Source organism: Mastigoproctus giganteus, chromosome 8 (assembly GCF_048544385.1).
Source record: "Mastigoproctus giganteus isolate SK-2022 chromosome 8, ASM4854438v1, whole genome shotgun sequence".
NCBI classification, from domain to species: domain Eukaryota; kingdom Metazoa; phylum Arthropoda; class Arachnida; order Uropygi; family Thelyphonidae; genus Mastigoproctus; species Mastigoproctus giganteus.
In genome coordinates this window covers 70,072,971-70,574,151 of record NC_143582.1, presented here as the reverse complement: position 1 = coordinate 70,574,151, position 501,181 = coordinate 70,072,971, and the positions used below count along the sequence as shown (strand labels likewise).

The following is a 501,181-nucleotide window of genomic DNA, read 5'->3' as shown; positions in this document are numbered from 1 at the left end:
TGGGATCAATCGGTGGCTAGTTCTTATTGATAGGGTCAATTGCGTTCCAATAAATCTCCCTCCCTTTGGTCCTGGGATGGGATCAAGGCTTACTGGAAACATGGGTATGGTGCTCCTAAGCGACCTTGGTGTCCCATTCGTGTATGCAGTACCTGCTAGTTCATGAGTGGGTTTCCCCTTGTAGGGCTGTGGTGGGTGAGGTTACTTAGGGCATCAGAAATTTTTATCTTACTCGTGAGTAATTTAAATCCAATTTCTTCAGGGGGGGGTGCAACAAGGCCCCTACCTAATTGAGATGATAACACAGAAAATACCTGTAAAAAGCCAGAACTGAGACACTGCTCTTCCTCATTCTCCATTCCACGGAGAGCAGTCAATTGGGAAGATGTCAATGGAATCTGGCATGTGCAGCCATGCACCATGACCTGTGGAAACTCGGAAAGGGAGATCCCGGTGGTTGAGGGGACCAGCCTTCTTTATCCAGAAAAGATTAGAAGGGTTGGCAGGATCACCTAAATCTGTAAAATGACTGTTCTGGCGATCTTTTGGTCGAAGCTTCAAACATGAAACGGTCAGAAAAAATCCCAAAAGCCACATCAATGGGGGGAATACCTATCACTGAAAGCCCCACAAAACTGAATCACGTAGTGTCATATCCAGGGACCTTCATATTGCTGAAGAGATCTCTGAATTGAAAGAACACAGAGTGACAGCTTTCAAGAGAATATCAATACGGAAGGATGGGAATCTCGTCCCAACCTAAGTTCTCATCCTAACATTTAACACCCCGCGGTCTCCAAGTTCCATCAAGGCAGGGTACTTAAACTGCCCAGTGAGGACTTACATTCCAAACCCACTGAGGTGTTTTAAATGTCAAAAAATGGCCACTCACAAACAGCTTGTGGTAACCCTGCCTGTGTGAAAGACCACGAGAGCAAGCAATGTGCAGCTTTCAAACCGATCGTGTAAATTGCCAAGGAGAGCGCCCTGCCTACTCCAGAACATTCCAGAAGTGGAAGGACGAAAAAGAAATCCAAGAACTAAAAACAGCTGAATATCTCCTACCCAGAAGCTAGAAAATGCATCCAACCAATAAAGGGAAGCCTTCATATGCTCAGAAGGTTTCTGCGAAGTGAACTATCGGTACACAAACTGAGGTGACTATACCACCAAGAGAGTCATTCATTCCGATTGCACACTATTAAGTTCACAAAAGCTTACCCAAAAAACACAGTCAGCTACCACTCCTATATCCATACTTCCCAGTGCTCCATCACTACCAAAACTAAGGTAAAGAAAAGCCAAAATGATCGAAAGAGCCACCCATAATACTAGAAACAATGGATGTATAGGATAAGGAAGTACCGGACGAATCAGTCTTGGAACTCTTTTCAGAAGAAGAAATAGACACGGGACAGCATCCATACTTCCCCCAAAAAAAGATGAATCCAAGACTGACAAAAGTAAGCCCTTAGCACCTTGGAAGCCACCTTATACCCTCCAAGCTAAATTCCTATAATGGAATTGTGGATTCCATTGATGAGTGACTTGATGACATCAAGGCCCTCCTCCTGCAAAAGCATGAGCCGGTTTGCTTTTGTTTACAGGAGACACCTAGAGGCAAATGATGACCCCACCATGCATAACATCACAATTTTTCGTAAGGATAGAATTGCAGATGGTCCTGCTCGTGGAGGAGTGGTTATCTTTGTGGGCAACCAGACACCAGTTCAGCCCTTGCTACTTACAACCAGCTTAGAGGCTGTTGCAATTCGCCTTACAGTGTGATTTTTATTTACTGTCTATTCTATTTAATTTCCACCTGGGACTGACATCTCCCAGAAAGACCTTGATGGTCTTGTAATGCAGTTGCTTTCCCCTTTTTACTTCTTGGGGGTTTTAATGGACATAACATCCTGTGGGGTAGCATCAACCGAAGGGGGACAAGTCAGAGAGCATATGCTAAATGACAATGACCTCTCCCTTCTAAACGTTGGAACAAACACCTTCCACATGCCTACCCGTATGTTTTCTGCCATTGATCTATCTATCTGCTCCCCTTCTCTTTCTTCTTTCTCTCACTTGGGAAGTGGAGGAGCCCATATGGAAGTGATCACTTCCCTGTGATAACCTGCTTACACAGTGGGAGACCATGTCTGCCATTTAAGTTACCACGGTGGAAAAACTGGAATGCTTTTCAACATTGGGCAAATTTTGAAATCACTGCAGTCAGTCAGGAGCCTACAACGATGCAGTCACGTACACTGCAGAAAATATCGTCCATGCAGCTGCAATTGCAATCCCAAAAAACATCTGCCCGGTTTCCTATTCCCAAACCATGGTGGTATTCACAATGCACAGCAGCTAAAAAATGCAAAACAAAGCTTGGGGGATATTCCACTGATATATCCCACCACAGCCAACCTTATAGCATTTAAACGCGCACGAGCCAAAGAACGCTGCACTCGCCGTCATTGTCAGAAGGAATCATGGATCCGTTTTACGTCATCTATTATCCAATACAATAGCACTAAGGTGGTCTGGGATAAAATCCGGAAAATGAAGGGAAAATATACATCTCATCCCTCATCGATCCTAGACTGTAATGGATGCACTATTGCAGAGACAACTGCAATAGCCAGTGCTCTTGGGGAAACATTTTCAGAATCTCTGAGATATCTTCCTATTCCCCAGAGTTTCTGGTCCTGAAATATAAAAGAAAACAGGCACTCAATTTTACACTAAAGAGCTTTTGTTTCTACAACGAACCATTCACTATGCAGGAATTAAAAAGAGCTCTCCCTTTCTAAAGAAAGTCCAGACGGCATCCATTATGAAATGATTAAGCACCTTTCATCAACATCTATGGATCACCTGCTCCTTATACATATAACAAAATCTATACAGCTTCTGGATGCCTGGTGCATGGCAATTGTTCTTGCCTTTGCGATGCCAGGAAAGAATCCTAAAATCCCTATTAATCATCGTCCTATCGCCCTGACCAGCTGGCTGTGCAAAATCCTTGAGAGAATAATTAATTTTTCTTTAATGTTGTATTTAGAATCAAACCACCTTCTCACTAACATTCAGTGCGGGTTCCGCAGAAACAGGTCCACTCTGGACCATATTATTAGACTGGAAACATCCATCTGGGTTGCTTTCCTAAAACTCGAACTTTTGGTGTCAATATTCTTTGACATGGAGAAAGGGTATGGACACAACTTGGAGATTTGCCATCTTAAAAGATTTGCTTGACCCCGGTCTTAGAGGTATCTCCCTATTTTTATTGAAAACTATCTAGCCAAGCAATCCTTTCAAGTTCGTGTAGGATCCTCACTCTCTCGTCTATTTTGCCAAGAAGAGGGAATACTGTAGCGATCAGTATTAAGTGTCACGCTTTTCGCCATCAAAGTAAACTCCTTCACAGAACGACTTCCTCCAACTAAACAGCGCCTTCCGTGTTGATGAATTTAGCATATTTTGTCAGTCATGCAAAATGAGGGTTATTGAAAGACAACTCCAACAAGTCGTTAATCGCCTTAATTCCTGGGCACTTACTAATGGTTTCAGGTTCTCGCCGCAGAAGACCGTTTGCGTACACTTTTGTCTAAACGTAATCTTCATCCTGAACATGAATTAAAGCTGGGACAAAATGCTATTCCAGTATGTCAGAAACAAAATTCTTGGGACTCGTATTTGATGAAAAGCTGATCTTTCAAGATCACATCCGTCAACTTCGTACACCAAATTATGATGTTAGGGTCACCCGTAAATGATTACATCTACCAATATTTTTTTTGTCTCTAAATTGCATGTGTTCTCTGGTCGATTTGCCTGTTTGCTGGCCGAAAAAACCCCAGTTCCTGGGGGGAAAACCTTGTTATCTACGCCTGAGACTGACTAACTCAAGCCACAGATTGAAAAAAAAAGCCCACTAAAGTTCCTCATGTGTTCGACCTAGACCTTTTCCACCCGGTGTAAAAACTATTATATTTAGGCCACCTGAATAATTAAATTCATCTGCCGTGATGTGTCTTATGTCTGTTAATTGCGTGTGTTATATGGTTGATTTGTCTGTTTGCTGGCCGAAAAACTTCAGTTTCTGGGGAAAAAATCTTGCTATTTACGCCTGAGACCCACTAGCTCAGCCACAGAGTGAAAAGTCCATTAAAGTTCCTCGCGTCATCGACGAGATTCGAATCCGGGCCTTTTCCACCCGGACTGGGGAGGACGGTGACGATACCACTGTGCTACCGCAGACTGTGAACTTCGTGCAAAGTGAAGGAGTGGCCTTAATATTCTTCGCTCTCTGTCCTCTACATCTTTGGGTGCGGACCGATGCACTATACTACGTATTTATCGCGCACTTGTACAATCCAGACTAGATTATAGTTGCCAGGTATACAATTCAGCCAGGGACAGTGTACTTCGTTGGCTGGACCCTATACATCATCAGGCTATCTGCATCGCTACGAGAGCATATCAAACATCTCCTGTCCAGAAACTATAAGTTGAAGCAAATGAACCACCGTTATCGCTTCGACGTAAGCAGTTGTCTCTTCAATACGCTTTAAAACTGAAATCCCTGCCAGACCGTTCTATATGGCCAACCGTTTTTGAGCCACGACGAGAAAGTTTGTACAACGCCCATCAGACTGCCAATCGTCTTTTTGGTATTTGTTTCTAAAAGCTACTCAAAAACTTAAAATGAAGGAATACAAGGTTGCCCAAACACCAAAGCAGCCCCTTCCACCCTGGCATGCTGTCGTTCCCTCATGCGACTTTTCCCTTAAAAACTGGGGAAAGTCGGACACTCCATCATCTGTCTACCTGCAGCTTTATTCAGCTCACAGAGCTGAACAATCTGACTTCGCGCCAGTTTACAGACGGCATCCATTATGAAATGATTAAGCACATTTCAAAGGCGGAATTATATGTAGGATCTGCTGCTGTCTTTACAGACACCACTATATCAGAGCAGATTCTCCCTAAATGCAGCATATTCACAGCTTCACGCTATATAGTTAGCCTTGGATCATGTTAGATTACACTCAAGAGAATAAAAATTTCAAGAAAAAGAAGGAAATTGAATTTAAATGTACTGAAGACTGGCTGGAGATTTGGGAGATAGCGGAGGGGGAGGAATTAAGAAGTGAAGAAGAGATGGGAAAGGTTTAAAAAGATTTTAGTAGGAGTAGCAAAAAGAAAATTAGGTACAGTAAATCAGTAAAGGATAAGGAAACCATGGAATACAGAAGAAATTTTAGATAAAATGAAGAATAGAAGAAAATGGAAGCACCAAAGTTCAGAAGAGGCAAGAATTAAATATAGGAGTTTAAATAATAAATTTAGAAGGGAACAGTTGAAGCAAGAGAAAAATGGTGGGACGGACAGTGCAGAGAACAATAGGGAATGGCAAGAAGAGGAAGAAGTGATCTAATGTATAAAAGAGTCAAGGGCTTAAGTGGAAAGAAAAAAAAAAAAGAATGAAAAAATTCTTTATTGACAAAGAACACGTAAGGACCAGATGGAAAGAATATATAGAAGAGCTACGAGAAACAAACCGAAAGCTGTGAGAGCAGAAGATGAAAATGAAAAAGGTACCTTAGGAACGGCATAATAAGAAGAATTTGAAAAGGAAGTGGCCTCATTAAAAAGAGCGAAGGCAGTTGGACTGGAAGACATACCAGTAGAAATTATAAAAGGACTTGGAGAGGAGGCAAAGAAAGAATTGTTCAGGATTTGCGGGAAAATCTTTTAGAAAAGATTTTCTAAAATCCATTTCCTAAACATGCAAACTTTTCTTTGCATTCTTAGCTGGAGGCTTCTCATAATCTATTTTAGCTTGCTTTAACCACCTCGGCTATAATAATAATAAAAAAAAAACCTATTATTTTTAGGCTACCCGAATAATTAAATTCATCTGCGGTGCTGTGTGTCTTATGTCTGTTAATCGCGTGTGTTCTATGGTCGATTTGTCTGAACGAAAACCCCCAGTTCTTGGGGGGGGGGGGAACCTTGCTATCTACGCCTGAGATCGATTAACTCAGCCACGGAGTGAAAAAAGCCCATTAAAGTTCCTCGCGTCATTGACAGAATTCGAACCCGGGCCTTTTCCAACCAGTATGCGGAGGACGCTGACGATACCACTGTGCTAAGCGCACAGACTAACCACCTTGGCTATTTGATTTCAGCGTAGTTTATGCTATCATGCATTTTCTGATAATGTATAATCGTCTCATGCATTTTTCTTTTCTGCCACTAGTACAATCAGTTCATCCATTTGGGTCCAAACGTTGAACAATATCTTTTACTTGGTATAAAAGCCTATAATAACATCTTACGATTCTTTCTCCAAACACTTCCCATTTAGAATTTTCAGTGGGTAGATTATCAGTCATCACTTAAAAGAATTTAAAAAGAGAGTCTAGGACCATTGTGTTTACCTTTGTGAAATGAAATAAACCCTTCCCTTTACAGTGGATGTATCTTTAAGCAAATGCCATGCCGCATTACACTCACTGTTCCCTAGTTGTTCTTTTGTATGGAGATTTTTAATGAATGAAAGTCACTGCCAATAACACTGGTCCCACGTAAAATGTTATGAAAATACCAACCTTGACTAATTTTCTACTCTGAACACGAATATCGCATTAAAATTTGTCGATTGGCTCTTGTGTTCTGGTTGTTCTTTTGTTTGGAGATTTTTAATGAATGAAAGTCACTGCTGATAACACTTGTCAGCACGTAAAATGTTATGAAAATAACCAATCTTGAATAATTTTGTGCTGTGAATGCGAAAATCGCATTAAAATTTGTCGATTAGCTCTTATTTTCGAATTACAGTTGGGGTGTCATATTAGCGAGTTACTCTACATTATCAACTACGGCTCTTGGCAAAACTGCAGTTTCAGTAACACTGCACTCATCCCGTGATCAGCTGTAGCCTCACTCTGCATCACGTGATAAGTTGTCGCCTGAAATGCGTTTTCAACCCCGTTGCAGTAATCCTCGAATACGTCTAGGTACTGGGTGATTTGTTCTCGTTTAATGGTTGTTCTATGTAAGATTCCTACTTTCTGCATATAAGATTGATACGGTGCAATCTGGATAACGTCCGTTACGTATGTTGAGAAGTCACGTTGGCTTTAAGAAAGCGTCAAACCCTAAAAAAGGCCTACTTCTTGTACCTCCTTCTTGATTGCAGTGATTCTTCATGGATTAAGAATCTGAAGATAAAGGAACCACTGGGAAAATTTTTTAAAAAAGATTTTCTAAATTCCATAATTATCCATTTCCTAAGCTTGCAAACTTTTCTTTGCATTCTTAGCTGGAGACTTCTCATAATCTATCTTAGCTTGCCTTAACCACCGCGGGTATAAAAAAAAATAAAATAAAAATAATAACTATTATTTTTAGGCCACCCGAATAATTAAATTCATCTCCGATGCTGCGTGTCTTATGTCTGTTAATTGCATGATCACAGTGTACTAATGGGGGATTGACTCAAAGATGCAATTACCATCAGGAATAAAGGGAAGGGTTTTTGCTTTCGTAAAGGTGACTACAGTGGTCTTAGACAGTTTTTAAATTCTATACAGTATGACCGACTGATGATGATGTTACCACCAGCAAATTCAAGATGGGAAGCATTCAAGGAATTTATCTTGGAAGCTACTAGGCTTAGAAATGGATGTAAATGACATAAACGCCGAGTTGGGGGGAACCCGTGACGTCACTAGATCTTCAACACTTTACTTTACTGCCCGCGATTGAAACCGATTAGCTTAGTCACGCTGTGAAAAAGATCCAACAAAGTTCTTCGCATTATTGACGGGTTCGAACATATATTTTTTCCAACCGGTGTGAGAAGGGCGGTGATTATACCAAGTTGGCAGAACTGAAGCTTTTCCTGGTAAGAGTACTCATTGTTCTCCCCCGCACCCGTTCCAACAGACCCAATTCCTTCCTAACACGAGGTTTTCAAACACAGTACACAGTATTCAAGATGTGGCCTCACTATTACCTTATACATTAGGGCATTCACCTCCTTATTCCTGCTGGAAAAATTCCTATATATCATTGATATAACTTCATGGGCTGCCCTGGTAGGTTGTCTGACTTGATCAGAGACTGGTGCACTATAGCATTAGTTACTAATGCCTCAATAAAATCTAAATCCAATCTCAAAATACTTCAGTCTATTCAGTCAGGTAGTCTCAGTCTAATCAGTCAGGTAGTCTGTTTCAGTCAATTTAGTCATTTAGTCTGTTTCAGTCTTTAGTCTCGCAGTCTGTTAGTTAAGAAACATAAAATCTAAGGAAGTGCATCCAGTTGACAGACACGGGTGGACAGTGCAGTGTTGAATCTGTTTGGTGTGACATACGCACTGGGAAAGAAAAATTGAGAGTAGGAGTGTACTATGGGCCTAATGGCTCTGATGAGAACAACTAACAGCTGTAAAGAGAAAGAGAGCGGTTCCAGTAAATAAGATTATCTTATAATGGGGTATTTTAACTTCCCAGATATTAACGGAAACTTTTGGGCTGATCAATCGCACACTAAAAAGGCTTATGTGGATTTATTGAATGAATGTTTTCTACAGCAGCATGTTCAAGAGGCAACTAGAGTGTTACACTTAGTCTGATTATCAGCAGTGATTCTTCATTCTTTAACAATCTGCATATAAAGGAACCACTGGGTTGCAGTGATCACAGTGTACTAATGGGGGATTGACTCAAAGATGCAATTACCATCAGGGGTAAAGGGAAAGGTTTTTGCTTCGTAAAGGTGACTACAGTGGTCTCAGACAGTTTTTAAAGTCTATACAATGGGACCAACTGATGATGTTACCACCAGAAAATTCAAAATGGGAAGCATTCAAGGAATTAATCTTGGACGCTACTAGGCTTTTCTTATCTACTAAGAAATACTGTTCAGGGTTTAGGCCTAAATGGATGTCAGATGATCTATGAGACTTGCAGAGAAGAAAAATGCATGGGACGCATATAAATTATCAGAAAACACAGATGCCTATGGTATATACAAGGTGTCTCAAAATATTGGTACAAACGTTTAGGGGAGGTAGGTAACATCTAAAGGAATGTGAATCGCATAGGCAACCATAACCGGAAACGTCATGGGAAAGTAGTAGCAGAGGCACAAGAAGCAGAAATGACACAAGATAGTAATTAGTGGCAAACATTTATTTGACATAATATTAACAATGGAGTACGAGATGGATGCATTTCATGATGTTACAACAGATGCTCGAAGGTTCCACCATGAGACGCGATGCATGCGTGACACCGACGCATCATGGATTGGCAGACACGGTCGAACACACCTGGAATTTCTTTGACAGTAGTAGTCTCGCCACGAGATCCATTTCCATCTCCACAGGCGATTCATACACGATAGATGAGGGCGCTCACAGAAAGAAATCAAGGCTCGATAAATCAGGCGAGCGTGGGGGCCAGGCAACGGGTCCACCACGGCCAATCCATCGATGCCCAAAACACCTGTTCAAGTGGTCATGAACACACCTTCCATAATGGGCAGGCGCCCCGTCATGTTGAAACCAAATGTTGCGTCTCAGATTTGCTGGAACATCGTCAAGTAACCCTGGTAGAATTTGTTCAAGAAAGATCCGATATGTAGCGGAGTTCATGCAGGATGGTAACAGGTATGGGCCGACTAAGCAGTCACCGACCATACTTGCCCACACATTTATTGCGAAGTGATGTTGTGCCGCATGGGGGCGCACACCGTGTGGGTTGTCGTGGCCCACACGTGAGTATTGTGCTGATTGAATAAGCCTTCCCGAGTAGAATAAGCCTCATCCGTGACCAAAACATAGACCGGAAAATTCAAGTCATGAACACTTTCTTGGAGAAACCACTGCGCAAAACCCACATATGCAGAATGATCTTGGGGGAGCAGTAACTGAACCCTTTGGAGATGAAAGGGGTGTAAGGAATCGTCGTGCCAGGCACCCTGTATACTGTGACGAGACACTCCTAAGGCAGAGGCAACGGCACGTGTGCTGGTAGTAGGATTATTCTGGACGGCATTCAACACACTTTCTTCCATGGCGGAAGTTCGCGTCGAACGTGGTCTGCCCGCACTACTCCTTTACCTCTAAATGACCCATAATTGCACAAATTTTAATGCACACGCGCAAACAAACAGTGGTCCGGTACATGTCTGTCTGGTAAGCGTTTTCCATAAATTCGTTGAGCGGCTCGTCCATTGCCCTCTGCTAATCGATACACTAGGTGCATATCTGCCAGCTCACAGTTCGTATAACGATGCATGCTCTTCGTGCGGCGACTACTGCTTGAATGAGTAAACCAGAAATTTTCCCTCTCGCGAACTGATGAACAGTGCCGTCTACCGACTTACGATGACGTTTCCGGTTATAGGTTCCTATGCAATTCACATTCCTTTAGATGTTACCTACCTCCCCTAACGTCTGTACCAATATTTTTGAGACACCCTGTATAAATTAGTCTATAATTAAGTCATAAAAGAGGTTAGACAAGCAAAGGCAGATTACGAGAAGTCTTTGGGAAAGGATGCAAAGAAAAACACTAAAGACTTTTTTACTTGTTTAAACTCTAAACGAAAGGAGATGAGTCAGATTGGCGCACTTGATATTGATGTTTCGATTGTTAATGATTCTGCTCAGGTAGCTGACACACTGATTGAGTATTTTGGGTCTACATTCACACATGAGGAATTCATTAGGGAAGTGGAGACCAGAAGCTTATCAAACTCTAACAGGTTGCTCAATGTATTTGTAATAACTGAGAGCAAAGTGGAGGTGAAATTGCTCAAGTTGTATATAAGGAAAGCACCTGGGGTGGATGGGATCTATTCAGTTATATTAAAGGAGGCAGCAAAGGAAATCAGCAGACCCTTAGCTATGATTATGAGGGCATCCTTGGTCTGAAGGGAGGTCCCCACGGACTAGAGTTATGCAAATGTATCACATTTAATCAAGGGGGATCGATAGGTGACAGGAGTAATTACAAACTTGTTAGTTTAACTTCTGTTGTGGGAAAATAATGGAGTCACTGATTAAAGAAGCACTGACTGCACGATCATCTAGATAAGACTGCTTGGGTTTGTTAAGGGGAAGTCTTGTCTGACCAATTTGATTGAATACTATGATGTCACAAAGGAACTGGATGCAAAAAATAGTTTTGATATCATACAGTAGACTTGGATTTTAGGAAAGATAGTGTTGCAGATGGAAGACTACTACAATTTGGAGTAGTATGCCATTAAGGTCAAGTTGCTACAATGGATAAAATGATGCTTGAGTGGGAGAAGACAGGTAGTGGTAATCAATGGACACTGTTCTTCTTGGACTAATGTTTTTACTGGAGGTCCCCCAAGATCACTGTCGGGCCCTTTATTATTTTCTGTGGGATCCAGTTATATTAAAGGAGGTATCAGTTATATTAATTTAGTATATCAGGCTTAATATCCAAGTTTGCAGACGATACGAAGTTTGGTAGGGTAGCTAATGACAGCAAGGACGGTACGCTACTGCAACAGGATCTAGAAAAGTCGAGTAGATGGGCTCAGAGGTGGCAACTGAAGTTTTACATTGACAAATGCAAAGTCCTGCACATGGGTAGCAGTAACCCAGAGTAACGTACCAACTCTGCAAACTCTAATGTACTACACACCCAGCGTAGTGAAAAATGAAAAGACCTTGGAGTAATTGTGCAGTCAGATATCAAGTTTTCTGAGCAGTGCAGACAGGCAGCAAGAGTCGCTCATGGGGTCTTGTCAAAGATATATAGGAATTTTGCTAGCAGGGTAAGGAGGTGATTGTCCCCTTGTTTAAGGCAATTCTCTGGCCACACCTTGAGTACTGCATGCAGTATATCTTCAAACAGACCCTGGGGGCTGGGAAATTCCATACTGCAATAATTACACTCAAACACCAACCAAGCGATTAAAATTTTACTATAAAATAAAATAAAATATAATAAAATCCTATGATACAATATCGGTAGACTAAACTATTACAATAAAATAAAATAAATTACGATAAAACCATACTAAAATCCTTAAAATTTGCTAAAATACGGAAGCTTTCGGAGACTGCTGTCTCCTTCTTCAACAGTGTACTATTACTGCAGTGACACATCCTCAAGTAGCAGGTCCATGGCACTCAAACACGTGATTCACCAGGTACAAAAACGTGGTACAACGCGTTCTGAAAGGCCCGGATAGTAAGGACCTAAAATGAGGTCTGGAGGCCTCATTTTAGGAAAGATGTTGAGCTACTAAAACGAATACAGAGAACGGCAACGAGATTAATGAGTGGAACAAAGGGTTGTTGTAACCAAGATAGGCTTAAGTTCCGCAAATAGCAGTGTCTGGAGACGCCACCTGCGAGGTGATGTGATCGATTTGTATAAGGCCTTGAATGGTTTGAGCAAGCTCAATGCTAATGGTATTCTTCCTGTTGTTCAGAATCCGCACCTGAGGGGGATAAATTCAAATTAAAAAAGAAAAAAAGAAAAAGAAATTGTAGAACAAAAGTGCGGAAATTTGCCTTTATCCAGCGTTTCTGTGATTGCTGGAACAAATTTCCATCTCGTTGTGGAATTTGACAGCTTAAATAAATTGAAGGCTGAACTAGACAAACGTTTGGAGCCAATGGATGGGTGAGACAGGTAGGTTTTTTTTTTTTTTTTTTTTTTTGATTGATGCTATATAAGCTTTTTTCTTGCATCATATGCCTTTACTAATGGAAATGTTAAAAACTTCATATCTGACTGCACAATTACACCCAATCCCTTCTTCATTTTCCACTACATGAGTTGTTCCACATAGTTGGCACGTTAATCTGGAATTACTTTGCATTTGTCAATGTGAAACTTTACAACTTCACCTGTTATTTCTCAGCCAATCTGCTTACTTTTTTTTAGATCTCGTTGCAGTAGATTAATCTGATTGCTGCTTCTAACACCCTGCCTATCTTCTTATCAACTGAAGACTTACGCCTAATATGCTTTAAATCAATATCGTTAATAAATAAAGAAAACAACAATAGGCCTACTCCTGATTCCACTAACAACATTAATCTAGAAGAGCAGTGCCTATTGATAACCACTCTTTCTTCCCCCACTAGACCACCCCTTTATTCAGAGCAGTAACTCGCATTTAATCCGAGTTCAGAGCAGTAACTCGCATTCAGAGCAGTAACTCGCATTCCATCTCGTTGTGGAATTTGGCAGCTTAAATAAATTTAAGGCTGAACTAGACAAATGTTTGGAGCCAATAGTAACTCGCATTTAATCCGAGTTCAGAGCAGTAACTCGCATTCCATCTCGTTGTGGAATTTGGCAGCTTATAAATAAATAAAGAAAACAACAATAGGCCTACTCCTGATTCCACTAACAACATTAATCTAGAAGAGCAGTGCCTATTGATAACCACTCTTTCTTCCCCCACTAGACTACCCCTTTATTCAGAGCAGTAACTCGCATTTAATGCCACATGGATGCAATTTATATGGTAATCTTTTATGTGCAACAGAATTAAATGTTTTTCTGAAATAAAGTATAAACATACTGAACTTAATAAAATTAAATAAATATCACACTATGGTTCCCGGAATATTAATTCACTACGCAAGTCTTTATTCGTGAATTGCACGAGTTCTCTGGTCAATTTACTTGTTTTGCTAGAAGAAAAACAGGAGTTTTCTTGCTATCTGCGGCAGAGAACCCAAAAAAGTTCCCCGAGTCATGGATGCGATTCGAATCCGGACATTTTCCACCCTGTGGGGGGGGGGGGGGGAAGACGGTGACGATACTACTGTGCTGCTCGTGCAGACGTAGCGAATAAAGTAGTGAAAATAGTGTGTTTGTTAGGCAGAACCAATGTTTCCCATTAGACTGCACTTAATGGCACTGTGAAGATGCAAGACTCGGCTTTGCCGAGTCTTTACATGGCGAGTTATGTTGCACACCATAAATTATGTGTTGGTGTATAACGTTTTTTTGTTCATCTGGCCATTTAGTTACTGGGAAGTGCGATTAACAAGAAAAGTGCTTCTTTGCATCTGTCCATGGCAGGAGGAGCCGGGCCAGGAGCAGATAGGGATGTCTGATGGGGCTGGCTCTTGGCAGAGCCAGGGAAGCCCCAAATTACAGAAAAATGGTGACAATGAAAGAAGGAGAAATCAAAGTTGAAGGCAAAATGGGGACACAAGGAAAGCTGTCCCGAGACGAGCAAGAGCTAGGAAAGCCTATATTAGGTGGGATGCCCTATTGAAAGATGAGGAGTTGTTATACAAAGTAAAATTGGCTAAGCTTGAATAGATAGAACTGACCTACAAGGAGTTCTTTTGAGGCATCCACATGCTCTAGAGCATGAGCTGTCACTCACTGATAAGTTTTCTCCTCCACCCAAAGAAGAAGGTTGGTGGTGTTTCTTAAAAGCGGATGTCTAAGAACCTATCTGTAGAAGGTGGTCGTGAGTAGTCGGTTGGGGGGAAGTAGACCAAAAAAAAAAATAAAAACTATTTATGAGGGTCACCCGGAAAGTTATTTCATTTACCTATGCTTATTATGTCTGTAAATTGCGCTTGTTTTCTTGTCGATTTGCCTGCTTTGCTGGACGAAAAACTGGGTTCCAGAGGAAAAAACCTTGCTATCTACGCCTGAGTCCAACTAACTCAGCCACGGAGTGAAAAGAGCAGATAAAAGTTCCTCGCGTCATCGATGGTATTCGAACGCCGGCCATTTTCACCCATTGTAGGGAAGACGGTGGCGATATCACTGTTCTATTTGCACAGACTTTGGGGGCAGTATGCCAAAACTATTATTATATTTTATTTACCTGGAAATTTCCTTTCAACTATTCATGTATAATGTGTCTGTACATTGCATGTGTTCTCTGGTCGATTTTCCTGCTTTTCTGGACGAAAAACCCCATTTTTTCTTGGGGGGGGATTTGCTATCTACGCTTGAGACCGACTAACTCAGCTACGGAGTGAAGCCCATAAAACACATCGATCAAATCACCTCGCAGGTGCTATTTTATAATATTAGGGTCATCCGTAATTCATTATTTGCGTATATTCTGTGGTCGATTTGCCTGTTTTGCTGGACGAAAAAAAAAACCCAGTTTCTGGAGAAAATCACCTTGCTATCTACACCTGAGACCGACTAACTCAATGAAAAAAGCCCATTAAAATTCCTCTCGTCATCGACCGGATTCGAACCCGGGCTTTTTCCACCCAGTGTGGGGGAGGACGGTGACGATACCACTATGCTACCAGCGCAGACTCTCGCAGGTGTCTAGTCTTTAAACGCTGTAATTTGCAGAACTGAAGCCTTTCTTGGGCCGCTGTATCCCTGCTTTGCCCTTTGCTTACTCCCTCCAGCAGCTCGACATCCTTCCTAAAATGATGTCCCCAGACCTGTATGAGTACTCAAGATGTGGCCCTGACCACATAAATAATGGTTATTATAATAATACATTTTAAAATGCGCTTTATTTTTGCAGATCATTATCGCGAAAATAAATTTTTCTACCCTTGCAGCTCCTGTGTGTGGGGGGGGGGGAGGTACCAATGCAAATAAGGCAATGAAGCTTAAGTATATTGTATCTTTAAATTGCAGCAACAGCAGCTTGTTGTCTGTACGTTGATCACTCTTTACCGCTTATTTGAACTGCCTTTCCACAGTTGGTCCTTAGTTGTAAAATGGGTTCTCCACCCCCCTTAATCTAGTCAAGGAGAAGTTTTGCTTGTCGGCCATTTCTCCAACACGAATTTTATTATTCGGTTCCTCCCTTTTCCAAAACTGCATAAACACAGTACTTCGCCTGTTTTAATGTAATTAAAATTACTGCAGAAGAAAATAATCATTAAATACAGTTTTATCCAATGCAATTAATGTAAGATATAAAGATCAGGACAGGTTACTCTGGTGTTAAGCTCAAATTCAACTAAGGTTTGAGGCGTTAGTATTTTGTTCTTGCTTGGTTTTTTCGGTCCGTTTTCTGTTTTTTGGATGAAAAACGCCGTTCCGTAAGAAAGGTTTGAAGTGCATTAGAAACAAATTTTTAAATTTGTCTTATTTTAAACTATAAATTTAATGCAATTCAACATGCAGCATTTTTATTAAAATCAATAATAAGATTAATTTAATTAGTGGCGGTCTAGGATTTTCTAAAGGTCGGGTCAAAGCAGTTACAGGATGGAGGCAGTTGCAGGAGGGAACTAAAGCTTGTTCCTTTAATCATCAGATAGCAGTAAAATATATGCATAATTTTTCGGTCATAATGGGGAGATATTTTCCCTTTAACCTCGGATCACTCTTGAATTCAGTTACTTTATTCCTGGTAAATGGGCAATAAATGAGAGACCATCCCTAGTGGTTCTTACGATGCTAGAGTCATAGGGAGACAGGAAACGGAAATCGCTAAAAATGGGGAGTTACTACACTACATATGTTCGCCTTCTAATGTGGATATGTCTGTGATAATTGCAAAAATTGATACTGACTCTGCACATTGTTCTAGTTTCTTATTTATTTTATTATTATTATTTTTTTTTAAATTATACAGCTACATGTAAACAATTTTGATATTTAACAGATGATCCAAATGTTGGCTCTAGATTTAATTTACGCATGCGCAAATGGTTAGCCTTACGTGGCATGACACTATCGTTAAATGGTATGGCTAAAGAATTAAGTTCAGTGATGGTGTATTATGACATTTATGTGTTTTGTATTTTGCGGTGTTTGTAGAAAATCTCGAAAAGTGGAAAGCTATTCGTTGGGGGGTATCGTCATTTTGAGTATTAGTTTCATCCGAACTTGTGTAGTTTTAGGTAAGGATGCAGGCACATTACTGAACTTTAAAGGTTTGATGTTCTGGTTATTCGGATCAGCTTGTTAACACAGTAGTAAAAAAATATTAATCTACCTAGTTCCCATATGTCAATTACGTACTTCAAATTAGAGGTTTAAAATTTTGTTTAATTTGGCATTACTCTTGATAGTTATAAGTGAGGAACGCACGATTTCAAATTGTGGTTTGTAATATATATTGTTTTCTTTCCTCTCTGGGCCAGAGTGTGTGTGTGTGTGTGTGTTTTAGTACTGTTATATTTAGTTAAATTCAAATACTTTATAAAATTGGTTACTTACGTATGGTTGTTACTGAGTTCACTCTTCACAACGAAATTCTTCAAAGTAACAATGTCATATAACTAATCACACTAATAAGAGTTTTTTAATTTGAGAATGTGTATGTGTGTGCAGCCTTAATTATGTTTGAAGGAATTTTAAAGAGTAACAGTTTATAACGATTCTATACGGCTAAATAAATTCGGGTATGGGCGTCTACAGAAATTCTAAAAGAGTGAATAAACAATCGTACCCTACCGTATTGAGAGTCAGGTGTACGTTCTCTGCCTAATAAAAATTAATTGTAATACACTTGAATATGTCCTTTGGTGAGTAAGGAATACAGGATGCTTTTCGTTGACTCTTTGTGGCCATATGGTACTATATGGATATCCTTCACTTTTGTCGTTAATGGACTACAATAAATATGGCTGTGAAGATCGTACATATTGTCTAGCTTTAGAACTTCTTTTAAAAGATGTATTGAAAGAAGTAGATATGTATTAATAGAATGAAAAGCGCATTGTAGCACACATCTTAACCAAACTGTCAATCACATTTTGTAGGTATGGATTTGACTACCTCACTTTTCTCCCTCCCACAGCCTATTTATTAAAATTAAACTTGAGACATGAAAAAGAACACATTGGACTCCATTGTTATTTATTAAATTTAGACTAGTTTAACATAGATAAGTTGCACATAATCGAAATTTTTAAAAGAACTGTAATTTCCTCATAGTGAGAAAACATTGATGAAAAGTTAAACAGTAACTTAATACCAGTAACACAAACAGTTTGTAAATGAATGAGTCCTCAACACAAAGGAAAGGAACTTGTGTAGGTTCTCTTAATAGAGTGCACATTGCCTATTGAGTTAAAGGTTTTCTTATTGGTTTGGACATCCTGGGGACAGTTCTGGATGCTTTTAAAAGGCAAATCTAATAGACTAATTCTAGTACAAGTTATTTTTCCAGTTAGCCAGAATAAGTAATGTCTTGGAAAAGGTAAGAACATGGTTGTGTTGTCTAAGGTTTTAAGTACCTATATGTAAAAATGAAAATGTCAATTCTCCACCTGAAAAGCTTCCGGTAATTCTCCGTTTTTTTTTTTTTTTTTTTTTGCTGCCCAACTAGATGAAACATCCTATTGATACTATTCATTTTGCTGTTTCAGAGGAAGAGAATGAATTCGTTTCATTAGAAATTTGATATGACAGTAGTCAAAAACCTCATTCTGTAAGTCCTGTGGGTCTTCAGAATAGGGTTAAAAATTTAGAATGAGTGGGCTGTCAGATTGAAGATCAAAATTTAGAATGAGAGGGCCTTCAGAACGAATTGAGTTGAGCACGCTGAATTCTAATGGGATCCTTCCACACGTTCAGATTATGAACCCAAGGAGGCATAAATTGACAATGCGAAGTTTTAGAGATCTTCAAGTACCGTGTTAGTAGACTAGTAAAAAGATAGCAAATGCTATCTTTTTACTAGTCTACTAATCCTAGTCCTTAGCTTTTTAGCGGAGACATAAATTCAAATTAAGAAAAGACAGATGTAGAATAGATGTGTGGAAATTTGCTTTTAGCGAGCAGGTGGTTAATTGCTGGAACAAATTTCCATCTGTCGTTGTGGAAGTTGATAGGTTAAATAAATTTAAGGAGGAACTAGACAGGCATTTGGAGGGAATGGTGTGTTTTTTTTGGCTGATGCTGCATAAGCTTGCTTTGCTTTCTTGTATCACATGCCACTACTACTACGAAGATCAACATTTATAATGAGAGGGCCTTCAGAATGAAGATCTAAATTTAGAATGAGATGGCCTTCAGAACGAAGATCAGAATGTAGAATGAGAGTACCCCTTTGTAATGGGGATCAAAATTTAGAATGTGGTCCTTCAGAATGAAGTTCATAATTTACTCTTGATCATTCCTGTGGGATGCCCAAGAGCTAAATCTCTGAACTAGATAACATATGTAATATTTAACTGCATGGCAGTGAAATGTTGCTTATCTTGTCTAGTTCAAGAAACCAGTGCAAAAAAAAATCATTTTTAGCCTCACCGAATGTCATTTTGTTTTATTATTCTGCATTAATCTGGCAGTCATTACACTTCAGTGCATTGTAACCACTGCCAGAAAATAATCTTTGAGCAAAAATGTTTTTGGATCAGGTTTAATGACAGAAACATTCTCTGATTTCCTAAATATAGACATTATTTTACCATACCAATTTTTGAAGTGAAATTTTACAGCTTTTTGTAGCTTAATTGCTTTAGAAAACTTGTCTAAAGGCAAGTAAGATTTCTGGAATTGATGGCATATACCCAATAATTTTGAGGGAGGCAGTTAGCATTAGTAGAGGCACATGATGCAAGAAAGCAAACTTAGACAGCATCAGCCAAAAAAAAAAAAAAAAAACCCTTCCCATTTCACTGATCCATTCATTCCAGAGGTTTGTCTAGTTCTGCCTTGAATTTATTTAAACTGTCAACTTCCACAACAACAACAGATGGAAGTTTGTTCCAGCAATCAACTACCTGCTAGCTAAAGCAAACTTCCACACATCTATTCTGCAACTAACCTAATACAAGGGCACAATCACCTCCTTATCCCTGCTAGCAAAAATTACCGTATATCATTGACAAGACACCATGAGCTACTCTTGCAGCCTGTCTGCACTGTTCAGAAAACTTCATATTTGACTGCACGATTACCTCCAGGTCCTTTTCATACTCCACTACCTTAGTGTAGTACCATCCAATTGATACGTTATTCTGGGGTTACTTCTACCCATATGCAGTACTTTACATTTGTCAGTTTTAAACTTCAGTTGCCACCTCTCAGCCCATTTGCTCAACTTTTCGAGATCCTGTTACAATAGCATACTATCATTACTGTTATTGACAACCCTGCCAACCTTCATATCGTCTGCAAACTTAGACATTAACCCTGTTATACCTTCATCAGTATCATTGATAAATACCGAAAACAACAGTGGGCCCAACGACGAACCCTGGGGAACTCCACTAATAACATTAGTATACAAAGAGCAGTATCCATTGATAACCACTGTCTTCTTCCACTCAACCATCCTTTTATCCATTGTAACAACTTGCCCTTAATGCCATACTGCTCCAGTTTGTACAGTAGTCCTCCACGTGCCACAGTATCAATAGCTTTCCTAAAATCCAAGTATATGATTTCAAAATTATTTCTTGCATCCAAGTCCTTTGTGACCACATCATAGTATCCAATCAAATTTTTCAGACAAGACTTCCCTTTAACAAACCCATGCTGTATCTGAACTATAACTGCAGGCTTGTCCAGATAATCCTGAATCACTTCCTTAACCAGTGATTCCATTATCTTTCCTGGAATAGAAGTTACACTAACAGGTCTGTAATTATCTGTGTCACCCTTTGATCCCCCTTTGTGAATTTGGGACACATTTGCACATCTCCAGTCCATGAAGACCTCCCCTGAGTCCAAGGAACCTTTCATAATTATGGCTAAGGGTTTGCTTGCTTCCTTTGCTGCTTCCTTTAAGATAACTGGATAGATTCCATCCACAATTTCTCCTCCACTTTCCTCTCAGTTATTACAAAATCATTTAGCTCCTTGCCAGAGTTTGATAAGCTTCTGGCCTTCACTTCCCTACAGACCTCATGCGTAAATGTAGATGCAAAATACTCATTCAGTTTGTCAGCTAACTCAGCAGGTTCATCAACAGTCGAACTGTCAATGGTCCACTTGACAATCTGATTCATTCCCTTCCTCCTAGAGTTTACATAAGTAAAGAAGGCTTTACTGTTTTTCTTTGCATCCTTTGCCAAAGATTTCTCGTAATCTGGCTTAGTTTGTATAAACACCCTTTGTGACTTGATTACAGACCATCTTATATCTACCATAGGCATTTGTGTCCCATGCATTTTGCTTCTCTGCCCAGTGGTGGATTATCACACAGGCATATAAGACATATGCTTTGGGGCCCCACATGCCCAGTGGCCCCTAAAATAACAAAAATTGTTATTATTTCATTTTTAGCTTTAGCTCACACGAAGGTTTTATTTATACAAAAATCAAAAATGACATGGTGATCATACCGTATATCGCTCACCGCTGAGTGGCGAATTGCATGCAGCATTTGTGTACAGGCAGTAACACGTACAGGTCCCAGAGATACAGATTAGGAACTTATGTTTATTTATAATTTTTGTTATATTTTTCTTATTATAGAAGTAAAAAGTTTAAATTAAAATTTATGGCTTGTATTTATTCATTTAAATTTCAATATTTTAAGATTTTAGGTGGGCTCACAAACTTTGTTTGTGCCTTGGACCCCTCAAATGTATAATCATCCACTGTCTCTGCCACGAGTCTCATTAGGTCATTTGGCATCCACTTAGGCCTAAACTTTGAACAGTATTTCTTAGTTGGTATAAAAAGCCCTAGTAGCTTCCAAGATTAATTTCTTGAATGCTTTCCATTTAGGATTTGCTGTTGTTAACATCAGTTGGTCCCACTGTATAGAATTTAAAACTTGTCTCAGACCTTTACGAAAGCAAAAACCCTTCTCTTTATCTCTGAAGGTAGTTACATCTTTGAGAAAAATCCTGCATCAGCACAATCTGATCATTGCCACCTTGTGGTTCCTTTATTTGCTGATTCTTAATGTATGAAAAATCACTACTGATAATCAGATCGAGTATTACTCCCTCTGTTTGCCTCTCAAACAGACTGCTGTAGAAAACAATCATCAAATACATCCACAAAAGGCTTGCCAGTGTGTGTGTGTGTGTGTGTGTGTGACCAATCAAGTTCCAGTCAGTATCTGGGAAAACAAACTGATTTACTGGCCCACTCTCTCTGTACAGCTGTTCATTATACACATCAGTCACTAGGCCTATAACACACTCTTACTTTCAACTTTGCTTTCCCATTGCTTATTTCACACCAAACTGACTAAACACTGTGCTGTCCACCCATGTCAACTGGATGCACTTCCTTAGATTTTGTGTTCTTAACTAACAGCATGACCCCTCCTCCCTTTTTTTTTTCTTTCTGTATACATTGTCCCTGTCCTTTCTGTATACATTGTGCTCCCCAAATTCCAATTCTGCATTCTTTATCTGTGTGTGACATGTCTCTGATATCCCAAAATATCTGCCTTTGATGTCTTCACCAGCACCTCAAATTCGTCAAATTTATTTACTATACTCCTAGCATTGGTGTAAGTATACATGCACCTATTTTCGCTCTTAGTTACCCCAACACAACCCATGATTTACTTGTTCCGTGATGACTCCCAGCAGTCCTTGAAATCTCCTGCACCTTGCTTTCCAGGCTGCTGCTCATTCCGATAGAAGCAGTGCAAGAATCACTTTCACCTTTGCCTGTGGCTACTGTTAATCTATTAGTCTGTGAATCCTCCCAGGCTAGCAGTTTTTCAGCCCACCTAACGCTGCCTTGATAGCATCAGCAAATATTCTTGTACCTTTTCTATTTAAGTATATCCCGTCCCTGTAGAAACAATCTCTTCTGTTAACAAGCAAAGACCATGCTGTGAAAAATTCTACCCCATGAGCCTTGCACAATCTCTCCATGGCCGAATTGATTGACAAGGCACTCATCACATAGTCCCTCATATTGTGTCTGAGCAGAATTTCAGATACTTTCAAATTTAACCCTAACTCGCGACTTTTCTCAACACTGACCTGTACTTAAGTAAGTCTGCAGATCTCCTGCTCTTAATATTATTAGTGTTAATGTGTACAACAATATCACCCTTTGAGCCCATAAAAGTTGCCACTGTGTTGCCTGATGATCAAGAGGCATTGATGTGAGCAGCTGAAAGCTTGATGGGTCCCCCAATTTAAGTCCTTTGAGAGCATCTACCATGTTCTTCAAGCTCTCATAATGGCCCATAACGCTGAATTGGCACCTAATTTCTTCACACTGCTTTTATTTATTTATTTTTTTAAGAAAACCCCAAACACGAGAGGTATTAGAACCTTTAGTACTATGCTTGGGTTGGAGGTTGAGAAGACGAAAGAAGATATTTGTTGACATTAGACATGAACTTCTGTAGATTGTAATTTTCAGGAAATACGTATGAAGGAAGATTGTTCCAGAAAATGGCAGTGGAATGAATAAACGTGGAAGATGAAAAGTTGGTTCTGTGCGTTTAAAGTTGGACAGTAAATGGATAATTGGCTAGTGGCGGCACGAGTTCGGACTGTTTTGAAAGAGAGCAGGAATTATAGAAGCCAATTCAGAAGAACAGTGCCCATGGAACTATCTGTAGAAAAGGCATGCAGCAGAAACAGAATGTCTGAGACGGAGTGGAGAGACATCTGTTAGAGATGTGTCATTAATTAACCTAACTGCCCTCATCTGAATGGAATCCAGAAGCCTGAGAGGGGTTAGTTTTGGGGGCACTGCCCCAGATGTGGGAACAATATTCCATGGTATGGCAGATTTGCTGTTTGTACAGAGTGAACAGCTGTTTTGAAGAAAAGTAACACCAAGAGAAAAAGAGAAAACCAAGTTATTTAGATGCAGAGGAAGCAATATTTGTAATGAGTTTGTGCCAAGGGTGATTAGAAGTCAGGGTAATCTCAAAAGAGATATCTTGAGTAAGATATAATACAGAACTGAGTTTTAGAAGGATTGAAATCAACTAAGTTGTCTTTGCCCCACTGGAGATTGGCATTTAAGGAATTGGTAGTGAATATTTGAGAAGTTGTAGCTGATTGAGCAGGGCCAGGATTTCTTAACCTGGAAAGTAGAATGCAATGTGTTATCATCAGGAAAACTATGAATAGGATTTCCAGTCAATAGAAGGTCATTAATATACAAGAGGAAAAGAGTGGGGGAAAGAACTGAATATTGAGGGAAACCAGCTTTGGTGAAGAAGTTAGAAGGCAGAGAGCCATCTACCATCACCCTCAGTGAAAGGTTAGAGGGAAAACTGGATAACCAATCATAAAAAACAGTTGGCAAACCATAAGATTGAGGTTTATTTAGAAGACCCTTTTATACCAAACACAATCAAAAGCCTTTGAGATGTCAAGAGCATGCTGCTGTGTTTCATCAAACTTTTCCATTGAATTTGTCCATAAATGGGTAACATGAGCCAGAATATCACCAGTGGATCAACACTGATGGAACCCATACTGGCAACAATTGATCAGACGGAAGGTTTCTAGGTAGTTTAAGAGTTGGCAGTTGATTGATTTCTCTGTTACTTTAGAAAGAGTAGAACTAATTGGATGGGAGGGATTTTTCACCCTTTTCAGGAACTGTCTGGATATGAGCAAATTTCCAAGCAGAAGGAAAAACACCTTTGGAATAAGAAGGTGAAAAAAGGGGGTAAAGAATAGTAGTAAGTTCCAGAGCATAGGTTTTGAGAAAAAGTGAAGAAATACCATCAGGACCTGAAACTTTCTTAGGATCGAGATTCGTCAGAATCCTTCTGACATCCTTTTGATGGAAGACCACAGTAGGCATTGAATGAACGTTTTGGGAATGATGGGAGGTGTTTTCTCCCAAGATCATTAATACACGAGTTGGAAGAAAAATGGGATGCTAGCAGGTCAGCTTTATCCTTGGCTGAAGTGACTTTTTTCTGACGGAATCTCAGTTATCAGTTGATTCAACTACTGCTCATTATCAGTTGCCCAAATTATTCGCTGTATGATTCCTTTCGCCTCAAAGGTGGTACCTGTGCATATGTCCGTTACAATATTCCCTGTCAGAGACTTGGTAATTTGGAATCTTCGCTTTTTCGATCATCTCTGGCTTAAAATCTCTTTAACTCATTATGTCAAATTCATCTGTTGTCTTTACCATTCTCTGCACGTCCAGTAATCACTTGGAGCTCTTTGACTTCCTCTCTTTGCAACTTGACTTTCTCCAGTCCAACATTCCTAACAGTAAGGTAATTTTCCTTGGTGATTTTTAATATTCACAACTCCAGCTGGCTTCTATTTTCTAGTCACACTGACCCAGCTGGTTGAGAGCTGAGGCTTTTGCAATCACTAATGTCCTCGCACTGGTTGTTCATTTACCTACCAGAATACTTTACAATCCTAACTGTACAGCCAACACGCTTGATCTTTTTCTCACAAGTAACCCTTTCTAAGTACACAGTGGAAGTGAGTGGTCCTTTAGTCACCTCAGATACAACTTGGTGATTGTCCTCTTCTGTCAACATTTCGTGTCACTGAAAATTTTCTTGTAGGAATGGAATCCACACTCCACTTTAAAAGTTAGTCCTTTATATAAAAACCTTGGTTTTCAAATAAATGACTTAAGGCTGTTCGAGAGAAGAATGTTACATATTGTAATTGGCTTCTTTCCAATTCTTCAGTTTCATTTTCTGCCTACACCAAAGTTCGCAACAATTGTAAAGCAGTTATTAATCAGTCCAAACTAAATTTTGAATAGGCTAAGAATAGAAACTTCTTGCCCTAATGGTAGCCGAGCATTCTGGTCTCTTGCCAAAGCTACTGGCCGCAACTTTTGGCCATCTCTGCTTCCACCTCTGTCAAAACCAGATGGTTCTATTGTCACTTCAGTCAAGGATAAAGCTTGACCTGTTGGCATCCCATTTTTCTTCCTACTCATGTATTAATGATCTTAGTAAAACTCCTCCCACCATTCCTAACACGCTCCATTCAATGCCTGCTGTGGTCTTCTGTCAAAAGGATGTTAGCAGAATTTTGATGCTAAGAAAGCTCCTGGTCCTGATGGTAGCTCTGCACTTGTTCTCAAAACCTGTGCTCCTGAACTTACTCCTCTTCTTTGCCACCTTTTTTGACTTTATTCCAAAGGTGTTTTTCATTCTGCTTGGAAATTTGCTCATATCCAGCCAGTTCCTAAAAAGGGTGACAAATCACTCCCATCCAATTATCATCCCATTGCAATTACTTCTACTCTTTCTAAAGTAATGGAGATATCAATTAACCACCAACTCTTAAACTATCTAGAAACTAGTGAATTACTGGTCAGGGTGTCAGCTTGCCTGATGGCAAGTGGGCCCCCTTGCAATAAAATTAGACTATGTTAAAAATGTTAATGACCTTTTAGTAGCTTGAAAATATAATAGTTGCGGGTGGGTCCCCTTTGTCTCCTGGCAACCAATATTTTTAGACCCAGTCCACCACTGCTAGAAATCGTCTGTCTGATCAACGATCGCCAGTATGGATTCCGTCAGTGTCGATCCACTGGTGATATTCTGGCTTATGTTACCCATTTATGGACAAATTCAATGGAAAAGTTCGGTGAATAACAAGCAGTTGCTCTTGATATCTCAAAGGCTTTTGATCATGTTTGGCATAAAGGTCTTCTGAACAAGCTTCCATCTTATGGTTTTCCAACTATTTTTTTGTAATTGGTTATCCAGTAGTCTCTCTGACTGCTCACTGAGGGTGATGGTAGATGGCTCTCTCTCTTCTAACTTCTCCTAATGCTGGTGTCCCCCAAGGTTCAGTTCTTTCCCCCACTCTTTTCCTCTTGTATATTAATGACCTTCTTCCATTGACTGGAAATCCTATCCATAGTTTTGTCGATGATAGCACATTTCATTCCACTTTTCATTTTGAGAAACCTTGCCCTGCTCAATCAGCTTCAACTTCTCAATTATCCACTCCCAATTCCTAAAATTCCGATCTCCAGGTAATTCTCCAGTTGGGCAAAGACAACTTAGTTAATTTCAATCCTTCTAAAACTCAGTCCTGTCTTATATCTTGCAAAAAGGATTCTTCAGCTCCTGTGCTTATCTTTGGTGACACCGATTTATAGGCAAGATGATATCTCTTTTGGGGATTACCCTGACTTCTAATCTCTCTTGGCACAATCACATTACAAATATTGCTTCCTCTGCATCTAAAAAACTTGGTTTTCTCTTTCGCTCTTGGTGTTACTTTTCTTCCAAACAGCTGTTCATTCTGCAAAAATCTCAAATTCACCCTACCATGGAATATTGTTCCCACATCTTGGGCAGTGCCCCCAAAAGCTCTCTCAGGCGTCTAGATTCCATTTAGAAGAGCGCAGTTAGGTTAATTAATGACTCCTCCCTAACAGTCTCTCCACTCTGTCTCATAGACATTGTTTCTGCTGCATGCCTTTTCTATAGATATTTCCATGAGCACTGTTCTTCTGAATTGGCTTCTATAGTTCCTGCTCTCTCTCTTTAAAAAAGTCTGAACACTTGCCACCACCAGCCAACATCCATTTACTGTACAACTTCAAACTCACAGAACCAACTTTTCATCTTCCTCATTTATACATTCAACTGCCATTTTCTGGAACAACCTTCCTTCATAACATAAAAAAGTTAGCAAAAGTTTAAGATGCCGAAGTTCATGACAAGAAATATGCATTTAGTCAAAGTTTAATAAAGAGACAGCATTCACCTCAATAATCCTTTGTGGTTATATGGATCATAAAACAGTAGTGTGAGAAAACATTGGTTAAACTAAAAACGGTGTTTAAAATCGTGGTAAGGAAAGCGTGGTTTAAAAACAGTAATTGAAAAACTTAGCCTAGAGGAGGAAGGATGCACCATATCATCCTCTAGTTGTCTGAAATTAAAATTAAAAAAAGGAATAAGGCCAATAGTCAAGAGCAATGGACTTTCGATAGATTCGTCTTCGGTTGGCGATAAAAAGAAGAGCGGAAGGGTTGCTGCAGACCTTAAGTACCCGAAATGTTATGCTGGACACGTAATTTAATTTGCGCGAGATTTCAAATGGTATACAGGGTAACCGGAAGTTTTTTGTTTAAAACGTCAAGATCGGTGTTGAGACAATACCATTCTATTAAGAGGGTTTCATATAGGAGTTTTTAATTTGAATTTAATTGGATGATGGTTGTTGTTATGAGTGTCTACATGTTGAGACAGTTCAATATTTCATTGCTGTGTCCGAAAACTATGGACGTGGTAGTAGGTGCATGTGTTTGCAATGGTGGATGATCCAAATTTATTAGTAGTGCTCCCAATGTAGCATGCATTACAGTCGGGTTGACATTTGATTAAATAAATTGTTGTTGATGTCTTTAGTGTCGTAAATGCGGGTTTCTTTATTTATTAAAAGGGGCTCCTAACTTATTATAGATAGAAAAAAATTATAGAGATATCAGTGTTAGTGAAGATAAGACGTAATCGTCTAGTGATTTGGCAGTGGTAAGGGAGAACAATGCGAATGTTAGACAGGTTGGATTTTTTATAACTGGGTTTAGAAACACTTAAACTACTAATCTTACTTTTAACAGTTGAAATATGTTGGATTAGTTTGAGATATTTCCTGGCTGTAAATTTTTCAGCGAGATTTTTTAGTTCGAAAGATAGATCATCCTGTGATTGGCAGTACTCGAAGGCATTAAAAACTTGGTTATAAAGAACTGATTTCTTTACATTAAGGGGGTGATGTGAGAAAAAATGTAGATATTGGCCTGTGTTGTTTTTTCCCTATAGATTTTCATTTTAAACCTGTTATTTTGTTTATATTTGGTTAAATTAAGAAAATTGATTGCGTTATTAGTTTCTGGTACTAAGGTGTATTTTAATCTTGGGTGTACTGAATTAAAACTGGTAAAAAGATCGTTAATGGTGTTTTGGTCTCTGATTATTAGAATGTCATCTGCATACAGGATGTAAAGTTTAATATTTACCGGAAAAGGTTGAGGGTCTGATGTTTGACTGTGGCAAGGTATATTTCAGATAAGGGCACTGAGATACCTAGGTCCATAGGAAGTCCGAAAATCTGTTCATATACTTGATCTTGAAAATAGAAGTGTCTAGCTTTAATGTTGAGAGGAGTCCGATTTGCTAAGGTATTGTCCAAAGTGAAAAAGCCTATGTGTAGGGCCTTATGTGTTCAAATGCTTGGCATGTGTTGTAGATCTGGAATTTCGGAAACTTCATGAGGGGGGAAATGATCTTGACCAGAAAGGAGGATAAATTTGCGAAGGTGGATTTGCTATAGGAGACAATTGGGCGTAAAGGGTGGTCAGGTTTATGGAGCTTAATAATGCCAAACATATGGGGTAAGAGGTTGTTACGGATACCTATTTGTTATAAGGTGTGTAAGTTTATTTCATGATTTGATTGTAGCCTTCTAAGCAGGGTATCTGACTTGTTTTTCGGCTTTGAACTGGTGTAATTATTGTCAATTTTATAAAAGTTTGGGAGTCGGAAAGAACTTGTATTTTATTAACATAGTCCTATTTATCCAGAATAACGATGGTGTCACCTTTGTCTGCTTTTTGGATAATGACATTGGGATTATTTCTTGACTTACGTATATTAATTTGTTGCTATTTAGACATTAGATCGGAATGTAAGACGAATGTTTACGACAGCGTTTGTTTCATGGAAAATGCGGTTTTTATCTGGGTGATTCCCGAGTTTAGTTTGTAGTTCTATTATTATACAATTTTCTGTAGGGTAGTGTTTTTTTTTTTTTTTTTTTATGAAAACCCCAAACACGAAAGGCGTCAAAACCTATAGTACTTAGTACCGTGCATGGGTTGAAGGAGAAGTATGGGGGGGGGATGCCGGAAACTTTGCTCTAGAGACTAAACATGGGTTTCACTGAAATTGAAACCATACTCGAGGCCGGAGAGTTCAGAGGGAGAGAACGTTTGGGATGTGAAATGTTAACAACGGAAGGTGTGCAAGGTTTGTGGTGTATTTGAGTAAGCTTATTCCATTTCTTCAAATGCTTTTGGCTGACTTGATAGGTTGCTGCGTTGATACATATGTTGTTTAAATCAACAAACTCAGTCCACTCTATTGGGGTCATGCTCCTTTTTAAATTATATTTCAGGTAATGTATGTGTTGTAACAGTTTGTTTGTTGTGAAACCTGTTCATTAATTCTTCTTTAATGATAGCTAAAATTGCAGTCTACAGAAGTTTATCTAATGTCAACAAATATTTTCTTTCATCTTTCGAACCTCCAACCCATGCACGGTACTAAGTACTATAGGTTCTAATACTTGTGTTTGGGGTTTTCATAAAAAAAAAAAAGAAAAGACACTAATCAAAAATATGATAATTTCAAGGAAAACTTATCTGTTTGCAGCAGCTACAGAAGGCTAGATTATAGGAAGTTTTCTTTTAGCCAGCAAGTTGTTGATTACTGGAACAAGTTGCCTTCACAGTTAATCGAGGGCAACGGTTTGAAGAAATTTAGAGGTCAACTTAACAGTTACCCACTTGAGGTCTATTACTAAAACACCTATCAGAAGCAGCATGACTATTTCTGTAACTTTTTTTAAGGTCAAATGCTGCCTCCCACTGCTGTTTCACTCCTTCCTCCCCCAAATATATATATATTTAATCTGCTGTGTATATTTACACTGATGAGCCACAATGCTATGCCCACCTACTTGATAGCATGTTGGCTGACTTTCACTGTGATAACTTCTTGCACCCAGTGTAACATCAACACTGCATGACAGTGGAAGGTGTCTTCACATATCCTTATTGATGGCATATACCCAGTAATTATTAGGGAGATGGACAGAGAGTATATTGAACCTGTGAGGTTAATTATGAGGGTATCACTGGATTTGGGGGAGAGATTCGTTTGGATTGGAGAAGTGCCAATGTATCACTGATACATACAGTTGGTTCTAAAAGTGAAGTCAGTAACTACGGACTGTTAGTATAATGTCAGTGGTAGGGCAAGTCATAGAAGCTATGATTAAGTGTGCAATGCAATTCAGGGACATTTAGAAAGCAATGGCATTCAGAAGCATGCACAACATGATTTTGTGAAGGGAAAATAATGTTCAACTTTTCAGAAATAAAAGAAAATTGTACACCTATCAAATGTAGTGTGACCACTTCTGTTACAATAGGGGCATGACTTCTGCTGGGTTAAGACATTTTTTACTGTTAACCTAACAAGTAAAGTTTTAGCTGCTAAATTGGAGGTGTTGGGAGAGCTTGGGCTATTATTATTAATATAATACTAGAAATGTCATTTTGAGTTGTCATCGTAATAAAGAAAACTTGTACATGTTGTTATTTGGTTTTTAGGAGCATTAGCAACTAAGGCCATATTGCCACTTGTACATGTGTGAGAGAACATAATATTCATAATGAATGAAATGTAAATAATGCTAATTTAAGCCAAATGCTTTAAGTGAATTTTATTGTGTAAATACACAAAGAAACTCCCAAAAGAGTAATAACTGGCACCATTTCTAGATTTCTTATTGAATCCTGTCATCAGTTATCATTTAAGATTTGGCCAAATCTATCCTTTTTTGCTAGTTTGATCTATTTCTGTTTTATATCGCCAGTTTGATCTATTTCTGTTTTATATCACCAGTATATCTATTACTCGTTTCTAATATTCTACATTTTTATTTTATTGTTTTGTTTTTTCCTTTTTTTCATTAGTTCATAGTTCAGTACTAGTTTTGCAATAAAATATAAAGAACTGTATATCTTAATTAACTACACACACTGGCCCAAAAAATGAATCTTTCTTCAGTATCGAATTGGGCCACCTTGTTTTGAATAACAGCAAGTGTGCAACATAGCATAGATTCTAAGATATTTTAATGAATTTTGGTCTAATTGTAACCATTCTTCCAGCAGAATATCACCTAACTGCAACAAAGTTGAAGAAAGAGGACTTTGTTGCTGAAAATTCTCTCCAGCATATCCCACACATTCTCAATAGGATTGAGATCAGATGACTGTGAGTGCCTCCGTGGGCAGGAGCGGCAGTGCGTAGCACACGCTTCTTGATTAGACCGGGGTTCAAGCCAGTGACCACCAAATATGGAGGATGCGGAAAAGTCAGGGAATGATCACTGCATATCCTCGGAGCAATGTGGCCTTAGTTGCTAATGCTCCTAAAAAGAAAAAAAAAATGAATAACAGATGACTGTGAGGACCAGGGAAGATGGTGGAAATCTGTCACGTTCTCCGAACCATTCTGGCATGATGCCACTGTTGTATTGTCATCCATAGTGGCCATCATCTCTTGGATAAAAGTGTAACATTGCAGGGTGTAATAGATCTGATACAAAATTCAGGTACTCCTTAGATGACATTTGACCTTCCATCAATATCAGTGGACCTAGGCTACACCAAAAACCAATCCCCACTCTCTGCCTTTTGTCAATGCAAAACAAAACAAACCATATGAATTTCTTCCATTGTTCCACTGTCCAATCACTATGTCTCAGCACCACTGCAAGTGGATTTTTCTGTTTTTCTCTGAAACACATGGCTTCCAAATAGGCAGGCAACGGCCAATACCAAATTTTTTTCAATTCTTTGTGCATGGTATATGTGATGAAATAGGGCAGTTCTAGGCTTGGTTAAATTCAGATATTATTTTCTGCACACTGGATGTCCAATTTTTCTGTATAGTCCTCCTTAGAGTACATCAATTTTGCTCTTGAAGTATTGTTTTCTGCCACATTTATGCATTTGAGATGTGGAAGAACTGCTTGGTTTCCAGTCATTAAAACCTTTTGAGAAACCAATTTCCTTTCTTGAATTGTGACTCCTGCTAAACGTGCACCCACGATAAGACCTTTTTCATAGTCTGATAGACATGTTTTCTCCATTCTGGCTTCAGATTACAGCAGTCGAACAGCCTTTGCAGTTTTTGTACTCAACGAGGCAAAATGCCATAGCCATGTCAGTTTTTTTTTTTTTTTTTTTTTTGTCCCTATTTGCATTTCTTCTGTCTGTGACTATCTTAATATGAAGGTTTGTTTTTTTTTTTAGCTAATGTGTGCATAATTCTTAAATGCCCTCCCCAAAGAGAAAACAAATAGAAGAAATTGAAAATAAAACAAAATCTAAAAAATTAAAGAAAAACAGATAAATTGAAAAATACCACATCAAAGATGAGCACCAAACCTTTGGATTAGTAGGCTTTCAGTTTATGGATTAAGCCATAGGGGAGAACAACATGTATAATGTCTCTTATTGTGATCATAGATAATGTTATCATTTATGTAATGCCATCACTTATGAGTCCCTATCAGATGTATACTAATACATAGAAAAATTATTTATTGTAATTAGTACTTTGGTTTTCATTATCACTTTTTTGTCTTATGGTTTATGCATGTGTAGTGGAAGTCATTACATGTTATTCCTCTGTGGGCACACGTATGTGGGGAGGGGACCTCCTAGTGACACTGCTGGTCTTTCAGATTAGCATCACTGTGTTCCAATGCCCACAGCCTACATTCCAAGCTAACAACATAGGAATCTGGTGTGTTTGCTGTGTATTTCAACCCTTGGAAACTCAGAGGGGGGGGGACTATTGGATGAGGGGCCCAGCTTTAGCACACCACTTTGTCCTTGCTTTGACAAGATGGTTGGTCCTGGAAGGCTCAGCCAGGATCAGACAGCTAGTGAGTTCTGCAAGGGTCACCTGTGCCAATGCTATGCCCCTACTCTCATGGTCTGAGGGACAAGATTCAGTCTGGAAGCGGTGAGGGTATGGTGCCTGGGTAGCCTGTCATCCCATTCCTGAGCACATTTATTGCTTGCTGAGTAGTGGGCATCCCATTTGTGCTCCATGGTGGGTGGGGAGCCTGGGCTCTGAACAAAATAAAAAACACTATGAATCCTGAATGTTATTTCTTCAGGGGTCCTTATCGGGGAAAAAAAAAACACGAAACAGAAATTGCCAATGCAGCAAAAAGACCCCAAACGGAAGTACTAACTGGTCCCATCCCAAGATTGCTAATAATGCATTAAAAATCTGAGAAACCTATTGGGAAAATGTCACTGTTTTTTATACAGAAGGTTTAGGAGTTAGCAGGTTCTCTGAAATTAGTTGAGGTTTTGTTCTGGGGACCTCTTAATTGAAACAAAAAGTGGCAGGCACTCTGAGCAGCTTTTACAAGCAACATCAACTGGTGGAATACCAATTACTCTGACACCACACAACACTGATTTCATACAGAGGTGTCATTTCAGAGTATGACTTCCTTGAGGTTCCAGAGGAGGAAATGTGCTCTGAACTGAACTGAAGCCACAGGGAGCGATAGCTATTAAAAGAATTTCCGTACATAGGGATGGGAAGTTAGTATCAAAGAGAAACTTCCTTACTTTTAATGCTACAACATAATTTTCCATCATTTCCAGTACAGTTCCATTCAATGCCTCTTGTGGTTTTCTGTTAAAAGGATGTCGGAAGGGTTTTGACAAATCTAAATGCTAAGAAAGCTCCAGGTCTTGATAGTATTTCTCCACTTGTTCTCAAAACCTGTTTCTGAACCTACTTCTGTTCTGTATTGCCTTTTTTTACTTTCTTATTCTAAAGGTGTTTTCCCTTCTGCTTGAAAATTTGCTCATATCCAGCCAATTCCAAAAAAGGGTGACAAATCTCTCCCATCCAATTTTTAAATTTCTTTTTCTAAAGTAATTGACTGCCAACTCTTAAACTATCTAGAAACCTATCTGATCAACGATTACCAGTTTGGATTCCGTCAGTGTCGATCCACTGGTGATATTCTAGTTTGTTACCCATCTATGGAAAAGTTTGGTGAAACTCAAGCAGTTGCTCTTGACATTTCAATGGCTTTTGATCATGTTTAGCATAAAGGTCTTCTAAATAAGCTTCAATCTTATGGTTTGCAAATTTTTTTTTTTTTTTTTTAATTGGGTATCCAGTTTTCTCTCTGCAGGTGATGGTAGATGGCTCTCTGTCTTCTGACTTCTCCACTAATGCTGGTGTTCCCAAGGTTCAGTTCTTTCTCCCACTCTTTTCCTGTTGTATATTAATGACTTTCTTCCATCGACTGGAAATCCTATCCATAGTTTTGCTGATGGTAGTACATTGCATTCCAGCTTCAAGTTTGAGAAACCTTGTCCTGCACAAACAGCTTCAACTTTTAGAATATCCACTACCAATTCCTTAAATGCTGATTTCTAGGTAATTCTCCAGTGGGGCAAAAATAATTTGGTTGATTTCAATCTATTAATGATAAGATTAGGCATTATCATACTTTACTGAATGAGCATGTGGTGATTTTGAAAAAAAGCTGAGTTAAGGCTGAATTTGAAATTGTGTGGAAATTTTTGTCATGATACGATAGGAGGGAATTTATGATGAGAACCTTGTCACTCAGTTAGTCCTTGGACATATTGTGCAAGGTTCATGGGGTAAAATTTTCTTCAGCTTGGTCAGTGCGTGTTAACAGATGTGACTATTTATCAATCCACTGCAGGATGGAAGCCTCCTCAACAATTCATGTTGAGGGAAATTAACCATAATCTGTCACGCTGGTCCAGTGTGGGTTGGCAGATTGACTGTATTTAGCAGTCAGGAGGCTTGAACCCCAGTCTACTCAAAGAGCGTGTGCTACCGCACTCATGCTCCTGATATGATACAATTAAAATAAACGGGGTGCAAGAATATTTGCAGATGCTATTGAGACAGTGTAAGTGAATTGGAAAACTTACTTTGGGATGGTGGATATACCATCTAATACTTTAACAATAGCTGCAAGCAGAGGTGAAATTGATCCTTACATTCCTTCTATTTTGACTTGCAGGAAGTAGGGGAGGAGGGAGTATTAAAAGGCTTGCATTGTACACATTCACTTGCATTGTACACTAATGATAGGAGTGTAGTAAATAAATTTTGAGCTTGAAGTATTCATTAAGTCATCAAATTCTGATATAATAAAAGAGGTGCAAGAATATTTGCTGATGCTATTGAGGCAGTGGAAGCTTTTTATACTAAGATTGGTATAACAGAAACATGTTGTCATCTGATATTGGGAATATGGTATTTGAATGTAGTGATTGTAATGTGTATAAAAAGGACAGGTATATATGTCTGGGGTAGGGAGGCTATTGTACTTTAGTTTGACTCTGCCATGGTATACTCTGCTGTTACAGAACACTGTAAAAAAGCCAGATGTAATGTTAGAGCACATGTGTGTATGTAAGGTTATGTTGTGTCTGGCCACTTTCTGGTATCCACCTTTGCCAAAAGGAAGCAGGCCTCTGTATAGTCGTGTATTGCCTTTGTAAGAACAAAATCCTACACCCACCAAAGGTAGTTCAATATCACTGGGTGACAACAAATCCCATACAATTGGTGGCCCAATCAATTGGCATGAGAGAGAGAGAGGAAAGAAAAGGACAAAGAAAAAAGAGACTAAAGTCTCTTCAGTGATAACAACAAAAGCATAAAGACAAATATTATATATAAATACATATCTTACAAGTCAAACCAGTCCAGTGTTATCACATAATAGTAGCCTGGAGTCAAGAATCTATATTAGGATCAGAAGTGTTGTTCAGGTGCATTGAGTCAAACCCTTGATTGGAAGTCTTTATTGTATGGAAAAGATAGACATAATGGGAGAGTAATAGTGATGCTTTTGGTTAAGAAGCACATAAACTCTAAAACATTAGTCAGTGAGCAAAGCTGCCCACTGTAATATTGAGTCAGTGACATAAATACTGGGAAAACAAGAATTGGAATCTGTTATATGCCAAGTGTTGGCGATGAGTACAGTGAACAGTTGTACACACAAGTGGAGTGGGCTAACAAATTAGAATGTCTTATCATGGGCCATTGTAACTTCCCAGATGTCAGTTGGAACTTGTGTATTGGCAGTTCATTCAGTATCAAAACATTTTTTTTGTTTTGCTGGACCAATGTGTTAGAGAGGCAACAAGAGAAAGCAATATTTGTGATCTAGTTATTGGCAGTGATTCATCATGTGTTAAGAATCTTCAGGTAAAAGAACCTTTAGGTGGTAGTGATCGTAGCTTATTGATGTGAATTTTAGTCAAAGAAATAATTACTGTCAAGGGTAAAGGGAATGGATTTTGTTTTTGCTAAGGCAACTATAATGGGCTCAGACATTTTTAGACTTTTCAGTGGGCTACCCGATGATGAAAAATGTAATTGGCAAATGGGAAGTTTTCAGAGAAGTAATTATAGAGGCCACTAAGCTTTTTATACTAAGAGATATTGTTTAAGATTTAGACCTAAATGGATGTCAAATAAATTGATAGGTTTAGTAGAAGAGAAGAAAAATGTAGGGAATGATTATAAATTGTCAGGAGATAAAGAACCTTAGAATAACTACCAACTAGTTTATAACTCGTTGGTAGTTATTCCTCGTTGGACGTTGCTCCTTAAAGCTCTTCAGACAGAGAAGTTTTTCCTGATTTATTTTCTGCTTTATTAGTTTAAATTGTCATATTAACTTGTTTTCTAGAGTAGCTTTATATTCCTAGTTACGATACTTAGTTTAAAGTTTAACTTAGCCAGAGATTTTGTAGATATTACTTAGTATCGGTAACGGTATTAAATCCACGTGTCACAAATTGAACGAGAAGTCTTTTTTTTTTAACCAAATTTAGTCGATTTATTAACCAATTGTTATATCAAATTATCTTCTATAAGTAGATTATAGACCTAGTCAGGATCCTTAGTTTATTCTAAATTGAGATAGCGAGATTTGGAAGCTAATCAATACTTACGAGTCCGTAGAAATACCGTTCGTGAATTCCCGCCATTTTTACACGATAGCATAAGCTTAGTGTAGTATAGTGCATAATATAATATTGTCAATTAATCAGTAAATCTATTAATCTTGATAAACTTTATTGTCAGTTAAATTGTATTTTTAACTCTATAAATATATATAACGACTTAATCGTAACAAATAATTAATACATATCTATAGTGGTACACGTGATACGGAAGTTGTATAAAGGGAACTCGTAGAAAACACTAGATACCGAAAAAAATATATATACAAAGGGTACTAGGAAAGTTTTGCAATACAGCTTTGTTTATTTAATTTTTTCAAAGTAATTTCCTCTACATTCAATACACCTCTCCATCCTCCGAAACCAATCTTTAAACCAGTTCTGCCAAGTTTCACTAGGGAGTAAAGCACACTCGTTGTCCCAAGCCCGTAGAAGGTCCTCATCACTGGAAAACCGCCTCCCTTTTAGCTTCATTTTCACATGCGGGAACAGTGCAAAGTCGCAGGGAGCAAGGTCTGAACTGTAGGGAGGGTGCTCGAGAAGTTTCAGTCCTGTCGTGGTCAAATATTCGGTGCAGGCTTTGGCGCGGTGAGCTGGAGCATTATCGTGATGGAGGTACCAGGTGTCCATTCTTGACTTTGGCCGCAGGTTCTTCATAGATCCAATGACTTTAGGCAGGCATTGTTCAGTATACCACTTAGCTGTGACTGTCTTCTGCGTGTCCAAAACGACACGTTCCACAATTCCACTCGATTTGAAAAATACAGCTATCATTTTCTTCTTTACAGATCGGGATTTTCTGACAATTACGGGTGTGTCGTCATCATCAAAGACCCAAACTTTGTTTTGAGCCTTGGTCGGCAGATCGTAATAGTACAGCCAAGTCTCGTCACCTGTCACGATGTTGTTCACATACCGAGATTGTCCCTTATCAAACTTTTTTAACATCTCCCGGCACCAAGTCACACGTCGTGTCATCTGCTCTTCAGTCAGTTGATGCGGCACCCAGAGAGAACAAAGTTTCTTCACGTGCAAATGATCTTGCAGAATCGAACGAATTGCTGGTGCATTCAGGCCCGAAGTATCCTCTATCTGTTGGTAGGTCACTCGCCTGTTTTCGTCAAGTATTTTCCTCACAGCAGTAATGTTTTCCTCCGTAACTGACGTTCGTGGCCTTCCCGGCCTCTCAGAATCCTCCAGAGTGAAATTTCCCCTTTGGAATTCTCTATACCACCTGAATATCGTTGTACGATGTGGACAATCATCATCTAGTGCAAGAGTCATTTCTTCTAAGCACTGGTCTATGGTTAAACCACGCACGAAATTATACCGCAAAACTGTCCTTATCTCATTTCGTGACCACGATGCCATCGCAAGCACTTTACACTCTCACTACTAATGAATAACTGAGCCCATCGACTTGGCGCGGCGGCTACTATGCACGTATGAACATGTCTCAACATGCAGCAACAAGCAGCTTCCTGTGATTCATTGTTGCGTCATATTGCAAAACTTTCCTAGTACCCTTTGTATAACATAACTGTTTTGGGATATAACTTAAGGATTTAATTTTGTTTTGAATTTTATTAAATTAAATCGGAATCATGACTCTGACCAGAGCAGCAAAGCAAAAGGCTCAAGCTAATGGGAGTGCTGTGGTTCAGGGGAGAACTGAGGGGGCAGTTGCCCTCTGAATCACAGTCTATTAAAATGCACTGTTTGCTTGATGTTTGCGGAGCAGTCGGGTACGGGACATGATACTGCCAAGGGGGGATGTCTTTGTGTGTGCACGATGTAAGGAGTGCAAGGAAATCAGGCGACAACTCAGCGTTGTTATGGGCCTTTATGAGAGCTTGAAGGACAGGGTGGATGCCCTCGAAGGAAATAAATTGAGGGGCCCATCAAGCTCTCAGCTGCCCACATCAACGCCAGAGCTTGCACTTGGTCATCAGGCAACACAGAAGCAGCCCCCTAGGCAGAATGCGCTGGTCCCACAGGAACTAGTAGTTGTTGGTGACTCTATTGTCAGGGAAACGGGGAACATGCTTTGTAAAAAGGATAGGTGGAATAGGACCAGGGTATGTCTGCCAGGGGCAAAGGTTGATGACGTTGTAGAGCGGATATCATCTTTTAAGGGCACAAAAGGTGATATAGTTGTACACGTTGGCACCAATGATATTAAGAGTAGGAGACCGGCGGAATTACTTAGCAAGTACAGATCACTGTTGAAAAAAAGCCGTGAATTAGGGTTGAACTTGAAAGTGTCTGCAATTCTGCCCAGACATGATAGGAGGGAGTATATGATGAGAGCCTTGTCGATCAATTTGGCCCTGGAGGGATTGTGCAAGGCTCAAGGGGCTGAATTTTTTTCAGCCTGGACTGTACTTGTTAACAGGAGAGATTGCTTCTACAGGGATGGGATACACTTAAATAGAAAGGGTGCAAGAATTTTTGCTGATGCTGTCGAGGCAGTGTTAGGTGGGTCGGAAAACTTGCTAGTTGGGAGGGATACAAGGACTAATAGATTAACAGTAGCCACTGGCAGAGGTGGAAGTGATTCTTGCACTGCTTCTATTGAAATGAGCAGAAGTCTGAAAAACAAGATGCAGGATATTTCAGAGACTGCTGGTAGTCATTGCGGTACAAGTAAACACATGGGTTGTGTTAGGGTAGCTAAGAATAGAAACAGGTGCATGTATACCTGCGTGTACACCAATGCTAGGAGTTTGGTAAATAAATTTGATGAATTTGAGGTATTGCTCAAAACATCAAAGGCAGATATTGTTGGGATATCAGAGACGTGGTGTCACACAGATATAAGTAATGCGGAACTGGAATTTGGGGAATACAATGTGTATAGAAAGGATAGACAGGACAGGAGGGGAGGAGGGGTTATGCTATTAATTAAGAAACACATAAAGTCCAAGGAAGTGAAGCCAGTCGACATCGATGGACAGGGCAGTGTCGAGTCAGTTTGGTGTGACATAAGCATAGGGAAATCGAAATTGAGAGTAGGCGTGTGTTATAGGCCTAATGACTCTGATGAGTATAATAAGATATTGTACAGGGAAATAGAGTGGGCCAGTAAATCAGAGAGTCTTATAATGGGGGATTTTAATTTCCCAGATATTGACTGGAATTTGTGGGTTGGTCACTCGCACACTAGCAAGGCTTTTGTGGATTTATTGGATGATTGTTTTCTACATCAGCATGTTCGTGAGGCAACAAGAGGGAGCAATACTCTTGATCTGATTATCAGTAGTGATTCTTCATGCATTAAGAACCTGCAGATAAATGAACCACTAGGTGGCAGTGATCACAGTGTGTTGAAGTAGGATTTACTCAAGGAGGTAACTACCATCAGAGGTAAAGGGAAGGGTTTTTGTTTTCGTAAAGGAGACTATGATGGTCTGAGACAGTATTTAAATTCTGTGCAGTGGGACCAACTGATGATGTTACCAACAGCAAACTCAAAATGGGAATCATTCAAGGAACTAATCTTGGAGGCTACCAGGCTTTACATACCAACTAAGAAATATTGTTCAAGGTTTAGGCCTAAATGGTTGTCAGATGAACTAATGAGACATGTGGCAGAGAAGAAAAATGCATGGGATACATACAAATTAATGGGTGACATGGAAGCCTATGATAGATATAAGTTGGTCTGTAACCAAGTCACAAAGGAGATTAGGCAGGCAAAGGCAGACTACGAAAAATCATTGGCAAAGGATGCAAAGAAAAACAGAAAAGAGTTCTTTACATACTTGAACTTGAAGGAAAGGGATGAATCAGATTGGTCCACTGGATATTGATGGTTCAACAGTTGAGGATCCTGCTCAGGTGGCTAACAATCTAAACGAGTATTTTGCATCTACATTCACGCATGAGGAGTTATTCAGGAAGGAGAATGATGTAGGTAAAGTAAACATTGGCAGTGAGCTGGATGATTTTGTAATAACTGAGAGGAAAGTGGAGGAGAGATTGTTGAAGATAAACATAAAAAAGGCACCTGGGGTGGATGGGATCTATCCAGTTATATTAAAGGTGGCAGCAAAGGAAGTATGCAAACCCCTAGCCATAATTATGAGAGCTTCTTTGGACTCAGGGGAGGTACCCATAGACTGGAGATGTGCAAATGTAACCCCAATTCACAAAGGAGGATCAAAGGCTGACACAACTAATTATAGACCTGTTAGTTTAACTTCTGTTCCAGGTAAATTAATGGAGGCACTGGTTAAAGAAGCACTGCAGGATCATCTAGACAAGAATTCCGTTATAGCTCAGACGCAGCATGGTTTTGTTAAGGGCAGGTCTTGCCTGACCAATTTGATTGGATACTATGATGTAGTCACAAAAGAACTGGATGCAGGGAATAACTTTGATATTATATATTTGGATCTTAGAAAGGCTTTCGATACTGTTGCATGGAAGACTGCTGCACAAATTGGAGCAGTGTGGCATTGGAGGCAAATTGCTGCTATGGATAAGGGGATGGTTGAGTGGCAGAAGACAGAGAGTGGTAATCAATGGACACTGCTCAACGTGGACTAATGTTATTAGTGGAGTTCCTCAAGGTTCAGTGTTGGGTCCGTTGTTGTTTTCGGTGTTTATGAATGATATTGATGATGGGATATCAAGTTTAATGTCCAAGTTTGCAGATGATACAAAGGTTGGCAGGGTCGTTAAGGACACTACTGACGCTATGCTGCTGCAACAGGATCTGGAAAGGTTGAACAGATGGGCTGAGAGGTGGCAAATGAAGTTTAACATTGACAAATGTAAAGTACTACATATGGGATACAGTAACCCCAGAGCAACGTATCAACTCTGCGGTACTACACTGACAGTGGTGGAGAATGAAAAGGACCTGGGGGTAATTGTGCAGGCAGATATGAAGTTGTCTGAGCAGTGCAGACGAGCTGCAAGAGTAGCTCATGGTGTCTTGTCAATGATATACAGGAATTTTTCTAGCAGGGATAAGGAGGTGATTATTCCCTTGTATAAGGCAATGGTTAGGCCACATCTTGAGTACTGTATACAGGTCTGGAGGCCTCATTTCAAGAAGGATGTAGAGCTGCTGGAACGGGTACAGAGAAGGGCAACAAGATTAGTAAATGGAACAAAGGGTTGCTCTTACGAAGAAAGGCTTAAGTTTTGCAAATTACAGAGTCTGGAGACTAGGCACCGGCGAGGTGATCTGATAGAGGTGTATAAGGCTTTGAATGGTTTGAGCATGCTCAATGCCAATGGGATTCTTCATCTTGCTCAGAATAATCACCTCAGAGGGCATAAATTCAAATTGAGGAAGGACGGATGTCGGATAGATGTGCGGAAATTTGCCTTTGGCCAGCGGGTGGTTGGTTGGTGTAACCGACTTCCATCACTTGTTGTTGAAGTTAATAGCCTAAACAAATTTAAAGCTCAACTGGACAGGAATTTCGAACGAACGGAGGGGTGAAATGGGAGTGGGTTTTTTTTTTTTTTTTTTGGCTGATGCTGAATAAGCTTGCTTTCTTGCATCATATGCCTCTACTAATGCTAATGCTAATAATCAAGTTAAGTTATTCAGGAATTTAGACAGGCCAAGCTAGGTTATGAAAAGTCTTTGGCTAAGAATACAAAGAAAAGTAGCAAGGAATTTTGTTTATTAACAGTAAAAGTAAAGACAATGTTAATAGCATGAGAGAGAATGAATGAATATAAAATGTAATTAAATTGAAAGAAACTGAGTTCTATACTTTGTTTGTTTGTTACTCTATTTGTTTTCTCTGTTTTAAGAAAGTTTCCCTCATCTTTGACTTGCATTCTGGCTTTCTCAACTGCATGCTCATAGGTGGCAGCATCCCTTGTGGGTGTGGCTGTCCATCTTTGTTGGGTCTTCTGTTGATATTCCTTCCTAGATAGTGTTATCTTACGTACTATTTTATTTTGTATTAAAATGCCTGTACTCAATTTTGTATTCCATAATTGTAAACTTAAATTTTCATTTGGTTTTATAATTTACAATAATTATAATTTCAATGTTGTTACCCCCTTTGGGCCTGTGATGGTGTTTATCAGTTAGCATTAGTAGAAAAATACGACACAAGAAAGCAAGGTTATGCAGCATCAGCCAAAAAAAAAAAAAAAAAAGCTCCCATTTCACCCCTCCATTCATTCCAAATGCCTGTCCAGCTCAGCCTTAAATTTATTTAGGCTATTAGCTTCCACAACAAAAGATGGAAGTCTGTTCCACCAATCAACTATCTGCTGGCTAAAGGCAAATTTCCACACATCTGTTCTATAACTATCTTTCCTCAATTTGAAACTGTGCCCCCTCAGGTTCTTAGTCTGAGCAAGAGGAAGAATCCCATTAGCATTCAGCTTGCTCAACCCATTCAAGGTCTTATACACCTCAATCAGATCACCTCGCAGGTGCCTACTCTCCAGGTGCTGCAATTTGCAGAACTTAAGCCTTTCTTGGTAAGAGCAGTTGAATTATAAAATGTTGCCTTGTTATTAAGTATATAGTATATTGGTTATCTTGATCTCTCGTAACTGTTCTGTCCCAATAAACATTCTTAACATTTGCACTTGGTTTAATATAGTCTCTTTTATATTTTATATTATCATAGTATTTCAAGCCCAGTACACAATTTTTCTGTTTTGATTCCTTAACCATTCCTTTGTGCTTGATAACTTATATGTTAGGGATTGCCATGAAAAATGTTACTTGGTTGACTTTATTGGCACCAGAATGGGTTTCATTTTTGAATGTAGATATGCTTTGCAGGATATTACATATGAACATTGTCCAATGAAAAATGAAATTTGTGAGTTATGTCTATGTGGTTATACACTGCCCTGATGGAGAAGCATCCAGAGCAGTGGTTATACACTGCTCTGGATTCTTCTCCATCAATAGTTAGCCACATCCTACCCAAGCAGCACATGTTAGACACAAGCATAAATATGCTTGTGGGCCTTTAAGGAGACAGTAGTATGATTGTGAATGCAAGATACTGTGATTGATGGAGTTAACAGACTTCCAGAGTGGGATAATAATTGGGTGCTACATAAGCAATCAGTCTGTACTTGTCATTGAAGAACCCTAGATTAATGGTTGGTGATGTGATCTTCAAATGGATTGGCACTGAAACCATCATGAAATGATGCAAAAAAACCCTCTGAATCTAGCAGAATGTGATAGGAAAGATCCATAAAGAATTGTCTGCTCAAAATGCAGGTTGATGTTGTCGTAGCATGAACAGACCCTCAGCGAGACAATTGGAATATATGTTGGCACCAGTACAATGTGCAGGATGTTGTGTGATATGGGCTACTAGAGTAGTGTAGCCATCTATAAGCCTCTCACCCTGACTAATGCCAGACACCGTCTGGATTGGTATAAGGCCCACCGTTTTGGACCATAGCCTAATGGAAAGCTCTACTTTGGAGTGATGAATCATGATATATGGTTTACCAGTTTGACAGACGAGCCTGGGTGTGGTTGATGTCTGGAAAAAGTCTGCCTGACAGACTCATGCTGCTGCTGCCAAACCCATGTAGATGCCAGGTAGCGTTCTCCTGGCATCTGCCACACAATGAAAAGCCATATAACATCATGGTTTGACCTAGGACATTGGTTGTTTTGGAGAAAACAATGAGTGCTAGGGTCTATTTAGACATCCTGGAAAATAATGTATTATTTACATCAGCATTTCTCAAACTGTGTTCTGCAAAAAATCATAATTAATAATTAAATAAATAAAATAAATTTTGCTTATTTGTAGCATATACCACTTTTGTGTCGTTATAATATTTAACATAAATATATATATATTTTTGGTTATTAATATATTGGCATAGACTAATAATCAAATAGACAGCGGAACACTATTTTGGCGGGCTTTGCCTCAGCTGCCCCTGTGCCCTTAAACACCAATACTAGTGGCAGTTATAAAGGCTAAAGGTTTCAGCACATGTTATTAGTCTCCCTATAAATAGAGGTTTGATTATAGATATGCGTAGAGGTAATGACATCTACGAAAAAGTAGCAATGTGGTGATCTAGTATGCCATTCGCATGCCTGGAGTACACAGGTTGAAGGAGGAGGAAGTGAACTGATAAAACTAAACTCACTTCCTTATAATTTTTTTTTTTGATAATTATTTGTATTTTGAAATATTATTATTAAAATGTGACTGTAGCTTTGTGGTTGAAAAACGGAACTTTAAAACGAGAAGCAAAGTACTTCTAGTAGTGCAACTGCGGTTGATGAAAACGAACACAATATTGTCACACTTCAAAGCGAGGATGAATAATTGCAGCCCTTTTTTCCCCCAAAAATCCAAAGTGAAAAAACAGGAACCAACAAATAAAAGACCAAAACAAAAGTATAATGACAGTTATTTGAATTTCGGCTTTACATGTGTTGGAAATAAAGATGTTCAGTGCATCATATGTAATAAAATATTAGCAACAGTTCTTTGGCTCCCGCTAAACTTGTGTTTCGTAAGTGTTCTGTGAATATGTTGTGAGATAAAGTGTTTCGTGAAAAAAAGTTTGAGAAACGCTGATCTACATTGTGGCAGCACTTTGGCAAAGGCCCATACCTGTACCAGAATGATGACACTGTTATATTGCTTGCATTGTGATGGACTGGTATAAGGACAAAAATGTTGTTGAAAAGTTTCAACAACTAGCTAGTGGTTGTTGAAACTCGGACTGGCTAGTTCAGAGCCCTGACCTAGCTATAGAGAACTTCTGGATGAAATTGGTTGTCAGGTTAATATAAGGAGAGACTGCCCAAAAAAACAGAACTGGTTGCTGCTTTGTAGGATGAATGGCAGAAAATATTGTAAGATACATACACACACACACAGGGTGTCTCAAAAATATTGGTACAAACGTTTAGGGGAGGTAGGTAACATCTAAAGGAATGTGAATCGCATAGGAACCCATAACCGGAAACATCACGGGAAAGTAGTAGCAGAGGCACAAGAAGCAGAAATGACACAAGACAGTAATTAGTGGGAAACATTTATTTGACATAATATTAACAATGGAGTAAGAGATGGATGCATTTCATGACATTACAACAAATGCTCAAAGGTTCCACCATGAGATGCGATGCATGCGTGACACCGACGCAGCATGGATTGGCAGACACGGTTGAACACACCTAGAGTTTCTTTGACAGTAGCAGCAGCAGTGCAGACGAGTCTCGCCACGAGATCCATTTCCATCTCCACAGGCGATTCATACACGATAGATTTGAGGGTCCCCACAGAAAGAAATCAAGGCTCAATAAATCAGGTGGGCGTGGGGGCCAGGCAACAGGTCCACCACGGCCAATCCATCGATGCCCAAAACGCCTGTTCAAATGGTCACGAACACACCTTCCATAATGGCCAGGTGCCCCGTCATGTTGAAACGAAATGTTGCATCTCATATTTGCTGGAACATCGTCAAGTAACCCTGGTAGAGCTTGTTCAAGAAAGATCCGATATTTAGCGGAGTTCATGCGGGATAGTAACAGGTATGGGCAGACTAAGAAGTCACCGACCATACCTGCTCTCACATTTATTGCAAAGCGATGTTGTGCTGCATGGGGGACACACCGTGTAGGCACTCTGCTAATCCATACACTAGGTGCATGTCTGTCAGCTCACAGTTCGTATATCGATGCATGCTCTTCGTGCGGCGACTACTGCTTGAATGAGTAAACCATAAATTTTCCCTCTTGCGAACTGATGAACAGCGCCGTGTACCGACTTATGGTGACGTTTCCAATTATGGGTTCCTATGCGATTCTCATTCTTTTAGATGTTACCTATCTCCCCTAAATGTTTGCAATATTTTTGAGACACTCTGTATATAAAAAATTGGTGGAGAGTGTTCCATGGAGACTAGAGGCAGTTATTTTCACATTTTTGCCTTAGCTGCCCTTGTGTCCTTAAACACCAATACTAGAGGCAGTTATAAAGGCTAAAGGTTTCAGCACATGTTATTAGTCTCTAAATAGAGGTTTGATTATGGATATGTAAGTGTCCAGTCATTAACGGTAGAACAGTTTCGGCTTTACATGTGTTGGAAATAAAGTTGGAAATAAAGATGTTCAGTGCATCATATGTAATAAAATATTAGCAACAGTTCTTTGGCTCCCGCTAAACTTGTGTTTCGTAAGTGTTCTGTGAATATGTTGTGAGATAAAGTGTTTCGTGAAAAAAAGTTTGAGAAACGCTGATCTACATTGTGGCAGCACTTTGGCAAAGGCCCATACCTGTACCAGAATGATGACACTGTTATATTGCTTGCATTGTGATGGACTGGTATAAGGACAAAAATGTTGTTGAAAAGTTTCAACAACTAGCTAGTGGTTGTTGAAACTCGGACTGGCTAGTTCAGAGCCCTGACCTAGCTATAGAGAACTTCTGGATGAAATTGGTTGTCAGGTTAATATAAGGAGAGACTGCCCAAAAAAACAGAACTGGTTGCTGCTTTGTAGGATGAATGGCAGAAAATATTGTAAGATACATACACACACACACAGGGTGTCTCAAAAATATTGGTACAAACGTTTAGGGGAGGTAGGTAACATCTAAAGGAATGTGAATCGCATAGGAACCCATAACCGGAAACATCACGGGAAAGTAGTAGCAGAGGCACAAGAAGCAGAAATGACACAAGACAGTAATTAGTGGGAAACATTTATTTGACATAATATTAACAATGGAGTAAGAGATGGATGCATTTCATGACATTACAACAAATGCTCAAAGGTTCCACCATGAGATGCGATGCATGCGTGACACCGACGCAGCATGGATTGGCAGACACGGTTGAACACACCTAGAGTTTCTTTGACAGTAGCAGCAGCAGTGCAGACGAGTCTCGCCACGAGATCCATTTCCATCTCCACAGGCGATTCATACACGATAGATTTGAGGGTCCCCACAGAAAGAAATCAAGGCTCAATAAATCAGGTGGGCGTGGGGGCCAGGCAACAGGTCCACCACAGCCAATCCATCGATGCCCAAAACGCCTGTTCAAATGGTCACGAACACACTTCCATAATGGCCAGGTGCCCCGTCATGTTGAAACGAAATGTTGCATCTCATATTTGCTGGAACATCATCAAGTAACCCTGGTAGAGCTTGTTCAAGAAAGATCCGATATTTAGCGGAGTTCATGCGGGATAGTAACAGGTATGGGCAGACTAAGAAGTCACCGACCATACCTGCTCTCACATTTATTGCAAAGCGATGTTGTGCTGCATGGGGACACACCGTGTAGGCACTCTGCTAATCCATACACTAGGTGCATGTCTGTCAGCTCACAGTTCGTATATCGATGCATGCTCTTCGTGCGGCGACTACTGCTTGAATGAGTAAACCATAAATTTTCCCTCTTGCGAACTGATGAACAGCGCCGTGTACCGACTTATGGTGACGTTTCCAATTATGGGTTCCTATGCGATTCTCATTCTTTTAGATGTTACCTATCTCCCCTAAATGTTTGTACCAATATTTTTGAGACACTCTGTATATAAAAAATTGGTGGAGAGTGTTCTATGGAGACTAGAGGCAGTTATTTTCACATTTTTGCCTTAGCTGCCCTTGTGTCCTTAAACACCAATACTAGAGGCAGTTATAAAGGCTAAAGGTTTCAGCACATGTTATTAGTCTCTAAATAGAGGTTTGATTATGGATATGTAAGTGTCCAGTCATTAACGGTAGAACAGTTTCGGCTTTACATGTGTTGGAAATAAAGTTGGAAATAAAGATGTTCAGTGCATCATATGTAATAAAATATTAGCAACAGTTCTTTGGCTCCCGCTAAACTTGTGTTTCGTAAGTGTTCTGTGAATATGTTGTGAGATAAAGTGTTTCGTGAAAAAAAGTTTGAGAAACGCTGATCTACATTGTGGCAGCACTTTGGCAAAGGCCCATACCTGTACCAGAATGATGACACTGTTATATTGCTTGCATTGTGATGGACTGGTATAAGGACAAAAATGTTGTTGAAAAGTTTCAACAACTAGCTAGTGGTTGTTGAAACTCGGACTGGCTAGTTCAGAGCCCTGACCTAGCTATAGAGAACTTCTGGATGAAATTGGTTGTCAGGTTAATATAAGGAGAGACTGCCCAAAAAAACAGAACTGGTTGCTGCTTTGTAGGATGAATGGCAGAAAATATTGTAAGATACATACACACACACACAGGGTGTCTCAAAAATATTGGTACAAACGTTTAGGGGAGGTAGGTAACATCTAAAGGAATGTGAATCGCATAGGAACCCATAACCGGAAACATCACGGGAAAGTAGTAGCAGAGGCACAAGAAGCAGAAATGACACAAGACAGTAATTAGTGGGAAACATTTATTTGACATAATATTAACAATGGAGTAAGAGATGGATGCATTTCATGACATTACAACAAATGCTCAAAGGTTCCACCATGAGATGCGATGCATGCGTGACACCGACGCAGCATGGATTGGCAGACACGGTCGAACACACCTAGAGTTTCTTTGACAGTAGCAGCAGCAGTGCAGACGAGTCTCGCCACGAGATCCATTTCCATCTCCACAGGCGATTCATACACGATAGATTTGAGGGTCCCCACAGAAAGAAATCAAGGCTCAATAAATCAGGTGGGCGTGGGGGCCAGGCAACAGGTCCACCACGGCCAATCCATCGATGCCCAAAACGCCTGTTCAAATGGTCACGAACACACCTTCCATAATGGCCAGGTGCCCCGTCATGTTGAAACGAAATGTTGCATCTCATATTTGCTGGAACATCGTCAAGTAACCCTGGTAGAGCTTGTTCAAGAAAGATCCGATATTTAGCGGAGTTCATGCGGGATAGTAACAGGTATGGGCAGACTAAGAAGTCACCGACCATACCTGCTCTCACATTTATTGCAAAGCGATGTTGTGCTGCATGGGGGACACACCGTGTAGGCACTCTGCTAATCCATACACTAGGTGCATGTCTGTCAGCTCACAGTTCGTATATCGATGCATGCTCTTCGTGCGGCGACTACTGCTTGAATGAGTAAACCATAAATTTTCCCTCTTGCGAACTGATGAACAGCGCCGTGTACCGACTTATGGTGACGTTTCCAATTATGGGTTCCTATGCGATTCTCATTCTTTTAGATGTTACCTATCTCCCCTAAATGTTTGTACCAATATTTTTGAGACACTCTGTATATAAAAAATTGGTGGAGAGTGTTCCATGGAGACTAGAGGCAGTTATTTTCACATTTTTGCCTTAGCTGCCCTTGTGTCCTTAAACACCAATACTAGAGGCAGTTATAAAGGCTAAAGGTTTCAGCACATGTTATTAGTCTCTAAATAGAGGTTTGATTATGGATATGTAAGTGTCCAGTCATTAACGGTAGAACAGTGTATTTATAATTTTCTGGCTTATCTCTTTTTGCTGTGAATGCAGATTTTTTTTTTTTTTTAACCATTTTACACTTTTGCAAATATAGCATTAAGAGAATGGATAAATAATTCTAATGTAATTTGCTATAATATATATAGCAGCTGTGTTCCAATGAAACAGAGGCAGCATCATTGATCTCAGGAAAAGTATATTTCGAATGAACCTTGGAAAGAAAGACAGGCTGTGGTCTCCTCGCTGAGCTTGTCATTTTTATGTTGAATTTTTGTGACAGTGCGGTTGAGAAATGTTATGCATTTTGGGATTCCTGTGGTCTGTCATGAACCTAAGAACCATGAAGATGATTAGGAATGGCTGGGCATTGGGGGCAGGTGCCTAGGGTACTACTGACAGACCACATCAGTTCTGTGTCACGCTATTTTGACACCCGAGGCTAGCTGACAAAATAGTGCCCCTAGGTGATGTCGCATCAGGATGAGAGCATAGGGCAGAGTGAAAATTAATTTTCATCCATATTTTCAGATGACAATTCAAGCTTGCATGCATCCTTAAATCTGAATGCATAGCAGCATAGACCTATTTGCTGTCCAGAACATAACTTTGAAGGGACCAATTAGGCGACCACTTCATCAGTGCACTCAAATGCTTAGCAATTCACAATTCACACATCGTGTATAGTTCTACTATCCTGAATAAGTTAGACATTATAAATAGTGTGTTTAGTATTTTTGTGCTTGCTATACAAACAAGTAATCATTAATATTGTGATTTATAATTTAAATAAAACAACCAAAGCCCAATTCATTTTAGACATGCCACCAAAGGGAAAAAGGGAACATTAGTATCGCATAGAAAGAATGCATAAAGAGGAAATAAAAAAAATAAAAAAAATTTTTGCTAGTTTACAAAACTGGCTTACAATAAGCCACTCCAAACCCGAAAGTGAAAATGAACATAATTTGAGTGAGGATGAAACAAATGATGATGCCACTGAAATGGAAGTCCAAGAAAAAGCCCAAAAATTTGAAATTATTTTAAAAGAATTAGAAAGTATGAAGGTTAACAAACAACAGTTGGCAGAAGAAAAGGATGGCAGCAATAATATTAATACAGAACATGTAAATCTGAATATTAATGATCCAACCACATGGAATTTTAATATCCACATAAACAGATCTCTTATAGTCCTGAACATAGTGTTAAGTACGTATCCTGTCACTAATAGTCGATGTTTGTGGAATTACAAAAATGAAAGTATTGGAAGAAAAAAAAGAGACAAAATGGTTTTTATTGCAAAAACAAAGATGTAATATATTGTTTTCTGTGCCTCTTATTTGTATCTGGCTCAAATAATGTTCCATTTTGTAGCTCAGATGGATTTAAGGACTGAAAACGCCTAAATCCAAATGTTCTATTTCATGAGAATTGTTACAACACACAAACAATTTCACAAAGTGGAAATTATTAGAAAAGGGTCTTCAAAAAGGTGGACTAATTGATGATGTTGCACAAGCAGAACTAAGAAGTTAAATTTCGAAATGGTGCCATATATTGAAAATAGTATTAAAATGTATATTGTTCTGTGCTGAAAATATTTGGCATTTCATGGGCTTGCTAGTAATATCAATATCGAAGAAAGAAAATTGTGGTATATTTTTATACTCTATCAAATTCATCAGCCAATTTGATGTTGGTATGAAAATGCTCTGGAATCTCATATTAAACACCACACTAATTATTTATTGCCAGAAATTCAGAATGAATTTATTAATTTGTTAGTATCAAAAGTACTAAGTGAAATAATAAAAGAAATCCAAATAGCTAAATATTATAGCATAATATTTGATAGCACTCCAGATGTATCATGTATAGACCAATTAACAGAAATTATTCAGTATGTAAAATTTTCAGATGATAAATATACAATTGAAGAAAGGTTCATCAATTTTATAAATACAACAGAAAAAACAGGAGAGAAAAAACACCAGCATTAATTGCAGATGTTGTGACATTTTTCAGAACTATACAGTCATTTTACAATTTCTTCTCTTCTCTTCGTCCACTAGCAGATGGAAAAACTATCATCAGTCATAAAAATCAGCCTGAAGAGATATAATGATACAAGATGGTGTTCAAAAGTAAATACCATAAGTGCCGTATATGGGCAACTTGAATAAATAATTTTAAATTAGACAAAATGAAAGATTATTATTTACTTGTTGATGCATTTTCTCGTGCAAAATCATTACACTGTCAAATGAGTAGTTTCAAGTTTATTCTGTTTTTAAGCCTGTGGAATTTGATACTGGAAAGGATAAATAGTCAACATATAACTGCAAAAAAAAAAAAAAAAAAAGTCTGGATATTTATCGATCTTCCATATCAATTAAAGGACTTGTAGATTATTTTAAAGATAACAAAAATAATAATGTAGAAAAATAACAAAATTCATAATGTTTTTACTGAAATTGAGGAAACTTGCAAAAAAAAAAAAAATGAAAATAGTACCAGTTGAAAAGAGGAAGGCGAAACGAAAAAAAAAAAAAAAAAAAATGCCAGCTGTGCATGCTGGAGATGAATTGATGAAATTCGATGGAATAAAATATCTTATTTTTCAATAATTGATTCTATTATAATGCAGTTAATTGAAAGATTTGAATCTCTAAAAAAGGTAGACTAATTTTTTGACTGGCAAAACATTCCATTCAATGAGAAGTGAGGATTTAGAAACTAAAGCTATTTTATTGTCAGAAAAATACCCTGAAATTACTTAAAACCAATTTAAAATTAAATCAAATGCTTAAAACACCAAATAATTGAAATATTAGAAAACAAAAATCCCCATGCAAGCTTTTCACTTAGATATTTTAAATGTATTGCCTAAATGGGAGTCACTAGAAACCTATCCAATATTGAAAAAGCTCTTAAAATATTCCTTACAATGCCAACAACAGTAGCCACTGCCGAAAGGAGTTTTATAAATTTAAAACTTGTTAAGAATTATTTCAGATCAACGTTACGACAAGAATGCACATCATAGCTGTCGCCTTTCAGTTGAACATGAACTTGCTAGCAAAATAGATTTCAATGAAATTATCACAAATTTTGCTAACACTAAAGCAAGAAAAATTAAGCTTTGATGTAATTTAATAATTTTATGTTCCTATATAATAATTTTATGTACCCATCCATATAAATCTGATTTTATATACAGGTAACCCTCGTATAACCCGGTGGTTAGGTTCCTATAAAATCATGTGTTATACGTGACTATGAACCAATACAAAAACGGGGGTTACGTTCCAAAAGCTAACAGAAATACATTTTTTTATAACTATTGTAAACTTAATTTTTATTTAAAATTGTAATAACTGAACAAATGTCGAACAAACTGTGATACATAATATGTCAGTTAATGTATGTTCATTTAATTTTCTTCCTCTTCATTGCTGCTAAGCACAATCAAACAAGAATGTTTCTTCTGTTGCAGAATATCTTCAACTTCTGAACTTTCTTCTGCAGCATCTAGATTTTGTGTATCTTCTGCTTTCTTTAAAATATGAGTATTCTGGGATCTTTTGCTTGAAAGATCTTTGTAAATTGCATGGTATGGAGCAAAGCATTTTTGAAGCTCCCTTTTGAACTTTGTGTTCCTTCCAGTCAAAGGATCTGCATTTAAAAAAAAAAAAATTCTAATTGCTCAGTTAAAATTATGCATTGCCGTATGCTTTTTAGTGTAAAATTCGGAACTTCAGAATTTATCTGTGCTATCATCATCTGAATTTATTTGGTTTACCTCTGATGCTATTTCCACCAAATCTGGTTTGCTGACCATTTTTGAGGGTCAAACGATCTCTTGCCCTGATTTCTCATTTTTCTGACTGTTCTCATTTTGAGAGGTTGACCGATGTTCACTTCTTGGGTCATTGCAGACATTCTCACATCTGTCTTTGAACTGCTTATACCATTCAAACACACTGATGCGACTTAATGTTTTATTGCCATAAACAGTTTTTAACATTTCATACATTTCTGTTGCAGATTTTCCAAGATTAAAAAAAAAAAAATTGATATTCGTTTGTTACTCCATTGCAAAATCGTGACACTGAACATTAACACAACTAATGAAACTGGTTGTTACTTGCAATCTGTCAGTGTACTGGATAATCTCTGTACCACCATCTCTTGGAGGAAGTTTGAACTACAACACCACTTCCATTTATTTTCAAATCCATTGAACATGACTGTAACAACATGACTGGAACAGACTGGGAATTTTATTTCCACATCATATAATACAATAAATGTAACAAAGTATAGGAAATGCAGCTTTTGTTTATAAATAACCTTGATATGAGAGAACAACAGGTCTTATTTTGGAAATCAACATTGATTAAATTTATTTATAATCAGTCATTACTAATGTTATCCTTGTGTGCAGTGATAACATTTTGCTTAAAATTTTAAATTATAGTATGATTACTAACTTATAACCCACTGCATTTTATCCTTTTTTCTGTTCCTGTACATTTTTACTTTTGTTTTGTTTTACTAATATATACACACATGTATTTTAAAGTGTGAATCATGAATCCTCCTCAACCCTATGGAGCTCCACATCCATATAATATGAGGGGTCCTATTCCTGTAAGTGTTCCTGGTGGTCTTCCTCCTCACAGTACTGTTAATGGATACAGTACTCCTACTACAACAGGTAAAATTCTTAACATTTTTTTTTTTTTTAATCTTCAGCACAATTATTTATCTTTACCTTTTAAGTTTCACAGATATGAAATTATTTACAATAGATTTCTCCACTATTATTATGATTCTAAGAGAACTATCAATTCAAAACAAAAGAATTTAAGCAAATGATTATGACCAGCAGTTATGCAGCTCAGTTTGTTGACATTACCAAGTTTCTTCACAGTACACTAAGAATGGTTAAATTTTATTCCTTGTTATACAGGGTAATTACAAAGTAGCATTGCTGCTTCAAACGATTGACTTTATTTTTTGCATTTTGTTTTCACTGATTTGCAGTTAATATTAGTAGGGAAAAATGATGCAAGAAAGCAAATTTATACAGCATCAGCAAAGGGAAAAACCCTGTTGCATTTCATCTTTCCATTCTATCTACTACTTTGTCTATTTTTTTCTTAAATTTATTTAAAGTACCCAAAATACTAGATGGAAGTTTGTTCCAACAGTTATATGTTACTTATAGAAGTACTGTTGTGGGCACACTATAAGTGGTAAAACAGAGGAAAAACAGGTAGTGTTTTGTTTTGAGGAAATTGCTGAAAAGGTTGTGTGTATACTACAACAACAACAGTAATTCTCCTATCAGGCCCTCTGCCTGTGAAAGGCAGAGAAATTTTGTGCAAATTGGGCATTGCATGAAACATACTAAGAAAATTAGTAGACCTGCTATGAACAACAAAGCAGTAGAATAAATGAGGTAGGCCAACCATCAAGTTACAGAAGATAATCCATATGCTGTCTTAGCTATGAACGTTGTTTTCCACAACCGTTAGCCCTGAGTGCCAAGTGATAGTGATAAGTGATTTTTCTCCCAGCAAATATAGTGCTATCCCAAAGTGATATAGTTTTATTTCTTTTCTAGTGAGATCTTTTCTTTTGTTTACGTCAAGTGGTTCTGTGCTTTCAAACTCTATTGACGCCAGGAACCACTTGATCACTGGTGGCATTGTTCCTGCCTCCACGTGGCAGGGCCTCTAACCTTTGGAAAAAACCAACCCTCAGGGCTAAAAGAAGCAGAAATGGAAATCAATGAATTTACATGTTTAGAGCACAAAAGCTCTCAACAAAGTGACCACCATGAAACTAACCATGACTTCTCTCTCTCTCTCTTGAACATAATGAAAAAGGATACTGGAAGACAGGAATCGCCAGCATTCCTAATAATACATTCTCTGTCAACACAACTTGTGGGCAAGCTCTTCCCCTTCATCATGCAGAGATGGCTTGAAAATGCTGCAGGTTCGCTGAAAATGGTGAAACTTTTCCAACCAGGAGATTTACTAATAGAGACCACTCATTCACGAGACTCTGAACTATTATTACGGCTCACATCCTTGATTGGGATCACAGTCACACCACATACCACACTCATTTCTTCCAAGGGTGTGAACACTGAATGGGATTTATTAAACTTTTGCAAAGATGAAATAGTTCAGGAACTTAAAGGTCAAAGAGTCACTCAGGTATAAAGAATCATGATTCAAAAAGATGGCAATTTAGTCCCTACCTAGTTATAATCTTAACTTTCAGTTCTCCAAACCTACCAGCTTCAGTCAGGTTATTTAAACTGTCACATTCAGCTATATATTCTGAACTCCCTAAGATGTTTTAAATGCCAGAAATTTGGCCATTCCCAGACAGCATGCCATGGAGATGCAACATGTCCAAACTGTGGGAATAAAACTTATAAACAAACAGAATGCAAGGCACCAACTCTAGTGTCTTAATTGTGAGGGCAACAATCTATCATACTCCAAAGATAGTTGGGAAAAAAAATTCAAAAATATAAAATTTGAAAATAGTTTCTTACCAAGAAGCAAGAAAATAGGTAAAATTAAGAATGCCAAAATTCACTTACGTTTCTACTACTTATAGTCACCAATCAGTAGCATGTCAGACAGAAGTCCTTCCAGACACATTGACCTCAGACTGAGCTCGATCAATCCTCTTGGTCCAGCATCCATCTCATTTAATTATTGCTTTTATTATTGCTTTGGCAGTAGGCCAAAGCAGTAATACCCCACTGACATTTCCATCCCACAGACTTCCCCATTGTCAGGTAGTGGAGAATTTGCAAAAATCAGATCCTGTTGAGGTGAAGCAATCACACCTATCAAGCATGGATACAGATGATACAACCAACCTAGAAGATCTGCTTGAAATATGTGCTGCTGCTGATGATGATATGGAAAAAAAAGCAATGACTCAGGGTCCCCCTACTTTTCCCAGAAAAGAAAAGTAAAACTCAACTAATATAAACAACCCACTCACAAAAAGCAGACCAACTCATTTGCCACTTCCAAAATAAAATAATGGAACATATCGTACAATGGAATTGTAGAGGTTTTTGCAGCAATATTCATGAATTAATTCACCATTACAATCCTGCTTCCATGTGCCTACGAGATTTATAATTCACTCAAGAATTATATTATCTTCAGACAAGATTGACCTGACACTAACAGCCCCCATGGAGGAGTAGCTCTACTTGTGGACTCACAAATCCCTCCAGGCACATTCCATTGCAAACACCATTGGAAGCTGTGGCCACGTGTATAGTAATTGGTATAACTCTGACAGTAGTCTCAATATATCATCTACCGAACCATCCATTTACATTCAGGAACTCGAAAATCTTATTTTTCAGTTATCGTTTCCTATCTGTCTTAATAGATTTTAATGGACATCATCCATTATGTGGTTCTCTAGTCTCAGACAAATGTGGTGAGCTTATTGAAATGCTACTTGACAGAGAATGTGACACTATTGAATACTAGATTACTCACTTACATTGTTTTCCTACTGGGTCAACCACTGCAGTAGATCTCTCAATCTGCTCTCCAATTCTCCTCCCAACTATACATTGGGCAGTGCATGACAATCTGCCAAACAACGATCATTATCTGCTGATATGTAGAATTCAAATCACCCATTCCAAACAAACAAAAGCAAAATGGAAATTTTCCAAAGCAGACTGGACAAAACTTCTCAATCATGTATCTTTTGATGATAACATCATTGAGTCTTCTGCTATTGACACATCACTGATCATGTCACAGTGCAGATACCAACAACTGCAACAGCTGCCATCCCACAGTCTCAAATAAGAAACCATCAGCATACCAGTCACTGGTGGAATGATGATTGTTACAAAGTGAAAAGAGAAAAAAAAATTCATATCTCTATGCAGATGAACTTACCATATCTTGCCATTCCCAGAATATGAACTATATTGAGAAGCATATACAAATATCCGTAAATAACATTGAATTATGGGTGGCACAAAATGGTTACAAACTGTCAAGCCACAAATCTACAGTCGTACATCTCTGCATCAAGCACAAAATGCATCCAGAACCAGAGTTATGTTTGGCCAATCATATTCTTCCAATCAGGAACAGTATTTGTCTCGTAGAGCTAATTTTTGATAAGAAGTTAAACTTACAGGAGCACATCAAAAATCTACGAATCACTTGCACAAAGAAAATGAATATACTCTGAGTCATCACCAGTACATCTTGGGGTGCTGATCATTATACCCTGCTGCATTTATGTAGGTCCCTAATTAGATATTGGCTAGATCAGAGTGCCTGTTTATGACTCAGCCAGGGAGAGCACCTTAGCCCATTTTGTGCCCATCCAATACTTCTCGTAGAATAGCCCATCCTCAGTTTATGTTGAGGCTCACGAACCTCCACTCAGCATCAGAAGAAAGATGTTGATGATGACATCATTGAGTCTTCTGCTATTGACACATCATTGATCATGTCACAATGCAGATACCAACAGCTGCCATCCCAGTCTCAAATAAGAAACCATCGGCATACCAATCACTGGTGGAATGATGATTGTTACAGCTAAAATTAAAAGCCTCTCCATTCATCCTATTTGCCCACTACTGCATGATCCTAAGTAGACAACCCACTATGAAAACAAACCCAGAACAATTTGGCCTACTGGTATCAGACTGCAAATCTAACAGAATGCTGGAACATTCAGCTTGATAATATAGTAATAGAGGCATGTGATGCAAGAAAGTGAGCTTATGTAGAATCAGCCAAAAAAAAAAAAAAAAAAAAAATTCACACAACCATTTCTTCTAAAAGTTTGTCCAGTTCTTCCTTGAATTTATTTAAGTTATCAACTTCCACAATGACAGATGGAAGTTTGTTCCAGCAATTAACCACCTGCTGGCCAAAGGCAAATTTCCGCACATCCATTCTACAACTGTCTTTTCTCTATTTGAATTTATGCCCCCTTGGGTTTGAAATCTGAGCAAGTGGAAGCATCCCATCAAAATTCAGCATGCTCAACCTGTTCAAGGCCTATACACCTCAATCAGATCACTTCACAGGTGCCTAGTCTCCAGTCGCTGCAATTTACATATCCTCAGAGAAGCAAAAGATCTGGATCCCCCGTGGACTACCTTCACAATTTTTTTTTTTTTTTTTTTTTTTTTTTTTGTGGTAGGAAAAAAATCTATAAAAAAAAAAATAAGAGAAAAATTGAAGTGATGCTCAGTGCACTTCATATTTAATATTGGCATTCGTAGTGAGTGAATGTATTTCGCATTGGGTCTAAAGTGAAGGGAGAGCATAGGTTAGAGAGGTTAGATTATTGCTTTTAATTAAGTTCTTTAATAAAATTTATTTTGATGTTTTTTTTTTTCTCCCCGTAATGGTTTGTAAATTTACTTTTTTATAATACAGTAAACCCCCGCTATTCGCGGTTTCACGGTCGCTGATTTAATATAAAATTAAAAAAATGTGAATTTTAAAGCGCCGTGAACATTTTCTGCCATAAAAAAACATGGGCGTGGCTAAAATTATCTTTACCGGTCAAAACAGCGCTCAGTGGGTGGGGGGGGGAGAGGGGTAACAAAATCGCGAACTTGGATGTTTCTCGCTAATCCTTATTCAGTATGTGTTATGCGCTTGTCATGGAAGGTTTCTTCATTTGCTTTTAATTTATATGCTTATAAATTTATAAATTGATATGCTTACAAAAGTGATAAATCTACTGTTTTTCGAGTATATTAACGGAAGAAAGTGATTTTTATTGTGGACAAGTTCTTTCTAACCCGTACAAAAATATGGCTACGAATAAGAAGGGAAATGTGACAATATCAAAGAAGGTGATGACATTAGCGAATAAAATTGAGTTAGACAAAATTTCTAATGGTGAAAGTGTCTCTTCAGTGGCAAAACATTATAAAATCAATGAGTCAACGGTACGATCAATCAAGAAATCGGAAGAAAAAATCCACCGTAGTGTCCGTAAAAACGCGCTAATTGCTTCAAAAATTTGCTCTAACTCGTGATGTTAAATTAGAAAAAATGGAAAAGGCTTTAAATCTGTGGATAGAAGACCGAATTCAAAATAAAATTCCGTTAAGTTCACTCATCATTCGTGAAAAGGCAAAACTCCTTTATCAACACTTTAGCAAAACTGGTGATAGCACAGGCAGGATAAGTTTTTTTGCTAGCAAAGGGGCTAGTTTGAAAAATTTGTTTGAAATTTCTAATAAATATTACATTTAATATTAAATTGTTTCTTATTTTCATTTTGATGCCATATGCTTGCATTTAACAATGTACTGTCTATGTACGTAGTCATATTATGAAGGTACATATAATACATACATAGACAAAATTTTAGACTAGTTTTTCTTATATATTTCGTACTTTGAAACGGAACCCCTTTATTACTATGGGAGCCATAACTCAGTATTCACGTTTTCGGTATTCGCGGCATTTCTCAGGAACGTAACCCCCGCGAATAGCGGGGGTTTACTGTATTACAAATATAATTTTTTATATTAGATAATATGAACCAGAACTGTAATGCTCAATATGTTCTACATTGCTATCAATATTTGTAAAATAATAAGAGAAGTTTATCTCAATATAGTACATAGAACACTTCCTATGATACTCTCCAGAAATTAAAATGAAAAAATCAAAAATCTTACATTAGAGTAACAAATAATTTAAAAATCAATTTAACACAATTAAAAATAAGAAAATTAATTTAAATTGATTTTTAATTGTGTTAAATTGATTTTTAATTATTTGTTACTCTAATGTAAGATTTTTGATGTTTTCGTTTTAATTTCTGGAGAGTATCATATGGAAGTGTTCTACGTACTATATTGAGGTAAACTTCTGTTATTATTTTACGAATATAATTTGTAGAGTGTCATGACTCGCAGATATAGCCAATAGCAATTTCTGGGTGAGTCATGGTTTCACCTTTTGCAGAACCTGTGGCATGCATTCCAAGGCAACCTAGTGGACAATCATAGCTCACCTGGTGATCCTTTCACTATTGTATGGAGTGTACCAATGTAAAGTTAAAGTTTGGTGCATTTCTAGAAGAATTTGAGTCACTGAAAAAACATATTTGCCCTTGAGAAAAATGCAACTGGGAGCTCGTCAGGAACCTAAGACTCTAGTAGCCTACCAAGTGATGCACTCGCGATCCAATTCCCAGAACAGAATAGCCAAGTGCAAACTGCTCTAGTCCAAAAGGACTTAATTCTATTAGGAGACTCCATTGTCAGGGAAACGTGAAATGTTTTTTGTAATAAGGATAGGTGGACTAGAACCAGGATATGTGCTGGGAGCAGCAATTAATGATGTCACCAACAGACTGTCAGATTTTAAGGGGGTAAAGAGAATATTATTATTCATGTGGGGTCTAATGATATTGAGCACACACAATCTGATGATTTGTTAGACAAATATAGGACCATGTTGAAGAAATGCCACAAGTTAGGTCACAATGTTTGTGTTTGCAATTCTGCCCAGGTGCAATAGGAGGGATTATATGCTGAAAGCCTTGTAGATTAACTCGAGACTTGAAGGACTCTGCAAGGCTCCCATCTCTTGTAGAGATGGTATACATTTAAACAAAGGTGGAGCAAGAGTTTTTATCAGTATTATTGAGGATGCCTTAAAGGCTCAGGGAAACTGCTAATTTGGAGGAGGACAAAGGTAATATAGATATGCATTTATCTGATAATACTGGTCAAAGTAACACTTGCACATACCTCAAGAGTTCTTGTTTGTTACCACAACAGAACGTATTAGCGAGATGTTCTGAGGGCAGAAACATTTCAAATGAGTGGGCTCGCTAATGCCAATGAAGTGAGCTCAAATAACTTTAAGGGGTGTGTCAGGGTAGTTAACTATATGAGAACATTGTCTTAATTGTTTATACAGTAATGTCAGAAGTGTCGTCACTAAAATTCGTGAATTTGAACTGCTGGTTAGGACAAGTAACGCTGACATAATAGGGCTTACGGAAACTTGGTGACACCCGGAGACAGGGGATGATGAGTTTCAGTATGGTATGTACAATGTATTTAGGGAGAATAAGCAGATAGAAGGGGTGGTGGAGTCATGCTTCTTATCAAAAGCAGCCTGAGTGCGACGAAAGCTTTCCCAGATTCAAATGTTTCGGGGTAGGACAAGGGTGTAGAATCTGTATGGTGTGAGATAGTTGGAAGCAAAAGTATAATGAGAGTAGGAGTCATCTACAGGCCAGGTGATTGTGAAGATTATGAGAGCCTCTACATGTAAATAAAATGGGCAAGTGAGTGTGAATGTCTTATTATGGGTGATTTTAATTTGCCTCTAATTGATTGGATCAAATGGGAAGGAAACTCCACATGGGGGACAATTTTTAAATCAACTAGATGATTGTTATTTGTATCAACAAGTAAGGGAAAAGAATATTCTATACCTGATCGTCACCCATGCTCCAGATGACATAATAGTGCTGACAGTACAGGAACCATTAGCAGGAAGTGATTGCGGAGTACTACGGTGGACGATGAAAAGAGAGGGGGGGGAGGTAGCAGTAGTTAAAGGCAAAGGAATGGGTTATAATTTCAGGAAAGGAAATTACGAAAGCTTAAGGTGTTACACGGCCTCCATTAATTGGATGGATATCTCTCAGAGCGAACACAATTAAATTGCAGCATACCTTTAAAACATTAATCACAGCAGCCTTGAATGTGTATATACCATTTAAAAAAATAGTCCATGAGGAGGATTCCAAGTTGGGTGAATAATGAAGTTGCCAGATTACTTGAACAGAAATAGACATGGAAAAGTTACAGAGAAATAAAAAGTACTAAAGCCTATAACCGATACAAATTGATTGGTAATAGTGCCACAGAAAAGGTTAGGCTGGCAAATTATGAGAAATCACTAGGAAAGAGAGCAGAGTGGGGATAAGGAATTCTTCACATTTATAAATGCAAAGAGAAGGAGAAATCAGGTAGGACCCTTATGTAATGGATGTGGGATAGTATTAGATACTCCAGTTGATGTTGCAGATGAATTCAACAGTTACTTTGCATTGATATTTATAGAAAAAAATTCTTTATGTGAATGAGAAATTATTGGAGTGAAGTTGAAAAATATGTAATTAATGATATTGAAATTTTACGTGATTATTTAATGAAAAACCTTTCGAGCCAACAAGTGAGTAAGGCTCCTGGGGTTGATGGCATATACTCTATAATTCTAAGGGAGGCAGCAAGTGAGTGCATTGAACCATTAGGACTAATTATGAGAGCATCACTGGACTCAGGAGAGATTCCATTGGATTGAAAAAGTGCCAATGTATCACTAGTACATAAAAGGTGGTTCTAAGAGGTAGTGGGAAATTACCAACCATTTAATCTAACTTCAGCAGTAGGGAAAATCATGGAGACAATGATTAAGGATGGAATTCAGGATCATTTAGATAGAAATGGAATTCTGAAGGATATGCAGCATGGTTTTGAAAAGGGAAAATCATGTTTAACAAATCTGGTTAGCCATTTTGATAGGGTTGCTCCTGAGCTGGATTTAGTGAATAATTTTGACATTGTTTATTTAGATTTCAGCAAAGTATTTGACTCGGTCCCACATGAGTGGTTACTTTATAAGCTAGTACAGGTTTGAATTGTGGAAAATCTTTAGATGGATAGCAGGAAGGCTTCAGGGCAGGAGGCAAAGGGCTGTGATAAATGATTATTCCTCAGATTGGGTTAATGTAAAGTGGGGGGTTCCCTAAGGATCAGTATTGGGACCACTGTTGTTTTTGACTTCCTTAAATGTCATTTGATGAAGGAATAGAAGGCATGAATTCGAAATTTGCAGGTGATATAAAGATTGAAGTAGTTAATGATCACTGCCAAGCAGAGCTGCTTCGGAGTTACTGTTCCTCAGGTGGATTACCTGGGGAACAGTAACCCAAAAATAACTTGTACACTTGGCAGAGTTGAACTTAAGCTGGTAGTGGAGGAAAGGGACGTGGGTGTTATGATATCGTCAGACATGAAGTTCTCTGAGCATTGTAAACAGGTTGCAAGGAAGGCCCATGGTCTCCTATCGATGATTTATGGAACAATTGCTATTAGAGATAAGGACCTCATAATGCCATTATATAAGGCTATTGTTAGGCCACACTTGGAATGCTGTGTTAAAGTGTGAAGACTGCACTTAAAAAAAAGACATCAAGCTTCTTGAAAGGGTGCAAAGATGGGTAACTCCCCTGGCAAGATCAGCAAAAGGGCATCCATATGGGGAAAGGCTTGGAATATGTGGATTGCGTAGCTTGGTAACTAGGCACCATATAGGAAACTTGATTGGGGTGTTTAAGGCTCTGAGAGGCAAAAGTAAAATGAATGAGGATGAAATTTTCACTGTTATAAATGATTCTAGAAATAGGGGCCATAAATTGAAGTTACGGAGAAGTTTAGACTGAATTGCAGGAAGTTTTATTTTAACCAGTGGATTATAAATTGCTGGAATAAGTTAGCTATATGGGTGGTCGAGGCAGACAATTTGGGGAAATTCAAACATTAGCTCGATAGTTACCTATAGGAGAAGGGAAATGCATAGGTTGTGTATTTACTTTTCTTTTATTAATTATTTATTCTGTTTAATTTTATTATTGTTATTATTTTACTTTTTTCTTTTTTTTTTGTTGATGCAGCGTAAGCCTTAGGCTTCCTTGCACCATACTAATACACTTCAGTTTCCTTTCAGATCTGCAAGAACCTTTGTCTCTCAACTGTATCATAGGTAAAGAAGCAAATCTCTCTGCATTTTTTTTGTTTAAAACAAATTCAAATGTATGCCTGTTTCTAACTGCTCCCTGGGCAATTCTCATACGTAAACTCAATTGATTTGGGATGTGCAATATGCCCTAAGTATCCATTGCACCAGAAAGTACTACAACAGACCACAACTGTCTGTTTTATAAAAATGCTATAGTGGCATCTGCCGCTAATACCCTGCAAATTACGTGTATTAGAAGCAATAAGAACTGGCTGTGGTCCTGGGGTAATTTGTATGGATGCAGATTTGCATATTGTGAGATTAAACCTGTACACTACCACAAACAGTGTACAGTCTGTTGTCAGCTGTTATGCTATTATATTAGCTGCAATAAAACAGTTAAAATGAAATTGTAAACTCTTCTAGTCTCAGTTGTCCAGAGTTTAAACAGACTGTTACTTATTTTATTCTATTTATTTAATCACAAGTAAGTGACAAATTAAAATGAAAAGCATTCTGTAGTGACATGTTTTAAATCCTTGAAAATGATAAACACCCTCAAATGTTGTTGGGAAGATCAACATCTACAATATTAGAATGTAGTACAGTGTGAGGCTCCAGAACCTGAAAAGTGACAACTTTCTTTTTAATTTCTTGAAAGTTTTGGGCTTTTTTAAATTCTCTTGGAATATACCAACATTTTATCTTTTCTTATTGGATTACAATACTTGTATAATTTTTTAGTTTTTAATAAAAAAATTAAATATTAAAAAAAAATGCTGTTTTCAAAAACAGCAAAAAAAATTGATTTTTCAGAAAATTAATACATTTCATTACTTTTAAAAATGTTACAAGTACAAAAAATAAAGATTAAACTGTCAGTCTCTTCCATTTTCCAGTTAAAAACTCTATTCTTGAGTAGTATTAGTATTAGCCATATGGTGCAAGGAAGTCCTAGGCTTTAGTTGCACTGGCCAAACAAAAAAAAAAAAGATAAAATGAACAGTAAGTAAATAATAAAATAAACAACATATTTGGCTCCTTTCTCATAAGGTGTCTCTCCAGTTGACCTTTGAATTTCCTTAAGCTGTCAGCCTTAACCATCCATTACTGATTTCCAGCAAGTTCAAGATGCACAAATGTATTTCCAATTTACAAAGGTGGTTCAAGAATGAAATTAATAATTATGGAATCAATAATTAAGGAAGCACTGCATGCTTAGCTGGACAGAATAGAATTATATAAGAAATACAGCAAGAGTTTTTATTCAAGTGAAATCATGCCTAATTCATCCAGTAAACTAATAAGTTTGTCACAGGAAAATTTCCTGCAAAGAATAATTTTGGCATAGTATATGTAGAGTTCAGTGATGCATTTGATACCATCTCACATGAATGCTTTTCCATAAATTGGAACAATGTGTCACTGGTGGAAAGGTACTATATTGAACAAAAAAGTTGGTTAACATTGGAACCGCTGCCTAGCAAAAATACCTGATACTGCTATTGCTAGTAATTTTGACTGCTGTACATAGAATACACTCAAGTTGTTTTCAACATTTAATAATTGATATAAAGTAAGTGGCAACAGTACATACTGTTGTGTGTATGGTAATACATATAAAAGTAATATTTCTGATAGCAGAAATTTGACCACAGCTTTTTTTTGTCTAGGAAATAAATTGAAGTTTAAAAATTAATTTGCACAATTTAAACAAATGACTTTTTTTTAACAGTTCCTCTACTCTTTCCACATATTTTTTCACCCAGTGCACATTTTTGTAGTTTTGTTTGCCTTGCATCACTTAATTTGACATTTGATGCCTTTTGAGAGGTTTGAGCTGTTGCTTTCTGTGAATCTATTTATTCTTTTCTGAGTCCTTCAGCTATTTAATATAAAATCTTTTCTCTTCATAACTTTCCCTGTCACTTTGTAAATAATCCAAGGATTGATTATTGCAAGATCCAATATATTATAAAAGATGTGAACTGGCCATCTACATGAACCTACTTTTGCTGAATATTTTTTAGCCATTTGGTGTAAAACATCAATCCCATAGTTTGTTTTGTTGTAATATAATACTGTGTCAGGCTTCTTTCTTTGTACCATTTACTTATTGCTACTCTTGTATGAAGTGTACTGAAGGTTATGATATTTTTATTTTGATGTGATAATTTGTCAGAGTGCAGTCATCAAGTTTGAAAACTGAAGTGTTATATAATTCTGCCTTTCTTTTACGGTTATTGGAACTTCTTTATGAGCACGATTCACAGTTCCCACTATACTAGTATTGTTATTTATTTATTATTATTATTATTTTTTTTTTTTTTGGAGTAATCAGTGGTTACATTTCTACCTTGATTCAAAAAAGGTTTTGTTAGTTTCAGTATAATATATTCGGAAAGTGGTTGATTAGTTGGGTGCATATAGTGTTTCCCCAAATAAGGAAAACATTCAGTATATATTTTGAAATTGTGTCAACTGCTACTCAAAACTTTATACCAAGTTTGTCTGGTTTTTTGGCCATATACTGAGTGAATCAACATCTAGCTTTATTTAGAAATAACTGCCCATCTGTAATGTTTGCTCCTGGTATATAGCCAGCTTTATAGTTAGAAGTAAATTTGTGCTATATCTCTGAAGCTAAAGAAAATTTATCATTTCCTAGACTCTCCTTCTTTGAAGAACATATGTCAAATCTTATTAACTGCTTAATTTGATGAAAGTTATTGCATGACATTATCATGAAAAACTTGAAAAACATTATCATGAAAAGCTAAAAGTACAGTGGTAAAAGCATTTCTTCAATGGATATAGACCAATTATTATCTTTCATTTGTCTTCACACTTTGATTTCAGTATGCAGTTTTATGATTGAAGTGCCTGCAAATAAATGAAATACACTTATCACACACACACACACACACACACACACACACACACACACACACACACCATTTTGCATAAGGAGTTGGTCCAGGGTTATCTTGAATTATGTTCCTTTGTTAGTGCATGTCCAATTGAAAGATCACAACTTCTCATCTTTTGTAACATGCTCAGATTTTGATGTGTTTGCTGCCCACCAAGAGAGACAGTTTTTACAATTATGTTGCTGTATATTATCATCTACAGTATCATTTGATGTATAAGAATCAGAAGTATTATTTTCACTATTACTAGATTCCTCGCATCTTTCATTAAGAATTCATTCTTCACTTTTTTTCTGTAAATTTATCTTCACTCTCCTATCCAGACTCATTTTCAGATATCTTTTCTAATTCCTCTAGACATTTTTGAATTTGCTCTTGGGTAAGACCACTAGATCACCACATTTTAGTAATGCAGTCGAACTAGCACTGTAAAAATTGTTGAAATATCTTTCAACATATAAAGTTTCACCCTGACTAAACTAAAATGGCACAGTGCAACAATATATAGTAGTGACTCCTGCACATGCTCAGACCTGAAGTGGCATGCTCAGACGTATGGACATATGCATCTGAGCATGTACTTGCACAAATCATAGGATGATTCAAATCATAAATGTTTTGTCGCAAGGTAAATAAATGCAAAAACTTGATTAACTTATAAAAATTAGCTAAGTTTATCAGATTTTACAAACAGTCATTGACTGCTTTGGCAGTTTTAGGTGTAGAGCTAAAAGAAAAATGTGCAAAATTATTTGCAATTGTGCATGCTGTTAGTTAATGGAAAGTTAGGAAATGTCATGGACTCAAACTTCTGTAGTTAAAAAGCTTGCAAAACTGCAACAGTTTAAAGTAGGCAAACAGTCAAATTGACTGTTGTGGCAGTTCTAGTATTAAGTGACAGAGGCGCCTCCGTAGCCAGGTGGGAAGGAGCAGCGGTGCGTAGCACACGCTTCTTGATTAGACCGGGGTTCGAGCCCGTCACCACCAAATACGGAGGATGCGAAAAGGTCAGGGAATGACCACCGCATATCATGGAGCAATATGGCCTTAGTTGCTAATGCTCTTAAAAACCAAATAACAACAACAACAACAACATTAAGTGACAGGAGACAAACCCCAGGGGCTCATATCTGGTGAGTATGGGCTTGGCACACCTGGGGTCCTGAGCTGGCTATCATCATTTTTCTCTTTCTTGGTGATTCCCTTCTCTCTTTCTTGCTTGGGGTAATTCAGAAATTTTTTTTTTTTCTGGCTGGTGTAGCATAAACCACAGACTTCCTTGCACCATACAGCTAATAATAATAATAATGGCTGGTTATAAATGGCAATTGGACCAGGGTTTAAAAGGAGTTCTACAGGATTCACTACTAGGTTCTTTGTTATGTTTAATGAGGACCCGTCTTGTTATGTCAGTATTGCTCTCTCCAGAGCAATATTGACATAACTGTGACTGTATATCCCAACGCTACCACTGTTTCTGACTGGTCTGTTTACTGCGCCATTTGCTCTAATGATCACAGAGCTATTACCTTTGTGATTAAGTCTTCCTTTCCAGACACGTCTTTTCCTTTGCAGGACCTTCGCCTCTTCTCCCTTAAACGTATATTATGGCCTCGTTTTGATGATGCTCTTCAGTTCTCATTCACGGACTCTGTGATGAATCCTATTGCTAATTACTCTGCATCCGACTATGCAAAGTATGTCCAGGATGCTTTGTTTAAGGCTTGCTCTCATGCTGCTAAGAGGGAAAGTGCTGCCTAAAGAAACCGTAAACATCCAACGCCGTGGTGGAGTCATGACTTGTCCACCTTATGCCGTCGTGTGATTCATGCTTGCTGGTCCTTCCAACGACACTGTACGAGCTGGCCAACTGCAGACGTTGAGCAGCTAAAAAATGAATATCGCAACCTCAAAAAGCAATATGCCAAGGCCATAAAGGACTGTAAAAGATCCACTTGGAGAACATTTGTTTTAACCTCAGGTAACTCTGACCCTTGGGGTCTGGTTCATCGTCTCTCTAGAAACAAGGTTCACCCTCCAGAAATTTACCAGTCTGTTGATTATCATATCAGCTGACCGGGCTAGCCAGGTGGGTAAAGTGCCTACCTGGCAACCCATAGGTTGTGGGTTCGAATCCTGCCTCGGGCTTGAATCAGAGTAGAAAATGCAAAAATCTTGGGAGGTGCAATATGGCCACAGAAGCCGATGCAGCAACAACTAACAAAAAAAAAAAAAAAAACTGTTGATTATCACAATGCTGAAACTCTGACTTTGATTAGCACTGTCAATGCCATACTTGATGCACTTCTTCCCTCATATGACCCCTGCTGTGATCTTCCTATTCACCAACAAATTAGATCTCTCAATAGTGCCTATCTTACTTCTGAATCCACTCCCTGCTTCAGCCAGGCAGACGTTAATTTGGCAATCTCCAAAATCAATAATAATAGCTGTCCTGGAATTGATAACCTCAAGGGCATTTTTATTAAGCGACTACACAAACTATCCATCTGTCTTTGTCATAATGTATAATAAATGCTTGAACAAGGCAACTTTTCCTGTCCTTTGGAAGACGGCATTGTTAAAATTAATTCCCAAATGTGGTACTCCTATTTCTGCTAAGGCCTGTCCTATTGCATTATTGTCCAACTTGGGTAAAACTCTTGAGTGACTTATTGCTGCCCATCTAGATTGTCTATTTACTGAACGTTCGTTAAAGTCCTCTGACCAGTTTGGCTTTTGTACAGGCTGTGGAACTGAGGCCTTGGTTGAACTTCTTTCCACAGTAACAACTGCACTTTTAAATATGCTATGGCTATTTTCGTAGATTTCTCTGGAGCCTTTGACTCCCTTTGGTGGGACAGCTTCTTTGCTCGCCTCAGGGCTGCTCGACGCTCCTCACAACTCTACAACTTAACCTGCAACTACTTTCTCCACCGTTCTGTACAAGTCATTTCTGGAACTCAGCGACTTAATCGTTCTGTCTCTCGAGGATGCCCACAAGGTTCAGTGCTTGGTCCACTCATCTGGGATTTAGTTCTAGATGAGTGGCTTCTCTGTTCAACATGCAATGCTTCTAAAATAGCATATGCTGATGATCTAACCCTTCTTGTCCTTGGTAATTCTTGTGCTGCTTTGGAAAGTACTGCCAGTAGCATTATGAATGATCTGTGCTCTTGGTCCGTTATTAATAAACTTACCATTTCTCCTAACAAGACTAAGCTTCTTTATCTTAAGGGCAACCTTAACATTTTCAGACCTCTGACTGTTAAACTTTTTGGTTGTTCTTTCTCCATGGTTGACTCACATAAATTTTTGGGTATTATTCTAGATCGTAAGTTAAACTTCCAGAAACATATCTTGCACCTTCATGATAAAATAGCCACGTATACATCTATGCTTGTCCATCTTTCGCATCAATCCTGGGGTATTAACCATCATACCCTTCGTCTTTTGTACAAAGTGGTGTTTGTTCCGATTTGTACCCATGGCACTGGTGCCTGGTTTTGGTATACTAAGAACGTTGCCATCCAAGAGAAACTCTCCTCTATCCAAAGATGTATGCTCTTAATGATGAGTCATACCTGTCGCACTGCGCCGACAGCTGCACTCCAGGTTTTAAATAGTTGCTTACCTCTGGATCTCCAAATGGCTTATTGAGGTTTTTGCTATTACCTTAGACATGCCATTCGAGTTGACATTTTAGACTTCACTGTTAATATCCACTGCGATCCTAAAACCGAAAAAACTCGTTGCTGGAACCACCTGGTTCAACTCTGGCAAGATCAGTGGTCTTCTTCTTCAAAAGGTATGGTCACAAGAAAGTTTATTCCATCTGTGTCCTTTGCCTTACAAAAGTCTATTCTAAAATGGTTCAGTCAGAGTCTCCACACTCTTTTTCTTTTAACTGGTCATGGTTCGCTTCATGCTAAACTTGCTAAGTTTATCCTGTCTGATTCTCCCCTCTGTAACTGTGGCAGCCCAGAAGACTGACAGCTTGTTCTTTTCACCTGTCCATATTACTTGGATCTTTGTCAGCCTCTGTCTGCTGTGTGTCAACCATTCTCCCCAGGCAATGAGTCTTCTCTCTTGGACTCCAAAGAAAAATTTCATCTTTTGCAAGATTTTGCACATAAAGCCTTTGCAAGATGTGGGCAAATCATCAGTAGTGCCCCAATTTCAGAAACTACTCCTATTCCAGCTCTACCTCCAGTCCAGACCAGCATTTCTATTATCACCATCTCGTGATACCACCACTGTCGCTACCACCATTATTTTTAGCTCAAGTACCATCTTCACCACCATCTTCGACTTGGACAGTTGGTTAACAAACTTGCATGATGCCTGAGTGACATCACTGTGTCTTCTTGACTTCTATTTCCTGTTACCTCAGGCTGGTCCTGAGGCAGGGTCATCTGCTGGCACCACCTTACACTGGTGCGGGATGTTTTTTTAAATTTTTTAAAAATTTTATTATTATTATGTTTTTTATTCTTTTTTTCCATTTTATTAACTTATTTTTATCTTTATTTTTACCGAATTTTATTTTTATTTTATTTACTGATTTTTATCTTTAATTTTTCTGATTTTTATTTTTTTACTGTTAAATTTTATTTTATTTGCTCATATTTTGAATGATTTCGACATTCAGTACATGACACTCAAGGTTTGCTGCGGTTCGCGCTCAGTTGTTGCTCGCCTCCTTGCAGTGTAGACAGGTATCAGGACGCACCACTCTGGTGCTTGTTGCTTCCTGATAGCAAAATGGCCAGAAACAAATAAACATAACAAACACATACATGGCACAAACATAGCATTACACACATTTCTGGCCTTTCTGCAGAGTTTTTGTAACATCATAGTGTAACACGGCAGAGTTGAACTGGCGTTTGGGAGCTGCCTTACATAAGATGCTATAAATAAAAAGAAATAAAAATAAAATGTCTGTTTGATGATAGTAAGAAAATAATTTACTGATGACAAAAAGGAGGTGAGGGTTGTAACTAAGGCTTACTGCTTCAACAAGATCTAGGTGAATTATTTGGTTCTGAAATTATCTGAAAGGCATTTAAAGGTGTATGGTTTTACATTTGGGTAATAATAATTATTCTAATTACCCTTATTAATTGGGAGACAACAAACGAGGCAGATGACAATGCAAAAGACAATTGTGCAATCTGCCATTCAGTTATGCTTTTATAATAATGAAAATAAATTTGAACAGATATCTGTTTATTCCAAAATTATTTTCAAAACATAGCTTTGAAAGAGTTGTGTGTTTCATATCATATTATGAAGCTTTTCTAGGTTTATCCAAGATAAAATCCAATTAATACCTTTAAATCATAAAAATATTTAATATATGAACTTATATATAAATTACACTGAACAACAAATTTTGAGTCATATCTTGTTACGGGCATGAAAGTAAGTTTACTTTATAGATTTTGGGGTGCTAAACACGGAAATAGTGCTTAAACTGGCATATTGGCTCTTGTCTTCGAAAAAAGTAGCTTTTTTTATATTTATACAAGTAAGATGTAGCTACAAACCTACCTGTATCAAACAAGACTTTTTCTCTTTTCACTTGTATTCAGCTTCAGGAGCATCCCTTTTTGCCATCTAACAATAATCGGCTAACATAGCGGCACTCCATTTGCTTTTGTATATTTGTATCATCGTTGCAATGTCTTGATGGAAGCGCTCACCATGTTTGTCGCTGATGGCACCACAGTTTGGCAGGAAGAAATCCAGGTGTGAGTGCAAGAAATGCATCTTCAGTGACATATTGCACCCCAGTTTTTTGTAATGAGATCTTCCACGGGCTGCCTGTAGTTGCCAGCTTTGACATTTCCTAGAAAACCAGTCAACATTTCAAAAGCCTTTCCATGCTGATTTCATTTGAACTGTTTGTATTTGAGAAGTTGTCTTATTTGTGAACAAATGAAAATACCTGCTTAATCCTCTCTGTATTAAGTCTTGGGAACTTTTCTTGTATGTGAATGCAGGTCTGTTCACATCCAAAGCCTTCACAAATTTTTTTATGCACTCCAATTTGATGTGGAGTGGTGGAAACAAAAGTTTAATTGGATCTACCAGAGGTTCAATGCTAATACATTTTTCATTCCAGGTGTTAATGATTTTTATTGAGGCCAACTCCTCTTCTCATAGTGCATATCCTTGGCATGACTATCCCACTTGCAGAGAAAACAACAATATTTAGTGTAACACTTTTGTAATCCTAATAAAATGGCGATTACCTCTAAATCACCACATATCTGCCACTCATATTTCTGATAGTGTATGCCTAAGATGTTCTCCATGTTCACATATATTTCTTTTTTGTGGATGGCATATGCAAGAGGTATTGAAGGCAGCATATTTCCATTGTGTAATAATACAGCCTTAAGGCTAACCTTAGAGGAATCTATAAATAGTTGCCATTCTTCAGAAATGTGCCTTGTGTTCATTCAACATCCTTACAAACAGCGAGTTCACCTTGTTTGATAGAATATATCATGGTCTTTATTTTGAGTATGAAATGTCACTTTCACAGAATGAACTAAAAGAATCCACTGTTTTGTGTAGCCTCTAGTCCAAAAGCTCTACCTTATTCTTCAGCAGTTCAAGATCCCTGATGAGGTCATTAACTCACTTTCTGTGATCTTATGTGGTTCACAAGAATAAAGGTTTGGAAAAAATGGTGGATCCCTTGAAAATGGTTGGATAGTTCAGGAATAGGTAGTACTTCACTGTGGGGCACTGGGCGAATTGCAGATGGTATATTTGGATACATCACTGTCCACTTTTTCTTCATTGTCATCCCTTTACTAATAGGAGGCACCATTCAGAAGTAACAGTCTCTGACGTGATTTCTTGGCTCCCTCCATATTATGGGCACTGCGAAAGGCATAAAATGTCCCTTTCGATTCACCCTGCTTTGAGTTTTGATGATCAGGTAGTGCAGCATATGCATGGAACCCAGTTCTACTCCTGTTCACCTACTTTACACCCAAAGTACAAGTAGGCCTTTTTTATGAATCTAGTTAAGGGATGCTTTCTTGGAGCTAATGTGACTTCTCCACATACATAGCAGGCCATCCGGACTATTCAATTGATTATGGGGCCTATTAACTGAGAACAAATTACCCAGTACCTAGCCATATTCGAGGATTACTGCAACAGAGTTGAAGATGCATTTGAGGTGACAACAACTTTTCATGTGATGAAGAGCGAGGCAACGGTTGCCGATCATGTGATAATAGCTTGGTGGTACTGAAACTGGTGTTGCCATGTGTTTTGCCGAGAGCCATAGTTGATAATGTAGAGTAACTCACTAATATGAGACTCCAACTGATTTGAAAACAAGAGCCAATCGACAAATTTTAATCAAGTTTGAGTATTTCTTTATCATGATGTTTTACGTGTTGACCAGTGTTATTTATAATGACAACATATTATTGAGATTTTTTTTTTTTTTTTTTCTAGTGGTTTAACTGTAATTCCATTGATGGCTTGCTATCACCAATTGTGAGAAAAATTCTGGCTGGCACTCGCCAATTGTGCGGGGGGGGGGGGTTAAATGATTATAATTACTTTTCTCTCATCTGTGTATATATATATATTTCTATGGCTATAATGGCTATTTCTTTCCCCCGTTACCTTGGGATCACAAATCTGTTGTTTTTATTTTTTTTCCCCTTTAAACAGGGGTCCCTCACTTCCCTTCCAAGGCCCACATGCTACCTGCTGCATAATATATTAATTCCATTAATTTTATCTTGTTTGTTAGTCAGAAGATCCAAATACTGAGAACTTTATTTTTAATCTTTTTCCTTTTATACTAGCTTCCCTAGTTTAAATGATTATAATTACTTTTCTCTCTTCTGTGTATATATATATATTTCTATGGCTATAATGGCTATTTCTTTCCCCCGTTACCTTGGAATCACAAATCTGTTGTTTTTATTTTTTTCCCCTTTAAACAGGGGGTCCCTCACTTCCCTTCCAAGGCCCACATGCTACCTGCTGCATAATATATTAATTCCATTAATTTTATCTTGTTTGTTAGTCAGAAGATCCAAATACTGAACTTTATTTTTAATCTTTTTCCTTTTATACTAGCTTCCCTAGTTTAAATGATTATAATTACTTTTCTCTCATCTGTGTATATATATATATTTCTATGGCTATAATGGCTATTTCTTTCCCCCGTTACCTTGGAATCACAAATCTGTTGTTTTTATTTTTTTTCCCCTTTAAACAGGGGGTCCCTCACTTCCCTTTCAAGGCCCACATGCTACCTGCTGCATAATATATTAATTCCATTAATTTTATCTTGTTTGTTAGTCAGAAGATCCAAATACTGAGAACTTTATTTTTAATCTTTTTCCTTTTATACTAGCTTCCCTAGTTTAAATGATTATAATTACTTTTCTCTCATCTGTGTATATATATATATATATTTCTATGGCTATAATGGCTATTTCTTTCCCCCGTTACCTTGGAATCACAAATTGTTTTTATTTTTTTTCCCCTTTAAACAGGGGGTCCCTCATTTCCCTTCCAAGGCCCACATGCTACCTGCTGCATAATATATTAATTCCATTAATTTTATCTTGTTTGTTAGTCAGAAGATCCAAATACTGAGAACTTTATTTTTAATCTTATTCCTTTTATACTAGCTTCCCTAGTTTAGATAGTTCTTATTACTAAGTATGGGGGTTAAATGATTATAATTACTTTTCTCTCATCTGTATATATATATATATATATATATATATATATATATATATATATATATTTCTATGGCTATAATGGCTATTTCTTTCCCCCGTTACCTTGGAATCACAAATCTGTTGTTTTTATTTTTTTTCCCCTTTAAACAGGGGGTCCCTCACTTCCCTTCCAAGGCCCACATGCTACCTGCTGCATAATATATTAATTCCATTAATTTTATCTTGTTTGTTAGTCAGAAGATCCAAATACTGAGAACTTGATTTTTAATCTTTTTCCTTTTATACTAGCTTCCCTAGTTTAGATAGTTCTTATTACTAAGTATGGCCCTGAGGTGTCAGTCTATTAAGAGGAAACATGGCATATTAACATAAGGATTTATTTACCATTTGTACAACACTTATTTACACATTCTAAATTATTCATGGTATCAAAATTCCTTACAACTCTATTATTATTATACATGAAATGGAGTCCTCCCTTAATTACTCTACTTAAGCAATTCATAAACTTCCACTATGTTTTCAATACAAAATATTAAATATTCTACCCTATACACTTTTATATGGTCATATGCAGGGTGATTCACTACCAGTGGGGGGGGGAAAGAGGTACCCATGGACTGGAGATATACAAATGTGACCCCAAGTCACAAAGGAGGATCAAACGGCAACACAAGTAATTATAGCCCTGTTAGTTTAACTTTTCAAGAGACATTAATGGAGGCACTGGTTAAAGAAGCACTGCAGGATCATCTAGACAAGACTTCAGTTATAGCTCGGACACAGCATGGTTTTGTTAAGGGGAAGTCTTGTCTGACCAGTTTGATTGGATACTACAATGTGGTCACAAAGCAACTGAATGCAGAGAATAACTTTGATATCATATATTTGGATCTTAGAAATGCTTTTGGTGCTGTTGCACATGGAACACTAATGTTATTAGTGGAGTCCCTCAGGGTTCAGTGTTAGGTCCATTGTTGTTTTCTGTATTTATAAATGATATTGATGATGGTATATCAAGCAATTTGGTCCTTGAGGTTGTCACAGACATTCTCTCAGATATGCCAGACAAGCTGTACTTGCTACCTGGGAGTCTAAAACGCCAATGGAACTGATATTCGGGTGACACTCAAGTCAAGTGGACCCAATTTAGGCGTAGTCCGGACGGTCTGTGACAGCCAAATCCTCTGCTTGCACCTTCATGATGGTGGGACTGTTAGTACTCCTGGGTATAACATCCATGCACAAGTACATGGCGGGTGACCACCCAGGTGTGAACCAACATAAGCAGGGGTCGAGGTGTGGCGCCCACACCACATGGAGGAACGCCGCCCCTCTGTTACCAGGCAGTACTAGGTGGTAGATGACTCATCAACTGGTAAAATGCCACCACTTTGCTTATTGGAGGCTAGAAGTGGTGGAACCCATGTTTAGTCTCTAGAGCTAAGTTCCGGCCAACCCTTTCCCATCTCTTCCATCATGCAGTATGATTGATGACTTTTGAGGTTATGATGAACGTTGTGGCAAGATCCAATATTCCTTACATTTCAAGGGTACAGCTCTAAAACGTTGTTTGCATGCCGGCCGCTAGTTAGTACACCGGACCGAACCTATTGGTAACTCTCTAGGAGGCTTCCGGATCAGCTAGTGTATAATCTTGCTACCTCTACTCTGCCAGATAGTGATTGGAGGGAGTCAGAGTAGTGTGTATGCGGGGAGCATTGTCGAGTCCACGTTATGTCAAGGATCTGGGTATATTCTTACCACATGTATACCATATCCAAAAATTTCATTACTTCATACAACATGTCCCACCCACTTTTTCTTACTATTGAAATGTCAAACTAATAGAGCAAGCTTATCTGTGAAAAGATCTAAACCTTCCAAGCACTTCCTAATTCATTTCACAAATATACTTGGTCTCAATTCTAATCTCAACGATGTCCATTTCCACTTGCAGTCTGCCAAACCCCATGTACTTTTTCTGACAGAATCTCAGTTATCGGTTGATTCAACTACTGCTCATCTCAGATGCCCAAATTATTCGCTGTATGATTCCTTCTGCCTCAAAGGTGGTACTTGTGCATATGTCTGTTCTGATATTCCGTGTCAGAGACTTGGCAATTTGGAATCTCTTCTCTTTGATCTTCTCTGGCTTAAAATCTCTCTACCTCATTGTGTCAAATTCGTCTGTTGTCTCTACCGTTCTCTCAACTCCACTAATCACTTGGAGCTCTTTGACTTCCTCTCTTTGCAACTTGACTTTCTCCAGTCCAACTTTCCTAACAGTGAGGTAATTTTCCTTGGTGATTTTAATGTTCACAACTCCAGCTGGCTTCGGTTTTCTAGTCACACCGACCCAGCAGGTTTTGCAATTACTAATGACCTAGCACAGATTGTTCATTTACCTACAAGAATACCAGACAATCCTAATCATACAACCAATACGCTTGATCTTTTTCTCACAAACAACCCTTCTAAGTACACGGTTGAAGTGAGAGGTCCTTTAGGCACTTCAGATCACAACTTGGTGATTGTCTCTTCTCCAATGGAACCTCTATCTCGTCGCTATTCCCAACCTCATGTTGTTTGGCATTACAAGAATGCAAAATGAGATGACCTGCGAGACTTCTTTTCTTCCTTTCCTTGGTCGGATTACTGTTTCAAAACTTCTGATGTCAACATTTGCTCAGATCGTGTCAGTGAAATTATTCTTGCAGGAATGGAATCCTTTATCCCACACTCCACTTTAAAATCTTGTTCTTTATCTAAACCTTGGTTTTCCAATAAATGTGCTAAGGCTGTCCAAGAGAAGAATGTTGCATATCGTAATTGGCTTGTTTCTAATTCTTCAGTTTCATTTTCTGCCTACACCAAAGCTCACAACAATTGTAAAGCAGTTATTAATTAGTCCAAACTAAAGTTTGAACAGGCTAAGAGTAGAAAACTTGCTTCTTGCCCTAATGGTAGCCGAGCATTCTGGTCTCTTGCCAAAGCTATTGGCCGCAACTTTTGCCCATCTCTGCTCCCACCTCTGTCCAAACCAGATGGTTCTGTTGTCACTTCAGCCAAGGATAAAGCTGATCTGCTAGCATCCTATTTTTCTTCCAGCTCATGTATTCCAGATTGGTAAAACACCTCCAACCATTCCCAACACGCTCCATTCAATGCCTCCTGTGGTCTTCCGTCAAAAGGATATCAGAAGGATTTTGATGAATCTTGATGCTAAGAAAGCTCCAGGTCCTGATGGTATTTCTCCACTTGTTCTCAAAACCTGTGCTCCTGAACTTACTCCTATTCTTTGCTGCCTTTTTTCACTTTCTTATTCCAAAGGTGTTTTTCCTTCTGCTTGGAAATTTGCTCATATCCAGCCAGTTCCTAAAAAGGGTGACAAATCCCTCCCATCCAATTATCGTCCTATTGCAATTACTTCTACTCTTTCTAAAGTAATGGAGAAATCAATTAACCACCAACTCTTAAACTACCTAGAAACCTTCCGTCTGATCAACGATCGCCAGTATGGATTCTGTCAGTGTCGATCCACTGGTGATATTCTGGCTTATGTTACCCATTTATGGACTAATTCAGTGGAAAGGTTCTGTGAAACACAAGTAGTTGCTCTTGACATCTCAAAAGCTTTTGATCGTGTTTGGCATAAAGGTCTTCTAAACAAGCTTCCATCTTATGGTTTGCCAACTGTTTTTAGTAATTGGTTATCCAGTTTTCTCTCTGATCGCTAACTGAGGGTGATGGTAGATGGCTCTCTGTCTTCTAACTTCTCCACTAATGCCGGTGTCTGCCAGGGTTCATTTCTTTCCCACACTTTTCCTCTTGTATATAAATGACCTTCTTCCACTGACTGGAAATCCTATCCATAGTTTTGCCGATGATAGCACATTGCATTGAACTTTCCATTTTGAGAAACCTTGTCCTGCTCAATCAGCTTCAACTTCTCAAAAATCTGCTACCAATTCCTTAAATGCCGATCTTCAGGTAATTCTCCAGTGGGGCAAAGACAACTTAGTTGATTTCAACCATTCTAAAACTCAGTCTTGTCTTATATCTTGCAAAAAGGATTCTTCTGCTCCTATGCTTATGTTTAGTGACACTCCGATTTCTAGGCAAAATGATATCTCTTTTGGGGATTACCCTGACTTCTAATCTCTCTTGGCACAAGCACATTACAAATATTGCTTCCTCTGCATCTAAAAAACTTGGTTTTCTCTTTTGCTCTCGGCGTTACTTTTCTTCCAAACATCTGCTCAGTCTGTTTAAATCGCAAATCCGCCCTGCAATGGAATATTGTTCCCACATCTGGGGTGGTGCCCCCAAAACCTCTCTCAGGCTTCTTGATTCCATTCAGAAGAGGGCAGTTAGGTTAATTAATGATTCATCTCTAACAGTCTCTCCACTCGCTTTCTCATAGACGCAGTGTTTCTGCTGCATGCCTCTTCTACAGATACTTCCATGGGCACTGTTCTTCTGAATTGGCTTCTATAATTCCCGCTCTCTCTTTCAAAACAGTCCGAACACGTGCCACCACCAGCCAACATCCATTTACTGTCCAACTTCAAACCCACAGAACCAACTTTTCATCTTCCTCATTTATTCATTCAACTGCCGTTTTCTGAAACAAACTTCCTTCATACGTATTTCCTGAAAATTACAATCTACAGAAGTTCAAGTCCAATATCAACAAATATCTTCTTTCATCTTCTCAACCTCCACCCGAGGCACGGTACTAAGTACTATAGGTTCTAATACCTCTCGTGTTTGGGGTTCTCATAAAAAAAAAAAAAAAAAACACTACTGATAACCAGAATTCTGCTGGTCTCCTACTCTTAATATCATTAGTGCCAACATGTACAACTATATCACCTTTTGCGCCCTTAAAAGATGATATCCGCTCCACAACATCATCCACCTATTACTCCCTCTGGTTGCCTCCCGAACATGCTGATGTAGAAAACAATCGTCCAATAAATCCACGAAACCCTTGCTAGTGTGTGAGTGACCAACCCACAAATTCCAGTCAATATCTGGGAAATTGAAATCCCCCATTATATAAGACTCTCTGATTTACTGGCCCACTCTATTTCCCTGTACACTTTCTTATTATACTCATCAGAGTCAATCGGCCTATAGAACACTCCTACTCTCAATTTTGATCTCCCAATGCTTATGTCACACCAAACTGACTCGACACTGCACTGTCCAGCAATATCAACTGGCTTCACTTCCTTGGATTTTGTGTTTCTTAACTAATAGCATAACCCCTCCTCCCTTCCTATCCTGTCTATCCTTTCTGCACACATTGTACTCCCCAAATTCCAGTTCTGCATTCCTTATATCTGTGTGACACCACGTCTCTGATATCCCAACAATATCTGCCTTTGATGTTTTGAGCAATACCTCAAATTCATCAAATTTATTTACCATACTCCTAGCATTGGTGTACACGCAAGTGTACATGCACCTGTTCCTATTCTTAGCTACTCTAACACAACCCATGTGTTTACTTGTACCGCAATGACTCCCAGGAGTCTCTGAAATATCCTGAATCTTGTTTTCCAGGCTGCTGCTCATTCCAATAGAAGCAGTGCAAGAATCACTTTCACCTCTTCCAATGGCTACTGTTAATCTATTAGTCCTTTTATCCCCCCCCAAGCTAGCAGTTTTCCGACCCACCTAACACTGCCTCGATAGCATCAGCAAATATTCTTGCACCCTTTCTATTTAAGTGTATCCCATCCCTGTAGGAGCAATCTCTCCTGTTAACAAGTACAGACCAAGGCTGAAAAAAATTCTACCCCTTGAACCTTGCACAGTCTTTCGAGGGCCAAATTGATTGACAAGGCTCTCATCATATACTCCCTCCTATCATGTCTGGGCAGAATTGCAGACACTTTCAAATTCCTAATTCCCGGCTTTTTGTCAACAGTGACCTGTACTTGTTAAGTAATTCTGCCGGTCTCCTACTCTTAATATCATCAGTGCCAACATGTACAACTATATCACCTTTTGTGCCCTTAAAAGATGATATCTGCTCCACAACATCATCCACCTTTGCTCCCGGCAGACATAACCTGGTCCTGTTCCACCTATCCTTTTTACAAACATATTTCCCTGAAATAGAATCACCGACAACTACTAGTTCCTGTGGGACCAGTGCATTCTGCCTTGGGGGATGCTGCTGTGTTGCGTGATGACCAAGTGCAAGTTCTGGCGTTGATGTGGGCAGCTGAGAGTTTGATGGGTCCTCAATTTAGATCCTACGAGGGCATCCACGAATTGATATCCTTCAAACTCTCATATAGGCCCATAACAACGCTGAGTTGTCGCCTGATTTTCCTTACACTCCTTACATTGCGCGTGCACACACACAGACATCCCCCATGGCAATATCATCTCCAGTACCAAATTGTTCCACAAAAATCAAGCAAGCAGTGCATTTTAAAAGGCTGTGGTTCAGAGGGCAACTGCCCCCCCTCAGTTTTCCCCTGAGCCACAGCACTCCCATTAGCTTGAGCCATTTGCTTTGCTGCTCTGGTCTGAGTCATGATTTCGATTTAATTTCAATAAAATTTCAATTTCAGTATAAAATTATAACCCTAAACTTGTATCCCAACACAGTTATAACGCTATATATATTTTTCAGTATCCAGTATTATCTACAAGTTAAGTTTATATAACTTCTGTATCAAGTTATGTATTAATTAATTATGTTACATTTGTAATCTAAGTCATATGTATTTAGTTAAAAAGAACAATTTAATTGACAATGAAGTTTAACAAGATTAATAGATTTTACTGATTGACTGACAATATTATATTATATACTATACTATACTAAGCTTATGCTATCTATTTCTGGATATAACATATCGTATAACAATGGCAGGAAGTTACGAACGGTACATCTACGGACACTTAAGTATTAATTAACTTCCAAATCTCGCTGTCTCAATTCAGAATAAACTAAGGATCCTGACTAGGTCTATAAGCTACTTATAGAAAATAATTTGATATAACAATTGGTCAATAAAGTGGCTAAATATGGCTAAAAAACTTCTCATTCAGCGGATCTGCAACTTGTAACATGTGGATTTCATACCCTTACCGATACTAAGTAATACAAAATCTCTATCAAAGTTAAACTTTAAACTAAGTATCGTAACTAGGAATATAAAGTTACTCTAGAAAATAATTTAATATGCCAATTTAAGCTAATAAAACAGAAAAAAAATTCTCTATTCCAGGAGCAGTAAAAAACTTCGCCTACAAAAGGTTACTCTCATTCTCAAGATTTTGATACTGTTGCACATGGAAGACTGCTGCACAAATTGGAGCAGTGTGGCATTGGAGGCAAATTGCTGCTATGGATAAAGGGATGGTTGAGGGGGAGAAGACAGAGTGGTAATCAATGGACACTGCTCATCATGGACTAATGTTATTAGTGGAGTCCCTCAGGGTTCAGTGTTGGGTCCATTATTATTTTCTGTATTTATAAATGATATTGATGGTATATCAAGCTTAATATCCAAGTTTTCAGATGATACAAAGGTTGGCAGGGTTGTTAAGGACACTACTGATGCTATGCTACTGCAACAGGATCTGGAAAGGTTGAGCAGATGGGCTGAGAGTTGGCAAATGAAGTTTAACATTGACAAATATAAAGTACTACATATGGAAAAGAGCAACGTATCAACTCTGTGGTACTACATGGACAGTGGTAGAGAATGAAAAGGACCTCGGGGTAATTGTTTACTTGTACCGCAAAAAGGGCAAGAAGATTAGTGAATGGAACAAAGGGTTGTGCTTACGAAGAAAGGCTTAAGCTTTTCAGATTACAGTGTTTGGTGACTAGGCACCTGCGAGGTGATTTGATTGAGGTGTATAAAGCCTTGAATGGTTTGAGCATGCTCAAGTCTGATGGGATTCTTCATCTTGCTCAGAATAATCACTAGAGGGCATATTTTCAAATTGAGGAAAGACAGTTGTAGGATAGATGTGTGGAAGTTTGCATTTAGCCAGCAGGTAGTTCATTGGTGGAATAGACTTCTAGATTTTGTTGTGGAAGTTGATAGCCTAAATAAATTTAAAGCTGAGCTGGACAGGTATTTAGAACGAATGGAGGATTGAAATTGGAGCATATATATATATATATATATTTTTTTTTTTTTTGGCTGATGCTGCATAAGCTTGCTTTCTTGCATTGTTATGCCTCTGCTAATGCTAACCTCTGAAAGGCTAACTAAAGTTGTGCAGTCTTTGAGATTCTTTTGGAACAGTCTTAATTTAGATGAATAATTTTAAAATTATTCATCTAAATTAATCATCAAATATAGCATAGAGAATGTAGAGGACTTCCTAATTCATTTCACAAATATACGTGGTCTCAATTCCAATCTCAACGATGTCCATTTCCACTTGCAGTCTTCCAAACCCCATGTACTTTTTCTGACTGAATCTCAGTTATCAGTTGATTCAACTACTGCTCATCTCAGATGTCCAAATTATTTGCTGTATGATTCCTTTCGCCTCAAAGGTGGTACTTGTGCATATGTTCGTTCTGATATTCCCTGTCAGAGACTTGGCAATTTGGAATCTCCTCTCTTTGATCTTCTCTGCCTTAAAATCTCTCTACCTCATTGTGTCAAATTCATCTGTTTCTACCGTTCCCCCAACTCCACTAATCACTTGGAGCTCTTTGACTTCCTCTCTTTGCAACTTGACTTTCTTCAGTCCAACTTTCCTAACAGTGAGGTAATTTTTCTTGGTGATTTTAACGTTCACAACTCCAGCTGGCTTCAGTTTTCTAGTCACACTGACCCAGCAGGTCGAGATGCTGAGGCTTTTGCAATTACTAATGACCTAGCACAGATTGTTCATTTACCTACAAGAATACCGGACAATCCTAATCATACAGCCAATACGCTTGATCTTTTTGTCACAAACAACCCTTTTAAGTACAAGGTCGAAGTGAGAGGTCCTTTAGGCACTTCAGTCACAACTTGGTGATTGTCTCTTCTCCAATGGAACCTTTATCTCATGGCTATTCCCAACCTCGAATTGTATGGCATTACAAGAATGCAAAATGGGATGACCTTCGAGACTACTTTACTTCTTTTCCTTGGTCTGATTACTGTTTCAAAACTTCTGATGTCAACGTTTGCTCAGATCGTGTCAGTGAAATTATTCTTGCAGGAATGGAATCCTTTATCCCACACTCCACTTTAAAATCTCGTCCTTTATCTAAACCTTGGTTTTCCAATAAATGTTCTAAGGCTGTCCAAGAGAAGAATGTTGCATATCGTAATTGGCTTGTTTCTAATTCTTCAGTTTCATTATCTGCCTACACCAAAGCTCGCAACAATTGTAAAGCATTTATTAATCAGTCCAAACTAGAGTTTGAACAGGCTAAGAGTAGAAAACTTGCTTCTTGCCCTAATGGTAGCCGAGCATTCTGGTCTCTTGCCAAAGCTATTGGCCGCAACTTTTGCCCATCTCTGCTCCCACCTCTGTCCAAACCAGATGGTTCTGTTGTCACTTCAGCCAAGGATAAAGCTGACCTGCTAGCATCTCATTTTTCTTCCAGCTCATGTATTAATGATCTTGGTAAAACACCTCCCACCATTCCTAACACGCTCCATTAAATGCCTCCTGTGGTCTTCCGTCAAAAGGATATCAGAAGGATTTTGAAGAATCTTGATGCTAAGAAAGCTCCAGGTCCTGATGGTATTTCTCCACTTGTTCTCAAAACCTGTGCTCCTGAACTTACTCCTATTCTTTGCCGCCTTTTTACACTTTCTTATTCCAAAGGTGTTTTTCCTTCTGCTTGGAAATTTGCTCATATCCAGCCAGTTCCTAAAAAGGGTGACAAATCCCTCCCATCCAATTATCGTCCCATTGCAGTTACTTCTAATCTTTCTAAAGTAATGGAGAAATCAATTAACTGCCAACTCTTAAACTACCTAGAAACCTTCCATCTGATCAACGATCGCCAGTATGGATTCCGTCAGTGTTGATCCACTGGTGATATTCTGGCTTATGTTACCCATTTATGGACTAATTCTATGGAAAGGTTCGGTGAAACACAAGTAGTTGCTCTTGACATCTCAAAGGCTTTTGATCATGTTTGGCATAAAGGTCTTCTAAACAAGCTTCCATCTTATGGTTTGCCAACTGTTTTTAGTAATTGGTTATCCAGTTTTTCTCTCTGATCGCTCACTGAGGGTGATGGTAGATGGCTCTCTGTCTTCTAACTTCTCCACTAATGCCGTTGTCCCCCAAGGTTCAGTTCTTTCCCCCACTCTTTTTTCTTGTATATCAATGACCTTCTTCCATTGACTGGAAATCCTATCCATAGTTTGCCGATGATAGCACATTGCATTCAACTTTCCATTTTGAGAAACCTTGTCCTGCTCAATCAGCTTCAAGTTCTCGAAAATCTGCTGCCAATTCCTTAAATGCCGATCTTCAGGTAATTCTCCAGTGGGGCAAAGACAACTTAGTTGATTTCAACCCTTCTAAAACTCAGTCTTGTCTTATATCTCGCAAAAAGGATTCTTCTGCTCCTATGCTTATCTTTAGTGACACTCCGATTTCTAGGCAAAATGATATCTCTTTTGGGGATTACCCTGACTTCTAATCTCTCTTGGCACAAGCACATTACAAATATTGCTTCCTCTGCATCTAAAAAACTTGGTTTTCTCTTTTGCTCTCGGCGTTACTTTTCTTCCATACAGTTGCTCACTCTTTATAAATCGCAAATCCGCCCTGCCATGGAATATTATTCCCACATCTGGGGTGGTGCCCCCAAAACCTCTCAGGCTTCTTAATTCCATTCAGAAGAGGGCAGTTAGGTTAATTAATGATTCATTAATTCATCTGTAACGGAGTCTCTCCACTCGCTTTCTCATAGACGCACTGTTTCTGCTGCATGCCTCTTCTACAGATACTTCCATGGGCACTGTTCTTCTGAATTGGCTTCTATAATTCCCGCTCTCTCTTTCAAAACAGTCCGAACACGTGCTGCCACCAGCCAACATCCATTTACTGTCCAACTTCAAACCCACAGAACCTACTTTTCATCTTCCTCATTTATTCATTCAACTGCCGTTTTCTGGAACAACCTTCCTTCGTTTGTATTTCCTGAAAATTACAATCTACAGAAGTTCAAATCCAATATCAACAAATATCTTCTTTCGTCTTCTCAACCTCCAACCCAAGCACGGTACTAATTACTATAGGTTCTAATACCTCTCGTGTTTGGGGTTCACATTTAAAAAAAAAAAAAAGAAATATACTCACATAAAAGTTATCACACACAAGATCATATAGTATACACTGATTATCCAAAACATTGACCCAGAAGTTGTTATGCAAATCGACGCAACTGCAGGTGAACTACTGCTGGTACGTGGGTCAGGAAACTGTATAAAAAACACCTGATATTGAACTCCGTTAATCAGTGTTACTCTTTTTCTTCAGATAAAGGCAGCAGACTTAATCGAGTTTGACAAAGACCAAATTGTAATGGCCAGACGACTGGGTCAGAGTATATCTGAAATGGCACAGCTGGTGGGGTGCTCATGGTTAGCCGTGGTTAGTACCTACTGAAAGTGGTCAGAGGAGGGGGAACCCACGAACCGCTGACGAGGTGTTGGATAACCATGGTTCATTGATGCTCGAGGTGAGTGAAGGCTCTCCCAGATGGTACTTGGCAACAGAAGGACCACTGTGGCGTAACTTGCCGGTAATTGGAATGCTGGTGACAGGAGTAATGTGTCACAACACACAGTACATTAAACCCCTGCTGAAAATGGGGCTGCGTAACCACAGGCTGCTTAGAGTGCCCATGCTAACCATGGTTCACTGGTGACAGTGCCTACAATGGGCACGTGAGCATCAAAACTGGACAATGAATGATTGAATGAAGGTCATCTGGTCCGATTAATCACATTTCCTGTTGCACTATGTGTGTCGTTTACCTGGGGAAGTGATGGCACCTGGATTCACTGTGGGACAAAAACAAGCCAGTGGTGGCAGTGTCATGCTGTAGGTAGTGTTCTGCTGGGATATCCTGGGTCCAGTCGTCCATGTGCCAGGCACTCTGACATCTACGACCTACCTAAACATCATTGCTGACCAGGTACACCCTTTCGTGGCAACGGTCTTCTCCTCTGGTCATGCAGTCTTTCAGCAGGATAATGCGCCATGCCACACTGCCCAGATTGTTCGAGTCGGGTTCGCGGAACATGAAGACTTCCAGGTATTTCCCCGGCTTCCAAATTCTCCAGACATCAATCTCATTGTACATCTGTGGTTTGTGTTGGAACAGCAACTGCAATCTGCAGTGTCTCAACCACAGATGTTACAGTAGTTAAAGGATCTGCTGATACCACAAGACACATTTAGAAATCTTGTAGCATCTGTGCCTTGCGGGTACAAGCTGTTTTGGCTGCACATGGAGGACCAACATCATATTAGGTAGGTGGTCATGTTTTGGCTCATTAGTGTAGTATGGGGGAGAGAGAGAGAGAGAGAGAGAGAGAGAGAACGCACGCACGCACACACACAAGACTTCTGTTTGATAGGTCTTAAGATTTTTATTTGTAATCAATAAAATAACTTTTAGTGTAAATAACATTCAATGTGTATAAACTTCAAAAGTCATGGTATACACTGTTATTATTTAATTAGACACTTTTATTATTTAATTGTTATTTAATTTCAGTTGTTTACTATGTAGTCTTATGTATACTTATTTAATTTAAGGTTTTATACCTCCAAATAAAGCAGTGCACATTCCATATGGACCTTTTCCGCTCCCCAGTAATCAAAATGGTCCAGTAACCAGACCACCTGTCCAATTTTCTTCAGCAGCAATTCCTTCTTTACAGTATCAACAAAAAGTATCCACTGGTGCGATGCAGGAAGCAGCAGCGCCTACACCACCACCCCCAGAACAAGTGAGATTTTAATAAAGTCTGAATTTTAGCTTTAATTTTTCAATGTAATGGTCTGAGTTTATTCTTCTTTATTATTTCAGAAATTGATATTATGTAAGAAAACAAAATTTTCTCTACATTTTTTAATTTATTGCCGTTGCATTAGTATTTCTCAATAATGCAACTCTGGAAGTATAGCACTGGGCCAGATGGTAAGCTTTCTGTTATGCATAAGAAGTGACTACTTTCAAGTTCCTCCATGCTAGTTTGGTACGTTAACTTCCCTCAACCAATTTGTTAAAAGATTTAAGATATTTAGACCTAGAAAGAAAAATTACAAATAACATAAAAACTCTGCTTGATAATGGATTTATAAATAGTCATAATTTCATAATGGCCACAAGTAGCAAAGCTCTAATTTTTGTTGACATAATCTCCAAGGGTAATCTGATATACCAATCATCAGTCTTAAACACAACCCGTCTCAAAATTAATTCGGGGGATTCATTACTGAAAAATTTTAACTGGATGTTCTTAGAAAGCTACTACACTTCTTTTTTGTTGCCACTCAGTAGTCATTGCCTTCCCTAAATCTGGAAATGATCATTCCATTTTTACAATGAACCAGTCGCCCAACATCTCTTAGCAGTTGCCTTTGTAAGGGACATTAGAAAAAATGATTCAGAATTGATTAGCATGGTATCTGGAACCTCGGTTGGTTAAAAAAAAAAAAAATATTCACAATCAATTACTATGGTATACAAAATCTCAATTGGTGATGAATACAAGAATACAAGGTGTATCAAAGTTTAAAGACTGATTTGATTTTTTTTTTTTTTTTTTAACTATTCCACTTGCACCATACATTAGCCACTGTTGAAACTATTCACTAACAAGTCTGAACTGGCCCTGTGCCAAGTTTCATCACTGGGATTCAAGGACCAAGCCAAGAGTGGCAATAAAATTTTGTTTTAAAGCTGGAAACAGTGCAACTGAAACAGTAGCTTGTGGACGTGAAACACTATTACAATCCAACATTTTTTGCTGGTATAGGTGGTTCCGTGAAGGGCAGGAATATGTTAAGGACAATGTGTGGAGTGGTTGCCCACCCCAGTCTCGTATGTAATCCACGATTGAAAAGTTTGGCAACTGTTAATGGAAGATCATCCGCTGTACCTCTGAATGATAGCAGATCAACTTCATATCAGCAAGGATACTGTGTATTTGGTTTTTTTCAGAGATTTGAAAAAAAAGGAAAGTACAAATCTTCTTTGAAGATTTGTACTTTGTACCACATGCATTGACAGCGGAAAAGGAGGAGGAATGAGTCACTTCATGTTTAGATTTGATTGAGATGGCAGAACGTGATGCAACTTGGTTTAAAAAAAATCATAACTGGTGATGAATCCTGGTGATTTGTGTATAAATAAAACAAATAGACAATCAGCTGCATGGGCTGATGCTATCATTAGGTAAACTAGGCAGTCGCCAAGGACACAGACCTCAGAGGGGCACAGTTTTTTTTAACTCTTGTAAAAAATGCAACTGACAATTTATATTTTTATTTTCAGATAAATACCACAACAGTGCTATGAATTGTAATTAATTATAGTCTTATAAAAATTTCTACACAGTACTGTTTTTTATTTATCCTTTTTATATGTTCTGTTTTTCTTTTTGAAATTTATGGATATTTTTGGCTAAGAAAAAATCTCTTATTCTTAGTTGGCAATATGTTGTTTACAGCTGGATATGTTATGTCATGTTGTCATCGAGTGAGTAACAGTGTTTGTGCAATTTTCGCGTAACTTTTACGCACCTAAAATTGAAACTTTTAACAGACTTAAATTTTAATATTACAATTCACAAGATTATTCAAAATGATTTGTGTGCTAAAGATTATTCACAAGATTATTCAAAATGATTTGTGTGCTAAAACATTTTCTTTTGTATTTTAGAAAGATTATCAAAGATTGTTGTTATTACTTGCAATTTAAAATAAATTAAGCAGTTTCAAGTTTTGTTCTTTCCAATTTTCTGCAGAACATCTGTTTTTGAAAATTGAAGTTGGCAATTTTTTTTGGGAGGGTGTCAGTAGGTAACCTTGCCTAGGGTGCTGCTGGATGCAAAATAGCCTGGCACCGGCACTGTGCATGGGTTAGATAAAATTTGTTTAGGCTGCTGAAACTCCAGTTCCAAAAGTCTCAAGCCAAAATGATGTTGGTAAATTTTTTTTTTTTTTTTTTTTTTATGCTTTTTAAGGAGTTGTGCACAAAGAGTTCATACCAGATGGACAGACAGTCAACTCTGAATTTTACATCGGATTGATGGAAAGATTGCTGAAAAGAATTTGGAGTGTTAGGCCAGATGTGGCAGAGTCAGGTGAGTGGTTCATGCTTCACGACAGTGCAACTTTGCACAACGTGCCATCATCGAGCAGTTTCTCACATGGAAGGATGTTACAGTGCTTCCCCACCCCTGTAATCATCCATTTTGCACCTGCTGATTATTTTCTGTTCCCCAAAGGGAATTCTCACCTGAAAGGGCACCATTTTGACAGAATTTCAGAGATACAAACCATTGTGACAAGGAAGTTAAGGTTCCACAAGATCAGTTCCACAGAGCTATCCAGAAGCTGTACGACTGTCAAAGAGGTGTATTGAATTATGAGGATATACTTTGAAGATTAAATGGTGATAAATTTTTTTTCTTGATTTCAATTTTTTTATGAAAGTAGTTGTAAAATTTTTCAGACAGTCTGTCGTTTCCAAAAAAATTGGTCAACGTTAGCTCTTACGAACAACCCAGAATCCAATATATGGAATGCTTTTATCTGAAATAAACATCTTTTTGTGGTCTACCTGGATTTGAAAAAGTCTTTAGTATTACATGGTGCTATGGTTTTCTTCAAAATCTATATGCCACAGCACTTTGGGGTCAGCTACCACTAATCATACAGAGCTTTCTTCAAAACATAACTTTGAGTGTTCAATGCTCATTCATAAACTGTTATAAGGGATCCCAATAATCCCATAAGGATCAGTTCTTAGTATAGTGCTCTGTTATTAAGGTAAACAGTCTAACAGGAATATCCCAGCTAATATCATCACCTATTTATATGCAGATGATCCTACAATAACCAGCTGTTCACAAAATATGCACTATGTTGAATGACACTACCTCTCAATAAACAAAATAGAATCTTGGGCATCCCACAATGGCTGCCAACTCTGTATCAAAAAAACACTGCTATTTACTTTTGCAAAAAGAATCAACCACATCCAGTTCCTGAGCTAATGCTGGGAACCCAACTGATAGCACTTAAACAATAATTTTCAATTTATAGTCCTAGTATTAAACTCCTCTGGTTCAAGGTGAACAATTTTTAATCAGGAAACTATTGTCAGGAAAATTGATGACCCATTTTTTTAAAAAAAAAGATAGGTGGAACAGAACTAGGGTGTGTTTGCTGGGAGCAACAATTAATGATGTTACCAACAGATTGTCAGAGTTTAGGGGGGATAAAGAGAGCATTTTTATTCATGTGAGGACTAATAATATTAAACAAACGCAACCTGACCATTTCTTGGATAAATATAGGACTGTGCTGAAAAAATTCTGAGTTAGGTCAGTTCTGCCCAGACTCAATAGGAGGGCTTGATTAGACAGGGGTTCGAGCCCGTGACCAAATATGGAGGATGCGGAAAGGTCAGGAAATAACCACCGCATATCCCCGGAGCAATATGGTCTTAGTTGCTGATGCTCCTAAAAACCAAATAACAATCAATAGGAGGGATTATGTGCTGAAAGCATTGTGGATTAACTCAAGACTTGAGGGAATCTGCAAGGCTATGGTGGGGAGGATTTTTATCATCGTGGCCTGCACTTATAGGTAGGAGGAATTTTTTTTTGTAGAGATGGTATTCATTTGAACAAAGGTGGTGCAAGGATTTTTTCCAGCATTATTGAGGGTCCAGGGAAATTGCTAGTAGGGGAGGAAGAAGGGTAATATAGATCTGATTTAACTGATGATATCGGTCAAAGTAATGCTTGCATTCATCTTGTTTGTTGCCACAACAGCCGACATTAACAATATATTCTGAGGGTAACAATGTTTCAAATGAATGGGAAGATAAAGCTGAGGAAACAAGCCTAAATAACTGCAAGGGGTGTGTCGGGGTAGTAAACTTTAAAAGAATACTCAGCCTTAATGTGTTTACAGTAATGTCAGGAGAATTGCCAATAAAATGTCTGAATTTGAATTCCTGGTTAGGACAACTAACCAGGAATTCAAATAATAGGGCCTAACAGAAATATGGTCCCCCCCCAGAAATTCGGGATGATGGGTTCCACTATGGTATGTATAATGTATTTAGGAAAGATAGGGTTTCTTATGAAAGGCAGCCTGAGCATAAAAGGAGTGTTTGCCAGGTAAACTGATGACAGGTTCTATGCCAGCATAGAACCTGTGTGCTGTGAGTTACTTGGGAGCAAAGGTATAATGAGAGTGTGATATATATATATATATATATATATATATTTTTTTTTTTTTTAACTGCCTCAATTTCTCGAGATTGCATTTGATTATAAATAACTTCCACGTGAGGCATTATCTGATGGAAAAGTTCTAACCAGAACTCCAATTTTTCATTACTGAAGATGTGCAAAATTCCAGTTGCTTCTGAAATCATCTTATCTGTGTTTGCTGTCACTTGTAGTTCCTCCATGCACTTTTTTAAGGATTCAGAATTTTCATAAATGCTGTTCACGGTGCATATATCGAAGTTCCATCTTGTAGGGGAAGATGGGGCAATATGGCTGTCTGTATGCTTTCTGAGAACAGAGACACTGTGGTGATCACGAGAGAAATGTTAGTATCGACATGAGGTTCGAAAAGAATATTCTTGAATCTAGGGTACTACTTGCTGCATTTCTCATTATCAGATTCATTTGGTGTACATAGCAGTGAATAAAATGTGCATTTTTTTTTTTTACACTTTTATTTTATCCTGAACCCTCCCCCCTTACTTGCCTTTCATCACACTTGCACCATCAAATGTCTGAGCAACCAGTTTTTGAGTGTTTCCTTCGAGGATTGTCTAATTGATCTAGAATGCACTTCAATATTCCAGCTGCCATTTGGTTTTTTTGGAGTGAAAAAATGCTCAAATGTCTCCATTCAGTTCATATCTCAGAACAATTACCATTTGTATAGGCGCCTCCGTAGCCAGGTGGGAAGGAGCAGCAGTGCATAGCACACGCTTCTTGATTAGACCGGGGTTCGAGCCCGTCACCACCAAATACGGAGAATGCGGAAAGGTCAGAGAATGACCACCGCATATCCCGGAGCAATATGGCCTTAGTTGCTAATGCTCCTAAAAACCAAATAACAAACAATAACATAACAAACCATTTGTATATGTTCTGAAACATCTGTTGTGTCATCAGCCATGACAACTATGAATGAAGCTTCTTTAATTTCTCTTTTTATTTCATCCCGGCATATTTGCAGCAAACAGTCAAGAATATCATTCTGAATAGTTTTTGAAATGTGTTTAAATGCTGCATTACTTTCTAAGTGGTTCTTTAAATTGGAATCTAATGTACAGGCGAAATTTATTAATCCTCTGAATACTCCTGGATTTTTAGAATCTTCTTTTTCGTCATGTCCATCTAAAGGAATTTTAAACTATCCACAAAATTTAATGTAGTCTATTATTTTAGATAATACCTCACGATTCTTGGTAACTTTTCTGTTGTGTGCAGATTGAAAGTCTGTAGGCCTCACTGTTCTTTAATATTTACGCTTCCTAAAAACGATAGTGAAATCACATTATCAATATGTTTCTTCGAACTCAGGTTTTAGTTTTTTATTTTATTCTGTTGGTTTGTAAAGCCACTTTTTTTGTCCACGTTAAGTCACCTCTGAACAGTAAACATGGAAAACAAAACAACGCATTTTTGACTTCACAACCACAAAGCCATCTTTTCCTTTGGTACCATTCAGGAAGGAAATGGTACCATTTCCTTCTTGAAGCGTTGTCAGCTTCAGGAAGGAAAATCATTTTGAATATTTTTGTTAGATTCTTTTAATTGTGTTAATTTGATTTTAATTGTTTTAAATTGATTTGAATTGTGTTAAATTGATTATTTAATTATTTATATTTTACTCTAATGTACTGGTAAGTTGTCAATTTTTTTCGGTTTTTCCGTTTTAATTTCTGGAGGGTATCATACGGAAGTGTTCTACGTACTATGTTGAGGTAAACTCCTCATATTTTACTAATACGTGCAGTTATTGTACTTTTTAATGATTGTGCAATCTGTTTTTTTGCTAGCTTCCTCAGTTTGCAAGAAGCACCTCCGTAGCCAGGTGGGAAGGAGCAGCAGTGCATAGCACACGCTTCTTGATTAGACTGGGGTTCGAGCCCATCACCACCAAATACGGAGGATGCGGAAAGGTCAGGAAATGACCACTGCATATCCCGGAGCAATATGGCCTTAGTTGCTAATGCTCCTAAAAACCAAATAGCAAACAACAACAAACAAACAACAGTTTGCAAGAAATTTTATATTTTAGTTTTTATGTACTTATATTTTAGTATATTTGTTCATTTTAGTTGGATTACTGATTGAGAAGTTCTAGAGTGAGATGTTTTTATTGGATCTTGTAGCATTGGTCAGTTTCCAACAGTTCATAAGCTATTCCATTCTGACATGCAGGGAGCACATGCTCCCTGCATGTCAGACAGATATATTAAGCAAACTTCCCTAGATCAATCTGTCAGAGACGAAAATGGAAGGAACTCCTTCCATTTTGATTGAATAATGATGTTGATTTGTCAATCATCATCATTCAGTCAAAATGGAAGAAATCATAAACTAGAAGACTGTTGGGGTTTTCTTCAAAACTGATTATAAAAGTCATGCTTTCCCACAATGGAAATATACATCTGTACCAATCACTCATGTGTTCTACCTGAAGAAATCCTCTGAGAACATGTAACTTCTCTTAAAAGTACAATATGATAAATAAAAGGTGTACATAATATCCTTGTGCCCTTTGAAACTGCAATAACTCAGGTTCTATACAAGATAATAACAATTTGTAAAATGCATTAGAAAGATAATTTATTCTAGTTTAGGATATGCAATCATAAGATTGTTAAGATTCAACATAAGCTCCATCATTAGTGATACAAAGTGTAGTAGGTTAAGTTTTATATTATGTTATGTTTCAGTTACAGCATTAATTGCATTTTGATCCTGGTATAAAGATAGTTTAAAGAGTGAGGTTTGAGGAGTAAACCACAATTTTTAACATGCCCCTCATGGAAAACAGTCCAGTGGGGACAAATGAGATGAGCTAGCTGGCCAAGAAATTAGCCCACCTCTGCTGACCCTCTGCTGGCATATTCTGAGTGAAGTGGCAAGGTGCTCCATCTTGCTGAAAAACTGTATTTGCTTTATTTCTTCTAATTGTTCAGGAATAAGAAAGTCCTGTAGTATAACTATAAGAACCAGCTAAGAGCATTTTTCCCAGAGCACACCAGATTGAGTTTAGGGGAGAATTCCTTTCATATTCCCAGACTTGTGGTTTCTCTGTTCCCCAAATACATCAGTTATGTCAATTAACATTGCCACTAATGTGAAATATTGCCTCATCACTAAACATTAGTTTTTCAAGAGATAACATGGCATTATCCACATCATGACAAAAATAATTTTTCTTGGTAGTCCTCTTCCAGAAACATTGGATGTACTTGAATTTTGTAAGGTTTCTTTTGCAGTTTCACTTTTCGTGCACTCTTCTTTAGAAACAATGAGTTCCAAAGATGCCCGTCTTAGTGATTTTCGTTGGATCTGCTGAAAAGCTTCCTCAGCAGATGCCACATCTGGACCTTCCAGTTTGCAGCTTATCATTAATGGAACCAGTCTCTTGAAATTGAATCTCTGTGTGGAATTTCTTTGCATAATGTGTCAAATTTTCTTTTAACCTCTGATACGGATTTAAACTCCATTAGCCAGAGGATACCATTCACTTTCTGTTCTATTGAAGGAATCTCTTGTAGGCTAGATTATCTGAAAAAATTAAAAAAACAAATTACCTTTCATTTTATAGACTGAGACTGTTTTTATATTGTATAGAAACTAAGTTTTAAAGTGCAAAAAGGACTTAATGGGCACATTGTACAAATGATATTTCTTTGATTTCAAAGTTAGCAGGATTCTTTTAGATCTACAATCTGGCTATACAAAATATTGTTGCTTTTTTTGTGCAAGTAGAATGATCAAGCCAAAATCATTCATTACAAAACAGATTTGCCCCCCCACACACACACTTGTGGGGGGGCCAAATCTGGAAAGAAAAATCTCACCTATAAGCCACTAGTTAATTAACCAAACTTTTATACAGTCACTTCACATAAAGGTAGGTTTCAAAAATTGTATAAAAGCTATGAACAGGAATGGAGGTGGTTTCAATAATTAAAACTTAAGTTTCCATGATTTAGTGATAACAAATTCAAAGAAGTGTATCTGTTGGTCTACAGAACATTGAGTTACTGAAAGATGAACATTTTGAAAGTGCCAATCCTTTGGAACTGGTAGGTTGAAAATCATTTAAGAAAGTTTTTGAACGTTTTATATGCAACAACTGAGCAGCCAACTAAAATTTTGATCGAGAATTTATTGCAAGTCTGATAAAATCTTGGTTACAATAGAGTCAAGATAATCTTGGACTTGCATCAGTTGATGAACACAGTGAATGTTTTCATCAAGGTATTGTTACTATGGAGAAATCTTACCAAGGAAGAGAATGTCCAGTATGCTGGCAGACTATTGCTAGATGTCGATCAGAGATGTTCCTGATCATTACAGAAGAAAAAACAAACAAGAAATAAAAAACTATATTTTTTATATAGTTTATTATAATACTTGTTAAAATTTCATTTAAAATTCTAATCCAGTAAGTATAAGCAGCATTTCCTTTTGAAATCTGTGGGTGCTGGATAGTATCTGATTTCAGATTTGGATTCAGCTCATCAAAACTTTTGAGATGTAACATATTTTGTGAATAAAATAAAAAGGAAAAGCTTAACACTTGTCTGGGGTAATCATTTGATCACAGTTTGAATATATTTTTCTATAGCAAAAATCTGAAAAGTATTGGGTGCTCAGCTTTTTCCACACTACTGTATATATGCCATACATATTTTCTTTGTTTTTCTTTATTTGTAAGTCATCTGTTCAACAATCATTAATTTATTTTTGTTTTCTACATGCAAGATGTATTCCTGTTTCCTAATGGGCATAATGCCCTTTCGTAGTTTTACAATAAATTACCAAAAGTTGTTAAAAAAAATAAATAAATATATAGTTTTGTAAAAACAGGTCTCTACAACTCAATATTTAAAATCTTGTGTAAATAATAACAAAATAGTAAATTCACAAAACACCTAAACTCATAATTAAATAGTTAGGTTACTTAATTTGAAAAGTGTATTTCTTTATTAATTTTTCAAAGAATGTGTAAAAGGATTATAGTTTGACATTCCATTATACAACTTATGTAGGAACTTTCTACATGTACTTGTCAGATATTTCATTGTTTACTTTTTTTGATTTGGTAACATTAAATATTCAATGAATAAAATTAGCCTTCAAAGGGTTAGCAGTGAAAACTGGTCACTTAGCTAATCACATCTTTACATTTTCCAGAAATATCCTGATGAGTAAGTACTTTTACCACTAATTTTTATGGATGTTAGATTCTACCTGTAAAAGAAAGATTAATCGCTTTAGTGAATATTTTTATTAGAGATATATTCTGTTACACGAAGAACTAATATTGTGTAAATTAATACATACTTTTTTCTTTTAGCTGGCCCAACAAGTTAGAACTATGAATATCTCCCAACCTGAAATAGTAGGCAGCTCAGTTGTTCCTCCTCTCCCTTTGAATCCATCAGGACCTTCTGCAGTTTCACCTAGTGGAAAAGCATATGAACATTATGTGTCGTCATCTCAAACTCTTGGACAATTTGGACCCCCTTTGCAATCTGTTTCTGGGACAACTGGCCAATCCGGTTATGTTCCATCAACAAATAGTGGACTTTATGGTCCTCAGGCTGTAGCGACATCACTTCCTGGAAATTTTTCTGCAAATGCTACTCGTTATTCTTCTCCAAATGTGCCTCCCAGTTCTATAGTCCCACCTAGTAGTTCGTATTCACCTCAGGGACAATATGTATCAGCCCAAGGATTGTCTCAACCATTGAATACAAATATGTATGGTTCACAGGTTCCGGCAACTCAGAATTTATATACTGGCTCCCCTGTACTAGGCCAAGGTGGTCCCACTTTAGCTCAGCCAGTTGCTGCTGGAATGCCTGTTTCTCAAGCAAATGGTCCAGCTTCTGGTCTTGGAGGGCCATTTCAGCCACCAACATCAATGCATGCTCGTTACCCAGGGGTTCTTCCTCCACAATCAGGTCCTCCACAACAGCACCCTGCTTATCAAAGTCAGTATTCACCTACAGCACTTCCTCCACAAAACAGAATGGGAGCACCATTAGGTCCAGTACCACCTCAACAAAGAAGACTAGATCCAGACCAGATGCCTAGCCCTGTGAGTTAATTTTTTCCTTTTATCTTGTAAAATGTAATTTGTTGTGCAAAATGTTAATTTGACTATTTAAAAAATACTCTCCATTTTACTCATCTTTGTGAAAATGTTACTCTAGTCAAATTATAATATTATGTATAGGTTATGCTGAAGCCTGAGTTGAATGTAAAATATGCAGAACACCACATAGAAAAGATGTATCATAATTTTACTTTTCGAATTTTGTACACACAACTTATACTGCAAATTCAGAATTATTTATAATTCTGGCTAGTTTGACTATCCATAATCAGACTATCTTAATTAGACCATAATTAGACAGTTTGCACAGGCCGGAAAAAACTTGCATAAAGTTGAATTTCCGTAAGTCGAGTATTTTGTAAGCCGGGGAGTGGCTGTATAGTTTCGACATTTGGGAAAACTGACTGTATTTTGTCTTGAATTATTATATTGTATAAATTTTGATAATTAAACTCATTTGTTTGAGAATTATTTTTCTTTATATATAGATGAAAATGTTTTATATATTCGTATAAGTTATCTGTATCTTTCGTAGCCAGGTGGGAAGGAGCAGCAGTGCGTAACACACGCTTCTTGATTAGACCGGGGTTCGAACCCGTCACCACCAAATACGGAAGATGTGGAAAGGTCAAGGAATGACCACCACATATCCCGGAGCAATATGGCCTTAGTTGCTAATGCTCCTAAAAACCAAACAATAACAGCTAATCTATATCTTCGGAGTAATTATTTACTAAAATTTTTACATTTTTCTCTGCGCTCTTTGTCTGTCTGGTCAAAATTTTTGAGAAATATTCTTATATACTTCAGCTCTTCTTTATAAATTACTTTCTAAAGAATCCATGACAGGAATGAAAGATTTTATCCTAAATTTATTTCTTGCAGAAAGATCTTTAATATCAGATGCATTTCCATTGTTAATCTGTACATTTGTAGATCTTTTTCTTTTCTTTTCTTTGCACTCTTATAATGTATGTTATCTGGTAATTTTTCTTTTGCATTTTGTTCAAATTCAACAAAACTATTTCTGGTTTCTTTTATGAAATCTGATAAATATGCATACAGTTTTGAACATGTACTTAATGATGTTTGAGGGTCTTGTAATATTTTGCTGGTTTTGTGAAACTGTTCTAGTATCTATATCCAATAAAAATATCTATTATTCATTTTTTCATGGATAATAAAGGCTTTTCTTTTGGTTTTGCCATTTTCATATTCATCATCCTCAAATTTAATTAAAGCATTGATAATTGAATCATAATTATTTATAATTGCGCTTGTAGCTTTCATATGTGCTTCCCATCTATGTGTCAGAAAGATGTTTTGTAACTTCAGATTTGGATCCCAAATCTGATTTTAAAATAGACCATTGTTTTGTCGAAGCAGAGAAAAATTTATAGGTTTGTTTCAAATTACAAAGAAATTTACTGCATCTATACAACTATCAACTGCAGCTCAGCTGACCAAATTTAACGACTATTAAATTTGGGGATATATATAGCATATTTATTTATTTTTTCTAAAATTTATTATTATTATTAATAGCTATATGGTGCAAGGAAGCCTGAGGCTTATGCTGCACCAGCCAAAAAAATTCCTTAATTACCCAGAGAGAGAGAGAGAGAGAGAGAGAGAGAGAGAGAGAGAGAGAGAGAATGAATGTGTGTGTCAAAAGTAGAAGGGAATCACCAAGAAAGAGAGAGAAGAATGATGATATCCAGCTCAGGACCCTGGGTGTGCCAAGCCCATACTTTCCAGATGTGAGCCCCTGGGATTATATATATATATATATATATATATATATATATGAAATCAATGTTACATTCATTTATAATATAATCAAGTATCAAATTGGCTAAATTTTCTCCAGAATGGTTTTCTGTTGTAATGGATGTTAAAAATCAGTCAATGGCCATCATGGACACACACTTATCATACAATAACAGTTAATTGATCAATATGTGACAGATTGGGCATAGAATCAACAGACAAACTAAAATAACCAGTTTATTTTGAATCTTCAAAAATAATTTTCTTGCTTTTTTTTAGCCATTACAACAATTTTGTCACGTGTTTTGTGTTAGATAAATATGATGGCTTTCCAGACCCAGAATTCTTATAACGACCATATTGGTCGTTATAAGAATTCTGGGTGAGAAAAGGTTATAAGAATTCTGGGATCAGTGAGAAAAGAATCAAATTGAGCCATTAGTTTTAATAATCTGAAAAAAATTTCCATTTCCAGGTGAATTAAATTTCTTGTCCATCACTCCAAAATGGCAATCCTCGTTCAGCCAAAGTAGATACAACTGCAACAGGTGCCTCTGTGGGCAGGAGCAGCAGTGCATAGTACACGCTCCTTGATTAGACTGGGGTTCAAGCCCATGACTACCAAATACGGAGGATGCGGAAAGGTCAGGGAATGACCACCGCATATCCTGGAGCAATATGGCCTTCGTTGCTAATGCTCCTAAAAACCAAATAACATAACAAATCTCCTACACTCCTTTCCAACAAAAACTGGACTTTTTTTTTTTTTTTTTGTTTGTTTTTAGGTCCTCCCTAGCAAGCTCAGGCGATGCCAGTGTTCACCCAGCCAGAGAACTTGATACTGTTACCTAGCCTGGCTCTCCATGTCTCGTACGGAAATGAGGGGTCAGTGGTGTTCCTTCGGCCCCTAGGCTAAGAGGCCAGATGAACAACATTACACTACACTACATAAACTGCATGTCCCTCACACTATCTGGCATCAACAGGGTACTGTATTCAACACAAGAGAACTGATCAGAGTTGTGAGAAACCACCAGTGCCACTTGACCATAAAGACTGTGTACATGAACAGAGATAGATTTTTTTTTTTTTTATGTAAACCCCAAACACATAGGTATTAGAACCTATAGTACTTACTACTGTGCTTGGGTTGGAGGTTTTTGTTGACATTGGACTTGAATTTCTGTAGACTGTAATTTTCAGGAAATACATATGAAGGAAGGTTGTTCCAGAAAACAGCAGTTGAATGAATAAACGAGGAAGATAAAAAGTCGGCTCCCTGAGTTTGGAGTTGGACAGTAAATGGATGTTGGCTGGTGGCGGCACGTGTTCGGACTGTTTTGAAAGAGAGAGAGAGCGGGAATTATAGAAGCCAATTCAGAATAACAGTGCCCATGGCAGTATCTGTAGAAGAGGCATGCAGCAGAAACAGTACTGTCTATGAGACAGTGAGTGGAGAGACTTTGTTAAAGATGAATCATTAATTAACCTAACTGCCCTCTTCTGAATGGAATCAAGAAGCCGGAGAGAGGTTTTGGGGTCGCCACCCCAGATGTGGGAACAATATTCCATGACAGGGTGGATTTGCGATTTATACAGAGTGAGCAGCTGTTTGGAAGAAAAGTAACGCCGAGAGTGAAAGAGAAAACCAAGTTTTTTAGATGCAGAGGAAGCAATATTTGTAATGTGCTTGTGCCAAGAGAGATTAGAAGTCAGGGTAATCCCCAAAAGAGATATATCATTTTGCATAGAAATCGGAGTGTCACTAAAGCATAGGAGCAGAAGAATCCTTTTTGCGAGATATAAGACAACAAGATTGAGTTTTAGAAGGATTGAAATCGGCATTTAAGGAATTTGTAGCAGATTTTCGAGAAGTTGAAGCTGATTGTTCAGGACAAAGTTTCTCAAAATGGAAAGTGGAATACAATGTGCTATCATCAGCAAAACTATGGATAGGATTTCCAGTCAATGGAAGAAGGTCATTAATATACAAGAGGAAAAGAGTGGGGAAAGAACTGAACCTTGGGACACTGGCATTAGTGGAGAAGTTAGAAGACAGAGAGCCATCTACCATCACCTTCAGTGAACGATCAGAGAGAAAACTGCATAACCAATTACTAAAAACCGTTGGCAAACCATAAGATGGAAGCTTGTTTAGAAGACCTTTATGCCAAACACGATCGAAAGCCTTTGAGATGTCAAGAGCAACTACTTGTGTTTCGCCGAACCTTTCCATTGAATTAGTCCATAAATGGGTAACATAAGTCAGAATATCACCAGTGGATCGACACTGACGGAATCCATACTGGCGATCTTTGATCAGACTGAAGGTTTCTAGGTAGGTTAAGAGTTGGCGGTTAATTGATTTCTCCATTACTTTAGAAAGAGTAGAAGTAATTGCAATGGGACAATAATTGGATGGGAGGGATTTGTCACCCTTTTTAGGAACTGGCTGGATATGAGCAAATCTCCAAGCAGAAGGAAAAACACCTTTGGAATAAGAAAGTGAAAAAAGGCGGCAAAGAATAGGAGTAAGTTCAGGAGCACAGGTTTTGAGAACAAGTGGAGAAATACCATTGGGACCTGGAGCTTTCTTAGCATCAAGATTCGTCAAAATCCTTTTGACAGAAGACCAAAAGGGCCATTGAATGGAGCGTGTTGGGAATGGTGGGAGTTGTTTTACCAAGATCATTAATACATGAGTTGGAAGAAAAATGGGATGCTAGCAGGTCAGTTTTATCCTTGGCTGAAGTGACAACAGAACCATCTGGTTTGGACTGAGGTGGGAGCAGAGATGAGCAAAAGTTGCGGCCAATAGCATTTGGCAAGAGACCAGACTGCTCGGGTTACCATCAGGGCCAGAAGCAAGTTTTCTACTCTTAGCCTGTTCAAACTCTAGTTTTGATTGATTAATAACTGCTTTACAATTGTTGCGAGCTTTGGTGTACGCAGAAAATGAAACTGGAGAATTAGAAACATGCCAATTACGATATGCAACATTCTTCTCTTGTGAACAGCCTTAGCACATTTATTGGAAAACCAAGGTTTAGATAAAGGACGAGATTTTAAAGTGGACTGTGGGATAAAGGATTCCATTCCTGCAAGAATAATTTCACTGACACAATCTGAGCAAACGTTGACATCAGAAGTTTTGAAACAGTAATCTGACCAAGGAAAAGAAGAAAAGAAGATAGATATTGAATGTCTTTCACAAATGTAGTAACAGTCATGACCAGCAGCAAGTAGTGTTGAATTCAGCTACATATATGAATGGAAGTGACTAAAGTGTTTTTTTTTTTTTTTTTTTTTTATCATGGAATTGTATTGTTCAACCAATCCTTTTGCTTACAAAGCATTCATTGGGGTAATTGTGCATTACTATGTTGACAGTGCTCTGTCCTTTTAGTATGATCTGATTAAAACTTACACTGCACCACATTGTGATAAGGCACCTCCATAGCCAGGTGGGCAGGAGCAGCAGTGCGCAGCATATACTTCTTGATTAGACCGGGGTTCAAGCCCATGAGCCACCAAATATGGGGGATGCGGAAAGGTCAGGGAATGACCACCACATATCCCCAGAGCAATATGGCCTTAGTTGCTAATGCTCCTAAATAATAACAACAATAGCATTGTGATAATATCATTTAGAAATTTAATTAACTGAACGTTACAAGAAACCCAAAAGTTTCAGAACACTATGGTTCCTTCATATGTCAAAATTGGAATAGACATTCAAATATGCAGTTACGTCTTAAGATGCCTACATATTACATGCAGTTCTCCATCATGATAAACTAACGTAACAAAGCCGAGAAAAGTGTTAGGTATCATGTTGGGAGGACTGTATGTAATATATATTCTGGCTGAAGACATCGTAAGATAATTTTAATTAGTATTTGTATTCCAGTTCCCAAAGATGAAATGTTTTGAAATGTTTGGGTTTCTTGTAATGATCAGTTATTAATTTAAATTCTAAATTATGTTATTGCACTGCAGTTGAGTGTGTATTTTAGTCATATTAGTCATTCTTTCTGGGGATTAATTTTTTTCAGAGCTCTGTATCTGATTTGTCTCAAGAAACTAGGCAAGTACTTTTTCTTGTATGTGGTTATTTTCATTAAATGTGATGTTACACTATGGCGGATTCGTTCTTTTCTTTTATTATTATTTGAATTTTTAAAAATAATTTTCTTTTAAAGGTAATTTCCGAGCTGTCTGTAGTCCAGGAGTAACGTATAACCCATTGATACACTCATTCAGATCCATATGCTCTCAAAAAAAAAAAAAAAAAAAAAACTTTATCCAGTTGTAGCTATACAGAGTATCAATTTGATAATAGAGACCTATTAAGTGCTCGATAATTCCTATATTCTATTATATTATGAAACAACAGGGATTATGTTTATTTTAGATATAGGAAGCTTCTTTTCAACCAACTCTCCTAGTCCAACGTGCTAATAATTCTTTGGGAAGGCGATATCAATTTTACAAAACATGTGGGACATCACGGTTCTGACAGTGGGGAAGATGCCCCACATGTTTTGTAAAATTGATATCGCCTTCCCAAAGAATTATTAGAGCGTTGGACTAGGAGAGTTGGTTGGAAAAGAAGCTTCCTATATCTAAAATAAAGGTAATTCCTGTTGTTTCATAACAGAGTATAAATGAAAATCTATGGGTAAATTTCAGTACTTGATTAAATGTAATTGAACCTTTGCAAGTTGTTGAACGGTTGGACACATTAAGAAATTGGATGATGATCTAATATATTACAGATGCATGTTTTTTTTTTTTTTTTTTTTTTTTTGCACATTAGTGCAAAAAAAAAATTTGATGAAAAAATTTATAAACATGTAAATACCTAATACAAATGATCAGTTAATATCACTGGTATACTTATCAATCTAAATTTCCTATTCTGTTAGATTCAAGTGATAGAGGATGATAAAAAACTTCGTACTGGTGAGTTCCATACCAACACAAGAGGTCAAGTACCACCACTGGTGACTACAAAGTTTATTGTTCAAGATAAAGGTGCATTTTTCTTTTTTAATTATTATTGTAAGCATACACATAATTGGTATACAAGTATAGTGTCACCCGAGATCTTTTCATTAAGAAATCGAAATCACAGCAACAAAAAATCAGTTTTCTGTTGCTGTGATTTCACATAAGAAAAACAATTTCTTATGTTTATGCTACTAAAGAGAAAAAAATTAGGAAGATTATAAATTATTTTTAAATAAAAAAATCAAGGATATGGTTGTCATACTAATATATCTGCATACCAGGCACTTTGCAGTTTATATAAAGAATAATGTTACTTAAAATACCTAATATAAATGATCAGTTATCTATTAAATGTAAATTTTGCATGAGAGGTTACTGTATAAGTTGGAACATCTTTGGATCAAGGATAAGATTCTTAGATGGATAGCAGAGTGGCTGCAGGGTAGGAGTCAGAGGGCTCTCCCAGGGATTAATAATGGGATCCCTATTGTTTTAGATTTTCTTAAATGACATCAGTGAGAAGAGTGTGTGATGTCAAGATAAAAAAAATGGCTAATGATCAGTGCTAGACAACACTTTCAGAACTACTTTCATAGGTTTTAAGCATGATTAAGAAAAGCAGCATCTGTTTTAATGCAGCCTCAAGTACAAAATTTACACTTGGGTCGAATTAAAAAAAAAAAAAAAAAACAGTAGAGGAAGAAAGCAATTTGTGGGGTTTGAAATTCTCCATGCAGTGTAGATAGGCTGCAAGGAGTAGAGTCCAGTGTGTGTGTGTGTGAGGAAGTTTTCTTTTAGCCAGTAAACTGTTAATTACTGGAATAAGTTACCTCTGAGTACTTGTAAAACTGCACCTGAAAAAAGATGGTTTCTTGAAGCGGTCAAAAGATGGGCAACCCATTTTGAGATCTGCAGAAAGGCTGCCCAAATGAAGAAAGAATACGTCAGCTACAGAGCTTAATAACTAGACATGATAACATCTTAGAGGGTATCTGATTTGAGGTGCCCTCTGTACGCTCTGAGTTGAAAGTAAAATGAATGAAAGTGAAATTTTTACTATCATGATTCTAGAAATAGGGGATATAAATTCCAGTTATGAAGGAAAAGATTTAGACTGGATTGACTGGAATTGTATTTGCTGGGAAAAATTGTAGAAATCTCTTAGCCACTGAATTGTTAAATAGTAGAATAAGTTACACCTGTGGATAGTTATAGTTGAGGCTGATAGACTAGGAGAAATTCAGAGGTCATCTGCATAGATATCTGTGAGGATGGAAGTGCATGGCAGTTTTTATTTATTTTTATCCTGGTTATATTGGTTTTTGGGACCCACCCTTCGAGTGAATTTTAAATAATAAAGTGAAATTAATTTAATTTAGTTCATAAAAAGAAAACTATATTTTTTATAAGTAGAGCTGAATAATTTGAATCTAAATGTGCATCAGCATTATATTGAATTCACCATGGAACCTTTTGATATAATTTTTCAAATATTATCTCTAATAAAAATATTGTATTAGGCAAAAAAAAAAAACTTAATTTTGTTGTTGTTTCTTGGTTTTTAGGAGCATTAGCAACTAAGGCCATATTGCTCCGAGATATGCGGTGGTCATTCCCTGACCTTTCCACATCCTCCGTATTTGGTGGTGACGGGCTCGAACCCCGGTCTAATCAAGAAGCGTGTGCTACGCACTGCTGCTCCTTCCCACCTGGCTACGGAGGCGCCTTAATTTTGTTGTATTCTGTTGCATGTTTTAAGTTATTTTTTTTGTGCGCAGCATTTATAAACTGTTAGAGTAGACCTTAATACACAAGTAAGATAACATGTCATGTGCGTGCGTGCGCGCACACACACACACACCCCTACCTCTCTTCTCTACAAGAGTATAGTCTCATCACTGATAATTAATCTTAAAATAATTGTTTATATTAACTACTGTAAAGTTTCCACTATCAGTGATAGTGCTGATTAGTGATCAATAGCTGGTTGTTAATGAGTTTAACAGGAGGGGCATGAGTATTGAATATAATAGAATGGATAAACAAGCTTTAGAAGCTTGTTTCACATTATGAAAAGGTAAATAAGTTTGATTATGAGTGGCTAATGTTTTAGCTATTGATTTTAGTGGAAATTTAAGAATTGCACAAATTCTTTTGTGTTGTGTGACATTCCTAAAGTGAATAACTACCTGACTGACTTCAAATTATCCAGTATTCAAGCACTAAATTTTGAAGAAAATTTTTTTTTCCCCCCCTATATAGAATAGGAGGGCTCGGGGACAAAATTGAATAATTCAAAATAACCAGCTTTTGCATTAAATAGTTTTGAATTATTGAAGCTCTGCTGTATTTGTTGTTTCATTTAGGAGTTTAGCAAAGCATTAATAAATTAGTCACTATTTTTGCTGAAATGTTTTTAAAGGAGACAAAATTCAACATAAATTCTTTTTATTTTAAGAAATACAAAAAATGCTTACCAAATAAAATTCTTTTACATTCTATAATAAAGACACATAATCTGAACAGAAATTTATTTATTGTAATTAATTTAATGAAACTACATTTACAAAGTGTCAAAAATATATACATATGCTTTACACTTTAAAACCATTTAAATAAATTCAAGTACCACTGGTAATTCTTCAGAAAATCATTGAGATTCTGATAAATGAAAAAAATTCCTACATCTCTAATTAACAAATTGTATAACTAAGCGTATGCTAACTGTGATTGTAATATCATTAGAAATACAGCAGAGCCTCATAAATCCAGTAATATTGAGACCAAATCCTGCTGGATTTTTCTTCAATATTTCATTGAAGAAAATTGTTTTCTTCAATGTGCTTCCTCCACCAGTAGTGAAATTCATAGCTCATCAGCTATACTGTGGAAAGATTATACAGTATTCTTCTAGTCTTCTTTAGCAACATACCTCTGGCAATTATAGCATTTCACACACATTTTGGGAAACTGTTATAGTAGTACTTGTATTGATACAATTCATTTTATTAATAATAATAAAAATGGGTAAATATGACTTCTGAGAATCTCTGAAATAGCAGGTTTCTCTGTCACTCAGCCCCAATCTGTGATGTGTTTGGAGAGTTTGCTGATTATCAGATCCATTCATGCTGGACAGACAACTTGTGTAGTCGAGACCCACTAATTTTAATAAAATCAATCAAATGCTAACTTATTGTGATTTTCTCTTGTGGAGGATCTGTGTTCTCATTTTGAATTCACAGGATTGATTTTAAATTCAAAATGAGAACACAGATCCTCCACAAGAGAAAATCACAATAAGTTAGCATTTGTCCGATTTTATGAAAATTAGTGGGTCTCAATGACACAAGTTGTCAGTCCAACATAACTACAGACTGTGAAATTGAACCCAGCAAAACCATTATGCTGTCTTGGGGGACATGTCTCTCATTACCTGCTTATTGTTACTGATAGCTATTTTATTTAAACTATGTACATCATATAAACTTAAAGTGAACAGATTTTCTTATTATTTTAAGAGAGAGACATGGAAACACTTCATTGAGTGGCAAAGTTTCCTTTCATCACCATCCATTTTCAATCCACTGCATGATGAAGGCCTCTCCAGCAACTTTCCAGTTCCTTCTGTTTTGAGCACTGGCCATCCATTTACTACCCAAAACCTCATGAATTTCATCTATCCATCTCCGCCTTTGTCTTCCAGGTTTCCTTCTAGCTCCTCTTGGGTACCATTCTGTTATTTTCTTAGTCCATCTGTCATCATGTCTTCGAGCTATGTGTCCTGCCCAAGACCATTTTAGTTCTTTAGTTTTGATAAGAATGTCCTTTACTTGAGTTTTCTGCCTAATCCATGTGTTTCTCTTCTTATCTAACAGTTTGATGCCCAATATAATTCGTTCCATTCTTCACTGAGTAGTTCTCAGCTTCTCTTCCATTCTTTTGGCGAGTGCCCAAGTTTCACTTCCATAAGTCATGGTGGGGAGTATACATTGGTTCATTATTTTACGTTTCAGACAAACTGGGATATTGCTCTTCAGTATGTGACTATATTTCCTGAATGCTATCCATCCAAAATTTATTCTTCTCTTGATTTCCAGCCATTTATCATTATTACAGCTAATAACTTGTCCCAGATAAGTATATGACTCCAGCTTTTCAATTACTGCTCCTTCAATCATTATTTCCCTTTCCGTGGCATACTTGTTCATCATACTATTGTTTTAGCCATATTCATCTTTAGTCCAAAATCCTTACTAACTGTGCATAACTGATTAAGATTTTCCTCTGATTCTTTGGGATCGTGGCCTATGACCATAATGTCATCTGCAAATCGTAAATGGTTTAGGTACTCTCCGTTCACATTGACTCCTTTCTGTGACCAGTCTAATCTTCTGAAAGCTTCCTCAAGGGCAGCAGTAAACAGCTTCGGAGATATTGTGTCTCCTTGTCGAACTCCTTTCTCGATTTTAAATTTCCTACTGGCTTTGTCTAGTCTAATAAAGGAGGTAGCACTCTCATATATTTTCTTCAAAATCATAATATATGGGGTATCTATGCCTTGTCTTTCCAGTGCCTGAAACATTGCCTTATGCTGTATGGAGTCAAATGCCTTTTCATAATCCACAAATGCCCGGCATAATGGTGTTTTATATTCATTTGCTTTCTCCATTAGCTGTGATATTACGTGAAGGTGATCCATAGTTGAGAATCCTGTCCTAAAGCCAGCTTGCTCTTTCAGTTGATTCTCATCAAGTATTCTTTCTAATCTGTTAGTAATGACCTTTGTGAACAACTTGTAGATGTGGGATAACAAGCTAATTGGTCTATAATTTCCAATTTCTGATTTATCTCCTTTCTTATGCAGCAAAACTATGATTTGCATTATTCCACTGCTTAGGCGTCACACCTTTTCTAATGCACTTTGTGAAGAGCCTTGCCAGTTTTTGTGTTATGTCTCTTTCTCCAAATTTTAACAACTCTACAGTAACTTCATCTTCCCCCGGGGCTTTCCGATTCTTCATTTTCTTCAATGCATGTTCTATCTCATCAGGAAGAATATCGGGTATGTCGTATGTGTTGCTACTTTGCAATCCATCTTCTCCACTGCTGGTATCATTCCCTCGCTCCTTGTATAATTCTCTATAGTAGTCTTCTGCTATTTGAATTATGCTTTCTCTGCTGTTTATAAGTACACCATCGCTATTCTTCAGTTTCAGTATCATTTGTCTTTCTGTATTACTGCTAATGGCTGCTGATTTAAATCCTTTGTTTTCCCTTAATGCTTGTTCTACTTTTCTTGTGTTAAATCTTATGTCCTCTCTGAGTCTCTTTCTAATGTCTTTGCATAACTCAGTATACTCAATTTTCTCCCTGTCAGTGTTTTTCTTGCTCTTCATTTGTTGTCTTCGGTTCATCACGACAAGTGTTTCTTGACTAATTTTTTTTTCCTATAGGTTTCTTGGGCTTTATCACTTTCAGAAAGTTGTAATATTCCTCGTCGATATCTTGGTCCTGAGCAGTCTGCAGAAGCTCAAACTTGTTCTTAAGTTCCAGTATATACTGCTTTTTCTCCTCCTCTGTTATCTCAAAGACCTTTGTATTATTTACTCGAGTCAGTTTTTTCCTTTCCTTTCCTACATCTATATCAAGTGTACATCTTACCATTCTGTGATCACTTCCAACATTTACCTTATTCAGGACAGTAACATCATTCACAATATATCTTCTGTTAGTGAGAATGAAGTCGATTTCATTAGTTGTTAATCCATTTGGACTCTTCCATGTCCACTTTCTGTTCACCCTTTTCTTGAAAAAAGTGTTCATTACTGACAGTCCTTGAGATTCTGCAAATTCCACAAGTCTTTCACCTCTTATTTCTTTCACCAATTCCAAAATTTCCTATAGTTCCTGTTTCTGCACTGTTTTGCCTTTTTCCAACCTTAGCATTGAAGTCCCCCATAATAATAGTGTAGTGGGTTTTCTGCTCATCTAGAAGACTCAATTTCGGTGTACATTTCTTCAACCTCTTCATCATCATGGCTCAATGTTGGTGCATAAATCATTATAATCTTTAGCTTGTACCTCTTAGAAATCCTGAGTATTAGTCTTGACACCCTTGGTGATGTACTTTTGAATTCCAAAATGTTGTTTTTAAAATCTTTATGGACTGGAAACCCAACTCCACCTTCACTCCTTTCACTGTTTCCGTTGGTGTACAGCAGATTTCCACTTGATAAACTTATAAGTGATTCATTTCTTCTTGTTTCAGCCAAACCGATTATATTCCAATTCACATTTTCTAATTCCTTTTCCAGCTCTAATATCCTGTTTCCTTTTACAACCAAAGTTTCCTTTGGTTGTATTATTTACAAAGCTGAAGCAATAGTACTCAAAGTACAGGACTGCGGAGAAATATTATTATTTTATTCAATTTTGCTTTTTAAATAAATTTCAGAGGTACCATATGTATACTGTATACTCAAATCCATAATAAATATAACATTCTCATATGGATGTATATTCACTGAAGCATATAAATACAGCAGGCCCTTGTTATAACGCAGTTTGCTTTACGCTGATTTGCTATAATGCTTATTATAGCGAATGAGATTTCCATTTGAGAAATTTTCCTGTGCCCAGTGAAATTTTCTCACACGCTAATTTAATTGCAGTATGGTGATTTGTTACGTAGTTCAGAAATCAACATTTTAAAAAATGATCAAGTATATTGCTTGTAATATTTGCGTTATATGCATTTATCCAAAGTCTAGTCATCACTCAGTACAATATTAGACGTGTGTAACGGACCGTTTACTCGAACATTTTTGAAGAGTTAACAATGGTGGATAAGAATGAAAAAGCAATGTCTGATGCAGTATGAAGACTAAAAATGTAAGAAAAAGACTGAATTTGAAAATTAAATTAGACGTTGTGATGTGAATTGATTCCAGTCAACGACAAGCGGATGTGTGCCATAATTTAGGACTGGCAAGTTTAACTGTAAGAACAATTATAAAAAATAAAGAATTAATTTTAGCAGCAGGAAAGACAGCTGTTCCACTGCAAGCAACTAGGGGTAGGCTGGCTATTAGGATTGAAATGGAGAGACTAACGAATTTTATTGAAGATAATATCCAATGCAGAATTCAGTTGTTAAATATTATATTAGAGAGAGAGAGAGAGAGAGAGAGAGAGAGATTAACCTACATGATGATCTGAAGAAAACTCGCCTAAAAAAAATGTGGAACCATTTAAAACTAGTAAGGGTTGGTTGAAAGATTTAAAATCCAGGGAGAAGCCACAAGTGCAGATCAAGGAGCTGAAACTTTCAAAAAAGAACTTGTTAAAATTATTGAAGAGGGGTATTATGTGTTATACTTAAGTTTTTAACATAGATGAAGCAGGAGAAACACTGTTTCTCCTGTTTAAGCCTTTCTTTGTAAGACCAACCCTTTGTTTCATTCACTAATCTTGTTGCTGTTCTCTGTACTCAATCCAACAGCTCTACATCCTTCTTAAAATGAGGCCTCCAGACCTGTATACAGTACTCAAGGTGTGGCCTGACCACTGCCTTATACAAGGGGATAATCACCTCCTTATCCCTGCTAGAAAAATTCCTGTATATCATTGACAAGACACCATGAGCTACCCTTGCAGGCCATCTGCACTGCTCAGAAAAATTCGTCTCCTGCACAATTACCCTCAGGTCCTTTTCACTCTCTACCACTGTCAGTGTAGTACCACAGAGTTGATATATTACTCTGGGGTTACTGCTTCCCATATGTAGTACTTTACATTTGTCAATGTTAAACTTCATTTGCCACCTCTCAGCTCATCTGCTCAACTTTTCTAGATCCTGTTGCAGCAGCGTACCATCATTAGTGTCCTTAACAACCCTTCCAACCTTCCTATCATCTGAAAATTTGGACATTAAGCTTGATATACCATCGTTGATATCATTTATACATACAAAAAACAACAATGGACTTAACACTCAACCCGGAGGGACTCTCCACTAATATTAGTCAACGAAGAGCAGTGTCCATTGATTACCACTCTGTCTTCTCCCACTCAACCATCCCTTTATCCATAACAGAATTATGCCTCCAATGCCACACTGCTCCAATTTGTGCAGCAGTCTTCCATGTGCAACAGCACGAAAAGCCTATCTAAGATCTAAATATGTGATATCAAAGTTATTCCCTGCATCCAGTTCCTTTGTGACCATATCATAGTATCCAGTCAAATTGATCGGGCAAGTCTTTCCCTTAACAAAACCATGCTGTGTCCAAGCTATAACTGAAGTCTTGTCTAGATGATCCTGCAGTGCTTTTTTAACCAGTGTCTCCGTTAATGGAGACACTGGTTAAATGTGTTTTCCCGGAACAAAAATTAAACTAACAGGTCTGTGATTACTTGTCGACCTTTGATCCTCCTTTGTGAATTGGGGTCATATTTGCACATCTCCAGTCCAAAGAAGCTCTCATAATTATGGCTAAGGGTTTGCTTACTTCCTTTGCTGCCTCTTTTAATATAACTGGATAGATCCCATCCACCCCGGGTGCCTTTTTTATGTTTATCTTCAGCAATTTCTCCTCCACTTTCCTCTCAGTTATTACAAAATCATCTAGATCACTGCCAAAGTTTAACTTGCCTCTGGCAATCCCCTCCCTGAATAACTCCTCATGTGTGAATCTAGATGCAAAATACTCATTTAGTTTGTTAGCCACCTGAGCAGGATCATCAACAGTTAGCATTAGCATTAGCAGAGGCATATGATGCAAGAAAGCAAGCTTATTCAGCATCAGCCAAAAAAAAAAAAAAAAAAAACACACCACTCCCATTTCACCCCTCCGTTCGTTCGAAATACCTGTCCAGTTGAGCTTTAAATTTGTTTAGGCTATCAACTTCAACAACAAGTGATGGAAGTCGGTTCCACCAACCAACCACCCGCTGGCCAAAGGCAAATTTCCGCACACCTATCCGACATCCGTCCTTCCTCAATTTGAATTTATGCCCTCTGAGGTGATTATTCTGAGAAAGATGAAGAATCCCATTGGCATTGAGCATGCTCAAACCATTCAAAGCCTTATACACCTCTATCAGATCACCTCGCCGGTGCCTAGTCTCCAGACTCTGTAATTTGCAAAACTTAAGCCTTTCTTCGTAAGAGCAACCCTTTGTTCCATTTACTAATCTTGTTGCCCTTCTCTGTACCCGTTCCAGCAGCTCTACATCCTTCTTGAAATGAGGCCTCCAGACCTGTATACAGTACTCAAGATGTGGCCTTACCATTGCCTTATACAAGGGAATAATCACCTCCTTATCCCTGCTAGAAAAATTCCTGTATATCATTGACAAGACACCATGCGCTACTCTTGCAGCTCGTCTGCACTGCTCAGAGAACTTCATATCTGCCTGCACAATTACCCCCAGGTCCTTTTCATTCTCCACCACTGTCAGTGTAGTACCGCAGAGTTGATACGTTGCTCTGGGGTTACTGTTTCCCATATGCAGCACTTTACATTTGTCGATGTTAAACCTCATTTGCCACCTCTCAGCCCATCTGTTCAACCTTTCCAGATCCTGTTGCAGCAGCATAGCGTCAGTATTGTCCTTAACGACCCTGCCAACCTTTGTATCATCTGCAAACTTGGACATTAAACTTGATATCCCATCATCAATATCATTCATAAACACCGAAAACAACAGCGGACCCAACACTGAACCTTGAGGAACTCCACTAATAACATTAGTCCACGTTGAGCAGTGTCCATTGATTACCACTCTCTGTCTTCTGCCACTCAACCATCCCCTTATCCATAGCAGCAATTTGCCTCCAATGCCACACTGCTCCAATTTGTGCAGCAGTCTTCCATGTGCAACAGTATCAAAAGCCTTTCTAAGATCCAAATATATAATATCAAAGTTATTCCCTGCATCCAGTTCTTTTGTGACTACATCATAGTATCCAATCAAATTGGTCAGGCAAGACCTGCCCTTAACAAAACCATGCTGCGTCTGAGCTATAACTGAATTCTTGTCTAGATGATCCTGCAGTGCTTCTTTAACCAGTGCCTCCATTAATTTACCTGGAACAGAAGTTAAACTAACAGGTCTATAATTACTTGTGTCAGCCTTTGATCCTCCTTTGTGAATTGGGGTTACATTTGCACATCTCCAGTCTATGGGCACCTCCCCTGAGTCCAAAGAAGCTCTCATAATTATGGCTAGGGGTTTGCATACTTCCTTTGCTGCCTCCTTTAATATAACTGGATAGATCCCATCCACCCCAGGTGCCTTTTTTATGTTTATCCTCAACAATCTCTCCTCCACTTTCCTCTCAGTTATTACAAAATCATCCAGCTCACTGCCAATGTTTACTTTACCTACATCATTCTCCTTCCTGAATAACTCCTCATGCGTGAATGTAGATGCAAAATACTCGTTTAGATTGTTAGCCACCTGAGCAGGATCCTCAATTGTTGAACCATCAATATCCAGTGGACCAATCTGATTCATCCCTTTCCTTTTCGAGTTCAAGTATGTAAAAAACTCTTTTCTGTTTTTCTTTGCATCCTTTGCCAAGGATTTTTCATAGTCTGCCTTTGCCTGCCTAATCTCCTTTGTGACTTGGTTACAGACCAACTTATATCTATCATAGGCTTCCATGTCACCCATTAATTTGTAAGTATCCCATGCATTTTTCTTCTCTGCCACATGTCTCATTAGTTCATCTGACAACCATTTAGGCCTAAACCTCGAACAATATTTCTTAGTTGGTATGTAAAGCCTGGTAGCCTCCAAGATTAGTTCCTTGAATGCTTCCCATTTTGAGTTTGCTGTTGGTAACATCATCAGTTGGTCCCACTGTATAGAATTTAAATACTGTCTCAGACCATCGTAGTCGCCTTTACGAAAACAAAAACCCTTCCCTTTACCTCTGATGGTAGTTACCTCCTTGAGTAAATCCCACTTCAACACACTGTGATCACTGCCACCTAGTGGTTCATTTATCTGCAGGTTCTTAATGCATGAAGAATCACTACTGATAATCAGATCAAGAGTATTGCTCCCTCTTGTTGCCTCACGAACATGCTGATGTAGAAAACAATCATCCAATAAATCCACAAAAGCCTTGCTAGTGTGCGAGTGACCAACCCACAAATTCCAGTCAATATCTGGGAAATTAAAGTCCCCCATTATAAGACTCTCAGATTTACTGGCCCACTCTATTTCCCTGTACAATATCTTATTATACTCATCAGAGTCATTAGGCCTATAGCACACTCCTACTCTCAATTTTGATTTCCCTATGCTTATGTCGCACCAAACTGACTCGACACTGCCCTGTCCATCGATGTCGACTGGCTTCACTTCCTTGGACTTTATGTGTTTCTTAATTAATAGCATAACTCCTCCTCCCCTCCTGTCCTGTCTATCCTTTCTATACACATTGTATTCCCCAAATTCCAGTTCCGCATTACTTATATCTGTGTGACACCACGTCTCTGATATCCCAACAATATGAACAACAGTTGAACCATCAATATCCAGTGGACCAATCTGATTCATCCATTTCCTTGTAGAGTTTACATAGATAAAGATTGTTGTTTTTGTTGTTTTTGTTTGCATCCTTTGCCAAAGATTTCTTATAATCTGCCTTTGCCTGTCTAATCTCCTTTGTGACTTGGTTACAGACCAGCTTATATCTATCATAGGCTTCCATGTCACCCATTAATTTATATGTATCCCATTCATTTTCTTCTCTGCCATATGTCTCATTAGTTCATCTGACATCCATTTAGGCCTAAACCTTGAACAATATTTCTTAGTTGGTATGTAAACCTAGTAGCTTACAAGATAAATATCTTGTAAGCTACTACCAGAAGCCTGAAAAACAAGATGCAGGATATTTCAGAGACTGCTGGAAGTCATTGCGGTACAAGTAAACACATGGGTTGTGTTAGGGTAGCTAAGAATAGAAACAGGTGCATGTATACTTGCGTGTACACTAATGCTAGGAGTTTAGTAAATAAATTTGATGAATTTGAGGTATTACTCAAAACATCAAAGGCAGATATTGTTGGGATATCAGAGACGTGGTGTCACACAGATATAAGGAATGCAGAACTGGAATTTGGGGAGTACAACGTCTACAGAAAGGATAGACAGGATAGGAAGGGAGGAGGGGTTATGCTATTAGTTAAAAAACACATAAAATCCAAGGAAGTGAAGCCAGTTGACATCGCTGGACAGTACAGTGTTGAGTCAGTTTGGTGTGACATAAGCATAGGTAAATCAAAATTGAGAGTAGGAGTGTGCTATAGGCCTAATGACTCTGATGAGTATAATAAGACACTGTACAGGGAAATAGAATGGGCCAGTAAATCAGAGAGTCTTATAATGGGGGATTTTAATTTCCCAGATATTGACTGGAATTTGTGGGTTGGTCACTCACACACTAGCAAGGCTTTTGTGGATTTATTGGATGATTGTTTTCTACACCAGCATGTTCGTGAGGCAACAAGAGGGAGCAATACTCTTGATCTGATTATCAGTAGTGATTCTTCATGCATTAGGAATCTGCAGATAAATGAACCACTGGGTGGCAGTGATCACAGTGTGCTGAAGTGGGATTTACTCAAGGAGGTAACTACCATCAGAGGTAAAGGGAAGGGTTTTTGCTTTCGTAAAGGCGACTATGATGGTCTGAGACAGTATTTAAATTCTATACAGTGGGACCAACTGATGATGTTACCAACAGCAAATTCAAAATGGGAAGCATTCAAGGAACTAATCTTGGAAGCTACCAGGCTTTACATACCAACCAAGAAATATTGTTCAAGGTTCAGGCCTAAATGGTTGTCAGATGAACTAATGAGACATATGGCAGAGAAGAAAAATGCATGGGATACATACAAATTAATGGGTGAAGTGGAAGCCTATGATAGATATAAGTTGGTCTGTAACCAAGTCACAAAGGAGATTAGGCAGGCAAAGGCAGATTATGAGAAATCCTTGGCAAAGGATGCAAAGAAAAACAGAAAAGAGTTCTTTACCTATTTAAACTCAAGAAGGAAAGGGATGAATCAGATTGGTCCACTGGATGTTGATGGTTCAACAGTTGAGGATCCAGCTCAGGTGGCTAACAATCTAAACGAGTATTTTGCATCTACATTCACACATGAGGAGTTATTCACGAAGGGGAATGTCGTAGGTGAAGTAAACATTGGCAGTGAGCTAGATGATTTTCTAATAACTGAGAGGAAAGTGGAGGAGAAATTGTTGAGGATAAACATAAAAAAGGCACCCGGGGTGGATGGGATCTATCCAGTTATATTAAAGGAGGCAGCAAAGGAAGTAAGCAAACCCCTAGCCATAATTATGAGAGCTTCTTTGGACTCAGGGGAGGTACCCATGGACTGGAGATGTGCAAATGTAACCCCAATTCACAAAGGAGGATCAAAGGCTGACACAAGTAATTATAGACCTGTTAGTTTAACTTCGGTTCCAGGAAAATTAATGGAGGCACTGGTTAAAGAAGCACTGCAGGATCATCTGGACAAGAATTCAGTTATAGCTCAGACACAGCATGGGTTTGTTAAGGGCAGGTCTTGTCTGACCAATTTGATTGGATACTATGATGTAGTCACAAAAGAACTGGATGCAGGGAATAACTTTGATATTATATATTTGGATCTTAGAAAGGCTTTTGATACTGTTGCGCATGGAAGACTGCTGCACAAATTGGAGAAGTGTGGCATTCGAGGCAAATTGCTGCTATGGATAAAGGGATGGTTGAGTGGCAGAAGACAGAGTGGTAATCAATGGACACTGCTCAACGTGGACTAATGTTATTAGTGGAGTTCCTCAGGGTTCAGTGTTGGGTCCATTGTTGTTTTCTGTATTTATAAATGATATTGATGATGGTGTATCAGGCTTAATGTCCAAGTTTGCAGACGATACAAAGGTTGGCAGGGTTGTTAAGGACACTACTGATACTATGCTGCTGCAACAGGATCTGGAAAGGTTGAGCAGATGGGCTGAGAGGTGGCAAATGAAGTTTAACATTGACAAATGTAAAGTACTACATATGGGAAACAGTAACCCCAGATCAACGTATCAACTCTGTGGTACTACGCTGACAGTGGTAGAGAATGAAAAGGACCTGGGGGTAATTGTGCAGGCAGATATGAAGTTTTCTGAGCAGTGCAGACGAGCTGCAAGGGTAGCTCATGGTGTCTTGTCAATGATATACAGGAATTTTTCTAGCATGGACAGGGATGTGATTATTCCCTTGTATAAGGCATTGGTCAGGCCACACCTTGAGTACTGTATACAGGTCTGGAGGCCTCATTTCAAGAAGGATGTAGAGCTGATGGAACGGGTACAGAGAAGGGCAACAAGATTAGTGAATGGAACAAAGGGTTGCTCTTACGAAGAAAGGCTTAAGTTTTGCAAATTACAGAGCCTGGAGACTAGGCATCGCCGAGGTGATCTGATAGAGGTGTACAAGGCTTTGAATGGCTTGAGCATGCTCAGTGCCGATGGGATTCTTCCTCTTGCTCAGAATAATCACCTGAGAGGGCATAAATTCAAATTGAGGAAGGACGGATGTCGGATAGATGTGCGGAAATTTGCCTTTAGCCAGCGGGCAGTTGGTTTGTGGAATAGACTTCCATCGCTTGTTGTTGAAGTTGATAGCCTAAACAAATTTAAGGCTCAGCTGGACAGGTATTTCGAACGAATTGAGGGGTGAAATGGGAGTAGTGGTTGTTTTTTTTTTTTTTTTGGCTGATGCTGAATAAGCTTGCTTTCTTGCATCATATGCCTCTACTAATGCTAATACTAATTTAAATACTATCTCAGACCACTGTAGTTGCCTTTACAAAAGCAAAATCTCTTCCCTTTATCCCTGATGGTAGTTACCTCTTTGAGTAAATCCCACTTTAGCACACTGTGGTCACTGCCACCTACTGGTTCCTTTATCTGCAGATTCTTAATGCATGAAGAATCACTACTGATAATCAGATCAAGAGTATTATTCCCTCTAGTTGCCTTCTGAACATGCTGATGTAGAAAACAATCATACAATAAATCCACAAAAGCTTTGCTAGTGTGAGTGACCAACCCACAAATTCCAGTCAATATCTGGGAAATTAAAATCCCCCAATTTAAGACTGATTTACTGGCCCACTCTCTTTCCCTGTACAGTTTCTTATTATGCTCATCAGTCATTAGATCTATAACATACTCCTACTCTCAATTTTGATCTCCCAGTGCTTATGTCACACCAAACTGACTCGACACTGCACTGTCCAGCGATGTCAACTGGCTTCACTTCCTTGGATTTTGTGTTTCTTAACTGATAGCATAACCCCTCCTCCCTTCCTATCCTGTCTATCCTTTTTGTAGACGTACTCCCCAAATTCCAGTTCTGCATTCCTTATATCTGGGTGACACCACATCTCTGATATCCCAACAATATCTGCCTTTGATGTTTTGAGCAATACTTAAAATTCATCAAATGTATTTACCAAACTCCTAGCATTGGTGTATACACAAGTATACATGCACCTGTTCCTATTCTTAGCTACCATAACACAACCCATGTGTTTACTTGTACTGCAATGACTCCCAGCAGTCTCTGAAATACCATGCATCTTTTTTTCCAGGCTGCTGCTCATTCCAATAGAAGTGCAAGAATCACTTTCACCTACTGATGTATGTTCTTGATGTTGATCGTACTGATGTATGTAGGAAAAGCTTCAGCTGCTCATTTATCTATATGTCTGGCTCTATGAAGGGAAGGCCACAACAGTTCAGTCAGATTGGGATTAAATATTTACAGTGAGTTGTGAATGGGGAAATGTGTTATGGACTTTGTTTTGCAGTACTAATTTGGCACATTCTTAACCAGAGGACCACTAATCGCAAATATTAGAAACTTAAAATCACATTCCATACTTTTTGCTACTACATTGGTCAGGAATGTAAAGGCTAGTAATGATGTTTTATATATATATTAAAAAATATGACAAATAAAGATGATAGTAGTGCGAAACGTCTGGAAAGCCACAGACCAAAAAGGAAGATAGCCGAAAGAGTGGTAACTTTTAAAAATAACAGCAGCCTACATCAGATAAAGGCAGGAATAAATTTTGCAAAAACACCTCGAAACAGGGAAGAGAGGCAAATATGCCATTAATAAAAAAATGAGAAAGAAAAATCCGATGACAGCAAAGTAAATATTGATACATGATTAGGTATTTCATCGGGGGGCTACACCTAACCATGCATCAAAGGACTGCGTTTCCATGCTTGCCAATAGCTATGTAAGGGAAAATTTAAAAATATAAACGAAACGGAAAGATATCTCTTACGTAGTATGGACGAGGTAGTCCCTACGCAGTTTTTAAAAAATAAGATACAAATAAAAATTAGTAAAACGAAAATGAAAAGCTGGAGGATTAAACAATTATACCTGAAAATGGTGACGAGAAAATACATGAGGTTAGACCAATAGCTGCAAACCAAACAGTAACAAGTAGGGACAAATCTGTTAAATAAAACAGCAACTAACGTGAAAAAGAGCTATAAAAAATGGAGGACTTGTGACCTCGATAGTTCTTTATAGCTCTCTTTCACATTAGTTGCTGTATTATTTAACAGATTTTTCCCTACTTGTTACTGTTTGGTTTGCAGCTATTTGTCTAACCTCGTGTATTTTCTCGTCGCGACTTCAGGTATAATTAATTAATCCTCCAGCTTTTCATTTTACTAATTTTTACTTGTATCTTTTTTTAAAAACTGCGTAGGAACTACCTTGTCCATACCATGTAAGAGATATCTTTCTGTTTCGTTTATATTTTTAAATTTTCCCTTACATAGCTATTGGCAAGCATGGAAACGCAGTCCTTTGATGCATGGTTAGGTGTAGTCCCCCTATGGAAATACCTAATCATGTATCAATATTTACTTTGCCGTCGTCAGTTTTTTCTTTTTCATTTTTTTATTAATGGCATATTTGCCTCTCTTCCCTGTTTCGAGGTGTTTTTGCAAAATTTATTCCTACCTTTATCTGATGTAGGCTGCTGTTATTTTTAAAAGTTACCACTCTTTCGGCTATCTTCCTTTTTGACCTGTGGCTTTCTGGACATTTCGCACTACCGTCATATTTTTTAATATACTTACATTTGCATCCATTGCTTCTGCTTTGCGCACTTTGGTGCATTTGCCGTATCCTATCCGGTTTATATCTTCAATCCTATCTCTTGAAAGTTTTATCAATTTAAGAATTAGTTATCTGCTACTTTGCACAATACTATTCTTAATAATACTCCCATTTTTGTTTTTCTGTCTTTCTATGGTCTCGTTTGTAACTCCGTTTGGCCTTTGCTGGCTTTATCTTTAATCTATAGCTTATCTACTCTTTTCCTTGTGGCTTTTAGTGTTACTAACTTTGGCATTTATTATTTTTTATATATATATATATATATATATAAATAAATAACATCATTACTACAAACTTATATATATGTTTGTATTAATATATTGAATAAAGTATGCATAAATGGATGTGAAAGTTACACAAAGTGCCAATAACTAGAAGGGTGTGGAAAGTAGAAAAAGAAGTGTAGTAGATTTGTGAAAGGTGAAAGAATATTAATATCCTAAAGGTTATGATGAATTAAGAGAATTATAGGTTGAATTATCAAGCTAATAGAAAGTGGGAGAACTGTAAAGTAAAATCAGTACATCAAAATACTAATAAAATGAAAATAAAATGATATTGTTATAGCTGTGATCAGATATGGGGGGGAAACATATTTAGAAAATGATCGAATATAGGTAAGGCAAATATGCTTGATCTGATGTCAGCTAAAATAAATATTGATACATGATCAGGTATTTCATCAGGGGACAACACCTGACCATGTATCAGGAACTGCATTTCTGTACTTGTCCATATTAGTAGAAGAAAACATTTGCCTTTAAGAGGTTACATTTAATATTTATTTTTATATATATATATATATATATATATATATATATATATCTCCTGAGATTATGAATTATTCTGTCTTATAATGGTTACTGAATTTGTTATGATCTGAACACTATAAAGCATTAAAATATTTTTTTTTTTTTTTTTTTTTTAGGCATTTGCAGCCCACGCTTCATTAGATCAACTATCTATAATGTTCCTTGTACTTCAGATATGCTGAAGCAAACATCTGTACCTTTTGCTATAACTATTAGCCCTTTTGCTTGTGTACAGACAGAAGAAGTAAGTTGAAATTGTATAATAGTACTTTCAGTGCTTATAGCAGTTTGGTTTTACTTGCTACCATTCTTTGATATATACTTTGATGTGTGATCAAAACGTTTTGGGATTGAAACGAATATTTGGAAGCTAATGGAGCTTACTGGCTATTTGAATTGATCTCCTTGTCTCGTTAACGCTGTATACACAGATTTCAGCACTTCTGTAACTTCTAGAAGCATACCAGATTAGCTTCTTTTTGAATTGCTAAAAATTTCTCATGTTCAGCTTTAAGCTAAACAACAACAAAAAAAAAAAAAAAAAAAAAGAAAATAAATTTAGTGAGTACGATGAATGAGGGACCACAGTGTTATACGCAGGTGGAGTTCTTTCAAAGGAATGCAGCTGTTAATTATATATAATCTTCACATTTAGTCGAGATTGTCTTCTGCCATGGTTCAAAAAAAGCAAGGCAATCTTCTGTTTAGTGGACAGAGCCTTTGTTTCTGGGTCATAGCCATACATCCATGATTCATTACTAGTAATGATGTAAGAAATAAAGTGTAGGTCAGCAGCAGCACATTGATAAAGATCCTGCCACACAAGAACTCGCCACTCTGTGCAAGATGCTATATTGGTTTAAATATGTTGCATTTCCAAATCTTGTGTTAAAATTGATTGGCATGTCCTATAACAAATACCACTAACCGACTTCACTAGAAACTTCATGGATATTTAAATGTTGGTCACTCCTGATTAGATCAAGTATGTGAACAATCCTGATTAGATGTGAACAATGTGAACAATCGTGAATAAATGTGAACAATCCTGATTAGATCACGAATGTGAACTGAATCATTGAATTTTGAAGGGAAGCCAGAGCAAAGATCACCTTTGATGGAAAAGTGGCTCTTTTTGAACTTTGCAAACCACTGAGAAGTCTTGAAACAGCACATAGCGTCTTCTCTGATAATCATCTGTATTTAAGATTTTGTAGGTTTCTGTTGCACTTTTCCTAATTTGAAACAAAATTTGTTGCAAATTCACTGCTTAGTAAAATGACTAATTTTATGAGGCAGTGAAATGCAAAACACCTATTTAATTTGTGGTAATTCAGACTGACTGCAGGTAAATAGGTGATTGATGTGTTACTATGTCTAGATTAGGGATTCTCAAAAGTTGCAATATTGTCCCCAAGAGGCAAATTGTTTTCTGGGGGGCAAAAAAATCATGGGTATTACAATGGTTTGCTGCCCTCCAAAGTTCATCCCTACCTGACGAAATCTCATTCCTTAATATTTAATTTCTCTCATTGAATTTTCTTTTCTCCTGGGACAACTGATTTTTAACATATAGGTATATTATTTTAGGAGTGAGTTAGAATTTTGATAAAAGGAAGATATGGGCATAATTTAATTCAACCACCTTTGCTTTTCATAGGCTTTAAATGCTTAAGTGCTTTCAGAGGTAATGTCTCCGCAATCCTTGGCATTTGCACCTTTCCGACAGCTGCAAACTTAGCGGCCGCGTCGTTGGTGTAGTTTATTTACTCTTTTGTTTCATTGGTCAATAAATGAGACATGGATGGGATGAAGAAATGCTTATCTATTCTTTATACTTTATAAGCGACAGTTAGTATTTATTAGTATTATCGATTCAATTAGTATTATTGTTTCCTTGTGGAAGTTGTATATTTTTGATCCACAGTACTTTTGTGAGTGACCTGGACTATGAGAGTTGAATAAAATTAGTTTATATTTTATTATTTATTTCTTTGTAGTTATTCAACCCATCATCAATCATATCAAGTGCTGAAAAGAAAGTGTCAACAGTATCTGCATGAATATCTAGCTTGTGATTTTATTGAAAGCCCATTCTACTCGAGACAGCCTATGTGTCTTATGTGTAATAGTTTTATAAATGAGGCTATATAAATCGAGACTTTTAGAACATTTAGAAAGGTGATAAAGTTGGATGGAATGGTCGAGAGATCGAATGATTGCCTCTTATAAAATTATAGAAATCATTGCAAAATCTGGTAGTGCTCATATAGTTGCCGAGACTGTTATACGACATGCATTAGACACTGTAATTTCAACAGTGGTGCATCCTTCCAGTATTTTAAAAGCATTGTCATTGAGCAACGATTCAATTCGAAGATGAATTGATGAGATGTCAGTTAACATTGAAAAGCAGCTAACTGACAAACTAAAAATGAGAATTTTCTATTCAGATTGATGAATCCACAGTTACTGACAATAAGGCCCTTCTAATGGCATATTTTCGTTATTTCTATGATGATTGTAAATTGCAACAAGTGATGTTGGTTGTAAAATCTATAGAAACTGACTGTACTGGATCATCCATTTTTGCTGCTGTAAAAACATGGTTTGATGAAAAACAACTACCATTGGAAAATTTGGTATCCTGTGCCACTGATGGTGCTACCTCCATAGTTGGAAGACATAAAGGTTTTATAGCCCACTTAAAGGAAGTATGTTGGTGGACTATGCAATACATTGCATTGTGCACGGACATCATCTGGTTCCAAAAAATATTAGTCCAGTTCTTTATCAATCTCTCGGTATAGTTATTAAAACCATCAATAAAATAAAGTTACATAGCAAATATGAGTGCCTTTTCAGAAAATTGTGTTGATAATGAAGAACAGTATGCAAGGCTTCTTTTACATACAAAAGTCAGATGGCTCTCTAAAGGAAACAGTTGAATAAGATTTGTAAACCTTTTTGATGTGATAATTCACTTTTTAGAAAACGAGGGAGACACAGATTTAGCAAAGGAGATCAGCAAACACAAAAACAACTTATACAATATGGTTTGAATTTTTCAAAAACTTAATGAAGTATCACTTCCACTTCAAGGGAAATTAATCATGTTGATAGACTGCAAACATGCGTTAAAAGCCTTCAGTGAAAAACTGGAAATGAAACTGCTTCACTGGAAAAACTGGAAATGAAACAAAATGAAAAGGTACAAAATTCAGTAGGTGAAAGCAATTTAATGAGAAAACAATTTCATGGCATGCAAGAGTTAGCCGAAATCAATGAACTTCTCACTGAGAATGATCTTAAGAATTATTCAGATCATTTGTGTTCTTTAAAAGGTGAAATGAAAAATAGACTTTCAGATTTATTTTCTTTTGAAGTGAAGCTATGGATGTTAGGAAATGGATGCGATGCCAGGTCTGCTAGTGAAGAAATTCAAGAATTCATTGAATTAAAATGTAACAAAGAATGCAAATATAAATTCGAAAAAGATGGAATGGCTGAGTTGTGGGGATCAAAAACAACTAAACTTCTTTATCCAACAGTGTGGTCTGAAATGGCCAAAGTATTTCTTTGTTTTGCAATGTCTTATATGGTTGGGCGCCTCCGTAGCCAGGTGGGAAGGAGCAGCAGTGCGTAGCACACGCTTCTTGATTAGACCGGGGTTCGAGCCCGTCACCACCAAATACGAAGGACGCGGAAAGGTCAGGGAATGACCACCGCATATCCCGGAGCAATATGGCCTTAGTTGCTAATGCTCCTAAAAACCAAATAACAACAACTTATATGGTTGAAAGTGGTGTTAGTTCAGTAAATAAAATATTAACAAAGGAAAGGAACAGAATTCATATATGTTCAAGAGGAAACACTAGAATTAAACTTACTAATATGATACCAAACATTGAACTTTTAGCTAAGAAGCATCAGGCTCAGGGATCCCATTGAATAAAAAGAATAAGTATAAAGTATTTTCTTGTTTAAAATTTCATGGGGGGCAATTAGGAAAAAAAAAATGTCTAAAAAAGGAGCAATAATTAAAAAAAAGGTTGAGAAACACTGGTCTAGATGAATTACCAAACATGTTTGACAAGTTGAAACTCGCTGCAAATTTCAAAATACATTGTCAATCCCTGAGCTTTTTGATCACACATTGTATATCTGTTTGCTCAAGTTTGTAGTATTACCCAGACTTAAATAAACTAAATTTAATTATGAAATTACACAGTTCAATGGGGCATATGAATGCTATTGACCATTTCATGAATATTTCATAAGTTAGCTGCTTGAGTAATGCAGTGTAGCAATTGTAATGAGTATTTTTAACCAGCTTAGTAAAATTTTCATAAGATGTACTGTATGGTTCAGTATGGGTTCTTATTAAATTGATGGAATTAAATCTTACCAACTTTTTTTTTTAATACTTAAGCGACGATATCAGTGAGAACTTATCACCAGGACTAAATTTCATTAAAAAAATTAATGAATGACCATTGAAATGCAATTTTTTTTGAACAAATAAATTATGCAAAAATATTAGACTGAGTTTATCTGAAATCTTTCTTGCAGTATTATAACCAACCTTCCTGGAAGAATTCTGGATCTACTTGTATTAGCCAAAATGTTTACAATTTCGAAATAGTGCTTGCTTCAAATAGTTAATGGGTAGATTTACATGTAGAAGGGATGTTAATTCTCATACTTTGAATTGTTTTTGTTTTGTTCACCTCATTTGATTGTTAATAGGGACATTACTATCCCTGTTAAGAGGGCATGTGAGATAGCCTTCATCAGTTTAAGATTAAAGTCTTAAATACTTCAAGACTTTAATCTTAAAAATGTTAATCTGTTTGGTGTGACATAAGCACTGGGAAAGGAAAAACGAGAGTAAGTGTGTGTTATAGGCCTGATAAATCTGATAAGTATAATGAGCAATTGTGCAGAAAAATAGTGGGCCAGTAAATCAGTGTCTTATAATGGGGGATTTTAAATTCCTAGAGATTGACTGGAATTTGTGGGTTGGTCACTCGCACACTAACAAGGCTTTTGTGGATTTATTGGATGATTGTTTTTTCAGCAGCATGTTTGAGAGGCAACTAGAGGGAGTAATTCTCTTGATCTCATTATCAGTAGTGATTCTTCGTGCATTAAGAATTTGCAGATAAAGGAACCACTAGGTGGCAGTGATCACTGTGCTGAAGTGGGATTTACTCAAAGAGGTAACTACCATCAGGGGTAAAGGGAAGGGTTTTTGTTTTCGCAAAGGTGACTACGGTGGTCTGAGACCGTATTTAAATTCTATACGGTGGGACCAACTGATGATGTTACCAACAGCAAATTCAAAATGTGAAGCATTTAACGACATAATCTTGGAAGCTACTAGGCTTTTCATATCAACTAAGAAATATTGTTCAAGATTTAGGCCTAAATGGATGTTAGATTAAACTAATTAAACATGTGGCAGAGAATAAAAATGCATGGGATACATATAAATGAACAGGTGACACAGAAGCCTATGATAGATATAAGCTGGTTTGTAACCAAGTCACAAAGAAGGTTAGTTAGGCAAAGGCAGATTATGAGAAATCTTTGGCAAAGGATGCAAAAAAAAAAACAGCAAATAGTTCTTTACTTATGTAAACTCTAGGAGGAAGGAGATTAATCAGATTGGTCCACTTGATATCCTGCTCAGGTAGTTAACAAACTAAATGAGTGTTTTGCATCTACATTCACACATGAGGAGTTATTCATGGAGGGGAATGCCAGAGGTGAATTAAACTCTAGCAGTGAGCTAGATGATTTTGTAATAACTGAGAGCAAAATGGAGCAGAAATTGTTGAAGACAAACAAAAGAAAGACACCTGGTGTGGATGGGATCTACCCAGTTATATTAAACGAGGCAGCAAAGGAAGTAAGCAGACCCTTAGCCATAACTATCAGAGCTTCCTTGGACTCGGGGGAGGTACCCATGGACTGGAAATGTGCAAATGACCCCAATCCACAAAGGAGGATCAAAGGTTGACAGGTAATTACAGACCTGTTAGTTTAACTTCTGTTCCAGGGAAATTAATGGAGGCACTGGTTAAAGAAGCATTACAGGATCATCTAGACAAGACTTCAGTTATAGCTTGCACATAGCATGGGTTTGTTGGGGGGGGAAGTCTCGTCTGACCAGTTTGATTGGATACTATGATGTAGTCACAAAGGAACTGGATGCAAAGAGTAATTTTGATAACATATATATTTGGATTTTAGAAACGCTATTGATACTGTTGTACATGGAAGACTGCTGTACAAATTGAAGCATTGTGGCATTGGTGGCAAATTGCTTGCTATGGATAAAGGGATGGATGAGTGGGAGAACTGCCTCCATAGCCAGGTGCGAAGGAGCAGTGTTGCATAGCACACGCTTCTTGATAGACCGGGGTTCGAGCCCGTCACCACCAAATACGGAATATGTGGAAAGGTCAGGGAATGACCACCGCATGTTCCCGAAGCAATATGCCTTAGTTGCTGATGCTCCTAAGAACCAACCAACAACAACGAGTGGGAGAAGACAGAGTGGTAATCAATGGACACTGCTCCTCATGGACTAATATTATTAATGGAGTCCCCCAGGATTCAGTGTTGGTCCATTGTTATTTTCTGTATTCATTAATGATGGTATATCAGGCTTAATGTCCAAGTTTGCAGACGATACGAAGGTTGGCAGGGTTGTTAATGACACTAATGACGGTACGCTGCTGCAACAGGATCTAGAAAAGTTGAGCAGATGGCAACTGAAGTTTAACATTGACAAATGTAAAGTATTGCACATGGGAAGCAGTAACCCCAGAGTAAAGTATCAACTGTGTGGTACTACACTGACAGTGGTAGAGAGTGAAAAGGACCTTGAGGTAATTGTGCAAGCAGACAGTTTTCTTAGCAGTGCAGACGGTCTGCAAGAGTAGCTCATGGTGTCTTGTCAATGATATACAGGAATTTTTCTAGCAGGGATAAAGAGGTGATTATCCTCTTGTATAAGGCAACGGTCAGGCCACACCTTGAGTATATATACAGGTCTGGAGGCCTCATTTTAAGAAGGATGTAGAGCTGTTGGAACGAGTACAGAGAAGGGCAACTAGATTAATGAATGGACCAAAGGGTTTCTCTTATGAAGAAAGGCTTAAGTTTTGTAAATTACAGTGTCTGGAGATTAGGTACCTGCGAGGTGATCTGATTAAGGTGTATAAATCCTTGACTGGTTTGGGCATGCTCAATGCTGATGGGATTCTTCCTCTTGTTCAGAATAATTGCCTGAGAGTGCATAAATTCAAATTGAGGAAAGACAGTTGTAGGATAGATATGCGGAAGTTTGCCTTTAGCCAGCAGGTGGTTGATTGCTGGAACAAACTTCGATCTACTGTAGAAGTTGATAGCTTAAACGGATTCAAGAAAAAATTAGATAAACATTTGGAGCAAGTGGATGGGTGAAATGAGAAGCGGGTATTTTTTATTTTTTTTTTTGATGATACTATTTAAGCTTGCTTTCTTGCATCATGTGCCCTTGCTAATACTTGTTAGCACTCAGATGCTATGACCTTGTTACTAGACATAACTTGTAGAACTTAATTTTTGTTTTTAAGAATATTCCTCTGTTACTATGACTAATCTTGCTATTTTAACACTGTTAACATGTCCATATCCTTTCTAAAAGAGATTTTAAAAACTATATATCATTCAAGGTGTGGTCTAGCCACTGCTTTATATAATGGGATAATCACCTGTTTGCATCTGTTTAGTTTCTGTATTCTTTTTCTGGATTCCATGAAATATATACACATAAAACTGCATATCTTGTGCCTCTGAGAACCTCATCTCAGAATGCATAATTACTCTTAAATATCTTTCATTGTCAACTACTTTGAGTTTGTTGTCACCTAAATGGTACGTTAGCTACTTTCACTAAGATTACTGCTACTTTCATTTACCAGTGTTTTATCTCAACTGCTATTTTTCTAAAGGATCTGAAGCTAATTGGGGTGGATCCCCTTCCCATTTCTTTTAAGCTTTGCTTGTGAGGAGCACTGGCCAAGGTCCAGTGTCTGCTCCTCACCTTCTCGTGGTGCAACCTGTTAGTAAGGAATCGGCTCTGTGGTTGTTAACATAGATACTAAGCCAACCAAATTGAATTAAATATAGGCTAATGGTAGAACAGCACATTCAAGATTTGTACTGTCTGAGACATCACCCATGTCAACAAAGAACCTCTCTGCACTGCCATGTTTATAGATGAACCAGAGTGCAGTAGTTAAATATGCTACTGGAGCAACCATCAAAATAGGTACATCAGTGTTGTAAACTTAAACAGCAAAGAATTGGAATTAGCAGAACTTGATCAATGTGATAACAGGGTAGTGCTACCACGAAAACCAACAGGATGGATAGTGGTGAACTGCAGCTAAACAATAATTATAAATTTATTTATTCTAGAAATAAGATATGGTGGAAGATGTAGGAATAGCTTGAGAACTAGTTTATAAAAAAAAGTTTAATTGTCAGGAAGCATTATCTGATAGAGTTATGTGGAAAAATTTAATGCAGAGAGTTAAGTGATGAAACTTGTGTATATATGGTCCATTTGAAGGCTTAAAGATGGAGTTCTTTAATATCTTAGAAAAAGCATTAGGAACTAATGACAAAGAAAGTGATTTAAATAGCAAGGATAGACAATGACAGCTACACTTACAGATATTTCAGAAAAATTTGGAGAGAAAAGAAAACATAACCAATAATAGTAATTGGCTGCTAGAATTTTGTGCAAGCCATGCAACTTTAGATATATTACTTTATCATAAAGATAGCTAAAAGTTTAATTGGAGGGAGCATAATAGAAACAAGGAAAGTATAATTGACTACATCATTATAGAAAATTATCTAATACAGCTTGTTGAAGTTACAAGGGTATATAGAGGATTTGAAATGGAAGTGACTTGAATTGAGTAAATTTAAAAATGATAATTAGTGCAAAAAATAACTATAAAAATAGTGAAAAAAAAAATCCAAACTTCCAGATTTTCCAACAGCTATTAAATTTTAAAAATCTTTCTCACTCAAACATAAAATGAATTTCTGATTCTAATATAACCCTAGGCGAAAATTTAAGAGAATTTTAGTATAAGCTGCAAAAGAGGTATGGGGGAAGGAAATAATAAACAGAATTAAAAAAATAAATAAATAAAAAAACACAACAAAATTCAAATTGAGAACACCCAAAAATTTGTCTGTTCATTGAGTGAGTTACCTGAATACATTTGAGCTCATGCCAGTTCTCGGAATGTGTGAGAGCTCATATCTGTGACTTCCCTGCATGGGCTATGGGAAAATTGGAAACCTACTACAGGTTAGTGAGTTTCTAATTGATGCAGGCTCTGGTGGGTGGGTTTTGTAGAATTTTAAGTTTTTTTAAAAATGAGCACTTTGTACATTACTTTTTAAATATTAATTTGTTCTGATTTTGACTTCCTTATTAACAATTATTTTTGACAATTTCAATTACTTGAAATTGTCAATCAAATTGCACTTAAAAAAAACATTCATGTCAAGAAATTGTGAAAAAATCAATCTATTTTTATATATCAAGTAATTCTCTAAATGCTTGTATCAAATGATTTAATCAACTTACAGATAAGGATTTCAGAGAATTTATTCAATTCTTTGTTTTGTATGGACAAATTAGACAATTTATGCCAGCCTGCTAAGAGTTTTTTTTTCTTCAAGTTTTTGAAGCTGTAATTTCTTACTTTAATTTTTTATGAAGTATGTCCATGTTTGAAGATTTCCAGACAGTTTGTAAGTACAGGCGGACCTCGATTAATGCGATTAATTCGTCCCGCGAGCGCATCGTGCAAAACAGAAACGCGTTAATCGAATATCATAACCAATAGGAAAAATTATAATTGGTCCTTGACCTTCTGGAATGTCCATAAAGAATTTTAAAAATACCTTTTAAATAACTTTTTAACTGTATATAATGTAAAAGATAATGAAAATAATTATGGAATTAAATGTTTATTGCATAAAACAGGAGTTCTTAAACTGTGTGCCGCAGAATATTTTAAATTTTCGAGGGAAACACAGCGATACTCGACATCTGTCGGACACCACGCGAACTACTAGCTCGAGGTAGTTCACAGTTTCAGCATTTCTTATTAAGTTTTGGACCTAACTACTAAACGAGACTGTTAGGTCTGGGTGCGCCTTGAAAAAATTACTGAGACATTAAAGGCACCGTGAACTGAGAAACTTTGGGAACCTCTGACATAAAATACACAATGAAGAAATTACTGTTTCGGAAATTGAACAGTGTTGACTTTCTCTTTTCAGCAATCAGTTTCCGATGGCCGACAACAATCTTCTCTGGGCCCTGGCAAAATAAATATCACATAGAACATTAAACCTTTTATTTGAGATTCTATGCGATACAAAAGATTTCATCTAATTCTTTTACCGTTATCTCCTTCGCGGTAACATTTTCATCTGGCTCATTTGAATTTTTAAATGCAAGTCTGCATTGACTTTATTAGCAGGAGACAAACACGTCTTCTTCCGATGGTTGATGGAACACACCGAGGCAGGCAGCAGGCAGTGTTTATTTATTGACCGTACGACTCGCGGTAAGCTTAACGCGCGATTCAAATCTTTTTCAACTATCGCATAAAAAAAAAAAAGATCGCGTTAACTGGAAATTTGCATCGTGTAAAGTGAAAAGTGGTATCATTTTTCAAATAGCGTTAACTGAATATCGCGTTAATCGAATTCGCGTTATGCGAGGCCTAGCTGTAAATGGATACATCATATGAAATGACTCTGAATTGCACACGCACAGAGGGAGCCTATGTGTGAAAATTATTTTTCATGTGTAGGCCCAGGAGAGAGAGAGCGAGCATGCATGCTTGTGAAAAGATTGGCAGTAGATAACAAGATCATAGCAGCATAACAACGAGATCAAGAAATACCCTCAAAAGTATAAGAAATTTTTGTTAAATCTAATAAATTTTTACTGCTAAACTCCCTTTATACAACTTTTAGCATTACTGATAAACTTACATTATAGCACTTTAAGCAGATCCCTTTTTGTGAACCACTTTTCATATTTCATCAATATTTTTGATAACATTGATTTTTTTTATTTTTCATTTTTTGTAGTGTTTATGAAACAGTGGTTTTTAAATAAGTTGAAAATCTGCATACTTAATGTGCTGTTCTTCTTTTTTAACACTGTCAACCTTTTTTTTTTTTTTGCTTGCTGTTGAAAAGAATTGAAAATTAAGATTTTATTAAACTAAAGCATATCTTAACTATTTGACTGTTATAAATATATGTAATAGTAACGTAATAATGCTCTCTATTAATGAAATTTATTGAAGCAATATTGAAAACACACACACACACACACACACAATTTATACTGATTTTAACCAATATGTACCATAAAGTAATGGATTTATTTATTTGCTACATCATAAAGTAAAGGACATCATTTAAATTCCAGTTGTGTCAGCATTGTCTTAAATTGAATAAAAATAGAGGTTTGCGTAGGTGACTCAACCTGTATTTAGTTAAAGAGGAGACTCTAGAGCATAGGTTCCCAAACTTATTTGTCCTACCGCCCCCTTTTCAGAAAAAAAATTACTCACCGCCCCCACTGGAAATCTACCTTCTTTAAGCGTACAAACAGAAAGATATAGTAAAAATTTGCGTTTTTTTATGTATCTATATATCTACCTAAGTCTTAAAACATAGTAAATAAAGATGTTGTAAATAAGACACTTTGAAGCTTGAAATTATAAAATGATTTATTAAAATCAACCATAGTAACATTCGCATTAACGAAAGATAATATGAAAATAAAAATTACGAATAACATTAAAAATGATCCTAATGAGAAGGATGAACCTGGTGCACTGCTATCAATGTATTAATCCTCGGCTCTATTTTTGTCAGCAGTATTCTTAAATCACCGTGATTCGCTATTTGCAGTCGGTTTCTTTCTTTTTTTTTTTTTTTTTGTTAACAAATTTGTGACCGCACTAAACCCACGTTCCACTAAATATGATGAAGGAAATGCAATTAAAAACTTTTGTATTATAGCCCATAATCCAGGATAAACTGTAGGTATCTGCTTTTGCAGCCAGAATTGTTGGTAGCTGTCTTTGAATTTAAATTTCAATTCTTCATTTGTTGTTACATCTATCAGTTCTTGTAATTTTGGAGATTCTTCTGTGTTTGTACTTGAAAAAGGATTCAGAACCCAATCGGGTATGTTCATTCTTAAAATATCTTCAAATCATTGATTGAAGTCAGAATGGAGAGAATCCAAGTGCTAACAATAGGTAAGTAAGTCTTCTTCATATTTTTCTACTGTTGATAAATTTGAAAACTGGCTGAATTCCCCTCGTCCTAAATTTTGTTTGTACAGAAGAAGTTTTGCCAGAAATGCAGAAATAACAGCTTTTATTTTTATTAAATTCAGCTCATCGCCTTGAAGTTGTAAATTTGTTTCATTAAATTTGTTAAACAAGTCTGTCAAATAAGCTATGTCATTTTTGGAATCAATCAAGTTGGCTCGTAAAGCATAATCTTTGTTTTCTAGAAACTAGCATGGAGTTAAAGAGATTATAAAACCGATTCAAACAGGTACCTTTTGATAGCCAACGAACATCTGTATGAAGCAGCAAGCGATTGAATTCTTCATCGTTTTCAATACAAAGTTGTCTAAACAATCTGTCATTCAATGAATTGATTCTGATTTTGTTGATTGCTTTAATGACATAATCTAATGACCCGTGTAGGCGTTCACTCAGATTTTTGGCAAATAAATGTTGACGATGGATGACAGTGTACAGCGAATGCATTCGGCACCGCCTTTTTTAAATATGCAAAAAAACCCCTATAGTGCCCTATCATCGCTGCAGCACCATCAGTAGCAACTGGCAAGATATTACTCAGGGGTATTTCTTTTTCTTTAAAGAACTCTTCCAATGCATGAGATATCGATTCTCCTTTAGTATCAGAAAAAAATTATATAATTAATATTTCTCTAGTCGGAACCAAAATTCTTTGCAATAGTTGTGTTATACTTATTAGAATAGTGTCCACGACATCAGTGGTTTTTGCGTAAGACAGCAAAAGACAAACAAACTAAAATACTAATGAAACTAATAAACCAGGTTTTGTTCTTTGCTCAGCATTAGATATATTTATTTGATATTAAATTGTCAAATATCAAACTAAATTTATCAAGAAATAATTAATTTAAAAAATACATTAATATTCGATTAAGAATTGGTTAACAGTTTTTATTCAGTTTTCCATTATTTATATAATTGTTCCTTATTAACACACCTTATTTACCAATTAACATGGATGATTCAATAGATAGAAATAAATATTAATGGTTAACAGTTTTTTTTATGATTTCACTCCTCTGATTTCATTAATAATGCAATAAAAATATTTTATTATTAGTAAACACTAGAAGCCATAGAAACGTACAGTAGATATGTAAGAATATGTATAAAAATACTCACATGTAAATTGCTGTTTTATTGAAACAACAATAATTCAATTTGCTTTGTATGTGATCCGTAATCCGTAAATATCTAAGTTATCGAATATGAATTAAAATTTTTGAATTGAATACTATTACACTTGCGCTATTGTTAACTGCTTGTCACACAATTCAAAAACAATCTAAACTAGATTTCATACATGACACCTATTTATAGTGTAGTATTCTCAACAAGCCATTACACACACACATATTCTTGCTGATGTAAGCTGGACTCACCGATAATGCCCTACACGCTCGCCTACCCGTACTTGCTTGTTAAGACCTGTCGGCGGACTTGACCGCCGATCGGTTATAACTTGCATTTTATGTGTACGAATAGTTTTCTAAATTTTCTTATCTTCTCTTCCTTCTTTATGCTTTCACCGCCCCCTTATTTTTATTGAACACCCCAATGCACCCGAGGCTACTATCATCCCCCTTGATTGTTCCACTGCCCCCTAGGAGCAGTATTGCCCAACTTTGGGAACCAGCGCTCTAGAGCATTTAAGTTAAAAGGGACAATATATGAAGTTTTTATGACTACAAATGCTGTTGAACTTTGAGAAAGTTTTAGTACAGATTTAAATTATACACAAGGAGTGCTGTTCCAGGGCATTCTGACAAAAGCCAGATCTCTTATGATCTTTGATTTATAAGAGTTGGCAGGTATATGTACAAGTGCTTGAATAAGAAAAGTTTTTAAATATGGTTTCAACCTGTGTTTATCTTAATTTGTATTGTTATTGTTCATTAATGATGTCAATATTAAAGCATAGTATAATCTTTCAGTTGGAACCTCCGATTTCTAATCTTGCTGATTCTGGTCCTGTTAGATGTAACAGGTGTAAAGCCTACATGTGCCCATTTATGCAGTTTATTGACGGTGGGCGGAGATTCCAGTGTGTTTTCTGCAAAGGAATGACTGAAGGTAAGTGAAATTACTAATAAGATATATAATATTTCATCACTTGTATGATTCATATGAAGGCAGCTTTTATTGAAAATAAGTTCTCTAAAGTAATATTCCTGAAAGAGTTGTTCTGCTGATCACTAATTTCCAGTATAGAAAACCCGTTTGATTTAAGCTCTAAGTTTATGACTAGGGCTGGGGCTGACTGGTGAGGCATAGAGGCAATTGCCAACTGTTTAGGATACTGTATATTTAATGCTGAATTGTATATAACAATGCTTTTCAAACTTTTTTTCTTTGTCTTGGAACCTTTCACAAATCAGCAGAACATAATTTAATAAAAAACTTAATGGAATATTTGCAGAATCTCTGAGGATGTCTTTGCAGAACCCTAGGGTTTTGTGGAACATGCTTTGTAGAATACAGACAGTTCTTAAACTTCAGTATTTCTTAAGGTTTTTTTAATACTTAAGGTTAATAGTAAGGAACACAAATTGTACTGTTGTTAAAAAAGCAGTAATTTAATTATCACTAATAGTTTCAAAAACAGTTGTAGGTTTCTAACCAAAGATTGGTTGGAGGATATCAAAGTTGCAACCTGCCTTTATATTATTAACCCAATCTAAGTGAAATCACAACTGAAAACCATGGCACAGAACACCAAGAATTCAATATAAACAAAGTATGTTTTTAGGCATGTATGAAAATTATTCTGTTAGAAGGAGGGAAGAAACGTAGGAGCTGTTTAACGTAAGATTTCGGTGGACCGGTGAAACAGAACTCAGTAAACAATATTGCTGGGATATAACATTATTTTTGTGGAATGAATTACTATAATGACTCATAACTGACTAGTTAAGAAAAAGACATGAAATTAGACAAACTGTACAAATCTTCAAATTATTATTATTAGTGGTAGTAGTAGTAGCAGCAGCATATAATACAAGAAAGCAAGCTTATAAACCATCAGCCAAAAAAGAATTTCCACATTACCAGTCCGTCTCCTCCAGTAATTACTATTCACTTTCACAACAATTATTATTTATCTATATGTTAAAGTTTTCCTCCTAGTGATATTTATTCGAGCCAATGGGAGAAGAGGACAGGGCAATTACATCACTACAAATGTGCAGGTAAATAATTACGTAGGTCATTTCCTGATTAGATTTCGATCAGTGCGTTATACATAATATTATAATGTTGTTATTATACAAATAATAACAAAACTATTCAAATATTTACAAAAAAAATCTAAAATTTTTACAAAATACCAAACTATTTACAATCATACCCCTACTATATCGGGATGATGGGTCCCTTCATTAGCCAACATTAATATACAAAAAACATTACAATGGAACGTCGAATGATGCTTGACGTGGTTATGTATTAGACAGTGAAGCATGTTCACGAGGTTTGTGAATGTTAAATGGAATGAACAGAAATGGGTTATTGGGCAGAATCAGATACTTGCTGTTGACAATGTTGAGTGCATATGTGGGATGCATTACAAGACAATTGCCTCCATAATGTTCACCATCCTCGTACATGTGCTTCACTGACTAATACATGACCATGCTCGGCATCATTTGATGTTCCATTGTAATGTTTTTGTATATTAATGTCAGCTGATGAAGGGACCCACATCCCGATACAGTTTGTATATTTTTAAATAGTTTAGTATTTTGTAAATATTTTAGTCTTGCTCTTTCGGATGCAACAGTATTCCTAATGAATTATGGAACCTGAAGCGATAGGCCTTTTCCTAAGTGGCCTATGTAATAATTACATAGTGATATTTATTTGACCTTGAGGATGGTGGGGGGGGGTGGAGTAGCCAATGGGAGAAGAGGGTTGTGGGTCACGTGTGGGAGGGGCAATATGTCACTACAAATGCACAGGTAAATAATTCTTCTTCTTTATCTTCACCTTCTTCCCACGTTTATATGGGGTCAGCAGCACAGGTAAATAATTATATAGGTCGATTTCCTGATTAGATATCGATCAATGTGTTTCGACAGGTGTCTTTTATGTAGAAAAGATTTTGACTTACTCCGTCATACCTCTACATTTTACTTAGAAAAGTGTGCGTGTGGGTTGGAGAGCAAAGCAAGCAGGGGCGGAGTCCCCTAGTTATTATTAGTAGTAGTAGTGGCATATGATGCAAGAAAGCAAGCTTATAAAGCATCAGCCATCTGTGTCATGGAGAGACTGAGCCTTCGTAAAAGGTACTACCCCATATTTCTTTGCCTTTTTTTTTTTGTCTGTTTGTTCACTAATTCCTGGTAAGGGATGCAGATTTTTGACCTTTCAGTTGATTTAGGTTGTTTGGTTGGTTGCTTCATTGTGCTGATGACTTGGTTTGTGGTCTTCCTAATGACATGGAGAGGGAATCCTTTGCCTGAGACCAGTTTTTTGATGGAATCTAGCTTCTGTTGGAGAATTACATCTTTACATATCTGGATAGCTCTTAGATTGTGGGACTTAAGCAGAGCCAGACCAAGGTATTTCTGCACACTGGGCAGAAAGGTTTTTCTGCACCCTCTTGCTAAGGATATATATTTCTTGTCTCATTGTTCTTCTGTTTTTGGAGCCCCTTAAAGAATGTTTCCCCGGTCAAGAGCCCTACTAGCCTGTGCCTTAATCTGCCACTGGACTTAAGGACTCCAATTTTTGTAGAATATGGATGACAAGAATTGTTGCTTAGTATAAGATCTGCATATGATGGTTTATTATATACCACATCTGTATTTCCTTTTGAGTTTCTGTTTCATGTCCAGGAACAGGAGGGTGCCATTGTTCTCTACTTCCATTTCAAGTTTTATTGCTGGGTGAAAGGAATTGAGGGCATTGAAGAAATGGCATAATTATTCACTGCCATGGCTTTAGATTGGTATGTCTCTAAATCTTTTTATGAATTTATAAAAACTTTTTATTTGGGACTTATTTTCTGACTAAAATTACAATATTATAAAAATGGTTAAGAATGTAAATTTAAATTTACACTATATTCACCTTCTTTTAATCCTGTATAGTCTGATGGTGGGATCTGTCAAGGATCCTGAAATGTCATCCTTGTAAAAAGTTTAGGAATTAGGTCAAAGCACCTTAATAAACTAATTTTGCATTATCCACATGGTAAAAGAGTTTCATTTCAAAAATTAATCTGTGGATAATCACTCCATATATAGTCATTTCCAATTAAATTAAAATAACTTTCATGTGTGATTAATAATAATACAATAAACTATTAGTTACTGACAATTTCAGCATTTTATTATATTAAATTCAATAATAATACACAAAAACCATTTTAATATACTAATTCAAACATAAAACTGAAATATATAAACTTCATTATGATGAAAAGTGTTCCATTACACAATGAACTGGGTGCAACCAGCCAAAATGAGTAACCAAACAATACTGTGAAGTTTGGTTTTTTTTTTTTTAGTAGCATTAGCAGCTAAGGCCATATTGCTCAGGAGATATGTGGTGGTCATTCCCTGACCTTTCCGCATCCTCCGTATTTGGTGGTCACGGGCTCGAACCCCGGTCTAATCAAGAAGCATGTGCTACGCACTGCTGCTCCTGCCCACCTGGCTACGGAGGCGCCTCTGTGAAGTTGTCTGACTTTCACAATGTATACATTTCTTCGATTCTAAGACGCTATCAGTTATAAGACGCACCATAATATCAGTACCTTAATTTCAGAAAAAAAGCTTTGATTCTAAGAAAAAAATAATAAAATAAAACACTAAATCTAACAAATATTTTTATTATAATAGAATTCAATTTACTAACAACAATAGTACCGGTATTTATCAGTAGGTATGTTATTCATCAAGAATTCATCAAAAATTCATCAGGTTTTTTCAAAAATCACAAAAGAACATTTGATTTTTCACAATTTTTTATTAATTTTGGCAGAATTTGTGCACTGAAATTATAACAAAATGCTACTTTTATCAGACTTTTATATTTAAATACATGTTGAAAACACTATTAAAATAAAAACAGCATGGTAAAAAGTCCACTACACACTCGCTCTCATTTTAAAAACTGATCCATGATGTGTCAATTTCTTTTCTTTGATTTTCTTGCAGATCCTTCTGCTTTACAATCTCTCATCATCCAGCATTAGTCAGCCATCATGTTGATATTTCACCTAGCCTGGTACCTTATCTCCATGTTTTTAATGTTCTGGTGAAACCTCTTACCCTGTTTGTCACTAACACTTCCTAGATTTTCTGGGAAGTAGTTGATGTGGGAGTGTAAAAAATTAACTTGATGATCATGTTGCAGCACAGCTTCTTTCCAATATATTTTCAATTTTTGTAGTCTGGTTCCTAAAAAGGATTCTGATTCCCTAAGAAGTCAACTACAGACCCGAACCTAATCCATGCCTGTTTTTCTCTTTTATTCAAACTTCCCTCAATTGCAGTCCCTCGTCAGTGTGCAAATTTGAGGTCCAACAAAAATACCTTATTTTAGCTTCTCATGGGTGATCAATAGGAATTTAGTACAAAGGTAGTTGAAGAAGGGACCTTCCTGAGCTAAAGCTTTAACAAACTGTTTCATCAAACCCAGTTTGATCCGCAAGGAGGACAGTTTTGAAGACTACCAGTGGTTTATGAACTATGTTCTTTGATCCTGGCAACAGACTGCTCTTCTTCCAGACTTTGATATCCCAGGGCTTACTCCTTGTCTGACTGACCCACTTACACAAAAAAAAAGACATTTTTATGTAAAAAGATTATGTAAAAAGACCAGCCAACCATGCTCTTAGCACTTAATATTTTTCAGCTACTTCAATTTCTCATAAGTTTCTTTCAAATACACAGAGAACTACTGGAATTTACTCACATTTATTTTCATTGCAGGGCAACACACCTTTGAGATTCCTCTTTCACGAGTTGATAAAAATTCTCCCCTGTGTAGGATTGTAACTAATTCCTAATAGTTCATTAAGTCATTTATATTATTGCAAAAAACTATAGATCTGTAATCAGAAAAGTAGGGAACTCGTTCTCGTTCTGCTAGAAGATTTTCTGACTTGAAGTCTAGAACCAACTAGTTCTGTGGATTCCTTTGGTAAATTTAAATCTCATACCAGATCGAGTTTGTGCTGTGAAAACAGCTGTGTACTGGACTCTGTGTCTCCAGGCATGTAGACTTCAGTTTCATCTTCAGAAGCTTTCAGCACTCTCTGCTGCTGCATTTTACGATATAAGTTGAGGGGAATGGAATTGGCAGGATATCTCCATGTGGATCTGGTCTAATGGCAGATGGAATATTAGGAGTACACAATGCCCTTTTCACTCTTTGAATTGTATCCCTCTACATTAACTCAGCAAAAGTAACAGTCATCACAGTGATTTGTAGGCTCCCACCAAATCATGGGAATTGCAAATGGCATAGCCTTCTTTTTTACCATTTTTCTACAATCTCAATGCTTCAACACAGGTTTGGCAAACTTTATGTGGAGCCCATTGTTTACTTTGATCACAGAGGTCCACTCTAAAATGAGCATAATACAAAATTTTTACAAATTCTGTAATATCTTGAATTTGCTTGAGGACTACAACTTCCACAAATATAACAAAATAAGTTTTTGGATTGTTCAAACACATGTATGAAGACATTTTACTCACTTTTCAGCACAAGTCTGACACAACCTCAAAAATAAACTGGGCTCACACTAACACTGCTGCTGCATGGAGCTCTGAAGGTCAAGAAACAAATGACTGAAGGAAGTGTTGCCAACATATGAAGATTTAGTTCTTAAATTCCTGGCATTTACTCCTAACTTAATACATTCAATAATACAAGTCATACCATCAACTTAAGTGATTTGTGAAAAAATGGTATGTGATAGAAAAAAAACCTAATAAAATTTCTAAAATCAATGTAAAAAACTTATTTGTTGTAATAACCACTCTTCTACCACATGAAATTAATAATAGTTTATTAAACTTATAGCCGAAATGACTATACATTTAAGGATGACATTTCATGCATCTTAACACTGCCTATCATCAGACCATACATTGACTGTTAGGGGGAGAAAATATAGTTACAATTTGGAAACATTTGTAATTAATTATTAATTATGAATTTTAGCGATTTAGGGAATCCAAGCTAAGGATTTGTATAGTTAAAATTACATTAGGGTTATACAGGGTTGTACTGTAGATTAAGGTAAGTACATATGGAAACACATACATAAAAATTAAATTCTCACCTACTGTCAGACTCCTGCTTGCTGATGCTACTAAAACCGGTTGTGCATACCAGCAAGAGGTGCTGCCAATAGTTACGTTATAGGATTAAATCTATTAACCAATTGTAGGGTCTGAAGTTTTACTACCCTGGATCCAGTGGTTCTTGTTTGTGGTGCGCTACCTTTATGTTCAGATCATCTGCAGACTGGTATTAGGAATCTGTAGGGGGTTGTGTGTGTGTGTGTGTGTGTGTGTGTGTGTGTGTGTGTGTGTGTGCGTGCGCGCACACGCACGCACGCGCTGCTCTTCAGGATGTTTGGGGTATTTTCTTTTTTGTTTTACATGTTTTTCCATATCTTCGTCTATATTCTTGTTGAATAGGTGGAAATACTGAGGGTTGAATTAGATTCCTTGTTTCCTGTTAATTGATGAGGCTCCAAACATTTTTTTTCTTTTTCTTCCTTTAAATTTTCTTTTATTTCCTTTAAATTTTCTTCTGTGGTACTGGTCGTCTGTAGAGAGGATTCTGGTATTGCTGAAGTCCCACGTGTCACCACATTGGAATACACATAGGGCTGTGTCAGATTTTAGGATTCTTCCATATTGTAAATTTTTTTTTATTTATTTATTTTTTATGTTCTTTTATTCTGCAGTTGAGTCTTGTATATGATTCTCCTATGCATGTACCCCCACAACTACAGTTCTATTTTATAAATAGGACCTCTAGGGTTGTTGAGGTTATTGGGCTGAAGTTTTAGGATACACCTCAGCGAAGCAGAACTCTTGAAGTAAGTGGCGATTCCATATTTTCTTGCTGCTTTTGCTATTTTTGTACTGATTGTTGTATGTAAGGTATGCATATGTTTGGTTCTTCTGTCTCTGCTGGGTTGGAGTTCTGTGAAGGTCTTGAAGATGTCTTCTGTTGCTCTGTTAATAACATGTACAGGAATTCCATTCTTGAAAGCAATCTTGGTTATTGTTTGGAGTTTTTATTGGAGAGTTTTTTCTTCTTTACAAATCCTGTGTGCTCTGAGGTTTGAAGGATGTGAGAATTCCAATTTTTGTTGAGAATGGATGACAGAAGAACTAACATTTACATACCAACAATCAGTACAAAAATAGCAAAAGCAAGAAAATATGGAATCTCCACTTTCTTCAAGAGCTCTACCACACTGAGGCATTTCCTAAAACTTCAGCCCAATAACCCCAACAACCTTACAGGTGCTATTCATAAAATAGGCTGTAGGGTGTGCAGGTACATATGAGGGGGTATCAAAAAGTTCATACCGTGACCTAGATAAAACATCAGTAGGGAGATGCAGATTTTAATATGTTGTCTACATATTCAATAACTAACATGTGAAATTTATTTCCCGTAGGTGATTGTTCACCAGAGGTGGAGCCCGGAATCTGAGGAAGGTCTGTGTGGTTGACAAAGTGGAGTATCGAGCAGTGATCAAGTTCCTGTATTTGCAGGGCAAGAAAGCTCAGGAAATTGATGAAGAAATGAAAGCTGTGTGTGGACAGAATTGTCCATCCTATGACACTGTAAAAAAGTGGAAATGGGAGATCCAGTGCAGTTGTACAAGTGTCTCTGACGAGCCAAGAGAAGGAATGCCATCAACATCCACAGTGAGATGGGTGCAAAGGTTGAGCAACTGGTGCTGAGTGACAGATGTGTGACAATTCATTTAATCGCAAATGCAGTGGGAATTAGTTATTGGTTTGCCCACAGCATTTTACATAACCATCTGCACATGTCTAAGGTCTCGGCACGATGGGTTCCAAGATTGCTGACGCCTTTGAAGAAGCAGTGTCGAATGCAATGTTTTTTCCAACTGTTGGATTTGTGTAATGCGGATGTTGAGAACTTTTTTCATCAGTTTGTGACAAATGAAGAATGCTGGGTGTACCAGTATGATACGTAGAGTCAAAGCAGTGGAAGCACACCACCTCCCAAAAAGGCAAAGACCACTCCATCTGTGAAGAAGGTGATGTTCATGTTTTGGGACAGAAAAGGAGTTATCCTGACAGATTACCTACCTCATGGTTCCACGCATTACTGGAGAATGCTACAGAAATATTCTGAAGTTACACGATGCTTTGAAGGTGAAAAGGCTTGGAATGTTAACCAAAGGTGTCTATCTTCTGTAAGACAATGTATCGGCTCACACAGCTGTTGCCACCACCAACTTTGTCCAGTGTGACTTCCAACTACTGCAGTACCCACCCTATTCTCCTGACCTAGCACAATCAGACTTTTTGTTTTGAGAAATAAAGAAACCATTGCACGGACGCAAAAAATCAGACTTCTATTATCAAGGCATAAACAACTGATCCATAGATGGGAGAAATGTGTTACTATACATGGAGTACATAGAAATGGATTAAAGTTCCTGTGAAGTTTTACCTTTCTAGGGCTATTATTTCTAGGTAAGGGTACGAACTTTTTGATACCCTGTCGTACATATGAGAATCATGTATACAAGACTCAACTGCAGAATAAAATAACATAAAAAAAGATGTGCAATATGGAAGAATCCTAAAATCGAACACAGCCCTACATGTATTCCAATGTGGTGACATGACTTCAGCAATACCAGAATCCTCTCTACAGATAACTGGTAAAACAGAAGAAGAAAATTTAAAGAAGCATTCTTCATAAAAATGTTTCGAGCCTCATCAGTTAACAGGAAACAAGGAACCGTATTTAGCCCTCAATATTTCCACCTATTCAACAAGGAAATAGACAAAGATATGGAAAAATGAAAAAAAACAAAAAAGAAAATACCCTGAACAACCTGATGAGCAGCCCACACACACAATCCCTTCCAGATTCCTAATACCAGCCTGCAGATAATCTGAACATAAAGGTAGCACACTACAAACAAGAACCATTGGATCCAGGATAGTAAAACTTGGCACCCTACAATTGGTTAATAGATTTAATCCTATAATGTAAGTGTTGGTAGCATTGGCAAGCAGGAGTCTGGCAGCAAGTAAGAATTTAATTTTTGTGTGTTTCCATATGTATTTGCTTTTATCTGCAGTACTACCTTGTATAACCCTAATTTAATTTGAACTATAAAAATCCTTAGCTTGGATTCCCTAAAATTCATAATTAATTACAAATGTTTCCAAATCGTAACTCTATATTTTCTCCCCGTAACAGTCTATCTATTGTCTGATGATAGACAGTGGTAAGTTGCCTGAAATGTCACCATTAAATGTATAGTGATTTGAGCTTATAAGCTTAATAAAATATATTATTAATATCATGTGGTAGAAGAATGGTTATTACAACAATTAATTTTCATAGAAAGCAATCATGTAACATCCTTCTCTAACTATATGAAACTGAATTAAAAACAGCTATTAGTTTACAAACGTCGAAAAGCATGCAGAGTGGTGTTATCTGCTTTAAGGTGCAAAGAAAAGGAACAAGATTGAGGAGAGCAACGGGTGCCCTCACCAGGAAAAGCTTCAGTTTTGGAAATTGCAGCATCTCTGGCTGGGCACCTGCAAGGAGACCTGATTGAAGTATTTAAGGCTTTGATTGGATTGTGCAAGCTTGGTGCTGATGGAATCCTTCCTCTTGCTCAGACTACACACACGCGCATGAGGGGGGCATAAATTCAAATTGAGCAAGGATGGTCAAGTTGGATACACTGAAATTTGCCTTCAGGCAGAGGGTGGTTGATTGTCGGGGAAAAAACTCCCGTCTGGTGTTGTAGAGGTGGGTAGGTTGAATAAATTTAAGGAATATCTAGATAAACTGCTAGAGGGGGGATGGACAGGTAAAATGGGAAGTGTTGGCTTTGCGTTTTTTTTTTTTTTTGGATAATGCTGTATTAGCCTTCTTCCTTGCATCATTTGCCTCTTTACTACTACTACTAATAATAATAATAATAATCACCTTTACGAAAACAAAATCCCTTCCCTTTACCCAAAATAACTATTAGTTAGTTAGTTTATTTATTTTTTTGAATTTTTTATATAATATCGGTGTTTAGATACACCATAGACGACTCTTAAAAAACTACAAAGTAGTTGTTGTGGGCATCATTTGCTCTTTCTCATATTGTGCTCTGCCTTCACGACGAGTTGCCATGATAATGCACTACCTCGAATAAGTAACGCTTCACTAATAGAGAAGACTATTGTTACTTATTCTCGGTGAGTACCACCACCCAGACATGTTTCAAGGCTATTGGCCTATCATCAGTGGGTGGGCAGGTACCCTAGTATTGCAGACATGACGACCCAGTTGTGAAGTTAATCACACAATATGAGAGATGCCAAAAGGTGTATAAGTTAATATTTAAAATAATTAAATGCACAAGGCATAATACATTAAGAGTTTAATATCTATATAATATCGGTGTTTAGATACACCATAGACAACTCTTAAAAAACTACAAAGTAGTTGTTGTAGGTGTTATTTTTTTGAATAAGTCTCAGATCAATACACTGCCATCTAAAGATTCTTAATATATGATGAATTACTGCCAATAATCAGATCAAGAATATTGCTTTCTCTTGTTGCCTCTCTAACATGTTGATGTAAAAAACAGTTAGCAAATTAAAATCTTCTGCTACTGTGGGTGAGCTGCCAATTCACAAGTTTCAATCACTATCTGGGAAATTTAAAATTCTCTTTGATGACATTTCGATTTGCTGGCGTATAACAGATTCCTACTCATCTTTATTTTTCCAGTGTTTGTCACATTAGACTGCCTCACTAGTGCTCTTGCAACTTGTGTCTTCTGGTTGTAATGATTAAGAATTTGTGCTTCGTAACTTAAAGCATACCCCCCCTCCACCACCACCACCATCTAGGAAAATTTATACTACCCCTAATAATCATGATTATTCTGTGTGGTGTGGAGGGCTATGGAATTTAAAAGCTTCCTGGAAACCAGTGAAACATATGTTAAAAATTTAGCATTGATAGACTTTTTTCTTTACTCAATTATTTCCTGAACATACAAAAGCTATTCAGATTTCTTTTGGGGGAAATGGAGAACTGATGGTATGAAATCTGAATCTACCCTGAAATGTTCTCAGTGACTAACAGAACAGAACGTAAATTGAAAATTTGACTGTTGGCCCTACTTTTCCGTATCACTTAATGCAGAAAAATCCAAAATATATTTTCATTCATATACTGAAAACTGAATTTTATAATTTTAAAAAGTGGAAAGGAAAGCTGAATTTCTGTTGGCTGATTTTAAGAAAATTTTGGGTAATCGAGAAATCTTTCCTTAAGACTCTAATATTAAATTTCATGAGAATTTGTGCTTTGGGAGTTATTGCATTAGCATTAGTTGAGGCATATGATGCAAGAAAGCAAGCTTATACAGCATCAGCCAAAAAAAAAAAAAAAAAAAAAACACCCTTCCTGTTTCATCCATTCTGTCACTCCAAATGTTTGTTTACTTCAGCCTTAAATTTATTTAAGTTATCAACTTCCACAGCAACAGATAGAAGTCTGTTCCAGCAATCAACTGCCTGATGGCTAAAGGCAAACTTCTGCACATCTATTCTACAACTGTCTTTCCTCAATTTGAATGCCCCTTCGGGTACTTAATCTCAGCAAGTGGAAGTATCTGATCAGCATTGAGCCTGCTCAAACCATTCAAGACCTTATACACCTCAATCAGATCACCTTTGCAGTTGCCTAGTCTCCAGATGCTGCAGCTTGCAGAACTTAACCTCTCTTGGTAAGAGCACCCCTTTGTTCCTCTCACCAATCTTGTTGCACTTGTCTGTACTCTTTCTAGCAACTCTACATCCTTCCTAAAATGACTCCAGACCTGTATGCTGCAATCAAGGTGTAGACTGACCACTGCCTTATACAAAGGGATAATCACCTTGTCTCTACTGGCAAAATTCCTATATGTCATTGAAAAAACTCCGACCTGCTCTGGCAGCCCTTCTGCTCTGCTCAGAGAATTTCATATCTGACTGCACAATTACCCCTAGATCTTTTTCATTCTCCACCTTCCTGTGTGTTCCACACAGTTGATACGTATCTCTTGGGTAACTGCTACCCATATGCAGTACTTTGACAAATGCAATGTTAAACTTCAGTTGCCACTTCTCAACAATCTACTTAACTTTTCTACATCCTGTTGCAGTAGCATACTGTCTTTACTGTCATTAACAACTCAGCCAACCTTTGTATCATCTGCAGACTTGGACATTAAGCCCGATATACCTTCACCAATATCATTGATAAATACACAAAACAACAATGGGCCAAGCACCAAACACTGGGGGACTCCAATAATAACATTAGCCCACATAGAGCATTGTCCGTTTATTACCACTCTCTGTCATCTCCCACTCAACCATCCCTTTATCCATTACAGCAACTTGCCCTTAATGCCATACTGCTCCAATTTGTACTGCAGTCTTCCATGTGCAACAGTATCAAAAGCTTTCTGAAATCCAAGTACAGTCAGTCCTCGTATAGCACGATAGTTGTGTTCCAAGAAACCCTCGTGCAATGCAAAATCGTGCAATATGAACAACAGGCCCTATGGGAAAAATAGGGTTAGGTACTGACCACCCAAGATTGAACACACATTGGTAACCAAAACATTACCAAACACAATAAATAATCGTAATAAAATACTTACGTATTTTATTACGTAAGTATTAGTCGTAATAGAATACTTACGTATTTTATTATGACTAATACTTACATAATAAAATACTTGCGTAATAAAATACTTACGTATTTTATTATGACTATTACGTAATAAAATATTGCTAATGCTTTTGCTTCTATCGTAAGCAAACTTGTTTTTTGTTTGATTTTCTACCCAAACAGATGACAGCCATTCCATCTCTTCCAATTCTTGTGTCTTAATCTAATGGATTTTAATTACATTTTGAGTTGTTCCTGCTATGAAAGTTGTTTTTATTTTCTCTGCATTCTTTGTAATTCTCGTCGTTGCCTCATTTAGGTCTGTAGCACGTGCAATATCACATGGTCTTTCATTTCGCTCAAAGCGTTTCAGAATTTCATATTTTTTCTCTTTCGACAGGCGGACTGGTCATAAGCCTTACTGGGAAACCCTGGTGGGCTGGAGTGATTTTGGCCATAAACGCTAGTATGAGGCCACTACAAATTTTCCTGGGTAAGAAATTTTGACCCAGTCGGCCTCTGTTTATCGATATCGCTTTTCTTTTTCTCTCTGAATCTGCAGTGTCTTCACCAGGACACTTCCTTTTCATACCTTTTAAGTATTTTCCTCATTTTTAGGGAATAAAGCACAATTACAAAACGAGGAGGCATGCTTGATACACATAAACAAAGCTGCGCGCATGTAGCAACTGAATAAACAACACCGTAAAGGCAGAGATACACTATTAACACCTCACATTTTATTAAAGCACATTTCCAGGGGTTACTATCATAAAACAAAAACAATTTCCAGTTGCGTTTCTGCTAGTGGAATCTGTTATAAACTGGTAGTAAACTCGATCTAATTGCATTTGCGATAATACCGATAGCTAGAATTGTGTAGGTTTTTACATTATTATGGTGAAATGTGTTTCCCCTTCACTGATATAAGAAACATAAATACATTTTCAGAATCTTCTCTTAATTCCTATCGTGTTGCGTTCGGTTGGGGTGATTCTGCGTTCGACTGCCATTTCTTGTAAACACAAAGGCGAATCGTGCATAAGCGAATTCGGTTCGTGTTATATAAGATATTGTTCCCCTATTTATAAATCGTGTATGATCGAATTTGTGTAATGTAAACACGTGTTATACGAGGACTGACTGTATATGATATCAGAATTATTTTTTGCATCCAGTTCCTTTGTGACCACATATCGTAGTATCCAATCAAATTGGTCAGACAAGATGTTTCCTTAACAAACCCATGCTGTGTCCAAACTATTACTGCAGTCTTGTACTGCTTCACTTCTTTAACCAGTGACTCCATTATTTTCCCCAGAACCGAAGTTAAACTAACAGGTCAATAATTATTTGTCACCCTTTGAACCCCTTTTGTGAATTGGGGATACATTTGCTCATCTCCAGTCCATGGGGACCTCCCCTGAATCTAAGGATGCTCTCATAACTATGCTTAAGGGTTTGCTTACTTCCCTCGCTGCCTCCTTCAGTATAACTGGATAGATTTCATCCACCCCAGGTGCCTTTTTTATGTTCAACTTCAACAATTTCTCCTACACTTTACTGACCATTATTACAAAATTGTTCAGCTCCCTGTTAGTTTAGTTTAGACCTGGGACTGATGTCTCCCAGGAAGACCTTGATGATCTTGTAACGCAGTTGCCTCCACCTTTCTTACTTCTCGGGGGATTTTAATGGACATACTACCCTGTGGGGTAGTGCTAACATCAATGGAAGGGGATGAGTCATAGAGCATATGCTAAATGACAATGACCTCTCCCTTCTAAATACTGGAACAAACACCTTTAACATGTCTACCTGTACTTTTTCTGCCATTGATCTCTCTATCTGCTCCCCTTCTCTACTCCCTTCACTCACTTGGGAAGTGGAGGAGAACCCATGCGGAAGTGATTACTTCCCTGTGATAACCTCGTTACACAGTGGGAGACAGTGTCTTCCTTTCGGGTTACCATGGTGGAAGATTGATCAGGCTGACTGGACTGCCTTCCAATATCAGGCAAATTTTTACCTCAGTACCGTCAGTCAGTCAGGAGCCTATCAATGATGCAGTAACGTACATCACAGAAATTGTCCCAGCAGCTGTGAATGCTGTTCCAAAAACATTTGTCCGGTTTCCACCATTTCTCAAACCTTGGTGGAATTCACAATGCACAGCAGCAAAAAAGGCTCAAAACAAAGCGTGGGGGGTATTCCGCCGATATCCGACCACGGCCAACTTTATAGCCTTTAAACGCGTACGAGCCAAAGCACGCTACATCCACCGTCACAGTCAAAAGGAATCATGGATCTGTTTTACTTCATCAATTACCCAGTCCACTAGTACTAAGTTGGTCTGGGATAAAATCCGTAAAAATGAAGGGAAAATATACATCCCACCCTTCTTCAATTCTAGATTATAATGGATGCACTATTGCAGATCCAACTGTAATAGCCAATTGGGGAAACATTTTCTAACATCTTTGCAACTCGTATTCCCCAGAGTTCTGGTCCTGAAACATAAAATCGAAAAACAGGCACTTAATTTTAAGATTAAGAGCGTCTATCCCTACAATGGGTCATTCACTATACAGAAACTGAAAAGAGCTCTTATTCTTTCCAAAGCAGGTGCTGTTGGACCAGATGGCATCCATTATGAAATGATTAAGCATCTTTCACCAAAATCTATGGATTATATGCTCCTTCTATATAAAGAATCTTTATTGAAGGGCAGTTTCCGGATTCCTGGCACAAGGCAATCGTTCTTGCCTTTGCTAAGCCAGGAAAGGATCCAAAAGTCACTACTAATTATCATCCTGTTGCTCTGACTAGCTGTCTGTGCAAAATCCTGGAGGAATGGTTAATTTTCATTTAATATGGTATTTAGAATCAAATGACCTCTCCAACATCCAGTGCAGCTTCCAAAGGAACCGGTCCACTCTGGACCATCTCATTAGACTGGAAACATCCATCCGATTTGGTATCTTAAAAGATTTGCATATTCTTGGTCTTAGAGGGCATCTCCCCATTTTTATTAAAAACTTTTTAGCCATTCGATCTTTCCAAGTTCGTGTGGGATCCTCTCTCTTGTTCCTTCAGCCAAGAGGAGGGAGTACCACAAGGATCAGTATTAAGTGTCACGCTTTTCGCGATCAAAGTAAATTCCATCACAGAACAACTTCCTCCAACTGTAAACAGTGCCCTCTCTGTTGATGACTTTAGCATATTTTGTCAGTCATGCAACATGAGGGCTATTGAAAGACAACTGCTAAAAGCCATTGATCGCCTTAATTCCTGGGCACTTGCTAATGGCTTCAGGTTCTTGCCGGAGAAGACAGTTTGCGTGCACTTTTGTTGTAAACATAATCTTCATCCTGAACCTGAATTAAGGCTCGGACCAAATGCTATTCCAGTCGCAGCAGACAAAATTCTTGGGACTCGTATTTGATAAAAAGCTGACCTTTCTGGATCACATCCATCAACTCCGCACAAAGTGCACAAGAGGTCTGAATATTCTGCGCTCTCTCTCTCTCTCTCTCTCTCCTCTACATCTTGGGGTGCGGATCAATGCACCCTACTATGCATTTGCCGTCTGCTTGTACGATCCAGACTAGCTTACGGATCCCTGGTATACAATTCGGCCAGAGATAGAGTACTTCGTTGGCTGGATCCTGTCCATCATCAGGCTCTTCGTATCACTATTGGAGCATATCGAACATCTCCTGTCCAGAGCTTATACGTCAAAGCAAACGAACCACCGTTATCACTTCAACGTAAGCAGTTGTCTCTAATTTACACTTTAAAACTGAAATCCCTGCCAGACCATCCTACGTGGCTATTTGTTTTTGAGCCACGATGGGAAAATTTGTACAACACCTGTAAGACTGCCAATCGTCCTTTTGGTATTCGTCTCCAAGAGCTACTCAAAGAACTTAATATCAAGGTAGACAACGTTGCCCAACCCCTTCCACCCTGGCATGCTAATGTTCCAGCATGTGACTTGTCCCTTAGAAATTGGGGAAAGTCGGACACTATCTGTCTACCTGCAGCTTTATTCAGCACACCGAGCTGAACATTCTGACTTCACACTAGTTTACACAGACGGTTCAAAGTCGGAATCATATGTGAGATCAGCTGCTGTCTTTCCGGACACCACTATATCACAGCAGATTCTCCCCGAATGCAGCATATTTACTGCATTTGGGGAGAATAAATGCCAATACCAACGGTTCATTTTATATTCGGACTCTCTCAGCCTGTTACAGGCTTTAATAACTGTGAGATATAATTTTCATCCAGATCTGTCTTGCATTCTGCAGAAGATTCACTTTCTCCATGAACATGAATATGATATCTGCTTCTGCTGGATTCCCAGCCACATTGGAATTAGGGGAAATTATTTGGCTGACACTGCAGCCAAATCAGCAATTCCCAATAATAATCGCTGTCTAAAAAATGAATAGCAAATGCTTAGAAAACGGTACTCACCTTGTATAAATCTGCAATAAAATTTTTGGTAGATGGTGGTTAAATTTAGGTTGAAAGAGGCATTAAATAGAACTAAGGCAGGGAATGGGGTGAAAATATTTTAAACAGATTTTAAAATGAGCGCAAGGAAGTAGAAATGCAGATCTCCAATCCTTGGTTGTCATAAAGAGGTTAAAAGACGTAAAAAAAAAAAAAAAAAGAGAGAGAAGACCTGTGGTGCCATTAGTCGTTACGATGGACTTTCGTGAGTAAACCGTCATCAGTTGGCAAATGGAAGAGAAGTGAGCACATGTTGTATTTAAAGTTAATCTAAACTCCCATGATGCTCTTTTTGACACGTGGGAACTTTAGCCGCGAGAGGTTCCAAGCCAGTGAAAGGTTTAAGGGAAGTTTAGCATTAATAATGTTGAGATCAGAATGGTGTCGGTACCATTTGATGGTGAGGGCTTCATATTGAAGAATTCTGTAGCTCGATCTACATTTAAGAATAGTGATGGCAGAGTCAGCAAGGGGGGTGTGGTTGTGGGTTTGAGCATGGGTTGTTAACTCAGTGCAGGATTGACTTGTCTTGAAACTGTTGAAGTGGTAGTATGCGCGGGTATTGGAAGTTGCGGAGGAACCGAATTTGGTGGTTGTGCTGCCGATGTAACAGACGCAGTTCGGTTGGCATTTTGAGATATATTAAGTTATTGAGATCATTGATGGGATATTTGTGTGTATCTTTGTAAGAATTAAATAGGGAACCTAGTTTATTGTAAGTGGAGAAGGTGAGGGAAATGTCGGTATCTTTGAATGCACGTCGGAATTGTGCTGCGAGTTCACTATGGTAAGGGAGAACTATGCGAGTATTTGTTTTGTGACTCTGTCTGGTGGGGTTATTAATACTGTTTTTTACGGTGGATATTGTGTGTTGGATGAGTTAAGGGGGATAGCTCCTGGCTATGAATTTATCAGTAAGGTATTGAAGTTCATTGTGTAGATCGTTTTGTGAAGAGGTGAATTTGATAGCGTTGTCAATTTGGTTGTGTAGGATGGCTTTTTTGGTACTAAGGGGATGATGTGAAGTGAAATGTAGATATTTACCGGTGTGCATATTTTTTCTGAAAATCTTGGTATTTAAATTTGTGTCTGTTGTATAAAATAGTGAGGTTAAGAAAATTAATCAATCTGGTTGTCCGTTGCGATTTCGAGGGTAAGGTTTAGCCTGTCATGTATTGTATTGAATTTTAAAAAAAGATTGTCTATGGTTGTTCTGTTGCCTATTATTAGGATATCATCGGCATAAAGGATGTATAATTTAATTTCAGAGGGGAAAGGTTGTAAAATTTGGTTTTCAATAGTGGCGAGATAAATTTCAGAAAGGGGGGCAGAAATGCCTAAACTCATTGGTAAACAAAATGTTTGTTGATAAATTTTATTGTTACTGCACCGGTTAATATCTTTTATATATTTCTAATCTCATCCCTGATGCCCTTAGACATGCCTGATAGGAAAATACAACTCTCCAAAGTGCTTATCAAATATTTCTCCAACAAATTACACATAGCATTTCCTACAAAAATGCTTATATCACAACGTCATCCCCAAATTCGCCCGCATTTTTCCCAAAAATAACTGTAAAAAATACCCACATATCATACACCACATGTCTAGCGCGATCATACGTGAAGAACTTAAGAAAAGATTTAACAAAAAACACCAACTTTTAAATTGTATACACCAATTACGATTCTTTCTGAAAAGAAACATGCCACCGGACGCCTGGATTGAATATATTAACCACAACAATATACATATCAATGCCACCATCCAACACACAGCACAAAAACACACCAAAAAATGGAACACACTCACATCTAACCCCCCCCCCCCAAATATCTCCACCGTTAACCTCTCCTCAAAATCCTTCACCCCTTCCGAACTCTCCGGCCTAGAATTTGGCTTCAATTTTGCCATTAAAGAACAACACTATCCAATAAAAGATTGTATAATCGAACTCCAGTCTAAACTCTATCAACATCCCGATAAGTGGCGACTTATACACCAATCTAATAGGATAATTAATTCTAAACTCACATCTCTCCCTAACATAAAAAAACAACAACTCTCGGATTTACAAAGACTAAGCAAAACCCCAAATATCATCATCCAAAAAGCTGACAAAGGAGACACAATCGTTATCCTGGACAAGAACACCTACACAGAAAAAATGGAGTTAATTTTAGCCGACCAAGATACATATACAAATGACAGCAACCACAACATTACAAAACTTAAAAATAAGCTTGATACAATTCTCAGAAAACTCAGACAGAACAAAGAAATCGACCTCTTTACATTACAACAGATAGGTATTCGCAACAACATTCTGCCCCACATGTTTGGAATAACCAAGTTACACAAACCTGGCCATCCACTAAGACCTATCGTTTCTTTTAGTAAATCAGCTTTTGCTAATTTATCCACCTTCTTGTCAAAATTATATCCCCGCTCACTCGATTCTCTACATTCAAAATTAATAATACCAACCAAGCATTCCAAAAAATCAGCAACACCACCATATCTGACGGAGACGTATTAGCTTCTTTTGACGTCATATCCCCATACACTAATGTGCATATTCCTTTCACCCTGCAAGCATTACGTGTACTTCTAACAGCTGATGACACTTTAATGAAACGTACCTCTCTTTCAGTTGACCACATCCTTGAACTTACCACTCTTTTACTAGACACTAAATATTTTAGATTCAACAATAAAATTTATCGACAAACATTTGGTTTACCAATGGGTTTAGGCATTTCTGCCCCCCTTTCTGAAATTTATCTCGCCACTATTGAAAACCAAATTTTACAACCTTTCCCCTCTGAAATTAAATTATACATCTGCTACGCCGATGATATCCTAATAATAGGCAACAGAACAACCATAGACAATCTGTTTTTTTAAAATTCAATACAATACATGACAGGCTAAACCTTACCCTCGAAATCGCAACGGACAACCAGATTAATTTTCTTAACCTCACTATTTATACAACAGACACAAATTTAAATACCAAGATTTTCAGAAAAAATACGCACACCGGTAAATATCTACATTTCACTTCACATCATCCTCTTAGTACCAAAAAAGCCATCCTACACAACCAAATCGACAACGCTATCAAATTCACCTCTTCACAAAACGATCTACACAATGAACTTCAATACCTTACTGATAAATTCATAGCCTGGAGCTATTCCCCTCAACTCATCCAACACACAATATCCACCGTAAAAAAAACAGTATTAATAACCCCACCAGACACAGTCACAAGACAAATACTCGCAGCACAATTCCGACGTGCATTCAAAGATACCGACATCTCCCTCACCTTCTCCACTTACAATAAACTAGGTTCCCTATTTAATTCTTACAAAGATACACACAAATATCCCATCAATGATCTCAATAACTTAATATATCTCATAAAATGCCAACCGAACTGCGTCTGTTACATCGGCAGCACAACCACCAAATTCGGTTCCTCCGCAACTTCTAATACCTGCGCATACTACCACTTCAACAGTTTCAAGACAAGTCAATCCTGCACTGAGTTAACAACCCATGCTCAAACCCACAACCACACCCCCCTTGTTGACTCTGCCATCACTATTATTAAACTTAGATCGAGCTACAGAATTCTTCAATATGAAGCCCTCACCATCGAATGGTACCGACACCATTCTGATCTTAACATTATTAATGCTAAACTTCCCTTCAACCTTTCACTGGCTTGGAACCTCTTGCGGCTAAAGTTCCCACGTGTCAAAAAGAGCATCATGGGAGTTTAGATTAGATCGAGCTACAGAATTCTTCAATATGAAGCCCTCACCATCGAATATTACCGACACCATTCTGATCTCAACATTATTAATGCTAAACTTCCCTTCAACCTTTCACTGGCTTGGAACCTCTCGCGGCTAAAGTTCCCACGTGTCAAAAAGAGCATCATGGGAGTTTAGATTAACTTTAAATACAACATGCGCTCACTTCTCTTCCATTTGCCAACTGATGACGGTTTACTCACGAAAGTCCATCGTAACGACTATTGGCACCACCGGTCTTCTCTCTCTCTTTTTTTTTTTACGTCTTTTAACCTCTTTATGACAACCAAGGATTGGAGATCTGCATTTCTACTTCCTTGCGCTCATTTTAAAATCTGTTTAAAATATTTTAACCCCATTCCCTGCCTTAGTTCTGTTTAATGCCTCTTTCAACCTAAATTTAACCACCATCTACCAAAAATTTTATTGCAGATTTATACAAGGTGAGTACCGTTTTCTAAGCATTTGCTATTCATATTTTTAGTCAGATTTATCACGGTATTATAAGGATACTATAATTTCACTAATCGCTGTCTGTCAGTCCCCTATACAGACTACAGGCAAATAATACACCAAAAGATACACTCCCAATGGCAGGATTCGTGGAATAGACAGACTACAAATAAATTATATCGTATAAAGCCTGTAATTGAACCATGGCAGTCTAGGCTGCGCAGGAATCGTAAGGAGGAAGTTGTTCTTGCCCGGACCCGCATAGGACATAGTCATTTGACTCATTAGTTTTTGCTGAGGGCTGATGATCCTCCTATGTGTGAGTCCTGTGGCACAATTTTATCAATCAGACACATTTTAATTGACTGTCCAGATTTTAGCAATATCCGTTTTACCGCTTTAAATCATCTGACTGAGCCATATACACTCAGTCAGATTTTATCTGATAATGACAATGTGTCTGCTGTTTTTAGCTATTTTAAATCAATAAAGGTTTTTAGTTGTATTTAAAGTTTACATGTTATTGTTATTTCTTTATTGATTTATCTTTTCTACATTTTATACCTTTGTTATATCTTGACATGGTGACCTAAGTAATTAGGTCAGTGAAAGTTAAAATTTTTTATATATCACCTGGTTTTGGTGTATTATAGCCTTAGTTGCTAATGCGCCAATAAAACCCAACAACCAACCAACCAACCCTGTTAGTTTAGTAAACTTCTGTCCTTCTCTTCCTTACAGAATTCCTCTTGTGTGAATGTAGATGCAAAATACTCATGCAGTTTGTCAGCTATCTGAGCAGGATTGTCAATAGTCAAACCACCATCATCAGGTGGACCAATCTGATTCACCCCTTCCATCTAGAGTTTACATAAGTAAAGAAGTCTTGGTTGTTTTTCTTTGCATCCTTTTCCAAGGATTTCTCATAGTCATCCTTCGTTTGCCTAACCTCCTTTGTTTGTTGTTGTTTGTTTGTTATTTGGTTTTTAGGAGCATTAGCAACTAAGGCCATATTGCTCCAGGAATATGTGGTGGTCATTCCCTAACCTTTCCGCGTCCTCTGTATTTGGTGGTGACGGGCTCGAACCCCGGTCTAATCAAGAAGCGTGTGCTACGCACTGCTGCTCCTGTCCACCTAGCTACGGAAGCATCCTCTCCTCCTTTGTGACTTGATTACAATCTAGCTTATATCTGCCATAGGCTTCTGTCACCTGATAATTTGTGCATCCCATGAATTCTACTTTGCCACAAGCTTCATTAATTCATCTGACCAATTTGATTCATCCCCTTCCTTCTAGTGTTTATGTAAGTAAAGTCTGTTTTTCTTTGCATTCTTTACCAAGGATTCCTCAAAATCAGCCTTCGCTTGCCTAACCTCCTTTGTGACTCGATTACAGACTAGTTTAAGAAGACACAGAAGCCTAGCTAACACTAGGCTTTGTCTCACCTGATAATTTATATGCATCCCATGCATTTTTCTTCTCTGCCACGAGCCTCATTAGTTCATCTGACATCCATTTAGGTCTAAATCTTGAACAGTTCTTAGTTGGTATGAAAAGCCTAGTAGCTTCCAAGATTACTTTCTTGAAGGCTTCCCATTTAGAATTTACTATTTTTAACATCAGTTGATCCCACAGTATAGAATTTAAAAACTGTCTAATACCACTATAGTCACCTTTTGGAAAACAAAAACCCTTCACATTTGCCCTTGATGGTAGTTAAAACTTTAAATAAATTCTACATTAGTACACTGATGTCATTTAGTGGTTCCACATGTGGATTGACTTGGTGCAAACAATGGGAACTTTAGACATTTGCAAATACATCCAAAAAAAAATGAATTTTATGCTAGCAAAATATCAGATCTCATTTTTTTCCCCCCTTGGGAAAAATATATTGTAGTAGTTTTTTTTTAATAATTACTTAATATATTATTTTAACAATATTTATAAAATAAAAGAATTTATTTTGAGAATTTATTATACCAATGTGCAGAATAAATTTCTCTATATCATTTTATTTGCCTAGCATACCTTAAGTTTATTTAGTTTATAGAATATTTTGCCTCACCATCAAACATTTGTAAAATGCTTTAAAGAAGACTGTTTTTAATAATTCCTTTTGTGTTTACATATATATATATATATTTTTTTATTTATTTTATTATTTATTTATTTATTTTTTTTTTTTTTTTCAGTTCCAGCAGAGTATTTCACTCACTTAGATCACATGGGCCAAAGAATAGACAAATATCAACGTCCAGAACTTTGTTTAGGTTCATATGAATTTATAGCTACAAAAGAATATTGTAAAGTAAGTATTATTCGAAACTATGTATCTATAAGGGCCAACAAAGTAAAAATGGACAATGTATTATAGAAAAAGTATTGCATTGATTTAGAAGTACACATTTAGTAACCTGCTGGCAATTGCAAAATCATATGCATGTGCCTTTTGAGAGTCAACATGATCCTCCTATTCAGTTGATATTTCTTGAATTTTTAATGGAAAAACTGTGAAAAACATTTACCTTAAAAAAACTGAAATCAACCTTCAGTAAATGGAGTGGTTTATAGTGGAAAAGCTAAAAAAAAAAAAAGTTGATAAAAATGACCCTCGTTCAACTAATAACCAATTAATAGACCAGCTGGTTTATATCATGACTAAACATGTAAGATAGTGCAAGTGCATCATTTCTACATGCAGCCAGCTACTAAGTAACTAGGAATTGGCATCGTAAGTACATCTTGTGTTGTGAATACCTTCACAACGAGTTACCATGATATTGCACTACCATTATAGCCTAAGTTGCTGATGCACCAACAAATCTAATAATAACATTGCACTACCTAAAATAAGTAACACTTCACCAATGGAGAATACTATTGTTACTTATTCTCAGTGGATACCACCACCCAGACAACATCATTTCGGAGCTTGACTCCTCATTGGTGGTGAGCAGGTGCAACTTAAACATCATTAACTATTTCGCAACTTTAGGCATATAGCCCTAAAGTGCTCTATGATTATGACTAAATATATTTTTGGAACTTGAAGCCACACTTTTGTAGATGCATTGATTTTATCATCTGAACATAGTTAATCTGTAGCTCTTTATTTCATTTAACACCATTTCATTTCACTAAGAGTCAGTGCATGCCATTATTCTGGGCCCCGAGTGCCAAGCGAGTGACTAAAGCGATTCTTCAGTGATTTGAAAGCGATTTTCTTAAAAGAGCGATTGATTGTAGTTGAACGTTATTTTCTAATTTCCAAAGTTATATAATTTTGCTCTTCTAAAGTAAAGAAGTCAGCTTACTGAACAGAAAGGAAAGCCACCTTTCTTCTTGTATATAAGACTAATTTACTAACGCACTAACACTAACAACCTTATCGCTTGGTCACTGGTGGCACCGCTCCTGCCTCCACGTGGCGAGGCTGGAAGCCTGGGAGGAGAAATCCACTCTCCCGGGACTGAAAGGAGCAACTATGGACAACACAAAACAGTCCTACTATGGATCTCTTGATCCAGATTCAAGTAGACATGACGACCATGATAATTTGAATAAATCCCATGCTAAGAGACAAAAAAAAAGAAGGGACAGATTTTTCTGCTCCTCTCTTTTTAATATTGCATTCCTCCACAGACCAACCATTGAGTAAGCTCTCCCCATTTTTGATTCAGAAATGTCTCAGATGTGGCTGGGCCTCCAAAAATGGTTCGGCGACTAAGATCTGGAGACCTATTAGTGGAGATGAGTGAACACAGACATGCTGAAAGACTCTTGAAAATATCTACCTCTGGTGGAATTCCCACAAAGGTTACCCCACATGCCACCTCGAACTCCTCTAAAGGGGTAATATCTGAATGGGATCTTCTAAATGTATCAGAGGATGAACTTGTCTCCGAATTAAGCAACCAAAATGTAGTCCAGGCAAAAAGAATTGTCATCAAAAAAGATGGAGAGCCTGTCCCTACACGAACAGTCATATTGACATTTAAGTCACCAAATCTCCCCACAACTATAAAAGCTGGATATCTCAGATGCCATGTTCGACCGTACATTCCCAACCCAGTTCAGTGCTTTAAGTGCCAAAAATTCGGTCATTCGCAAACTGTGTGCAGTGGTATAGTCACTTGTGCTTCTTGTGGTTCAAAAGAACACACACATACAGACTGTAATAATGAAACCCAAAACTGTCCTAACTGCCAGGGAAATCATTCTGCCTTCTCTAAGGACTGTATCCAATGGAAAAGAGAGAAGAACATTCAGAAATATAAAATAGAAAACAGTGTCATATCAAGAGGCAAAGAAACACTTTGCAATCCCTACTAAATCATCTACATACGCCTCAGTTACTCAACAGCTACGCACAATATCAACTCAGACTGACTGCTCCGTCCCTCCAAATATCTCTATATCTGGTTGGGCGAAATCATTACTTACTTCATTAAAAGAACAATCTCCCTCCAAATATGCAACCCAAGAAGTAAATACTCCGGTAACAATACCTCCAGATAAGAATCCCAATCAGCAACCGAAAGTACAAACTAAGAGCGCTGAAAGAACTGATATGCACACATTCAGATCTGATACCATGGACACTGATGAAAAAGCGGATGAAGATGACACTTTTCTTGAAATTCATCCAGAAGGTGACATTGACACAAGCAGACCAGTCTTCTCAAAGAAGGATAAAGGAAAAATAGACAGGTGTAAGCAAACTACCTCACTGAAGTTAGCAGACACTAGCTAAAACCAAACAATGGATACAGTTATTCAATGGAATTGTTGTGGGCTCCGTGCTAACTTTGACGACTTTTACGATCTTTTATCTGAATACAAGCCTGTTGCAGTATGCATTCAAGAAACAAATCTCACAAATGCAATATCTATGACAATTAAGCATTACAATATGTATAGAAAAGATAGAAACTCATCTAATTTAGCTCATGGAGGAGTAGCACTCATAGTGAACTCTTTGGTACCCTCTAGACCTATCCCCCTGCAAACATCTTTAGATGGCAACCCAAAGGTCGCAGGTTCGATTCCCGCCTCGGGCTTGGATCAAAGTACTGCAAAAACCTTGGGAGGTGCACTATGGCCACAGAAGCCGATGCGCCAACAACTACCAAACCAAAAAAAAAAAAAAAAAAAAAAAAGCAAACATCTTTAGAGGCTATTGCTGTCCGTGTCACCTTTGGAATCACAATAACATTAGTTTCATTGTATCTATCACCAAATCATACATACACCTTTGCTGATTTAGATAATTTAGTAATGCAAATACCTGCTCCCTTTTGTATTATGGGTGACTGGAATGGCCATCACCCGCTATGGGGTTCTCAACATCTTGACTCCAGAGGACAGATAATTGAAAAAATTTTAGATAAACATAACCTGACAATTTTAAACACAGGTGCTCACACATACGTGCATTTATCATCTGGCTCAACTTCTGCTATTGATCTTTCAATATGCTCTCCAGTGATATTTCCTCTCATAGACTGGACCGTTACTAATAACCCTCGCGGGAGCGATCACTTTCCTACCATCTGTACTTTCTGTATAAGTTCTACTCCTCAGAGTAACATTAGGACAACCTGGAAATTTGCTAAGGCTAACTGGATTAAATACCAAGAAATAGCTCACTTAGATACTGTCTTCATAGCAACCCACACAATTGACTCTGCAGTAAGCTACATTACAGATACAATAATGAAAGCATCCGAGACTGCTATACCAAAATCATCATCCAAAATCCGGCTTCATCCAAAAATGTGGTGGAACGAAGCATGCAACAGTGCTAAAAAAGAAAGGAACAAATATTGGAATATTTTTCGAAAACATCCAACCACAGCTAACCTCCTACAGTTTAAGAGAGTCAGAGCTAAAGCTCGTCATATAAGACGGGAGAGTAAAAAAGAAGCATGGGCGCATTATGCTTCCACCATAAACAGATCCACGGATACTTCTACAATATGGAAAAAAATCAAAAGAATTAATGGTAAATACTCGCAGACAACTTCTATCCTACTTGTAAAAGGGAAAGAAATCTCTGAACCTACAGAAATTGCCAATGCCTTAGGTACTACGTTTGAAACGCTTTCAGCCGTTGCCACATATGAACCTGCATTTCAATTGCTAAAATCTCAGACAGAAAAATACAAACTAAATTTTAATACTGTCATCCTTCATTCTTATAATCTGCCTCTGACCATGAATGAATTGCGTAATGCACTTGCACGAATGAAAAACAGTGCTCCAGGTCCCGACGGGATTTATTACACCATGATCTGTCATCTAAGTGAGGAATCATTAACTGTACTCTTACAATTGTATAACAGAATTTTCTTAGAGGAGTATTACCCCGCTAGCTGGTGCCATTCTCATGTGCTAGCCTTCCCGAAACCAGGGAAAGACCACACAGATCCCAAAAATTACCGTCCTATTTCTCTAACCAGTTGTCTGGGAAAACATTGGAAAAAATAATTAACTCCAGACTGACATGGTTATTAGAGACTCAAAACATTTTAAGCCCAAGTCAGTGTGGTTTCCGGAGAAAAAGATGTACGCTTGATCTCATTATCAAGGCCGAAACAAATATCCGGAATGCGTTCTTGAGAAATGAACACCTAGTTATGGTATGTGTTGACATCGAAAAGGCCTTCGATACAACTTGGCGATATGGGATTCTTCAGGACTTGCATAAATTTGGACTTCGGGGTCATCTCCCAAAATTTATTAAGAACTTTCTAGGCAATAGATCCTTTCAAGTCCGATTCCACTCTTCATTATCTCGAGCATATGTACAAGAAGAGGGAGTTCCCCAAGGATCAGTGTTGAGCGCCACACTCTTTGCCATTAGGATTGATTCTATTACCAAGTGCATACCTAACACAGTGGACGCATACTTGTACGCTGACGATCTTGCCATGTCATGTCATTCTCAAAATATGAGACTTATTGAAAGACAACTACAAGGCACCATTAACAAAATAGTCTCTTGGGCCAAAAATAATGGATATCGGCTTTCTAAACCAAAAACGACTGCTGTGCATTTCTGTCGCAAACGTTCTTTACATCCGGATCCAGACCTTCAGTTGGATTCTCATTGTATTACTTTCCAACCTAGTATAAGATTTCTTGGTGTAACATTTGATAAAAAATTAAACTTCCTGGAACATATAAAACATATTCGTACAAGTTGTCTTAGAAAACTAAATCTTCTCAGAGTATTCTTCTATGTCATGGGGTGCAGATTGTTACGTGCTATTACATCTATACCGCTCACTGATCAGATCCCGGTTAGACTATGGGTCTCCTTCATATGACTCAGCCAGGCCAAGTGTATTGAAATGGCTTGACCCTGTACATCACAGTGCATTAAGAGTTGCACTGGGGGCTTTTCGCACATCACCAATCTTAAGCCTGTATACCGAAGCCTATGAACCACTGTTACACCTTAGGTGGGAAACTCTACTACTAAATTATGCAGCCAAAATCAGCAGTCTCCCACATCATCCCATGTGGCAATACCTCTTCATGCCAAAATGGAGAGAAATCTATCAAACTAAACGGTGTTACAACAAACCATCTGGCATTAGGCTTGAAGCTTTGATCACAAGCTGGGGCCTGAAGTTTTCTAACACCCTCCAGGATACTAGCATGGAAACGCTTCCATGGCTCCAGTACATATCGATAGACATTTTCAGCAATGGGGAAAGAATAACTTCTCTGATATCAACATTAGACAAATACATATGGCTCACTCTACCGAGTTTAGCAGCTTCATTCAGCTATACACAGATGGATCCAAAACTGGTAATAAAGTTGGCACAGCTGTAGTACTACCAAATGCCACCATCTCCAGACAGCTCCCACCAGAATGCAGTACTTATACCTCAGAGTTATATGGTATTCTACTAGCCCTAGAGAATATAAAAGAAGCCTCGTACGCTATCATTTATACGGACTCGTTGAGTGCTGTTAATGCTCTACAGTGTAAATCCTTCCCTAGTCATCCTCTGATACAGAAAATTTTAGCACAGTTATTAGCACTTCATGGACGTGGACAGCTCGTAATATTTTGCTGGATCCCTGGACACGTTGGAATCGTAGGAAACGAGCAGGCAGATTTAGCTGCTAAAATTGTTACAAATGAGATACCATCAAATTTCAGGACTCCTTATAGTGATCATAAGTCCTTTATCAAACAGACATATAAAGAAGTGTGAACACGCTTGTGGAAAGATCAGAAAAATAATAAACTTTTTGAAATCAAGAGAGAACCTAAACTGTGGCAATCCAGTCTGAGACGAAACAGAAAGGAAGAAACTATTTTAGCCAGATTACGCATTGGTCATACTTTCTTCACTCATAGCTATCTACTAACAAACAGTGACCCTCCACAATGCAGTAATTGTTTATGCCCACTAACAGTAAAGCATATCATCGTAGAATGCCCGCAATATCAAAAAGAACGGAAAACAGCTTTTTCCTCTAATTTTTATAATTACAATCATTTAACACTGCAGTGTGTCCTAGGAGATCGAGAGAACATAGATGACATTTTTCTTTTTCTAAAATTTATTAATAAATATCACCTTATCTGAACTGCTATCTCCTGTAAGAAAAACGATGGAAATATCAGACAGTAATTAGTGCATTATAGCCTAAGTTGCTGATGCACCAATAAATCTAACAAACAACAACAGCCATTACTCTCAGCTGCTACTCATAAAACCAATCTGTTACTTAATATATTATTTTATTAAGTTTGTATGTGGCTATAAAAAATAAGTGCAGAGGATTTTTGACAAGTGGTAGTTATTTTTTTCAAGATATCACCATGCTGTAACTGAATAAAATGTTATTTGTGCACACTGCAACATGGTAAGATAAAATACACTAAGGTTTTTGAGTGTATTTTTAAACAGTTTCATCTTTTATTGTATTTTCTTGTATTGTCTTTAGCAATGAAAACACAAGAGGGGCACATTTATACAAGAACACATTTTCTTGTCCTCTTCTAATAATTTTGATAAGGATCAAAATAACTATTTTATACTTTGAAAGTTTCAATTTCATCTGCTGCTTGGTAACATTTATTTAACAACTTAATTACCACTTTTGTCAAGGAATTGTCACAAGAGACAATCTGCTGACAGATTGTCTATAGTTGTCCCAAAACAGGCTCTAATAGCATGTCTCATCTCTTACCCCTCTAGTGTTCAGTTTCTGGAAGTGTATGGGCTCTGGGTAGTGTTTCCCAGCTTGTTGAGCTCATGTCTTGTCACACTTGGACACAATATTTTAAATTTGGTCATATGATTGCATTATACAGTCAAATTTTGACTTTTATAACTGTACAAAGAAATATACAAAAATTCATCAGTAAGGTGCCATGGGCCCTCCTTGTCACCTGTCTGCACTTCATGTCTAATTTGTGTGTAGTTTCATATCTTCCACCTATCATAACTAATGATGGACATGATGATTCATTCAATTATATGCCTATCATTAGAATGATTAGTAGTGAGCAACTACTAATCATTCAATTCATTTGAATATAAATATCACTTTGTTTTTAGTTTTTTATCTTATGAAATTTGTGTGGTTTATTGTGTTAGATTTCGATAATGAAGGATTGTTTTTCTCTGACCAATGACAATGCCAAGTAGTGTTAGTTGTGGCATATGTGATGCAAAGTAAGCTTCAGCAGTATCAGCAAAAAAAAAAAACCACATCATTTGTCCATTGTCCCTAATAATTTTTCTATCCTTCATTTTTTTTTTTTTTTTTTTTCTCAGACTATCCACTTCCACAACAGCAGATAGAAATTTATATCAATAATCAGTTAATCTCTAGCAGAAAGCACAATTTTGCATATTTGTCTTGCAACCATCCTTTTTCAATTTAAAATTTACGTTATATGCACATCTAAGAAAGAGTAAGGAAGCTTTCAGCATTTTGTTTCTCCATCCATTTAATGCCTTACACACTTTGGTCAGATCTCTTTGTAGGTATCTAGTTTCCTTGAAGAACTGACATCATTTTTTCTAAGTGTCTCCTATTGTGCCATTGATTAATCCTCTTGTTGTTCTCAGCACGGATTCTAACAGATCCACATCTTTCTAAAATAAGGCATTCAGAGCTGTAAACGTTACACAAGATGTGGCCTAATCATCACCTCCTTGGCCCTGCTGGCAAAGTTCAATCAGAGTAATGTTGGACTATACAATTACTCCTAGGTCTTTTGTCAGCAAACTTAGACATTAAATTTAATATGCCTTTATCAGTATCATTAATAAATATTAAAAACAGTAAGGGGACTTAATACAATAAGGGGACTGAGTCCCCTTACTGTTTTTAATGGATTAATAACATTAGTCCCTGATGAACAGCAACTATTAATAATCACTCCCAATTCACTGTCTCCACGTCTCCAGACTCCACTGTCTCCTACCACTCAACCTATACCTTCATCCATGCAATAACTTGACCCTAAATGCCACATTGCTCCAGTTTGTGCAGTAGTATTTCATGTTGAGCAATGTCAAAAGCCGTATTAAATTCTAAGTATATAATGTAACAATTATTTTTTGCATCCACTTCCTTTTTAGCTACATCATTACAGCTAATCAGATTGGTTGGACAACATCTTTGCTTAAAAATTCTGTGTATGATTGCATTCTTGTCAAGACGGTTCTGCATTATTTCCTTAACCATTGACTCCATTATTTTCCCTAAAACAGAAGTCAAGTGTGCAAGTCTGTATAGTTACTTGCTTTGCTCTTTGATCTCATTTTGTTAATAGGAGAGACATTTGCACAGCTCCAATTTGTAGGGACTTCTCCTGAATCTAAGGGCATGCCATAGACTCCTTTGTTGCTCTTATAATTCTAGCTAAAGTTTTGCTTACCACAAATTACCATTTAGTTATCACAAAATCATTTAGCTCCCAGTTATAATTTGTTATGCTTCTGCTAATCTCCATACCTAAAAATGTCTTCATGTATGGTAAACGCCATTATTCAGTCGTAAACTAGAAAGGAATTCCATGCTATTTTCTTTGCGTTCTTAGTCAAAGACTTCACATGCCTTTGCTTGCTTAACCCCTGTCTATTTTGTGCTTACTCTAGTTTTATGTGTCCCCTGATAAACATCCCATGCATTTTTCTTCTCTGCCACTTATCTCCTTAGTTCATCTGACATTCATTTAGGTATAAATCTTGACCAAATAACTCTTAGTTGGCATAAAAATATTAATAGCTTTGACAGTTTTGACAGTTACTTCCCTGAACATTTCCCATTTAGAATTTTCTGTAGTTCCACTGATGTGAATTTAAAAAAAATGTTTGACCATTGTAGTGACCTGTACAAAAGCAAAGTCTCCCCCCCTTAACCTTGACAGTATTTATTTAAGTAAATCATGCATCAATGCATTATGACAACTACCACAAAGTGGTTCCTTCATCTGGATGTTCTTAATGAAGTATTACTGCTGATAATCAGATCAAGAGTATTGTCCTCTCCTATTGTCTGTAGTATACTGATGTAGGAAGCAGTCATCCAAGAAATCCAAAATAGTTCTGTTACTACTCTGAGTGATCATTCAAGTTCCAGTTCATATCTGGAACATTTAAATTCTCCATTGTAGGTCATTCAGATTTAATTGTGACATAGTCCTCTCAGTTTTGTTTTCAGTGCTTATTTCACACTAAACTGACTCAGTGTCCTTTAAACTTTGCCATTCAGTTTAATTACAACTGTGTATAATATATATATTTGCTATCAGGAAGGACATCTGGCCATGAGAATTTCATGCCAAAACAATAAAAAAACGCTGACCCCATATATATATATATATATATATATAATGGGAAAAAGGCAAGGACAAATAAAAAAAAAAATATATATATATATATATTTTTTTTTTTACTGCCATATAAGCCTTATAAGTGTCTTCTTCTCTGACCCCCCCCCCCAGCAAGAAACACCATGTTAATGAGTCTTATGTAACAATATGAAACATGCATGGACTGTCTGAAGCTAACAATACAACATTAAAATTATATGTAAGCTTTGGATTTATTTTTTTTCCCAAACAAACTTTAATGTTTGTTTGGGAAAAAAAACAAATATTGTTAGGGAAAAATTTCCAGAGAAATAAATAATTAGGGAAATAATTTCCAGATTTCTGTTTGTCTGATTTTTAATGAAATTTGGGATGGTCTGAAAGAACTGAATATAGAATTTCATAAAAATCCATTCACTGGGAGTTGAGTTGTTACATGTAGATAGACAGACATGGTGAAGAAAATAGGCACTTACGCACATATATGTATGTGTGTGTGTGTATATATATATATATATATATATATATATATATATATATATATATATATATATATATGTGTGTGAACAGACCTAAAATTGCCACACAGTTAATTTTTTATAGTTTTATTTCCCTTAGATTTTGGTCCCTTCTCAAACCAGAAATTTGAACTTAAGATATATTAAATATTAACTCTTTTATTAGCTAGAGAATTATTATTATTATTATTATTATTTTTTAAATTTTATTTATTTTTGGATAACAAGCCTGTTGTTTTTAAAGATATTTTTTGATCTTGTTATTCATTATAGCATCAGAATCAAGAATAAAATTTTAAAGTTCTCCTATTTTCAGTTATTTTTATCCCGAAAACTTAATTGGTGAATTCTGCATACCAATGTGCCTGCTGCCTTTTTAACATGTATGAATTTTGCAACAAAAATGCTATATCCCTTATCTTAGATTTTGAGGATTTTTTTTATTATTATTTTTTTTATTTCCAATAATTATCCAAAAAAGATTTGTATTCACCTATAAATGGTTGATAGAATTTCATATATATATATATTTGATAGTATGAATCAGAGCTGTAATACTCAATATGTTCTACGTTGATAATAATAATTAATTAATAATTAATTTACTAATATATATATATATATATATATTTTTTTTTTTTTTTTTTTTTTGTTTAATACCTTAATCTCTATAGCAACCACAAATTTTGGTTTTGATCTGACACTTCATTGTTTCTTAGTTTGTAGTGCTGAATGATATAAACAATTAAAATGTGGGAGAACCTCAGTGCACATATTGAAGAAATCCCAGGACACCCAGCAACTGCTATAACAGAAGAGAGTTGCAAAAATTGAGGCATTAATCCTGGAAGATTGCCATATTAACACAGAGAACTAGCTACATAGCTCCAAGTTAGTGTAGGGTCTGCGGAGAACATCCATCAACAGTTCCATATGAGTAAAGTGTCTTCTAGATGGATTCCCAAACTTCTGACCCCTTACCAGAAGCAAGAAAGGACAAGGTGCACATGAAATGTTGATATGCCAGGAAAAGCAAGTTTTTTTTCATTTGTTTAGTTTTTCCCAAAACTAAACAAATGTCAAAACAGTGGAAGCATGCAGAATCACCACCCTCAAAAAAAAAAGGTAACGGCTCAACCCAATACTGGCAAGATGATGCTGTCAGTTTTTGGAATCAGCATAGTGTAATACTAACAGATTACCTTCAAAACGAAAAGGGTTGTACAGCGAAGTATTATTCCAACCTCCTCATAAAGCTACCTGCTGCTATAAAAGAAAAAAAAGATGGGGAAAGCTGTCAGTTGTGCCTGCTCCACAGTTAATGCCCCTGTGCATTCCTTGCATGCTGCATTGAGGTGTGCCCATGACTGTGGGTTTTGAAATATTGCCACATTCTGCTTATTCCCCCAAACTTTGCACCCTTAGATTTCTTCCTCTTTCCTGCCCTGAAGTCCTTTCTTCATGGAAAACACTTTGCTGCTGGTGATGAGGTGATTTCTGCTGTCAAGTCATGGTTTGAAGGACAGTCAGAGGACGTGTACAAAACTGGCTATGAAAAAGTGTATTGAGAGGTGGCATAAATGTGTCAGTTTGTCTGGTGACTGTTGAAAAAGTGAAATACATGGTTTGTTCAACCTTTTATCACAATTACTTTTGGGTGAATACAAATCTTTTTTTTTTTTTTTTTTTTTTTTTAACCTCACTTATTTTGTGTTCGTAGCCAGAGATTTTGTATCAGAGAGTTCCTATTTATGACGATTGTTTGATAGCTTTGATTTTCCATTTTTTCTCTTACAGAATGGCCAGTTTCCAAATGCTCCTGCCTTTATCTTCATGATTGATGTTTCTTATAACAGTATAAAAAATGGAATGGTGAATTTGCTGTGTGCTAATATGAAATCTATCCTTTCTTCATTACCAAGGTAAACTATTTTAATTTTTTTGAAATTATCTAGTTTATTTTTAAGGTGAATGCAAAAGATTGCTAGATATATAGCATTTCCGGTATTCATTGGAATTGCACTAATGTCCAAATAATTTTAAGTAGCCTGAAAACTTTATATATACTTTGAATTAATTTCCAAAACAAAAAAATCATTAATTTCTTAGTATTTGGTAAATATATTCTAATCACTTGAAATGAAACACTTCACTGTTGAGTTTGGAATCTGTTACTAATAGAATACAACTGACATATGTTTGGTGAATGTTTTTCCTTCACTTCTTTGGTGACTACAAAAATATGATTGGTATACTTATTAATTTTCTTAAATTTTTCATTTTTGGTTTTCACTTAATTTAATTCTTAATCTTAATTTTACTTTGTTGTCTTTGATATAATCATTCAAACAAAGTTGTCCACAAAATTAATAATAATAATAATTAATACTAAGGGAATCACTTATTTGCAATCATGCAGTTGTACCATTGCCAAAATACAAAACTGAAATTGTTTATCATAAGTTATAGCTATATATTTGACTAAGCACTCTAGACCCTGGTGTCTTATTTTGTTATTTTAGTACCCTACTTAATTTTTAACCAATAAAATGTGGCATTTAGACTTCATCAAATTCTATAAATGTAACCATATTATGAGAAATTGTTTGCCAGTTTGGTACCTTGGTGTTGACTATGCAGCTGCAGGATTACAAGTATATTAATACTTTAGTATTAATGTTATTGTTATTATTAATTTTGTTTATAACTTCAGGTGGAACAGATTATATGAATGATTAAAAATTAAATTTAAAAATTAAGGTAACTGAAAACCAAAAATTAATTTTTTTTAGTGAGGAAGAAACTGAGGAGGAAACATCTACAAAACACAGTTGTTAGACTATTAGTAATAAATAGATTCTAAACCCTATACACACACACACACATGATATTCTTTCATTTCAAGTGATTTTATATTAGTACTGACAAAGGATGCAAGAAAGCAAGATTATACAGTATTAGCCATAAAAAACACCAACACTTCCCATATCACCTGTTTATTCTCTCTCTCTCTCTAATAGTTTGTCTAATCCTTTCCTAAATTTGTTCAAACTATCTATTTCAAAAACACCAGATGGAATTTTGTTCCAACAATCAACTACTTGCTGGCTGAAGGCAAATTTCCACATAATTGAAGACTTTCCTGCAAAAATAAGGAAGAGATCATCCCTTTGTACCACATATTGAGTACTGCATTCAAGTTTTGAAGGCTGGCGATGTATATCTGCTGGAAGGGTTCAGAGAAGGGCAACGAGGTTGGTGAATGGAACAAACGAGTGCTCGTACCAAGAAAGACTTTGGTTGAAATATACTCTATTGCTTCTTAATTTATATGAAACCTATTCATTTTTGTTCTGTTCTGTTCACCTAAATGAATGTCATTTCACCTGACATCCATTTAGGTCTACGTCTTGAACAGTTTCTCTTAGTTGGTATAAAAAGCCTGGTAGCTTCTATGATTACTTCCCTGAATTCTTTCTATTTAGAATTTTCTGTTGGTAACATCAGCAGTTGATTCCGCTGCACAGAATTTAGAAACTGTCTTCAATCACGGTAGCCACCTTTCTGAAAGCAAAGCCCTTCCATTTGTCCTTGACAGTAGTTACATCTTTAAGTAAATCCCTCATCAGTACACTCTTGATCACTGCCACCTAGTAGTTCAAAAGAATCTGCAAAGTGGTTCAAAAAAATAAATCTACAGGTTCTTAATGCATTCTCTCCTTGATTCTCTAACTTTCTGGTGCAGAAAGCAGTCATTCAGTAAATCTACAGAAGCCTGGCTGCTGTGTGATTGATCAATACACAAGTTCCAGTCAATAACTGGAAGGTTAAAATCCCACATTATAAGACAATCTCATTTACTGGTTAACTGTAATTGTACAGTTGTTCATTATACTCATCACAATTATTAGGCCTATGACACACTTCTACTTTAATTTTTGTGTTTTCAGTGCTTATGTCAAATTAAACTGACTCAACATTGCCCTGGTTGCCCTTGTTAACTGGATGCACTACCTTAGATTTTATATACTTTTTAACTAAGAGCATAATTCCCTCTTCCTGTCTTGTCTCTCTTTTTTGTACATGTTTTACTTACCTCTGTAACCAGGTGGGCAGGAGCAGCAGTGCATAGCACACGCTTCTTGATTAGACCAGGGTTCGAGCCTGTGACCACCAAATACTGAGGGTGCGGAAAGGTCAGGGAATGACCACCGCATAACCGCCCCCCACAGGAACAATATGGCCTTAGTTGCTAATGCTCCTAAAAACCAAACCACAACAACTTACCTTATTCAAATACTGCATTCCTTACTGTCCCCAAGTACCAAGTGATTTCCTCTAAATTATATGTTCTCTTCACAAGGGACTTGTTTATTTTTATTCTCGTGCTGTTCTCTTAGTTCATTTCAGGTAATTCTCTACTTAAAAGATTTCAAGGAAGAATTCAGAAAAGAAATGTATCTTTTTTATATAACTTACTTTAATGACTAACTTTATCAACCACTTGTTGACTGGACTGGTGTCACAGCTCATTCCTCCACTTGGTAGAGCCAGTAATCTGGAGGAAAAGTTATCCTCCAGAGCTAAAAAGGAAAAAAATTGGATCAAGACCTGTACCCTCCACTTGAGCCGAGGTGATCCTCATATCCCGATAGAAGTGATACTGACCATGTGTCATCACATTCTAAAAGACTATGTACAGAATTAGACAACAACAGGAATGCTCATCTTTCTTTGTTTGTCGTTCTCTAGCAAATGATGCTTCACCAAAATGGCAAAAAAGACTTAGATACAGTGACTTATTGAAACTGTGAATCATAAGCATTCTGAGAAACCGCTTAACCTTTGGCAGTATACTTGTAAAAGTTACCCCACATACAGCACTAAACAATATCAATGGGATTGTTAGAGTGGGATCTGATGAGCATATTAGAAGACGAACTGATCCAAGAGGTGCCTGATCAAGGAAGATAATGAACTTTTTCCCACTTGAAATGCAATCCTCACTTTTGGCATATTGATTTTACCAAACAATGTCAAAGCTAGTTTACCTTAATAGCCAAATTCTGCAAGTGCCAGAAATACAACCATTCTTATACAGTTTGTCCTAACTGCAGGTCCACAGACCATACACAAACAAATTGTACTGCAGAAACATCACATTGTCCAAATTTCAGAGGTCAACATCTCCATGTTTTTAATAATGTGAAATTCGGAAAATGTAAAAAAAAATACAAAAGTATAAAGTAGAGCAAAAAGTCATCTACCAGGAGGTAAAGAAGGATATAATGTTAATATATGACAACAAACCTGTGCAGCAGCAATACAGAAATTCCAATCAATATTAATGCAGAAGTCTCAGTACATCCGGCGCCTCCATAGCCAGGTGGGCAGGAGCAGCAGTGTGTAGCACACACTTCTTGATTAGACCGTGGTTAGAGCCTGTGACCACCAAATACGGAGGATGCGGACAGGTCAGGGAATGACTACCACATACCCCTGGAGCAATATGGCCTTAGTTGCTAATGCTCCTAAAAACCAAATAACAACAACAACTCAGTACATCCAAATATTTTTTCAATTGCAGATCACACCAGAATTGCACCCTCATCAGCACTGCAGTTATGTGAGGAGCACCATATCATGGATCATGCTAACAATGCTCTAATTACAGTTCCACCAGTTATTACTCATACTATACACATCAGCCCCAGTGAAGAGAGTTAAACTTTCATTGTAATATGGATATAGATGTTTGACATTAATTAGGATGAACTAATCTTACTACTTCATGCAGAAAATGACACGGACACTGGACTTCAAATCTTCCTTGAGAAAGTAAATATGAAAGCACATCACCATAAACCAACTGAATCCAAAAAAACACAATATTCACTCTATGAAATTAAATAGTGGAGCACATTATTCAGTGGAATTGTAGAGGCTTACATACCAGTATTGATAACATATATGATCTGATCAAATAATATAGTCCAGTAAGCACATCTCTACAGGAAACCAAGTTAACCCTCAGTTTACCCCAACAATTAAGAATTACGCTATATATCAATGAGACAGATATGACTAATGACTAATGCTCATAACAGTATAGCCATTCTTGTTAATTCCAGAGTTTCTACTAAACATATTACACTGCAGACTTTGCTAGAAGCTGTACATGTTGCTTTAGGAATCATGTTTACCCTAGTTTACATATCTTTCCCAAATAAAGAATATACTCTGGAATATCTAGATGACCTGATTATACAGCTTCCTAGTCCTTTCTGTTTACTGGATGAATTTAATGGGCATCATCCTCTGTGAGGCTCTTGACAAATAGATTGACATGAAAAATTGATTCTATTCTTGACAAGTAGAATGTGATATTACTGAATACTGGCATTGACTTATCCACTTCCCGACTGAATCAACCACAGCTGTTGGTGTTTCAGTCTGCTCTCCAGCATTATTTTTCAAGCATCCATTGGACAGCTTTAGACAACACACTTAATAGTGATCACAACCCAGTTCTTTGCAAAATTCAGATAACTAAGACACCAGTAACATTAAATAAAAATTCTTCAAGCAGATTTGAACATGCTCACCACTAATATCTCCTTTAATGATCAAATTATCAAATTGCAACAAACTGACAATGTTGCTGACTATATTGTGGCAGATTCTGACCACAGCATCCAGTGCTATGCCCCAAACATCAGTGGGTGCACAGCATACTAAGCATTGGTAACAAAACATGTTGCTGTGCTCTGGAAACTGTTCTGGAAATACCCCACAACTGAAAATCTTACTAATTTCAAAAAACCCAAAGCAAAATATGCTATATAAGAAAAAAAGACTCTTGGATCCACTTTGCTTCCACCATTAAAAGAACACGTATTACAAAACAATTTGGAATACATTAAAAAAAAACTGAATGGTAAATTTCCACAATTGTTGTCTCTGCTCTTAAGTTGAAATGGACAGGACTTATACTGTTTAATAGAAATAGCAAAGGCCATGGCAGAATCCTTTTCTCACACAGCCATATCTGCATATGATCCATCATATATTATAAGCCCATGAACTTTTGCATTATCTTAGGAGAAATATGCTGCTTAACTATTCAGTAGAAATACATAGTCTTCCTCATCACCTGGACTTACCTTAACACATAGTGGGTTGTTGTTTTTAGAAACAAACCTACATGAATCTGTTAACAAGAACTAATGCAACAGTGGAATGTAATCTTAATGTCTATCAAAACTTGAAACCAGTACAACCTCCATGGACAATGTATGCACCTCCACATGATAGCTACTTTCACTGATGGGAGAAATACTCCCTAGCAAGTGGCGCCTCCGTAGCCAGGTGGGAAGGAGCAGCAGTGCGTAGTGCATACTTCTTGATTAGACCGGGGTTCGAGCCTGTCACCACCAAATACGGAGGATGCGAAAGGTCAGGGAATGACCACCGCATATTCCTGGAGCAGTGTGGCCTTAGTTGCTGATCTCCTAAAAAACCAAATAACAAACAAACACAACAACAATAACAAACCCTAGCAAGTCAAAATATTCATCAACCATATGCAGACTGTGCTTCTGCAAATGCCTGAGCACTTCACTTGTATATAAATTGCTCACCTGATACATCTGTGGGTATTCTCCTCACCTCTCCAATCTGTCTTGCTACCTCTGCAATACAGAGTATACCCTGCTTAACTGTATGCAGTTAAGATGGAAACCTCCCTTAGATCTTTCCAATTCATAGACCATAATTTATGCAGACTCTTTAAATGCAGTGACAGTGCCGCAAAATAACTTTTTTTATGAAAACCCCATACACGAAAGGTATCATAACCTATAGTACTCAGTACCGTGCATGGGTTGAAGGAGAAGTATGGGGGGGGGATGCCGGAAACTTTGCTCTAGAGACTAAACATGGGTTTCACCACTTCAAGTCTCCAATAAGCAAAGTGGTGGTATTTCACCGGTTGATGAAAGTCATCTACCACCTAAACTCCATAACTTCTCATATGCTATTGAAACAGGCTAGATCTCTGCAATTTTTCTCAATCAAAATGAATGGATTGTAAAATTCTGCTGGCCAGTCATGCTGGAATATTGGGAAATGAATGCAGGGATCAAGAAGTAAGATGCCCCTTCTGATAAGCTCTATTCAGGTTCCTTTTTCTAACTATAAATCAATAGTTAGAAAAAGATGTTTTGAACAATATTATATGATATAGCCAAGAGGGATGTCTGTGTGTGCTCATAAATATCCTCATACTCAGGAGTATGAGGATATTAGGTGCAAACTCAGCATTGTTATTATGGGCCTTTATGTGACAGCTTGAAGAACAGGGTGGATTCACTTGAAGGAATTAAATTGAGGGGCCCATCAAGCTTTCAGCTGCCCACATCAACTCTAGAGCTTGCACTTGACCATCAGGCAACACAGCAGCAACCCCCTTGGCAGAATGCACCAGTCCCACAAGAGCTAGTTGTTCTCAGTGACTATTGTCAAGGAAACAGGAAATATATATTGCAAAAAGGATAGGTGGAATAGGACCAGGGTGTCTGCCAGGGGGCACAAGTTGATGATGTTATAGAGCAGATATCATCTTTTAAGGGCACAAAAGGTGATATTAGCATTAGTAGAGGCATACAATGCAAGAAAGCAAGCTTATGCAGCATCAGCCAAAAAAAAAAAAACCTCCTATTTCATCCCTCCATTCGTTCCAAATGCCTGTCCAGCTCAGCCTTAAATTTATTTAGGCTATTAGCTTCCACAACAAAAGTTGGAAGCCTGTCCCACCAATCAACTACCTGCTGGCTAAAGGCAAATTTCTGCAAATCTATTCTACAACTATCTTTCCTCAATTTGAAACTGTGCTCCCTCAGGTTCTTAGTCTGAGCAAGACGAAGAATCCCATCAGCATTCAGCTTGCTCAACCCATTCAAGGCTTTATATACCTCAATCAGATCACCTCGCATGTGCCTATTCTCCAGGGGCTGCAATTTGCAGAACTTTAGCCTTTCTTGGTAAGAGCACCCCTTTGTTCCCCTCACCAATCTTGTTGACCTTCTTTGTACTCGTTCTAGCAACTCTACATCCTTCCTAAAATGAGGCCTCCAGACCTGTACACAGTACTCTAGGTGTGGCCTGACCATTGCATTGTATAATGGGATTATCATCTCCCTGTCCCTGCTAGCAAAATTCCTATATATCATTGACAAGACTCCATGACCTGTCCTGGCACCTGTCTGCACTGCTCAGCGAACTTCATATTTGGCTGCACAAATACCCCCAGGTCTTTTCCACTTTCCACTTCCCTGAGTGTAGTACCACCCAGTTGATAAGTTTCTCTTAGGTTATTGCTACTCATATGCAGTACTTTGCATTTGTCAATGTTAAACTCCAGTTGCCACTTCTCAGCCCATTTTCCCAACTTATCTAGATCCAGTTGAGTAGCATACTGTCATTACTGTCGTTAACAACCCTACGAACCTTTGTATCATCTGCAAATTTGGACATTAAACCTAATATACCTTCATCAGTATCATTGATAAATATACAAAACAACAAAATGGGCCCAACACCGAACCCTGGGGAACTCCACTAATAACATTTGCCGCGAAGAGCAGTGTCCATTGATTACCACTCTGTGTTGTCTCCCACTCAACCATCCCTTTATCCACTGTAGCAGCTTACCCTTTATCCACTGTAGCAGCTTACCCTTTATCCACTGTAGCAGCTTACCCTTTATCCACTGTAGCAGCTTACCCTTTATCCACTGTAGCAGCTTACCCTTGATGATATTGTTGTACATGTTGGCATTATTGACATTAAGAGTAGGAGAATTACAGATTTACTTAACAAGTAAAAGGCAGCGTTGAAAAAAGTCACTAGTAGGGATAAATTCTAAAGTGTTTACAATTCTGCCCAGACATAATAGGAGGGAGTATATGATGTGAGCCTTGTCAATCAGCTCAGCTCTGGAGAGGTTGTGCAAGCTCATTGGGTAGAATTTTTCTCAGGAAGTCTGCACTTGTTAACAGGAGAGGCTGTTTCTATAGAATGGGGTATGCTTAAATTGAAAGAGTTCAAGAATATTTGTTGATGCTATTGAGGCAATGTTAGGTGGGTCGGAAAACTGCTTGCTTGGGGGAATATACAAACTAATAGATTAACAATAGCCACAGGAAAAGATGAGTGATTCTTGCACTATTTCTATTGAAATAAGCAGCAACCTTGAAAGCAAGGTTCCTGGTATTAAGAGCTGCTGGAAGTCGTGAAACAAGTAAATACATGGGCTATGTTAGAGTAACTAAGAGTAAGAACAGGTATGTATACTTGCATGTACACCAATGCTAGGAGTATAGTAAATAAATTTGATGAATTGGAAGTGCTGGTCAAGACAGCAAACACAGACATTGGGATTTCAGAGATGTGGTGTTACTGAGTGTAAGGGACACAGAATTTGAATATGGGGAATACAGTGTATACAGAAAGGGCATAGTGTATAATGTAATTTGACTAGTGGCACCGGGCATTTCTTCTAACTCCACAATTGGTACTCTGTGACATATACAGAACTTTATAGAGACATGATGATGTGAGTTAGTGAGTGTTTGTGTAGGTTGCATTATGTTATTTAAGCCCCTTAGCCTAGGAATCTATGGAAGCGGGCAGGATCAGTAGGAAGTTGGGGCAATCTCAGGGTTCGCACTGAGATTGCCCGACCTTTCCAGGGCGGGATCAGGAAAAAAGGGGGATAAAATGGAAGTGGAAGAGGGGTGACAGTTGGAACCCCCTGAAGCTGAATGTCCATCCTGCTCAAGGGAGGGTGTATTAAAATTTAGAACCAAAAACCATCATTTTCATTTACCAGTTTAGAACCAAAAACCATTTTCATTTTATGAGGATTAATCATTAATTTATTATACTTAGACCATAGTACTAAAAGATCAGCAAGAACATAATTTGTGGTATTTTTCTAAAGCATGATGAGTGCATCTGTTAATCAGTATGGTAAGGTCATCTGCATATGCGGTTCTTTTAGTAAACTCAAATTCTCTCAATCCAATCCTGCAGAACCAAATTCCATATCAATGTGCCTAATAATGATCCTGAAGACAACATCTCAATCTCTAGAAAAACCTGCATATATTTTGTTTTTACCACAACAGATTTATGAGAAATAGCTCCTAAAAAGGCAATACATTTGCCACAGGCAATGAGCTGCGCTAACACGTTCCATGGTGCTTTCCAACCATAGAATTTAACACTTTAGATTTTAACCCTACTCGTGACTTTTTTCAACATTGCCTTTTACTTGTTAAGTAAATCTGTAATTCTCCTACTCTTAATGTCAATAATGTCGAAAGCACCCTCAAAGTTAACAAAAATTGCAACATATTTAAATGATGAATTTTCAATATGAGACACTAGTTCCACCAAAGTGTCCTCAAAGGACTTGCTAACACAAAATCCAAATTGGTTAGAAGCCATTAAATTCTGAGACTGTAATAGTTCTAAGAGTCAAAGAACCATTAGTCTTTCCAGTAGTTCCCAAGATTGCCAATAAGGCATTGGATGGTAAGTTCTAGGTTCTGTTAACAGTTTATTCAGTTTACAAATCAATTTCAATGAGGCTGTCTTCCAAACAACTGATAAAATACCCTCCAATAAACATTTGCTGTACAATAACATTTAGAATGTGCATTCTTAATTCAATAAATCTAAATATAAAAATATTCTACATCATTTAATAGGAGATGGGGAGATGATATGCACATAGTTAAGAAGCACATAAAATCTAAGGCAGTACATCCAGTTTACATGGCTGGCCAGTGCAATGTTGAATCAGTTTGGTGTGACGTTAACACTGGGAAAACAAAAATGAAATTAGGACTGTTCTATAAACCTAATGACTGTGATGATTATACCAAACAACTGTACGGAGAAATAGTGGGCCAGTAAATCAGGATGTCTTATAATGGAGGATTTTAACTTTCCAGATATTGCCCGGAACTTGTGGGTTGATCACTCACACACTAGCAAGACTTTTATGGATTTATTGGATGACTGTTTTCTACAGCAGCATTTGAGAGGCAACCAGAAGGAGTAATACTATTGATCTAATTATCAGCAGTGATTATTCATGCATTAAGAATTTGCAGATAAAGGAACCACTATGTGGCAGTGATCACAGTGTACTGATGTGGAATTTACTTAGATGTAACTACCATCAGGGGTAAAGGAAAGGGTTTTTGCTTTCATCAAGAAAATGACAGTGGTCTCAAACGGTTTTTAAATTCTATGCAGTGGGACCGATCTACTTTTACCTGCTCGACTAACCCAGGGCAAAAGACCTGATAGAGCCCAAATTAGGATGAAATGAAAAGGTTATAGAAGGAGAAGTTTGGGAGCTGGAGAGGTAGAAAAGATTAGAAGAGAGGAGGATCAAACAGATGAACCGTCCAATAGTTAGAATGTAGAAGAAATAAAGCAAGACTAAAGGAAATAGAGGTGAAGTGGACTGACTTTTCATGCTATGGGAAATAATTCCATGGAGGATCCCATCCTAGAAGCTAGGAACAGCAAGATTTCTTGAGATATAATTATGTCTGATCTCTTGTATACATTGCTCCAGGCACTTCCTTGGAGAAAAAAAAAATTTTTTTTATTTTATTTTTTTACCCCAATCACACTATAAACAAGTTCCACTTCTTCAGAAGAACACCAAGAATTTACACTATATACAGGAACATGTTCAATGTCCAGAATGGTATATTTGATTACAATGAGTATCCAATTATCAACTACTGATAAAATTATCCCAAATTAGCAGGTCTAAGCTCCTCTTCTTTTAAAAGCACGTGAAGCAAAGGTGTTCAGTGCTATAAATGCTGCTTGAAATCAGATAAGCGCAGGTTTATTTCCCATTGGGAAGGTATCTGAAACAAGCTGTAGTTCACGAGTCTTGATAATATTGACAATCGAAAATAACGTGGTGAATACTCTTCCTGTCCACAGAGACAAAGCATTGTAGGAGACAATCTTAATTTGAATAATTTGCTAAAATTGAATAATATGAACATGGTGATCATAAAGGATCTGGATGCAAAAAATAATTTTGATATATGCTTGGATTTCAGGAAAACCTTTGATACTGTTACACATAAAAGACTGCTGTACGGATTGGAGCAGTGTGCATTGTGGGCAAGTTGTTGCTGTGAATAAAGGAATGGTTGAGTAGGAGAAGACAGAGTGATAATCAATGGACATTGCTCTTCGTTGACTGATGTTATTAGTGGAGTTGCCTATGGTTTGGGGTTGGGCACGTTGTTTTCTACGAGGAGTGATCATTTAATTCGGGGACTGGTGCAAGATCTTATCTTACTTGTCATCATCTGAATATTCTGTGGATTTCTCCTTGAAATGCTCTTGAACTTTATACACTTTTGCCATAGTTGTACCCACACATTAAATGCTTCTTGCAAGCCATTTTTTGAAAGGCTGTGAAGTGCTTCCATTGTGGCTCTGTGAGCATCATTGTGCTGGAATGCAAAATACTTGCCTTTTAGAGTTTCCTTCAGATGTGGAAAAAAGAAATTGCACAGGGCAAAATCAGGTGAATAAAGGTAATGTGGCAGAACCTTGGCACTTATAGCAGTGATCACTGCCCACACAATATTAGCTGTATAGGGAATTGGCATATTAATATTGTCTTGATGGAGAAGCCACTTCACACTGTTCAGTTACACCGAAATATGGCCATCCTAGTAGGGTGACCAGATTAAAAACATCCAAATTGAAAGACAGTTGCAGAAGAGATGTGCGGAAGTTTGCCTTTAGCCAGCAGTGGTTGATTGCTGGGAAAAAACTTCCATCTGTTGTTGTGGATGTTGATAGTTTGAATAAATTCATGCAAGAACTAGCCGAACTATTGGAGGGAATGAAAGTGTTAAATGGGAAGGGTGTGTGTTTTTTTTTTTTTTTTTTTTTTTTGGCTAATGCTGAAAAGCTTGTTCTTGCATCTTATGCTACTAGACCCAAATATGGCATGTTCAACTGCACCATAAGCTCTCAGATAAATTGGGCTTCACATCTGTGGAAATCCAGCTTCTGGTTAAAAAGGTGTGAAAAGGTTGTGCTGTCCAGAGCACAAATTGGAGATAGTCACTTAACACATCCATTTTTACTGTGAGACAAGAATCCTCTACACTGCTTACACTCTCACTTTGCACTTCCTATAAGGGAAATTCTTTTCAAATGTGTTTATTACCATGCTGCCAGATTCACATCTTTCCAATCACTGTCTAACCTACAAGAATTATTCCAACTAATCACATTGTTGGAGATAACACCATCTTAGCAGAATTCTTTTTCTTTTAAGTATCTCAATGTGAAAAACCTACATATCTACTTTTAAACCTGTTTTGTATCATTCTACGGTAACTCTATAGTTCAGTGAACACATAAGCAGTTGCTCTTGACATCTCAAAGGCTTTCGATCATGTTTGGCATAAAGGTCTTCTAAACAATCTTCCATCTTATGGATTGCCAACTGTTTTTTGTAATTGGTTATCCAGTTTTCTCTCTGATCACTCACTGAGGGTGAAGGTAGATGGCTCTCTGTCTAACTTCTCCACTAATGCTGGTGTCCCCCACTCTTTTCCTCTTGTATATTAAAGACCTTCTTCTGTTGACTGGAAATCCTATCCATAGTTTTGCCGATGATAGCACATTGCATTCCGCTTTCCATTTTGAAAAACCTTGCCCTGCTCAATCAGCTTCAACTTCTCGAATATCCGCTACCAATTCCTTATATGCCAATCTTCAGGTAATTCTCCAGTGGGACAAAGACACCTTAGTTCTTTTCAATCCTTCTAAAACTCGGTCTTGTCTTATATCTCGCAAAAAGGATTCTTCTGCTCCTATGCTTATCTTTGGTGACACTCAGATTTCTAGGCAAAATGATATATCTCTTTTGGGGATTACCCTGACCTAATCTCTCCTGGCATAAGCACATTACAAATATTGCTTCCTCTGCATCTAAAAAACTTAGTTTTCTCTTTTTCTCTTGGTGTTACTTTTCTTTCAAACAGCTGTTCACGCTGTACAAGTCGCAAATCTGCCCTACCTTGAAATATTGTTCCCACATCTGGGGCAGTGCCTCCAAAACCTCTTTCAGGCTTCTAGATTCCATTCAGAAGAGGGCAGTTAGGTTAATTAATGACTCCCATCTAACAGAGTCTTTCCACTCGCTGTCTCATAGACGTACTGTTTCTGCTGCATGCCTTTTCTATAGATACTTCCGTGAACATTGTTCTTCTGAATTGGCTTCTATAATTCCCGCTCTCTCTTTCAAAACAGTCCGAACATGTGCCGCCAACATCCATTTACTGTCCAACTTCAAACTTACAGAACCAACTTTTCATCTTCCTCGTTTATTCATTCAACTGCTGTTTTCTGGAACAACCTTCCTTCATACGTATTTCCTGAAAATTACAGTCTACAGAAGTTCAAGTCTAATGTTAACAAATGTCTTCTTTCATCTTCTCAACCTCCAACCCAAGCACAGTGCTAAGTACTATAGGTTCCAATACCTCTCGTGTTTGGGGTTTTCATAAAAAAAAAAACAAGGGCACATTGGACTTAGTAGCCCTTGCACCAATAGTCTCCACTCCAAAAATAACATGATCCCTTATGACTTGGTGATACCGTGTCTGATATCATTCCAATGTCTACATTTGATCACTTAACAAGTACTTGAAATATATCAAAATTTATTTACTATGCTCAAAGCATTAGTATACATGCAGCTGATTTTAGTCTTAGTAACCCTAATGTAGCCTATATATTTGCTTGTTCCATGAAAACCTTCAGTCAACCTTAAAATCCCTGCCACCTTGCTTTCCAGGCTGCTGCATATTGCAGTAGAAATAGTACAAGTCACTTATACCTTTTCCTGCAGCCGTTAAACTATTAGTCTATGCATTCCTCCTGCACCCAAGCTAACAGTTTTCCAACCCACTTAACACTGCCTTGATAGCATTGTAAAATATTCTTGTACCCATTTTTTTTTTTTAAAGTATATCCCATCTCTGTAAAAATGGTCTCTCCTCTTAACAAGCACAAACCATGCTTGAAAAATTCTACCACATGACCATTGCAATGCCTCTACAGGACCAAACATTAACGACTCTGTCGTGTCTGAGCAGAATTGCAGACATTTTCAAATTTATTCTAACTTTCAATTTTTTTTCAACATTGCCCTGTACTTAGAGTAAATCCTCAGATTTCCTACTGTTAATAACATTAGCAACATTACCTGTACAACCAATGTGTTGGTTGTACAGGTTACCAACATGTACAACATTACCTTTTGTGCATTTAAAAGATGATAGCTGTACAACATCATTAACTTTTGGCCCTGCAGACATATCCTTTTCCTCCTGTTGCATCTATCCTTTTTCACAAAGCATATTCCCATTTCCTGAAATTTGAGCTACTGTCAACAACTACCTCCTGTGGGACCATCACACTCTGCTCTTGAGGACCCTGTGTTGCCTGAGTATAGTCTCAAGTGTTGTGCTGGGTGGCTGAGTGCTTGAAGAGGTCCTCTTTCAAAGGCATCCACCCTGTTACTCAAGCCCTCATGTAATCCCATCAGAATGCTGACTTAGCACTTAAGATCCTTGCACTCTCTATAACAAAAGCACACAACGAATTGGCGCCTCCATAGCCAGGTGAGCAGGAGCAGCAGTGCATAGCACACGCTTCTTGATTAGACCGGGGTTCGAGCCTGTGACCACCAAATACGGAGGATGAGGAAAGGTCAGGGAATGACCACCGCATATCCCCGGAGCAATATGGCCTTAGTTGCTAATGCTCCTAAAAACCAAATAACAAACAAAACAAACAACAAACAGCTAATGCTCCTAAAAACCAAATGACAATGGCACACAAAGAATTACATCCTCCCTCTTGGCCTTTGTCCCACTACAGATAACTCCACAAAAAAGGCTGCAACAAGTAGCACAACAAGTGTAACCGTGATTCACAAGCAAACTGCTATTAGCAGCTCTCTCCTGAGCCAAATTATCCTGCTACTTGGAGCTTTTTGCTTTGCTACTTTTGTTTGAATCATGATTTTTATAAATTTAATAAAAATTAAAATTAGCACTCAATTAAAATCAAGCTAGGAAGTAAGAATATAACATGCTTTATTACCAGATGGGCCTCCGTAGCCGAGTGGTCAGGAACGGGAGTGCAATAACACACGCTCCTTGAGTAGACCGGAGTTCAAGCCCCTGACTGCTAAATACGGTCAATCTGCCAACCCGCACTGGACCAGTGTGGCAGCTATGGTCCATTTTCCCTCAACATGAATTATTGCGAAGGCTTCCATCCTGCAGTGGGTTGATAATGGCTGCAGTTTACTTACTTTTACTTTGTTATATATATATAATCTTGTAATAAAGCTACACTAATTCACTACCAGGTTATGACATTTAAATCTTGCTACCAAATTACATTTTATATAATGCTATATAGTTACATCCTTGTCGTGGAAGTTGATAGCCTACATAAGTTTAAGGCTCAGCTGGACAGGTATTTCGAACGAACAGAGGGGTGAAGTGGAAGTGGTTATTTTTTATTTATTTATTTATTTTTATTTTTTTTTTAATTAATTAATTTTTTTTTTTTTTTTGGCTGATGATGCATAAGCTTGCTTTCTTGCATCAAATGCCTCTACTAATGCTAATACATTCATAATGTTATTAACTTAGTTATAACCTTAGTGAAATTACTTCTAATAGTAATTACATTTCTGTGAAACTACAGAAAGGAACATGAAATCGTGGTAGCATTAGCATTAGTAGAGGCATATGATGCAAGAAAGCAAGCTTATTCAGCATCAGCCAAAAAAAAAAAAAAAAAAAAAACCCCACTCCCATTTCACCCATCTGTTCGTTCGAAATACCTGTCCAGTTGAGCTTTAAATTTGTTTAGGCTATCAACTTCTACAACAAGTGATGGAAGTCTGTTCCACCAACCAACCACCCGCTGGCCAAAGGCAAATTTCCGCACATCTATCCGACATCCGTCCTTCCTCAATTTGAATTTATGCCCTCTGAGGTGATTATTCTGAGCAAGATGAAGAATCCCATTGGCATTGAGCATGCTCAAACCATTCAAAGCCTTATACACCTCTATCAGATCACCTCGCCGGTGCCTAGTCTCCAGACTCTGTAATTTGCAAAACTTAAGCCTTTCTTCGTAAGAGCAACCCTTTGTTCCATTCACTAATCTTGTTGCCCTTCTCTGTACCCGTTCCAGCAGTTCTACATCCTTCTTGAAATGAGGCCTCCAGACCTGTATACAGTACTCAAGATATGGCCTAACCATTGCCTTATACAAGGGAATAATCACCTCCTTATCCCTGCTAGAAAAATTCCTGTATATCATTGACAAGACACCATGAGCTACTCTTGCAGCTTGTCTGCACTGCTCAGAGAACTTCATATCTGCCTGCACAATTACCCCCAGGTCCTTTTCATTCTCCACCACTGTCAGTGTAGTACCGCAGAGTTGATACGTTGCTCTGGGGTTACTGTTTCCTATATGTAGTACTTTACATTTGTCAATGTTAAACTTCATTCGCCACCTCTCAGCCCATCTGTTCAACCTTTCCAGATCCTGTTGCAGCAGCATAGCGTCAGTAGTGTCCTTTACGACCCTGCCAACCTTTGTATCATCTGCAAACTTGGACATTAAACTTGATATCCCATCATCAATATCATTCATAAACACCGAAAACAACAACGGACCCAACACTGAACCTTGAGGAACTCCACTAATAACATTAGTCCACGTTGAGCAGTGTCCATTGATTACCACTCTGTCTTCTGCCACTCAACCAACCCCTTATCCACAGCAGCAATTTGCCTCCAATGCCACACTGCTCCAATTTGTGCAGCAGTCTTCCATGTGCAACAGTATCAAAAGCCTTTCTAAGATCCAAATATATAATATCAAAGTTATTCCCTGCATCCAGTTCTTTTGTGACTACATCATAGTATCCAATCAAATTGGTCAGGCAAGACCTGCCCTTAACAAAACCATGCTGCGTCTGAGCTATCTGTAACATGCTAATTAAATATTATTTTAAAATTTTTCTTGAATATCTCTTACTTAATGTCATTAACACAAGAATGTCCTTGGAATATGACTTGGACTACTTAGTTATTGCTTATGTATGCTGTGCTATATATGAAGAAAGCTACTCTTTCAGATAATCATATCTATAATCATATCAATAACTAATTTCTGTGTACTAGATGCAGGAAGTGTGCTTATCTGAAATTAAAACTTGACACATTAAAAGGTGAAATTGGGTTGATGCCTTGGAGCACGTTAAAACTGGAGACTTGTCAGTCACTGAAGGATCTAGTATTAAGCTGGAGAAAGTACTCTTGATTCAGGCCCCAGATACAAATCATTAAAAGCTGACTATTTTGGTTCAGCAGAAGGTAGATTTATTGGAGGTCTTCATTGAGGGTAACTGGGAATATATTTTGTGATCAAGATAAGTGATATAGAACCAGAATATGTCTGTCTGGTGTAAAAATTGGTAATTTAACTAACCAGTTGTCAGTTCTTCTCAAGGGAACTAATAATATTAAATTCAAACAGCTAAGTTAAAAAGTACAAGGCATGTCAGAAAACATTGGCTTAGGGCAAAATATAACTACATCTGCAATCCTGCCCGGGCATGATTACTTCTAATAGTAATTACATTTCTGTGAAACTACAGAAAGGAACATGAAATCATGATAACATCTGTAACATGCTAATTAAATATTATTTTAAAGTTGGGATTGATAAAGGAAATTTATTTTGAAGGAATGGCATACATTTGAACAGAGATATGACTGAGATATCCAGTTGGTTACTGGCATGGGTGAGGATCATACTTCCACTTTCCTCAAAGGTTTAAATAAGCTGACTTCCAGAATCAAGAGCGAAATATGGTCTCGAAGCTTCATTAATGTTAGAAGCATTGTTAATAACATGGATGAATTTGGGCTTCTGATTAGATCTACAGATATAATAGGGTTAACAAATAATAGGGTCAGTCGCCTATATCAAAATGACAGTGTCATTTTGATACAGGCAATAAATTTTGTTTTGGATTGTGCAATGTATATAGAAAGGAAAAACAGGAATAGGCGAGGGAAGGGGGAGGTTATGCTTCTGATTAGTTGTTTGAGTACAATAACATCATGGATCAATTTTTTCAGGAAAGCATAGTCTGTAGTATAAAATAATTAATGGCAAAGGAAAATTGAAAGTAGGGATGTGCTGCAAAGTGCATGATAGTAATAGCAATATAGTGCAAGGAGGCCACGAGCTTTTGCTGCACTGGCTGGGGAGGGGAAAACAAGTAGATAAGGAAGTACAAATTATTTGCTTCCCTCTTCACATATGTAACTATTCAGTTGACCTCTGAATTTATTCAAACTGTCAGCCTCAACTACCTGCAAAGACAACCTGTTCCAACAATCAGCAACTTGCTGGCTAAAAGAAATCTAATCTAAACCTCCTCCCCTGTAATTTGAATGTATGCCCCCAGTTCAGAAATTCTTTATAACAGGGAAAATTCTGCCTCCATTTATTTTACTAACCCTTCTCAGAGCCTTATAAACTTCAATCAGATCACCTCTGAGGTGCATAGTTGCCAAGCTGTCTATATTCTGTAGCCAAGTTAAAGTTAAATTGGTATCTGGAGCTTAAAAAAAAAAATTTAAAAAAAAAAATTAAAAAAAAAAAAAAACTTTTTCATTCCAACTGTGAATTTGATTGTGTACTAAGACTATGTGAAACCCATTTACTCACTGTGACATGTGTTACTAAACCATTTAGTGTAGTAACTAAAAAGCAAAAGTGATTATTCAGTTATGTAATTTTTAATTAAAATTATTGAAAAACAATGAATTTGTCATTAAATAAACTTTTACCATACTAGAAAAAAAAGTGCTAACTTTACATTATTATATAACTATCTCTTGGATTCCAATGTTGAATGTTAATTCTGAATTCTGTGTTGTTTTTTTTTTTTTTTTTTTTTTTTCAATATTTTTGAATTGTGAAAGAACCTGAGAATTTTTGCAAATTTGGAATCTGTGTATCTCCTTTTCAGTGAAAATGAAGAGCCTTCCCAAATTAGAGTGGGCTTTGTAACCTATAGCAATGTTGTCCATTTTTACAATGTAAAAGTGAGTAAACAAATTTTAGGAAAATATAATTAGTACAAACTAAAAGTATAATTTGAAATAGATTATCCTCTTTATTCTATTTTGAACTTTTATTTAATATGTTGATATTTGCCATATGAATGCAGTATTAATATTAGAATGGCAAAATGAACTATATCTACAAAAAAAAAAAATACACAAACACACGCATGTGCTCACATTGCCCTCATTGCTAAAAGTAACCATTCTATTCCATTTTGAACTTTATCTTCTGACTTTCCAACTTGGCAGGTAATTTATTCCAATAAACTATAACACTAATGAACTATAACGCTGCCCAAAAAACTTAATGAAATCCTTCCTTCTGTTGTTCCCTATGATTTTATATTTGTACTGCGTGGTGGTTTTCTCTTCTGTCAGTCAACATATACCTCCTTCATTCATTTTATTGATCACCTTTGGTAGCTTTGCAGTTTGCACTCTATAAGCTGCTCCTTGTAGGGATAACAGTACTGCAGCATTAACAGCAGATTAGTGCTGCTCACCAGTATGAATTTTGCACTTTTTTAAATCCTTCATGGAAGTTCTATATCTTCTTTAGGTACAACCTGTAGATCTGAATACAGTATTTCAAATAAAGTCGGACCATTGTCTTATACGAAGTCTGATTAAAATGTTCAGGGGCTGACTATCTTGAAATTGCGTTGTGCAACATGTTCATTGATTCGCCTAGACATAGTAATGTATGAATTACTTATTCATCTGCAGTCACTCTGAATTAGCATGCATTGAATAGGTGTCCTGTGTGTTACATCACACTTTAAAATTAGTGACTTGTAAGCAGTGAATTTGCTTCCAAATTTGTTTAAAATTAAGGAAAAGTGCAACAGAAACAGATGAAATGTTAAAAACGATATTCAGAAAAGATGCTATATTGTTCAGACTTTTCAGTGATTTGCAAAGTTTAAAGAGGGCCACTTATCAATTGAAAATGATCTTTACTCTGGCTGCCATTCATCTTCAGAAACAAATGATATATTTGTCATGTTTATTATCTGATCACATTTAAATATCCATGTATTCCTGGTGAAATTGCTCTATTTTTCATGGGATATGGCATTCACTTTTAACATAAGATTTTGGGATGCAATGCGTTTCAACCAAGTTTGAATCTTACATCCTCAATGATGATCACAGGAAACAGAGTTCCCACATGCCAAAGTCTTTGTCAATGTTCTGCTGATCTATTGTTTGCACCCTTCACCATTACCAGTGATGAATTATAACTATATCTGTGACCCAGAAATTAAGACCTAGCCTCTCAGTGACAGTCTGTTTTCTCAAGGTCCAAAAAATGCAAGATGATCTATCAAATATGAAGGTTACGCTTATCGTATTTGTTGACTCAGAGTATTGTTCATTATGAATTTGTCCTGTGTGGTTAAACAGCAAACCAGGAATACTATGAAACAGTTCTATAATGATTGCCAATGTTTTTCATAGGAAACAACTGGAAAAATGAGTTTTGGGGAATTGGCACTTGCATCTTGACAACTCCACTGCAACTTGGCACTTTTTATTCAAACATTTCTTGTGAAGTACTCCATCACTGTGATCCCCCATCTGCCATATTGGCCAGATTAGCTCCCTGCATTAAAACTTCAAAAGGTCTTAGGTTTGCAACAACTGAGGAAATTATTCAGAATGTAGCACTGGAAGTATTAGCAATTCAAAATAAGCACATTATGAATGCTTCCAGAGGTTGCAGAAGCATTGGAATCAGTATACAGTGTCAGTGAAACTACTTTGAACGAGATTCATCCAAATGATATCATTTGGATCTCCATTTCTTTCTCATTCATTTACAATAGTGTCAAATTTACATTATACTTCCATTTAATTTCACTATAATGATATTTGACTGTAGTTAATTTCAATAGTCTTTTCAAATTACACCAGTTATTTCACTTTACAGAGTTCACACTTTGAATTTTATCATAGACTTTGAATTATCCATACATTTTAGTTGGATAACTATTGGATAATTAACACTATTGGATAATTCAATACAGTAATTCAAATTTAGTATGAATAATGTAATATTGAATAATGAGGATATATAGTGTACCTGACAGTAGATATCTATTTATATACTGGTGATATTATTTTCTGCCACTCTAAAAACATGCACATGATCAAACAGCACTTACAGGGATCAATCAATACAAAAGAAACATAATTATGACTATAGATTCTCTGTACTATTCATTGCAGTGCTTTCTGTACTGCCTTAGGTTTCTTATAGACCCTGCCTGTTTAAAAGCTAATTGCAGAAGCCACCAAACCATCACATATATCATTTTCCAGTGATGCATTTTACCATATATAACATAATGTTAATTGGGGATTGGCAGCAACTTACAAATGTATTACATTTCTAATACAGTATAATGCAATATGATCTTATTATCTACTGTAATGCAAGATGATCTTATTGGTATCTACTGTGTCTTGTACAAGACACAGTAGATACCAGTCTATGCTAATGATCTCATCTCCTGCCAATCTTGATCAAATGGCTGTTACAAGGATCAATCAGTACATGAAGCAATTGGAATGCATTTCTGCAGGAAATTACCCTTGAATCAAAGCTGCAACTAGGGAAGTTCATGATTCCGATTGCTTTTAGTGTAAGATTTCTTGTGCATTAATTTGTACAACAAACAATTTCTTAGAGCCTATTAAAAATCTTCATATCACCTGCATGAAGAAATTAGATATTCTTAAATTCACATCAGCTCAAACTAGGGGTGCTGACCAGCACTCTGCTTCAACTGTATCAAGCTGTGATAAGATCCTAGTTAGATTATGGTGCTCTTGCATATAATTCTTCTCACTCATGTGCATTGAAGTGGCTTGATATTATTTATCATAGTGCTCTGTGTATTGCATTAGGTGTCTTTTAGACCTTGCCTGTTTAAAGTCTATATGCAGAAGCCAACAAACCATTATATACACATCACATAGGATTTTCCAGTCATGCACACATACTACGTACAGGATACACTGGATATTTCTGACGCCTTTCTTTTTTTTTAAACTTTTAAAATGCTTTAATTAAATTTAACAAATGACAAAAGAAATTTGTATATTTTGATATCACACAGAATCATCTGAAAGGTGCAATATAGCATCAGTAGCATTTTGAACTAATAAATGCAAAACAATACCAATGCAATAGGAGTGTAGAAAGGTGACAAAACCAGAGTTAAGAGAACAGGTTTTAAGAATAAGTGGAGAACAGCCCTCAGGACCTGGAGAGACTTCTTGGCCTCTGTGTTATTGTTCAGGATTCTTCTAATGTCTTTTTGTTGGAAGATCAAGGAAATGATTCTGTTTGAATGGACTGTGTTCAGTATGGTAATGGGAGATTTACCAGGGTTACTGATCGAGAGTTAGAGGAAATGTAAGATGCTAATAGATCAGTTTTGCCTTTAGACAAGGGTTAAATAGAAGCATTAAAATGTAACAGAGGAGGAAGTATGGATGGACAGAAGTTGTGGCCAACAGCTTTGCCATGCTACTAACAAGTTTGATTACCATTTGTACAAGAAGAAATTTTCTATCCCGAACCTGTTTAAAACAGAGATTGGATTGGTTAATAACTTTTTTACAACTGTTGTGTTGTGAGCTTTAATGTAGGCAGAAAATGAAGCTAAAAGTTTGGATACAAGCCAATTGCAGTGTGATGTGTTCTTATCGTGAACAGCCCAGCACATTTATTGCTAAACCACAGTTTTAAATAAAAGATAATTTCAGATTCAACTGATAATTGATATTCTGTCTGGAAAAAAATAATGCTTTTAGATTGGTCTTTAATTTACAATTTCAGTATTTGCAATATTGAAATATTGCAAATATTTAAATTGTGAATATTAAGACCAAATCCCTTCAAGGGAGTTAGGTGAACCTTTCTTACAAAATATTTTTATATATAATCAATGACTTAACATGCATGTAATATATATAATAACTGTGCTTATTATAACAAAAATAAATATAAATGCTGAATGTTTTATATGAAGAATCAATGAAATAAAAAAAAAAACTTGCCAACAATGACAATATTGAAAAGATAACAAGGGGGATGATGATGATTCAGGAAGATTAGAGATGTGAGATCCTCCTGGAAGTCTTTACAGGAATGTGACTTACGAAAGTATGCAGAGGAGGGTGCATGTTCAATGTTTTTAGAAAACTCATTATGGACATTTGTTGCTATTGCCTCTAGGTTTCTTGTAAGGCATCGCAAGAACTTCCAATGTTCTTAAATTTTAGAACATATTCCATCAAAAAGTCCATTTTTTAAACACCTTGTAAGCCAAGGCTCCTTGATTCATATTAGTCTTCTATCTCATTGCTTTCATCTTGCTTTCTTTGTGAGCACTGAAACCATCCCCCTCTCACATCATGGGCCAAATTCACAATCCTTCACAGCTATTTTTCTATCAATGAGATGCTAATCAGAACTTTCTCCAGCATGCATTCCAATTTGTTGGTTGATTCCATATAGAAATTTCTATATATTTGTCATAACAGCCAGTGATATACTTCTCAGAAATTTTTGGTAAGGTGTAAAGGTAAAATAGGAAAAGAAAGCAGAAGACAGAAGGTCCTTCTTTCCCCCCCCCAATACCTAAAGTTTGGGAAATTTTCTTTTCTCTTTATCTTTTATAATTAGAAAATTATAAAAGACAAAGGGAAATAATATTCACTCAAATCAGTGTGTGACTACCCTCCTCTTATTTTAGGTCACGGGAGGGGATTGATATTGTGTACCTCATTAATAAAGATATTATAAGGCATAGACTAAAGCAGTGTTTCTCAATCTTTTTACTGTCGTGGCACATTTTCCAAAGAAGAAAAATTTCGCGGCACACCTAGTCATAGAAGAAAAAGTTCGCGGCACACCTAGTCATAGAAGAAGAAATTTCTAAATTAAATAAATAGAACGAAAAATAATATTAACAATTTTTTTTATTTATACTTATATTATATCTGTGTTATGCAAACAATTCTTACAACCAAAATAAAATATTCGGACAATGATGTTAAAATAAAAACGACGCTAGTTTTTTTTTTAAGATTTTGCGGCACACTAATGTGACGCGGCACACCCTTTGAGAAACACTGGACTAAAGATTACACTCTTTGGACAATATTAACAGTCTATGGACATTGACCTTTTTGTTGACTTAATTGCTAAGGTTTCACTTGTTTAAATTTAAGCTTAATCAGTTGCTTATCAAGTACTATTATTTCATTTAAATCTAGGAAATGGCCTTTTTCTAAGAAATGTCTAACTAATTTAGATCTGGATTCCTTATGTCTGCTGCCCATCTTTTTTGCAAACAGACAGCAAACTTCGAAGAGCCAGGAAGGAAAACCAAGGTTTCCCTTCCTACACATTGACATGTGTCCCAATCGTCTCAACGTTGACTCACATTCTGAGCAGACATTTCTTTGATGGGTTCTCCTGTCATGTTTCATCAGCCTCTGTGGTTTTCCAGGTCATTTTGTGATGGTTTCAGCACCAATCTGCTTTGACATGAAGATCTTACACCAGTCGTCAACCTGGGGATCTTCACTTCAATGAAATGTCATGTGCTGACCAATTTATATGCATATGCTTATGTCATTCTGTGCTGGAAGTGTGTTAACTCCACGGAGCAATATGGCCTTAGTTGCTAATGCTCCTAAAAACCAAACAAACAAACAAAAATGTTAATTCCATTAATTGTGGCATCTTGCATTTGCAGTCATGCTACTCTCTTCTCGAAGGTCTGTAGCTATATTTATAGTTGTGTGACATGATGCTTAGATCATCTAGACAAGACTGCAGCAATAATTCAGACACAGCATGGGTTTGTTAAGGGAAAGTCTTGTCCGAAAAATTTGATTGGTTATTATGATGTGGTTACAAAGGAACTGGATGCAAAAAATAATTTTGATGATATATATTTGGATTTCAGGAAAGCTTCTGACACTGTTGCGCATGGAAGACTATTGTACAAATTGGAGCAGAATGGTATTAAGGGTAAGTTGCTACAATGGATAAAAGGATGGTTGAGTGGGAGGAGACAGAGGGTGGTAATAAATGGACGCTGTTCTTCGTGGACTAATGTTATTAGTGGAGTTCCACAGGGTTCAGTGTTGGGTCCACTATTTTGTATATTTATCAATGATATTGATGAAGGTATATCAGGCTTAGTGTCAAAGTTTGCAGATGATACAAAGGTTGGCAGGGTTATTAATGATAGTAATGGCAGTGTGCTACTGCAACAGGATCTAGATAATTTGAGCAGATGGGCTAAGAAGTGGTAACTGAAGTTTAACCTTGACAAATGCAAAATACTGCATGTGGGTAGAAGTAACCTGATAGAAAAGTACCAACTGTGTGGTACTACACTTAAGGTGGTAGAAAATGAAAAAGACCTGGGAGTAATTGTGCAGTCAGATAGGAAGTTTACTGAGGAGTGCAGACAGGCTGCAAGGACAGGTATGAGGTTTTGTCAATGATATAAAGGAATTTTGCTAGCAGGGAAAAGAAGGTGATTGTCCCTCTGTATAAGGCAATGGTCAGGCCACACCTTGAGTTCTGCGTACAGGTCTGGAGGCCTCATTTTAGGAAGGATGTCGATTTGCTTGAGCATGTACAGAGAAGGGCAACAAGATTGGTGAGGGGAATGAAGGGATCCTCTTATCAAGAGGCTTAAGTTCTGCAAATTGCAGTGGCTGGAGACTAGGCACCTGCGCAGTGATCTGATTGAGGTGTATAAGGCCTTGAATGGGTTCAGCACGCTGAATTCTGATGGGATCCTTCCACTTGTTCAGATTACGAACCTAAGGGGGCATAAATTCAAATTAAGAAAAGACAGATGTAGATTAAATGTGCGGAAATTTGCCTTTAGCCAGCGGGTGGTTAATTGCTGGAACAAACTTCCATCTGTCGTTGTGGAAGTTGATAGGTTGAATAAATTTAAGGAGGAACTGGACAGGCATTTGGAGGGAATGGTGTGTGTTTTTTTTTTTTTTTGGCTGATGCTGCATAAGCTCATACATTTGCTTTCTTGCATCACATGCTACTACTACTACTAGCCCTAGATTCCTTATTTAATTTTAGCATCAATTTCTCCTCCAGCTTCCTTTCAGTTATAAAATTATTTAACTTCCAATTAGATATACATATAGTATCCCCATCCATAAAAACTTCACGTGGATGCAGAATATTTATTGTTTGTTAGTAGCCTATACATGATCATCTGTAGTTGTGACTTTCATATCTAGTGGACCAGTGTAATTCAACCTGTTCCTTTCAGTGTTAATTCTTAGTGCAATTTAACATCAATCTTAGCCACTTGTCTTTGCATTCTTAGTTAGGATTTTGTCTTTGCATTCTTAGGAGGAACTGGACAGGCATTTGGAGGGAATGGTGGTTTTTTTTTTTTTTTTTTTTGGCTGATGCTGCATAAGCTCATACACTTGCTTCCTTGCATCACATGCTACTACTACTACGATGTGACTAACTGTCAACATTGAGGTGTCTGGATATTGATGTAATGTAAGGTAATGTAATTTAGTCAGATAAAAAAAAAAAATTAAGTCAAATAATCATCTGGTATAGGCTTGAAAGTGTAACACAGAGTGAGAGAGGCTGGATTTTTTAAAATAAGTAACTTTATGCTCAAATTAGAGTATGTTCCATAGTTGAAGGTAATATTTGTGCTAATGAAATTGTTTGTTTGCAAAATTAAGAAAAAAAAAAATTTTTTTTTCCCCCAAATGACTTTGCAGTTTGTCTTTTTGCTTGCATGATGTCAAAATTGATGAGAAGTGACTCGTCGTAATGAGAAATTGAAAATGGAACCTGAAATTTTAAATAGAACCTAAAGCTACACAGAAATATTGAAACACTACCAGAGACTAAAATACCTGCTTTGGCTTAAGAAACAGCATTAAAATTGTATGAAAGAGAACATTTAATTGAAACAAGAAATAAAAATAGTAATTGATGGATAAGATACCTTTTATCGAAAATCATTACAAAAAATAAGTGAAAATTCAAGATCTACTACATCTAGGAAAATATTTATATATTTAAAGTTGGGAGCGAAAACCAACGTCGTTGATTTTAAAGAAGCTGCTGTATATGCAATTCCATGTGAACTGTGATATGACATATACATTGGTGGTACTAGAAAATCTTTTCACTCTAAATTACAAAGCATAAAAACACTAAATACAGTTTCAAGAAAAGACAGACAGCAGATTTGAGGAACCAGGATCTGAATTAGTTGGACGTTTCTTAGAGACAGGGCATTTCCTAGAATTAAATTAAATAATAGTACTTGATAAGCAACTGACTGTTTAAATTGGAAACAAGTGAAACTTGGCAATTAGGCCAACAAAAAAGGTCATTGTTGTAGACGGTTAATTTTGTCCAATTAGTGGAATCTTTAGCCTATTCCTTATAATATCTCCTTTAATCACAATATCATCCTCACACCCCCAAACTTGTGTTGGGGAAATGATATTGATTATTCACAACCTCAAATAATAGGGGGTTAGCCACACAAACACTAACCCCCTATTATTTGAATTCTAATTTCTCTTCCCAAACTATTAGGTAACAAGAGGGGAGGGAAGATTCTTTTATCCACTTTCTTTTCCTATTTCACTTTTTGTCCTTCCATTATCCCTAAAGTAAATATCACTGCGTTACTTTAGGTAATGCAGTGATATACCCATTGGTTACATAAACCTAGCCATGGAGCATTATCGCTTACTGCTTGAAGGTATTCAAAAAGCAGCCATCTCACTTTGGGTCTGCCCTTCATCTGCTTACTTGTCTCTTCAAAAAAAAAAAGGATGACTTCTTTGGTCTTAGTGGGAAATATAGCTAAACTTAGTTAAATATTGTAGTTAAACTGATTCATTGTACGGACTAAAACATTTGGTTGTAGTTCATATAATGGTAAGGTGTATGGGTGCTATTTTACCTTGGAGTGGATGTCGCCTTTGTTAATGAGATAAGAGGTATGTTTTCTTTATTTTTCCCCTTAATTTATTAATTTTAATATAAATTAATGATATGATATTTTACAAAATGTTACTCAATTTGTTTTTAATAGTGTATTTATAAGGGCATTTGTTCTACATCATATGTATAGCAGAACTTGAAACAAGATTTTTTTTCTTGGCTCTGATCTTAATTTCAATAGGTATGACTTACACTGGATTTCAAATGATTGTTTCATGCTGGACCTTAACCTCTAAGCAAAATGTATTGTACCAGTGATGATAGTCATCTACCACCTGTATACCAAGTAAAAAAAGGCCTCCACAGCTGAGCGGTTAAGAGCAGGAGTGCAGTAGCACACATTCTTTGAGTAGACCGAGGTTTAAGTTCTTGACTGCTAAATATGGTCAATCTGCTAACCTGCACTGTACCAGCATGGCAGATTATGGTCTATTTCCTGCATGACAAGTTAGTTCCCCGAGGAACTAACTTGCGATTTACTTTGAAGAGAAGAAAATTTCTCAGCTTTTGTCATCACAGCCAATAAATAGCAAGGTCAGACTTTTGATGAAGTCTGACCCAAATAACTAAGTTGGCATTTTTGCTCATGAACAACTTTACATAGCAATTTCTAGCTCCTGATAATTTTTGTGCAGTAATTGTAATTTTTTTTTAAAGGATGATATAGTCATACATATAAAAAATTATCAAATTGCATTTTTAGTCATTTTATTACCTGATTCTGTTCCAATGGCACCTTAGCTAGCAGCGAAGAGAGTCAAGGGAGAGGTTACTCGATACTAATCTTTACTTCTCAGAAACAGTTTTGGTGAAAGATTCTCTACAGGTATTATAGATACTAATACTCACACTGCTTGGGTTGTTAGTTACCCTGGTTGTTTATTGCACAATGACTATGCTTTACTAGAATATTGACACTAAATGTCAAATCAGTTTTTAGGCTTCCAAGTTGTAGCCATAGCTATCACCACTGAAAAATTGTCCATGACAGACCTCATGGATCAGTAAATAAATATAATAGTAAATATGGTAAAACATAAGCAGCAAGAAATGTGATTTCCAGTAGAAATGGTAAGAATATCATGGCTTTGGATGGCACGACTGTGATTTTCACTGGTAATTCATCTCTTAATCATGGTCTTAACACCTATGCTCACTGTGGTATGTATGCATAGCTATCTCTAATTAATGGTGATGCACTTGTGCATTAGAAGTTGAGAGGGTGAACAAAAAAGAAAGGTGTTCTGCATCACAATCATTGGGGGATGGGGGGGATGGCAGGTTACTCAGACATCCAGTGCTCTGCTGAAGGCTTTCCCAAATTATTCAGTCCTGTGGATGGATTATCAAGTATGCTTATTTCATTCACATCCAGAACACTTGTTTTGGACAAAAGTTGTTGTTGTAGAGCAGATTACCTTTTCAGGGCACAAAAGGTGATATTGTTATACATGGTGGCACAATGACATTAAGAGCTGCAGACTTACTTAACAAGTACAGGTCAGTGTTAAAAAAAAAAATTTCCAGTTAGGGTTAAATTTGAAAGGGTCTGCAATTCTACCTAATCATGATAGGAGGGAATATGTGATGAGAGCCTTGTCAATAAATTCAGAACTGGAGAGATTGTGCAAGGCTCATGCGGTAAATTTTTCTCGGCATCATCTGTGCTTTTTAACAGGAGAGACTGCTTCTATAAGGGTGGGATACACTTAAATAGAAACGGTGCAAGAATATTTGCTTATGATATCGAGGCAGTGTTAGTTGTGTTGGAAAACTACTAGCTTGAGGGGGAAACAGACTAATAGATTAACAGTAGCTACAGGCAGAGGTAAAAGTGATTCTTGCACTGCGTCTATTGGAATGAGCAGGCCCGGAAAGCAAGTTGCTTGGGATTTCAGTAACTGCTAGGAGTCATCAGGAAATACATAAATATGTGTGCTTTATTGAGGTAACTAAGAGTAAGAACAGGTGCTAGTATACTTGCATGTACACCAATGCAAGGAGTATAGTAAATAAATTTCATGAATTTGAAATGCTGGTCAAGGAATCAAAGGCAGATATTGTTGGGATATCAGAGATGCGGTGTCACACAGATAAAAGGAATGCAGAATTTGAATTTAGGGAGTAGAGACAGACAGGATAGGAAGGTGGAAGATTATACTGTTAGTTAGGAAACATAATCTAAGATACTGCATCCAGTTGACATGGGTGGCCAGTGCAATGTTGAGTCAGTTTGGTGTGACATAAGAGGTCTGTCTGGAAAGTTCCAGCCATGTAATATATATATAAAAAAAAAAAAAGTAACTTACCTATGACAATGGTGCCTTAGTCCCCTTCAAAGTACTCCCCATGGGACCTCACACACTTATCCCAGCATTGCTTCCACTTTTCAAAATCTGCAAATCTTTTTTGGGATTGCCATCAGCTGCCTCTGCACATTCTCCTTAATGTCATCCATGGTCTTAAATCTCCTCCCTTTCAAAGACCATTTTAGCTTTGGGAAAAGCCAGAAGTCGCAGGGAGTCAAATCAGGCCTGTAGGTGGCTGAGAGATCTGGGTGATGTAATGTTTTGCCAAAAATGCCTGAACGAGAGCTGAAGAATGGCCTGGCACATTGTCGTGATGAAGCTGCCAGTCACCACTTATCCACAGCTGCATACGTTTTCTTCTTACTGCATCCCTCAGCCAGTGAAGGACTTCGATGTAGCAATCCTTAGTTATTGTCTGGCCTGGAGGAGCATATTCATGGTGGACAACACCTTCATGATCAAAAAAAAACCGTCAACATGGCCTTGACATTGCTACGACTTTGCTATGCCTTCATCGGACTTGGAGAATCAGATGACTTCCATTGGGAAGACTGGGCTTTTGTTTCAGAGTCATTAGCATTAGTAGAGGCATACGATGCAAGAAAGCAAGCTTATTTAGGCTATGAACTTCCACAACAAAAGATAGAAGTGTGTTCCACCAATCAACTACCCGCTGGCTAAAGGCAAATTTCTGCACATCCACTCTACAACCGTCCTTCCTCAATTTGAATCTATGCCTCACCCAGGTTCCTAATCTGAGCAAGAGGAAGATTCCATCAGCATTCAGCTTGCATCCCATTCAAGCTTGTACACCTCAATCCAACAGTGTGATTGATTGAGGTGATCTGATTGAGGTGTACAAGGTTGTACACCTCAATCAGATCACCTCACAGGTGCCTACTCTCCAGGCACTGCAATTTGCAGAACTTAAGCCTTTCTTGGTAAGAGCATCCCTTTGTTCCCACTCACCAATCTTGTTGCCCTTTGTACTCGTTCTAGCAACTCTACATCCTTCCTAAAATGAGGCCTCCAGACCTGTACACAGTAATCTTGTATAACGGGATAATCACCCCCTGTCCCTACTAGCAAAATTCCTATATATCATTGACTAGGCTCCATGACCTGCTCTGGCAGCCCAAGGAAACTCTCATAATTATTGCTAAGGGTTTACTTACTTCCTTTGCTGCCTCCTTTAATATAACTAGATAGATCCCGTCCACCCAAGGTGCCTTTTTTATGTTTAACTTCAACAATTTCTCCTCCACTTTGTTTTCAGTTAACTACACATTTAGCTCCCTGTTAGAGTTTGATAAACTTCTGGCACTCCCCTCATTGAATAACTCCATGTGTGAATGTAGATGCAAAATACTCATTCAGTTTATCAGCTACCTGAGCATGATCACCAATAGTCAACCCATCTATGTGAAGTGGTCCAATCTAATTCATCCCTTTCCTTCTAGACTTTACATAAGTAAAGAACTCTTTGCTGCTTTTCTTTGCATCCTTTGCCAAAGATTTCTTGTAATCTGCCTTCGCCTGCCTAACCTCCTTTGTGACTTGATTACAGACTAGCTTATATCTGCCATAGGCTTCTGTGTCATCTGATACTTTATATGCATCCCATACATTTTCCTTCACTGCCATGAGCCTCATAAATTCATCTGACATCCATTTAGGCCTAAACCAGGTACAGTATTTCTTAGATGGAATGAAAAGCCTAGTAGCCTCCAAAATTAAGTCCCTGAAGACTTCCCATTTAGAATTCAACTTTGGTAACATAATCAGTTGACCCCACTGTACAGAATTTAAAAACTGTCTGAGACCCCTGTTCACCTTTACAAAAGCAAAAGTTGCAAAATGTTAGTAACATCATCAGTTGATCCCACTGTCCAGAATTTAAAAACTGTCTGAGACCCCTGTAGTCAACTTTATGAAAACAAAAGCCCTTCCCTTTATCCTTGATAGTAGTTACTTCTTTAAGTAATTTTCACATCAGTACATTGTGATCATTTTCACCCAGTGGTTCCTTTATCTGCAAGTTCTTAATGCATGAATAATCACTGCTGATAATCAGATCAAGAGTATTATTCCCTCTGGTTGCCTCTCGAACATGTTGCTGTAGAAAACAGTCATTCAATGAATCCACGAAAGTCCTGCTAGTGTGCGAGTGACCAACCACACTTTCCAGTCAGTATCTGGAAAGTTAAAATCCCCCATTATAAGACATTCTGATTTACTGGCCCACTCTGTTTCTCTGCACAATTACTCATCATACTCATTAGATTCATTAGGCCTATAACACACACCTACTCATTTTTCCTTTCCCAGTGCTTATGTCACACCAAACAGACTCAACATTGGATTGTCCACCAACATCAACTGGATGCACTTCCTTAGATTTTGTTTCTTAACTAACAGCATAACCCCCTTCCTGTCATGTCTATCTCTTCTGTACACCTTGTACTCCCCAAATTCCAATTCTGCACTGCTTATGTCTGTGTGACACCATGTCTCTGATATCCCAACAATATCTGCCTTTGGTATCTTCACTAGCACTTCAAGCTCATCAAATTTATTAACTATACTCCTGGCATTGGTGTACATGCAAGTATACATGCACCTGTTTCTACTCTTAGTTACCTTAACACAGCCCATGTATTTATTTGTTCCGCTATGACTCTCTATTTAAGTGTACCCCATCCCTGTAGAAGCAGTCTCTCCTGTCAACAAGCACAGACCAGGCTGAAAAAAATTCTATCCCAGCCATAGGCTAGCTGTAGACCCATGACTCATCCAGTTATGACCTTTTTGAGGAAATTTGGGTCATAGCAGTTTTAAGCAAGTCCTGTGCAACTTCAGCAAAATTCCTTCTGACCTTCTGACAGGAGTGCGAAACAAATTTTGCGCCCACACGTTTTGTGCCAAGATCCTCCATCAAAATCTCTGAAACAATAGTCCATGAAATCCCCACATCTTCTAATTCTCACTATTAATCGTTGATTGCAGCCCGCACTCATTCAACATTTTTGGATGTTCTGCTTGTTGAAGGCCTTCTAGAATGTGGATTGCTTTCAGCAGATTCCCACACATCTTTGATGCATTGGTACCACATTTGTCATGGCTTCACTCATTGAATCATCCCTGAAAGCCTTCTTAATCATTCGAATAGTTTCCACGGACGAATATCCATGTTTGAAACAAAACTTGATGCAGATTCACCGATCTACTTGCTTGGTCATTGTGAATGCGATGGTTACACAGTACACAAGCTCACTCAACAGTGTTTTACTGTCAACTGACTAGCCCCGTGGGAGATTGACTGTTCATGCATGTGCAGTAAGGTCTCCTCTGACGAGCTGCCAAGTTACATCAAGGCCATGCGACTGGATCTCAAGATATTCAAAATGGCTGGATACTTTCTGGACAGACCTCGTAAGCACTAGGAAAGCAAAAATGAGAATAGGAGTGTATTATAAGCTTAATTACTCTGATGAGAACAGAAAACATCTGTACAGAGAAAGAGTAGACCTGTAAATCAGGATGTCTTATAATGGATTTTAAATTTCCAGATATTGCCTGGAACTTGTAGGTTGATTGCTTGCATACTTGCAAGACTTATGGATTTATTGGATGACTTTTCTACAGCAGCAGCATGTTTGAGAGGCAACCAGAAGGAGTAATACCCTTGATCTGATTATCAGCAGTAATTACTCATGCATTAAGAATTTGCAGATAAAGGAACCACTGTGGCAGTGATCACAGTATATTAAGATCATATACCGATGTGGGTTTTACTCAAAGATGTAATTACCATCAAGGGTAAAGGGAAGGGTTATGCTTTTGTTAAAGGTGACTATGGTAGTCTCAGTTGTTAAATTTATTACAGTGGGACCAACTGATGATAATACCAACAGCAAATTCTAAATGGGGAAACATTCAAGGAATTAATTTTGAAAGCTGCTAGGCTTTTCATACCAACTAAAAAATACTGTTCAAAGTTTAGGCCCAAGTGGATGTTGGATGAACTAATGAGACTCATGACAGAAGAAAAATGCATGGGATGCATATAAATTATCAGGCAATACAGAAGCCTATGGAAGATATAAACTAGTGTGAAATCAAGTCACAAAGGAATTAGGCAAGCGAAGACAGGTTATGAGAAATCTTTGGGTAAGTATGCAAAGAAACACAGTAGAGACTTTTTTACTTATGTAAACTCTAGAAGGAAGGGAAGGAATCAGATTGGGTCAATTGATATCGATGTTTCAACTGTTTATGATCCTGCTGAGGTAGCTGACAAACTGAATGAGTATTTTGCATCTACATTCATACGAGGTATTCTGTAGGGAAGTGAAGGCCAGATATTTGTCAAACTCTTAACAGGGAGCTAAATGATTTTATAATAACTGAGAGGAAAGTGGAAGAGAAATTGTTGAAATTAAAGGAAAGAAAGGCACCCAGGGTGGGTGCCTTTCTTTCCTTTATATCCAGTTATATTAAGGGAGTTAGAAAAGGAAATTATGAGAGCATCCTTGGATTCAGAGTGGTCCCTGCCAGCTTGACAGAAATGTTAACAAATGAAAAATCAAATCTCCTGATTCTTGAAATTTGACTGGAGAAACAGTAGTTCTGGTAGTCTTTGTCAGAATTAACTGTGAACGGGGTCCCAGATGTCTAAGCTTGTTTAGTGTTTTGATATTTAACTACATGATAAGAAAATATTCAGCCCACCTGATAGACTGAAGAGTAGATATTAAGATCAGATTAGTGAGGCATAGAAGAAATGAGGTAGAATGTAATTATCTATTAACTATAAAAACTTAATTGTCAAAATATCTCTGAGTAATATGCAATTTTAATAGCAATTGTATGAAAAACTTCAAAAGTTAACACATTCACTGCAGCCCATATTTGAAAGAGTGCATTCCATGTGCTATTAGTGTAATTTATAATATTCATAGATTTTCAACATTAATGGAATTTTCTCCATCCTTTTCATGCTTTATGATCCTTTTAGGGAAAAATTTTTTATAGGAAAAAAATATTTTTTTGTGACCTTAAGGTGGTGGTGCTAATGTGTAAAACAGTATGTGTAGTACACGTGTTCTTTATGAGCATTGTGCAAAAGTAGATGGGCACTTCAGAAATGTGTCAAGTAACATGACATTGTAAACTACACAAACTTTTTTTTTTTTTTTTATCAGTCTCAAAATGGTTTACATTTAGATTGATTGTGTGTCAGCAGCCTGCATCAATTTAAAAGTGAAATCACAAAAGCAAGTCATCATTGGTAAGTCCACCAAATACTTAGGAGCACTCTAAGTACAGTAGACTCTCGATTTTCTGGGATAGATGGTAAAAAACAAATCCTGGTTAATACAAAAGTCCTCGACATACATAAGAGATACGTTCCAGGACTTCTTACTTTGTCGAGTTTTACATAACTCGGGAATGACTAATAACATATTGCTATTATATTATTATTGACAAATCTGAATTCTGTGCGATACTTGTTAATGTTTGGCCATTTTCATACATCCTTATTAGTTTAATTTTCTGATCCAAATTGATCGCTTTCCTTTTGTTGATAGATTTACTAGTAGCACTATCACTTATTCTCTTAGTCGGCACCATGATAACAGTCAAAATGAAATTTTCTGAAAAGAACTTAACAGGGTTAAGGGGGAAACACTATCACCTCACACGAACTCACATTTTACTAAAGCACATTTTTGGAGGTCACTGCCATTAAACAATTTGCACCTTCCAGGTTACTGGGCTTTTCTGTTCGTGCATCTAATTATAAACAGGTAATAAACTCAATCTTATTGCATTTGCGATAATATCAATAGATGGAATTGTGTGGGTTATTATGTTGAAATATTACGTTATTATGGTATACGTTAATATCAATAGATGGAATTGTGTGGGTTATTATGTTGAAATATTACGTTATTATGGTGAAATGTGTCCCCTTCACTGAAATCTTCAGTCATATAAAAAAAAAAAAAAACCATAAATAAATTAAGAATCTTCTCTTCTTTCCTATTGTTTTGCTTGTTACTCCGGATCCCACTTGTGCGTGCCATGATCGTCGTTATTGATTGCTTATTTTATTTAGTTATGCTTGTTTGTTTTAAATTTAACAATCCTTAAAAAAAAAAAAAAAAAAAAATTTACCTAAAACCGTAGTTGCGTAAGTCAGGGACTTACTGTGTCGAAATACGTTCAGCAACCTACGTAAAAAATATGGCGATAGATAAAAACTTACAACGCACTACTTGCGTGTCCAATACGATGCTTCCCTTTATTTTTTACGATGTCGGTTTTAAGTCTAATAGCTTTCCTATATTTTTTTTTCAATGTCTATTTTAAATCAGTAGCTTCCCTTTATATGTTGCGTATGGTTTGGTCACCAACATTATAATGGTTCCTTAGAGATTTAACAGATGCACTGTGGTTTTCAAACTTTTGAATAATTTCAAGTTTTTGTTTAACTGAAAACAACTCTTTTGCATTTACCCATCATTTTCGCGATTTCTAAACAAAAAAAAAAAAAAAAAAATTACTATAAAAAAAATTCTGACATCCCTGACATAAATAACGAAACAAAATTTATCCTTTTGCAGTTCAATGAAACACAACAATCGACGCGACGCACTAAAACAAACTAAACATTTGGTCTCTTTTTTTTTTTTTGAGCGGCAAGTGTGAAGACAGCGGGGATTGCAAGATAATAGGTACACTAATCTCCCAGTGACTACTTATAATGCCACTTGTTGCTTATTTATGACTTGCAAAATATCTGTTTATAATCTATTCTAGTTATTGTCTGTTCTGTTAATGTCTATTCTAGTTATTACTTGAATTTTTTGATTTCTGGTTTTTTTTAATTTGGAATCTTGAAGTGTCCTGGTTAATCGAGAGTCTACCGTACTTTTATTCCATATAAATTTCAGTGAACAAACAATATTTTTGTCTATTTTATTAGTTACTTAAAAGAGATCACCTACTGCCTGAAGAGGAATCAGGTTTTGAAAGAGGCTGTCATAGCAGTGTCCTCCCATCTTTTAAATAAATGGTAAATTAGTCATTTGTTTGATTGAAAGTAGTGCAACTACTTTCAACACCAGGGCAACTTGCAAGGTTGTTGTTTTTAGATTCATCTGTAACTTACTCTAGAACCACATTGCACCATTATGTATCATGTCTCTACAAATGTGTGTTTAAGCCCATTTGCATGTTGTGTGGGTTGACAAACTAAAAACAACAGGGGAAGTACCCTATCTCATGCTGAAATCTGCTAACCATAGCCTCAATTGTGTGAGGCCTTTAGAAAATTCGTCCAGTCTGTGATATGATTTGAACCCAGACCTCTTGAAACGAGTGAAAAGTGCTGAAGCTACTGCTGTATACTGTCACAGAGGATATATTGAGCAGTGATTTTGTACCAGCACCGGCAAGTTCAGAAAGTACATGTTACTGCTTTATATTCATTGCAAAGGCAAAGTTTGTTGCTTATCAAACTGTTTGATGTGTTCAAGGAAGTCAGTTTATGATCAAGTATTAGGCTAATTAGACCTAAGAAAGAAAAAAAAACCTTGCTGTTGCTTACTGATATTAGTTGGCCATTGAGTTTCAGTTTGGGATCTGACTACTGTAAACTATAAAAGTACTGCATTAATTAGGTAGTTTAAATCCTGCTGGCTGAAAAGAACAAGACAGCCCTCCCAACATCACATAATTTCAAAAAGGCCAAAATAACATTACCTGTTTTATAATTTTGAGGCTTTTAACTATGTAATTAATTTAAAAAGTAGTGAATATAATTACAGTTTTATATATTTTTATTTTATTGTATAAAATAATATATGGATTAAATACAAAATAACAGCGTACAGAAAATCAAATAAAATTTCAGATTACCTAATAACTTTTTCAGTATCAAACATTGAAATTAGCTGATAAGGCAGAACTTTGCTGCTCAGTTGAGAAAGCATGTCAACCACTCATCTAGTCTCAAAAATATATCAGCATGTGTGGACAGAACATTACATGCAGCGTTCTACCTGCGCATACCGAAATGAATGCCATCCAGTGCAGCAATTAAAATGCTCATATGCACTACCACATGGGTTAATTTGATTACATTCTGGCATGTCAGATGTGCTGTTTTACATGCCCATGTGGCATCACCCTTAAAGGTTACAAAATTTTATTTAAGTATACTCAACTGTTTAATCCAGTAGTGGTGGTACAGACCTGACAGGTGTCGCTCAAAACTAATGCTCTATTTAATGATTAAAATTTATGATTAAATTAATTAATTTAATTAATAATGAAAATCTTGAAAATTTTTCTAATTTCCTAAATATAATTAAACAGTTCCTGAATATTTTTTACAGTTTTTGCAGAGTAATTCCAAAGTCCATGTACTTGTCAGTTGCTGTGCACTGTTTATGCAATGCTTTTTTTTATTAGTGTGAAGTTTCAAATTGCATATTTTTTATAGTTCAAAGTTAATTGCCTTTCCACTCACATGAGTTCTTTATGAAAGTTTTTTTTTTTTTTTTTATTGCTTTTGCATAATAGACACACAGAAACAAAATGTTGATATTCTCTCAGAATGAATGCTACTGTACAAAGCAAGATACAGAGTAGACTTTATATAGACTTTTTCAAGCTGTGAAACATGCCAGATTTGAAATAAATTTTGAAAAAATTCTGAAATGGAATTGAAGAATAGTAATTAACATATACATATTTATTTTAGAAGTATTCATAAACAGAAATATATGCTTGTTTAATTCTGAACAAGCCGAAATTCTGCTTGTTTAATAGTTTTATCACCTGAAAAATGGGCCACACTAAAGCATATAACATGTTTTTTAGTTTTCAGAATTAACTTTTTTAAAAAAAAAAAAATACAAGTCATAACAGTAATAGAAAAACAGCATTTTTTAAATATTTAATTTTTTTATTAAAAAAATAGTTACATAAAATAAGTATTGTAGTCCATTAAGAAAAGATGAAATATTAGTTATTGTCCAAGCAGAATTCAAAAATACCCAAAATTTATGCGTATTTTTGGGTTATGGGTAAAAATACCCAAAACTTAGGAGCAGAAATTGTTGAAGATAAACGTTAAAAAGACACCTGGGGTGGATGAATCTCTCCAGTTATATTAAAGGAGGCAGCAAAGGAAGTAATCAAACCCTTAGCCATAATTATGAGAGCTGCCTTGGACTTTAGAGGTACCCATTGGCTGGAGATTTGAATGTGACCCCAATTCACAAAGGAGGATCAAAGGGTGACAAGTAATTACAGACCTGTTAGTTTAACTTCTGTTCTGGGGAAATTAATGACAACACTTCGGGAAAATTCGGGGAAATCTAGACAACATTTCGGTCATAGTTCAGACACAGCATGGATTTGTTAAGAGGTCTTGTCTGACCAATTTGATTGGATACTGTGATGTGGCCCACCATAGTGCTCATCCTGTCAGAAGCAACTTAGTCCGTCATTTTCTGGTTATTGTCCCTTACATTCAACCATCCAGTCAAACACTTTTCAGTCACTCTCTGCATTGAATATCACCTGATTTATCTAATTTCTTAGGAAATTAAGCAAATATTGAACTTTTATTATATCTAAAACATTGGTTTGTACAGAAGCATATAATTTAACCTCTCTAACAATACGCTTTTTTGTGAATTAACGATGAACACACACAATTTGGTCTTAGTAGCCCTTGTGTTGTTAGACCAAACAACAACTGTGATGTGGTCACAAAGGAACTGGATGAAAAAAAAATAATTTAGATATCATATACTTGGATCTTAGGAAAGCTTGAGGCGCCTCCGTAGCCAGGTGGGCAGGAGCAGCAGTGCGTAGTACACGCTTCTTGATTAGACCAGGGTTCGAGCCCGTGACCACCAAATACGGAGGATGTGGAAAGGTCAGGGAATGACCACCGCATACCCCCGGAGCAATATGGCCTTAGTTGCTAATGCTCCTAAAAACCAAATAACAACAACAATAGGAAAGCTTTTGATACTGGTGCACATGGAAGGCTACTGTACAAATTGGAGCACTATGGCATTAAGGGCAAAATGCTGCTATGGATAAAGGGATGATTGAGTGGGAGAAGACAGAGTGGTAATGAATGGACACTGCTCTTCATGGACTAATGTTATTAGTGGAGTCCCCCAGGGTTGTGTTGGGTCCATTGTTGTTTTCAGTATTTATTAATGATACTGATGATGGTATATATATCAGGGTTAATGTCCAAGTTTGCAGATGATACGAAGGTTGGCAGGGTTGTTAATGCCAGTACACTACTGCAACAGGATGTGGAAATGTTGAGCAGGAAGGATGTCAAGCTGCTGGAACGAGTACAGAGAAGGGCAACAAGATTAGTAGTAGTAGCAGCAGTGGCATGTGATGCAAGAAAACATGTTTATGCCGCATAGGCCAAAAAAAAAAAAAATTACAAAACAATTCCCTCTAAATGTTTGTCCAGTTCCTCCTTAAATTTATTTAACCTATCAATTTCCACAACAACAGATGGAAGTTTGTTCCAGCAATTAACCACCTGCTGGCTAAAGGCAAATTTCTGCACATCTGTCTTTCCTCAATTTAAATTTATACCCTCTTAGGTTCGTAATCTGAGCAAGTGGAAGAATCCCATCAGAATTCAGCATGCTCAACCCATTCAAGGCCTTATAAACCTCAATCAGATCACCTTGCAGGTGCCTAGTCTCCAGTTGCTGCAATTTGCAGAACTTAAGCCCCTCTTGGTAAGAGTATCCCTTCATTCCCCTCACCAATCTTGTTGCCTTCTCTGTACACACTCCAGCAAATCTACATCTTTCTTAAAATGAGGTCTCCAGACCTGTATGCAGTACTCAAGGCGTGGCCTGAACATTGCCTTATACAGAGGGACAATCACCTCCTTTTCCCTGCTAGCAAAATTCCTGTATATTATTGACAAAACCCCATGACCTGCACTGGCAGCCTGTCTGCATTGCTCAGAAAACTTCATATCTGACTACACAATTACTCCCAGGTCTTTTTCATTTTCTACCACCTTAAGTGTAGTACCACACAGTTGGTACATTTCTCTGGGGCTACTTCTACCCATATGCAGTACTTTGCATTTGTCAATGTTAAACTTCAGTTGCCACTTCTCAGCCTATCTGCCCAAATTTTCTAGATCCTGTTGCAGTAGCACACTGCCATTACTGTCATTAACAACCCTGCCAACCTTTGTATTATCTGCAAACTTCGACACTAAACCTGATATACCTTCATCCTCAGTTATTAATCAAAATCATTAGTGAATGGAACAAAGGGTTGCTCTTACGAAGAAAGGCTTAAGATTTGCAAGTTAGTGTCTGGTGACTAGGCACCTGCGAGTTCATCTGATTGAGGTGTATAAGGCCTTAAATGGTTTGAGCAAGCTCAGTGCTGATGGGATTCTGCCTCTTGCCCAGATTAATCACCTGAGAGGACATAAATTCAAATTGAGGAAAGACAGTTGTAGAATATATGTGCTGAAATTTGTCTTTAGCCAGTGTGTGGTTTTGATTGCTGGAACAAACTTCCATCTGTTGTTATAGAAGTTGATAGCTTAAATAAATTCATGGCAGAACTAGACAAACATTTGGAGCAAATGGATGGGTTAAATGGGAAGGGGTTTTTTTTTTTTTTTTTTTTTGGCTGATGCTGTAGAAGCTTGCTTTCTTGCATCATATGCTTCTGCTAATGCTGATATTATTTCCAGAAAATAAAAAAGAAAATTGGCACCTGTCAGGTGCCATATTGCCATTTGTGTAATAAGTTTTTCACCACTACCACTTGGCTTAAATATCGCTATGCATGATATTTAAATAGTAAAGTATACTAGATACTTGACTCTTTTAGATGGTTGATGCATTAAAAACTGGAGTTAAAATGCAGCAAGCATTTTCTATGAAAGAAAAAAATTTTAAAAATACACTAAACTGCATAAACTAAACTCAATATAAGCAAAGAACAAATAAAACTGAGTATCAGGTATTTGACTTTATGCCCTCTAGACTAGCTGATCATAAAAAAAAATTCATTACTGTAAATAATTCAAGCTTTAGTCAGTATGCTTGATACCAAGCAGTTGTTTAAATTTGTGATTTTGTTTGTTTCATGTGCTTTTATTTACATAAGAAGCTTAGCATGCCTTGGTGGCACCGCTTGTGTGCCGTTTGACATACAGATGCGTCATGTGGCAGCAAACCTGCTAAGTGATTCAGGAGACAGCTAATTTGTATCTATGGCTGTGTTTTATACTAAGAATAAGGCTTTCAGCTTCCTGATATTTCTATCAGGAAGCTGAAACCTGGTGGTGGTGCTCCTTTGCAAACTGGCAATATATCTGACTTGGTGCCTTTGGATAGCCTTTTTCAGGTTTTTTAAAATTTGTTTGAACAGTACCAATATATAATTTTTTCTTGATGGATTGCAATACTTGTTGCATATAACTTTTTATTTTTTAATAAATTAAATATTTAGAAACTTCTATATTATTTCACGCTTTTATTTTTCGAAAAAAAAATGAATGAAAAAAATAAAGTTCTAAACAAAATATAACATGGATCTGTTAGTCACTTCCATTTTCCAGTTTAAAACACCATTAAAGAGTGAGAAATTTAATGTGTACCTATATTTTCACAGGGCACTTGTCACATAGCAAAGTTTCTTAGTGATATCTGCAAAATGAATTGTGCGTGGACTTTACAAATATTTCATCTTTTTAATAGATTGCAATACTCACTGTATGTAACTTTATTTTTTAATAAAAATTTTAATATTAAAAAAATGCCTTTTTTACATCTTATTTTCAAAAAAATTAATTCAGCTGAAAGGAAAAGAAATAATTTTAGACATAATATTAACACGAAGTTATTAGTGTCTCCATTTTCCAGTTTAAGAGACCATTATGAGTGTGAAATTTTAAATGTGTGCATGTGCATATATTTTTGCTTATTATGTATATAAATATTTTTAAAAAAAAATTGAAAAACATATATATTTGATACTATTATTTCCATTTTCAGATTTCAAAATGTGCCCTGTGGTATGTTCCTCCTGTAGAATAATGTTCATCCTGAGAGAATATTAAATTTTTTTTCATCTTTATTATTCAAAAACAAATACAAATACCCCTATAAGACTGCCAACTTTCATAGAACTAGTGGAAGACAAAAACTATGAACTATAAACAAATATATAATTCAATTTCTTAGAAACGTCAGCTTTTCCCATCAACTGATAGTTACATAGTTGGTGAGAGGGAACCTGATACCAACATGAATAATCTGTGAAAATTGTAAAAAAATCAAAAGTATGATTATATTTAGGAAGGCATAAAAAGTTTCAGGTTTTTAATCATTTATTACCTATGAACACTGGATTATTATTTCAGAAAGGCACTTATTAGGTGCCTCCCACGTTGTCTAAGTTTATTTAGATTTTAGTTATATGAATAAGAATACAGTAATTACATGCACTGTACATTTCTGCTAATGGATTTTTGAATTCACAATGTCTGAAATTATGTACTAATCTGGAAAATAAATGGTAAACACTGAAATATTAATGATAAAAATAATAAAGTAGATGAAGAAGCCATTTAATACCAAACAGGCAAAGTATATGAAGGTGGGGGAGGGGAATGAAGCAAAAGTGTTAATCTTCTGCCTGAGAATAAATGGAAATAGGAATTTGTGAATACTTCTTTTTTATTCATTTGAAGATGTCTTTATTTACTGCATTTTTTTTTCTCTTCTAGTACCTTCATGGTATATTTTTATATACCATGTGTATATAAAAATTAAACAGTTATTTAAAACAAAAATGGGTGATAATTTCACTTTTAGAAACATTACTTTTTTCTCTTTACTTTTTTTTTGTTTTCAATATAAATTTAAATTTCAGCCTCTGTATTTTCTTTTAAAGGGAAGTCTTGCTCAGCCACAAATGTTAGTAGTGTCAGATGTGCAAGACATGTTTATGCCACTTCTAGATGGATTTTTAGTAAAGTTGCAGGAAGCAGAAACTGTTATAGACAGGTAACTGAATGTAAAATATTTTGCTAAACAAATATGGTTATTGCAAATGTTCTTTATGCATGTATTGTATTCTTATTGCACTGTATTGAAGAATTAAAGAACAGACAAGTTTTCCACTAAGTATTCAGACTAATCTTAAACATGAAAAATAGTTCATTCTGTGAAGTTTCAGTGAATTTTTACTAATTTGCTAAACAAAATCAAGTCCATTCTTATTAGGTGTGGATTAAATTTCTTTATTGACTAAATGAGAAATGGAGTAACTTTTTTTTTTTTTTTTTTAAGTACTCACCCTCATGTAAGTTAGTGCAATAGCATCATTTCTGTACACAGTAAACCAACCAAAGTTGTGCAGTGGCATCTTTATATAACATCTCATACTGAATTTCTTCATAAGGAGTTGCCTATCTTGAATAAGTAATGCTTCCCCAGTAGAGAAGACTATTGTTACTTATTCTCAGTGGGTACCACCACCATTTTTAGCCCTCAATCCTATCAGTACTCACTCTTTAATGCCATATAAAAATAAAATGTTCATAAAAAAATGAAAGGGCAAAGAAAATAAGTTAAATTTAAAGAAAAATTCACCAAAAGAATGTGCACATCGTTCTGATTATCCTAAATAAGAGAGAGAGAGAGAGAGAGAGAGAGAGAGAGAGAGAGAGAGAGAGAGAGAGAGAGAAAGAAAGAAATGCTGGTAACTGAAACCAAAAATTTTCTGAAACAACTATCATTAGCCATACTGATGACCAGTGCTATTTTTTGTAAAAAAAAATAGGTGCCGGTACTCATTCTTTGCTATCAGGAAAAATTCTGTGCTGGCACGCAGTGGGTGTCAGCCATGCCAGCTGTTTTCGTCTGTTAAGGAGATCACGTGACACTGGGCAGAGTCTCAGCACCTGTCAATCACGGCTGTATCGCTAGCAGTCAGAATGCTGTACCCGATACCGAATCTCTACCAAATTGAAAAGTAAACTAAAAACTTATTTCCTGATATTGTTACTTCGGTAGTAATGTTTTCAAAATAAGAAAGACAAAAATAATTTTATTAACACAGTTTATTAAGCATAAATTTACTATACAAGTATATAAAAAATAAGTAAAATGTAAAAATAATTTCATAATGAAGTTTTATAAAATATTCCAAATTTTTATTAAGTTCTCATCTGGCGCAATATGCCGAGTTCTTTTCTTACTGTTTGTGTCTGTTGCTAGATGATGTTTCTGAAGTAGCCACGAATCAATGTATTTTGTTGGATCGAAGTGTGTCAGCAGTGGGCTACAATTTTAAGAAACAGTAGTAAAGAAAATGTTTTTGTCATCATCGAAGCTCTGGTTGGGCTGACGATCAGATTCATTTGTGAAAATCCTCGTTCACATTCACTTGATGAAACTGGTATCATACTCAGAGCATTCATTAAATTCTTCAATTCTTCCGAAATCATCTTTTCAATTAGGTATTCCCGAAACCCACGAATTGTATCTCTTTCATTTAACTGAAACCTAATCAATAATTTTCTAATTTCATTCTCACCAAATGTCACTTGAGAGTTAGTATCTTCAGGCCAATGTTTCCTATCAAGTACTCTGGCCGACGCTGCGAAATCAGCACTTTTACTATCAAGCAGCCTGCTTTCTACTGATTGTTTCAAAGTCCTATAGATAGCCCCTGGATCGATTGGAGAATAATTTCTGTAGTCTGTGAAACTCCTTGAAGTAGTAGATTTTCGGCAGCTTTGGCGGTATTTCTGTAATTCTGTCCCGGAACTGTTTGTCTTTCAAGAAAAAGTTGTACAACAATTTCTATTTTTTTATTTGCCCTGAACAAATCTATATCGCGCTCCTGCAAGTCCAAGCTCAAGTCTGATAATTTTTGAAGAGCATCACACATTAAACCTAAGTCTAATATAAAGTTTGTAGTCATAATTTTCTTCTGCAATTCTTCATATGTACATCTTTCTTTCTGGTCCCGCATCGAGTCATTCTTTGCTTCTTGAAAATGATTAACTAATGTCTCAGTTATTCCAAACAGCTGAAACAGACCAGAAGCTCGATGCCACCCATTGTATGCTTAAAATTCTGCCAATTTTTAATAGTTCAATATCCAGTGATTTGGCACACACACCTTCAATTCTCTGGCATTTTTTGGCGGCCTGTTATACATGACATAAAGTTTATCAATAAATGCTTTAAATCTATCGATACCTGCAACAGATTTCACAGTATCACCAACTGATAGTTCTAATCGGTGATTAAAGCAATGCCACACTATTAAAGAAGGGAATTTTTGTTTCATTAGTTTCGTAATGCCACTTTTACTACCCATCATAACATCTGCACCATCACATGTGACACAAACTGAGTTTTTAAATAGTTTTCCGTCATACTGTATGACTGAAGACAATCGAGCAGAGAATGAAATATCCCTTTTGCAGTAACACTTTAGAGTTCAATCAAGTCCAGAAACAAATTTACGGGAGATCTCATTCCACAGTCAAATATACAAGTTCGAACGTAAATGATCAAAGCGGATTTCTTACTCACCGTGGTCGATTTGTCAATTATCAGTGAAATTTTACTGTTCGACTTAACGATCTTATTAACCAAATTTTTTCCCATTTCATCACTAATGTGGTTCAAGATGTTAATGCAAGCGTTTGTTGAATGAAGAATACGACCCATGTCAATCCCATTTAATTCCTGTCGGTCAGTCTCTGATTCAAAATTATGAAAAGACTGATTTTCTTTGTCACCTTATATACGGTGCGAAAAATTTTTGCTGTTATTAATTTTTCATGCAATAAACTCTTTAAACAGATTTTCAAAAGGGTTCTTTCAAGCAGTTTTATAGCAGCTTTATGTCCCGCTGTTTCCTTGTGATCGAAAATTTTCTTAAAGACAATAGCTGTTGCTGTCTGCTTTCCCCAAAATAGGTAACTTCATTATTTGCCCATTCCTTAGAAATCTTCATGCCCATCTTCTTCTCCACTCCAAGAGTTCCAATTTGTTTACATAATGCACAACCAAGTCTCTTATTTTGATAATTTAGCCAATTATACTTCGCACAAATCATTTTTTTTGACCAACAGTCCAGCAACTTGGCCAGTCATTTATGTCAGTCATCCCTTGCTGTTGGATGCGGATACCATCAGGAACAAAAACAGTGTTTGACACAGTTTCTGTAATTAGGTCTTGACTCACATTTTCACTTGTTTTTAATTTCTTAACAATGGAGGGTGAGAAGAAACTAGTAATTCTTTTCATTTTGTACTTTACGGTTCAAGATAGCTTTTTTCTAATACTAATTCACTTACAATCTGATTACCACATGGGCAAATAAATAAAACTGTTGCATCTGAATTGAAAATGCACAAATACAAAGTTTTGTTGAACAAACTTTTACATTGTAACAAAAGCCACAGAAACATTAGTGGCAAACCAATAGGAGCCCCTACGAAATGGCATTTCCAAAGGGGGGGGGGAAGAGTCAAGAAAGAGGTACATGAGTTCCCTGAAGTGGGTGGTACTTATTAGATGAACAGAACACCTGCGAAAGTGAGATAATCCCCAATAAATCTACAGTCGGAACTGCTATATAACTAAGTCGATTGTTCCTTGCAAAAATTTGTTAAACAAAAATTTCATTATAAAGAAATATGACCTTTTCCACAATGAAAAATAATTCAACATTCAGAAATACAGTAAAAGATGGTAAATATATTTTCTAAAATTTCAAAACAATTTATTAATACATAATAAATTAAGATACAATTTTTTTTTTTTTTTCATACAACATGATGCACACAATATTAGACACTTAAGAATTATTTTACAAAATATTTGGTTATCTTTTGTTGTATACTGTATATCGATCATTTACAATTTTTTTGCATTTGTTTTAACATACCTTTTGTATTCTCAGGAACATCTTCACACCACAGGCCACGACAGAGTTTGAAAAGCTGCCAACATTTCATGTTTAGAAGGTTTAATACCTTCATTTTTCTTTTCTTGTCATTGATATTGTTATTAGCTCTTTGAACTAGTTCTTAAATTTGAATTTTTTTTTCGTGAAACTGTCTAAAATGTGGAAGTCATTGAGGTACTGTAACCATGTAAATAGAGATATGTAAAATTTACAGAATCATTTACGGAAAAAAACACTTCTGCGAAACAACAGTTGATTATTTGCAAAGAACACCACTCTCTCCTAATTCCCGAAGAGGGTGCTTACAATAGAAGGGTGACCAGAGTCCATTGTTCGCATCGGGAATACCCCTTGACCAGCGCAAGTTCTTGGTATGTGGGACAGGTGGTCGGATAGGATTTAAGAGTATCACTAAGTGGAATAATCCCTTTAGCTTTCTTAATTCGTGCAGCAGCACTAATTGCCTGAAGACCAGACATGTGAACAGTGTGTACTGAGTCTCCCTAATCTGTTCGTTATATGAAAATTTTTTTCACTCAACCGAAACTATTTTAAGTTTGTTAAACAGCGGTCCGACTGAGTAATCTAAAATTCCAGAAATGGTTATAAAGTTTTATATAGAAAATATCTTAACAACAGACAGTGAAAAATGCAAATTTAGTTAAATAACTTTAAGCGTATGTATTTGAATAATGGTTAAACGTGTGGAAAAAAAAAAAAAAAATTACTGAATATTTCAAATTTCGAAATGTATTGCATGCAAATGTCACATGCTGTTAAAAAAAAAAAATGGGCCGGTACACTGTACCGTTGCGTACCATCACAAAAAAAGCCCTGCTGATGACTAACGACAGTTGTTTTCCTCTAATATAGCAGTTTTATTCAAACTGATATGGAGGAATATATGGTTGAGTAAGCATCTGGTTCAGTCTAATTACAATCAAAATTAGAAAAATTAATGTCATCAAGACAACATAACACCCTTTGGAAATTTTCAGCCGAATTTTCAGAAGAAAGTGGGTATTAAGAAAAGGGAAGGTGGAATACTCTTTTCTCAGTAAGACTTGATTTATTGGTTAAAAAATCCTTAAATTGTATTGCTAATTAGCTCATAACTAATTTTATCAAGGATTTTTGGTTATTCTACAGAATCCCTTTAAAATTCAAATTCACACAAGCTAAGCACACAATAGGGCTTTTGCTTGTGTGAATATATTGTATTAGGGGATAGAATAAATCTTTGGCTGCTCTGTTTAATTCAATTGGATAGATTCCATCAGATAGATTTCAGGAAAGCTTTTGACACTGTTGCGCATGGAAGACTATTGTACAAATTGGAGCAGAATGGTATTAAGGGTAAGTTGCTACAATGGATAAAAGGATGGTTAAGTGGGAGAAGACAGAGGGTGGTAATCAATGGGTGCTGCTCTTCTTGGACTAATGTTATTAGTGGAGTCCCACAGGGTTCGGTGTTGGGTCCACTGTTGTTTTGTATATTTATCAATGATATTGATGAAGGTATATCAGGCTTAGTGTCGAAGTTTGCAGATGATACAAAGGTTGGGAGGGTTGTTATTGACAGTAATGGCAGTGTGCTACTGCAACAGGATCTAGATAATTTGGGCAGATGGGCTAAGAAGTGGCAACTGAAGTTTAACCTTGACAAATGCAAAGTACTGCATATGGGTAGAAGTAACCCCAGAGAAACGTACCAACTGTGTGGTACTACACTTAAGGTGGTAGAAAATGAAAACGACCTGGGAGTAATTGTGCAGGCAGATATGAAGTTTTCTGAGCAATGCAGACAGGCTGCCAGGGCAGGTCATGGGGTTTTGTCAATGATATATAGGAATTTTGCTAGCAGGGAAAAGGAGGTGATCATCCCTCTGTATAAGGCAATGGTCAGGCCACGCCTTGAGTACTGCGTACGGGTCTGGAGGCCTCATTTTAGGAAGGATGTAGATTTACTTGAGTGTGTACAGAGAAGGGCAACAAGATTGGTGAGGGGAATGAAGGGATCCTCTTATCAAGAGGCTTAAGTTCTGCAAATTGCAGTGGCTGGAGACTAGGCACCTGCGCAGTGATCTGATTGAGGTGTATAAGGCCTTGAATGGGTTCAGCACGCTGAATTCTGATGGGATCCTTCCACTTGTTCAGATTACGAACCTAAGGGGGCATAAATTCAAATTAAGAAAAGACAGATGTAGATTAGATGTGCGGAAATTTGCCTTTAGCCAGCGGGTGGTTAATTGCTGGAACAAACTTCCATCTGTCATTGTGGAAGTTGATAGGTTGAATAAATTTAAGGAAGAACTGGACAGGCATTTGGAGGGAATGGTGTGTGTTTTTTTTTTTTTTTTTTTTTTTGGCTGATGCTGCATAAGCTCATACATTTGCTTTCTTGCATCACATGCCACTACTACTACTAGCCCTAGATTCCTTATTTAATTTTAGCATCAATTTCTCCTCCAGCTTCCTTTCAGTTATAAAATTATTTAACTTCCAATTAGATATACATATAGTATCCCCATCCATAAAAACTTCACGTGGATGCAGAATATTTATTGTTTGTTAGTAGCCTATACATGATCATCAGTAGTTGTGACTTTCATATCTAGTGGACCAGTGTAATTCAACCTGTTCCTTTCAGCGTTAATTCTTAGTGCAATTTAACATCAATCTTAGCCACTTGTCTTTGCATTCTTAGTTAGGGACCACTCATAATCAATAATTAAAAAATTTCTATTTTTTAATTATTGATTAACATGTTTTGCTGCCTTTACACATGTGTAAAACAACATTAGGAGAGTGCTGTATAAGCGGTCATTATTCAAGCAGTCAGTCAGTCAGTGAGTGCCATAAACATAGCCACATGAAATTAATAGTTACTCGGTACTGGCACACTGTTTGAATGCTTTTTAGCAGGGTTTGTGTTATGTACATAACTTAATTAATTTATTTATGTACATGAATAAACTTTTTTTATAAAATTCTAAGATTTTTTTCTGATTTACAACTCAGCTCGAAAGTAAGAGTTTGCTTTTAATAATGAATTCCAAACTTTTAATTTTCAACCATTATGTAAGAATTGTTGGAATGCCAGGGATGTTGGAATGTTTTTGTGTTTTTTAAAACATTCCAAAAATGATGACCCATTGAATGCATCTCTCACATTTAGGTGGCAGCAAATGTGTTAATGGTTATCATGGCAACATTATTTTCAAGGGACCCCTCTCAGATGTCCCAGCACCACCTTCGGGCTAAGGAATTCACAACAAGGAACGTTAAATATTTTAAAATCTTTTTCATGTAATTACAAAGATCATCAAGATCTATATTTTTCCACCATAATAGTCATGCAGCTAGATGTGTATATGGTGTACATTTAAACAAGTAATGTGTTGTTTATCATACAAATATATAATTGTGCATCTCTTCTAAAAAAGAGGTACAATTATTTATGATAAACACATTATATATATATACACATCATTATTCTCTTATCTTCTATTCGCTTATCTATTATTATTCTATTCTCGTATTTCTCTTCAACTAGGCTCAGCATTTTGTTATTAATAACTTCTCCATCTATATTTATTTTATTTTACTTTCATTTGTGACACTTATTTATTTATTTATATATATATATATATATATATATATATATATATAAATTACTGTATATACTTAATTGCTAGTTTTATGGGCTATAAGGAATAAACTCTTACTTGGAATTATAGTTTTCAGATATATGGTGTTAATGCTATTTATAACTGATATTTAAAAATTATAAATTAAACATTATGCACACATTGACAGAATTAGGGCATGATCCTATCTAATTTTTGTGTTTGTGTTTGTTGTGTAATTTATAATTGGGTGGGAAGCGTTTCAGGCATTAAGGCCTACCGGTACTGTCTAGCCATTTGGAGTGCTAGCAGGTACTGGTTCGCCTAAAGATTTGTTGTAAAATTAAATTAAAAGCAATTTAAAAGGTTAGAGGAAATGGGTAAAATAAGATAACGTTAAAGGATTGTAAAAACAATTCGAAAAAGGAATACGGTATGGAATAAAAGGTTAGAGAAGAAGGAAAGGGAGGGGATTACATTCATCCATGTGGACAGATAGCTATATTAAATGAATGTCTCATGCATACCTGTTTCTGTAGTCCCAATAACAATCCACCCTTTTTTTTTCCTTTTTCCTTCTTCTCTAACCTTTTATTCCATATTGTATCCTTTTTCAAATTGTTTTTATACAGGGTCCTGAGCTGAATATCATCATTCTTCTCTTTCTTGGTGACTACTTTCTACTTCTGTCTGTCTCTCTCTCTCTCTCTCTCTCTCTCTCTCTCTCTCTCAGGGTAATTCAGAATTTTTTTTTTTTTTTTTGGCTGGTGCAGCATAAGCCTCAGGCTTCCTTGCACCATATGGCTAATAATAATAATAATCCTTTAGCCTTATCTTATTTTAATTTTCCCATTTCCTCTAACCTTTTAAACTGCTTATTAATTTAATTTTACAATATAAGTTATCCTTTTGAGATATTATTTGTTGTTTAATACTTGCAATTAATGCAAAAGAATGGTGACATTTTTCTCTTCTAGTGTTGCTGCTTAGGGAGCACAGCAACTGATGATTACTTTAACATCTTCAGAGTCAGTGAGAAGGAGAGCTCATTGCATGTGGGTACAGCTGTAAAACTGTACGTTTGATTACAGATTTAAAACTTTACATTGGTTGTGTGGCATTAAATCTATTTTTTTTGTGCATATCAATTGTGTTGCTATTTAAGAAAGACTAACCACAGATCTGCTTCTAGAGTTTTTCTTCTGTTTTCAAAACTACTTTGTTGAGTCAAGTTTTGGTAAAATACAAATATGCTGCCCTACCATTAATATTCATACACCTGCATATCTATATCTACAATTAACCTCAAATAACCTAATAATGTGTGCCGAAACCTTTAGCCTCTAGTCTGTGTAAAACTCTCCAACAGTGTTTTGTAAATGTCCTATGATATTTTCGATCATTAAGGTGGTGACCAGTTCAGCTCTGTTTTTTGGGCACTGTCTCCTCACATGCACTTCATCCAGTTCATCCGAAAGGTCAGGGCCCTGGGCTGGCTAGTCTAACTTTTTGATGTTCATGTCATCACAAAATGAGCAGCATGATATGGAGTTTTATCCTGCCAACACAGGTATGAGCCTACCCCACCATGCTGCCTTATTGTAGGTAACACATTAATGTCCAGGATATCTAAGTAGACCAGCACCCATGCTAAAACAGCCAACTGTCCTAGGACAAACCATGGAAACAGCCCTATACCATCATGCTGCCTTGACCAAGCTTCTTTGTTGGGCGATACAAGTCCAACAGGTAGCTTTATGCCACACCCAAGCACGGCCATCAGACTATTAGACCATGAACTGTGACTCATTACTCCAAAGCACTGTTTTCCATTGGTATATAGTCCAGGAGTGGCAGTTTTACACCAAGCTAGACAGTGTCTGACATTAGTTGGGCTAATTAGTGGCTTGTGGTAAGCTACACAACTGTGGCAACCCCTTATCATGCAGTATCCTGCACACTGTGCTGGTGCTGACACGTGGCCCAGTCACCTCACTGAGGTGACTGTGTTGCAATGTGAGTTGTATGTGCTGCAACGATGCAGATCTCTTCAACAGACAATTCTTTGCAGGGGGCTTTCTGTCATGTTTAGTCAGGTTTGGATATTTCCCAGGTTGTTCCGTGACAGTTTCAGTACCTATCCACTTTCATTTACAGATTACATCACCAATCATCAATCTAGGCATCTTCAGTGCCATAGATATGTAATGTATAGACTAATTCTTTGTGTCACCCTATTATCATTCTGCACTCTGTTCATTGCAGCAGGCGCCTCCGTAGCCAGGTGGGCAGGAGCACAGTGCGTAGCACACGCTTCTTGATTAGACCGGGGTTCGAGCCCGTGACCACCAAATACGGAGGATGCAGAAAGGTCAATGACCACCGTATATCTCCGGAGCAATATGGCCTTAGTTGCTAATGCTCCTAAAAACCAAAAAACAAAACAAAAAAAAAAATCATTGCAGCATCTGACATTCACAATCACACTATTGCATCCTCAAAGACCCAAGAGCATATTTATGGTTGACTGGATACATGGTGCTTGGATAAAATGTGACCAACTATCAGTGGGGAGGCTTCCAGATATTATTAGTAGGGAAAGGTATGCAATTCTGCTAAACATGATAGAAAGTTAAGTTTTCTGTTATTTTTTCATTAGTCCCTGAAATTGCTATGCCTACTTGTCTATCGAAAGATAGAACAGGACCAAGGTATGTCTGCTGGGAGCAAAGGTTGATGATGTTGTAGAGCAGATATCATCTTTTAAGGGCACAAAAGGTGATATTGTTGTACTAGTTGGCACTAATGATATTAATAGTAGGAGACCAGCGGAATTACTTAACAAGTACAGGTCAATGTTGAAAAAAAAAGCCAAATTCGGGTTGAATTTGAAAGTGCCTGCAATTCTGCCCAGACATGATAGGAGAGAGTATGATGAGAGCCTTGTCGATCAATTCTGCCCTAGAGAGATTGTGCAAGGCTCAAGGGGTAGAATTTTTCTTAGCCTGGTCTGTGCTTGTTAACAGTAAAGACTGCTGCTAGAGAGATGGTATACACTTAAATAGAAAGGGTGCAAGAATATTTTCTGATGCTATCAAGGCAATGTTAGGTGGGTTGGAAAACTGCTAGCTTGGGGTGATACACGGACTAATAGATTAACAGTAGCTGCTGGCAGAGATGAAAATGATTCTTGCACTGCTTCTATTGGAATGAGCCTGGAAAACAAGGCACAGGGGATTTCAGACTGCTGGGAATCATTGCAGAACAAGTAAATACATGGGCTGTATTAGGGTAGTTAAGGATAGGAACAAGTGCATGTATACTTGCGTGTACACCAATGCTAGGAGTTTGGTAAATAATTCTAATTGACAACCATTTTTCATATAGTTTTATAAGTTATGTCAGTTCAATAAATGACATGTATGTTACTGAAGGCAACATTTAATAAATCAGTAAATTATTGAATGGAATTGAATGTTATCTGCCTTCAGAGCTTATCCTCCTGCTACATCTACTGGAACTGCATTTCCCTTAAAAATCCCTCCCCATAATCCTGGGTCTTATTGCGCAAATTGCAAAGGAGCAGTTCTCCTTTCACACAGCCATATTTTGCAGAACTTTTTTTTTGCAGCCCATATTGCCAATGCTGAAGTGGTGTCTGAAACTTTACCAATGGCATGAGTGTATACCTAGGTTTAAACTTTTGATCCTCTGCATGGGATATCCCATTGGGCTGTTGTTTAAAAAGTTTTGAGCAATAACTTTAGTGTTGGTTGGAGCTGTTTTGCGTGTAAAAGTTGGGTGTATTTCATTCCTGCCATTGCACTCATCAGTAGTGGCAAAGAAATTGCAATTAACAGTGTGAAATTTTTACCAATGATGAGAGGGGAAACCTAAATTTTAATTTTTGTTCTTCTGTGCAGAGTATCCCCATGGGCCATTTGAAAAAAAAATTTTGGAACAGTGCATAAGGTATGTTCCAGCTGAAAGTGATTTTTTTCCAAAAAAGTCCGTTGTGATTTTCAGATTTGGTTGATATGACAGCATTGTCATGGCAAGGAAACTTGACTAATGTCTCAGAAGATAAACCCATCATTAAAAAAATAAATTACGAAAATTGAACAGAAAGTGAAAGCAAACCAGTGGGTGGGGGGAAAAAACTGACAAGCACACAAACATATAGAATTAATATGATCAGGTCTTTCTTCTACTGAATGTACTTATCATTTTAAATAATTTATTTTGCTGATAACAGCTTTTTTCTTTTTCTTTTTTGTTTTTTGATTGAAAATTGTCCAACTCGCTCAATTCACTGAAAATGACACTTATTTTTCACTTAAGTGTTACAAACAGTGACAACTGAGAAGCAGGTTTTTTGTAATTGCTTTTATTGTTACAAAAAAAAAATAAAAGTCACTGGGTCCAGTGAGTGCTTAGCAGAAACCGAATTTGCTGTAGCATTTAGTGGCATCACATAATGGTGTTTTAACAAAAATTTTGTTACATACTGCTGTCTATATTGAACAGTTCTAACATCCTAGAAGTGTGTGTGTGTCCCAGCTACGGTAAAATTTTGCAATTCTAATTAGCTAGCTATGTTTTCAGTTGTACAAAAATGGTTTTTGTAATATATATTAACCAAATTTTGTAGTAAATAAATTCATCATATAGAAAAGCCCATCCTTTAGTAGGGAATGGTATGTCCTTTGTATTAATGAGATTTTATAATTCCAAAGTTTACAGAAAGCAATAACACAAAAAAAGAGAAATGTAATCTACGCAAAAAAAGCCTTTTTTGTATGAACTATTAAACAAAACGTGATGGCGCAATATAGCCGCAGCAGCTTGTGCACCCTTAAGCACCCATACTACACACATAACATAATATTCCAATATGTGGATCTCTCTCTCTCTCTCTCTCTCTCTCTCTCTCTCTCTCTCTCTCTCTCTCTCTCGTTATGTAAAATTATACAAAACGAAAAAAATAACACTTTAATATATTAATGCATATTTATCAAACAACACGAGTAATAATGGCTGCAAAAATTAAACTTAGCATGTTCCCTGCTGCCTGTATTTGATAGTGCATCCAATATACTGAAAATTTCTGAATTTTCTGAAAATTCATAAATAATACTTTAAAAGTAAAAGTTTAGGATTCATAACTATAAGTGAACACTTACTTTTGGGTTATGAACAGAACAAGGAGCAAACCTCAAAATTTTATAAAAAGTTTATTCCATATATAAACTAACCTCAACACAAGAAAAGAACAAATAAAGGTATATCCCAAGTGTATAACAAAAAACTAAGTGTTGCTACAGATAGTAACGAGTTCAAACACAGTGTGCTGATATGAATCAATTCTTAATTTCATGTGCCTTTCCTTTTACAGCACTCATTTATTGACTGCTTAAGAATGATCCCTTGTATATTATGGCACAGCCTTTTGAACAATTAGATCCCTAAGGGCATATCACTATAGTAATTTTTGAATCTTATATGCATCAGAGGCAGTGAACATATTAACAGTGTCCTTCAGTAAGATGCAAAATAGATGACACTTCTAATTGGTGAAAGGTTTTAGAACCTATAGTTCTTAGTAGAACTGTGTGTGTGGCTTGAAAGACAGAAGATACTTGTTGGCAGTAGATTTGAATTTCTGTAGATTGTAATTTTCAGGAAATACACATGAAAGAAGGTTGTTCCAGAAAACAGAAGTGGAAGAGATAAATGAAGAAGAGGAAAAGTTGGTTTTGTCAGTTTGTAGTTGGTTGGTGAATGGATGATGATTGGTTTGGAAGAGAATGGATAAACAAAAGATACCAATTCAAAAGAACAGTGCAATGGAAGTATCTATAGAAAATGAGAAGTTTTGGGCACACTACTCCAGATGCGGGAACAATATTACATGGTAAGGAGGATTTGAGATTTGTGCAGAGTGATTAGTTAAAAAAACAAATACTGAAAAGAAAAATGTAAATCCAGTTTTTTTCATGCAAAGGAAGCAATATTTGCAATGTGCTTATGCAAGAGAGATTAGAAGTTATGATAATCCTTAGTAGAGATATGTGATCTTTTCTAGAAATGAGTGTCATTGCAGATGAGCATAGGAGTGAAGACTTTTTTGCATGAAATAAGATACTGAGTTTTAGAGAAATTAAAGTTGTCAGTTGATGGTTTCTCTATTACTTTGGAAAGAATAGAAATAAGTGCAGTGGGGCAATATTTGGATGGGAGAAATCTGTCACTCTTCGAAGAGTGAAAAATTTTGAACTGATTGATTCCTTTCAACCAGTTCCTAAAAAGGAATTGAGAACAATTCCTCTTTAGGAACTGGTTGAATATGAGCAAATTCCCCGTCATAAGGAAAAACACCAGTGGGATAAGAATGAGTGAAAAGGTGGCACAGAACAGGAGCACGGGTTTTGAGAAGACGTGAAGAAATGCCATCAAGACTTGAAGCTTTCTTCAGATCAAGAATGTTTAGATAGAATTCCTCTATTATCCTTTTGGAAGATCACAGGTGCATGTGTGCGCGCGCGTGCGCTGGTTATGGTATGTGGTTTACCATGATCGTCATTACAAGAGTTAGTTACAGGTATCGCTTGGCCATATCATAGTGAAAACTGAAATCTCGGTGTTTTTCTCTTTCCTGAAATGAATAGGATTATATGACTGCTTCCGCAGCAACCAGTGCAGGTAGTATGAACTATATTGATAGGTGCAATATGGCCTAAGTAACCATTGCACCAGAAACATGTGGGAGAAGATTTTACTGCTCAACCAAATGGATAATTTTTTTAATTTTTTGGCGTTTTATTGACTTAATTAGCATATCAATTTATTTTCTTTAAGTAGCTTTATAGTCCTAGCCATGCTCCTTAGTTTATTTTGAATTTAGATGGAGATTTTGTAGGTTACTACTTAGTATCTATAGAACCTTGTACTGTTCAAAACTTGCCGCCATTGTTGTAATATGTTAGATCGATGTGGAATAGACATGTCTCAAACTTGATAGTGTAAGGTACAAAGTAAAACTAGATAGTGTAATACATAGCACTGTATTAGTAATCTGTAGCTTAGTTAGTATTGTCAGTTAATCAATTAGTGTTTACCATATTTCCACATGTATAAGATGCACCCTTTTTCGAAAAATTTGGGGTCTAAAAACTGAGTGCATCTTATACAGTGGTTGTAGATTTTTTGCTTGCATTTCCCGTTTTTTCGTTCTTGTTGTCTTTGCACTCATAGTTTCACACTTGTTACCTGTATATTAGGTTATGTTTTGCCACGTTCTGCCCAGAAATGACTCAGAAAAGATTTTTGTACAGTGCTGAATTCAAGTTAAAAGTGATCCAGTTTGCAAAAGTGAATGGAAATCGTGCTGCTGAATGTAAGTTTGGTCCTCCTCCAACTGAGAAAACAATCCAAGACTGGCTATGGGAAGAAGATACCCTACTGAAAACACCATAGCAGAAGAAGGCCATGAGAGGCAAGTCAGCAAAATGGCCTGATTTAGAAAGGGAATTGAAGAGCAAAGGGCAATTGGAATTCCTGTGTCTACAAAGATGGTTCAGCATGAGGCAAGAAGAATTGCTGATGAAAAAGAAGTTACTGATTTCAAAGGAGGACACAATTGGTGCTTCAGGTTCATGAAACGGAATGGACTAAGCATGCGTACATGCACCAGACTTGCCCAAAAGATGCCTGAAAGCTATGAGCAGAAGGTCCTTGAATTTCATCGTTTTGTCATTCAATGTCGGAAGACATCAGTTTGAATTGGGACAGATTGCAAATATGGACGAAGTCCCCCGTCAATTTGATGCCCAAGTAACAGAACTGTTGATAAGAAGTGGGTGAAAACTGTAACTGTGAAGACAAGTGGACATGAAAAGAGCCATTATACAGTTCTTCTAGCTTGTTGTGCCGACAGAACCAAGCTGCCTCCTATGCTGATTTTCAAATGCAAAACAATGCCAAAAGAAGACATTCCTCAAGGAGTGATTGTCCACGTTCATGACAAGGGTTGGATGGATCAGGATGGGATGAAGGTCTGGTTTGAGAAAGTTTGGAGCAGGAGACCAGGTGGGCTCTTATGCAAACCTGCCCAATTGGTGCTTGATCAGTTCAGGGCACACATAAAAAAAACACAAAGAAGATTGCTGCAGAGCAAAAAACAAAACTTGCCATCATACCTGGAGGCTTGACATCCCAGCTCCCAACCACTTGATGTCAACATTAACAAACCCTTCAAAGCTGCCATGAGAGACGAATGGAACCAATGGATGAAGTCTTCTGGGGACAATTTGACACCACCAGCAGGAAGAGTGAAGAAACCAACTATAGTAGAAGTTTGTAACTGGGTGCAAAGATCGTGGGATAATATCAAGATTGAGATCGTTGTCAAGTCATTTAAGAAGTGTGGCATTTCAAATGCCATAGGTGGAACCGAGGCAATATATGAAGACAGTGATTCATCATCAGGCACAGATGAGGACAAGCTAATGGATGGGAGTTTTGACAGTGATGAGGAGTTGTATGAATTTTATAATGAATAAAACTTGAGTTCAATAACTTTATGTAATGCATTTTTTTTCAAATTTCAGGCCCCAAAATTAAGGTGCGTCTTATACATGGGGAAATACAGTAATTGGAAATCATCCCCCAGACTAGAGCAGCAAGGCAATTTGCACAAAAAGTAGCGGGAGTGCTGTGACTCGCTGGAGAAACAAAGGGGACGATTCTCCAATGCATCACAGTCTAAAAAAATGTGCAAGGTGTGAAGTGTTTGCCAAACTTTCTGGAATGGGACATGATCTAGCCAAGGAAGACTACTTTGTGTGTGCAGATAAGTGCAGAGAGTGGCAAGAAATTAGGTGCCAAATCAACATTCTGATGGGCATCTATGAGAGTTTAAGATGTAGGGTAGATGTGCTCGAAGGAATTAAAATGGAGGCCCATCAAGCTCTCAGCTGCCCAACTCAATGCCAGAGCTCACTCTTGTGCATCAGGCAACATAGTGGCAATCTTCAGGACAGAGTGCAATGGTCCCACAGGAGCTAGTTATTGTCAGTGACTCAATTGTCAAGGAAATGGGAAATATATTGTGAAAAAAGATAGGTGGAATAGGACCAGGGTATGCCTGCCAGGGGCACAAGTTGATGATGTTGTAGAGCAGATATCATCTTTTAAGGGCACAAAAGATGATATTGTTGTATGTGTTGCCATTATTGACATTAAGAGTAGGGGATCTACAGATTTACTTAATAAGTACAGATTAATATTGAAAAAAAGTTTACAGTTAGGGTTAATTTTGAAAGTGTCTGCAATTCTGCCCAGACATGATAGAAGGAAGTATATGATGAGAGCCGTGTCAATCAATTTGGCCCTGGAGAGATTGTGCAAGGCTCCATGGGGTAGAATTTTTCTGAGGTTGGTGTGTACTTGTTAACAGGAGAGATTGCTTCTACAGGGATGGGATACGCTTAAATAGAAAGGGTGCAAAAATATTTGCTGATGCTATCGAGGCAATGTTAGATGGGTCAGAAAACTGCTAACTTGTGAGGGGGGGGATTCACAGACATAGATTAGCAGGCAGAGGTGAAAATGATACTTGCACTGCTTCTATTGGAATGAGTAGCAGCCTGGAAAGCAAGTTGCTGGGAGTCATCGTGAAATAAATAAATACATGGGCTGTGTCGGGATAACTAAGGGTAAGAACAGGTGCATATATACTTGCATGTACACCAATGCTAGAAGTATAGTAAATAAATTTGATTTAGTTGAGCTCTAGCCAGACTTCCATGTTGCAAAGCCAGAGAGTGTAACAACTACTGATTTGATTTTGATGAAATGTGGGATAGCTGGACTAATCTTTTTAAAAGACCTAATATAAAATTCCATGAAAATCCAGCCACTGGGAGTTGAGTTAGTACATGCAGACAGATGGATAGGCATAAAGACAATAGGCACTTTACATATGTATGCTAATGCATCTAAAAACAAACAATGGATATAGCATGAAGAGGTGCAACAACTCATAACCACTCTGATAATTAGCTGTCTTATTTACTGCTACAGGTGCACATTTAAGAGTAAACATCAGACATAACTGTTTGTTTTTCCTCCAAATAAAATCAGAAGTACACTAATAATATTTTCTAAACAGATGATGAGAAACCACTTTTTCATTGAGAAAACAGCAGTTTATTAAGCAGATTTTAAATTTATAAATGATAGAATCTAAACAGCAATACAGCCACTCCCCGACTTATGTAAGGGTTGTGTTCCGCGGAACTCTACGCAAGTCAGTGTGCACTGAATTTGATTGAAGCAAAAAATAAATGTTCAATGAACATGTAAATAGAATTATTTATTTAATTTTTTTATCTCGTGCAGTAAAAGTTTCAAAAGTGTACAAAATTACAGAAGTGTGCAATTACAAAAATTTACTTTAATGTTGTGGAAACCAGCATGATGCTTGAACATGCTAAACCACCCATCTTGCCACGAACTTGTCTTGGGGTTTGTTATACTTATCCCTAATACCTTCATAAATACTTCTGGCTTTTGCTTGAATGGCCATTAGACTCGGGGCCCTTGGTTCTGAATCTGATTTTCCATCCATATTATTAATAGCTTTTCCATCTTCGATATAGCACCTGAACACTGTTTTATGATCACTATTGATCTTAAATGCATTGATCCTTTAACATGTTCTTTTATACACACACTGTCCTTTAAAATAGTATTCATTGTTGAAGCAGCAAGACCTAATTCCATTGCAAATAGATGACAAACTTTGTCCTGCTTGTTACGTCTTAATCATTTTCATCTTTGTTTCTAAATCAATTTTGTTTCGTTTCCTAGCACTGCCACCACTTGCACTTTCTGTTGTCGATTTCCCTTCATCATTGTAATAAGTAAATAGGAATGAAGAATTCTGAAATTTTATTTGTTTTTTTTATGATTGAAGATTTCACTGAAGGGGAAACACATTTTAACATAACGTAAAAACCTGCACAATTCCAGTTATCGGTATTATCGCAAATGCAATAAGATAGTTTACTACCCGTTTATAATAGATTTCACTAACAGAAAAGACCAATAAACCAGAAAGTGCAAATGGTTTTTATTGTTTTATGATCCTGACCTAGAAATGTGCTTTATAAAAATATTACAAAGGCGATCAAAACTGATTCTTATGACGAAATATATGACAACAATGAAAGGTGTAGTGCTTTCTCCATCCAAACCACATAGCCATTCCTCTCAGCCAATAATAGCTTTCGTAAATGTGTTGGCCATGTGTTTTGTTTTTACATCCTTTAGTTAAAAGTAATTTTTGTGTTGTTGCTTATTTGACTTAAATTTATATAAAACGAATGCAATTTCCATTATAAAAATAACCTTTTAGAGAGTTATATAGTGAAAATTTCAACTTCTGAGGTTTTGGAATGAATTACCAAAAAAAAAAGTGTTATTGGGTTCACATTACGATGTTTTCACAGTACCTCCATTTATTCCTATGGGATGCGAAAATATGGAAAATAAGTTTCCATATTTTTTTTCAGTTTGTACCAGCCGGCAAAAACATGTACAGTCGAATTTGCGTAAGTCGAGTATCACTTAAGTTGGAGAGTGCCTGTACTTACTTCAGTTTTAACATCAATTTCAAAAGTTTCATCCCAGATACAACAAAAGAGACTTGGGCTTTGAATAGCCTACACCTAAAAATAAACATAATATATCTCGTTACCTTTTAATTGAAACACCCTTTACATTTTTATATATATTACATTTTATCTTAATAAATAAACTAATCTTAATATCTTAATAAATACTATCTTTACCAAGATAGTATTATCTAAACCATATTTTTTGCTTCACTGCCATTACCACTTAGTAAAAATATGCTTTTTTTTTTTTTTATATGTGAACCCCAAACACGAGAGGTATTAGAACCTATAGTACTTAGTACCGTGCTTGGGTTTGAGGTTAAGAAGACGAAAGAAGATATTTGTTGACATTGGACTTGAACTTCTGTAGATTGTAATTTTCAGGAAATATGTATGAAGGAAGGTTGTTCCAGAAAACAGCAGTTGAATGAATAAATGAGGAAGATGAAAAGTTGGTTCTGTGGGTTTGAAGTTGGACAGTAAATGGATGTTGGCTGGTGGCGGCACGTGTTCGGACTGTTTTGAAAGAGAGCAGGAATTATAGAAGCCAATTCAGAAGAACAGTGCCCATGGAAGTATCTGTAGAAGAGGCATGCAGCAGAAACAGTGCGTCTATGAGAAAGCGAGTGGAGAGACTGTTAGCGATGAATCATTAATTAACCTAACTGCTCTCTTCTGAATGGAATCAAGAAGCCTGATGTGTGAGAGAGGTTTTGAGGGCACCACCCCAGATGTGGGAACAATATTCCATGGCAGGGTGGATTTGCGATTTATACTGAGTGAGCAGCTGTTTGGAAGAAAAGTAATGCCGGGAGTGAAAGAGAAAACCAAGTTTTTTAGATGCAGAGGAAGCAATATTTGTAATGTGCTTGTGCCAAGAGAGATTAGAAGTCAGGATAATCCCCAAAAGAGATATAGTCATCTACCACTAGGTGGTAGATGACTCTCATCAACCGGTGAAATACCACCACTTTGCTTATTGGAGGCTTGAAATGGTGTAACCCATGTTTAGTCTCTAGAGCTAAGTTCCGGTCAACCTTTCCCTATCTCTTCCATCATGCAGTATGATTGATGACTTTTGAGGTTATGTGGCGAGAACGTCGTGGCGAGATCCAATATTCCTTACATTTCGAGGGTACAGCTCTAAAACGGTGTTCGCAGGCCGGCCACTAGTTAGTACACCAGACTGAACCTATTGGTAACTCTCTAGGAAGCTTCCGGATCAGCTAGTGTATAATCTTGCTGCCTCTACTCTGCCAGATAGTGACTGGAGGGAGTCAGAGTAGTGTGTATGCAGGGAGCATTGTCGAGGCCACGTTATGTCAAGGATCTGGGTATATTCTTACCACATGTACGCCATATCCAAAAATTTCATTACTTCATACAGCATGTCCCACCTACTTTTTCTTACTATTGAATACACCATGAATTGTCAAACTAATAGAGCAAGCTTATCTGCAAAAAGATCTAAACCTCCCAAGGACTTCCTAATTCATTTCACAAATATACGTGGTCTCAATTCTAATCTCAACAATGTCCATTTCCACTTGCAGTCTTCCAAACCCCATGTACTTTTTCTGACAGAATCTCAGTTATCGGTTGATTCATCTACTGCTCATCTCAGATGCCCAAATTATTCGCTGTATGATTCCTTTCGCCTCAAAGGTGGTACTTGTGCATATGTCCATTCTGATATTCCCTGTCAGAGACTTGGCAATTTGGAATCTCCTCTCTTTGATCTTCTCTGGCTTAAAATCTCTCTACCTCATTGTGTCAAATTCATCTGTTGTCTCTACCGTTCTCCCAACTCCACTAATCACTTGGAGCTCTTTGACTTCCTCTCTTTGCAACTTGACTTTCTCCAGTCCAACTTTCCTAACAGTGAAGTAATTTTCCTTGGTGATTTTAATGTTCACAACTCCAGCTGGCTTCCGTTTTCTAGTCACACCGACCCAGCAGGTCAAGATGCTGAGGCTTTTGCAATTACTAATGACCTAGCACAGATTGTTCATTTACCTACAAGAATACCGGACAATCCTAATCATACAGCCAACACGCTAGATCTTTTTCTCACAAACAACCCTACTAAGTACACGGTCGAAGTGAGAGGTCCTTTAGGCACTTCATATCACAACTTGATGATTGTCTCTTCTCCAATGGAACCTTTATCTCATGGCTATTCCCAACCTCGTGTTGTTTGGCATTACAAGAATGCAAAATCGGATGACCTGCGAGACTTCTTTTCTTCTTTTCCTTTGTCGGATTACTGTTTCAAAACTTCTGATGTCAACATTTGCTCAGATCGTGTCAGTGAAATTATTCTTGCAGGAATAGAATCCTTTATCCCAAGCTCCACTTTAAAATCTCGTCCTTTATCTAAACCTTGGTTTTCCAATAAATGTGCTAAGGCTGTCCAAGAGAAGAATGTTGCATATCGTAATTGGCTTGTTTCTAATTCTTCAGTTTCATTTTCTGCCTACACCAAAGCTCGCAACAGTTGTAAAGCAGTTATTAACCAGTCCAAACTAGAGTTTGAACAGGCTAAGAGTAGAAAACTTGCTTCTTGCCCTAATGGTAGCCGAGCATTCTGGTCTCTTGCCAAAGCTATTGGCCACAACTTTTGCCCATCTCTGCTCCCACCTCTGTCCAAACCAGATGATTCTGTTGCCACTTCAGCCAAGGATAAAGCTGACCTGCTAGCATCCCATTTTTCTTCCAGCTCATGTATTAATGATCTTGGTAAAACACCTCCCACCATTCCCAACACGCTCCATTCAATGCCTCCTGTGGTCTTCCGTCAAAAGGATATCAGAAGGATTTTGATGAATCTTGATGCTAAGAAAGCTCCAGGTCCTGATGGTATTTCTCCACTTGTTCTCAAAACCTGTGCTCCTGAACTTACTCCTATTCTTTGCCGCCTTTTTACACTTTCTTATTCCAAAGGTGTTTTTCCTTCTGCTTGGAAATTTGCTCATATCCAGCCAGTTCCTAAAAAGGGTGACAAATCCCTCCCATCCAATTATCGTCCCATTGCAATTACTTCTACTCTTTCTAAAGTAATGGAGAAATCAATTAACCGCCAACTCTTAAACTACCTAGAAACCTTCCGTCTGATGAACGATCACCAGTATGGATTCCGTCAGTGTCGATCCACTGGAGATATTCTGGCTTATGTTACCCATTTATGGACTAATTCAATGGAAAGGTTCGGTGAAACACAAGTAGTTGCTCTTGACATCTCAAAGGCTTTTGATCGTGTTTGGCATAAAGGTCTTCTAAACAAGCTTCCATCTTATGGTTTGGCAACTGTTTTTAGTAATTTGTTATCCAGTTTTCTCTCTGATCGCTCACTGAGGGTGATGGTAGATGGCTCTCTGTCTTCTAACTTCTCCACTAATGCCGGTGTCCCCCAAGGATCAGTTCTTTCCCCCACTCTTTTCCTCTTGTATATCAATGACCTTCTTCCATTGACTGGAAATCCTATCCATAGTTTTGCCGATGATAGCACATTGCATTCAACTTTCCATTTTGAGAAACCTTGTCCTGCTCAATCAGCTTCAAGTTCTCGAAAATCTGCTACCAATTCCTTAAATGCCGATCTTCAGGTAATTCTCCAGTGGGGCAAAGACAACTTAGTTGATTTCAACCCTTCTAAAACTCAGTCTTGTCTTATATCTCGCAAAAAGGATTCTTCTACTCCTATGCTTATCTTTAGTGACACTCCGATTTCTAGGCAAAATGATATATCTCTTTTGGGGATTACCCTGACTTCTAATCTCTCTTGGCACAAGCACATTACAAATATTGCTTCCTCTGCATCTAAAAAACTTGGTTTTCTCTTTCGTTCTCGGCGTTACTTTTCTTCCAAACAGCTGCTCACTCTGTATAAATCGCAAATTCGCCCTGCCATGGAATATTGTTCCCATATCTGGGGTGGTGTCCCCAAAACCTCTCTCCGGCTTCTTGATTCCATTCAGAAGAGGGCAGTTAGGTTAATTAATGATTCATCTCTAACAGAGTCTCTCCACTCGCTTTCTCATAGATGCACTGTTTCTGCTGCATCCCTCTTCTACAGATACTTCCATGGGCACTGTTCTTAATTGGCTTCTATAATTCCTGCTCTCTCTTCCAAAACAGTCGGAACACGTGCCGCCACCAGCCAACGTCCATTTACTGTCCAACTTCAAACCCACAGAACCAACTTTTCATCTTCCTCATTTATTCATTCAACTGCCATTTTCTGGAACAACCTTCCTTCATACGTATTTCCTGAAAATTACAATCTACAGAAGTTCAAGTCCAATGTCAACAAATATCTTCTTTCGTCTTCTTAACCTCAAACCCAAGCACGGTACTAAGTACTATAGGTTCTAATACCTCTCGTGTTTGGGGTTCACATAAAAAAAAAAAAAAAAAATATATCATTTTGCCTAGAAATCGGAGTGTCACTAAAGATAAGCATGATTAATAACTGCTTTACAACTGTTGCGAGCTTTGGTGTAGGCAGAAAATGAAACTGAAGAATTAGAAACAAGCCAATTACGATATGCAACGTTCTTCTCTTGGACAGCTTTAGCACATTTTTTGGAAAACCAAGGTTTAGATAAAGGACGAGATTTTAAAGTGGAGTGTGGGATAAGGGATTCCATTCCTGCAAGAATAATTTCACTGACACGATCTGAACAAACGTTGACATCAGAAGTTTTGAAACAGTAATCCAACCAAGGAAAAGAAGAAAAGAAGTCTCGCAGGTCATCCCATTTTGCATTCTTGTAATGCCAGACAACACGTGGTTGGGAATAGCCATGAGATAAAGGTTCCATTGGAGAAGAGACAATCACCAAGTTGTGATCTGAAGTGCCTAAAGGACCTCTCACTTCGACCGTGTACTTAGAAGGGTTGTTTGTGAGAAAAAGATCAAGCGTATTGGCTGTATGATTAGGATTGTCTGGTATTCTTGTAGGTAAACGAACAATCTGTGCTAGGTCATTAATAATTGCAAAAGCCTCAGCATCTCGACCTGCTGGGTCAGTGTGACTAGAAAATGGAAGCCAGCTGGAGCTGTGAACATTAAAATCACCAAGGAAAATTACTTCACTGTTAGGAAAGTTGGACTGAAGAAAGTCAAGTTGCAAATAGAGGAAGTCAAAGAGCTCCAAGTGATTAGTGGAGTTGGTAGAGACAACAGATGAATTTGACATAATGATGGAGAGAGATTTTAAGCCAGAGAAGATCAAAGAGAGGAGATTCCAAATTGCCAAGTCTCTGACAGGGAATATCAGAATGGACATATGCACAAGTACCACCTTTGAGGCGAAAGGAATCATACAGCGAATAATTTGGGCATCTGAGATGAGCAGTAGATGAATCAACCGATAACTGATATTCTATCAGAAAAAGTACATGGGGTTTGGCAGACTGCAAGTGGAAATGGACATCGTTGAGATTAGAATTGAGACCACGTATATTTGTGAAATGAATTAGAAAGTCCTTGGGAGGTTTAGATCTTTTTGCAGATAAGCTTGCTCTATTAGTTTGACAATTCATGGTGTATTCAATAGTAAGAAAAAGTAGGTGGGACATGCTGTATGAAGTAATGAAATTTTTGGATATGGCGTACATGTGGTAAGAATATACCCAGATCCTTGACATAACGTGGCCTCGACAATGCTCCCCGCATACACACTACTCGGACTCCCTCCAGTCACTATCTGGCAGAGTAGAGGTAGCAAGATTATATACTAGCTGATCCGGAAGCTTCCTAGAGAGTTACCAATAGGTTCAGTCCGGTGTACTAACTAGCGGCCGGCCTGTGAACACCGTTTTAGAGCTGTACCCTCGAAATGTAAGGAATATTGGATCTCGCCACGACGTTCATCATAACCTCAAAAGTCATCAATCATACTGCATGATGGAAGAGATAGGGAAGGGTTGACTGGAACTTAGCTCTAGAGACTAAACATGGGTTCCACCACTTCAAGCCTCCAATAAGCAAAGTGATGGTATTTCACCGGTTGATGAGAGTCATCTACCACCTATTACTGCCTGGTAACATAGAGGGGCGGCGTTCCTCCATGTTGTGTGGGCACCACACCTCGACCCCTGCTTACGTTGGTTCACACCTGGGTGGTCACCCACCATGTACTTGTGCATGGAGGTATACCCAGGATTACTAACAGTCCCACCATCGTGAAGGTGCAAGCAGAGGATTTGGCTGTCACGGACCGTCTGGACTTCGCTGAAATTGGGTCCACTTGACTTGAGTGTCACCCGAATATCAGTTCCATCAGCGTTTTAGACTCCCAGGTAGCAAGTATAGCTTGTCTGGCATATCTGAGAGAATGTCTGTGACAACCTTCAAGGACCGAACTGCTATTTACAGTTCATATATAAAAGCAGATAAATGTCTCTTAAATATGTACTGTTAACTTGGTAAACATACCATTTCTCTTGTTTAATCGTTTATATATAACCTGACTAATTCAATGTGTTTAATAAGTGTTTTAGAAAGTGGAGACACTAATTTGTATATGGCTAGCTATGTGGAAGTAAGCATATTTGATTATTTTTTCTTCCAGACTAAGATATTTATTGTATATCAATAAGTATTAGTAGTGGTAAGGAAGCAAACTTAAAAAAAACTGTTTGCCCACCCTTTTACAATTTCTGCAATCCTTTAAATTTATTTTAACTGCCTACCTCCACAACCCTAGGCAGAAGCTTATTCCAACAGTAAATAAGCTCTTTACCAAGATAGTCCTTGGTATTATCTAAACTACTTTTTTTTTTTTTTTTGCTTTACTGCCATTACCACTTGTACTTACCAGTTTGTCAAACAAAATCTGGTAAAAATGTGCTATTTACAATTTATGTATAAAAGCACATATATACAGGATGATTCAGGTGGAATAGTAAATATTTTCAGAGGTTATAGTATCAATTATTCTGAGTAAAAAAGTTCATATAAACATGTGTCCAATTCTCAATGGATATGGAGATACAACTGTTTGAAACTGTTATGCACAGCTCCCTGAATAAGATGCGACCAAGAAGCAGTTATAACCTCACGCTGTTTGGTGTTAGAAGTGTTGTTAAGAATGCCGCACATCTTCACACATGCTGGATTGTGGTGGAAGTGCTATTGCTGCTTGTCAACAGTTTCCTAGCTGCAGAATACTTGATTCAAGAGTGTTTTACACCAAACTGCGAGAGACTCATACAGTTCCCAGCACTCATATTTCTTCTGAATGTGCAAATGAACAAAAGGTGGATGAGATAGAACACATTCTTTAGTCAGTAGAGTGTAGTCGTACTATTAGCATGAGGGATTTCTATATGTATCGGTGTTCCACAGACGAGCAGTTTTACACCAAACTGCGAGAGACTCGTACAGTTCCCAGCACTCATATTTCTTCTGAATGTGCAAATGAACAAAATGTGGATGAGATAGAACACATTCTTTAGTCAGTAGAGCGTAGTTCTGCTATTAGCACAAGGGATTTCTATGCGTATCGGTGTTCCGCAGACAAGAGTATGGTCAACATTACGTGAGCACGGCTTGTATCCATTTTACATAGAGTGGGTGCAACACCTTCAACCAGGAGATGACGCCCAGTGATTAGAATTTTGTCAGTGGGTAACTGCTAATCGCCAATTAATTTCATCATTACTGTTCAGCAATGAAGATACTTTCACCAGTGACGGTATCATCAACACCCATAACTCTCATAGGTGGTCAGAAAAAAATTCACATGCCACTGTAGAAACATTTTCAACATCACTTCTCTGTAAACGTGTTGTGCGGTATCATCAAAAATCAGTTGGTTGGGCCTGTTGTGTTACAAAATCATCTTACAGGGCCCATTTTCCTAGAATTTCTGCAAAATGAGCTTCCACTACTATTGGAGGATGTTCTCTTGGCTACAATGATTGGTATGTACTTTCAGCATGATGGAGCTTCTAAACATTATACCCATCTGGTGATATAATATCTAAATCAAACCTTCCCCGAACAATGGATCAGCTGCGGTGATCCCATTCATTGGCCACCAAGATCCCCAGACCTCACTCTGTTAGATTTTTGTTTGTGGTGATGGATGAAAAGCGCAGTATACAAAGAAAAGGTGAATGCAAGAGATGCATTTTGGATACTGCTGCCCTCATAAATGAACGTCAAGACAACCTCAGAAGAACATATTATATTACCACAAGAGTTGCAAAGTGCATTGAGGTTGGCAGTGGGATTTTCGAACATTTATTGTGAACTGTAAAAAATTTGTCAATTATTTGTATTTTGTATCATTCAAAAAGTCAATAAATATGAACAATGTCATTTATCGTTCTTTAAAACCTTTCATAATCGCTTTGTACATGCTAGTTTCAAACAGCTGTATCTCCATATCCATTGAGAATTGGACACGTTTATATGCACATTATACCCGTTTATATATAAAGCACATACATACAGGGTGATTCAGGAGGAATAGTAAATGTTTTGGAAGGTTATAGTATCGATTATTCTGAGTAAAAAAAGTTGGACACATGTTTCTATGAACTTTTTTTTACTCAGAATAATCGATACTATAACCTCCCAAAACATTTACTATTCCTCCTGAATTACCATGTGTGTATATATATATATATATCTCTTAAATATGTATTTTGTTACCTTGGTAAAAATACCATTTATCTTGTTTCATTTCTGAACAACCTGACTAATTCAGTGTTTAATGAATGTTTTAGAAAGTGGATATTGTTATGCTTGCTCATAAGTGAGCATATCCATGCTTTGGAATGCTAGAGAAAATGTGAGAAGCTTTGGGGGGGGGGGAGAGTGAGTTTAACAGAGCCATAAATACTAACCTGTATATGACTAGTTATGAGCAAGTAAAAATATTTGATCATTTATTCTTCCAGAAATTTGTATATCAGTAAGTATTAGCAGTAGCAATGAAGCAAGCTTATATAGCATCAGCAAAAAAATAAAAAATTCTTTTCCCACTCCTTCCAATTTCTCCAATCCTTCTTTAAATTTATTTGAACTACCTACACAACCTTAGGCTGAAACTTGTTCCACCGATCTGCCATTCTCTGGCTGGAAGCAAATTTCTTGAAATCTGTTGCACAACTATTCTTTTCCAATTTGAATTTATGCACCCTTGTATGTGTGTTGTCTAGGAAAGTAAGAATGCCAATGGTATTTATTGATTTATTTTGAGAGAAGCAGTCCAGTACAAAAAGTTTGTCTGCTAACTAACATTAACAGTATTAAAAACCTATTCCTCTGTAAAGTAAGTTAAAGAAGAAATTATTGACTTTCCCCTGTGTAAATAGCATGTCTGGAACTGTGAAGTAAAGTAAGTTAAAGAGGAAGTTATTGATTCTCCCAGTGTAAATGCTGTATATCTAGAACTGTGAACTACTTTGTATCACTTCAGAATTCAGAAGAATCCAGCATTCCAGGAAGTAAAGTCTCGGTTGAAGATTTCAGGTTATAAGTTTGTCTAAAGAGGAAGAGGGGAATCTTGTTCATTTCAGAAATATTCAGGATTGTTGTATTTTCTTCATTAGCTAAATGTAAAACTCTGACATGTACTGTTAATTTACAAGACAGATCTCTAACAGTATAAAACATGCATTGAACTTTGACTTAGTATGTATATTACCTGTAACTGTCTGTTACAGCTGTTTTAAATCTTGCTTTCTCCAGCATTAGGAAAAATTGGAGAGAAGAAATACCACTTGCGTGACTGCAAATTGCCCACACAAATTATCATCTCTTAGCTACTAAAAATGAACCCCCACCCCACTGTGCTCAATGCCTAGTTAAACTTCCAGTAAAACACATTCTTTTAGTATGCCCTTGGTTCAGAAATTCCAGATTACTATGCTTCTGGAGTTTATATAATAACCTGAATGCAACTACTTTTCAACAGATTTTAGGTAACTGCAAATCTAGAACTGTTTCATTTCATTCAGCAAATCCGATTTGATAAACAAATCTAACAAAATATGAGTTACATTAAGAATTACACATCTTGACCTTTGTTGCCCTTCTGTCATAAAACTCTTTAAGCAACAACAACTTTGAGATGTTTGAAGTTACTCTAACAATGTTAGAGGTGACATCCTTCATTAAGGTTAACAATAAGGTATTTACACTGGAATGTTTAACAAATATGTAAATGGTTCTTTGGTACAGAAGAATGCATATGTAACAATTAACACTATTGTTTGTTGCTTTACTTTTATTAAAGTTGGAATATTATTTTATTAAGTTTCACATCTTTCAGTTACTGCTACATTTTCTTGGGCCTAACTGCATAATCTGTTTTGATCTAGTTTTATTTTCAGATTAAATTTCTAGGTCATAGATAGTATACACTAGTTATATGCAGGAATATAAGAGATAAAAATGATTTTTAATTTATCATATCTTTTCTTGCTTTTGCTAGTAAAAGCAAGTGGTGCAGCTGTAATTTTAGCATATTTAATTTTGTTTCAAAATTATCCCTGATGGTGGTACCTTAACTATTACATCATATTTAGTTGCTTAGGTAAGTAGGGCAGATAATAGTAATATGTACAGTCTCATTTTGTGTAATCAGTGCCTTACAGAATGACTCTATTCTACATCCTCATTTAAATTAATTCATTCTCGGCTAGTTCAGCTTCAGGCAAACAAGTATTATATTTTGTTGGACTCCTGCTCATTGCTATGATATTAAGAAATGAACATTCAGATGAAGTAGCCGACACTCCAACTGTAGACTTGACTAACATTGATTACTGTTTCATAACTATAGGTCTATCATCCAGAAAGCATGTGCAAAGTTAAAATATGTTAAAATAAGTTGACTGATAAACTAAAACAAATAAAATTTTTAACCATAGTCATGGGGTTCAAGTTCCTAACAAACAGAAGAGAAGTTGTTCTTCCCACAAAATACATCAATTGTACACATCCTTCTTATTTTCTCTTATTAACAAGAAGTAATTCTCCTGAATGTTCTCTCTGTTATACCATGCTCAAAGCAAAATATCTACTCATTGATTACTTTCTTTGGTGACAATTGCAGCAGACTATCCCCTCACCTCACTGTCTCAGCTGCAGGAACCTCTCTGGGGCGCCTCCATAGCCAGGTGGGCAGGAGCAGCAGTGCGTAGCACACGCTTCTTGATTAGACCGGGGTTCAAGCCATTGACCACCAAATACGGAAGAGATGCGGAAAGGTCACGGAATGACCACCGTATATCCCTGGAGCAATATGGCCTTGGTTGCTAATGCTCCTGGAAACCAAATAACAACAGCAGGAACCTCTGGCATTAAATAATATCATTAAAGATGACACAAATTTATTGGAACTATTCATATATCTCAAATGCATTTTTGTTTGCATTCATGTTATTAGGTCATACGCAACTAACATTTGACTCCTATACAGGATTCACTGATAGGCATGGCGCCTCCGTAGCCAGGTGGGAAGGAGCAGCAGTGTGTAGCACACGCTTCTTGATTAGATCGGGGTTCGAGCCCGTCACCACCAAATATGGAGGATGTGGAAAGGTCAGGGAATGACCACCGCATATCCCGGAGCAATATGGCCTTAGTTGCTAATGCTCCTAAAAACCAAAATAACGTAACAACTGATAGGCACAATATGGCCAAAGCAGTTGTGCTCTTAGACCCAAAATTCAACAGCAGCAACTGAGGAAGAAATGCAACAGGAAACGAAAGACCAAGGAAGCAAACAAATCCATTGAAGAGGCCTCTGGAATCAGGAACACTGTGATTCATCTATAATGCTACTAAAACACTGACTCAAATCAATAAAATACCTTTAGCATGATAGGACCCTCAAGACAGCTAATTATATTGGTCCAGCTGTAGCTGAACATGCATGGGAAACTGGGCATGGTATTACGACTAAAGAAGCCATGATTCTAGATAAAGCGCATGGTTTTTGGAACCAGAAATGGTTAGAGAGTAAGAATATGTATGTTCATCTGGACACTATAGTCTTAAATAGGGATAAGGGCTGTCATATTAATCCACTCTTTGAAGCCCTTATCCTAGGGAGAGACGAATGTTTTGGAATGGTTCCTTCCGGTTCCAACGCATGGGAAGTGGACCAAACTCAAGTGCCATAGCTCGTGTTGCACGCCTGCTGGTGACGTATAGGTGTACTGTATAGGTTGACTCATACAGAGTCAACAACAATACTGAACAACACGCAGGACAATGTAATGTTATGTTCCATTTCTCTCTCTCTCTCTCTCTCTCTCTCTCTCTCTCTCTCTCTCTCTCTGTGTGTGTGTGTGTGTGGTCATAGTTACTTATCTGCCTTCCTACTGTTAATTTACAAGACAGATCTCTAACAGTATAAAACATGCATTGAACATATATAGATTGTTGGATAACCATTATTGCTGATGAAGGGTGGCCACTGCTGCCGAAAGCTATGGTTTTAGTGGTTTTTAATTACTAAAAATTTAAACATCTTTTTAGCGCTTTTATGTTTTTCATATTTTTATTTTTCATTCTTGTTATAATATCATCTTACTTTTTTTTTATTTTAATATACAGTTTATACAGTCAGTATATTTAATAAAGGTATTTTATTGATTTGAGTTAGTGTTTTAGTAGCATTATAGATGAATCAAAGCAAACAAATCAAAAGGATAACTATTAGAAGAGAAATATCCCATAGCCAAACTTGTTTTCTGAGCAGGTAGCATGAGAAAGTGGTTGAAAACCTTTCTGAACAAACTGGCAGTAAATTTCTTCAGAATAGACTATGAATTTAGTGTATCAATGAAAGAACAGCTAGACAAGATGAAGTCGTAGCCAGAATAAGAAATTTACTAAAAAATCCCAGTAGCCTTCAGATCGTTATTTAGAATGAGTCACCATCTTAAGAAATTAAATTTATTAATTTCTTCTGTCTTTTCATCCTTCAACCATAAACAGGAAATACATATGAAGGAAGGTTGTTTCAAAGAACAGGAGTAGAAGAGAAAAACTTATTTTGGTGAGTTCAGGGTTATATTGTGAATGAATGTTAACCAGTTTAATTCAGACTGATTTGGAAGAAAGGTGGAATTACAGATTCTAATTCAGAAGCAATGTGCATGTGATAGATAGAATGGAGAGATTGAATTATTCTTTTTTTAAAGAATTCACATTAAAAACTAGTCAGGAATATGAATGTAATCTAAGTTCTGAAATAATATTTCTCTCTTTTAGCTTATTGGAACAAATACCTCTAATATTTGCTGATACCAGAGAAACAGAAACAGTACTTGGTCCTGTTATACAAGCTGGCCTTGAGGCACTTAAAGTAAGTTAATTATAATCATTGTACAGTAAGAATTTGTTTTAATCATTTCAAATGTTTAATAGGACCCTGTTTGGTTACGATGAGGAAAAAGTTACAGGAGGTTTTTAACTCTTGAAATAGTATAATTAGTATTAATAAAATTAAACTGATCCAAGGAAACCAATCATGCTCTTAAAAAAAAAATTGTTTAATTCTATCCAGGTACCTCATATATCATATTTTCATTAATGTGTCAGATTATTAAAATGTGAATCATTTTGAAGCTGCTACTGTTCCTTCACCAGTGATATTGCATTTTATATGCATTTTAGTATGGATTATTCAAAATGCATCTACAATGAAATTCAGTTTGAATAGAGTAGTGCAACTTGTGAATAGCTTGTTGGATTTGAATAGATTGCTGAAAAATCAACTACAGGCAAACACTGTTATAATGAAATTTTTAATTTATATTCCCACAAAACAGTTAAAGCCTTATTGTAGGAACATATATAATATGCAAAAATAATTTGTATACTTAAAAAAAATAAAATGCAATAAGCACCATATTGAACAGAGCTATAATGAAATTCTCTATTTTTTGTATAATTTCATAATTTTTTCAATTAATAAGTTTTTTTTTTTTTTTTTATTGAAGGCATTACCTGCATTCAATAAATGGAAATTGCTGAATGAGCTAAATTTTATCTGCCATCAGAGCTCATTATTCTGCTGCATCTGTTGTAGCCATGCTTCCCTCAGTGATCCCTGATGGCATACTTTGAGCTTATTATACAAATTCCTGCTGTCAGAGCTAGAACTCCTTCCTTTGTTGCACAGCCCACATTGGAAATGGCATAACAGAATAAATAGCTTTTAATATTTGTTTCTCTATGCAGAGTCATTTTTAAATTTCCAAGCATATGTAATTTTTATTTTTGATCAGAGCTGTTTTACATGCAAAAGTTAAGCTTGCTGCATTGTTGCTGTGAGATCTAGTTTTCTCTGCAATACATTACATCTGTATTTCTTAGTAAATTTTTACCAACTGCATAAAAGGACACTTGGCTTTTAACTTTTGTTCCTCTGTGGAATATGCATAGAGGAACAAAAAAATCTATTGCACTTTGCTTTGGCTTATATGTGACTACCTTGTCATGGTAATGAATTCTGACCAGTGGCCCAAGAACTGTCATTTAAATATAAAAAATCAAAATTAAAGGAAAAGTGAAAAACAAACCAACAAACAAAATAACAGAATTTGTTCAATCACTTCTTTTCTCTCTTTCTTCTCATGAGCACACTCATAGCATTTTAAATAAATTCATTTCACTTCACTTAAATACATTTAAGAAAATTTATTTTGAACGAAAATTGGTCAGCTCATTAACACTAAAAATGAAACTCTTTGCCATTATTGTCAGTAAAAACAAAAACAAAAACAAAATTCCAAGTTACAAAACTGATAAGTAGGCTAAACAAAGTCACTTGGTTTAGTGGGAACCAAACTTGCCATAGTGTTTGGAAGCATCACATAATCAGATTTTAGCAAAAATTTTGTCATATACCTCCACTTTTAAAATAATGTAAACTTCCTAACATTTTGTTCTGTTTTTTTTTTTTTTGTTACTTATTTTAGCTGTAATATTTTCCTTTGAAATAGCATCCATGATTAATTTTTTCAATGAATGGTGATTTATGTGTACAAAAAAAAAATAAATGAATAAAAAATACACCCCCCCCACACACACACACACACACACACACACACACACACACACACACACAATATTCAAAAATAATTTGCATATTTTGTTTAATTTATATTTTATTTCACACACCTTTAATTTCATACAACCAAGGTAAATTTTATTAAATGTAACTCAACTATAATCAAACAATTTTTTTCGCTATACTCAGACACTGACCATTATCTATCTATTACTCAGTTGTTCTAAAGTAACATCAAGCTGGTCACCATCCATGTGGTACGTTATGAGCAGTTTACATTTAGTTTACTGAATGCAATAATGCAAAATAGAGAAATCTCGCCTTTTGTTTTTTTTTCATAGACTGCAAGTATTATATATCAATTCCACCCCCCCCCCCTCTCTCTCTCTCTCTCTCTCTCTCTCTCTATATGCATAATTCTTATTTTAATATAGTAATGTCTATAGTAGTAGTAATAACGGCATGTGATGCAAGAAAAAAAACAATTTCACACAACCATTCTCTCTAAAAATTTGTCCAGTTCTTCCTTGAATTTATTTAAGCTATCAACTTCCACAATGACAGATGGAAGTATATTCCAGCATGAATGAAGCGATATAAGCAATAACATCTGTCCAACTCATACAGAGTCGACGATACTGAACAACACGCAGGACAATGTAATGTTATGTTCCATCTCTCTCTCTCTCTCTGTGCAGTCAGAGTTACTTATCTGCCTTCCTAAATCCCATGTACCTTTTAATGTACTCAACTGTGAACAGAATTTATATTTCGATCCAGATTAACTGTAACCAGTTAGCAAGGGTTTACTATAATAATATTCTTGTTGTATGATTGTTTTAGAACAGAACATGTTCTAAAACAAGTCTGAAGCATTATGCTGTATAAAATAGTTAAAAAAAATAATAATAATAAATAAATAAAATTTATTTATATTACAATAAATTTTCCTCATCTGTTTAAATGTAAATGTTAAAATTCTTTGAGTGAATAATTATTTAACCATCTGAATTTAAGATTGTAAATTGAAAGCAAATGAATTATTTAATAGAGTTCTTCAAAATCTATTTCTTTTACAACTTTTTGGAATTTTTTAAAAATTTACTTAGGCTGCTGATTGTTCAGGGAAGCTCTTCATCTTCCATAACTCTCTCCCAATTGCCGAAGCCCCAGGAAAATTGAAAAACAGAGATGATCGTAAACTGCTAGGAACTGAAAAGGAAAAGGTAATTTTGTTCACCATAAAATAATGAAATTCATACTAATATAATTTCTTGGGAGAAAGTTATACGTGTAAATTAACTAATTGTAATAAGAAATTAAACAACATTGCGTGCCGTGTAAGTTTTATGAGCAAAATATGATTGAGTTTATTGAAACAAGCTGGAGTATAAAGTTTTCATTCCATCTTGTTTCAATAAACTCAATCTTTTTTGCCTTTAAAGTTTACATAGAGTTCAGTGTCTCTTAATCTCTTATTACAGTTAGAAATTCATACTGATTAAAAAATATTATCTGGATAATCTAAAATAGTATTTATCCACCTTATGGCTCCCTTGATGGGACCAATTATAGAAGATTTATTTGTATGAAGAAAGAATGGAAACCTGAGAAACTGGCTAGCAGCAATGAGTAGCTGCAGTCTTTGGTCACATGTGTAATCTGAATACATAATGCAGTCATTTAATGTATTATATCAACCCCAGGGGTTCACATCTTTTAAGTATGGGCTTGGCACACCCACAGTCCTTAGCTGGATATCATCATTCTTCTCTTTCTTGGTGATTCCCTTCTGCTTCTGACTCTGTTCTCTCTCCCCAGGGTAAAAAAAAAAAAATTTTTGGCTGGTGCAGAAAAAGCCTCGGGCTTCCTTGCACCATATGACTAACAATAATAATGACTTAGGTAAAAGGAAGTGTTTGCCATTCCTCAGGAATGACACTGTTTTTGCATTTATATGCATATCAGTTACTATTGTATACAAATGAATGCAGTCCAAAGGAGCAAAATTAGTAAATTTTATCTTTCATATATAATGAACTGTGTACTTCTTGAGTATTAAAAATTACGTGGAAATTTTTAAAATAAATAAATAAAATATTTGATTTAAGTTAAGAAAAAAATGTACACATGAAGTAACATACAAAGAAATGTGCTTCGTGCATGCAATGAAAAGAGACTGTGTGTGGAATAGTTACTGAACTACATGGTGAAATGCTTATAAGCAGTGAATACAAAGTTAGGAATCATTGCTGAAAATTTCCAAATGTCAGTGTTCTCTGATCCACTGACAGTATCTCTAATTAAACTGTAGCTGTGACCTGTATACATGAAACAGTCATTCTTCATTCTTTAAAGGCATTAGAAACTTGCATTCCCCCAGCCCTCTTCTTTTTTTCTCCTACACCCCATCTCTCTTCCACTTTCCCACATGTGCTTTCATATCTCCTTCCCAATAGATTTCAACTGCACCAGGTCACCCTCCATAAAAATCTGATTCAAGTGGATTACAACCTGGAGTACTAATAGGAGATCATGAGTCCCATCACCATTTCTTCCAATTCTCTGGCTCTTATTTCATTTACTTCATCTGATAAACAAGCGGGGTCATGGCTCCATTCACAAGCACCTGTACTTCTGGCCTTTCTCTTCTAAAATCCTGTCATCCATGTAGTTCTGGTTCCCTTTCCATTCTGTATCGTGCAACTCTCTTGACTTTCATTCTTTTCTCTGCTATCTGTGATCAGCTTGTGTAGGTTAGTAGCCATGCTGTGAAATGTTTTTGTTCTACATTTTATTATGTTATTTCATGTGCAGAATAGAGGTAGCAAATTATACACTAGCTGATCAGGATGAAACATGGACAAAAAAAACTAAAACTCCCAGAATTTCCTAGTTCATTTAACAAATATATAGGTCTGAGTCTCAGTTCTAATCTCAGTTATCTCTGTTTACAGTCTCCCAACCCTACTCATAGTCCATAAGGTTTTTAATGGAAATTCTTTGTGGTGAGCCCCCGGGTGCCAAGCGATTGTGATCGAGCTTTTTCTCTGTGCTTAAAATGTGATTATCCAATAGCGATTTAGAGTTATTTTAAGTTCCTGCCCTTAAGAAATTTATTTATTTAATATCAGCTACTGTTACAAAAGTACTTGTACAGAGCAAGAAAGAAAAGCTACCTTTCTTTATTTTTCATATTTCCTTTACTAACACTTACTGCTTTACATAGTCACATCAGTCACTGCTCCTGCCTCCCCGTGGTGGGACTGGAAATCTTGGCAGAAAAGCTAATCTGCCAAGGGCCAAAAGGAGCAAGCATGGACCAAAATACATTTCTGACTCTAGAGCCGACAAGCTCTCGGCCAGAGTTAGACATTGGCCATAACACGTCGCAACCCAAGAGGTTGAAAACCACTTCCTCAGCGAAAAATTATCCTGCATTTCTTATAATGCACTCTCTTGCAGATCAGCCTCTCAGTAAGCTCTCTCCGTTCCTTATCCAGAAAAAACCGGAAAGTCTCGCAGAATCTCCTAAGACAGTCAAGAGACTGCAATCAGGCGACCTTCTATTGGAAACAGTGAACTGTAGACATTCAAAGAAACTGTTAAAACTTACAAGCTTTGCTGGAATTCCAGTTAAAGTTTCTCCCCATGCTACCCTAAATACATCTAAGGGTGTTATATCCAGCTGGGATCTATTGAATGTCACGAAGGAGGAGATAACACAAGAGCTTCAAGATCAAAATGTCATTGCTGTGAAAAGAATTATGGTGAAAAGAGAAAATATACTCGCACCTACAAGGAATATTATTCTAACTTTTAACACGCCAAATCTACCACCATCGATAAAAGCAGGCTACCTACTCTGCCACATTAGACCATATATACCTAACCCATTAAGATATTTTAAGTGCCAGAAGTATGGCCACTGTCAAACGGCATGCAGAGGAAACCTGGTTTGTCTTAATTGTGGGTCCGCTGACCACACCCAAGGTGATTGCTTGGCAAAAGAAATGACTTGCCCCAACTGTAAAGGAAACCATCCTGCCTACTCAAGGACATGTGACAGATGGAAAACTGAAAAGAAAATCGTTAAATATAAGATAGAAAATAAAGTAAGCTTTCAAGCACAACCACCCACCTGGTGGTGGTTGTACAGGCAGATATGAAGTTCTTTGAGCAGTGCAGACGGGCTGTAAGAGTAGCTCATGGTGTATTGTCAAAAAAATGATATATAGGAATTTTTCTAGCAGGGATAAGGAGGTGATTATTCCCTTGTATAAGGCAATGGTCAGGCTACACCTAGAGTACTGTATACAGGTCTGGAGGCCTCATTTCAAGAAGGATGTAGAGCTGCTGGAACGAGTACAGAGAAGGGCAACAAGATTAGTGAATGGAACAAAGGGGTGCTCTTACGAAGAAAGGCTTAAGTTTTACAAATTACAGTGTCTGGAGACTAGGCACCAGCGAGGTGATCTGATAGAGGTGTATAAAGCCTTGAATGGTTTGAGCATGCTCAATGCTGATGGGATTCTTCCTCTTGCTCAGAATAATCACCTGAGAGGGCATAAATTCAAATTGCAGAAAGACAGATGTAGGATAGACGTGCAGAAATTTGCCTTTAGCCAGCGGGTGGTTGGTTGGTGGAACAGACTTCCATCCCTTGTCGTGGAAGTTGATAGCCTAAATAAGTTTAAGGCTCAGCTGGACAGGTATTTCGATCGAACAGAGGGGTGAAGTGGAAGTGGTTTTTTTTTTTTTTTTTTTGGCTGATGCTGCATAAGCTTGCTTTCTTGCATCAAATGCCTCTACTAATGCTAAGAAGCACAGAAATTACTTACTCCCAATATGAATAAACGTACGTACGCCAATATTGCACAAAAAATATCAATCAGTGGCCACCCAAACTGATGTTACAGTCCCCTCAATCTCTGACTGGGCTCAGACTGTTCTCTCTCAGCAACAGTCCAATGTCCCGAAACAGTTGAACCAGGCAAGTAATACTGCACTTACAGTACCAGCTACATCTCCTTCTCCTCCCCCAGTGATTGCTTCTATATCGAATAATCGTAACTCAAATTTAAAAAAGAATATCCAAGAAACGTCTATGGATACAATTGACTCATCCAGACAAGAAGAACCGATCTTAGAAATATATGCAGAAGAAGAAATGGACACCGGTCGACCATTCTCAAAAAAAGACAAACTAAAGCCTGAACGTCACAAGAGAGTCACATTAAAAAAAAAAAAAAAAAAAAAAGTCAGAAGCAGCTTCTTCCACTAAACATCAGTAGTGCCTTATATTCTACAATGGAATTGTAGAGGATTTCGTAGCAACCTTAATGATATTCAAGTCTTAATTAACCACTACAGTCCAGTTGGTTTCTGTCTACAGGAAACCTATCTAACTCTTCAAATTTCCACCACCATAAAGAACTACGCCATCTATCGACACGATCGTAATACTTCGAATGCTGCCCATGGGGGCATGGCCATCTTGGTCAGCTCAAAGATCCCGACCAAGCAAATTGTTTTGCAAAATGAAATTGAAGTTGTCGCCATGCGTTTGATAACCCAGATTGCTTTAACACTAGTATCAGTCTATCTCCCACCAAGTCAATAGATGAAGCCACAGATTATATCACTTCACACCTACTATCTGCAGCTAATACCTTCTCTAACCAAGATCTTGAAAACCTGCTAATGCAATTAGCACCCCCTGTTTGTCTCTTGGGTGATTTCAATGGCCACAACCCCTTATGGGGATCCACAAAATTAGATATACGTGGCCGCTTAGTTGAAACCTTTCTGGATAAGCAAAACCTTACTGTTCTTAATACTGGTGCACCCACTCACATACAACTACCAACTGGACAAACCTGTGCAATCGATCTATCAATATATTCCCCGATTCTGTTTCCAATCATAGAATGGTCTATTATGGACGATCCCATGGGCAGTGACCATTTTCCGATTATTTGTGATCTGCCCACTGCACAACCACCATTAGCCCATACCCTGTAGGAAATGGAAGTTCTCTCAAGCCAACTGGGTCAAGTTTCAATCAGTTGTCACCCTGGATGAGCAATATATATGAACACAGTCGATAGATGAAGCCACAGAGTATATCACTTCCCACCTATCTGCAGCTAAATGTTTAATTCTATTGTCGAATCCCCAATCCCATCGGCACCTTAACTATTGGTGGAATCAAGAATGCACAATAGCTAAGAAGTTAAAAAATAAAGCGTGGAATTTATTTTGTAGATCCCCAACCACAGCTAATCTTATCAATTACAAGAAACTAAGAGCAAAAGCACATCGCATTCAAAGAGAAGCCAAGAAAAATTCTTGGATTCGGTTTTCATCTATCATAGACAGAAACCTAACTCCAGATTAAAATGGAAGAAAATCGGGCAGATTTCCGGAAAATTTCCAACCACCCCTTCACCAATTCTTTCATGGAATGGGGCAGTCATCGGCAGCAGGAACTCTCTGCTGCTGACGACATAGCAAATGCTTTGGGCAAAACCTTTACCCAAGTTTCAGCGGCATCAACTTATTCTCTGGTTTTTCAGAAAATAAAGACCAAGACTGAACAACGAGCCATCAACTTTCGAACCTCAGTTTTCCTTCCGTATAACCAGCCTCTTCAATATCATGAATTTCTACATGTCATTAAAACAACACGCAACAGTGCCGCTGTGCCAGATGGAATATCTTACATTATGTTACAAAACCTTGGTGACAAAAATTTACAATACTGCTGGTCTACTATAACCGGATATTTATGGAAAACATTTATACCAGCTCTTGGCATCATGCCACAGTTCTTGCCTTTTTGAAACCCGGTAAAGATCCTGCCAGTCCTAACAGTTATAGACCTATTTCTCTATCCAGTTGCCTCGGTAAATTACTTGAAAAAATTATCCATAATCGTCTTGTTTGGATCATCAAAACACAACAACTAATTAGTAATTATCAGCACGGCTTTCAAAAGAACAGGTCCTCCTTAGATCTCATGATCAAAGCTGAGTTTGCAATTCGTAATGCCTTTGTAAAAAATGAACATCTTGTTATGGTTTCCATAGACATAGAGAAGGCATTTGATACTACCTGGCGTCGTGACATTCTCAGTGACCTCCATGCTCTAGGTCTACGAGGCAACCTTCCTATATTCATCAGGAACCTTCTCAGGACTCGTTCATTCCAAGTTCGATACCACAACTCACTTTCTATGACATTTTTACAGGAAGGAGTGCCACAAGGGTCTGTACTGAGTGCAACTCTTTTTGCCCTTAGAATCGATTCCATCACAAAAGAATTTCCAAATAGTATTCAGACCTACCTTTACGCTGATGATCTCTATTTCTTGCCATTCTCAGAATATGAGATTCATTGAATGGCAGCTGCAGATATTTTTGAATAAAGTCCAAAGGTGGGCAGAGTTAAATGGCTATTGTCTATCACAGCAGAAAACTGTTGCATTCCACTTTTATAATCAACGGAAAATGCATACAGATCCTGAACTTCAGATTCCAAACTTTACCATTCCAGTGACTAACAACATCAGATTCTTGGGGTTAATCCTTGACAGGAAATTAAATTTCCTTGAGCACATTAAATCTGTGCGTATATCCTGCCTCAAAAAGCTGAACATAAGAGCTTTATCTGCCTTGTCTTGGGGAGCAGACCGTACATCTTTGTTGCTCTTATATAGAGCATTGATCAGATCCCGATTGGATTATGGTGCTCCACTTTATGATTCCGCCTGTAAGAGTACAGTACGATGGCTGGATCCTATACAGCATTGCGGATTGCACTTGGTGCTTTCAGGACATCTCCTACTCATAGTTTGTACATTGAAGCTGATGAGCTCCCCCTTTACCTCCGCAGAAAAACGCTGCTTCTTAAGTATGCAGCCCGAATACAAAGTTGCTGTCATCATCCTATTGAGCTAGACCTCTTTAATCCACCACTGCAAAACCCCTATAGAAATAAACACAGTAAAATAAGACCGGCAGGCTTACGCCTTATTGAATTAATGCAGAATTGGAATGTTCCAATTTTCAACAGGCAACATTTAATGAATTACTCCCAACCGCCATGGATTCCCCCTCCTCAGTTATATTTCGATACTTATCTTCACAAGTGGGGAAAGAATCGTCTATCAACACTCAATGTGAAACAGCTCCATGCAAGCCATATTCAGAAATACGCTGATTTTTTGCCAATATATACTGATGGCTCCAAATCACATTCAGCTGTTGGAGCAGCGGCAGTATTTCCCTCTACTATCATTTCAGCTGCCCTTCCACCTGAGTATAGCAGCTTCTTTGCAGAACTTCGTGCAAAAAAATTAGCTTTAGACAACCTGAATTAGCTTTAGACAACCTCTACCCATCTATAAAATATGTTGTATACACAGACTCTCTCAGCTCAATAACAGCAATGCAAAACTCCTGCCGACCGGGCTAGCCGAGTGGGTAAAGTACCTGCCCAGCAACCCAAAGGTCGCGGGTTCGATTCCCGCCTCGGGCTTGGATCAAAGTACTGTACTGCAAAAACCTTTGGAGGTGCAATATGGCCACAGAAGCCGATGCGCCAACAACTACCAAATCAAAAAAAAAAAAAAAAAAAGCAAAACTCCTCCTACAAGGCTCACCCTGTGTTAAATCAAATTGGAAATTGGAAGACTCCTATTACAAATTGAAGAATGTCATCAATCAGTGACCTTTTGCTGGATCCCAGTACATTCGGGGATAAAGGGTAACGAACTTGCTGATCAAACAGCTAAAAATCCGTCAACTTTTGATTTGATCTCCGTTCTGGTTCCAGCCTCTGACTACTGTCACATCATACAAACAGCATGTTTCGCAAAGTGGAAAGAGCTATGGCACACCCAAACCAATAATAAACTCTACCAGTTGAAACACGATCCAAAGCGTTGGCACTCTAGCACCAAAACAGTGCAATGAGAAGTGGTTCTTGCATGGGCACGTATCAGACACACATATCTGACCCACCTCCATCTGCTCAGAGGGCGAAGATCCTCCTCAATGTCCATACTGTTCAGAAATTTAACAGTCAAACATATTCTGATTGACTGCCCTCACTATCAACAGGACAGAACATTCATCCTGTGTTCCCTGAGAAATCTACGAGAACCAATGACATTACAACATATTATTGGAGATGATGCAAATATCAACGAGTTTTTCTCTTATCTGAAAATAATTGGACTTTATGATAAATTCTAAAATATCTCTGTAAACACAACCAAGTTGTTATGCCTAATTTGTTTCTAGCTACGCTTAAATTTTGTTTTTAGCATTTTCCTGTGAATAGGCGCATTATAGCCACAGCAGCTTATGTGCTGTTAAACTCCCATAACACACACACACACACACACACTTTGTGATGATTGCTAAGCTGCTTCTTGGAAGTCAAGTACATCAAATTTGGCAAAGGCCTGTCATTCTAAGTCAACCATATTCTCTGCTTGCACCTTTATCCTGCTGGGACTGTTAATAACCTTGGATATATCCCTCATGTGCAAGGTAGAAAAGTACTGTACCTAGTGTGGTGGAGACAACTGCCCAGAATGTGAAACAGAACCATAGATTGAGATGTAGCATCTGTACCACAAAGAGTAGTGACACTAGTTAGTGCCAGTGATTCCTAACCTATGAGTCACCATTAAATTTGCTAAGGGGTACTAAAAATATTTGTATTATACACATTGATAAATAATAGTTAATAAAATGTTATTTCTAATTACATCACTGCATAAATCATAATTGAAATAGGCTACACTAAGCTTATGCTACTTGTCACAACACAAGTGTTCATTCAGCCTTGATTTTTGTTAGCTAAATCATTATCATTTGGCATCATACAGCCATAACATGTGCATGCATTTTTCATTAGTAAAGCCTTGAATTGATAGTTGCTTCACAAAATCTTATTCGAACATGTGTTTTTTTATTAGTATAGTAGTGTGTATCAAATTTTTTCTTTTATTTGTAAATTGACTTCAGCAAAAAAAAAAAAAGTATGTTGACTTCAATAATTATAGGAATAGGAAGGCACTAATGCATGAAATTTTTTTTTCCCCGATGAATCGTTGAATCCAAATAAACTAGTGTCATATGGAAGCTTAGTGGTCTAAATTGTATTTGGTCACTTGAGCAAGAACTCTTCAGAGTTTTTGCTCAAGTGACCAAATACAATTTAGACCACTCTAAAGTTTTTGGTCACTTCAGAGACAAAAACATGATTTTTTTTAAGGTTATGACATCTTTTATTCCTGACATTTTTAAGTTAAAGCTTAAAAACAGTGTTCACAGACTAGCTGCTAGATAGTCAACTGAGGTAGACTTATTGATAATACTTTAGTAGGTATCCATATCAACTACTATGTAATGTTGTTGCCATTAAAGATTGATGCCAACTGTGGCTGGAAGAAGTTTGAGTAGTTTGTGTGTGCGGAGCACTGCTCAGGCCATATTTTGTTAATCTTCTCAGGAGTGCGTTTTCCGTTTGTGGCCAGCTCTGTGGAGCAAGTTTCTCCGTGAATTTTTTAAAATATGAATTTTTTTTATTTTGATATGATTGTCCACATTAGAGTGAAATTGTCAGAATTTAAAAAAATAATAATAATTTGTAAAAAAGAACTGCATAGAAGAGATGTTTTATGATTACACAATAAAAGTTATTTTATGATTTAGTGCAATAAAAGCTTCCTCTATAATCAAAATGAAGAAATATTTGCTTAAGTTCAATAAACTGTATGTTGCATGCATTGTAAAGATTATCATCAGGAGACTCTTCCAGTAACATTTTACAGATGAAATCCACTGTCTTAGGGACTTCATCAGTAGCATGAGATTAGAATTAAAAATCAATTAATTAGAAGAATTAGATTTAATTCACAATTAAAAATCAGTTACCACTTCCAGCCTGAGTGATTTGTATTGAAAAGCTTCTTGAAAGCATGTGAAAATAGCATTAAGTGTGTCACAACATGCAAACATATTCTTGCCAGTTAATGTTACAGCTGTTAAAAATTTAAAAAGGAGGCCATTTTCCAGCTTCTGAAGAAAACAAATTTGCAATATGACAAAAGATTAAACCTGACAAGATAGCATGTATAGTACGGTACTAGGTTAACCTTTATATTATGAACTAATTAGCTCTGTAACATACATCATATTGCCACAGTGCTGATGTGAACATGGTGCTGCTTGAGCATATGTACAATATATGTACCCATTTAAATGCATCCTGATGTCAGTATCATCATGTGACTTGATGAGAGTCTCAGTCACATGAATGAGACTCCCATCAAGTCACATGATAATACATTCGTGGGAGTCTCATTTGATCAGTTTTTGAATGTTTGTGAGGAAGAATGGGTCAGCTTTGAGATCTTTCAGACTTTAAACATGGGATGATTGTAGGGAAAGATATACAGGTGCTAGTATTTTGACAACAGCCAATATAGTTAAGTGCTCTATTCTGTAGTGTCATGAATCTACTGTGACTAACTCAACAGGTCAGTGCCCCTAGTGAACATCATTTGACTTATCTCATAACACAGCAGTGATGCAGCTAACCACCCAGTACAATGTAGGAACAGCAAGACCAATATCTGCATGGAATAGGCACCAGATGTTATGGAAGTCAACAGCTTTTGTGGGTACCATGCTTGCTGTGAGACACAAACTGCACCTTACATGGGTGCATCAGTGCAACACTGAACCACTGACGTGCAGAAATCTGTCACTTGGTCTAAAGGATCCTGCTGCCATCTATATCATGCTGCATATCCACATTTGGAGAAAGCAACATAAGACACCTTGGTAACTTGATGTACTATTGGTGTTTTACAGGCTGGAAGATTTGGGTTTGGGAACTGTTTTCATGGCATGCCTTGTGTCCTCTATTACCATTAATCAATGGCTTGATGTAAACCTCTTTTCTATCTTTCCCAGCCAAGTACACGCCTTCATAACACAGTGTATCCAGAAAACTCTGGCACCTATCAACAAGACAACATGCCATGCCACAAGGCCTAGAATGTTGCTAACTGGTTTCAGGAACATGACAAGAACTGTCCTCCTATGGCCACCCCAACTCACTCAATTGAGCATGTTTGGGACTTTCTGTAAAACGATATTTGATACTACAACCATCCACCTGATAATATGTAGGCATTACTGGACACAATGTGTAAAACATGGTTAGCACTACTGCAGGATACCCTGTGTATCACCTTGTTGATTCCATGCTGAGATGTGTACAGGCTGTACTACGAGCAAAAGGTGGCCATCTTTGAATGTGTGAATCTACATTCACACATGAGGAGTTATTAAGGAAGGAAAATGCCAGAAGTTTATCAAATTGTTACATGGTGCTTAATGATTTTGTAATAATAGAGCAAAGCGGAGGAGAAATTGTTGAAGTTAAACATAAGAAAGGCACCTGGGGTGGATGGGATCTATCCAGATATATTAAAGGCGGCAGCAAAGGAACTAAGCAAACACTTAGCCATAATTATGAGAGCATCCTTGGACTCAGGGGAAGTCTCCATGGACTGGAGATGTGCAAATTATCCCCAGTTTGCAAAGGGGATCGAAGGGTGACATCAGTAATTACAGACCAGTTAGTTTAATTTCTGTTCTGAGTAAAATAATGGAGTCATTGGTTAAAGATGCATTGCAGGATCATCTAGACAAGACTGCTGCAATAATTCAGACACAGAATGGGTCTGTTAAGGGAATGTATTGTCTGACAAATGTGATTTGATACTATGATATGGTAACGAAGGAACTAGATGCAAAAAATAATTTTGATATCATATACTTGGATTTCAGAAAAGCTTTTGACACTGTTGCACATGGAAGACTACTGTACAAATTGAAGCAGAGTGGTATTAAGGGTAAGGTGCTACAATGGATGAAAGGGTGGTTGAGTGGGAGGAGACAGGGTGGTAATCAGTGGACACTGTTCTTCGTGGACTAATGTTATTAGTAGAGTCCCACAGGGTTTGGTGTTGGGCCCACTGTTGTTTTGTATATTTATCAATGATATTGATGAAGGTATATTGGGCTTAGTGTTGAAGTTTGCAGATGATACAAAGGTTGGCAGGTTGTTAATGACGGTAATGGCAGTGTGTTACTGCAACAGGATCTAGAAAATTTGGGCAGATGATCTTGAGAAGTGGCAACTGAAGTTTAACATTGACAAGTGCAAAGTACTTCATCTGGGTAGAAGTAACCCCAGAGGAACGAATCAACTGTGTGGTACTACACTTAGGGTGGTAGAAAATGAAAAAGACCTAGAAGTAATTGTGCAGTCAGATATGGTTTTCTGAGCAATGCAGACAGGCTACAAGAGCAGGTCATGTGGTTCTGTGAATGATATACAGGAATTTTTCTAGCAGGGAAAAGGAGGCGATTATCCCTTTGTATAAGGCAATGGTCAGTCCATGCCTAAAATGAAGCCCCCAGACCTGTGTACAGGTCTGGAGGCCTCATTTTAAGAAGGATGTAGATTTGCTTTGGATGTACAGAGAAGGGCAACAAGATTGGTGAGGGGAACCTCTTACCAAGAGAGGCTTAAGTTCTGAAAATTGCAGTGGCTGGAGACTAGGCACCTGCGAGGTGTTCTGATTGAGGTGTATAAGACCTTGAATGGGTTAAGCATGTTGAATTCTGATGGGATCCACTTGCTCAGATTACAAACCTAAGGGGGCATAAATTCAAATTGAGGAAAGACAGTTATAGAGTAGATATCTGGAAATTTGCTTTTAGCCAGTGGGTGATTAATTGCTGGAACAAACTTCCATCTGTTGTTGTAGAAGTTGATAGCTTAAATAAATTCTAGGAGGAACTGGACAAATTTTAGAGGGAATGTTTGTGTGATTTTTTTTTTTTTTTTTTTTGTTATTTAATATTTTTATTTATTTATTTATTTTTATTATTATTATTTTTTGTCTGATGTTACAAAAGCTCATACACTTGCTTTCTTGCATCACATACCTCTATTACGTTGAGATATTAAGTGTTGCTAATGCAAAGCAAAATCAGTGTAAGTACTAGTATATATCTTTGTAATATCCAAGTTGTTGCCTAACCAAGGCATTATATAATGGAACAAAGACTTCTTGGTTCCACCTGGGAAAATTCCTGTGCTTCATAGATATCCTAGTAACCTGTGTGCACTTTTGAGAAAATTTCATGTCGGATTACATACTTTATCCTAATTCTTCTTCATTATCAGATCATTTAAATATGTTGCTTATCAAGTAATAAGATAATCCGATATGGGAACCATTAACATTTTCGTGTCAAGCCCTCTTAAATTTTGCTCATTTATAGCTAAGGTCAAAATTTTAGCTACCAACAGAAAGTGCAAGTGTCCAAAAAAAATTCAAAATTTGAATTTGTCAGTTGCCTTGTGAAAATTGCAATCACTACAACTACTCTGCTGAGAGCTGTGGTGCTTCATCTCTCACATGTGTATGCATCTGACCATTGTTTATGTAACTCACATTCCAGTTTAACAAAGGTTTTCACCATGGACAAACTGTTAGTACATCTTGTCCCTTTATTCAGCCATAATCATAGTCTCTTTCACTCTGTCATAATGAGACATCCTTTGGACCTATTTGAATTAGCTAATAGTTTGGGCATCATCACTTGTTAAAGTACCGTTACACTTTTTCTTTTTAAATGGGTGAATGACATCTTCAGTGTCTTGATATTTGCTATTCCAAAATGTCAAACATATCACAGTTTCCACAAAAATTTGTCATTCATTAATTTCCTTTGCTAAAACCATAGCTAGACATGCTTAGGTTTTCTGACCTGTTTTGGATTAAGGTTTATTATCTTGTGCCGTTTGTTCAGTCACATTGCAAGTTACAAAACATTTACAGGATTCCACATGTTGAGTGGAGTGTCATGAGTGATCAGTGAGATAAAACATGAGTTAACTAACAGGAGTTGCCAGCAAAGATTACAGCTTCCACCCTTCCAGATATTATTAGTTGATGTTGGCAACTAAAATTTTACATATAAGTATTATTACTTGACGTGATCTAAAAATGAGCAAAATTTCAGATGAAGTTTTGATAGGACAAGGTGCCTGTAAGGTTACTACAAAATCTATTATTATTATTTCTCCCTGATGGAGGGGGAGAGGTCCCACACTGTGATTGGTACTGGTTCCACTTGCAAAGGGTGGTTATGTCCAGTTATTATTACTATTCGTCAAGGAACTCTGACTATGCGACAGCTGTTCAGGATTGTGACTTTCTGGAGTTTCATGTAAGGGTTCTCTGGCTAGTCTATTGCTGCTAGGCTTTTGTAGCCTATCAAAGGGCATTTGACAGGCTACAAAACAAACAATCAGCATGTTAACACAGTGTTCAGGATAGTTATTACTCATTCCATATTCCACATCTTTGACCTCCTGTTAACATTTAGCATTAGCAGAGGGATATGATGCAAGAAACCAAGTTTATGCAGCATCAGCCAAAAAAAGTGTCCTTTTCCTTCTTGTGGATAAGGGTTATGTCCAGTGCAGGATCATCTTGTCTGTTATAATGGCACGGTCCCAGGACAGCTTTGGGGTCCGGGTCTCTAGTACAGCCTGTGGTTCATACTTGTAATACAGTACACTTTCTTTCATGAATTGGTATTTCCTCACTAGCTTCTGATGTTTTATCCTGGTGACCTGATCATGTCTACGAGTATATTCCATTTGGGTGAACATCCTGTGGTGATGTGCTGGATTGTTTCTGGGGCCAGGTGGTATTATCAACATGAAGTAGTGGCATGTGATGCAAGAAAGCAAGTGTATGAGCTTATGCAGCCATCAGCCAAAAAAAAAAAAAAAAAATCGCACCATTCCCTCCAAATGCCTGTCCAGTTCCTCCATAATTTATTTAACCTATCAACTTCCACAATGCAGATGGAAGTTTGTTCCAGCAATTAACCACCCGCTGGCTAAAGGCAAATTTCCGCACATCTATTCTACATCTGTCTTTTCTTAATTTGAATTTATGCCCCCTTAGGTTCATAATCTGAACAAGTGGAAGGATCCCATCAGAATTCAGCGTGCTCAAGGCCACATTATGTCAAGGATCTGGGTATATTCTTACCATGTGTATGCCATAGCCAAAAATTTCATTACTTCATACAGCGTGTGCTCCCCCCCACCCACTTTATCTTACTATTGAATACACCATGAATTGTCAAACTAATAGAGTAAGCTTTCTGCGAAAAGATCTAAACCTCCCAAACACTTCCTAGTTCATTTCACAAATATACGTGGTCTCAATTCTAATCTCAACGATGTCCATTTCCACTTACAGTCTGCCAAACCCCATGTACATTTTCTGACAGAATCTCAGTTATTGGTTAATTCAACTACTGCTCATCTCAGCTGCCCAAATTATTCACTGTATGACTCCTTTCGCCTCAAAGGTGGTACTTGTGCATATGTCCGTACCGATATTCCCTGTCAGAAAATTGGTAATTCGGAATCTCCTCTCTTCGATCTTCTGTGCCTTAAAATATCTCTACCTCATTGTGTCAAATTCATCTGTTTTTTCTGGAGTTCTCCCAACTCCATTAATCACTTGGAGATCTTTGACTTCCTCTCTATTATGGCCACAGAAGCCTATGCGCCAACAACTACCAAAAAAAAAAAAAAAAAAACTTCCCCTCTCTGCAACTTGATTTTCTCCAGTCCAGCTTCCCTAACAGTGAGGTAATTTTCCTTGGAGATTTTAATGTTCACAACTCCAGCTGGATTCCATTGTCTAGTCAAATCGACCCAGCTGGTCAAGATGCTGAGGCTTTTGCAATTTCTAATGACCTTGCACAGATTGTTCATTTACCTGCAAGAATACCGGACAATCCTAACCATACAGCCAACACTCTTGATCTTTATCTCACAAACAACAAACAACCCTAATAAGTACACAGTTGAAGTGAGTGGTCCTTTAGGTACCTCAGATCACAACTTGGTGATTGTTTCTTCTCCAGTGGAGCCTTTATATCATGACTGTTGCCAACCTCGTGTTGTTTGGCATTACAAGAATGCAAAATGGGATGACATAAGAGATTTCTTTTCTTTGGTCAAATTATTGTTTCAAAACTTCTGATGTCAACATTTGCTCAGATCATGTCAGTGAAATTATTCTTGTAGGAATAGAATCCTTTATTCCACACTCCACTTTAAAATCTCATCCTTTATCTAAATCTTGGTTTTCCAATAAATGTGCTCAGGCTGTTCAAGAAAAGAATGGTGCATATCGTAATTGGCTTGTTTCCAATTCTTCAGTTTCATTTTCTGCCTACACCAAAGTTCACAACAGTTGTGAAGCAGTCATTAATAAGTCCAAACTAGATTTCGAACAGGCTGAGTAGAAAACTTGCTTCTTGCCCTAATTGTAGCTGAGCATTCTGGTGTCTTGCCAAAGCTATTGGCTGCAACTTTTGCCCATCTCTGCTCCCACCTCTGTCAAAATCAGATGGTTCTGTTGTCACTTCAGCCAAGGATAAAGCTGACCTGGCGTCCCATTTTTCTTCCAACTCACGTATTAATGATCTTGGTAAAATACCTCCCACCATTCCCAACACTCTCCATTCAATGCTTTCTGTGGTCTTCCGTCAAAAGGATGTCAGAATTATTTTGACGGATCTCGATGCTAAGTTCCAGGTCCTGATGGTATTTCTCCACTTATTCTCAAAACCTGCACTCCTGAACTTACAACTGTTCTTTGCCGCCTTTTTTCACTTTCTTATTCCAAAGGTGTTTTTCCTGCTGCTTGGAAATTTGTTCATATCCAGGCAGTTCCTAAAAACGGTGACAAGTCCCTCCCATCCAATTATCATCCCATTGCAATTACTTCTACTCTTTCTAAAGTAATTGAGAAATTGATTAACCGTCAACTCTTAAACTACCTAGAAACCTTCCGTCTGATCAATCGCCAGTATGAATTCCGTCAGTGTCGATCAACTGGTGATATTCTGGCTTATGTTACCCATTTGTGGACAAAATCAATGGAAAAGTTTGGTGAAATACAAGCAGTTGCTCTTGACATCTCAAAGGCTTTCGATCGTGTTTGGCATAAAGTTCTTCTAAACAAGCTTCCATCTTATGGTTTACCAACTGTTTTTTATAATTGGTTATCCAGTTTTCTCTCTGATCGCTCATTGAGGGTGATGGTAGATGGCTCTGTCTTTTAACTTCTCCACTAATGCTAGTGTCCCCCTAAGGTTCAGTTCTTTCTCCCACCCTTTTCCTCTTGTATATTAATGACCATTGACTCGAAATCCTATCTATAGTTTTGCCGATGATAGCACATTGCATTCCACTTTCCATTTTGAAAAACCTTGCCCTGCTCAATCAGCTTCAACTTCTCGAATATCCTCTACCAATTCCTTAAATGCCGATCTCCAGGTAATTCTCCAGTGGGGCAAAGACAACTTAGTTCATTTCAATCCTTCTAAAACTCAGTCTTGTCTTATATCTCGCAAAAAGGATTCTTCTGCTCCTGTGCTTATCTTTGGTGACACTCCACTTTCTAGGCAAAATGATTTATCTCTTTCGGATATTACCTTGACTTTTAATCTCTCTCTTGGCACAAGCACATTACAAATATTGCTTCCTCTTCATCTAAAAAACTTGGTTTTCTCTTTTGCTCTTGGCCTTACTTTTCTTCCAAATAGCTGTTCACTCTGTACAAATCGCAAATCCACCCTACCATGGAATATTGTTCTCACATCTGGGGCGTGCCTCCAAATTCAGAAGAGGGCAGTTAGGTTAATTAATGACTCCTCTCTAACAGAGTCTCCCCACTTGCTGTCTCATAGATGTTACTGTTTCTGCTGCATGCCTTTTCTACAGATACTTCCATGGGCACTGTTCTTCTGAATTGGCTTCTATAATTCCCGCTCTCACTTTCAAAACAGTCCGAACATGTGCTGCCACCAGCCAACATCCATTTACTGTCCAACTTCAAACACACAGAACCAACTTTTCATCTTCCTCGTTTATTCATTCAACTGCCGTTTTCTGGAACAACATTCCTTCATACGTATTTCCAGAAAATTACAGTCTACAGAAGTTCAAGTCTAATGTCAACAAATATCTTCTTTCATCTTCTCAACCTCCAACCCAAGCGCAGTACTAAGTACTATAGGTTCTAATACCTCTCGTGTGTGGAGTTTTCGTAAAAAAAATTAATCATATTGACTTTTTGAATATTATTAATGCTATATATTTTTTGCTTTTTCCCCCCTCTTAAAAAAAAATTGAATGAGTTTTAAGCAAATGACTTTAAAATGTGGGTCATTGTAGTTTATAATGACAATTTTGTTGTTGCACTATAGGATGTGCATTAGGTATTATTTATTTGGAAAAATATTCCAAATCTGTGCTGAACATAAAGGTGAGTCTGTCTTGAAAGTTTCCCAGATTTAAGTTTATAATTTCCCTGTATATTAGTAAGTTTTTCAAATTTGTTGTTTTTTATCAATAATGATCAAAATTTAAAAAGAAAAATAATAATAATAAAAATTTATTATTGTTGCAGACCATCTTAATTCCTCAAGCAACATTTTATAATAACCTTGGCCAGGAATGTGTAGCTGCAGGCTGCTGTGTCGATCTTTTTCTTTTCCCAAATGCTTATATTGATATTGCTACATTAGGACAAGTCTGTCGTTTGACTGGTGGGCAGTTATACAAATACAATTATTTTCAGGTAACAGGGTTTTACTTATTTTCATATGTGCATCCATTGTATTTTGTATTGTTTTTGTGTTTAAACTTAAATTAATTTAAAATTCTTTCTTTAATGTAAAGTTTAAACTAATTAGCTTAAATTAATTCTTAAGTAAACCTAATTAGGTTTAATTTTAGCTTGTTTTTAGCATTCATCCATTCTTTTCTGCCACTCTAGCCATATGTGCTGTTAAATCCTGTAAGAATTCAGTATTTGAGGAAGGAAGAAAGAAAGAAATATATTGCAGAACATGTTCTCATTTATGCTTATATTAATTATATATTTGTTTGCCATGATCTGCCAGACAACCTATTTTAAAATGAATTCAACTTACTGTTTCAACACTGATATGCTAATATTGCAGTGCAGTGAACTTGAAACAGTAACAGTGAAAGAAATTACTGAAATGTGCATATCTCTGTAGGTTAATCAGAAAAGATTAGAAATTATAATTATAAAAACACATCGAGCTGGAATGAATGATCGATCTTCATTATAATCATTAGAAGTTATCAGTGCTCTCAAAATATTTAAAATAGAGAGAGAGAGAGAGAGAGAGAGAGAATTAGTTAGCCAGATTTGATTGATTCCTATTAAGTGAAAGGAGATAGAACTATAAACATGTAAAAAACAATGGCCAGCACAAAATTCTAGTTGCATTGTGATTCTAGTTTTTCAAATCCTAGGATTTTTGCCACTTCGACATCTATGTTCCCCCTTTCAATTTATGACAGTAATTTGTTAACAGTAAACGCAGTATGCTACTCCAGCTGGATCTAGACAAGTTGGGAAAATGGGCTGAGAGGTGGCAACCGAAGTTTAACATTGACAAATGCAAAGTACTGCATATGGGTAGCAATAACCCAAGAGAAATGTACCAACTATGTGGTACTACACTCAGGGAAGTGGAAAGTGAAAAAGACTTGGGTGGGGGGGTAATTATGCAGTCAAATATGAAGTTTGCTGAGCAGTACAGATAGGCTGCCAGGGCAGGTCATGGAGTCTTGTCAATGATATATAGGAATTTTGCTAGCAGGTACAGGGAGGTGATTATTCTGTTCTACAAGACAGTGGTCAGACCACACCCAGAGTACTGTGTACAGGTCTGGAGACCTGATTTTAGGAAGGATATAGAGTTGCTAGAATGAGTACAAAGAAGGGCAGCAAGATTGGTGAGGGGAACAAAGGGGTGCTCTTATCAAGAAAGGCTTAATTTTTGCAAATTGTGCCACCTGGAGAGTAGGCACTTGCAAAGTGATCTGATTGAGGTGTGTAAGGCCTTGAATGGGTTGAGCAAGCTGAATGCTGATGGGATTCTTCCTCTTGCTCAGATTAAGAACCTGGGGGTAGGGCATAGATTCAAATTGAGGAAAGACAGTTATAGAATAGATGTGTGGAAATTTGCCTTAACCAGCTGGTGGTTGATTGGTAGAACAGACTTCCATCTTTTGTTGTAGAAGTTGCTAACCTAAATAAATTTAAGGCTAAGCTGGACAGGCATTTGGAACGAATGAAGGGTGAAATGGCCTAATTTTGTGGTGCCTCACCCTTACAATGCTCTCCTGCAGCTGAATCTTGCTTGTTGGCTTCTTCTGAGCAATTTTAGATGATATTAAATACCAGCAATTTTCAATAGGGTTCAAATCTGTTCTGTTGCCAGGCCAATCCAACAGTAATGCCAGGATTTCTGAGGTATGACTGCACCTTAAGAGAGAAAAACAAGGGGAAACATTGGTGTAAGTATGTTTTAAGCCTTGCGAGACAAGAAGACAAACTCTTCATTAAATCTAAATAGCATAAAACTTACCAATTTTGCCGAGTCCTGTTGAAAAATGCAGTTTTGACCATCTGTGTGGTGATCCCTAATAACAGGTTTCAGGCACTCCTCCAAGAGTTAGCAGTGTAGGTTTCTGCATTCACCGTTCCATTAATAAACTTATTCGCCCACCCCTTTGCTTGTGCACCCCAGACCATCTGACCATCGGGAAACTTTACAGTCGGTGTTATGCAGTCAGGATGATATGCCTCTGATTTTCATCTTCTGACATATCGCTTCCCATCTGAGCCATGCAGGTTGAATTTCAGTTTTTCAGAAAAAATGACGATGTCCCATTGCTCTTTTGTCTGTGAAACGTGCATTTTAGCCCAAGCAAGTCGCTTGGCCTAAAACATCAACAAAGGCTTCTTCTTGGGCTGATAGGCATGTAGACCACATTCCGAAAACAGTCTTTGGATAGTTTGTGCACTTGTTTCAAACACCATCTCAAAGTCCAGTTTTAGATCAGGAGCACTAGCATGGCGATTATGAAGGCATAGCAATTTCAAATATCAGCCTTGGGAAGGCATAGTCACTCTCTTACTACCTGATCCAGGTCTTTTCTTCACATCACCGGTTTCGCGCTTTAATTTCAGCACCTAGGATATTGTCTAGTGGCAGCCTATTTTATCAACGATAGCACGCACAGAAAGCCTTTCCTGGAACAAAGCAACAGCTACTCTTCTTTTCTTGGTGTCAACTGAACATATGGAGCCATGCTTACACCTCTGCAAAACAGGATACTAATGAGTGTGTATACCCTTCCAACACTATTTATAGAAACGACTGATGCAATACCTTGCAATTACTGTTTGATGCAATACCTTTGCTTTGCGACAAACAAAATGACTATAATCAAACAATATCTTATACATTTCACTTCAAATGTTATTTTTTTAAGGTGATGCAGTTTTTTTTTGTCCGCCACTATATATGTAGTGGTGGACAAAAAAAAAATATATATATGTGTGTGTGTGTGTGTGTGTGTGTGTGTGTGTGTGTGTGTGTGTGTGTGTATATATATGTATATATATATAATGTGTATATAAACAATAGAGATGAATATAAAAGTTATTAGCCAGATCAGATTAACGCCATCAATAGCAGATTGTACATTACATCAGTCTGTAATCTAGTTATTATAGTAAAATCACAGATGCTGAACATGTATATGAACACAACAGTATACAGCTTACAGTAGGCGATAAGGCCAAAATATCTTATAAAGACAAAAATAGCCCATGTAGGCCTACAAGGCCCAACCCTGGAATTAAACATAATTAGTAATAAAATATAAATATATAATACAATGATGATTATGTAGTTAACTATTGGTGTAGAGATACATTGAAAGGGACTTTTTCAAGGGCTAACCCTCTCAATATATCCTACCAATAGTTAACGGAGCTATCTGTTTCTGATTGCCATCTGTTTATCAGTGTCCAAATCTTAAACTTAATTTTGTTATAATTTAGTAACAAACAGGCAAGATAAAAATTTAGCCCGACAGATACCTTCGAAATGAATATATAGAAAAAGGAAATAAGAAAAAAGAAGGCTAACTATAATTTTAAATTTCTGTTGTGGTATTATTTTTTATTTATACAAAAGCAGGCTATAGTTAACATAAGGAGAAAGGAAGTAGGGATCAGTATAGTAATAGTACCTCAATTTCCATCGAATTACTCTAATAGATCTTGAGGTATGAAAAATTAGGGTTAGATAGTAAAGAGTGAAAAGTAAAGAAAAAAGCATTTATATAATTGTACATGGGATTTAACCGGGAGCGTAACTGCCTGACCCTTTAGTAAGGGATCCTGGTATATCTATAAGAGGACACCGTATGGTGTTAAATAGATAAAGATAATGATGAAATATAGAATAATATAGAAAATTAGAGGAATGGCTAATTCCTAATACCCAATTAATAGCTGATTTATCATAAATTATCCCATTACACAAAATGGTATATGTTCTATACTGAACAAATAATAAAATAAAATAAAGAATAGATAATTTAGAATGACCAATAAAAAAGTCAGTAGTTAACAACTGCTTACCACATTGAACCGTTCAATTGAATTGTTCAATGTGGTATGCAATGTGGTCAGAAATTGAAAAATATAATTGGCCTTCTTTTTTCTTATTTTCTTTTTCTATATATTCGTTTTGAAGGTATCTGTCGGGCTAAATGTTACCTTGCCTGTTTGCTACTAAATTATAACAAAATTAAGTTTAAGATTTGGACACTGATAAATAGGCAGATGGCAATCAGAAACAGATAACTCCATTAATTATTGGTAGGATATATTGAGAGGGTTAGCCCTTAAAAGTCCCTTTCAATGTATCTCTACACCAACAGTTAACTACGTAATTATCATTGTATTGTATATTTTATTACTAATTATATGTTTATTTCCAGGGTTTGGCCTTACAGCCTACTGTAAGCTGTATACTGTTGTGTTCATATGCATGTTCAGCATCTGTATAGTACTTACTATATATATATATATATATATATGGTTTATAGAATAAATAGTGTCTGTGGAAATGAAAAGTACACAAGGTGCCAGAACTAAGAGAAGTTTTAGGGATAGTAGGAAGTGAAGTAGAAGTTAAACAGGTGAAAGAATTTGAAAAACGTAATGCAAAAATGAACTGGGACTGAGAGAAAAAAAATAATATATAAGTAAATAAATAACACTATATTCAGATATGGGAGGGCAATTTTAGCAAGAGGTCGAATCAGGGGATGGCAAATATGCAAAATCTAAATATACTAGATGAAAATATGATACATAGCCAGGAAATTCATCAGGGGACTACTCCTGACCATGTATCAGGCATTGCACTTCCAAACTTGTCTGGTATTAGAAAAAAGGAGCAAATATGCATCCTTTTATCGTAATACTAGTAGACAAGGTAGTCCCTACGCAGTGTAAAAAATGTAAATTAAAATAAAAACAAATTTACAAAAGTGTAATGTGGAATATAATACAAATGTATGTGAAGTGCGGAAGGGGTGAAAGGTAATGAAAAGGTATAGACAAGCAAATGGTATAGGGAATGGTAAATTCTAGGGGAGGGAAAGAGGAGAAAATATTTTCAAAAGAAGGCGAAAATAGCGATAGGATTGAGGATAGATGGAGTGTTCGTATCACCCTTGTATTGCAATATGGGGAATAGTCCCCTGATGAATTTCCTGGCTATGTATTCAACCTCTTGCTAAAATTGCCCTCCCATATCTGAATACAGCCAGGCCTCGCATAACAAGAGTTCGATTAACGCGATTTTCAGTTAACGCTATTTGAAAAATTATACCACTTTACACGATGCAAATTTCCAGTTAACACGATTTTTTTTTTTTTTTTTTTTTTTATGCAATAGTTGAAAAAGATTTGAATCGTGTGTTAAGCTTACCGTGAGTCGTACGGTTAATAAACAAACGTTTGCCTGCTGCCCGCCTTAGTGTGTTCCATCAACCATCGGAAGAAGACGTGTTACTTGTTTGTCTCCTGCTAATAAAGGCAATGCACACTTGCATAAAAATTCAAATTATTAAATGAGCCAGATGAAAATGTTACCGCGAAGGAGATAACGGTAAAAGAATTAGATGAAATCTTTCGTATCGCATAGAACCTCAAACAAAAGGTTTGAGGTTCTCTACGATACTTATTTTACCAGGGCCCAGAGAAGATTGGCTATTGTTGTTGGCTATCGGAAATTGATTGATGAAAAGAGTAAGTCAACACTGTTCAAATATTTCCGCAACAGTCATTTCTTCATTGTGTATTTTATGTTCCGAGAGGCTGGGGTATCAGCTCCAATCTACAAGCTTATGGACAGTTACTTTCAAGACCGGCGCGCAGTAGTCTCCTCGGGCTGTTGCTCAGTTATGCGAAAGATAACAAGAGGATGCCCGCAGGGTTCAGTCCTGGGACCCCTGTGCTGGAATATGGTGCTGGACGGGTGGCTAAATCTACCACATGGAGAGATTATACCCATCGCATACGCGGACGATCTCGCCCTGGTAATCCCAGGAAACTCACGCAAGGGACTCGAGGATAAAACAAACACAATCCTGCAGGAACTTTACACATGGAGCAATACGCATAAGTTGATAATATCAATACCAAAGACCAAGCAAATCCTTCTCAAAGGCCACCTCGACCTCAATAGACCACCAAATATTAAATTAGAAGGTCAAAGAATTGAACTAGTGCGTCAGCATAAATACCTGGGCATCTGGATAGATGACAAGCTATCCTTTCTGCCACACATCAGGCATATCGTCAGATCAATCAGGAAAATAGCAGGATGGCTCATTAACATCACAAAAGCCATATGGGGAATTAAATCCTCCACACTAAGCCTATACTACTCCTGCTTGTACATTCCCATTGTCTGCTATGGAGCCGGGGCCTGGGGTTACAGAGCACTGAACTCGGCTTGCAAAAAATACTTATTGCAGTCACAAAGAGTCTTTCTCCTGGCAACCTGCAGAGCATGCAGGACAGTTTCTACTGAGGCCCTCCAGGTACTGTGCGGGAGACCACCCGTATACTTTGATGTAATCTACCACTACCTGGCACACAACCAACGGCTAGGCATACAGGCTACGCTGGGAGGAATTGCCAACGACACCAACCAAAGTATAAAAGAAAACAAAGCAAGAATTTATAGGGACATAGGCACAAAATGGCAGGATATCTGGCAAACAACAACTAAGGGAAGAGACACCTTCACCTTCTTCCCACAAATATATCTGCGAGACAAATCCAGGAACTGGTGGACACCAAGCATGCATACTACTTTTCTAATCACAGGACATGGTAGTCTCAACTCCAAACTCCACAAATTAGGCCCAACTCTCTCCCCCCCTTTGTCAATGCGGCGAAGAAGAAACAGTGAAACACCTCATACTTGACTGTTACCTCTACACAGATCTGAGACGTTCCCTGCTATTGGGGACTAACGTAACTAACGCTGGAGAATTCCCACAACTGATAGCTGGGGCAGAATCGCTCAAACTTCTTTCAGCTTTTGCAGGAAAATTATTCAGGCGAAGGGCGGCCCTCCAGCAGGAAGCACAGAGAGACAGTAGGTAAATGGGAAAATGAAAAGAAGGAATGAAGTGGAAGGGACTCAACAGAACAAGAAAATAGGAAGTAACGCAGAACGGAAGCACAATTATACTGAACTGAATAAGAAGCAAAAGTAAGGGCTCAAGAACAAGACATCCCACAGCTTAGGAGCAGCGGAGCACACATAACTGTGATGTAGCTTCCTTGAAATTAGTGACTAACACTGATCATGCCCTAAAGAACTGGGTCGATGTCATAGGCCACATAGTGTCTTCAGTATGTGCGTTTTTTTTTTTTTTTTTTTTATTTATTAGTGAGGACCCTACCTTCATAGGACAGGACCGAGATCTACGAGAAGCTGAGCAATCGAGAATTTCACTTGGTTATAGCCCTACAGGACTGGGTCGAAGCCACTGGCAATAATCATGTTTCCCGTTAACTACCCTGCCACACTGGCTTGTCCGTCCTTCTACTCGCAAAACACACAATGAACTCATCTCCACACACTCTAGGACAGGATTGAGCCCTGCAAGAATGTGTGTCTTGAATGCGGTGCTTCCCCTCAAGATGAAATTAAACCCTGTAGGACGAGCAAAGATAACTGTGAACTGTATAGCTATGATAATTATAAGATATTCTTAACTACCTTAGAACTGTTAAGTTGCTGTTGCGGTAGCGCTGTGGTTAAGGACACTGGTTGTGTCTTCGGCCGTAGTGTTGTTGCGACAGTGGCTGTTTTGCCAAGTATTTATATTGTCAACTGTAAAATTGTAGTAATTACTAACTTAGAAGTGTTCACTTTTGTTCAGGTTTGCTGTGGCTCTGGGGGTGCCGCGGTTGTGGTGCACTGGTTTGTGTCTGTCGCCGCGGCTCCGTCGTGGCTGCCGCAGGTGCATGGAATTGATTGTTACGCCGTGCCCTCTTCTGGCAGGATGGGCCCCTACTAGGGCCAATATTTGGTATAGATCATTGGACAACCTAAACATTGAACATGCTAAACTCACTAGAAACACCCACCACTTTACTGCTCCCCTTAACTAAATCTAAATTCATCCACACGCTATGTTTTAATCTCCTGACGAAACTTAACTTATTTTAAATTATTACCATATTGTATGTAAAACACACTAGAAACATTCACTCCATTAATTGATCCCCACTCAACTAAACCAACTCTATCCACACTTGATGATTTACTCTTTTATTGCTATATTTATCTCTATTTTAATATTATTGTATAAACATATAGAGGTTCAAGAACCTCCTTTTGTGAAAACCAGACTCCCTGGAGCGCCTCCACGTGGCTAGGGACGGGAGTCAGGACGCAAGATATATCTGTTCTTGCCTCCTGGCTGCAAAGTCTCCAGGTGCCGGCATACAACACTCAACAAAACAAACACTCAAACAAAAACCTCCCCATACACACACTCGCCGGCTTAAAAAAAAAAACCTACAAGAATCATTGCGGCAATAGGGGAAACCCTGGAGGCTGCAGTAAACAAAAATACTTTGAATACTTTGTGTATTTTATGTCAGAGGTTCCCAAACTTTCTCGGTTCATGGCGCCCTTAGTGTCTCAGTAATTTTTTCAAGGTGCACCCAGACCAAAATAAATACCTAACAGTTCCATTTAGTAGTTAGGTCCAAACAACTTAATAAGAAATGCTGAAACTGTGAACTACCTCGAGCTAGTAGTTCGCACGGTGTCCGACAGCTGTCAAGTATCGCTGTGTTTCCCTCGAAAATTGAAAATATTCCGCCACGCACAGTTTGGAAACTGCTGTTTTATGCAATAAACATTTAATTCCGTAATTATTTTAATTTTCTTTTACTTTGTATACAGTTAAAAAGTTATTTAAAAGGTATTTTTTAAATTCTTTATGGACATACCATAAGGTCAAGGGCCAATTATAATTTTTCCTATTGATTATTATATTCGATTAATGTGTTTCTGTTTTGCGCGGTGCGCTCGTGGCACAAATTAATCGAGGCCAGCCTGTATAGTGTTATTTATTTATTTATATATTCCTTTTTTCTTTTTTTTTTCCCTCGGTCCCAGTTCATTTTTTCACTAGGTTTTTCAAATTCTTTCACCTGTTTAACCTCTACCTCACTTCCACTTTCTACTATCCCTTAAACATCTCTTAGTTCTGGCACCTTGTGTACTTTTCATTTCCATTTTCACAGACACTTTATTTATTCTACAAATCACACATTATTTATATCCTTTTGCTCCCTCTACTGCTGCACTGTGTTTTGGAGCATTAGACATACTATAACTTTTTTTTTTTTTTTGCAGAACAGATTAATGCCATCAAATTTATGATTGTACATTACATCTGTCTGAATATAACATTTTTTTTTTAAAAGGTACTGCTAGCTGAGGAGGGGGAATACACAGACTAATAGATTAACAGCAACCATAGGCAGAGGTGTAAGTGATCCTTGCACTGCTTCCATTGGAACATGCAGAGTGTGGAAAGCAAGGTGTCTAGTGATTTCAATGCATGTTGGGGGGGGGGGGTTCCTCATTTAACAAGTAAATACATGATCTGTGTTAAGATTAGAACTCTTTATTGCATATGCACACAGCATACACAACATCTTTCACAGCTACAAGCCATGGGTTAATTAATAAGAATAATTACAGTAATTACATTACTAAGAGTGAAAATGGTTGTACGTATACTTTCATATACACTAATGCTAGGGACATATTAATTTGAATTTGAAGTGCTGGTCAAGTTAACAAATGTAAACATTGTACGAATATTAGAGACATGGTGCCATTCAGGTATAATGGATGCAGAATTTGAATAAAGGGGAGTACAGTGTGTGTAGAGAGGACAGACAGGACAGGAGGGGGGGTTATGTTCTTAGTTAAGAAGCACATAAAATTAAGGCATTGCATCCAGATGACATGGGTGGCCAGTGTAATGTTAAGTCAGTTTGGTGTGACTTAAGCAGCAGCTAAACAAAAATGAGAGTAGGGTGGCGAGTTATAGGCTTAATGACTGTGATAAGTATAACAAACAAGTGTACAGAAAAATAATGGTCTAGTAAATCAAAATGGTTTATAATGGGTAATTTTAACCCAGAAGTTGTACTTCCCCCTTTTTTTTATGTGAGTGACATCCTTTGCTCTGACAGGCCCAGATTTTAATTTAATATTTGAAAATTTGTCAGGTTAGCTTTCCAAACATTGACTGGAACTTGTGGGTTGGTCACTTGTTGGGTGACTGTTTCCTATACCAGCATGTTAGTGATACAAGAGAAAACAATACTGTTCATCTGATTATCAGCAGTGGGTCTTCATGCATTAAGAATCTGTAGATAAAAGAACCAATGAGGAGTAGTGATCAAAATATATTAATGTGGGATTTACTTAAAGAATTAACTACTGGCAAAGGGAAAGGGCTCTTGCTTTCAGAAAGATGACTACAGTGGTCTGAGACAGTTTTTAAAATGTATTCAGTAGGCCCACCTGATAATGTTACCAACAGTAAATTCTAAATTGGAAGGTTCAGGGAAGTAATCGTAGAAGCTACTTGGCTTTTTATACCAAAGAAGAGTTACTGTTCAAAGCCTAGACCTAAATGAATGCCAGATGAACTGATGAAACTATTGGCAAAATAGGAAAATGCGTGAGGCACACATAAATTATCAGGCGATAATTTATATCACCTGACGATGTAAGAAGCCTGCAGTAGATATAAAGTGGTGGGCAATCAAGTCAAAAAGGAGGTTAGGCAAGCTAAGGCAGATCACAAGAAGTCGCTGGCAAAGAGTGCATATTTTGCATCTATTTGCAAATGAGAAATTTTTTAGGGATGAGGATGCCAGAAGGGTGTTAGATTCTGAAAGGGAGCTTAAATGATTTTGTGATAAGTGAGAGGAAAGTAAAAGAGATTGTTGAAGCTAAGCATAAAAAAGGCACTTGGGGTGGTGAATGGATCTATCCATATTTTGAGAGCATCCTCAGATTCAGTGGAGGTCTCTATGGACTGCACAGAGATGTGGGAATGTATCTCCAGTTCACAAAGGATGATGAAATGATGACAAGAGTAATTATAGACCTGTTAGCTTGACTTCTATTCCAGGGAAAATAATGGAGTCATTGGTTAAAGAAGTAATGAAAGGCCATCTAGACAGGAATGCAGCTATACGACAGTCACAGCATGGATTCATTAAGGGGAAATCTTGTCTGATAAATCTGATTGGATGCTGTGACACAGTAAACAAGGAACTGGATGCAAAAAGTAATTTTGACATCATACTTATGGATAGGAAGGTCATAATTCTTCCACTGTACGAGGCAATTGTATGATCACATTTGGAATACTCTGTTCAAGTATGGAGATCCCATCTGAAAAAAAGACATTGAGCTTCTTGAAAGGGTTCAAAGATGGGCAACTCGGATGATGAGATCAGCAAAAGGACAACTGTACGAGGGGAGACTTCGATTATGTGGGCTACAGAGCTTGTCAACCAGGCACCTCGGAGGTGACTTGATTGAGTTTTATAAGACTCTGAGAGGAATTAGTAAAATGAATGAATGTGGAATTCTCACTGTTATGAGAAGAAATACAGAAAAAAATACACATCTCGTATAAAGAAATACAGAAATAGTGGTCTTGTATAAAGAAATGCAGAACTAGGAGCCGTAAATTCGAATTACAGGGGTTGCCGTTTAGATTAGATTGTAGGAAGTTTTCTTTTAGTCAGCGAGTTGTTGATTGGTGGAACAAGTTGTCCTAGCAGGTAGTTAAGGCTGACAGTTTGAATAAATTCAAAGGTCAACTGGATAGAGGTACCTCTGTGAAGAGGGAAGCATATAATTTGTATTTTCTTATCTACTTGGTCATTTTTTTTTTTTTTTTTACCAGTGCAGCAAAAGCTTGTGGCTTCCTTGCACTATAATGGCAAATACTATTACTTAGGTTTCAGAAGTGGTTTTGATACAATTTAATTACTGTATCATTAGCCTTGTTACAGTATGCATAAAGGATGGTTAAGTGGGTGAAGATAGTGGTTATCCATAGGCACTGGTCTTCTTGTACTAATGTCATTTTTGGAATCCCTAGTCCAGTATTGTTTTCTATATTAATGATATTGATGAAAGCATATGCTTAAAGTCTGATTTTGCAGATTGTACAAAGGTTGGCAGGGTGGTTAATGACTGTGATCAGGATATGTTACTGCAACAATTGTTAAAAAGATTTCTGTTAGTTACTCATTTGTAATTCAGGATTGGGTTGCGAGTTGCATCCCAGTCTTGAATTACAAATGGGCAACCAAGTAATCCTACTTAAAATAGTATCCGATGTCTTGGGCTAATCATAGATGATAAAGGAAAAATTAGGCAGGTGGTAAGTTGAGAAGTAGCAATTGAAGTTCTGCATATTGGTAGCAGTAATCCCAGAACAACATACTACTGTATGTGGTACCACATTTTGGTTAGTGGAGAATGAAAAACTCCTGGGGTAATTCTGCAGTCAGGTATGAAATTATCTGAGTAGCGCAGACCAGCTGCCAGGACAGCTCATGGGATTTTGTCAGTGATGTGCAGGATAAGGCAGTGGTTATACCATTGTATAAGGCTGTGATTAGGCCACATCTTAAGTACTGCATACAGGTTTAGAAGTCTTATTTTAAGGATGATAGAAATCTGTTAGAACATGTGCAGAGAAGAGCAAAAAGATTAGTGAAGGGAAACAAATGGGTGCTCTTACCAAGAAAGGTTTCATTTCTTAAATTGCAGCATCTGATAAGGCAATCTGAGTTTGTTGTTTAAGGCTTTGAATGGACTGAGTAAGCTTGAAGCTGATGTCATCTGTACTTTTTCTTAGACTATGCACATAAGGGGGCACAAACTGAAATTAAGGATCATTGTTTGCCAGATAGTAAAAAGGTAAACTGCAGCCATTATCAATCCACTGCAGGATGGAAGCTTCCTCAACAATTCATGTTGAGGGTAATGGACCATGATCTGCCACTCTCGTCCAGTGCAGTTTGGCAGATCGACCGTAATTAGCAGTCAGGGGCTTGAACTCCGGTCGCTTCAAAGAGCGTGCGCTACTGCACTCTCACTTCTGACCACTCGACTACGCTGTGCAGAAATTTGCCTTCAGCCAGAGGTTGGTTGATTGTTGGAAACAAACCATCTGCTGTTGTAGGGGTGGGTAATTTAAGTAAATTGAAGGAAGAACTAGACATACTGTTAGAGGGTGTGTGTGTGTGTGTGTGTGTGTGTGTGTGTGTGTGTGTGTGTGCGCGTGTGTGCGCGTGCGCCCTGTGTTTTTTTTTTGCTGATGCTGTATAAGCTTGCTTTTTTCATCATTTGCTAAAATTAACTTGGTGAGAATTCCTTATTAATAGAATATATATAATATAAGATACTTATTCTGATAGTTGGAAATACTTGATTATACTAGCCCTTACAGAAGCAGAGAAAAACACACAAACCCATCTGGAAGATGCTGCACACACACACACACACACACGAAAAATGAGAAATAGTATGTAAAAAGAATGTGTATATCTTATGTATTATAATGAATTAGGTAAAATTAGAGGCTGAATTGTAAAGCCAATTAGAAAGGGTGACCTGTAAATTATGTAAAAATGATTAAGCCAAATTTTTTAAATTAATAAAGATAAATAGAAGTCAGCATCAGATATGAGTGGGCATTTGACTATAAGTCATAAAAAAGGGGATAGGGCAAATATGCAATAAAAGTTGATGTTAGCTAAAGTAAATATTGATACATGATCAGGTATTTCATCAGGGGACTTTGCCTGATCATGCATCAAGGACTACATTTCTATCCTTGTCCATAACTGTGGAAGAGAAGAAAATTAAAAATAAACAAAATGGGATCAAACGGGGAAAGCAGTATAACCCTCACAAAGTAAGGACAAGGTACCCCCCAATGCAGTGTATTTTTTATAAAATAAATTCAGGTGAACTAAAGTAGAAATAAAATTAAAACTAGGTGTTTACAGTGTAAAAAAATATATTTAATGGAGAGTAAAATTCAGGTAGAAAATGCAAATATAAGTTTGGTGAATATAATTTGTAAGTAGAATTTAGTAGAATATATAAATAGAATTTGGTGCAGGCAAATGGTATAAGGCTAGGGAGTGAATTAAGAATAGGGAAGGGATAAAAATGTATCTAAATAAATAAAGGCAAAGATAGCAAGAGATTGAGGATAGTAGGAATGTTCATATCACCCTCATATTGCACTAATAGCTTTACGAATGGGAAAAAGTATAAGTAGAAAGTATGAAGATAAAAAGTTAAGAAAAAGATATTAAAAGACTAGGTTAGCTGGGATTGTAAAGCCCATCCTTTTAGTAAGAACCCTGACTATGTAAGTATTAGTGAGAAAAAGAGACTAATACCAAATGCTTGCATTGTAGGAAGTCAAAAAAAGGCCAAAAACCGAAAGTATTATAAGTAAAATAATGTATAAAATCGATACTTGAAATATTCAAGTAATGCGTAGTAGAGAAAAGAGAAAAGACAGTGAGAACATATTCCGTTGAGTTGATAAATGTAACTAAAGCAGTAACACGTAGGGGCAGTTTAATGGACAAATAATTTATAGTGATAAAACGGACTTGAAAGAAAGCTGTGAAAAGAGATAATTAGTGATCTCTATAGTTGCTTTTAATAAGTATGTGTATTGGAGCATTGGCAAGGAGAAAGTACAGTATATACATCGGAATTATAATGCAGATAGTAGACTGGAAATTATATTAAGAATAAATTCTGCAGACAGAAAGGTAAAAGATATATGGAAAATAGGAATGAAATACTCCAAAAATGAAGTGCAAATACAAATTTCAAATAAGATATTGAAAATAGTATTGACCAGTCCAGCATTTCAAGAAGTAATAAAATGGCTGCCAAAGGTTCAAATATATAAAAGTAGTATATAGAATAAATGTAGTCTAAAATTAATAGATTTAAGACTAAATGGAAGGGCCATCATGTATATGTATCAAAAACTGAAGTCTGTATAAGTAATGCCTTATTCAGGTACACAAAAATAATTTAAAATCCCAGTTAGAATTGTTCACATATATCAAAGAGAACAGTCTCCAATCATCAGTCCAGTTCCGATGTTCTTTTGTCCAGTTGAGGCATAGAGTTCTGTATCATGGTGTTAGCAATGGGACTCTGGTGGATCGGCGGCTCCCATAACCTGTTGCGGCTGATGATCGCCTGATGATCTTGGTGGAGACATCTCTGGCACCTCCCTCATTGAAGTTGGTGGTGATTTGTTCCACTGTCGCTCTCCAGTTGGCTGAAACAATGTGAGACAGCCGTCGACGGCCACATTCGTCCACGATGAGATGTTATTCTATAAATGGCATATTCCCAATACACTCTTGATATTGTCGAATGGGGATAGCTTATTTTCTGTACTACCTCTGTGATAGTGATCCATGTGTCGGGCACCCACTATCACTCCTCTTTCAAAATTGGTTAACTCACGACATTTAGCCATACGGACATTAGATTACCGTCTATATGAATGCAGTGTACCTATATACCTGCCAAGCGGTTGGTTTGTCCACTAGTGAGAGGGGTGACAGTGTCGCATTGCCCAGGAACTGGGTATCCCATGAATTCTGTCCTTTCAGTGTACTTTATTTATTCTAATTTACTATACATAGAACGAATAATTTGAAATATGTATACAATTATATGTACTAATCGTAACGAAAATAAGTAATGTTCTATAACAAAATTTGTTGTGATTCTGTCAGTATATTTTTTAAGAAAATAAACATATTACTTGCTATCTTCTGAACGTTTCGCGGACCCTCTGGAACTGGTCTAGACCAGTTCCAGAGGGTCTGCGGATCCCAGTTTGGAAAATGCTGCTATAAAGTATTATGCAAGATGGAGTTTTGTGGTGAGTGAAGGGTGTAGCACGCTGTTTGCGGACTCAATGGCAAGTCACTGTGTGACAGTTTAGATCACAATAAAATATGAGGAATGCAAGAACAATAACTCAAATTAAAATGATGATGCACCACACACTCCAGCATGAGGTTCCACACAGATTACACAAGAGACAGTCTCCTCACCACTGACGATCATTCACTGCAAATGCTGTGGTGTCAACAACACTGGTTGGACACTGAAGGACTGGAAATTAGTTTGCTGGTCGGATGAGTCAATACCTGTTGCAACGCGCTGACAAATGCCTTCGTGTATGGCACAAGCAACTTAAATTCATGGACACCATCGTGGATGGTGTCCATTATCCGTGCAGGTGCAGTGGTTGCTTAATGAGTCATGTTTTTCTAGCAAGAACTAGAATTTCTGGTGCATATGGACCAAAGTTTGACTGGTGAGGTCTACTGGCAGCTCTTAGATGACCATGTGTATGTTGCCATGTTGCATTTTTTCCCACAGACAAATGGGATCTTCCAAAATGATAATGTGTCATATCAGTGGGTCCGCACTGTGCACGAGTGATTCCAGGAAACAGCAAAGATATCCCCTATCTTTGTTTAGCCTCCAAATTTGCCTGGACTCAATCCAGTTCAGCACCTGTGGGATGTTTTGGAATGGGAAGCAAGGCATTTGGACATGCAACTGTCATCTATTCTGACACCATGGAAATCCTTGCAGCAGCATGGCTGCAGATCCCTCTAGACGTGTTTAGACGTTTAGTGGAGTTAATGTCTAGGCAAATAGTGACTGGTGTGTGTTGGCCCAACACAGTATTAGGTAGGTGGTCATAATTCAGTGATCACCAGGTGTAAATTCTATAAATGCCTTTTGATGTAGTGACCAATTTTTGTAGCAATTCTTTTATCATATTTTTGTCTTTTACTGTTTTTATGACCTAGTTTTGTTGATTATAGCTGATGTTCTGGTGCACCTCTAAAACTCAAACCATTAACAATAAATCTGATTCCTTCAGAATCCCCACCATTCCAATTTATTTCAAAGAAATCTTAGAGAACTTGCATGAAAAATCATTGCGTGGTCTGAAGGTTGCAGCTTGGTGTGGAGTTGCAACAGTTGGAATTACAGGACCATATTTTTTTTTCTGGAGGAGAACCAAACAGTACAGTGAATTTACAGGATGATACATAGATTTATTACAAACTTTTTATATATATATATATGAGGTCCAAGATAGCACAACAATCCACACACTGTGCCACATTGCAAGTCAAGCTATGACAGCATGGATGCTGTCGTAACGACTTGCAAAGTGGCATATGGAAAAAAGATAAAGAAGGTAATTGGTAAGAAACATCTACAGCTTTTAAATGTAGACCCATCCAAATCTGAGCTACTAATAAGCTAACGTTAACAAAATTATTGGCAGGTGTTGTTTTTTAAAGGTGTATTGTTTGTTATTTGGTTTTTAGGAGCATTAGCAACTAAGGCCATATTGCTCTGGGGATATGCGGTGATCATTCCCTGACCTTTCCACATCCTCCGTATTTGGTGGTCACTGGCTCGAACCCCAGTCTAATCAAGAAGCGTGTGCTACACACTGCTGCTCCTGCCCACCTGGCTACGGAGGCACCTTTTTCAAGATGAGGTTGCACTATATAACCTCCAGTCACAATCGTGTTTTTCAATATGTAGTGACACTACATAACCTCCATGGTCTTCTAACCTTGGTGCAAATGACTTTTTTCTTGTGGAAGTTATTTATAGGAAAGAGTTTTTTTTTTTTTTTTTATTATTGCCCTTTGAATGTTGCTGAATTAGAAGAGAAGATTTCACATTAAATCAAAGTGATTGATGAAAACTTTTTTCCTAGGTCATGAATTTTCAGGGTAGATTATAAATCTATGCAACTAATGTGGGACTTTGTTCACCTGACTAACAAAGTTTTTAGAGCTAAAATTGCATTATACTGTTAAATAAAGTTTTAATCAAAGTTATATCAGTTTTCAATTGATTTTGCAAAATATAAAAGCTATTAGTTCACAGTGCTAAATACCATATTAGTGAAATTTAAATTTTGTGCTACTTCACAGAAAAAAGATTGGCATGAATTCAGGGGGTGATAAATCAGATATTGATGTTTTATAATTCAGGAACAACAGAGTGGAAAAGGAATTCAGCAAATGTCTGGTTAGTTATCCTCACAGATTATTATGGTAGTGAGAAATTTTATTTAATTACATAAGGAAGCATGATACATTTTGTGCATAAAAGGAGACATTCACATGAGAGGTCTTTTTGCTGATATAAATTCCTAATAAAAATTACTCTCTCTCTCTTTCTCTCACACACACACGATGTTGCACAGAAAATAAAATATGGTTAAGAAACTAATAATGGTAGAAATTAGCCATGAAATTATGAAAGAGAATAAAGATGAAATTAATACACTAAACTGAATTTATAAGATGGTTTACAATTCTAGAATATAAACCTGTGACCATAACTATAGTTAGAAATGATATCACATTCATTTGCTTGATCATAAAGGCATATTTATGTAAGGTGATTGACATTGATTGTTGGGATAGCAGAGACGTGGTGTCACACAGATATAAGGAATGCAGAACTGGAATTTGGGAGGTACAATGTGTACAGAAAGGATAGACAGGATAGAAAGGGAGGAGGTGTTATTCTGTTAATTAAGAAAAACATGAAATCAAAAGAAGTGCACCCATTTGATATAGATGAATAGTGCACTGTTGTGTCAGTTTGCTGTGACATAAGCACTGCGAAAGCAAAAATAAGAGTAGGAGTATGCTATAGGCCTAATGACTCGAATGAGTACAATGAACAATTGTACAGAGAAATAGTGGGCTAGTAAATCAGAATGTCTTATAATGGGGGATTTTAACTTCCCAGATATTGACTGGAACTTGTGGGTTGGTCACTCACACACTAGTCAGACTTTTGTGGATTTATTGGATGATTGTTTTCTGCAGCAGCATGTTCGAGAGGCAACCAGAGAGAGTAATAATCTTGATCTGGTTATCAGCAGTGATCATTCGTGTATTAAGAATTTGCAGATAAAAGAACCACTAGGTGGCAGTGATCACAGTGTATTGATGTGGGATTTACTTAAAGATTTAATTACCATCAGGGGTAAAGGAAAGGGTTTTTGCTTCTGTAAAGGTGAGTACAGTGGTCTCAGACAGTTTTTAAATTCTGTACAGTGGGATCAACTGACGATGTTACCAGCAGTAAATTCTAAGTGGGAAGCATTCAAAGAATTAATCATGGATGCTACTAAAAGTTTCATACCTATTAAGAAATATTGTTCAAGGTTTAGGCCTAAATGGTTATCTAATGAACTAATGAGACTCGTAACAGAGAAGAAAAATGCATGGGATGCATATAAATTATCAAGCAACTCAGAAGCCTATGGCAGATATAAGCTAGTCTGTAATCAGGTCACAAAGGAGGTTAGGCAGGCGAAGGCAGATTACGAGAAATCCTTGGCAAAAGATGCTAAGAAAAACAGCAAGGATTTCTTTACTTATATAAACTCTAAAAGGAAGGGGATGAATCTGATTGGTCTACTTGACATAGATGGTTCGACTGTTGAGGATCCTGCTCAGATAGCAAACAAACTGAATGAGTATTTTGCATCTACATTCATGTATGAGGAATTACGGTTTTAATATGGCAGAAGGTTATCAAATTGTAGCAGGATACTTAATGATTTTGTAATAACTGAGAGCAAAGTGGAGGAGAAATTGTTGAAGTTAAACATAAGAAAGGCAATTGGTGTGGATGGGATCTATCCAGTTATATTAAAGGAGGCGGTAAAGCAACTAAGCAAACCCTTAGCCATAATTATGAGAGCATCCTTACACTCAGGGGAGGTTCCCACGGACTGGAGGATGTGCAAATGTATTCCTAATTCACAAAGAGGGATCGAAGGGTGACATGAGTAAGTTAGTTTAACTTCTGTTCCAGTTAAAATAATGGAGTCACTGGTTAAAGATGCACTGCAGGATCATCTAGACAAGACCGCAGCAATGATTCAGACACAGCATGGGTTTGTTAAGGGAAAGTCTTGTCTGACAAATTTGATAGGATATTATGATGTGGTTACAAAGGAATTGGATGCAAAAAATAATTTTGATATCATATATTTGGATTTCAGGAAAGCTTTTGACATTGTTGTGCCTGGAAGACTATTGCACAAATTGGAGCAGAATGGTATTAAGGGTAAGTTGCTACAATGGATAAAAGGATGGTTAAGTGGGAGAAGACAGAAGGTGGTAATCAATGGGTGCTGCTCTTCGTGGACTAATGTTATTAGTGGAGTCCCACAGGGTTCGGTGTTGGGTCCACTGCTGTTTTGTATATTTATCAATGATATTGATGAAGGTATATCAGGCTTAAATGTCGAAGTTTGCAGATGATACAAAGGTTGGCAGGGTTGTTAATGACAGTAATTGCAGTGTGCTACTGCAACAGGATCTAGATAATTTGGGCAGATGGGCTAAGAAGTGGCAAATGAAGTTTAACCTTGACAAATGCAAAGTACTGCATATGGGTAGAAGTAACCCCAGAGAAACGTACCAACTGTGTGGTACTACACTTAAGGTGGTAGAAAATGAAAAAGACCTGGGAGTAATTGTGCAGTTGGATATGAAATTTTCTGAGCAATGCAGACAGGCTGCAAGGGCAGGTCATGGGGTTTTGTCAATGATATATAGGAATTTTGTTAGCAAAAAAAAGGAGGTGATTGTCCCTCTGTATAAGGCAATGGTCAGGCCACGCTTTGAGTACTGCGTACAGGTCTGGAGGCCTCATTTTAGGAAGGATGTAGATTTACTTGAGTGTGTACAGAGAAAGGCAACAAGATTGGTGAGGGGAATGAAGGGATCCTCTTACCAAGAGAGGCTTAAGTTCTGCAAATTGCAGTGGCTGGAGACTAGGCACCTGCGCGGTGATCAGATTGAGGTGTATAAGGCCTTGAATAGGTTGAGCACGCTGAATTCTGATGGGGTCCTTCCACTTATTCAGATTACGAACCTAAGGAGGCATAAATTCAAATTAAGAAAGGATAGATGTAGAATAGATGTGCGGAAATTTGACTTTAGCCAGTGGGTGGTTAATTGCTGGAACAAACTTCCATCTGTTGTTGTGGAAGTTGATATGTTGAATAAATTTATGGAGGAACTGGACAGGCATTTGGAGGGAATGGTGTGATTTTTTTTTTTTTGGTTGATGCTGCATAAGCTCATACACTTGCTTTCTTGCATCACATGCCACTACTACATCTTTAAGAGAATTGAAAGGTTGAGAAATATATCTAAAATTTTACTGTGAAGTCAATTCATATTTAAAAAAAGCTATGCATGTACATTTAGTATGTCTATTTGAGACAGAGTTTAAGATTGGACATGGCATTATGTTGAGTTAAGCCAGTTAATCACTTTCATAAGCCGACCGGGCTAGCCTGGTGGGTAAAGTGCCTGCCTGGCAACCCAAAGGTCGCAGGTTCGATTCCCGCCTCGGGCTTGGATCAGAGTACTGCAAAAACCTTGGTAGGTGCATTATGGCCATAGAAGCCTATGTGCCAACAACTACCTAAAAACAAAACAACAAAAAACAAGCCTGTTAATCACTTTCATAAAGTATTGATATTCATTTAAATAATATATAAATTCTGTTTTGATTTTAAATATCTTCAATGTTGATATGGGTGGTGTTCTTTGCTCTAGACTTATATTGACTGGAATTTAGTCTATTTTTTTTAGTATCTTTTGAGCTGGGTAAACTGTTTAGAAACAACTACAGCTCCTTAACTTATTAGTAGTTTAGATTTGGATGGGTGTATTAAATGTACACCCATCCAAATAATCTAAGCTACTAATAAGCTAAGGTTTACAAAAAAAATTGGCAAGTATTGTTTCCATGTCATGCAAGGTTCAAGAAAATTATCTTGTTGGTGTAATGTATAAATAAACACAAGACTAAAAAATAACTCTAATTGTGGTTGGGAGGAGAGTTTCTTCTGAGTCATCTCGAAAAGAAATCTTATTCAGTAAAATTACTCTATTTTTGATTAGAACATGAAAATAAAACTTAAATGAATGCAAAATTTAGTGCTATAATTTTTGCATAAAAAAATTGCAGTATGAGATATGATTTTGTTTCACATTACACATGTACATTTTATGGTAAAATAAACATAACCATAATTTGTTTAAGTGGTTGTGGTTTTGAATAGCGCACCATTTTCATAATATCTGTACATGAAAAATGTTTTTGTATAGTGATTAGTACTTTCCTGTGAGTTTGGATTTTGATTTTTTTTTCATTTAAATAATACATAGTAAATGATAAATGTTGCCTTTCTTGTCATATTTAAGGAATGTTTGATCCAGCTATAGGATGGGGATAGTTTTTTTTCTTGAATCAAAATATTCTTTTATTGCATGCAGAATATCTGATAATAATGAAAATGTATACTGTTTTATTAATTTTATTTATTACTCATTTCCATTTAACAGGCAGACATTGTTGGTCCAAGATTCTTAGAAGACTTGAAAAGAGACATTGAAAAACCAATTGCTTTTGATGCGATAATGAGAGTCAGAACTAGTACAGGTGTGTCATTTGTGTGCAATTTATTTTATTGTATAAACTGGCTTTTTAATTTTGAAATCAGTCTGTCTCTCTCTCTCTCTCTCTCTCGTTAATGTTGGTTTCTTGAATCTAATTTACAGAATGACTAAATTCAGCTAGCAGCAAATCATTTAGGAGTATTTAGTAGTAAAACACAAAAAGGGATATTCACTGTTTCATATTCATCAGCAAAGGTAATCCATGCCCCACTCTAAAAAGATGGTTCAAAATTACACTGATTGCATTAAGAAAAAATAATTTTAAAATTCTTTTAATTCTAAACAGTGGAAATTCCTTCACCCCAGTTGTTTCTGACATGCTAACTTTTTCGCTATCCTCAATTACAGTATTTTTTCACTCTCAGTAATAGCTACTGTTTCAATGATCATGTTTTGCCTCACTTTGTCAAACTGCCTTTGGAATATCATAAACAAAGGACCAAACAATTTTTTGATCCAGGGATAAGTAAATGTCTGTTTCTCTCTAAATAAAGAGAAATATAAAGATTGCATACTAAACTGCATTAAGTTTCTTACAATTCATAACAAACTACATAACAATCCAATTGTACACCAGCAGGATGTGCATATTTGGGTTGTTGTCAAGTTTCTTTTTTGTGCTATGTTAATATGACAAACAGTTTCTGCATTGTAACATTGTAAACGTGATGAAAAGTGAATTAAACATTTGAAGTGTAATTTTTGATTATGAAATGAAATAAACACGGTGTGGTGCAAGTGCACTTCTAGACAGTCTACTTTTTAGGTTGCCATTTGCTTTTAATACAAGGTTTTTATACATTTTTCAACCATAATTATTTGATTAAAAAAAGTGAATTTTGTGTATTGTCATGATGTTCTGAAGGTTTTTTTTTTTTTCAAATACTGTTTGAAACTGCTTCTACCATTTAAAAGCTGTGTTTGAGGCTTTCTGCCCTAAAATATTAGTCCAAGAAACATACCTTTTGATGCCTCTCATTGTGTAAATAAGTCACAACTGGGTTGTCAACCCTCATAATACCTCTGAGTACCTACTTGTTCACTGATACAAGCTGAATAGCATTGAAACTGCTGTCTGAGTGGTGGTACTCAACTGAAAATAAGTAACAGTATTCTTTAATGGGGAAGCATTACTTAATTGAAGTATAAGGAGGGCAACTCATTGTGAAGAATTTCAAAATATGAGATGTTACAGTAATATTGCCAATGTACAAATTTCGGTTTGTCTAAAAAAAATTCAGCGATGTAGTGATGATGCAAATGCACTAACTAATGTCATAGTAAAAAAATTATAAATAATGATAGATATTCATATATGGTTGTATTATGAACTAACATTGGTTGTCATTAACCTTGCAACTATTTTGCGTTATAAAATTATGGACACTATTTTAAATAATGTAGAGTTTACTGCTCCAGCATTTGTTTACTAAATTGTTTAAAAATTGTCTTCATAGAAAAGTATGGTCAGTAATTCCTTTATCCTCATAGTTACTGTTTATATATTTCAGGTATTAGGCCTACAGACTTTTTTGGAAATTATTATATGTCTAATACAACAGATGTAGAATTAGCAGCTATTGACTGTGAAAAAGCATTGTCAGTTGAAATAAAATATGATGATAAACTAGTAGAAGAAGATGGAGCTTATATCCAGACTGCAATACTGTTTACAAGTTGTAGTGGGCAAAGACGACTCCGTATTCATAATTTGGCCTTAAATACATGCACTCAAATGGCAGAGCTCTTCCGTAGCTGTGAACTAGATACCATAATGAACCACTTTTCCAAAGAGGGTAAGTGTATGATGTTGATCAATGAATATTTTAAACTTGTTCTTATAATATGTACTGTGTGTGTATCAAATGTACCATATGACTTAATTGTAAATTTCAGTTTTTTGTAGTTTTTTTTTTTTTAAGATTATGTGATATTTTAACTCTGGGTTGCTAATTAACAGTTAGCTCATGTGTACAGAGCTTACTCGTGGGACAAGCCACTGTGGCACTGGTTTATAAGTAGGAAAAGCAGTCCCGAGATTGTCTCCAGAAAATTAACATTTTATTGTGACAACCCCTGATCTGCATTTCATGTTTGAACCCTACTTAAAATACAGATTCCTGCAAAAGAGGAAAAAGTTATAGGGAAGACTAGTAAATAGTGTCATAAAGGGTGCAGGTAAATGTAATTGTGCCTTGGATGGGAATATACCTATAGCTATCACTACTTATGCACTTGAATCAAAAGGTCTTGGGAATTGAGTAAATTATAATCTACATAATATTCATGCACTCACAGCATATACTAAAATAAGAATTAAAAACAGAAATATATAGTAAGCGCTGGTTATAGTGATCACATTTGCAAATTGAATTTTGATTCTAATAAACGGCGATTCTAATATGCGAAAATCAACAAATATTATCCAGAGGCTATAAAAATAAAGATTTAAAAAAATACAATTTTACTCTTTATTACCAAAGTTTTATTACCAATTAAATGGTACGTGAAAATCGGAAGAATATTATCCGCAGATTAGCAAAATAAAAATAAATTTATACTTACGTACTTAGCTTAATTAATATACATATAATTTAAACATAACATTTCGTAATATGATTATAATTTAAAAAGTCACTTATTTTAGATTGCTTTAAATTATCACTACAAAGTATATTTATAGATTTTTCAATATTGTATAACAGTCTATATTCACGATAACTGGTACCAGTTTCTTCCAATGCTGTCCTCGGGATGGCTATAGCTTCAGTTTTGCCAGTTTTGTAATTGGAATTTGTTCGGGTTCATCTTCATTTTCCTCCTCCTCCTTGGCAAAATTATCATTAGCAGACTAGGCAATTTCTTCATCTGTTAAAGCTGTAGTAACTTGTAGATCACCTTTGTCCACTCAGTCATTAAACTCCTGTTCACCCTTGTCTTCATGCTTTTCAACGTGATCAGTAACGTGACTAAGTTGACCATCATGAATAATTAATTCACATTTTTTGAAACAGTTGCTAATGCAGGTTTTGGAAAGTTCATTCTAGGCCCTCATTGTCATATGAAGTGCATGTAGAACAGTTATCTGCTTTGCAATATCGGATGATGTTTCCCAAACCATCATCTATAGACTGGATGATTCTTTGCCTCATATTCGATCTATAAAAGGTCTTAAAGGTTTTTATTATTCCCTAGTCGAGAGGTTGAATCAGTGATGTGGTATTCGAAGGTAGAAAAACTAATTCAATGTTTTTGAAAGTCCAACTTTGGATGAGCTGGGCAGTTGTCCAAAACCAATGCATTTTTTTTTTTGTTTTTCTTATCCAATTGCAAATCCCATTTATGAAGATATTCTTCAAATAAAGAAACTGTCATCCAATCATTGGAATATTAAACAGGCAGCTGTTTTATTCCTTTAAAATATCTAGGCGATTTACCCTTGCCTATAACTAATGGCTTCATCTTGATTGTTCCCATCATGTTGCATGTTAAACGAACTGTAATCTTGTCCTTGATCTTCTTTCCCAAATGCAGAGGAATTTTTAAACATCATGCAGTGGTCTGGGGGTAGCCCTGTAGTACAACCCTGTTTCATCTGTATTAAAAATGTCTTCAAGTTTTCCAAGAGGTTTTCAACCAGGTGTCAGCTGCAGAACCATTGGAATCCTGTTTTTCTCTGTGAATAGTTTTGTAAACAATATCGTGCCTATCCTTCCATCTTTTCAGCCATCTGTCCATTGCCTTAAACTCTTTGTGTAGTTTTGCAGCAAAATCATTAGTTTTTTGAAGAAGAATGCTATGATTGATGCATTAAATGAGCTGGCCTGTTTTGAACCAAATGAACAGAGCTTCATCTACTGTTTAGCATTTCCCTTCACGCTTCCGTTTTCCAGTTTCACTAATCACATTAGTGTTTAATGTGTGATGTGATTTTAATAATTTTGGTAAAGATGACTGAGTCACTACTAATTTTACTACTGCTGCTGCCCTTTGAGACATATTGCCTAAGTTTAATTTATCGTACATTTTTATAATTCATAACTTATCTTTTACACTCAAATTCCTTCTCTGTTCACTGACTTTCTTTTTTTGGTAGTAAAATTTAAAACAGTAAAAAAGATAAGCATCAATTAATAACAAAGTACATGGCAAACACAAATTAGAACTAACACAATACACACAAGTGAGACGAATTTTAGATATAGAAACGAAGAGCAGATTTCAGCAAAGGAGAAACGCATTTCACCATAATAACGTGAAAACACAGAATTCCAGCTATCAGTATTATCGCAAAATGCAATAAGATCGAGTTTACTACCCGTTTATTGCACTAACAGAATTGCATTAACAGAAAAGCCCAGTAAACTGGAAACTGCAAATTGTTTTTATTGTTTTGTTTGTGACCTCCAGAAATGTACTTTGATAAAATATCACAGATGTTCAAAATTGATTCTTATAACCGAAAATGTGATTCTAGTAAATGATGAAAGTGAAGTGCATTTTATTGATTTGAATCAGTTCTTCGAAATTTGATTCTATAATGCAACTGATTTTAATAACCAGTGATCACTATAACCGTCACTTATTTTATATAGCTACCAATTCTCTGGATTTACAATGCAGCATTTTGATTTTTGATTTGATTTGATATCTCCACCACCTCACCATCGTAACAGTTTATTTCCATCTCTTTGTTTTACAAAAAAACAGTAACTTTCCCCAATCTAAATTTTTTAAAAATTTCTGCAAATTTCTTCTCATTTTCATTAAGTGATTAGCTATCAGGTGTGTGTGTGTGTGTGTGTGTGTGTGTGTGTGCTGGTCTTCACTGCTAAAAATTAACATAGGGTATACAGCATTCTTCTGTGTAACATGACCATTGCATATCTGTGGTACAGAGATTAAAAGCCTTTCAATAACATTTTAGCTTAATTTAAAGCCAAATATAATGTTTACTCTTTGTTGTATCACTTAACACAATGACAATTCCTCTGTAATACCTTGCAGAGGAAAGCAGTTGCCACGGTGGATACATCATGATCCTGCATTCTTTGACATGTGTATGGATTCAGTCCGTGTAACTTGATTGTCAAATATATAAAATTAATTAACAATCACATACTGTAATGTTCAGTAAAATAGTTTGATGAGTATTATGGTCTGTGATTGTTTTAACATTAGCATTAGATGCCAAAAAAATCATAAAATGCCAAAGTACAATGTAAAATTTCAAATGTATATACACAAGACTTTCCATTTTTTATAGAATCTGGAAAAGGTAGCTTGTTTACTTTGTGTACTGTTTGGAGATGTGATTTTTCAGTTTAAACCGGCAGGAAATGCATTGTAATCAGACATTTGCAAACAAACAATCATAAGTAAAATGTGCAGTACATAGAAAGAAATGCAAAAATATATGTACAATTTCACACATACCAAATGCTTACATCTTTTAAGAAAAGAATATAATCTTCCTCTGAGTTGTGTTCACCTTGCAACTGCATTGTTCAGAAATGTTTCTTGATAATGAAATAGCAAAAGAATACAGCTGTGGGAGTCCAAAAACAGCAAGCACTGTTAGTGAAATTGCACAAATAGAAAAAATAGTGATGGCTCCAAAAAATGCATCATTTTAAATTGATAAAGATGGAAGGAATCAAAGGGATTCCAAGCTATATCCCATTGTGGTGACCTTTCATAATAAAATAAATCAGATCAAAAGTAGCTTCTCCTTGCCTACATTGAAACGTGACTATACAATGTTATAATAGGCCTAAAAATGGAATGGAAATTATATTAAAAGAGAAGATTGAGCACTTGTGGTAATAGGCTATCCTTGTTAGCTCATTTGTATGTTTAAAGTTTTCAAAGTGGCTGCATGTCTTCCCCTGGATGAAATTGGATGAAACATTGTTTCTCCTCCATCTTATCTTTATTAGAGATGCAATAAAAATACATCATTGAAACATTAATTGCACCCGAGGCAGTACCATAATAGGTTTGTGTACTGATTTTTTTAGTTTCAGTCCAAAGGAAACACAATGTAATCAGACATTTGCAAACAAATAAGCATTGAGTATGCAGTGCATGGAAAGAAATGCAAAAACATTATTTTGTAGTGACTGTTATGTGCTAAATGTTTATTAGCATTTGTCATAGAACATAATGTTTCTCTGAGTTGTGCTCATCATGCAAATGCATTGGTCAAAAATGTTTCCCAATAGTGAAATAACAGTAGTGGAAGAACAAAAACAATAGGCATTTTTAGTGAAATTGCACGAATAGGTAAAATAGAGGCAATGATAGCTCCAAAAATGCATTATTTTTAATTGCTACAGATGACAATAATCAGTGATTTCAAGTTATGTTCCATTATGGCTACATTTCATAATAATAATAAATTGTCATATCAAAAGCAGCTTCTTCATGGTATAACATTGGGTTTTTTCTTCTGAACAAATGGAAAGCACATTGGTTTTCCATTTGCTCCCTTAAACAGAAACTGTGTTAAACTTAGTGCTGATAATGCTTCTATAATCTTATCCAGAATGTAATGTTTCTGTTCTGGTTTCTCCAAAAAATTATTTCTGAAATGCTTTTTTGCCTGTGCAGTGATTTCCAGGAATACCTTAACCATATAATTTAAGGAAAACCTATTAGTTAAATAGTTTTTATTTATTTATTTATTTTATTATTTTTTTTACCCTTGCTTGTGCTCACTCAGTTATAATTACCATTAGATTATCTGGCTGAGTTTTGGAAGTGTGAGTTTATTATAAGAAATTGACAATATTGAAAATTTGTGTTTTTAGTAATGTTTAAATATTGTTATTTTAAAGTACAGTGTTATTAAAAAAAAGAAAGAAAACCTACTATAATGGTGCATCTGCCATTTAAAACATTTAACCCATTTCATCCACGGAATTAAGAAATAAACCTAGAAGGGGGATGGGAAGACATGCAAATGAAATTTGCTTATATAAAAATGCATACTTAACAGAGGTCACCTTTTAGTCATGGTGTATCACATTAAAAAATTGGGATGGGGGGAAATGGTTAGATTTTATTTTCAGTTATAATGTACTTTGCTTGTGGTGCGAGTGTTAAAGTTGGCCCCTGACTCCTATTCTATATCAAGGCTGTGTTGTACTAATATTGTTATTTACTTTCCCAACCCTTCTTTGAGGTAGGTGATCCACAAGGTTCACTACTATGCTGTTTTACAGTTAATGAGTATGACACCAAAGCATTCTGAATGTTGTAAATTTTTTTTTTTTTTTTTTTTGGCTAATGCCATATAAGCTTGCTTTCTTGCATCACATGCCTCTGCTAATGCTAATATACAGCATATGTATGGTAATCATCTTACAATTTTATCCTTTCAAAATTGTATGATGTGCTGTAAGTATGCAGCACTTGCAGTAAAGTCATGCCACTGAAAATATATAGGTCTATTGGCACTTTTTTCCCTCAACCTTCATGTATTTAGAGAGAAGTTATGTTGCCTTTAATTGTTTTGCATAATCATTATACTTCACTATTACTTTTAGTATTATACAACCTAATGTAGCCAAGTGATCAAATACAAGAGTGAGGTTGCATGTGTTTGAGCATATCACAGTTCAGTCCTGTGTGACTGCTAAATATGGTTATATTCATTGTTGAAATGATTAATTGCAAAATCTCTCAGACCTGGGGCCACATTTGAGTATAAACAGAACACTTTTTTTTTTTATTATATACTTAAATATATTCTTTTGTTGGTTTAATAAATATTGTGATCTACAACAGCAAATTTGATAATAACAAAAATAATTTTTTTTTGAACAACCTTTCCTTACCATTTAAATCATAAATGGAGATTGTAAGGGAAAGTTCTTTCATTACTGAACTTTTTTTTCTTTTTTTTTTTTTTCACATTTGAAGTTTCATGTTTTTTGTTATTCTCTCTGATGAATGTTATAGAATAATTATAGTTTATTTTTAATAAATGTAAAATTTTAAAATATCATTAAATACATGATTTTCATTTTACTTATTTTGCTTTATTTTTTACAGCAATAAGATTAATTGTTGAACAGACACCCAGACAAGTTAAAGACTATTTTGTGACTCGCACTGCACAGATGCTGGCTTGTTATCGAAAAAATTGTGCTAATCCTTCTTCTGCAGGACAGTTAATATTGCCAGAATGTATGAAGTTACTGCCTCTTTATGTGAATTGCCTTATTAAGAGTGGTGCTGTAGCAGGAGGTATGTCCTTTTTTTTATACCAGAAAAGGATAAAATGTATTTTCATTGATTTTAAACTAATTTCTGTTATTTTGTGAATGCTGCAGTACTTGTTATTTTTTATTATAAGTTATGAAAGTCTTCATAGGTGATACTTTTTAGTCTGTTACTGAATTTCCTAATACTTAGTAAATACCCATTAATTTATATTGAGGTGACCAGAAAATATAAACTTTGATATTCCCTACTGGGTGTAATGTTAGCAACATAGGTAGGCTAGTGAATAAGGGTGAATCCTCCCCTCCAGGCTATTCTGACAGGAAGTAGAGTGGTTACAGTAGGATCTTTCATATTGTGTGGAAAGGGCATGAATTCCAGTCGTGTCAGGACTGGAGGAATTTTTATTAGCTTCTTTGCATTATGGCTGAGTTAATCTGATGCAGTTTCTTTTCTGTTTTTTTTTTTTCACATTTGAAGTTTCATGTTTTCTGTTATTCTCTCTGATGAATGTTAAAGAATAATTATACTTTATTTTTAATAAATATGTAAAATTTTAAAATATCATTAAATATATGATTTTCATTTTACTTATTTTGCGTTATTTTTTACAGCAATAAGATTAATTGTTGAACAGACACCCAGACAAGTTAAAGACTATTTTGTGACACACCCTTCCAGAAACTTTTTTTGTTTTTTTATGTGGTAAAACAGGCAAACCAACCATTGAATATATGCAATTTACAGACATTAATTCAGATCAATTTGACATAATAACAATAAAAAATTCAAAATAATAGAATTGAAGGATATATTTTCTTTTGGCACAATGCTAAAAGAACTTTAATTTTTACTTCAGTTAAGAAAAAGTGTCAGTGAGAACTAGAATTGACTAGTTCTTACTGTACAACTATGAAATAAGTTAACATAATGGGAAATTACTGAAAAGTTTTTCAAAAAATGCTAGTTAATCAAGTATCAATTTTGAAAATTTGTAGTGATATAAATAATGCAGAAACCAGTCTCTTATGAGTTTGTATATAAGTAATAATAAATTTGATAAGCCTGAAGTGCTAATTAAATCAAATGCCAACATAATGGGGATAATGGAAACATAGATGTCCTTCTCATATACTGGATATGGATTTTAATATGGTGAGTACAGTGTGCACAGGAACATAACAGGAGGAAGAGTTATGCTTCTGATCAGATTCAAGATGTATCCACTGGAATACCAAGTTAATGCTGAATCAGTCTGGTGATATAAAGAGTGAAACAACAAAAACAGGAGGAGTGTGCTACAGACCTCATGGATGCATTAAGTATATTGTACTTGGCAAGGAAATCATGCCTTATTATGAAGGGTGGGTGTGAGGGAGGGGGGGGCCTTAATATCCAGACATAGATTGGGACTTTTGAATTTGTTGTTCACCTAGGCAGCCTGTCGTTAGATCATCTTAATCAGTGATGGTAAACCTTTTCCAGCCTGCATGCCAAATATGAGCTGAAACAAAAAAATAACAATTTTCATGTACCATATTTTGAAACTGACTAAAGTTAGTAGTCTTTAGTGATACTGTTAAGGGGCTACTAGATGCAGAAAAAATTATCATTCACTTTCTTCAGAGCAAGAGGGATTTGTGGATTCCTTTGAAAAAATCATATGGGTTTAAATCAGGTGACATTGAAGGCCATGCCATTCCTTTGCCATAAACTTCAGAGTAGCAGTTAGAAACCATCCTGTTGTCAAAACTTTCATTCAGGAATTCTTTATGTTAGCTGGAGAGTAATGTTGATGTGAAAGGGTACTCTGGCCAAGAAACACTTCAGGTATGAAAATTGCAGCATCTGGAATGGAAACTAGGCACCTGCAATGAGACATGACTGAAGCATCTAAGGCTCTAAATGGATTGAATAAACTAAATGCTGATGGCATCCTTTTTCTATCTAGGGAAAATACACGTAAAGGAAAAGGATGATTGCAGAATAGATGTATAAAAATTTCTTTCAGCCAGAGAGAGTAATTGGTCGTTGTAACAAACTCAATTGGTAGGGATAGGATAGTTTGAATAAATTTAAGGAAGGGTTGAGCAGATTATTAGATGGGATTGACAGGGTCCCATGTGGACCAAGCAGGACTTGTAATTTCCCTCTTTCCTGCTTTTTCAGACTACTGCATGTTCATCTTATATGTTTCCTATTTCAGTTATTGCTTTGAGGTTTGGTTGTTAAATCCATGTGCTAGTTCAAGTACTCAGGAAAAAATAAACAAAACAATGGAGGAAAAGGCACTTAATGAGCAAAAAAAGGAGGGCATTTCATGTTACAATGCCAAGAGTTAACTACCTATGCTATTGAGGATTTTAAAATTTAAATCCACCTTCATGGCCCCTGCTAGTATATATTTTACCTTTAGTGATGTGTTAAATAACTTAATAATATCCTCTTAAAATAAAAGTTAAATAACATTTTAAATTTAATTAATGCTATTTTTCATTTAATTTTATATTTTACAGCCCAAGAAATGACGACTGATGACCGTGGTTTTGTGATGCTAGCAGCGAATAGTATGGATGTAGCCTCTTCAGCCTGTTATCTTTATCCAAGGCTTCTTCCTCTGGTAAACATATGTTAACAGTGTTTTCTTTGTAAGATACTCCTACCATCATTTTTTGTTCAAGCTTCTACACTGTAGTAAGAAAAATATGAAATATTACAAATATATACCATTATAAATCACAAATAAAGAGACTTCTAATTATATAGAGGCAAATGAGTGATAAATACAGTGATTAAAAATATACACTTTTAAAACTGCACTATACTGGTATTCAAAGAATACATTGGAAAATATCAATGAAAATACACATTTGCTTGAGACTATTTCCCATGCAACTAATGGTAAAGAATGAAGAATTTGGAAAAGTAAAATAAAGTGAAACATGCTAATTGATTTAACAACTTATTTAGTTATTAAATGTTAATAACTAAACAGTTCCTTAAAAAAAAACCTGATTTATTATTAGTAGTAGTAGTATTAATGGCAATTGATACAAGAAAGCATGATTACACACATCAGCAAAAAAAAAAGAAAACAGGGCAGTACTTCCATTTTGCCTGTCCATCCCCTCTAACAGTTGATCTAGTTCTTTTTTTTTTAAATTTATTAAAACAACCCACCTTTACAGCACCAGATGAGAGTTTGTTCCAACAATGAACCATCTTTCCTCAATCGGAATGTATGCTCCCTCATATGTATAGTCTGAATAAGAGGAAGGATTCCATTAGCATTGAACTTACTCAATCCATTCAAATCAAAACAACTCACTTAGATCTCCTCACAGGTGCCTAGTTTCTAGATGCAGCAATTTGCAAAACTGAAGTGTTTCTGATAAGAAACACTTCAGCCTTTTGCTCCCCCTCATCAATCTTAGTGCTCGATACCCATTCCAACAGATCTACGTCCTTTCTAAAATGAGGCTTCCAGACTTGTATCCAGTTCTCAAGATGTGGCTTAATTATTGCATTATACAATGGGATAATCTCTTCTGTATCTCTGCTGGCAGAATTTCTGTATTTGGCGCCTCCGTAGCCAGGTGGGCAGGAGCAGAAGTGCATAGCACACGCTTCTTGATTAGACCAGGGTTTGAGCCTGTGACCACCAAATACGGGGGATGCGGAAAGGTCAGGGAATGACCACCACATATTCCCGGAGCAATATGGCCTTAGTTGCCAATCTCCTAAAAACCAAATAACAAACAAACAAACAATTTCTGTATATCACTAACTAAACCCCATGAGCTGTCCTGACAGCCTGTCTGCTGCTCAGAGAACTTCATATTTGACTGCACAATTATCCCCAAGTCTTTTATTCTCCACTGCCCTGAGTACAGTACCACACAGCTAGTATATTAATCTGGGAATAGTTTCCCACATAAATTACCATGCATATATCAATATTAAACTTCAATTGTCACTTCTCACTTCTCATCTCACCTGCGGCGCCTCCGTAGCCAGGTGGGAAGGAGCAGCAGTGCGCAGCACACGCTTCTTGATTAGACCGGGGTTCGAGCCCGTCACCACCAAATACGGAGGATGCGGAAAGGTCAAGGAATGACCACTGCATATCCCGGAGCAATATGGCCTTAGTTGCTAATGCTCCTAAAAACCAAATAACTAACTAACTAATCTCACCTGCTTAATTTATCTAGATCTTGTTGTAATAGCATACCCTGGTTACTGTGATTTCCCCCCCCCCAACCTTCTGCAATAATATGCAAATTTAGACATGGAGCCTGATATTCTTTCATCAGTATCATTAATAAATATAGACACAACAATGGGCCCAGCACTAAACCCTGGAGATTCCACTAATAGCATTAGTCCAAGAAGAGCAGAGCCCATTGATAACCACTGTCTTCGTCCACTCAACCATCCCTTTATCCATAGTAGCAACTTGTCCTTAATTTCGCCCTACTCCAATTTGTTTAGCAGTCTTTTATGTGCAACAGTATGAAGAGCTTTTCCGAAATCTAAGTAAAGATGTAAAAATTTTTTTTGCATCCAGTTCCTTTGTTACTGTGTCATAGTATGAAATCAGATTGGTCAGAAAAAATCTCACCTTAGCAAACATGCTATGACTTGCAGTACAGCTGTATTTCTGTCTAGATGATTCTGCATTACTTCTTTAACCAGTGACTCCATTTTTTACTTGAACAGAAGTTAAGCTAACAGGGCTGTAGCTACACGTCTCCCTCTGATCCTCCTTTGAGAATTGGGGATACATTTGCACATCTCCAGTCCATAGGGGCTCTTCCGTGAATCCAAGGATGCTCCTATAATCATGGCTTAAGGTGTTTGCTTATTTTTTTTACTGCCTTCTTTACTATAACCGGATAGATCCCATCTGCCCCAAGTGCCTTTTTTTTCATTTAGCTTCAACAATTTCTCTTCCATTTTCATCCTCCATTCCATTTTCAAAAGTGTATCAAGTTCTGATAGAACTTGATACACTTTTGGCATCTCCATCCTTAAAATATTTTACATGTGAATGTAGATGCAAAATACACATTCAGTTTGCCATAACTTGAGGGATCATCAGTAGTTAATCCATTCATATCTAGTTAATAGATAATAGAGCTGCAAAGGCTCAATATGTTCTATGTTATATATCAATTAGTTAAGAAAAGGAGAAATTTCCTCTATGGTGTCTTGTAGAACACTTCAGTGCTGATACTCTTCTTGTTGAATCAACTATACAAATAGTTTACATCTATTCCACACTCTCTTAGACAAAATCAATGATCCAATGCACGACGGAATCGGAGGCCTGCAGACCCAAAGCCTGACCCCAAAATACATTGCCTCACCAACCTTAATTTTTGAGTGAGAGAATACAATACATCCACATCGTAAAAACAATTTAAATGCTTTGAAACCAAATAAATAATGAATCCATACTTTTAACACTTCAGATAGTAAAACAAAAAACATTAAGAATCCTCTGAAACATTAAGAAACTAAAGATTTTTTGTTACTTCCTTGAAGTGGTTCCTGAATTCAGGTCCTGAATACCATCAACTGAGCTTCATCAGCTGTCTTAGCAACTTGTCTGCAATTTTCCCAGGAAACTTCATGCCAGGCTGTGTAATTACCCCTGGTTTTTTCTTTGTTTTCCACCACTTTGAGTTTGCCAGCACTCAATTGGTATGTTATTTTGGGATTACTGTTGCTCAAATGCAGTACCTTGCATTTATCAATGTTAAACCTAAATTTCCATTCTTAGCCCATCTGTCTAGTTTCTCTGGTTCTTTGTGAAGAGCATACTCTGATTCCTGTCATTTACCATCCTTCTAACCTTTGGATCACTAGCAAATTTACTTGTCTCTAATAAATATTGAAAATGGAAAGTGGACCCAACCCTAAATAGTGAAGGACTACACTACTAGCATTACTCCGTGAAGAGCAGTAGTCATTAATAACCACTCTGTCTCCTGCCACTCAACTTTTTTTTAAATAAATAAATTTTCTGAATTTTCTGTTTATATTCCAGAATAACCATAGAATACTTCATATTAATTTAAGACTTTCTTCTCTGGCTTACCACATCCTTCCAAAATAGGGAGTAAAACAATGTCCTACAAACTGCAATTCAAATAAAATTCGAAAATGATATTCCTTTCACATATTATAGATTCAGTTCAGATTTTGGCAGATTTTCAAAAAATATATTTTTTTATTTTTGAAATAGCACCTTAAAAGGTTTTAAATAAAATAATAATTTTATTTTAAAAGATATATTTTTTATATATCTATATAAAAAAAAATATATTTTTTTATTTTTGAAATAGCACCTTAAAAGGTTTTAAATAAAATAATAATTTTATTTTAAAAGATATGAACATTTGGAATATAAAGGATATAAAATGAATCATCTGAGAAATGCTATAGTGTTTGTGAAAAATTTCACTACCAAATTTGGTTTATTTTGTCTTTATTTTTAGCATGATATAGATGTGAATTCTACAGACATGCCTGTTGCATTAAGATGTACTATAGAGAAGATTGAAGACCATGGAGTTTACTTGTTAGGTAAAGATCAGTTATTTTCAATTTGAATTAGTATTAAAATGTCAAAATTATGTAATCAAGGGAATAAAGCTTATATAGCAATTGCCACAAAATAAAAAGTCCCTTTAGCTTTATTTTTAGATTTTATTATTTTTAACTCTACATTTTATCCAATCTCTCTTTAATTATTTATAAGCCCTCTGATTTTACAAGGTGATAGCTTCTTCCAAAAGCAAATGACTCTTTGAGACCAAAGGCAGATTTCCTTAAATATGAATTTCCTTACTCATATTTCCTTATGTTTGAATCTGTCCTCTTATTTGCATTATCTTAGAGGGCAGAGATTTATTTTGCTGCTCTTTTGAATTCTTAAACCCAACCAAAAATTCATTGTGAGTCACTTCCAATATTGAGCCCACAGAAAATGCGAGGAAGGAAATAATGCCTTTTGTAAGAATACCTCCCCCCCCCCCAGTAGGGTAACTAGCCCTGTGGCCTTTTTTTTTTTTTTTCATATACTCTCAAACAACTATAATTTTCTGGACTGGGATATAGCATTAAATGTGTGTTCTAACCATCATCAGTTTTTACAATGGGAACATTTATCTCTCTCTCTCTACTGTAAAAATTCTTGTATATCATTGATAAAACCCAATGTCAGTAATCCAAAAGTAGTGTAGCCATTATGCCATTTGGTGAGTGATTGTCTGAAAGAGTGGCAGTTGGCATGCAAAAGTTGAATTATATTCATGTTTTTTTGTGATTTCTGTGTTTCAGTTTGGTTGAGATGAGCAATTTATTTTTAAAAATGGAACAAGAACAACATATTTAAGGTAAAAATAAACCAATTTAGTTAGCATTAGTAGAGGCATATGATGCAAGAAAGCAAGCTTAATACCATCAGCCAAAAAAAAAACCCTTCCCATTTCACCTGTCTATTCACTCCAAAAGTTTGTCTACTTCTTTCTTGAATTTATTTAAGTCATCAAACGACAGATGGAAGTTTGATCCAGCAATCAGCTACCTGCTGGCTAAAGGCAAATTTCTGCACATCTATTCTACAACTGTCTTTCCTCAATTTGAATTTTTGTCCCCCCCCAAAGTTTGTAATCTGAGAAAGAGGAAGAATCCCATCAGCATTGAGCCTGCTCAAACCATTCAAGGCCTTATATACCTCAATCAGATCACCTTGCAAGTGATCTGATTGAGGTATATGTATATAGACGCTACAATTTGCATCTGGAGACTAGGAACTTGCGACTTAAACCTTTCTTGGTAAGAGCATTTCCTTTTGTTCCCCTCACCAATCTTATTGCCCTTCTCTGTACTTGTTTTAGCAACTCTACATCGTTCCTAAAATGAGGCCTCCAGACCTGTATGCAGTACTCAAGGTGTGGGATGGCCATTGTTTATACAAGGGACAATCACCTCCTTATCCCTGCTAGCAAAATTCCTGTATATCATTGTTAAAAAAAATGCCTTGGGATGGGGAGAGTAATTACATATTACAGAAATTTTTTGATGTTTGAAGAAATGAAAAATGTAGATAAAAATACAGAAATGAAGCCTTGAAAAATAGTAACCTCATTTTATTCAGGAAAGAAGTTAATTCTTGTTCAATGTTATCTCGAAGGTGATCAGTAACTAATTTTTAATGATCTTTATGGGGCATTCTTAAACTATGAATTGAAGTCCACTCACTTTATAACTGTTTGCAATAAACATTATTAAAATGGATAAAGATTAGAACTGACAATACAACAAATTCTTTTCTTTTGATTTCTTTTTAATTTAAATTCATAAGTGTTTTTTTCACATTTATGAATTTAAGCTGTAATTTGGCTCTTCCAGAATTGTGTTACAAATTGTTTTTTCTGTTTATTTTTATTATTTTTTATTTATTTTTTGAGCTGTTATAGCAGCAGACTCTTGCTACACATGTGCACACACAAGTAAACTCCATTATAGCACTTTCAAAGGGACCAGCCATAAAGAGCACTATAAATGGGAAGCATTATAACAGGAGCATCATGATGGAAGTTTACTCTGAGTGTGGGGGGGGGGCACTTTGTGAAATGGGTGATAAGAGCATTAGTGTCAAGTGGCAATTTTTTTTTTACATAGTACCTTAACATAAGTATAAATGGAACACTATATGAGCATGGGTTTCAAATGCCACTTTTAATGGTATAGCTTGTTTGGCAAGTTAAAAATATAAATAAACATTGTGTAGTTGTTAATGAGTGAGTGCTCATGTGATTCTTTTTTTTAATACCTTTACTTTTTTTTATAAGAATAGTTGCTTATTATTACCTGAAATTTTAAAGTGAAAAAATAACAAATGATGTTCTTTATAGGAATTAAATTAAAAATATATGTATTTAATCTGTTATTTTATTTTAAAATATTGTTTAATATTCATTCACTATTGCACTTATATTAGAGAATGGCTTGTTCCTGTGTATTTGGATTGGAATGTCTGCAAGTCCTGAGTGGATACAGGATGTGTTTGGTGTACAGTCAGCTGTTAGGATTGATGTAGATAAGGTGAGTGCATTACATACTAATTCAGAAATGTAAACAGTAATGTGTAACATTGGTTTGCATATAGCTGTAATTCGTTTTTGTGAAATTAATATTTTTCCTGTTCTGTAGCATGTCATTATACATATGAGGTGCAAGCCAAAATTCCTGAACTGGTTTAGTAATGAAGGATAAACTTACCTTAGTTACAGGTTGGCATTGTTACTTTAAATGAAGTTCCCTATACTTTAGTGTATGGAGCCCTGTATTTCTGATACTGTTAAAATGCTGTAACTCCTATTTTCAGATTGCGTTCAGTACTATTTGTAATTCTTTCTATGACTTGTAAAATCAAATCTCTGTCCTCTGAGGTGCTTTGGAGAAACAAGAAGTTGCTGAGAATATGGAGAGTGGCAAACCACAGCTAAATAGTTCCAGTACAAAGCTGTGTGTGTGTGGTTTTTTTTTTAGGCTGTATTGCTCCGGGGATATGCGGTGGTCATTCCCTGACCTTTCCATACTTGGTGGTCACGAGCTCTAAAATGCACAGCTTGCATGATGTTTGCGGAGCATTCAGGTACGGGACATGATATTGCCATGGGGGATGTCTTTGTGTGTGCGCGATGCAAGGAGTGTATCGAAATCAGGCAACAACTCAGCGTTCTTATGGGCCTATATGAGAGCTTGAAGGACAGGGTGGATGCCCTCGAAGGAACTAAATTGAGGGGCCCATCAAGCTCTCAGCTGCCCACATCAACGCCAGAGCTTGCACTTGGTCATTGTGCAACACAGCAGCAACCCCCAAGGCAGAATGCGCTGGTCCCAAAGGAACTAGTAGTTGTTGGTGACTATTGTCAGGGAAACGGAGAACATGCTTTGTAAAAAGGATAGGTGGAACAGGACCAGGGTATGTCTGCCAGGGGCAAAGGTTGATGACGTAGAGCAGATATCATCTTTTAAGGGCACAAAAGGTGATATAGTTGTACACGTTGGCACTAATGATATCAAGAGTAGGAGACCGGCAGAATTTCTTAACAAGTACAGGTCACTTTTGAAAAAAAGCCGTGAAATAGGGTTGAATTTGAAAGTGTCTGCAATGAAATAGGGTTGAATTTGAAAGTGTCTGCAATTCTGCCCAGACACGATAGGAGGGAGTATATGACGAGAGCCTTGTCGATCAATTCAGCCCTGGAAAGATTGTGCAAGGCTGAAGGGGTAGAATTTTTTTCAGCCTGGACTGTACTTGTTAACAGGAGAGATTGCTTCTACAGGGATGGGATACACTTAAATAGAAAGGGTGCAAGAATATTTGCTGATTCTATCGAGGCAGTGTTAGGTGGGTCGGAAAACTGCTAGTTTGGGGGGAGACAAAGACGAATAGATTAACAGTAGCCACTGGCAGAGGTGAAAGAGATTCTTGCACTCCTTCTATTGGAATGAGCAGAAGCCTGAAAAACAAGATGCAGGATATTTCAGAGACTGCTGGGAGTCATTGCGGTACAAGTAAACACATGGGTTGTGTTAGGGTAGCTAAGAATAGAAATAGGTGCATGTATACTTGCGTGTACACCAATGCTAGGAGTTTAGTAAATAAATTTGATGAATTTGAAGTATTGCTCAAAACATCAAAGGCAGATATTGTTGGGATATCAGAGACGTGGTGTCACACAGATATAAGGAATGCAGAACTGGAATTTGGGGAGTACAACGTTTACAGAAAGGATAGACTGGATAGGAAGGGAGGAGGGGTTATGCTATTAGTTAAGAAATACATAAAATCGAAGGAAGTGAAGCCAGTGGACATCGCTGGACAGTGCAGTGTCGAGTCAGTTTGGTGTGACATAGCATTGGGAGATCAAAATTGAGAGTAGGAGTGTGCTATAGGCCTAATGACTCTGATGAGTATAATAAGAAACTGTACAGGGAAATAGAGTGGGCCAGTAAATCAGAGTCTTATAATGGGAGATTTTAATTTCCCAGATATTGACTGGAATTTGGGGGCTGGTCACTCACACCCTAGCAAGGCTTTCGTGGATTTATTGGACAATTGTTTTCTACATCAGCATGTTCGGGAGGCAACTAGAGGGAGGAATACTCTTTGATTTGATTATCAGCAGTGATTCTTCATGCATTAAGAATCTGCAGATAAATGAACCACTAGGTGGCAGTGATCAGTGTGCTGAAGTGGGATTTACTCAAAGAGGTAACTACCATTAGGTGTAAAGGGAAGGGTTATTGCTTTCGTAAAGGCGACTATGATGGACTGAGACAGTATTTAAATTCTATACAGTGGGACCAACTAATGATGTTACCAACAGCAAATGCAAAATGGGAAGCATTCAAAGAACTTAACTTGGAAGCTACTAGGCTTTACATGCCAACCAAGAAATATTGTTCAAGGTTTAGGCCTAAATGGATGTCAGATTTTTTTTTTTTTTTTTATGAGAACCCCAAACACGAGAGGTATTATAACCTATAGTACTTAGTACCGTGCTTGGGTTGGAGGTTGAGAAGACGAAAGAAGATATTTGTTGATATTGGACTTGAATTTCTGTAGATTGTAATTTTCAGGAAATACGTATGAAGGAAGGTTGTTCCAGAAAACGGCAGTTGAATGAATAAATGAGGAAGATGAAAAGTTGGTTCTGTGGGTCTGAAGTTGGACAGCAAATGGATGCTGGCTGGTGGCGGCACGTGTTCGGACTGTTTTGAAAGAGAGCGGGAATTATAGAAGCCAATTCAGAAGAACAGTGCCCATGGATGTATCTGTAGAAGAGGCACGCAGCAGAAACGGCACGCAGCAGAAACGGTGCGTGTTATTATTAATGATTCATCTCTGTTAGAGATGAATCATTAATTAACCTAACCGCCCTCTTCTGAATGGAATCAAGAAGCTGGAGAGAGGTTTTGGGGGCACCACCCCAGATGTGGGAACAATATTCCATGGCAGGGCGGATTTGCGATTTATACAGAGTGAGCAGCTGTTTGGGAGAAAAGTAACGCCGAGAGCGAAAGAGAAAACCAAGTTTTTTAGATGCAGAGGAAGCAATATTTGTAATGTGCTTGTGCCAAGAGAGATTAGAAGTCAGGGTGATCCCCAAAAGAGATACATCATTTTGCCTAGAAATCGGAGTGTCACTAAAGATAAGCATAGGAGCAGAAGAATCCTTTTTGCGAGATATAAGACAAGATTGAGTTTTAGAAGGGTTGAAATCAACTAAGTTGTCTTTGCCCCACTGGAGAATTACCTGAAGATCGGCATTTAAGGAATTGCCAGCAGATTTTCGAGAACTTGAAGCTGATTGAGCTGGACAAGGTTTCTCAAAATTGAAAGTTGAATGCAATGTGCTATCATCGGCAAAACTATGGATAGGATTTCCAGTCAATGGAAGAAGGTCATTGATATACAAGAGGAAAAGAGTGGGGGAAAGAACTGAACCTTGGGGGACACCGGCATTAGTGGAGAAGTTAGAAGACAGAGAGCCATCTACCATCACCCTCAGTGAGCGATCAGAGAGAAAACTGGATAACCAATTACTAAAAACAGTTGGCAAACCATAAGATGGAAGCTTGTTTAGAAGACCTTTATGCCAAACACGATCAAAAGCCTTTGAGATGTCAAGAGCAACTACTTGTGTTTCACCGAACCTTTCCATTGAATTAGTCCATAAATGGGTAACATAAGCCAGAATATCACCAGTGGATCAGCACTGACGGAATCCATACTGGCGATCGTTGATCAGACGGAAGGTTTCTAGGTAGTTTAAGAGTTGGCGGTTAATTGATTTCTCCATTACTTTAGAAAGAGTAGAAGTAATTGCAATGGGATGATAATTGGATGGGAGGGATTTGTCACCCTTTTTAGGAACTGGCTGGATATGAACAAATTTCCAAGCAGAAGGAAAAACACCTTTGGAATACGAAAGTGAAAAAAGGCGGCAAAGAATAGGAGTAAGTTCAGGAGCACAGGTTTTGAGAACAAGCGGAGAAATACCATCAGGACCTGGTGCTTTCTTAGCATCAAGATTCATCAAAATCCTTCTGATATCCTTTTGACGGAAGACCACAGGAGGCATTGAATGGAGCGTGTTAGGAATGGTGGGAGGTGTTTTACCAAGATCATTAATACATGAGCTCAAAGAAAAATGGGATGCTAGCAGGTCAGCTTTATCCTTGGCTGAAGTGACAACAGAACCATCTGGTTTGGATAGAGGTGGGAGCAGAGATGGGCAAAAGTTGCGGCCAATAGCTTTGGCAAGAGACCAGAATGCTCGGGTACCATTAGGGCAAGAAGCAAGTTTTCTACTCTTAGCCTGTTCAAACTCTAGTTTGGACTGATTAATAACTGCTTTACAATTGTTGCGAGCTTTGGTGTAGGCAGAAAATGAAACTGAAGAATTAGAAACAAGCCAATTACGATATGCAACGTTCTTCTCTTGGACAGCCTTAGCACATTTATTGGAAAACCAAGGTTTAGATAAAGGACGAGATTTTAAAGTGGAGAGTGGGATAAAGGATTCCATTCCTGCAAGAATAATTTCACTGACACGATCTGAGCAAACGTTGACATCAGAAGTTTTGAAACAGTAATCAGACCAAAGAAAAGAAGTCTCGCAGGTCATCCCATTTTGCATTCTTGTAATGCCAAACAATACGAGGTTGGGAATAGCCATGAGATAAAGGTTCCATTGGAGAAGAGGCAATCACCAAGTTGTGATCTGAAGTGCCTAAAGGACCTCTCACTTCAACCTTGTACTTAGAAGGGTTGTTTGTGAGAAAAAGATCAAGCGTTTTGGCTGTATGATTAGGATTGTCCGGTATTCTTGTAGGTAAATGAACAATCTGTGCTAGGTCATTAGTAATTGCAAAATCCTCAGCATCTCGACCTGCTGGATTGGTGTGACTAGAAAACGGAAGCCTGCTGGAGTTGTGAACGTTAAATTCACCAAGGAAAATTACCTCACTGTTAGGAAAGTTGGACTGAAGAAAGTCAAGTTGCAAAGAGAGGAAGTCAAAGAGCTCCAAGTGATTAGTGGAGTTGTGGGAACGGTAGAGACAACAGATGAATTTTACACAATGATGAACTGATAAGGCACAGATGAACTGATAAGGCATATGGCAGAGAAGAAACATGCATGGGATACATACAAATTAACACATGACACAGAAGCCTATGATAGATACAAGTTGATCTGTAACCAAGTTACAAAGGAGGTTAGGCAGGCGAAGGCAGATTACGAGAAATCTTTGGCAAGGGATGCAAAGAAAAACAGCAAAGAGTTCTTTACTTATGTAAACTCTAGAAGGAAGGGGATGAATCAGATTGGACCACTTGATATCGATGGGTCAACTGTTGATGATCCTGCTCAGGTAGCTAACAAACTAAATGAATATTTTGCATCGACATTCACACATGAGGAGTTATTTAGCGAGGGGAAAGCCAGAGGTGTATTCAACTCTGGCAGTAAGCTAGAGAATCTTGTAATAACTGAGAGTAAAGTGGAGGAGAAATTGTTGAAGATAAACACAAGAAAGGCACCCGGGGTGGATGGGATCTATCCAGTTATATTAAAGGAGGCAGCAGAGGAAGTAAGCAAACCCTTAGCCATAATTATGAGAGCTTCCTTGGACTCAGGGGAGGTACCCACAGACTGGAGATGTGCAAATGTGACCCCAATTCACAAAGGAGGATCAGAGGCTGACACAAGTAATTATAGACCTGTGAGTTTAACTTCTGTTCCAGGAAAATTAATGGAGGCACTAGTTAAAGAAGCACTGCAGGATCATTTAGACAAGACTTCAGTTATAGCTCGGACACAGCATGGTTTTGTTAAGGGAAAGTCTTGCCTGACCAATTTGATTGGATACTATGATGCAGTCACAAAGGAACTGGATGCAGGGAATAACTTTGATATTATATACTTGGATCTTGGGAAGGCTTTTGATACTGTTGCACATGGAAGACTGCTGCACAAATTGGAGCAGTGTGACATTGGAGGCAAATTGCTGCTGTGGATAAAGGGGTGGCTGAGGCTGAGAACAGAGAGTGGTAATCAATGGACACTGCTTGTCGTGGACTAATGTTATTAGTGGAGTCCCTCGGGGCTCAGTGTTGGGTCCATTATTGTTTTCTGTATTCATAAATGATATTGATGATGGTATATCAAGCTTAATGTCAAAGTTTGCAGACGATACAAAGGTAGGCAGGGTTCAAGGACACTACTGACACTATGCTGCTGCAACAGGATCTGGAAAGGTTGAGCAGATGGGCTGAGAGGTGGCAAATGAAGTTTAACATTGACAAATGTAAAGTACTACACATGGGAAACAGCAACCCCAGAGCAACGTATCAACTCTGTGGTACTACACTGACAGTGGTAGAGAATGAAAGGGACCTGGGGGTGGTTGTGCAGGCAGATATGAAGTTCTCTGAGCAGTGCAGACGGGCTGCAAGAGTAGCTCATGGTGTATTGTCAATGATATAGAGGAATTTTTCTAGCAGGGATAAGGAGGTGATTATTCCCTAGTATAAGGCAATGGTCAGGCCACACCTAGAGTACTGTATACAGGTCTGGAGGCCTCATTTCAAGAAGGATGTAGAGCTGCTGGAACGAGTACAGAGAAGGGCAACAAGATTAGTGAATGGAACAATGGGGTGCTCTTACGAAGAAAGGCTTAAGTTTTGCAAATTACAGTGTCTGGAGACTAGGCACCAGCGAGGTGATCTGATAGAGGTGTATAAAGCCTTGAATGGTTTGAGCATGCCCAATGCTGATGGGATTCTTCCTCTTGCTCAGAATAATCACCTGAGCGGGCATAAATTCAAATTGAGGAAAGACAGATGTAGGATAGACGTGCGGAAATTTGCCTTTTGCCAATGGGTGATTGGTTGGTGGAACAGACTTCCATCCCTTGTCGTGGAAGTTGATAGCCTAAATAAGTTTAAGGCTCAGCTGGACAGGTATTTTGAATGAACAGAGGGGTGAAGTGGAAGTGGTTTTTTTTTTTTTTTTTTTTTTGGCTGATGCTGCATAAGCTTGCTTTCTTGCATCAAATGCCTCTACTAATGCTAATCAAGAAGAGTGTGCTATGCACTGCTGCTCCTGGCTACGGAGGCACTGTGTGCGTGTCAGCTCAGTGTTGTGATGTAGAAACCAGTCCTTGATCATATCACTTTTTCCTGGATGTTTTCTCTTAATGTATACCCTCAAATGTTTAAGAACCCCTAAATATTATCATTAATTAACAGTTTGACTGCTAGAACAAATTCCTGATTACAATCCCCACTGCCAAAAAATGCTGCAGACGTGCTCTTGGGCTGGGCATGTCTCACTTTTTTCAGACACTGAGAAGATGGACTCTTCCACTGGAATGATTGTTGCTTTGTTTCTGGGGCATAACCTTAAACCCAGCTTTCATTTCCTGTTGTAACACGTTATAATGTGCAGTAGTAGGATTTTTTAACTTGTGCTTCTACATCAAAACCCATTTGTGAAAAGTGTAATGATACTAGTTGTTTTTGATTTTTCTTATTAACAACTGTGTTTCTTTTTTATTCTCTCAATTGATAGAATCTGATAATCTAAAATGTCTTCCAGTTTTGAGGAACCTTCCATGAATAGAATGCAAATTCACCTCAGCTGTATGAAAGCAGTAGTTTTTTTGAAATGGAAAAACAATTTTTAGCTAATGTATTGTGAGATTAATACTTGTATAGTGTCTCATTTCTATGGTCTGAGAAATGAATTCACAAAAAAAAAAAAGTTAACTAATACAGTAATTCTGATTTATTTTGTAATCAGTTTATGGTATTAATTGTGTCACGAGTGCAAATGGCAATGTACGATTTTCATATGTGGGCTCTGGGAAATACAATTTACATTTTGAAGGTCATTTCAAACAGTGTTTCTGTTACGAATTGCTGCACGCATCCACATATAGCTCACTCATGAAAGGTTTAATGAATTCATTTCAAAGATATAAAAGAATGACACATAATTTAACTTCAGTTTCATTCTTTGGGCAGGCTAAAAATCTCATTTCCTTGTGAATGTGGCACAAAGGAAATTGGCATCGTTGTTTGGAGTTGATGTTAAAAACATTAAGGAAGTAATTTAGAGGAATTGATTTGATAAAAGAGAATTATAGGTTGGATAAGTGTATAATATATTATTAATTTATCAAATCAATTATCATTAATAATTGATTTGATAAGTGTTTTAGATTGAAGTGTATAATATAATGGAGTGAGGTATTTGTAGTTGAATCACGAACATTTTAAAATGAAAATATTAATAAGATATTCAGATAAATCAGAAAATGCTTCTATATATATATTTATGAAATTTATCTCATAATCACAGTTTAGTGTGTTGAAAAGTGAAATTAAAATAATATAATCTAAAAGGTATGAAATTAAAATATTTTAAAATTAAAAACTAAATTAGAACTTAAAATTCAAAATCCCCTGGAAAAAAGTGCATCTTTCCCAGTGGTTAAGCATTACCAGTTGGCCAAATGGAATGAATGCAAAGAGAACTCCATTAAGAGGAATTCAGTTTCTACAATGCATCTATTATGCACAAATTTGAATTTTAATAAGATTCAATTTCCATATGTGCAAAAAGTCTGTGAGGAAACTTAATACTAAGGACATTCCATTGAATGTTTTGGTGGAATTCTCCGCTAAAATATTCTTAATGGTTGACAGCTTCTGAAAATTTGCTGTTAGGACACTTGGTTCCTTCATATTGATTTTTTTATAATGAGGAACCATCAGGAAGAGGTCCCTTTTTCCCCCAGGAGATTGAGTTTTAATATTCTTTTAATTTAAACTGTCCAATGTGATTAGGAGGAGGTAGATTTTGTAAATAGGTATAGAAATATTTTCTGATTTATCTACAATTCTTTGACACTTTGAAGTGCATGCCATAAAATTGCTTAGCTCTAACATATTAATATTTTTGAGTATAATTAAGTTTTTTTGCAAGAGCTTATTATTTTTTTATTATTATTTTTTTAAAGTACTCGCCCCTTAATCCATATGGCTCAAAGATATGAATTTAAAGTGAAAGTTAAATTAAAAATGTCCCAAGGAAAAAGGAGTGCATTTCTTTTTCCTTAGGTTATCATACATAATTAAAACCATAGTATGAACTGAATAACCAAGAGTCTTGATGGAAGGCTTTCGTGGAACATCATCATTTGGTTATTTCAAAGAAGGAAGTGCATGTGATCTTATGGATAAAAACTCCCAGGATACATGACTGAAGCACGGGTTGGAAATTTTATATGCATTAATGCATGTAAAATTTCCAACACGTGCTTCAGTCATGTATCCTGGGAGTTTTTATCCATAAGATCACATGCACTTCCTTCTTTGAAATAACCAAATGATGATGTTCCACGAAAATCTTCTGTCAAAACTCTTGGTTATTTGGGTCATACTATAGTTTTAATCTAATCTAAATTATTTTATGAGTGTTCCTTCTGCGATACCCTTTTTTTCACTCCCCCCCCTTTTGTTTTATTATGTATGATTAATTTTTATTTTTGCTATACTGGTTTGCTATGCTACTGACATGTATTTTATTTGTTTCTATCTTAATTATTATAAGCAGTGGATAGTGGAATGTGCATTAATGCAACCACTGGTGTTTGCAATACTAATTTTCTTTATGATTTTCTTTTCTGTTCTTTTTATGATAATTTTTCCCCTTTATTTAGTTAGTTTTAATTATATATATATATATATAATGTGCCACAGCTTTATTAGGTAAACCTGCCTAGTAGCATGTTGAGCCTCCTTTAGCCTTCAAAACAGCCTGAATTCATCAAGGCACGGATTGAACAAGATGCTGAAAATGTGCAGGAATGGGGTACCGTGCAGACATGAGTGTGTCACGCAGTTCCTTGAGATTCAACGGAGGTGTAGGCCTGCAGCAAACAGCCCTTTCCAACTCATCCCAAAGATGTTCAATAGGATTGAGATCCGTGGACTGAGCGGGCCACTGCAGCAAAGAAAAGTTGTCATGTTCCTGGAACCATTCCATAGTGATGATTTGGGCTTTGTGCACCGGTGAATTATCCTGCTGGAAATAACCATCTGACTGAGGATAAACTGTCAACATGAACGGATGCACTTGTTCAGCAACAATGTTTAGATGCGATGTGGCATTCAGACATGAATCTATGGGTATCAATGGACCTAACGTGTGCCAAGAAAACATTCCCCACACCATAACACCTTGCACAGTAGTTGTCAGACATGACGGGTCCATAGATTCATCAACATGATGCACGAGGAACTTCAACTTGTCAGACTAAGCAACTGTTTTCCAATCCTCAATAGTCCAGTTTTTATTGATTGTTGACATAGTGTTGCTGTGTCCACAGGAGGAGTGCTCTCTTCTTCATTGATAACAAAGGCATGCGATGTGGCCGTTGACTGTTGTAGCCCATTTGTGACAAAGTGCAACTAGTGGTCCGTTGCAATATTTTGTTCTGCACACCAAGGTTGTATTCTGACGTGATGTGCGACATTGTGGCCAGTCTGTTTGCTTGCACAATTCTAGTCATCCTCCTCTGACCACCTCTCTCTCATCAACAAGCGATTTTCTTTCACAGGAATGCCGTTGAGAGGATGTTTTCTGTTCATTGCACCATTCTCTATACACCCTTGAAACTGTGGTGCGTAAAAAGTTCAGGAGAACTGCCATTTCAGAGATGCATTGTCCAGTACTTGCATCTACTACCATACCACGTTCAAAGTCTGTTAGATCTCTCCTTTTCCCCATTCTTGCTACGGTTTGTATGCTTAACTGATACTAGAAAGGTTGTTCTGCTGTATCTATATCCACAACTGTGGTCATGTGACTTGCAACATTGTAGGAAAAATCATTTGTGAGCACAGCAGGGGTGTACCTAATAGTGGCAGGTGTGTGTGTGTGTGTGTGTAAAAATGCATATTAAATGTAACCTTTTAAAGGAAATGTTTATAAGTTACATATGATGAAGAGGTATTCCGATCATGAAACAGTTTCAATGGAAAAAAAACATAATTGTTCTAGCAAGTGCATTGGCCCATAAGTATTAGTTACAGTTTGTGACAATTTATTAACTTTCTTTCCGTATTACTCAAGTAAGTGTGTGTGTGTGAGAGTAATATGGAAAGAAAGTTAATAAATTGTAACAAACTAACTAATACTTATGGGCCAAATGCACTTGCTAGAGCTTTAATTTTTTGTATATACAGTGGATTCCGGTTATTTGGGCCACCGATTAATCGGGGCAGCCGTTTATTAAGGGCAAATCTTAAAAAAACAGAAACCAATTGAGAAAATAGCCAGGGCTTACTTCGCTTAATTGGGACAAAATGCAGTTTAATCGGGGCAGAAGAGCGCAGCACTGGAGATTACCCTACGATTGTCTCCGACAGTACCACATGGTTCAGTCGAAATTCTGGAGGTCACAACCATAAAACAATTAGCACCTCAGGGATTTAAGAAAACGCAAAAAAAAAAAAAATTTATCGCTTTTTACCCACAATCCAGATGACTTAACCTGGGGCCAACCACCCAGACTGAAGGCAAAAAACGACAAGAAGTTCTCTGTTTCTGTAATGATCAATATATGCTAAGTAATTTAAATCTAAACCAAATATAGTAATTAAAAATGGTTAAGAAATTTTAGAATCAAAAGTAAGAAAATAAATAAATTATAAATCATTGTTGACCCGACAGAGAACATAATTTAATGATTAAAATAAGATTAAATATATAGTACATACTACATATCTACCATATCCAGGACATAATGTAGTAACGATAATAGTCGTCAAAATAATGTGGTGCCCCCTATGCGATGGATATGGTAAAAATAAATAATTAATTAATTAACCAATCAAATTTAAGTTAATGCAAAGAGAAACATGCAGATAGTAAGAAGAAAAACTAAAGGAGTAGGAATAATAGAACCTGAACTCCATAAAGGTGAAAAATAGTGGTATAGATAAGAAATAGTTTCTCCTATGTCCTCGGATTGCCCTAATAATTTCGGAGAAATAAAAATAGACAGCTTAAAGACATTACAAGATATGTTTTTTTTTTTTTTTGCATTTTCTTAAATCCCCAAATGGTATTATTTGATTGATTTACTTTTTCTATTATCTTTAATACATATATATTTTGTGTATATATATATTTTGTATTTATTTAAATGCATGTTGTTCAATTGAGCTATTAGTGCAATACGAGGGCAGGAGTGTCTGTTACTATCCCAAGAACCTTCCTAACTTCGCCTCTCATTAGCTAAATAGCCAGACATTAACTGCTATTGTAATAACATGCATTTAAATAAATACAAAATATAAACTTTCTTTGCAGCCTGCTGCAAGATAGGCAAGTATTTTCGAACAAAAACTGTTAAACTGTCACTTATGCAAATAATACCTTTAAATTTACATATACACTAAAGTTCCGATTTTCTGAGGTTCCATGTTATCTGAGATAGCTCTTGGCTCATTTTTTACATAAAGGATAAGTGATGCCTTAAAGAGTTTTGTGTTCGTATGTATGATGAGTAAGACTGTGATGAGAACAGACTGTGCTGTGCTGATTCACGGAATTTCAATGACTTCTCCCTCCGCGCCCATCTACCCACTCGCCACGAAACTTGAACAGTTTTATCTGTCAGGTTCAGTTTGACATCTCGTTCAGGTGATTTCGCTTGACTAAAAAAAATTAAAAAAAAAAAATTAATTTTCTGTTTATAGTCCAGCACGACAACCAGGTCGGTAGTTTACAATAAATCGTCAATACAAATATTTATCGTATTTAGTAGTCACGGGCTTGAAACCCGGTCCACTTGAGGAACACGTGCTATGCACTCTTGATCCTGACCACTGGACTGTGTCAGGTCTACCACTAGTTTATCAGTTTTACATGGAGTCTTTATTTTTATTTTATGTACGATGAGTGTAAAACGGAAATTTGTCACGGTTTCAATAGAGACTAAGTTTGATGCCATCAAACAAGTAGACAAGGGCGAAACAATTAAAAAGCTGGCTAGAGAGCTAGGTGTAGGTGAAGTGACTGTAGGAGATTGGGTGAGAAATCAACAGAACATTGAAAAATGGTGTTCACAAAGATCATCTGAGAAAAGTGATGAGCACATGAGAAGAAAAACAATGAAAAGGGGAGAGTTTGAACAAACATTTGATGCACTTTTTTTGTGGTTCATGCAAATGAGACAGAAAAGAAGCCCGATTTCTGGACCAATTCTACAAGCAATGGCTCTACAATTTCAGAAAAATTTTCATGATGGTGATGAATTTACGGCTACTGTGGGATGGTTAGGTAGATGGAAAAAGATTGTATGGCGTAAGACAGCTGAACATCACTGAGGAAAAATTACCTGCTTGTCAGAAAGAAGTGCAGTCTTATTCAGAGTCTGTCTCTTGAATCAAAGTCCTTTGCAGTTAAAAGCATAATGCCTCCTATTTCCATTACACTTTTTTTTGTATACACTGTATTTTTCATATTCATAACATGCCAAATGATGTTGTGGCTGATGGTAGAATTGCTACTGGTAATTCTCCTATTTTACATAGCATTTTGCTTGTGCTGATTGTCACATATATACTGAGCCTTCTCTGGCTGATAAAGAATTTTTGTGCAAAGTGTCAGGAGTGCAATGACCTAATTTCAAAACTGAACTTAGGTGGAATTCAATTTCTGAGAAAGTGAGTTGATGTCATGATGTAAATTGAGCTTAGAGGCTTGTTGTAGACTTAAATGCCTGAGGCTATGTAAATTGATGTGCTCCTGAATCTGCCTCCAGATATGGAACAACCAATACAGAATGCTATGGTTCTGCAGAAGGTAGCCTTCATTTTAGAATGAGTGGTAAAGGAGACAAAGAACATATGAGTGTTCCGTAGGAAAGATAGGTTACAGAACCACAGTATGTCTACCTGGTGCTAAAATTAATAATATAACAAACATTTTATCAGCTTGTAATGGTTACTAGTGAATGTAAGGTAATTACATGTGGAGAATAATGACTTTGAAGCTTAAACTAATGAATCGATTATGGAATGTAAGGTTGGAAGATGGGAGAAAATGTTCCTGTTTTAGCAATTCTGCCCAGACATGACAGAGGAATTTAAAAAAAAAAAAAAAAAGCCTTGTGGGCTTCAGGGACTCTACAATGCTCATGGAAGGGAAATTTTTCTGACATTATTTTTGTAGACTGAATTTATATTGTAAAGACAGTATTCACTTAAACAGAGGAAATGAAAGGGTTTTTGTTAGTGCCACTGAGGAGGCCTAACATATTATTGTTATGGACTATTGGAAACAAATTGTTAGGTACAGAAAAGATTGAGAAAAATATTTATTTGATTTGAAACTGTACTGTATCTTTGATTAGAGGAGAGTATTTTTTTACTTACAAAACTTGACTGTATACAATTTTGAGGAGATTTAGAAACTAGAACTTGTAATAAGATACTTATTAGGGAAATAAAGATCTCAGTTAAGATATCTTTATTAAGGGGTCAGAGTTAAATGTGACTGGTGTAGTCAGTTATATTATCAATTTAATTTTTGGTGTTAGGAACACACACTAAAATAAATAAAATTTATTAATTTTATTTTAGATATGTATAAAAGTTGTGTTATTTCTTTGAACCCACAAGTAGAGATGGCAATTTGGTTTCATCTCATTTCAACTCCTATGGAATTTCTTTTACTTTTTTCATTGTTCTAATAATCATAACTCCTGTTATTATAATGATGAGATCTCACTCCTCAAAACCTAGAGCTCAACCGTGACATTTCTTTTTGTATTAAATTGGCATTACCAACTGCATGACTCCTCATTTGTTTGTGTGCTTTTTTTTTTATTCTTTTTGCTACAGCAATTATTTTTGGCCTTTCCACAATACATTTAACCATTATAAAAGAAAATGTATGCTACCTTTAAAAAATTTACAGACTCATGTCAGTTTCACATTGACATTTACTGCCAATTACTTCAGTATCATGTCCATCACCTTTTGGCTGTTATAACATACTACACAATCTGAGGCAGCCTTTCCACCAATAAATAATGAAATGTAACAGGTTTATTATTAGTAATAGCAAATGATGTAAGAATGCAAGCTTATACAGTATCAGCCAAAAAAATTCTCTCATGTCATCCATCTCTCTCTCTCTCTCTCTCTCTCTCTAATAATTTGTCTAGTTCTTCCCTGAATTTATTCAAACTACCAACTTTCACAACACCAGATGAAAATTTGTTACAATCAGCTACTCCCTGGCTGAAGGCATATCTCTGCACATTTTTCCTCAATTTGAATTTATGCTCCATGTGTGTATAGTTTTAGAAATAGGAGGAATTCCATTGGCATTGAGTTAATCATTTAATACCATCTCAATCAGATCTCACAGATGCCTAGTCTCCAGGCACTGCAGTTTGCACAACTGAAGCCTTTCTTGGTAAGATCACCCTTTTGTTTCCTTCACTAATCTCATTGCCCTTCTCTGCATCCATTCCAGCAGATCTACATCCTTCCTAAATTGAAGCCTTCAAACATGTATACAGTAATCAAGATGCGGCCTAACCACATGGCCTTGTACAAAGGGATAGTCACCTTATCCCTACAAAATTTGTATACACCATTGACAAAACCCGATGGACTGTCCTGGCAGCCTGTGTGCACTACTCAGATAACTTCATTTCTGAGTGCCTGATATCTCCTAGATCTTTTTCATCCTCTACTACACTGTGTTGTCTTACTACACAGTTGGTACATTGATCTGGAATTACTGCTACTATTATTTAAGTACCTTGAATTTGTCAATGTTAAGCTTCAGTTGTCACTTCTCAGCCCCCCTCTGCCTAATTTATCTAGATCTTGTTGCAGTAGCATATCCTTATTACTGCCATTAACCACCCTGTCAACCTATATATCATCTGCAGTCTTGGATATTAGGCCATTAATAAATATTAAAAACAATGGGCCCAGCACTGTACCTTGGTACGGTGCTGGGCCCATTGTTGGGGCCTTGTACAAATGCTATTAGGGAGTCCCTTGGGGGACTCCCTAATAGCATTTGTACAAGAGCAGTGCCCATTGATAACAACTCTGCCATCTCTTTATCTAAAGCAGTAACTTCCCTTAATACCACACTGCTTCAATTTGTGCTGCAATCATTTATATTCAACAGTATCAAAATCTTTTCTGAAATTTAATTATATGATGTCAAAATTATTTTTTCCATCTAGTTCCTTTGTCACTGTCATAGTATCCATTCAGATTTGTCAAGCAAGACCAGCCCTTAACAAATACATTTTGTATCTGCAGTATGAATGTATTCCTGTCTAGATGGTCATGCATTACTTCTTTAGCCAGTGACTCCGTTATTTTCCCTATAACAGAAATCAAGGTAACAGGTTTCTAAGTATTCATGCCACTCTTTAATCTCCCCTGAATGCAGGAATACCCTCATAATTATAATTGCTGTCCTCCCCACAGCAGGTGGAAAATGCATGGGTTCTAATCCTTTCACCAATGTGAGGAATTTTTATGGGCTTTTTATGATGTGGCTGTGATAGTTTAAGATGAGGGTTGTATGGTTCCACCCCCTGGAAACTGGTGTTCTTTGATTTTTTCCAGCAAACAGACAAATCAACCACCGAATACAAGCAATTTACAGAACAATATACAGGTGACCCCCGCTTAACGCTGATCATTCGTTCCCGAAAAACAGAGCGCTAAGTGAATCCGCGCTAAGCGAGCGCCGCTTTCCCATAAGGTAACATATGTATTTATGAGCTGCGGTCAGTGCCATAGGATATTTTCTAATGAATAATAAACAGTAATGAAAAGATGCACAAATGTTGGTCAAAATATTTAATATTCAAATATTTGCACATATAAAATATTCTGCATTGCATACGTATAATTATGTGGTAACTACTTGCGTATCAAAAGTAAATTTAAAATTCCAATTAAAATAATGAATTTAATTTAATTGATGAATTTAATCATGAAAAATGTGTACATTTTGAGTTGAACTTTGGCCCTTTTCCAAATAAACTAAAAGGGGTATTAATTTTAAATCCCCCGCAGCGTTAAAACCAACAATAAAGTCAACCGATCCTTCACCGCTTTGAAACCCGGCATGTTTTTTTCTTCTTTCAATATGAAACTTCTTTTAGGCATTCGTTTCCACAAAAGTCCTGCTTCAGCTATATTAAAAACTTGTTGAGAAGTATAACACATAATACCCCTCTTCAATAATTTTAACAAAAGTTCTTTTTTGAAAGTTTCGGCTCCTTGATCTGCACTTGCGGCTTCTCCCTGGATTTTAAATCTATTCAACCAGCCCTTACCAGTTTTAAATGGTTCCACTTTTTTTTTTAGGCGAGTTTTCTTCAGATCATCATATTGGCTAATCTCTTTCTCTCTCTTTTTAATATTTAACTTAACTGAATTCTGCATTGGAATATTATCTTCAATAAAATTAAAGTCTTTCCATTTCAATCCTAATAGCCGGCCTAGTCCTAGTTGCTTGCAGTGGAACAGCTATCTTTCCCGCTGCAAAAATTAATTCTTTATTTTTTTATAATTGTTCTTACAGTTAAAGTTGCAAGTCCTAAATTATGGCACACATCCATTTGTCGTTGACCGGAATCGATTCGCTTCAAAACCTCTAATTTACTTTTCAAATTCAGTCTTTTTCTTACATTTATAGTCTTCGTACTGCGCTCAGACGTTGTTGCTTTTTCATTCCTATCAGTCATTATTAGCTCTTCGAAAATGTAACTGCGTTGGTTGAATTAATTACGATACAATGTTCAAGTAAACTTTCCGTTACGCACGATGTCTAATACTCTACTGAGTGATGACTAGACTGGATAAATGCATATAACGCAAATATTACAAGCAATATACTTGATCATTTTTTAAAATGTTGATCGCGGAACTACGTGACAAGTCACTGTACTGAAACTAAATTAGCGTGCGAGAAAATTTTACTGAGCGTGGGAAAATTTCTCAAGTCGGCGTGGGAAACGTTTTAATGCTGTTTTGCTATTCATTTTCAAGCTATCGACTCCATCAAATGAAACGATTTCGTTAATATGTCAAAAATGTAATCTGTAAAAGAGCGTTATAGTGATCTGTAACAGCGTTATAGTCAGATACGGGTTATAATATAAGAACAGCGTTATAGTGAATCAGCGTAAAGCGAACCGCGTTATAACGGGGGCCTACTGTACTGTTATTTCATAGCCTTAGTTGTTTTTGCACTTAGTACACCCCAAATCACTCAGTTTCTCGTGGCAGTGTACAAGTTCAAACACAGCCTCCTTGTGCATTCTAACTAATGTACCACAAGTAGCAAAAAAGATGCCACTATAGAAATTGCTGTATATGTATTGCAGAATGTTAGTCTATTGATATAGTAAAATTTTAAGATATCCATTGCATTTAAGCTTCTGTTATGATTTTTGTATCAGTTTAACTGATTATTATAACTTTTTTTCCACTTTTTTATTTCAGTGTACATTATTAGAATTAAATACTCCATTATCAAGAAGAGTAAGGGATATTATAAGTCAAGTAAGAAAAGAAAGGCAGAGATATATGGGAGTAAGTATTATTTATGCATATCTCAATTTTGTACATATCATTACAATGCAAATTTAGGGCTATAACCTCAGGTTGTGAAAGAAGTTAACTTGCGTACAAGTTAGTGTAATTACATCATTTCTACATGCAGCCAACTACTAAGTAGTTAATTGGCATCATTTAAGTATATCTCATGTTGTGAATACCTTCACAACAAGTTACCAATCATGGTAACTCATTGTGAAGTCAGGGGACACCTGGTTCCCTGACTCCCAACTTTGGCCACGATGAGGCATGCCAGGGACTACAGTCCAGGTGGGGACACATGGGGGGGTCAGAATATTCTGAAAACCCCAATAAGAATAGGATTAGGAAGACAGCTTAAGAAGTATGGGAAATGGGGAGGGAAGGAAAGAGAAAAAAAGACTGGGATAAAGAAAAATGAAGAGAGAAGATCAAAAGTAAGCTAAATGAAGAGGACTAGTGGACAGAAAATTCTCTATCCAGTTACATATATTACAGCGTAACAACTAAACTAATATAGCTCTGGAAGCTCACCAGAATCTACAATTAACAAGCTTTAAATCACTAATCACCAACACCTTCAACATACTCCAAGACTTGGAGTACAACCCACAAATTTACAGTTAAGGCTAACCTCAAAATTTAACCTCAAAATAATTATTTACAATAAATTAACAATATACCACAGAATTAGAGAACATGAAATCCAAGATAATCATTTACATAAATTTTACAATGTGCCTATAATAAGAGATTATTCAGCCAACCAGATCAGCAAACAACTCAATCATTTACTGTAGTTATTGCAATATTATACAATCTCTTAAACAAGCTTCCAATTATGTGGAGAATTAAACAATTATACACAATTTTTACAAAATGCCCCAGGCCAAGAACATCTTGGCCTAGCAACCACAAGCCACCAACAAACATCTTAACTTGAAAATAAATGTGTAACCTGCCCCACCAGGCAGGAATACCAAAACTAGCATCTTAAAGCAAATTGGGTCATCCATAAACCTTCAAGACAGCATCCTGCAGGAACTACAACAGAATGCAGCACTTAAGAACCCAATCTCAATGAAGTCATCATTGAGAATAAACATATCTATGATAATTCAGAACATAATGATTCACTGAATTACACAACAATTTAACTGAGCAAGTTCAAGAACCAAAAAAAAAACCCTCACGGTGATAAGTTCTCCATTTTAAAGCAAAAACTCCATTAACACCAAGTAAATCACTTCATGAAGAAGTAGTTTAAACATCCAAGCACCCTTGCCACTGTCGTCCCCAAGAACCTGTATCTAGTAATTTTCTAAGTTAAAGCAAATTTATTTACAAGTAAATATTTATACCTTTACTATAGAAGAACTTCATCCATGATCCACCAGATCAGTAGCACCCCAAACGCTTTTTTCTTTTAAAAAGTCTGTCAGAGTATTCTGACAAATCTAAAAAATTCTCTCATTACTAAGAAATAAAGTTACATTTTCACTGTCATATACATTAGTCAATAATTGAAATTCTCTTCTAAGGTCTAAATAAGTAAGACAGTCAAAAAAACCACAGTTTCTGGAGCACTGCAATGACATAAAGGAGAGTCTGATAAACCAAAAGCAAACAATTTACTGTTTAGGCTGCCATGGCCTGTAAGTATAAAACCAACATGTAAGCCTGGATTAAATCATTTCAATTGTTGCTTAGAAAACTCAGCAACATTGGAACGAAACATGAGTTACCCACCTTGATCTGACAAAGTCCACTCTGATTGCCAGTCACGGATAAACTGACATCTAAGTCTTTTGTCCTCCTTTTCACTTATTCAAGAGTTATGGCATAATCTCCAATCTGGACAGGGATTGACTTACAGCAATGGTATAGCAGATACTGAAACATAATCTCATATTTAATTGGTAACTTACCATACAAAACTTGCAAAGCAATGGTCAAAACCATCCTGCAACATCTTGAGACAGCAAGAAGAAATTTTTGGGCCTGTAAAAGATATCTGCTAACCATGCTACGTTTTACCTTATAGCCTCAGCCTCCAGCAGCATAACAGACAATAGGTACTAAAATACAAATGCAGTACAATTTCAACGTCGAGGGCTTAATACCCCACACAATTTTTGTTATTTTAATTATTTTACTAGTAAGTGACTTTAATTTTTGTAAAAGATATTTTGAATGAGCTGCAAAATTAAATCAGTCATCAAACATCAAGCCCAGATATTTGTAAGTCTATGTAATTTAAATAGCCTGATCTTCAAGCCTAACATTGGGCGGTCTGTTTAAGTTCAATATACCTTTAAACAACACTTGTCTGGTTTTAGAAATAGAAATTCGAAGCTTATTTACCTTACACCAGTTGTTTGTCATTGAGTACATCATTAGCTCTTTCTTCTACTTCCAAACACGAATTACCCGAGATCAGAATCACCAGATCGTTGGCATATCCAACTTTCTGCATTTGTTTATGCTCGACAGCAAGCCACCTGTCAAGAATCAAGATTCAATGAACGGGACCAAGGACTGATCCTTGAGGGCAGCCTCTGGAGACCAGATACGTAACCTGAGAAAAATCAGAGGAAACCACAAGAGATCTGTCACTAAAATAACTAGAGGTCAGGCGATATAAAGAAGCGGAAACTCCATCCTCCCAGAACCTTGCCAGAACACTCTGCCACCAAATGGTGTCAAAGGCCCCTTTGAAGTGCACAAAGAGGCCAAGGACATACTTTGTAGAAGCAGAGGAGACAGAATCCATGGTGAGTTTAATTGCATCAACAGTTGACTTCCATTTTGTGAAGCCAAACTGCAACTTGAACCTTTTAAATTTTGAGCTAAGTAATATTTATGAAATCTGACAACTATTAGTTTTTCCAAAACTTTTCCTCATAATAGGCAAAAGGGCAATCAATTTTTTGATGCTGGATTATCTGTATATTTTCCTGGGTTTTTCAGTAGAACCTTTAAATTATCTTGTTTCCAATTTCAGTTACCTCGGAAAGCATGTTAGAGATGCTGTCATTCCACCATTGCAACAACAAGGATGCCTGGAAACATCAAGATATGAAAGTTCCAAATATTGGGTGGGAGGGCTGTACAGGAATTGCTGTGGTGTCATTTTACCACTGAAAGGGTAAGCATCTACTGTTTTCCCTTCAGTGGTTCCAGACTAGGACACTTCCCATCTTTCACTGAATTAATAACCTGATTTATCTCATAGTGGAGAAACAATTCTTCAAAGCTGAGTCCACAATACATTTGTGCGCAAAAAATTCAGACTGAGCAAACTCTCTGACACCATAATGTCCCGACAAATTATACCGTTAAAGTTGCATATGCCGATGATCTGGTGATTCTGATCTTGGGTAATTCGCATTTGGAATTGTAAGAAAGAGCTAATGATGTGTTCAGTGACCTAAACGACTGGTGTTGAGTTGATAGATTCTTGCCATGATAGTCTCAGATTTGTTTGAAATAGTAACAGAGAAAACATTGCCGTGATGAATCTTATCCATAATTTTGTAAAGAATGCGCCATTGTTCTTGAGGTGGTGTAATATCATGGTGACTCATGAAGGTATTCACTTCTTTTGCAACCTGAGACTATAGTCCTAAGTTTGCATTGTAATTTAAATTGAGTTTACAGTTTGTAAGGAAGGAAAAGCAGGGGGAAAAAAAGAAAATTATGTAAGAATTTTAAAATTAGAAAATACAAAAATATTTTTAGTTTTGTTTGCTAACAAGAATCACAAGCATTTGTAGTTAAATGCTTTACATTTGTTATTAAACAAGAGTTTACTGATAGATAGTAGAGATCAGCCTCCCCGGGATGAGGGCAGTGACGCATTCCCAGAACTTGACTTGTCAGGTGGGAGCTAGGCAAAAGATCAATTAAGGATAAAATTATAGATTAAAGATTTTAAGTGTGGATGAGCTGTTCTTCAGGTAGCACATTATACAAGTAGTGTAGGAGTTTGTGATGATGATATAATTTAAATTACTTTGACCATCAGGCATCTCTCATATTGTGGAGTTACACCAATGAGCCAAAACAGCTCGTACCCGGCAAGTCATGGATGCTACAAGATTTCTAATTGTCTTGTATCGGGTACCAACACGTAACCAGCAGATGCTTTAACTCCTGTGAGGTCCATGGTTGAGACACTGCAGATTGGAGTTGCTGTTCCAACACAAACCACAGATGCTCGATGGGATTGATGTCTAGAGAATTTGGGGCCAGGACAATACCTGGAAGTCTTCCTCATGTTCCGTGAACCAGTCTCAAACAATCCGGGTGGTGTGGCATGGCACATTATCCTGATGAAAGATGGCACCACCAGAGGGGAAGACCGTTGCTATGAAAGGATGTACCTGGTCAGCAATGATGTTTAGGTAGGTGGTAGACATCAGAGTACCCGGCACATGGATGACTGGACCTAGGATATCCCAGCAGAACATGACACTTCCGCCACCGGCTTGTTTTCATTCTATGGTGCATCCAGGTGCCATCATTTCTCCAGGTAAACGACGCACACGTACCCGGCCGTCCACATGGTGCAACAGGAAATGTGATTCATCGGACCAGATGACATTCTTCCAATCGCTCAGTGTCCAGTTTCGATGCTTGCGTGCCCATTTTGTAGGCGCTGTCACCAGTGAACCGTGGTTATCGTGGGCACTCGGAGCAGCCTGCAGCTATGCAGCCCCATTTTCAGCTGGGTTCAATATCCTGTGTGTGTTGTGACACATTACTCCGTCACCAGCATTCCAATTACCAGTGAGTTGCACCACAGTCACCCTTCTGTTGCCACATACCATCCAGGAGACCCTTTGCTCACCTCAAGCATTGACTAGCCGTGATCATCCAACACCTCACCAGCAGTTCATGGGTTTCCCCTCCTTGGACTACTTTTGGTAGGTACTAACCACGGCTGGCCGTGAGTATCCCACCAGCTGTGCCATTTTGGATATGCTCTGACCCAGTCATCTGGCCTTTACAATTTGGCCTTTGTCAAACTTGTTTAAGTCAGCTGCCTTTCCCATCTGAAGAATAAGAGTAACACTGATTAACGAAGCTTAGTATCAGGTGTTTTTTATACTGTATCCCGACCCGCGTATGTGCCATAGTTCACCTGCAGTTGTTTCGATTTGCATAACAACTTGCTGGTCATAATGTTTTGGCTCATCGGTGTGTACTTTGCAACTGGGTTATCATTGCAACACCAGGATACCTGCCCACCCACCAATGAGGAGCCAATAAGCTCCGAAACAGTGCTGTGTGGGTGGTGGTATCCACCAAGAATAAATAAAAATATTCTTCTCCTGTGGTGTAGCGTTATTTATTCGAGGAATTACAATATCATGGTAACTCATTGCGAAGGTACTCACAATATGAGGTATAAACGATGACAATTTTAATTACTTAGTAGCTGGCTGCATGCAGAAATGATGTAATTACATTAACTTATATGTACATATCATTTTATTTACTGCAGTGCTGTGTTATTGAACATCCTGCTTACAAGGACAAAAGTGTCTCAAAAATTGTCTACATAACTTTCTAGTAAGAGTAATTGATAAATCTCCTTGTTGGAAATAAAATGTTAGTATTTCTTTACATAAATGTACTGAAATGTTAAGCAGAGCCAACTTTCAGTTTTTAATGCTGGCATTGGTTCTGTAATTTAGAGTCATGGCAAATATAATTGACAGTTTTTCTGTACTTGTAGGAAAAACTATAATCACAAATTTTTAGGCATCTATGCTACCCCCTCTTCTATATTCATCCTTATATTTTGGTTAGATTATGAAGTGCCTAATTCAAAGCTGACGGAGACTCCCTCTCCAGTTTGTCCAGTTATGGATAAAGGAAAAACTGCCACGACCAACAAAACAGATACAAGTTTTCAGTTTTTCATTTGTATCTGTTTTGGTTGTGGCAGTCTTTCCCTCCCTGTAATTGGGCAAACAGGAGAGGGAGTACATTAAAGTACTGCTAATCTATCTGTAAATGATGCCAGGGTTGCCATAGGTTGGCTGGGACTACTTTAATTAATAAGTAAGAAAAAAATTTTTGCCCCTATATAAATTATCTAACCAGTAATCTCTTCATTTCTGGATGTTATACAGAAACTGGATATACTTTTCTTTCATCTTTTGTAGTATCTTCCAAGGGCAAAAGTTTGGCTATACATTTTGTCCTTGAAACAGTCATTACCAAATTCATTGGAGGTAGTGTATCCAGTTTCTTAAGACTACAACTTTCCTCAGGCTATAACTCTCCCTCAGATCAAAGATACATACATGATATAAAAATGAGAAGGCACATTCTGGAGAGGATATAGCACAGACTGTCAAAAAGTTCTGCGATTACTATTTTTCTGTAGTTATAAATTGGTGGTGCCCAAGTGGCCAATCATATTTGCTTGTAAAGTTAACCATACCTTATTAGCATTAGCATTAGTAGAGGCATATGATGCAAGAAAGCAAGCTTATTCAGCATCAGCCAGAAAAAAAAAAAAAAAAAAAAAACCCTCTCCCATTTCACCCCTCCGTTCGTTCGAAATACCTGTCCAGTTGAGCTTTAAATTTGTTTAGGCTATCAACTTCAACAACAAGTGATGGAAGTCGGTTCCACCAACCAACCACCCGCTGGCCAAAGGCAAATTTCCGCACATCTATCCGACATCCGTCCTTCCTCAATTTGAATTTATGCCCTCTGAGGTGATTATTCTGAGAAAGATGAAGAATCCCATTGGCATTGAGCATGCTCAAACCATTCAAAGCCTTATACACCTCTATCAGATCACCTCGCCGGTGCCTAGTCTCCAGACTCTGTAATTTGCAAAACTTAACCCTTTCTTCGTAAGAGCAACCCTTTGTTCCATTTACTAATCTTGTTGCCCTTCTCTGTACCTGTTCCAGCAGCTCTACATCCTTCTTGAAATGAGGCCTCCAGACCTGTATACAGTACTCAAGATGTGGCCTAACCATTGCCTTATACAAGGGAATAATCACCTCCTTATCCCTGCTAGAAAAATTCCTGTATATCATTGACAAGACACCATGAGCTACTCTTGCAGCTCGTCTGCACTGCTCAGAGAACTTCATATCTGCCTGCACAATTACCCCCAGGTCCTTTTCATTCTCCACCACTGTCAGTGTAGTACCGCAGAGTTGATACATTGCTCTGGGGTTACTGTTACCCATATGTAGTACTTTACATTTGTCAATGTTAAACTTCATTTGCCACCTCTCAGCCCATCTGTTCAACCTTTCCAGATCCTGTTGCAGCAGCATAGCGTCAGTAGTGTCCTTAACGACCCTGCCAACCTTTGTATCATCTGCAAACTTAGACATTAAACTTGATATCCCATCATCAATATCATTCATAAACACCGAAAACAACAATGGACCCAACACTGAACCATGAGGAACTCCACTAATAACATTAGTCCACGTTGAGCAGTGTCCATTGATTACCACTCTCTGTCTTCTGCCACTCAACCATCCCCTTATCCATAGCAGCAATTTGCCTCCAATGCCACACTGCTCCAATTTGTGCAGCAGTCTTCCATGTGCAACAGTATCAAAAGCCTTTCTAAGATCCAAATATATAATATCAAAGTTATTCCCTGCATCCAGTTCTTTTGTGACTACATCATAGTATCCAATCAAATTGGTCAGGCAAGACCTGCCCTTAAAAAAACCATGCTGCGTCTGAGCTATAACTGAATTCTTGTCTAGATGATCCTGCAGTGCTTCTTTAACCAGTGCCTCCATTAATTTACCTGGAACAGAAGTTAAACTAACAGGTCTATAATTACTTGTGTCAGCCTTTGATCCTCCTTTGTGAATTGGGGTTACATTTGCACATCTCCAGTCTATGGGTACCTCCCCTGAGTCCAAAGAAGCTCTCATAATTATGGCTAGGGGTTTGCATACTTCCTTTGCTGCCTCCTTTAATATAACTGGATAGATCCCATCCACCCCAGGTGCCTTTTTTATGTTTATCCTCAACAATCTCTCCTCCACTTTCCTCTCAGTTATTACAAAATCATCCAGCTCACTGCCAATGTTTACTTTACCTACATCATTCTCCTTCCTGAATAACTCCTCATGCGTGAATGTAGATGCAAAATACTCGTTTAGATTGTTAGCCACCTGAGCAGGATCCTCAACTGTTGAACCATCAATATCCAGTGGACCAATCTGATTCATCCCTTTCCTTCTCGAGTTCAAGTATGTAAAGAACTCCTTTCTGTTTTTCTTTGCATCCTTTGCCAAGGATTTTTCGTAGTCTGCCTTTGCCTGCCTAATCTCATTTGTGACTTGGTTACAGACCAACTTATATCTATCATAGGCTTCCATGTCACCCATTAATTTGTATGTATCCCATGCATTTTTCTTCTCTGCCACATGTCTCATTAGTCCATCTCACAACCATTTAGGCCTAAACCTTGAACAATATTTCTTAGTTGGTATGTAAAGCCTGGTAGCCACCAAGATTAGTTCCTTGAATTCTTCCCATTTTGAGTTTGCTGTTGGTAACATCATCAGTTGGTCCCACTGTATAGAATTTAAATACTGTCTCAGACCATCATAGTCGCCTTTACGAAAACAAAAACCCTTCCCTTTACCTCTGATGGTAGTTACCTCCTTGAGTAAATCCCACTTCAACACACTGTGATCACTGCCACCTAGTGGTTCATTTATCTGCAGGTTCTTAATGCATGAAGAATCACTACTGATAATCAGATCAAGAGTATTGCTCCCTCTTGTTGCCTCACGAACATGCTGATGTAGAAAACAATCATCCAATAAATCCACAAAAGCCTTGCTAGTGTGCGAGTGACCAACCCACAAATTCCAGTCAATATCTGGGAAATTAAAATCCCCCATTATAAGACTCTCTGATTTACTGGCCCACTCTATTTCCCTGTACAATATCTTATTATACTCATCAGAGTCATTAGGCCTATAACACACGCCTACTCTCAATTTCGATTTCCCTATGCTTATGTCACACCAAACTGACTCGACACTGCCCTGTCCATCGATGTCGACTGGCTTCACTTCCTTGGACTTTATGTGTTTCTTAATTAATAGCATAACCCCTCCTCCCCTCCTGTCCTGTCTATCCTTTCTATACACATTGTATTCCCCAAATTCCAGTTCCGCATTACTTATATCTGTGTGACACCACGTCTCTGATATCCCAACAATATCTGCCTTTGATGTTTTGAGCAATACCTCAAATTCATCAAATTTATTTACCAAACTCCTAGCATTGGTGTACACGCAGGTATACATGCACCTGTTTCTATTCTTAGCTACCCTAACACAACCCATGTGTTTACTTGTACCGCAATGACTACCAGCAGTCTCTGAAATATCCTGCATCTTGTTTTTCAGACTTCTGCTCATTTCAATAGAAGCAGTGCAAGAATCACTTCCACCTCTGCCAGTGGCTACTGTTAATCTATTAGTCCTTGTATCCCTCCCAACTAGCAAGTTTTCCGACCCACCTAACACTGCCTCGACAGCATCAGCAAAAATTCTTGCACCCTTTCTATTTAAGTGTATCCCATCCCTGTAGAAGCAATCTCTCCTGTTAACAAGTACAGTCCAGGCTGAAAAAAATTCAGCCCCTTGAGCCTTGCACAATCCCTCCAGGGCCAAATTGATCGACAAGGCTCTCATCATATACTCCCTCCTATCATGTCTGGGCAGAATTGCAGACACTTTCAAGTTCAACCCTAATTCACGGCTTTTTTTCAACAGTGATCTGTACTTGCTAAGTAATTCTGCCGGTCTCCTACTCTTAATATCATTGGTGCCAACGTGTACAACTATATCACCTTTTGTGCCCTTAAAAGATGATATCCGCTCTACAACGTCATCAACCTTTGCCCCTGGCAGACATACCCTGGTCCTATTCCACCTATCCTTTTTACAAAGCATGTTCCCCGTTTCCCTGACAATAGAGTCACCAACAACTACTAGTTCCTGTGGGACCAGCGCATTCTGCCTAGGGGGCTGCTTCTGTGTTGCCTGATGACCAAGTGCAAGCTCTGGCGTTGATGTGGGCAGCTGAGAGCTTGATGGGCCCCTCAATTTATTTCCTTCGAGGGCATCCACCCTGTCCTTCAAGCTCTCATAAAGGCCCATAACAACGCTGAGTTGTCGCCTGATTTCCTTGCACTCCTTACATCGTGCACACACAAAGACATCCCCCTTGGCAGTATCATGTCCCGTACCCGACTGCTCCGCAAACATCAAGCAAACAGTGCATTTTAATAGACTGTGATTCAGAGGGCAACTGCCCCCTCAGTTCTCCCCTGAACCACAGCACTCCCATTAGCTTGAGCCTTTTGCTTTGCTGCTCTGGTCAGAGTCATGATTCCGATTTAATTTAATAAAATTCAAAACAAAATTAAATCCTTAAGTTATATCCCAAAACAGTTATGTTATATATATATTTTTTTCGGTATCTAGTGTTTTCTACGAGTTCCCTTTATACAACTTCCGTATCACGTGTACCACTATAGATATGTATTAATTATTTGTTACGATTAAGTCGTTATATATATTTATAGAGTTAAAAATACAATTTAATTGACAATAAAGTTTATCAAGATTAATAGATTTACTGATTAATTGACAATATTATATTATGCAGTATACTACACTAAGCTTATGCTATCGTGTAAAAATGGCGGGAATTCACGAACGGCATTTCTACGGACTCGTAAGTATTGATTAGCTTCGAAATCTCGCTATCTCAATTTAGAATAAACTAAGGATCCTGACTAGGTCTATAATCTACTTATAGAAGATAATTTGATATAACAATTGGTTAATAAATCGACTAAATTTGGTTAAAAGACCTCTCGTTCAATTTGTGACACGTGGATTTGATACCGTTACCGATACTAAGTAATATCTACGAAATCTCTGTCTAAGTTAAACTTTAAACTAAGTATCGTAACTAGGAATATAAAGCTACTCTAGAAAATAAGTTAATATGACAATTTAAACTAATAAAGCAGAAAATAAATCAGGAAAAACTACTCTGAAGAGCTTTAAGGAGCAATGTCTGCACAGGCTAACCTCACTTCAATTATTCAATTGAAGTGGGTTAAAGACTGTAGAATTAGCATTAGTAGAGGCATATGATGCAAGAAAGCAAACTTATATAGCATTGGCCAAAAAAAAACCCTTCCTGTTTCACCCATCCATTAACCCCAAATGCTTGTCTAGCTCTGCCTTGAACTTCTTTAAGTTCTCAATCTCCACTACAACAGATGGAAGTTTGTTCCAATAATCAACCACCTGCTGGCTAAAGGCAAATTTCCATACATCTATTCTACACGTCTTTCCTCAATTTGAATTTGTCCCCAAAGGTGAGTAATCTGAGAAAGAGGAACATTGGCATTGAGCTTCCTGAAACCATTCAAGGCCTTATACGCCTCGATCAGATCAGCTCGCAGGTGCTTAGCCTTCAGATGCTGCAATTTGCAGAACTAAAGACTTTCTTGGTAACAGCAACCCTTTATTCCTTTCACCAGTCTTGTTGCCATTCTCTGGACTCATTCTAGAAGCGCTACATCCTTCCCTAACTGAGGCTGCCAGTATGCAGAACTCAAGGTATGGCCTGACCATTGCCTTATACAAGGGGATAAACACCTCCTTATTCCTGCTAGAAAAATTCCTGTATATCATTGACAAGACACCATGAGCTACTCATTCAGACTGTCTGCACTGCTCAGAAACCTTCATATCTAACTTCACAATTACCTGCAGCCTTTTTCATTCTCCAACTACCCTGAATGTAGTACCCCACAGTTGGTACATTACTCTGCGGTTAATGCTGGTACTCTACATTAGTCAAAGTTAAACTTCAGTTGCAACCTCTCAGCCCATCTGCTCAACTTTTCGAGATCTTGTTGCAGTAGTGTTTGTTGTTACTGTTATTAACAACCTTGCCAACGTTTGTATCATCTGCAAACTTGGACATTAACCCTGATATACTTTCATCAATATCATTGATAAATACAGAAAACAACAATGGGCACAACACCGAACCGTGGAGTATTCCACTAATCGCATTAGGCCATGAAGAGCAGTGTCCATTGATTACCACTCTGTCTTCTCCCACTCAACCATCCCTTTATCAAATTGCCCTTAATGCCATATTGCTCCAATTTGTATAATAGTCTTCCTTGTGCAACAGTATCAAAAGCTTTCTTAAAATCCAAGTATATGATATCAAAATTATTTTTTGCATCCAGTTCCTTTGTGACCACATCATAGTGTCCATTCAAATTGGCCAGACATGACCTCTCTTAACAAAACCATGCTGTGTCTGAACTATAATCTTGTCTAAAAGATCCTACAGTGCTTCTTTAACCAGTAACTTCATTATTTTCCCCAGAACAAAAGTTAAACTAACAGGTCTGTAATTACTCATATCACCCTTTGATCCTTTATGTGAATCGGGGACACATTTTCACATCTCCAGGCCATAGGGACCTACCCGAGTCCAAGGAAGCTCTCATCAGTACTTTTCCTTGCTGCCTCCTTTAATTTAACTGGATAGATCACATCCACCCCAGTTGCCTTTCTCACCTTCAATTTTTCACAATTTCTCCTCTGCTTTGCTCTCAGTTATTACAAAATCATTTAGCTCCCTGCTAGGATTTGATAAGCTTCAGGCCTTCACTTCCCTACAAACTTCATGTGTGAATGTAGAAGCAAAATACTCATTCAGTTTGTCTGCTACCTTAGCAGGATCATCAACAATCAAACCATCAATATCAAGCAGACTAATCTGATTCATCTCCTTCTTTCTAGAGTTTACCTAAGTAAAGAAGCCTTTGCTGTTTTTCTTTGCATCCTTTGCCAAAGATTTCTCTAATCTGCCTTTGCTTGCCTAACCCTTTGTGACTTGATTACAGACTAGCTTATATATGCCATAGGCTTCTGTGTTGCCTGATAATTTATATGTATTTCATGCCTTTTGCTTCTCTGCCATAAGTCTCATTAGTTCATCTGACATCCATTTAGGCCTAAACCTTGAATACTTCCCATTTAGAATTTGCTGTTTGTAACATCGTCAGTTGGTCCCATTGTATAGAATTTAAAAACTGTCTAACACCACTGTAGTCACATTTACAAAAGTAAAAACCCTTCCCTTTACCCCTGATAGTAGTTACATCTTTGAGTAAATCCCATGTCAGCACACTATGATCACTTCCACCTAGTGGGTCCTTTATCTGCAGATTCTTAATGCATGAATAATCACTGCTGATAATCAGATTAAGAGCATTACTCTGGTTGCCTCTCAAACACGCTGCTATAGAAAACAATCAACCAATAAATTTACAAAAGCCTTGCTAGTGTGCGAGTGACCAACCACAAGTTCCAGTCAATATCTGGGAAGTTAAAATACTCCATTATAAGACAATTGGATTTATTGGCCCACTCTGTTTCTCTGTACAATTGTTTGTTGTACTCATCAAAGTCACTAAGCCTATAACACACTCCTACTCTTATTTTTGCATTCCCAGTGGTTGTCACACCAAACTGACTCAATTTATTGCATTGTCCATCTATGTCAATTGGTTGCAGCTGACTAGCTGGGTGGGTCAAGTGCCTGCCTGGAAACCCAAAGGTCGCAGGTTCGAATTCAGCCTCGGGCTTGGATATCACAATGGTGTCACACTATCCGGTTGGATCTCACAGCCACGATACACGAAGGAAGCAGGAAAAAACTGGTTCCTTCATGTATTGATCACATCATACGATAAAAAAAAAATGGTCGCACTTCCTTAGATTTGATGAGTTTCTTAACTCACAGCATAACCCCTCCTCCTTTCCTATCTTGTCTATCCTTTCTGTGCACGTTGTACTCCTCGTATTCCAATTCTGCACTGCTTATGTGTGTAACCATGTCTCTGATATCCCCAACAATATTTGCTTTTGATGTCTTCACTACACATCAAATTTATTTACTAGACTCCTAGCATTGGTATATATGCAAGTATACATGCACTTGTTCTTACTCTTAGTTACCTTAACACAACCCATGTATTTACTTGTTCCATGATGATTCCCACCAATCCTTGAAAACTCAAGCACCTTGCTTTCTAGGCTGCTGCTCATTCTAATAGAAGCAGTGCAAGAATCACTTTCACCTCTGTCTGCAGCTACTGTTAATCTTTTAATCTGTGAATCTCCCCACCCAAGCTAGCAGTTTTCTGACCCACCTAACACTGCTTCGATAGCATCAGCAAATATTCTTGCACCCTTTCTATTTAAGTGTGTCCCATCCCTGTAGAAGCAATCTCTCCTATTAACAAGCAAGACCATGCTAAGAAAAATCTTATCCCATTTATCCTTACACAATCTCTCCAGGGCCGATTTGATTGACAAGGCTCTCATCATATACTCCCTCCTATTCTATGTGAATTGTAGACACTTTCAAATTTAATGTTTCAATACTTAAGTATTGAAATGATCCAAATTCCTAGCTAGTGCAATTGAAGTATTCTGCCATATACGATTGTTTGAACCTACATTCATGCACGTCCACACTCAGCGACCTCTACAGCCAATCAAAGAATGAGCAACCTTGGCCTTCCAAGTGCCCAACGGCAAGGAGGCCAGATGAACAACAGACCAACACTCCCCAGCACTACACTATGTAGCCTACTATAATCTACACTTTACTCGGCTTCACAGAGTCTCTATTACGTCACAAAAGATCGTGAGGTTGGGGGAATGCTCCCAGGGCCGCAAGACCTGTAACACTTTATGCTGTACATTCATGATTGATTTAGGTCCTGAAAACAATGAAGTTCATAAACATATGCTCCAGATCACTTTATTTTCAAGTTTCAGCCTGTTTCAATAATTATCCACCTGACCTTTCAAGAAAGGATTTAAAAGGACTACTTTTTATTCTTGAATACACAGCTGAATATGCCTCATCATGGGCATATTCAGTTGGATAATAACGTGCTGGATAATAAACTGTTGGATGATAACCTGCAGCATAACTAGAATCTAGGTAAATAAATTTCATTTTCTGCTTTAAAAATTCTGAAGAAATATTTGACAACACGTTTGAGACAGGTGAACTACGTTGAAGCACTTCAGAGAAGCCCCCACAACGTTTAAGCCATGTGGACTGTGTCCCATCGGCTATTTCTTCGGAGAATTACACTCTAGCCCATTAACATCCTTGATGGAATACAAGTTTCAAGAGCCTAGAATGATTCGGCAACAACTTATATAAGGGGAGTTTGAAAAATCTAAAAAATTTCAAGCTTAACAACGAAGCTTCAGAAAAGATGAGCTGATGTCTTCTGTTACCAAAGAAATTGTAAACTTAGCTCATAAGTTCCAGCTGGTCCTGGAGAACGAAAATGTAGACTAGTTTGTGGATGAACGAGGTGAAGATTTAAAAACAGAAGACCTAGCCCAGTTGAACGTGCAAGATACTTGAGGAGCAAAGGAGAGCTGAATCTGTTGAGGAACCGGAGCAACCCAAGAAACAGTTCTAATTAAAGGAAATGGCAGAAGTGTTTCATAAAATTCAGGAAGGTCTCTGTTTGATGGAATGGATGAAAAAGCCTAACATGTCTTGAAAATAGAAAAGTTCAAGATTGCTTATTGCGAAATTTATGAAGAGAAAAAAAAGCATACAAAACAGATGAAGATTGAAGAGTTCTTATCACGTACCACCTCCCTGACTTCTACTCAGCCTACAACACCCTGTGATTAATGTGTCTTATTAATGCTTCAGGTTCATTTTAAGTTACCTTCAGTTCATCACACCTGAAGTGTATAAATTGTGTGGTAAAGACCAATTTTCTTAAATATGTACAGTTTGGTTTTGATTCCCTTAGTAGCCCTTATAAAGCCTACACGGTGTACGAAATACATATCAGTTTTTACAGTACAATAACATACATTTTCTTCCTTTTATGATTTTATTTCTTATATGCCACTCTGGTTAATTCACTGCTGTTCCCAGATAAAGTTTTTAATTGTAATGATATATAACTATTTTTCTTCATTCTTTTGAGGATATTATGTGGGTTTTGTAATTTTGACATATCAGGGATATAGTAGCAATATTTTAATAATTAGTCATTCCAGAGTTACATAAAAATCAACTTATGTAAGAAGTCCTGGAACGCATCTCTTACGTGTGTCGGGGACAGACTGTACATAAGATGCACATCTGTCATTTCTTTGTTTGAATCAAATAAATTCAAACTTTCCCTCTAGAATAATAATCAACCTATGTACCTTTCTGCCTATGCTGTTGTAATGTAGTTTGCCTACCCAGAGACTAGCAGGCATTTTTACCAGATAATTTCTCTAACACAATAAAGGGCTGCACCTCGGAAACAAAGCAGTTTTGGGAATGTTTATATATGCATGCATATATAAACATGCATGTGTGTATGTGTGCACATATACACACATGCATGCAGTTATCTTTAAAAAGCTATATACTATCTTTTCATCTTATATTTTTCTATCTTAACAGTTCAGTTCCATATAATACCAAGGTTGTAACTGCTAGAATACCTGCTAGAATTGTGTGATTTCCACTATGCCTTGGGATAGCTGCATAAGAGTAATTTCAGACATGAATTTAATGTCATATGATATTGTTATATTTACATTATACTATCTGATGGCCCACTGAAAATTGAATTACTCTTATTCCAGCAGCTACAACCTTGTTATAAGAAATTGCACTGATAAGGTATTTAAGTTGAGGAAGTTAATATGTAACCTTTGAAAGCCACCAGTATGTGTATATACACATGCATATTTTTTTTTAAATTTAAATATATTTTGCATGTGTTCAATTTATATATCATCTCTGTTCTTTTAATTTAATCAGTTCAGCACTTGAGAATACTGCTCACTATGTGAAGTAAGGTTCTTTGTATGCAGAATTAGATGTAGAACTGAATTAACATTGTCGTGAGTTTAGGTCAAACTGCTTTGAGTTTATTTTTGAAAACTTTTTAAAGTACTTGTTTATGTAGTTTTTTTCTTATTTTGGTACTTATTGATGCAATATCTATACCATTTCATAAAATATAATAAAAAGAAGTCTGGTCAGATCACTCCAAATAATGTCATTTTGTTAGTGATGCAAGTATGGATTGATTTATATTTTATTAGTTAAATGAAAAATACTATAAAAGAGGTAGCTTTGAATTTTATTATTTTCCTTTCCCAGCTTACTATTATTCGTCAAGGTGATAAAACAGATCTGTTTTTCCGGCATTTCTTGGTTGAAGACCGTACTGGAGAAGGCAGTGCCTCTTATGTGGACTTTCTGTGTCACCTGCATAAAGAAATCCGCAATTTATTAACTTGAAAATTATGGATGTTAATATAAGGGAAAATTTTATATCTGTGGTTTCGTGTGTTTAGTAAATCTACAGTGCTGTGCCAGGAAAAAAGAGAACTTGAAACTCTCTGAAACCAGAAATGACCTTCAGAATATTGTAAAGTGTATTTTTCTCTGCTGAAATTTTTTTTTCAGTGGAACTGTGACACATGAACTGCTTGTAATCAAAGTGCTACTGGAAGATTAAAAAAAATAAAAAAAATAAAAATCTGACTGAACAAGTTTACTAACACTAAATTTTGGTTCCGGTTAATTAAACCTAAATTTGTTTACCTAGCAGTTTCCAGCATATTTCATCTTTACTGAGCTTTATTATGTATCATATAATGATTTATTAAAAAAAATTAATAAAATGATTATATGTTAATTAATATGCTTAACTTTTCAAATGATTTGACTTTGTGCACTGTATTTTAGATTTCACATTAATATTTCAGTCCTGAACATTTTAAATAAATGTATCCTGATGAATTATGTGATATCAGAAGGGAAGTAGCAGTGAAGATTGTGCAATAAATACTTTTTATTGAGTTTGTAAAGATGAGGAATGTGATGCTTGTTCTTGAAAGATTATAATTTTATCCGTCTGGCCATTGATGATTTTTGTATGCAAAAAAGAAATGATAATAAATAAGTTTACCTAGATAATTCAGTGTAATGTAGGCAAACAGTGAAAAATGTAATATAGGAATTACATAAAGAATAAAGCACAACTTCACATCATGAATAAATAGAAAACGACTTATTTGTTCATGAAATTTGCATTTATATTCTGGATGCCAGTTATTGTGATCACTTCAGGACACATCTGAATTGATAACAATAACCAATGAAACAAGAATGCAGCCGTTCAGCATTGTTTACTGATGCAGGTTGAAAATATGTACATAAAGGTGGAGGTGTGCAAAAAAAACATTAAAATCAAGTACGTAATATAAAATAGTTTCGCTCTACACTATTTCTTTGAAAAGTCTAAAAATGAGGCTGTTGTAATGTTTCCGAAAATCCATACAAACCTTTAAAAATGAACAAAGAAAATATTAACTGAAGAATTATAAAAAAGTTAATGCTCTACTGTAAAACAAACAGATCGGTAGGAGTTCTGATCACTACATTCTTTTGCACAGTAAGGATTCATACAAACTGTACAAAGCAACAATAGTAACTAAACACTCATGCCAGAAATCAAGAACAAATTAGTTTCGTAATTGTGTTACATAACCACTTTCACTGCATGTGCATAAACTGCAATAAAGTAAAGTGTTAGCATAAACTGAAGTGCTGATTACAATAAATAGTGTATTACTATACATCTGATTGGGACTTCATAGAGGTGATAACATTATAAAAAAGATAGCATATCCATGATCACAATCAGTGGTGTACATGATTGTGAGATACAAGAATTATAGAACTTAAAAATATTTCCCAGACATTGTTATAGAATAAAGTTTCAATCAAAATAAAGCCTACTACCTGTGTTTTGTATCTTTTCAAATATCCTGTGAAGCACTTATTTTCCTTATTAGTTACACTGCATATTATTTTTTAGTGTCTTATAATGTAAATTAGTTGGTATTTTGGCATTGGAAAAAATCATGAAAGCATTAGTAAATCAAGCGAACAAAGCAGAGGTGGACTGGATCAAAAATTCTTACTGTGGGAAAACTTGTAGCAGCCTCATACTAATGTTTATGGTCATATTGTGAGGAAGTGGGGGGGGGGGGATTACAAATAACTAAAGTAGTAGTGGCATGTGATGCAAGAAAGCAAGTGTATGAGCTTATGCAACATCAGCCAACAAAAAAAAAACACACCATTCCCTCCAAATGCCTGTCCAGTTCCTCCTTAAATTTATTTAACCTATCACCTTGAAGTTTATTCCAGCAATTAACCATTCACTGGCTAAAGGCAAATTTCTGCACATCTATTCTACATCTGTCTTTACTTAATTTGAATTTATGCCCCCTTAGGTTCATAATCTGAACAAGTGGAAGGATCCCATCAGAATTCAGTGTGCTCAACCCATTCAAGGCCTTATACACCTCAATCAGATCACAGTGCAGGTGCGGCCCCGGGTGCCAAGCGTTTCCGTGGCCAAGCGATTCTCGTGCGATAGAAAAGCGTTTTTTGTAAGCGACTAGGTTCTATTTTGTTTTCTCCCTTGATTATTAAACTTTTTCTTTAAGTAGCCCTTTTTCTTAAAAGCACTAAGAAGAGAGCCCAGAAGAAGGAAAGAACCTTTTTCTTTAATTAAATTAGTCTTACTAATTGTACTAACCTATACGCTTGGCCACAAGCGGCACTGCTCCTGCCTCCCCGTGGCGGGGCCGGTAATCTGGGTGGTAAAAATATACCCCCAGGGCCAAAAGGAGCTAACATGGATACGAGTAATTATCCACCTTTAGAGCCATCAAGCTCAAGGTCAGAAATTCCTGACAATGACTGTGACACTAACCAGCCCAAAAGGTTTAGAAGGGAACCTGAATGCCATGAAGAATTACCAAATTTCTTGGTGATTCATTCCTTATCCTCCCAACCTGTAGGCAAATTGTCACCATTTTTGAAATGGTGACAATTTACTTGTCATGATTCAGAAATATTTGGAATCAATTACTGGATCACCAAAAATGGTGAAAAGACTACAATCCGGAGATCTCCTCATTGAAACTGCCACCGCTAAACATTCTGAGCGGCTCTTAAACACAACATCATTTTGTGGGCTCACAGTATCAATAACTCCACACACAACCTTAAATTCATCAAAGGGTGTAATCAGTGAGTGGGACCTAATTACAGTCTCCGAAGAAGAGCTACTTCAAGAACTAAGTAGTCAAAAAGTTACAAATGTGAAACGGATTATGACTAAAAAAGATGGAAATCTCACTCCAACGAGATCCATCATTTTAACATTCAGCACGCCAGACTTACCATCCTCAATTAAAGCTGGCTATTTGAATTGTCGTATAAGACCATTTATCCCAAATCCCGTTCGCTGCTTCAAATGCCAGAAATACGGGCATTCACAGCAGGCATGTAGAGGTGAGGCCATATGTCCCATCTGTGGTTCTAAAGATCACACTCAAGCGGATTGCTCTGTCAAAACTCCTGTTTGTCCAAATTGCAAAGAAAGCCACCCAGCTTTTTCCAAAACATGTGAGCTATGGATTACAGGAAAGAAAATTCAAAAGTACAAAATAGAAAATAAAGTCACGTTTCCTGAGGCACGTAGACAAATTATGTCGACCCTGCCTAGTAGTCGTTCCTATGCAGCTCGCACTCGGAACTTCATTTCTACCGCAGCTCAAACAGATGTATCAGTTCCACCTAACACCTCTCTAGCGAGCTGGCTCAAATCTACGCTTTCAACCTCAAAGAAAGATAATCCTCCAAAAAGAACTAGCGAAGCCACAAACACTCCAATCAGCATTCCTACTCATACCCCATTAGTCCCAGTTGGAAAAGAACAATTAAAATCTGAATCAGTCTCTAAAAAAACGGAATCTCCCTCCAAAATCATGGATGTAGATGAACTGCTAGACAATGAGGAACCTATTCTAGAACTCCATGCAGAGGACACCATGGATACTGGACGCCCCACATTCTCAAAAAAGGACCGGAAAAAATGTCCCACGTACAGAAAACAGTCAGATGAATCACCCTCAGGTAAACCTAAATAATGAACAATATCATACAATGGAATTGCAGAGGATTAAGCACTCATTCTGATGACGTAAGAGATTTAATAGCTCAATTTAATCCCATAGGTGTATGCTTACAGGAAACATTCTTGTCACCTCAAGTTTTGCCAAAATTTTCAGGTTATACCATTTACAGACGAGATAGGAACTCGGTATCACCTGCACGTGGAGGAGTTGCTATTCTTGTTAACGCTAGCATACCATCTAAGCCGATTCAATTGAGAACTACCCTAGAAGCTGTGGCAGCTCGCCTTGCAGCTGGTACGTCATTTACCATTGTTTCTATTTATATTCCGCCATCTGCACCACTTCTGCTTTCAGAACTTGACAACCTAATTGCACAACTGCCAACTCCAATTTGCCTTTTTGGTGACTTTAATGGACACCATCCAATGTGGGGATCGGCCACAATGGATATAAGAGGCAAATTGATGGAGGAATTCATGCATAATAATGATCTTAATTTATTAAATTCTGGATCTCCTACCTACATCCACTTAGCAACCGGATCTGCTTCCGCAATAGACTTGTCAATTTGTTCACCATCCATATTTCCAATCATGACATGGTCGGTATTAACCGATCCCTTCAACAGTGATCACTTTCCAATTATTTGCTCTCTACAAACAGGGGTAACTTCAAATCCTGACCAACGATCCACTTGGCAGTTTAAAAAGGCAAACTGGGGTGGCTATTCTGCCCAGATACGCTTAGACAGATTTTATGTTCAAAGGCAACGTATCGATGATGTCAACACTTACATAACCAATCAGGTTCTGACTGCAGCTAAGGCCTCCATTCCAAAATCCACACCATATCGAAAACACAGAAATAACTGGTGGAATACAGATTGTTTAATTGCCAAACAGGATAAAAACCGCGCCTGGAATCATTTCCGCAAGTATCCCACCACTACTAACCTAATTGCTTTTAAAAGAATAAAAGCAAAAGCTAGACAAGTTAGGCGGAAAGCGAAACGGGATTCATGGATTGCTTTTGCCTCCACCATTACCAAAGACACGGACACACAAGTGATCTGGAAAAGAATACAGGCACTAAATGGCAAATTTGCTCGGCCGCCCTCTCCGATACTTCATTGGAAAGGGAAAGACATTTCTACTCCCGAAGAAGTTGCAAATGCATTAGCAGAATCATTTGCAAAAATATCAGCTTCTGCCACCTATGCCTCCACCTTCCAGAAAATCAAAGCAGGTGCAGAACGGTATAAAATTAACTTCTCCACGCGCCGTTCATTCCCGTACAACCAACCGTTTACGTTAACAGAACTTCAAGAATCATTAAACAGATCTTCCAATAGTGCTGCAGGTCCGGATGGAGTTCATTACATTATGTTAAAGCATTTACTTGAAGAAGACTTGAGAACCCTATTAATTTTTTACAATCGGATCTACTCTGAAAATGCCTATCCATCTTCATGGCGCCATTCGTTCATTATCGCCTTACCAAAACCAGGAAAAAATCTTTCCTGTGTTGAAAACTACAGGCCAATATCTCTTACAAGCTGCATGGGAAAAATTTTCGAAAGAATGGTTCATACTAGGCTCACTTACATCCTCGAGTCAGAGAATCTCCTTCCAGATCACCAATATGGCTTTCGAAAAAATAGATCAACCCTAGATGTGCTCATTAAAGCCGAGTCTCATATCCGGAATGCCTTTGTCATGAAACAACATCTAGTCATGGTAAATTTAGATCTTGAAAAGGCATTTGACACTACATGGCGGCATGGTATTATTATGGACCTTTACCATCTGGGGCTTAGGGGTCATTTGCCAGAAATAATTCAGAATTTCCTGCAATTGCGCTCTTTTCAAGTCCGATACAAAAACGTCCTCTCTACATCTCACATTCAGGAAGAGGGAGTCCCGCAGGGATCAATACTCAGTCCAACACTGTTTTCAATCCGAGTTAGCAGCATGACCCGAGATATCCCAAAAACTGTTCAAACTTATATGTATGCAGATGATCTTACCATTTCCTGTCAATCCCAAAGTATGAATACCATTGAACGGCAGCTACAACTTTCCATAACCAAAATAGAATCCTGGACTTCACGGAACGGTTACAGACTATCAGAAAATAAATGCACTGTCACTCACTTTTGCAAGAAGCGAGCTCTCCATCCTGAACCTGAATTACAAATAAACAATACTCCAATCCCTCTAGTTAATACCGTTAAATTTCTTGGATTAATATTAGACCGCAAACTAAATTTCCAAGCTCACATCACTTATTTGAGAACTTCTTGCTTAAAGCATTTGAATATACTTCGTTCGGTCTCATCTATGTCATGGGGAGCTGATCGGTGTACTTTGCTGCATCTTTATAGAAACTTAATCCGTTCACGGTTAGATTATGGTTGTCCAGTGTATGACTCTGCCAGGAGCACTACTTTAAAACGGCTAAATATGATCCATCATAGTGCTCTGAGGACTGCGCTGGGAGCTTTCAGGACTTCTCCGATCCAAAGTCTATATATTGAAGCTCATGATCCCCCATTACACCTGCGTAGAAAAACACTACTGCTTCACTACGCTGCTAAGATCCAGAGTCTACCATCGCACCCAAGTTGGGAATATCTCTATAATACTCGTTGGGAAGCCTTCTTTGAGAGCAAGCCAAAAGAAAATAGACCCGCCTCCCTCAGGATCAAAGAGCTTGTTCAGACTTGGAACGTCGATTTAAATGAAATCTTCCAAGACACAACTACACCTGTTGCTCCTTGGACATATGTGTCTGTCTCTCACGATACATACTTCCTCCAGTGGGGGAAAAATATACCTTCCTGCAACATCAGACAGTTACATTCAGCTCATGCTACGGACAACCATGCCTGTAAAATTTATACCGATGGTTCAAAAACTGAGAGTATGGTAGGTGCTGCGGCAGTTTTTCCTTTATGTACAATTTCAGCCACACTACCGCTTGCTTGCAGTGTCTTCACAGCTGAATTATATGCCATTAAGTTGGCGCTTAGTAAGGTAATTGAGCTTTCCATCTCATCTGCCATAATTTACACAGATTCTCTTAGTGCTGTCTCTGCCATAAGTAAGAATTCCTCCATTCCTCACCCTATATTGAAACAGATTCATTCCCAGCTATTTGCTTGCAGTGTGTCCAATCGGTCAATTAGTTTTTGCTGGATCCCTGGCCATTCAGGCATTCCGGGAAATGAAAGTGCCGACTTTGCCGCTAAACATCCTCAACCCGCTCTCTCACAACATCCTCAGGTTCCTTTCTCTGATTTTAAGTCTGTTGTACGCAAAGCCTGCTACAATAAATGGTCACAGACCGGGAAAAGTGACCCTAACAATAAACTTTACCAGATAAAAGAAGATCCAAAGCTGTGGCTGTCTGGCTTCCGAAGAAACAGACGAGAGGAAGTGGTACTGGCAAGACTCAGAATTGGTCACACTCACCATACTCATCTCTTTCTATTATTGGGTGAAAACCCACCCCAGTGCCCATCCTGTCAGACGCAACTTACAGTCCGTCATTTCCTGGTTGATTGTCCCTTACATTCAACCATCCGGTCAAACAATTTTCAGTCTCTCTCTAAATTGAATATATCACCTGATTTATCTCGCATCTTAGGAAATGAAGCAAATATTGAAGAACTTTTATTATATCTAAAACATATTGGTTTGTACGGAAGCATATAATGTAATTTCTCTAACAATATGCTTTTTGCCAATTAACGCTGAAGAGACACAATTTGGCCTTAGTAGCCCTTGTGTCGTTAAACCGAACAACAACAACAACAACAGTGCAGGTGCCTAGTCTCCAGCCACTGCAATTTGCAGAACTTAAGCCTCTCTTGGTAAGAGGATCCCTTCATTCCCCTCACCAATCTTGTTGCCCTTCTCTGTACATACTCAAGCAAATCTACATTCTTCCTAAAATGAGGCCTTCAGACCTGTACGCAGTACTCATGGCATGACCTGACCATTTCCTTATATAGAGGGACAATCACCTTTTCCCTGCTAGCAAAATTCCTATATATCATTGACAAAACTCCATGACCTGCCCTGGCAGCCTGTCTGCATTGCTCAGAAAACTTCATATCTGACTGCACAATTACTCCCAGGTTTTTTCGTTTTCTACTGCCTTAAGTGTAGTACCACACAGTTGGTACGTTTCTCTGGGGTTACTTCTACCCATAAGTAATTATCAATCATTAATTTTTTAATGAATTTTAAATATAAATCTATTTTATAAGAAAACAAAATATATTTTCATTTATTCAACAATATTTAACATAGATGGTGACAGCTTCACAAACAAAGCATATTTTGCTGTTTTACACACACACACACACACACACACACAGTGGACCCCCACTTTACGATGGATACACTGTATGATCAAATCACTTTAATTGGAATCTGTAATAAAATACCTTTCACTATACGATATGTAGTAAGCACGGGACATTGTGATCACGTTTGCTAATTTAATTTTAATCCTATTAAACAAAGCTTAAAAAATAGGAATGAAGAGAAGATTCTGAAAATTTGTTTTTTATATGATTTCAGTGAAGGGGAAACACATTTTACCATAATGTAAAAACCCACAGAATTCCAGCTATCTGTATTATCACAAATGCAATAAGATCGAATTTATTCTGTTTATAATTAGATTGCACTAACTGAAAAGCCCAATAAACTGGAAACTACAAATAGTTTTTGTTTTATGGTAGTGACCTCCAGAAATGTGCTTTAGAAAAATATCACAAATTCTTTCAAATTGATTCTTGAAACAAAACATAGCAATAAATGATGTAGTGTTATGAAGGGGTAGCACATTTTAATGATTTGAATCGGTGTTTTGAAATTTGACTCTATAAAGTGGCTGTTCTACTAACCAGTAATCACTGCCGCCTACTTATTTCACTTTAAGATTGCTTACGATTGTCTCTACATGGTCCTTTCTCTTAGCCAATAGCAGTGTTTGTAAAGGTGTTGGGCACATGTTTTGTTTTTGTATCTTTTAGTTGAAGTTTTTTTTTTTTTTTTTGTGCTTGCTTTCCATGAATTTGCTGTATTGAATTCTTGAATGTACAACATTATGTAAACTGATAATATGGCCCCTAAAGAGTGCAGTAAAAAGAAAATTTCAATTAAAATTAAACAAGAAATAGTGAAAAAAACGTGCTAAAATTAGTTCATTGGTGCGTGAATATGGTTTTTCCCACTCAACCATTTCAACCATAGTGAAACAAAAAGAAAACGTTAAAAAAAGTTAGTGATGAATCTAACACAGTCCAAAAAGGCAAAGAACTCAGTGTATAAATGGAAAGGCTTTTGTTGCTGTGGATAAAAGAAAAACAAATGAAAGGTGATACAGTTCCTGGACAATACATTTGCAAATGTGCAAAGCAGGTTTTTAAGGACTTAAAAGCTAAAACACCAACTAGTGATGCGTAATGTGATGACTTTAAAGTCAGCAAAGTTTGGTTAGACTGTTTTAGAAAAAGGTCTAATATTAAAAGTGTCATAAGGCATGGAGAGACATTCAGTGCTGATCAGGAATTAGCTGAAAACTTTAAGGTGGAGTTCCAAGAGCTCGTTGAGAAGGAGGGTTACCTTCCTCAAGTCTTTAATATAGACAAAACGGGCCTCTTTTGGAAAAGAATGCCCAGGCGAACATACATTACAAAATAAGAGGCCTCGTTGCCTGGGCATAAGCCTATGAAGGATAGCTTACTCGGCCATTGGGGTACAATGCCTCTGATGATTTTAAACTTAAGCCAATGTTGGTTTACTGCTCGAACTCCAAGAGTGTTTAAACAGCAAAGGGTCATCAAAAGCAGGTTGAGTGTCTTCTGGTGGTGTAACAAGAAGGCCTGGGTGACAAGACACCTCTTCAATGAATGGGTATTTGAAGTGTTTTCTCCTTCAGTCAAAAGTTACTTAAGAAAAAAAAACAAACTTCCTTTAAAGGTGCTGTTAATTTTGGATAATGCTCCAGACCATGATCCCAAACCTTCCCAATCTGTGGAGGAGCAATTTGACTTTGTTACTCTCAAATTTCTCCCACCCAATACCATCCCTCTGCTTCTGCCAATGGATCAACAAGTGATTGCCAACTTTAAAAAAAATTTACACAAAGATGATGCTTGCCAAGTGCTTTGAAGAGACTTCCAGAGAAAGAGCCATCACCTTAAAGGAATTCTGGAAGACTGGGTTTAATATCTTAGACTGTGTAAAAATGTTTGTCAGTTCTTGGAATGAAGTTTCAGCCGGTGCCTTAATGCAGCCTGGAAGAACTTGTGGCTTCAGTCATCCATGTTTTTGAAGCTGAAGGTGTTCTAGAGCAGGAAATTATCAAGCATACAAAATTAAAAAAAAAACAAGGACTCCTGATGAGTCCTTGGCTCTTGAGATTGATGTGAAAGATGTGGAGGAGTTTATTGAGGACCATGGAAGGGAGTTGATGACAGAGGAGCTCCAGGAGCATGACAGTGGAAATGAGGAACATGAGGATGATGACCATGTAGCAACAACCCAAGAAATTAAGGACATGTTTTCTGTGTGGGACATTGTGAAGAGGACAGTAAGAAAAAACACAAATATTGAAACCACTGAATTGATGACCTGCAAATTTGAAGATCAGATGTTAAGTTATTTCGAGAACCTTCAGAGAAAGCACCAAAAGCAAACCACTTTGGACAGTTTTTATAACATAAGTAGTAAGAGGCAGCAATCGGAAAGAGCACCAGATCCTGAAGATTGTCCTGATATCTTGATGGTAAAAGATTCTCTTCCGACTCCATCACCATTGAAACGGCTGTTCCCATGTAAGTGAAATGAAAATTACCATTCTTGTTTTTCTAATGTTTATAATTATCAATTATCATTTTAAACAACAATGGAGGGGGATAAGTAAAAATGTGGCACCATCTGCATTTTTTTTTTTTTTTTCCAAATTTGTATAGTGTTCTAATGTTTATTTCATTGTATAAGACACCACAATTTTAGGGCTACTTTTTTTTAATAAAGGAGCATAGTATATATTGGAAAATACAGTATTCCATATTCTGTATAAAACTAATACAATTTCCTTTTTATAAAAGTCACCTTTTAGAGGTGACTTTTATAAAATGGCTTAGTTATATAGCAAAAATTTCAACTTCCGGGGACTTGGAACGAATTACCAAAAAACAGTATTATTGGGTTCACATTACGATATTTTCAGGATACAATGGTGTAATTTTTGCTATATAACTAAGCCATTTATCTCGCTAAAAAGGGGTCCACTATACATATAAAATGTAAATCTAATCACAAATAATGAACACAAATGGAAGTTATACAGATTGCACTTAAATCAAGTAGGTTTAATAATTCACAGATAGGTAGATACATTTTTTTAAAAATAGAAAAGAAAATATATTCTATTACTTTAGTTTAAAAGAATTTAGGTCAAAATATTTCTTAGTGATTCGTGATTTATCTTTTATCACAATTTCTGAAATTATATCTTCATTTTTTTATTTTCATTAGTATGTTGGAATTCATGAGAATAAAACTTTCCAATTTGGTCTGGGTTATGGAATGGTGCAACTGGTTTAATATATACTTTAGTTTGGAAAATGATCTCTCACATGCAACTTGTGTAGTAGACAAAGTTAAAATTAATTTATATGCTTCAAATAAATAATTATATGGCATACTATATAAATTGTATTTATATAACCACCTGTAGCAACAAATTATGCAATTTTTACAGGACTTACATTTTGATTCTATTGAAAAATCATCTTGTTCATATTCTTCAAACACTTGTTTTCATCATTCATTTTCACAGTAATGTACTCTTCTACTATTGACATTTTTAATATATCATATTTTGAGGCAATGTGTGCACTCTTATCACACTTTAACTTTATACATCAACTGTTAAACTAAATTTTACAGTTTTCAGATTTAAACTTATACAGATTGTCGAACCCATGGATGGTCCAATTAACACAAGAGCTAAAGGAATTAACATTCCACAATTCAGTGGTGTCCATAAAACCTGTACAACTGCCTCTCCTACATACTGTACTGGGAAGTTGCACTTGTCATAACCACACCACACCACAACGGCCACAGTCACACTACTTTGTATGAATATGTATAGTAGCCACAATGGCAGCCTGATGGAGCTAATATTACTGTGGAAAGGAAGATCCATATTTTTCTTATGATTTTTGTGCATTTAGTTTTCATATATTAGTCAACAAATAGAATGTATTGGAGAGGTCAGAGTGTAATATTGAAAATCACACTAGCCTCCGGCCCACAGGATTTCCCTGGTAAGTCTTATGGCCAGTCTGCCTCTGCAACAAAAACAGTTATCGAAATAGTGTCCAGTTGTATCTGTGTGACAGCATATACATTTGATGTTGCATGAATTTGAATTCATGTACAAAAATATATTATTACCTGTGATAACAATAAAATGGTTGACCCATCTCTTCTTGAGCCAACCCGGAAATAAAATAAATATTATTTTTTATTTTTTTTTTTTTTTGCAAGCAGTGGTTCCATATTGTTTTATTAAAATTAGGAAATATATATAGATTGTCCAAAATACAACAAGAAGAGATACTTAAAAATGAAAAATTTCATCCAGCGCCTGAAATTTGTGAATAAGTGTAGAATTTATTACACTGAGTGAAATAATATCAGTTGAGAGTAGGTTCCAACCAATGTTTGATACTACACTGGTCTGCAAAATTTAAGGACCTGTCACCTTTAGCTTCTCATAGAAGTGGCCTGGATATGGGAAAAGCATATCAAAGGAATCTTGTGAGGTACAGAAATAATGAAAGAAACAACAACAAAAACAAAACGGTACAGAGAGACTTTATTAATAATGACAATATAGCACTGGCTGCCATGATACAGATGCATCACTGCCAAAGATGGAACAAAGGGAAGAGGTGGTCCTCAATAGGAGATATGGCCACCCCTAATGTCGATGCAGGCTTTACACCGCCTGTCCGTACTTAGAACAATGTTGTTGATAAGTTCTTGCGGTAACATCATCCATTCCTCTGTCAGCGCCATCTTCAGCTAGTGAACATTTTCTGGTGGGTGTGGACGTGCGGCTAGGTGTCTCCCCAGAGCTTCCCATATGCGTTCGATGGGATTTGGATCAGTGGAACGGGCAGGCCAATCCATACGAACAATGTCCTCACTTTCCAAAAGAATATCAACAGCTGCAGTACTATGGGGTGTAGTGTTATCATCCATAAACACAAACTCAGGGGCCAATGGCACCTCGGAACAGATGCACATGGGGAAGGATTACCTCAGTACAGTAGCGTGCACCGGTTACACCGCCTTTCAGTATCTGTAGTTGTGTACTCCCATCCAAGATAATGCCTCCCCAGACAAGAACACCTTGACCACCTTATCGATCCCTTTCAGTGATATTTGCAGGGTGATACCATGTACCAACCTCTCACCAGATTAGCTGATGTCCAGAATCGCTGCTGAGACTGAATCTACTCTCATCAGTAAAGAGTACCTTAAGTAAAGATTTTGTGGTTGTAACCTTTAGAAATGGTGTTGGTCCTTAAGTTTTGCAGACCAGTGTAATTTATATGGTTCCTGCAAAATAAACCGATAAATTGGCATTAAATATTGGTTAGCTACCAGCATTGATTGAAAAATTCTTTTAAATGGTTTCCTTATTTGGAAAAAGATGTTGGCATGAAAAATTTATCAGAATATATAATTTTTAAGCTGGTGGAGCTGTTCCTGTTCCATACCAAAAAGGAAAGAATGCCATTTTTTTTATTTTTTACCTTGTATCAGAAAGAATTGCTCACTCACATAAAAGCAAAATGAGTGAACTTTATTTTACTAAATTTATGAAATACTATGCCGATCAACATTTTAAGAAAAATTATTCAACTTCTACTGCTGATAATTAATCTGAATTGCATTTATAATAGAAATTTCGAAAGTTACTTTTTTTTTTTGAGAACCCCAAGTACAAGAGGTAGTAAAACCTATAGTACTTAGTACCATACATGGGTTGAAGGTTAAGAACATGCTTGTTGACATTAGATTTAAATTCCTGTAGATTGTAATTTTCAGGAAATACATATGAAGGGAGTAGATCGTATGTATAGCTTAGCTTAATTTTCAGCACTCACCTCATAGTAATCCGCTTAGCTGGTGGAGAGTTTTACCACATACGTAGTGGTTATAGGATTCTAATAACTTACAGGGATTATGGGTTTAAAACTAAGTTATGGGCTATAAAAAATTTTCTAAGAAAGGAAAGTGTACCTTCCATTCTATGGTTGCCTAATTAAATTAAATTAAATTAAATTAAGAAAAAATAGAAGCTAATAGCCGTGCATGAGCGACTTTCGAAATTCGTCCTCAGTTAGCTATAGTGGGGGGAAAGATTAAACCCATAATCCCTGTAAGTTATTAGAATCCTATAACCACTATGTATGGTAAAACTCTCCACCAGCTAAGCGGATTACTATGAGGTGAGTGCTGAAAATTAAGCTAAGCTATACATATGATCTAGTTATTACATTACAGCACATAAAGACTCCTTAAAAATCAAGAGATATGAAGGGAGTTTGTTCCAGAAAATGAAAGTTGAATGAATAAGTGAGAAAGAAGAAAAGTTGGTTCTGTGGGTTTGAACTTGGACAGTAAAGGATGTTGACTGGTTGCAGCACATGTTTGGACTGGTTTGGAAGAGAGCTGGAATTATAGAAGCGAATTTAGAAGAACAGCCCTCATAGAAGTAGCTATAAAAAAGGCATGTAGCAGAAGCAAAACATCTATGAGACAGAATGGAGAGACTGTTAGAGATGAGTCATTAACTGGAGATTAACCAAAGATAAGCAGGAACAGAAGAATCTTTTTTGCGAGATGTAAGAAAGGACTGAGTTTTAGAAGGATTGAAATCAACTAAGTTGTCTTTGCCCCACTGGAGATTGGCATTCAAGGAATTGGTAGTGGATATTCAAGAAGTTGAAGCTGTTTGTGCAGGGCAAGGTTTCACAAGCTGTAACGTGGAATGCAATGTGCTATCATATGCAAAACTATGGATAAGATTTCTGATCAATGAAAGAAGGTCATTAATATACAAGAGGAAAGCAGTGGGAGAAAGAACTGAACCTTGGGGAACACCAGCAGTAGTGGAGAAGTTAGAAGACAATCATCTACCATCAGCGGTCAGAGAGAGAGAAAACTGGATAACTAATTACAAAAAACAGTTGGAAAGCCATAAGATTTAAGCTTATTTAGAAGACCTTTATGCCAAACATGGTCAAAACCCTTTGAAATGTCAAGAGCAACTGCTTGAGTTTCACCAAACTTTTCAATTGAATTTGTCCATAGATGGGTTACATAAGCCAGAATATCACCAGTGGAACAATAGTAATGGAATCCATACTGCTGATCATTGATCAGACAAAGGTTTCTACATAGTTTAAGAATTGACAGTTAATTGATTTCTCCATTACTTTAGAAACAGTAGAAGTAAGTGCAATGGAACTATAATTGGATTCAAGGGATTGTCACCCTTTTTGGGAACTGGCTGGATATGAGCAAATTTCTCAGTAGAGGGAAAATACCTTTGAATAAGAAGGTGACAAAACAGGAGTAAGCTAAGGAGCACAGGTTTTGAGAACAAGTGGAGAAATACCATCAGGATCTGGAGCTTTCTTAGCATTAAGATTATTCAAAATCCTTCTGATAAAAGACCAAACAGGATTTCTGAAGGCACTAAATGGAGTGTACTGAAAATGGTAGGAGGTGGTTTACCAACATTGTCAATACGAGTCAGAAGAAAAGAATGCTAGCAGGTCATCTTTTGGCTGAAGTGGCAGTAGAACAAACTGGTTTGACAGGTGAAAACAAAGATTAGCAAGAGTTGTGCCAACAGCGTTGGCAAGAGACCAGAATGCCCGACTACCATTAGGACAAGAAGTAAGTTTTCTACTTTTAGCCTGTTTGAAATGTAGTTTGACCTGATTAATAACTGCTTTACAATTGTTATGAGCATTTGTTTAGGCAGAAAATGAAGCCGAAGATTTATTTAATTACAAAACCAATTGCGATATGCAACATTCTTATCTTGAACAGCCTGAGCACATTTATTGAAAACTAATCTTTAGATAATGAACGAAAATTATTCTATTACATCTGAATTTTGTATATAAAAATATGTAAAAAAAAACGAATATTGAACGCTATCCACTTTCCACTCAGAACAAAATTATTCAGTTCCATATTAGAGTTTTAATCAACTTTTCTTTAGGGAGAGTTGTTCCTCTCCTCAAGAGTTCTTCATGTGTAAATATAGATGCAAAATACCTTAATTCAGCTTTTCAGCAACTTGTGCAGGATCATCAACAGTTAAACCAATGACATTAAGTGGAACAACATGATTCAACCCCTTCCTTCTGCTCTTAATATACACTGAGTGATCACTGAATTATGACCACCTATATGAAAACCTGTTGAACACGTGAGGTACAAGTGTGCGAAGTTACTGACCTATGTAACATAGATAAGGTGTCAGTGGTTCAGTAGATAGTAAAATTCCAAGCGTGATGGATAAAAGGAAGGATTTATCTGACTTTGATAAAGGACAGATTGTGGGTGCTCGACAAGCTGGTGCCTCGATTTCCCAAACGGCTGAACTGGTGGGGTATTCGAGAGCTGCCGTAGTTAAAGTGTACCAGGACTCATCAAAATGGTCAAACAACGACCTGACGGCAAAACTGCAAAGGTCAGCGAAAGGTTGATGTTAGAGGTGAGTGCGGGGTACGATGATTCGTACAGGTGCAGCACTGTTCAAGAGTTGACTACAAAATACAACATGGGCCAACCCGGAACAATATCTGGCATGACCTTGCGTTGCATGCTCACATGTATGGACTATACCTGCAGACTACTCCTATGGCATCCTCTCCTAATCAAGGTTCATTGGCGTAAAAGACTCGCCTGGTGCAAAGAGCATGCAAGTGGACGTTAGAAGACTGGAAGAGGGTGTGCTGGTCGGATGAGTCACGTTATTTACTCCACACCGTGGATGGTCATGCATGGATTTGGCCCCAACAGTATGAAGCTCTTGATTCATCATGCATAGTATCAAAAGTGCAGGCCAGTGGAGGCGGCTGCATGGTGTGGGGCATGATTCATTGGCAGGAACTTGGACCACTGGTGCATGTGGAACAATGTATTAGTTGTCTTCACTATCATCAGCTGCTTGATTGTGTACACCCTGCTATGTTACACTTTTTCCCAAATGGCAATGGTGACTTCCAAGATGACAATGCGTCGAGCCATCGGGCACTTGTGTAGGTATGATTTGAGGAACACAGTTCTGACTTCCAGCATATCGATTGTCCCCTGATATTAATTCCATAGAGCACTTGTGGGACACTATGGAAAGGCATATCAGGCATCTTGATACACCAATCACCCCCATACCTGCATTGCTGACCACATTACACAGCTTGGTTGACCATACCTCACGAACACTTCCGACATCTTGTTGAATTAATGCCATGTCGGATAGCTGCTGTACTGAGGGCAAAAGGAGGACCTACAAAGTATTAGGTAGGTTGTAATAATCAGGTGTATTGCTAAAATAAATAGTAACGGAACGCTTGTAAAAAAATAGTATTGGAACGCTCATTCTGCAGAAGACTATATGATAACGCCACATCGACTGTACAGTAACTGAATCAGACTTCAGACTCACAGTTCATAGAACAACCAGTTCTAGCATTCAGCTCATGGTGAATCAAAATGTAGCGTTCGCAGGCATCACAGTATATTTCATTCATTGGATCTCTTTATCTAACAAATTGTACTTTAGTAAGAAACGTTCAAGTTTCATTGCGAAATTTATATTTTTGTTTTTAAATAAATTTTTAAAGCAATCTATTAATTTTAAAGATTACTATTAATATATATTTTTAGTAGCAATGGGTAAAATAGATAGTTCTCCCTCCCCTTTGATTATGCCATTGTTTCATAATATTAGGTGTATAAATTTAATGATTTTCTATTATGACATTTAGGAAAAAGTACTGGAACGCTGTTCCAGTGCATTCCTGCCCGAATACACCACTGGTCAAACTTCAGTGTAAGCAAAGTCTTTGTGGAACAACATGATTCAACCCCCTCCTTCTACTGTTAATATGAGTCTCTGCCATTTTTTGCCAGACTTCTTGTCATCTGCCTTGAGTTGCCAAACCTCCTTTGTGACTTGATTGCAAGTTTATATCTACCTTAGTCTTCCCTGATAATTTTTATGCACCCCATGCATTTTTCTTCTCTCAATATTTCATCTGACGTTCATTTAGCCTTGAAAGCAGGGGGATGGTCATTTGAACCGATTTTAGTTGCGACGATCAACGATAGGTGGCGCAACCATCAAGGCACTTTGGGCCGATTTTAATGGCGGCGGCCGCCGCTAGAGGGAGCAGCCGTTTAAGCACTTTGATCCGATTTTGTCTCCCATGATCCTTTGCGTGAACATTGATATTTTCCCCTTTCCCATGATGATTTGCGCAGGTTTCCCAATGGAAGTTTAGAATTAGAGAAAATTGTCAGAAAGAGAGATAAATGAAGTCATTAATCACATGACTCGCATCTCCCCGACTTCGGTGTGTTTGCGTCGCAAGGGGGCGCTGAACGTCTCCCACCGATCACGTGAAACCTCAGACCTCGATAATTTGCTCACCCATCAACATTTTTGTACAGTCAAAACTTTAAATTCACTCATCGCAGTCAACCAAACGCGGCTGATTATTACAAGTTTACATGGTATTGCTTTCACAAAAGAATAAAAAAGCAGAGATTTTTAATAAATTTTCACTTATCCATCAACATTTTGTAACCGTTTCACAACAAACGTGAAAAAATCAACTTAAAATTTTTAATTTTAAGCATTTTCTTTATACTATAAGATAAATTTGAACATGAGGAGCTCATTCAAATCATAAAAATCTAATGAGTTTACTCATTGACATGAAAAAAATCTGAAATTGCGTCCCTTGAAACAGTGGAACGTTTAGAATTAGAGAAAAATGTCAGAAAGAGAGAAAGTAATTGGCTTTTACAATGAAAACGCTTTTTCCCTTGTATCCAAGGGATATGTTTGTCAGCTTTTAATTAAATTTGTTTACACATCACAACATTTTTTTACTGTCAAAACTTGAAATTCACACGTTCTTAGACATCCAAGGGCATCAGGTTATTACAAGTTTATTACTCTCACAAAACAGTAAAAAGATGATATTTTTAATAATAATAAAAAAAAACTTTTCAAAATACTGTGAACAGTTGAAATGTTAACAAATTTTGGTTTTGTTATTGCAGCAGAAACCTAAAAATACACATATACCCCCATCTGTAAAATTAACAATAACAACAGAAACTATACTTTATGAATCTATCTGTATGGAAACTGAAGAATTTTCATATATATATATACACTCACACAAAAAAGATGAGCAACAATAATTTGAGTCAAAAACCTTGATTTAACGAAAAATTATAGACAAAAACAACATACTAGATATGCGCAAAACACCATACTGTCACCTCTCACCCTCTGGGTGTGTGGTTGCTCGCTATCTACTTAGGCTTTCCCATTTATTCGCACTCTTTTCGCCTTCGCGAGCTTCAGAGGTATGGCTGTAACAGAACTAGTCAGTCTAGGCATAACTCATACTTTTCGTTCTAAGTGTAATTAGTTCGGTTTTTTATCTTTTTCTTTAGGTTGGTCATTTTAATTTACTTTAACATATTCGCCTCGCCTATCTGGTATCTAGGTCTGCTTTGGTCTAGTGGTTTTCTATAGGACAAAGCCTCGTATACCCTAAAAATGAAGAGAGAGAAAATGCTATTTTTTTCTCTCCATCTTGCAGTTTGGGCTTTTGCGTTGTGATCATTATCAGGTAATTAGGTGATTAATTACTTGACACCGCAGTTACCTCCTAATCATGTTTTAACTTTTTACCCCCGGGGGCTCACATCTGGTGAGTATGGGCTTGGCACACCCAGGGTCCTGAGCTGGATATCATCATTCTTCTCTTTCTTGGTGATTCCCTTCTACTTTTGACTCCTCTCTCTCTCTCTCTCTCTCTCTCTCTCTCTCTCTCTCTCTCTCTCTCTCTCTCTCTCTCTCTCTCACACACACACACACACACACACACACACTGTCATTCAGGGTTACTCGACAACTTTTTTTTTTCCTGGTGCAGCATAAGCCTCAGGCTTCCTTGCATCATATGGATATTATTAATAATAATAATAATAATTAATAATAATAATGTGAGGTTTTGGCAGAGAACGAGAAAACTCCTATAGTGCAAAACATAATAAAGTTTAATACAAGAGAAAGTAAATCTTACATATTTTAGTTCTTCCAATAATGTAAATTCATTAAAATATTACAATAATGATAGGATTATCATTCTTAAATAATGGTACAAGTTACAAGAGGCTAGAAAGAATCCATCTCTTCATCATCATCATTATGCTTTACTAACTTTTCATACTATACCTTCCCAACTAACTTACCAATATTAGATACTGCCTGGGCTCTAGCTAATGCTCCTCGATTCTTCATTATTCTCCCGGCGACTCTATGCAATTGTCTCCATGGGGGGGCAGCTTTTCCCTCTGTTCTCAGCGACTGGAACTTCTCTTTTCTCTTCTATTCTCTCTGGCTTCCTTTCCTCTCTCGTCTCCTCTTCCCTCTCTGGGTCTCGAGGACCTGCTTTTATACCCCTAGTTCTCCCTTTTGTTTATACAATTTCCTTTCTCTTATTGGAGAACTCCACGTCATGGGACACTTAATCAAAAGAGTAACCACCATCCTCGATTACGCCATGTACCAAACATTCTGGCAACACGTGTAGCCACTCTTCACCAGCTCCTTATTAGGAAAATGAAGAGTCTGTAGCTTACATCTTCACCGAGTTTACGAGGCTGGGAGGGATCTACGATATCCGTTCACACGGGTGTCTGTATATCTCTCTGATTCCCCCCCCCTTGTCGTCATCATTTGCATGCCAAGCTAAGCGCATCTTTCTTGTGTTTATAGAAATCTAACCCATAAGTGGCTTCCGAGATAGCCGTCGCCAGCCAACAACTGTAGGCTTCTGTAGAGTTTTACGTAGGCTTTCTTTTTAATACATAGTTGCTGTGGCTAATTTCGCCATCTTTTTAGTCACCATTAAAACAAGTTCCAATTTAAGGACATCTAATTTGCTTTAATACTCAGTTTTAATAACTCTAAAATTGTTGATAAACGAAGTTTTGGATAATAACTAAGTAGAGGAATTATGAGAAATTAAAATTAATATTCTTATTATAAGTTTAGGGGAAAAGGCGGAATTAGCACTGCAACAATACATGTGTTCAAATAATTCTAAACTACCATATTTTTATAGTTTTACTAGAAAAATGACTACAGTACACACATTTCGTAAATATACATGAAAAAATCTTTACAGTTTTATTGAAGCGAGCCACAATGCATGTATTATAATAGGAAAAGAACCAAAATCTTACATTAAACATTAATTTTATAGCTAGAAACATAATACGAGGGCTATACATGTGTTAAAAAATCATCTTGTACGAAAAAAGAATTCACACACACTCACATACTCAATAAGACTGAACAGCACCACCAACTTAAGTCAAAACTTTTAATGTAGTGATTTTTTTTTGCACCTGTACCTCACAGCCCAGCACACAGAGGGATCAAAGGTGGGATCCACCTGTAACCCGAACCGACCAAAGTGCACCTGGCCGGAAGCTTTCAACCATCCCACGCAGCCACGGCCTTCTGCTGCGCAGAAGGACGGTGGGTGCTCGGGATGGCAGGGGGAGGTAGACCGCCCCCATCCTGGTAAAATCGGTTCAAAGTGCCCACACTCCTACTTTTGAACAGTATTTCTTAGGTGGTACGAAACTAGTAGTGTCTATGATTATTTCCCCTGAATGCTTCCCATTTAGAATTACTTGATTACGGAAAAACCTTGATCTACTTTACAGCTCTGAAGCTGTTTTTTCAGTTCAATTAATACAACCGATTGCAATAGGAGCTGACATTTCAGTTATTAACTTCAAATTTTATGTTAAAATACTGGAAGTTTAAAATTTAAACAAATTGTTTTGAATATCCATCCTGTGAAATAAGCTCTGTCTTGCTTCAATTAGATGCAACATCTGCAGGTCACTTCCGTCCGCATCTTACATTATTGGTACGTGTCAGTAACAGTCAAAAGTAGGACTAAAGGGCATTTGCACACAGTGGAAAGTATATTTTCATATTAGAAATTTACCGAGCGAAATTCATACACCTACAGTATAATATATGTGTAAACTGCACATGTTCTGTGGCTACTTTGGCTGCTTTTTCTGAGCAGAAAAATGAAGTTTTTCCTGTTGCAAAAAGCCATGTTATTCTCCAGAGACCGAATAACTCAGCCACTATGTGAAAAAACCTCAAAAACATTCCTTGATGGGATTCGTTCCCAGTCCTTTTCTGCATGTTGTGGATGACCTGTAACTGTAATAACTTACAGAGTTTTTGACTTATTGTGGCAATAAAGTTAATATACGCTTTTCTACCGACAACGTTTAATTTCGGTTTTATTGCAAAGAAAATCCATTTATTGTCTATATTCATTTTATACAGAAATGTAAAAATAAGTTAATTTAGTATATACATTTACACAAACACTGGCCAAAAAAAAAAAATGCGAACCTTTATTCAGTGTCGAGTCAGGCTCTTTTGTTACGAATAGCTGCAGGCTTTTGGTGCAGCATGAATTCTATAATTTTTGTTCTGATTGTAACCACTCTTCTAGCAAAATATTGCTTAGCTGCGAGAAAGTTGAAGGAAGAGGATGTGGGGGGGAAAGGGTCAGGAAAGATGATGGAAATCCTTGTCGTGTTCTCAAAACCATCCTTGCACGATGTGCTGATGCATTGTCATCCATGAAGAAGCCATCACCTTTGTGACAAAAGTGTAGCATCATTGGGTGCAGTAGATCGAACACAAAGTTCATAATAGTACTCCCTGAATGACATTGAACCTTCACCGGTATAAACGGACCCAGTCTGTGCCATCAAAGCATACCCCATACTATGATACTACCTTCAGTGCTTAGGTCTTAACAATGCAAGCAGGTACATCGCTTCGTGAGGTTTCTGCCATTCTCTCTGCTCACCATCAGTGCAAAACAAAGTATATCGTGATTCGTCTGACCACATGACTTTCTTCCATTGTTTTATTGACCAATCACAACATTCTCAGCACTAGTACAAGTGGATTTTTCTATTTTTCGCTCTTTTTTTTCTGAAACAAATGGCTTCCGAACAGCCAGGCGACTGCCAATACCCAATTTATTTAATTCCCTGCACATGGTACTGTTGAAAGAGGGCAGTTCTGAGCTTGGTTGAATTCAGATGTTATTTGCTGCACATTGGATGTTATTATTATTATTCTGTGCAAGTGCTTTATCTGAAACGTCTTGTATTGACTACTCCAAAGTTTTGCAAAAATGAATCAAAATATATGCAAAAAGTGCAACCTACCGCTGCACGTGCAAGAAGTGGTATGTCATGGTTGCAACAATGGATATCATTACAGATGCTCATTGAAAGAAGCAACCTATAAAGGAATGGCGAAACAAAAGAAACAGCAGTGGAGGTGTATATTGTGCAGGAAAGAAAACAGGGAAGGAAGAAAGAAGTGAAATTTCCTACTCGGCAGAAGAATTTCACGACTTGCTGCATTCACCAAAAGAAGTGAACGAAGACTTAGAAGCTACACAAGAGCAGGCGAACACCCTTAATATGGAAGACGTACTGAGAAAGCTATCCAGTAAAATCCATTTGCTGGATTTACTAATAGAGATAGTACCAATAAAGAAGCAAATGGAAGACCTGAAGACAGAAGTAGAAGATATCAAGAAATCGATTTCATTTGTCTCAGATTCCTTTGACAGAATACAAAAAAGCATAAGCAAACTACAGGACTCCAACATAGCAATCGGCAAAAGAATTGTGGAGCTGGAAGTTTCATTCAGGCAAAATGAGGAAAATTCCAACTTGCTTAACTTAAGGATAGACTCAATAGAGCAGCAGTTGTTAGCGAATAGCGTAGAAATAGTAGGATTAACTGGATTAGCAGGCCAAGATATAGAGCTTGTTATACAGCAGTTAGGACTTGCATTGAAACTACAGCACAACAAAGAAATAGAACACTATTACATACCAAACAATAAGAAAACAAACAACAAGCCAACACTAATTGTGAAATTTTCAAACCATGTGGCAAAGGAAAAATGGATGAGAAAGGCAAAGGAGATCCGACCAACAGCAAAAGATATATATCAGAACAATAGCAATATCCCAATCTACATAAATGACCACTTAACAGCCCACCTCAAGCAATTGTTTTGGGAAACAAAACAATTAATAAGAACTCACAGTTACAAATTTTTATGGCTAAAACATGGCAAAATTTATGTGAAGAAGAATGAATCTTCAAGAGCCATTAGAATTCAGAGTTCAAAGGATTTGCAGTTTATAAAATAGATTCTTTTATTGTGAATAATTGAAATTTCCAGAAATCTAGATTTAAGGTAAAATTAAGACATCAGGTATGCTTTTTGAGGAATCACAGATTTTCAATTCCCTTTACATTTTATAAATAATCAAAATATTCAAGCTCTTATAATTGATAAAAAACAGTTCTTTATGGTAGCTCTAAATATCAGGTCACTAAGAAAAAATTGGTTTAACTTCTTGCAATATATAAATGCAATGAAAGATTATATCTCATGTATAGTTTTAACAGAAGTTAACATAAAAAGTGATGAAATTTCCAATTATAACATACAAGATTATGATAAGGTCTATATATTGAGAGCGTTGAGAAGGGGTGGAGGAATAATAATATACTATAGAACATGCTTTAGGGCAATACAGGTTTACCACTTAACTCAGTCTTGTGAAAACTGCTGTGTCAAATTATTAGAAGACCCAGAAAACACATTCATGATTTGTGCTTTTTACAGGCCACCATCAGATTCAATAAACAGCTTCCTAATAGAATTAGAAAACATTATTTTGCAATGGGACGACATACAAACAGATAAGACCATACTAGTAGGAGATTTTAATATTAATTTACTAACCGATGGAACTGATAATGTGATACCCAGATACTCTGCAATCTTAAACAATTATGTATTTGAACATACCTTATTTGGAATAACTAGGCAACAAAGGATGGAGGGTAATAGAACAGTCAGCTCTTGTTTGGACCACCTAATTACAAATATCAAGTTGAAGTATGCTAATTCCTACATACTATTAAATCAACTTTCAGATCACAGAACATGCATACTAATAGTAGATATGTATTCAAAACAACATCCATATGAAGATATAAAATTAACAAATGCTACGAAGAAATATTATTTATCAACAGGTAAACTGAAACAGAACATAGAAAACATGTTAATACAAGATCAAGCATCTTACACAACAAATGCAAATGTTTTTTCAAATAAGATAATACAAATTATAAACAATTCAAGGTTTAATACAGAGAGAAAAGTTAATCACACAGCCAACAACACAAACACTGGGAGTAGCAAGATTAAGCTTAGGAAACCTTGGATGACTAAAGAAATAGAAGAACTAATGGTACAAAGGGATAAATATTTCAGGCAGTATAGAAATTGTCCATCAAAGAAAGAACATTATCACAATTATAAAACACTCAGAAATAAAGTGACAGGTATGATAAAAAAAAAGCAAAAAAACACTTATTACAATCATCTTTTCATGGATAAACAGATAACACAAAAGGATAAATGGAGCATTACAAATAACATGTTAAGTACAAGGATGAAAAAGTCAAGGGGAAACCAAATTAAAACACTAGTAGAACGTGACTTGGCGCATTATGGTCTTAGCTGCCGATGCGCCATAAAAAATCAAATCAAATCAAATCAAAACTAGTAGAACAGATTTCTGGTGCAAACAAACAATATGAGGCTGCAAATAGGTTTGCCAAAGCTGTATTAGATTTCAACAGATATTTAATACATTATTGCCAAGATTCCTTTACTCAACAAGATAGGCTTCCTCAGATAATGAACTCTTGTGTAGTCTTAGCTCCACATTATACTGAGATTCTTAAAATTATAGAACAATTAAAGAACAAGAAATCTTACGGACTGGACTGTATTACAGTAACTGAGGTAAAGAGAAACAAAGAACAGTTCTCAGTTCTCTTGGTAGAGCTAATAGCATGGATGTTAGAGTCGGGAAGCTATCCTACAAATTTACTCTCATTTAAGACAATTCCTATATATAAAAAGGGACCACCTGATGACTTTTGCAATTACAGACCAATAACAATACAGTCAGTTTTAAATAAGATAATAGAAAATTATATATTTTCCCATATAAGCAAATATTTACATCAATATGGACTGTTAAACAACTCTCTATTCTCATATCAGAAGGGCAAGAGCATGCAGACATTATTAGAGAACTTAGTACACTCTCTAAACTTACATTTAAACAACAATAACTTTATATTGATTTTATTTATAGATTTGAACAAAGCATATGACCTAATTGATATCCCAATATTGCAACAGAAATTACTGAAATATGGTATAAGGGGAAGACTCAATCAACTCCTAGCAAATTATTTAACCAAGAGAAAAATAACAGTAGAAGTAGCAAATACAAAGGGAAAATCTTATAATGTAAAGAGAGGAGTACCTCAGGGCCCTCATGCTGGGCCAATCATGTTCAACATCTATATAAATGACATATTCGAAGTAATTAAGAATTCCTTTATAAAAATTTATGCAGATGATATAATCTTATATACAATAGGAAAGAACCTAACAAAAATGGCGAATGATTTACAACAGGATACACTACATTTACAAACTTGGTTGCACGATAATAAATTAGCACTCAGCTTTGAAAAGACAAAATTTTTGGTAATAAGACCTCCTCATCAAACCTTGGACATTCAACCCTCTATGAAATTGCACAAACATGATTGCCTACATGATCAGAATTTCAAGAATTGCAAATGTCTAACTGTGGAAGAAGTTTCAAATCATTGTTACCTTGGGTTATGGATTGACTACAGTCTAAGTTGGATAATGCATATAACAAACTTGTACAAAAAAATGAGATTTTATGTGTACTTTTTCTACTACATTAAGAATAAGTTAAATCTTAGAACAAAAGTTACCTTATTTTATGCATTAGTGGACTCCCAACTCAATTATTTAGTAAATATATGGGCACGAGCAAATAAAACAGAAATAAGGGCAATAAACAACTTAATGAATAGGATTCTAAAACTTTTAATGGGGACAAACTTTTGGAATGACCTGAACAAGAGAAGGCAATTTTTGTTGAAACATAAAATACTGTATACAGTTCAAAAACTGAAGTTAAATCTATTCTTAAAAAATCTTGGAGCAGTGCTGCATCATTTCTGTTAGCTCTGTTTCCCTTGCTTGCTTTTAGCTTCAGCAGTTGTTTCTTGTCCACTTTCTTTTCAGTTATTACGAAGTTGTTTAACTCACTTTTATAATTTGAAACATAACACTATTTTTGAAGAGTCAAATCTGCAAAGAAATGTCTCACAAAATTTAAGGAACCCAAAAGCAATTACTTTGCCTCACCCTAGGATACTAAATAGATTGAGATAGGCACACAATGAATATAATAAACAACTTGTTGGCTAGCACTGATTTCAGGCTCAGGAGAAGTTACCCCATCTCCAAATTAAAATTCCTAATAAGAAAATTCTTGATACTCAATGACGCAGTAGATTAGAATTGATATGCAGATAAACTACTACCTCTGTTTTACAGTGTGGAATATACTATGTGTAGTGACTTCATAGTCTTTTCTGTAAGATAACAAATTTGTACAAAACTGTTGTAAAGGAAGAATTACAACTTGTTGTCAAGAAATTTACTTTTCTTAACAAGTTCATTTATTGTAAATGAATTCTCTTGATAAATAAAATTGTATTGTATTGTATTATTATTAGCCATATGGTGCAAGGAAGCCTGAGGTTTTTGCTGCACCAGCCAAAAAAAAAATTGAGTTACCACTGAGAGAGAGAGAGAGAGAGAGAGAGAGAGTCAGAAATAGAAGGGAATCACCAGGAAAGAGAAGAATGATGATATCCAGCTCAGGACCCTGGGTGTGCCAAGCCCATACTCACCAGATGTGAGCCCCTGGGGGTAAAGTGTTCTATTTTTCCGTTAACGACTACACTTTGGAAGTGTTGTTTTTCTTCCATATTTACGCCTTTCAGATGTAGAAGAACCACTTGTTTTCAAGTCATTAAAAACCTTTGAGATGGATGCTTTTGAGAAACCAATTATATCTTTCATTTCTTTGATCGTGACTCCTGCTAAACATGCACCCACAATAAGACCTTTTCAAATTCTGATAGAACACACGTTTTCCCCATTCTGGATTCAGATTACTGTAGACCAGTGATTCTCAACCTTTTTTGCTCGTGATGCGCTTCTGAGTTTCATTCACCTCTGTGGCCCATCCCTCATATTGTTTAATTACAATAAATGTATGTAATATTATAAAAAATATATGTACTTTATCAACCGCACTTTTTATTTATAACATGTATCATTTGTTTATAATATAAGGAATATTAATAATAAAAAGGGGTTTATTAACTACAATCTTTATTTATAATAGAATTTTTACTCATATAATATTTTGTTTATTCACAATATACAATTATGCTCTAACAAAAAATATTACAATATTATTTTCCAGTTTAGTGAGATCCTTGCAGATCTCACTAATTTCTTTTTTACATTAGTAATAATTTTATTTTATAAGTGAACTTATCGTGGCCCACTTAACAGTTTCCATGGCCCCCAATTTTATGACTTTTACCTATGGCCCCTCAGAAATACAGCATGACCCACTGGGTGTCCATATGGCCCCCGTTGAGAACCACTGCTGTAGACGAATATCCTGTGCAGTCTTTATACTCAACAAGGAAACACGTAACCATCATCCCGGGCCACAGTTTTATTTACATCTATTTGAATTCCTTCTATCTGTGATTACTAATACGAAAGTTCGTATTTTTTTTGGTTTATGTGTGGATAACATCAGTCCCTATATCCAGAGCCGGATTTCCCATTAGGCTCCATAAGGCAAAAATTAAAAAACAAAACAAAACAAAACAAAAACAGCAGTTCACTCTTTTCACTATGACTAACAAAAAACGAGCTGAGAAAACATGTGCGCAATTGGCTCTAGGGGCTTCAATTCAATACGCATATGCTTTCTAGTGATTGCTCTCCAAACTAGAAAAATCGAAGTGATGGTCGCTCCATCAATTGAGGTGGTTTATCATTTATTATAGTTCAAACCTTGAGTCGCGTTAATTGACATGATTCGCAGTCAAAGTGTTAAAAAAGAAGAAACATTTTACCCCCCCCCCCCCTTTTAGCACATTTCGGAATAAAAGTGCCTGGGGACTACGAACACCAAAATCCAGCCCTACCTATATCAACAGTGAGCTATGAACCTTCAACCAAATGCTCACCAACAGAAAACAATGTCAGATAAAATAGCAAGAAGAACACGGATAAAATAAATTCAGATGGCAAACGAATCATAGTTGAATTCTCAAAAGTAAAAGTACAAGGGTACACGTTTCAGTTGACCTTGGTCCGGACTATACTATACTGTGCTATTTTTGCATTCTCTTTCTTCTAAACTCCTCTAACCCTCGGTGGCCGTTTTGGAGTATAAAGAGAAAAAAATAAATAATAATAAAATATGAGCTCAACAAATTTACCTCTAATAGGTAACAGTTTACTTACACTGTACTTGAAGATTAAAAAAAAAAAAAATTTCTGTTTTTATCGGACGATCACATGATCAGAGGAGTTCGCAAGAAGAAACAGTACCGTACTGTGTCAGTGAAGAATGCTGATCATCTTATTTGAAGCATTATATTTTAGGAAAAATAATATTCTTGTTTTGTTAAGATTTTTTTATAAACACCTCAAATTCTACGATAACTATTAATATGACAATTTGTTTTTAAGTAATCTGTTGTGCACATACATCTAAAATAAAAATACTACTCTTAGCTAAGGAAAGAACTGGTACATTGTTATTTTATTTGAAATGCGTGTCATTACTAAAGTGAGAGATGTCCCGGATAATGCGGGGCAGTCCCGGATTTCAGTCGTTTGCCCTGCATTAGCATTAGTAGAGGCATTTGATGCAAGAAAGCAAGCTTCTGCAGCATCAGCCAAAAAAAAAACCACTCCCACTTCACCCCTCTGTTCGTCGAAATACCTGTCCAGCTGAGCCTTAAACTTATTTAGGCTATCAACCTCCACCACAAGGGATGGAAGTCTGTTCCACCAACCAACCACCCGCTAGCTAAAGGCAAATTTCCGCACGTCTATCCTACATCTGTCTTTCCTCAATTTGAATTTATGCCCTCTCAAATTGAGGAAAGACAGATGTAGGATAGCATTGCAAACTGTCCCGGATTGGACATGTATGCTCCATACTTAATGGCAAACATAATGCAAATCATTTGTATTATGTTTGTCAGGAACCAATGGTACAACGGAAAGAGTTTTTTTCTGTAGTAAATAAGGTGTGGACATCAACAAAAACACAACTGACGTAGGAAAGCTGAAAGCAATACTACAAGTTAAGTGCAATTTTGCTAATTCTTGTAAAGAATTTTACGAAGAAATAGCAAATAATGAAGAATTATTAAAAAAAAAATTCACTCAGCAGAAAAATATATTTAATTATATTATTTAATTTCTCTTGTTTTGATTGTTAAAATAAGTATGTATTTTTATTATTATTTCACAGAAAAAAACCTAACCGTTTTTTCACTAAACAAAAACGAAAATCGATTAAAAACATGACCACTCCAATAAGTGTTTTTTTTTTTTTTTTCCTTCTAATTACAACTATTTTTCTCAGTTCACGTACTTCACGCAACCTTCTGTTTGTTACGTAGTGTACCACGAGGGGTACCGTATAATGAATTTCAGCCTTTCTGTGAAAAAAAAAAAATAAAAAGACAAGTCAGTTCGAGGGCTTAGTTTCAGACAACGTTAACTACAAAATTGCATTTTTGTCCTGAGACAACTTTAATTTAACTTTATATAAATAACAATGCATATCATGTCATAGAAACGTATTTCTATAGTAGTTTACAAGTTACCTTGGGCTATAAGCACATTTCCGGTAAACCAAGAAAATGTCAAATGACTTTTTCTTGGTTTCATAAATGAGCTTAATGTTCATTTGTATGCACAGTAGTTTATCTTAAACTTTGTACACACACACACACACACACACACACACACACACAACAGTGCTATCGACATAGTTTTGCCGTCGAATTTCTCTTAAAAAATTTAAGCATTTTCTGTGGCACGTTATGTGACGCTCATTCCTTGTTGGAACGAAATGCTAAAAGTTTTAGTTCGTAAAGTGGTCAATATTTCATTCATGTCACATCCGTTGGGACGTTCTCATAGGGTAAACAACTCAGAGACTTCGGAATGACCTTGGATTTATCAATAATACCCAATGTCCTAAAATGTCAAGGTTGTTCAGGAATTCCTTTCCGTTTCAGAACGTATAAAGACTTGTTTGTAAAGGCTTGGAAAGGCAAGAATTGAAATTTAACTCGCACGGATACAAATATTCCGAGAAAACAAAGAAACGAATAAATAATTAAATACATATAATTTTTCATTTAAATAAAATTTCTTAGTTTTTATAAGAAAGTTAAGTTAATTTAAAAAATATTTTTGATTACTGAATTTAAAATGAAATAGTGTATATATACAGTATTTTTATATAATAGCGGCTCACATTTGGTGAGTATGGGCTTGGCGCACCCAAGGTACTGAGCTGTATATCATCATTCTTCTCTTTCTTGGCGATTTCTCTCTCTCTCTCTCTCTCTCTCTCTCTCTCTCAGGGTAACACGGGAATTTTTTTTTTTTTTTTTTTTTTTTTGTGGCTGGTGCATCATGAACCTCAGGCTTCCTTGCACCATATGGCTAATAATAATAATAAAAATATTAATAACGAACGATGTACATGGATGACATCAAGCTCTACGCGGGAACCAAGAAGCACTTCCAGCAACTACTCAAGATCACCGAAGAATTCAGCAATGAAATTAGGATGAATTTGGTCTAGACAAATGCAAGAATCATGGAATTGCACCAGGGAAAATTAGTCAACCGAAACTACCAGCTGCAGAATGGTAAAGAGATCTGAGCCATGGCAGAGCGAGAGGCCTACAAATACTTCGGGATGATGCAGGCTCAGCAGTTACAGCACAAAGAAATTAAGGCCTGCCTGACCGAAAAATAACATCAGAGACTCAGAAGCCTGCTGAAAGAAAAGCTGAACGGAGGGAACACAGTTAAAGTCATAAACACATATGTAGTTACAGTGCTAACATACTCCTTCGGGGTCATAGATTGGACTAACATGGAGCTGGAGGATATCATGAGAAAGACAAGGACAATGATGACCAAGAGCCGCCAACACCACCCGAAATCTGCCGTGAAGAGACTGACAATTGCCGGGGAAGAAGAAGGAGGAGGAGGAGGAAGGGCCTAATAGACCTCATTGAGCAACAGAAGACATTGATAGTTAATCTGAAGGATTACTTCCAAAAACACACAGCAGCACTCCAACAGGTCATAAGGAAGATAGACAAGCGGTATACCCCACTCAAACTAAGGGAGGAGTCCCCCCCAACCAGGAGGCACAAACGAAGCTAGAAAGATGGACAGAGAAGACACTCCATGGCAGATACTACAATGATCTCCATCAAGATCACATAGATAAAATTGCTTCCAATGCATGGCTCACGAGCGGGGCGCTCTTCTCCGAGACTGAGGGATTCATGCTCGCCATCCAAGACCAGGTAATCAACACCAGGAACTATAGAAAATACATGGCCAAGGAGCCCGGAGTGTTCGATGACACATGTCGACAATGCCACCTGGCCTCAGAAACGATCCAACACATCACCGCGCGATGCAAGGTGATCACCCGGACTGAGTACGCTCATAGATACAACCAGGTGGGTCGGAAAACTGCTAGATTGGGGGGATACAAGGACTAATAGATTAACAGTAGCCACTGGAAGAGGTGAAAATGAGTCTTGCACTGCTTTTATTGGAATGAGCAGCAGCTTGGAAAATAAGATGCAGGATATTTCAGAGACTGCTGGGAGTCATTGGGGTACAAGTAAACACATGGGTTGTGTTAAAGTAGCTAAGAAAAAGAACAGGTGCATGTATACGTGCGTGTACACAAATGGTAGGAGTTTGGTAAATAAATTTGATGAATTTGAGGTATTGCTCAAAGCATCAAAAGCGGATATTGTTGGTATATCAGAGACGTGGTGTCACACAGATATAAGTAATGCAGAACTGGAATTTGGGGAGTACAACGTCTACAGAAAGGATAGACAGGATAGGAAGGGAGGAGGGGTTATGCTTTTAGTTAAGAAACACATAAATTCCAAGGAAGTGAAGCCAATCGACATCGCTAGACAGTGCAGTGTCGAGTCAGTTTGGTGTGACATAAGCATTGGGAGATCAAAATTGAGAGTAGGAGTGTGCTATAGGCCTAATGATTCTGATGGGTATAATAAGAAACTGTACGGGGAAATAGAGTGGGCCAGTAAATCAGAGAGTGTTATAATGGGGGATTTTAATTTCCCAGATATTGACTGGAATTTGTGGGTTGGTCACTCACACACTAGCAAGGCTTTTATGGATTTATTGGATGATTGTTTTCTACATCAGCATGTTCGGGAGGCAACTAGAGGGACCAGTACTCTTGATTTGATTATCAGTAGTGATTCTTCATGCATTAAGAATCTGCAGGTAAATGAACCACTAGGTGGCAGTGATCACAGTTTGCTGAAGTGGGATTTACTCAAGGAGGTAACTACCATCAGGGGTAAAGGGAAGGGTTATTGCTTTCGTAAAGGCGACTACGATGGTCTGAGACAGTATTTAAATTCTATACAGTGGGACCAACTGATGATGTTACCAACAGCAAACTCAAAATGGGAAGCATTCAAAGAACTTATCTTGGAAGCTACTAGGCTTTACATACCAACTAAGAAATATTGTTCAAGGTTCAGTTCTCATTAGTTCATCTGACATCCTAAATGGATGTCAGATGAACTAATGAGACATATGGCAGAGAAGAAAAATGCATGGGATACATATGAATTAACATGTGACACAGAAGGCTATGATAGATATAAGTTGATCTGTAACCAAGTTACAAAGGAGGCTAGGCAGGCGAAGGCAAATTACGAGAAATCTTTGGCAAGGGATGCAAAGAAAAACAGCAAGAAGTTCTTTACTTATGTAAACTCTAGAAGGAAGGGGATGAATCAGATTGGTCCACTTGATATCGATGGTTCAACTGTTGATGATCCTGCTCAGGTAGCTAACACACTAAATCAATATTTTGCATCTACATTCACACATGAGGAGTTATTCAGGAAGTGGAATGCCAGAGGTGAAGTAAACTCTGGCAGTGAGCTAGATGATCTTGTAATAATTGAGAGTAAAGTGGAGGAGAAATTGTTGAAGATAAACACAAGAAAGGTACCTGGGGTGGATGGGATCTATCTAGTTATATTAAAGGAGGCAGCAAAGGAAGTAAGCAATCCGTTAGTCCAAAGAAGCTCTCATAATTATGAGAGCTCTTTGGACTCAGAGGAGGCACCCCATGGACTGGAGATGTGCAAATATAACCCCAATTCACAAAGGAGGATCAAAGGCTGACACAGGTAATTATAGACCTGTGAGTTTAACTTGTGTTCCAGGAAAATTAATGGAAGCACTGGTTAAAGAAGCACTGCAGGATCATTTAGACAAGAATTCAGTTATAGCTCGGACACAGCATGGTTTTGTTAAGGGAAGGTCTTGCCTGACCAATTTGATTGGATACTATGATGTAGTCACAAAAGAATTGAATGCAAGGAATAACTTTGAAATTATATATTTGGATCTTAGAAAGGCTTTTGATACTGTTGCACATGGAAGACTGCTGCACAAATTGGAGCAGTGTGACATTGGTGGCAAAGTGTTGCTATGGATAAAGGGATTGTTGAGTGGCAGAAGACAGAGAGTGGTAATTAATGGACACTGCTCAACGTGGACTAATGTTATTAGTGAAGTCTCTCGGGGTTCAGTGTTGGGTCCATTGTTGTTTTCTGTATTTATAAATAATATTGATGATGGTGTATCAAGCTTAATATCCAAGTTTGCAGGCGATAGAAAGCTTGGTAGGGTTGTTAAGGACGCTACTACCACTATGCTGCTGCAACAGATGGGGTGAGAGGTGGCAAATGAAGTTTAACATTGACAAATGTAAAGTACTACATATGGGAAACAGCAACCCCAGAGCAACGTATCAACTCTGTGGTACTACACTGACAGTGGTAGAGAATGAAAAGGACCTGGGGGTAATTGTGCATGCAGATATGAAGTTCTCTGAGCAGTGCAGACGGGCGGAAGAGAAGCTCATGGTGTCTTATCAATGATATACAGAAATTATATCATTGATAAGAGGTCAGGCCACACCTTGAGTACTGTATACAGGTCTGGAGACCTCATTTCAAGAAGGATGTAGAGCTGCTGGAACGAGTACAGAGAAGGGCAACAAGGTCGGTCAACGAAACGAAGGGATGCTCTTACGAAGAAAGGCTTAAGTTTTGCAAATTACAGTGTCTGGAGACTAGGCACCGGCGAGGTGATCTGATAGAGGTGAACAAAGCCTTGAATGGTTTGAGCATGCTCAATGCTGATGGGATACTGCCTCTTGCTCAGAATAATCACATGAGAGGGCATAAATTGAAATTGAGGAAAGACAGATGTAGGATAGATCTGCGGAAATTTGCCTTTAGCCAGCGGGTAGTTGGTTGGTGGAACAGACTTCCATCCCTTGGTGTGGAAGTTGGTAACCTAAATAAATTTAAGGCTCAGCTGGACAGGTATTTCGAACGAACGGAGGGGTGAAGTGGAAGGGTTTTTTTTTTTTTTTTTGGCTGATGCTGCATAAGCTTGCTTTCTTGCATCATATGCCTCTACTAATGCTAATGCTAAATGCTAATAATACATCAGAAGCTAGCAAGGAAATACCAGTTTATCAAAGAAAGTGTACCATACTACAAGTACGAACCCCAGGCAGTACAGGAGACCCCAACCCACAAGCTGTACTGGCACCGTGCCATAATAATGGATAGGACAATCGCGCACAACAGACCGGACATAATCCTTGCGGACAAGAAGGAAAAAGCTACCTATTTGATTGATATAGCAGCACCCAACACTGGCAACCTGCAGATCTGGGCATAGGGAAGAAATCAGGAAGTACAAGAACCTAAGATAGGAGATCAAAGAGATGTGGCATATGCAACAAGTAACAACCATCCCGATCATCGTGTCAACCACAGGTATGGTTCTAAAGCCCCTACATAACAGCTTAGCAGCAATTGGTCTCGCGGCGAACACCTACAAGGAACTTCAGAAAGGCTCAATCCTGAACACCTGTAGGATAGTCAGAGAGTTCCTCGACCAACAGTAACATCAAACATAACAACAACCACTCTGTGTACTTGGTAGCAATATCCGTTACGAGGTGTAACTCCCAATCAGGGAGAAATAATAATAATAATAATAGTAATATGCATTTTACTGTAAAAGCTAGCAATACGACGAATTCCTAGGTTTTATCATTTTCTTTGGTAAAAGTCGAAAGTATATTGCATTTTATCTCGCATATTACCGTTCTGATAGGCTAAGTCCTATCATTTAACACAGTGTTTCCAAATCTTTTGTAGTCACGGAACCCTTAAGCAGCTTTTCAGATTTCGGTTTCTTCCCCTCCCTTCTCTTCCCCAACCAGTAGTAATAGTGGTTTTTCATTATCACATGAAGCGAGAAATCAAGATTTTATTTATTCTACTAGTCACAGATCGCGTAGGTCAAAGCCATTTGATAATTGAATTTGCGAATTATTTTCCATTATGACTGAAGTACTGTATGTTAGGCGTACCGAATATAGTGGATATCTTATCCGGGCAGAGATAGGAGATACGTTATCGCTATGCCCTTGTTAAAAATTAGAAAAGTGAATGAAGCAGGAGATTACTGTTGATCCCCTTTACGCACTATCCATTTATCTTTGCCGATTTTTAAACGAGGATATAGGGAGGGATATTCATTGTATTCTCACGAATCACACAACCTTGTTGGAATAGCAGATATAACCCTCCCCCAAGCCATTTTCTAGAAGACAATGGAATACAAGCAATTTACAGATGCAATATACTGACGCTTCGAAGCCTTAATTGATTTGGTACTTATTTGGTTTGTAGGTTAATACTAGAAGGTAAAAGGGATTTAATACATTGGTCCACTAGATATGGATGTCATAATTATTCTGTTCATGTTGCTGACAAATTGAATGAATATTTTCTACATTCACGCCCGAAGAAGTTTTTAGGAATCGCAATACCAGAAATACACCAAAAATACTCAGAAGACATATCTGAGAGCTAAATAATTTTATGGTAAATGAGAGGCAAAGTGTAAAAGAAACGTTAAAGCTAAAAGTGAACAAGGCACCTTTTGTGATGGCCTATATTCAGTTATATTAAACCTGGCAGCAGAAAGAGGTATTCAAACTTTTAGGCATCATTTTAAGAGCATCTTTGGGTTCGTGGAAGGTCTCACCAGATTGGAGATATTCAAATGTGTTCTCTCTCTTCACAAAGATAAATCTAAGTGCGAAGTGAGTAATTTCTGACGTGTAAGCTTGATTTCTGTTTCAGGAAAAATAGTGGAGTCAATGGAAAGAAGTAATAAAGAATCGACAGGTATGCAGTTATACAGCAATTGCAGCATGAGTTTGTTTAGGGGAGATCGTATCTAGCCTTACTGCTTAAGTACTCCGACGCAGTAACAAAGTAACTGGATGAAAAAATAATGTTGACATCATATACTTAGATTTCAGTAAAGCTTTGACACTTCCACATGAAAGACTGCTGTACAAATTGCAGAAAGTTACTGCTGTGGATAGAGGGATGGTTGAGTGGCAGAAGACATGGGGGGGGGATTTATAAATGGGTATTGCTCTTCTTGGAGTAATGTAGTGGAGTCGCTCATGGTACAGTGTTACACCACTCCCCCCCCCCCTCTTGTTTTCGATATTTATTGACCCTCTTTGTTCTCAAAGCACAGAACATAAAAAAATTATTGATGCCATAATTCCGCTGAATCAGAAAAGTACCTATTTTGCTTTTGTACCTGATTTATTTAATAAAAAAACGAAAATTATTTATTTTTTTATACACTTATAATTTGTGTTTTTTTATATCAGTTGTATTTTTTAATTTGAGTTATAATAAAGGATATATAAGTAATTGTTGTATTTCATATTTTAACCATACAAATATGGTTAAGTATATTAAGGAGCCCTAAAGTTCTAATTTCTCGTGAATCTTTTATCTTCAGTCCGACTCCGTTTATAAGCTTGCTTTCTTGCATCATATGCCACTACTACTACTACTATTATTTATTTATTTATTATTTATTAAATCCGTTTATTAAAAATAATAATCATGTAATGATAATTCAAATAACTTTTGCTGTTTTTCATTTCATAATCGATTATTAATCGTTTAAATAATTGATTATCGAAATCATTTGATTACGTCCATTATTAATTTTTAGCAGTTTAAAATATTCATAAGTGCATGTGTGTCTATATATAATTATTTCTTTCTTTATGTTCTTCTTTAACTTTATTTCTCGCATATAGTAATGTGTATTATCTTTGTAAGATTAGCATTTTTTAATTATTTATTCGTTTTTTAGTTTTTGAAAATTTTAGTTTTTTCATAAATGTTATGCAATCCGTTAGGTGTCCCTGTAGTTACACAGACGAGTCTTACCCTATATGGCTTTTGATTAGTGTGTTAGTTAAAAGTCGATGTCGCTTAATTACTAATTGTCTTTCTTTGCTAAAAAGTAGTGAATTATATTCACCGAGAATGTGTGTGTTTGTTTACTGTATTTAGTGTGTTTATTTTTTATAGCATCAGTTTTTAGTATCAATCTAGCATAAAATATGCGCCGGACGATATACCTTCTATCAAATGCAGAAGACCAGCAGGTAATCGTTCATGTTTCAATTTATCTGTACTTTTAATGCTTCTGATGAGTCTTGTTTCATATTGCTTTAATTACTGAATTAGTACTACTGCCTAACCTAAATTAGTACTACTACCTAACCTAAATTAGTACTACTCATTAAATTAGTAATAACGATTGACACCTTAAATAAATAATTATAATAATAATTATCAATAATACAACTAAAATAATGAGAGAAGGAACCTTTCAAACGAAAACCGGATTCTTCCCCCATCCCCTTGCCACTGGATTAAAATAAGAAAATACTTTTCTGATTTTAATTCAGCAAGGGGGGAGGGGAAGGTATCCTTCAAGCGAAAAAGGGATTTCTCCCTTGGGAAACGGTTAATTACCACAAGACTTAACCTTGATATCACTGCAAGGAAAGAAACCGGCAGAAGGAGCTAGGCCTGTCCATCACTTTCTCGCAACGAACCATGGGATCGTTAGAGAACCAGTGGTGGACAGGCCTAGAAAATATACAGAGATGATGCTTTCTAATGGGCTGCTTTTATTTATATGATGTTTTATTGAATGGTATGTACAAGAAAAACAATGTCTGGTATTTAAAAAACTATTTTTTTAAATTTCTAGATTTTAAGCGAATAAATAAAGGTAAAGAAAATGCATAAATATTGCGCAAAAATATGAAATTAATACAGAGATTATATATCTTTATTTTATTTTATTTTATTATTTTTTACTGAAATATGAGGAGTTATATACCTTCAACAAGAATTATGCTTATAAACTTCTTAAAAATATATATTGAAATAAGAGAATATACAAAGCGAAAATAAATTATGCCTTAATATGTTGAGACACATGTTATATTCTAAAAAAAAATAGCAACAAATTGCAAAATTAATCAGTGCCGGATTAAGGCACGGGCTAGCAGAGCCCTTGTTCGGGGAGGCATTCTTTAAGGGGCGCCAAAACCGGAAGAACAATAAGGCAAAAAATATCTAAATCCTTAGTAAAGGGTGCCAAAAAATATTTCTGCTCGGGGCGTCGAAATGCCTTCGTCCGGATCTGATAATAATAAAACATCATGCGGATGCTGCAACTCTCTGTGCAGAGAATTTTTTTTCAACTCTTTACTTCTCTTTACTTTATCGGCTTTCTGACTTTGCTCAAAAAGCTATTGTATATATACAAAAAAAAATTTGTATATATACAAAAAAAAATTTGTATATATAAACAGTATACAGTATAACTGATTTGTATGTCAGACTATATGTGCCAGCAGAAATTTCGGAATTCATATAAAACTTAATTATTGTATTTAAAAATTAATTGACAATTACGATGGCAGTTACTTTTTTTTTATTAAAAAGGTAAAATTGTAGGTAAGAAAAATAAACGAAATATTCTTAGACTTGGGCACAGTACCTATGTTTTCGTAGGAAATGAAGAATCGTATATTCTTCATTTGTGGAGTTTGGCATGCTAGATTTTTAGGACCGGTCCTTCAGGAGGATTACGTTCCATACAAAGTACAACTTACCCTCCCCCTCCTGCAATTGCCGATTGAAAATATCCCCAAATCCAAACGAATTGGAGTTCTCAGTCCTCCTGGAAGTGGAGAGAACTGGCTAGCCACAAAGTTAATTTTTCCACCTGCAACGACAGGTGCTGTCGATTTTAATGTGAAAGATGTTCAATTAAAGATTTAATCATGCGGAGTCGCACTATTCCCAGGGGCTCACATCTGGTGAATATGGACTTGGCACACCCAGGGTCCTGAGCTGGATATCATCATTCTTCTCTTTCTTGGTGATTCCCTTTTACTTTTACTTCTGACTCTTGTTCTCTCTCTCTTTATTGACTTTGAGGTAGCTTTTGACTCCATTCAATGGAGCAGCGTTCTTATGATGTTGAGTCTTGCAGGCTGTTCAGCTAAGATCTTTAGGGTGGTAAAGGACTACTTCACGCACCGTATATAGTGACTATTAAGTCGTCGTTTGATTCTATTGTACGAGAGGTGACCAGGGGATGCCCGCAAGGATCGGTTTTTGGACCACAAATGTGGAACCTAGTTTTGGAGGACTGGTTTCGTAGGGACTTCGAGCATACAGAGATAATGGCATATGCCAATGATCTAGTGTTGCTTATTGAAGGATATACACGGATGCAACTAGAAACCAGGTCACAGCAGGTTTTGTTAGAACTTAATAACTGGTGTAGGTTACATAAACTGACTGTATCAGGAACCAAAACAAGGACAATGGTCTTCAACGATCAATTTTCGAGTTGGACACCCCCGGTTGTGAAAATGAATGGGTCGAGCCTAAAATTGGCAAGGCAATTAAGATATCTAGGCATTATGTTTGACGGATCTTTGACTTTCAACTCACATGTTGCTTCTCTATCAGAAAAGGTGAGGAAATGTATTGGGATGATTACTCAAATCACTAGAGTTGGCTGGGGAATAAAAGGTAAGGCACTGAACTTGCTATATGAATGTGTATTTATCCCCATGGTAACGTATGGTGCACCAATTTAAGGCTGTTAAGCCTGTGCCTAACGGCTCCTCAGTTCCAAGTGTTCAAACACACAAAGATCTGGGGGTCGTCTTCGACTCCAAACTATCTTTCAACGATCACATAAACCTCATACAGTCGAGGCTGAATTCACTACGCTGGGTCGCCAAACAACAGCTGCTCCACACCACCGACCCACAACTGGTAAAAAGATACATCGTATCAATCCTTTACCGGACAATACTGTATGCTTCAGAGATATGGGCATCGGCCGCCGAATCCAACATTAAAAGAATATTCTCTGCCGAATTCTGGCTTCTAAAATGGGCCAACAGCAAACTCCACCCTCCCCCAGCTCTCAGATCAACGCAGTTAGCAGAAGCTCTTCACCTACGCAGGCTCCGGTTCTACATCGGAGAAAGAAGGCTGCTGTTCACCATCAAGATGGCCACCGGTAAAATTACAGAGCCGAACTTCTGGGATCACTGCTCTTGGCGCATTCCTCCCCCTTATCTCCGGTCTTCAGCACAGCTGCTAGCAAACCGTAACCGGCTAGTACTAACCGACAGATTCCTGCCAAAGCAAATGCTGCCCTCATTGCAAGCCATCGACGGGGACCTCCAAGAAGTGGCCAATAATAAAAAATACAGGAAGGGTATCCTCGTCGAACTTAAAATGTAAAACTGTGCTTTGTTAATAATCTGATTTATCTTTTTTTCTCATGTGTATCTCTTTTGTAAATATGTTTTGTTAACCCCTGGCACCACCATGCCGTGACGGGACTAATTGTATGTCTATCATTGCTGCAATTAAAGATTCTATTCTATTCTATTCTAAAAAGTGCAAAATGGAGAGTAAGTTGTTACCTGAAAGCGTTTCAGGATTGTTTTCGAATCCTATCACCTAAGTGTGGCTCAGGAGGAGAGGCTTCGTTGCTACATATACTTAGCTCCAGTTACGTCTGAAGATACGATTCGGAAGGAATCCTGAAACGTTTCCAAGTAGTGTCGACATTGTGCTTGTAAATAAATATGCCATTTACTTTTTCCTTAATATAATCTCAAAGTACGCGATTTCGTGATTCATACTTGTTTTCGTGACTCGTAGTTATTGCTTTTCAGTTTTTTATTTAGGTTGGCAGTCAGTGACTCGTGAGAGAGAGGAAGGGAAGGAATGGAAAGGGGCGGAGGTCGAGATCATAGTAGATACGCAGTATCGGCTTTTCATTAGAACGAGTAAGAATTCCGTAATTGAACCAGATGATGCCTTATTTATTAATAAGGATGATAATGTATGTCTTTAGTCTAAATATAGCCTTCTCTAAAGGTGCACTCTTTATAAGGAGGACTCGTCCTGAATGTACTTTAAGATATAAATAAAGTTTATAATTTATAAATTAAAATTTATTTATTTATAAATTAAAATTTATTTATTTATAAATTAAAGTCTGTTTATAAATAAATTAACATATAAATAAATATAAATTTATATAAATAAATAAAGAAACTTTATATAAATAAAGTTTCTATTTACGCGTATGCGGTTTATAGGAATTCGCTTAGTTGTACCTTAGTGTAAGAGTTTCCTATGGGGGAATCCCAACTATGCGAATTCTCGCTTACGCGGAGGTACAAGGAAACTAACTTTTGCATACTGTGTATATACAGGGTGTCTCAAAAATATTGGTACAAACATTTAAGGGAGGTAGGTAACATCTAAAGGAATGTGAATCGCATAGGAACCCATAACCGGAAACGTCACGGGAAAGTAGTAGCAGAGGCACAAGAAGCAAAAATGACACAAGACAGTAATTAGTGGCAAACATTTATTTGACATAATATTAACAATGGAGTACGAGATGGATGCATTTCATGATGTTACAACAGATGCTCGAGGGTTCCACTATGAGACGCGATGCATGCGTGACACCGACGCAGCATGGATTGGCGGACACGGTCGAACACACCTGGAGTTTATTTGACAGTAGCAGCAGCGCAGACGAGTCTCGCCACGAGATCCATTTCCGTCTCCACAGGCGATTCATACACGATAGATTTGAGGGCCCCTCCCCCACAGAAAGAAATCAAGGCTCGATAAATCAAGTGAGCGTGGGGGACAGGCAACGGGTCCACCACAGCCAATCCATCGACGCCCAAAACGCCTTTTCAAATGGTCTCGAACATACCTTCCATAATGGGCAGGCGCCTCGTCATGTTGAAACCAAATGTTGCGTCTCACATTTGCTGGAACATCGTCAAGTAACTCTGGTAGAACTTGTTCAAGAAAGGCCCGATATTTAGCGGAGTTCATGCGGAATGGTAACAGGTATGGGCCGACTAAGCAGTCACCTGCCCACACATTTATTGCGAAGCGATGTTGTGCCGCATGGGGGCGCACACCGTGTGGGTTGTTGTGAGCTCACACATGAGCATTGTGCTGATTGAATAAGCCTTCCCGAGTGAAATAAGCTTCATCCGTGAACAAAACATAGGCTGGAAAATTCAAGTCTTGAACACTTTCTTGGAGAAACCATTGCACAAACGTCACACGTGCAGGATAATCTTGGGGGAGCAGTAACTGAACCCTTTGGAAATGAAAGGGGTGTAAGGAATCGTCGTGCCAGACAAGACACGCTATACACTGCAACGAGACACTCCTAAGGCAGAGGCAATGGCACGTGTGCTGGTAGTAGGATTACTTTGGACGGCATTCAACACACTTTCTTCTATGGCGGGAGTTCGCGTCGAACGTGGTCTGCCCGCACTATTCCTGTTACTTCTAAATGACCCATAATCGCACAAGTTTTGATGCACACGCGGAAACAAACGGTGGTCCGATACATGTCTGTCTGGGAAGCGTTCTACATAAATTCGTTGAGAGGCTCGTCCATTGCCCTCTGCTAATCCATACACTAGCTGCATGTCTGCCAGCCCACAGTTCGTATATCGATGCATGCTCTTCGTGCGGCGACTACTGCTTGAATGAGTAAACCAGAAATTAACCCTCTCGCGAACTGATGAACAGCGCCGTGTACCGATCTACCGTGACGTTTCCGGTTATGGATTCCTATGCGATTCACATTCCTTTAGATGTTACCTACCTCCCCTAAACGTTTGTACCAATATTTTTGAGACACCCTGTATTTTTTCATACTTGGTACTAATCACTTATCATATTCTAACCATATTGTTATTTTTTGTTATTGTTTTTTTTATTTAATCTGTACATTTTATGACACTATTTTTAAAAGATACTACTGTTCTACAAAAAATTCGGTTTACAAAAGATGCTTTTGCGGAAAAAGTTTGAAAAACACTGATATAAGGAAATGGCGTGTGCATGTTTAATTATTATTTTTATAATATACAGCATAGAAAATAGATAGACAGGAGGCATGTCCAGTTCTCTAGATTTCGTTTAGGTAAAGATAGATAACGCAGATATTTCCTCTCCAGTTCCGAGCAAACACTTTCACAGCAAAGAGCCTCTATCTTCATAAGTTGAAGAAAACTATTCCATGATGAAAACGTGCAGCTTAGTTTCTGGACACAGCCTGTATACGCACACCTTTAGCAGGATTGATTATAACTGTGGGACAAGTTAAATGAAGTGGATCATCAGTTTCTTTGCATGACACTAATTTGAAATTCTTTATAAGTCGTGCAAGAGTTAATTTGGCTTCCAACTGTGCAAATCTCATTCCAATACAGTTGCGTGGACCAAGTCCGAAAGGCATAAATGCCATTGAATTAATTTTGCTTTTGTTTTCCCCAGAAAACCTTGATGGGTTAAATGTCCATGGATCAGGCCACAATTCAGGGTCATGATGGATATCCCAAACTGGCGCCATTACACATGTTCCTTTTGGAATTATCTGTCCATTGATAGTGATATCTTTTGAACACTTGCGTTCAATGAAACCCGTTACTGGAGGATACATGCGGAGAGATTCGTTAAAAACTTGATCCAGATATTGAAAATCCTGTATATTTTCTTGTGTGAGGTTGTCTTGGAGAGTGGTAGCCACCTCATGGTAAAGTTTTTCTTGGACATCGGGGTGTTTCACTAATAAATACGATGTGAATGCAAGTGCGGTGGAAGTCGTCTCGAATCCTGCTAACAGGAAAATGTAAGCATTTGCAATGATCTCTTCATTAGATAGAATTGCCTTTACTCCTTCAGTAGAAGCAGCACTATCTTCGGCAGAATCAATCATTAGCTGGAGAAAGTCAACACCACGCATCTTAGGATTTTTTCGTCGAAATTCGATAACATGCTGCAAATTAGATACAATCATTGAAGTCATTTTTCCCGCTCTCAAGAACTTGCTTAAGCTAGTCATAATTTTTCCCAAAATGGGGAACATAATGGCAGCGTCTACAGCAGGAGACTGGACGTATCTGAAAAAATCTTTCACTGCAGTTAGGAAACTATCATTTTTATTTCCTTGACATGTGATCTTCATAGCTAACGCACATTCACTGATCACATCCAGTGTTAAAGCTTGAAATTCTTCACAGATATCAAATACTGTACTCTCTTCGGCATTCTTTGAAATGACCTTGAGAAACATATCTACCTTTCTGTTAATAATTTGTGTCATTTGCCTGATCTTACCAGTACTAAAGGATGGAGTTAAAATTTTTCGGACATCTTTCCATCGCTGATCACAAAGATATAGAAGTGTATGATTTAAAGGCGATACATCTATAAACATTTCTGCTCGATTTATAAAGTACTGAGATTCCTTAATCATCACAGCCTTCAGAATGTCTAAATCTTTCACATATAAGCGTGGGGAATTTCCAATGAAAAAACCAAACACGTTTCCATACCTTTTCTGCCATTTACTCAATACGATATTCGGCGTTTCGGCTTCACGAGTGCGTAAATGATACATGTTACCTGAAAAAAAATTTGGTTCTGGGCCAGGAATTGCATAGCGTTTAAAGAGCTGTAGAGAACGATGCCTTTTATATATCCAAAGTATCGTGTAGCCCGCCAATAGAGACAGCAAGAGAGCCGTGAGAGAGCAGGTAAAATCTTCAACAATAGCAAGCGGATTGATTGCCATTTTATTAGGGGAAATCTGTAAAGGAAAACAAAAATTAGCCAGTTCATAAAATAAATAAATAACATTTTAATTATGGAATAAACATTCTTAATTTTCTTTTAAGAAGGGATTTCTTCCACACATAGGTAACCTGCAGATTAAGTTCTGCTGGGTGGTTTGCTAAAGCAACAAATTTCAAACAACCACGACCAAGTCGTTGGGTGAAAATACATTAAGACCTGTATCTGTCTTATCATTGAATATGGCGCCGAAGTCTGTACATCACCTGCTGTAATGCATCTTAATCTAAAATCCTATCACAACCAAGACGCATTACACCTGTTGTGATGCATTTTGGTTGCTGTTTTTGAAATCCTCTTCAATCGAGGATGTAGTTAGCCGCTCTCAGGTAGAGGGAGTTGTTTTTTTCAGGTGTTTTTAGCCCGCACAACTTGCATGTTGTGCCCGTTTGTATTGTCTGAAAAAACACACTTATGCTGTAGCCGAGTGGTCATCCGCGTGGGTACATAAATACACGTGCCTTGAGTTACCCGCGTTCAAGCCCGTGACTGCTGAATACGGTGCTGTTTCTTGTATTCTCTCTCTCTCTCTCTACCTTGTGAATTCCTCTGGACCGTGTGGTCGTCCTGGTGTATAAACAGAAAATTTTTTTTATTTTATTTAAAATACAAACTGGCGCAATATGATCTAAGTCGCTGATGCGTCTGAAAAAAAGTTCAGTTTCGCAGACCGTTCTGTTCTATTATTCTAATTTCGCTAACGCAAAATAGAATTGAACGTTCACAAGAGTAATGCCAGTGGTAGGTCTGATTTAACTACCCTGTTCATCTGCAGTTGCCATTGTGATTGGATGATGATGTCGCGTCGGTCGGTGAGAGAGTTGTAAATTGACTTGGTACACAGAGGCGGAACGCCTCTGTGCACATTTTTAAAGCCTGTGGTTGTCAGCTGGGAATATCTGTATGTATGAATCCAGAAGATAACTTGTTCATATCAGTGGTGAATCTGGAATCTGGAATGCAAGGTGTAACAGAACCTATTAAAATGTTAGAGACTTCTTTATAAAGATAATTCACCTCTGTATATCTGCTGATTAGACTTCCATGAAAAGAAGAAAGAAAGTAGGAAAACTAAAAGTGCAGAAAGCCACCAAGAAGCACAGTATCCCTGAAGTGCATTTCAGGGAAGTGCGCTTCTTGATGTAGATTGTAATAGTCTTAATACTGCCTTTTTGGTTAGAACGTAACTGTAAAAATAGCACTACTCTTTTCGGATTCGTTGTCAATTACATATAGATGCGCGCGAAAGCAATTCTTTTTTGGCAACTTCCAATCTGAAGTAAGCTTTCTGATCTTGAAAAACCACCAGTCTTCATTTGAACTCTCCTTGAATCCAGAAGTCGGCACCACTTGTCTACTCTTTTAAACTGTATCCAACATCAGATCCTCACTGGGGTAAAGCCATTCTAAATGGGCCTAGCCACACAACTTTGGTTATTTTTGACCGCAAGCTCTCCTTCCGTAACCTTTTATATGCCCTGTAGTCACAGTTTTCAAAGCTTCGCCGATTCTCAAAAACTCAACTTATTCATGTTAAAGATATCTCCACAGTACAAAACTTCATTAGTGCCACTAATGCCATCAATCCTGTACGGCAGCGAAGTCTGGGCCTCCACGTCTCCCACGAATGTAAAAACGATCTATTCCTCAGAATTCTGAATAGTTAAATGGGCATCGACAAAACTTCCCCCCTCCCCTTGCCGGCACAATCTGCGAATCAAAAAACTTCCGGGATCAGTGGTGCGGGTGCGGATTTAGGTCAAAACTAGAGACTGCAATATCGGATCAAAAAATGAATACCGGTATTATGGTATTCTGATCTTTCAAAAAAAACAAAAAACGGATACCGGTATTAACAGATGAGTCTATAAATTAAAAAAATAATAAAATAAAATAATTTTTAATGAAATTGTTTATTAATATTTTATTCTTATCATAAGATATAAAATTTAAAAAAAATTAACAAAACAATAATCCAATAAACTAATTAAAAATAACAAAACAGAACTTTCAGTGAAAATATAAACTGAACAAAAAAAAATAATGTAATCCATAATTTTAAGAATCGCCATTATTGGCATCAGTAAAAAAAAAAAAAAAAAAAGCAAGCAGAGGCTCTTAAAAAGCAGAGGCTATCAATTTTCATCATTCAAACGTGTACGGATTTTTGTGCAAATTTTGTTTGCCGCCAAAAAGGCTCTTTCAGATTCCACACTTGTTGATGGAATTGTAAATAAATGGTTGTACACAAATTTAAATTCGAACCTTTTATATCTTTGTTGTCAAAAAACGCGATCTCCTTTTTTCTAGTATGTTCCAAACCTTGAGATTTTCAACGTTAGGAAATTGAACTTTAAGGCCAATTGTAATCTGTCTTTCAACGACATGTCATCGGAGGATATCATTAATATTGTTTTCTTTTCTTTACTGTTATTGTTTTAATGTAGAAGATGGCGCTGAATATTCTAATTCTGTTGCGACGTTCTCTTCGGAATCTTCTTTTTATTAAACGAGTTACTATTTTTATGATGGCAGTTTTACCTAGTCATCGAAATAAAGTTAATCCTAATTCACTTTCATTTTGTGATCTAGCATGCAAATACTGAAGAATTTGTGACAGATCTGTGCGTCTTTGTGAAATATGGAATTGCAAGGCAGTTTGTAACTGATTGCTTAAATTCCTTAATAAACTAATTAGTTATTGATATATCTAAAATCACGGTAAATTAGTTATTGATATATCTAAAATCACGGTAAATTTGTTATCGATATATCTAAAATCACGGTAAATTTGTTATCGATATATCTAAAATCACGAATATTTTTATTGTAATTAAAAACCATATTTATTATAGTATTTGCAGATTTGGGAATACAGTATTACTAAATTTTATTGCAATTAAATCTTTTCTGTTATCAACAGACGTAAGAAAGATGTTAAAAGGCAAACCATCGCGAACTGTCATGTGAGCTAATACTTCTGACAAAGTTTCCTTATCAAATTGGGATTGAAATGGTAGCTTGACTTGTTTAGATTGACTCGGTTCATTTTCATCGTCATCTGTATCAGTAGATGTCACATTTGTTTTTCTTAAATCTATATTATGTATTGTCGTTAAGTGAGTTTGTAATCCACTTATAGGTCCGCCTCCACAACGTATTTCGTTTCACTAGCTGACCGTTTTTCTCTACCATATAGAGAAACCATACAGAATTTTTTTTATCATTTCCTTTTCTGTGCTCTCTAAATACATGCACTGAGTCCAAGATGGCTATTATTTTCTAAAATGTAAATGACACAAATTGATTAAGTAATTTGATAATTCAAACTGAATTACCTAAACAACTTACAGCTGTATTTATTCAGTGTTACTTTTTCTTCTTATTGCCACCGCAGCTGCCTATTATCGTATTATCAAATAATTTACTTAAAGCACAACTAATCATCACAACACATACTTTTTAAACTTGACAGATCCAAACTGCTACTACGTGTTTAGTACTCGTAATCGATGCTAGGAGGCGGTGCGTTAGTCCGCCTAGGTAAGTTAGTTCACTGCAACTAGCAATCTGAAAATTATTGAATACGGAAATAACGGTACTTTTTGACAAAAAAAAAAAAAAATTGACCAAGATCCCGATATTGCAATCACTAGTCAAAACAGCACTTAGCTGTGACAGCAAAATGCTTTGCATAACGGATAGGTTCCTACCAAAACAACTTTTCCCCATCATTCAGGAGCTATACTGTGATCCCTAGAGATTCGTCATTGATAAAAAATATCGTGAAGCGATCCTGCTCCAATCCAGAAAATATAGATCCTGATGCAAAACTGGCTCTTTTTATTTATTTATTCATACATCTAGGGCAGTCACGTGCTGTCTATAATGCATATAGGGTTTGTTGTTTGTAAACTTAATTTTATCCAGGTACCAGACATTGGAAAAGTCAACAGGTGATATGGCATTAAGTGTGTTTCAATGGTCTAATTTTTATTTAACTATGGATAATGTTTCTATAGTTACCTACTACAGAAAGATTATCCATAGTTAAATAAAAATTAGTCGTTGCTTACTTGGTCGTCGTTTAGTCATCATCCTGACTAAGAGTTAGCTTTATCTATCTGCAGCATGTAGCCAAGGTCACTTGAGTGCGAAGGTAATTCAGTTTATCGTATTCTTGGAACTATGCGAACGTGTTCGAGATGCTACAGCAGCCTTATCAGACGAAAGTGTAGCCTCCGTGTTTGGCTGGGCAGCCTTTTTGGAAGTTGATGAGGTGTACTGTATTATTTAAGTCACTTAATGCATGCCTGTGCGCGCGAAAATGTTTCTAAATGTGCCCGCTAGTGAGCTGTTGTTAAACTGTTTTTTTTTTTTCTATTCTTCAAGGGGCTATTATTGGAGTGGGGGGATTGAAAACACCCAACGCCAACCTGATATTAAAGGTATCTCTGGACGATCTCTCTTATCAGCAATAAAAAAAAAAAAAAAAAAATACTACGAAGGGGAGAGGCATAGCTTCTAGAACAGAATGATATTGGAGCTCTTGTTGCAAGTTGGCTTCAGAAGAGCAGTTACAGTTTACGCTTTGTATTTGTTATTTTGTTCTTTCTTAAAATTCTTTTACTTTTTGTTTATATTATAATCAGTAATGGCAGTATTAAGATTACCATTCTCAGTTGAATGGCATCTTGAGTAATTCAGGGAATCTGAGCTTTTCAATTATTTTCTGTACCTTTAGTCCTCCCCCACCCCTAATTTTCTCCCATGAAAGTCTGTGGGGGTGGGGTTGGTTTATTATATTTATTACTTGTTTTCTTTGTCTTTATTTACTTTATTATATTATTTATTATTAATGCTCCCTTATCTTAAAAATCCCCTTTCTCATTTATTATTATTTATATTCTTACTATACCCCACTTTGCATCTGACTTGTTATCTCACAGAAGAATTCTGGTTCTGAGGGAGTTTCTATATTAGTGCACTCCTCCTTTGGATTTTGCTGTGTGTTCAAAATTGACCAAACACCATTTGCATTAAGTTAAATACAATTAGTTTATTATACATATTTTCAAATAAAAAAAAAATCTAGCAAATCATTACACATTATTCACTTGATATAAGTACATAGCATGGATTATGTTCCTGGTCATTAGGCTCTCCTATCCATCTTCTTCTTCTTACTATTGGGCCACTAACACTCTCCTACGATCAGTTTAACTTAACTCTTTCTTAAATACAATTGACATTTTATTTATTATTCATACCTATCTAGCACAATCCTACATTCTTCTTCATGGTTAATACAATTCTTCTTCTGGAATTAAATGTCCACTTTACAAATTATTCTAGGCTAGTCTCACCCTAACACAACCAAATTACCCGTTAATGAAATATACATCGGTTTATTTATTTCTTGATTCTCTCAGGTAAATTTCAGCATTTAGCGACTAATTGCACCACTTCTCTACTTCAGTAACATTATATAAGTCAACATGCAACTCTAACAGCTCTATTGATTAACCCTTCCAAAAGGTTTTTATTCTACATTCATTAAAGTTAGGCAGATGAAACGTAACTATGAACTACCCTCTTATTAAACAATCCTTATGACATTTCTGCACTTATCTATAGAATAAGTATTGAATCAACTATATGCATCCCAAAAGAATTCCCTTTAATTATTATCTATCTTTAGCTACAGTCTTTTGTACTACCTAATGGTACATATGCTGTTCAGAACTTACTTCTGGTGAGCTGAATTCCTCAGCTAATACTAGGATTGGTCTTTGACTTTCTGTTCTGCATTGGGGTCCACCATCAGATCTGAGATTGCTTTTCTTCAGCTTCGGAACTGCTAACATCTGAACTACCCTCTTATTAAACAATCCTTATGACATTTCTGCACTTATCTATAGAATAAGTATTGAATCAACTATATGCATCCCAAAAGAATTCCCTTTAATTATTATCTATCTTTAGCTACAGTCTTTTGTACTACCTAATGGTACATATGCTGTTCAGAACTTACTTCTGGTGAGCTGAATTCCTCAGCTAATACTAGGATTGGTCTTTGACTTTCTGCTCTGCATCGGGGTCCACCATCAGTCTGAGATTGCTTTTCTTCAGCTTCGGAACTGCTAACATCTGCCAGGGATACTATTCGCTTCGCCGATCATCACTGGTGTCACATCTTTCTTCGCTGTGCCTGATCATTCACTAGGAGTCGCTTCCCTTTACTTTATTTCTCTCTGTAGGCTGCAGGACGGTCCGGTGTTCTTCTGTAAGCATTATCTCGCTGTTCTCCTAAATATATCTCTCGGTGGTCGCTTTCGGACTTCAATGTCTCATCTCGAGAAAGTTCCCTTTACTGTAACTTATCTATACTTTATTAAAGCTATCAGAACTTAGTCAACTCACAATAACTGGTTCTACTGGTGGATCACTTCCGGGGACTGTTTCCCGAGCCTACCTCTCCGAAAAAAACTTTCATCACCCCTTCTAAAATATACCTCTCCGAAAAACTTTCATCACTCCTCCGAAAAAAACTTTTATCACCCTCTTTTCGCGCGCTCTTCCCTTTTTATTTCCCAAAATTTCGTAACGCCCCTCATTTCCTCAACCAATCATTTCTATCTGACCATCATCATCTCCATTCTCATTTGCCTCGACCCATGACAGGAAGGTCGAGCTCCTTCCGACGTAGAAAGGAGACTTCCGGTTTCCAGAAATTTCACGAACTTTCTAGTAAGATGACCGGAAATTCCGTCAGCTCAGAATCTTTCCAGAACCATCCAGAAAACATCTGCTTCCATTTACTTGATTCGTCTGGCCTTATAAAATGACCACGCCCGCTCTGTTAACAGTAAACCAGGACCGCTCCCCGCTGGTATCCCTATTGTAATCTCTGGAGCACTCTGTCCCTTGCCATTCTATCAATTGACCGCCCACTGTTCTGTCTCGCTATCTTCGCTTGCTCTTTTCGGGTAGTAGGCGCTGATCCTATGCCTTTTTCTAATGTTTATTTTCACGGTATATTTGCTCTTACATTAACTATAGCTTCCACTTAATTTAAATCCATTAACGTGAGACCCACTATCTTAAATATTTGTGACTTTAAGTGTTTTTCTTGTAAGGTTTACAATATCACTCTATCTAGCGTTCTTTCTTTAATTATATTGATATTTAATTTAACTTGTAAGACTTTGTGTCTTACAAGTTAAATTAAATATCAATTTAATTAAATTAGACTGCTGATTAGACTTGTAAGACTTTGTGTCTTACGTCTAATCAGCAGATCTATCATTTTGTAATTATCACTTGGATAGCTATATACAGAAACATACGGCTAAAAACTTATGATAATATAAAAAGCAGACTTAATTCCCATGTGCTTTATTGCAGTTTATAAATCTAAATCCCTTCCCACTCCCTCGGGGTTCCTCCGCAAATAATAAAAAAAAAATCTGAAATCAAGAATGTTTCTGCTGTCCTCTGTTGGAATCAAATAATAAACGCTTTACCGCAACTTGCAAGATTTCAATATTAGTCTGATTTTTGTTAATATTAAAAATAAATAAATGAAATTCTGAACACATTCTAGGGCCTTTTTTTGATTATCTGGAACTTTCTCCCCCAGTCGTAAATGATGTTCCAAATGATTAGTCTGAGATTGGAAGAACGCATTACAAATCTTAATAATGAAAAATTACCACTTAATCCTCTAGCCATCCTTTTAACCAAGTTCAAGTTCTGCTGTCTGGAATGCTTCTAAGATTTACAATATGCAACATCCATAGGTCTCTTGCTTTAGTCCTCCCCCCCCCTACTTTCCTCCCATGAAAGTCTAATCAGCAGCTCTATCATTTTGTAATTATCACCTGGATAACTATATACAGAAACATACATCTAGGTCTCTTGCTTCTTGCAAAATGTGTAGAATCTGGTTGTGGATGTGGTAGGTGCACGGAAATAAAGAACTTTGATGTATATTATGGAAAGATAAGATTTTTATCGATATTCATGGCAATAGAATTCTCTTGTATCCAGGTAATATACTATTATCTTAATGAACTTCGCCCAGCAGAGGCTTAACATCGTCTTCATCGCTTGTATCCAATTAAAAGTGAGAAGATAATAATTTTCCCAAGTTTTATATCATTTGCATAAGCGAGGAAGACGATGTTAAGCCTCTGCTGGGCGAAGTTCATTAAGATAATAGTAATTAGCAAAGGTCACAAAGGATAATTCCTGACCATAGCATATTCAAGATATTTCCTTATTACGATTAAATCCACAGGTTCTTTAACTGAAGGTACTTGCAATGCAACACTGGAAACTCTCCAGCAGACTCGGGCTACTGCTAGAAGAGCTTTCTCTGAGCTCATATTAGTTGATTTTTAATTAAGCTATGCTCTGCTTTCTACCCGCCCCCCAGGCACCAGAAGCATATGTAATAATCGGCACAAAAATGCAGTTATATAGCAAGTTAAGAGACCTTCCTTTCACACCCCATTCTACTCTCAAATTTCTTCTTATTTAACATGGGGCAGAAAGATCAGTCTCTCATTAATCATTACTCCTAAGTATTTCACAACCTGGGCATATTTCAGGGATCCGGCAGGAGTTTTTACCACTGGGGGACTCTGTTAATACTCAGCTTCCCCTTCAGCAGCACTATGCGAGACTTTGCCATAGATAATTCTAAATTATTCTGTTCCGTTCAATTACAAATTCTATCCATTACTTTTGTAGCCTTTTCTTCCAACTCTTTTCTATAGTTGCCTCTAATTAAAATAGCAAGGTAATAGGAAATGTATAAATTTAAGAGGAGAGAATATCATAAGGCAATCTCTCAACACAAATTTAATGCATGGAAACAATTGGTTTTTAATACTGGAAATAGTGAGCCATGGGGATTGTTGTTTAAGTTAACCAGAAACAAGTTGAATATTAATAATTTAATTAATACTGTGTATTCAAATGATACTGAGTCTATTGATTGGTATTCTACAATTGCTACTATTACTAGTACTTTGTTTCTGAATGACAGTTGTGGGGAAGATAGTACAGCAGCTACAAATTAGACAGGGGAATGAACAATATACTGGATCATCTGAGATGGAATTGTTTAATATTGATGAAGTGAAATTTGTATGTTCTAAGGTTGGGGATAATAAAACACCAGGTTTAGACTTGATTGAAAATAATTGTGTTAAAAAAGTTTGTTGAGTTGTGTCCAGAAATAATGGTTAATATGTATAATAAATGTTTATTGAAAGGAGTTTTTTCAGGATTTTGGAAAATTGCTCTGTTAAAATTATTACAAAAACCTGCCAAATTGTTGACTGATCCTAGGGGTTATAGACCTATTTCTTTGTTAGTAAATTTGGGCAAAATACTGGAAAGATTGTTGTTGTTAAGGCTAGAGAAATTGTTCAATGAAGAAAATCTTCATTTTAAATATCAGTATGGTTTTAAGAGAAATAGCTCAACATAGCATAGTGTTAGGGTCAGGCGCCACCTGTGGTTTCCCACATATGCGCCGTATGTTCGCTGTGAAGGAATACAGTACTACTGTAAATGCCAGAAAAGTGTTGTGTACTGTATATGACATATTGTGTTAGGTTCTGTTATGTGTCCTGGCATTTGGCCGCAGAGCCCCTGGTGGGACCCCACGTTGCCCCCACACATCACTAGGAGGTAGCCAGTCTGCCCATTATTCTCTGGCTTGTCTCCGCCAGGGTTGCCAGAGCTTCCTGGACGGAGACAAAAAAAAAAAAAAAAAAAGGTAGAGTTGGGGAAGTACAGAGTGTACGCAAGAAAGGAGGGTATAGTTAGAAAAATGGAGGATGTAGGCGAAGGCATCCTCCAGGTTATCAATGGAGCAATAAGCGCCATCAGTTGAAAGGGGAACCCGGGAAGGACGATAAATAAGACAGCAAGAGAGCCGTGTGCAAGTTGCCACTGAGGAATGAGATGGCCCATACGCCAGTTGATCCTATCCAGGTTAAGATCGGTTGGCCAGTTAGGTAAGGATCAGATGTTTGGGTTGTTCCTATTTTGTGTTGGCAGTAGGGTGCTCCGTCTTGTGAAGAGGGCTTGTGCAAACTTGGTAAACTCATAGTAGTAGTTTTCTTCTGTGATGAATAAGTGTTCATTTCCTTGAGGATTATCTTGTTTACGAGTAAACAGGATGCTGCGGAGGTCCTCATAGTGTTGACAGGTATATACTAGATGGTTCCAGTCTTCTATTTCACCACACGCACAGTAGGGGTTATCAATGATTCCCATGGATGTTAATTTATGGTTTATTGATCCGTGTCCAGTAATGAGGTAGGTGGTATAAAGACCAGGAGAAAACCAATTTGGAGATTTAGGAAATACGGCATTCACATAAGGTATAAATTTCTGGTGATTGGGCCCTTGTCGGTAGCCTTGTCGGTAGCATCTGTCCTGCCAGGTCTGAAGTAGTAGGATGGCAATTTTTTTCTTTTCCTGCCTGATTTCATTCAAGTTATTGATGGGGTGTCCAAGGATAGTTGCTGGTATACCCCTGGATAGACAGTAGTGGAGGCCCCTTCGAATAACTTCCAGATCAAGCGGAAGGACGCCCGCAAGAACCTGAAGGGCTGGGTTGCTAACTGTGCAGCATGCCCTTGTAATAGTAAGAAGGATGGTGCGCTGGATGGTTCCCAGTTTACGTTTGTTGTTGTAAAGAGTTGCCGTGCGAAACCAGACCCCTGATCCATACGTTATGAAGGGAAGGAAGATTGATTTGTACAGAATCTTAAGGGTGCGTCGGTTCAATCCCCAATCACGATGACTCAGTGTAGTTTCTCACTTTCGCGTGGAGGTGTGCAAGATGCGGAGAGAAAATGAGCTTAGGGTCAAGTACTATTCCCAGTAGTTTTAACGTAGAAACTAGCTTGACGGTTTGGCCTTGAAGTTTAATAGTGGGGTTTCTAGTAGGCTGTAGTGATCCCTTCAGGAGAATGGATTGTGTCTTTTGGGGTGAGAGTCTTAGTTTGTGTAGGGCTGCCCAGTTCTGAAGGATTTGAAGTGCCTGGTTTCCTCTGGCTTCCAGAGAAGCTCTGCTATCAGCCGCAATCGAGATGGTCACATCATCAGCAAAGGCTTGTATAGCTACAGGACCTAGGTCCAGTCCAAGGAGCTAATCCAGGACAATGTTCCACAAAAAAGGACCAAGGACTGAACCCTGGGGGCAACCTTTGTAGATAGACCTGGTGATTCTTCGGTACGTTGAGGAGATTGTAATTTTCCTATTTGATAAGTAGTTTTCGATGCATTTGTATAAATTTAATGGAATATTTGCGTGCCTAAGTCGCGAAGAATACTTGCCCACCAGAGCCTGTCAAAGGCTCCTGCGAAATCTATTGCTATTAGTAGGTAGTATTTGAAGGTAGAAGTTGAGACTGCAGAGATGATCCTTTGCAGTGCGTCTTCTATGCAACGCTCCGGTCGAAATCCAAACTGGAAGTTGGACTGGAGCCCATCTTTGGTGTAATGGTCTTGGAGCCGTACTAGGAGTAGTCGTTCAAACAGTTTACTGACCATGGATAAAAGTGCAATGGGTCGATATGACTCTGGTTGTTGGAGCGGTTTAGACGGATTTTTTATGATCAGTTTTACATTGGAGATCCATGGGATAAGCACTTATTGAAGAGGTCGAGTAGAAACTGGATATCGATTTGGGCCGTCTTTTTAAGGACTTCGGGTTCAATGAGATCTGGTCCGGGACATTTCCTCTCCTTCATTTTGGTAAGAGCCTGCTGCAGTTCATCGGTGGTAAATTGGTCTTCTACAGCATTGTTGAAGTAGGTGTTGTTTGCTTGGCATATTTCTTGCTGTTGTAAAAATAGCTCAACAGAGGATGCCCTACGCGATTTGATTAATTTTAATGTAAATTGTTTTGTTTGTTTGTTATTTGGTTTTTAGGAGCATTGGCAACTAAGGCCATATTGCTCCGGGGATATAGGTGTTGTAGTAGGTGAAGTAGGTGTTGTTTGCCTGGCATATTTCTTGCTGTTGTAAAAATAGCTCAACAGAGGATGCCCTACGCGATTTGATTAATTTTAGTGTAAATTGTTTTGTTTGTTTGTTATTTGGTTTTTAGGAGCATTAGCAACTAAGGCCATATTGCTCTGGGGATATGCGGTGGTCATTCCCTGACCTTTCCGCATCCTCCGTATTTGGTGGTGACGGGCTCGAACCCGAGTCTAATCAAGAAGCGTGTGCTACGCACTACTGCTCCTTCCCACGTGGTAGTGTAAATTCTGGAGAGAAATATGTGCTAGCATTATTCATAGATTTCGAAGGAGCATTTGATACTGTATGGTATCAAAGTGTTCTTTTTTCATTAAGAGAATTAAATTGTTCTGATTTGTTATACCAAATTATTAAAAGTTATTTAATGGATAGGCAGATTATTATAAGATCCCAACATCTAACATTTAATAGAGTTATTGATCGCGGTTGTTCACAGGGATCTGTGTTGGTCCTATTTTATGGAATCTGGTCTTAAACCAGTGGTTAAGTAGAACAGTCCCTAATTGTTATAAGGTGGCTTATGCTGATGATTTGGTTTTGTGCGTGACAGGAAGCTCTAGAGCAGTCTTAGAGAGTAGAATGGTGGTTATTGTTCAGGATTTGACTGATTGGGCTACATTAAACAGACTAAAAATTTCATCTACTAAAACTGTCATGATGTTATTAAAAGGAAAATTAGACTACAACAGACCACCTCGATTATTAGTAAACAGTAAACAAATTCCTCTTGTTTCCCAGGTAAAATATTTAGGGGTTATCTTAGACGATAAGTTATTGTTTTCACAACATTTGAATTATGTAAGTAGGAAAATAAAAAAATTTACTGCCTCTATAGTTAGAGCTACCAGAAAAGATTGGGGATTAAGTAAACGCACCTTGTATCTATACTGTATTATAAAGCTATTTTTATTCCGATTGTGTCATATGCTGCATCAATCTGGTACGTTCGTTCTGTTAATATAAAATTTAAACAAAAACTATTATCAATACAACGAATAATGTTGTTAACTATTTTGCGTGTTTGTAAGACCGTGTCGACTAATGCTCTACAGGTGATTGCGGGGGTATTGCCTTTGGATTAGCAGTCGTGTATAGAGCTTTTTGTTATTTTATACGTAAGGGAAAACACATTACATTTATGGGGATTACTAATGAAGTTTCTTCTGCAATTAGTAAACATAAGAAAGAAATTTTGGTGAAATTAATTAAATTATGGCAGGATTGTTGGGATTCCAGTAGTACTGGTAGGGTAACTTACGTATTTATTTATACCTAGGGTCGAATTTAATTTATATAACAAATTGCATTGCTGGTTTTATCCAAGTATGGAATACTCATATTTGATTACGGGGTATGGTTCCTTAAAAAGTAAGTTGCACCAATTTCGTTTAGTGGAAGATCCTTACTGTGTTTGTGGAAGGTTGGAAACATGGGATCATATCTTATATGAATGCAATTTGTATGATGAATTTAGATTAGACTTTTTTAATTTGTTGCCTAATTTTATTAGGAGTTCTGAATTAATTTGGCTGTCTAATGAAAGGAATTTTGTAGAATTTCAATGGTTTTGCAGGTTGACATTTAATAAAAGGAGAAGTATACCTGTGGTTACTAATACTGACTAAAGACCTGTACTCTTTATTTTATTTTTTGTTTTTATTATTATTATTATTTTTTTTTCACTTCTCTGGATGGATAGGCATTCTGTCTTTGAGGCGGGGAGATATTTTTTTTTTTTTTTTTTTGCAGGCTTTGAGGAATGACTATGAGGCGGGATTGTTGCACTCACTAGTAAGAAGCATTCTCCTAGTTGGTGCATGTTTTTTTTTTTTTTTTTTTTTGCTGGCTCTTGGGTGTGGGCACTCCAGGAGCGGGATTGCTGGCACCCACCAGTCTTGGACACCTACTGGGTGCGGGATCTAGGTGTAATATGCACCGCCAGAGTTAGTAGATTCAGGCTTAACTTCTCGTGCCAGGGATGGGCACCAGGTGGTAATTGCCCAATGGACTATTACCTGGTGGCAGAGTAGCCTGTTTCACTTTACCACACATTAAACACACGTGTACACACACTTACACTAACAGGCCATTATGAGAATATGGTATTATATGTTAAATTGGTGGAGATGGATGTATGTCCGGGTGCCGCCCTTTGACAGTTAAATACATACATACATCCACAGTTCAAGATCCAGTGTTTTAGCAAACCATTTTATGACTCTCGGCACACAGTATCTGTGTGCCGAGAGTCATAAAATGGTTTGCCTTTTTTGTAGGGTTGCTTTTAGATGTTTTTTGATTGCAGATGATTTCTGGCGGTTGAACACTGCCCTTGCTCTGGAGAAGGCAATCCGATCTTGTACAGCGCCTGACTCTTTCCATCTCTTATGCAGATGATGCAGACAGTCTTTGTCGCTCCGTAATTGGCAATGGTCCGGATCCACCTGGTCATGAAGTCCACAGCTAGCTGGAGATCGTAATTGTTGAGAGCTTCCCAAGGGATGGAGGATGCGGCTTCGAGACATCGTGGTGGATCAATGAATTTGGGGGATGTTATTTCTTTTTTCTTTTTTGGGCCTTGGATATTGAAGTTAGGAGTATGGCAATGGGTTCGTGATCGGACTGAAAGAGATTGTGAGGGTTATCTTCGAGGTCGCATGGTACTGAGGAGAATACCAAATCTAAGAGATTGGATCCTCTCGTGGGGTGGCAGTTGAGAAGGCTGATACCCAGTTAATCAATACTGCTAACGAGTGTCCTGCTAAGATGTGCGAGAGTAGGTGGAAGATTGAAATCTCCACAAACAATGTGCTTAGCAGAGGCGTGGAGGTGATTCACTAGCCAATGGATTACATCTTCAATGATATCACTGTTTGGGCCTGGTGGAATATATACTGTTGCTATGTCTATCAAATAGGTGTTAAGCTTGAGGGACACCATAGCAACTTCAAATGCAAGGGATTGAGTTACCACAGAATGTACCAATGAAAAGAGGGTGGTATTGTAGAGTATTGCGACTCCCCCTCCTCTACGATCCACTCTAGAGGAGTAGAGCATCTGGTAACCAGCCTGAGGTGCACAGGCAAGGGAGTCCTGCCCATTCCGAAGCCACATTTCAGCGATACAGAGGATATCTAGGGTTTTCGAGAGTAGAAGCTGTTCGACAGTGTCTAGCTTGTTACAGATACTTCTTGCATTTTGAAAGACAATTCGAATGGTGGTAGTCATAAAAATCGGAGTTCGTACGTGTGGCAATTCTCTTTTTTGGGTCCGCATTGGTCTACTGTGCGTTGCGATGTGTACAGGGATATTAGAGACAGGTTTGCAGCATTGGGGATTGACATCATAAACGGCTGGTAATTGGATTGATTGATATGTGGACATTTTGTTTCCTATAGTAGGTTTGTTCTCAGTAGATTCATTTGAATTCTGCGTTTCTTTGGTTTGGCAGCTTGATGATTTTGGTGGTTATCGCGGTTCTTGGCGTCTAGTCTAGGAAGGGTTTGACGAGAGTTTCAGGGGGCCATAGCCTTGGATCCAACACGAAGCTCATCATCTCTGGGTGGCAGGTAAGGATGAAAGATGCGTAAGTTGGGTACCTAGTTCTCTGTCTCACATCAATATTTATTCTGTGAAATTCTGCAAACATGGCCTTAATGCTGCCTGGTTTAATAGTTGGTTCCAGTCGAGAAACAACGTTTTGCCCACGAGTCTGGACCGCTGTGATATTGTACGAATATGAGTGATTCCCCTTAGTGGAGTGTTGTGTGCCACATGTTTTTCCCGTTTGTCTTCCACGTTCCATTTTCTGATAGGTTGAATATATGATCCCGGTTTCTTTTGAGTGAACCTGTTGATCGGCGAGATGAGGCTCTGCAAATGTGGGTATTAATGGACTCTTTCCAGTTTGGATTGTCTGCTCTAACATTTTAGGTTTGGTATTATTTAGGGTCGATATTGTAGAGGGGAGCCACCTGAGAGTTTTTTGAGCGAATATCTCCGGTGATGTTAGATGCAGGTTTGTTAGAGTTATCTTCACTGAAATCTGCATCTTTGCTGTTGAGCTGATTAGGGGATTGTTCTCTTTTGCTATTTCGAAGGTTGGGTTCTATGGTAGAAGGCTGGTTCACTACAGTGAATTTATTTGCAACTACTTGTGCCTTGAGTTGTTGTATTTCTTCAAGTAGGCTTGAGTTTGGGCTTTGATTTGCTTAATCTCATTAATAAGCATATTCAGCTGCGTGTTTATGAGCATCACATAATCATCACTTATCTGCAGGCAGTTTTCTCTCTGCATCAAAGTTGTTACCGTTTGGCAGCACTTTGTGGCCGAGGTAGCTACATCATATATGACTCCTCCAGGGCGGCGTGAAACTGCTGTGCGTTGCAACAGAGACGTGGAGGTAGCGCTGTCATCTGTGGGGAAATGATTGTCGCCATCGATGAGATGTACGTGCTGATAGGAAGTTTCCGGTTTGGTGCTTCCGCTGGGGTCAGTAGGATGGCTTTAGCTTTATTTTTCTGTGCAGATGATGCAGTTTCAGTTGATGTGCAGGGTATCTCACTACGTCGGTTTTTTTTTATTTATTTTATTTTATTTATTATTTATTTTATTTTATTTTTTATTATTATTTCTTTTTATTATTATTATTTATTTTTATTATTATTATTATTATTATTATTATTATTATTATTATTTTTTTTTTTTTTAAGGTCCTAGCCACTGAAATCTCAGGAAATTAGGTGGCAGGACCTGCCAGAGTAAATAACTATAATAGTTGTGTACCTGGTCTGCCTCCACGAGGCAGAGTGTGGACAACGTTGGGTCCCATTAGGGGCCCAGCAGCTAAATGACCAGAGGAACAACGGTACACGACACTACACATGTACAAAATCCATACACTTTTAAACCTCTGGCATTGACAGTGTTCTGTTTCACACCCACAATGTTTAGCACGCGGAGATGGCACATGTACAAAATCCATACACTTTTAAACCTCTGGCATTGACAGTGTTCTGTTTCACACCCACAATGTATAGCACGCGGAGATGGGGGAAACCCCTGGTGCCGTTTGACACTAAACACACTCTACACTCTACGTTGGGGAGGTGCCCTTGTCCACTGTTGAGGGACTCACTGTCAAGTATTTCGTAGCTCTTAGGAAAATGTACGTAGAATTAGAAGTGCAGTTTCTGCAGCCATGCGAAGTATTTGCAAGTTTTCACTCCTATAGAATTTTTAAGATCTTTGTGAAAGAAGTTTTTGATTTTTGTATTTAGTGTTTGTATTTGAGTTTTTGTATGCGGCCGCGAGCCGCATACAAAAACTCAAAAAAGCATACAAAAAAGCTCAAGGGCCGCATTTTGTGAACCCCTGGTCTAGATGATCCTATAAAGCTCTATTGGGTTTAAGTCAGGCGATTGGAGTGGCCACACCAAAATTTTCAATAACCTCTCCCCCGCTCCTCCGGTTGTTTAGTTGCTAGAAAGCTTACCTTCGAGTCATTGTCTGATTGTGATATAAAATTTCTTCCACAAAGTCCAAGTCCAGAGGATATTGCATTATGTTCAAGAATGAATTTATAGCCTTTTTTTTTTCTTAAAATTTCTTCAATTCTGTTGATGTCACCTACTCCAGAAAAACAGAAGCAGCCCCAGATCATAATGGAACCACCACCGTGTTTGACTGTAGGCATTAAAACAATGTGGCACCATTTTTAATTCACTTGATCGTCTCACAGAAACTCTACGCTTGGATTTTTCATTTATTTATTTATCTGTACAATACAGTGCTTTGTGAACTGAAGTCCATACTTACATCATTGTTATAATGCATAAGCATAACACTGTGAGTTTACACTTTACATTCACTTGAAAATCAAGGACATCTTAATACAACAGTATACTAGAAATTGTTTCAACATTATTCAGAAAACCTCATGGATTTAATGTTTAACAGAAAAGTTGAAGGCTACATAAGCTGTATACATAAAATGTATCGTGTACACTAGAGTTTGCAAACCGGTTTTATAAAACCGGTTAAATCGGTTTTCATATTGAGTTGTTAAAACCGAAACCGAGCTTCTAAAACCGGATTCGAATATTTTCTTAGTTAGCTCTCGAATATAGTTTTTTGTTACGCACATTTTCTTTTGTTTGTTCGTTTGTCTGGATCGTTCAACTGCTTTATGTTTTAAACATGTTTTTTATTTTATTTTATTTTATTTTATGTTTGGGAACGAATCTCATGGGCAAGTGGCCCAAATCTAGGATGGAATACCTTTTATCTTCCCACCTGTATCATGGCACGATGCAGGTGTACTCATTTACGACTGAGTGAGTCGGAGTGATAGCGTAAAAGAAAATGCTCAACATTTCTCCGTTCCATCTATCTTGTTCGCCAGGCAAGTTATGGTACGCGCCTTATTGATGGTTACCCACTAGAAACAGATTCGCTGAATATTGCATCAACTTTCAATTGTAGAAAGTTTTTTGCTTCTTTATTCCTATTAAATTTGCGATCAAATGTTCTCCAAAAAGCAGCTTCACCAAATTTAGCTTTTATGTAATTTTGAAAATACAATAGATTTAATTGGGGGAAAAAAAAAATTGCGAGTAAATAAATAAAAAATTTCTTTCGTGAAAAATTTGAAACTTGCCTCGTTTAGACTCTTCATTCAGTGCTTGCTGGAGTGACGCATAGTATTGTGCCTTTGTTATCCTCAATATTTTTATTTAAAATTGTCGGTGATATAAATTCCTACTAATTAATATTTATTACTCTTAATATGTCTAAGATGAAATCAAATGTATGGAATTATTTTGCTCGAAAAAGCAAAGATGAAACACAATGTTCGAAATGTCAGAAGATAATGAAGTCGTCTGGAGGATCTACATCATCTTTGATGTTGCATTTAAATAAAATGCATCAGATTGACATTAAACAAGATAACAGTGAACCTCCCGTAAAAATGGTAAGAACATTAGCAAACTTTATCGTTAAAAAATCTATGGAAGAAGAGATTTCAAAATTAGCTGCTTTAGATGGATTTTCTTTTAATTCAATTGCCAAGAGTGAGTTTATACAATCAAGCCTTCACCCTCAGAGAAATAAATACGATAAATTACCACCAGCCTCAGTGAATGGAATTAAAAATATGGTTCTGAATTATTATAAAACTAAGAAAGAAGAACTCATTCAGCATTTCAAAAATTCATTGGTTTTGGGTGCACGGTATTCATTTTCTCTAGACGAATATACGTCTATACAAAATAAAAGGTATATGAATATAAATGTGCATTCAAAAGATAATCATTGGTCGTTAGGTCTTATTGAGATTAATGGTTCACTTGATACCAGAAAAACTGAGCAAATTGTGAATGGACACTTGAAGAAATTTGGTTTGAACTTGGATGAGGATATTGTTGCCTGCACCACCGATGGAGCAGCAATGATGATTAAGTTTGGCAAGAAAATTACGCCTAATCATCAACAATATATAGCCCATTGTATACATCTGTCAGTTATATATGTACTTTATGAAAAAGCAATCAATTATAGTGCCATAGTCTCTGAGTCTCCCAAAGACAATGAAGAAAATGAAAATAATGAAGAAAGTAGTGATGATGAAGCAGTTGAAGAAAGACAGCAAGGCATGCTTTATCAAACCGACTTTACCGATGAGTTCATTTATTTCTTCAATCCAATGGCCAATATTGCACAAACTATTAACAAAGTCAGAAAAATTTGCAAGCTTTTTCGAAAATCGCCTACCAAAAATGACGTATTACAAAATTTTGTTAAAGCAAAATTTAATGGGAAAGAATATAAACTTATATTAGATTGCAAGACTAGATGAGATAGCACATTCTATATGATTGAGAGAGTTTTGAAATTGAAAAATTGCATTCCAAATGTTCTATGTGCAGTACTGTCAACTGAAGCTGTGTCTGACGATGACTGGAAAACACTTGAATTGCTAAGTGAAACTTTGCGACCAGATGAAATGATTCTGAAGGCTATATAACCTCAGAAGATACAGACTTACTTAAAGCAGAGTCCTCAATAGAATTTCTGCTTGCTAAGCTTGATACAGCAGAAAACCCATTTGCTTTAAAATTTCACCAAAGCCTTTTGCAGCGTTATAATGCAAGACGAAATTGCCAAACTTTGGCTTTGCTGAGCTACGTACACAACCCCAAAAAGTTTAGGAAAAAAGATTCAGGTTCAAGAACTTTTTGATTTTCCAAGTAAGCAAGTTTTGAAAAAGCATGCTGTAGAGATTTATCAGAGATTATTTGCGAAACATTCCGAAGGAGTCTTAGCGTTGAATGAAGAAACTGAAAATAAACGAACCGTTCTTTTAGAAGAAAACAAAGACTTGTTACCCCGCTCGGTAGGCTTTTGATAGATTTCCCTCTTGCTCAAGTCTCCCTTTTCTTCCGTTATCTTTTTGACCTACGCGAGTTCTAGGGTGTGGCCGTATCAGAACTGCTTAGTCTAGGCATAACTTATACTTTTTATTATGAGTATAGTTAAGTCGTATTTAACACTTTTCTTTTGGTTGGCCATCTTAATTTGCTTTAATGTGTTCATCTCGCCTATCTGGAATCTAATTCTGTTTTCGTCTAGTGGTTTTTATAGGACAGTCTCATATACCCTCAGAGATGAAGAGGGGCCGCAATTCCTCCCCCTTTTACCCCCGCAGTTTGGACTTTAGCGTTGTAATTATCAAGTAATTAATTACTTGACACCGCAGTTACCTCCTAATCATGCTTTAACATTTAGCTTTACTACTTTAGTGGTTGAATGTGAGGTTTTGGCAGTAAAGAAGAAACTCGAATAACACAGAAACATAACAGGGTTTAATATAACAAAAGAGAATTTTACATACTTCATTCAAAAGATATACTAAGTCATTTCATTAATTAGACATTGCATTTAATAAGGTATTTCATCAAAATATTCCATTAAACATGTTTATCATAACTAGTTCAGCAATTCTAAGATCCAACCTTTTAAGTTTAAAGCTTTTCATCTTTAGTTCCAGTAGTTAACTTTCAATAGGATCAGTTTAGCAATTTAGAAAGGTTAGAAAGGAAACATTTTAACGGTATCATGGTCACTAATATCTTTACATTGCATGCTATGCTTATATCATTTTAACTTACCAGTTCTAGGGATCACACTAGGTTGATTGGTCTATGCTGTGGCTCTCTTTGGTTGGCTCGGCAAAACAACGGCCAGCTTCTGGCTGGGCTCTTTGGTCCTTCCTTTCGTGTCTTCTTGTTCCTCCCTGTCCGTCGTCTCTTGACGATGACTCTTCTCGTCCGACTCCCTCCGTCCGATCTCTTTCTCCTTGCGAGGGTCCGCTTTTTATGTCCCAAGCCCGCCCACACTGTTTATACAAAACTTCTTTCTCATTGGTAGGAGCCGAGTCTTAAGATGCCTGATGTTTTCCCATGATGAGTCATGGAAAAGCACTGGGTTCAAAGAGGTATCTCACGCCACCTCTCGAATTTTCTAGCGACACGTGGAGCCACTCTACCATCTCCCTTTGGCCTAATTTGCATCTTACATGAACGCGTCCATCCGGTGTTTACAAAAATCTTATTTTACACTTGTAAGTGGCTAACTGAGATAGCTGTTGCTTGCTAACAGCTGTAGGCCTCTTTAATACGTATTTATTACGCAGTTATAGCGACTGATTCAGTTATATTTAGCAAAATGTGCTGTTTTACACTTCGCCTTTGAACTTTTCATTTGGTACTTAAAGTACTTAAAATGATATTACATCGAAGCTCTTTTAAAAAGATCTAGATAGGACGGGTACAGACAGTTTAGTCGTGGGAACTTGAAAAATAGGAAAGGGCAGAATCAGCGCTATAACAGACTCGTCTAGTTCCGATGTTGGAGATGCACTCATGCGAGAGTTTGTAATAGTGTAATAAAGAGATTAACTGAAGAGCCTTCAAAATATCCGAGTGAATTGGAAATCAGCAAAGAATTTAAAATTTTGGAGGCAACTAGCTGTAGAAGTGAAAAGCTGGAGAAAGTTTATAGAGCACTGCTGACCATTAAACCAACAAGTGTCCAATCTGAGAGAGTGTTTTCGATCACTGGTCTCTTGAACACAAAAATAAGGTCAAGTCTATCAGGAAAAATGCTTAATATACTGTGTTTTTTAAAGGATCATTTTCAGAAGCTGAGCAATAAATAGTAAAGATTTCCCCAAGCTGTTTTTTTTCACATTATTTTTATTTATTTATTTATTATTATTATTTTTTTTTTTGTTTACTATACGAGAAGATAGTTTTTATTCAAAGGATTTGAATACAATTTGTAATTTTGTATAATCTCAAGCTGGTTACTTTTTTGGAGAATTTTAATTTTTTTATTTTTTTTACTATAAGAGGTGATAGATTTTGTTTAAAAGATTTGATTACGATTTGCACAATCTACCCAAGATAAAATAAATACCTGTGTTATAAGCTTTTAATTATTTTCCCTAAGTCTGAAAAAATCGGTTTTAATACCGGTTTTAAGAGTAAAACCGGTTAAACTCGGTTTTGAAATTTCTCGGTTTTATGCAAGCCCTAGTGTACACCATTTACAATTCATAGCTATATACATTTATATACATTTACATTTATACACATTTACATTTACATACATACATCTATATACATTTACATACATACATCTATATACATTTACATTTACAATTCATAGCTATATACATTTACATATCTTATCTAAACAATACACGTACACTTTACACTATTTACATAATACTTTAATTACGTTATGTACTAATTAATATGATTAAATAAAATTCCTTCAATTTTACAGAGCTAAACCATTCCTCTAAATACACTGTGCAAACTTCCTTCTATTAAACACTCTGTCTACAAATTTACAAAATTTCCTGAAATACTATTTATACAGAATTAGTTTATTAACATTATGCTCTGTAATACCCTCGACCATCATATTCAGATTGAACCTCAGATCACTATAATTCGGGAATTCAAACATAACATGTGAACTAGACTCAACCTGTCCACAACGGCATAAGTTACTCTCCATCAAATTAAAGTATTTCAAAATTTTCTTGAGTCCATGACCATTCAAGTTATTAAAGTCACCGCATTTGCCTCCAATAAACACTACGGCCTCTACTTAAGATCGACCTTAGGGATGAAGCTGTATCTTGTCCGTGATCTGCTTTATCCCAACGATCCTGCCATAGTCTAAATATACCTTGTGAAATTTTATTCCTAGCTATCCTGAAGGGTTGGGCATGCTCCAGCTGCGCCACCTCTATTCCTATTAGCATTGTTGCCATTCATTTCCTTACAGCATATTCGAGATTCCTTTTAGCACTAATAATTCTGCTGGAATCTTCCCGTATAAAACATGCAGAGCATTTCGACAAAGTTCTATTCGCCTTACTGATACTCAATAGTGCTGGTCTCTGTGCAGCTTAACAACTGCCTTCTAATTGAGAATTTATCAACTCTGTGTCCCCATGCTCTTGCCGCATAAGTTATTATGGGAAAAAATAAGTATTCGTATAGCATATTTAGACGCTTCCATTTTATTCCCCAACTTACGCGAAGAAATCTTCGTAATTTCATATAAATATTCTTTATTTTATCTCGCAGAAATCATCTCACATAATCGAGGAAAGACAGCCTGTCACCAAATAACAACTCGTAAATATTTCACCGTCCTAGAATATGCCATCGTGATCCTTTCTGCCTTAATCGTGGGTGCCTGCTTTCACTCAGCTTACCTTTGAGCAACATACATTTGGACTTAGGTATCAAATTTACAACTTTTTTTTTCTTTCGTGTCCACTCTTGAACAATATTGAGGATACTTTTGACTTTGTTTTCAGCTGATGCCCGGAATATGCCTTAACCAAACTGAGAAAATCATCGGCATATGAGATATCTTTTGTTAGACTAAACGAGGTTCACAAGATTCCAAAAACTTTAACCGAAAATCGATCCCTGAGGATATTTTTTTGCACAACCTTCTCGATATGTGCAAACCTTGTCCGAACTGCACTGGTGTGCAAAATTTAAGGACCAGTCAGGTTTTCACCTGTAGCTTTTCATAGGAGTGGCCGGGATATGGGAAGAGCATACCAAAGGAACATCGTGAGGTACAGAAATGATGAAGGAAACAACAACGGAAACAAAACGGTACAGAGGGACTTTATTAAAAAATGGCAAGATAGCACTGGCTGCCATGATACAGATGCATCACTGCCAAAGATGGAACAAAGGGAAGATGTGGTCCTTAGTAAGAGATATGGCCATCCATAATGTCGATGCAGGCTTTGCACTGCCTGTCCATACTTAGAACAATGTTGTTGATAAGTTCTTGCGGTAACATCGTCCAATTCCTCTGTCAGCGCTATTTTCAGCTGGTGAACATTTTCTGGTGGGTGTTGGTGTGCCGCTAGACGTCACCCCAGAGCGTCCCATATGAGTTCGATGGGATTTAGATTGGTGGAACGGGCAGGCCAATCCATACGAACAATGTCCTCACTTTCCAAAAGCATATCAACAGCTGTAGTGCGATGGGGGTGTGGTGTTATCATCCATAAACACAAACTCGGGGCCAATGGCATCTCGGAACAGACACACATGGGGAAGGATTACCTCAGTACAGTAGCGTGCCCCGGTTACAGTACCGCCTTCCAGTATCTGGAGTTGTGTACGTCCATCCAAGATAACGCCTCCCCAGACGAGAACACATCGACCGCCATATCGATTGATTTGCCTGGTACAAAACCGAATTGCATTTCAGACACCAGTCCTTGGCCTTGGTATCTCTCCTTCAGTCTTTTAACTACCAACCAATCATATAATTTTACAACTGATACCAGTGCAGTTTATCTGTATGAACCAATATCATTTGCAACTTGACCTTCAAATCTTCAGTACGGCACATTTCAAAATATCAGGAAAAAGATCCTGTTTTAGACAGTCATTAAAAACCCACCTCAAAACTTGCAATCTTGTCCTAAAAAACCTTTTCACTATGTCTACATCAATCATATCGATTCCCAGGGCTTTATTAACTTTCATAGCCTTGATTGTATCATCCGGTTCATCATGCGTAAACTCTATTTCCCTTTCACGCGCGTTATACTCATCATTCTCTGTACTTGCTTTCCTATAATCATCTTCAATTCTTCAGAATCTCCGAAAACAAATTCTTCAAGATGTTTTTCTTTGCGTTTTTCCAGCCAATAGTTTCGTCTCCTTGGATGTCAATTACTACAGTATATGTCTTACTTGCTCCGCTTTATCTTATCTGACATTCTTATACACAGAACCCCATGGGGGTCTACCCGTCTTTCTGTACGAAACGTTGCCATGCTTTGTTTCTTTTGAATATTAGCCCGTTATATTGCTTCCTAATCTCACTGTATTTACTTTTAAAACAAGAAGCCACTTCCGGCATTCTTAGCCTACCAACCGTTGGAGCTGTCATCTGGTAACCTGCACCTCTTTTCTCATTATTGTCAAATCCTGGCGCCACCATGGAACAAGTCGTTCATAATGTTTAATTCTTATCATCGAAACCCTGAAAGATTCTTGTAATATGTTTTGAAGAATTTCCACGTTCCTGTCTACATTCAAATTATATCATTCATCTTGTCTCACTTGATTTATTTCTTCAATAATTTTCCCATCAAACTTTTTCCAGCTCACGTTTTTAACGAACATCTGTTTATGACTTTTCGTATTATCACACATGTATTCCAAATCATATGCGATCGACCTGTGTTAGCTGGTAGTCCAGTTTCTCTGACTTGCCAGTTACATATCATTACATGTGAAAAACACCTACGTTGGGAAATGATATTTGGTTTTATATCATTACATTGTTTTTTTTAGCAGTGTAAACAATGTATTACTTATTTTTCAAATTTGGATACATCTGTACTACGTTTTTCCACTCTTCGGTTGTCCAACGTTGATGGCTCTTAGCCCAAGTGAACCGTTTCTCTCGATTTTTCGGTTTTAATAAGGGTTTTCGGACTGCTACATGACCATGGAAGTCCTGTTTGTTTAAAAAGAAGGTTTACAGTGGTGTAGAGATGGGAATTTCTATGTTCCTATTGAACTCAGCTCGGATTTCGGGTACAGTAAGTCGTCGATTGCATTTAGAAATCAGTGCTGTGGTCTTATCTTGTGCTTCCGTTGTTAAGCGCGGTCGTCATGATCGTGGTTTGGCCTTTAAACTGCCAGTCTCCTTGAATCGTCGAATGGCAGCTTGTACATATACAGCCGATGCAGCAGTCAACGTGTTAAATGAAACACCTAGTTTTTTGCCAATACTTCTCATGGAATAACTTTACATAATAGCACTTCTTTTTTCAACACTCAGTTTCCTATTTCTTCTCATGTTTATCAGGAAACACAAAACTTACACCAAACATCCTTTCTGGATGGCGAGTTAGATTTTATAAGTTACAGCTTTTACTCCTCAATTTATATCATTGCAAAACACTCTAGAACCATCTACAATTTTCTATAATATTGAAACAATACTCCCACGCTCTAGAATATTCTAGAATCCTCTACAACGTTCTATCGCATTTAGGACTATTCTGTATCTTTCTTGAATATTCTAGAAAATTCTTAAATATTAAGGCGTTTTTTTATATATATACATTATAGAAATTATTTTAATAAAAATTGGTAAACACGTTGGTCCTATTTTAATAAAAACTTGGAAAATAAATGAATTATCTTTATTGTTGCTAAGTACGGTATGGGTAATAGACAGTAATAGAAACAGTATTACTCATCACGGCGTATGGCCAGGAGTATTACATTTAGAAAAATATAATAAATGTGATTAAATAAAACTGAGAAAAATATAGCAGTGTCTATTGCTAGATCAAAAGAAAAGAAAACGGACAGGAATAATTAGTTACATATGATTAAAATACATATAAAATGAAAGGAAAATTATAAAAACAAATATTTACATCGTTGTACCTTATGACTGAAAAATGGCAGGGAAAGTGAATTAAAATCCAAACCAAAGATTTTGATCTGACAAACATCATATAAAATAACAATTCGCGTTGCAGTTGAAAATTACAGCGCAGTTCGAACAGGTGATATGGATGGCTGATTTCATCATTTGGTAATCTGGCACAGTTTATACCACATAATTTAGGAAGAGTTGTTCTAGTTGTACAGATGTGACCCACTCTAGGAGAATGCAACGGTATTTCTTATATAATAAATCATCTCCTGCAGGGTAATTCAAATCTCAGGGGTGCCTGTATTTTCGGAAGTGCTTGGGCAAGTACTTCCAAAATGAAGATACTAAAGGTACTTCCTTAAGAAAAATAAAACTTGATTCCAAACTTTTAGCCGGGGTTTACATCATTTTCTGACTGATGATCATAATACTGAACTCTGAATTCATTAATAAAGTAGCTAACTTATTGATCAGTCAAACGTAGCTAGCGATTAGCACAGTGACTACCATCTTTCCACATTATGTGAGAAAGGTCTAGGTTCGAATCGCGTTTCGACGGAAGGAGCTTTCGGTTTTTTCCCAAGCAACCTCGCCTGAGTAACTCAGGCGAGGTTGCTTGGTTTTATCTCTTAGAACGTCACATTTTTCGTACAGCAAATAGATCAAAGAACACAATATATTACACACACAGTGTACTGAAGCCTCATATAGTTTTGGTTGCTCTGATCCTTAACACACAGACATACACCGCTTCCAACACCGGTTGGGGACGCAAGACAAGCATAACTTGCACAATGGATATATTATATCGATTTCTGGAACAAGCTGTTCTATAAATTGATATACTATACCCCATCCTACCGACACATTTAACGCGAACACAAAATAACTGTATTCAAAAATAAGTATTGTTTGTGTTCCCCTTCTTTACTGGAGGTTAATGGGGGAAACCCTCGGTAAAGCACATCTCAGCACTGGTTATATTTGCAAAAATGTAGTGTATCATCACGAGAATAAGCCGGTTTTTTTAATTTTTTAAAAATTAACATTACCTTAACTTTAAATTTCATGCATAATTTCATTAATGTGATTTTATAGACTATTTCTTTAATAGTAATAATAATAATAATAATAATAATAATAATAGTCAGAGCATTCCTCGACCAACAATAACACCAGCCATAACAACAACCACCCTGTGTAGCAATACTCGTCACAAGGTGGAACCCCTAATCAGGGAGAAATAATATAAAGAGCTGTAAAAATAATAATAAAATGAGATAAAATGAGAAACACTCACCTTAAGTCGATCTCTTTTTTATTTTTTTCCAATCTTTTTCTCAAATCTTTATTTCTTTTACAGTGCGATTATCACTTTCAGAGTATATGCCTTATTGCTAAGTTTGTATTAAACGAGATCCAAATAAGTGATATTCAAGCTATTTAATTCCTTCAAATATCCAACACGAATGCGGATCTCGACGTGAAAATTATCACTAAGCTCCTCTAGTTTGCACAACTTGTGATAGCGTTGTGTGCAGATTCACTAGTTCATGGTGCCCGTAATCTTTTAGTAGAGATATGAATTACTTGATCTTATATATGATTTCAGAATTATCAGTTTGTTTAAATTTCATCGATAACATATGTAGGCATATCTAAAGGAGAGACCTGTGTACCCATATTTTCCTTTATTTTCAAAGGTTATTTCGAGTGAGCGAGTTCACAGTGAATAAACTGTTTAGACCTACCTATATCTAAACCAGTGGAATGCAACCTGTTTTGACTGACTACCTGCAGATCAACTGATTCGACCGCCGCGACCCCTTCTGCGAATTGCCTTTTGTATACTTTTCTCTTTTTCTCCAGAAAAAAAAAAAAAAAGGACAAAAACCCTTCTAGCCGGTCGACTGTGTATAAGGGTTGAAAGCAAACACTTGCTACTTTACTAAACGGATTTAATAATAATAATAATAATACAATACAATACAATTTATTTTTATCAAGAGAATTTGTTTACAATAAATGAACTTGTTAAGAAAAGTAAATTTCTTGACAACAAGTTGTAATTCTTCATTTACAACAGTTTTTGCATACAAATTTGTTATCTAACAGAAAAGATAATGAAATCACAACACATAGTACATTCTGCACTGCAAACAGAGATAGCAATTTATCTGCATAGCAATTCTAATCTACTGTATCATTAAGTATCAAAAATATCGATAATATAATATAATATAATATAATATAATATAATATAATAATAATAATATAACGTTGAACTCAGTTTTCAAGAATATAAAGCGATTTATAAATCCAGTGTTTTTTTATATTTTAGATTCCATTATTTATAAATGGTGTTAAATAGTCTTACACATATTTTAATTATATTTAATATTTATATTATCCTATATTATTCTATATTATTATAAATAATATTTAATATTTGCTCGTGCCAATTTAGACAGTACTTGCATTATTATCAGTGGGGATTCTTGATTGGTAATGATTAATGGTATTTTTAATTTAATAATTATTTGGTATATAGTGGACATAGTGTTATTGTTATGCGTTTCCTGTGGTTTCCTACAAATCCGCGTTAAGTACTCTGTTAACATTGCAAAGCCAGTCAACGTGGGTTGTGTGAGTAGTGTATTGTTTGTGTTGTTTGATGGCTTCTTTGTTACTGGGAGGCGCGATCACCAGGAAGGAGCCTCCCAGCATCCATCCACTGGCACGAGGAGCCGGACCAGGGAGTAAAAAAGCATCTGACGGGCCGTCCACACTCCTGCAGGAGCGAAAGTGGGGAGGGGCCAAGGAAAGAGCAGAGAAGAGACAGGAAAGTGGAGGACAGGGAAGACAGCGGGGGATAGCAGAACGTAGGCATCCCCCAGGCGAAAAGGAGCAGGAAGAGTACTAGATGCAGTTGGGGGAGTCATTATTATTATTATTATTATTATTATTATTATTATTATTAACAGCTTCAAAGCAGAAGCTTGGAGTATACATTTCCCAAAGTAAAAAGAAAAGTAAATGTACATAAGAAGACTAGTGAATTGAAATGTACAGATAAAATAAAACTAAATAAATAAAAGTAGGACTCATCCGTCCTATTTAAGTGAACAGGTAAGATTAAGGCAGAGCACTGGTATTTCTTCACACACATTACACAATCGGGGTCTTAGAACTTGCAAGAAGAGTCCATTTTAAGTCAGGTAACGGATGAGGTTAGAAATTTCAGTTGCCTCTTAAAGTGTCCGGGGTGTCAAATATCTCCATATTTGCTTTGTTCATTGATCTTGCAGTCCTGTTGCAGAAGTTGTAGTATCCATAATTTGTTCTCGGTGGTTTCAGCAGTGGATGGTTTCTTAACGCTCTTGTCGGAGCATTGAAATTTATTTGTGAGACGAGATGAGGGCAATTCAGGGTACCATTTAACAGCTGGTTAAGAAGTAAGTCGGCTTTATCTCTTCTTTTTTACAGCGTTTCGAGTACAAAGAATACACACCACTCTTGGTAGGATTTTTCATTGTATTCAAGGCCACTTTTAAAGCAAACGCACTGGATTGCTCTTTTTTGAATATTTTAAATTTCTAATTTTTGGTAAGCAACATGTGGGGACCAGACCTGTGAGGCAAATTCTAGAACTGGCCTAACATAGATTTTGTAAATAAAGATGACAAGTGCCAACTGATTGAAGTCTCGGTTAATTCTTTTCAGGAAACCTAGTTTTTTGCTAGCTGCCTTCACAATGTCAGAAACATGGACATGAAAGGAAAATGATTCTTTTATAAAGATACCTAAATTTTTGGCTGTACTAACTTTTTTGATTGCCTTGTTGTTGATACAATAAGAAAAATTAAGTTTGTTTTTCTTGTGTGCATTAGCAAAGCTCATTAGCTCACACTTGTTTTCATTGACTGCCATTTTGTTCTCCTTCAGCCACTGAATAACTCGTTGAAGAGCTTCGTTTAGGATGATGCAGTCATTGGTACTGCGAATTACTTTATAGATTTTTATGTCGTCTGCAAATACGTTGATTTTGATTTGGTAGTCTCCAAGGGTGCTTGGCAGGTCGTTGATGTAGATAAGAAATAATAGCGGGCCTAAGGATGAACCCTGTGGGACACCAATTTCAGGACTGAAAGGATATGAGGTTTTACCTTTAAATGTCACGGACATTTCTCTACCTTCCAAGTAGTTTTTAATCCAGTTTAGTGCTTGTCCTCTGAGACCATAGTGATGCAGTTTGTTGATTAGTCTCTGATGGACTACCTTGTCGAAGGCTTTGCTTAAATCAAGGAAGATGGAGTCGACTTGTTTTCCTTCGTCAAGCGCCTAGGATATATTTGAAACAAACGAAATCATATCTGTGCAGGTGGAACATAAATCCGTGAGAGTAATCTGACAAATTAAGTTTCATAAAGCTAAATAGCTGCTTCATTACAATGGATTCAATTATCTTTGAGAGTGTATTCAATTGACAAACTGGTCTGTAATTGTTGGGTGAGGATGGGTCTCCTTTTTTGTAACAACGGCCTTTTTCAGTTGAGCTGGATAGATTCTACTCTCAAATACCAATTTTATTAAGTGAAGTAATAGCTTTACAAGTGTGGTTCCACATTTTTTCCATAGGACAGTAGGGATACCGTCCGGGCCTCGTGTGAGGTCCTTTTTCATACTGTGGATTGTGCTCAACAATTCTGCTTGGTTGATTTCAAATGATTTTAGTGTATCAATGTAGTTGAGAGGAAAATTTTCCTTACCTTCCATCCCGTCATCTGCTGTATCTGTTTTGTAAATTTATTCAAAGCTGCTAGCAAGGTAGTCTGCCTCAGACAAAGATGACAATTCCCTGGGAATATCTAGCGTGTTTACAGCCGCATTTTGGTGTTACTTCATTAGTGATTTAGTAAAAGCAGTCCAGTGCTTCTTGAGGATCATTGATTTTTAATAGTGATTCCCAATTACAGTTTTTAAATGCATAATTCATATTCAGGCCATTTCACTTTATTGAAATTGAGCTTCTGTTTTTGTTCTAAATCCGTATCTTTAACTGATCTTTTCTTGATGGGAAAGGCCACGGGAATGTGATCTGATTTGAAAAGATTAGTTGCTTAAAGACCACCAAAGGAACGTTGTTGAAGACTAAATCCAAGTAGTTTTCATTTCTAGTTGGAAATTCACAGATCTGATTCAGATTTAGAGAGATGAAAATTTTTTGAAATCTACCCTTAAGTGTCCAGACATTAGTTGGATTGGCATTACATCCATTGTAGGCATGTGGCATATTAAAGTCCCCTAAAACAATTAAATGGTCTATTCCCAGATGTTGATCAAGAATTTGGTCGATAGTGTTCTCAAATTCCATCATAAGAGTGTTATCTATAGGTGGCGAAAGGTAGACAAGCATAACATAGCAGTTATAAGAGCCACTGCCCAGTTGGAGAAAAATTCCTTCAATGTTAGCCAAGACTTTGATTTTTGAGACAGGAATCTCTTTTTGGCAGACGATCATGAGCCCGCCTCCTCTCTTATCCAGTCTATCCCTACGAATAACAACAAAGCCCGGTGGGACCAATTCATTGTCCTTAACATCCTGAGTGACCCATGTTTCCACTAAAAAGTAGATGTCGTAGTCTTCTTATAATATAAGGGAATAGGTGTCTTTATAGTTGCTTTTGTTTAGATATTGCACGTTTTGATAGTAACATAGCAAATTATGTTGTAAATTATTCTTATTTTGCCGAACTGGTATTCTATTTTCCTGTATTTTCTTGATTGTCTGTAGTTGCTATTTATTTCCGTTTTCAGTATTCGTAGGTGAGGATGGGTTTGCTGATTTTGTCCTTGTACTTACATTCTTGTGGAAAGGCAATATCAACGTTCCTTCGGTCCAGTTATTAGTGTCCAGAATTCTTGCTTCGTTGTCCTCACTATATGAAACTTTAAAGGATGAATACTCCTGTGGAAACCTTGATTTCAGTTTGGTTACCTGAACATTTGACTTACAAAAGCTGTTAACGTATTCTTGTAATTCTTTCAGTTGTGCCAACCTTGAAACAAATATAGCCTTGAGCTTTGGAATAACTTTAAGCTTTTTGTTTTTTGAAGCCCCGATTAGTAAAGTGTGTTTAGGGTCAAACGGCACCAGGGGTTCCCCCCATCTCCGCGGCCCCGATTAGTAGCTGAGAATTCAGATTCCGTTTTTTTTTCTGCTAGAGTAAATTCTTTCAATTTTGTCTGTGTTATCCGCTTCCTCCTTGTCGCCGCCATTTTCCATATCCCTTTTTAATATTTCGGCGTAATGCACAGACAAAGACAAGGCACAGACAAAGCATAATGCGTTGTCTGTGCCTTGGCTGTATACGTTTCTTTCGTGTCAGTGTGTGCATCAATATTTTCCTCATATTTATTTACATTCTCTGAGATTTGAGTCTTGTTTCGGTGAGTTACACTTTCCAACCGACGCCCTTTGTTTTTGCTGGTTTTGCATGTTTCTAAGGTTGGGTGTTCAGCTTGTGTTACTCTTAATTGAATTGGTCCTTTCTCGTTTCTCTTCTTCCGTTTTGCATCTAACGTTAGTTCATCCTCTGTTTGGTTATACTTATGCTCATAGAGTTTCATCCCTGATTCAGGGGTTTGAGTGCTTGCATTTTTTTTCCCGGTATTTAAGGCGGATTTGTTATTTTCTCTTAGTAATTCCAAAGGTATTTGATAGGAGCCGATAATCGGTGGATCGTTAGCTTCATTAGAAATTTGGCCGTCGCCTGCGAGCAACATTTCTTGACTTTTTAAGCCAGATTCTCTGCTAGTTAACGGCATCTTGCGTTGTTCGACAGGATTTGTGTTTTTGAAACAATTCGACTCAGGCGAGCAACGAATTGTATCATCGATATCCGCGTGATCACTCGATGCAGCTTTCGGGGTCTTTCCCGATTTGTAGTTTGTTGGTAGTTTCGTGTGTTGTCTTGTAGTGTTAGTTAGCAAATTCGTTAATTCAAGATTGCGCTTTTTACAATCGGAAAGTTCATGTAGCACACCTTGCAACTTTTCGTATAGCGTGTCATACCCATTTGCCATAGATTTTTGATAAATAAATATCTCGGACCATTTGTCGTATAATCCACTAATCTGGTTTGCAAGATATTGTCCCTGTGACTGTAGGTCTCTCTTGAGTTCTTTAAAGTCAGTGACGAAAGCGAGAAACTCCTGTTCGATATTTAAAATTTAAGTTGAACCCTGGCGTTGGTGCATCATTCAGCATCGAGTATGGCAAGGAGGAGTTGTGCATGCCATTTGAGAAGGTTGGGTAGGTATCAAGTTGAGTTTCGTTAATAGACATTTCTTGATATTCTTTACTACTTGTGTTATCTTGCGCGAGCTTGCAAATAATACATCTAAAGCGTGCCTTAGCCTGTGACGACATCTTTTTGTGATATTTAATCTTATTACAACAAGGTCCTACTGCTCCACTGCAAGCACTACAAATCAGGAAGTCTTCAACTTGAACGTTGCATATTGAGCAAATCTTGAGTTTCTCCCTAGTAGTATGAAAATACTGTATGTGAAAACAAAATCACGTGAAAAAGTCTTAAACAATATTTGCCTTGACCTTTCGGATTGTCTCCTAACAATTAGAGAGCGCAGTTGCAACAAAGAAAGAGTTACTTACAGTAATGAGAAGTTGACCTTGGGGAGGGTGAAGTTGGTGGGGTGACGTTCCTAAGTAGATCTGTTCTGGATGAAGTAGCGGAAGGCCTGGGGTAGGGAAGGACGACCTTGGTGCTGGCAAGGAATGGTGACTGAGTGTTGACTGGTATTCTTCAGTATAGGACGAGGGAAGTTGCAGGTAGAATTAACCACTTTCAAATTCATTTGGATCAGAGGAAGATGTAGACGAGTTGACACCATGAGCGTACAGCTCGTCACAAGATGAATTATTTAGTATATCTTTAATCGGAGCCCGATTGCACACAGCCTCACACTATCCACGCAAGCGCGGTGATTCTCCCTATCCACAGTCCTGGAGAAGGACAGTGGATAGGGAGAAGAGAATAGGTAAAGTTCAAATTAGAGTCCGAGATCGTCACAATAGAGAATCACAGACGGTGTCGGCGGGGCACTTAGTTGGGTGTACCCTAAGGATCATCCCGCCCAGAGGTGCGCCCTGGGCTAGCAGTAAGAGTGGTTTAGGAGCCCAATTTCAGTTTCATGACTGGGAGTTTCCGGTGCTGGGTATCAGTTGCTGTGTGAAGGAGGTTGTTCAGGAGTAGTGTTAGGAAGTTGCAGGTGATGCCAGCGACGACGAAAGACCTCGTTGGTATAACTGGTCAGTGCAAGGAAGGCATCGTTAGGTTTCTAACTGAAGTGTTGTAGTGTGGAGGTCAAGGAGTAGTTGGGTTCTTAGGTCTAAGTATACGTTGCATGACTGCATCGCGTGGTGCCAGTGTTCAGGTTCTCCACAGGTACAGAGGGCATCCTGGACTAGGCTGAACTCTAGAAGTACCTGTGGCCAGTTAATAGGAAGGAAGCATAGATGTTAGGGAAGAACCAAGTGGAACGTTGTTTGTTGATGTAGGTTAGCTCAGGGAGGAAAAGTTTAGTAGTTGCACCAGTAGCGAAATGCTTAGAGTGGGGTACTCACCTTGACAAGTATAAAGTTATAGAATTCTTATAGTACCGTGATAATAGACTAAATATAAAAATAGCGAAATGCTTAAATAGCGAAGGTGAGTACCGCACTTTAAGCATTTCGCTGTTTTTATATTTAGTCTATTATCACGGTACTATAAGAATTCCATAACTTTATACTTGTTAGTTGCACTAGTTGTGGAGTTGGTAAATTATGTTGCCGTCTACTGAGTTGTTCCAGCAGGTTTGCCATAAGTTTATCAGTTCTGCCACATACGTTTATGTTCCTGTTTGATATCGGTACGGGTTTGAATAGCGAGGAATTCTGCTTCCTTACTCTTCTTAATGGTATGCTAGAGTCCGATAAAAGCGACGTGGAGGTCCAAGGGGAGGCAGCCTGTTAGTACCTGTAGGGGAATCTGCGCGGTAGCACAGTGATATCGTCACCGTCCTCCCCACACCGGATGTAAAAGGCCCAGGTTCGAATTCCGTTGATGACGTGAGGAACTTTAATTGGCTTTTTTCACTCCGTGGCTGAGTTAGTCGGTCTCAGGCATAGATAGCAAAGTTTCCCCCCAGAAATGGGTTTTTCATCAAGCAAAACAGGCAAATCGACCACAGAACACACGCAATTTACAGACATAACACATAAACGGGTATATGTAATCATTTACGGGAGACCCTAATATATAATAATAGTACCTGTAAGGGGTCTACACTGTAGCACAGTGGTATCGTCACTGTCCTGCCCACACTGAGTGGAAAAGGCCTGTGTTCGAATCCCGTCGATGACACGAGGAACTTTAATGGGATTTTTTCACTCCATGGCTGAATTAGTCGGTCTCAGGCGTAGATAGCAAGGTTCCCCCCCAGAAACTGGGGATTTTTTTTCCAGAAAAACAGACAAATCGACCATAGAATACATACAATTAACAGACATAAGGCACATTGCACGGCAGATGAATTTAATTATTCGGGTGGCCTAAAAATAATAGTGTTTTTTTTTTTTTTTTTTTTTTTAGTACCTGTAGAGCCAGAAACTGTGGTTTTTCGTCCAGCAAGATAGACGAATCGACCAGAGAATACCTGCAATTAACAGACACACACACAGCACGGCAGATGAATTTAATTATTCGGGTGGCCTAAAATTGATAGTTTGTTTTTATAGTACCTGTAGGGAAATTTTGGTTTTCAATATTATGGAAATATTTTAATAATCTGTATAATTCAATTCAAAATTGTATATCTCATACAGGCTTTTCATTTGAAAGGTTAGTTTGAGAGGTTAAATTTGATTAAATTAAAGGGGTTCTACCTTTTTTTGGTCGCCTGAGTGCGGGGTTTGTGCAATATGCACATACAGTGTTAAAAATTTCCACTTTTCTTTTATATACTTTTTCAGGTCATGCCCGTTATGTAGTTTCTTTCTACACCACCAGAAGTTATCAAGGTGGAGATGGGCTTATGCTAGAGATCCACACAGTACTTGTAAGGCGACAGTTTATGTCATTCTACATGCCTGGGTCATTTGTAGTAGCAAGTCATTGAATTTGTCGTTGTGCATGCACTATAGTCATTCGGTGGTACTGTGGGGGGGGTATAATTTATCTGACGTTTCTTTTGCTTCTTTATATATTTAATATTTTTTCCAATGCTATATGTCTTATTTAATTATTCCCTGTACTCTACTATGCCCCCGTTTTGTCCCCTCCCACTTTACACCTGACTTATTTGTCTCCCAGAAGATTCTAGACTCGAATGGGGACTCAATATTTTCGGTATTCCTCCTCTGGATTGGCTGAAATTCAAAATGACTGACAGATACTTAAGTACCAAACCATAATAATATTTATTGACATTATATATACATTTCCAATCAATAGCTACGATTAACTGAGAACTTTATTATGTGTGGCTTTGTTAGACTGCTAGGCCTTATCTGTGTAAATATCCTTGTAATTCAAACTACAGAATTTTCACACACACACACACACACACACACACACACACACACACACACACACATATATATATATATATATATATATATATATATATATATATATATATATATATCATCTTGTTCTTTGTGTGTCTCATCCTTGGGTTCTAACAGATCTAGGAGTTCGTTACATCTCATAATTCTTACCTCAGCTTTCCTACCAATCAACTGTTCTACTAGGTCTACAAGTGGCTTTCAGTATCGTAATAAACAATTTAAGGTATATATACATATTTATATTCCTTTCCAAAATTATCATGTACACATATATACATACATATATATCTCAGTTAGAAAATCCTTTCCTCAACTACGGACCTGTTCATCATTCTTAATAAACCAATGTAATTAACCATCTTCCCATATCTAATCCTATAATTCTTTAATTAGCAGGGCACTCAATCAGTGTTTTATCCGTTTAAACAATTACTATCACAGTAAGTTATACTCTCTATCAATCCAAATTCACTATAATATCACATTTAACTACAATCCTTTGTTACCTAATTAGTCATTCCCCCAAAATTAGCTATTATCTCAAGTATCCTTTCTACCCACTAATAAACTTTTACCATAAGTTCCTACTCTTAATTTCACTACAGTTCTGTGTACATGGGTGCAATTACATTTAGCTTTCTCTCATAGGTTAAGTATTTCCCCTAGAGTCCTTCCTTCACTAACTTAAGATTTTTCCGTACTGAACTATCACTTGCTCAGTTTTCCAAGTGTTCTTTCTATTCTGGGCTGCCCTGACCAGCTTAACGTCATAGACTAGAAGGCGGGTGGTTGTTCATCCTTGGAATACATCAATCTACCTGAGGTTCGCTCTCCCATAGGCACTGCTCTGCTGAGTTGAATAAGGATCCTTTCTTTACGTCATTCTCTAGAATTCTCCTTGGGCGCTCTCCTTCCTTCACTATGAATTGCATCAGCTTCTCACACTGTTGTTGTATTCATTGGCTACTGCTGTATCTTCTTTCTTCCACATGGACACATTCTTTCCCCAACTTTAGACTTACAAAATTTCTCACAAGGAAAATTTCCTTCCCATTACTAACCATCACCCCAAACTGAACAACACCTCTACCACATGTCTGTCTGCCTCTACGCACTTCCAAAGACTCTCCTCAAAACTTTTTTTCTCTCCACTCTGAATTTCAAAATTTCCTACGCTTTTCTCTCTGACCAATCACTGACCCTTTCATTCCTTCCCCTGAAATTCCCATTCGTCCCCTATACTCTTCCGTGGGCGTCTTCCATCCCTTTTTAACGAAGGCTTCCGGTTTCCAGCAATTTCTGGAACTTTCTAGAAAGGTGACCGGAAATTCCGGTAGTCTAGGAGTTTCTAGATCTTCTTTGTGATTGCCCAGCTATGCTCTGTTTTTGTCTTGCTACACCTGTCGTTAATTGCCCCCTTGAAATTTTAAAGTGTGCACTTAAATTTCATAAGTACCTCCATTACTGAGCTCCATCTCTATCTTAATTGTTTTTGTTACGGCTCATTGTTCTTTAAGGGCAAAAAGTCGACTCTGATCTGTGTTCATTAACTACGGTCTGCTCCATCAGTGTTTCCTATTGAATTGCGTGTTCGAAACGCTTCCCCCCGTTGCTACATTAATCTTCCTCTTGCTTAAAGGTAATAGGTGAAACGAGCACAATTAAACCTGGGACTTAACTGAACTATCCTATTCAAACTCTGTTATTAGTTTTTACCTGATATATTTCAAATGTTTGTCTGTATTAATATTCCTTAATAGTTTTTCAATATCAGTAACCCTCATATTTAAATAACAGTTGTAAGGACGGGTCCTTACAATTCTTACCTTCCTCCCTAAAATTTATATCCCATATTAAATTTTCCTACATGTTCTTGATAGAGAGCCTACTCTCCTGGCCTACCTTAACAACACCATACCTCCTCTTTCTGTTCTGTCTTTAGGTACACACCGCCTTTATTTGCCCTTCTAAATTTTCTATATATAATTATATACATATACATTACTTAAACGTATTTTTTTTGACTTCATTAAAACTACTCCCATCCCATATTTTCATTGAATACTGCTCCTAAATACATCTGCTGTATCCTGTTTATCTCCTTCACTTTGTGGGCCTTCTCCTCAATGGAAGCTTCGGTTCTGCATTTCCACAATTCTTCGATTCTTTTAATTTCTGTTGTTCCATTTAATTTGTTATCATTCCCATCATAGCCATTTTCTCCCACTTTATATATTTTCTGCCCGGAATTCCCCTTATCTTTCTCCTTTGCTTCTAATGTTCCCACGTGTAGTGTTCTGGCTCCCTTCCATCGTCTGGGCCCCTTTCTGCATCCTTTCATATTAATTTCTCTAATTTCCTTCCACTTCTTTCCTTTCCTTTCCCTCACCGAACCTGATCTCTTATCATTTCCTTTAGATACTGGCCTTCGAAAATTTGATCTCGCTCATCCTGGGATCATCCTTGCACTCTGCTGTACTAAATTTCAGTTTATTCGAGTGCCACGGATAAAAACGGCCTCTTTTTAGTTTCCATGACTGTCTGGGGTCGGACATCTCATACTTGGTTCTCTGATCCATCATCCGAGTCCGGCAGAATCTGGCTATATGCCCATTTCCCCAAAACACCTATAGCACTTCACCTGATTTTGATTGTCCCGTCTGTGTTCTCGAGTGGCCAAAACTATTGGTTCTTTATTCTGGAACTTATACTAGGTGTGCTATGCTTCCTCCAAATACAGTCTGATTTATTCCCTTTTTTATTCCTTAATGGTTATTTCTGGACTGTCCCATACACAGAGTATTAATGCTTCTTTGCTATTCTTGATTTGGGCCCTTGTTGTGACAGTATTCATTTCTGCCCTCATGATGCCTATCTCTGTACCAGCACTCCCTAGCCCTGTGATTACGTCGCCCACATATATAGCATTTATGTTCATATCTTTCTTGCCTAACTTCTCTGGCTTCCCTTTTCTATTCCGTTGTGTTGCTATATCCACCCCTTGTGATCTGCCCCGTTTGAGAATTTTCGAATTTATTTAATTTAACTTCCATTACCGCTATCTTTCTCTAGCCCTTGTTTTTCTTTATTTCACCTTGTTTTTCTTTATTACCTTTCCGTTTCATCTCTTCTCCCATTGCTAATACATTTATGTCCCTTCGAATTGCCCCCCGACCTTGGAAATCTAATTTTTGTTCCTGTACGGCCAGCTCTAATGCTTCCTTTAAGGAGTTCGGTTTTCCACTTAGGATTTCCCAACTATACCTGTCCTTTATTCCTGTTATAAATTGACCCATTAAGATTTTATCAAACGTGCAACTTTCTTTTTCCGATACCTCTGTTGTTAATTTTACATTTAAAAATCTTTTGTGATATTCTTCTACACTTTCGCGATTATTTTGACTATAATTATTTAAAAACCGATCCCTTCCAGGAATGAGATTTTCGGGGAAAATAGCTTTCTTAGTATTTTTTCCAGGTGGTCTAGGATTTCTACTTCCATTGCTTGGGTTTCCTCTAAATATTTAGTCTGGGCTCTGCCCTCCAGCTTAAATTCCGCCATAATTACTATTTCCAGTTCTGACAGCCCTTCTTTTTCTTTAATCACTTGTAGTCTTCTCAGAAAATTTTCTACATTTTCTGATGGTTCCCCTCTAAATGCCTTTAGAAATTTACTTCACTTAATTGTGCCCCCTACTATCTTTCCCTATACTAACAATTGTTTCTACTGATGTCTCCCATCCATTATTATTTTCTACCCCTTCTCTATCCCTACTGCTGTGCGCTCTCCCTGTAGCCATGTTTCTAAGGGGGTTAATTCTAATTAACTAGTTATTTGTTATCAATACCTATCTTATTCTATAACTTATTTCATCTAATTCTAAAACACAAGAACAATTCTAATTCAGTACCCACTCTAAATACTTACTGTTTCACTTTTCACTTTCTGGCTCGCCAGCTGAATTTTTTCTTTCAGTTTCAGCAACTGGATTATATATATATATATATGGACTAGAGACGGTCGTGTTCCAAGCCGCTAAGTGGATTTTTCTTATTTATTGATTTGAAATTATTGTTTTTCTAAAACTTTTGATTTAAATTTAGTAGTATAACATTATTTTGTGATTTTCTGATTAACTTGGTGTATTTATTCTTTACTCGGCCTTGTAATTGCATAAAAGTATCGGTAAAGGTTTCCACGTGTTTCAACTCCGCTAGCGTTCGTAATTTTCCCGCCATTGTGATACGATAGTTGAATGCCGCACTAGATAGCGTTAGTTGAACTTCGTTAGCAGTTAAATTGTACGTTTAAATAAATACATATAACGACTTAGATTACAAACGTAATATAATTAATTATATTTAACATAATTAATAACATAACATAATTAATTATAATTAATTAATAAATTAATAGAATCATGACTCAGACCAGAGCAGCAAAGCAAAAGGCTCAAGCTAATGGAAGCGCTGTGGCTCAGAGCAGAACTGAGGGGGGCAGTTGTCCTCTGACTCACAGCCTTATAAAATGCACTGTTTGCTTGATGTTTGCAGAGCAATCGGGTACGGGACATGATACTGCCAAGGGGGATGTCTTTGTGTGTGCGCGATGCAAGGAGTGTATCGATATCAGGCAACAACTCGGCGTTCTTGTGGGCCTATATGAGAGCTTGAAGGACAGGGTGGATGCCCTCGAAGAAACTAAATTGAGGGGCCCATCAAGCTCTCAGCTGCCCACATCAACGCCAGAGCTTGCACTTGGGCATCGCGTGACACAGAGACAACCCCCAAGGCAGAATGCGCTGGTCCCGAAGGAACTAGTAGTTGTTGGTGACTCTATTGTCAGGGAAACGGGGAACATGCTTTGTAAAAAAGATAGGTGGAACAGGACCAGGGTATGTCTGCCAGGGGCAAAGGTTGATGACGTTGTAGAGCGAATATCATCTTTTAAGGGCACAAAAGGTGATATAGTTGTACACGTTGGCACTAATAATATTAAGAGTAGGAGACCGGCAGAATTACTTAACAAGTACAGGTCACTGTTGAACAAAAGCCGAGAATTAGGGTTGAATTTGAAAGTGTCTGCAATTCTGCCCAGACACGATAGGAGGGAGTATATGATGAGAGCCTTGTCGATCAATTCGGCCCTGGAAAGATTGTGCAAGGCTCAAGGGGTAGAATTTTTTTCAGCCTGGACTGTACTTGTTAACAGGAGAGATTGCTTCTACAGGGATGGGATACACTTAAATAGAAAGGGTGCAAGAATATTTGCTGATGCTATCGAGGCAGTGTTCGGTGGGTCGGAAAACTGCTAGCTTGGGGGGAGACAAAGACCAATAGATTGACAGTAGCCACTGGCAGAGGTGAAAGAGATTCTTGCACTGCTTCTATTAGAATGAGCAGAAGCCTGAAAAACAAGATGCATGGTATTTCAGAGACTGCTGGGAGCCATTGCGGTACAAATAAACACATGGGTTGTGTTAGGGTAGCTAAGAATAGAAACAGGTGCAGGTATACTTGCGTGTACACCAATGTTAGGAGTTTAGTAAATAAATTTGATGAATTTGAGGTATTGCTCAAAACATCAAAGGCAGATATTGTTGGGATATCAGAGACGTGGTGTCACACAGATATAAGGGATGCAGAACTGCAATTTGGGGAGTACAACGTCTACAGAAAGGATAGACAGGATAGGAAGGGGGGAGGGGTTATGCTATTAGTTAAGAAACACATAAAAACCAAGGAAGTGAAGCCAGTCGACATCGCTGGACAGTGCAGTGTTGAGTCAGTTTGGTGTGACATAAGCATTGGGAGATCAAAATTGAGAGTAGGAGTGTGCTATAGGCCTAATGACTCTGATGAGTATAATAAGGAACTGTACAGGGAAATAGAGTGGGCCAGTAAATCAGAGAGTCTTATAATGGGAGATTTTAATTTCCCAGATATTGACTGGAATTTGGGGGCTGGTTACTCACACACTAGCAGGGCTTTTGTGGATTTATTGGATGATTGTTTTCTACATCAGCATGTTCAGGAGGCAACTAGAGGGAGTAATACTCTTGATTTGATTATCAGCAGTGATTCTTCATGCATTAAGAATCTGCAGATAAATGAACCACTAGGTGGCAGTGATCACAGTGTGCTGAAGTGGGATTTACTGAAAGAGGTAACTACCATTAGGGGTAAAGGGAAGGGTTATTGCTTCCGTAAAGGCGACTACGATGGACTGAGACAGTATTTAAATTCTATACAGTGGGACCAACTGATGATGTTACCAACAGCAAATTCAAAATGGGAAGCATTCAAAGAACATATCTTGGAAGCTACTAGGCTTTACATACCAACTAAGAAATATTGTTCAAGGTTTAGGCCAAAATGGATGTCAGATGAACTAATGAGGCATATGGCAGAGAAGAAAAATGCATGGGATACTTACAAATTAACACATGACACAGAAGCCTATGATAGATACAAGTTGATATGCAACCAAGTTACAAAGGAGGTTAGGAAGGCGAAGGCAGATTACGAGAAATCCTTGGCAAGGGATGCAAAGAAAAACAGCAAAGAGTTCTTTACTTATGTAAACTCTAGAAGGAAGGGGATGAATCAGATTGGACCACTTGATATCGATGGGTCAACTGTTGATGATCCTGCTCAGGTAGCTAACAAACTAAATGAATATTTTGCATCGACATTCACACATGAGGAGTTATTCAGCAAGGGGAATGCCAGAGGTGTATTCAACTCTAGCAGTAAGCTACAGAATCTTGAAACTATCCAGTTATATTAAAGGAGGCAGCAAAGGAAGTAAGCAAACCCTTAGCCATAATTATGAGAGCTTCCTTGGACTCAGGGGAGGTACCCATAGACTGGAAATGTGCAAATGTGACCCCAATTCACAAAGGAGGATCAAAGGCTGACACAAGTAACTATAGACCTGTGAGCTTAACTTCTGTTCCAGGAAAATTAATGGAGGCACTGGTTAAAGAAGCACTGCAGGATCATTTAGACAAGACTTCAGTTATAGCTCAGACACAGCATGGTTTTGTTAAGGGGAAGTCTTGCCTGACCAACTTGATTGGATACTATGATGCAGTCACAAAAGAACTGGATGCAGGGAATAACTTTGATATTATATACTTGGATCTTAGAAAGGCTTTTGATACTGTTGCACATGGAAGACTGCTACACAAATTGGAGCAGTGTGACATTGGAGGCAAATTGCTGCTATGGATAAAGGGGTGGTTGAGTGGGAGAAGACAGAGAGTGGTAATCAATGGACACTGCTCATCGTGGACTAATGTTATTAGTGGAGTCCCTCAGGGCTCAGTGTTGGGTCCATTATTGTTTTCTGTATTTATAAATGATATTGATGATGGTATATCAAGCTTAATGTCCAAGTTTGCAGATGATACAAAGGTTGGCAGGGTTGTTAAGGACACTACTGACACTACACTGCTGCAACAGGATCTGGAAAGGTTGAGCAGATGGGCTGACAGGTGGCAAATGAAGTTTAACATTGACAAATGTAAAGTACTACACATGGGAAACAGCAACCCCAGGGCAACGTATCAACTCTGTGGTACTACACTGACAGTGGTAGAGAATGAAAGGGACTTGGGGGTGATTGTGCAGGCAGATATGAAGTTCTCTGAGCAGTGCAGACGGGCTGCAAGAGTAGCTCATGGAGTATTGTCAATGATATACAGGAATTTTTCCAGCAGGGATAAGGAGGTGATTATTCCATTGTATAAGGCAATGGTCAGGCCACACCTAGAGTACTGTATACAGGTCTGGAGGCCTCATTTCAAGAAGGATGTAGAGCTTCTGGAACGAGTACAGAGAAGGGCAACAAGATTAGTGAATGGAACAAAGGGGTGCTCTTATGAGGAAAGGCTTAAGTTTTGCAAATTACAGTGTCTGGAGACTAGGCACCAGCGAGGTGATCTGATAGAGGTGTATAAAGCCTTGAATGGTTTAAGCATGCTCAATGCTGATGGGATTCTTCCTCTAGCTCAGAAAAATCACCTGAGAGGGCATAAATTCAAATTGAGGAAAGACAGATGTAGGATAGACGTGCGGAAATTTGCCTTTAGCCAGCGGGTGGTTGGTTGGTGGAACAGACTGCCATCCCTTGTGGTGGAGGTTGATAGCCTAAATAAGTTTAAGGCTCAGCTGGACAGGTATTTTGAACGAACAGAGGGGTGAAGTGGAAGTGGGTTTTTTTTTTTTTTTTGGCTGATGCTGCATAAGCTTGCTTTCTTGCATCAAATGCCTCTACTAATGCTAATGCTAATATTTTTTTTGTCGTTCTGAACTCAGCCTTTCGTTGTTAAGAATTATTCTGGCGGGCTCGCCAATTGTGGGGGGGGTATAATTTATTTGATGTTTCTTTTGCTTCTTTATATATTTAATATTTTTTCCAATGCAATATGTCTTATTTAATTATTACCTGTACTCTACTATGCCCACCGTTTTGTCCCCTCCCACTTTACACCTGAATTATTTGTCTCCCAGAAGATTCTAGACTCGAAGGGAGGGTCTCAATATTTTAGGTATTCCTCCTCTGGATTGGCTGAAATTCAAAACGACTGACAGACACTTAAGTACCACACCATAATAATATTTAATGACATTATATATATACATTTCCAATCAAAAGCTACGATTAACGGAGAACTTTATTATGTGTGGCTTTGTTAGACTGCTAGGCCTTATCTGTGTGAATATCCTTGTAATTCAAACAACAGAATTTTCATACATATATATATATATATCGTCTTGTTCTTCGTGTGTCTCATCCTTGAGTTCTAACAGATCTAGGAGTTCATTACATCTCATAATCCTTACATCAGCTTTCCTACCAAACAACTGTCCTAGTAGGTCTGCAAGTGGCTTTCAGCATGGTAATAAACAATTTCAAGTAGCTATGTATACATAATTATATCTCTTTCCAAAATTATCACATATGTATATATATATATATATATATACATACAGGGTGATTCACTACCAGTGCGACAAACTTGCAGGAGATGTAGGGGACACAAAGACGAATCGGAATCACAGCATTGAAGGGTCTGAAATGCCTTCGTCATGTGGTAGGGGATGTTGAACGGGAGGTCGCGTGAACAGTGATCCTGTTGGAAGTCAGCATTTGCGAACCGGTTCCCGAGGCAGTTGGATGGACAAGTATTCAAACATTGAACTGGCCGACATGCACCTCGCTCGCGTATGGAGCTGTGGACTGTAACGGGTGCGCCGCTCTGCGCTTGTACCAGGAACGTTTCCCGCACAGGCGTGCTCTTCATCATACGATTTTTGCACGTGTGCACAGAAGGTTACGTGAGACTGGTTGTTTCAGGAGAGGTACCATGAATTGAGAGTGAACGACGAAGACGCCAGGCAAAGAGGAGAATGTCCTATGTCTTGCAGAAGGCAATCTGAGTACGAGTACTCGAGCGATAGGCCAACGATTGGGTATTTCCCAATCCACTGTATGGAGGATACCCTCAGCAAACTAAATGAGTTCATACCATCTGCAATATATCCAGTCATTGAAGCCTGCTGATTATCTACTCCGGAGGACCTTTGCTACTTGGTTTCTTCAACAGAAACAGTTCGCAAATGCTGACGTCCAGCGGGATCGTTGTTCGTACGACCTCCCGTTCAACCTCCTCTACCGCATGACGAAGGCATTTCGGACCCTGCAATGCTGTGATTCCAGTTCGTCTTTGTGCCCCCTACACCTCCTGAAAGTTTGTCACACTGGTAGTGAATCACCCTGTATATATCTCAGTTAGAATATCCTTTCCTCAACTACAGACCTGTTCATCATTCATAATCAACCAATGTAATTAACCATCTTCCCATATCTAATCCTATAATTCTTTAATTAGCAGGGCACTCAATCAGTGTTTTATCCGTTTAAACAATTACTATCACAGTTAGTTATACTCTCTATAAATCCAAATTCACTATAATATCACATTCAACTACAATCCTTTGTTACCTAATTAGTCAAACCCCCAAAATTAGCTATTATCTCAAGTATCCTTTCTACCCACTAATAAACGTTTCACCTAGAGTCCTTCCTTCACTAACTTAAGATTGTTCCGTACTGAACTATCACTTAGTCGGATTTCCGAGTGTTCTTTCTATTCTGGGCTGCCCTAATCATCAGCGTAATGGCGTAGACTAGAAGGTGGGCGGCTGTTCATCCTTGGAACACATCAATCTACCTGAGGTTCACTCTCCCAATAGGCACTGCTTTGCTGAGTTGAATAAGGATCCTTTCTTTATGTCATTCTCTAGAATTCTCCTGGGCGCTCTCCTTCCTTAACTATAAATTGCATCAGCTTCTCACACTTTTGTTGTATTCATTGACTACTGCTGTATCTTATTTCTTCCGCATGGACACATTCTTTCCGCAATTTTAGACTTACAAAATTTCTCACAAGGAAAATTTCCTTCCCATTACTAACCATCACCCCAAACTGAACAACGGCTCTACCACATGTCTGTCTACCTCTACGCACTTCCAAAGACTCTCCTCAAAACATTTTTTCCCTCTCCACTCTGAATTTCAAAATTTCCTACGCTTTTCTCTCTGACCAATCGCTGACCCTTTCATTCCTTCCCCAGTAATTCCCATTTGTCCCCTATACTCTTCCCTGGGCGTGTCTTCCATCCATTTTTATAGAAGGCTTCCGGTTTCCAGCAATTTCTGGAACTTTCTACACCTTCCGTGGGCGTGTCTTCCATCTCTATCTTAATTGTTTTTGTTACGGCTCATTGTTCTTTAGGGGCGAAAAGTTGACTCTGATTTGTGCTCATTAACTATGGTCTGCTCCATCAGTGTTTCCTATTGAATTGCGTTTTAGAAACGCTTCCCCCCGTTGCTACGTTAATCTTCCTCTTGCTTAAAGGTAATAGGCAAAACGAGCACAATTTAACCTGGAACTTATCTGAACTGTTCTATTCAAACTCTGTTATTAGTTTTGACCTGATATATTTCAAATGGTTGGCTGTATTAATATTCCTTAATAGTTTTTCAATATCAATAATCCTCATATTTAAATAACAGTTGTAAGGATGGGTCCTTACAGTATCACACTGCAGCTTCATATGTGACAATTGGTATAAATACTGCTGAATACAGAGGGTGTAGAGTCGGTCCATTAAGACCCCAGTCCTTGCAGCTAAAGCGTGCTAATATAGTGATGTAATGTTTTGTCTTTTCTTTGATAGCTTGGATATGAGGGAGGAAAATTCCCCGATCATTCAAAATTATTCCTAGGTACTTCACCAATCGGTAGTTTTTCCCTGGCGCGGCTGTTAAAGCATATAGTATGAGGTCTGGAGAAGTTCAGTTTGCCTTTCGATAGGAGGGTTTTGCTCTTCTCAGTGGAGACTGAGAGTTCATTTTCCATGGCCCATACAGACAGAGTAGAGAGAACAACTGCAGCCGGGGTTTCTGTGGTGACACGAGTATGGCCCTCTACAATGATAATCATGTCGTTGGCATAAGAAAGCTGAGTAGTGTGTGGGTGGTTCCTCAGGAGCCAGTCGTCGCGTGTCATGTTCCAGACAGCTGGCCCCAGGACTCCGTCGTGGGGAAATTATTTGGTATAGTAGTTTATCATGCTGATTTCGTTTGATGTCTACATATAGGGAAAGTGAGTGGTTCGGTTAACTGTAGGGTGAGTGTAAGCTGCGCACATATCACATTCGATAAGTATCATTAAGAAAATTTCTGGCTTCAGCCAATAATATGGCTGAAGGTAATTATGATAACGGAACACATGATGCAGGGTAGCCACAAACCTCCTTTACAAAACTAAAACGTTATTGGTGAATGATTTTGTATAGGTAATATATCTCCTATTACCATCTACAGGTAACAGAATATATCCAAGTTTTAATTAGAGATGTTCGATGTAGGGACCGTTAGTTATTCTGCAGTGTCCCACCTATAATCCACTTACTCCCATATTCGGCACAAAATGTCCGTGGGGCCGATTGCTTCACAAATTCGTTGTTTAAGTTCCATAATTATTCCTGCATAGATGGAATGTGGACCTAGTCTTTCACAAATCCTCAAAGAGTAAAATCTTAAGATGTCGGATCAGGGGATCGTGGGAGTGGGGCTACAAAATCGGTCCTCCTCTTCCGATCCACCTCCCAGGAAACACCGTGTACAGGTATGTGCCAATTTTTTTCTGGTGATGTGGAGGAGCTTTGTCTTGTTGAAAAATTAAGTTGTCATTATTGTCATCCTGCATTGGGCAAAAGGAAATTTTGTAACATGTACAGGTGCACGTTGCCTGTGATGGTAGCTTCTATAAAGAAGAAAGGTTCGTGCACTTTGTGTTAATTCATCGTGAAAAAAGTAGTTATTTTTGGATTTTCGCGCTGGTATTCCAAAATTTACTGTGCGTTTTTCTGTGCTCCATATTTTTTCCCCACATTTGATTGTTGACTTTCCCTCTAGTTTGATTAGTGCACTCGTCGCTAAAAATCATTCGTTCCAGGAAATTTTCATTATTTTCCATAAGCTGAAACATTTCCGAACAATCCTCTTGGTTTTGTCATGGATCGACAACTTCTGTAAACTTGCATGATTTCATCCTTAACGTTACACACTGTTTAGCTTTACATGTGTAAGCTCACCACTGGCACTTATCAACTTCTCTGGGCTGCGCTTAAAACTTCGAGAAAGTTTTAGCGAAGTTTGGAATGTTACCTCAGTCAGGAGGATTGCACAAACTGGCGTCCTTTATTAAGTTTCTGTACCATTGCAGGACAGACCTATTGGTCTTCTCGGTGGCTCCTTTTTAAACTATGTTCAAAATTTATGCATAACAGCAGTAGTAGACTGCTACGCATTGAACCAAAGTATGCATTGTCCCTCTCTCTGGGTTGGTAAATTATGTTGCCGTCTACTGCAGCTCGCACATTTTCTGGTTGGTCAATATAAACTTTAAGAAATCCTCTGTCATCTTTAAACGGTTTCACTTTTGTATCATGTACCTATTCACTCAGTATTTTAGTTTTGTGAAGGCGGTTAGTGGATATAGAGCGAAATATTTTTAGACAGTTGGCAGAAGGCTTTTTTATTGTGACAGCAATGGTGTTTTTATTGCAGTACAGTATCTACTAGTGCGATGCGTAAATAGGTTTTTTTTGGAGGGGGGAGGGAGAGAAGAAGGAAGTCTTTATATTGGAATGTTACTTTGCGAGGAACTCATATTTGCAATGCTGAGAGATATTCAATAAAAAAATACCATATCTAAATAAATACTGGGAACTGAATTCGCGGCATTTATGAGCCTGCACCAAACATACGAAAGAATGAATGCCTACTTACACAAGCGTGATGTAAGCAGAAAACTTACTAAAGAGGACCAGATTTCCGATGCGTAGAGAGCCACCGGTACTATACAAGATCAGATATACTTAGGTATCAGCTTGTTATTGCCGTAACCCACCAGTTCCAGTCGAGCTGATCAAAGAGCTGAGAAGAATTTGTTTCTAGCTTCGTTGAAGTGTTCTTGAAAAGACAGGTTCGAATCCAGGACCAAGCCAGAACTCTCCTTGTGAGAGTTGACATGTTTAATTTTAATGACCATTTATAGAGATGTGCATTGGGTTTATTCTTCTCCTTTTTGTAAACGTCATCCGGGCAGATTTTTCGGCATTTAGTTCAAGACCAATGTATTGAAGAAAGGTTCTTATCTCAGAGATTTGTTTTGTTGCAGCTCTTTGGATAGAGAGGGCTTTGCTTCGGCTGATTAGAATGAACGAAAAGCTTCAGATCGTTGGCGTACGATGACATGTTTTGGAAATTTGCTAGCAGAGGTTCAAAAGCAGCTTCGAACAGCGCTGCTGACAAAACGCCACCCTGTGGAACCGCTCTGAAGACAGTAAAGAATCGTGAGAGATCGTTGTGCTTAACAAGGAATCGTCTTTCCTGCCATTTTTTTTAGTACAGAGAGAGGTATCGGAGATTTTGAAGTAGTTCTTCAGGATGTTAAGTAAGGATGTGATGGAAAACCTATTATATGCAGATTTGATGGCGATAAATTATGTCGAGCTGCTTTCGAAAATTCAAAGCTTCCTGTATTTGAAACAATGTTTGAAGGAGATTGGTGGTAGTAGATCTCCCAGGGATAACGTTGTGAAGGTGGCAAGGTCTGTGATGAAAACAGTGCTAATAAGTTGCGCTAGGATTGTCTTTTCAAAAACTTTAAGGAACGAAGAGCCCACTGAGATCGGGCGAAAATCCTTCGCAGTTTTAGGCCTCGAATTCTTTGGAATGGGTTTGATGCAGTAGTGTGTCCAAATTTCAGGCACAGCGGATGTTCGCAAAATTTCATTGAAGATATTGAAAAAAACATCCACAATGAAGACACAGGATATTTTAATGATAAACAAGGGAAATCCATCAGGCTTTGTTTGGTAATTCGTTGATAATTTTCATCAGATTTTCCTTCGTGATTTTAAGTGTAGACAGAGGAGTCAAATCACATAAAGGAATGGAGAGGGGACGTTTAGATTCCTCCTTTACGGAACTCTCACCAAAAATATTGTCTGCCCATTCGATGAAGAGACTCTCATCCATCTGAATATCCTTGTGGTGCTTTTGCAAATGGCCTCTTCGAGCACACTAATTTTTAGCTATACAGGGTGATTCACTACCAGTGCGACAAACTTGCAAGAGGTGTAGGGGCCACAAAGACGAATCGGAATTACATAGCATTGCAGGGTTCGAAATGCCTTCGTCATGCGGTAGAGGACGTTGAACTGGAGGTCGCGTGAACAGCGATCCCGCTGGAAGTCAGCATTTGCGAACCGTTTCTGTTGAAGAAACCAAGTAGCAAAAGTCCTCCGGAGTGGATAATCTGCAGGCTCCAATGATTCGATGCGTTGCAGATGGTATGAACTCATTTAGTTTGTTGAGGGTATCCTCCATACAGTTGATTGGCAAATACCCAATCGTTGGCCTATCGCTCGAGTACTCGTACTCCGATTGCCTTCCGCAAGATGGACATTTTCCTCATAGTCTGGCATCCTCGTCGTTCGCTCTTGATTCATGGTACCTCTCGTTAAACAACCAGTCTCACGTAACCTACTGTGCACACGTGCGAAAATCGTATGATGAGGAGCACGCCTGTGCGGGAAACGTTCCTGGTACAAGCGCAGAGCGACGCGCCCGTTACAGTCCGCAGCTCGATATGCGAGGTGCATGTCAGCCAGTTCAACGTTTGAATACTTGTCCATCCTACTGCCTCGGGAACCGGTTCGCAAATGCTGACTTCCAGCGGGATCGCTGTTCACGCGACCTCCCGTTCAGTGTCCTCTAGCGCATGACGAAGGCATTTCGGACCCTGCAATGCTATGTGATTCCGATTCATCTTTGTGCCCCCTACACCTCCTGCAAGTTTGTCGCACTGGTAGTGAATCACCCTGTATATCTATTGTTGGCGTGTCGTTTTTGCTTCAGAAAAGATGCACGTTTCTTTTTAAAGTTAATAAAATCGTGTGTGGTTCCAGAACTCTTCCATTTCCTGAAGGAGCGCTGCTTATATCAGAAGGTGGGCTTCAGGTCTCTTGAGCCCCATGGTTTTGTCGATTTGGAGATTCTGATGGTTTTCGGAGCTCCTTGAATAGCTATTGTTGTCAAGGGGGAAGCAAGGCCATTAGTAGCTTCTTCGATTGGCAGGGTGGAAAGTGTATCCCAGTTGGTTCAGGTGAGGAAATTCATAACGACGTCTTGCTTGATGAAATTAACTGAAAAAATTGTTTTGGTTAGGACTTTATCATCCTCAGGATGCATCGATGGAAACGTAAAAGCAAAGGTGAGTGGTTTTTGTTCTGAATTAAAGGCAAAGGTCTGGATTGTGGAGGTCAAATCTACAGTACAATAAAATTCTTGGTCTAACGTCTGGTTGCCCCCTTGTAGGCTGTGATTCAAGGAAATCTAGCCCTAAATTTTTAATGAAGGTGATGAGGTCACATCTAGCTTCCGAGTGTCTAGGGGTAGGCATATTGAAGTCCCTTGTAAGAAAGGTAGGTTTACCAGACATGAGGTGGCTTGCAAGCCATGAAAGTAATTCATCCCTGGAGTCTTGTGTATGATCAGGTGTAATATAAATTAGGCAAATTTGGATCTGGTACTTTCCACATGTAACGTTGGCACATAAAGCTTCAAAGCTACGGCTGATCCTTGGGCAGGAAAGTAAAAATTGCGATGGTAAATAATCATAACACCTCTCCCCTCTGCTTCTTATACGATCATTAACAGCTGCATGATAAGATGACATTCTGAATAAAGTATCCAGTTGTTTATTGGAAGACATCCAGGTTTCTGTAAGGCAGATAATCCCAAATTCCTCGAAAGAGTGATTGCAGGGAGTGGAGCTTATTGGAGATACTTCTGACGTTTTGAGTAAAAATTGAGCAGAGTCTGTTGGATCCAGTGTCTTCCGATCCCTTTAGTTGCTAGTGGCGATTTCTGGGGACAGAGACTCGGGAATTTTCCCGAAATTCCCTGACCCTTGAGCCTAGTGGCCACAAGTTAGGGTTGAGTTTTGCAGCTAATTTACCACAGATAATTTTGCAAATCAAAAGTGTCAAAAAATTTTACAGATTAACGCACAAAGGTCTAGAGCTGTGGCTGACGAAATCCGAGTGGCTGCTATTGAAAAGTGCTTTGATTTGGTGTGCATTCAGGAGCCATATTATTCTGTTCAAGTGGGAGGACTTGTCTTTAAAGTCATTGGATATCCAACTTCATGTAGAGTGGTTGCTGCTTCGGATGCCCCTCCCAAGTCTGCGATAGTGGTATTCAATCAGGATATTGTGTTGACCACCGTTACTGGGGAGTGTTCCGCGAACGTTTTTTGTGTTTCAGTGTCATTGATGGAATTTTCCTCTTGCCTGGTTTCTGCATACTGCTCTCCTGCGGAAGATTTTCAAGTTTCATTACATCATATAGATAAAATTTGCTCGAGGTTTGCGGAGCGTGGATTGATTCTGGCGGCTGATTTTAATGCTAAATCTGGTTTTTGGCACAGCGGGGTGGTAGATTCTCGGGGTTCTCTCTTGGAGGATATGATTTTGCTACATAATCTCAGTGTTCAGAATCTACCTGGTAAACCTTATACATTTTCTACATGCAATGGAGAGTCAAACGTTGATGTAACTCTTGTTTCCTCGGGGTATGATGGGAGGATTCTGAGTTGGGATGTAAATCCGGACATGGTAAACAGCGATCATAACGCTATTTAGTTTTATGTTGCCCCTGAGCCGGTACGAAGGAATTTTAGTATTGGAAATTTAAAAAGATTTTCTATGGACAAGATAAACTGGGAAAAATTTGGAAATTACTTGAAATCTATTTACAATGCAATATCTTTGAACGATTTTAACACTGAGGAATTGGTAGCTCATGTTGAATATCATCTTTATCAGGCAACGCTACAGACTACAATTAGAAAACAATTTAGAGTGGCCCCGGTTCCTTGGTGGTCTCCGGTTTTGACTGAGCGAAGATCTCTGGTAAACAGAGCCAGGAGAGTGCTGCAGCGAAGTAGACATTTGTCAGTGGAGGATGTACAATTGCTCAGTGAAAATTATAAATCATTGCGTAGAGAGTACCATAGGGAAATCGTCCGTGCTAAGATTGACAGTTGGCAGAGTCTGGTCAAAGAGGTGGGTAATTCAGATCCTTGGGACTGATTTATAGAATGTCTCGCGATAAACTTCTACATGGAGAAATTTATAACACTCTTGTGGCCAATGGGGAGGAAACTGACAACTGGTATGATACCGTTGAGCACATCGTCAGGGAACTTTTTCCCGAGGACAGGTCAGAGTTGGACACAGAAGATCAATCTACAATCCGGCTGGATAATGCTGAGTATGTCGGTTCGTCGGAAATATGTCTTTTTTCCCTCCTGGAACTTGGAGTAGCCATTGCTAAATTGAATGTTAAGAAATGCCCAGGTCGTGACTTGATAGAAAACAAAGTTTTGATAAAATGTTTTGACCTTTGTCCGCATATATTGTTAAAAATGTATAACAAATGTTTGATCGAGAGCAAGTTTCCGAGATCTTGGAAGATTGCTCTGCTTAAGATCCTGCATAAGCCTGGTAAGCCTAAGGGGGATCCTCGATCGTACAGACCTATTTCTCTTTTGGCTAATCTTGGCAAGTTGTTTGAAAGGTTGCTGGCTCCTCGAATTGTTGATATGCTGAATGAAGGTCATGTTACCTCGGATTGTCAATTTGGTTTTAAACGGGGTCACTCAACTGAGGAAGCTATTTTGACATTAATCAATTACATAAAATCCTCTCCTGAGAAGTATGTCTTGGTTGTGTTTGTGGACTTTGAGGGTGCTTTTGATTCTGTGTGGTGGGAGAGTGTGTTAACATCCTTAAGAATGTCTCGATGTGACAGATATATATATGGAGTAATTCGTTCTTACTTCTGTGATAGGCAGGTGAGGGTCTGTGCAAAACATCTGATGTTTGGAAAATATATCAGTCGAGGGTGCCCGCAGGGATCTGTTTTGGGTCCTATATTTTGGAACACAGTTTTGGATCAGTGGCTGAATAGGCTTAGTGCCTCAAGATGCCTGCAGGTGGCGTACGCGGATGACCTGGTTGTTGGAGTTCCTGGTGGGTCTAGATTGATGCTGGAGCAGAGAATACGAGATGTTCTGGAGGACCTTTCTGAGTGGGCCTCCTTAAACTAAGAAAACTAACTTCGTGGTGTTTAAAAAACATTTTGATTATAACCGTCCGCCCAGAGTATTGTTAAATGGAAGACAAATTCCTTTTGTGTCTAGCACTAAATACCTAGGAGTTATTCTGGATGATAGGTTGGGATTCTATTTGCACGTATCACACCTCAATGATAAAATCAAGAAATTCACGTCTTCGGTGATTAGAATCTCCAAAAAAGAATGGGGACTTAACAAACGAACGATGTCACTGTATTACAAAACTATCTTCCTGCCAATTGTTGCTTATGCGGCTAGTGTGTGGTCGGGATCAGTGATTAAAGTAAAAATAAAAAACAAACTCATGTCATTACAAAGATCTATGTTGTTGGCTCTATTGCATGCTCCGAGGACGGTATCTACGGCTGCGCTACAGGTAATTGCTGGATCTATTCCTCTTGATCTCTACATTGCATATTGTGGAATGTTATATGCTATGAGAAAGGAAATCCCTGCTAATTATTTGGACATTTCCATCAACCTGGATGCCAGTGTTAAGGAGGAGAAACTTAGAATCTGGAATGAACTAATAGAGATTTGGAGGAATCTGTGGATTTCGTCGGAGGTGGGAGTAATAACTAGGAATATTCCTGCTGCGGACTTTGCTACTTCTAAAACAGTTTCGTCATGGTTTTGTCCTTCAATGTTCACCAAATATGTGCTGACAGGACATGGGTCCTTTCGAGACAAATTATGTTCATGGGGTCTGGAGCCAGATCCGTGGTGTTCTTGTGGTCAGGCGGAAACTTGGCTGCATACACTGTTTCATTGCCCATTTTATAATGTTGAGAGGCGTCGTCTTTTCGAACTGATTCCCGATCTAGCTGAAAACAACGTGCAGGAGTTTGTGAATGTTTCTAAGTGTTATTGTTAAGTTAATGTCATTCTAAGTGTATGTATTTGCTATTTACATGTAAATATTTGTATAATGTTGCTTTTGTCCCAACAAGTATACATTGTTCTTAGTTGGAAAATTTTTTTTTTTTTTTTTTCGCTGGCCTCCAAGTTTGGGCAGCCTTGGGGGCAGGATTGTTGGCACCTACCAGTATAGCACTACTTCCGGTAGGTGCGGGATTTGTGCATTACAGCACACTCCGAGAATGGTTGATCCAGGTGTTGGTTAATCCCTGGTGGCGAAATGGCCTGAAATAACACTCTTTTTCAGGCCTGTTTTGCAGACGTTCTGAGATTTTACAGGAGTAAAAGGTGGAGATGGGCTTATGTCTAGGAGCCACCATTCTTATCAGGACATACACAATCAAATGTACAGAAAGACTACAGTATATATAAGAGTATGTATATAAAATCTGTATATAAATATTGTATATAAATTGATTAATGTATATTAGAGAATGTATATACAGTTGTGTGTTAATAAAAAAAAAAAAAAACTAAATCAGAGGTGAACAAGCGACATCGAAAGATGCATAAGGAGAGTTTCTTGTACGCATTTGCCTTATACTAGCGTGCACTCCAGTCTTGCTTAATTTAAAATTCTAAACGTCCTGTGGGGATGTATCAGGATAAAACCTTGTTATGTGTTTTACCTTGTTATGTGTAAACGACGCCTCACCGCACATCCTGCAGATGTGCGGTGAGGCGTCGTTTCTCCGCTTTTGTGCTGTTTGCAGGGCCAGTGGTGAATCCCAGATTGGACTCTACGGAAGACAAATCCAGGGGCAGATTTGTCTTCCGTAGAGTCGCTAATCCCATTGATGAAACCATCACGCGCAATTATAGTCTCTGCCCTGTTATCAGCGCAGGGAGTGGACATAACTTCAACGGCAGGCATCAAGGAGAAAGTGGCATCATCAGGAACAACTTCATAAGGTGGTGATGGAACAGACCGCATGCATCTGGTCAGTGGAGGGAAATTCACAATTCGGAGCTGTCTGTAGTAAACCTTACTGATTGGTGAGTGGGGGTGGCTGATTTGTTGGAGGTTGCGGAGCAGTTGGCCGGGAGTACCTAGAATGGGTAGGAAGTGCTGCGTTTTGAGCCCAGGTGCCAGTGAGGGGGCTCCTTCAAAGGCATAGATCGCGTGTGGTAAAGGCGAGGCTGACCAGAAGGAGCCGCGCCGCATCGATTCTTTTGGTTTGGGAGGAATCGTTAGCAGAAGGTTGTCGTGTCGGAAGAGCATCTGGAAGTTCGCCTGAAGTAGAAGACTGCTTGGTACCGGAAATAGGAGTAGATGGAAAGGACCTAGGAGGAATGGCCATTGTTGACTGATTGTGAAGTGCGCTGAGTCGATCCGGTCTCCTATTATGTGGGGCTCACCACGGATTCCCTTTCGACGAGAATTTTTATTCACTTGGCGTGGTTGCAATGTATTGCGATTATTATTAACGGAACAGATATAATCCAATCCTTCATGCGGTTGTGTATCTGTCGAGTCTATCATCGCTTTATCAATCTGGCGCCGGTTCTCTAATGTCTAAGAATTTGCAGTATTCTGTTTCATTAAGGAGTGATTCTAGGGCGCGTTTGATGAGTTGTTTTTTTTTTTAAACTTTTTAATATTATATCCGTTTATTGTTGTAGCAAATGTTTGCTTTCACCCCTTTTACATAGCTGACCTGCTAGAAGGGTGTACAAAAATGCAAGAACAGCAATTATTTACAATATTTACAAAAGTGCAATTATTTACAATGTTATTTACAAAATACAATTATTAACAATATTAAAAGAGGAAGTTGTTTACAGTATCTTACTAAAGTAGATGTTCAAAAGTGATTTTATGCTGCATTTTAACTTGTTACAGTATTATTACTTCTTAATTATAGTATTGCATCTCATTCCATCTTCGTTATCCAATCAGGCTTCATCAATCGAAAAGGTGGAGCAGGGAGAAGGGGATAAACAAATAACATGCTAGGTAGCATGGCATGGTCGCTGTTTGGCGAAGGTTGAGCAGCAAGCTGCGGTTTTCTTATGGTCGGTGAATTGTCCTAAGTCTGTGGAGCAGTCATTTCCTTGTTTAATCACGTTGGTGAATTGTCCTAGGTGGGTATAAGATGTCTACATCGTAGAAAGAGGTCCTGTGCGAACCTGGAGACGACCTTGTAATCATCCTGAGTCAAGGAGGTATTGTTCTTGATTCTTCGGGAGATAGAGAAGCTTTGTCATCAAGTTGTATCGGAGGTCCTCGTAGAGTTCACAGGGGTACGTGAAATGGTCCCATGTCTCCGGAAGGACGCACCTACAGAGTGGGTCCTCAATGATTACGAGGTCAGTTAATTTGCTTTTAATTGCGCCATGGCCGTCAGCAGAAACGTGGTGTGTAGACCGGGGAAAAACCAGGGTAGTGATTTCGGATAAATGGTATTCACATTTTGGATGAACTTAACGCATGGTGTTAGTTAGTTATTTGGTTTTTAGGAGCATTAGCAACTAAGGCCATATTGCTCCGGGATATGCAGTGGTCATTCTCTGACCTTTCCGCATCCTCCGTATTTGGTGGTGACGGGCTCGAACACCGGTCTAATCAAGAAGCGTGTGCTAGCACTGCTGCTCCTTCCCACCTGGCTACGGAGGCGCAACGCATGGTGTCGCCTTTCTTGGAGTTTGCCCATCTGGTCTGCCAAGCCTGCTGCAGATGTGCGGTGAGGCGTCGTTTCTCCGCTTTTGTGCTGTTTGCAGGGCCAGTGGTGAATCCCAGATTGGAGTTTGATTTTCCTTTTGATAAGTTTTAAGCAAGTCCTCATCGGACAGTTTCAAGATCCAATTGAAGCACCACTTGCACAGCATGCGTGCTGACCGTGCAGCAGGCTCGCGTGATTGAGAGGAGTATGGCTCTCTGTATTATGTCTAGTTTCCTTCTGTTTATCACGGTCGTTGTTTTGTGAAACCAAATGCCAGATGCATATGTAATTGCTGATATGAAGTGATAAGGTTCGGCGCTTTAGGCTGTAGGCACGCCTAGTGACCCGATTCGAATTCGGGTCTTTTTCATCCTGTGTAGTGGAGGACAGCGATTTTACCAACTGCACTACCACGAAGGTATATCCGTAGGAATAAAAATATAAACATAATTTAAAACAATTTAAATTAAATAAAAACTGATAACTTTGAAACTGTAAAATAGAGTAAAAACTCAGCTATCTCGCATCCATCCAGCCACCCATGCAACAAGAAATGATTTAGAAATCATATATATATATAAATAAATAAAGGACTGTTGTACAGTCGACTTTCAGAATAACGGCATCTTCGAGGATTCACAATGCCGTTATTTCTATTTTTCCGTTTATCTAGAAAGTTTTATTTTTAATATATTTAATGCAGAAATAATGAGGATAAATAAGAAATAGAGAGATTAAGGATGCTATTTTATTAACTGCACATAAAAAAAAAAAAACATGTTGACGATCCAATATTATATTCTGCCATTAATGCACTCCTACTTCGCTCTTTCTATTTTCTATTATTATATCAAGTTTGTCACTAAGCTTTAATGTTAATTATTCTTCTTTTCTTCTCTGAATGAGGTCTATTAATATTAGGAGCCATTGTGAGGGGTTTTTAATTTAAAATAAATGTAAGGCAGCGGTATAATCCGTGATATCAAATTCACTTTCAAAATGGCGAATTTAACAAATAAAGTAATCCCGTGATACAACGGTTTTTTTTTTCTTCCGGAACTGCAAGACATCTGCGCTGTATGTAAACATCCGATCTCAAATCGGATGTTTACATACAGCGCAGATGTCACATTCGGGATAACGGCATTTAGGTGCCGTTATCTCGAATGTGTCGTTATTTGGAGTGCCGTTATTTCGACAGTGTACTGTACTGCTTACCTATCCTATAGTAAAGAGACTGAATTAAATAATGAAACATTACAAAAATTTATATATATATATATATATATATATACAGTATAAATTTTTGTAATGTTTCATTATTTAATTCGCAGTCTCTTTAAAATATATAATCTTTATTGTATACAAAAGTGATATACAATATACCCTTCACAGCAGCAGTGCCAGGGGTTTTACATTGGCTCGTGGACAATAGTCTTGGGGAACGAGGCCCACATCAAGATTCGGGTTAATTCCCCAGAGAACCAGAACTCCAACAGAACCAGTTTCAGATTATTCACAATATATTCATAAAGATATTATACTTTTGACATTATTTACAATATATTAGACATTATTACACTGCCTATAATTAATGTGAAGTTTGCCTGGTTGAGGTTATGCTCTTAAGGATTAGTCTTCGGTATTTCCGATCCTTTGCAAACTTGTAGAGGTCACCGTCGATTTCTTGGATTGTGGGGAACATCTGCCTGGGGAGAAAACGGTCACTGAAGGCTAGTCTGTTAGAATGGACTATAAGCGTGGGACTGACCTCAGTCTGGGTTGAGAGATTCTCCAGTCGTACAGTTCCCAGATGTTCGGTTCTGTGATTATTACGGTAGTCATTTTGGCAGTAAGGACGAGGCGTCTTTCCCTTACAAGATTTGGTAGTTGGGCAAGAAGAAGCCAGTATTTGGCGGTGTACACGCGCTTGATGTTGGTGGGGGCTGCGTGTGCCAAAATGTATGAGGCATATAATACGACGGAGTATACAAAAGTGTATACATACTGACGAATCACATCCAGATCCCTAACGTGGAGCATTTGTTGTTTGATAGCCCAGCGCATTTGGCAGAATTTCGTTATGAGCTTGTCAATGTGGGGTTTGAAGCTCAGTTTATAATCAAAGACGACTCTTAAGTCCTTTGCATCTTGACCACTGGAAAGGGAATACCCTCTAGAGAAGCTTGGACTTCAATGGGTTGGTGATTCAGAGAAAAGACAATTTGGGCTGATATGGCAGGGTTATTCAGGAGGCCTAAGTGATAGCGAAAGGTCCTAAGTCGTGCAACTTTTCATTGATATTTTTATTAATGTTTGAGATCTGTACGCCAGGGTTAATCTGAGTATATAACTTAATATCATCGGCATAACAGAGTATGTCTTCTCTCTGTTGCACAAATGGAATAATAACTGCAGTGAATAATAATGCTCCGAAGAGGACTCCGCCTTCCTTGGGGAACTTATATGATGAGAGCCTTGTCGATCAATTCGGCCCTGGAAAGATTGTGCAAGGCTGAAGGGGTAGAATTTTTTTCAGCCTGGACTGTACTTGTTAACAGGAGAGATTGCTTCTACAGGGATGGGATACACTTAAATAGAAAGGGTGCAAGAATATTTGCTGATGCTATCGAGGCAGTGTTAAGTGGGTCGGAAAACTGCTAGCTTGGGGGGAGACAAAGACTAATGGATTAACAGTAGCCACGGGCAGAGGTGAAAGAGATTCTTGCACTGCTTCTATTGGAATGAGCAGAAGCCTGAAAAACAAGATGCAGGATATTTCAGAGACTGCTGGAAGTCATTGCGGTACAAGTAAACACATGGGTTGTGTTAGGGTAGCTAAGAATAGAAACAGGTGCATGTATACTTGCGTGTACACTAATGCTAGGAGTTTAGTAAATAAATTTGATGAATTTGAGGTATTACTCAAAACATCAAAGGCAGATATTGTTGGGATATCAGAGACGTGGTGTCACACAGATATAAGGAATGCAGAACTGGAATTTGGGGAGTACAACGTCTACAGAAAGGATAGACAGGATAGGAAGGGAGGAGGGGTTATGCTATTAGTTAAAAAACACATAAAATCCAAGGAAGTGAAGCCAGTTGACATCGCTGGACAGTGCAGTGTTGAGTCAGTTTGGTGTGACATAAGCATAGGTAAATCAAAATTGAGAGTAGGAGTGTGCTATAGGCCTAATGACTCTGATGAGTATAATAAGATACTGTACAGGGAAATAGAGTGGGCCAGTAAATCAGAGAGTCTTATAATGGGGGATTTTAATTTCCCAGATATTGACTGGAATTTGTGGGTTGGTCACTCACACACTAGCAAGGCTTTTGTGGATTTATTGGATGATTGTTTTCTACACCAGCATGTTCGGGAGGCAACTAGAGGGAGTAATACTCTTGATCTGATTATCAGTAGTGATTCTTCATGCATTAGGAATCTGCAGATAAATGAACCACTGGGTGGCAGTGATCACAGTGTGCTGAAGTGGGATTTACTCAAGGAGGTAACTACCATCAGAGGTAAAGGGAAGGGTTTTTGCTTTCGTAAAGGAGACTATGCTGGTCTGAGACAGTATTTAAATTCTATACAGTGGGACCAACTGATGATGTTACCAACAGCAAATTCAAAATGGGAAGCATTCAAGGAACTAATCTTGGAAGCTACCAGGCTTTACATACCAACCAAGAAATATTGTTCAAGGTTCAGGCCTAAATGGTTGTCAGATGAACTAATGAGACATATGGCAGAGAAGAAAAATGCATGGGATACATACAAATCAATGGGTGACGTGGAAGCCTATGATAGATATAAGTTGGTCTGTAACCAAGTCACAAAGGAGATTAGGCAGGCAAAGGCAGATTATGAGAAATCCTTGGCAAAGGATGCAAAGAAAAACAGAAAAGAGTTCTTTACCTATTTAAACTCAAGAAGGAAAGGGATGAATCAGATTGGTCCACTGGATGTTGATGGTTCAACAGTTGAGGATCCAGCTCAGGTGGCTAACAATCTAAACGAGTATTTTGCATCTACATTCACACATGAGGAGTTATTCAGGAAGGGGAATGTCGTAGGTGAAGTAAACATTGGCAGTGAGCTAGATGATTTTCTAATAACTGAGAGGAAAGTGGAGGAGAAATTGTTGAGGATAAACATAAAAAAGGCACCCGGGGTGGATGGGATCTATCCAGTTATATTAAAGGAGGCAGCAAAGGAAGTAAGCAAACCCCTAGCCATAATTATGAGAGCTTCTTTGGACTCAGGGGAGGTACCCATGGACTGGAGATGTGCAAATGTAACCCCAATTCACAAAGGAGGATCAAAGGCTGACACAAGTAATTATAGACCTGTTAGTTTAACTTCGGTTCCAGGAAAATTAATGGAGGCACTGGTTAAAGAAGCACTGCAGGATCATCTGGACAAGAATTCAGTTATAGCTCAGACACAGCATGGGTTTGTTAAGGGCAGGTCTTGTCTGACCAATTTGATTGGATACTATGATGTAGTCACAAAAGAACTGGATGCAGGGAATAACTTTGATATTATATATTTGGATCTTAGAAAGGCTTTTGATACTGTTGCGCATGGAAGACTGCTGCACAAATTGGAGAAGTGTGGCATTCGAGGCAAATTGCTGCTATGGATAAAGGGATGGTTGAGTGGCAGAAGACAGAGAGTGGTAATCAATGGACACTGCTCAACGTGGACTAATGTTATTAGTGGAGTTCCTCAGGGTTCAGTGTTGGGTCCATTGTTGTTTTCTGTATTTATAAATGATATTGATGATGGTGTATCAGGCTTAATGTCCAAGTTTGCAGACGATACAAAGGTTGGCAGGGTTGTTAAGGACACTACTGATACTATGCTGCTGCAACAGGATCTGGAAAGGTTGAGCAGATGGGCTGAGAGGTGGCAAATGAAGTTTAACATTGACAAATGTAAAGTACTACATATGGGAAACAGTAACCCCAGATCAACGTATCAACTCTGTGGTACTACGCTGACAGTGGTAGAGAATGAAAAGGACCTGGGGGTAATTGTGCAGGCAGATATGAAGTTCTCTGAGCAGTGCAGACGAGCTGCAAGAGTAGCTCATGGTGTCTTGTCAATGATATACAGGAATTTTTCTAGCAGGGACAGGGATGTGATTATTCCCTTGTATAAGGCATTGGTCAGGCCACACCTTGAGTACTGTATACAGGTCTGGAGGCCTCATTTCAAGAAGGATGTAGAGCTGCTGGAACGAGTACAGAGAAGGGCAACAAGATTAGTGAATGGAACAAAGGGTTGCTCTTACGAAGAAAGGCTTAAGTTTTGCAAATTACAGAGCCTGGAGACTAGGCATCGCCGAGGTGATCTGATAGAGGTGTACAAGGCTTTGAATGGCTTGAGCATGCTCAATGCCGATGGAATTCTTCCTCTTGCTCAGAATAATCACCTGAGAGGGCATAAATTCAAATTGAGGAAGGACGGATGTCGGATAGATGTGCGGAAATTCGCCTTTAGCCAGCGGGCAGTTGGTTTGTGGAATAGACTTCCATCGCTTGTTGTTGAAGTTGATAGCCTAAACAAATTTAAGGCTCAGCTGGACAGGTATTTCGAACGAATTGAGGGGTGAAATGGGAGTAGTGGTTGTTTTTTTTTTTTTTTTTTTCTTTTATTTTGGCTGATGCTGAATAAGCTTGCTTTCTTGTTGCATCATATGCCTCTACTAATGCTAATGCTAATGCTAACTTCCTCAGTGATCTTTCTCCAGATTGTACCTTGATCTGCTTTTAGAAGAATGGTTCTCTTAGATAGCAGGGTTGTGATAAACTACAACATTTCACCTTTTATGTATAAGTGATTTTCTAGGTGAACAAGTGAGAGGATGCTGACTGAGTTGAAAGCAGCTTCCAGTTCGACGTACGTGATGGCATGCTCTGCTTTAGCTTCTAGTGCTCTGAGAATGGTGCTGGTTATAGATGTTAAATTTGTGACTGTGGATCTTCCGAGAATGGCATAGTGAATCTGTGGGGGTTTGTGAGGCATGATTTGATTGGTGATGGTTGAAAGTAATGTCTTCTTCATGAGTTTCAAGAGGCTGGAAGAATGAGAGATTAGCATGAACTGTTTAATGAGGGTTGCAGATTGGCATTTAGGACGTGGCCTCACAGCATATCTGTTCCAGAGTGTGGGAAAGTAGTGCTGTGTTAAGACGGTTAAAAATTGATAGAGAATCGATGATAAAAATGCTGAGGCATTTGATCATGAATTGTGGCACAAGGTCGGGACCTGCAGTTGCAGTGGGCGGCAATCCATTTATAAATAACAGTTATAAGCTGCGAACGTTGGCGAGCTTATCAGTAGGGACGTTGTTGACGGCAAGTTGCCTGGATACATCGGGGCCACAGTGTTTGAGAACCGTGTAATGTGGTCCATCCATGGTTCAAAGTCCAGTGTTTAGGAATTCATGTGTGCTGAGAGTTATAAAATGGTTTGCCTTTTCGTAGGGTTGCGTTTAATCACATTTATTGTGTAATAAGTAATCCATAGTTCAAGGTTCAGTGTTTTAGGAATTCTTGTTTGCTGATAGTCACAAAACGGTTTATCTTTTCGTAGGATTGCATTTAAATGCTTTTTAATTGCAGATGATTTCTGGCGGTTGAACACTGCCCCGGGCTCTGGAGAACGCAATGCGATCTTGTACAGCTCCATTCAATTTCAATCTCTTATGCAGATTTTGTTTTTCTTGAAAGCTGTTGTTCAATGCAAGTGTCCATCAAACTCTCGAACTGGGAGCGAGGCAGACAGTCTTTGTAGCACCATAATTTGCAGTAGTTCGAATCCATCTGGTCATGAGGTCTACAGCTAGCTCGAGGTCGCAGTTATTGAGGACTTACCAAAGTATTGAGGATGCGACTTCGAGACATCGTGGTGGATCAGTGAATTTGGGTGCTGTGATCTTTTTTATCTTTCTGGCACCTTGGATATCGAAGTCAGTCTCGGCTTAGTGCAGGAGTATGGTAATGAGTTCGTGATCAGATTGAAAGAGATTGTAAGGACTGTCTTCGAGGTCACATGGTGCTGGAGAGAATATCAGATCCAAGAGATTAGATCCTCTCATGGGGTGGCAGTGAAGTAGACTGATACCCAGGGACTCCATACTGCTAATGAGTTTCCTACTAAGATGTGCGAGAATAGGTGGAAGGCTGAAATCTCCACAGATAATGTGCTTAGCAGAGGCGTGGAGGTGATTTACCAGCCAGTGGATTACATCTTCAACGATGTCACTGTTTGGGCCTGGTGGAATGTATACTGTTGCCATGTCTATCAGGTTGGTGTTGAGCTTGGGGGACACCATAGCAGCTTCAAATGCAAGGGATTGGGTTACCACAGAATCTACCAATAAGAAGATAGTGCTATTATAGAGTATTGCGACTCTCCCTACTCTACGATCCTCTCTAGAGGAACAGAGCATCTGATACCCGGCATGAGGAGCACAGGCAAGGGAGTCCCTCCCATTTCCAAGGCACGTTTCGGAAATGTATAAAATATCAAGGGTTTTCGAGAGGAGAAGCTATTCGACAGTGTCTAGCTTGTTACTGATACTTCTTGCATTTTGATAGACAATTCGAATGGTGGTAGCCATAGTAACTGGAGTTCGTACAGGTGGCAAGTCTCTTTTTAAGGTTCGTACTGGTCTTCTGTGCATTGTGATGTGTACAGGGATATCCATTACAGGTCTGGAACCCTCGGGATTGTCATTATAATCAGCCGAGAGTTGGATTGAACGATATGTGGGCAGTTTCTTTCCTATAGTAAGTTTTTTCTCAGTGGAGTTATCTGATTTCTCATGCGTTTTGTTGGCTTGGGAGCTTGGTAGCTTTAATTGCTATTGCGTTTGATGTTGATGTCAGTGGTTTATTGCGGTTTTCGGCTTCTGATCTAGGAAGGATTTGACGAGGGTTCTAGGGGCCCAAAGCCTTGGATCCAGCACGAAGCTCGTCTTCAATATTTATTTATCTGAGCCACTGTAATGTATGAATCCCCTTCGAGGAAAGTTCTGTGGCATCTCCATTGCCCTTTTGTCTTCCATGTTCCATTTTTTTGATATGTTGAATATATCATCCGGGTTTCTTTTGAGTGAACTTGTTGATCGGTGAGAGATGTCTTGGGCAGGGAGTAGATGATGTAGTCCAGTGATGAGGAGCTAGAGTGCATAGCACGCGTTCCTTGAGTGGAGGGGTTCAAGCCCGTGACTACAAAATACGATAAATATTTGTATTGACGATTAATTGTAAACTCTACTGACTTGGTTGTGGTGCCGGAGTATAAACAAAAAAAAATTTAAATTTAGATGCTGCTATAAGCCTTGCTGGTGGTATCTTTTGGATATTCTGAGCATCTTTTTTGGCCGGTCACTAATTGTGCAAATGTGGGTCTTGGTGCACCCTTTTAAGTATGGTTTGTTTGTTTTGTTTTAGTTAGTTTTTGGCGCATCGGCTTCTGTGGCCATAGTGCACGTCCCAAGGTTTTTGCAGTACTCTGATCCAAGCCCGAGGCGGGATTCGAACCCGCGACCTTTGGGTTGCCAGGCAGGCACTTTACCCACCCGGCTAGCCCGGTCGGCTTTCAGTATGGATTGTCTCTTTTAACCTTTTAGGTTTGGTATTATTTGGGCGATACTGTGGAGAGGGACGCCTGAGAGGTCTTTGAGTGGCGACCCCTGGTGTTGTTAGATGCAGGTTGGAGAGAGTTACCGTCACTGAGACATACATTTATGCTATTGAGCTGATTCATATCGCATTGTGTTATAACTGTCATTGGACTAAGGGTGACAGGCGTATGAGTCATTGGATTTTATATAATTTGAGAATTATAATTCCATTGAACTTTGGAATCATGTATCATTTCCACTTCTTGTGCCTTGTTTTCTGAGGTTTCCTGAGCCACATTAAGTGCTGGGTATACTGTTTTTGTTAGGCATAAATAAGGTTGCTAGTTGACGCACTTGATTGGTTAGCAGCCCTATTTCTTGTTTCATGTCATTGTTCTGTGCACGAAGCTGTTGGTTCTCTTCAGATAGTTTCTACAGACTGTCAGGGATTGATGTGAATTTACACATTATGTTTTCCAGAAATTCTGAAGTATGCATAGAAAAGAATTTCATATATTCTGCACAGATGCCATCAACGGTTTTCAAGAACCTATTCTGCTCATCATTAAGCAAAGCACTTTCCGCTTGGCTTTCCTTCCTGCCTTCCACGGGGTTTTAATGTGTCATGATGATTGGTTGTTGACTGCAGACCTCTGGATCCATTTTATACTCCGGGTTATCTGCTACTGAGTCAGTTTGACTTGCTGCGTGAGTCTGACTAAAGTTTGATGTTTGGAAGTCTGTTTGATTAATTTCTACCTCCGAGTCATCCTGGATACCAACACGTTCCACTCCATTTATCGTTTGTTCTTTATTTTCTTTGCAGAATGGGCAAATGTACTTTTGACGTCGCTGCTTGTTGAACCGCTTGATAACGCATTTGGTACAGGCCGAAAAGTAAAATCGTCGACATGACGTGCATTGGATTACTGCTTCCTGATCTACTTTACAATGGAAGTATGTGGGTCGGCTTGTTGAAATTTCTGATTCTGCCATACTTTGCCCTTAGGTTGAAATTAGTCCGACTAATTTACTTTTCTGCTCAGCAGTGGGATACAAGAATTAAAACCGCTTGTACTGTAGGAGTTCTTGACGATGCTTTGCCCGTAGGAGTCGGAATAGGATTAGTTATACCTTTAAGTGTACTTCTGAGAATTAAAGATTAGTATGTATTAATATCAGAGCAGCTATTGTATTTTCTTCAAGCTGAAGGAGTAGGGAAGGTTGCCGTCCCCTGGGAAGTTAAGCAGCACAGGGCTTTGTGATTTCTCAAGGTTGACTACGTTGTCGCCTTTAGGGCAGTGATTTTCGACCTTTTTTTAATAACGAAATTACAATTCATAATACAATATGTATGTAATAATTTTATTCTTTATATAGAGGTACTAAATAAACATCAGTTATAGATCACTACAAAATTAAAAAGATACCGTACACCTTTCTATAATAATGAAATAAATATATAAATAAATAAAAAAAATAAGTTTATGTAAACTTAAACCCAAACTATGTGGCATCCCCTGGAATGTTGTTGCGGCACCCCAGTTGAAAACCACTGCTTTAGGGCAATATAGCGTTTGCTTGCTGTATGCTGATTAGAACTAATGTAATGGAAGCATTCAGGCATTAGTAGAAATATAAAAATATGAAAAATACCTGTTTGTTTGATGACAGAGATGATGGCTCATCCGTGTTGGGCGGAGGAAGAAGAATCCATTGGTACTTTAATCATGCTGTACGAGGAGAAATATTTATAACTTATCAAGGAGAAATATTTATAACTTATCTCTGAAGAGCATATATGGACACGCCATTCATCAACTCGCGCAAGCGCACTTATACAGTATTTGAATGCAGTGATTCCCAAAATACTGAGATCTACGGACCCTTTCAAAAATCAAAAAAGTTTGCGATTATGTATATAATATATCAAATAATATAAAAATTTATATATATATATATATATATATAGTATGCATATTATACAGGGTGTCTCAAAAATACACGGCATAACTTCAGGAATGAGTTCCTCATATGTAGACAATAAAAATATTTTATATCAACATAGTTCCGGATATGCTTGGTTCCCGAGTTATTAACCGGAATGTCTTATCTCCCGCAGGTTATTTTCTTCATCACAAGGTACTGACAGAATCTGGTGGTTTTCCATTCCGACCATGTACTCAAATCAGGAGCAAGCGGATATGCATTTATGTACGGTTTGGCGGACGGCAATGCTCTGGAGGCTCGTCGTTTGTACCACGAAAGGTTCTCAGAACGAAGATGTCCAGACAGGAAAACGTTGGAAGGTATCCATCGCCGCCTTTGTGAACATGGGACCTTTACACCTTGTGTTGCCGACAGAGGACGACCAAGATCTACGACTCCTGAAGTAGAGGAGGAGATTTTGGATGTTGCGCATGCCACTCCTGGAATCAGTACACGCAGAATAGCAATGCAACTGGCTGTTAAACGTTCGACTATTTGGAGAGTGTTGCGGGAACACCAACTGTATCCTTACCATCTGCAACGGGTACAGGCCTTGTCACCAGCAGATTACCCTGCCCGAGTAATGTTCTGCAAGTGGTTCTTGCATCAGTGTGGTACAACTCCTCACTTTCCTGCCTTAGTGATATTCACAGATGAAGCACAGTTTACACGAAACGGAATCCAAAACTTTCACAATCAGCATGTATGGGCTGATGAAAACCCACATACAATTCTTCCATCACATCACCAACAGCGGTTCAGCCTCAACATCTGGGCGTGTGTTTTTGGTGATAAGTTATTTGGGCCCCATGTACTTCCAAAAAAACTCACAGGGAAGGCTTACAGAAACTTTCTAGAAAACAACATGCCTGATTTCTTGGACGACACGCCACTGATCATTCATCAACAAGCACACTTCATGCACGATGGCGCTTTCGCACATTTCAGCCACCTAGCCCGCAATTACCTGAATCAAAAGTTTCTTCTGGTCGGTGGATAAGTAGAGGTGGACCAACTGCCTGGCCTCCACGCTCACTGATTTAAACCCACTAATTTCTTCTTGTGGGCCATTTAAGTCATTGGTGTATTCGACTCCAGTAGCTGATGTGGAAACTCTCCGCAATCGAATTGTGGCAGGTTGTGAGACAATACGAAACATGCCAGGAATTTGGCATCGTCTTCGCGAGTCCATGAGACGTCGATGTGAGGTCTGTATTCAGACAGAAGGTGGACATTCTGAACAATTACTATAAGGTGATGTGAACAGTTAAGTGTCATAGACAGACCTTCAAAACTCGTAAACCAAGCATTTCCGGAACGATGTTGATATAAAATATTTTTATTGTCTACATATGAGGAACTCTTTTTGTATAAGGCTTTTGTTAGACCAGACTTGGAATACTGTGTTCAAGTTTGGGACCGCACCTGAAGAAAGACATCGAGCTTCTTGAAAGGGTGCAAAGACGGTTAACTCGCCTGGTGAGATCGGCAAAAGGGCGTCCTTATGAAGAAAGACTTCGAATATGTGGGTTGCAGAGTTTGGAAACTAGACACCTTAGAGGAGATTTGATTGAGGTGTTTGAGGCTCTGAGAGGCATCAGTAAAATGAATGAGGACGAAATTTTCAAGATTATAAACGGGGACATAAATTCAAGTTACGGGGAGAAATGTTTAGATTGGACTGCAGGAAGTTTTATTTTAGCCAGCGAGTTATAAATTACTGGGATAAGTTCCTACATGGGTGGTAGAGGCTGACAGTTTAGGGAAATTCAAAGGTCATCTGGATAGTACCTTCGGGTGAGGGAAGCGCATAGGATGATAGGTTTAATTTCCTTTTCTTTATTAATTATTATTATTATTTCATTTTATTAATTTTTTTATCGTTTTATTCGGGTTTTTTTTTTTGGCTGGTGCAGCATAAACCATAGGCTTTCTTGCACACCATGCGGCCATTACTAATACTAATACTAACTCATTCCTGAAGTTATGCCGTGTATTTTTGAGATGCCCTGTATATTACATTCTGTATTATTTATTATTATATTATTTATTTATTAAATATTATTTATTTATTATTATTTATTTATTAAATATTCGGTCCTCGAGGTTGTTGCAGAAATTCTCTCAGATATGTCAGATAAGCTGTGTTTGCTACCCGGGAGCCTAAAACGCTGATGGAACTGATATTTGGGTGGCACTCAAATCAGGTGGACTCAATTTCGGCGAAGTCCGGATGGTCTGTGACAGCGAAATCCTCTGCTTGCACTTTCATGATGGTCGGACTGTTAGTAATCCTGGGTATAACCTCTGTGCCAAGCACACTGTGAGTGACCACCCAGGTGTGAACCAACGTAAGCAGGGGTCGAGGTGTGGTGCCCACGCCACACAGAGGAACACCGCCCCTCTGTGTTACCAGGCAATATTAGGTGGTATATGACTCTCATCAACCGGTGCAATACCACCAATTTGCTTATTGGAGGCTTGAAGTGGTGGAACCCATGTTTAGTCTCCAGAACCAAGTTTCAGTCACCCCTTCCCTATCCTTTCCATCATGCAGTATGACTGATGTCTTTTGAGGTTATGATGAACACCATGGCGAGATCCAAACTTCCTTACATTTCGAGGGTACATCTCTAAAACGGTGTTCGCAGGCCGGCCGCTAGTTAGTACACGGACTGAACCTCTTGGTAGCTCTCTAGGAGGCTTCCGGATCAGCTAGTGTATAATCTTGCTGCTCTACTCTGCCGTTTCTAAGCAAATTAACATTTCCAAAGCTCCGGGGATCGATTTACTACAGAATATCGCTGTTCTTAAAGTGATTGAACTTAACCTAACATCTTGTTAAACTTATATAACAAATGCGTGCTTCAAGGTATCTTTCCAGATTCAAAAATTTTGCCAAAATTTTTGAAAGATTGTTATTTTTAAGACTGAACCAAGTCATGGATAGAAATGGTTTGACCCTGCCTTATCAGTATGGTTTCAAGAGATGGCATTCTACAGAGGATGATATTAATGATCTCATGAATTTCACCAACCAGGCAGAGGATAAGTATGTGTTAGCCATCTTTATAGATTTTCCTGGAGCTTTTGACATGGTGTGGCATGAGAGTATTCTGTCTGCATTAAGGGGTATGCAATGTCCAGACTTATTGTATAGAACGATACAGAATTATTTGTATGGTAGGAAAATTATACTTAAAGCTAAGCATCTACAGTTTAATAGGAATCTTTTGAGAGGGTGTCCTCAAGGGTCTGTATTGGGCCCACAAATTTGGAACTTAGTACTTAATTTATGGCTAGAACAATCAGCTGAAAATCTGCATAAGATTTCTTATTCTGATGTTTTGGTTTTATGTGTTACTGGTAAATCCAGGTCTGTGCTTGAAATAAGAGTGGCCCAAGTGTTAGAAAGTCTAGTGTTACGGGCTGAGCTGCATACGTTATTGATATCTATAACTAAAACTGTTATAATGCTGCTTAAGGGGAAACTAAATTATGCGCGACCGCCAAAAGCTTTAATTAAGGGGAGGCAGATTCCTCTTGTATCTGTGGTGAAATATCTAGGTATAAGAGTTGATGATAGATTATCATTTTATCCACATTTAAATTACTTACACGAAAAAGTTAAAAAAATTAGTGCAGAAATAATTCGATTAACTAGGTCAGATTGGGGATTTGAAAAGGAGAGTTTTAAATTTATACTACAAGGCAGTCTTCTTACCCATAATTGTGTACAGAGCATCAGCATGGTACTTCAGAGTTACTAACATTAAATTTAAACAGAAATTGTTATCGATTCAGCGCTCAATGCTTTATGTTATTTCTAGTTTCTGCAGAACAGTCTGAACGAATGCTATGCATGTTTTGGCCGGGCATTTGCCTCTTGACTTTTATATTGTGTATCGGGCCTTTTGTTATCACATAAAAAAAGGCATAGTTGTTTCTTTCATGAATGTTACATCTGATGTCACTATAGAGATATCTAAAGCTAAGAAAAATATTCTAACACAGTTGATTGGTATGTGGCAACTGAGATGGGATCTTAATGTAACTGGGAAGGTGACTAGATTGTTCATTCCAACGGTTACATTTACTTATGATAGTAACAACAAATGGTTTTTTCCTTCTATGGTAACGTCGTTTATTTTAACTGGCCATGGGTCATTGAATTTTAAACTACATTACTTTGGTCTGTCAGTTCACATGTCCTAACCTGCCTCAAGCCGAATTGGTTGTCAGAAGAGAGACCAGTTGTATTATAGTGGTGCTCGATCCTTTGGCGTAGAAGTTGTTCAGATGTCTTGCTAATTACTGAGAGAAGGGCTATGGAACGGTATGATTCCGGGAGGGTTTGTTGTTTAGTCAGAATCTTCAGTATCAGGCGAACACATGCTGTCCTCCAAGGCAGTCGGGAACCATCCGGTACGGAGGCAGTGGTTGAATAATTGAAGGAGTAAGTTAGGGGCATACTCAACGACTTTCTTAATGATCTCTGGCTCCAGAAGGTCCAGGCCAGGTGATTTTCTATTCCTGGATTTCTGAGCTGCAAGGCTCAGTTCCAGTTTCGTGATGAGTCCCTAAGTTCGGTCTGTCTGGTATTTTTCATTGTCAACACATGGTTGGAGTTGTCCTTGCGTGGATGATGGCGCGGCAGGCTTGAAGACGTTATCCAGGATGTTGTTTATGGAGTCTTGCCATGATGTGGTCATTTGATTATGCGCGGTTTTAGTGGATGAGGTTACCTCGACCCTGGAGAGTTTGTTGGTGATGATTCGGTAGATCACCCCCAGGGTTCATTATTGCTGAGTTTCTTTCTCTGCCTGATCATCGCAGTATATCGGTTTCTTGCTTCCCTGTATCTTTGCGTCAGGGCCTCGACCTCAGTTTCTTCCCATGACCTGTAGGCACGTTTGAATGTATATCTCTTAGTATTCACTTCTTGCCGGAAGGCTTGTGACTCGCGACACCACCATGGGACGGCGCCAGTTGTTGGTGGTTTTCTCCTCTTGATGGAAACTGCTGCACTGGTTCTGTGTGGATATATTGTGGATTGCTTCTGTGTGGATATACAAGCTTATCAACGGAGTTCAACTTTCGTTCAGGTGCCGTCCTACATAAAATACTATACTATACATACAAGCTTATATGCACATTCAATCGTTTATACTTGGCAGTATGTTCTTATAGGCATCGACCCTAAAACTGGACTTGTGGTCAATAATAGAGATCTTGATGTGGTGGTTATTCATACGTTATGCAATCAATCATCTCAAGATGTTTTTTATGTCTTGGTTATGGACACGTTACGAAATATTGTACTCATAGCTCCCCTTCCTGTGGTCATTGTGCAAGACGGGAGCATGTATACGCAGAATGCCCAAATAAACTTCAGGAGCCAAGCGGAATTTTTGCCATTCAGTAAGGGACATTAGATGTCCTGAATATCAAAGAGCACTGGAATTGGGAAGAACTCGGACAGCTAATGAATAGTTTTAACGAACTGAGAGAGGGGGGTTGAAAGAAGGTAGTGAAGTATTTTATGCGGCAGGAATTAAAATAATGCGGATTAATGGACAACGATCGAGATTGGTAAGTATAAAGTGTAAAGTGTGTTATTGTCATACGGCACCAGGGGTTTCCCCCATCTCCGCGTTGCTTTCATTGTGGGTGAACCAGTTCACTGGGAAATGCCAGAGATTTAAAAGTGTGAGGGACTTGTTCATGTGTAGTGCCGTGTACCGTTGTTCATCTGGTCATTTAGCCGCTAGACCCCTGCTGAGGCCCAACGTTGCCCCACTTATGCCCCGTGGAGGCAGACCAGGAACCCAGTAGACTCAGTTTTACTCTGGCAGGTCCTGCCGCTTACTTTCCTGAGATTTCAGCGGCTAGGACCTATAAAAAAAAATAAATAATAAATAATAAAAAAAAATCCATTAGGTTAGTGACGATGCACACACACATATATATACACATGTACAATTTCATACACATGTATACATACACATATGAGTTGGCGTGGGGGTATGATCGCTAAGGTTGTTATGCCGATTTTGGGCTCAAGGATTTTTGGCACGTTAATTTTTGTTGTGTGGGGCTTTCGTTAGCATAAAGATAGAAGTGGGGAGGAGACAGAAGACTTGGGGGATGAGAGACAGAAATATGGGACCAATAGAGTAGGTAGCCCCAGTTTTCAGTGAGGCATGCCCATGCCCCACCAGAGTAGAAGATGTAGGGTGGCGAGAAGGGGAGGGAGCGAAGGTCGTCCCCTCCCCCCCTCCCCAAGGATGTGGGAATAAAAGGTGAAGGGGACTAGAGTGCCCTCTTCAGGTCGCCGTGTCTGTTGGCAGTTATGCTGCGTTTTGTCTCTTCTCTGTTTTCAATGGCACTCATGGGGTAATCCCTGTCGTAACGTCTCTTCCAGTTGTCAGCGTTCCATTTGGTCGAGTCTGGTATCCTGCGAATTTCGATTTTCTGTTTCATCTGGTAGCGTTTCTTGTCAGTCTCTGTGTTGATTGCTGTAGATTGTAATTTGCATTTTCCTCCTAGCGAATAGATCCTGCGCGAAGAGGGAGGGCGCCCTGTATTCTTCCTCTGAGTCCAGGAAGTGGGACTCCAATCCCTTCGGAAGGTATCTGATTCTTGATATGAGAATCCCTCTGAGGTCCTCATATTGTAGACATTCATAAGCTATGTGGCTCCAGCTTTCGCTCTCCCCGCATGTACAGCTGGGATCGTCGGTGAGACCCAGCCCGAAAAGCTTTTCATTGTAGGGGCCATGTCCTGTTAACAGTGTTGTCATGTGGTACCCTGGGAAATACCACACCGGTTGTTTTGGATATATCTTGCGGATGTCCGGTAGGAATTTTTTTGTCACTTCTCCCTTGGTGGTCTCAGTCCACCTTCTCTGCCAAAGGTTTAGGAGGTGGGTCTGTAACCTGACTTTTTCATTCTTTAGGCTGTTCGCCGGATCAGTCGTGTAGCCCTGGTGGGTGGCAGCCACTCCCCTGGACAGCAGGAACAGCAACCCTGCCTGGATAACCTCCAGATCCATGGGGAGCACTCCGGCAAGCACCTGTAGTGCTGGGGTGCTTACTGTGCTGCAAGCTCGCGTTGTTGTGAGTAATATGGTCCTTTGGATCGTTTCAAGTGTTCTTCTGTTCACAACCAGTGCTGCTTTGGGAAACCACACCGCTGCTGCGGTGATTGCTGGTAGGAAAGTTGTTTTGTAGTATATTGACAGGGTTCTCTTTTTGAGACCCCAGTCTTTCTTTGTGATCCTGGCTACCATCCCAGAGTAGCCCCTGATTTTTCTCCGGATGTATTTCAGGTGCTGCTGGAAAGACAAGTTATTATCCAGGATTACGCCTAAGTACTTTAGCTCGCTCGCGAATTTTATGGTGACATTTTCAATTTTTATTTGCGGGATCCGCCGCAATTGTAGTTTCCCTCTGAGGAGGATTGATGAGGTTTTTTCTGGTGAAATTCTTAATTGGTTTTTGGAAGCCCATTGTTGTAGCTGCTGTAGTGCCCGGTTTTCCAACACCTCCAGTTGGGCCCTGGAGTCTGCCTCCACTGTCAAGGTAAGGTCATCTGCAAACGCATGCGCTCCCATAGGTCCCAGGTCCATTTCTAGGAACTCATCGAGGACCATGTTCCACAGGAGTGGCCCCAGAACTGACCCCTGCGGACATCCTCTGTGCACCTCTCTCGTAAGTTTCTGGTACTGCACGTTTATCTCCACTCTTCTTTGGGTTAGATAACTTTCGATGACTTTATACAAGTTTATCGGCACTCGGGCCTTCCTCAGCCTCGCCAGGACGCTTGGCCACCAAAGTGAGTCAAACGCCCCGGCAAAATCAACGGAGATGAGCAGCAAGTACTTTTGTCTGCAGTCCTGCACTATCTTGAGCAGATTCCCCAGTGCATCCACAGTTGAGGTCCCCGGTCTGAAGCCATACTGGTTTGCGGATTGGAGGCCTGCTGTTTCATAGTGATTTGTTATTCTTTTATGGAGCAATCTTTCAAACAGCTTGCTGGCCACTGGGAGCAGTGCGATCGATCGATAGGCCTCGGGGTTTTCTGGATTCTTTGTAGGATTTTTTAGTATTAATTTTAGGTTAGCTGTTTTCCATGTAGTTGGGAATAGGCCGGTTTCTAAGCATCTATTGTATAATGTGAGGAGTAATTGTGGCTGAAATTCCACTGTTTTCTTCAATATTTCGGGCTCAATGAGATCAAGGCCTGGGCATTTCTTGTTTCTGATTCGACGTGCAGCCTCCCCGAGTTCATCCAGGGTAAAGGGGGGTTCTATCTCTTGACTGTTGTAGTTGTTGTTGTTTTCACATATGTGTTGCTGTGCTGGTAAGATTGGCATTTCTAGTTTTAGGTATATTGCATCTAGGATGTTATTTATCGACTGCTCCCAAGTGGTGGTAAGATTTCCATGCTGGGTCCTGGTGGTAGCAGTCACCTCCCCCCCCTGGGAAGCTTATTGGTAGTTACCTTATAGACTACTCCCCAGGGGTCAGTGTTTCCGGTTGTGGAGACTAGGAGCTCCCAAGCTTGTCTTTTGCTTTTCTTGAGTGCTTCGGTATATTGGTTTCTGGCTTGTCTCTGTCTTAATGCTTCGACTTCATTTGCTGGCCACGTTCTTCGGGCTCTTTGAAAGTCTTTTCTTTCTTTCATCATTCTCCGCCGAAGGGCTGCAATCTCCCGAGTCCACCAAGAGACCGCTCCCATTTGAGGATGTTTTTTCCTGATGGTTTGATTGCTTATGTCAATTATCAGTTCCGTGGTTGCCTTCTGTAGGTCATGTGGATTGTTTCGTGGATCTAGGGACGGCGGTTTGTTACGAATCGCTGTAGTTAAAAGCTCCTTGTATTTCGGCCAGTCTGCCTTGGCGACAGCGTATCTGTGGCATATTTGCTTTACTATTTTTTCCCTTGTCAGTGTTCTAGTTATTTTGCAGGTGATGACTCGGTGGTCCGAGGTGGTCCAAGCTTCCTCCACCCTCCAGTCGGCCACGTGGTTTGCCAGGTTTCTAGTTGCCAGGGAGAGATATCTATAGTGGCCTCCCAGAGGGTGTTGCAGTATGTTGGTAACTGGTGCGGCTGGTTCAATACTGTGAACTGCGAACCCAGTATGAAATCCTCGAGCTGTTGCCCGTTTGCAGTTCCCCTTCGGTCAGCAGTAGCGCTATGCCATAGCGGGGAGCGACAGTTGACGTCCGCTCCTATAATTATTTTTTCGTTTGGTAGGGTGTTCTGGAGGTGACGTAAGTAGCTAATTGTGGTCCCCATTTCCTGTCCCGGCCTGCTGTAGAGGGCCACAACATAAAGGGAACCCAGTGCTGTGATAATCTGGGCACAAGCAGACCAGGCCGTACAGAGTTGGGTTATTTTGGTTGCGGTTATGTTTGCAATTCTGATTAGAACCGCTGCCCATGGGGTGTCCTCTTCAGTATGGATTACCTTATATCGGAGTGGGTACCTCGCTACCCGCCCTGCGTGGACGTATGGCTCTTGCAGAATAATTACGTCTATATTTTCCTCGTCAGCCTTGACCCTGATTTGGTCTGCCACTGCTTTGGCTCGCTGTGCATTTATTTGTATTATTTTGATCATTGTTTTATTATATTCTTTAGTTCTTGTCCCCATAGTTGATTCTATTTTGGTAGTTGCTCTTGGCTTTGAGATAGGTCGGGCAATTGGGGTCCCTGATTGAGTGGGTATGATCCAGCTTCATGGACTTGCAGTTTGCGCAGGCAGCTTCTTTGTTTTTGTGCGGACAATCCTTAAATCCGTGTCCCTTCTCAGTGCAATGTCCGCACGTTGGGACCGTTTGGGAGCATACATGGGAGGAGTGGCCGAACTTGCAACATCTAAAACATTTGGGAACTGCCACTCGTTCCCGAAAGCGATAGCAACCCCATTCTATGTATACTCTTGTCCTATCTTTTAAGACTTGCCATGCCTCTGGGCTGAGTTCAACACTCCAACTATTATTGATTCCGCCTCTTGCCTTTACGTGGAATTTTGGAGTTATTACATCATGCGGTTCCTTATCTGGTATTTCCTTTTGTATGTTTTTGTAGTATAGTTCTTCCACGAGCTGTGCGGCCGTAACTTCCGGGTTTACATCAAAGATTAATATTGATGGCCCTTTCCTTTTGGGTGGCTGGGCCATAAGACCAAGGGAGTCTATTTTAGGGTTTTCTATTATGCTCTGTGCTTCTTTTCTGGTTTCTGTTTCTATCACCAGCCCTACATCTCTCATTTTTCGCATTCCTTTAATTCTCGTGTGCCTAAGGTCCTCCCGCATGTTGTTGATTATTTTTGTTTTAAGCTCCTCGCTTGTGGAGATTTTACTTGCCTCCTTAGGTTTAAGGATCACTAGGTTTGGTGTGGGTAATAGGGCTCTCTTCCTCTGGTGCCCCTCTGCGGTCGATTGAGCTTCATTTGTTGATGCAGTCATCAGCGCTTCCGAATATGTCGAGGCGCGCTGTGGCATTTCTTTGGCCCCGCATTCCATATAGGCTTGTAGCCTTGTAGTAGCTTTTTGGCTTTCTAGGTATGTGTCATGGAGGATTGTCTCCATTTTGTAAAATATGGTCACTATTTGGGACCTCAGACCCGTAGATATCCTATTTGGGTTTTCTTTAAAAATATTCTCTAGGGCCGTTTTCAGTCTGAGGGATTGCTCATAGACTGAGCCCTCCAGCAGTGCACGGTGCAGCTGTGGCTCCTGCTGTCTTTCATTGTTTGCATCTCTTTGTGATGCTGTTGGTTCAGGTTGTTCGCTTGTTTCGGCCTGCGAGCGGGTCTCCCTTTCGAATTTAGGATCCACTTCCTTTCGGTTTTTCCTCTTGCTTAAGGTGGCCCCGTAACGGGCCTCCTCCATCTTGTCTGGTTGATCTATTATGGCCAGTTCGTCGCTTTGTTTCTGCATCCGGGAGTCCTTAATTTTTTCGTGTCTCCCTTCCATTGTTACGTATTTCGAATAATCGGGACAGTTCGGATAATCGGGAATGCTTCTGTATATTCTGGTAGCCCTTTTAAAAAGGTGGCAGTTGTTACCCACCACAAGTTCGTAGGTTTATCTGTTGCTGCACAAACAGTTTTCAAAGATATTGTCTATCCCCCACTTCGCTTTGGAGGGGGGGGACAACAGCCGAATGCAAAAATACCCCTAGAAGAGTGGAACTACTTCTCTAGGGGATTCCTAGGGGCCGGCGAACACAATGGTAGCATTCAAAATACAGTGGTGTGGTCGAGGAGATAGTTCGCGCCTTACCATGGAGAGTTTATGGCAGGGGGGGGGATACACGATATCCCATATTAGCTTTCTTCATAAAATCACTCAGTATGTTGAAAGGTTGGGACCCTGTCACTGTCCAAGGTTACAGTCGCTATAGCACCTCCCTAGTCAAGGTGTCAGGTTGAGACGTGGCCGCTGCGTTATATCGGCAGCCTCTCTATAGCCCTGTCGTCAGCCACATGGTGACCATGCGGTCTGACAACAAAGGATACAGATAAATAACGCTTCAACCAGACGATGTTCCCAAGTAAATGACAAAAATATCTCACCAGTGTGATCCTCTGTTCTTTATAATCCTGTGTGCATACTTTTCTTGGGTTAAATAACACTTAAGACACATATTTAAAATCAAAAATTACGGAGCTGACTAAAACACGTCCGCACGGTAAGACGGCCATATTGGCTCTTCATCGAGATTGGTAGTGGACGAGATTAAGAAGCTTAGCAAGGATTTTCAAATTGATTTGGTAACATACACGAACCGTATTGGGCTAGGGACCCAGGTGAGCCAACATCTAGGATACTTGGTTATCCTTTAACGTCATGTGTAATACAACCGGTGCAGGAAGAGCCTAAAACTGGAATTGTGGTGAATAATAGAGATCTTGATGTGGTGGTTGTTCATAGGTTATGCAATCAATTTGTTATGTATTATGATAGTCTCGGTAGATGTTCAATTCTATCTTATATCTCTGTATTGTGCTCCTTCAATGGACTTTAACAATTGCGCGGATTATTTAGAGCACATATGGGCAATCCTCGGCCCTCGGCTCTCTACTTCTTTTGATCCGGCCCGCCCTATTCTATTTCAGCGAAGTTTGTCTGATTCATGGTGGGAGAAAACATGTGTTCTACTAACTCACACTAAGCTGACATCATATGACTTGTGCAAAACACACCATGTTTTCTCCCACCCTTTCTCATTTTGACTAACGGCGTGTGTGAACATGTTACAACATGTCAGTTCGTTGCTTGCATTGATGTTGTTTTCTGTTCGGTGCCTGCGGTGTAGAAGACAGTTTGTTTGACAGTTCTGAATATCGCTTATAAATTTGGGACAATGTTTGGGTTATGTCAAAAAAACAAGAAAAGTAGATGCAGAGAATCGTCAATTTCAAGACAACTGGACGGAGGATTATTATTTTATTGTGAATAAAGGATTTCCTGTATGTTTGCTGTGCAAGGAATCCGTATCTGTCAACAAAGAATACAACTTGAAGAGACACTTTACTTCGAGACATGCGGATCACCAAAAAATTGATGGACAACTACGAAAAGATGAAATTCAGAAGTTGAAGAAGAACTTGGATACCCAGCAGCAAATGTTCAACAAGCAAAGAACGCAGCACCACAGCATTGTCAAAGCCGGCTTTGTGGTAAGCGAAAAAAATCGCTAAGCATTCTAAGTCATTTGGTGAAGGAGAATTTATCAAAGAATGTCTGCTGGATGTTGCAAGTATATGTCCTGAAAAGAAAAAAGACTTCGAGAATATTTGTTTGTCGAGACGTACTGTTATCCGACGGATAGAAATTATGGCTGATGATATCAAAAAAAGTTTAAAAGAGAAGATTGCTAGATTGAAAGTATTTTTAATTGCTTTGGATGACAGCACCGATGCCTCGAATACAGCACAACTAGCAATATTTCTTCGAGGAGTTGATGCGGATTTCAACATCACAGAAGAATTATTGCGCTTCGGCCGTTAAAAGGAACAACTACCGGTGAAGATATATTTGAAACAGTCAACACAGTCTTCGAGAGATTTGGGCTTAAATGGAGTTCACTATCTGGCATATGCACTGATGGAGCCCCTGAAATGATTGGTGCACGGAAGGGATTTATTGGAATAGTTCATGAAAGAGCAATAGAACTACAGATCCACCAGGAAAATTTAACAAATTTTCGCTGCGTTATCCACCAACAAAATCTGTGTGCAAAATCGATTAAATTCACAAATGTTATGGAAGTTGTAGTAGCCAGTATGAACTTTATTAAGTCACGTGCACTTAATAACCGCTAATTCAAGGAGTATTTGGCGGACCTATTTTCGGATTATGAAGATGTGTCTTATTATTGTGAAGTGAGGTGGTTGAGTAAAGGTAAAATATTAAAACGATTGCAGACATTGCAGATTTTATGGACATAAAAGGAAACACAATTAACCAAGTAAAAGATGATGAGTGGGTGTGTGATTTAGTATTTCTTGTAGATGTCACCGGATACCTAAACGAACTGAACCTCAAATTGCAAAAACAAGGACAATTTGTTCATGAACTGCATGGACATGTCAAAGCTTTTTATAATAAACTAAGATTGTTGGAAAGTCAGATAAGAGCTAAAAATTGTTATCATTTTCCTACTCTAACAACTCATAAATATATCCTTTATAATTGTTATGGAGAAGAACTGAAGGCACTAATAGAGCAATTTGATACAAGGTTTGCAGACTTCCAAAACAAAGACTCCACATTCGCTATATTTGCTCTTCCGATGGATGCTGATGTAAATAATGTGCCAGAAAACTTAGAGATGGAACTTATTGAGCTTCAGGCGGATTTAGTGCTAAAATCACAATTTAACAACATTGCTTTGACGGATTTTTATAAATTTTATCTGGTGGAAGAAAAATATACAAATTTACGCGCCTTTTCAAGAAAAATCATATGTCTTTTCGGCAGCACATATATGTGCGAAGTTTTTTCGAGGATGAAATACAACAAATCAAAAATTCGGACAAGAATAACGGACGAAAACCTCGAAAATTCTATGAGATTATCATTAATAAGTAATAATAACGTCAATATTGATAGTCTCATAGTTCAAGTACAAGGCCAATCTTCACATTAAATTGTTATGTCGCTCATTATATTATAAAATTTATGTAGAGCTTTATACCAAAGCATTATATTATGAATAAATTAAATATGAAGTAGCAACTTGTTTTAATTCATTTAATATTAATTTATTTAATTTAATAATTTGGTCCGGCCCTTGACTTGGAGACAGAATGATAATTTGGCCTCCGAACTAGGAAAGGTTGCCCATGCCTGATTTAGAGTATGCGTTGTTCATTTCAAGACCCAAGCAGTGATTATCTCGACAGATGCTAATTCAAAGTCTCCAATATGGTATAGTGCAACGTCTAATATGAGAGGTTTATTGCTGGAAGAGTTTATATCGAATAATAAACTGCTTTTAACGAATAAGTCAAATAAACTGTCTACATTCTGTAGGTCAATGGGTGAATCCAATTTTGATTAACTATGACAACTTCTGGTGTTATACATCGTATTTGTAACTGGCTGGTAATACCTGATTGAACATCAAGTGTTCATAGAGACATTATTTTGTGTGAAGCCTGTGCCGGGTTTAACAGGTACTAAGGATACCTGTTAAACAGGTAAGGATACAGGATACTGTTTAACAGGTAAGGATACCTGTTAAACAGTATCCTGTATCCTTACCTGTATTCAGGAACTAAGCTGTGCACAGCCGCCGCCCAGGAAGCTGTACACAGCGTGTCTTACAACCCCGTAAAATTCTTGCCAGATGCTCAGTAAGGCCCGGATAGTAGGGGACGTATGCGGTGGCTACCGGGACGAACGACTCCCTACGCTCGGACACCCCTCTACTATATCTATCCAGGATCCTCCGGATCCTGGATAGATATAGTAGAGGGGTGTCCGAGGGGTTTCAGGAACTTAGAAAGTGCGGATACCCCCAGAGGATCCTGGATAGATATAGTAGAGGAGTGTCCGAGCGTAGGGAGTCGTTCGTCCCGGTAGCCACCGCATACATCCCCTGCTATCCGGGCCTTACTGAGCATCTGGCAAGAATTTTACGGGGTTATAAGACACGCTATGTACAGCTTCCTGGGCGGAGGCTGTGCACAGCTGTGTCTCAGGTCAAAGACCGTATACCAAAAGATCTCAGTAGTGGAGTTATTTATAGAATAGAATGCCCGGATTGTGGGGAGTGTTATGTGGGGGAAACAAAACGACGGCTTAGGGATCGCCTGGGGGAACATTTAAATGCCATAAGAACCGCTGACTACAGTAAGTCTGCCGTGGCCGAACATTTTTGGGAGAAGCAGCATCAAATCTCCCCGGAGGACGCTATTATTTTGGATCATGCACACGGATACTGGGAGCGTAAATGGCTTGAGGGTTTACGGATTGGTTCATCCAGTAAGAATACCATGAATAGAGATAGAGGCATGCGTATTCATCCTATTTTTGAAACAATTGTATGAAATTCGGATGAACGATTTTCTTTGCCACGTACCCGAGACATTTCCGCTTCCGGTTCTGACCATGTGCCGATTGAACCACGTGGAGAAATACCACGTGTGGAAGTACCGTGAACCTGGTATTTAAGGAGATGTTGCAGAAAATTATATTACTGTTGAAGAAGAGAGCTGACGCTCTCGAAAGCTCCAGGTTTTTAGCGCTTTTAATTTTATATTTTAGCTTATTTTATTGTAAACGATCTTTTATTACAGTTTTTAGTATTCCGTAATGTACAGTCATTAGTTTATTGTAAATAATTTGTTTTATATTTTTATACTATTTGTAAAAATTTTAGTTACAGTAAATTTTGTTCAATGGTCCGTGTATGAGTTAATTTCCTAGATATGTTCGGCTAGATTATTGTTGTCCGGTCTATGACTCTGCCAGGAGCACTACTTTACAAAGTCTAAATGTTATCCAGCACAGTGCTCTCAGGACTGCGTTGGGCGTTTTTAGGCCTTCTCCAATCCAGAGTCTTTATATTGAAGCACATGATCCTCCATTACATCTTCTTAGGAAATCATTACTGCTCCACTACGCTGCTAAGATCCTAAGTCTTCCATCTCACCCCTGTTGGGAGTATCTTTATAATACTCGGTGGGATTTCTTCTGTGAGAGCAAGCCAAATGAAAACATACCTGCTTCACTGAGGATTAAAGAGCTTTCTCAGAGTTGGAATATCAATTTAAGCGATATTTTTCAGGACGAAACTGCACCTATTCCACCTTGCAGGGCCGGTTTTGTGCTGTTAGCCGCCTGCGTGCTGAGATATTTGGCCGCCCCTATCAATGTGGATCGCGAGTAGATTCATAACCTAACCCAACCCATGGGAGCCTACTAGTGTGTTTTTATGACAGTTCCATATATTTGACAGGGGTAAAAAAATCCATAAAAATATTTGATATATTTATTTTAATTTTATATAAATCAGAAATGTACAAGATATATAAAACAGAAGTAACAAAATGTACCCATAAAGTGAAAACTGCACTCTTCTTGCTTTCTTATTTGCCAATTCATCAATAACATCTGATAATTCAAAACTTTCACACAATTCCTTTTCTATAGCTAACAGTCCTAGATCATTAAACCTTTCTTGAGTCATTGACGTTCTTAAATATGTTTTTATAAGTTTGAGTTTCGAAAAACTCCTTTCACTTGATGCTACACTAACTGGTAATGTCAGAAAAATTCTCAAAGCTATAAACATATTAGGAAATGATGACATCAAGTTATTTTTTGTAATATCTGTCAAGTTTTTTTTAATGGGTCTGCAGTTCTACTGCTCAAAATTCTATATGTTATCAGCTCATTGAAGAGCTGAAGACCATCAATACCTAAATACTTGTGCTTCCTTTATTAATTTGAAGGGAAACATCTAAATCAAAACAAGATTTTTTAATTTCCTCTTCAGTCATTTCTCCAAATTCACAAAGAGATTTAAATAAATTATTACATTCATTTAGATTTTCAAACCTTTCCTGAATGGAATTTAAGGCTGTATCAACAATTGTTAGATAAAATTGTATTCTAAACAATTCTTTTGAATTTATTTGTTCATCGGGACTTTTATAATCAAAATGGCGAACTTTAGTTCTACTTCTTACAGCTGGAAATTCTGCCACTGCATTTACTTCTGCAGCTAAAACTTTTGCATCTCTGATATATTTATTAAATGCCTCATTAGATCTGACTGCCCTTAGAAATTTAACAAGCTCATTCAAAACATTAAGAGATTCATTTATGTTGGATTGAGGGCACTGCAGTATTTTACTTACAACATCAATTTTTGACAGAATATCGTTCCATATAACGACTGAGCAAATGAACTTGACACACGCAACCTGATCTAACAAACATTGAGCTGTATGTTTTGTTTTCATGTCTCTGGAATTATTATCTATTATGTCATTTAAACTTTACAAGACTTCACTTAATTGCAATCTGAGAGGTCGCACTGCTTTTATTCTATTCTCCTATCTTGTATCACTTACAGATTTCAGTGTTAATCTAGTGATATTATGATTTAGTATATCCCATCTGTAAGGGGATGCAGAAAAAACGTGTACAATTCTTGAACAATGTTAAAAAAATTAACTGTTTCAAATTACTTTGGCAGCATGATTTACAACTAAATTCAATGAATGACATGCACAAGGTACAAAAAAGGCTCTAGGATTTATATTTCTAATTTTTTTCTGCAAGCCACTGTTTACCACGCATATTTTCCCCGTTATCATACCCTTGTCCAAGAATATATTGAATATCTAATTCATAATCTGTTAAGAGTTCACTTAAAAGATAATTACACAAACCTTCCCCTGTAGTGTCTAATACTAGATATCCATGGCCGTGAGGACCGGAGAGTACAGCACCATCGTAATATTCAAGCCCGAGGCGGGATTCGAACGCGCGACCTTTGGGTTCCCCGGCAGGCACTTTACTCACCCGGCTAGCCCGGTCGGCTTTATGCCACTTGCTAAAACAGATATGATTTCATTTTGAAAATCATCGCCTAAGTAATGAGGTATACGACATTTAGCAGGCTGAGATTGTGTTATGCTATTGACATGCTGTCAGATAATGGGGTCAAATTTCGCCAACATTTCTATTGTCTTTAAAAAATTTCCATTATTTGTTTCATAAAATTTATCATTTTTACCTCTGAAAGATAAACACTGCCCTGCTAAAAACTGGACAGTTGCAATGATCCTTTCACCTTCCATTTCATCCTTACTGTCCGAAATGAATTCCGAAGCGACTGTGTTGATGCTGTCGGGTCACCCTCGTCCGACTTTACGAATTTCAGCATGGATTCTTGTAATTTTTCCTTTTCCTTATCACTTTCATTTCTTCCGCTTGCGATGAAAAGCACCAGACTGACGACCTGCCACCCATCGCCTGTGCTTGCACTTCTAAAGTTTTCTGATGCAAAACACCTAACGCGTATGCTTCGGCGTTATTTATAACCATAAACTGCACAGCCTATCATCCGTCATCATGCAAACATAAATTTTTTTTGAAGTATGAAAGAAGAGCATATTGTGTTTCCATGGTTACCAAATATGTTTTTGGTCATGTTTATGTTCCCATTGTGAATGTTGGTATGACTTCTTCATTTTACCGTAACGTTTGTTACGGTTTTTTTTTATGTTTAATTTTCATTGTGAATGGGCCTTTAGGGAATACAATATTTTTTAACAATGCTATTTCATCGCCGACCACTATATTAAAATAATATTAAATTACATTTTAATTTTATTCTTTAAAGTGCACTATCGGTCTCTAGGGATTTGGCCGCCTGCGTGCATGCACGCACGGCACACCTATCGGAACCGGCCCTGCCACCTTGGACATACTTTTCTGCCTCTCATGATACACATTTTCTGGAGTGGGGGAAGAAAACTGTACCTTCCTTTAAATCAGGCAGTTGCACTTAGCTCACGCTACTGTGAACTCCCATGCCTGTAAAATCTATACTGACGGATCCAAAACGGCCAGTACGGTTGGTGCTGCTGCAGTTTTTCCTTCTCTTACGGGTACAGCCTCACTACCATTAGCCTGCAGCGTCTTCACAGCCGAATTATGTGCCATCAAATTAGCACTTAGTGAAATTATTGAACGTTCCATCTCACCTGCCATAATTTATACCGACTCCCTCAGTGCTGTTTCTGCCATAACGAAGAATTTCTCATCTTCTCATCCTACCTTGAAACACATTCATTCTCAGTTATTTTCCTTTTGCTGGATCCCTGGCCATTCTGGCATTCCGGGAAATGAAAGTGCGGACCTCGCACCTTAACATCCTCAACCAGCTGTCCCAGAACATCTTCGGGTTCCTTACACTGATTATAAGCCTGTTATTCGCAAATCAAGTTACGACAACTGGTCACAGATCTGGAAAAGGAATACTTTACCAGATAAAGCAAGAACCAAAGCTGTGGCTCTCAGGCTTTCGACGAAACAGACGAGAGGAAGTGGTACTGGCAAGACTCAGAATTGGACACACTCATCATACCCATCTGTTCCTGCTGCTGGGAGAAGATTCACCCCAGTGTTCATACGATCAAACACTTTTCAGTCGGTCTCTAGGCTCACATGATTTAACTCATATCCTGGGAAATTATGCAAACATAGAAGAACTTGTAATCTATTTAAAATGTATTGGCCTATACAGGAGTATTTCATTTAACATCTACACCGGTATATTTCGACTAAAACTGTGAGCAGATATAGTTTGGCCTCAGTAGCCCTTGTGTCGTTAAGCCGAACACCAACAACAACAAAAACCAGGGATCTTCAGGGCCATTGAAATTATATCGATCTCAGCATCTTATATTTCCAATCGTACTACAGTCTTCTCAAACGCTTACGAGCATATATCAATTGTACAGTTTCACAGGAAGTTCTCTGAGAAGTATAGACAGACTGCTAAGACAGCTCATGGGGTTCATTCAATGATATATTGGAATTTGGCCAACAGGAATCAGGAGTTGGTTATCTCATTGTATAAGGCAGTGGCTAGTCCGCATTTTGAGTACTGTATGTCGGTCCGGAAGCCTCATGTTAGGAAGTATGTGGATCTGTTGGAATGGATGTAGAAAAGATCACCAAGATTAGTCAGGGATGCAAGAAGTTTTTTTTTACCAAGAAACACTGGAGTTCTACAAATTACAGCTTATAGAAACTAAGCCCCTGCGATGAGAGCTGATTGAATTAAGCAGTGGTGTAGCTACCATGTAGGCAGGCAAGGCAATTGCCTCCATGCCCGGTCCCTTTAGGGGCCCGGCGTCTTTGGCTGTCTCCTGTTTTTGCAATTTTCATTAATTAAGTAGGGGCCCGAACATGTTCTTTGCCACCGGGCCCGAAAAAGGGTAGCTACGCTAGTGAAATTAAGGCTCTAATTGGATTGAGTAAACTAAATGCTGATGGTATCCGTACTTTTATCAGGCGAGGCACAGTAGAAAATATAAATTTAAATTGAAAAATTCAAAAAAATTTCAGCTCTTAGTAATTTCACACGCACTGAGATTGATATTGTACGAAATTGTCCTTTCAGCCAAACAGTAATTGATTGTTCGAAAAAACTTCCACCTGGTGTTGGAGGAAGTGAGTAGTTTAAATAAATTAATAAAGAAGAAAAATTATTAGAAGGAATGGACCGATGATATTCTTAGTTTTTTTTTTTTTTTTTTGTTTTTTGCTGATTCTGTATGAGCTTGCTTTCTGGCATCTTTTTTGCCGCTACTAATACCAATAGTAAATTTCTTTCATCCTAGTGAAATATACCCTTGCTTGCAGATACCACATACGGTTATGTTGGAATTTTATTTCTTCTCTGGATCTATATAAATATCCAACAAATTCTGCTTTATTCGCTTTGTGAGTAGTGGAGTGGTGTGTTCTTTTTGTGTATGCAGAGGAACGCGATTTGGAACCATCTTGAATATGAATGTTGCTCTTCTTGTTCCACTCGAACACACAGAACAACCTTCATGAAAATAGTTTTTCATTTTTTTCTATTTTGGTGATTCGCTTACTGTGTGTATATGTTTACTGATATGGTCTGAAAAGATATTAGTCTACGGTTCCACTGAAATTTATGGGTGATTTTTTAAGTTCATTTGCCGGAGATTTGGATAGAAACGATGAAATATTTGAAGTGAGGTTTATTAATTCTTATCTCAGGAGTAGTATACCCAGAAATAAAATCGATCTCTATACCAACTTTTTTATGTTTTGAGCCTTGTATTTTCGAGTTACAAGTTACTACTAGATTACGATTAAGTTTTTTTTTCTTCTTTTTCTGAAGGTGTTTAATATTTTTTCTTAAAATTCGTTAAATTTATTGATAGTTTATTCAGTGTACAGTTATACTCGTTACCTTTTAAGGTTATGGTGATAAAACAATGCAGATCCTCACGGTTCACTTCTCATCTGATCGTACTTCCAGGAATGGTTTGAGGAACTCAGTTCTGACTTTCTGCATATCGATTGGCCTCCGAACTCCACCGATATCAATCCCATAGAGCATTTGTGGGACACTGTGGAAAGGCATATCAGGCTTCTGGATATACCAATCACTTCCATACCTGCATTACTGGCCTCATTACACACAGCTTGGTTGGCCATACCTCCCGAACGCATCCGACACCTTGTTGAATCAATGCCACGTCGGATAGCTGCTGTACTGAGGGCAAAATGAGGACCTACGAAGTATTAGGCAGGTGGTCATAATTCAGTGATCGCTCAATGTATTTCCAGTAGCAAAATCCACGTAATGCGATGTAGGTCCGTTAGGTTGAGAATAACCGGCATGCGAAACAATAAACACAACTCTTAGCTTTTGATTATATCATCACAATGGTTGTTTCTAACCATTTTTTTAAATTTATTGTAATGGACTGTAATGAAATGAAATTTTAATTTATTGTAATGGACTGAAATGAAACGAAATTTTAATTTATTGTAATGGACTGAAATGAAATGAAACGAAATGAATATTGTAATGAAATGCCCATTTTTTTCATTCTGTAGGCTTTCTACACTACTCATGCGAGGAAGTGTAACTCTTTTTGCATATACTCACAGACTTGTATTGCTACATATCTGTGAATCACTTAGTATTACTCTCGACTCACCTGAACTGAAGTGATAGAGCATGTTTCAAGTTCACTTTGTTCATATCCATGAGATTTTTGTATTGCACAATCGTCTCGTTTTGGTTTTTGTAATCATCATTGAATTGAGATATCTCACTTTTACTAAAGAAGGTTCTTTTAAATAACACAGATCAAGTATTTTTCATTTTTTACTGCAAAAGGAAAACCTGTTTCATTGTCAAGTCCAACTTTATAAGCAACGTGGACCACATGTTTCCCGCGAATCAGTGGTTGTGAAAGGCTGCTATAGGCGAGCAGAATAAGTTGTGGGCACCGCATGCTCGAACGGATCACGTGACTGGTTGAACAAACGGGAAACGTCAGTACCGTTTGCCATACTCATCATATGGAGAGAGCCAAAAGACCACGTTAGTGATTGTTACTTTTCCAATGTCAATGTAACCGGGTTCTCAGGGAAGAAGCATTCGAGCATTAATTAATATTCCAACCGATGAAACCAATCCCTCACAATGACAATATGTCAATTCCGGTACATCCACAGGATGGATCAGATACTTTAGAAGACGAATTGGAATTTTTCAGAAGACGAAAAGTTCTTAGATTGTTGAAAAATTCGATAGTCCAGGAGTAAACGATCTGCTTCGTTACTGCCATGGACTCTTTAGGGAATTGTTTTTAAGAAATTGCTACAGTTACACATTGCAACTGAATGGCTTTTCTTCATCCACTCGTCGCAGCGAAGTTTGAAAGTTGTTCTCTTAAAGGCATTCATCCTCATCGCCAACTCTGTTCGTCTAGGCGAAGTGGAACTAGAATTCCAAAGCCGCCCTATATAAGATACTCTAATATATTACTCTGTTTGGCGCCTCCGTAGCTGTGCATTATAGCCTAAGTTGCTGATGCACCAACAAATTTAACAACAACAACAGCCTCCGTAGTCAGGTGGGCAGGAGCAGCAGTGCGTAGCACACGCTTGTTGATCAGACCGGGGTTCGAGCCCGTGACCACCAAATACAGAGGATGCGGAAAGGTCAGGAAATGACCACCGCATATCACCGGAGCAATATGGCCTTAGTTGCTAATGCTCCTAAAAACCAAATAACAACAACTACTCTGTTTGTCTAAAGGAAAAGTCTTGAAGCAATTCAAGCCGAGAACGTAAAGGAGATATACTATAACACAAAGAGATTACTTGAAGCAATTCAACAATACAAATATGTTAATCTAAAGGAGACATATAACTTGAAAACACTACTCAAAGCATTTCAGGACAGTATGCATCAGTGGAACATCTGCGGTTATGTAAAGTCGTTGATATATTAATGGACATGCAAGGAGAATTCACAAAATATTGTTTCCTTTGCCAATGGGACAGCTGTTCTAGCACAGACCACTACAACAGAAGTGACCGCCCTCTGAAAAACACATGTCAGTTAGGAACGATTAGTGTGTGATGTGTTTCTTTAGTAAATCCAGTGAAGATTTTCCGTCCGCCTCTCCACATTAAACTGGCCTAATGAGGAGTTTCGTCAAAACGATGGGAAACACCAATTCTAGAAGATTTTAATACTTAAGTAAAACATTTGCAAAGGTCAGTACCGTGAAAGTGAAAGCTTTGAGAATTTTCTTATTTTCTCAGTGTATAAGAACTAAAAGCACGGCGAGATTTAAAATGCTTTATGGAAACTTTTTGGATAACCGCATACAAAGGTGGAGTTCAAAAACCATGAGAAATCTCTCGATGCATATAAAGAAGTGGGATGTTGCATGTCACTAAAACATCAATTCTTGCATTCACATTTAGGCTTCTTTCCCTTAAAGCTTTGTATGGTGAGTCAGGGGCGTATATGGGAGGACAGAGGGTCATATGCCCCTCTTAACCATGCGTATAAGTGTTCCTAGGCCTATCTAAAAAACACTCATAAACCTGGTCTCCCCTCCCCCCCTTACGACGATACCTGGATACGCTGCTGTGGTGAATGATGAGTGATGAACTGGGGAATGATTCCATTAGAAAGACAGTAAGTTAATAAAAATCGCTGTCAAAGTTTCTGGAATGGATGTATTTTGGCAGACTACTGCAGGATGTTCCACCACATTCCGGACAAAGTGTACCAAATAAAATCATTCGTACAATATTTTTAAACCGTGCATTATCTTTTTTACTAGCGTGTACATATTATTATGTACACGCTAGTGTACATAATAATATATACACTAGCGTGTAAAGTGTAGTGGGTTTGAACTGTAAAAGTAACCAAAATTTAATTGTAGCCAGTGTCGTGTTTTGTAACGAAATCATCAAAATTAATTTGTACGGATATTATCAGTAGTCCTATTACGAAAACTATAGCTGTTTAGAAAAAGTAGGTGAATATATTTAAAATAAAGGGGCAAAACTGATTTAGAAAAGCTTTTAAACTTTGATGAAAAAAGTTTTGTTTTGCTGACCAGTGTAATTTACACACATTCGTATGTTAATGTTTTAATGAGTTATTTTTAATTGCACAGTCGGAAGATTTATAGTTGATGTCTCCTCATATTTTCTTTTCAGTTAAAATTTTTATTGCCAAAGCTTACATTTCCATGTCGCTTCCAGTCCATCACATTCAGAAGTGTCTACTTAACTTTAATCTTCTGAAGCCAACGCGGGTTCGAATCCCGCCTCGGGCTTGGATCACAGTAAAATTCAAAAATCTTGAGAGGTGCATTATGGCCATAGAAGCTGATGCGCTAACAAAAAAAAAAAAAAAAAAAAAAACTTCTGAAAGACACCACTGTTTTAAAAAATTTTCTGTTATTTTTATAAATCTGGAATTAAAATTGTATCCTCCCGTGTGCCTTTCCCCACCAATATTCTCTAACTGGTTATCTATTTATTTTGAAATCGATATACTGTGAACTACGATACATTAAATTTTTGTTTGGCGATTAACAGACGCCAGGTGAATAAAAGCATCAGCCTTTCTTCCAAGTGAATCCATTCTCACGTGGTGTCTGTGATACTCCAGCGATAGGTGTTTCTCTCGTCGCTGACAAACCATTCTTCGACACCATGTGGGTAAACAAACAGGTGGGTTCGAACCCGTCGAAGCGGGTACGATTTTTATATGGCATTCAACAACATGGGTTTGATTCGTCGGACTCCTGTGAGAGTTACATTATTATCTGTTTATTTCTCATTCGAGTCAGCGACTAGAGAGTGGTTAGGTACTTAAACTTCAGTAATTAATTCGATAGAATTTCTAACAGGATTTCAGTAATAGGATTTCTAAGGCCGTTGAGCTCCTGTCTACTGATATACCACTTTTTTCATTACATTCAAAGAAGGATTATCCATATAGCGTCGTTACATTAGGATTTCTGAGATCGTTGATTTCCTGTCTAGTGTCATGCCACTTTTTTCATTGCATTTCATTGCAAGAATTATCTATATAGGCGAATTAGGCGGTCGCCATGGTCTATAAATGCTATAAGTTGATTCCCCCCTGTGGTTGCATGGTTTTTTTTTTTTGCAGCAATTAGGTAAAACAACTGAGAAACAAATGCAAATACATGTACAATACATTTACGCCTCATGGTCTTAGCTACCTTGGGGTGTAACACACACACACAGTAAGAAACACTTGATATGTTCACGTTATCCTAGACAAGAACAGTGGACAAAATAATACGAACCTTTATTCAGTATCGAATAGGCCGCCTTTCTTTCTAATAGCAGCAAGTGTGTTGCGCGCATGGATTCTGTAAGGTGCTTTAGTACGTTTTGGTCTAACTTTAATCATTCTTGCAGCAAAATATCGGGTAGTTGCAACGAAATTGAAGGAAGAGAACTTAGATTTCTGAACAGCTCTCTCCAACATATCCCACACATTCTCAAGAGGCTTGAGACCAGGTGAATGTGGGGGCCAGGGAAGATGATGGAAATCGGTGTCATATTTATTTTTTTTTATGTTCTCGGATCCATTCTTGCACGATGCGCTGTTACATTGTCACCCATAAAGAAGCCATCGCCATTGATAAAAATGTAATATTTCTGGGTGCAGTAGATCTGATACAAAATTCAGGTATTCCCTAGATGACATTCGACCTTCAACCGGTATCAACGTACACAGTCTGTGCCAACAAAACATTCCCTATACCATTATACCACCTCCAGGTGCTTGTATTGTCTTAACAATGCAAGCAGGGTACATTGCTTCATTGCTTCATCTGCCTGCCATCAGTGCGAAACAAATTAAATCGAAATTCGCCTGACCACATGACTTTCTTCCATCTTTCCACTGACCAATCGCGACGTTCTCAGCACCAGTGCAAGCGGATATTTCTGTTTTTTTTCCCCCTGAAATAAATGGCTTCCGAATAAGCAGGCCAATGCCAAATTTCTTCAATCCCCTGCTCATGGCACGGGTTTAAACAGGGAAATTTTGGGCTTGGTTAAATTCAGATGTTATTTGCTGCATACTGGATGTGCTATTTTAAGTACAGTCCTACCTTAGAGTGCAACTGCTTCGCTCTTGAAGTGCTGTTTTTCTGTCACATTTACGCATTTGAGATATAGTAGAACCGCCTGCTTTCCAGTGATTAAAAATCTTTGAGATGGATGCTTTGGAGAAACCAGTTATGTCTTTTGTTACTTAAATCGTGGCTCCTGCTAAGCGTGCAAACACGATAAGACCATTTTCAAAGTCTGAGAGATAAAGCGTTTTTCCCATTCTGGCAACGAAATACGTCATCACCCCAAGCCACAGTTTCATCTATATCTATTTGCATTTCTTCTTGTCTGTGACTGTCCAGATACAAAGATTCGTATTTTTTTTTGGCCACTGTGTATATTATCATGAAATTGACAATTAAATATTTAAAAATAAAATCCTGTAAATAGATTTCTCAATAAACAACGTTTCATTTGAAAGTCTGTGCATTCTAAGAAAGTGACTGTTTCGACGGTTTATGTTTTCGGGCACACAGTAATATAATGTTAAAATGTTCTTTTAACGTGTGACAGGCGTGTAAGGCTAAAATGTGCTGCAGCGGTCATTAAAACTATAGTAAGGCTACGGGATTTTTTATTGGGCTGTCTTTATAGCGCTGATTCTTCAAATATTTAGGCTGAATGAATTTCTGGATATTTATATAAGGTGACTTGAAAATTTCAACCGCACAGCTCTTACAGGTGCGAGGCCGTGGGTTATCTCCCACTTCGCCCATTCCTTCACCACCACCAGTAATTGGAAAAAAAGATTTCTAGTTTTTTCAAATTTTATTGATATTCATTTAAATTTCTTCGTAATGCTTTCAGATATACACCTCTGCCTGGAGCGTTAATAACGATAGGACAAGATATATGAAGTGGATAATCAGTTTTCTCACATGGAATTAATTTAAAATTTCTAAAAAGTTGAGCAATGACGTATTTAGTTTCCATTAGAGCAAATCTTCTTCCAATACAATCCCGTTTACCAATTCCAAACGGCAGAAAGGTTATAGGATTTATTTTATCCTTATTTGCTTTAGAAAATCTTTCCGGATTAAATGTCCATGGGTCAGGCCACAAGGTAGGATCATGGTGGATTTCCCAAATGGGAACAACTACTGCCACTGATTTTGGAATTAGTTGCCCACCTATCACAATGTCATTAGCACATTCACGGTCAACGAATGCCGACGAGGGAGGATAAATTCTCAGAGACTCGTTGAACACTTGGTCAAGATACTCTAGATTCTGTATTTCTTCGTATGTGGGATTCAGATTGTTTGGAAGATTTTTAACTAGTTCTTGGAAAAGCTTCTCCTGGATATCTTGATGCTGCACCAGGAGATAAGTTGTAAAAGCAAGTGAAGAAGCTGTTGTTTCATAACCAGCTATAATGACTGATAATGCATTAGCAATAATTTCATCATTTGTCAGAAGTATTTTACTTTTGTAGCTGTTGTTGGAGTTGTTTATTTCTTCGGCCTCATTTAACATTAACTGAAGGATATCGACCTTACTTTTTGTTTTATTTTGACGTCTGATTTTAATAGCTTTCTTTAAATGTAATATGAGCTTGGAAACTATATTTGCATTTGGTATAAATCTGTCTAATAACCTCAGAATTTTCGCAAACACAGGAAATATGATGGCAATATACACAGCGGGGCTATGGAATGAATTGAACATGTTTTCCATTCCCAACATTAATGGATCGTGTTTGTTAGTTTGGCAAGTAGACTCCATACCAAATGCACTATTGGCCATTACGTCAAGTGTTAATGTTTTAAACATTTTACTTATGTCAAATATTTCATTCTTTTCGGAATACTGTTCAACATCATGCAGAAAAATATCCACTTTTTTGTTGACGGTTTCGGTCATCATTTTGATTTTCCCGCTGCTAAATGCTGGTGCGATAGTTTTTCGTACATATTTCCATCGTTGGTCTCGAAGAAAAACAACACTGTTTTTGGTATAATCCAGAAGAGGAAATATATTTGATCGGTTAATGAAATTCTGTGTGTCCTTCACGAAAATGGTTTTCAAGATTTCCAGGTCATATATATAGAGTCGTGGATTATCCGAAATGTAGAAACCATAGATATTCCCATATTTCTTTCTCCATTCACTCAAAACATCACTTGAAAATGTTTTTTGTAATTTAAACCAGTTACCTGTAAAGAAATGTGGTTTGGGTCCTGGAATTCCAAGACGAATAAATAATTGCATTCTTTGGTTCCTGTTAACCACCCATCGTATTACATAGACAATGAAGGAAAACAAGAGTAAGAGTCCTGTTGCGTGATAAATGGTTTCATATCCTTGAGAGAAAATCACAGGCATCGTTAGGTAAGTAATCTGAAAAGAAATAGGGAAAGAAAAGTTATTATTGTAAACAATTGGGATTGTAGTTACTGGTGCAGCAAAGCGATTATGTAAATCTTTTTAGTTTGCATATAATTTTTATATATACTTGCATAATTTAGAATTTTATAACATTATGTTATTAAAAGTATTGAGGTTGTAACAAATAAGTATAGTTTTATTCATTCTGTTGATTATGCAAAAGGGAAAATTTTCCTGAATATTACGAAAGCATTCTTTTGGGATAACATATGCAAATGAAGGCAGTTCGAGAAACCAGAGCTACAATACATTAACTCGTACATAATAACTGCGATACATTAACTCGTACATAATAACTGCGATACATTAACATTATTAACAACATATATTAACTACACATATTAACTATGATAAATTAATTCGTACAATAAATATTCCCAGTTTATGTATTAGAGGAAATCTGAAACGCTTGAATTCTGGAGCAAAGTTTTGACTTCTGACTGGAGTAGTCTGCGTGGGGAGCACAGTGGTATCCCCACACCGGTTGGAAAAGGCTTGGGTTCGAATCCTGTCGATGACGCGAGGAACGTTTATGGGCTTTTTTCACTCCGTGGTTGAGTTAGTCTCAGGTGTAGATAGCAAGGTTTTTCCTGGAAAAACTGAGGTTTTCGTCCAGCAAAGCAGGCAAATCGACTAGAAAACACACATCATTTATAGACACAATCACATGGGTAGTTTAAAGTACCTTTCCAGGTGAACCTAATGTAGCAGTTTGGGTTTTTTTCTGACTAGAACAAACTTCTGACCAATTTGCTCTACTATGCAGCGGGTTCTTGTTGCTTGGAAGGCACAAGGAAAATGACTGACAACATTAATGTGACGTAAGGTTGTAAACACACTAGCCGCCAAAATTTCAGTGTTAGTAGTGACAAATGATTCATCAGCCAGAAAAAGAAAGAAAAATAAAACACCCCATTTAATTTTTCATTCCTCGCTAATAATTTGTCTGATTCTTCCTTAAATTTAATCAGACTGTATATCTGTTGGAACGAATCTTCAGTCATTAAATTTAAGGGTCTATCAATCACTCTCTGGGTGAAAGCATCGTCTTACCTTGACTTTCAGTCGTCCTTTTTTCAATTTAAATTGAAAGTGAGGATGCCCTCAACATTTAGTTTCCTCAATATATTTAAAGCCTTAAACATGTCTATCAGGTCTCTTCACAGTTGCTTATTCTACAAATTGCGCTGCAATTTGTAGAGCGCAATTTGTAGAACCGAATTCTTTTATGGCAGGAGTACTATTTCGTACCCTTCGCCAATCTTGTTCTTTTATACACGTATTCCAACAAATATACAATCTTTTTAAAATGAGGCTTCGAGACCCATATACAGCACTCAAGATGCGGCCTAACCATTGACTTATACGACTTATACAATGGGATAATCACCTCCTCCCTGCTGGCAAAATTCCTACGCCAGCTCATTGGCGTAGAAATCAGAAATTCATACACACACAGTAGAATCATCGAAATTTTTTTTATTCCAAAACAATTTTTTGCATTTGTGCTCTTTAGAAAACTGGATGTCAATATCAGTGAATATGGATATTTTATTTTTTCATACAGTCTATCAAAAAATAAATAGAACAAAATATCTATTTTTCTCAAACAAAAATCCACAAAATCGTAGAAAAAAGTATAAATATAATTTCCTGTACAAGAATACATGCTTTGTGAACTTTTTTTTTTGTTCTTATCATTTCCTTAATAAATGCAGACTTGAACACTTAATAATATTTGTTGACATCAAAAATAATGAAAACTTTTTCATTACTCATATTAGATACTATAAACAGTAAAAGATTATTTTTACAAAACTAACATCGCAAAAAAAAAAAAAAAAAATGCTAACTCAGAAATTTATACACACACAGTAGAAATCATCGAATTTTTTAAATTCAAAACAGTAATTTTTACATATATGCCAACAAACCAGGTAAAGATCTGTCTTGCAATGTCAGTGGAAACTAGTTGTGTTATACTAAAGCAGTTCATAGTCACTGAAGCTGTGACTATAACCGTCCGGTTTGTTAAGTAGGTTTTGATGCAGTTGTATATGTCAGCAGGCAGGTTGGCCCTTCGATGCCTGCTGAGGACGCTTGGCCACCATAGGGTGTTAAACTGCCCGGCGAAGTTTTTTGCTATGGTAACAAAGTATTTCCGATTTGTTATGGCTGCGGCGTTTGTGATATTTTCTAGGGCATCTATAGTGGAGCGCCCTTTCCTGAAGCCATACTGGTTTTGAGACTTTTGGCCAGCGTCTGTGTAACTTGCTAGTCTGCGCGTGTAGCACAGTGGTATCGTCACCGTCCTCCCCACACCGGGTGGAAAAGGCCCCGGTTCAAATCCCGTTGATGATGCGAGGAACTTTAGTGGACTCTTTTCACTCCGTGGCTGAGTTAGTCGGTCTCAGGCGTAGATAGCAAGGATTTCCCCCCCCCCCCCAGAACTGGGGTTTTTTCGTCCAGCAAACAGGCAAATCGACCAGACAGCACACATAATTTACAGACAAAAATAAATATAATGGTAGATGTAATCATTTACAGGGAACCCTAATATCATTTTTTTTTTTTTTTTTTTTTTGTCTACCTTGCTGCTATCCTGTTACGGAGCAGGTGCTCCAGCAATTTGCTGAGTACTGACAGAAGCGCAATGGGCCCGTAAGACTCCGGAAGGTCTGGTCGTTTTGTAGGATTTTTAAGCCTGAGGCGAAGCCTGACAGTTCTCCACTCCAGTGGGAAGTAGCCCACCTTGAGGCAGTGATTGAACAGATCTAGGATTACCTCCGGAATGGTCTCGGCGGCCTTTCTGACTATCTCAGGCTCCAGCAGGTCACTGCCTGCCTGGTGATTTTTTTGTTTTTCAGCTTCATCGTGGCTAGGTCTAGTTCTATTTTGGGGAAAGGGCTCTCCTCCGAGTTAGTGCGATAGTTGTCGTTTTATTCACATAGGAAGGTCTGGTCTGGGGTGACAGAATCCAGATGTTGCGGAAAAATGCCATCTAAAATGTTTGTGAACTCCTGCCGCGTTTTTGTGAAGGTAGCCTGCAGTGTTTTCGTTGCCGGTATGAACGCTCCCTTGGGGAGTTTGCTGGTGGTTATCTTGTATACCACCCCCCAAGGGTCGACATTTCCTGTCGTGGAAACCAAATTTTCCCAACATCGCTGTTTCTGCTGATGTATCAGGGGTTAATTTCTGGTTCTTCGGTATTGTTGGCTTAGAAATTCTACC

The 501,181-nt window shown here is 37.6% G+C and overlaps 3 protein-coding genes across 4 annotated transcripts in view; 1 reads left to right on the top strand and 2 right to left on the bottom strand.

The window, feature by feature from the left end:
- Positions 1-16,640: 16,640 nt before the first annotated feature.
- Positions 16,641-351,604, top strand: Sec24CD (COPII coat complex component secretory 24CD). 2 transcript variants are annotated; one of them, XM_090380568.1, is made up of 22 exons: positions 16,641-16,716; positions 55,663-55,797; positions 90,354-90,547; positions 100,410-101,156; positions 107,873-107,981; positions 126,125-126,252; positions 140,395-140,533; positions 164,399-164,514; positions 176,379-176,503; positions 195,796-195,871; positions 221,255-221,367; positions 253,852-253,945; positions 256,765-256,881; positions 275,271-275,441; positions 297,849-297,945; positions 299,474-299,758; positions 306,021-306,215; positions 308,708-308,811; positions 312,695-312,782; positions 315,205-315,308; positions 333,856-333,945; positions 351,235-351,604. In XM_090380568.1, the coding sequence occupies exons 2-22, from the start codon at positions 55,671-55,673 to the stop codon at positions 351,373-351,375; spliced, it is 3,360 nt and encodes a 1,119-aa protein (XP_090236694.1). In that variant the 5' UTR covers positions 16,641-16,716; positions 55,663-55,670; the 3' UTR covers positions 351,376-351,604. The 2 variants fall into 2 exon arrangements, with proteins under 2 accessions (XP_090236694.1, XP_090236693.1); XM_090380567.1 differs by having other exon boundaries at positions 16,692-16,873.
- Positions 351,605-396,364: 44,760 nt separating this feature from the next.
- On the bottom strand, positions 396,365-398,051 carry LOC150081614 (cytochrome P450 3A24-like). Its single transcript, XM_090379468.1, has one exon. It carries the CDS (start codon positions 398,038-398,040, stop codon positions 396,502-396,504), a length of 1,539 nt encoding a protein of 512 aa, XP_090235594.1. The 5' UTR covers positions 398,041-398,051; the 3' UTR covers positions 396,365-396,501.
- Positions 398,052-496,330: 98,279 nt separating this feature from the next.
- Positions 496,331-501,181, bottom strand: part of LOC150081613 (cytochrome P450 3A24-like) — a 10,977-nt gene continuing 6,126 nt past the window's right edge. Inside the window, exon 2 of the mRNA XM_090380263.1 lies at positions 496,331-497,902. Coding sequence (XP_090236389.1) covers positions 496,331-497,887 — 1,557 coding nt within the window. The 5' untranslated portion in view covers positions 497,888-497,902. The remainder of the gene's footprint in view (positions 497,903-501,181) is intronic.

Coding starts and splice junctions, on each gene's coding strand:
- LOC150081614 (XM_090379468.1), bottom strand. CDS start 398,040: ATGGCAATCAATCCGCTTGCTATTGTTGAAGATTTTACCTGCTCTCTC.
- Sec24CD (XM_090380568.1), top strand. CDS start 55,671: ATGAATCCTCCTCAACCCTATGGAGCTCCACATCCATATAATATGAGG. Junction 164,515..176,378: donor CTACAAAAGAATATTGTAAA/GTAAGTATTATT, acceptor TTTCTCTTACAG/AATGGCCAGTTTCCAAATGC. Junction 308,812..312,694: donor ATCCAAGGCTTCTTCCTCTG/GTAAACATATGT, acceptor CTTTATTTTTAG/CATGATATAGATGTGAATTC.